The sequence below is a fragment of the Lineus longissimus genome, chromosome 3 (assembly GCF_910592395.1).
Source record: "Lineus longissimus chromosome 3, tnLinLong1.2, whole genome shotgun sequence".
In the NCBI taxonomy this organism is placed as follows: domain Eukaryota; kingdom Metazoa; phylum Nemertea; class Pilidiophora; order Heteronemertea; family Lineidae; genus Lineus; species Lineus longissimus.
The window spans coordinates 26,637,147-27,118,913 of record NC_088310.1 but is presented as its reverse complement, the minus strand read 5'-3'; the positions used below and the strand labels follow the sequence as shown (position 1 = coordinate 27,118,913).

The window sequence follows — 481,767 nt, the reverse complement described above, 5'->3', positions numbered from 1 at the left end:
TGGGATGACAAAGACACTCTGACTCAGGTATAGGCCTATAAGGGACCATCACTTTTTTGTCTCATCCGACCTTGAAGGACTGCTCACTCTGGCAAGATTGGGTTAAGGATCAGTCATTTTTCTCACCAAGTTTTACCCAGGAGACATGAGTGTTTAATGGACAACTCTTCATAGACGCCAGGCCCACGGGCAAGGAGAGACAAGGGAAAAACAGCCTTTGCCAGCTGGTTATCTGATCAGGTTGTGAAGACCTTTACACAACCTTAAAAGGCCAAGTTTGTCTGACAAGTTAACACTATTAGGCTAATGGAGACGACAGGACTGACGATGGAACAACCACCCTCTGCCAGCTGGAAATCTTGTCGGGTTGGAAGACCTTTACACAACGAAGTTCTGACAAGTTAACACAGGCTAATAGAGGACAGACGATGGAACAACCAACCTCTGCCTGCTGGTTATCTGATCAAATAAGGAAATCCATTGACACACTGAAGTTTGTTCACTGCACGAAATGGGTTGGACCCAATATCTACCTGACAACTCTTTAAGTACAACTTGAGTACTACCTGGGACCACAGTCATCTTAGAAGACTGATGAATCCTCCCAAAGTCCTTTCTCTCATGCAGAACGTGCCACCAAAAATACATCAATATAGTCAGGTCAGGACCAGGCTTGGCCCAAGGTGGCTCACTGACCTTGGGCAGCCAGGTGTGGGCCAGGTCACATTTTTCCTAAGGGTGGAGACTAGGCCCACCCAGTAGAAACATGGTGCACTACGTTGGGAGAGTACACATCTAGGTTAGACTGAGTAGGCCTACGCATAGTGAAGGGGCACGGCACATCCAGCAAAGATATGGTACCCTCTCTGGCAACATGACGAGCTATGAAGGGGAGGGCACATCCAGAAGAGATATGGTGCACTACTGTCTCATTGCATTTGCAAGAACGTCTTTAAAAAATGCATTGGGAATTCACCAGTTTGTTTGCATAAGAAATACATATACATGCCATACAGCAAGTCAAGAAAGAAAAATGCGTCATACTTTGTATAACCTACGTGTTTAAGATGCAGGCAGATTGTCTTATTTTAATTTTTCGGCACCACACCATTGTTTCTTTCTCTCAAGTACAAATGTCGGGTTTTTTTCATTGGTGGTCAAATAGAATTTTCAGGGTTGTTCCACTGGAGATGACTACCATTGCACCCTGGTGGAAGTCTTCGGAGAAACTTGACCCCCAGTCAGAGCACTTGTGTCAGAAAAAGATCTGGCGTACCATGAAAAACTCTGACTGGCCTTTTGGGGCCAGCCCTTTGTGTGACCAGGCATGTCATCCGTGTTCCAGATTAACTGGCACATGGCGCAACCCTTGTCCTGGGAATACAACCTGGCCGTGGTGGCATACTTTCATCTGGCATACCACCCCTCAGCAATGTCTTGCCGCACCTGGGCCAACCATGGCCCGAATGAGCACGAACGAGCTTGGTCCAACAACTTGGCAGAGCAGCAAAGATTGATTTGGCCTGGCTATGACCGTATCATCTCTCTCACCTTGTCAACACGGTCGAGCAGCAAGGACTAATTCGGCCTGACTGTGACTGTCTCATCTCTCTAACCATGTTGACAACTTGGCAGAGCAGCCAACAAGACTGATGCGGCCTGGCTGTGACTGTCTCATCTCTCTCATCATGTTGTCCACGTTGTAGCAGCCAGGACTGATTTGGAATGGCTGTGACCGTCTCATCTCTCTGACCTTGTCAACACGGTCGAGCAGCCAACAAGACTGATTCGGCCTGACTGTGACCGTCTCATCTCTCTCATCATGTTGACAACTTGGCAGAGCAGCAAAGACTGATTTAGCCTGGCTGTGACAGTCTCATCTCTCTCACCTTGTCAACTTGGCAGAGCAGCAAAGACTGATTTGGCCTGGCTGTGATCGTCTCATCTCTCTCACCTTTTTGACAACTCGGCAGAGCAGCAAAGACTGATTTGGCCTGGCTGTGACCGTCTCATCTCTCTCACCTTGTCAACAGGGTCGAGCAGCCAGGACTAATTCGGCCCGACTGTGACTGTCTCATCTCTTTCACCATGTTGACAACTTGGCAGAGCAGCCAACAAGACTGATGTGGCCTGGCTGTGACTGTCTCATCTCTCTCATCATGTTGTTCACGTTGGAGCATCCAGGACTGATTCGGCCTGGCTGTGACCGTCCCATCTCTCTCATCATGCTGTCAACACGGTGGAGCAGCCAGGACTGATTCGACCTTTGTGTGACTGTCTCATCTCTCTCAACATGTTGACAACTTGGCAGAGCAACCAACAAGACTGGTGTGGCCTGGCTATGACCGTCTCATCTCTCTGATCATGTTGCCAACACGGTGAAGCAGCAAAGACTGATTTGGAATGGCTGTGACCGTCTCATCTCTCCACCTTGTCAACACGGTCGAGCAGCCAGGACTGATTCGGCCTGACTGTGACCGTCTCATCTCTCTCACCATGTTGGGAACACGGTGGAGCTGCAAGGACTGATTCGGCCTGGCTGTGACTGTCTCATCTCTCTCATCATGTTGTCAACACGATGGAGCAGCCAGGACTGATTCGGCCTGACTGTGACTGTCTCATCTCTCTCACCATGTAGACAACTTGGCAGAGCAGCCAGGACTGATTCGGCCTGGCTGTGACTGTCTCATCTCTCTCATCATGTTGCCAGTGGAGCAGCAAAGACTGATTTGGAATGGCTGTGACTGTCTCATCTCTCTCACCATAATTATTGTCAACACGGTGGAGCAGCCAGAACTGATTCGGCCTGGCTGTGACTGTCTCATCTCTCTCACCATGTAGACAACTTGGCAGAGCAGCCAAGACTGATTTGACCTGGCTGTGACTGTCTCATCTCTCTCACCATATTAACAACAAGGCAGTGCGGCGAACTGATGCAGCCTGGCTGTGACTGTCTCATCACTCTCATCATGTTGTCAACACGGTGGAGCAGCCAGGACTGATTCGGCCTGGCTGTGACTTCCTCATCTCTCTCATCATGTTGTCAACACGGTGGAGCAGCCAGGACTGATTCGGCCTGGTTGTGACTTCCTTTTCTCTCTCACCATGTTGACAACTTGGCAGAGCAGCCAAGACTGATTTTGGCCTGGCTGTGACTGTCTCATCTCTCTCACCATGATTATTGTCAACACGGTGGAGCAGCCAGAACTGATTCGGCCTGGCTGTGACTGCCTCATCTCTCTCACCATGTTGACAACTTGGCAGAGCAGCCAATGGCTGTGACTGTCTCATCTCTCTCATCATGTTGTCAGCACGATGGAGGAGCCAGGACTGTCAAACAGTTGTGTGAGCTCACTAGAGCTTGCACTTACATAATAGTGTAAAACTATAATATATATATATGTATATAAATCCGTCATCGGATGCACATCCGATATGCCACGAGATCCTTTACCGTCAATTCCCTTACCGTCTTCGGATGCGCATCCGATATGCCACGAGATCCTTCACCGTCAATTCCCTTACCGTCTTCGGATCCGATACGCCACGAGATCCTTCACCGTCAATTCCCTTACCGTCTTCGGATGCGCATCCGATATGCCACGAGATCCTTTACCGTCAATTTCTTTACCGTCATCGGATGCGCATCCGATATGCCACGAGATCCTTCACCGTCAATTCCCTTACCGTCTTCGGATGCGCATCCGATATGCCACGAGATCCTTTACCGTCAATTTCTTTACCGTCATCGGATGCGCATCCGATATGCCACGAGTTTTTTTGTTACCTCACCGTCAATTCCTATACCGTCATGGATGCCACGAGCTTTGTTCGCGTTGTAAAGGTTTCGGGGATACGACTAATGCATGCGAGCACCGTCGGCGGAACCCCAAACCGCCCTCTCGATCTATCCGTAAGGACAAATCACTCTCGTGACCGTCACAGTTACGGACTCCGGACCTCCAGACTTTAGAGACCGAGCTTTTCTTTACCTTACAATTACTGTATACTCGGCGCCTCACTTATATGTGTTGTTTTTTTCACATACATTGTTCTCGTGGTTTACGGAAAAGTAGGCCTAAAATGTTATAGTGTCTAAAAACAATATTCAGTTAATGGAATTACACTTTTTTCCATTACTGCTTGCTTGATATTGCCCTAACAACTTTTTCATGAATCAATTTTGAGCATTATGTTTACAACGTAGTTATTATAGCACGAATTATGAGTCTAAAATACCAAATACTTGCAACTATTATGTTAATCACTGAAATCTTAGTGTACTAATTGCTCGCTATAAGCTAGGTTATTGCGCCCCTAAACCAACGTACTGACAACGCTACCTCCCCGGAACTCAAACTTTAACGTGAGTTAATTGTAATTTTACTCTCTATATACCAAAGTGATTTACCTAGGAATACAGTTGCACTTCACTGAAAACTAATGATGTGTTGATGAGTTCAATGAATCCTTCGATTCCTTTGGTTTACTTGGCGAACTGACGTCCGACAATGACCCGTTGACGTGTACCTGCAAGTGCAATGCAGTGCCATTATGTAAACAGATCTATTTTTGGACAAAACTCAGTCCCTCACAAACTTTGGTTGATTTCGCCAGTGATGACACTGCTTCTATAGGCCATGGGCATGATTAATCCTGTCAAATGGCAATTACTTTTGAGAGTGTGCATCCTGAGGAAATCAGCAGGAGCGGGCGAGGGGGTTGATCCAGCAGCGGACATTTGTCTTGACTCTTCTCTTGCTTGCTTGGCGCTGCTAGTGCTAGACCTACAGCTTTAAGTGCTGTGGTACAGCCTGCCTAGAAGCAGTGACATTGTCAGCTTGCCTCGTGCAGATTATTGCCGTGAATTTCTTTGGTTATGCCGATGGGGAATGGCGTCTTGACGAAAATGGCAATAATATCTCTTCTGAATTGGATGTTAGATCCTGTAGTGTAATTGACAGCGTCTTTTAATATCTGAAGCCACTGCTATCACTTGTTTACTCCGAGATCTCTGTGTACTCCTCGGTACAAAATTGGAAACAGTGACGGTCTGACAGTGTGGTGCGCATGCTGTGCTGGAAACTAATAAGAGTGAACAGTATCTGTCGTACTGGTCATTTACAAAGTGCCTTTTAGTCGAGTTTGACTGGATGTCCCGTAGGCCTTTACCTAGGCCTGCCATCATCAAATTTTTGTGAAAAAAACATCAAAATTGAACTGAATTCAAAACACATTTTTCAGCTAGAGAAGATCAAGAAGATGTCAAGACTCACTGATGTATATGCATTTATCCGAGGTCTTGAAGTCATCACCAGAGCAACAACATCCAAGCAGGAAAGACTCCTGAAACATGTGTGGAAAAATTCAAGTTTTCGGTCCGCTGTCCAGGGTACTGGGGCAAGAGCTGAAGAATGCCTGAGTGGTGTTGTATCGAGGGCTGGAGCAAAGGTATGTATCATCAAAAGTTTTCTTTGCTTGAGTGAGACACCAGTGTCTGTGGTAGTTTAGGCCAGGTTTAGTTATTATCGGGAGACCCTATAGGGATGACTCAAGTTGGTCAGACTTTAAAGCAAGTTTGGTCGATAATCGCGAGTATCTCGCTTTCCTTGAGTATGCCATTCCATGATTTCACAGTTTCTGGTTATTGCTTGGTCTTTTATGAAAAAATTATAGCCAGTAATACATTTTCTTTCAGGGAGGGGGACTGGAGAATGTGTCCATGAAAGCCTCACTTGCCTTTGATAACATCAAAGCAACCAGCAATGACTTTTTGGATCAACTAACGGGAAAAACACGCCGGGAACAGTTACAAAATCTGGATGATTTGCTTGATGAAGATTTGGTTGCAAAGAGTGGAATATCTGACATGAGTTTTGCAGACGGTGCAGATTTAAAACTAGATGACAATCCCGATGTCTACAATATGGAGCATAGCGGATTTGATTCGTCTCTCCCGAGGAAGCCGTCAATGTTGAACAGAATGGATGGGATTTCCTCAAGTACCCATGCCAAAAATAGAACTCCAAAGGATAAAAATGGAATGTCTCATAATCATCAACGGAACTTTCATTATGATTCGACTGTCAGTGAAGTTTCTGCAGACGATTTTAAAAAGCAGCAGACGGGTGGTGGGTCCAAAAAGAAACCACAATTATACAAGAGAAAACTTATAAAAACTCAGGTACGCAAGTTATTTTGGGGCAATTAGAGATGTATCGGATAGCAAGTAAAGTTAAACGAGTCATGTGTGTTTGGTAAATTTCTGCGTTGGTTTGAAATGAAAGAGAAAGAAAAATAAGTTGGACTTTTGGTTGAGTATTCTTCTCATTTTCCTATTTTCTTATTCCAGCTTAGTGAACGGTCCCAAGAGAGAGCAGTTCCAGCTTCCAGAATAAGCCGAATTGCAAGCTTTGGATGTAAGTTATCGGTACACTTCGCGTACAGTTTAACGTCAGAAACCGCACCTGATATTGCTGTCTACCTGAACAGTTCGCTGCGTTACCCAATTACATATTACTGCCTGATCATCTTGTTTTCAGTAGGTACACATTTGGATTGATGTGATTTGGACTTGGATCATAATACCATATGAGTAGAAAAGTGTCACAGTCTAAAAGAGTCTAAAAAGAAGGTTATCTTGGCATCAAAAGGGTACCAGCAAAACTACGTCCACCACTGCGTGGTGCTGACTGTCACCAGGGTATTGCATACTCGGCCGTTGAATATGATAGTCACTTAATGTCTCCCTTTTTTTAGTGATAGACAATTTTATCATTTCAGCCTTGGCTGCTGGTCTCAGTGTAGGTGCCTTGGGAGAATTGGCTAAGAGGGCATTAGGTGCGGGTGAAAATGGTATGTTGAGCAACGATGGAAATTTAAAACTTCCAGACAGAAACCAATTGTAGTTCGTTATCCATGGTTGACTTTGTCAGGAATGTCAACAAGGTTAAGGACACAGACTTACATCCAAAATGAATGCACAAGATGTCACTGCCCATCCTGTCTATTGGTACCAGAGTTCAGTGATATGAATTGCTGCCGGACGCTGGTTGTTTCATAACTTCTTTGCCAAATTCCCAACCGCTGACCATATAAATAACTGCTGTAAATCTGATCATATTTGAATCTCAAACCTGCTGTATTTTTCCAGGAAAGGGCACAGCCATTCTCGACAATAGTCCATTCCTGACTGAGGCGAATGCTGAAAGAATTGTCAACACGTTGTGCAGAGTGAGAGGGGCGGCACTCAAACTGGGCCAGATGCTTAGCATACAAGGTAGACCAACCGCTTTAGTCACTGTGTTCAAGTACAAATAAGTACGAGTTTTCTGGAAGGCCTAACAGAACATTTTGTCACACAAGATATTTCGTTTATCTTCTTTGAGAGGTCAGTACCTTTTGACGCAGATAGATATTTTCACATTGATTCCTTTCAGACAACTCCTTGATCAACCCTCAGCTGCAAAGGATATTTGACAGAGTACGACAGAGTGCTGACTTTATGCCATTATGGCAAATGAAGGTACGTGCTATTCGTAGAGAATCTGTGGCATCTCCATTGTTACCATTAAAACACAAAAATCGCCCAGTCGCATTGCAGCTAATCAAGAAAATGAAAAGGCTGATGAAGTGGTTACTCAATGAGTTGTCACCCCTTCTTTTTCCCTGAACAACTGCAGAAGTAGTGACTGCTTTTTTCTTTGCAGAAAGCGTTGGTAGCAGAGTTTGGCCCCAACTGGAAGGATAAGGTCGAAGAGTTTGATGAGAAGCCTTTCGCCGCAGCGTCCATTGGGCAGGTTCATAGAGCCAAGTTACTTGACGGGAGGGAGGTAGCAATGAAAATACAGGTAAGAATATTGGAGTTCATTCTTTCAACGGAATGGTGGTAGGTAGCAGAAATTGTAGTGAAGGACAAAACTCTGTGAAATTTGTTTTGCCTGGTTTATCCTGTGTGATAACATATATGATCTTCCCGATTTTATTTTCAGTATCCTGGGGTAGCAGCTAGCATAGACAGTGATATCGATAATCTGATGTCAGTGATGTCAGTCTCTAATATTCTACCAAAGGGTGAGGATTTTCTTCAAGCTTTTCTGTATGTTCGCAAAAATGTGGCTGATTTACATAGGAAGCACAGGGGTAAACCTAAAAAACTTGGACAGAGAGTAAATTTGCTTTTGAATCCATTGGAGAAAAAGGAAGAATTCATTGAAAAAGCACTATAATGCAACACTTAACCTTGAATTTTGCAGGCTTGTACGTAGAAAGTGCAATGAAAGTTGCCAGGAAAGAACTTGCTTGGGAAGTTGATTACATCAGGGAAAAGGAGTCTGCAGCGAGATTCAGGTGAGCACTCACGTTTTTACCAGGGCCTCAGTAAAGCATTGTGCACTTGAACCTGGCTCCATCGCTCAATATCACGACAGGAACATTTGCCTTGGGCAGGTGATGCATGTTCTTCTGTACCAGTTAAACTTCATACCTGCTGAAACAGGTATACTAGTCGTACTTCCACCTATCAAATCCCCGTGTCTAAATAGACCCGTGTGTCAAATCCCCGTGTCTATTAGCCCCATCGAGCTCGATGGGGCTAATTGGGGGCTAATTTAGACCCATGTTCAACACGGGTTTTTTGATAGGTGGAATCTGAATAGCCCCGGCAATTGCAAGTTCTAAGACCCGGCGACAGATGGCGCGGTGTAGTTGCCTCGGTATTGCGCACGCAAAATTCCCCTCCAACGGGAAAGAAACACAGGAGAGCTCCTTACCTACAGCGCACCTGTCGCCGGGGCTATTAACCATTATCTAACACCACTGATAGGTGTAAGTGCGCCCCGAGTTTTTGACACACGGCGAAGACATGGGTCTTGAAAAAACACGGGGTTTATGATAGGTGGAACTACGACTACTGCCCCGCCTCGACATTTAACAAACCATAGCCAAATATGTGTTCCCAAAACTTAAAAAGGATGTTACACAGACATGTTTTTGTCCCAGTTTGCTGCCAATATTAGTCCGTCTACTGAAAAGTAATGTTAGTGTTGAGACGTTCTTCTCTAATGGTAATGTTACTCCAAAGAAATTATTCTTACATGTGAACTTGTACTTTTTCAGGGAGCTATTAAAAGATGACCCGGTTTTCTACGTGCCTGAAATCATCTCCGATCTCAGTTCTAAGCAAGTCCTTACATCAGAGCTAGTCTACGGTCTTCCTTTGGATCAGTGTGCCAAGTTTGACCAAGAGACCAGAAATGAGGTAAGACTGAATTCTAACTTCACTTTCTGTTTAAGCATTGGTTAGCTTAGTGTATAATTAAAAAATTATGACTTGTTAACCTGGCTCGGGCTTCTCTCTGACAGGGTGATTATATCGTTAAGAGATTTTTCACTGGCCAAGGTTGTGACCATCAGCTAAGCTTAGCATCAATGCAACAAATGTGTCCAAACTGATAAATGTTTGGAGATAGTGATCAGTTTGGGAGATAGATGGAGAAAGCAGTACCAAAGGCAGATCAGCACAGCCTGATGATCAGAACCCAACACAGAATGGCAGCACTGCTATATTTTTGCACTTTGTAAATGCCTGACAGGATTAGAAACTGTCAGGGAAATTTTGACTGAACTATTTTACAATGGAGAAACGACCTTGAAGGAGCACATAGTAGAAAGACCCGGGCTGGCTCCAATGACACTGATAGTTACATTTATTGAGTTCCTGTGATGAGTGCTCTTAGGTAGTTCATGTGAGAACATCTGTTATCGTAGTCTGAGAGTGGTTGAGGTTATTGAATTAGAAATTCTTTCATGCCACTGCACTGGTATTAATCATACTGACCTTACCACTGATGTGAACCGATTCAAGGCAAACTAGCATGGCTGTCTCACCAACTCTTGCGTACCAGATCTATATCAAACCTCAACCAACAGCATCAACCAGTTTGTTTCCCATCACAAAGTTTATTAGTAGCATGGAACCCTGACATTTGAAAAGTAACAGCGAAATACAAGACTTTCATGTTAGAGGAAGATCGTGCATGCACATCAAGTTGTGATTCACCCCAACTGAAGAACAAAGTGGCCTTACATGGTGCGACTGATCAAAGTCAGGTTTTGGTTTACAGAATTGACAACTAATCCATCATCTATCTTCAATAAAGAAAATGAGTTTTCCTACAACATTGGTATCCACTCAGAATGTTAGATTATGTTGGAGATCAAAGTGTCGATTCAGATGAGACGGACCTGTCCTTTTTCAAAATCATTACTCCCTCTAGGGGGCAAAGTCGAGCAGTCTGTGTCACGGGATTTGAGCGACTTGATTGGATTGGGTTGGAAACCTGAGACTTTCTGACAAAAATGTTAGTGTCATATTGACATTCCAGTCAAATACTGGTTAAACTATAGTATACAATTTGGTATCATTTCATGTGTTCATGAAAATGGGTGGTGGAGACGACAGCATCAGTTGAGATATGTCATATAGATCTGCATTCCCCTTTCCAAGATAACTGGACCAGCCAAGTATACTGGCAATCTATGCTGGCATTGCTAAAGAACTAGAATTTATATCTTGTTCTTCCTGTCCTGAACACACAATCATGGCGACATTGTTCCGGAGAGGATTATTCATTCGTTGTATCTCATTGTAAAAAATTGCCATTTCATATCAGCCAATTGATACTGCGCAGATGGGATCTTTTTACCGTTCATCTTCTATGCTATAGATACATTTGATTTACTTTCCATCAGCCCTGTGTAGGTGGATTTATGATGTAGAGAGCGATCGGTGGCTCGGAGACAAGACGAAATGATCTTAACAGAGGAATAATGGAAGTAAATGCCGAGCCGGCACTTAAGAACAGTTATAGATTTCCATTATGGACATCATCTCTGGAAATAGATGCATTAGAAAATTTATATCGAATTTCTGACAACTTTTGTGATCTCTTGTATGAGTTCGTCTGCAGTGCTCTCTACACGCAGACTCAGTTTCCACTGATTTCTATCAGAGCTGATCATCCAGAAAATTCTCAGTATGTCAATTTCCTTTTTCCTAGAACTATTCAAAGTATTCCACATCCTGACTATATCGTCTACAAAGTATTGAATTAATGTTTGCAGACTTATTTTTCTTGTTTGGTGATCAGATATAATGGATTCTATAGCTACCTGTCGATAATTCAAACAATTGAATTGAACTTGGTATCATACATTAAATTGGAATTCAATGTCCTGAGTATGTACGTCTGCTGCTAAAAAGCATTGTTGACATTACCAAACATATAGTTAATGTTCCCTTTCTATTACTCTGCTGAAGACAAATTAAGGGAATTTGATAGAAAATTTAAGGAACTGAGCCATTTATATGACGTCAATGCTAAAAACTGCTTGTATAAACCATCACTTTGGCTGATATTTTCAGCCTGTTTGAGTTTCCTAAATAAGAAAAATCTCTTTGCAGCAGACGTATTTTGTACTGTTTACAACTTTAAAGCCTAATCTCTCAATAAATCCTTCTTGAATCTCTCATTACTTTCCGCTACTCTTGCTTAAACCCACTGTAATTGAACACTTGATTCTCGGGAACATCACAAAGATGAATGTAAAAAAAGGAGATTGCCTCCGAATCTGAAATGTAATAGGATTGATAAAACCCGGCAGGCTTTAAAAAAAAGTTCTGTGTTGAAAAATGTTTATTCCTATTTGAAACTTGTGAATGTAAACGAAATTGGAATTTCCCCGAGTACTTCGATTCTTGCATCTGTGCGTGGTGTAGTATATCTCTCAACATGGTTTTAGGCACAATGAACACAAGAACACATGGTATGCAACCGCATGATCTTTTAAGAGACGAGCCTCCAGCAGGAGAGCAACTCATCCATTCAAATCAGGCAAAGAACGTGCACCAGCTCATTCAACAGCACTTAAAAACCATTTCTTATTCAACAATGCAAACTTAAACCTTCACACTCCTGAAAAAGAACATCCCACACACAAATAATGGATCTGCAATTCACAGTCTAGAAATCACTTAGTCTAAGTGACCAGACGGCTTATAGTCAGTACCGTACACAATGCCAGCAGGCGTGACGAAAATCAGTGGCAACTTAAACCACTTGATGGCCGATGATATCTCTCGCTCACAACTGATTGCCAGGTAATCACCACTAATACAAAATTGTGCTAGAAATTGAAATTCGTCCATCTACACGTAGCTGGGGGAATTTTGAAACCTAATTTCCGTTTCTGCTTTGATGTGGTAGGTTATATTGGGCAATACCGATGACATCAGACAATCAAGAAATATCCGATGATGGATCATATATTCACATCGTGATGTACATGTATCTTTTACAATGGTTCTGTAACTCACTTAATCTTTTTTATTTCGAAATGAACTAAATCAAACATCTTTGGAAATCGCAGGACAATGTTCGGTTTGCTGCAGAAATATCCAAAATGTCCAAATACTTTCAGCGATAAAATTGATGAATTCAAAGAGTGGTTACAAAAGTAGCTAGTTGTTTATTATTAGAAACAAAAAGTCTATTTTCTAACCCATCATAAACAACATATATATACATCAGTTTGATCAAAAATGATATACAACAGGCACAATGAGCACATGGTAAAGAAACTGTCCGTTTGATCCTTTGTGCTCTCAGATAATCTGTGTTGAAATATTGTAATGACGCTTTACCTGTAATCACAGTTTCTCTATCATGTTGTAGAGTATTAAAAGGAGATTATGAGCAGGCACCGGGTAGGTCGGATTAAATTACATGAAGTTACTCATAAGGGTCTCTCCTGTCTAGCAGTATGATAATCCCCTACATTTTGGGCAGTGGGATCAGCTGCTTGAGCCAATGGGTTATACTGCCCTGGAATATAATTTCACCCAATTAGTCAAGCTAGCTTGGCATATCATGGGCGACTTCTTTGAGAGCTAACTGAATTACCTGTCAAAAGCATCGCCCTGACCTGCAGCGTAACAGAGTGGTGAGGATTTTGACAGAAGTGTGGCAGCTACTCAAAATGGCCATGGGAGAGCTATTTGCAGCTGCTGCTCCAGTCAGAACGGTTTGTGATAAAACCCAAAATAGCAAAATCGGCATCAGACTCAGAGACCAAAGTTTACCGTCTGAAAAACCTCCCAATACTAAAAGGTTTAAAAATGTATGTATATTCATGCTTCAATTCGTCAATAGACATAACCTTTCTTAAATGCAGTGTTGTGTTGAAATACATGTATCATATCATATCAGTTGTTTCAATTGCTTTTGGCTGGTGAGCATTGGTCGTGGAAAACGGTTGTGCTAAAATGGAGGGTAAACTTAGATAGAAACCAAAACTGTATTTGAGGTGCTGGAGAAATTGATTGTATTGGTTTTGCTCTTGGCGTGTTGGTTATACAATGGTCGAGATTCGTTACCTCATGACCTACTCAAATGCTATCTCAATTGATTCAATCAGTTAACCCTGGAGTTAGCTTTTACCCTGAAGATGATTTTCATGATATTGTAGCTGACTAGGTTGTCAGGAAATCGTTAGGTTGCCAACACAGCTTGCGTTGCTCAAAGGGCCAAGCTGACTCTAGGAGTCCCTGATTTTCATCCCCAAAATTACTTTCGACCGACCAGCTCTATTGCAGCAATGCCAGTTCTTCTTGCAGGCACTTGTGATTGCCTAGAAGATGAGTGATTATTGTCCGAGTCCGCAGCATATGAATCGTTCATTCGCAGGGTGCTCTACTGGCTACATTTTCCCACATTATACATCACAGAGGTCTCACAATCACATTACAGATATACATGATATCTACAGCTTTACACATCAACCTAAAAAGGTGATTTTGTCAAACGTCATTAGCTGGCATTGATGGACTTAAAAGAAGATCATCCATCTTGATGATCGTCTGTGTCTTTTCCAGATCGTTCTCAATCCAAGTGTTCAACACTCCAGAAACAGCTGTCGCATGGTACGAAGTCGACACTAAGTCTTGTTGTGGTCGTATCGCGCACATATGAAACAGAACAGCTCGTAGAGTCTTGTCCGTCGCAAATGAAATAATCGGGTTAATCATGGAGTTCGAAATGGCTAAAATGATTGTGAAATTATTGATTGTGTTAAGCAGCGACCTGTTCATGTCTGAGAAATAACGTATGGGACTCATGAGTAAATATGGTAACCAAAACAACACAAAGATTGTCATCAAAAGTCCGGTGCCGAGGGATGATGATGTGCTCCTGTTTGGACACTGATCTCGTTGTCTCTGTCTGTAGGCGACTGAAAATATCATTCCGTAATAATAGCCCGACATTGCGATTAAAAGTATTCCAAGTCCGAATATGGCTACTAGTGCGTATGGCGTTGAAATCACACTATAGAAATCACATGGTTTCCCTTCAATCCACGTACTAAAACCCACGAAGGGAAGAAATCCTACAAAGGTTATGATCACCCAAATTACACCGATGATTTGCTTTACTCGTTTTGGTTTCATTCGACGTGGATATGAGAGCGGGTGTAAAACTGTCAAGTACCGATTGAAAGATATGCATGTCAAGGTCATGAGAGAAGCACCGCATGTTGTATACAGGATCCCAAACCTTGCCAAACAGGCCGAGTGGTCGTAGATTATCGGTAGTTGTAACGCGAAAAGTAACGTCATCGGTGCAGCGATGAGTCCGACAAGTAGATCCGCCACAGCCATGTTCATCACGAACATGTTATTTATCGTGTGCAGTTTAAAAGTTCGCCAGATGCACAATATGATCAGACAGTTCTCAATACATGTAAGAGGTATGAGGGCGCCAAGGAGGATTGCGTACGTCAGCGACAAGTCATGTTTTTGTGCTGGCATCACGGTTTCGTTCGTTGCAATCACGGGTATCAATTCCATTAGTTTCCACATCCTTGTTGTAGTGTTCGCCGCTACCACTGCTTTATACGACATTGAATAGTTATCACAGTTTAGTTTCTAACTTTGCGTGACATGTGCCGATAGTGACCTCCAAGGTGAAACACCAAGAAATGTATTCTTCTGAATATTTTTCTTAGCTTTCTGAAGTCGTTCACTGTTTTGATGTCTGAGTTGCCTAAAGTTGTTATTGTTATAGATTTTTAGCTTGGTTTGTGTTGAAAATGAAGATATTGTACTTATTCTTTTTCTTTGCCATATTCATTGCTAATGTAATTGTCACATCCACCCACTCTAACTCAAACAAGCATGCTCCACCTTAGCACAATGCGTGCAAATTGTGATTAGTTTTCCTCTGAGTGGTGTATCATACATGTAGTTCTAAATTTAGTCGAAAAGTGTTATAAGCATGACTTCCGACTGACAATGACATATCGCTTAACAGAGAATATTTTTCTCCCCTTTCCTCATGCATGGTGCATGGGTCATGCTTTAAAATAAAGAATTGAAGGCTGCGTGCCCACTCACTTGTTAGACTTTGAAAAGGTCACATCAAGGAACACATAATTACTCCTTCTAATTGCAGTATTTTAACCAGCTCTTATGTTTTTTCTCATTGTTTCACCTAACTTGGTTTCTTCCTTTCTTTTTCCATTTGCTAGAAAGCATGCTTAATGATGTAAAATCATTGTTCACACATGAATACACCTCCACAATTCGATGACTGATGTCAGTGAAACAACTTTTCCCCCGAAAGTCTGAACTGACAGAAGTATTACTAGTAACTGCTCATTTTTGCATTTATCAGTTTTATTCTGATCAGCATCATCTCGCTAATTTGTACTCTCCGCCTAAATGTCCTCCTTTTGTTAACGAACAAGCTCGTTAGTATGTCTTTCCGCATCATTATCTTTCCATATGATTATTGAATATGACTTAGATTTCGGAAAGAAATGGTATCCAAGAACTTAATGAAAATCCAATTCGTTGGTGTATCCTTTCATTTTCTGTTTCCTACGTGGGCTGTTGAGACAATTGATACAAATAAGGCACCCACTCTTCAGTAATATTCCAATAGTCGTGTGGGATATTCCAAAGTTTCTGTTATCACCACATCAAACAGACCTGATCATCCAAAAAACCTATCCATTTTCTGTTTATGCACGATAAATATTTTTTCATTTCCATTGTGGCTTTTTCTCAGATGAAAATACCTAATCAAGTAGAGCTAGCTATACACTGTTATCCTGATTATTTAGAATCCATATAGATGAAGAAAACTATAGTTTGCAGCACCCATATTTGAATATCAGGCAGGGAACTTACCATCATGGGGAACCGTATATGTTTTGGTATTGATTTTTGAAAGCTTACTGGTGATAAGTCTTACTCTATCTCTGTTGTGATTCGAGCTTTCTGTGATCATTTCCTCTGTGAAGGGAACTACTTTGATTCTCTGCCGGTTTAGTCCTTGTTGGTATTGAATTGATGCCAAACTCACTGATGGTTCAAGCATTGGGTTGGCTCCGGTAACTCACAGCAGGTTCAAGCTTTGGCTTGGCTCCTGTAACTCACAGGAGCCGCTGTAACTCACAACCGATTCAAGCATTGGCTTGGCTCCTGTATTATAACTCACAGCAGGTTCAATCATTGGGCTGGCTCCTGTAACTCACAGCAGGTTCAATCATTGGTTGGCCTGTAAATCACAGCAGGTTCAAGCATTTGGCTGGCTCCTGTAACTCACAGCAGGTTCAATCATTGGTTAGCCTGTAACTCACAGTAGGTTCAAGCATTGGGTAGGCTCCTGTAACTCACAGCAGGTTCAAGCATTGGTTGGCCTGTAACTCACAGTAGGTTCAAGCATTGGGCTGGCTCCTGTAACTCATAGCAGGTTCAATCATTGGTTGGCCTGTAAATCACAGCAAGTTGAAGCATTGGGCTGGCTCCTGTAGCTCACAGCAGGTTCAATCATTGGTTGGCCTGTAAATCACAGCAGGTTCAAGCATTGGGCTGGCTCCTGTAACTCACAGCAGGTTCAAGCATTGGTTGGCTCCTGTAACTCACCAGCTCAGTTGAATCTACTGCAGACTATCCCTTTGGTTGGCTTTGTTGCATTACTGCAAGGGTAACCTTTGGTTTGGCAGGATCCTTTGGCTTTCTGCAGGTCGTCTCTGTCAACGTTACCACAAGATCAGTGCTTGATGTCATCAGTTAGGCAGCTGATTACAACTAGATTGTTTCATCTCTTCTCCATGGCACTCTGAAAGAACAAAGTAATAAGAATACTGAGTTTCACCAGGGTGATAAGTAATCCATCTTTTGAGCATTTTGTTCCCGCTAGTATCGCTTATGGTCAGTCCCAGGGGAAATCAACTATAGGTCCCCTAAATTGTCATCTTTCATGCACGAGTTCGGTACTTCATATAATTTGTTTCTCAAGTTGATGACATTGCCATCAACAGCCAAGCAATGAGTTTCCCTCGGCTCAAATTGGCTGTCAGCTTCATCTGCGAAAAAACCATTCAATGTTGTGTTATGTCACTGTATGTATAAATATATCAGCTTTACCACAGGAAATCAATAAAGACGTCAAATCATTTCCAAGTATAGACAGTTCTTACTTCTGCTGCATTGAAGACCCCGTTATTCGGTGATAAATTGTTCATGAAACATTTTGCAGACAGATGCTGCATCCAAGACCCAAGTTTTTCGTGAAACATTTTACGAGAACATTATAGAACCTATAAGTTGTATGGTTGTCAATCCTCGATGGCAAATCGTAGAGCTTTGGTATTTGGAGGACCTTTAGGTCTGTCTTTCCCCTATTTGGGGACTCCTTGCCATTAGATTAATAAGCAGTTGCCAAACGGGAATTGCGGCCCAAGTATGAATTATGCGCAATCTGTCTGGTGCTTCTTCACCAAATTAGGATCCCAGACAGTATATTTTGGCAGCAATTTGCTTCTTCAACTTGATGAGATCTTCAATGTGTTATGCTATCATTCTTACTTAATTCTCCATGGTTTTCTTGATGGTTCTCATTCCTTCTTATCGGTCGCATAGATTACTTTATTGATTGTTGAAATATTGATTGGCCACATTTGTCAAACGAAAAGGAATATAGTTTTTGCTTCTTACAGCAAACAACAACATCAAGCTGGGTAGCAGTTTTAGAACAGTCTGTGTCTGGTTTCCTATTGGGGACATTTTATGACCCCTGGACGATTATTCTGTATCAATGTCGGCATGTCTGGGACTAAATTGGATTTGTCTGTTCCGCTTGATGAAGCAAATAAGCCCTCTCTGAGGATAACATTGATGAGATTCTTTGGCCATAAACCGTCAATGTCAGATATTCGGGAGGGGAGATCCCAGAATGAGATTGGGAAGTTTGCCAATAGAAATTGATAGAACATTTTTATTGTCACCAAGAAAAATTGATCATTTTTCAAGAGAGAAGGGGCAGTTCTTTATTCATGTAAATCAATTAAAAAAACAAAACCTTACATCGACCATGTCAGTGACCTTTTGATTGCTGCACCAATTGATTCCTGTATTGATGAAAGCTTTAGCAATTTTCAATTGTGATGAACTTCCAGTTAAAAATTATATAAGAATCCTTACCTGTGTTTGTTAACTTAATAACGTTCCTTTCTTGTAGATTAATTGAGATAATCCCTAAAGATGTGATTACAATTATAATCCTTTGCACTTTCTCCTCATATTGTCACCTGAAGTTGTTGTACTCCTTGTCCCTCAAACACATCGACTACTTCCTACTTTGATTCTCCAACTCCCACATCTGATCGGCAATTTGTTGTTACCCAGGATGCCTTGCACTGGCTGCTCGCGTAACAATCGTAGCACACACTTTATCGCCAGCGTTACTTGTTCTTGGCTTCATTGGTATGTTATGTGTATTGATCTTTTGGGATCTCATCAATTATTCTTTTCTCTTCGCCTGAACAAAAACCAATAAAACTACTAAATGTCTTTTCAATGTTTTGTCAAATTCCATACTTTTAATATCTTTAATTGTTCTTCAAATATTTGATGAAATGCAAAAAACAAACTCGTAGTTGATGCTTGTTTTGTTCAGAATTGATTTGTTTTAATGTGCAGGGCTCCACCCACCTCATTCCCTCCAGCATTAAATGGATCAGATGCAGCAAACCTGGACCTTGTGTTGTCTGTATCATAGCCATAAATTGATGCACTGGGGAGCGGGGGGGGGGGGGGGGGGGGGATTGAGGTCTCAGACAACATTGACCAACCCAAGCTTTATATCCCTGTCAAGAGGTGGGAGTTCTCATCCCAACATTTAACCTCACAAATTTTAACTTGATCTGAATAATACACAAATGTATATTTCCTTACTTCAAACTGCTTCAATACTATGAATTTTATTAAGTGCCAGTATCGTGCAGGTCGGAAGGATACTTTCAGTGGCTTGAAATGTTGGCTATAAATCCAGAATTCCACCCCGTCACACCGAACAATCAGTTCCCATATTAAGCTGAACAACCACTTTCATGATTATTGATGTTCCTATTATCCTCTTTAGAAGCTTCTTATTCTGGTTTAACATCTATCCAAACTAAAAGTGGAGGACTTCAGGGCTGATTGATTTTGATATTACGCGCTGTGGCTTTGTGTAAAAAGATGATGGATTGTTGTGTTTTCATAAGAAGGCTTTTTATTCTGGTTCAGAATCTGATCAGCAGAAAGAAATATTACGGCAATACCACATCAAAGATTAGATTTCGTGATGGTGACTTTGCAAATAATGGTGCATTCTAATATTTAGAGGGTCTACTTGGGAACGAGATTGGAGGAAACGTAGTCCCTCTAACACCATTTGTTGTTGCCATATTGAAAAAAACAGTTGATAAAACATAAAATAATTGGAATTAGTGATAGACGACAGACTGGGTAGCATATTTTACGTAAATTATAGTAAACCGACAACATAATTTAGAAATGATGAAACAGTTCATGATATCATGATTAACCATGATTGGGAGTGCGACATGCTACCCTGTTGACTCGCATATCACTTCGAGTAAGATTAATGTTACATTTCTATTCATATACGGCGATAACTGTACAAGTACTCTACTATACTGTACCCATGTTGATAATCGTTGGCCGATAAAACCTACTTCCTGTCATGAACGGCCCCTGGGTGTCTTTGGATGACAATACACACCAAGTCATTGGGGAAGCCAGCTCACAACTCTATAGTATTCATCTTTGAAGATCTCATTGTGATACAACCTACAGCCTGTCACGAGCACCCCTTAGGTGTTCATCAAATCCCAAGAGATTCTATCTTGTAAACAATAACTAATTAGTCATTGTCCATGAGATCGATCAAACGCTGAATGCATTAGGAAATTAGATGTGTCAAAAACACAAAGTGACTATAATATATAGAACTAATCTCGTCTGATAATACTTTATATGCGTTATAATCACGCTGTATTTGATATTCTTGGTAGGCAATGACTTTGATTTGTGAGGTAAGAAGAGGATGGGTGGTCTTGAACTTATCGATTAACGGTTAATGTCTTGGATGGAGTTGAGAGTGAGTCTCCTCCGTGCCATCAATTTCATACACGATGTTGTGATGCAAAAGCACCATATCTCAAGATTAGATATTATCAGTGGAATCGAAGCAACTCGCTCCTCTGATGGATGCCCAGCAAATGATATCTGGACAAATATTCGCAAAAGTATCCCTGTTTGTGCTGAGGTTTTCAGGGCCATACTGGTAATGATAATCTTGCCCTGTTCCTTGGTGTTGTCCATAAAATTTGAATGTGGAATCCGCGGACTTCTCAATCAGTTTGTTATTACTCAGTCCGTTGATCAGTGTTGACCCTCAGTTCCATTTGTCGTTTCAGATTTGCATGAATATTCTGCGACTGTGCCTGCTCGAGCTGTTCGAGTTCAACGTGATGCAGACAGACCCGAATTGGTCTAACTTCCTCTATGATCCAGAAACCAAGCAGGTAAAAGAAGATGAAAACTAAATCTTTGACGTTGGGTGGTTTTAGGAGAAGGAGTCATAAACTCAGAGCACAGACCACAATAAAAAACTAAGATATTGAGTTTATGTGTATTTGTGTATTGAGTAAACTGTGATCTTGAGTGACTTCTTTCTGTTCTATCTTAGATAATCCTGTTGGATTTTGGTGCTACCCGTGATTTCTCCAAGACGTTTGTTGATGATTACATCCGAGTCATAAAGGCTGCTTCCGTAGGGGACACGGGAGAAGTGTTGGAGCGTTCGCGCAATCTGGGATTCCTGACTGGTTATGAAACTAAGGCAAGTATCTCTGAAGTTTGCCTCCCTCTGGGTTGGCTCGTGTGAGTGCTCGTTTTTGCTACTATTGTTTGAAGCTGGTGAGTGTTTTCAGTCTATAGTGACTCTGCCCATGTCCTGCCAGGGATGAGGTGTTGATTAAGCTACTAATGTTACTGAAACTGTCTGTTAATCTTACAGGTGATGGAGGAAGCCCATATTGAAGCTGTGATGATCCTCGGGGAAGCATTCGCCAGCGATGGACCATTCGATTTTGGTGGCCAAGATATCACAGTTCGAATCAACAATCTTGTACCAGTCATGCTCAAACATAGACTAACAGCACCTCCCGAAGAAACATATTCACTGCACAGGAAAATGTCGGGGGCATTCCTGCTCTGCACAAAACTGAATGCAAAAATTGACTGTCAGCCAATGTTCGAGAAATTCTGGAATAATTACGAATTTGACTCTTGAGGATAATGGACTTTGGTTTAAGTTCAATGGCTGTATGAAGTAACATCCGTGTGTGTGTGTGTAGTAATGTCTCAATCACAGTGCAACATCAGTCTATCTGTGCATGTAGAACAGTGCATATCAACTCAACTCCTGAGGCAATTTTTGACAATCTTTGATTTGAAAATTTATGTTTGCAGTGCTGTGGACAATTGTGTTAACTCCAAACTTACAGGACATGTATCAGTTCCATTTGGACAAAATTGGATATTTCGGTAAAAGATACTTTGGATTAGTTTGCAAAGGGTTCCAGCTTGAAAATTATGTATATTAGATAAGTGGTGTGGGTAAAATGTTTCGCAAGATACACAAGTGTCCATGTTTTCATGCTATGGAAGTCCTTGACTCTCATATCATATCATTACCGGCATCGTAACCCTATTGGATTTTTGCCGGAGGTATGGAGTCCACTATAGGCTACTGTCCACCTATGTAGGATCTTTTACTTGCCCTGGCATAGACACTCAGGTACAAGGGACCACGGCTTTTAGTCTCATCCGACAGACCCTCGAGTATTTCATACGTTAATATACGTGTTGTGAAGAGCCAGGAATTTTTAGTTCCTTGAAAGCCACGCCGGTTCATCCAGAAATACAATCCTGGGTTCTCCCCGGGATCGAACCCGGGCCCTATTGCGTGGTAGCCAGCAGTGTTAACCACTACGCTATGAGGCTCCTTCGTGCTTGTGCTCATGAAAGTGTTGCTGTAGGCTAAACAACAGTGATTGATAGCCAGCCGCCTAAGCTTCACCAGCACTGTGATCCTTCAGAAAGACAGGTTACCACTAGAAGAAAACCATTGTAAGTGTTGTATATAAATAAAATCAATAAAGAAGAGATGCACTTGTTTTGTATCGATTTTGTGATCAGAGACGCTGAAGAATCGGAAGAGTTAAAGATTGGGGTGCAGCTCGTTGTATTGCCTTGGCATCCAATACGTCCCCGTGATGAATTGGAAACATGAGGAAGTGTACAGGAGGATTGCCTCCAGACAATCATGTCGCCTACAACAATGACGTTGCCTGCGACTTCAAGTCACCATATCATATAAACACAAAGCTATTAGTCACATCTTTGATCTTGATTGACTGGTGTATTTCTGATAAAAATGCCAAGCTTTCTAATACATCTTTTCCCAGAAAGAACAGAGGACACTTTGAAGGCAGATGTTACATCATGTCAACAAAGACATGATAATCGCCCATGACAGGGTGCAGCCAGACGTTGCATAATGGCTTTCAGAGAAGAAGTGATCATTTTCATGCAATGCGTCATGTTTTCTTGACGATGCTGGAGATCTTTAAATGGACCTCCCCGTTTGACATTACCGTGTTTTATCATGGGAGGTTTGGCAAAGTCTTGGCATAAAAGGGTTAAATACAGGAGAATCTCTTTTAGCAGACGTCTCTGTTAGCCAGCCTCTCTATTAAGGTAATTGATTTTGGCTATGATTTGGAACCTATTCCATTTATACCTCTGTATTCCCAAATATGTCCTTAACAAAGAGGTTCTAATGGACTTTTTCTGATCTTTGATCACCGTTGCCTCACCCATTTTCCAATAAATGTCAACTTTTCTTACATCCTTTCTTCGATAAGCAGATGACTAGTTAAAAGCAAGCAGACGTCACATCATGTCAACAAAGAAATGCTAATCGGCCTACAATGTATCAGTTTTAGATGTAATTGTCTGGTAATTTAAGTGACTTTCTGCTGGTGTCCATCTTGACAGCGATTAAGCCTAGATTAGCTCATGAATATAGCTACAATGTCTATGATTATGTTGCTATTTTGGCAGGTGACAGCATCCATGAAGAAGGAGCGCAACCTTTGTAACATCTCTCATTTCCTTGCAGACCTACAGGGTGACACGATCATATCCTTCTCGAGAGCTATGACCTAATAATGTTAAAGATTGTCTTTTTGCTCTCTGCCCTGTTTAGGAAAATGCTTGGAGGATGTGATATAATGCAGGAAGAAGGAATGCCATCAATCTTGTGATCTCATGTCCCTGAACCTGTGAACAAAACACAAGCATGGTTGGGTGATATTGACCAAAACCTATATATTCGTAGGTTTCCTTGCTGGAGGCATAAAACTCATCCTCGAGGAGAAGACTTATCAAACCAGTCTATAATCCATCATCATAGAAAACCAAATTTCTTTCACTTTTTCAATGATGCAACCATCTCCAACGGAAGTAAACCTATCCCATTTTGTACAGCATCTAATCCAGCACATTAGGATTATGGATATACAGGACAGTAAAAATTGGAACAACTTTATAGTTTTACTCCGGCCATAAGCGTATAAAGTAAGTTCTTAAGTCTGCTGGGCCCAATATTGTCAAGCTGGAGATTATTTTGGGTTTTCATAGCATGAAATGTGTAGAAGTGGGATTCAATCAGGATGGTCCTACACAAGCTTCACAGTTAAGAAGAATACCCATTGATAGGAGAAGCTGTGTAGCTATAAACAGTTGCGTAAGGACACAATGGTTGTAGGACAAGGTTGGAGCCAACGACCACCTGGTTGTGACAGCTCTAACCACGATGTGACTGACCATGAAGCGGTGAAAAACCATGGTAAATCAAGCCTGGATGTAAAGAGACCAGAATTGAAGGTCGAATTGTTGGCCCAAACTGCCTGAACAAAGGACCCATCTGTTTTCAAGGAAATATTCATTATTCAGAGAAGTGCATTTGTACTGGATGACCCAAATTATATATGGGTCAAAGCAACCACAGCAGGTATTGAACAGGTCACCTTGGTGGCTTTAGCATGAGGTCCAACAGGTGGATGGAGTGACGTCATCCTAGTCACAATCACAACATCATTAGCATGATAAGCAGTTTATAAACTAATGATATGATTAGGACTTCAGTAGCTTAAATAACACACAGAACGAACTCCCAGGTTCAACTCTTCAACAAGATTGTGCACCCACTGAAGAAAACCCAGATTTTAAAGATTTCAAGGATATATTCACAATCAGGAGGTTCTTTGGAAAAGTGTTTCAAGAGTCAATTAACCAGGGTCACTGTCTTATAGTTACAATACATGTACACATACACGTTCCTGCAGTTCCAAACTTTTACCTCTACTAAAGCTCCATCTGATGTTGTTTGCAACAACCATTAGCAACTCTCGGTTCTAATGACATGATACTGTCTTTGTGTCCCTCCATGTCCAAACTTACCAGGTGCGCTGCATGGGATAACCCTAATCTTCCATTGTGACAGCAAGATTATCTTCAACAATGCGTACATCCATCCATCTCAACTGAGACTTGTGAACCAGTCAGGGGAGAGAGGAAAAGCTGTTAGTTCGGTTGTGCCAAGGCAACTGACAGTCTTGCATTGGGATTGGATGAAGAGACAAAGTCACAACCAATGCCTACCCATGCTGGGTGCCTACCAGAAGAAGAGATTGTACGAGACATGCATAGACTTTGAAATGGACAGGAACCCTAAACACATCCTCATTCTTTAGTCCTGTTTCACTCTGCACTTGAAAACTGACAACACAAAAATATCTGAAGAAATATTTTTCTATTACCTCCTTTATTTTATTATAAATCGACCACATTTTCAATATTTATATATTCTCTACATGTAAATAAGTTATTAACAAATTCGACATTGCATATTAATATAATAACATATTCTCATTACTGGCTCATGAATGTATGTATGTTTGGCAGTAAACTAAGACAACTTACTTCAAACTTGACCTATCATAGCAAATGATCAGAGACTTATTTCTGACAATTGTTGAACATCAAGATCAATCACAAAACATTATTAAATCCATTGGCCTTTCATTAGGAGATTGTAATTTCAGTCTACTGCAGGGTGCATCCGACTGCACGTGGGACCGCAATACTGGTCTACCACAGTGAGTTTTATACGCCAAGATACCAGAGGAAGCTAAAAGGTATATCTAATATACAAACAACAACTTTGATACATTTGGCTAATCTAACCAATAAGTTATTGGGCCAGAATCAGTAATTGAGGTCCTATTGTTACACCCTGTATACTGGCACCATGAAAATATTGTACTTATTCACTCCTGCCCTCTATACTACAACATACACACCACAGGGGATTTGACTTACAACAGAAGTCATCTGTTCAGACCAATAACAGCATCATGGAAGATGTAATAATTAAAATTAATGTAAATGAAACTCTTCAACAGAACATTTCATCAACAACCTATACACTGATTTAGAAATACAGAACTTAAAATAGATAGTTTAAAAACGGATTTCTAATACCCACATGGACATTTGACATTAATTTCGGATCTCAACTGAAATATATGTGAATTGGCCTAAACTTTCCAACTTGGCAGTATCATTGATAATGCTGTTGAAAGACAACCAGCAAAGTTGTGGCGAAATACCAATTTTCCAGACAGAGACCCAAGATTCAAATGATACAATTTCATCAACACGTATTACATCCTAAATCTATACCCTAATACCTTCAACATACATCAATAATTAAAAAAATTGACCACTGAGTAAGATGAGCCGTTGATAACAATTGGTAGACCCTGTAACGATTTATCGTATTATGACATAGCTAACTCTAATAGGTCACTTCTGATCCTCGTTTCAGCACACCAAATTTTAATCTCATTGAGGAATTTCAAAGACAACAATGGTTGACCTTTCAGTATACTCCCAAACGGCTGATTAGGATCAAAGAGAGCCAACTTGTTTCAATCCCCGATTCATGATCCCATATAATCGCAGATTGAGGTAACGTCTTCAATCTCAATATTCACTGCATAGCAGAGAGTATTTTTATCAATTTGCCTAAAAATGCTCTTGAAGTTGAATACATCGCTAAAACATTTAGGAAGTCAGACGCATAGGCCTACCTGGATATCGTTGTTCAATCAGGAAAGTGCAAAGCAGAACAGTAAAATTATAACAGGGAGACATCTTGCAAATTCTCTGTTTGGTCTCATGTTCTATGTTTGGAAAGCACAGACTCTGGCTTTTTCATTTGTCAGTGAGCCTGGCAAAATTAGTGTTGGCAAATTTGCCATGGAAAAGGATAATTGATAGAACACAATTTCAATGGGAAGTTACAAAATAAAATGATTTTACTTTCCCTCTTTCTACTAAATTAAAACCACAAGCCTCAATCCAAAATCGGCTCATGAGTGCAACTTTAGATTATGGCTATTGTGGTTGAATTCATAATAGTGATTTAATGTCCGACAAGAGTCAGCCATCAGTAGGCAGTGCAGCTTTCACTGAATCTGGAATCAGTTTGACATAATCAGGGTGTTCCCCACCGTCCAGTGTTGCCAAGACTCCACCAGTGTTCCTCCGCTTTACGTGAGAGAAATATTTGTATAAGTTCCCGTGAACATCTGTCAGTCGTCCACCTACGGCATGGAGGACAGCTTCAGGAGCGCACGTGTCCCATTTCTTACAGCCGGGGCTTCCGAACACATAGGCATGGGCTACACCTTCCAGCAAGAGGAGAACCTGGAACACAGAAGACATGGCTGAATACAGTCCAAGAAAATATCAGTTGGAACAAATTGATCTTCTTCAGCATCTCATGCATTCTTTCTTATTACAACTACATGTATTTGCCCTTGCTCCCCCTTTCTACCAGTTATTTGCAGAGTGACCTGTTCTTTGTCCAAACCTGAAGTAGTACTATCTTATCTCAACAACAAGACCCTGGGGCACCTCTATTGTGGGTCAAACAACTGTCCAGTATTCTTCTGCAATCAGCTGGTATGCTAGTTCTTTCAATCTTTCGATATTTTGGCATCTAATGTAAAATGAGTCAACTGATTGAACCGTAGACTTCAGCAGTTGGCATGTACACACCTTATGACCTGCACCACCCACTTTGATAACTTCTGTCGGACTACAGGCCGTGTAAGCGTCCACCACTTCTGGAGTGGAATGTGACCGGGTCGTTGCTATGATCTTCTGGTCCTTTGGGGGCTGACCAGGTGTGTAACCAAATGAACCTAGAATTGAGAGTGAAGAGATTAGACCACTGTATTATAAGTCAATATCTAAGCACAAATGCAACTGTGGACATTTCTATTTAACATTAAACTGCTTTACTTCGAGAGTTCGGCAATGGCTTTCCACATCATCATTTGCGGCAATAATATGAACGTGACAAATTGTGTCATGGTAGACTGCAGACAAAGTCAGATCGAAAATTTGGTCCATCTATGTGTGTCATTGCATGTCAGACGGAAATATCGATCTAATTTATATATAAGTGGTAAACAATCAATACACGAAGACAACGATTATATACATGAAGGTTGGTGATAATATTTTGAATCAGTAATCAATATTGTCTGAAATGATTCAAATACCATACTCAAAACAAGTGCTGTCCTCAACAAGGTGCATGTACGAGGGGCGAAGGAATATGAGTCGATCATTGTTAGGAGGGGAATGTACAAGTAATGTTAGTTTGGTTAATTTTCAATTCAGATATAAAGAATGCATACCTTCTCCCAAATCTTTGAAGGCACCTGTGAAAAAATTCAAAAAAATTCCAATTCATCAATCAAAAAGATAGATAATCTAGTGTAAAATGACACAACCCAACTCTTAACTCCATTCATACATACCTGGACACGAGACAAAAGATCTAGCTCACTCAAAACAATCAGTGCTTGTAGAGGCAGTGAATTGGAAACACTTGGAACAGCCAATAGGACCACACAACAACAATTACTTCAACCAAACAACTGCAATTTCATGGGATTGTCTTTACAACTTAACTTCAAGAGAGCAACCACATCACTGAACAACCACATTGGATAGGAACTGGGTGCTTGGGTCCGTCCAAAGCTGGTGGTTTAAGTGGTAACACTAAACAGGATGCAGTGCAACTCTCCTTAAAGTACTAACTAATATCTGTGGCACCTTACCTAATCCAATCACTCCCCATATACACCGCGGCTTCACTTGACCGGGATTATCCTTACTGAAGCCGTAATATGGTTGATATATCACGCCAGCCTTAGCTACCCCTTTCACTGCTATTCCTATCAATACTGTCACATGGTCGAGAAGGCCTGCAGATGGAAAGTATGGTCAAAACAAGCAAGAATTCACGTTCGTCCTCGGCAACCCTAAAGATCTCCTTTTCAAAGGATGAAATGTGACACTGATAGCTTATCTTCTTTTGACAATGAACCAAGACTATTTTCGGATACTTTTTCTCGAGGAGCATAGTTATCATCTGTCTCTCATTATATTAGCATTTTGTCATTGGTGGCTTACATGACATACCTTGTGTATATTCTGATGTACCGTCTAGTGGATCCACCCATACAACAACCTAAAAGACAAAACAAAGAAACTGGTCACCAAAAAAGTTGAACTTAAACTTCGACTATTTCAGTTTCAATGAGGATAGGCAAGGTAACAACTGGGCGATAAATGCTATTACCAGCAACGGTAGTGACACACACTAGTGCTTTTCCATAGAAAGAAATGTATAAAAAACATCATGTGTTAATATTACTTTAATCAGCTGAGGGTGATGCCATCAAAATAATGATTGGAACACTTTACTGGAAATTACCCACACAATTACAATAGCAATACAGGGTCAAATTGTAATTTTGTCATTCATCACCCTTTTCACCACACAATACAATCAATGGCTACATGTAGGTTACCTGTAGGCTTATTGTATTGAGTCCCAGGTCAGAGAATGCTCTCAACTGGCCATTCTTTGAACATAGCTCAAAGCCAAACAACCAACATGCAATGACAACATGGCTTCCTAAAATAACCAGAAAATGGTGTGTTCACCCCAAACATTGCAGACAAAAGTCTTGGCTACTAACATTGCTAGTATAGTATTATGAGTACAAGTACTTTGTGTTGCGATGACAAGTGTCAGTAGGGGAATTAAAGAAGAAATCAGAAGTCAACTTTTGAAAGAACCAAGGCATATCACATGGGTGGGTCCACTCCTGATATTAGTGAAATAAAGGCAAACTAGATATAACTTAGAGGCAGGGAAGGAATTTATCGACATTTAAGTTTCTTTCTTAGCTCTAGCACTGGCAGCATAGGAGAACTATCACCAAGACTTTTATACTCTGACATGAGCCAACCATCAGCAAAAAACCACCAGTACACATTTGTTCTCTATTGTAGGGAAATCATCTTGCAGGCCACTGTCACCATCGACACAAATTGTGTGAGCACCATCTGCTAGTCAACAATGTGAGCAATACAGACTCCCAAACAGGAGATAAATCGTCAGAAAACCATCTGCAACATTCTCTTAATCAATATCCATTAGCATTACCATCAGTACCCTCAGGCTAGCTGGAAATAAAGATTTTGAATATCGCAGACGTATAAAACCGCCTTTCTGTTGATGTTTAATTCATCAGATCACAAGTCTAAATCAACATGAACGACGTTCGTTCTGATAAATTCCTCCCAAAATCCTTGTTCTGCAAGCTTCCTTGCTTTTGAGCTGACACAAGATATTGATTTTTCACAAATGAAACATTGGCCATGTATAATTGACTCAGTGATGTAATGAATAACCCATGGGAAGCTGGGATATCAAGCAGGTGCTATGGAAATAACCAATGAGAGGGACTTCTAGAAAGGAAACCAACAGTGAATCATGGATGAATGGCTCCATACAGTCACATATTCTGCCTTATGATTAGCTTTTAAGACATCATCTCAGACTGTAGTTAAAAACACCTCAATCATATAGTAAGTTTACATGGACACCTTGCATTGCTGATGAAGCCTAATGACTTCCTGTCTTGGTATGCAGCTAGCTGGATCACCCACAGCAGCTGGTGAAGGAATCGCGATCATTTATACATGGACTTGGCGGCATTTAGAGAAAGATCGATAACTGTGGTGTGCAGTCGTGTCGAATGTCTGATAAGCAACATCTACCCCGGGGGGACTGAAGAATTCAGCGACAAAATGACATGGAAAGAGATGAGGCTAATCACGGCACGATGAATGGGGGAGCGGGGAGAGCTAGGATATAACATGCACATGTATTAGACGACTGGAGTTATTGGTGGAAAGTTGTAAGGAAAACTGGTACTGACTGAACGCATTCGGCAGAATACAGTATTTGACCAAATCAGCAACCAGGAATGGGGATGTGGCCATTTTATACTGAGACGACGAGACAGATATCAATTTCAATTTCATGCAGTTCTGAGGTAAAGTCCTCAACAGAAAGCTGTTTGAATATCCCCCTTCTACACCCCCAAAATCGCTGGCATGACCACTAGTAGTTCCCCGATTCAATTATAGCCGGGCTTGACAGACCGTCTGCTATCATTGCCAGATCAATCCTCAATGAACCGTGAATTAATGGAATGAGAATTGCTACCAGAGGAGATGTAATCATGAAATCATGAAAGATGAACTATTGATTTTCATAGCAGGGGCCGACTGTGGCTTTTCATTGCTGGTATATTCTATGCATAGTCTGAATGTAAGCTGTGAATTTAGGAATGGGTGATGACTGATGGATTGAAAGGTCGATCAAGAACGAAAGGGATGTTGGCCAGACTTCATGCAGCTACTGCCTTGTGTTCTCATGAACAACCCTCAGAGGGTTGTTTGGGTGTCAGAAACCATGAGACAATGAATAATACATAGACTAAGGCTCATGGCAGGGCTTTGCAAGCTGGCATCCAATATCACTGAAGCTACTTAGTCAAGGAACATGATATTTTTGTCACACTTATTGACAAAACAAAAGGTGTGAATAGGAACTGGTAATCTGGTATAGAATAGGTCTGGAATGAATAATAAGTGATGTGACATTTACAAGACAAAAGAGAGGGTGCTGAAGATATGACAAGATAATCATGACACAATACCTTAACATATTGGAGGTAACATACTAAGACTATAAGATGAGGAAATGAAATCTGATGATCAGAATGAAAAAATGTTCTTCATTGTTTACTTACATCCTCATCTTTGACGTCTGCCAAGTCATCCGGACAGCTCTCCTTCAGCACATCCTGATCGAAGTCGGTGACGATGAATTCTGGGTTTGGATCAGGATCTAAAGTCTGAAAGGAACAATGCGAGATCTTTTATCAAAATATTTAAAACGGCATATCAAGCAACTTTTTACAAAATCAGCTGACATTCTCGCTTAATCTGGTTTTGCGATGTTTAGACATTATGTGCTTTGAGGCAAAACATGCTGGTTTAATAATAGCAGCATACAGATATTGTAAGTGAAAATGACATCAAAGTCAGAAAGTCAACTCAAACTGATGATAACATGTCAAATCATACTCTGAAATAACTACAGGGAAACATCTTACAATGGACACCTTCCATAAGTTACTGAAGATGCCAGACTAAGATATATACATATTCATTCATGCAAAATTTTCATTTCATGCAATGTCAAAGAGCACGGAGGTGCAGTATTGCAGATCATGCAAAAAGATAACGCATTCATCTAATTTGCATATCAAATGCAACAATTAGCAGAATAGAGTGAATACAGCTACATACATGCAACATTTTTTACATAATGCGACGGTCTGGGCAAAGAGCAGGTGGTGCCAAACGTTCGAGCAAAGGTTTGACCGGTCGATGTCAAAGTGACCAAGCAAAGGATTGTAGCAACATGTTGCACCGATGAATATCAAGAATTAATAAAGAGTAGTCTTTATCAATTCTTGTCTTCATTGAAATCAGATGAAATCGGCTTTGGAAATAGACTTGGGCCAGGCCAGGAGAACTTTGAAATGTACAGGCAGTGGAAGTATTCTTACACATAATCTATCAAACTTACTTGAAAACAAGGCATTGAAACATAATGGGCCAAATTCATAAAGGGCGTTTAGCTTGAAACAGCGTTTAACTACTGAATAGACAGATTCAGGTCCTTCATGTAAATCTTCACAGAATATGAACAAGCCCTGAAACTGATTAGAGAGAAGTTGTACACGTCCAACCCTTAAACGCCCTTTGTGAATTTGGCCCATAATATATAAAAATTGCGGAAGGTAATCAACAGAGGAAAACACTAACACCACAATGTTGCAAGTAACACCAAGGCAAATGAAGCAAGCAAGCTCTGTCAAATCCCAATTCCAAAATGTACCTGATCTGGTTCACCTGAGGACAATCCAGTTTTCATGCCAGATGGCAGATTATCTGAGTCCTATAAAATGAAAACTTAGCATTGAATTGGATGTGTTGAGATGTCTCAGTCATTGACTGACAACAACTTTGGATTGGGCCTCAAACTCTTTCCAGGATCGTCTGTGCTATCGAACTTCAGCGCTTAACTTTGTGCTGAAGGTCTTGGGCGGTAAGGAACATGCGGCAAAGAGGGAATGCACAACTCTAAAGACTAGTCGAGTAACCACGATTTACCAAGGAAGTTCTTTACTGACTAGTATAGAGCTGAAATACACTTTTTCAGACTCCTTGGCATGTAGTGCATACAGATAATGTGAGACAGTTCACTTTCACGGTCGGAAATGGTTAAGTGCGATAAAAAGAGGAAAAACAATAAAAGTGTATGTAAGTAGTACAGACTTCACTCAGACATTTCAACAAAACACAATACATTACCTCTTCTCCAAAGATAGCAATTTTCGGGAACTGTTTATGCAGTGAGGCCACAATGCATCTCTGGGCCGATCGGTCAGCCTCAGTTTGGAGGTCATTTAATCCCTGCAAATAAAATAAAGATGTTGAGAACTTATTATCATCACTTCCAATTTGCGGAGGAAATGGGGTCAGCCACTGTAGTGTTGAGTACATATAATTTTGATGTTATTGTTCATCATGTCACTGTTTTCATGGTAGTTGCATGAAGACGATGCGAGTGTATCTCACAGTGGTTGACTCCTGTAAGTCGACGAAGTCGTCATTTATACATTAAGGTGCTCATCTGCCAATGGTCGTATGGGGACGGCCTTTGAGGTTTCTCACATCTCATCACTTATGATTTGTTACCATGGCGCTTTGACCTAAGTGACTAATTTTGCCACAATTTCCCCTGTTTGACAGCTTGGAATAAGACCCCTGGCCCCTCCCCGCCTCTGCCGACAGTGTTGCCTATGTGATGTCATGTGTTTCACTGTTTGACACTACGTCATTCCCGACATCATTTCGCCATTGGGCATTATTACATATACGGAAATCATTTACTGTGTTGCCCTAAATATTCCAAGGATAACATACCACTATGGACCAGGACAGTGTGTACATATTGTAAGTACAACATGAAAGTTGAACATGTCAGAGTACACCTTTGAACTTTTTGTCAGAACTTTGGTGAACAACTATTGGATGTTCGCTTACCTTTTCGACTATGGCAAGTCTATTCTCAGACAGAACGTCTCTGATTATCACTCCTGCCCTCTTTGATATGGCCACAGAAGCCGATACAAGGCGTAAAATAAGCGAAGAGCTTGGAGCTGCCATGATCAACAAATCTCAACAAAACTTCTGTCTGGAGACCGACCAACTTACGAGATCCAATGACGTAAAACATACATTTAAACCCATTTTAGATTTAAAATAAGTAAAAGCTACAACGAGGTGAGATTATCTAGTGAAAATAACTAATCAGGGAATCAATTGTTTTATTTTACTACAAAAAGATGGCAAATCAGGTTTAAACTTTCCATATTTACGCCAAATGGAACAGCCGCACTGACGGCACAAGATGGTGGATTGAGTTGTGGAAAAATCCACGTCCACAAAAGTTCTGAAGATTTGGTGAAATAAGTCAACTAAGAGCAAAATGTGGTCTTTCTTTTCTCGTGACCCTGCGAAAGACTTTAATTACGATATTGGGGATAAAGTTTTGGGTCTCGATGACAAGTCTATTTGGAGTTTACATGAAGGAAAACGAAAGGTGTGAATCAATTTTTAGAGACATCTGTGTAAATCAATGTTGAATGTACTGTGCTGTGTACACATCACAGTAGTTCTACTGTCTAGTGAGTACAGTCGTAACTGTAAATGCACACAGGCCAGAAGGAGAGTGAAGACGTCACTGACACTGCACTCAACACACTTTCATGTCCTGACTCTAAATGCTAATGTCTACAGCCCAGCCGTAGGCCTGCACTTACACTACAGTAGCAGTACAGGTCTTGTGATGTTGGAGAGAAACATTGACTTTTTTTACCGTGTCTGTGATTAGAACTAGTAGAGACGCAGTGTTTCTTTGACTGTGGGAAGATGCCCAAGACTGCTGCCATCAAAAAGAAGTTGCCAACACAAAGGGTTCTTTTCTTCGTATTGACTGCCAATTCGCTTACTTTGATCTTTGAAGATGTCAAATAGGCTACTGTCAAATGAAATAGGTTTTTTCACAAGTTGCTTTTGTCAAGATACTTTTGCATTTTTCAGACAACTGGTGAACCAGTCTCAGTGTTTGTATTTGACAACAAAAACGGAAGTGAATCACAGGTGGGTATGGGTCTGGACAAAGACAATTGTACATAGGCCTACTGTGTAACTGAACTGGAGTGGAATTGTTTGAATATTTGATTAAAACAGATTCTCGACGTGACATTGTTCTTAGAAAAAATGTCCTTGTTCCTTCTTGTCATAGGGAAAATGGTGATGAGCTGGAGGTATAATATATTCATTCTGCATGTTCTATTTCCCATTTCAGATTCAACTTGCTAAAGCCTCATTTAAGAGAATTAAGACTCTGCGTCACCCAAATATCCTCACTTTTTTGGATGGTTTAGAGGTAGGTATGACAGGTGATCGCAATGATACAAAAAGCCTTTCATCGAATGTGATATAAGTGAGAAAATTAAATGGAACTTGTACCATGACACTGAATGAAAAGGTCTGTAAAAGTTGTGCCATAGGCATACATCATAGTGGAGTTAATTTTCCATGTAAATGACCAGACAAAAAAGGTCTCCTTCAGGGTTGTCTTTAATCGGTTTTGAAATCTGGCTATGATATCTCTGTATGTACGAGTAAGCAGTAGATGAGTATCCTGTTTCTATCATCCAAGGAAGTCCTGAGCCAATATTTGTCTGTACATATAGTTTGTGGAACAGACAAGAAAATACTGACATTATGATAATCTGTGTTCATCTCAATTGCAGAGTGAAAAGTGTACCTACTGTGTGACAGAACCAGTCACTCCTTTGGAGACATACATCAATAACAACAAGAATAGTGCACAGAATGAAGTCGCTATATCCTGGGGCCTACATCAAGTGGCAGTAAGTACAGCTAGTTGAGAAATTATGATTGTGGAGTGAAGAAAGTGAAACAACCTGAAATCTTCCTTTGACTTTAGACAAATGTTGTTACTCACGTTACATGTATATGTATTGCAAATTGATCTCCATTTCCTCTCCTGATTTCAGAAAGGATTAAGTTTTCTTGTCAATGACTGCAATCTCATCCACAACAATATCTGCATATCGTCCATCTTTGTGGACAAGGCTGGAGAATGGAAGCTAGGGGGCGTCGACTACATGTACCCAGCCCAGGGGAACGATATGCCTCCCGTCAAAATACTTCCCCTCTTGGAAAAATACGATCCTCCTGAAAAGGCGGGTAGCAAGTTGGGTCGGAAAGCTGGCGAGAAGTGGTCTGCTGATATGTGGGGCCTCGGCTGCCTTATATGGGAGGTGTTTAATGGGAGTCTACCAAAGGTTTCCTCTTTGAAACAACTTGGAAGGGTAGGTTGATGCATCTTTGACAGTATTTACTTGTTTATAGACATATACAACCTTTTGTGCCTCGAAGTTCAAAATAGTCTCCAAGCAATGAGTAAGATATAACAATATTGTGTCGATGATGATATTGTTTTGTTTACTATCTAAATGGATGAAGCACACTATGGAGTCATGCTTTAGTTGGCAGAGGTGCTTATACAGATGATATTTTTCATTGTGCATCTTCATATTTTGAACACAATCTATTTCAGATACCAAAATCATTGGTGCCAAATTACTGTGAGTTAGTCGGAGCTAATCCTAAATCTCGACCAAATCCATCCAAATTTCTTGAGAATTGCATGCAGTCTGGTGGCTTCATGAAAAATGACTTTGTCAACACGATGTTGTTCCTTGAGGAAATACAGGTAAGATTTGGTGTGATTGCAACAGAATATCATGTTGTACATGTGTCCAAGATAGTTGAGTTTGAAATAGTTCCTGCTGACAATCAGTTGGTGGCACTAAACCCCATTGTTGTTAACCTTTGATTGGTGGAAACACTAGATGCTAGGATGAGGAGACATTGCCGTCACTGCATCAGTCAGAACATCCGACACGACAGGTGTGTTGAAGTGCGGCTTTCCTCAAATTATAGAAAGGATCTTTACATATCTTTGTTTCTATTCCAGATCAAGGATCAGAATGAAAAAGCTGCATTCTTCTCTAGTCTTAACAAATCTCTGGATACATTCCCGCCAGAGTTCTGTAAATACAAAATACTTCCACAGTTGCTGAATGCACTTGAGTATGGTAATGCTGGTTCAACTGTCTTGACGCCCCTACTGAAGGTAAGGCTGTGTTTTCGAATTTATAGGAACTAGAGGTTGTAAGTACCCTGGTACCAGTGTCGTTGCACTAATTTTAGTTTGATTACACTGTAACCAATCTGAGGAACGCTTCAAAACTGATGTCTTGTGACTTGTTGAACTCTCAACAGTGAAGTAGAACTGGGTACCATAACTTCACGGGTAGTTTGCAATGCCAACTGGTCTGTATACTCAGGCTGTTGTGTTATTGGATGCTAAACAGTGCATATGTACATGCAATGTACAGTCCAAGTGTACAGTCCTAGTTCCCTTTTCCATTGATAGGAATTAAGGAATTGAACCCGAGGCGGAGGACCTTGGTTGAGTTACCAAGACACTCGAGGGTGGAGCTAAAATACAGTCCAAACCCGAGCCGACAGGCGAGGGTTTGGACGAAATTTTAGCTCCACCCGAGAGTGTCTTGGTAACTCAACCAAGGTCCGAAGCCGAGGGTTCAATTTCTATTCTAAAATACCTCAAACTTAAAAAGATAGGCCACGAAATAACTTGAATATGTGCGAATTTGGCAAATTCCATCCATCGCCTGCCCGGAGCGCCGGTAGCGCCGTTGTTTACATTATGTTACGGCAGCCCGTATAGGAAGTCCGGATCGGCTCGCTCAAGTGACGCTAAAATCCGCGCAAATGGGCTATTTGGAGCGTTTTTCTCAGCAAATATGTGTAGTGCTCATTAAAAAACTTAGGGTGGTTGATGCTTCCTTGGCTGATTTGTGTTTGAAGCAGTGTTTTGAGAGCCTCAAACTTCTGAAGTGAGCTGTGTGCATGGTTCCACATTTTAGTGCAACCCGAGGGAACTTTGGTAGAGCATCTTGGTTGCGTGTCCAAAACACTCCACTCTCAGAACGAGGCTTATGCATTTTCCATTTAAAAGTTGACTTTACGGTACCAAGGTATTTTAGAATAATTCATATAAGAACTAGGTAAAATGTATGCTAGAAAACTTCTACTTTGATATGTTTACCTCCAGCTTGGCAAACACCTCGAGACAGAAGAATTCCAGCAGAAGATCACCCCATGTGTTGTCAAATTGTTCTCATCACCTGACAGAGCTACGAGAGTCCGACTCTTACAGCAGGTATGATGGTGTGTCCTTCAGTTATACCTCTAAGGTTCATCTTGTAATCTGAGCATCTCTTGGAGAAGATGAATTGGCTAAATTTGGAAGTGATATGAGGGACAGTGAGGTATCTTCAATCTCAGTGGACGAATGGTATTTGAATAGTCAGGAAAAATTAAGAATGTTTTCCAACTCATTTCAGCTTGATAATTTTGTGGACCACTTGCCAGCAAAGACTGTAAATGATCAGATCTTTCCACATGTTGTTCAAGGTTTCATGGACACAAATCCTGTAGTCAGAGAGCAGACGATTAAGGTAAGTCATTGCAAAGAAACTACACATTCAGAGCAGGTGCTTATTCAAGAAGGGTGCACTGCATATGAAGTAAAATCATTGACCTCCTTGTTGTGGTTCAAACAAGACGTCGCTAGCTTAATGCATTGTACGTTTTGGCTGAGGCTTCCCCTGATTATTCCTCAGTTCATTGACCCCAGCTGTCCAATCCCCTGCTGTTTGTGCTGCTGCCTCTTTCTACCTCGGAGATAGTCACAAATGATTGCAGTCTAAAAGTGGTGCTGAGTCTTTCCGATCTGCACATGGTCACCATATTGATGTGTTTCATGATGTCCCATGCACGTATAAATTTGTACATTTGTAACATAACTGATTCTACATCAGTACAAAAAACAAATCGCCTTCTTATTTTCAGGCCATGTTACAACTGGCGAGCAAGTTAAACTACAAGAATCTGAACGAAGAGCTGATGAAGCACTTTGCTCGTCTGCAGACCAAAGACCCAGAAGGTGGTGTCAGAACAAACACCACAATATGCCTCGGCAAGATTGGATGCTATTTGAATCCACAGGTAAGATATTCAAGGCTTTCGACCCCGTCTGCAGGCTGAACTGAAGCAAATGCATGTGTTTGTTCATCTGTCTCAACTTTGCTTGGTAATCTGTCTCTTCCAATGCTCGACTACCGGAATCTTTGTAAACATCACTAATCGACTGGTTTTTCTATTGTTTTCAGATGCGGCAGAAGATCCTGGCGTCTGCCTACCTGCGTGCCCTTAAAGATCCATACCCGCCCTCTCGACAGGCTGGAATCCTCGCCATGGCTGCAACAAATAATTTCTTTACTCTCAAAGATGGTGCTACACGATTGTTGCCTTCATTAACTGCGATGACAGTTGATCCAGATAAGGGAGTTCGAGATCAGGTAAGTCATATCTTCCGTTGCTGTAGGTTACTTTTTCGACAATGTGTCCAAGAGTCAGCTATACAACCAGCATCAGACACTATTGAGACCAGAGTGAAAATGCTATTTATCCAAAATCATGATTGAAAGCTGTATTTGATAATGCCAAAAAACATGTTGATATGATAGTTCATCGACTAAAATGACTTTTACTGATATTTCCAGGCATTTAAAGCTGTCCGTTGTTTCCTGGCCAAGTTGGAAAAGGCATCAGAGAATCCCGACTGTATTCAAGATTTAGGTAAGGGCTTCAATTAATGTAACAGGTCAAGTTTGGTCTTGAAACTGACACAAAGTGCAAAAACGTCAGGCCAAAGTTTGACATTAGTGTGGTAGTAATTTGCACAAGTGTTCAACACGGGTGCCATATTTTGATATTTTGCAGGACTTGTCGAAGGAGACATCTTTGTTGAGAGTTTGGCCTCTGAATTACTGATCTCATGTTTTACAAACTAAGTCGGTGATATGATGTACAATAGCTAGGGGTGAACCAAGAGGTCATTCAATGATAATAAGTAGATATAGGTAAAAAGAAGCTTTTTGGCCAAAATTTTTTTTTCACTTCTCACTTTTGATTTTATTTTCAGAAAAAGATGTCATGATTGGTGGTACAGGGACTGATCAGTCAAGCTGGGCAGGATGGGCCATGTCTGGCATGACCAATATCACATCCAAGATAATCAAGGCCAAGAAAGCCATTCCTACCACATCCTCAACTGCTAATGGAGGTCAGTGAAGAGCACTTGTCACAATTTCAGCGACCAATTTCAATATTTGGTGAAAAGTCAATGTGATACTCACAAGACATTGGGATACTCCCAATATGGAGTTGAGCTTGAATCCAGAATGTACGTTCCGGCCAATAGCTGGGGTGATAATATGAAGTGCTTTGAGCGGCGAAACCCCATTGGATTTAGCGCTATAGTCCCACTATGATTATTATTATCAAACTACTTGTATATTTGATATATTTCCAGCTGCTGGCAAGTCTAGTCCTAAACCAGCGGCGCCTCCAAACCCATCCTCGAGTTCTCCAGATGGTAAAGTGGAGCCTGTGCCGGTGGCCCGGCTGCAGGAAGAGCCAGCTCTTGTCGATGATGAAGATGGAGGTGGATGGGAGGAGGATGACTGGGGTGATATGGATGTAAGTGGACGCAGCTCATCACAACTTACTGCTTTATACTTGCTACCCTGTTGTTTGCAAACATTTTTTTTTTTCTCTTCCAATTCTCCACAAATTGATGCATTTTCCGATGATAAACTATTCATTTAAGTTTGCATTTGTACCTTCAAGAGGAAATTGAGCCCTTAACACAAAATATCAAAATGACAACAGTTTCTAAATGATGAAACTATTGCTGTGTGCAGCTCCTCGGTAAACCATTCAATACTTTCAGGAAATTGGTCAACCAGAGGCAGAAGCTGCTAATGCTCCCTCTGGTGGTGGTGGCTGGGATGACGATGAAGACTGGGGGAGTCTCGATGATGCAACGCCATCTGCTGGGGTAAGTCTAACTAAAATATTGGTGAAGAGGATTTCAGGAAGAATTGTTAACGTGAAACAGTTGCAAGGAGCTTGTCATGGACTTCAAAAATCAAAATCAATCAAAAATCACTTGCCGAGTAAAATTTTCACTGCTCAAGAAAGTGTATTTTGATTTTTAGAAAAATGATGTGATATTCCAGGAGTAAGCCCCGTTGTGTTAGTGTGAACCACTTGCATGGTGCTGTGCTTTGACGACTTGCCAACTCCATCCCACTGCTCAGGTCGCCCATCTTTGCATTGTTGTGGAGAAGTTGGAGGCCAACATCACTGGCCTGGCAATCTCTGCCCTGGGTCCGGGGACTTTTCCCCAAGCTTGAGGGATATCTTGTCCCAGTTTGTTGCTTGGAAGCAAGTCTCTGAAGTATCACAACCTTCTCTATGCATCAAGTCCTTTATATATGGTGGTTTGGAGCGATCTTCAGTTACGCGGTTTTCGAAAAGCTCACTTTTGAATAAGTTTAGCATTGAAGTTTAAAGTTTCAATCATTTCAAATGAATAAATGTGGTACCATACGATGGGCTTACTTATATTAGAATTTTTAATGCCAACCAAATTTAGGTAGTGCCCTGGGATTAATTATTATGTAATTTCAAATAATTATATTGGTATGACCATAGAAATTGACCTAATTTAAGGAAATTTTCTTTTGAGTGATATTGCTACTCGGTCTGTGCTGTACTATATATAAGGTTACCAGAGGTCAGAATTAATACATTTGCTGTTGTTGATTGCAGCCAATTTCCAATAACGTTGTCATTTTAGGGTGGGAAAGCCAGTGGTGCTATGAGTTTAGGTGGCGGAGTTGGAGGGACACAAGCAAAGATGGCCGACAACTTTGGTGGAGGATGGGATGACGAGTTTGCAGAGGACACAAATACAACCACTTCCAGTGCTTACAACTGGGGACAAAGGACCAACACAAATGAAGACACGTTCTTCAATCAGTTAATAGCAGAGCCGCCAAAACCTAAGAAGGTAACTGTACATGTGGTGCCCCCTATCAATCGAAAAATGATCTATTTATTCTGGTCACAAAGCCTGAATCTTGACAAATTTGATAACATCACGTTGGGTCATAGCACAATCTAAAGCACTGTTGTTGTCTGAATCTGTTTGGGTTAGCTCATGTGCATGTCATTGCAGTTACTAGTTGATTCCAATTATAGCAGAGCAATACTGCCTTTCAGTTGTAGCTCAGGCCTGAATGAGTTATGATGTGAGGCTCCATCTTTTTCATGATCAAATGTCTTTCTTTCCAGCCCCCTTCAAAACCATTGGCACATTCCAAGCCAGCAACATCACAACGTACCAAACAAGCAGCAAGCAGTAGTGTCAGAGCTGCACCAGCGAGTAGCGCATCTTCCACAAAGGTTAAAGGTGATTGGGGCGATGATAGTGGCTGGGGAGAGAGCTCTGGTTGGAAGGACGATGGCTGGGGAGATATGGAATCACAAGAAGGTGAGAATAAACTGTTTTCTAAATGGTGCGAACCTCAAATTCAAAACTTTCCATCAACCTCAGAAGAGTCTTATGAGGACAAAGTCACAACCAGAAGGTCAGGATGTATTACTGACCACCTATTATAAAGATCACCTCTTTCTCTTTTCCAGTTGAAAGCAAAGCAGAGCAGAAGAGAAAACGTGATGAGAGGAAACTGCAGCGGCAGAAGGAACTTGAGGCGAAACGTGCAGCCAAGCAGGGCGGCGGTGCTTTGAAATTAGGAGCAAAGAAACTAGCGGCAGATTAAATGATAAAGGATATGGACTGAGACTTTTAATGAACTCTTTGACGTCTGGTGGCAACCTTTCAAGGGCTTGAGTGCATTTTCCATACCCATCAGGAAACATACTATTGGGCACAAATTTGCTTCACTGCCCACAAGGTGTTATATTCCTGTCTGTTGGGTATTTTTCTATCGTTAGGCAATGACTGTGATTCTTTTAAAACTGGTTTTGATTAGCTGGGATTCTCTGGAGAGGGGGGGTTTGTTTGAAACCTTTACGATCACGCTTGTATCACCCACTAATAATCTGCAGGAAAAATTGTCATAGTGACCTCCTATCCTACAAAAATCATGTGCTATTGCGAGAGTTAGATGTTCAGTGTGTTTGAAAGATACAATATGGTCCAAATTGTCGAAAACTAGCCTTTGGTGACCTTGTTGCTTCGCTGAAAATCTCTGACAAAACAAATTCTGTTTATATCTTATTTACTTCTTTACAGGAATGCATGCATCCAGGCTCTGTCCACTTGACAATATATTGATACATTCTATCACTTAAACAGAGTAAATCCTTATAAAGATATGAATTTCGATATCACTCCAGCTTGATTCTGGAGCTGCTGGTAATATTTATGAGAATTGTACAGTGTATATTTCTGGAAAAAATCATGTAAATAAACATTGGAAGTATATGGATATTTTCTCAATGCTCTTTATTTACAGACAACAAGTCAAGAAGTTCTTGTCTTTTGGTGTTTATTTACAAATTCTATTTTGATTAACATTGCTACGAGGATGGTACACACTCTATTTACATTCTCTATTAGAATCAGTAGAACCTTCTTGAATTATATCAAGTTCAGTCTTCAAATGGGAGAAGTTCTGATGAGCCCAGTTTCAAAAGTGAGCTTCACAGGAACATCTTTGTTCTTCATACCTCATCCAACAATGGTTAATATAAGCTAGGCATTCATGAGTCGGTAGAAATCTGGAAAGAGTAATTGATGCATGAGTAGTTTCAATCATGTAGTAACTAAATTACGTTTGTGAAAGAGAGGTTCGGCTGTGGATAACTGTGGTAGTCGGCTGGCTGTGAAGGACCACTGTCCACAACACCCTGGATGCAGTGGACTCCTCGTCCCTCCCCCTATGAGACACAGTATAAAAAGAATGACAAAATGGACTACCTAGAGAGTCTATTATCCACCTGAAGGTTGAAATTTTTCATTGATTACCTCTATAATTGACAGTGCCCTCTCCCTTAGTGTCCGCTTCCTTGATCATCTCCTCAATCTCTTCATCCGTCATCTTCTCCCCGAGCGTCAACATCACGTTTTGTAACTCCTTGGCATTCAACACCCCATCGCAATCCTTGTCAAACAGACGAAATGTGTCACGAATGTCTTTTTCAGTGTCCAGATCTTGCATGTAGCGTTTCATCATGATGAGGAATTCGGAGAAGTCTATCGTCCCACTGTCTGGAAAGCAATATAATGGTCTCATCGTGGTTCAAACAAAACAGCTATATAGAGGGGTGTCCCTATTACATGGTGTCCCGAGTTCAACTGAACAGAAATGGTCGAAACCAAAATCCATCCACAATATAATCTCTTCAAGAGGGATCAAACCTTGTGGTAGCCACAGTTGTGACAGCTCCTGGCTGATTTTACAGTAGATTGTTTACCAGGACTGTCTCACTGAAGGGGAGATTTGATCGAGATAGCGGCAGGCTGTGACTTCCGTGGGCATTTTAGCAAAAGACATGCATCATTCTCCATCACTTACTGTCTTCATCGAGTTCTGATATCATCTCCTTCAATTCCTCCTCAGTGGGGCTACCACCCAGCGACTTGATGACTGAACCTAACTCTTTGTACGTGATCTCACCATCTCCATCCTTGTCAAAGATCTCAAAGGCAACACGGTACTCTGCAAGGGTTATGAGATGTGAAATGAAGTCGGGGAGAGAGTAATGTGAACTGCTAGATTTAGTCTTTGCATGTGATATAGACAGATCCGTGACAAAGCTGTAGTTTGCATTTGTCTTTGAATATGTCTTGCAATGGACGTAATCTTGGGAATCCTGAATTAGGCAGTTGTGACATACTTGAATCGAACAGTGGATGTGACATGCCTTGTGACATTCGTCTTGCAATCGACACAGAGTAGGTTTCTATGCATGAATTACACATTTATACCAGACTTGGATTGGATTGTGGATGTGACATGGACTGACCCGTGACAGGACTACAGAGCTTGCATTCGTCTTGCAATTGACACAGAGTAGGAGCTGACATGCATGCCAGGACTGTGGATGTAACACGGATTGCAAAGACAGAGGAGTCTTGAATTAGTTTCGAACGTGAATTACATGATTAGATATATGGGAGCTGACACGACCGGGGACTAGGACATATAAAACTGTAACACCTGAGTTAATCCAGCCGAGTTTATTTTGACAAGTAGAGGGAAGCTGACAACTCAGAGAGACGTTCATGCGACTATGCTGGATGTGACTCATGGACACGCACAGGGTAATGATGACACAGCGAGACATACCCTGGACCTCTTCCTTCGTGATCTCTCTCTTGACTGTGAGATCTTCAACATCAAAACGGGCGCTCTGTAAAAATACGCAAAATGATAACGGGATATTGATCTTCATACTTCAAGAATTAGATGGACGACCAGTTATTGGAAGGTTGTGAAGAACGACATTCAAGTGATCAGAGATTGTGTTCGACTCCGTCTGCACCGGGTGAGAATGCGGCGGCCAGAGCGTCTTGCATCTGAAATCACTGCGACAATGCCTCATGTTTCAAGAATCTTTTTCTACACCCGAGCCCGTCACAACCTGAAAAGGAAAGCTCGCTGAGAAGATATAACTTACCTCTTTAATCGAACTGACTTGACTGACTTCTCTTATAGAATTGAGACCTGCCATAGCCCTACTAAAATCGATCAGAATATTTCAGATCCAATTTTTCCACTGCCTTCGATAAGCTTTAGTCACCATCCAACACTTCACATCAGGACATGTCTCTGGGCGTCCTCAAACTGTCTTCCAACGATTTTAGTCCACCCCAGTTGACAACCACAAGGAACCGACTCCAAACATGAAAGGTTTTCTTATTTGTTAACAAAATTAATTCCCTCATGTCAGAGTGTTCGATACCTCCCATACAAATATCCAAACTGTGTCAACTGTCGAAATTCTTTTCAAAAGATTCAAAATTCCGGTCAGAATATCATTTCATGGCCATTGGTTCGCAAATCAGGCCTGATTTATCATCTGTGAACAATATCCTTCATTCAACCAAGCATGGCACGGCAGGTGACAGATCTAGTTTTCCCTTGAAAGAACCCAACGTTCTGTCAAGGTTTGGCAGGAGGATTCAAGCATTTCAGTCTCTTCCTCGGCAGCATAAAGTAATACATGTATTGAAATTAGTTTCATTGACTTCGCATGTATTTTTTCGGTGGAATTGCGCTTCGAAAGTTTTGTGATAAGCAGTTGAAAAAAGGGCATTTTCATGTTTTTCAGAAGATACAGTATTTATACTGTATATTCATTTCAAGGCGCGTATCGGACATGGGATGGCTGTATCCTCTTGTCTAGACTGAATTCGCAGACAGTTCCCGGCCGAGTTTAGAGCACAACCTAATACTAAATAGAAAGGTCTACTAAATAAGGTTCCACACTTAGTAGATTATACTCTGTTATAAATACATTAGAGAACCATTACAGAAATATTTCTAAGTTGATAAAAAGTGTTAAACAACATTATATATGTCCACCATTCAAGGAATGCAGTGTAGAGGACATCTCAAGCTGGTGTCCTCGTGAGGACAAAATTGGACTTGGATGTGACAATACAAAGTTATCCAGATTTCTTAGAAGAGATGAATGGAAACTAAATTTGTAGCACCATGATAAAGAAAGAAACCATTGAGAACATAATGATCTAAAATAGAACACACAGGACACAGAGCCCGGAGGCTGTGGAGGAAGAGCCAGGAAGACTTCAGATAAAGAACCTCCAACAGAGCATTTTTGTCCTCAAATTTATCATCGTCTGGTGGCGCCATCTTTTCGTCAGTCAGCCATTTTCATGATTTCGGAGACTGGCGCTGTTGAGATGGCCCAAATGTCAGGCTCAAAGAAAGCAGTTACCAGTCCTATTCCTTACATTTTCCGACGTGAATACAAAGAGGATGAATTCCAGAAGAAAATATTGCTCAGAGAGCGTTTGAGATTGTGCAGTAACTTGTACAGAAGGGATCTTCGTGGGCACTATGGTTGTGTGAATGCCATAGAGTTTTCTCACAATGGTGGCGAGTGGTTGGCTTCAGGTGTGTACATTCCACCCACATACAGGGCGTTCTATGATTTAATTGGGTGGAGATTGGTCCTCTGCAGAGTACGAGATTATTAGGAACATAATGGAGTACTTGCATGATGAATATGAGAAGTACTTTTGATTATTTAGCTGCTGTAAATTTGACATTCCCCCATTTGTTTTTGTCATCAGCTGATCAAGGATGTCGAAATATTGGTATACATTGTAAATGCTTAATCAACGTGTGTATGTCAGGAGGCCTATACATATAGGTGTGAAAATTGCCCTCAAATTCAAAGTTAAATTTGGCAGACCATATTGCATACAACAGTTTAAATTCTAATGACCAGTACGGTACTGTCTATTTTTCAGGTGGTGATGACAAGCGTGTGCTGCTATGGAATGTCGAGAGGGCGCTCTCCGACGCTGGCAACCCCATCCAGATGAAGGCCGAACACAACAGCAATATCTTCTGCCTTGCTTTTGACAATGGGAATCAAAAGATTTTCTCTGGAGGTAAGATTAGAATTGAGATAAAAAAAGATGGATGGATGTTGAGTTTCTTCCAAAACGAATGTCACAACCAACTAAGGAGGACAAAGTCACAAACTAGGTTGTTCATTCATCATATAAATTTCATCGTGTTATCAATTTCTCAGTGATTTGCTGGTTGAGTGGTGCCAAAAACTTGATTCTGGCCTAATCGGTGTATGGTAATTTCAACCAAATAAAGACCCATGCACCATTCATAAACAGTCACTTTAAAATTGAATCAGTCTGATAATGAAACAAGGTAAAATCAGATGTCACGACTCCTTACACTCAGTTTTGATTCTGTATTCCAGGCAATGATGAGCAAGTTACAGTCCATGACGTTGCCAGGTAAGGAAAGATTCTTGCATACAATGCACATTATAATCTTCAAACCTTGACACTTTGAATAATCTACACTACAGTTGAGCCTTGCTCAGTTTTCCAGTCCTTACATGTACATTGATAACAGGCAGCCTCTTTGAGCCTTGTGTGTCAAAATGCAGTGAAAGAGGGTTGGAAGCTGTTGTGATAGTTCCAGGGAACCAGAATGAAAAGTTTGAACAGTCTGTTGGCTGAAGTCAGTCCCATCTCTAAAAAAGACAATCGGCTTTTCATCAAGAGTATGTTTCAACTCTGTAGTCTGTCAATTCAATATGTTCTCTTTTGCTAACTTCAGGGGTGAGCCAGTTGATGTGTTCATGCATGAAGAAGCTGTGTATGGCCTGACAGTCCATCCGTTCAATGACAGTGTCTTTGCCAGTGCCTGTGACGATGGGCGTGTCCTTATATTCGATATCAGAGAACGGCCCAGCACAGGTACGAGTATTTTTTATATTGAGAAGTTGAAATATCGCCGTGAAATTGTTGTGTACCAGAAGTTAGTGCAAAATATAGAATTATGAAAAACGAAAACTACTTTGTGTTAAGCGATTGTTAATCCTTTCAATTGTTCTTCAGATCCATTCTGCCTTGCCAACTCGATGGCACCCATGCATGCTGTGATGTACAACCCTGTGGAACCGCGCCTACTCTGCACGGCTAATTCAAAAGAGGGCGTCGCGCTATGGGATATACGCAAACCAAGAAGGTCAGTAAAGATGGTAGAATTTTCTCCTCTGTGGTTGTGCTGCCTTCATCGTGTGGTGTACATTGTTATTGGTACTGTATTGAAAAGTTGATGTCATACCTATTGACTTTTGAGTGATCAATGACCTACTTTCATTGACAATAAGTTTAAAAAGTGGTTGCCTAAAGGAGTAATGTCCCAGAAGTATGCATAAGTACACACTATATAATAGTATTTCATATTCTTCATTGTGATCCATAACTGACTCGCATGTTTCTTTCATTATCTCCAGTTGTGTTCTTCATTACGGTGGGAGTATGTCTCAGCAGAGTTGTATGAGTGTACGCATCAACCAGGCGGGTGACAAGATCATAGCACTACGTCGCCGCCTGCCCCCTGTCATGTACCACATTCATTCACCCAAGGCGCTATTCCAGTTTGACCACGCTGGTTATTACAACTCGTGTACTATGAAGAGCTGTTGCTTTGCTGGGGACCGGGACCAAGTAAGTGCTGCTAGAACTGGTCTTATTTCTGGAAAATACTTGTTTTGTTGTTGATTATTTGCCTACCTACGGTTACCCACCCAAAGGTTTTTGGAAATATGTGTGATCTTTATGTTTGTAAATGATGTGGCAGAGTTACCAAGTTCCCAACTCTGTTAAGAATACTTCGAAACCTGGATAGATGAGTCTACAAATGTCTTCATCTCACAAACAGTATCTTAAGGAAGGCCTAGTTAACCTGTGTAGAAAAGGTGAGGACGCTGTATCATCTTCATTTATACTCATTACTTTCTACTCCAGTACTTGATATCGGGATCAGACGACTTCAATCTCTACATGTGGAGGATTCCCGATGATAAAACTGCAAGTAAGTACAATTTTCATTCCTGGCATATAAGAAGATGCTATCGGGTATCTCAAGTCGTGAAAAAACTGCACTTATATAGTAATAGTAGGATCAGAAAGGTGAACAGCTTCTTCTGTAACAGTGGACTAACTTCAGTTTAACTGAAACACAATTCTGTAACACAATCAGGAGTAAAGGATAATAGCAGTCATAAAAAGTCCCACTAGTTGGATGACTCATTCGAGTTATTTTCTGATGTGTCAGCATTATATTTTCAGGTCCGTGGATCAGCAATGCCCATTTGGTACTAAAGGGTCATCGGTCAATTGTGAATCAAGTACGCTTCAACCCAGCCAACCACCTGATTGTTTCCTCTGGAGTCGAGAAGGTTATTAAGGTGAGGATGTCTGAACTCATGTCATAAATTGCTAGTTGTGACTCCTTTTGAATTACGAGGTTTGGAACATTGTGATGTCACTTGATAGCCTACTCAGTGTGGAGTACTGTAACTTGGTGCTGTATTTCTGTGCTCATCGCAGTTCCTAACATGCAGTCCATTCTCCTTTCCAGGCATGGAGTCCGTTCCAATTACCAAACAGTCAAGGGAGTTACAACATAGAAGATGACGACCCAGAGAGGTCCGTCTATACACACGAGGAGTACATCAACCTTGTTCTACGCAGTGGACAAGTCATGTCACATGATTACTCCAATCAATCGACAGAGGAGGACCCGCGTATGATGGCATTTTTCGATTCACTGGTGCAACGAGAACTTGAGGAATGGAGTACAGATGATTCTTTGAGTAGTAACGAGGAATTCTACAGTCGGTTCATGCAAGTTTCAAATTCTGACGATACTGCTAACGAAACTGGGTCGCATTCAGAGGACGGGGGATTCAGTCCATTCACGCTAGCATTCGCTAGTGTTGTGACTAATATAAATGGAGGACAAGAAAATGAGTCGGGTAACTTATTGGACTTGGATGAACATACGGCCAGAGTCGCTGCATCAACCAGCCGGGATCATTCAGAGGAACAGGGGGAGTTGAGTGGGTTAGAGGGGCAGAGACCTGGTAACAGCAGGCGGAGTATTTCTGGCCTGATTGCGCAAAAGAGACGAGAATATTTAATGAATTTGAAACGTAGCCATGAACATGAATCAAAAATCAAGCTGAAAAGGTTAAAAATCTTAAAACGGAGAGCTGAGTCCTCATCAGACAGTGCTTCAAACTCTAAATCCAGGAAAAAGAAGAAAAAGTCAAACGACCTGCGTAGTGATACTACAAGTGTGTCTGAGAGCAACTCGGATAGGGAGTCGAATTCAAAAACTAATCGCAAAACAAAGTCTCCATCTTTTAAAAAACAAAAGCCACATCTGAAGAAGTTGAATAGGCTGCGAGCTTTGATTGAAAATAGTGATAGTAGTGACTCCGACAGTGGGCAGGAACGTGTTGAGTTCAAGAGCAAAGAGTTTATTAGTACTAGTGACTCGAGTAGTACAGATAGGGGACAAGTTCCCTGTTCTGAAGCAAAATCTAAAGGAAAGGCTACGAAAACGGACCTAAAAACAAGTAAATCCGAGGTAAAAACTAGTAAAGTTGGGAAAAAAACTTCTGATGTTGTGCCTTCTACTTCTGGTGTGAATACAAAGTCGAAGGGTAACAGTAGCGATGAAGATGGGTTATACGGGCCATATCTTGAAGCTGCTAACTCATGTAATAGGCCTGACCACCCTAATTCTGCGTGCCATGGTCCTGAGAAAGCAGACGTTTCCAGCATTGGCAATAAAACAAGTGCTACCAATGGTTTGGAGACTAAAAGTACTCCAAGCTGTTCTGGTGCAAATGAAACAGAGCCTGCTGCTACTGGCTCATGGACTGACTCCACAGAGGGAAGTGCAAATGGAAGGGATGCTAGTAATACTGGAGATATCACATGGACAGAGTTCAAACGGTTCAGAAATCGACTTGAGAGGGCGCGGAGGTATTACCGCAGAAAAAGCCAACCAGACGAATCTAGTGATGATGACTAGGTGACTACTACTACCCTGGTAGCATTAGTACTATATAGTCCAGTATATCAAAGGTTCTGTCTTTTGTAAATCATGTCCTTTCAGCATGATGTCAAAGGCATCAAACTTAGGATTACAGCTGCTTGAACTGTTTTAAAACTGAGAAGTTGCCTGTTCATCAATGGGAAGGTTGCTAAAAAGATGAATAAACCAGCTTTGCTTCTAGCGTAATGACATTTATTGAGGAAGTCCTGTCTGCTTAACAGTGTTGTGCATCAGAATCAGCTTTGAACTATTTACTTATCACCATTCTTTAAAGTCTCTCATCAAGGGAGTGTACAGAAGCTAAGTGATATACATGTATATGTACCTGCCAGTACATGTACGTCAAGCCTAGGTTAGTTACCAAATGAAACATGTCTACCCGTTCTTATGGGAGAAACTCTCACATTTTAGAAGACTATTTGAATTCCAAAATGTATTTAGTTTGCCTTAGTAGGTCTTTTGGTGTCTTCTGACACAAAGCCTGGTCTTCAATATTGTGCCTCATATTGGTATCAGTTGCCTCTGTTCTGCATGTGCTTTTGAAGTCTTGTACAGTGTTATATTCCCGATTGTGTACAAAGAATTGTATGTGAGATCTTTTTAGCCTTCGAGGAATGGAATAAAGACCTTTAAATTATTAACATTTGTGTCATTGTACTTTTCATGCTTCATGTTCTCAGACAAGAATATTATGAATTCCCCAGACAAGAGATAGTGAAATTTGCAGGCTAAAGGACAAACTGTACATGTACACCCTCCTTGAAATACAGCGGAACCTCCACTAGGGGACACCCTCTTGATATGAAGGAGACTGAATTGGACCTCTCTACTCTCGACATCTCCATATTGAGGACAGCATTTGTCAGCCCCAAGGTCCTCTCAGTGAAGGACACAGATTCTGGACCTCTGAACTCTGGACACCTTTCTATTGAGGACAGCATTTGTGTGTCCTGAGAAGAGAGATTCTATCACACCACACCACCAGAGAAGACGCCAACTAGTCACGAAGTGGTGATCAAAACGGAACGTTATTTCTGGAAGCTGGTGTATTTATATGTGACCATCTTTATTTAGTACATGTTATTACTTTGATTTGTTTTCCTAGTAAAATGATATAGTACATGAGAGACACATTTTACAACTGTTCAGTGATAGAGAATGACTAGCTCCCATTCAGAGCAGTGACCCTCCGACGACGTTTTGGTGGATCGGTGGCCTCTTGGATTTGGTGTGCAATGGAAGATACCATCACTATCCCTATTCAGCCACCGGTCGGCTTAGCTGGAACTCTTTATGACGTTGTTTCAATAATACAAGGCTACGTGATGATAATCATCTTGGTCATAGGTGTGATCGGGAATGGCTTGTCTATCGTCGTGTTCTACCGGGCCAGAAAGCGTAACGATGCCACCATCCACTACCTAAGCATCCTCGCCATCGCCGACACTTGTTGTATCTTCTTTGTCGGGGTCGTCCTCTGGATGTCCTCTGGGTTGCAAACTCTCACAAATGGACAACTCAGCATTAATTTATTTCTATCTTCGACTCTAAATTGCAAAGTTTTTGGTTATTTCTTTGTGGCATTTCAGTGCATCTCTGCATGGGTAATTGCCATATTCTCACTGGAGAGAGCAATAGTCGTCTGGTTTCCCCTAAAACGAGCAGGAATCACCGCAACGAAACGAAAAGGTTTGCTGGCATTTGTGATTCTTTCTATTTGCCTGGTATGCCTTTACATGCCCATACTTAGCAGTATAATGGAAAGTCAAGGAATACGACACTGTTTCTTCAAGGAAAATATTTTAGGTTATGTCTTATTGCAGAACAGCCTATATTATTTCGGACCAGGCTCGATTATTTTTATGGCAAACCTTTTTATTGTTCGAGGTATTGTAGTTTCTCGTCGAAAGCTCTCAGAGAAGATGAGTCTTAATAAAACAAAGGAGTCTCAGGACCTAAAACCCGTGATGAACTTAATCGCTGTTTCAGCAATGTATCTGGTCTTCATGTCGCCAAGCACCGTAACGTGGACCTATTCTGCGCTTATCATTGGTCAGTCGATGGAACCTAGCTATGCTGAAATCCTGGACCAACTGGGTGAATTGTTTAACCAGTGGGCCATCCTGAATTATTGCTTTAACTTCATTGTCTACTCGATTTCGCTGCGATTTTACCGAGCAGAGTTAATAAGGATGTTAGCTAGGCTCACATGTTCCGGTCATCCCGCTTTTAAATCGTAGTTTTGGATACTTCTTAAAGCAACTTTCACAACTATAAACAAAGTTTATCCATCAAAAAGCCATAAAGCTATATATGCTATACTGTATGTATTGTCTGAATCGTTTCAGTGGCTTAAATATACAAAGTTCAATCAACAACGTCTTGTCTTTCCAGATAGACCTCGTGACCGCTTAAGGGGGGACTATAGACAGGAGTGAGGGAGGGCAGATTAAGTAGGGTCGCAAATGGCTTATTTCCTCTCTTACAATATACTTCGAAACTATTCCCGCTGCGGGAAGAATATGACTAGCGGCGAATCATACTCAACCCAAGCATCAGGCTCCTCGCATGAAGACTGCCAATCAGCCCCCATATAGTTCCCGTATAGCCCCCCTTTAACTGCCCTGCTCACTTCAGCTTGACCGAGCTGATCACCTTTCCATTCTTCGCACTCTTGGCCTTAAGGTAGCCACCTTCCTCCACAATAATCCAGGATATCTTTGTGCTGTCCACACGTTTCTCATCAGTTATCCAAACCTGCAACTTGGAAGGACTCCCTTCAATGGAAAATATGAGCTTATGAGCCCGTTTTGCCATGAACGCAATGGACCTGGTTTCGTCCGAGTCTGGCTCAATTGCCGATGAGAACCAATTGGTCCTTTTTTCCGACTTATCATCTGTCCAAACCTCGCCTTTTATGTGGACATCATCAGCCGTTTCATTCGCAATGGTAATGTTACCACGCGCCAACACTGAAAAGATGGAAACAAATATGTGGTCCATGTCATCAAAAGATACTTCAGGAAGCGTCAATAGTTTCAGAGTGTTGTACCACGCGCCAACACTAAAAAGATGGAAACAAATATGTGGTCCATGTCATCAAAAGATACTTCAGGAAGCGTCAATAGTTTCAGAGTGTTGTGTCCTTATATATACATTTTTAAGATCAAACATCTAATTGATTTTTATGATAATCGAAATTTATATCAGTTTCATGTGATTCTTGGAATGTGATTCTACAGTAAAAAGATAGTTCAATTCCGATATGTACGAAGTTGATAATAAACTTCTGTACACGAATGAATAAAGAAGAAAAAAAAGGGAAACAGGGAGGTAGCGGGAATCGAACCAGTGACCACCCGACGAAAGTCAACACCATCAAGGCTTTCATGTTAGAGTGGTAATGTTCTTCGGCTATGAGCCAATGAGCCAGGCCGGGATGTCCCCCTGATATCATTCAGATCGTCGCCATATTGAAAATTCGCCACAATTGTGACTAGGTCGCGCAGGTGGCAGAGTGATTGTCCGAACTAGTTCCAAGTAATCATATATTATGATAGTTGTACCGATTTTTCTCAATCTACCCTAGTTACATAGCTCATTGATATAATTGATAATGTTTGCATTCAATTTTAACCTTTAAATGGCCTTTTTGAAAAAGTTTTAAAACTCGAGGTAGTTTTTGGCGGCCATGGTGTCGGCGATGGCGGATTTGTACTAAGGTTCGAGTCGATTCGCTTGGAATAGAATCGGAGACTTCGTTTATCGCATTTATTATAGCTCACCCTGATATATTAGGAACAACTTGGGCGTGGGATTAAGGTGGCCAGGTCCAGGGGGATAGTGCCCTATTAGCCTCCGTAATGCGACTCCTCGTGTATCAACAGACACATGCTGATCACTAATGATGATTTTCACTGAGGTGGTTTTGGACATGTTCATCCTGAAGCTCAGGCCAACACTCGGTACTATCAACCAGGCTTCAGTAACATGTCCGAGGGGAGGAGGATACGACTGACTCTGGATTATCGAGGATGGGACATGTCTCGCTAATCTCATGTTGGTAGATGAGGTGATAGAGGGCCATTCAATACCAGACGCTGCAAGAGACAACTCGTATTATTCGCCAGAGCCTCACCCGAAATCCATCCTAGTTTATTTGCCCAAGGATTTTCCCCTGCCTCGCTCCGAATCTAAAAAATACAACCCCTCTGGCCCTTGGACGGAAGGAGACAACAAACACAGAATCCAACCCTTTAAATTGACACTTGGTGAACGTACCTGTTCCGGCGTTCCCCATCCTTTTTGATATAAGATAGGTTGTTCCAAAGACAGCCAGCGTTGCCCAATGCAAGGAAATATATATGCTTGTATGATAGCATTATTTGAAGCTCTCGTACGTCACCTGACAAACACTTGAATTTAAGAAAACCATACCAAAATTGATAAAGAAGTAGATTTCTAGGTTGTCGAAATATCACTATTTGTCGAAGTCTTTGGTGCGTCCTTCGCCAAACTCACCGTAGAGCATTTCCTTGATGTTCGGACCATTCGTATTGCGTTAGTTGAAGATACAACGTGATAAACCACCTGTACATAGTTCAATTTCGATATAAACAAAGTTAATAATGTATTTCTGTACACGAATGAATGAAGAAGAAAAAGAAAATGAAAAAAGAAAGTTGTTGGAACGGGACTCGAACCCGTGACCACCCGATCGTAGTCAACTCTTAGCCTCTCGACCATCAAGGCTTTCATGTTGGAGTGGCGATGTTCTTTGACTATGAGCCAATGAGCCAGGTTGGGATGTCCCTCTGATATCATTCAGATCGTCGCCATATTGAAAATGCGCCACAATTGTGACTAGGTCGCGCAGGTGGCAGAGTGATTGGCCGAACTAGTTCCAAGTAATCCAAGGCAAGTAATCGTATCTTTCGATAGTTGTACCGATTATTCTCAATCTCAGTACCGTAGTTATATAGCTCAGTGATAAAATTGATAATGTTTGCATTTAGTTTTAACGTTTGAATAGCCTTTTTGAAAAAGTTTTAAAACTCGAGGTCACCAGGTCAAAAGTAATAGTATTTGGCGGCCATGGTGTCAGCGATGGCGGATTTGTACTAAAGTTCGAGTCGATTCTCTTGGAATAGAATCGGAGACTTCGTTTATCGCATGTATTATAGCTCAGTCCGATTTAAAGGAACAACCTGGGCGTGGGATTAAGGTGGCCAGGAGGATAACGTGCCTATTCGCCCCCATAGTGCGACTTCTCGATTAGCAACAGACTCATGCTTGTCACTATGATGATTTTCACTAAGGTGGTTTTTGACATTAGGCCAACGCTGTAAAACTGAAGAGATAAGTCGCCCTTTTTGCTGATTCAATATGCCATGAATATGCCAAGTGTCAAAACATTTTTTACATCTTATTTGCATGTCAAACGTTATTCGAATGTTTTGGTGCAAATGCAAGTGACCATAGGAGCTCGCAATGACCCCTGGGTAAAACGAGTTTGGGCCCAGACAACTTCGTAGTCGCTAAAAATAATCTGGAGAATTTCTCGATTTTCCTGTAACTTCCGGTCTGAGGAAATTTAGAAAAAAACGAAGGCCGAAAAAAAATGTGTCAGACATTCAAATGTTAATTTTTCCCCCATTCCTAAGTGTAGTCAATGTTGATCATCATTGCCAAGTCTCACTCGACCTACTGTGAGAGAATTCGTCCTTAGGAACGAAGACCGGGACATAGATTTTCCCCATCAAATAGGTCTACTAAGTAGAAATGAGTTCCACGCGATGCATTTTGTTGGTATTCATGATTCTGATTCTCAGTGCTTTCATTCTGTCCTACTTCAAGGACGTGATTCACGTGGATATCGACAGGAGCCCATCAAGTCACAAGCGGTCTGCTTCAGCTCCGTTTCCAGACGACCAGTTTGACAGAATATTTTGGTTTATTCAGGTATATATCGGCGTAGGTCTGTAGGTGGTTTGTGTATTGCTAAGGGCCTCTTCGACTTCAAGCTCTTGTATATACTTTTTAACGGAACGAGTTTACAATCCCCGATCACACCCCAAAAAAAGGTCATCGGTTGACTAACGAAGCACCACTGTTCAATGGATTTATAGTTGAATGCGATCAAACTACGTCATTTCCGATCGGGGATTGTAAATTTTAACCTTTTTAACTACACCCTCAACCCTGGAGAATCAGAATGAGTTCTCCGAATAGACCATGTATGCGAAAATAAATTTCGGCCATTTGGAAAATACCCTTTCAGTTCACAGGCAGCGTAACACGCCGTAAGTTCACCTTGACATAAAAGTCATGTTTAAATCAAATCATCTCCAAAAGCACTCAGAATATCCTGAACATTAAAAGGCATGGATGAAATCAAGTAAATTGCTTGAATAAGCTTGTAAATTTTTACTTATATGCCATTGTATTACAAATGTTACCTGTGAAAAGGGTCGTTTCAAAGTGGCTGAAATTTATTTTCGCAGGGTGTGTATTGCCGAGCATCTTATCATCAGGCCTTCCAACTTACAGAACAGACAGCCCTGGATAGTGCTTCTTGAGGTATGGGAGAATGGCTGCCTCACAAAAAAAATTGGTTCTCCAGGATGAACTAGTAACTAATAGTAAATGATGATCAACAAACGAGGGCTGGTCAGGGTGGCCTGAACTTGTATATTACGGTGCATCTGCATGCCTTGGCCTCCATGTTTTTCATTTGTTCAATAATTGCATCATGCTGCACTTTGCTGTCTCCTCATTGTTTCATAATTCTCTTCCATTCCAGATCACTGATATCCACATAAGCAAATTCTATGACAAAGAAAGAACGAACCAACTTCGCAAATTTTGCAACAATTACCTTGACACGTTAAAGCCAGATCTTGTGCTAGTTACGGGTAAGATAAACAAATATAGAAAAGTTGGTAAGAATTTCACTAATAAAAAAACTATGTGTTCCAGAGGCTACATCGTGCATCTTGTGAATAATTACGTGATCTTTTTATCAAAGTCTGATTCTCATATAAAATGCATGATTGAGTGCCAATTTATCTATTTCTTAGGTGACCTGACTGATGCCAAACATGCAAACACTCAGGGTTCTGAACAATTTCTTGAGGAGTGGGTAACGTACTGGAATATCCTGCAGGAATCTAACGCACTGAAGAAAACCCTCTGGCTTGATGTGCGAGGAAACCACGGTGAGCCCAAATTTCAAAAACAAGAAGGCAACTTGGGGCGAAAGTGAAGACTGATTGGTTCTCTAGGGTCTGTCGGATGAGACTAAAAGCCGTGGTCCCTTGACCTGAGTGTCTTTGCCAGGGCAAGTAAAAGATCCTACATAGGTGGACAGTGGCCTATAGTGGACTCCATACCTCTGGCAAAAATCGAATAGGGTTAACACGCCGGATGATATTATATAATTAACCCCTGGGAATTAATCTTTCAGATTCTTTCAATATACCATACATTGATCACAAGGACAATTATTACAAGTAAGTGGATTGCAAGTGGATAAAGATATGATTTTACGATTCCAGGATCTTCAATCCAGCTCGTTTTTGATTGTTTTAAAAAAAACTACTTTGCATCCGAATTTTCGATGTTGACCAAGAAGCACATACAGGTCTTGATCATGGAAGTGAACCGTGAGATAATAAAGAGGATTACTTGGGAGGATTCATAAATTCCCATCAGTGATGATCACCTAGGCCGGCATTTGCTCAGTCATTCTTTAATTCGATACCAGAACAGCCTCTACTACAAGTTCTTCTTCTTTTACAGTCAGTATTCTAATCAAGGGCGTAAACATAAAACTTCCTATCATTATATCCACAAAAAGCCATATGGACAGTATTCCTTCATTGCTGCTGATGCCTGTCCTGATCCCGGGCCGAAAAGGCCGTTCAACTTCTTCGGTGTCCTGAGTGAGGTAGGTTTGTAACAACTTTTGGGGTTTGCATGTACCCCCAGAAGTAATGTAATTCTTACTCAGAAGAACTGTTTTACGAAAAGGATCAAGCATTTGATTAATTTTCAAGAAGTGAGCAAAAGAAGGCAAATATAGTGATAACTAGAAAGATTTGACTGATTCATTTAAATTCCAGCCTCGATTGAAAGTATTACAAGGATTCAGACAAAGGGCATCCTCAAGTAATACTACCATATGGATGGGACACTACCCATCGTCTCTGATAGTCACACCGGAACCTGGATTCAGAGATCTAATCAGGTAATTGACAAATCACTATTTCTCAGGGAAGAGCATTTGTTAGACACTTCATGTTGTTTTGCCAGTTAGGAGTCCTAATTCTTCATTGGTCTCAGAGTGGACCATCTGGAATGTAGTATTCACATCAGACTTCTCATTTTGCTTGGGCAGTGGTGGCTATCTCAGCTCTTAACAAGCCAAAGGGTCCCAAATTCCAGAAAAAACACTTTTGAGCTTTTTTTGTAAGTGACAGAGCATTTCATATCCTTTTAAAGTACTTCAGTGTGAAAACTATTAGAAAGAAGCAATAAATCCACTGCTTTTCTTGTCTAAAACATAATCTAGAGCGTCATTCATGAGGTTTCTGTATTCCATGTTTCAGCTCTGGTTCTGCGTATCTGTGCGGACATCTTCATACACTAGGAGGTGTTATGCCTCAAATGTTTACCATGCATAAAGAGGGAAATCTTGAGTTGGAGTTGGGCGATTGGAGAGACAACAGAATGTAAGGCAATATAATGTTACTATGTACCTGCAAAGTTCTTTTATTCTTAATTTTTCCATCAAGAATATATTTGCTGTTGAGTCTCCCTGATTTTCTGTGCCAGGCTTATAATCAGGCGCTCGTGGGTTCGACTCCCGAAAGGATCACCTCTGTTTCTTCTTTGTGTCTTTGAGCAAGGCACTTGGCCTACTTGCTTCTCTCCATCCAGACATAAACGCTGCTGCTGACAGAGATGGCAAAGTATGATTTCACCGTATAAAAGTCTCATAATTATTGATTTATTATGCTGTTGGTTTGTTTTCAGTTACCGTGTAATGGCCATCGATCATGATCTACTCTCCTTCATCGATGTAACGTTTGGGCAGTGGCCCATCATCTTGGTCACAAATCCTAAAAATGCAGCTTTTGTTGTTCCTCATCATGAACCGACTGGTAGGATGCTTAGGTCATCTTTCATCAGGTATGATCTCATATTAAATTTATTGAATTTTAAGAAGAATTTTTACAATATCATTTCAATCGTATTCCCTGATTGATTCTCCTTTATGGGCCTCATTTTTCTTCAGAACTCTGGTTTGGTCTGACAGTGAAATTGAAAAGGTGGACATCTCAATTAATGGTCAACACCATGGCCAGGCTCGGCATGTCAAAGGCCCACTCTATGTTCTTGAGTGGAATCCAAGCATGTTTAGTGAAGGTCTCCATGCCCTGTCTGTCACGGCTCTTGTAAGTACATTTTCAATCTGCAAGTCAGCAAGCTAGGGACACAGATTTCATCCCAACCCTCTTATTCCCAATGATCTCAATTTGAATCCCGTTGAAAATTTATGATACACTCGACTCGACCAAATCTAACACCACCGTTGGCCGCCATAGTTGTGTTGAGATCTATTTTGTGTAATATTATTTCAAATGTATTCCCCACATGTCCAGTAACTGGTAGTTCTGAACATGATGAAGTCACTTTCCTCTCCATTGTTTTCAGGATGTTAATGGGAAGAAGCAAACTGTAGATCAACAATTTTCTCTCGATAACACTGATGTTGGATTTAGACTGCTTCCCAGAGTTTTGCTAATGAGTGATGTCTCTTTTGTGGTGAGTTAATCTTTTTCTAGTGGGTCCAATATTGGCAATGTCTGTCCCCAAAAGATTGAGACCTATACCAAGTATGCATTATAGTACTTGCTATTACTGGTTTTTCAGATGAAATATGTGTTTGTTGTTGCTGGCTGCTGGCCACAGTTCCCCTCATCAGCCCCTAACAAGTTTAGACCGAGCTATTTCTATTTTTCATCCTTGTCTTTCAGGTGAAATATGTGTTTGTTGCTGTTTGGCTGCTGGCTGTAGTTCCCCTCATACTCTTCAGAGTTTTGGGGAAGATTTCAGGTACGTCGACTCCTTAAAGAAATCAGCTTGTACTTAATGTGTTGTTGTAAGCCATGAGTACAAATACATGTATTGCTCTTTACTGGTACATGTACTGTCAGCATGATCAGCTACATTTTCTCCTGACACAAATGCATTGTAAAAATTGTGAATTCATTGCATCGTTGGAATGGCAAATTTGTTTTGTGGCCTAATTACACCTCAATTTAGGCCCTTATATGAAGGTAAGAAAGCTCATAGAGTCAGAAGCCTAGAATCTAAAGGATTACTGTGATTGCTTTCTGTGTTTTCAGGATGACAATCGTAGCATGAACACTGCATTTTTTGCGTGGCACAAACATGTTGTGATTGTAGGCTTTCGTAAATGTGGTGCAGGGTCTCCCTCTAGGGAAGGAGGTAGAGGAAGTATACTCAGTCAAAAATTAGCAAAATCCTTTCTTTTGTTTTACACATTAAGAGTTGAGAGGCAAAAGCTGCTAAAAGCCAGAAGTAGATTTGTACGCTAGTTGCTTTTGCATCTGAACTCTTCAATAGAAATGAGTTGAACAGATGATGTGTTTTAGAACTAGAACTGTTCCTGGTGATCTTTGTACATTATTGCTCTCAGCTCTCAGCACTGCTTTTAGTGTCAATCATTTCGGTGTAATATTGTTTTGTTTTTCCCTCGACCCTTAGGCTCTTATTCAGGTGAGGATGATGTTGTGGGACGTTTTTATTGTGCATGTAATAGCTCTTTACAGTTCATGCCATTAGCTTTTATAGTGAATGGTTTTTATAGTTCATGCCATTAGCTTTTATGGTGCATGGTCTTTATAGTGCATGCCATTAGCTTTTACATGTATGGTGCCTGTCATTTGAAATTAAATTGGTTCTAAAGAATTAACTTTCTGTCAGTTTACTCTTTTCGTATGTCTTTTTTAAAACTGTGATGGAATTGCAACCAAAGACAACACTTGGATGCACATGTAGTGTGCACATGATGTAAGCACCTCATGAAGAAGCTGACTGGCAGTAGTTAAAGACATCTTTTCTGGTCCCAATTGGCTGGACTTCATAGTGGTTTCAGAAGCAAATGCGCAGTTATATGTCGCTTGTGGATGAGTGCGTGGTATTTAATCGGCAATTTTGTGGAATCCTAAATTTTGCACTGTTTTTCAAAATCTTTCTGTAGAATATTGACAGTATTCTTGATTGGCAACAGGTAATATAAGACGATACTCGGTGGCTTATTTTGCTATGATTGTCTTTCGTCTGGCTATTCTTATGGAATTTATGGAAAGAAAACGAGGTATGTGAATTTTGGGCATTTCATGCTTGATGTTTTTTTGAAACAGCGTTATTAAAACTATATTATATCATTTGTTTTGTACAGTATCTCCATTCAATTTATTTCACTCTCCTTTCCCGAGACAAGAATGCCTGTCAAAATTGATGGATTTTTAAAAGAAATGGTTGTCACATTCTCTGCATCCTTCCTTCCATCAGTTCAGAGATGTGATGGTTGATGGTTCTGTTTGTACATGTATCACGTATTGTTTTGATATCCTCAATTTCATAAGAATAGCCAAGTTAAACATTTTTTGGTGCGATGAATAAATATTTAAAGTATACTCGTGCATGAAATACAAAAGATTTGAAAAACTTCTCCTTGTCTCTCTCTAAATTACAATTGGTTTCTCCTTTGAAAGTAACTTGAGGGGATGCAGGACTTGTAGAGCAAGTTGAATAGTTTATGTTTTTAGTTGTTGCATGGCCAGTTGTACATGTACATGTACATGTAGCTACCATATTTATCATTATCTGCATACGTTTCCCCTTCCTTTTATTTGATTTTGCTTATTTTAATTTAAGTGTTCGACTTTTGTTACTTTTGTCTCTCCCGGTCTTGGCCAAGTTAATACGATGCTTGGAGGACCAATATGAACTGTGCCTGCATAATGTTGTTGTGACATCTCTTAAATTATCTTATATTTACAAAAAATAGAAGCATTTTAAAGTGGCAGTGTAAGGCCATCATCATTTTCAGGAATCACGGACAGTTAAAATGTGCTTTGATGAAGTACATCTATCTTTCAGTGCCAATGCAGTATTCTGGTTCATTGGTGCGCTTCGTCAAGACAGTGCTCAACCGTACACACCTGATAGCTAACACAAACTGCCTCTTTTATCCACTCGTGCTACATGCTGTATATCTCGCTGTTGGTAAGTGCCTTTTGATTGGTTCAGGTCTTTTGTAGACAGTCCTGTGCCTGAGATAATACCATCATTAGATTTCTGTTAGGCGTTCTATTAGTGTTTTAGCTAGAAATGTGAAAAGGCATGACAGAAAAGGGCACTGCCTGGTAAAGGCCGGGTGCAGTGCCCTGCTTATTATAAAATGGAAAAAGCACTGCCCACTGATCAAAACAGGCATGGCAGTATGAGAAATTCGTGCAGTCAGGGTGTCAAGCCTTGCTAAACTTCTTTACCTGATACACTAATGAGATATGAAATGTGCTCTTCAGACCAGAAGTCTGGGTCAGGATCATTGGTAGTACTGTTTTAGTTGTCTGACCATTCCTGTTTTTGTTTCAGGTCCATGGTTCATTGGTTATGTTCTTGATGATTACATCGGTGTCTGCTTCGTGTATGGTATCTACGTGAAGGGTCAGATTCTTCCCATGTACATAACATATGTTGTTGGTATCGTACAGGTGCGTAGAATAGTTTCATGTTAGCCTTTCTGCCTAGATTACTTGGTAGCAACGAGTTTTGCCCTGGTCGATGGTGGCCCTTTTTTGCAGTTAATGGCTTCCTGACACTGCCCTCTAACATTGGGGTATGTTACGACATGTTGACATTCAGATACCATACAGTACTTTTAACCATTCCTTGGTTACCTTTACAATGAGAGCATTGATTTAAGTTACAGCTAGTGTCCTATTCCAACAACCAGGCCCTGGTCTTCACAAGCATGTGGTGATCAGGATCTCTTGTGATTTAGATTTTCTAATGCAATCCTTTTTCATTTCAGCTGTTAACTTTCAATATTCCTCTCACCCACTACCTTGGCTACTGCCTGGACTACAGGTTGACAAGAGTGGAGAAAGACCATGTAGTGGGCAAAAACCTATTTACAACATGCCTACTTTCATTCCACTATCATTGGGCTTTCTACCTTATAATTGGTTTTGAGACATTCCTTGCAGTTCATGGATTCTATCTTGCTTATGGAACAATTGCATTTTTGATAGGGCCAGTGCGTACATGGTCAGTGTTTTTTGCTTTATATTTGCGGTGGAAGGTGATGAGGGTTACCAAAGATTTACATGGTCAATCTGTGACGAATGGTACTGCTGAGAGCTGCCGATAATGCATGGAGTATTAGGACTGATTCGTCTTATTCTCATTATAATAGTGTATGAAACATCTTATTGGATGATAAGTGTTGAAAATCTCAGTGATATTTTGTTCAAGTTCATGTGTCTCTCTGTATGAATGTATTATGAATGTGTACATTTATGCAAATGCTGTTACCGTCATCTTTTGTGTCGTAAGTATAAGACCATGTCCAAGCATAATATACATGTAGATGTTACACACAATTGAACGATCGGTTTCATCTTTGTAGTGTCAAATAGCACACGTATGCATAGGGGGCTGATACATAGCTAGACCATACATGTAGACCAGATTCTTGAGTGTGTTCTGGCATTTACCCAGCTGAGATAGCTGAAAATGATGTATGTAGAATATTTATATAGTTCATAAGCATGTTGCATGCCAATTCGACACTGCTTTGGACTATATATAGATTTTATTCGTAACAAGTAGTCACAGTGTAGTAATCGTGTGCTTAAATATACATGTGCATGTGCATATTGTGAATACATTCTGACTTGGGCCCTGGTGTGTGATGTTGGTTGTGTGGCTTGTCATCATTTGGTTGCTGAGATTATGCGAGATACATGTACATGTATGCTTCTTGTGCTTGATAATGATTTTGATAGCAATAAATGGTATTTATGAATATCTCTTTTTCCTTTACTTGTTGAGCTATCATGTCACCCTGGGCGGATTGTCGGACCAAATGGTAGCGAAAGGGTTTTCTCAGGACGGAACTCCCCAAGAGCTCCTGAGTGCCAAGTCATCAAGTATTCAGGGAAATCCACCAATGGCTACATGTAATTAAGATAAATAAGATTACACATCATTCCACAATTCAACAAAGTGCTGTTTTAGACAGGAACGACATTCTTCAGGCAACACTCCAGTTTGGTGGTGCTGGATTGTGACAATAGAGTACAGCATCTCCAGTGTATGGTCAATAACAACATGTATGAACATGTAGGTTGTCTGGTTGGACATTGGTGTATTTGAAAGGCAGAACAGATTCACCGAGTCATCTGATATATGTTGGTTGGCGAGTCCCTGGTTGTGATGTGGTGGAGTCTGCCATTTCATGTTGTGAGGATGTCTTGATCGGACAACAACTTGCATGTACTACAGAGAAAAGGCAGTGCCTTGTATGAATTGCTAGTTTGATTGGTTCCTGGTTGTAACATGGAAATGTCCTGTTGCGACTGGGGTGTCCATTATGAGACAGCGACATCTATCGGGAGAAACGTAGGACAGGTGTTCTGTGTTCACTGCTGAAGTTGTGACCAGGCGTGGAAGTCCACCATGCTCTGTTTTAACTAGGATGTCTCCGATAAGACAGCTAGATTTTTTACCAAGGAATACGCAGAATCTTACTGCAGATGAACGAAAAAACACAAATTAACAGAGACAATAAATAAATTTTATTAAACACTTTTTACATAAACAACAACATTTACATGTACAAGGTCAGAACCGTCTGCTTCTCTTGATCGGTGGTTCACTTCTGTCATGATTGGGATATCAACACGTCAAGCTGATGTAACCATTATTTTTTATCACCGAGGTTAGAGCTCACATGATTCTAACAATTCGACTGACACGGTAAAATAAATGTAATCGTGAAGATGACCAGATTTTAAATGAAAGACAACAACATCTCCTTCAGTGATCTCTACATCAAATGAATAGAAATACACTGATACCAAAGAGATGAAACATACAAAAAGATTATGCTACTTTTGAAGTAGGCCTAATTAATTTTCATGCATACATGTATGCACCATGGTCATCTTATTTTGTTCTGTTGTCTGTTTAGTACGGGTAGATAATCTCCAAGAGGGAATCCGTAAACGAACAGGAGAACTATAAGGTTGACAATGAATGGAGTAATGAGCAGCCACTGGAGATCCGACTGGAAATTGAAGTTGAACCTGAAAGAAAGAGAAAGGATATAATTATACAATAGGGCTATGAAAGGGCTTTGGGCTCTGTCCCAGAGTGTTCTTAGGACCACTCTGATTACCGGTTGGCCTAATCAAAATCAGGGTTGGCTCTGTGAATTTTTTCCTCCTAGCCAGCCAAGTGGCTGTCACTTCAAGCCATACTGAATCAGCTCTAGCCATTGCCGATCGTTTATCCATCTTGGGGCCGACCCAGCCCACAGTAACATGTGCGAGAATGGCAGCCCGCCAGTACTGAGACTAGCATTTTAGCCGGGCAACTCATAAGGCTTTTACTTCAACCTACCTTGCTATATATTTATCAATGGCAGTCACACCATGGCTATTGGTGACATGTACAACCACATGGCCTTGGAGAGGCTGGTTAATAGCTTTTACATCTACAGTAAAATCACCAGGCCTATCATATTCTGACGTGGTCAGCAAGTGGGACCCAACATAAATCTGAAAATACGAAATCCACAGACATTACAGAATATTACAATGCTGTGTGGTGGTGATAACTGAGGCAATAATACATGAAACTGCAATATTTTTGTCTGGGGAAGTAGAAACAGCCTTTTTTGTACCAATCGGTATTGTCCCTGTGTTCTGCGATTTGCCTTGGCTGCACAACCCTCTCTTTCCCTGTGGATGCCATCTCATGCCAAGGCAAACAATGCTCTCCTAGAACCTGTAAGCCTACATGAAGGTACGTACATGTATATTCCCACCGTCAGACTTTTGACCTGTCACGAACAACAACGCTAACTTACCCTTACGCTATATTTTTTCTTAGCGACATGAAGAACTGTGGTATCTTGAATGGTAAATGCCACGCTAAACCAACTACTTGATATGTCAACCAGCTGCTTTGTTGAAGGGGAGATGGCCACAGTGAACTGAAAAGCAAATGCAAGAAAAACGTGATGCAACAAAATGAGTAGTCCAGCAAGACATAACATGATGTCATGTGTTGTTCAAGAACTCATTTCATGGCAATCTCTAAACAATAAGTAAGGATGATCATCTTGAGAAAGCATCAAGCCAGCATTAATGCGATTGACCAAGTTCCTGTGGAGATGGCACTCCATGGATTGACCTCTGTAATCAGGACACTTCCCAAGGTTGGCCTGAAGAGTAAGAGATAGGTTTTCTGTCTACTTACATCATGTGTGCCTTGTGCTACCCTCCCACCAAACTGCTGCCCCATTCTCCGCTCAATGCTTGTGTTATAAATCCCGACCGACATGAGTGAGCCATCCTTTGTACCAATAAGAATATGAGCGTCTGCTCCTCTGGTCGGGGACGGCTGGAGAAGGATCGGAATGAAGGAGGACTCACCGACGTGGAATACCTCCCGACACTCACCACTGCCACTGATCATATGGATGTGACCATTGTCAGCTAGGACCAGCTGAAAGACAGGAGAGATTATTTTTATCAATAAGGTCATAACAACCCCTTTCAATGATGGTCTTTCTGCATTCAATATATTATGATCATAACAATTTCTATTTTGCGCAAGAACAACATTAGCATAAACTTACCACTAATAATCCTTTGATATTTTTTCCAAACTTGGTCAGCGTAGGACTTGCCATCAGTCGTCCTCCAACTGTTATTGGCCAACTGCTCATGACTTCACCGGTGTTTCCCTGTAAGGCCCATATCTTCCTGAAATAAACAAAAGTAAGAAATATAACACACTTTTGAAGAAGTGTTAAAAGCTGACCTTTTCCAGATACCAAACCAATGATCTGAATTACTGAACTAATGATTTTGAAAGCCTATTTATTATACCTAACTTACCCATCATTAGTGCTAATAACAACATCCAAGACGTCGTCTCCATCAATGTCTCCAAAGACGGCTCCAGGTGAGGACGTGCCCGATATCTGTGCATCCCAGAGAGTTTGACCGTTACTCTTCACGCAAAAGACATTTCCACTGTTGTCAATAACGATCAGTTCAAGATCGCCATTTTGATCAAGGTCAGCAACTGAAATCTGAAAAATATAGATGGCAATGTGTCTTATAACAAATTCAAATCAATACTTGTTAAGGATTTTTGCATGCCAAGTTCAAAGGTCGATGAAAAGGAAGTGAAGTGACTTTCCCAACATCGCATCGCAATGTCTGTGTCAAGGATAAAACACACCATATTTAGGCTGAAGAGACCAAGATCCCTCAATACCAACACGAACTCTGCTTCTCTCTTCCCCCCTGCTTTAGCTCCTAGATATAAAACAGTGATCACTACTCATAAGGTGTTAGGTGAGCTAGTACTGTCATACAATAACACACATGTTATTCTTACCTGGCTGTGGAGCACATCGTAAGCAATTGGAAACCCTGGTCGATTCTTCCAGTTTCTGTCAAACACCATTAGATTTCCTGCTGAGGTTCCCAAGACAACCTCCAGGGGTCCACCCACACCATCCAAGTCAACCACAGTAGGGGTCGTCAGGAGATACCCAGGATATTCAGATGTCACCTGAAATTAGAAAAAAAAATCTCAAACTATAGTCTTGTTTCAATAATTCCACAATTTCCAACTTCATTTGACCATGAACACTCCCAAAAATTGTATACAATGGTAGGATAGGACTTGGAATGGTAATGCATACAAATGATGTCTGCTTACAGTGAATATGAACGCACCTTTGTGAGATCCAGATGCATATCCTTGAGGATACTGTAGTCAGTGATGTTATAAACCAGTAATGATCCAAGCAGGTAATTGCTTAGCTCGTCAAACTTGAGACCTGTTGACTCTTGGCCAGAATCTTCTGATGAACTGAATGGATGGAAAAATACAAGTAAAAAGTTTGAAGTTTTACACATTCGATGTCACTTCCCAGGTGATACTTTTTTCATGATAATGCAAAATGACAAGAAGCGGACTCTATGGTCTGTCTATCTCTGAAAAACACATCTAAACAATCCATATGCAACTTCCCTTGTAAAAGTACACTATCACTCCTTACACACACATTCAATTTCAACTGTCTGCCAATTATTTAGATGTACATATGACTGCATGAATTCCTTGAGGACTACGACTTACATAAATGCTTCTCTGTCAATGTAATAACTGACTGGTACAATAAGCTCATCTGGTAGTTTATCACTGTTGAGATCCATGATGACTGGGGTGGCCAGGATGTGAGGGTCAGCCCTGATATACTCCTGCCAAAGCTAGAAATGATATAGGAAATAGATGAAAACAGATGAATATATACACGCTTCTGCAATTACACCTGCGGGAATTGTAACCAAATCATAGACAAGATGATTACAATGATGATTGAATACACTAAAGAGGACAACAGCATTTACAGTGTAGCCTCCCAAAGTGGACTGTGGTCATCTCTCACTGTAGGACACCCTCCCTGCTGAGAACGTGGAGTTTCCACTTACTCTAGTCTAAACAGGCCACATTGTAATTAAGCACAACACTTAAATGTATCAGTCCCAACCTTGCCTGGATGTGGAATATGCACAAAACTTTCATCAATCAGATAAGTGAAAAGAAACCTGCATAGCACAAACCTGATCTGGCTTGACTTCCATCTTGACATATTCATCAATTTTCTCATGACTGACCCTCACTGCACGCTCATGCCAATCTTTCTTGATATACACTGGTGGCAACTGAAAATACATGTCAAAGATAATGAATTCTTTCTATTTTTTCATGATAATTCTTCACCAGCTTCAAACTGTTGGGAAAATTGGCTCAGCATGTTTACAGCTGTGAAAGCCAGATTATGATTTAAATGCTCATCAATAAAGAATCTGTCAATCAAGTAATTGGGAAGTTTATATGACAAAACAAAAAAGAATGAAATATTACACACCTGGTGGTACCATTTAGATGTACCACTCAAGATTATGAGTGGTGCAATGGGATTTCAAGGAAGCAGTTCGTCCTTTGCCATGAAACTATCTTACCTTAAACACCTTTTGAGAGATGAGAGTTCCATCTAGCTGGTACGGAAGGATTTCTCCATCTGAGGTGAAGATCAGCACATCCAGCATACCATCATTGTCAATATCATACTGAAAGTGAAAGTAAAATAAAGCAAAAAATTAATAAACAAGCGTTGATCCTTAGTTTTATATATCAGAAATCATATGAAAGAGAAAAATTCTTTACAAGAAAGCAGGCCTTTCAATATAGCCCTCCATAAAAGAAGAATACTATGAGTATACTAACAGTGTCATAAAACAGAATCTTGGGAAAGAAATTCAAGGTCACAACTGCTACAGAGGCTTATGTGTCACCTCCAGTCAAACCTTACCTCAATGGGACTCGAATATGTTGAAGTGTCATGGAGATGGTTTGGCCAATTCAAGTTGGGCACAACATTTCCACTCAAGATATTAACTGCTTTGATAGTCTCCGTAAATGTAGCACCAATAACATCAAGCTGCCCATCGCCATTCGTATCTGTAAATATCGGCGAACTCACGAATGGGGCATGAGAAAACTCTGAGGTCCAAAGTACTTTCAAGTAGGCATTACAGCTGAAGTGAGACAATAAATTTAAAGACAAACATATCAAATAACTTGCCAAAACAAGGTTGTGTTTCTCAAATTCAATGCATATTCAGCATAATGTTCCTGCTGTTTTACTTAAAAAATTCAACACATTAACATATTACCAACCATGCCAACAAGTAGCAACAACTGTGTAAGGCCAAAAATTTTACAATACATCAATCATACTCGCATTACATGTAGGCCTACATATAGTATGATATACATATAGTATACAAGAAAACTCTCAGTTCCATTCATCAGACAAAATGAAAGGAATTACGCCGTAAGATCGACCTCAAAATGAGAGCAGTTTGAATATATAGTACCTAGTTTCATTAGAGATGAGGCAATCCACAAATAGACTCCCAGAAAATGTTAAAATAAAGCAAAAAATCAACAAAAAATTGCAAAATATTCTGCCCATGGAGGCTGCCATTGTAATACTCTAAAATGCGGAACTGGGCAGTGAAAGAAATGCGGAACGACGTGAATCGTAATGACCAAAACACCTTTTTCAGCCTAAATTAATACATTTTGACACATTTTTTTGAAACGAAGATGATCTTAAGTTTCCTTTCAAGTATTTAAGTTAGTTGATTTAATGATATCAACTGAATATGAGGTCGAATCTCAAATCATGCAAATCGCAAGCCCACTTCAGCATTTTAGATAACCCTGGCCATGTGTTGCTGCGTTCTTGGCAATTTACCTAAAGTTCCGATGTCCACCAATTTTGCGGGGGAGAGTATTTTCTCATAAAATCTTTTTTCAGATCGAAGTCGGGATAATGTGACCTGAGCGCCACTAACGGTGCTGATATAAACTAGGCTGCTGAGCGAGTAAATTTCCTTAGTTTTTTGGCGGGAATGATTTGTATTGCGCAAGATATGGTCATGAGTGAATAAGCTGATCTGATAAGAGAGTTAAGTTAATAAAAAACGTTTTTCAAACATAATGCAAAAATTTGAATTACGCTCTGAACCCATGCGGGAGATAGACGGTAAACCGGATTCCGATTAATCGTTCCTATGGCCTGAGCATTTCATGATATGTTTCCCGGTAAGTGACTTGACGTAGGTTATATTATCCCCCACCGTCAAGCCATATTAATAAGCAAAGATTAAATCAATGTGCTTAAACATGTGCATCTGTAAAAGAAACTGAAATTGATACAAATTTCCAATTCACCAAGCCAAATCAACGAAAAAAGTCAGTCCAAAACGTAAACAACAACACGTGAGTAGGATCTTAAAATAGATACTGACACGATAATGAACGGAATTCCACGCCGTGACGTCAATTTCACCGACGGACGACCATGTTTGATATCCCCCACAAAATTGGTGGAGATTGGAACTTCAGGCAAATTGCGTGTTCTCGTCAACAAATCTGTAAGCAGACTAAACATTTGGAAAGTCTTCCAGAGTGTTAACATCACACACAATGAACTCTTATTAGTGTGAGAGAATAACCGTTCGATGGATCCAAACCAGGAGTTGTTAAAATATTCACATGCTGGTAATCCAGTGGATTTGAAAGCGTTTTTAGAGGAAAATTATGAAACTGTTTCTGTAAACTTCAGAGATGGTGATGATGAGGCCACGCCCCTTATCACTCTTGTGCAAGGGGGCAGAAAACTGTCCAGTGAGCAGGATGAGGACCTTTGTGCATGTTGTAGAATTTTAGTTGATCACGGTGCTGATGTTAATCTCCAAGATCATATCGGTCGAACTGCACTACATTGGGCAGTGTTTTACCACAAACCGGCCCTAGTATCGGAAATCTTGCAAGCTGGCTTTGATGCCCATTTGACTGATAAGGAGGGTAACAATGTCCTTCATTTCGCCATACGAATGGGAGCACAGGAAGTAATATCTGCCATCGTCAAACATAGCCCAAAAGAGGTTTGTATGCGGGCAAGTCTAACAATCCTTTTGGAGTTTAGGGGCCTACGCTGAGTTCCGACATATGTTAACAAACACAAACGGGCCTATATATGTCGGGTCCATGCTGATAATTGTTCTTTCCTCTGTGCTAACATTAGGCCTACATGTACTGTACATGTGGTTTGTCAGAGTTGGTAGAGAAACGAAACAATCTTTGCGTTTGAAAGAGTTTGCCAAATCTCACTGTCTTAGACTTGGGTTAATTCTGAAGTTAAATTCCCTGCCTTATACAAAATCATTGCATGTATGTTGAAAAAAAGTAGTGAAAGCCTGCAGACTATCCTAAAGTCAGAGATTCCTTTGGTATAAGCCTGCATAGGGTAGGCCTACTTTGGACTGAACAAACCTGTTTTGTTAGTGTTGAGCATTAACCTAATCGTTCAACCACAGTATTTATTATCATAATCACCTCTGAGCTAAAACAGGTAAGATATGACTGGTGATAGTATAACCTAACAATCTGTGATAATTCATGATAAAAAATGAATCGACTGTCTAGGCAATTTGAAATAAATCATTCAAAATGGGAGCCACTTTAACAGATTTGATTGAACAAATGAATTTGGTCATGCAGAGAAATTTTATGACCAATCATGTCTGAGTAAGGCTTTAGAATTATGAATATCATATTAAAATACAAGAATAAATAGACTTTATTGTCATTTGTGTTGGCCAATTACTACATGGTGCGCTTATTGTGCAGAAAACTGTTTTCCCGCAACAAGTGTGGGCCTCAAAAGTAGGCCTTGTATGGTGGAGTATTCAGGCATTCTGTTCTACATCACCGTCAGGCTATTTGTTAGGCTATTTGTTAGGCTATTTGTTAGGCTATTTGTCAGGCTATTTGTGTTAAGGATGGCTGACGGCATAGTACATGTATTAGACCTGAATTAGCCATTCACCCAGTATGGTTTCTATGTAGCTTTGACCATAAACCTATCGACATTCTGTGTTTTCGCATGACATATTGGATTATACTTATTTTTGAAAATTCTGTTTTAGACTTTGTAGGTATTTCTTGGCTTACGTGATACCTTGACAGGATACTCTGCAAAGTAGCTGGTATGAATATGAGTGCTGAAATAAGTGATCAATATGATAGTAGCAGTAATCTTAGTCAATGGCATATATGAATAAAGGCTAGCAAATGCTTTTACTTCAATTTTGTACAGAAAGGTCTAGTGTAACTGTAAATGAACATGGAGTTTTAGATAAAAGCATTTGCTAGTCTTAATTCATATCACCCAATGTCTTGTTCTGACCATGACCAACGAATGAGGGTACCCTATGACTGTCTGATAATTTGGTTGATCAAGTGGAGCAGACTGGTGAGAAAATTGAACATTGTCAGAGTTAAAAATAGCTAGAAATGCCTTGTATTTGAACTAAAATTTTGACTTTTGCAATTTTTTTAGAATGCTTGATGTGTCAGCTTGGATGAAATTGAAAAGTATGCTCAAATTGCGAAAAGCCATTTAATCCCAGTAAATTAACCTCGGCAATGCTGTGTAGTTACAGTCATGACTGAGCATTTCCTTTCAGTCCATTTCCCCACATGGCAGTGGCCTTTAACGATATTGGGCAATGCTCTGTTGGGCACAATGAAGATCAAGTGTTAGTGCCCTTCGAAACACTTCATTAAACCATATGAGACTGACCCAATCATTTATTGCTGCTTTATTTGGATCAGTCCTGGGTTTGTTTACTTGTTACCAATGGCGATGAGAGTAAGGTAAATGTCAGGTTGTAATTAGATTATCCTGGCTTGGTCCATCATTATTGACAACAGAACGTGATATCTCTATCACCTTACTGATATTTCCTGAATCGTTGGCATGCACTTGGTTGGGTGGTTTGATTGAAATAAACCCTTTAACCACCCCAACCCTACAGTAACCTTGCATTCTATTTTCGACGAAAATCTTTGGTCACCTGACAGAATGTGACCTCCGAACCACTGTATTGACAAGAAGGCAGTACACCCTAACAGCCTCATTGGAATGAGCTACCCTTCAGAATTGTAGAGGCCATTGGAATCGTTGCATGCTCCCTGCAGGTAGATAGTGTCAACAGCTGGGTGTCCTAAAGTCTGTTGAGGACATGACTTTCATTTGAAATGAAATAACTGGGTTATACACACGTACTCCCTTTCTAAAAACCTCCTTTGCTTTATCCTTTTCAGTTGCTCAGCTCGACAAACAAAGGTGGTCTACCTCCGCTTATTTACGCGGTGACACTCGGGAATCTAGAGATCTGTGAAAAGCTTATCAAGTGTGGCATCGATGTCGACCAGGTAGAAACGAATAAAACCAAGAGGACAGCTCTCCACTATTGCCTGTCTCAGAACCAAGAGGAATTATTTTGTCTGCTGTTGAGGTAAGTTGAGTTCGATATTAGCCAAAATATATATTTTTGATATCAGGAACATTGTAACCCATTCTGATGATTCTTTTTTTTATAGCTGTTTCCAGTCTTGAAATGACACATCTCATACAAATCACCCACCGTCTTTGAGAAACCATGTACTTCTCAGTAAGAATCCCACCACATGTTACTAGTACTGCTCAAGGTCCTTCATACCTGTCTCCTGCAATCCATAAATCGATGTTGTCATCTTCAAGCTCTGCATGAGGGTTATCACTGAGTCAAATAGATCGATACCAGTTCAGAGCCGTGATGTTGGGATTTTTGTATTTGTAGCTAATTAGTGGCTCATTATTCTGCTTCAGGAGATGCTTTATGGTTCTCTATAATCGGGTAGGAGATTTTGATAAATGGCTTCAGATGGCGTAGTGAGGGGTGTGCCATTTCAAGGGTTATTGTAAATGACATCAGGAGATAATGGAAGAATTTAATGGTACTCAGTTTTCCCAAAAGGCAGACAACAGTGAAATGTACAACCAGTCCGTCTCAACCTGCCCGTCTCAGGGCAGGGTGATATCAATAGGGGTTTAATTCAGTCAACCAATCTATAAACTCCCTGCCCATTGATGAGTTCTGCTAATTATAACCACCCTGTTCTATATACATGTAGTTGTTTGTTGATCCCTTCTTCGATCATTCATTTCAGTTTGTGGTATTCTATTGTCATTTTGATATGATTTGCGGATGTTATCCATGGATCATTAGTGCGATGATTAAAGAATCAATTAGAGCTTTATATCAGATCATTGCGGCAATGATATACCAGCTGACCATAAGGACATTGTCAATAGTGATTAGCCAGACACCATTACTGGCTATTTAGGTGCAGTTGTGGTCTGACCTTAGGACAGTATCTGTGTCACTTGTCTCTGGATCCCTTCATTGAAATCGGGCTATCATTTCAGACAGCTTACAAGAACTAGAGGATAATGGGATTTGCTGTTTTCTACCTTACATGTATGTTCCTCAGGCAAGAAGAACAAACTTTGTTGAATTTGAATATCGAATCTCAGGAAAGTGGTTTTATACATCACTTATGAAATTTCTACATGTCATGAGTTTGGACTCTGTTTGACACGCAAGATTGTCCCCAAAGTGTCTCAACATAGGTAGAGAAAGACACCAATAGCTTAAGGCTCTATACTTCATATTCTCAAAGAGATTATTCCATTTCGTATCTCTATATTTCATAATAGCCTTATGATATTCCTTTCAAGCGGGTATATGCCTACCACAAATCCTACAGGACAAAGGTTCATAGTTATGAGTACTGTAAACAAATACAAAACAAGCGTACAGTATTACTTCAGTGTAAAGTTTGCGGTTGGCAAACTTACTTGGTATAGATTCACTCTTTGCGAGTGATTCAACCGTTTCCTTCCGACTCCAAACTCAGACCATGCCAAACGAGCCATATCATTGTTTTCATTAGTTGCCAAGGTGAGATTGTGTACTTTCTGTCTGTGGTTGGATATATTTCATATTGTTGCGTTTGCCATGATGTAACTTGGTCGCATGGATACTCTTTTGGCCTTGTTTCTGTCATCATTGGTCACTTTGTTGATCATCTGAAGCTAAGACTAAGAGAAAGATGGAGTTGCCTAATGTCTCATTCTGAACCGCTTTATTTTCGTGAGCCGAATAATTTTGCAAAAGGGGGTCCAATCACAAACTTTAGGGTGCTTTTGATTATGGCTAATATCCTAGGTGACGTTCAGCTCTCCTCTCCATTGAGAAGACTAGCACTGTATTTTACAGTAAACAGCTTATAGGACAAAAACCTCTAACAGCTGGCATGCCATTGATAAGTAAGCAATATTCTTGATAATGTCCTTTCAAAAGGCAATAATCACTTTTTCCCCACAGAAGAAAATCTAATATCTGTCAGTGTGCTATAATGCCTTTATTATCCAATATATCAGTGTGAGTGAGGTAATTGCATGTCACGAGGTGAATTATTGATATACTTGATTTCATTTAGAATAAAGAATGTCAGGAAATGCTCATGTGATTGAATGTTGGAACCACTCTTCGGTTTGTTATTAAAATGGTTCAGTTTCCTTGATTGGATAGATCTCCTGGAGAATCATTCTTCATACCTTAGTCAAAAGGCTATATTCACTGTTACAAGTCACATTTGACAAGTCGGGCGAATTACTATCGTTAGCCATAGTGAAAGGGTTAAGGCTAAAGGAATTCTAATCTCCAAACTGTCTCGACTTCCTGAACTGTTGAATTTTCTATTATAATCATGAAGGGCCTTTAACTGGGAAAACCTGTATAAGGGCCATGGCATGAGTGAACATGTGGTGTAGTTGTGACATCACTTATAATGAGTTAATCTGACCATTTAAATGAGAAAGAATTGCATGGCAGGTGTTCCTGTTTACTAGGCCCATTTACATTATTGTAAGGATGACTTGGTGAATTATTTTAGTCAACATAATATACCCAATACATCTTCCCAAGAATAAATTAAGAGATCGTAGTCTATACTTGATTTACCGCAACATCACTGGAGGCTCTCTTAAGGGTCAAAGGTGCTCACATCGTAATGCGTGGTTTCCATGGAAACTCGCTAATCAAACTTTGGTATATTTCATCTCAATAATGAATTCCATCACACCTTGTTTATTTTGCATTCAAAGTTGTCAATAAATGTTTTACTGAGAGGATGCCAAATGAAATGGAAGTCTCTTAATTATGATCAAGTTTAGTTGGATAATGTGGTAGTCAACATTTACTTTTCTCTTTCATCCACCCAGTAAGACTCGGAGAGAGGTTTGTCATTAAGAGACAGAACATCTGTGGGTGAAGGGGCTGAAAAACAGCGGATTCTAATCATTAGGTACAGTGTTTCTCTTGTTTCCTGTTTTTCAGACATGGTGCTCAGGCCAACAAGCCTGACTACAGAAAGAGTGTAATACAACGTAGCCTACAAAACAACAATCAGAAGTTCTTTCATCTTCTCTTAGACTTCTGCCCGATGGAGGACTTGGAAATCGCCAACGGGGAGGGGGCCTCACCCTTGATGATTGCGTGTCAGTTGGAGAAACCGGATACCGTCAGAGAGCTCATTGAACACAAGGTAAGTCGATTTAACATCACAGAAACAGTGAACGTCAAAGGGCGTTGCAATCCCATAAGTCGTGTTTGTCAAGATCGATGCCTTCACCTGGCCCCAGGATTGTTTTCAGGATCTCTTGATTGCCCCTGACCCAGGGAGCAGCTCGGTGCGTTTTCACTCCTTGCATTTGACTCAAATTGCTTGCCACTTGGCTTTCAAACAATATGGCCCACATTGAAAATCAAATCAGGCGTTTGTTGAATATTTGATGCATTCCGTGTGAAGAAGTGACTGGCCGCCCCAACTCCTTCTGCACACAATCCTCCAATCAATAATCGCCTGATAACATGTTTGGTTTCGACGGTGACAATATTTGCTGTGGTTTCAGAATTGTCGATGGGAAATTAATTGTAAATTAAATAATCATTCCTGTTTTTTTCCACAACACCTGAACAATAAGACCTTAAAATGAACAATCATTTGCCAATTATATTTGCTGTGTGGTCTTATTTGTGGCCTGTTTTGGCAAAAGTTGGTGCTTGTTGCATGGAGGGAAGGGGAAGAGAGAAAAAATATATTTTCTAAGTTTTTTTACTTCCTGAAAATGATTCTATAAGTCATATGAAACTCCAAAGTTGTTTTAAAACTGTCTGAATGCTATTATAGTTAAATTCAAGAATTTAGATTTTACTGCGTGTTGGTGCTCTGAAGTGGCCGTTATATTCTTTACAAAACCTTCATCTCTCTCTTCAAAGGTTGACGTAAACACCAGGGACAAGACATCGAAAACTGCCCTCCACTACTGTGCTGAAAATACGGAAACAAAGTGTGCTGAGTTGGTTCTTGAGGCTGACGAGTATCTCGTCTGTCATCAGGATGAAGATGGATACAGCCCGCTGCATATGGCTGTGATTGCAGGCAATGTGGCACTCACCAAATTTCTCCTGGAGAAAGGTGCCAACATCAACTGTACTGACAATGAGACACATACAGCAGTTCATTGGGCGACAGGTGAGACTTGAAATACATACAGTGGAACATCATTTAGCGGACACCTCTGTTGGCAGGATGGAGATTTTGGTCCCAAACTAGTCATTTCTATTCAATTCAACCTCGGTAATCAGGACACCCCTCCATTCAGCACAGCATTTATCAGTCCTAAGGTCATCCTTAATAGAATGGTTCCACTGTCTTTGAATTGATTACTTGGGCGATGAGCACTTGTACCAGTTAAAGGTGACATAATAGAGGGAGATAATCATGGCCCGGCACTAATGACAGCTATTTCATAGACTAGAGGGCAGTCCCTTGTGAGGTAGGCTTTGAGTGCTCCCTTAATCCATGTGTCTCTCTGCGTTACAGTATGCGGCCAAGTGGAAGTGATGGATGTCCTCATGCAGCATGGTGCATCATTATCCACCGCTGATATCCATCAGGCATTTCCAGTCCACTACGCGGCCCAGATGAGCGGGGCTGCCAATGATGGTGTGGACCCCAAGGTGGGGCTGGAGGTCCTCAATAAGCTCATTGACAGGAGCGTTCCTGTGAACTGCAAGGATAAAGATCAACGACAACCATTGTTATGGGCAGCCAGTGCTGGTGAGTGTGGTATACTAATAGTTTCATGTCATTTTACAACAGTGGTAAACCAACTTTTGCCCCTGCAGGAGATCAAGTGAAAGGTAGAGGTGGGTACTAGATTCAGTAGTAGACTTTCAGAAAAACATTATGAGACCAACAAAATGCCAACCTGGAGTTTCAAGTAATCTGTTTCTTTTTCAGGGAGCAGTAAAGCTTGTTTAGCTCTCATCGAGGCTGGTGCAGATCCAGAAGCTACTGATAAAGATGGACTCACAGGTGAGTAAGTGCGAGGCATTTCATCTTGTCTGAATGATATCTGCTCATCAGTGAGAACTCTTGGCCAGACTCAGAATTTGTCCCAAAATTGTTACCTAAGTCTGTGATTTGAGTCACTTCAGTTTTTTATGGTGAATGTTATGCAGTGCAGTATTTGTCATGTTAAAACACCTAAATATCAACTAATAATTATCAGCTCAGTAAATCCATTGCTGACAATGCATTTTATGATTGAAATATTATTTTCAAACAATGCATTATATCAAATCACCCATCATTGTTCATGCATAATACATCCATTTTTTCCTACTGAGCACAAATCTCCCATCAAATCACTTCCTGGTGATTAGCATTGAGAGAATTTCTGATCATTGGTCTCTCCAATGAAAAATGAGAGCCCTCTCGTAGATACTGTAGTAATGAAAGCAAATTGGTCCCCAGTACATGCAAATGTTATTGTTTGTGCTTCCTCCTGTTAAAGTCACGCAAACTTTCGTGTATATCAGGTCACACATCTGCTGGCCTTCTTGGCATCTCCTGCTGGACGTTGACCTCACTAAGTGTAAAATATTTCACAATAAGATTGGTTCGTTTTTACATTGAATACCACTCTCCTGACTGAATAGAGACTTGCCATCAATCATATCATAAATAAGCCCAGTGTTGCCAATGAAGACTTATATTATGACTGTTTATCATTAACTCATCCAAGCGTTTGACATGTTTTTCAGCAATGCACTGCGCGGCTAGCCGTGGTCATCCAAAGTGTATTGAAGCTCTCCATGAGGCAGGTGCGAATGTTGACTGCCAGGATAAGAACTCATGTACCCCAGTTTTCTACGCTATCACACTTGGACACACCGACTGTACCAGTCTTCTTCTTAATCTTGGTGCCAACCCAAATTTCCAGGATAAAAGGGGACGAAGGTAAACAGAGATATTTAACTGTGTTATTTGAGCTGTACATGTTTTGGAGCTTAAACTTGGCACTCCCATCACGGTCACAGTATTTCACAGACAGAGAAGAAGCAGAGAAGAGAAGAAGCAGAGAAGAAGAAGATGAAGAGATGTGATTTGTGTTTCGTTCTTCTCTTTCTGATCTTCCTCCTTCTGTAATTCCAGTCCAGCACATTGCGCTGCTGCTAAAGGCTGTAACGATAGTATTCGGTTTTTGATGAACAAAAATGCCAACTTTTGGTTGAGGAACGCCAAGGGAGAATACCCAGTACATGAGGCCTCACAGTCTGGAAAAACAGGTAATGTCAGATTGGATCATTTGCCAACATTTCATTAGTTTCAATAGAACTTAGCTCCACCATTTAGAGATCTATCAAGGTCTATTGAACTCTATTTGCTTTGATTTCATTCCCTTTCTTTGATCATGATAATCTCTCTGAAACTTATGTAATACAGCATAACCTCTCTTTAATAGTGTCTTAATAGAGAGGTTTCCTGAATAGAGAGGTCAACTTGAATGGTAAGGACAATTTGGGACCAAAACCTAGTGTCCTTATTGGAGAGATGTCTGTTTAGAAAGGTTCCTCTTCACTGTATTGCCAGGGCATAAAATATGAAATGGTAAACAATACGGCTGGATACAGCGGTACAGATGGCTTACTTCTTAATGTAGTTACTCTCCATCTACCTGTCACAACATGTCATACAGATATCATATCAATAGAAACTAATCCTAATTGTTTTGTTGGTTACCATGGTGATGCGCATTATTGTTAATGAATATCCATGGAGTATTTGTGGACCTCCTGTAGGACTGGTCTCTGCCACCTCAATTGCATCGTAATTGATATTGGATCACAATGTATCATGGTTGAGTGATTAATTAACGTCTGCAGGGAACTGCCAGTAGTTTGTTGATGCACATATAGATGGCTGTCTGTTAGCCTTTAGGCTGAGTATTTCCATGGCAAGCTTCAGATTGTTGTCTTGTTTCAGAAATTGCCAAACTTCTGGTGGAGTATGATGAAGGCCAGCACCTGAGTAAGGGAAACCAAGATGGCCGCACGTGCCTCCATCTTGCCTGCATGACCAACAACCTTGAGCTGTGTAAGCTGCTGCTTGATAACAATGCGAACATCAATGCTGTTATGAAGAGCAAGTCACAGAAGGTAAATAGTTGATGTCTGGTAACGATTGACTTCAGGAGCAAAGCGGATTCTGATCAGTCTGGAACAGTTTGTTACTAATTTTAATTTGCCAGTTGTTAGATTAGAATATCATCACAATATTTTTGTTGCCTAGGCCCAAAGGTGGCTAGTGAGCCAACCTAAGATCGATGCAACAGGATTTTGGCCACAATCAAACAGTTGCTTTTCAGAACATTTATGACCCACACATTTCATTTGATTGCAGGAGCAGTACCTTACTCCATTAGATGTTGCCCTGATAAAAGGAAACACTGAAATAGCAGAGTACTTGAAGGCAAATGGAGCAGCATCAGGAAAGAAAGTCACCCTTCATGCTGCTAATGTCATTCAGAAGTCAGCAAAACGCAGAAATATAAATCGTGGGACAAAAAGTAATCTGCGGGTTTCACCTTCAGATTCTGCGAAAAAGAAGCCGAGGTCTAGACCAACTTCTGCTGATTCTAAACAAACATTGTCTCCAGATGATCAGAAGTCGAAACAGAATTTAGAAGAAGTCAAACCCCTTTCGTCGGACCGTACTGAAACACAGGAGAAGGTGGATCACTTCATGGTGGTGGCAGTGACTGCATCTCGTTCTAGTTTAAGGTCAAGCAGGGCAGGATCCCCTGAAGGTTCAAAATCTTTGAGCAGCTCTGGTTCAAAGGCCAAATCTGTTGGTAGCACAGGTTCCAGACCACAGTCGCCATCAGGGTCTATTGGGCCAAGGTCACCTTCACCATCTGGATCTAAAGGTTCAAGGTCAAAGTCTGCATCATCAGAACGGCCGAAATCTAAGTCTGATTCACCAGAACGGTCGCGCTCCAAGTCCAGTACACGTTCAGAATCAAAGATGAGTTCATGTTCCAAGTCGGACTCGCCATCAAGATCAGAGGTAAAGGCTGATGCAGGTGTTGTGATCGTACAAAGAGAGTCTCGAAGATCCAGATCACGAAGTAGCTCTAGTGGAGACTCAAGTTCAGACTCGTCTAGTTCTGGTTCTCAGTCCAGGTCGAGTTCGAGGTCAAGGTCACGATCAACGTCTGGGTCAAGGTTATCTATATGGGACTCGAGATCGAAGCCACATTTAAAGGCAAGGTCACGGTCAAAGTCTCACTCGGTGTCAAGGTCAGGGTCAAGGTCGAGGTCAAGGTCAAGGTCGTTGTCTCCGGTTCCGGGAAAGTCGCCATCGCCATCTCGGTCACAGTCAAGAAGTAGTAGTCCAGTAGAATCAATAAATACTGTCAATGCCTCCCCTGTTGTGCCATCAGAGACCAGTGCAACTGAACCGAGTGAAAGAACAAATAATACCAAAAGGACAGGATGTCCGTTTCAGGAACAGAATAGAAATAAACGAGTACAAACGGTTCAAGTCAAACCTGGGCAGGTTAGAGGAAAAACTGCTTCCTCTGTCAGGAGTGCGAAGGACAGTGACACTGAGTCTAGGCCAAAGACTGCTACTGGCAAGAAGATAAGGCCTAAAACTGCTGTTAGTAAGAGGGCACAGGAAATTGTTGATAGCGTACGTCAGTTTGAGGCTATCCGTCGGAACGCACAGGACTTGCACAGGCTGCGACGGATTCAGTTGTACCATGGAGACTACAGTGATCAGTTGATGCTGAAGAAGTTAATGGAAAGGCGTAAGAATGGTGGAAGTGAACCTGCGGTCCAGTCAGTCGATGAGTGGGAGCACTATCTCTGTAGTAAGTGTAAAGTGATAATACCACTGATCTTTAATCACTTAACATTTGCTGCTCAATTGTTCAGGCTGGTCAGCTATCACTCAGATTGTTGTTGTGGCCCTATAATTTAAATGAGGCTATAGGCAGGAGTTGGTAGTTTTCATTTGACCTACCTCACTCTTGCCTCAAGTATCCCTTTAAAAAGTATTGTTGCTGATATTTCAGATGAAATTAAAATTCTTACGAAAGAGAGAAGGGAAGATGGGGAGAGCAGACGGAGTGACAAGGCCGATGAAGCCAGTAGCTCTACTACGTTGGATAGCACCCGTAGTAGCAGTAGAGGAAGCCGCAAACAAGACCTCCAGAGGGAGCTCAAGTCAGCCAAGGAATCTGACCAGAGGAGATTGAAGGAACGGCCGCAGACTGATCAACAGAGGAGGCAAGAGCAAGCCCAGAATCGATTGAGAGGATCGTACAAGCCAGACTTGCCTCCTGAAGTCTTCTTGGAAGATACATACAAATGTAACATTTGTAAGTAAACATATGACTTCCTACTGCTTCAGGGCTAAATTAGGAGCTCTTGCCTGACCCTTACCTCTATTGATTAAGGATAGATCGAATATGTTAGATTAGCACTGTGGAAACATCAGCACCTTTCACCTCTCAGGCCTTAGTTTCGATTCCTTGTCAGTCTCGTTGTCCTCGTGATATAGAGAGTGACTCTCCGACATTGAAGGTTTCCTTCAGCCTCTCCAGTGTCCCTATTGTGTTTATTAAGCTAATATGTCCAAGTTGATGCTCAGCTTTCAATAAAGTTTTTGGTTATTCAGTTTGATTGCGTGAAGGCATTGTTGGATTCTGTTTGCTGGGGTGTTGGTATTGTTTAAAAAGACATTGAGCTTGATTATGTGGTGGCTAGGAAAATGGGCATATTCAAGGAAAAACTTAAGCTGTTTAAATGTTCAGGAAACATAATTCAATTGTTTATGTTTTCAGCCCGTCCAAAAAGAGTCCCCAGCTCATATTCCCCAGGCCAGAAATCTCAGAATGGGCATCTGCCGAAGTTGGCTGATGAGCCCAAGCGTCCTCATACTATGAACAACGCCAAGGCAAGGACTCCATCTGATCAACATGCCAAGTACGTTGGGTCGCCAGCACAATACAGGGCCAGACTGGCATCCGCTGGGTTATCAAGATATCAAGTAACACCAAACCAAAGTAAGTGAAGTGAATCGATTGCCCTTTAAGATTAGAGGAGGTGAGTCCTGCTGCCACATTGGCGGGAAATGCAATGTAGGCAACGTCCAACCAAATATATCAAATTAGCCCCTTTCATGTGATTAAAATATAGGCTGATCATGTTGGGTGGTCAAAAGAGTAAGCTTCCAGTGAGCAGTGAAAAGAAAGCCTGATCTGGCAATCAAGCTTGAGCTGAAGCCTATATGGCATGGTGTTTCTACCAAGCAATAGGCATAGCATGTGCTACCAGTACCACAATTTTAGGCCACCCTGTTCTCTCTTCTAGGACGTCTCTACTACTATGGACGACCAAGGAGTGCAGGCGTATTCCTCAACACCTATTGACCTGTGCTTCCAGAAAGGTCTTTTGCGTTTTGCATTAATTTGAAACTTCCATTGAATGTTTACCACTGATTATCCCTTTCAACACCTCGCCCCAAACTAAAGCCACCATTGACTAATGTCTTTGCCAGATTCTAATTGCTGTTGAACTACCTCTTGAATGAATCCCTGGTGGTGGTAATACTTCTGTTCATATAACCACAAAGCCATGATCGTCTCAGGCTGATGAACCTTTGCTCTGTCCTTTCATTAATCAATACATTACAATCCTTTAACATTGTTTGATGTGGTTCATTTACATTTAGTACATGTTCTTACTTATCCTGGGCTCTTGCTTATTGATTGGATTAATTTCATGTCCAGTGTTGTGTTTTTAACCAGATTAACCTTTGTTTATATTTTGACTTGCTTTAACTATTTATCTTTCATTTCAAATTTCACTCTGGGCAGAGATCGCTTTCCAACCATACTGTACTTACTTGTATGCAGGTTGTGAGTGCCCATGCCAGTAAGACATGCGAGGCAACAAGAAACCTTCAAAATTGTGTGGTATTTTTATTCGTAATGTCCGTTTATTTCCAGAACCCAGTAAGCGTGACAAAACCAAATCGACCTCTCCTCACCGATGACATCCACTTTAGTGAGTGCCATTTACTTGGCATGTCTCCTCGTTCATCTTTTATTGGCTCAGTTAACCCCTTCATTTCGCAAACCTTTCTATTCCTTGGTGGAATCCATTTGTGTCAACCCTGTAAGCAACTGAGGGGTTGATTCCCCCTTGTTCCCTTGGCAACTGCATAAACAGAACAAGTTTGAAAAGTCTTCAATATTGCAGCAATGTTGTTTGGGGAAACCAGCCTTGGGTAAGGTGAAGTGATACAATTATATAGTCTCGGGGCAATTATACCAAAATACCATCTATCCGAGAAGATGAACGAGTAAACGAGTAGGCTAAAACCTTATAGTCTGTTTCATGTACCTTAGATTACCCTTGCTCTATAGACGAATGTTATTTATCGAACAGGTTGCTGATATTTCATGGTGGTATACGGTAGACACATTGACATCTGTCATTTCTTGACTTGTTTACCATCATTCTCTCCATTAACAAGCCATCAGTGACCTGGTGGGGGAACTTCCATACTTTCCCAAGCTTGACTTTGGCCTCTGTCCTGCTTCTGTCAAACTTTCCTGATCATAGTCCAGATGGTACTTACCTGTTAGTCTTGCATATTTAACTTTTCAACCTTAAAAAACTATCCTGCCACCCTCAATAGAAACATAGCAGGTACCAAGGGAAAGTTTATGAAAGCTTACATGTAACTCCTATCAACTTTATTAGTGCTTTATTTCATAACCAGAGTCTAGCCTAGATGTGACATTTTAGTCAGCTCTGCTTGTAGAGCGGTAACCTCTCATGGCTAAGTCACTTTAGTGTTGATTGTGTTGATTAATCTTTGCATGCATTTTTTGAATGGCAATTTTCCTTTGAGGACTTTCAATCAGCGCCACGATCGGCAGAAGTTGGAAATTTCAAGATTTTGTCACCAGTTATGCATACATATACGACACTCGGCAGCAGTTCGGATTGATTCATGCACATGTGTAACCTGACCTGCTTCTGACTATCCTGGCGCTGATTCAGTGTCCTTTAAGGTGTGTTATGGATTGCTTTACATGATTTGTTATTTCTTAGTTATCCCTGTTTTGCAAAAAGAAAACTATGATTGAGGAATCGATACCCAACTGGTGGTATTGGTTGTCTCACCAAACACTACGAAGTTAGAGCTAAAATGTCGGCTAAAACAGAGGTGGTGGCGGCCAAGGTTTTGGTCAAAATACCAATTTTCACATGAAGAACCATCAGTATCGAGATCTTGGCATAAAGTCATGCAGGTCTAATAACGCAAAACACAATTTCTGATTCAAGTTAACTCCCATCCTTTCTTCTACAGCAGCCTGGAGTTCACGGTATGATGGTAGTTTACGACCCAGGGATGAACTGGTATTCGTCTCACCAAGTCTTTATGAGGACAAGCGCAGAAATAAAGCAACACAAAAAAGAATACAGACCTTATCAATATAACCATAAAGGAATACCAGTTGACGATGGCAATGGATTATAGCGTTTATTCCGTTACTTAATATGATGTAGTTTCATCTTGAGATAGAAGTATTATATTGAGTGGTTTTTAAGTACAATATGTTGACAAAATATACATGGATTATGAGAACTTCTATTAAACATTAGTAGAACTTTGTCTGTGATACTTCTTTTAGAGCTTGTGTGTGACGTAAACGGGCACATTTCTGTGAATAAGAATGTGTATTTCTCTTGAGGCATAAATTAAGAAGCCCGTTAGTGATTAGCTTGTGCCATACCATTTTTAGGTACTCTTCTCCATGACTGATGATATTGTGATATTTTGTACAAAGACTACACTTATGTGTTTCGATTTATTGTTGTTCTCTGCGTGAAAGATAAATTCTGCCCATGAAATGAATGATATTTTTGTAAGTTCTCGAATTTTTGTAAGTTCGAGTATTTCTTAATTTGTTACATGGATTAACACATAACCAGTTGATCCCTTCAATGTCCAAATTTATTTATTTTAAATTTGAGATCTTCCCATCACAAAATCCATACTGGTTCTACCTACAGTTGGAGATATTGACAAAATTTTGTGTTTTACTAAGACAGTATAGCTGCTCGTTTAGATGTGATATGGTTTCTTTTTACAGATAGATATATTTTTGTACATATAATTAATATATTACTGACAATGATCTCTTTCATCAACTTCTATTGTGGGCTGTTGGAATGAAGAAACAAGTAAAAAATCTCCTGCCACTTCGGGATTCAATCTCCTGACCGGAAAATGCACTTTTAAAGAATATTTGCGTTCACCAAGTGCTTTAACAGTCTCTACCTGTCAATTGAAATACAACAGGCAATATATAGAACAGAGGTTGATGAAAGAACCATTGTTTTTGACTTTTGTTGGTACTTGTGTGCAAAGTTTATGGTCCCTTATACTGATATTATCCATATTAGTCCGAGATTAAAGTTTAGTATATATTGTTAAGAATTTGTCTTATTTGTTCAATCTACAATAAAACCTCTCTATTATTAAGGACACCCTCGGGACTGAGAAGTGTTGTCCTTTATAGAGAGGTGTGCTTACTAGAGAGGTCAAATTGAATGAAACAACCAAGTTGGGGCCAAACCTAGTGTCCATAAAAGAGAAGTTGTCCTTAATAGAGAGGTGTCCGCTAAGAGAGGTTCCACTGTACATGAAACTTGTCTAGTAGATTTGGATGGGGTGCTCTCTAGACAGTTTTGAACAAACCAATTGCAGAAGATCTTCGTGAATAGATTTATTCAATTAGTTTTTCAAGTGAGAAAGGAATTGTCTTTGTGAGGCACATTTAGAGCATGCTATCGTCGGACGTTTGGTCGCATCAGAGGGAAATGGCAGCACAAGGCATTGAGGGAGGGAGGTTGAATACACACGTATTGCCAGCCTGTTATAAAGGTAAGGATTGGACTTAGTGGGGCGAGATTGTCAAATAGGACGTATGACGTATACTACTTCTGCAAGAAACTGATCTTGTTCCTTCGGTTCTCCCCTCCTCCTTCTCCATACACATGCCCTTATTTTTACTCTTCTGACACGCTGATTGACTGCAATAGTCGGGGAAAATGGGGACCGGTGGTCCCTTGCCTAACACCTCGAGTTATTTGACAGCTCCAACAGGGGTGTTGCTGGCGAGGAGCCAGGGGGCACCAATAATGTGTTTTTGACCAAAATTGGTCAAAGGGTGTCATTTTGCCCCTCCAACTCTGTAAAGAACACAGCTATGCGAAGTTTAATCAAATTGGTGTATATTTCATATATATATAATATATTGCAGAGTGGTATAATACACAAATACATGTACGTCAACTATAAAAAGTGTGTATAGTTTTGCATCCTTCTATCAGCAGTGTCATCTTTCAGCACTAAAACATATCAAAAGTTGCATATCATTGTATTCAACGTCCTATGGCCTGGCTGTTTCACATGATTGCCGCAAATGTGGGTTGGTGGAGACACATATTTTTACCTGCATGGCTCTATATGCCATCACTGACCGTATAAAAGTATACATAATATATGTATTTATAGCATGCATGTATACATGTATATATGGCAGATGTGTGGTGACCTCGTATATATGACGTAGGAGAAACAAATCCCTGAATCCCAGGATGATAAATATATTGCACTGACTATTGCTATTATTTTCTATTCAACCAATATTAAGATTATAAATAATGACCGTTGTTCCCTTCATACACGACAATTCTATGCCCGCAACCAGTCAGGCAAAGGTCTCCGAACGGCCAGGAGAGTTGTCGCCGAAACAAGCGATTGTGCCTGGATCTCCCCTGATTAATTGGAATCCTAATCGCACTCTCTTCAACCAGTGTCATTTTTTAAATAGGCTTGCGCAAAAAAGCTTTGATTGTACAAAATGCTTTACTTTCCGCCACGTGTCGGCAGAGCGATATGAGATCTAGCTTTTTCCGTAAAACTTCTCGATCTAACAAAGCCGTAGTAGGCCTAATCTCCATGTGATAGTCTCGAACGGTTGAAACCCGTTTGGCGACAATTCATCGTTCGGCCAGGGATTGCTTGACTGGCAACGTCATTAAATCATTGTCGGAAGTGGTTTTAAATATCACAATATGAATGTGATCAAGATGCATGGAAGCTTGATGGAAATGCACCACCACATTCCAATAAATCCCTTGGCAACTTCCGCTGTATATTTCTAGAAGGTTTCCGCTTCCGAGCGCTTGCCATCATCTTCCGTCTGTTCCGGGTGATGGTTGGTTGTCTTCTGTTCTAACTTGGAGCTTTTCATGTTCAACTGAACGGCCCCGCTTTCCCCGTTCCCTATCATTCCCTTCGTCTGTTGGGAGTTCGTCTGGTGTGACCTTACCTGGAAAAAACAACAGACAGACACTTGCAAATGGTTAAATGGTGATGATATAGGCCTATCAATGATAATAGGCTTTCAATTTTAGAATTAAACAGCCATACACTGTGCGCAGCAAGTACGTACATCTACATCGTTTACAATGATTATACTGCTGCCAGAAAAAAACGGGTTTTTGGCAGCCGGGGTTACTTTCTTTCGTTTTTGTCGACGACCAAATGTTAGTAGATCCATGAATAGAATGGTGCTTTTAATGACGAGGTGCAGCCCGTGGACTTATGACAGAGGAGGAGTGCATGGCTTATCAATTTTGATTACAACGAGGCATTGTATTATGTTAAAATAATTGGGATTGGATGAATACAGACAAAGCGGTAGCACTCTAAAGGCCAGTTTATACTCGCTCGCCGACCCACATGCGGAACGGAAATTCTCACCAGAGACCCTTGCGTAACAAGTGAAATATGACATGCGGAACACGACTAAAGACCAGTTTATACTCGCTCGCCTGCCTCTTTGCCTTTGATGGGTCCTCCCTTTCAACCTTTGGTATGTGAAGAAAGACATGCAGCTTTGAAGAATGTATTGCAATAAAAAGAATAAACCTTTACCCCGAAGAATGAATTGTACTTCAGCTATAGCTGCATTCAGTCGGCTGAATCGAATGAAATAATGGTAAAAGCAGTCAAAATGACGGATTATTTAGACAGAGGTTAGACCTTTTAAATAAAAAGTCTCATTTCTACCTGTAAACAAAAAATATCGATTCAGCTTCATGTGTCCAAAGTTAGGCGAATCTCTGTATGGTAGAGTTATTCAAAATCGAAAGTATATGATCGTTGTTAATCAAATCACCATATATAGGCCTCCATACGTTCATTTGTGAATAGTGCAAACCCACTTTTGAATCTAAAGACACCATATTGACAAAGTTTCATTTTCGATGACAGTTTTTCCACTTATAAAGGGAGAATCCGCTCACCCATGCCAAATTATCATGTGGCGTTCCATTGTCGGATACCCCGTGAGTTCATGGCACCTGGTTGTAACAGGAGCACTTGGGAAAGTCGTCAAAACCGAAGCTATTTTAGTGTGGCCTCGTTTGGTGCGCTTTAATGAAGAACTTAGCTTGGTTGCTTTGTAAATATTTATCGTAGGACTGTGTACCTCCAACAGCTTGAGGTGACTTTAGGGTTGAACACTGAATAGATGTGCCAGAAAAATATTTTCCCATTCTGTAGCCCGATATTTTCCCAATGGTAATTAGCTCTTTGATGTATATACGACTTTCGCTTGACTGAATCTTGAGATATTTGTAATTGGGAGAGGAAACTCTGCATCTAACTCCTGATTCGATACTGACTTGCTGCATGCCTGTTGTTAACACAGACCTTACATGCACACTCTTTAAAATAAAGGTTTTGGAACTTCTGAAAAACTCAAAAACTTCTAGAAGTTTGTTGTCACTTCTCTGAAAACGTCTAGGGGTGGTGGGGGTGCATATTTGTGTTGGTTAAAGAACACTCTTAAAGGTTCTACGGAAGCTCAAAATTGTTTTGAGAGTGATACCGTTTTTTTTGTTCAGATACATAATAAGTGTAAAAACAGGGAATATAAACCTGTTCTTTTGCCACCAATTAATCTTTCGACATGAACCGTAGACGACTGAATGATTTCGTGAGCAAGATGTAAAACGGTAACGAGATATGTCGAACAAAACCGGAAAATCCTACCGTCATAGCCATTACCATAACCATTCAATATATACACCAGCATTTGATGCAGTGCGTTGGAGCCTGACACCATCATGCAGTGCTTACCAATGCGCAAAGTTGCTTCTGCATTCAACCTGAGTACAGGACAAAATGTTCTCATATTTAAAATCATCTTGACCCACAATGTTTTGAGATCGCATATGACTTTAACAATAACTTCGTGTTTTGAATTAGTTTTTAAAGTATTCACTTCATAATCACGAAGAGAACTGATTGGTGGATTATCTGTTGATGGCAACAAAATTATGATAGAAATCAGTGCAAGATGTCTAATGAAGTATATGGATACAAACCTCATCTGCATTTGCGAATATCTTCCCATCGTGCCTGATGTCCTGTACCAAGTTGATGGGCAGCGTGACTCCCGACCCCATTGGCTTTGCTCCGTCTATCAAACACCCAACAACCAGAACGGAAGTCGAATTCACCAGCAAGGTTAGCCCGATATACCCCACGACATGGGTAATCCAACAGCTTACAATAGGTTGCTCAGGCAACAAGTACAGGTCCATAAAATACCAGTACCCCCGCCAAATATTTAAAGGCCCGAAAAAACCTATCAGCCAATAGAATTGCTCGAAAATGATCTTGCCATATTTTCTTTTTGGTGTTGAAAGGCATTCTGATAGTTTTTCTGCTGGGAATTGGATGATGGCGTAAATAAGAGAGATTATGAATCCTGTGATGTAGGAGACCAGGGCGCTCTGTGGTTTGGTGGCATCGCCGGGGAAGACCAGGCTGTCGAATAGTGTCCAGCCTCCCCGCCAGACGAACACCACCAAGCTACCCACCAGGACAACAGTGAACAGCGAATCCAGGACATACTTCCAGACAACTTTTACCTGCGAAGAAATGAAACATAATTTAACATTATTCTCACTTATCTCAGTCATACCTTTACTTTCAATGGTTTCTGCAATAAAAAGGAAGGAAGGAATGTTTCAACGACGCTTGCAATAGCATTCCGCGAAGATGACGTCACTACAGCTGCTGCCCTCTATTTCCCCATCGCTGAATTACACGCAATGTCGGACAAACATGCGGTTTCGTAATGGATTCAAGCTTTCTAACTAGGGCAGTTAGATTCAACCTGGCACATGTCCGAGTGTTGGAAATACTACATAATTGTTCTGAATATTTCTCTCTCTGACTCTATGGTATCATTCATGCTAAAAACAATGTAGGGTCAAAGATAATTGACTTTGAAATAAGCTCAAATGCGTAGAAATAAGTGTCGATGTCCGACTGTCACGTGACTAAAACGTCATCAATATCTTATGCAAATGACCTTGTGAGCTATAAATAGTAACTTCGCGGAATGCTATTAGAAGATTTTTCGAATGTGTTTTCATAATGAAAGCGTTAACTTGCAGGCGACTCGGCCACCATTCAGAGGAATTCAACTATACTCCTCCCACGTTTCGACTGGTTATAATGGAAGTCTTCTTATGTACATGCTCATGTGCCTCCTTTGAAAGGACTGTTTAGAGTTGGGTCCATACTGTGCGTCTCTAAAGTACCACAATCCAGCATGTTCGAACAAAGGTCTCACAACCTTTATCGTCATCTGTTTGTAATTCAATCACAACTTGTTCAAAGGTTGAAGTATTACTTTATAACATTCCCGGGTTAATCAAGGTTGAGTTCGGTTTATAGGCCTATACAAGTACACGTCTGTCTGTAAAGAACATCTAGAAACACGTCTGCTCAATCATTTTTAAATTCAAATACTACGGTGAACCAGTTTGTCTCCACTATTCCACCAAATGCTGATGCATATATCTATGTCCAATGTTCCAACCAGACTTGAAGCCAAAGATCTCCCAGGCAGCCAAGATGTCTAGCTGCATGAGAATGCTGCAATGAGGGTCATTGCGGGGTTTATTCTTTAAAGAAGATCATGTCAATGCCATGATGTCGTTTATTGACGATGACCATTCAGGCCCGAAGCAACCTCACTCTGTGGAACCAGCTGCAACCTCTCCGAGCATCTCCTATCTCTCCGAGCCGTCATGGCCAACCTCCGAGAAAATGTCGCCACACATTGAGTAACCAGACTAAAGTGACTCTAAGCACTGATCGAAGACCACATCTGGACAAGGTCCCCGTATGCATGACAACAGACAGCTTTCTCACTGTGGCGAGGGTTTTCAAACCGATGTTGCTTGTACGAGAGAAATCGAAGAACACATTTCAAGTGTAACAGAGCCTCAAACGCTGGAGCCAGAGTTGCAACCTCGTTTTGTAAGCATGGTCAGATGGCTCCTTGGGTGTCCAGGCATAGCCACGCTCAGCCATGCACGCCACAAGGGCAAGCTTATCATCCAACCCATCGGCTTTGATATCATTTACCATCCCCGGTACCATTATTTCGCCCTTGGCCACTTAGAATTTAATCAACTTTTAATAATGTGACCTATTAACCCACATATATATCATGTCAATTACAGTGATTCTGTACAAATATTGTAGGCCTACAACTGAACTGTTTATTTCTTGCATCTGCGTAGGGTGTTGTAAAAAACAAACATACATTTGGACCCACTCGACCACTGTGCATGGCTGCAAGGTGCGGTTATGATAAACCGGGGCGTGTCTGCCCGCCAAATTTTCGAATTCATCAAAATGAAAATCGATGAAAATCTTTTTGTTTTAAACGTGGCGCGTAAATTTCGAGGGAAAGAATTAAATACCTGCAACTTACGCTTGCATGAAATCGGGTAGGAACGTCGAAACAGACGCTATTCCTGTCGACAACGATAACTAAAGGAGGTGCGTTGATGTTCCTCACTCCACGACACAGGGCCAGCAAGACCACTCCGACCGTGAAGCTGACCCCCCCGCTGATCGCCGTCTTACTCGTGTAGTGGTCCCAAAGATACCAAACCCCTCTCCATAGGTTTACCGCACCGAATCCGACCACGTAAATATAAACCCTAGTGAGTACTGTCAAAGCAATGAAGTGCATCTTCATCGAGCATCTCTTGAATAACTCTTGCAGGACAGTGACTGTCATGATAATAGATATGCCTATAACTGTGGAAGCCCAGCTTGATATCTCTTTATTGTCCGGAGCTAAGTAAGTGTCTATCACAGTCCAGGTCCCTCTCCAGTACGCCACGACCAGAGGAGCGAGGAATACGTAAGCAAGGAACATATCGAGGATCCTCAATGGGAGATCGGATTTCTCCTCCCTGTCCTCCTCGACATCCTCCCCGTCTGGGTTCATCTTACTTTCCATCTCTGTCATCGTGTCTTCATGTGGTGCTCGGCTCTACATCAGTTCTGAAATAGAAAATATTGCATCATGTTTGAAAATCTTACACATCTGACACTTGTTTTTATAAGATAAGGAAGATGTATGATATTGTCTGTTATTTGGATTGAAAGTCAGCTTTTTAAAACAAATGAAGAAATATCATCACAAAATTTAGAAGAAAAATACCATATGGGGCAGAAAATTAAAAAAGGGCTGTCGTGGGATTCGAACCAGGGTCAAAGGGGGCTGAAACCTTTGCGATATCCACTCGGCCACGCCGGCTTCTCTAACTGATGTAGGCCTTCGCAGTTATATGTATAGACCTTTTGTATGAAGCCCGTTGTCTAATGTTTCACCACTTGAAATATTCTCACATTCGCACGATTTACTAAATTTTGATTGCTTAAATCGTCTAAATCAAAGACGCGCGCACTGTCACAGTGAAGAGTATTATTTGTCAGCCGCAGTTGAGTGACAACAACGTTTTTGGCATGCGCAAAATAACTCCCGTACCTTTAGCATTCTAACCTTGGGATGCGGGTCCTGGAGCTCTAGGCAGTGCGTTAAATTAATCCTCTAGATAACGAGCGATATTCTGGAGATAGCACAAAGCGGAACTGAATGAGCAACTTGGTAACATTTTCGATCATCAATATTTTTCGTATAATGCCTATTGTGGTATTTTTGCAGGGGTCTTTAGGCATTTTCAGCAGAAGAGAGATATTTGCTGCAGCTCGTGGTGAGCTGATAAAGAGAAACCGCATGCCTTTTCTAATTAATGGGCATTGAAATAATTTTACTTTTCACGCTAAGGAATTATTGATCTCTTTACTAAAGAATTAGAAGAATGGATGGCATGTCTGGTCAAACCAAGCGCCTGGCGAATCAATGTGAGCGAATTAAGTGAAGACAGTCATCGCATTTTCAAGATTTTTATCTTTATCTGGAAATTGAGTCCCTTTGTCACATAGCACTCCACCTATGACGAGCCTTGGGAGTGGTCGCAATATCAATCAACCCATGCAGGGCAATTCCCAAATCCTCCTTAACAATTCACCAAATTGATTCGGCTCGCAGTTTGAGAGAAAATTAATCATGGACGTCCCATCTTTTTCACACAGTGATGTTGAAAATTAAACATTGTCAAATCACACCCACGATCAGGAAATTGATCTTCTCTGTCAGGCTTTCTTGTAATGATAATTGGAAGGGACATTCCGCTGCCGAATTCTGTTTGACGCCTCAACCTGGCATTACCTGGCCACCTGCGACCACTTTATTCGCAAGACAAGTGCATTTCCCTGTTCATAGAAGAATAAATTTATAGGATATTTCGCTAAAAAATAGTAATAGAGCACCCGCTGCGATATATATAAGCGAATACTCCATACAACTTTGAAAATCGATTTCACACGGCAGGCCTAAATTCCATTGTCGTCAATACGAAAAAATGGTTATCAAGTTAATATTATATAGGGGACGTTTCGACGACATTTGATCAAATTCAATGATTGTCAAGCTGTTTGACATTTTGTTCGCTTAGGGATTGTGGCAGTGTAATGAAGCTATGTTTCTGTTTCCAATAGTGATGTCAGGCCCGTCTGGTCAAACAAAATGGATGCCATTTTAGGACAAGATACGGGCATGCGCATAAGCATGAAAATCTTTGATAACAAATCGGAGCATGTTTCACCCCTGTTCTCGTTCCGGCCTAAAATTTCTGAGCGTCTCCCCTCGGAAACGCTAAAAGACTCACAGTTTTTACTCTGTTTCCCCCAATCGAAAAGTCTCTCAATAGCTGTCGGTTATATGGAAAAAGTGAACACGTGGAACAAGCAAAATGCGATGAGATGAGCTCCCCGAAGTGAATACATTGAATGTATGTCAATGATACATGCTACATTATTTATACACAAATCACATCAAAAGTCTTTATACAAGGTCAGAGGTGCAGTTAAAATGCGCCTCTTCTTCGTTTGGCAGGAACTTGTATATCTATGCATTAAACAGAGCATAACTTCTTACACAAAATATCCGTCAAAATGATTTATAACGTCATTTAAAGATTTGGTGCATCACCAGTCATTTTTAAAATATTGGTAATTTCAGATTTAATTTGAAATCGTGCTCCTTTATAGCGTCATCCTGACGTAATCAGCGGTTTTAAATATACTCCGCCTCTCGAGCAAAAACATGATCTCAGGATGTTACAGCGTAGCTAATAAAAACTATACCTACACATACATAGTCTTCTAATCCTACTCAACTGCAGTAATCCAACAAACGAAAGTGTCCGTCAACGAATAGGCCCATAAGTTAAAATGACTCCAAAAGTTCTACTATCGCAATTCTTGGCCACCTCCTGGCCTTCTCTAATTGATTGAGTGGTGGATTGATTGGTGGAAATTCTGACAGCGCCGCTGGCGAATCGCAGACAATATCATTTTCTCTTCTGCGGGTCTCCAACAGAGAGTCGAAATTACAACCCCATCGCTTTAATTTATATGTGTCGGCACTGCTGATCTAGAAGGAACATGCTTGTATTTATTCGCTACTAGTGATTAACAATAGGCCTATGGTGTAGACTTTCACAAATCATCTTGACGTTTACCCAGACAGCGCCGCACCAACCTCCGAAAATGTCACTCACCAGTCAGGGACAAGATCAGATCACAAAAAATGTAGTTCTCCAAGGGTAAATATCCGAGAAAATATCAGAGAACGCTCATTCAAATTTCAAAGTTCTGTGTTCAAACCTCTAATTTGATTTGAATCGTTAACTTCAACATCAAAGTCAGTTCGAGTAAGGAGAACTCGTAAACGAATATACAAGGTCGATGTTTGAAATGGTGCGTTTTTAATGAATACTAGTGAGTTAATGTACATTTTCTGCATTCAATTACAGTTTATGTCCAGGGATACTGTCTAGCATATGTTGTGATACATAGCTATACATGTTTATCACCGGCGTTCTGTATAATATTTTCTGCATGAAGATATTTCATCGTGGAGTATCTATAATAATACTGGAGGGGGGCGAGTTAAGTCACACTCAGGGACGTTGTATCACCTTGAAATTTGGCACGGATGTTAGTCATGTTATCCTGATGCAACCTTTTGTTTATTTTTGAATATTTATACAACATTTATATTTCCAATCATTTTATATAACACCAGCAGTTTCATTGTCCGTCTAAATATAACACGGCAGAGTAGAGGGAATATGGTTGTATATTGATGTAACAGCTTTCGATAGCGGCGCTTGGGTAGTGTCAACCACCATGAACACCGATAAAGCCGCACCCGAACACTGCCAATCGGAGAACAAAATCAAAGCATACTGACTGATGCTGACCTGACGTTTTCAATTTCGACGAGTATAGACACTGATGGAACAAATTTGATTTCCTAAGATTTGAATGGTTGTAACTCTCGTCCCAGCGTTCAACTCACCATACATGTTTGTATCACCGTATGTATCACCTTTACTCCTTGCTTCCCGCCAGCAGTTGACTTATTCTCTCCCTTTCCAGTTGTGTCCGCAGTTTGGAATGATATTTCAACTAGTCTATTTAGTAACCTCCAAATATATATATGTAATACTTTTTTCAGGTGGACGAATGAATTAATTTGCTCTAAATTGCTACCTTTTATATGACCGGGCATATGTGGGAAAGGACGGGTACACAACTGACCTTGATCGCATATACTTCAAATAATGTACAACAGATCCTAGTACACGATCGAGCTCAAGGCAGAACATTACAAAATTACGTCATGTTATCAAAATTCAAATAAAAGTTCACGTGCATGGAACACATTATTCTATACTTGTAGATGGATGTCAATAATTAAAAGGAAGTGTCTATTTGGCAAGCCCGGCTCACCAAACAGCGCCTTTTTCTGCCCTAGATGGAGAGCCGAACTCATGCATATTCAACCACCCAGGAGCTCATTATTATTCGTGGCAACACGGTCAGCAACACTGGAGTTACAGTGAAACGCCTTTTGAAATGCACACTAATGCATTTAACATGCTTATCAGTTAAATCACGTTTATGACTTTTTTTGTAAATCCATACAGTCATGTACATGTACATGCTTCTTCATGGATTATTGACCAAAACCCGAGTTGAATCGAGAGCGGGAAGTCGGCCATTGTTAAATATGCGCATATAAATTCGAATATGACGTCACTGCTCTCTGATTGGCCAACATGTTGTAACCTCTCGTCCGGCTCGCCAAAGAGGGTAGTATTTTTGCCCTGTTTGGCAAGCCCGGCTTGCCGAACAGGGTGGCTTTTTAGTGCTGTTTGGCAAGCGGCTCTCCAAACAGGACAAAAAAAGATGCCTGTTCGGCGAGCGGCTTGCCATGCCAAATAGACCCGGCCATAATAAAATCATCATATCAAGAATATCTTTATACATAGGCCTACTTGATTCTATCAAGTAACTTGATCATATCAAATCACGACAGTCAAGGTCTGCCATTTCAGGTTTGAATGGACATTTTAAGCTTTAAGACTGCCAAGTGCATGAATGGTAGGCCTACCAAGCATCCGTACCAACCCATGTGATCAAAAAAACGATGTTGATAATAATGATGATAATAATACTAATAAAAAAGTAAATGAAGAGAATTTTTTCTTGAGGATACACGGAGAGTGGAACTCATGACCACACGAGCGAAAGTTCAGCATTCTAACCGTTAAACCACAGAGGTTTTCATGTTCGAGTAGAGATTTTCTTCGCCTAATAACCAGGCTATGACGGTATGATCCTTGCGTGAAATAGAGCGAATTTTTATTTCACACACGCTTCAGATCACCATGATGTTGAATTCGTTGAGAACTTTTTTGTGTGGTTGCCACTTTGATGGAGGCCCTTAGCCAGCAATGAATAATAGTTGTTTTTGGATGATTTAGCATTGCAGGCCTCAATGGACGATGGGGGGGGGGGGGGGTCCATTGGATGCTTTGGGAGAAGACAGCTTATTTCTCAATCAGTCGTAATACGAACGATTTAGCGTTCTTCGATTTCGAGGTCCGCACGGGAGTCCTAACGCTGTACAACTTCCAATCGATTCCTAACCTCATGTTCAGGCGTTTTCCATAATGTGTGCTTTCTCACCGGTGATACGGTCCCTCATCTGTACGGATATCCGTAGAAAATACCCATGTGCAGTGCACTTATGACGTGTTTAGGGGTCGAGTAGTCCAGGTAACCTCGACCCTATCCGCTGCACAGCGGAGGGTCGAGGAAGCCTCGTTGATTTACCCGAGGCGAGCCATACATTTTCAGTGCATACAGTGGATGCACTGTCATACCGAGCGCTCTGGTATTGCAGATTATTCACTTGGATCGAGTTTACCCATCCTACAGAAAAACACGTGACCGACCCCGGAAGCTTACGCCCCCAAATCGAGTTCATAACGAGTGAACTACCGCCAAGTACCAGTCTCTGTAATGAGTGAATGGAGGAGACTGGTGAAAGAGTCTAAAGATCGAGCGGAAGTATGAGAAAAGCATGAGGTCATCGCCGCGTTGACAGTGGTGGTGGTGGTAGACACCAATCTCATGGAATGGGAATGGAAGGACAAGAAACGTTGTTCATTCGGGGTCGCCGATCTAAGTAGGTAGGTGTTTTGTCTTATTAAACCGATGATGAAGTCCATCACGTGTACCGGTAGGCCAACCAGACTTCATCAGCGCGGCAGAATTCTGCGTGTCCTCCGGCATGCAAAGCGACTTGTCTTTTTTCACGTTTGATCAACATGAACGTTTGTTCAACAAATGTGACTCGTTGAAAAAAGCTTTCGATCAAGGCCGTGAGGTGAGTTTCTTTCTATCGTCCACCCATGCAGCAGACGTGCGACTACCGTCTGCCTATGGCGATGACACGTATACACTGCGCGTCTGTGAGATGTACTGAGCTGTAGTACCGACGGCAATATTGATTTTGTACAACTGGCATGCTCGGCGGGATTTACGAGATGGGAGTACATGTACAATGTATTCATAAAATCGTTCGTCCTAGTTTTCTGATTGTGTTGAAATATCAAACCATTATGGTGATCGACATGCGAAAGGAGGTCAAAACGGACATTCACAACGTATGTTCACACAGCTCATTAGGAGATCAGTCACTCTTGCAAAAAACGGCAAAACTACAACTTGCAACAGAAACTGAACCTTTATTTTGATTCAAATGACAGCTAGTAGGCCTATAGTACTGCAGATTCCCAAGAGTCCAAGCCATGGAACATAGTGTACCTTGTGGGGGAAAGTTAGGCTACTTTTGTCGGCAGAAGCGGTTTCGTCAGAACCCTCTATCACTGAAATTTGTGTTGATTGAAGATCCATGCAGCTTTAATGGGTGGAGTCCCTGGGCAGAGCAATGCCCCATCCTCGCATGTGCAGATCCACTCTTGAAGCCTTGTCATTGATTGGCTGCAGTTCTTTCTACTTCCAGGTAACTGAGAATCGGCAACATGTCTTTCCAGCCAAAAAATGGAGAGGAGAAATTCGTCACCGAGGGCGAGAAGACCAGATGTGAAAAATGTCAAAAGGGGGTCCAGGAATATCACAAGTTCGACGGCTGCGGCCATCTTGCCTGTAAGAGCTGTCTTGCAGCGCATCGAGGACATTCTACAGGGAAAAGCAAGACTGCAGTGGAGTTCAGTGTATCATCTCCTGATTGTCCTATTTGTCAGATAAGGTTTCTTTTCCCAGAAGAGGGGGCAGAAATGCCTCATATGCCGACTTTCAGCCAATTTAATCTAGTAAAAGCACTATCGTGTGATTTTGACGAAGTTGATGATGATACCCATGTTCGGTTTCGAAAAAACTGTTGTCAACACGAGGAGGCTGATGCCGAACATGTTTGTAAGAAGTGCAATGTGATGATCTGTAGTGAATGTCTTCCCCGCCATTGTGATGCTGCGCATGACGTCATTAACATGGCAGACTACGTTGCCGAACTTGAGGAATACGTCAATGCCATGTTCAAAAAGGTCAACTCGTCGTACAAGAAGTTGAAGAGGTACACCGAGGAGATTAAAGCCAAGAGAGATATCACTGAGACTACTTTGAGGAACGCCATCAGGCGAGTCAATGAATCAGCCAAGGCGAGTCTGGTTGATCTAGAAAAAGAAAGAGAGCAAACGGTTGGAGAGATCAAGTCAACGCAGACGAAGTACGAACGTAGCGCAGACGTGATTGCCACTGAACTCTCCCAGGAAAGCAATGCGTTATTGGTGTACCTGAAACTCCAGCAGGTGGCTTTTGGTGATGGAAAGTGGGACAAGGAGAGCAGGATAGTGCGTATGGCGGAGTTCCTGCAGAGCAATGAGTCAATCCTCCAGAGCTCGCTTTGCCAGGCTCGGTATCTGATCGAAGAGACCGAGATTCTATTGGAGAAAAAGTATCACTTCGTGGAGGGCTGCGGAAGCAAGGACTATGATGAAGCAAGGACCAAGGTAGTTACGCCGAGATGTGGCAGGCTTCTCAGCAAGAGTAAAATTGAACCCGTATTGGTATTGGACTGCAGGACTGCAACGGATGATGGTCCTCCGTTGATTACATCAGTTTGTCCTTGCCGTAATGGTGATCTCGTGATAACAGACTGCAAGAATCTCAAGGTCAAATGTTTCACACCTCCAAAGGAGCCAAATGGGAAACACTCTGTGAATTGGGAGTCGTCCGGAAACGAGGAGGTCAAGCTGCGCTGGCCAAAGTTCGCGAGGCAGTCTTCTGACGGCTCCCGGGTAATTGTGTCGGATCTGCGATCCTACTTCTGCGTGGAGCTAAGCGCAATGACCGGACACATCTTGGGCGCGAGTACACATCCAGTAGAGAACTTGACAAGCCACATGTCCTTGTCAAATACCGAGGTCGATCTCGTTGCCCGGCCTACTGGAATCGACTCGGAATTACCATGGCCGGTTATTCAGATGGCGTTCCAACACGGCTATGTACTTCCAAAATTGCTCTCACAGCGCAAGTTATTCCCGATGAAGGCGTGTTACTCCATCACGCAGGATATGTTTGCCATCTTTTGCCGTGAGCCCATCAATGACAGGGGCGTCATGGTTATCTCAACCGCTGGGGAACCTCTCCGGTGCATCTATCTCGAGGAGGTCAAACCGTGTGACATCACCGTGACGCCTGATGCGCACGTCTTGGTTGCAGACAGCGTGAATGCCCAGGTCTTCATGCTTCGTAAGACCGGGGAATTTGTCGGTATCTGTATCGACCGGTATGACGGCATGGAGCGTCCCGTTTTTATTCGTGCGTCTCGCGAGATCCACCATGGTCGATATGGTGTCTATGTTGCCGAGAACAACGGAGTGCTGAAAGTCTATAGCATGCAAGCGACGGGAACTTATCTCCCGCGGATGGCAAGTCTGTCAAGGATTGACCCCGGGTACTAGACCAAGGGTGGACAATGAAGGAATTACCACTATGACTTTAGACTACCCAATGAAAAAGTTTGCCGTATATTGACGTATCACTCGGAGAAATTGATATAATTGCATGGGGAAGTTACCCACTTCCGACTTGTTGCTTGATGTGGGAACCTATTGTAGAATATCTAGCAAATGTTCGGCCATGGTCTATAATTAGTTTTACCACACATGGTCGTATGTGTGATCTTTGCTAACAGGAAAATTACTCTGCTCTTTATTAGCGCTTATTAAGTACTTTGTTGTTGGTAATTATTCTATTGAGTTGCTGTTCATTTTTGCTGCAGTCTTAATAAGGTCAGTGGCCTAACACAACCCTTATAAAAATTAACCTGCAACTTTGACATGGAATTTCCCAATGGGTGGAGGACTGAACAAATGTAAAAAGCATCGAGTTCCCGCTGTACTCTGTTACTACAAACATAGCGCACCTACAGATCGAATTCTTATCCGACACCACTAACGGAGGACGCCCAAGGAATTGACCAGGTGGGGGTCTCTGCTCTAAATGAGATGCGGAAGGTTTCGAACTGAAATGCCCAAACCTGACGCGCTTTGGCTGAATAAGTACATGTACATTCTGGCTTCAAGAACATATAGCTTTGGGCGGAAGTACCCTTTCACCTCAAAGACATAGTACGAGTATATCAAAATAAGGCTTAGGCCTACATATAGTTCTATCCGTCTTTTTTTCTACAACTGATGTTCTTTTAATATCAATCCATAGCGCAGTTCGAACATTAAAAATTGCCAAAATTTCATCTTCCTGACACATGCGTACATGTATGAAGAAAATTTGAATTGATTAGAAATACATCGTGACCATCATCGATCGACGCACACGTAACAGAGTAGAGCAAATATTATGCGCAATTGGCTACAGATTTCGGAAGTCGCTTTTTGCCCTAGCATACGATTTTTTGTGCGACATGTGGTATTTTGTTTGGTGTGATTCAAATACACCAACCGAACATCAATGTTCTCATTAACCAAGCTGAGTTCCTACCTTGCTCTTGGCCGAAAAATATCACGTTATGTCCAATAATCCACGTATCGACACTCTGAGACTCTCTGAAACTCACAAAATAATATCAGTCACAACGAGCGTCCCCAAATCCGTGTTGGGGTTCGAGATTAATTGATGCTGAGATTGTGTTAGCGCGGCCAATCAGAATCGCTCGTCCTGCGCACAGTGGAGCGCACTTTGGATGAGAGACGTGAAATTATTGGTGGCACCGAGGCCTAATCATGCAAAAAGCCCCAAAGTAATGAGTTTCTCGCTGCTGAAATGTTACCTTTCCCACCTTTCTTGTTAAGCTTTTCACAATATGAGACCATTAAGTGCAATCACAGATGAGTTATTGCAGTCTTTGTTTCATTTCGCCTCTTATTTGAGACCGCGCCAACTCAAACAACACAGAAACAGTGGAACTGTCACTAGTGTGGGAAAGTTCGGGAGACCCATGTCTCTGCTTAAGGCTTGATAACGCGGCTTCTCTCCCAATACGGCTCAAGAAGGTATACTACTATACCCTGTCAGGGAGAGTGGCCGTCTCTCACACGAGGACCTAATGCTCCGGCTAGGAGACGAATACATAGACTCGGAAGTGATATTCTGGATGGTCTTACCCTGACTGCGCCCATTCTGACAGTCCATATAGCGCGGGCGCGATCACACGGGACAGTGCCATTCCAATCCAGTGTATTGTATTAACGGGATTTCCAATCTGATAGTATAATGGGGTTAATGGCGAGGTAACTTTGAAATTCTAACAATTCTTCTGTTAAATCCTTGGAAGGCGTCTCATGAAACTCATAGCAATGTGAAGCGTGGTTTCATGTACATATGAGTGTCGCATGGAAATCAAAATTAATATAATGGTGGAGAATTAGGATAAGTTATTGTATATAATGATCGGCTGTTGATGTAATTGCAAACTGACTTTTTTACGTATTGAATGGGGAGCGATTTTTGGATATTCACCACACTATACGGCCTCAACCAATGCACTGTCCTTGCCAGTTAAGTCTAATAGCAATTAACCTCGCATTCAAAGGCCTTTCCTGTAGGGTAATTTGTTCTAATTAAACAGTCATTTATCAATTACGACAAGAATAGACGAAGAATATAGTTGACCGTGGCAATTGCATTTCTCCATTGTCTACCCATTTCGGAGGGAAAGTTCACCCGGGATGAGTGGTACTACCTATATGTAACTTGTTGAGAATATTGGTCAACTTATTAATCCAGCTTGTCATATTTGCTCAGCCCGATCAGAGTTATTATTGTTCCCGGAGTCTACGGATAAACAATATACGTATCCATGGATACGGAGTAGAGGCCGGACAGGTTTGAAAGTAACACTCAAAGACGCGGTAATGAGCAAAATCCAGAGGCGTACACTTCTGGACATTGCCTCAGCTGTCGAAAACGAACAAGGGATGGAAAAAACGGTGTGCTGGCGGTGCCTGCCCAACGTCGCAAAGCAATCCGTCCGTCATGCGGGGAGGGGGCTGGGGCTGGGGCTGGGGCTTCTCCGGCCCTAGAAGCGAACATTAACCCCTGATTTCCTCAGGATTCTGAAATAGTTGGTGGAAGGGATAATTTGGGAATTATTTTGATGAGTCGAAAGTGGATCAGTTGTTTCAGTAATTGGCAAGAGTGGAAATCGCAACTTGTCATATGATATGAATTTATATCGAAATTGGGCAAGCAATTGATTCTGATGCGTCTTTAATTAGCATTGTTATAGGCCAGGATAGCTCAGCGTAAACGGCTTTAAAAATACAGAGAAAATCTGGTGATGTCCATTATATCCTACATTACTTTTAGATTGGTGTCAACAGATAAATCCATTTACATTGTAGTGCCAATGATGTCCAATCAAACAGTAATTTCATTGCTCCATTTTATTTTTGATGAAATTGACCTCCGAGAACCATATTTATCTATCGAAGACTTCATGTGAAAACCGCGAGTCTCTTGCCCTTGACTCTCCCGAGTTCTCGCTGATTTGGTGCCAGGAGCCAGGCTCTCGGTTTTCACTATAAGAGTGCAAGGCATGTTCAGTCGTTATGAATGAAAGTCATACATGTGTGTAAACCAACAGTTGGGAAATTTGCCAAAATGTTCCTTCTGGCCGAATGTAACGGTCTAGTGTGCATGCCGCGACTCCAACTCGAGGGGAATAGATTTTTCCTGGTCGATGCTAGTAGAATGCGGACCTTGGCAGAACGGTCGGAATTGACCGGGTGCTCCCTCTGCAGAATACCCGTTCACAGCATTCGTTAGACACTTGTTGGGAGACGCAGTCAGGTCCAAGGTTCCATGTCGGACACCTGTAGGAACAAACCGGAACATATAGCAGTATATACAAAGGTAAAAAGTCCCGGCCTCGATATCGAAGTTTCCCCAGCGGAAAGCCGACGCGTTCCGTTCGTGCAGAAATTTGAATTAAATTGAACATTTCCAATAGGCCTATTGACGTGTAATTACATACTGCATTTAAATTTTGCAAAGTTTCAGTGAATTTGAATACATGTAGGCTACGGAATGTTAATTTCTGGTGAGCCACTCCGACTTACCTGTCTTTACAGAGCATAGCATTTGTCACCGCATTAACGCAGGTGCAGTTCTTTTTGCACCCATCTTCCCATGTCTCGCCCTGCTTGTACGCGTTGCCTCCGAAGCTACAGAATGATTCTGAAAACGAGATGTTTCAATGCTTTGATTTGCTGTGACGTTGTCTGCATTGAGATTCGTGTCTCTTCCATCCTCAATAAAATTGAGATACATTTTACTGGCAGATACAGTGTAACTTTGGCACGTTTCTTAACATCGGAAGCTATTAACTTGGAACTTGATAAGCATGACCCCCTACGACAGAAAACCTCCGACACTGAATTTCGGTCCGATCTGATTCTAAACCTGGCCACCAGGGGGCCAAAACTGAAATTACCTCGCTTCTAACCATGAACCCGTTTCCTTAATATCTGATAGTGTGTTTGGAACCAAAAGTTTAAGTATATAATAGCTTTTAAAATAAGGTCTTGTAATTTGCTGATCCTAACCGGGAATCTCGCCCTGCGCAGTACCGATGAGAGTACGTACTGCTCCCGCACCGCAGAACCCACAGAACTTGGCGCAGTTCTTCACAGCCCAGTCTTGAGCCAGTGAGGCACTCGAACGGCATATGGCTCTACCAGACACTTGACAGAGGGGGAAAACGTCTTTGCAACCTGTGAATGAGACTGGAAGAATACATACCAATATCTAAGGTAAGGTAGAATGATGAAGATTAGGAGTGTGATAGAGAGCGAAAAGGGTAATGGCGGATCTTGTTCTTGCGTTCGGAGCAGTAAAGGCGTATGAAGTGAGGTCTAATCCAAAACCAAAACGTATCATTTATATTGATTAGGGACTTCATTAAAACGGGACCAGCATAACTGTCACACCGAGTGTTTTTGTTGACTAATTGTACAAATCAACTGTAATTCGTCACTCACCTGAATCTTCGTCAGCATCGCTAGAATTATCGTCTTCATCTGAAGCGTCAGAGGAATCTGACCAAGAACGCAACCTTTTTTTGCTACCGAAGCTATCATTTTCCTCTGATCCTTCTGAAGAGAGTAAGTCATTTTTATGTTGCCACTTTCATCAATTATGAGCTGCTCTAGTGAGAGATGTGTTGCCCATTCAGCTCATGAGGGGCACATTTAGAAATGCTGTCAAAAATCAGCGCAGAAGGAAGAGTCGAGGAGAAACAACAAAACGTTTGAGCAAAATAACTCTTAATGTGAGATGACGGGACTATATCCCAAGTTATCATTGCTTGACCGTATACACCGAAAACGCAATCATCAGTGCAGCCCCCGATTTCTCTAGCACGTGACACACACTGGCTGCTTTAATTGAAACGTTAAACTGGATTATTACCCTCGTCTTGACCGCAGTTCCCACAGAGGTTGGGACAATTGAGCCTGGCCCAGGCCTTCTGATTCCCATGGCAAACGGTCTCATCGGTGTAGTAACCACAGGCAAGGGAATCCTTACCACAATCTGAAAGAATGAAAAAGCATAGATAAGATCAACCGAAAGACTTCTCTTTTGCATCCTCGTACAACCAGTGGTTTTCAATGCACTCCGCTTCTCGATACGACATTTGGCACTTCAGAGAGTCTCAAACAGCGAACTTGACACACAATTTTAGAACATTTCTAGGTGAAAGGCGTCACCTATCAGTATGTATCGAATCAAATCCATCTAAAGGAATTCAGATAATGCCTCACATCCCAGCTCGCAACTGTATTTCATAATGGCACAACCGGAGACATCCTGTGAGAAATCGTCAATAGGCTTCATCGGTAAGAAAGTGGACTGGACTGGCTAAAGGTACGAACATCATTACTTTTTTGCATTTGAAAGCGTGGGACGATTTACTGCTGGAACTCTAAACCAGCGCAGCTCCTTCTTGAAGGTAGCCAAAAATGCGATAATCGTCCAAAGGATTTCGAGTTTGCAGGTCAATTTTACTGAAGGATGTACCTGCCATAGGCCCAAAGATTAAAGTGTGTTTTGGGGACTTAGTTTAATCCTTAGACAAACATGTGACATTATGACGATGTGTCGTCGGTCAAAGTCAATATTTACTCAATACATGTATATACAAGTGCTCTTTTAAAATGCAGGGCCATTTTAGCACTTACCGTACGATTTTAATACAAAATTTGAATTTGGGGACATTTGTCATATGCTAACGCAAGGGCGGCGCGAAAATTATCGAAAGAGACGCTTAAGCTGTGACTGCTCCCTGGCAGGAAATTCGTCAAAAATACATCTGTGCTACCAGTAATAGCAAGTTAGTTAAAGAACTAAAGGTATGTGGACAACAGAAATCATTACACTATTTTAGTTTTCTCCATGTTCCTCTACTTAGTATTAGCCGTCTGCACACCAGCGACGGAGACAAGACATCAAAATTGATGATTGGGACTGGCTGGGACCAACCACTATCAACGATGCCGCAGAGCTACGCGATGAAGGCTCATCATGGCATGAGTCCGATGAGTCCTTTTGTCACAAATTGAAGCAATGAGTAACCGTCACATCGATCGGTTGTCAGCCAACTTACCATCCAATGCCCGAGCAGCACAGGCCAAGACCAGCTGTACGCAGACGACAAGCAACAGACGAGCCATGTTGTCACTACAAATCGGTGCATATATCAGAAGGGAAGTGAACTCTAACAGAGATATCCTGGCCTTATCAAACTTCAATTTATTGTATTAGAATTATGATAACGTCATGAATTTTACCTTTACGACTTTAGCAAACAGTGGCTTTGCATTTTATAATCTCAGATTTGCTGGCCACTCATCTAGGTCCATTTTGTCCCGCATTCGTCCATTGAATCTGACCTTTTATTTGCCAGGGGGAAGATCTCCACTCGACCCTGCATGTTTACGAGTGGTAATAAACCAAATCTTTTATAAAGTATCGAATCACTATCATCACCTGTAATGTCACCTCTCTGATGCAGTAAGATCGCCGCTCATACAATGTCACATCTGACAAAAAAGTCGATGAGTACGAGTCGCCTCTTCACCATGTCGCATCTGATATAAAGAGCCAGTCTTTGGGTCGTCTCTCACAGCATGTCACCTGATATAAAGCCCAAGGCTCCGAGTCGTCTCTCTACACCTGCTATAAAGATCCAGCCAATGACCTGAGTCACATCGCATACCATGTCACATCTGGTATAGAGACCAAGACTAGGGGTCAATTCTTGTACCACGTCACAACCAAGACTGTCACACCTGGTAGGAAGACCCAGTCTACCTGTCACACCTCATTCTGGTTGTATAGACACCAAGACTCAGAGTCACTTCTTGTATCATGTCACATCTGATTTGAAGACACAGTCGACGAGTTGCCTCTTGTACAATGTCACATCTCATACTGGTAAAGAGGCCAAGACTCTGAGACACCTCCCATACCATGTCACATCTGAAATAGCCTCAGCTTAGTAGTCACCTAGCAACTTGTTTGTTTTTCTTAGATCACATCGCAAGGCCATTTCGAGAAGAAACTGATTTCATGCACTCCTTTGAATATTTTCTGTTGCACTGAAGAAAAGGCAGTTAGCCAGATTTGGCCGGCTGAACTAGTGATTAGGCAGCACTCCGTTCAGAAACTTGTGGTTGTGGTTTGCTCGCCTTGGTACAGAGTTTGGTGGGGCATTGTATTGAGCCATGAATGAGCAGGCGACATTGCCCTTACCTTGTTGTTGACTCGTGGAACAGACACAAACAATGGGTGATATGAATAAAGGCTAGCAAATGCTTTTATCTAAAACTCCATGTACAATTACACTAGGCCTTTCTGTACAAAATTGAAGTAAAAGCATTTGCTAGACTTTATTCATATGAGCCAATATGTCTCATCTGCTTTGAAAGGTAAACAAGACAAAAGGATGTTTGATTAAAAATCACCTTTATTCAGTCACATCATCATTGTAGTTTCATTTACATATGTATAACTATTTACTAGACTATGATGAATCATGGAATATACCCTTCAAGGAAAGTCTCAGGACCTTCCTCCTTTCAATCCAATATGTCCTACTACCTTGACACAAACTGGTATAAACAGTGGACCTGAATTTCTCCCAATTAATGCACTTTCCACTTCACAAGGTAAGAAGACTAAATCAAGACAAACAAGGACTAATCACCAGCACCATTATAGAGAACAGGTTCTGATCTTATGGTAATTCCACATTTCATCATAAAGCAGCAAATTATAAACACCATCTGAAATGCATAGATTGATTGTTTAGTCAAATCTTCCATTCAGTACAATTAAAGAAATTGTAATAAAAAAACGTTAGCGGGCAGTTACTGGTGTTAATTATGGACTGCTCTCTTGCCTATACGTGTTAAGAACTTATAATAACCTGTTCATGCAAACAATTGTATTGATATGAAAACACAAAAATATAACACATTGCATGGAGTAGACACGCATACAAGTATGACTCCCTTTCAGGGAATAATACAACCAACAAAAATGAAGTACATAAAGAAAAATATTTTCATATCAGACAAACATCACACACACTCAAGCAAAAATAAACTTATATGCAAAGAAGAGTCTTAGTACAAAATCTGATATCATATGAGCAGATACAAGTAAGCGAACACTATAAGCCTGACCACTGCAAGCAATCGTATAGAGCTATACCACAGGAGCCACTGTAATCGCGCCAGTGTGTGACTCACTTGTCCACAGTGCACTGGTAGTGGTAACTACATTGTATGTATAAGTGATAACTAACTACCGGTACTCCATGGATCTCGAAGACGCAATTTCAATGGCCCAAGCCCTTCTTGACCAGCGATATATACTCTTGTCAGAAAATGTCCAGGTTTACAGAATTTGACCCTTAAATTCAATTGTCAGGGAATGTAACTTCCTGTGGAATGTGATGTTACAGAAACCCCAGTCAAATAACCCAGCCCACAAGGCAATCCTGATTTTGTAGAGTGTCACTGTAGGAAGTACCATTGTCTGGAACAAACTAGAAATTCACCTCCCATCTCTAAAAGCTTTGTATTCTGAGAGGGTCACCACCTGGCCTGCTCAGAACACAACCCAGTGACTATGATATGAACAGCACCAATATTTCTAATGTGCCACCTTAGCCCTAATTACTTTCTTTAGAAGTTAAAGATATTTTACTATATTTAACAGATCCGTGTTAATCCTCCTCTTTTTCTCCCTCCTCTTTCTCCACATTCTTCCTCTGTCTTAACCCCTCGTGACCCTCTTCATCTTTGTCCTCCTTGTCTCCGTCATCTTTTTCCCGATCATCTTCGATGACATCATCAGCATCAGAGTCCTAGAGAAAATGAAATATTCATCAATATATCAATTCTGAGCAATTTCATTGCATGCTCATTGAGAGAGTATAAGGGTACCGGTAAACATCAAACATCTTCAAATTTTTACACCATATAGACAATTAGCTTAGTCTTTGTAGAAGACACATCATGACAATTTGTATCCATTCTGTTTGGCAATGGTCCATGTTATCCAAGGGCTAATTGAACTGTACAAGGCGATCGTACCTTTTCGTTTTTTAAGAATTCTTCCACTTTCTTATCATTAGGAGGATCAGCACTTCTGGGTGGTTCTCTGTATGGTGCTGGTGGACAGATGCAATCACAAAAACAGACAATTATCTGAAAAATAATTACAACAAATTCAATTCAACATACACACATGAAAATGTAGACAGAAAGCTTTTCAACAAAATTATATCTGACAGACACATGCCAAGAATTTGGTCTATATACCAGATAATCGCAAGAGAAACACTCCCTATCTGACAGTGATCAAATCTTTGACTTGCTGTTACCAATAAGGTTTTTTTTGTAGCTGTAAGCCAACATGGTTTTTGATATCAAGAGATAACTGTATAAGAGGTAAATTCTGTATATTTCACTTACCAGTCCAAACAGTAGTCCCATGACTACAGTAAATACAGCAAACAAGATATAAGATCCCCACACTGGAATGCCATATTCATTTGTCATCCTCTCATGGACATTCTGAAAGATGAAAAATAACGTTATAACAAGGTCTTTCTTTTCTTTCTCAGGATAGAAAAGGATGTAGCAATAAGGATATAGCAATCACAGTAAAGTCGTAACTTGCCAAAGGTCACGAACTAGGCGTCAACAAACTTTGTAAAAGAAGACTTGGCTGCAGTGAAGACAAGGCAAGTGCCACACCTAGCACCCACTGCCTTGATCAAAACAGCAACATTGACAAATAGCATGGATGACTTGCTGCATAACCTAGAAAAAGAATCAGAAGTAATGTAGTACTATAGGCATAGCTGGTACAAAATCATTTTTCTTACCCTAACAATCATAGAAGCCTTGAAAAACCAACTCAGCAGCTCCATCCTAAAAATTGTAATGAAGATAATATATACATTAGATATTTAGATTGTATCTTACACTCACAAGGTTCCAGGTCAATTAGTCCTTCTTACTTTGAGTAACCTAGTTTTCTACACATAGTGATGGTGCTAGGCTTTTTCCCCAGACAAAAGAACACTCCATTTGAATGGATGCCAGACAGGACAATTAGGACAATCGTTAGGTGAAAAAACACTCGATCACGGAATGTGGAAAACACCTACAAAAATCTCCAAGAAATTCTGTCAACCGAAAAAAAAAGTCTTGAACCAGAACATGAGCAGGTAAATGTACCACAATTCTCCGCCTGACCTCATTATCAAATTTGAGTGGTTTAAAAATGTGTGAAGGACTTGAAGGAGCAAATAAGAATTATATTGCAGTCCAAAACCATCTTGGTCCACCATGGTGAATGAATAATTCACACTTATTTGTAAGTAGCAGGGTGGCCAAAGCCTTGTCATTGTAGAGCCTATGATTGGAAGAAATACTAACGGTATTGAACCTGGCTGCTGGTACCAGGCCAGTGGCTCAATTTCTTCATATTTCTTGTCTCTGATTAGTGTGATAAGTTCTCCAACACTTCGACTTCCTTTGTATTGGCGGAACACACCGTCCTTCACACTGGAGAAGAAAATGTGTAACTGTATTTATGCCAGCTATCTGTAAATATGTAGCTCAGTGGTGAACCCATGCCTTATAACTTCTATTGAAATTTGAGATTGGCAGGCACTGTTTCTTAATCCAACACTCTACTGATATCTACCTACGTGAAATTACGAGATAGAAAGGATGTCTCTTCTGACTGTGGGCATACTTTGAGTAATTTGAGATGGTTACATAATGATATGGGTAACAAACTTACTGATATATTGTTGGTAATGAAGTTATGAAGAATCTCCCGCTCAATGCTAAAAAAGAAGAAGTTTATGTTTGAAAAGAATGGTCAACAATTGGGATCTGTATCATAAACACTAACATGTATCATTTGTTCATTGAAAACATAAGTATACTGAGTACATATACACTACAGATATGATTGTACAATTGTTTTATTCTAACATGTATCTTGTTCAACTCTTTTAGTAGTGGCTTGTAGAGAATGACTTGAAGCTCACCTGGGTTGATGGTGACATCTACACTTGCGACTTTGACACTGAATGCCGCAGCTTTTCCAGCAAATTCTTCCCATTTTGGAGCAAATGAACGACAGGCAGGACACCAGGGTGCATAGCTGCAATTATAATAGACAATTTTAGTTTGAAACTGACAACCCACATTATTTTGCCAGGGTGGTATACTACAGGCAGCCAACCATTGTCAGGCATCTTTGACAGTGAAGACCTATGTTACAGATGGCCCGTTTTCCTGTTTACTGCGGGTGTATAATATTATATAGCCAGCCCGGCGGCAGTGGGCAGGCCGGGGGCTTTGATTGACCGTCGTCACGATGATGATTTGATGTAACATCAACGACATCCCATAGTGATATAATCTGTTCTTGGTCCAAGATGCATAACACACACCTAGCATAAGTGCGACACGCAAAATTGAAATCGGGACATGGCGAATTTAGGAGCATACAGAAATCCTGAAGAAAATGTACAGCGAAACTAAACCCTCAGAAAATAGTTTTTTCGTACAATTTCACCATCCACTCTCCATCTAGCAAGTCCTGCCAAGTACTCTCATTAAGTGTTATCAATTTGCTTTCATCCTGACCCGAGGAAAGGTGAAAATAAGCAAAAAGAAACAAGGAAGTAAAAAATTTTGATTTCGTGGAGGCTGCCATTTTGCTGGTAAGGAGATAAGGAGTTACTTATCTGCATTTGTCAAAATTAAAATAAATAGTGACGAAATAATTAGATGACATAAACTTCATTAACAAGTCACTTGATAGGGAACCTTGCCTTTACAGGGTTTGATTTGATTTAATATTGTTTTCCACTTTAGCATTCGGCAACCTCGAAATGATCAAAACACTTGCTCAGCTGTACCGTGATTGCCGACATGTTGCTAGCGGATGTATATTTGTCAAAGTAATTTGATTGGCTGAAACTCACCCAATAATGTGAAGCGGTTTCCCTCAATTTGTTTACTGCTTTACTAAATAATCAATAAAGACTCAATAAAGATGCAATAAAAGTATTCAAAGTGTTGCTACATTTAGTATCATGATATTTTGAACACATATATCTTCAATAACGCTCGTAATATGATGATTTTTTCTGTAAATTATTGACACTACTTTTACCCTTGTAGAAATAGGCCATCTTCATACAGCAGAGGTTCGGTTCGATCCTTGATCCTCCACCTCGTGAGCAGACTGGCACCTTTGGGTTCAGCTCTGATGAGATAGAGGGCAGCAAGTAAATGAGTTTCCAAAACAAATCAGTCGGAACAAAATTTCTCTTAGTTTGTATGTATATTCGTGTGATGTGTTGCTTTATGTTTCATAATTGTAACTACTGGTACACTTAAGCATGAGATCGTTCCGAGGTTGTCATATTTTAGATGGAATGACGGAAGTCGTGTATTGATAATTTCAATTTTGTCCGACAATGGAAAATTTCTGACACAAAATGTACTGAGGATTGCTATAGTTTGAAATCCGGACTTGTTTGTTGCTTCATGATGAGTCATTTGTATTTATGAGGAAATGACCCACCTTCTCCCTTCCCTATGGTGTCATTGCCACCATTACTTGCCCCAGCAGGCAGCACTGGCAGCAGAGGCTGATGAAGCGGAAGATGAAGTGACATGATAATTGATATTCAAGCCAATACATCTGATCTACGATACATTAAGCCAAATATTGCTTGCATTTGCAGATGTTGAATCTTTCTGAACTTGCTCACGTATACATGATGGTTGATGCCATTCCTCCAGAAGTTAAAGTGGGATCACGAGTTTACTGTGATGGACATTATTCAACTGTGTTGTATATTGGTGAGGTTCCACCAACAGAAGGTATGCAGTTTTAAAAAAGTTATTTGATGATAAATATAATATTTTCAGGTTGTCAGAATGATATCGTTGAATGAGACAATGAGTTAGGCACCTTTCATCTCCATTAAATTTGATGGAATGATAGCTAGATATAGATGACCTGCAGAATTAGAACTATTGCTTTCTTCAGGAGAGAGCAAAACCCAAATAAGAAAAATGAGTTGCTCAGTCTCAAAAAACCTGTGTGCCATTACGATTGTCCTTAGCACCTTCAAAAAAAAATCGGTTTTGAATTAGCATTTAGAAGATATTTGCATAGCCTTCTTTCTGATTGCACTCCATGTCAAATAATGAGTAATTGGTCTGTATCTGTTTCAGGTGTTTGGTTGGGGATAGAATGGGATGAGCCAAGTCGTGGAAAGCATGATGGTACCCACAATAATAACAGATATTTCACCACAAGGTCAGTTGACATTATTACATCTTGATCTGTTGTTGATTCTCCAATAAAAGCACATTTGCTTACCATGCCGTTGAGAATCTCCAAGTTCAATCTTGAGTTTGGATGTCTTATGACAACTTGACTTCACCAGTTTTTTTGGAATGCAGACACATGTTGGCCATAGACCGGACTTGTTGATAAAATCCAGGTCGATGTGACCTACTTATTACACTTTCCTTTCAGACACCCTAACTCCGGATCATTTGTTCGGCCAAAGAAGGTTGAATTTGGCGTGACCTGTTTTGAGGCGATTCAGGAAAGATATGGTGTAATGGACGATGTGCATGCAGGGGTCATCCAGGAGGAACTCTACGTAAAGGGGACTAGCAAGAATACAGTTGTGGAAATGGTTGGTGCTCAGAAAGTCAACTTGCAGCAAGGGTAAGTCAGGAGATAGTTACATTCTAGACCTAAAAGGATTCTGAGGCCTTTCAGCACAACAGTGGTTAAATCAATCCAAAACGTACACTTGTTTATTTCTAGATGCTGTCCATGAATAACGTTTTCATTACTTTCTCAGAAGCTTAGTGTGTTATTATAACTATTGAGACTCAAATATCAGCACAATTTTTCTTCCAGCAGTAACAGACTGTACCTTTAACCCTATAGCTCCAACAAAATTAATCTTTTTTATCAAATTTTGTGTTGCCAAATTCTTTTTCATAACAATGCATTGTTTTCGATTGTAGGCAACTCAACCTACTGAAGGAAGCTGGTATACGTGGATGCAAGGTTTATGGTGCCGGACCAAGACATAACCTGAGCATGAAGACACCTAACCTGCGGGACTTGGACATATCCAAGACGTTGCTGCCCAGCTGGGAAGAGGTGGCCAGAATCACTACCCAGTTAAAACATCTGACCTCACTTAATGTCAGGTAAGTTTAAAGATATTGAAGATGAGACTGAGAGGGATGGATTGTGTATGCTGTAGCTTTTGGTTTTTATCTGGAAATTGGGCCTGAAAGTTAATGAAATGCAACTTGGCTAATCTTTCCCTGAGGACAAGCTTAATATTATTTCAACCGATCAAGAAGGAAGCTAGTTTGTAACGTCCTTAGTTTGTTTATTTCAGTGATAACCGATTGCAGTTGCCTCGCAACCCAGACCTGCTGGCCAAGGCATTCCAGAAGCTTAAGACTCTCTATTTGAATAGAATGGATTTGAACTTCTCCGAGGTAAGAATCAAGTGCATCTGGGTAAGGTTTTAAATGGAGAACAGGTTGATGGTTCACACTGGCTGCAGTGGTGATGTCATAGGAATGCAGACCTGTTACGCAATACCAGACAATCCCCGCTGGCCATTGAGAGCTTTTTTGTTTTAATGAATGTGGTCAATTCAATTCAATTTTGTGCCAACTCTATTAGCACATGGTGCAACTCAGTATTGATCATTTCTAGGAAAATTCCACTGTTCCTTATATCTTTCAGGTTTTGGCGTGCTCCGATCTTTGGCCCAAGCTTGAAACTCTTCACCTATGTTACAATAACATTAACAAACTGTGTCCCTTGGATGGAAAGCTTCAGAATTTAGAATTTCTAAATTTGGAGGGAAACTCGTTGGAAAACTGGGATGAACTTCTACATTTTGGAAGACTGCCGAGGTGAGTCAACCATATTGACAATGCTGTGTTAAGTGGTCAAAGTTCACTTGCTGGATTTTCAAGGTTTGACTTGTTGATAGCTTTGTCAATGAACTGACTGAAGCATACGTACACAGGAATGTGCTGAAAATTGTGCACTGAGATGAAAATTGATGCATCAACCAAAACCAAGGCACCTGTTAAACTTTCAATTTAATAGAGTTCAACTCCTGTGTTCTCTGTTTCAGGTTAGAGACCATAATTGCCAACAATATTGGGTTAAAGGGCATCAGTTTTCCAAATACTCCCTTGAACAAAAAGACAGGATATTTTCTGGCTCTGAGGGTGCTTTCGGTCAACAATAATCAGCTATCACAGGTAAAATTCAATTGGTTTGAGCAACAGAGTAAATAATTGTTCCCAATCTAATCTTCAGGCAGGAAAATACTTGGCCAACTATTTAGTCCAGAAATCTCATTGTCACCCTGTGAGTATTTGCTAGACCTTTTTCCTGCAGAGAGGTCCTAAAATTTGTCATAATATCACAATGACAACTGTTGTCGTTTTGTTGCAGTCAGGAAATGTCACAAGGAATGGCTACAGTAAATACCTGCATTTTCATTTTGTGATTGTCTACATACATGTGTATACCTTTCCAAACTTTCATTTTCAGTGGTCAGATATCAATGAATTGAACAAGCTTTCACAACTCGAGGAATTAAGAATAAAACATAATCCTGTTGAAAAACTCCTTGATCTGGAGACAACAAGAGAGTTCATCATTGCCAAAATTGCCAAATTAAAACTTCTGAATAGGTCTGATGTAAGTACATTTGCCAATGCCAAGTGATTCTTTTGAAAAAATGAACAGAAATTATCTGATCAGGATATCTTTGTGGTCACACTGAAATATTGTCACAACACATTGTTGGCCAACTTCACCCTCGAACCTTGCTCTGCTGAGAGGTTAATATGCTTGTTTTGTTGTGTTCTTTTCATCATTTTACTGCTTGGCCTTTTCCAAATTTTCAACTGTTACTTTTTCTTCTAATTTAGGTTTTTCCCAAGGAAAGGAAAGGATCCGAGATTGATTATCTGAAAAAGTTTGGTAAAGAATGGTTGACCGCCGGTGGAAATCAGGATCCTGAGAAAAACAAACCGAATCAACAGTTTCTACTTGACCATCCACGATATCAAGATATCGTTGATTGTAAGTCGCATTTCACTGATGCCTTCTCCTGCTGCGGTCATTACCTCTGCAAAACTATGTCAACAATAATGTAGCTTGTTTTGTTAGTCTTGACCTCATGTCGTCTTGTAAAGAGTTGTATCTCCCCAAGTTCAATCTATTAGATCTTTCAGCAGTTTTTTAAGCATTCTGTATCTTATAATTTCAGTATATGGTGCGCCTGAAGATTCAGAAATGACAACACAGTCAAAAACACTCAAAGATAACTTGATAAGTAAGTGCTTGACAGTTTCAAGATCCTCTGTGATACATCTTCTTCTTCTTCTTCTGCTTCAGCTGGTTACACTTTCACATTGTTTGTTTTTAGGAATGTGGCAGTGTGAGGAGCTCTGCTTCTGTTCCTCATAGTTTTTCTGGGAAATAATTGAGCTCTGGCCAGGCGTCCTCTCAGTTAGTGATTGAGGGATAGTCTTCCAGGATGTATTCTGGCGTTGGTTTCCATATCATAAAACCTTACACTGGATCTCTCATATCATCAATATTGAATCATTTATGAGATTTTCTTTCGTTTTAGTGGTGACCATAGTAAGTCAACAGGCCCCGGACAAGAAACCCCTGGTCAAGAAACTCCCTAGTAAGTGCCTATGCCTAATGAGTGAAGAGAAGAACTTTCAGGACCAAAATCATTATTTAAGACAAGACCATTTAATTTGCCATCGACATACAACCTAAAATGTTTCATGAGCAGAATCTTCATTTTATAAAGCTAGACAAATTGGACAATATATTTCTTTTCATTTTTTAGGTACAATGACAGTCCAGAAGTTGAAAACGCTTGTGCAGAGACTATTTAAGGCAGACATGTCTTCCTTATCATTATCATACATTAGCAAAAAGGTAAAATGTGATGCTAAACTCTACTCTCATTGTATTTATTGTATTGAAATTATCGCATCCATCAGCTGTCAGTACTGGAGTGTCAGAGGTTTTCTAGATAATTATATCCTGTTTAGGTATGGTTGATTTCAGTGTGACCTACTTCTGACAGGTCGAGATATTTCCGATAGTTCATCTGTTTTATGAATGCAATCGCCATAAAAAAGTGACCGGTATTATCGTGTTTTTTTTCTCAAATTCCAGATGGAGGGACCTACAATTGAACTTGAGAATGACCTTCGCCAACTATCATACTACTCGATAGAAAATGGTGACACAATTCAAGTGAAGTGGTGACCAAAGTCCGTCGGCATAAATCATCAACTACTGTTGAAAGAGCACTTACGTCAGGATGTGATTTTCATAAAAGACTATGTAGGAATATCCTTCTAAGTAGAACTGTAGCATATCTGTGATAGCCATTGTGTGGACTCTTGGCCATTGTCGGGTTGGATGGGTTTCAGTCGGCTTCATTGTGCCTACAAGCTCTCCCATTAGAATCATGCTCTGGTTCAATTTCTCTTTAGGAAGACTTTAGGCATGAGCCAGAATGGAAATCAACTCCTCTGTACTGAAATCAAGATTCGCGTGTAGAGTTCAACTTTCACCCCAAACCTTTGGCCAAAGCACCTCAGCTTTGGGCCTACATTTTGCAGCCTACCAGTCTCAATTTAAGTACAGAGACCTGCACTGTTAATTCCGTAAATCAAATGCTTCCATTACGTTCCACCAACTGTATGTAACATTGCACATTTGACACAATTCAAAAAGAGTAAAAGTTAACTACTTGCTCTACTTTACCAAGTTTTATTGAGTATAATCAGAGAAATTTACAGTAATCAACTAAGCACTCATCTGTCAGAAATTCATTGGCATATACTATGATTATAAAAGTTTTTAGAAGTATAGAAGTGTTATTTACAAACAGTGTGACGTGAAGGTTGTGAGAACATAAGACACTCAGGTGAATTATGAGGACTTACATGTACAATACCCATTGTGCAACTGCTAGACTTCAATCACTTGCAGTAATTCCTCGTTTTAATGTTACAAAGAATACTTCTTGACGTGACCTAACAAAACTGCACTGTTGACCTTTAGAGCAATTCATCGACTAGTCCTGTGAAATCATCTTTAATTTTTGATTCCCTCGTACAGGCCGGGAAGTTTTCACAGGGGAAATCCCAGGGTCTTGGTTGATCATTAAACTGGGAAAAATACACTGAATCTGTTTCCATTGTTTTTTGATGTTTTTCTAAACCTTCTTTCATTTTATTGATTACGTCTTTGTGGTCGTCTAAAGAGAGTGGGTTAAGCTCACCTGGATCGTCGTCTAACTTGTATAGTTTGGGACTATCATAGGTAATTCCCCGACAAGTGTAGTTATGGGCACCCTCGAAAAAGTGTAGTTTGTAGTTGTAGTATGTGATGGCACCAACTGTTTGGGTATCGCAGTAGTGGAAGAGGAAATCATGATGTGTTGGGAAGCTGTTCTGATTCTTTAGATGTTTCAGTAAAGATTTGCCATCCATCCGTTGCTTTTCTATTCTGTCTTCTAGGCCTACAATTTCCAAAACTGTTGGGAAAAAGTCCATTTGGGATGTGACAGCTTCAGAAACCTGACCTTGTTCAATGACATCTAGCCAGCGCATTATACTCGGGACCCTTAGACCCCCTTCAAAGTTTGTTCCCTTCCAGCCTCTGAGTGGTGCATCCTCCCCTTTGCTGTTCTTCACCGACCCAGCTGAACCCCCATTTGTTTCAGGCAATACTTGATTTGTGTAACTGTTATATTTAGTAGGACCGTTATCTGATGTGAAATAGATAAGAGTGTTATTATCATAACCTTGTTCTTTTAGGGTAGCCATGATTTTGCCAACACTCCAATCCAACTCCATTATACAATCAGAATACAACCCATGCCCACTTTTTCCCCAGTGATATTTGGAAACAATCGGTGTCTGATGGGGTGTCATATAGTTAACACTCAGGAAAAACGGTTGCTTGTTTTTTGGATCTGCTGCTTTAGCTCGCTTTAAGAATTTGATTGATTCGTCTGTTATGCGAATCGTAGCGTCACGATCCTTGTATGGTTGTTCTACAACTTCTGTCCCATTAAGCCACATACAAGAATGCGTAGAAGTCAAACTGAAGAAAAAGTAAACCCGCAAATAAAGCACCAACAGAGCTACTAACGACAGCATAACCACAAGACCTCTGTTACCAAAAACTGTCAGACGAAGAACAAGAATGATCAAACCGAGAAGAGCAAATTTGTAACGCCGTTTATAGATGAAAAAGTTACTATATTTCGCATCGTCCCACTCATCGTAACTGCTACATGATTCCATGTGAGTCAAGAGGATCCCATAAAACTCGTCAAATCCTTTGGCGATTGGTCCTTGTGTCCCCTTGTGAGCAAATCCCAGATGCCACTTCCCAACGAGTGAGGTCTTGTAGTTGAGCGACTGTAGTGTTGAGGCCAGGTTGGGTTCCTTCTTTGGGTCGGCGATACCGGATGGCTGTGCCATGCTCAGAAGGACTGGAATGTCATAATATCCTTGGATCATGCCGTTCCTCGAGGGGAGCCTCCCTGGAAAATAATCACTGAGTATGTAGATGACAGTTATTCAGGAAATGAGGCGAGAACTTTCAGGGCAAAAGCCATTTTCAAGCAGCAAATCTCAATATCATCATTCATTCAGGTAATATTGTAATTGGGGTGAATTCTATATAATTTGGTTACCAGCAACTGGATTTTCCAGTAGCATTCCTACAGCTTCCAGGAGAATGGCTATAGCTGCATGGAGGGAGAGTGAGGGGGAGGAAATGGCTTATTTGAAATGTCTTGATTGAATCATTATCAGTATCAGGCAGACAATTGTTAAGGCAGGTGGGGCCTGATCATATATTTTGTAAAAGCTGAGCTGAAAAAAGTGATGGCCTGAGTCCAGAAGTATTGTTTTTAGCTCACCTCTTAGCAGAGGTGAGCTTATCCCATACCGTGGCGTCCGTCGTCCGTCGTCGTCGTCGTCGTCGTCGTCGTCGTCGTCGTCGTCCGTCGTCCGTTAGCAGGGCACGTTTCGTAACTGTTAGAGCTATTGAGTTGAAACTTGGTACACATGTACCCTTATGTAATGACACCTGGGAGACCAAGTTTCGGTCCGATTTGTTTCATGGTTTGGCCACCAGGGGGCCAAACGTTAAAAGTGAAAATATGCAATATCTCCCTTAATAGTAGTCGGGAAATTTTGAAAAAAATATGGTAGGTACTTCTAGCAAAGGTGCATCATATATCCTCCGGGTTTTTGATTTGACCTCCTTTTCAAGGTCACAGAAGTCAAATGGTGTAAATTAGCCGTTAGGATGTAATGATGGCACGTTTCTAAACTGCAATGACTATTGATACCAAATTTGGTACACATTTACCCCTTAGCCAGGTGATCTCAGGGACTGAAGTTTGGTCCAATATGATTCACCACTTGACCACCAGGGGGCAAAATCCAAAAACCTTAAAAATGTGATTATTCCTTAACTTCTTGCCCGATTGCCACCAATTTGATATCATGGGTACATCCAACCACCATACAGTATATGTCGCACAGGTTTTTAATTTGACCTTCTTGTCAAGGTCACAGAGGTCAAATGGCGTAAATTGGCCGTCAGGCCGTAACTATGGCACGTTTCTTAACTGCAATGACTATTGATCACAAATTAAGTACACATGTACCCCTTGGTCAGGTGATCTCAGGTACCGAAGTTTGGTGCGATCTGATTTGCCGTTTGGCCTCCAGGGAGGGGGCCAAATCCTAAATTCTTCAAAATGCCATTATTCCTAGTAATGACTTGCCCGATTGGCACCAATTTTATATCATAGGTACATCTAATTCTAACAACCATTCAATGTGTCACCCGGGTCTTCTTTGATTTGACCTACTTTTCAAGGTCACAGAGGTCGAATGTACTGTAAATAGGCCATTTTGGGGAAATTGTAATTGCTTGGACCTACATCAAACCTAACACTACATGACACAAGACCATGCTCTTTATCCATCTTTCCTCCACATGAGGTGAGCACAATGGCCCTGGCCATTTCATTTTAGTATCACAATTTTATGGTCACAAACCAGGACACAGGCAAAATCTCCCCAACAGGGTTGAACTTGACACACAACGAAATTGACTCAAAGACCACAGTATAGTTCTTACCTGTCATCAAAGCAGATCTGCTGGGTGTGCACATGTGCTGGGAATACATTCTCTCGAACCGCAGCCCCTCCTTGGCAAGCTTATCAATATTTGGTGTCGGGACTTTGGTTTTTCCATAGCAGCTGACGTCTCCGTGTCCTAAATCATCTCCGAATAACATCAAGACATTAGGTCGTGTTTTTGCATCAGGTCTTGCATCAACTTGTGCAAAGATTAAGCACAAAGCCAAAATGCTCAAAAACTGCAACTGTGACTGTGCCCCCATCCTCGGAGCTCTTTTTCAATCAACTGAGGTCTTTAAAAATGGTCTGATTTTCATATACCCAATAACGTCAATATTTAGGTCGAGGTCTCTCGTTAGCGACCTAATCATGATAACCTTTCAGGTCAATATATAGGTTTTTGGACATGAAAATGCTTATCAAAACATTGTTATCCAAATTTATCTTCACTGAAAATAGATCGCAATGTTTTCATTGTCCGAGTTACATCAATCACAATTTAATTGTCCAATGATAATTATTCTGGTTTAGTGAGATAGTCCTCGTGTGCCCAATGAACAATCGATCGGTCAGGTGATAATGCCACAGCAGTGAGATGTCATATGTGGTTATCATGTATCACTGCCTTGAATAAGATCGATTTATCTTGTCTCGTCTAGAGGTGAGATTGTCCTTATCAATGTTTGCCACGAATCTTAATTTCTAATTAGAATGATGTCCTTTTGTCGGGTCAGTGGTTAGAAAGTTCATAATGTATCTCCTAAAAATCAGAAAAAAATTACAAGAGTGTGCAGAGCTCTTGCCACTGTAAAGCAATTTAACTTTCTGTGTTGCTGAACACCTATTGTAGCAATTGAATTACATGTACATTAGTCATAAGACAATGGCCTTGGCATTACCAGTATGAAACATTGTCCTCAAGAAGTGTTAGATGGGATACTGTCTATGGCATGGATATTTTTTTGCATCTCATACCCAGCATTTGAAAAAGAGTTTGTCACAAGCTGGAATACTAGATAAAGATACAAAGGTTGTGAGTTGTCCCCCGGAATGATGAGAGTCCAACGTCGTCTCCAAGAGGAGTTGGGTATTGACAATCTCTTAAGTGTGGCCCGACCAAAAGATTGTCCCCATGACTTTCGAAACGGTCCTTGGCATGACAGTCTCATTTGTCCCCAGGAGTTGTCTGATCTTCACGTTCTCAAACGATTAACAGACAAATTCTAATGTTGTCTCTTGCCATTATTGTCCTAGGCATGGTCATTAACTGAAACATTGAGAACAATGGTCCTTTCTTGATTGTCCCTGACCCTCGTATGGTCAGACTCATGTCTGGTTGTGAGGATTTTATACTCAAACAATAAGAAAGTGGTGTGTATTTTGAATGAGTGTCTTTATTAGAAAAGAAAAAAGTTCATTTTTCAACTCGCATTTGGAATGATTTCAAGCAGTATTTCGGACATTGATTGCTCTTGTTGTTCGATCGCAGATTGATGGATGTGAGGACACCACTCCACTGTCTCCAGTCATCACTTGCATTGCACTGTACTCATCTACTGATCTAAAGGAAGTGGAGACCCAAGCCAAACCCGAGGTCTCCAAACTCAAGGTCGTCTGCAAGGAAGATCAAAATGTTTGGCAACGACTTGGATGTGACTTGATTATCTTCTGATGCCTTCATTCATCAAAATGACACTGAAAAATCGCAGACAGCTAGCTGACATTGGCCGCCATCTTGCATGTCACCCTTGACATGCTTGACAGCGCCTGTGGGTCGTACTAATTCCCGACCTACAGTGCTACACCGACTTTGACCGACCTTTACCGACTTGCGGAAAATGCTGACGTATAGTGTTTTTATCATCAGAATATTTATGTTTGTACAGTTTACATACATATACAGCACGTCTGTTAATTCCAAAACTTTGAACGATGCTTAGTTGAGCAAATCAACTCCAATAATTACATCTATTAACCGACCGCAATTTTTCTGCAGGTCGTTAATCTTGTCGCTTCTTGTAAACTGTACATGCATATGCTCGTGTCCGGCCTTGTCTGAACCCAGCATTAATGGCGGGAAAATAGCACGTGGCTGGCTTTGGCGCTAGTTGTAATGGAATTTTTAAACTATTTTTAAACTTTTCGTTTGCTTCCAGTTGATGGCAGTGTCAATGAAAATCAGCTGAGATATTATCATCAGATTTTGAACAAGATTCTCTCTCATGTGAATTCATACCAAAAGTCATAAAAAAATGTAAATTTCTCTTGTTGACTTCAACGTTTGGTTAAGTGTCATGACACCTTCGCTCCCTTCTACTCACGAAAGTGATGAGATCCCGGATGAGATGTCGAAATGGTCAGCAATTAGTGTCATGACATCAAGTCCTCTATCTGCTAATTGATTTACACGACACTGAACCATATTTTATACTTGGTTGTAGAAGGAATTGGGGAAATGATTTCTTTTTAAATCGTCGATGAAATGCATTTACATCGTCTTTTGGCTTACGGAACCTGCATAATGCATTACCACAGCTCAGCATATGTACATGTACAAGTATGTATGCTAAAGCAAATCCCACATTTTGACAATGCCTGTCATATTGATCATTGAGAGAACAAAGGTCACGCTTGAGCAGATAACTACTAGCCGGCCGGTTCAAGGGGTGCCCGGATGCTCCGTCTTCCAATGTATTGTCTTTGGTCATGGTCGGTCGCGGTTGATTTGAACGCCAGTCGGTTGGTGTGTGAGCTGCGGCGAACATCGCGGGACACTTTTTTCGATTTCAAACGTAAAAATGCCTTCAAATTTTCCGAAACAAATCAAAATAGCCGCAGCAGAAGGTAAGGCACAGTATCTATTCCTGATAAAGGTATGGGTTGGTTTCAAAGGGTTTTTATTGTAGAAATAGTCATACAATCAAGGCGGGAATGAACTGCGCAGTTTGAAATTTCAAGCCAGACATGTTGAATTATGTACATCACTGCACTTCATGTACATGTTCAACGGCTATTTTAATTGCCCTCCCTAATCAAATACCATTTGCTCAAAGAAACTAAAGGCGCACGTCCAAGTTATGATGGTGAAGAGGGAAAAGTGATCATGTTAAATCTGCGAGATCCCATCACTGCTCTTCTATCCTGTGATGTGGAAATCTCCACTGAATTCATGAAGGTTTGTCTAATTATATGTAAATTGACGTAAACAGTTAACAGTTTTAAATTCAACAACCATTCATTTGGCGGCCACTATCCCGACTGTGGTGTAGCACCCGACTATAACTGGCATGAAAAGGGGATACGCTGGTTATGGATGTCAGATCGTGGTTCCCTGACCTTTGCAAACAATTTCACTGGACGTAACCCACGCGGCGACACCAAGGACCGCTGGCTGATCTATTGATATGTTCGCACTAGGGTGTCAAAGTCGGAGAGAAGAAGAGCCACTCTTCTCTTGTAGGGGGTTCACTTGGAAGTGCTTGCATTTGTTAGCCTATAAACACAAGATTTTAATCCTTCAGTCTTGGGTTTGGCGGAGAGAACTAATCTTACATAAGTCCCAGAACAATATCATATGTCTTTATGGCAATATTTATTACTGGGACCCAGTACAGTGCCGTTCTATCCAATATTCTTGGGGCTGTTGGAGAGGCTTCTTGTCTAAACAGTGCCATTCCGCCCCCTCTAAGGCATATGTTGGTAACTAATGAATTGACTGCGAAATGAAAGCAGGTTAAACACAAGGTGTTAATTCTTCAGTCTAGGGTTTGGTGGAGAAAACTAATCTTACATAAGTCCCAAAATTCCCAAGATTTGCTCAACTTAGCATCGTTCAGAAGTCTTGAAATTAACAGACGTGCTGTATGTAAACAGTACAAATATAGATATGCTGATGATAAAAACACTTGGCAGCATTTTCCGCAAGTCGGTAAAGGTCGGGGTAGGTCGGGAATTAGTATAACCGGCGCCTGCTGATTGTCAGGCGGAGGAGTTCAGTGATTCACTTTACTAGATTCTAACAAAATAGACTCCTGCTGGTAAGTTTCAGCTTAATTTCGTCTAAATGATGCACTGGATGGTTAAAGAAGTTTTGTGGTATTCACAATAAAACAGTTATCTAAAAAAATTGGGAAAACCAGATCGCCGTTTTTTATAGCATCAGTAACTTCGCCGCCTGAAATTAATTGATGTCAAGGTCACTGAAAAATGACCCAATTTTGATTACTAGTTCTGAGCCGTTTTCCACTGGCACATATTGATCGTGTGAGCCACATTTGCAACATTCGATTTTATCATTGTGTTTATGGAAGGCAATACTATAGGTAGATAACTCAAAATATATTTTGAACTGCTTCTATGATAACAGAAACATACATACAGACATGCACTGACTATGTCATGATGTACACATTGTTATGTTACAGGCTGGTATATATAGTACAGGGTGCAACAGAAAAATCATTAAGTTTCGAATAGCTTGAATTCCCCCTTCGTTTGCCATAGTTGATTTGAGGTCAGTGCCAGGCCTCACTACCACTTTTGCTCTAATGGAAAATCCCTCTTATTTTCTCCATAATCAAACCGGGACTGATTCAGTGATGACCTGGGGGAGGGAATGGCAGGCATGGAACTTCTAAAGACTTCTTCTCTGATTGAGACGTCATCATAGTTATCGTGACGTTTACGCCTACGGTCTTGGCAGTGCCAGTGATTGTACGTTGTCGTTATCACAATCGAAGGGGCTTAAAAAATTAGAGAACAGTTTTAAATCCGCTATTTAGGTGTGCTGTGGTAGACTTTTGCACCTTTGACAATATTATTCAATTCATATCTTTCAGAGCCAAACTTGTTAAACTGGTAATCAAACAGGGAAAAAGGAAGTCCTGAATGATGCCATCATTGGATAAAATGCGGTCTGTCGTGACCGTGGAGCCTGTACTCTTCCTCTACATGTTGGCGACTTGGCTCTCCTTCCCCACGTTACAGGGCCTACTCTTCCAGAAAGTCTGTTTGGCAAAATATAACAACAGTGGGCTCTGTGACCACATCAATGATGGAAACCACACTACACAAGAGGATATTGTCCAGTCCACAACATCATCCTATATGCTGTACTCGACAGTTTGTTTGACTCTTCCATCAATTGTGACTGCAACATTCATCGGCTCATGGAGCGATAAATTTAGCCATAAAATACCAATAATCTTGCCCTCCATAGGTGCCATACTTGGAGCAGTGAACTATATCATATCATCGTTATACATTGAGCTGCCAATCGGACTAGTCCTGCTTAGTTCCGTGCTGAGTGGCTTATTTGGCGGTTTTGTCACATGCATCCTGACTGTCTTTAGCTACGTCACGACACTCACAGGAACACGTACAAGAACGTATCGAGTTTCTATTGTCGAATCGATGTCATTTTTGGGCGGAACAGCTGGACTTTTCATGAGTGGGGTACTGTTGGACAATTATGGATTCCCAGTGGTGTTTGGAGTAATTTTGATCATTCATGTTCTAGTGATTTTGTATACGCTCATTTGGGTGAAGGATATTCAGACTGAGACTGCCGTTTCACGTGGAGATAGCAGTTGCTGTAGCTACTTGTTTAATTTGGAACATGTGAGACAATACATCAAGTGTGTGGTGAAGAGACGCGAAGATAATTCTCGGAGAAACATGTGGCTCGTGATGACATCATTGTTTATTGGATTCCTGTGTTTCTCTGGTAAGTAAAAGTAAAGCATGGGTCATAGTTTGGTACATTTTGTACTGGAGTAGTGGAGAAGGCAAATAATGGTTGTCCATACACTCTCTGAGAAGCAGAATAGTCCCCTCTGTATGCTCCAGGTGTGCTGAGTAGGTAATACTCTGGCACCGTTATTATCCTGAGTAGTGCATCTCAAAGTGAAGGATGTTTCTGTACAGGTTTGTGCATTGTACATGTAAGTTGTTATCCATGTACCTAAAAGTGACCAAACCTTGTAGGTGCTTTGTGAACCAATATTATAAAGTTCAGCCCTGAAAGTAGCATTGTAACAGTCATCCAGATTATGTTATTCTTCCCGTCTCATCTGCAGGAATCAAGGATATCTCCTACTTGTACGTGAAGCGCTCCCCGTTGAGCTGGTCAAGAACCATCTATGGTTACTACCAGGGTTTCCAGATGGGGTTGACAGCGGTTCTCCTCATTGTTGGTGCTCCGATCCTGAAGATGGTATTTCACGTCCATGACACGACCCTCATCCTGATGGGGATCGTATCAACGATAGCATCACAAATTCTCTATGCATTCAGCACCAAGCTTTGGATGGTGTTTTTGGGTAAGAATAACCTATAATAATCTGCTATTGCCTTTGATGGGGAAAGTAAATGCTTGCATGCCCTGTGTTCATTAGGTGAATAGCAAATACAGAGCCAGCCTGTAAACATTCCATGGAGAACCGACCTATGTCTGACTGTCGCCTTTCTCAAGACAAACAGTGTGGAAGTTTAAACCAAAATAAAGAACACCAAATAACCTTGTATAGTCTCTGATACTGTAACAGCTATCCTCTTGGCACTGTCTTCCCTTATGTGATAACCAAATATGCCACTGGCATTGTCTTCTTGACAGTCACCACCGAAACATCTTAGTGTTTCAACTCCTCTCTCTCCACATTGCAGTTCCGGTGCTTGGCATATTCCATGGATTCCAGTCGGCTAGTAGCAGAGCACTTGTGTCAACTTTTGTCGAAAGAGGCGAACAAGGTAAACCAAAATGAATTTGTTGGAGAAATTACATCTGAAAACTTCTTCATTAAGTCTTCTTATGACTTCAAGGTTCATTCACACACCATCAATGCATCTCTCATCAATTAAGACATCGCAGTGATACAAAAATAAGAATGTTTCCAAGTTATGAAGTTTTTCAAGTGTATGTAATTATAATGATGGTCATTTCTTGCCTTCCAGGAAAACTATTTGCATTTGTCGGCTCTGCCGAAAGTCTGACGACACTGTTTGCTAGTCTCATCTTCAACTCGATCTACGGACCATCATTGAATTTCTTCCCGGGGTTCTGCTTCATCCTGTCTGCAGCTCTCATGTGCATCTGTGTGACACTCATCATGTAAGTTTGTTTCTTGCTAGGGTGCAGCTCTCATGTGCATCTGTGTGACACTCATCATGTAAGTTTGTTTCTTGCTAGGGTGCAGCTCTCATGTGCATCTGTGTGACACTCATCATGTAAGTTTGTTTCTAGCTAGGGTGCAGGTTATCAGTTGAGTGAAAAAACCACAAGAAGTTGTCAAGCGATTTCTCATAATCAGAAATGGCACCATACAAAGTTACCTAATATGAATTATTTTACTACCTGTGTGCCTGACTCTTTGATCACATTCTCACATTTCCCTTTTCAGTTATGTGAGATTTGACCTGCTTGCCGAACGCCAGCAGCCCTACACCACATTTATCAACACAGGTGCGGAAACTGACCAGGCAGATTCACAATAGCATTTCGTAAATATCTTGCCAAGGCTTAGGTGCACAATCCTTTCATCTATGCATGAATGCATGGTGCATTTTCTTTAGCAGTGATCTGTAACATAATTTGCAGTGCTGTAAGTCTTGAAATTCTACCTGTGTATGAATGGCTATTCATTACACATGCTTTGCCTTTGTAATCCTGATGAGAAGAAAGTAATTGGTATCAAGGTCCTCGGCCTACATGTATTGCCTTGCTCATTACTGGCAACGGACTGTGGCTTCTCTTCCTGAAAATTTATACGGCACTTGCCACTTTTTGATAAAAACTCATAACATTACAGATGATGATCGTGAAGACGCAGACAGGTCCTTAGAAGACATGATGGATGGTGCACGAGATTCAGCAGAACTTCAGGAACAAGATATGCAACTAGCATTACAGAATGGAGCAGAAGAAACGTTCAGGAAGAATTCAATCTAGTAGAACACTCCAGAGGTTGATCCATAACAACAAGTAAAAAAAGACTATTCTTCATTCATTCGGGATAATGGTAATAACTCTCTATGGTACAAGCAGCTGTAATGTAGGGGCCGTATTCAAGAATTGATGTGGTCATATCTTATGGAATGTGAACTTTTGTTATGACTCTGTGATGCAGATTATTTTGAAATAACCTCAGTCATGACTGACGGTTGTGTCACCTTCTTGCATTTTGTTTAAGCAGATATTCGGCCCCCCTATATTTGATTTGCCACAGAAATATTTGCCATATCCAGTTTTGCCTTTCAATAAAGGCTTCACTTTGTTACTCTGTTGTTTAAATGGTGCTCATAATGAACAATTTGACGGTTCTGTTCCTGCTTTGTGAAAAGGTTCATCTTTGTATAAAGTTCATGATATACATGTTTAAGTGTCATTTGTGCACTCTATTGATTGTGAAATATGTATGATTTTAACAAAAAAGGCAATTTCTAGGTCATATTGCTGGCACGATCAAGAAGTATTGAGTACTTGCAATACTGGTAGATAGGCTTGCCTATTATATTTTTGATACTGGGTATGATATGCTGTGGTACAACATGTTTCAAAGGCAATCATTGACCAATATGCAAAATCTTATTGTTCTTGTAGTACACTATGCAAGAGTTGTTCTTGTTCCTGTCAAAAGTGTTACGTTGAAAAGCTACTAGAATTGTTGAAAAAACTTGTTGAATACGTTTTGTATGTAAATACCTGTTAAAGTGAATCATCCAAAAACAAATTGAAGTATTAACTGTGGGATTCAGTACCCAATTCATTTGAGATAGATTAATGCTGCTCCTTTTTTGTACACGAAATGTACATGTGATACCAGTGAAGTGATATTTTGTATTAAACAATAAATCAGTTTGTTCAAATATTTATGTGTTCCCTTTCTGATGGTCTGTGGTCACTGTATATTCCTCCTGACTCCTTTTCAATGAAATCAAGGTGGCGGACAAAAATAGTGCACCCAACTTCTCCTGTTTCCAGAGAGGAGGATTTTTAGTTTAGAGGATGTGACATTGTCCCTGAACAATGTTCGCTCCAAGTTTCCTGGCATCAGTGAAGTAGGCTGGGGCAAAAATGTGGCATTGTCCCTAAAATGTCTAGGATGTTCCCTGGCATTCAAGCAGAATGCTGTAGCGAGATGTGACATTGTCCTTAGAATATCAAAGCCTGTACTCCAACGAAGTGTCCTGACACATTCAGTGAAGTAAGTTATGGCAATAATGTGACATTGTCCCCAGACAATGTTTCTAGAATGTCAAAGATGTTCCCTGTCATTCGATGCAGAATGCTGAGGCAAGAATGTGACATTGTCCCCAGACAATGTTCGTAGAATGTCTAAGATGTTCCCTGGCATTCGATGCAGAATGCTGAAGCAAGATTGTGACATTGTCCTTGGAGTATCCAGGCTTGTGCTCCAAAGTGTCCTGACACATTCAGTGAAGTGAGTCATGGTGAGAATGTGACATTGTCCCGAGACTATGTTCCCAGATTGTCTGGGATGTTTCCTGGCGTTTAATGCAGAATGTTGTGGCAAGAATGTCTAGGCCCGTGAAGTAAGTCATGGCAAGACTGTGACATTGTTCCTGGGGTGTCCAGTCTGTAATGTTTACCGGTAGTTCAGTGGAGAAGGCTGCAGCAAGAATGTGTCATTGATCCTGACATATCTTGGCTCCATGTCTCGTGGCACTGAGTGGAGGAAGCTATTGGAAGGAGGAGACATTCGCTCTGTAATGTCTTGGCTCGCCTTGTGACTGGCACATCCTACTCACCATATTGGCAAGATGGAGGAGCCAGGGCTGATTCGTTGTGGTTGTGACAGCCTCGTCTCTCTCACCACATTAGTGTAGTCGAGGCATCATTCCTACTAGCCCAGGCTAGAGGGTGAAGCAACATGGTGAGAAGGTAAAATGTCCAAATCGGTCTTCTGGTTGTGACTGTCTCATCCTTCGCTGTTTTGTTAACACAGTGGAGCTGCTAGAGGCCCAATTCAGTCTGTTCGGGGCTGCTTTGTGTATCTTGCAGTATTGGTAAGATAGTGGGGCAGTAAGACCAGATTCAGTCTGCTGATTGTGACCGTCGATTCATCACTCGTAGTTTTAGGAAGATGAAGACAAGGGCTGATTCGGTATGACTGTGACAGCCTTACATCTAACTCTTTCACCTTGTTGGTAAGACGGTGGGGCAGCCAGGTCCGATTCGGTCTGCTGGGTGTGACTGTCTCATCTCTTTCACTGTCCTTGGTGGACTGCAAGTGACCCGGCGCGATTCAGGCTGTGGCTGTCTCATCTCTCTCACCATAATGGCAATGCTGCGGAGCTATACCAGACTTGAAATAATCTGAATGGACGTGTGTGGTTGTGTCATCTCTCGAATTGTTTAAGCAACACAGTGGGGCTGCAAAGCCTGGTTTAGTCTGGTTGTGACTGTCTAGTCTCTCTCACTGTATTGGCAAGACAGTGGGCAAGCCAGGGCCGATTTGGTCTTCTGGTTGTGGCTGTCTCGTCTCTCTCACTGTATTGACAAGACAGTGGGCAAGCCAGGGCCGATTTGGTCTTCTGGTTGTGGATGTCTCGTCTCTCTCACTGTATTGACAAGACAGTGGGCAAGCCAGGGCCGATTGGGTCTTCTGGTTGTGGCTGTCTCGTCTCTCTCACTGTATTGACAAGACAGTGGGCAAGCCAGGGCCGATTTGGTCTTCTGGTTGTGGCTGTCTCGTCTCTCCCATTGTATTGGCAAGACAGTGGGCAAGCCAGGGCCGATTTGGTCTTCTGGTTGTGGATGTCTCGTCTCTCTCATTGTATTGGCAAGACAGTGGGCAAGCCAGGGCCGATTTGGTCTTCTGGTTGTGGCTGTCTCGTCTCTCTCACTGTATTGGCAAGACAGTGGGCAAGCCAGGGCCGATTTGGTCTTCTGGTTGTGGCTGTCTCGTCTCTCCCATTGTATTGGCAAGACAGTGGGCAAGCCAGGGCCGATTTGGTCTTCTGGTTGTGGCTGTCTCGTCTCTCCCACTGTATTGGCAAGACAGTGGGCAAGCCAGGGCCGATTTGGTCTTCTGGTTGTGGCTGTCTCGTCTCACCCATTGTATTGGCAAGACAGTGGGCAAGCCAGGGCCGATTTGGTCTTCTGGTTGTGGATGTCTCGTCTCTCTCATTGTATTGACAAGACAGTGGGCAAGCCAGGGCCGATTTGGTCTTCTGGTTGTGGATGTCTCGTCTCTCTCACTGTATTGACAAGACAGTGGGCAAGCCAGGGCCGATTTGGTCTTCTGGTTGTGGCTGTCTCGTCTCTCTCACTGTATTGGCAAGACAGTGGGCAAGCCAGGGCCGATTTGGTCTTCTGGTTGTGGCTGTCTCGTCTCTCTCACTGTATTGGCAAGACAGTGGGCAAGCCAGGGCCGATTTGGTCTTCTGGTTGTGGCTGCCTCGTCTCTCTCATTGTATTGGCAAGACAGTGGGCAAGTCAGGGCCGATTTGGTCTTCTGGTTGTGGCTGTCTCGTCTCTCTCACTGTATTGACAAGACAGTGGGCAAGCCAGGGCTGATTTGGTCTTCTGGTTGTGGCTGTCTCGTCTCTCTCACTGTATTGACAAGACAGTGGGCAAGCCAGGGCCGATTTGGTCTTCTGGTTGTGGCTGTCTCGTCTCTCTCACTGTATTGACAAGACAGTGGGCAAGCCAGGGCCGATTTGGTCTTCTGGTTGTGGCTGTCTCGTCTCTCTCACTGTATTGGCAAGACAGTGGGCAAGCCAGGGCCGATTTGGTCTTCTGGTTGTGGCTGTCTCGTATCTCTCACTGTATTGGCAAGACAGTTGGCAAGCCAGGGCCGATTTGGTCTTCTGGTTGTGGCTGTCTCGTCTCTCTCACTGTATTGGCAAGACAGTGGGCAAGCCAGGGCCGATTTGGTCTTCTGGTTGTGGCTGTCTCGCCTCTCTCACTGTATTGGCAAGACAGTGGGCAAGCCAGGGCCGATTTGGTCTTCTGGTTGTGGCTGTCTCGCCTCTCTCACTGTATTGACAAGACAGTGGGCAAGCCAGGGCCGATCTGGTCTTCTGGTTGTGGCTGTCTCGTCTCTCTCACTATATTGACAAGACAGTGGGCAAGCCAGGGCCGATTTGGTCTTCTGGTTGTGGCTGTCTCGTCTCTCTCACTGTATTGACAAGACAGTGGGCAAGCCAGGGCCGATTTGGTCTTCTGGTTGTGGCTGTCTCGTCTCTCTCACTGTATTGGCAAGACAGTGGGCAAGCCAGGGCCGATTTGGTCTTCTGGTTGTGGCTGTCTCGTCTCTCTCACTGTATTGGCAAGACAGTGGGCAAGCCAGGGCCGATTTGGTCTTCTGGTTGTGGCTGTCTCGTCTCTCTCACTGTATTGGCAAGACAGTGGGCAAGCCAGGGCCGATTTGGTCTTCTGGTTGTGGCTGTCTCGTCTCTCTCACTGTATTGACAAGACAGTGGGCAAGCCAGGGCCGATCTGGTCTTCTGGTTGTGGCTGTCTCGTCTCTCTCACTGTATTGACAAGACAGTGGGCAAGCCAGGGCCGATTTGGTCTTCTGGTTGTGGCTGTCTCGTCTCTCTCACTGTATTGGCAAGACAGTGGGCAAGCCAGGGCCGATTTGGTCTTCTGGTTGTGGCTGTCTCGTCTCTCTCACTGTATTGGCAAGACAGTGGGCAAGCCAGGGCCGATTTGGTCTTCTGGTTGTGGCTGCCTCGTCTCTCTCACTGTATTGACAAGACAGTGGGCAAGCCAGGGCCGATTTGGTCTTCTGGTTGTGGCTGTCTCGTCTCTCTCACTGTATTGACAAGACAGTGGGCAAGCCAGGGCCGATTTGGTCTCCTGGTTGTGATTGTCTCATCTCACTCACCGCAATGGTAAGACAGTGGGGCAACCAGGGCTGATTCTATGTGATTGATGCAGTCTCATCTCTCACACCGCATTGTCCTACGTAAACCATTTGCTGGTTGCTACTGGCTCATTTCTCTGGCAGTTTTAGTTACACAGTGGAGCTGCTAGGCCGAATTCAGTGTGTCTGCAGCCGTTTCGTATCTCGCTGTATTGGCAAGACTGTAGCTGCAAGGCCCAAAACTCAGTGTGGTTGTGGCTGTCACATCTTTCTCACCAAAAGACAGCGAGTTATTCAGGGCCAATTCGGTCTTCTGGTTGTGACCGTCTCATCTCTCTCAGTCAGCCCATGGAGTTAGTGTCCTTGGATGATGCTCGTGTCGAGGACAGAACAACAAAGCATCACTCCAGGCACTTATTCAAGGAGATGAGGCCAATTTGATCAGTCAATCTGATTGTGAATTTACAATAGTACTTACAAGATACTGAAACAAGACAATAAATCAATTTTTGAAACAAGAATATTGTTTATTCATTTTGATATAAAGTTGCAAATTATGCGTTGTACGTAAATGCAAGATATAAATGTGATTAATACGGAAGGAGAACATGTGTGCTGTTTCACATGCTAGAACAAGAACAAACAGTTGCCAAGTAGAAACCATGGCCGGCTTCTGCTCTTTGACAAGTTACATGCATCCTCCATAAGTGGAAAATTGACAAGTACACGTAAACACCAGGTCCAATGCCTTTGAGGCCAGTTTAGAATCCTTAAAAGTAGTGACATTTATAGTGGAACAGAACTTACAAGCCATAAAGTTACTCCAGTGGCTCATCTTTATCTCGTAGTATTAGTTTATCAATCTGTAGAAAGAAGGACAGTGCACAATGGTATCAAATGTCAGTCTATAAGCACGGCAATAGTCTCTTTTGATAAACCAAGGATTACAACAAGTCCAACATGAGACCCAATTACAAAGCATTGAAAGTGAGGAGGCAAACTTGGGCACTCATGCCTCTCAAACAAACAATGTCTCTTGGGAAAGTCTTCACGGGATGTCCACCAACAAATGCTTATTTCACACGCAGTAACATTTTACGCTGCATCCTATGTTGAAGCTCTCCCCGACGTAACATGAAGTGGATCACTTTCAGGATTGACCGTTCCGGATATTTCTGTTTCAAGAAGTCCTGAACGATTGCGTGCTCGGACACTTGAGATCCGATGACGAAGCGACGTTTCATTTGTTTCTCGATACGGCCGATGGTCTCCTGGTCCTCTTCAGTGGTAAAGCCTTCAGCTCCTACAATACAATGAAAGACGTTTATCTAATTTGCTCAACGATGCTGTTGTCAAACTGATACATCAACCAAGAATAGAGAACAAGGCAATAAACTTTACTGCCACCTATGAGGTAGTGGGAAAATATACAATAGCAAGCACACTACACCAGCCGTTATTGGGTCGGGGATGATTGCGGTCAATGCGCAATCAAGTGGCACAAGTATACCAATGGTAGTCTCAATACAACACTTGACTACAACGCTTGACTACAACAGAATGTTTCAACAACAGAGTCGCAACAAAGTCTATAACGTCACAACGTCATTGAGAAACCACCCCTGAGTCATGATGTCATTCAAACTGTGAACTTCGAACAAGCCAGATGCAAGTCAACCCCAGCCACCCTGATGAAGCCTAGAGGGGCAGAAACGCGCGTCGGTGGAGCAACACAACAGCCAAACAATAGGGACCGATGGACATTGTTGTAAACTACAGTGACGGTATCCAGTTTTACTTCTACTAGTCTCAATACAACACGACACTTCAGGACATACTTTCATTGATATCCACCTCTGAAATACACTTACTCAAATCAGAATCAATGCACGCAATCATTTTGAAAGTGTTTGTTTCTAGGTCACTAAAAGGGGGCACTGGCTTACCTGAAAGATTGCCTGACATGGCTGCATCAAGTGTAGAAACCTGGAACAACCTTAAAGCCTCATCAACCTCAGCTTCGGTGGCGAACGGTTTCAGCCTCATCTTTGCTAATGATTCTGACATGCGGATGATAGCTTCCAGTTGTCTGACAGTGATTGGGATCGTGGTCCTCTTGCCAGTCTCCCTCTCCAGTTCTCCAGCACCATTCCTCATCAAGACGTAGCGATTCTTCAACTTCTCTGCTGCAGCGGGCGACAGCCTGGGACCACATCTCCTGCAAGACAAGTAACATTTAGTATGAGGTGTTTTAGAAGAGAAATTTTTGCCACACTGTCAGTATAAGTTGAATGCTTGATTGGAGCCGTCATCTGGATTCTTTCATTTTGCTCAAACCCTTGCATCTTACATCAATATCATATAATATTCATGACATCGCCAGTGGCATCATTTTTTATTTTCGTACATCATCGGCGACTTCATGAAGTGACAGAATATCAGTGCACTAGATGTTGGACAAGGTGAGGTCATCTATTTCCATCATAGCATCACCCAATTGCATGACAAATGTCTGTAGTACACATACTTACAGCCTGCAGTAAGCAATGTACTTCTTCAATGTCTCCAGATCAAGTTCACCTTCACGTTCCTCCTCGATCATCTGTACAGCATTCATATGTACATTCATCACATGCTTGGCTAACGTCTGCAACAAAATATTGAACGATCCTCTAGTGAATCGATTGGGGACGAAATTTGTTTGAAACACGGCCTCCTAGGCTATAGCATCTTAGCATAGAGGCTTGACATTTGATTTTTGTGAAAAAACATAAGTTCAAAGCCTTCGTCCATTCAACAGTTCTTCCTAATACTTTCAAATGAATGCACAGGAGGTAAGTCTAAAGAAATTTCATCTTTACAACTTGTCAGAGAAGGGTGACTTATCAAGATGTGATATGAAATTTGTCCTTGGTACTCATGTTTCAGCAGCAATTCAAAGTGTTCAGAAAGTCACAATGCAAGAGTATCTTACTTACCGTATCTCTGGCTTCATCATGCTCATCCTTCACAATGAAAATCATGTCAAATCTGGACAAAATGGTCGGCATGAAGTCGATATTATCAGCTCCCTTTGTGTCATCCCATCGTCCAAACACGCTGTTAGCTGCAGCCAGCACTGAGCAACGGGAATTCAATGTAGTGGTTATTCCAGCCTAGAAAGAGAAAGACATACCACCGTGACTGGAATGTTAGCCGAAATTAACACATATAGGTTGATTAATATGACATCAGCGTTCACCCCTTTCCAGAGCGGTGGTCTTCAAAGTCTGCACCCCTATAATAACAAATTCCGTGCGAGTTTTCTAATAACCTGGTGATCTTCATTCTCGTACCTTTGCGATGGAAATGGTCTGCTGCTCCATGGCCTCGTGGATAGCAACTCTGTCGTCCTCTCTCATCTTGTCGAACTCATCAATACAGACGACACCACCGTCGGCGAGCACCATAGCACCACCCTCCATCACGAAGTTACGTGTTGCTGGGTCTCGTGAAACGGATGCTGTCAAACCAGCAGCACTGCTACCCTTACCGGATGTATACACCTGAAACCAACACGATAGAGTCACCAATGGGAATGTGCAAATACCAATTCCGTACAAGAGAATACATCTTTTTTGCCCCCAAGCCCTTTTAATGAAACAATTTCTGTGATTTTATCATACTTTCCTTAAAATGAAATCAATCATATGATGGTACCATCACAAAGTGTCCAATGAGAACTTTATGAAATTGTCTCTCTCAATGGTTAAAACGCTTACAACTAGGGTACAACAATTGTGCCAAGCACTTGATAACACGTCACAATGTGTCCTTATTCTTCAACTTCATTACAATACTTACACCTATAGGTGAACACCTTTCCACAAATTTGAGCAGCTGACTTTTGGCAGTACCTGGATCACCAAGCATCAGAATGTTGACATCACCTCTCCTAGTGAGGCCATCAGGTAATCTGGAAAGGGAAATGAACTTTGTAGCATCTTGAAATTGTTTAGAAAATTGCATTCCCCTTGTTATGGATTAGGTAGCACAGATCTGAATATGATCAAAATTCAGGGAACTTTTCTATATGATGCATCCTCATTCAGGCAGCCAGTGCAAAATCGCAGAATGAGAACCGCAGTTTAATCTCACCTTTTTCTAGAACCACCAAACAGCAGACAAGCAATAGCCTTTTTGATATCCAAACTTCCAAAGATAGATGGCGCCACGCTTTTTGCAACAGTTTCATAGATGTTTGGTGAGGCGGCCAAACGCCTGAACTCTTCCTCTTCCTCTGGTGCGGCAGGTATGCCCGCCATCTTGCCACCTCCACCGCTTTCAACCTGAATTCCTAACACGCGGAGATATGGCGCACGGATTCCAACATTCACTTTTTCTCTGGGCCCGCCCTGAAAGTGTCAACATTAACATTGAACAGAATGAGAATCCTGATGTTTCACAACTGCTACAGATCTAGTCGTCTCCCAGTGAAGCATAATCAGATTTAACCCTGAAGCCCCTATCATGGTTTCTTCCCAATTGCTCAGAGACGGGAATATCAGCAACTGGTAAATCACAGTTTAAGATCACCACTGGCAATTTTTGGTCAAAATTAGTTATTTGAAGACAAATATTTACCTTTGCTGGTTTGCTGCTCTTCTTGATCGAGTATATACCAATGATCGTGGCTCGATTTCCAGGAACAATTTTATCGCAAAGATATCTGAAATATATTGGGAAAATCAGATTTTTGATAAGCTCAAAATACGATCCTTAATGCTATTTAATTTGATTTAAAAATCTTCTATAGGGAAAAGATACTACATAACGAAGAAGGGCAAGTTTTGCTTTGATCGAGAACAAATTTGCCAAGGACATAAAGTTCAACGAACAAAAACGTACTGTCCCTTAGCCGGGAGACCTACCTATCGCAGTAGAGCTGCATGTGCCTTGGCATTTCTCCCATTGGGACCGACTCGGGACTTTCCTGCAGTTTCAGGATCTGGAAATCTACGCACTTGCACTTATCGGGGACAATGTAGAACGGATCGATAGGACATTTCGGGCGACCAGCCTGGTCACTGAAAACAATATATGGAAATGAGGACAATGAAAGCCAAATGTTTACAAGTAAGTAGGTAACAGTATCCAAACAACAGGACCCGATCTAGCTCATAACCATTTAAAAGAGTACACCGAAATCTACATGCAATCACCTTGCCAAATCTAAGGATTGAACTGTGTTAGCAAGTGCCCTTGTGAAGTCATCAAATGATCAATCGTAAATCTGGCCCAACAACCAATGGAATGTACATCATTTTAATGGAATAGACCACATGGAGACACTTCTTCCCTACGGCAACTCACGTAGGACATTTTCTTGGCAAGGCATAACCTTCAAGACCTGGTTTTACAGGAATATTGTTCATAAAGTTCCTGCAACTTCGGCATTGTATGCTGATCCTAGTCGCCTTTGCTCGGACTGTTGAGGCCGCTATCACGATGCCTGGAAGCTTCACCAATTTGGCAATTTGGTCAGACTGAAAAGACATGTTCATCATATATAGGTCAAGTCGGGATGGGCCAACGCACACGGGTAAGTCTTCTTCTCGTTCGCTCTAGACAGTCAAGTCCGATCTTCTGATATATTCTATGGTGTTTCGCAGCTGTTGGAGGTCTCCGTGAAACATGAATTATGACAGGTGAATAGTGGATTTTTTGGCATCAAATTTACCTTCAAGTCGCGGATACTGCATGGGTTTGTATTGGAAGTAAATGTGACTTGAATATCTTGCAGCTCCTCCTCTCCCTCAGGACGTGGCTGCGTAATCTCATCAGCAACATCCTTCGCTGCATCTTCAAACTGCAATAGAAAGTTAAAGGAATAAGGTTTTGTTTTCCACAAGTATCATTTGTCCAGATTTGTCTTTGTCAAACTCAAAGACAGAGCGCAAAGGCAGTCATTCAATCACTGCCCAGTCTGAGTCACTCCATATTCACCCTGGGTTTTAATCATAAGGCCAAAGGATCATACATAATACCTGTATTGCACTGATGCAGTGCCAACAAAAGTCTGTGCTGCACCTCATCAATATTTGTACTCGCCAGACCATGTTCTCTGGACATGACACAAACACTATTCATCTGACGTACCAATGGTAGATGTTCGGATGGATTCTTTAGAACCTTCTCAGCAAGTGTTTCGTCAAAGCTGGCCAGATCTTGAAGGTCTACTTCCAACCAGTAATGTCCGAGGTTGTAGTGCCTCTTGAGTTGGTCACTGAAAAGTATTAGAAATAAGTCAATATGAAATTACTCCAGACAATGTCATAAGACTGGTATTAAGCACCCTAACAAACTATGTGGACCTAAATGCTCTGCTGACGCTTCACTCTTGACACTCTAAATCACTTTTAGCTCGCTGGAGTGCACCGCCAACAGGACGACTGAGTTCAGTGACATCACGTCATTGACCAGTACCGACCGTTAAAACTTAAAAGGCGATATTTCACCCACTGCTATCGCATCAATTGTCATGAGCCTGCAAGCTATGCCATACTGTATTATATAACACGATCATCAACATGCATCCTCTATCTAGCTGTCAAGCTGACCGTATCAATACCAGGTTAATTTGATGTGTACTTGAACAGTGTATAGCCAATGCATGCTTTGTGTGTAAAATCAAAATGACAGGAAGTTTTGAATCTCAATCACAACTTTTGACATTAGTTTGCTGTCGTACCGATAAAGGTAAGAGAAGTTTCCTTCATGAAACTGTCTGATAAAGTCTTTGAATCGTTTCTTTACTTGTTGTCGGTTGATATTGAGCTCATCATGTTGGTCTTCTGACCCAATATTGTCACTGAAGAAAACACCAGCATCATCAAAGCCGGCCATGATTGCCTTGTTTACAGCACCACGTGGTCCGAATTTGGCGCGAAATCAAGTTTCCAAGGATCGACGGTAGAGTGCGCCCAAAAACCAAAATACACGCATGCGTATTCATAATTCAGACGCGAACTTCCGGTTATTTGTTTGCATTTTGCAGCATTTTTGCTGGTAATGTTTCACTGTTCCTCCTTTTCCTATTCGTGTATTTTCGTCTGATTTACACTAATCATTCTAAGTAGTTCTTACTCTATCGGAAGATGTTGTTTATCTAAAAAGTAGATGATTGATTTGGCTCAAAAAATTGATTTTCAAGTTATGTTTTCCACTGATTTTCCACATTGACATTTCTGATCATGCCATGACATCATGATTTCTTGTTTACATCACGACATGCTCTCGGCTGGAGGGAGAATGACAGTTTTACATTTTCGCACCATCTCAACAATTTATCTAATTTCTTTGCATTGAACGTTATGCAAGGTTTAGAGTTTTAGAGAGCAAATGCTCATTACTCAACCAGATCTGACTTGGTGACTGGGCCAGGCCAGGGTAATAGGCTACAGAAACTTTACTAATAACAAATAAACCTCATGCACTCATTCTATTTTCAGATCCACAGATGGCAGCTGCTGCATTTCATGTCAACGTTGTAGATGCGGCAGCTGCATTCGAACAGCAGCAGCAACAGCAACAACAGCATCTGCACCAGCCGATGAACAACTTGCCGTCGCCAGGGACACCCTCCAAGGCCATTCCACCAGAGGGACTCAGTTGCTATGGAGATGAACGGCAGATGCTACAAGATCAGGCAAAGTTCTACAATAGTCCAACCCTCAGTGATGTAACTTTGCTGGTCGGAGATCAGACATTCTATGCCCATAAACTTCTCCTGATACGATCCAGTGATGTCTTTGAGCGAATGTTCAGTTCTGAATGGGCAGATCCAGAGAAAAAGGTACATGCCAGAAAAACTTGTTTTGTCCGTTAATTGATACTTGATTTAGAGAATTTAGAAGTTGCTGTCTGCTTGACAACTTTCTGAGAACTGCTCTTATGTGTATACATATACCGGTAGTCAGAATGATCTCATTCTATTGCTACTTCAAATACAAATGTGGTGTAAGTCATACAAGTAAATTATAGATATGTGCAAATTGATTTCCTGCTTTGATGTTGATATACCAGGATGTGGTGTCAAGAGAGATATTTAGTATCTAATAATGATATATTTTTCAGGAATTTGAACTCAATGAAGAATCTATGTGCGTGGAGATCTTCCCATGTTTCCTGAAGTTCCTCTACTCTTGTCATGTCTCTCTTCATCTAGAGAACACACTGCCGCTACTGGTCCTTGCAGACAAATACAACATCAGCGAACTGCAAAAGGTCTGCATAGACTTTGCTTGTACACATATTATCACTAAACTTCAACTGAAAGATGTCTTTCATGTGTGGTTCCAGTATGCGACCAAATGTTACCATGGTGGTTTAATCTCAGCTTGCGTCACTGCACTGTCTCAAAAAATGGATGAAATCACCTTATCAGCTGAATGGGAACAGGAATGGATCCACCTTGAGCGGGATCAACTCGTCGAATTCTTGAAAAGTTCAAATCTCGTCATCAAGGATGAATACGAAATCTGGGTTGGTGTCCTCAAGTGGCTGCAGTCGTCCACCCACCCGGAGCGAATGGTCAAAATGGAAACGCACCTCAAGATGATCTTACCACATATCCGCTTTCCGATGATGTTGCCAGACCAGTTATGCGAGGTCGAGAAGTGTCGCCTTATCGAACAGTACCCGTTTCTCTTTCACCCTTACTTGATCCAGGCTTACAAATACCACTCTCTCTCCTTGCATAGCAGAGGCACCAACAAATTCACTACCTCTCATTTTCTGCTCAGAAATTACACAGATCTGCGCTGGGATAAACGATTGGTCTTGAATAACTTTTCAGCTATTCAAAAATTTTCTGAAGTGTGCTTGCGATTCAGTACACGGGCATCAACTTTCCCTCCCCAGACATGGGAGTGGGAGCTGAAATGCCACCCCAAAGGTTTTTCTGCCACCAGTGAAGATCATCGATGTGTTCTTTGCTCAAATCTCATTCTGGACCAGCCCAGACCTGTGGAATTTCTCTTGTCAATTGTCGATAATGAACATGTCATCTGTACTGTCACTGGTAAGAAGAATTTCTCCAAAAATCGCTATAATGCAGACACAGAAATAGATAAGAAGGTTTCTGTCTCAGATCTTTGTGCTCCCGACTCTCCATTCCTGGTCAATGACTGTCTCATTATGCAAATCACGCTCAAACCAGTTGAATGATTCCTGGTCAGTCAAATGTAGAGGTGAAGTCAATAGGTTCAAGTAGGGCTTGATGATGGGGCTTGGTGTAACTGTAAGTGTCAGAAGTTAGTCTTGATGTGAATCGTTAAATGTACTACTATATCATAAAGTAACCAGTAAGAGCATTCCTGATTGTCTCATCAGGTACTTTGGACATTCAAGCATTATGATTCCACTTTGTTTAGTCAGTATTTGGCTTATCACGGCATGTGTGATGTGCTATTTTAGCATTGTGCTTATATTTGTTGTTTCCATATTATTGTTAAGTGTCTGTTATAAAGGTTGAGCATTATATTTATTGATACCTCGGGTCCAAAGAGTATTAGAGAAGGTTCTTTTTAGAATCAGCTGAGTGACCAGTTTTAACTTGGTAGAGGCATTCCAGACAATTGTATGTACATGTACCAGAGGGAGATGTTAAAAAGTTCTTGAGGCAAATTTTTAGTTTTTTGCAGCGGTCTCAAATTCCTTGTTTCACACGTCCCTTTATATGGAGGACAAAACCATTATCCATTGGAAATCTGATAGAATTCATGTATGAGCCGCCAGAAAATAGACAATAGACTTGCTGAAATACTTAGTTGGCTGTCGAAATTGAGTGGCAAAAGAAACTGATCTGGAGTGCCATTCTACCCTTTGGCCCCTTACTTTCGCAGTTCTGGCAAGTCTACATTCCAGGTGCCTGCAACTGGTGTATTACGTGTTATTTGAATTGCTACACTGTTTGTAAAGGAAGAAAGTACCAATGAAGTTGTGATGGCTGTCAGAAATGTATAACTTCTTGTTTCTCCGGTGAACTGGATATTTTGTATAAATATCACAGGACTTAATCTTGTACCGTGTGTGTGTGTAGATGTGCCATTGCTTTTGCATCTCTCAGCTGGAACTCCTGCCAATTCCACAATTTTAAATCGATAATTTTGGGACAATCTCCAAGTTCATTGATACAATCGAAGATTGGGTGCTAATACGTTGCTACTTGGGCTCCAGGGCTTGTGTATGGATTAATGGTTATAAATGTAGCTTTTGCAAAGGTTGTGCAACAATCTTGGAGATGTTAACTCAAAGGGTTCATTGTTCTAAGGGTAAATTATTATTTTGTTTACAATAGCAAGAATAAATTAGACTGGCCTATATGTTTGAAAAAAGTTCACCAAATACTGTACTACTGTGTAAGAGCCATCCCTTCAGATTGACCATAGTGCGGTGTTCAGTGGAACCTCCTTTAGTGGACACCCTCTCTCTTTTAAAAGAACACTGGTTTTTTGTCCATACTTGTATTATGCTATTTTCTCATCAATTCATTTAACCTTTGAAATGATATCATCTCTCTATTTTAAAGACAGTATTCGTCAGTCCCCCAGGTATCTTTGATACAGAGACAGCTGAATTTTGTGGTAATTTTGCCCACTTTTAACTTGCGAAATGTGCCCCTGTGTTCTGAAAGTGCTATTTCCCCACACTATAGTAATTTGATGGATCCTTTTCAAGATTTGTCTCAAGTGTAATTTAAAACTGCTGTGATATAAACATTGTCTCCAATTGTAATAGAGGAAGATGCTTCTGTGCAATAAAACATGTCATCTCTCATGAGCATTTTATGAGTTGTTGGATTTTACTTCAAACCTTTACAGAAAATGTACGGTTTTGCCATGAACTGATAACATCCAGTTGTCCCACAATGTGTAGGTAGCAGGCTGTCTTATAAACATACCCAGTTGCCCCAAAATGTTCAGGAGCAAGTTAGTTGTATAAGAGACCAGTTGTCCCACAATGTCCAGGTGATAAGTTCGTCATATAAGAGACAGCCTCATAAAAACGCCGGATTGAAATGATTTGACGATCTGCACAATCCGACATTCAATGGCTTAACCTGTGCCTATTTAGGCCAGTTAATTTGCATCTCGTATAGTTTGGAACCAAAGATAGATTGGTCCATTGAAGGCCGCGTCCTAGATTCAGCAATAAATGGAGGTCACCAATCAGGATATTATGAAAGAGATTTTCTTATGGCCAATTAGTGCATTGCCTAATGTAAATTTGTCGGGAGTGGACGCAAGCCAGGTTAGTAGCAGAAGGATTGTAGCTTTAAATATGTAGCAGCAGGGCCCAGCAATAGCACCAGGACCATGGACGACACCTTTTTGTTTTCCCTACTTGCACCATGGCCATCTCCCGTCTGCCCCTACTCCATTCATAGGGACACCATTTGTCTGTCTATACTTATGATCATCGGCCTTCCATCCTGTTTCAGGGACATATTTCAGACTGATCAAGATGATTGTCCCAACTTGTGCCAGGTTGATCGGCTGAGCTTTCTCTTCACAATGTAACCAAACGCACATTCTTGTTCTAACCCATGGCATCTTTTTCAGTCGATCGTTCCTTGTCTCCGCCATGCCGAAATACCACCTGCATTACTTCAATGGTCGAGGACGGGCTGAAGTGGCCCGTCTGCTGTTTGTCGCGGCAGGAGTCGAGTTCGAAGACGTCAGGATCCCTTTCTCACAAGAGGATCCCGGGTTAAATACCTGGAAGGAAAAGAAGTCAAGTAAGATTAGGCCTGTCTACTGTCTTTACTCGGATCATGGATATCTAGAATACCTTGTTGACCTTCAGTTTCATTCGTCCCATCAACGAAATATTGTCTTTGGACCTGGTCTTTAGCTCTGCAGGTCCCATATAGTCCTTTTAATTCGCCCTACATTCTATCTCCCTGGGTCAATTAATTTTTTAACATAAACACGCCAAATGATTAGACTCTTCAATATCGCAGCCGACTAGGCGAGAGTTATGCCACTGTTGCATCGCCCGGGACAGCGGTTTAAATTTGTTCAGCAGAGCCGACGCGACTCCGACAACTACTGAGCGTACATGAATTCCCTATCAATTCAGCTGCCGGTGATGGCAAAAACCAATACCCTTTATCATTCCTCCCCACAGCTTACCCGTATAAGCAGGTGCCAGTCCTTTACATTGACGGGGTTGAGCGACCACTGACGCAGAGTTTTGCTATTCATCGTTATCTCGCAAGAGAATTCGGTAAGAGGTTCATCCATCGGGTAGAAACTTCACTTCTACTGTAAAACAGGTCAAGATTCGTTGCTATTTAGTTGATGGAATACTGACAATAATACGAAGATGGTTAGAAATGTCGCGACAGTTCCTGGTCAATTGAACAGCATAACAACTGTAACGTCCTGTGTTTATGTTTAAAAGGCTACAAAACAGAAGTGAAATGTTAACTTGAGATCGATGTGTATCAGTTATCGAGTCTTGTCAAGACTCAGTTTGATTATATTACAATATGGTCCTAGTTTGACCTCCGAATGGCGCACGCGCCCTCCGTTTGCAGGTATGATCGGCAAGGATTCCTTTGAGACAGCGCTAGTGGAAGAGGTGATAGAGCTTACCACCGAAATCTGGATGCCAATGGCAATAGCCAAGTGGGAGAGAGATGAGACGAGACGGGTAAGAAAGAACACGATTAACATCCGCGACTGTCGCAATCTCCTCCCTTCCCCGACCCTCTCCCCCTCCTCCACCTCCTGAACAACCAACGTGTTTGTCATGTTCTGTTAACGAAGTGAGCTACCTGGATGATAAGTAATCTTTTAGACTTTGCTATCCTTCTTAATCAGTTAATAGCTGCATGTCAGAGGAGACTCCGTAAAGTAACTGAGGTCGTGCGGTACCAGTTAAGCCAGGTCATACTCCCATTTATTCCACGACGGACTTAATCATCATTTTGACTCAGTCGCCGAAACGCATCGTTTTACTTTCTAATCTTGTCACTGATCTATCGAATTGTTTCCCCCCTAGGCTGAATTGACCAAACAATTCAGAGAAAACAAGTGTCCGACTGTTTTAGGCTACTTAGAAGAAGTTCTTCGTCGCAACAACGGGGGAGACGGATTCTTCGTCGGAGACAGTGTAAGTTAGTTGCATGGAGATGAAGTTATCAGCTTGGTTCAGTCACCAAGGGTTAGACTATCGCTGTTTAACAGACTCACCAAGATTCTGTACAGCCTATCTAGAGAAGAGAGACTTGAAACACTGACAATATTTTGACGACATCCCAGGACGACATCTCAAGCTTACATTCCATGGCCAAACAGACGATAAGATTTTCTTTTATCTTTCCAGCTGACTGTTGCCGATCTTGCGGTATACAATACCCTGGAATCTATGCTCGTAAAACCATACCTTGGCACAGATTGGAAACCCGCCATGGCCAAGTTCCCCAAACTGGAGGCGCTGTTCCACCGAATCAGCAAGATTCCAACCATAGCAGCTTATTTCGAGAAGAGGCCAGATTTTTCATTTTGAAGACAGAAACAGAAATATAAGCAACTGCAAACTCTGTTCCATCGCGTCTACACCACGGTTCCTATCACCGTGATCTTATCCTAGTATGCTGGTTGTGACTTTGTCCTCAAAGACCGATTCAGATAAAAGACCTCGGTTATCAAACGTTTTGTCAGTAGACATCATCAACGGAAGACAAGTACCCAAATTTAATAACATATCATCAGTAAAAAGCAGTCACTAGATATCAATGGATCGAAAGACAATAATATGCCATGAAATGTCGTCAGTATATTCCAATGGACATGCGTGTGAATGACACTTCAGTCAGCAGACATCAATAAGAGACCAGCGTCTTCATGCCATTTCATCGGCAGACATCTATTGAAGACAAGCGTCTGAATGAAATTTTAACAGTAGAAAGAAATGAAGGACAACAATTTAGCATACTGCTGTTTATTCACTGTTCACACTTGAATATAAACACACAATCTGATAACATAGTATAATATCAAACGGTTACACATTCAGACCGACTGGGTGTACCACATCTCTGCTGATCATGGGCATATAGACCAGTTATATGCCAAAATTATTTGGCATAGAATTTTCAGAATATGGCACACATTTCATTGTTACAAGCAAAAACCCACGATTTTAAAGTTATGTTCTCTTCTAATGTGGTGTATCTATGAATATTGTATCGGGTGATATGAATAAAGACTAGCAAATGCTTTTACTCCGGTTTTGTACAGGAAGGCCTAGTGTAAATGTACATGGAGATTTAGATAAAAGCATTTGCTAGTCTTTATTCATATCACCAACATTGGTAGCGTTGCACTGCAGAACAAACATTCTAACATTATTTTACATTATTTTACATTATTTTACATTGTTTTACATGAAACACTGAACAAGACAATAAATCCAATTTGACAACCACACAATATGTGAGATCTTATCTTCACTATTTTACAAGGAAGTTATACAATATTCAAAACGGACAATTTGTAATTCTTGTGAACAGGTTATTATGAGAACATTGGTTTTGTGATAGTGCCTTCAATCAAAGGAGTGGAGTGTTCATGCAAAATCTGTGAAGTTATATATCTTGGTGATGGGAGTACAAATTCATGAAGACAGAAACATCAAAATATCACAGTACGATATAGCCTATTGTATGGACGGAACTTCTATTCTTTTTTAAGGTCAACAACTTGGCTTATTATTGTTTGAAAAAGAAAAGAAAGTTTATGGAAGAGAAAAAAATGTTTGTAGATAAAAAAGCACTGATCACAGTCATATTTAGGTGCACCTTTACTCAGCATTGAACAATCATTTCGAAGTACCTTGGTTCCCTAATTATTACTTCAAAGGGAAAACGTATCTCGCCAACCCACTTTCCAAATCTACGGCAGGATCATGAAATAAATACATAAAATGCTCTGCACTGAATGCAAGCATGCTCCAACAACAAAGGTAACAATGTCCTGCAAACATAGTATTAAACCAGGATTCTAAAAGCTTGATATGTACAGATACAGTCTTAGTAGAATAAAAATTGTCTCAGTCAAATATTTCTAAAACAAAGACAGATACAGGTATCTGAAAATCTGTAAAGCTGTAAATTTCCCATCCTACATCTGGATGTAAAACAACAATGCATAACTAACTATTTACAGACTGGACACAAGCGCTGTGTTTCAACATGTTCACTATATATTATATCGTTAGCTACATTTTAAAATAAATCTGGGACGATTTATAAAAATTATTCTCAAACTCAACAAACAAGTCCAACATTCCCGATGTATACAGTGTGCTGTTTCCGATTGTCTGAGGAAATAACAACATCATCATTTCTCTCTATTTCCCCCTGCAATATCACCCAAGAGGAATTACCAAGATATGTTTCCTTATATCCAGGGCACGATGAAGAAGTTCACAATAACACCAGAAAGTGTCATTCTTAACAGAGTCGCACATTAATTCTGTCATTCCCCCCAACTAAACTACATAACTTTCATTTGGTATGTGCTGTATGTTGATGGAGTCTAAAACTAGCTCTGCCCTCTATCTCCTTTTCCCCTTAGGCGGGGCAGGTCTGTTTTTCGTATCTTTACATTTTGGTATGTGCCGCTCAGCTGCAGCTTGATTGAATTTTCGTTTACAATATGGACACTGTTCATAATCTGGGTTTTCACTTGGGGGTGGTGGTGGCAGATCTAAGATATTGCCACCACCAGCTTCGTAATCCGACATCTTTTTGGCATACTTTACTGTCTCTATGAATCCTTCATGCTGTTTCCTCCAATCTGTTTTCTTTAGCTATAACATAAGAGATGGAAGTTATGTCAGAGAGAACACAAAGTGCATTGGCTCACACAGAAACACCACCTGATTTATCCACAACTTTTGCTCTGCATTAGACTGATGAAGCTGACGCAATTACTGTAAAATCACTCAGTTTTCCTTTGGTGTTATTGATCCTTGACACTAAATTTAATCTCTGCAAACCAGCAAGATATTCTGTTTTAAAGATCTGACAACTCATGTTACAGAACTTATTCCTAAAATACTTGCCTTCTTTGAATAATAAGCATCTGTCTTCTTGACAGACCTTACATATTTCTCAGCCTCCGATCCTTCAACTCGTTTCTTGCTCATGTCAAAAGTTTTCCGTGGCTTTTTACTTTCAACGCAGACCTTCCGATGCTTGTCCAGCCGGTCGACATTAAACTTCCTTCCACACGTGGGACACGGTCGAAGATTCAAATTTTCTTTCTCTGCCTCTTTGGCAGCCTGGGCATAGAACGAGACTCCATTGTCTGTACTTTTTGAGGGCAGTGGTTCATCTTCAAAATTGGAGGCAGGCGGCACCCACTTTTTGGGAGCCTGGTTGGATTGGGGAGGTTTGGCAGGTTTTTTCTGGCGTGGATTAGACTGAGGTTTAGCTGGAGGGCGCTGAGGTACACGCTGAGGAGGAGGGCGCTCGTCATCACTTTCTTCATATTCAAACCTGAGACAAAAGGCAGCTGAGATTATAACTTCATAATGGGGAAGATGTTATCAGCAGGGCAGATGATGACATGGAGAACTATTTTTATTTGTAGTGCAAATTTGTAGTGGTGATCTTGAACCTTGGGTGATTCTTCTTCCTCTTCTGCATTTAGAAATTTTGGAATCATCAATGACATGATGACTCAGTTTAGAAAAGACTCTTCTGTTAAATGAGGCCACTCTCACGCCAACTGAAAGTGAAATCATGACTTACCGTGACGGCGGTTTTCTGTAAGTTGACCTGTGACTGTCCAAATTATCGGAGTCGTCCATTGATGCTTTCCTGGCTTTTGCAAGAGCTTCACGTTTACGCTGGGCAGCTTCTTCACGTTTTTTGTCTCTTTCTCGCTCTTTTCTTTCCTGGGGACAAGAAGAAGAAGACAATATTTAGGCTATTTGGTGAACAGGATCTGCTTTGAGTTATATGAATGTTCCATTCAAAAACCCCACTTTTATACCATGATAAAGGCATGAAATTAATCTTGTTTTTTTATCCAGAACTTAGTCTTAGATCCAGAATTTGAATTAAACTGAAGCGATCACTTTAATCAAAATAAAAGTGGCGACAAAAATATCAATTCCAACTTACCCGTTCCTCCTCTTCGATTCGCTCTCTCCTGATATGCTCGAGATCAGCCTTCTGTTGCTGAATCCGTTCCAGTAACTCTCTCTCCTTCCTCTTGATTTCAGCTTGTCTTTCAGCCTCCTCTTCATCCTCAGAATCCGACCGGTAAGATGCAGGTGGCTCACGTTGCTTCCGGCGGAAATCTTGCAATCGCTTTTCTTTGGTCGCATTTTGCTCCATTTGCCACTTCTGGAAGTCGGTCATCTTTTTCTCCCCCTCTGGTTTTTGCGCAGCTTGTTTCTGCTGATGCTGTTGTCGTAGCCGCTGCAACTGAGTCCGATCAGGGATGGAACTGTCAACCTCGAGTTCAGGCTGCATGTTCTGGGTATTATGTCCATTCATCCCTGCATCACTGCCCCTCGGTTTTTTTCCAGGCCGAGCCAGTTGCGCTCTCATTTGAATCGGTGGGTTAGGCGCATCGTCAATATCTGCATAACGGTCAGGGTTGTACTCAATCCGTTGCTTTTGCTTTTGGGGATGACTGATCGGCTCCAAAGGACGGCTCTTGTCACGACCATCCTGACCAGCACTATTTGCCTGTTGGAACCGATTCTGATGTGCCCGATGTTGTACTGGAGCTGTGGGAAAAGGTGGTTTATGATTCACCCCATTCGTTATTCCATTGGCTGGACTATTGGTCTTGCCACTCCCGACCTGGCCCCTCTGCTCCATAAAGTACTCCCGAACAGACTTCACATTATCTGCTTCGCGCACGACCTGTCTTTCATTATTTCTCCTCACCGTGCTACCACTCCTACTGCTATAGCCACTGCGAGTACTCCCATAACTCGCCGTACTTACTCCACTCGCACCACTCCCATGACGACTGTTCACACGCTCCATAGCTCTCTTTTGATTATCCTCGTACATTTTGATTAGTTTTTCCTCCTTTTCCTTCAATATTTTCTTCTGGTAATCAGCCTGCATCATCTCCAAGCGAGACTGTTTTTGACCTGTCCTATTTGGAACAGGCCCCTGGGTTTGAGGTTGCCCATACATTGGACTGTGCTGCACTCGAACTTGGGCCATTAAAAGTGTGTGTCTTCACCTCCTTCTACACCAGAGATAATCTGGAAATGAAAGGAAGAACATCAAGATCCTCTCCTACATATGTCTACAATGTGAAACCAAAAAATTATAAGACAAAGTGATATTTTGTATTTACATCTCCAAGAACCATTTCATGTTATTGCTAAGCATACATACTTTTCTGCCAAACAATCAATGCGAAACTGTGTGACATACATAATATTTTTAGGCTTTACAGAGAATTTGGTAGTTCTTGTGACAAACATCACAAGTGTTCTGCTGTTCACACATCAAGTAGCAACCAAAGATGAGATAACAATCTACAATGGTATGTTGGTGACATGATGCCCTCATGATATCATCTCTGTTGTTATTCATAGGAATTACAACCTAAGACATCCCAATATAGCAAGGTCTGAAACTAAACCAATGTTCCAATAACATGATTGATAACAGCCGAGGACATGTACCAGTACAATGTTGACTAAAGGAGGCGCAGCACCGGCCCAACACTGGCATATTCAGAGTTTGTTCGAACCAGTTCTAGTTTCGACATATATTAATAATCATACAGCTCCAATACTGGCAATAATAGGCTAATTGTAGACTCAATCAATATCCATCAATAATGTGTGCCATGCTGTGACGACTCATTGGCATCGATTCTGTTACTCTTTGCCCTGCCTTAAATACCAAACGTCCAAACATTACCTACCAAAACATCATGGAATTGGAATGCATTTCAAGGAAGGAGAAACTTACATTTTTGATTACAGATTAGGCCTAGTTTGTCTTTGAAAGCGACGTAAATCCACTCAAAATTCACATGGCCCGGCATGTAAGTACATTGAGAACTATCTTAACTACCTTTCTAACGTACCTGTGTAGAAATGTTCATACTGTTACAATCAAATAATTGATTTATTCACGAAGTAAACACTTTTTTTGTTGATTCGTCGTCAACCGGAACTGGCAGGTCAGACGGAAGCCGGAGTGAAGAAAACCTGCCTCGTGATGGGCCAATTTATCGGAGAAGTCGGCGGCCGAGGCCATCTCCCGGTCGCCGGGCCAAATGTCCAATTTACATGCACCCGCTGAAATTTTCACATTAGTCAGCAGGTCGAGTGAGACAAGCTTGGCGACAATGCTCACCATTGACGACGCTTGGAGAATGCGGCCGATGTGGAAACGACACCAACAACAATAAATTTGGACGTTTTCCACTCATTTTCTTCCATAAACTTGCCAATATCTGCAGAAACGCTATGGCGAATAACCACCTAAAAAAAGAAGACTTGCTAGCAAAGTTTAAGGAGTGGGAAATAGAGAGTGAGACAGTGGATCATCCAGAAGTAGGTTGAAAAATTGACCAGAAAGGTAAAGAAATGGACAGAAGACAGTCACAGGGTGTCCCAAAAACAACCGCATTCATTTAATATTAATTTTTGTGTGCTGGCCAAATCTGAATCACTTGCACACACATAGAGATGATCACATTCACATACGATCCGTCTGTCCTGCATTGGTGGGCAAACCACAGTTGAGCAGACGTCAGACAATGGCTTGAGAGGTTGAACACGTGTGGGTATGTGGCGTAATTTTCATCACTGTATTGTTAATCTATTTTCTTCCTCTATCTTTTTGCAGGTGTTTACAGTTGAGGCAATGATGCCGTATCTTGAAAGACTCTCCGGTGCGATGTGTAAAAATCTCTTCTTGAAAGACAAAAAGAAGCGTCTCTACCTCCTTGCTGCTCTCTTCGATCGAGAGGTCAAACTTTCTGATGTTGGAAAGAAAGTCGGAGCCACAGGAGGACTAAGACTAGCAGATGAATCTATTCTGGAGGAAAAGTTGGGTGTAAAACAGGGTTGTGTCACAGCATATGCTTTAGTGAATGACGTTAACAAGGATGTGAAATTGTTAGTGGATGATGACATTATCAATGGCAAATATGATAAAGTCTGGTTTCATCCTTTGGACAATGCTGCAACAACTGGTGTGACTTGTGACGATTTCTTAAAATTCTTGCAAAAGACTGGCCACGAACCAGTTAGTGTCAAATTTGAATGATCGATGTGATTTGTTTGAAGCTGATTGACTTGTCTTCAGAACATCCTAAGATTCAGTTTCACAACAATCAGCACAGCCTATTGTCATTTGTATCAACCCCGAGCTCAGGTCAGGTCAGTTTACGATGAGTTTGCTAGTTCTTACCTGATCTCATCTGACTAAATAGACTATGAAGGAATTGTTGCTCAGTTGGTACATTGTACTTACTACTCTGACACTCTGTAAACTTTGTTAGTGCCAGCCAAGCATTATTTGGCCACACCCCTGCTTTAAATTGCATTTAAAACATCTTAGTATTGCAGTTAATAAAGATGGTGACAATTTTTCACTCCATTGAATATCAGATTACAAAGTGTTCTGGTTCCATCCTTGAGAAAAAGGTCCTCCAAACCAAAGATTATTGGGGGTCACATAGCCAACCATCAGTTGTGATTGAGCAAAGATTGTGTCACGGCTAGCCTTCATATCTTGCCATTCATGCAACCCTGAACGCAGGAGTTCACCCGGCAAACCTTCGGGAGGTCATACTCCCAAACTTAGTTGTGATTGAGCAAAGACTGTCCAACCTGCATTACTCCTCAACTTGCCATTCATGCAATCCTGAATGGGATGAGCTCAAGTAGCAGTAAACACAGAATTCACTTTTTTCTGAGAATTATGCATGGATGTATTCATTTTGGAGAATACAGATATGATACTACAGTGGAAAAGAAAGGGATGACATGTGAATGCTGTTGACTTAGCATGACTGTCGTTTGAACTCTGCAGCAGTAATGTTGTCAATGTCGGGAAACCGGGCTGCCTCCCATTTGATCTCCGGCGCGCCACGAATCCTCAATGTGCATTGACACATTTGCAGCTGTGTCTCTCCCCGCATTGTTTCGTATTTGCGTCAAGCAGAAGCTGTCGTTGTGCATTCGCCAGCTTGAAAGGAAAGCCTGAGTGAGTCGATAATTTGAGACAATGCCCATTTTATTTTAGGCTCTAGAACTGACAACTGTCTGGTAACAACTGTTCACCCCTCAACCGGATACACGTTGGCAACCGCAACCGCTCTCAACCATTCTCCAGTGCGGTATCAATTCCTTAAACCATAAAGAATTAATAGGGGTAAGAGGCGGGTGCGCTCGGTCGTTCTGCCTGTACTTGAAGGTTGAGTTCAATTCCATTCCACCAGATGGCGATTATTATCCTAATGACGTGCTTACATACCATTTGTGGTCATTATTATATATATATTGGACACACATAAACTAACTTTGACGCTCTGAAAGAGACATCATGATAATACATGCATGTCTTTCATTTCTTTCTCATTTGCAATATCACGAATTACCACCATGTATTGTCCACTAGTACTGCACCTGGCTATCATAAAACAACAACTGCGACTTATCCATACAATCAGATGAAAAGATTCGCAGGCTGTTGTCACATTGGGTGATAAGAGTAATGACAAGCAAATGCCTTTATCTAAAACTCCATGTACATTTACAGGCCTGGTTCAGTATTGGCCTGTGCGACTTACTACCTGGTTCGATGTGACGGGTCACATTTACCCTCGGCCTTTCTGTACAAAATTGAAGTAAAAAATTTGCCAGACGTCATATCAGCCAATAGATTAAATAGGCACACCCGCCAATCGATGCAGAGCAGAGGCGCGCAGGGTTATCTTGACGTCGGGAACAAAACGTGGAATATATATATACATCCTGAATTACATTGTCCGTCAATTATTTTACTTCGACGTGGACTATGGAGATGAGAGCAATAGTAGGGAATTGATTCTTATCAAAGGTGGAATGCATACGACCGGTGCAGTTCTCTGTTTCTGACTGAAGAACTCTTATGATACGGACGCAACTCTCGGCTGTTTCTGACTAAATTACTCAAAGGGACACAGGTGCAACTCTGTTTCTGACTAAAGAACTTAAAGGTAGACGGCCGCAACTCTCTGTTTCTGACTAAAGCACTCAAAGGGATACGGACGCAAGTCTATGTTTCTGACAAATGTACTGAAAGGGATAGGAATTGAACCGGCGCAACTCTCAGAATATATCTGACAAAACCACTAATAGAGATATAAGTTCTGACTTAAACACTGAGAGGAATATATCTAAGAGTCTTACGCTTGAAAGGGATACAGACACTGTATGTATGCAGCACCCGACTAAAATGCTCGCACAAGTCTCAGCTTCTAAATAGATGCTGAAAGTGATAGGCTACCGGTACGGAACATCTCAGGAAAAAATACCCGGACTTGCTCTCAACTTCTGCCTAAACTATAGGGATGCAAGTGCGGACGTATTTATCCGAGACTCGCTAAATAAGGACGGAAAACGAACGCAATTCACCGCAGTAGCTGACTAAAATATCGGAAGAGATATGGACACAAGATGAAATAATTCGGGCGTAACTCTCAACTGACTAATATCGGGGCGATGCTAAGTATTTGAATAATATAATCTCGGATATAATGTTCTTAACCAGATCGTTACCCCGCAACATGAAGCTACCACAGAGACTCATATGCCTTATTGTCGCTTGTGCCTGCATGTCTATGATCGTTTCTAGGCTTTTATCCTCGGGTGATGCCTTGGTATTGGATGATGAACAGCAACGAGGCGAATACCGTGGGGTGTACCCAAACTACCGATTGCAAGTTGCAATGACTATACGGGGACTTCCGGAGGAGTGCAGATTTTCCGAGAAGAAGCCACCCAGTGATGGGGGTCATATCAATACATATGATCTGCTTGCCGAGGTCGGGAAGGAGAATGCTCGTAGTCCGGCAATGACTCCAAAGCAACTGGACGGACCTTTACAAGTGTTTTTGATTCCGTACACCCATCTGGATCCCGGATGGATATGGACAGTAGACGAGTATTATGAAAAACACGTTAAGAATATTCTTGATAATTTAGTGATTAAATTGCCCCAATATGGTGACATGACCTTCGTTTGGGCAGAAGTGGTGTTTCTAGACATTTGGTGGAGAGGTACAACTGAACATAATAGGGCAACTTTCAAGAAAATGGTCGAAAGGGGGCAAGTCGAGATTGTTAATGGCGGCTGGGTTGTCCCGGATGAAGCCAACACGCATTATTTTGCCATTATTGATCAGTTGATTGAAGGTCATCAATGGGTTTTGAAGCACTTAGGCGTCAAACCCAGGGCTGGCTGGTCAACGAATCCTTTCGGACATTCAGCGACTATCCCGTATCTCTTCAGCAGGAGCGGTATGACGGAGATGGTGATCGTGCGCGTACATGACGCCATCAAAGCGAGACTGCGCACTGAGCGGAATGTTGAGTTAAGATGGCGGCAGTCTTGGGATTTACGATCAGATCAGTCTGAAACCATGTGTCACATCATGCCATATCTTAACAACAGCTTCCAATACTCATGTGGCCCCGATGCTGTCACATGTAGCAAATACGACTTCAAGGACCAGGGCCAACTGATAGATGACAATAACGTGCAAAGTTACTCCAAGCAACTCGCTGAGCAGTTTAAAAAGAAATCACAGCTTTTTCGTCATAATGTTGTATTTCACACCATCGGCGGAGATTTTCGTTTTGATACACCGCAGGAATGGGATGAGCAGTATTCTAACTACAAACGAATTATGAAGTACATCAACGGACACAAAGAATTTAACATGGAAATAAATTTCGGTACTGTCGCCGATTACTTCAAGGCAGTCAAGAAAGCGCCGAAATCAGATGGAGGAATGAGAACAGCTCATGGCGACTTTCTCCCGTACCATGATGTTGGATCTCAATACTGGACGGGGCTTTACACATCGCGTCCATTTTGGAAACGGCTAGGTCGAGAGTTGGAGGGTGATTTACGCTCTGCAGAAATCCTCAATTCGTTGTCAAATATTCTTCGGACTCGCTACCGAGTAGATTTCAAGGCCAGTGATGATAATTTGCGGAAGGTTACTCAGGCGAGGCGGGAGTTGGCAGTATTTCAACACCATAATGCCATCACTGGGACTTCTACCGAACGGACAGTGAAGGACTACGCCAAACGGTTGTGGCGAGCTAAAGCCCTAGCCCTGGATATCAGCAGAGTTGCGGCTAGCTACCTCCTTTCTCACGGAAAGTACGAGAATTCGAGGGATGAGAAACCAATACTTAGTCCATTTAATTACAGGGATGATAGGGATCACCTGAATTCAAAGAAAATCCTGCAACTTTCATCTGACAAGCCTCATACCGTAGTTTTCTTCAATCCAACTACAACGGTTCGGAAGGAACTGATTCGACTTCATTCAGGTTCGTCCGGTGTTACAATTATGAATGCAAAAGGGGAGACAGTTAGATGTCAAATTAGCCCAGTTTGGAAGAGATTCAGCCGGAAGTTTACCCACACATTCGAGTTGATGTTCTATGCTACACTGTTGCCGCTGGGTATGGAGACATATCACATTAAACTTGCCAAGAGCAATTTCACCACTTTTTCCCATGTAAACTTTCGGAACAAATATAGGAAAAAAAGAGAAGAATTTACGATTCAAGGAGATAATTTGCATGCGGAGTTTGACAAAAGGGGTTCATTGAAATATCTGAAAAATGAAAGAGACAAGGATGGCATCAACATCACCATGAGTTTCCATTCGTACAACTCGATTGGGAGCGGCGCCTACGTCTTCAGCGCGCATGGTACCCAAAGGTTCGACGATCCGACTTACGTGATCAAAGTGAGTGGTCCGCTTGTGACCGAGGTTCGGGTGGGGTTCGGCATCATTGAGCACAATGTCAGAATCTTCCACACCGAGAACACTCTGGGTTCAGCTTTAGAAATAGAGAACTACGTCGACATGACTGGGATAACCAAAGATACAGATATCTTCATGAGGTTGGATACTTCGATTGATAATTCGAAGTACTTGTACACGGATTCAAATGGATACCAGATGGTACGCAGACAGAGGCAGAATTCGTTTCCAGTTTCTGGTAACGTGTACCCGATCTCTGATGCGTGCTATATCCAGGATAAGACTACGCGGTTATCACTTCTAGCTGGTCAGCCACACGGGGTGGCAAGCCTCCAAAAGGGGCAACTGGACGTCTTCTTGGACAGGAAGATATTCCATGACGACGGCAAGGGGCTTGGCGAAGGAGCGAAAGACAACGTCCAAACCGTGAGCAAGTTCTTCCTACTTCTCGAACGGCCGAAAGATAACATCCTGGACGAACAGGAAGTCAACCGCCTCTCGTATCAGTCTCTTGTTAGCCAATCATTGCTGAACCACCTCCTACACCCGGTCGTAGATTTCATTGCCGACAAACCGCAGCGTATCGTAAACCCGATATTTGCTCCACTCGAAACACTTCTCCCCTGTGACGTAGACCTGGTGAACTTCAAAACCATGGAACCAGTTTCCCGAGCTTCACCAAAGGAAACGGTGATGATTTTGCGCAGACGTGTTTTCCAGTGTTCCTTCTCTGTTTACGACTTGAATTGTCCGTTGAAATCAGGAGATTTTGACGTGCAGAATCTGTTCCGTGAAATCAGGTTCAAGTCTGTTCAAGAAATGTCGTTGTCCCTGATGTATGAAAAAGATCATGGCAACTCCAGTGGAGTGATCCGTCTCCATCCTATGGAGATGGCTGCTTATAAAGTACTTAATTAATAAAGACTTAGACTTAGTCTTTATTAGTGCTTGCTACTACTGATGATAATGATAATTAGGAATAAGTGTAGAATGCGATGAGACAAAGGCAGCATAGAGAAATTATTAATTACTGGTGTACTATGGATAGGATGGGGCTTTATAGATGGACGTGATAGACGTTTACGAGCTTAATGCACCTTTCATCACATGGACACTGTGTATATCTTGCCGTCATGACATGTTTTGTCTGAAATTTGTAAACACCTGTAACCTTGTTAGTTATTAACGAATAAAGATCTATAATTTACAGTTAGTAATTCGTTTGATATGTGGATGTGAACTTGTCAATTAACATCGGTACTGGTATTCGTTGCATCTGAAATACTTGTTCATCCCACAAGATGTGTCACGGGGCAAAAGAGTCGAACGGAGTTTATTTATATATGCATTGAAGAGCCGCGGATGTTTCACGTGCGTTTGGGCAGATGTCGCTGTAAAACCTGGTCGCGGGTTGTGATCTGGGACTTGATATGGGACCGTGAGGGTGAAAAATCCCAACCTATCTTCCCCATTCGTAGCCCAGAGAGGGTGCACCATGAACCGAAATACGGCTGTAAAAACTGAGGTGACAATGTACGGAAGGAAAGCAACCCCGCTAGACCAATAAGTCATTGGGATCATTGAACACCAGTGAACTTTGTCCACATTCTGACAGATGGCGCCCCGGCCAAGTAAGCGTGGCTTTATATGCAGAGTGAATAATATACCTGGGCCCAGGGGGAACGTGTTGTACCGAGATTCAACTCGACATGTATTTTCAAAATTTAAGGCCGGCAAACCTTCATACGATCCGTACAGTATCTCTTCCAGATTCGGACCGCATCCTTTTCCATACACGTTCCCTTTTAAAAAAGCTCTTTGGGCCAACATTAGAATGAGGCCTTATGCGAGATTTGTCCTTCTACTGCTCCAAGTTAATGAGCATTGTCGCACCCCTGTGACGTAGAACATGAATGAAACAGAAAACAAAACGTGTTTGCGTTTATCAAATATCGTGTATTTATCATTCATGGCGTTGCATTTGCGGCAACAGAAGTTGTCAGATTTGTGATATCATAATCTAAAAAATGGATACAACCTCATTCTTTTGACCTTTAACACATCTACACTGTTGTATCTGTTCAGGGAGTAAAGACCACACTGGGTTCGAGAATTGACCGTGCAAACCCCGGGATCAAAGATTTCTATTATGTTCGGTTGCGATATCCCTTTGATAATTGTAACATACACCAGTTGTTCAAATATTGGAATGCAAAATCGGCCGAAGTTATGAAAATCATTTTGCACAGCAAATATTATGTTTCCTTTGGTTGGTTCTGTGAGGTAACAAGACGTATTTTATCACACTCAAGTCCAGCTACTTCATTATAACCAATTCATTTAATCAGCCACGGCGTAAAAAACGAATCATAAATCATTGATAAGTATTCCTTGATTGGGTGCCAGTTGGAGCCTTCAAGTTTTATGCGGTGGTCAATAGCTTTGGAAGTGTTGGCGTAACTTTCATCACAACACTCCTCCCCTCAAGTGTGAGCTATAATACTTCAAAGAGAAATACTAACAATATAACCGTATGTTTTCACACTGTCACTATTTCTATAAAAATCATGATTTAATTTTCTATGCCCGAGTAATTAATTAATGTAATTTCTCATTATTTTCTTGGGCGCTCTATGACCTTTCTACAAGTCTTTGTTCCTTTTGTCTGAATGTTGTTCCACGAGTTCGATTTCATAACCATAATTTTGATGCGGTGATCCGTCCAACAAAGGAATTGGTTCAGGGGCAGTGCAGTTTTGGTAAGGGTTTCTAAATATTCCAATTAATCCCCTTATGTCGGTTGATCTATATCATTATATAGTATTATACAAGTCAATACAGACTAATCACTAAGATGCAGATATCGCACGACCTGATAGAGCAGGGCCTGTAACGAATACGATTTCTTATACATGTATTACCAAGCTGAGGTACATTTACCAGTTACCAATTTAAATCCCTTCCCCCCATTACAAATACTCTATGACCAATTGGGGATGCGTTTTGGCCAGTTGAAGATACCTTTAGACCAGTTGAAGATCCTTCTTGGTCGCTGAGCTAAGATCATTTCGACCAATTGAAGATACTTTTTGACCAATTGGTACTTTCTCACCAACTGAATATACTTTTGACGAATTGAAGATAATCTCCTTACCAATTAAAGCTTTATAGACTTTGATCTACTAAAGATACGTGAACAGATAGATGTACATGTATGTCATTGAAAAAAAGTGAGGCCAACAGGGACCACTCACTAAACAGGAAACCACTGACTGATCTACTAAAGATACGTGAACAGATAGATGTACATGTATGTCATTGAAAAAAAGTGAGGCCAACAGAGACCACCCACTAAACAGGACACCGCTGACTGATATGTCCAGTTTAACACTCATGATAACATCCCTGATAACAATAGAATGCCACGTTGTTGTAAGTTAGTCCAATTCCACTATCTACTACCCATAACTACCGGATAACTGTTCTCCCAAATCTCTTCTGCACACCGTGGCCAGCCTAGCTTTGGGCGTGGATTTGCTCACAATAGCATTACACTTTCAATTTCTATCTAAAACCTAAATAGAGATGTATCAAACATCCGATGTTGCTGTTAGTGCTGGGGTAAGATCCACCTGCTTCAAGTAGAGGGGACGCAATCTGTAAGACTCTACCATTCGGTCGGGCACCTTTCAAGTTATATATTAAGAAATGCCGAACTCCACTCTCTCAGAAAAACCCAAATTATGATTATTTAGAGTGTATTCTAATAATCAGTTCAATTCCTTTTGAGAAGCGTTTAGTAATTTATGCAGGGATCATCGAGTAGTATTAGTACTACTTTTTATGAATCCGAAAACACAATAGTATTATAATTGTCCCAAAGATATTTATCCTAAATTCAAGTATTCTTAAGCTGCGAATGTTAAGAAAAAATCCATTATGGCCGTTTGGAAAGCTTCTTTCGTTTTCTCTCTGTAAGATGTTCTGCTCCCAGGGCATGTAATTAGGTCTGCATTTTAATGGAGGCTTCAAACACATCTTGCTATCATCTCCCTATTGTTACTATGATCCGAAAACTAAGCATCATTAGGCCGGGAAATATCAAATGAATTCATGGTTTCTCATCGATCAACGCTCTTCAAGATTATGAGTCCAAATCAATCACAAAATGTAGTCCAAAGCCTTGATTCAGGATGTTACAGGGACGCGCTTGTAAGGTAGTGCGAAGTGTGACATGCACTCTCAATTTCACTGCTTTTCACTGTGTTCCAACGAAACAAGCGTTTTCATTGGCCTTACATCGCATGCATACCAAGGCAGTGCTGAGTCTAACCCGGGGTGAAATCTCTCGATGGGTCGCTCGATCCCCTCTCTAAATGAATGGCTATCCTCTTTCCCGAGTACAAATCTGAAAACTTCCATAAACACTACGTTGTCTCTTTTGTGCGATTTTCTACCTAATCTCATTCCGAACAGGGCGTGTTGATATAACGCTACAAACCTCTTTACTACTTATCATTTCAGATATTTTATTCTATGAAGATTACCTCTAAAGGCCTAATGTGATATGGCATTTGTTGTCAGGAATGAGAGAGGACCCTAAACAAACTCAAACAAACATCAGAAACACGCCACTTAATATCGCGATATTTGGCGACGGAATAATGCTCTCGGGACGTTTTCATTGGTTTTGATATTTTATGAGGCACTTACCAACTGAATCAGCCAAGCCTTGCCTTTGATATCCACTTCGTGCAGCACTAATTACATACTAAGGAGGCCACTTAAGAAATATACAATCTCAGGCGAAGTTATTAAGACAGTTTTCTTATAGAATTTGACAGCATTAGCCAAATATGCGGAAATTCAGCCTCGTTGAAAGAGACAAAAATCGGTTAGTTTTTATTAGTTTGAAAAAGATGTATTGCCGCGTATGTGAAGTGTCCCTAATTTAGGAATCTAATATGACGCAATCCAGTGAAGAAAAAATTGAGTAACGGTTTGTTTCAAAATGCCACTGGGACAGCGTGTGTGTGACGTGTGACTGTCGTTAATGCAGGCAAATAAAAACAATGCAGACCTCCCCGGCCGGGAATCGAACCCGGGTCTCCCGCGTGACAGGCGGGGATACTTACCACTATACTACCGAGGATTGCTGGGAGGAATCGCCAGAACACAATTTTTGATTCCACCTTCAATGGTAAGATACAGAAACGGAACAAATGCACAGAAATTCTGTAACTGCCAATAAAGCCCTATTGATTTTTTTAAACATTGGTTTTGAGATAATATCATATATTTGCTACTTTTACTCTCATACATCGTGATACATATCAATGGCACTTGTTATGTGCAGGTGCAGAGATGGTGTTTTGAAAGTAAAAAGATGCAAGGTATGCCAACAATTGATTAGGAAACGGGCTCTGGCAAATCCCGCTCAATCCTGGCAGGACGCGGAAGCGAAGCCTTATGAGGGAGAATGCGACATTCCACGCCCAGTTTTAGCTCTTACTAGGGTTTCCTTTACGGGGCAGGGATTTGCCAACCCCGGGCACGAGGGATTAGTAGATAATCTTTCAACAATGCGTATCGTCTGCTCCTGAATGCTGTCGTCTGCTAATGACATCCTTTCACCGAAACATAAACAAACGGGGCATCATTTTAGGAATTCCAGCCCGTTTCTCGTAATCGATTCCCCCACGGGCGGATAACATGAATTCCTTGGTCAGTCTAAGAAGATGATGTTGGCGACAACCGAAAAGCATCGATCAAAAAAATGCACTGCGGTGCACGATATTTCGTACTATATATAATGTACGTAGCAAGCAATGAACGCAATGCCGGGATGAAGGAGGTTGGTTTAAATGAACACTGCCAAGATTCCTGTCACGGTTTATCATTATATCAAAATCAGGAAGTTGTCAAGATCAAATTACATCACAACGCGATCACAGCGGAATATGACACAGGCATTGGTAACATTTCCCCTCAGAAACAGTAGCAGAACAACTATCAAACTTATTGCAAAAGCAACATCACATGAGTAAATCAGTCATTAATTGTCGCATAAACACCACTTTCACACCCATGTCTCTAACACAAACAGTTATCCTAACACGACCGTTCTTAACCTAATATCAAACGCGTTAGGGTAAAACAATCTTTTTCGTCTAAAGATCATGTCTTGACGCATTCGCTTCTTCAAAGTTTAGAATGATAATAGAATAATATGAGTGTTTGTGGTCATTTCTCTGACACCTAGCACAACCGTTCATAATAGTGTTAGCATAGGACTAGCATCTTTAAGGCTATAGACCTAAATTTGACCCTTTCCCTACCACAATGATCCAGAATACTTAACGCTTTTCCTAAAAACAAAGTGTAATAATTGCTTTACACAAACTATCTCAAGTGTTGGTGATGTTTGAATGCGGCCGATCCGGTTGATTCGTGTCACCTAAAACTATTATTCTAGGCCTATTTAACTTCTCAGTTGAAGGATTTTATATTTTACATAGGAAACGCGAAAGGATTATCAACCAGGATGAGAGGCCCTTACAATGCCTTTGAGAGGTTCTACTGTGTTTTCAGCATTTTCAAAATATTGGTTCCCATGCCTCTGTCGCTTTTGTTTTCGGGAATGGATTGGAGAAAACATTAATTTACTTTAGAAACTTTCCCCAGGTGTGCAAAATATTTACAGGTAAAGTTGGCAAAAAAGGATTCCTAAACATGATTTTAAATGTATAAGATAACGGATTCTCTTTTGAACTGGATGGCAGTCTGCAAAACGGTATAAAAATAAAGTAACTCATTCAATATATAATGACATTTTAAGATTTATTGACAATGCCAAAACTGTTTGTCATCACCACAGCTGTTCTTCCTCATAACAAAGCTGGTAAAACCTTGATTTTAATGGCAAAACCTGTAAAATTCATCTTTGCTTCATTTTTTTTCAAATGTAGCCAAAAGTCATGCTTTATTTTCCATGTACAGCAGTGCGCATGCGCACATGTACATCACGTGACGTTTTCTTCGTCAACAAGTCTTATTTTTGGATTATATATCCATCCTATGGCGAAGATTTTGTTGATCTTAAGATAGTTTTAAAACGGACAAATTATCCTACAAAAGGCCAAAGGGAATCAGGCGATATCAATCTATAATAACCCTAACAAATACATGAACATCTTAAGCCTAAATCAGTGTGGATACAGGTCTTATTTTGGTGTGGCTAAGCTGCATTTTGTCAATCCAGTTTTACTGAAGTGCGTCCAAGTACCTTATGCATATTTAAAACAAATAATCAAAAAGGATGTCGAGTAGACATAATACAGATCTTAATGTAATGGATGTTTGATAAATATACGAAACGAAATTGTCTCCTAAAACCGCAATCCGTGGATTGGGATGAGGCGTGTGTCCACCTCAACAAAAGATGGCCGCCCTCTCCGTCGGAGAATGATTAGTATGGTGGTTATCAAAATAGAGTATAAGTTGAAGATTTCAACTTGTGTCTTGATTTCTCTCATGTCATGAACCCAATTCTGAACGATAACTGACTAGAAGTTGTCACTTCTCAGATTCATCGTCTTCTTCAGCGTTCAGGGCCACTATTTTGTCAGATCAGTCGCAATATCATATTCAGAAGTTTTGTCGCTCGAGTATACAAATAAGAGTGATTTTGGTGCAATTGAGAAGAAATAATGGTTCTGAGTTTAAACAGCGTATATTTTGACATGATTTGAGGTCAATGCAGACTGGCGATGATTTGTACAATGTCAAGAGGTATAGCAGTGTCAGGAGAATCATAACAACACTTCCAAATTTGAAAACCCCTGATCGACGAATGAAGAAACGGTAGAATCTACCAATTAACTTCCGCGGCTCCTACCTCATGATTTTTACAGCTGTTTTAATGAGAAAGCGTACAAAGCGGCGCGAACGGTTATCGTCATATCAATTTTATAACCCTTTCAATGGGTTTGGTGCACAACATGCGAAAATATTTGTTTTTCTTTTTGGCGATATTCAAAATTTAGGTCGTTTGTTTTCTTTTTGGGAGATTATGGAGGGAATTTGAGGGACGCGTTCAAAAATGGAGGCAACTGACAGACATTGTGTGGTATATTCTGGCGACGCCAAGTCGCTTGAAGCGATTAATCGGGGGACTTTATTGAGATAAATCAGTCGGAATGTGATTAGTATTGAATAAGTGACTTTTATTCTCTACTTACACGGCAAACATTGGGATGAAATGGCCATGCTTTCCCCGCGAGTAAGGTTTCTCTAACGGTACAAAGGGGAGGCGAACATGTTGTGGCGAATTGTCATAAAAGGGATTCCATCGGGCCATCGTGTTGTGTTGATTGGTCGTTAGCTGGTTTAGCTTTGGCGATTTATTCATTCCGTTGTAACATAAGCACTTCTACAGATACCTCTTCTTAGCTCAAGTTTGACCACACAGCGGACAACGTTGTGAAGACTTTCTAAAGTCCAAAACAATGATTTGCGGATTATCCAACTTTGTCGTCGAGTGTCTTCAGCGATAATGGATTAAAGCCCCTTATTAACAATGACAACGTTTGGAAAGGCTAAACAAGTTAGGGCCTTCTTGTAAATAGCTTTCATTTTCTGACGGCTCGTCTTTGTGCGTTTTGTTTAACGCAAGGATTATAAAACTCTTCACGTTTTAAACGTTAGAGAGCGTGTTTGTGTATTCGTCTAAAGAATTGTGTAAATTCTTCCTGTAGATGTTTTCCTTTGGCATTAGCACCGTGAAAAAACCGTTTACCCAACAAGTTTAGAATTGAAAAGGGAAACACACCAGACAACAATGACAAAATGGTTTCGTGTAATGGCCAGTCATTCCATGGGTTTTCAGCTCAGACCGTCACGTTTGTGTTTAAAGGCATCCAATCATGAGCACGAACTTGCTAAATGTCGTAAATATAATTTAGTTTATTGATGCATTCGCAACCTTTTGAATGCAGTGGATAAGTTTGATATATCCGAGGCTATATATTTGCCAACTGACGCACATATATGCAGTTCAAAAACTCATGATTAACCGGAGTTCGGAGAATGAGGAAGCTTGTGTATTGAAATCTTTAATGGCCCATCCACAGCGGGTCAATCACGTTTATATCTAATCTTGCCATAGACCATGCAGCATCCTATCCAGGGGGGAAGGCAATACTGCTACGGAAAGCGGGATAAGCTCCGGCGGCATGAGCCGTTCACGGCTCGGGCAATAGCCCAGCCGACTTTAAATTAGATCATTTTAAGTAACGGTAAATATAATTTCCAAGTGAGCACATATATACCACGTCAACGACACTCGTACGGTTTCGCTAATCTTGCCGTTTTATGGGGTTAAAACCACAAATTGTTTTAGAGAAGTGTAACATGGTGGTTGGCGTCAGGACCGTGTTGGTCACTCTTCTGATCCTCTCCGCTGGGTTGTGAGGTAGCCACTGATCTGGAGAGAGTTTCACTTCTTTGATGCTTTATTTAAACATTCCTTCACCGATTGAAATAATGGTTTTTCAACAGTTTTAGTTCAAGAGCAAAACGTGGTCAAACCCCACCATGATGAGTTTAGTTTAGCATTTTGCATTTAAAATTACCCGAAAACAATACCCTGCCATTTTGTTAGCTTTTACCATGGTGGTATTGAGGCTTTGTCCCGAGGTGCCATTTCTCAATGTCTCTAATAAAAGAACCCCACCCCTCGCATTCCTCTCACCTCAGAGGGCGAAATTCCTTAGCAAAACAAAGGACGGGAGAGTTACGTTTGTAACCGGTTAAATGCCGCGCTGTCCGCAAGGTGTTTTTGCTAAATGGAGATAAAGAATAAAAAGGACAATACACTGATCTAGAGACCCTTTATGTATTTTAGGATTATCCAAATGACAAAAAATGTGAATCGGACGAGGCAAGCGCTTAGCCAAGAATTAAAACATTCTTTTCATGTCTAATTCGACTTAAAGTTGAACCGTGCGTGAAATCAGCGATGTTCGGTCAAAAATGCGATGCCCCCGAAGGAAGATTATAAGTATTGTTCAAATTAAGTGATTTACTGTTAAAGCTAAATTTTATGTAATTTGGCGAATCTGTTCAAAATTAAACCACAATGGGAAGGTCTTAATATGCTTTTAAGCACTTATTATTGAGTAAAGAGGTAACCCAGTTAGACTTGCAAGGGATTAATTGTAACGGCTGAATCGAAGTCAACTCTGCTCATTAACTCTGACCGTGGACTTCAAAAATAACATTTTCATAAACATCACACTTGTTCCGCGGGCAAGAGGTCCTTGAGGTCGGACGAGAAAGTGCAGAGAAATAAAAGTCTGAAGTTTTTATACCAAAATTGGATAGCAGCAGAATACTCGGATGATGACATGATATGATCTCCTAAAAAGGGCGAATTGCGACAACGTGTCAATGGAGATAAACCATGAAAACATCTTGTCATGTTACTCCGACTTGACTCAATGTACATCTACATGTATACATGTAGTTGTTTATCATATGACGACGCCATTGAATGAAAACAAGAAATACTGGGATCTGCTGAAAACAACGCCATTTGAGCGACGGAACTCCAGGTGGACATTTAAAATGTAAAATATGGATTGTTTTGTAATAACGAAGAAATCGTTCAGCAATCCTCGGTAGTATAGTGGTAAGTATCCCCGCCTGTCACGCGGGAGACCCGGGTTCGATTCCCGGCCGGGGAGTCCTCTTTTAGAAGGTACATTATGGCATTCATAGGCAACAAATTATGTGCCTGTATTTTGGTCAAGGGAGGCTGTATAGTATTTTTTAGATAGAGACTTGAAAATTCGTCAATAGACATTGATATCAGCATTACTAACAAACCTTTTTCATTGTCCTCAAGTTTGCATTCAAGTAACAGATGGTTAAAGCAGAAGGAAGGGTCACTGGGCCTGTTTAATGGACTTTTATTAAGTCTCACTACACGCTGTCCTTACAGATTAAATGAATCCAACCGGGACAAATCAAAGGAAAGATTTTTCTAACAACATTGTCAACCAAGAAAAACAACCAAATCGGAAGCAATATAAAATAAAACTACTAAAGTGTTCTTCTCTCTCACTAATGGCTTGGCTTTTAATCCGCGTATGTCCCGAAGCGGTGTCGGGCAGTGACCCAAACCTATCAAAATACTAAAGTTAGCGGAAGATTGGCTCAGAAGGCGTGAAAGGTAAAGCAAAAACAACGCATCAATACAATGCCATGTAGCGAAAGTTTAATGGTTCATCGCTTCAATCGTATCCTGGAGAGAGCTACAGGGACAAAGCCAGGAGCAACAAGCCGTACACCTTTTGCCACAATCGCACGACGCGAAAATGGTTGCCAGGAAAAAAACACGACTTCCGGCCATTTTGACCGCAATGATAAAAAATGTTTCATTTTGTTTTCGTCGACCGGTCCCAGTCAACATCAGTTTGAGCTTCTTATTTGTTTCAGTCGCACTGACCAGATCACATTGTTGTGCTTCGATCGTGAGTTAGGGATTTCTGGACATTGGTCGGAAGCCCTAGTCATGGCTCTAGGCCTGATGGGAAGTTGCCGAGGCATCCGAGTGGAAGAATGTTGGCTGATTGCTCGCTAAGCCCGAAATGGACAAATGTTTCTTGCGCAGAATAAGCCCCGTTTGTTGCTCCAGGACTGGATGGATTGTTCATTTCGGGGATTAGAAATAGCCTGATCTAGCTATGCTAAAGGGCCTGAGGATGGTTTGGCGCGACCAAAATTATTTGTGGCCATTTAAACATTTCTTTTTGGTTTTTATAGCAAGTTTGCTAGCCTAACTTTGTAACTTTGATGATATACCCTCAGGTGCGGAGATGATGGAAATGTTCGATGCTACAACCCCACTTACAGAGTAAAGAAGCCACACAAAAGGGCATCATTTATCGTAGTCAAGGGTATATTCATTCAGGCTACTTATCTTCCTGTAATTTGGAAAATAGCTCATGTCCTTGCTGGCCCTTTACAAACCCATGTTTAAACACACATTGTGGGATCACAGTCGCAAGTCGCAGTTTGAAATGTGACGCCTGACAAGGAAAAAAACTCGACAAGCAATTATTAAACAATTTTCTCACTTGTTCACTGGCTCCCCGGCGACCAACAATATCAAAATCCTATAACTAAAAGTACCACTATACGTAACTTCCGTTAGGTAGCATGAACATTTATTTCATACCATACAATTTTTCAGAAATCAATCACTGAAAGGTGAAAAAAATCCTTGTTTTGATTTTGATAATGAGGAGCTAGGTGTTAATGCATTTTACTGTAATCACGTTCAGCAACCGGAAGTTAAAACCAAACGGGGCGGAAATGCGCATTAATGTAACTCAGTCGTCTGGCTTTGATATTTGCGCTCTTCAAACTGCATTGGTGGGACACAATCACGATTTTAGTGCGAATATTTCATAATAACAACTATACAATTATGAAAAGGCAAAAGTGGTTTCCGGCGCTGTGACAGATTTTGGGTTTGGCCGCGAGATTTTCCAAATTACAATGTGCCATTTTCTAGACTGTATTTCTATATTACCCTGCTATTGGTGCACCGAGGTTTGAATGATTAAGTCATTTGTTCTAAGCACCATCCAACAACACCCATTAAAACTAAAAACTCACGTTGTATTATATTTTGACGTTCCCAATCGATTTTTGATTTTGATTTTTTCTTTTTAGCAGTCAGCATTCCTCAGTTAAAATATGGAGTCCCGGTCCCCGCCTGTCACGCGGACCCAGAGATCCAGGTTCGATTCCCAGCCGAGGAGATCCTCCCACGATTTATTTTGTGGATAACAAATGTACCAAACGTCAGCGTCAAATTCACTTTAATTTGTAACTCAATTCAAGTGGTTATCACGTACAGAAAAAACCAAATCAGAGAAAGTAGTCAACATTTAAATTTAGCTAGTTCAGTATTGAAAAGAATTCATGAAATTATTGTCATTTTATGAATAAGTGTAACGGTTGTCGCCTTGCCTCAAACTGAGTATCCTTCTGAATGTCATTACATCCACAGCAAGTGTCAACATGCATAGAAATGCTGTCATTGTTCTCTAAACGCTTTGTTAATATTTCATAACCATCGATAAAAGAATAGGTTTGATTTGTATTTTAGTAATGATATCCGCCCCTCATGGCGATGGAACGGAAATATACATGTGATGTCGGAAAAAAATCATCGTAAGGAGACAAAGGGTGGCTTTTAAAGGGACAACTTGAGCGTGGAGTTTAGCCGGCCTGGAGGATAAAACCACTGTTGGCCGCCAGGCGCCGCCATGGTTTAGCATCACATTAAAACTTATTTCGAATGAAAGATTTTCTACAGTGTTACGGGGCAGTTTTTGACCTGGCCAGCGAATTTCAGGAAGCCTGTGGCCGAGTCCGTTCTAGTGCATTGTTGATTGCACTTGTTGGTGATCCTGTGAGAAGTACCGGTCCAGCTGGAAACTGTTTGTCCATGAAAAACCAACATATATCGTGTCCAACTCGCCCCTATAAGGAGCAATTACCACATGTACTACATGACTGGGGGACTCAATGGGAATATCATTTATTATTAACTGCACGGTAGGGGTGTGATGATATAGGCTAGGGTAGACAATATCATTATTTGTCGCTGAATTCTGCTTATTAAAGGCCGTAGATGTGATATTTAATTCACGAATGTGTTCAATGTTGCGTTGTGTCGAACTTATAAATAAATATTGCGGTACTTTAATTTCAATCGAAACTCCATCAAGGATGTCGAATAGATATGTCAAGAACCCAATTCACTTTAAGAGGGACGGACTAAAACTCCAGATGTGTTTAATTTATTGATTCTTGGTTTTCTTAGATAAAAATATTTTTTCTCCGACATGCCATGAATGTTTTAATTACTGTTTTGAAGTGCTCCATACATAATATGGACGTGACGTGATTAAAACGTTTTACCTCTCCCCGGCCGGGAATCGAACCCGGGTCTCCCGCGTGACAGGCGGGGATACTTACCACTATACTACCGAGGATTGTTGATTAATCGAATTCACAACAAATTGACGATTAAATGATCGTTCAGTTATTAACTAAACTAGTTGGCTACTTTCTTTTTCACATCACAATCGAGAACTTTTAATACTCGATGTATCTCGCTTAAAAACTGTCCTATCTTTTTAAATCTAAAGACCAAAAATCATTTGATATCTGTTGTATTGAGGAGCTGACGACATTTGAATGAGGGGCCTCACAAAAGGTACAGGCAGAGACCCCGATACTTTGGAATAGCGTAATAGGTGCCAAGAGCAAAAATGGAATACAAAATGTGTTCCTGCCTTTATGTCATACATCACGTACCATAAATCGCCACAATGGCACCAATATCTAATTCGACATATGATTTTTTCAACAAGCCCTCTAACTCTCTGAAGACGCTCTTGAACTCACTTATCAGAGAGACACAGCAGACGACTTCCCATAAGTAAAATATATATTCTACATAATTGTCCTAAACAGCTAATTGTTGAAACAAAGTCATCGGAAAATACGAAGAATACAAGTTTGAATCAGCCGGATTGTGTGAGAGATTACTAAATAAACAGCTGCACTCTGAAGATTTAAAAAGATAGGACAGTTTTTAAGCGAGATACATCGAGTATTAAAAGTTCTCGATTGTGATGTGAAAAAGAAAGTAGCCAACCAGTTTAGTTAATAACTGAACGATCATTTAATCGTCAATTTGTTGTGAATTCGATTAATCAACAATCCTCGGTAGTATAGTGGTAAGTATCCCCGCCTGTCACGCGGGAGACCCGGGTTCGATTCCCGGCCGGGGAGGAAGTATTTTTTGCAATGTCCGTCGATTTTGATATGAGATATAGATGTATTTGTCTTTGCACCATCATTCTGACAGGTCATCAGCTTTTTCAAAACGTGCTCACAACTCAAGTGGGTTTTTACTACTAATATCAGTCAAGATCACAATTTTCTCTCCGAAAACAAAACAAGATAAAGAAATTAGATCAAAACATCTTGACTGAAATAAGTATAACCTCATTCGAAATGCAAATCAGATTTAAAACAATAACTCCGGCGATTATATCGGTCACAAGAATGACACTTTTCGAAATGTAAATGTGATAATACATATTTGCTTTAACGTATTACATTACCACTGACATGACTGATTACTAATATATCTGTCGGCCACATTCATTGGCGTCAACCGCACGACTGAGAGCAGGAAGAAGCAATGCATCACTTCATATAAATCGTTACCACTGCTGATATCAATCACCTGCATCTTCAAGTCAACATCCACATTTTGATACTTTGTTTCTTTGTTTACATCAGATTTCGAGATTCTGGTGTTGCGTATCAACAACGAACACCTGTAAACGAAAGCAAACAGCAGAACATCCAGCAGACGATTACAGGCACTGGGAAATACCACAGATCATAAAATCGGCGGGAAAGGTTGGGAAAATCAACAAGTTGTTGACTGTAATGTGTTGAGTATCATCAGAAAACGTGGCCTAAAACCTTGTTTCAGAATCCTGCCCCATTTCTATTATATTTCCGTTGTAAATACTGGCCACTTGTGGTATTTTTCCACCTGTGGCCGAAGTATTGTCAGATTTGGTGTTGGCAAAGAATGGTTCTTCACTTCGAAATGCTCCATTGTTGAGCACTCCCAACTCGAAACTACCAATTATTCATATCACCACTTGACTTCGAAAAGTAAACAATAATATAAAGTCGATTTTGCGATGTTATGTCCATCATGCCTGATTTCTGTTTACGAATGTTTAAGTGGCCAATTTCAAGTTTTGAAAACCTGGGACTGATCTTGGGGAAGCTGAGATTTGTGCGAAGGTTGGATGTTTCACTATCCCAGCCATTCTGTAAGTGATTCATTTCTAGTTTTGAAAACATTGGGAAGAAGGGAGTTGGGTGAATGATTTTCACTCTCACAGAGATCTATACTCGATGTGCCTATATACTGTAACGCGCGGCGCTAGTGGGCAGAATGATGACAATTCCATGTTGCCTTGATACATGTAACCTCGATTTCACCGCCAATCACAGCCTCCCTGCAACACCATCATATTCTAAAAAGATTAAAAAAAGTGCATAAATCCAATATCTTGACTGAAAATTGTGACAATTTGCCAAGCCATAATGCTTTTTATCTCTATCAAATTTGATCTTTTCATCAACCACTTTTGGCCCTGGGTGTTATTTCCAATCCAGCAGAATAGAATCTCCACAAGAGGATATTTGATAGAAAACAAACAGGTGACGAAGATGGGAGATGACACCCATTCAATCTAGGATCAATGCGAAAATGTGCCGAGCTCAGCTTAATTTGCAGGATTACAAAACCGAGATTAATCCTGTACTCAAAGCTAAACCTTGCAACTTTCAATCAGTAATCAGGCAGCTCCACAATATCAGAAAATGTGTCAATAGACGCCACCGGTTGTGCATTTATCATCCTAATTGCGAGATAAAGGGCCATTCAGAATCTTTATCGATCCGCCGTATTGTTTGTAAATCACGTGGCAGTCCGAGGCAATATATTGGGTAATTGGTCGAATCTGGCGGGAGTTCGACACGCGGCAAGTGACAATGGCGTATTTTCTTTGAAAATACGAGATTGGTACCGCAGGTGAAAGCTCAGTCAGCGATTATTACAGATAATGTTACATTATATGAGTTTATCACCGACCCTCTTGGATTAACTGGACAATTTGGCGGTTTTTGTCCTAGATGTTTATGGATTGGTTGTGGAGGAAATTAGAATATCACCTCGGTGTTAGCGAATATGAGAAGTGATGACTTGCAGATTTTAAAGATTTGTCAGGCATTGAACGATATTGGAGGCTAATCTAGGGTGACACTCATTTAGATAGACATTTTTTGTTATGGTTTGGTCTGCGAAGGAAGTTGTATTTTCGCGCATTAGTTAGGTGTCACAGAGTTGGAATTGGCCGCAACTGAACTGTTGGATCGAGTGCAGCTAGCGAACCTCAGCGAAGTACGTGCCTGCATATGGGTCCGGGGCCTGGGTATATGTCTTGAGGCATCTTAAACAGGCCCTGGGGCCTGAACACTCAAATGTGGGGAACAACCGCAGATGTTACACCGGCGCCAAGCTGCCTTTTTGCAGACCCTGGATTATAACCAAACAGGTTATATTTTCAGATGTGACCAGTGATTGGAAAGCGCACCAAGGGGAGAGTGCGACCCCTGGAGGAGGTGGAAGTGTGATTATAGCCTGTAATAATGGTAATCAAAGAGTAACGTTCTGCTAACACCAGACTCACCCATATTTTATTTAGTATTGGCACAGTTAAGTCACCTAATATGTAATATATTAATACGTTCAAATAATGCGAGAAATAACCCGATATTGCGAGACATAATATAGAACTTTGGAAATATATTTATTCTGTTATTATGAATTATTGATGAGAGTTTGCTTGCCTATTATTAGATTCCGTGGGATCATTACGCCGGGCTGGACCCGCCGAATAGAAACAATAACACCATTGGCGGTGTTTGCCCGCCGCAGTACTAATCATTCAAGTAACGACTTGTGAAAAGTTGGACTTAGAATAATATTTCTGGTGCGGTACTCGCGAAATCATACACCGATAGGGAGAATGGACCAGTGTTTTTGGTCGATCACGGGCTGCTTGGCGCCTGGGAAATATTCCTTGAGAAAATACCAGGCGCCGAATTATGAATTTTAAGGAGGAATATTGTCACATTTCACGGTCCGCTGGTTTGATGGAAATTACCTTAGACTACAGCTAAGATGGTATTAATTACATTTGTTAATGAAATTACTCCATGTTAATTAATTAATTGGAGGATACATGTATGTTGAGCATCGGTTCTTCGCCGAATATAACCACTTCTGTCGAACCTGGTCACGCAGCCTTGTGGTGTAAAGTAAGATCTCCCAACATAAAAATACGTCGATGTCACTCAGAACTGGAAGCTAAGCTGACTAAACGGCACACTTGACCCAGCTACTAAAGCAGTTGAACACATGAGACCTGTTCGATGCCTAACAGTCATGGAGTGCCCAAAGCCTCTTTTTGCCAGCAACCTGAGAAGTGAACAAGTTACTATATGTCGACTGGGTCTGATCCCGCAATGCGACAGTGTAATGCACCATGCAGGACAGTGCTCTCACTCGCATCTACACAATGTACATGGTCCGATATACATTGTACTTATGTACACGTATTATGTAAAAGACTCAAGAAAGAGAGGGTGAAATTGAAATCGATTTGTAGTTGGAGCGAGTGCAGTAGCGCTAATTACCAAATTACAAGTTTGAATTTTTAAATTCATTCCGTAGCTATTACCGGGTGATGTAGTGTGCACCTAAGCATACCGGTACTTCTGCGTCTCCCGCTAAAAGCTGGAAAAATTTCTGAGTAAGTTTTCCTCTCTTCGCATCCGCTTCTCGCCAGATGAAGTGATCGTGTACGTTGAGAACAGTGCGCTCAGGAACTTACGTGCGGTAATGTACCTCTTCACCAACGACATACACTCACAGTTCATTCATAACACATTCAAGCACTAATCACTAAAATCTCAAAAACTTCCGCAAATGTCTTCCATGTCTTTTCCCGTCTCCATTGAGTTCCGATTTCCTTTAACTTAATGACGATTTAATGCAATCTTGTTTGAAAAGAAATGAAAATTGGAAGACGCAGCTTTAAGATTTCCTTCGTTTAGAGCTTTAATTGCGGGACTTTATCAAAGCTTTTATAGATCTTCCTGAGAATCTGGCACGATCTGGTGATGGCTTTACCGATTTTCTTAGTAAATACGGACATCCTTTAATAAGCACCTGCCATGGTCTCACTTGTGCTCCCACACAGTAAGTGAGGTTTGTCTAACACTGTGATGGGTGACATCGGCACTAGAAGCTGGATGGTGGTGTCCTAGTCAGGTATGGGAGGCATCGTTCGGAAATCTTGCTGCATGCAATGGGCGAATCGAGATTTAAAATGGCTTAAAGATTTGCATACAGATTTAAAATTTATTGCTGAATGAATGTTATCAATCCTCGGTAGTATAGTGGTAAGTATCCCCGCCTGTCACGCGGGAGACCCGGGTTCGATTCCCGGCCGGGGAGGACTTATTTTTCCTCCGAAAAAGGACGAACAACTCCCAATTTTCTCCTGTTGGACACTACAATTATCCTTTTAGTATCTGTGATGAAGAGATTATCTACAAAATGTTGTCCCTTTAAACATGTGTAACCGCACTGTTCGTATATTTGGGCCAAGACTGTGTTGCAGGGAAAGCACCATTTCCATTGTACTTAGTACCTTTATTGAGAAAAAATGAAAACAGTCGTTCCACAGTGACACATCGTCATCAACAATCCGTTATATTGCTCCCAAATTTAAACAGCAATGTTTGAACTCCAATACTGAGATGTCAAGTTGAAGTATTGTCTTATTTCGTCATTTGCAGCCCCATCCCCTTTCCCGTCGTGTCATCGCTTAATGAATGATCCTCGTGAATCATCATGACCAACTAACAGATTGACTCAATATGAGAAATGCAACCCTTATTACATGTCCATTGTAAGGAACGCAGCCTCACTTAAGATCTCAAGATCTCCTTGTCTAACTCGCGAAATCCTCCTCCCCAATTATTACGAATTTTCATATAAGCTTGGTTTGTTTGGATATTCATTTGTTCAGTGGTTTCGAAACAAGGAAATTAAAGAATGGTTAGGAGGGTGACTTAGGATACATTGAAATTCTCCCATGAGTGACTAGGTTTATTATTGGTCTTGAGGTTTCCGTTTGTCAATAGGTGATGTCAGATGGGAACAAATTAAATTAAGTTCTGTGGTGACTTGGGAAGATCTGAGGTCACTCCCCGGTGCAGTAAGCAAGTGCTATCCTTATGGCAAACTGGACGAAAATTTGGAATCGACTTGCAACTATATGATTGTATTCAAAAGCGAGAAAAAAGACGCTCATTGGAACTGATTTAAGACAATGATTCAGTTTACTGATGTGGTTGCCTCGAGAATAGAAAAGCTACACCCCCGGCCGGGAATCGGACCCGAAATCGACTACTCGGTATAAAAGTAAACAAAGTATCGCTACCAATTTGATCACTGGTCACAAGTCGCTTTGTTGACGCCCGACCTATCATCTCAATATTGCATCTCAGGATAACACGAGTTATAGAATTCCTACGCACTTCATAACCACAATGATATTAATAAATCTGTGGATACCTCGAGCCCGCTCGGCTGCCATCTTCTTGACCAAGATGGTGGTCAAAGTCGTCTGCTCATTGTAAACAAAGTCGATGTCATCTGCTCCGAGGAAGGAGGCGAATATTTGATTTGAGAGACGATCTGAGACCTCATACAAAAATCTTCTTGACGCACTCGTCTTCATCGGTTTCGTCTTGAAACTTTTTCGATATACAGATTTTGTTGGCATCTCAGCCAATCCAACGCCTCAAATCCTACATACAGATAGGTAGCCGTGCTTACCCTCAAATATCGCTTGAGAGCCAACAGGAGTGTGGAACTTTCATTAGTCAAGCTTGAAAATTATTCAGACAGAGCCCTGGAGCTCTTAAGTGGTGTGTTACATGTGTGTTCACTGCTCTTGAGTCAAAGATGGTGACATGGGAGGGATCCACATCTTGGTGACCAAGTGGTTCAGACTTGCCTCTAATTAACTTCTCCTCGAGTCAGCAAGGAGACCCACCGATCTCTCAACCGCCGTATTTTCAGACGATCTGAGATGCAGACAGAAACTTCCACAGTTTAATGACAAAAACTTGAAGACATATCCCCGATTGAAAGGGCCAGTGTTTAAACAGTTCCCGAGTGTTAGCGTCTTCGTTTACATAAGCAGAGAGTCAAGGAGTTAATTAAAGATGTATCTTGTCAAGGCTCAAAAGACATAACTAATTAAAGATTGATATAGTCTATATGAGGTCGGCCCAAATCAACATGACCCAGACCCACCGACATTTTAATGATTATCATGTTATAGAAAATACATGTTCCTCACCCATTATTTGAAATTAATAAGTCGGCAGAGATATATTGGCTCTGATGGTTTATTGACTTTTGGTGTTGAAAACTTATAAACGAAAAAAAGTGTGCCGTGATTTTGTTTGATGAAGACGGTGGTAAACAAAACGTTGATCTGGTCCTGGAAATTGCAGAATATATTCTCGAAGATTATGTCTCATTGCTATTTGACATTAAAGTATGATATTACTTTTTTATCGGCGATTTTTCACTCGCAATCTTTTTAGTTTTTATTCGATGTTGGCATCAAAAGAGAATGACTTGATCGAAGAAGAGAAATATTCACTCTGTTGTTGTTGTTGTTGTTGTTGTTGTTGACGTTGTTACCTTGATATGAGAATTCAATTCGTTGTTGGCGACCATTTTGGATGCGAGTGAAATGTGACCCGGCCTGGCTGCCGGAGGATGGATGGTTCGGTCGTATCGACATTGTCTGTTTCGGAAGATTCCCATTATCTTCCATGTTTTTCTCATGCTGACTGTGTCATTATCCCTCACGGACAGATGGTTAGAACCTGTGGTCAGTTATTGTCCGAAATAGTCAACACAAATGGACTTAAAATGATAAGACATCGCTCTATCCGTCGGGGCGCTCCAAGCGTGAAGAAAAACCGGACATAGAGTCCGTTATCAACTGACCAGCGTCCATCTCACGGCCACAGACATATCAAGTCACCATTTCTAAAGTCATCAAATCTTTCTTTCTGTTCATAAATGATCAGTCTGTAGACTGGAGTTAATATCAATAGTCATCTGCAGACCAATATTATCTTTATACGCCGTCCAGTCATTTTGGTCTTTTCAAAGCAATTCTTGTCCTTGTCAGTGATCTGTCTCGAGTCTTTCATTCTTTTCGTCAATTCATCACAACTTTGAAGTGCTGGGAGCTATAATCATTTATCAATTGAGGCTTGATGATCTTTTATGCCCAATTTTGATCAAACCCAGCGCATCTAAAGAAATCTTGTTATACCAATTCATTCGATTTACTTGAGAGATTTTCCACACGGATTCCACGGAATATAAAACTTAGGTTTGTATTAAGTTTGAATGATTTGTCCAGCTATCATGATATGATTGAAAGCGGGATGAAGTTATTCTTGTTCAATTGCCTATCTGAGTTCTCCCAGTGATGGCTTATTCACACGACTCTCTCGACACTGTCGATATAATGGTGAGTCTTATTGCGAATATTCCAATAGTTTTCAACAATATACTACTTTTTGAACAAGTTAACTTGCTCGACATTTCTTGTAATCGAACAGCTGTTTACATTTAACTGACACAATGCATCACATTTATTCAGTGTCATATTCCCTTTGTGACAAACTCGTATGATGGCATTCTTTGATACAATCAGATAGTTTTTTCTTACACGTTCAAATTGTTGAGAGAAAAATATGAGTAAAAAATTGATTGTCATTATTAGTAAAAAGTGTCTTCAGGGGCGGTTACGGCGTGCCTGATGAGAAAGTGGGCCACTTGCTTTCACAGCGCATGTCATCACGGACGTACAGTACATAGACGTCCGTGATGTCATGGAACGATTTTTGTCACGAGATCATCACCCCGCATCACGAGGCCGTGGCAGTGCAGTTGCTTACTGCAATCGACCAATGCCGATGAGACGCCGGTCATGCGTGTCTTCTCTGCGGAGTTTTTTAAAGTTCGTTTGTGTTTTAGTGTTTGGCAACATATACGGGACTCGCGGCGTAGCACGAAAAAAAACCCTATCAATACATTCAAAAACACACTGGTTCATGTGTCGTAATGTTTATGTATCCTTATTTCTTACACGCTAATTATCATTGAAAGAGAAGATCTTACCAATGAGACGAAACACGAGGGGCTTTTTTGAAAATGGTATGGCATTTGATTAGCACTTCAAACTCAAGAACGCGTCGGCGGCCATCGATCACAGAGGACTACTTTCAACATCACGCGAGCAGGTAAACAAAGGAAGATACTTATACTTATACTTTCATACTTCGAATAAAGGAACTTGAAACTAAGTCGTTTTTGAAATGGAAGGCCCCTCCCGGGTCCATACGGCGTGGTATGAAAAAAACATGTACCACATAACCACTGGTGTGATATTAGATGTGGGGAAAAAAATTGAAAATAAACACAATTTTTTTCCGTAAATCACGTGATCTTTTGTATTGATACCCATCTTCGGCTGTAACTCGGCTGCCAGAAACACGACACTGACGCGGCCATGTTTATGACAAATATAAACAATCCAACAATGGCTTATGGAAACAGAAGAAGACTTTTCGCGTGGGTCATTTTAAAACTGATGAAAATCATCAAAATGTGTATGTGGCTTTTGACCCGTGCCAATTTGACAAAAGCTTTGCGCGCTGCTGCTCAGTTTTGCCGATTGCTAGAAATATAATTTGCGCGTTTCTAACTCGGGTCTTTGTGTCCGGGGCTTTGGTTACAGATACCGTGTTAGATACGGTAGGCCACGCCCTGCGGCGGAAGATACTGGCCAAGATAAACCCAGAGAACATGTACTGTATATTTTGATAGATTGTTTAATGGCCGAGAAAGGTTTTGACTTTTGTCTCATGATAGAAATAACTATACGATTGGACGCACTAAATGTCATGCTCCGGGCACTTTCCATTTCTAAATCAGAGGAAAAGATGGTCACTAAGTGTCTTGAGTTCCCGCTAGCGGTCAAACGGACTAAAAGTGTACATTTGTGTATCACCGTGAGAGCCTGAGATTTGGTGTGATTTTCCAGCAATTAGGAGCAGGGCCTTGGGACCTTTCTGGCCAAAAATGGTAAAAAGGCTAAAATGGTCAAGGAGCGATCGACAATTAAGGTTGAAAGAGACGTATATAGAGCTCGGAGTCATACAGGATTCATGTTGTCACTTATTCACGGCCTAACATACAAAACATGTACAATTAAGCCTTCGAAATTACAAATCACATTAACGATCAATTAGTAACTGCTTTGTTTACCTGAATGGGGCTCATTTCAATCATCACATCAACCGAACACTGGGCGTTAATATTATTATTAAAGCAAAGAGAGCTTATAAGAAAGGCGTTAAAGTTGTTTTTAATTGTAATTAACGGGTGATAGTTTTTGTAACAATTTGACATGTACATGATCAAAGAGTAACATTTAGTTAGGAACAGATATTTGAGGTGAGCTTACGGAGTGAAGTGGATGGGTGTCGGGACGTGCCCTAGGTGTTACCATGTGGTGATCTGAATTCAACTTACTGATGCGGTGCTTGTGAACACTCAGAAACTCCCTCAAAAACAAACTGGAGAGGGGTATTAATATCAATATAATAACAATATTAATGTTCAGTGGTAACGGGACCAGACGAATGGCGAACTTTGGAACAAGTCATCATTCAATTATCATCGATACATGGACGTACATTCTGTATACTAGAAAGACTGCATTCCTGACCAACAACAGCAATGTATTGCTGTTAAACAATCTGTGCTCAAACCGAAGTGTTCTCATCCCAAACCTCTCGACAATCTCACTACACTGGAAGAAATCCATGGACATGATTTGGAAATTTGAATCCACTCAAGTTTGATGGCGAACATTTGGCGGAAATGCTGGAACTTTAAGACAACTGCCCCGCCAATAAGTAGATCTGTCACCATCCATTATTGCTGTGTTTATCTGGTGGTTTTGAGACGCACCTTCAGGCGGGATGACAGACCGCGAGATTGGCGATAAACTTAAGATGATGACAACTTCAACAATGGGATGACACTACTATAATCTAAATGTGCTGCTCGCTCAGATGGACATGTTAGTCAAGTTGTTGGACTGAGTGCACATTATAAGGTCTGGCATGGCGTCGCAAGCTATATCGGCGTGGAGTTGGGTGAGACTAAGTCCCGTACAGAATAACTTATCAAAGAACCACGCATTCATCAGTTGCTCAGATTCTCTCAGCATCTTCAAATCTACCCTACCATCCTACATGGTTGGGATGTATGTCATTACATGCCTAACACTATCTTAGTCGTGTGATACAAGTATGTAACGTGTTCTGTTACGGGACCTCTCCACCACAAAGTATCGTCAACACTCAAGCGTGTAAAGGTGAACATGACTAGTCCACATCCCAAGCAGGTGGTGTATGTGGGCCATCGTCCTGCAAACAACTCTCATCGCCTCACTCAAGTGATCTGTTAAAGTTTCACTTGAATTATATTGAAAATTAAACAAAAAGTGCTCAGTAACACCAGAATTGTATTTTATCTTTATGTACTTAACGCTTTTCAAAGCAGAAATGACGAGTTATAGTCACTTGAACAGCTTTTGTGGTCAACCTACCGGTATTGTGAGTTGGGAGGCTGAGTGGTTTGTTAAGATTTAAAGTGTTGATTGATATTTAGTGGTTATTATACATATGTCAGTCCTGAAAGCATCCGGGATCAATTAATTACGAGTGATTGTTGAGACTGGTGAAACGTTACACCTTTTCAGCGGTGGCGTACGCTTTGTTTTGTGATATTACTCAAAACTGATTTAAACATCATACTATTGTTGACATATATTTAATTGGCACACTTGGTTACGCGTATTGCAGTGCTCAGACGTTTTAGACCATGATGGGAAACGTGCGCTTCAGCAGCATGGGTGTGATCGCGTGTGCCTGGTGTGCCGGCTGTAAAGAACTTGGAGGCTGTGTAGTGAGGTTCCGTGTTCCCCCTTCCCATACCTATTTACATGTAGTACGCGATATGGCCGTCTGCGCAATAGTTTAAAATTAGGTCAAGGCATCACCTTGGTCATGTTTCCAATCAGTCTGGACTCCTAAAAAGTGGTTCCATCATCCCTCAGACCATTCTTTCGGTACTCTTCGGCAAGTAACAGATCACGAAGGAAGACCTTACAGAATCAAATGTTGGCCATATTGTCCAGTCGACTCTTCGCCTATTTTGACTGGACTATATCAAAGTTGCAGCGGTGATGTAATTAGCCTCGTGAGACGAAAAGACTATCCAAAAGTGACTTGAAAAGCCTTTGACTTCCATGTTTTCCACTGTGTGGTGTTGGTGACTGGTTGAGGCTGAAAACCTAAATAAAAACAACCGCAAGACCAAAACAAAATACCAACTCTGTAAAGGTCACACACCAAACATTGAACAGATGACTATATAATCTGAAAATTGAATTTCTTTTACTCAGATTAGGGGTCTTGTCGTATTGTTTGGGTGCACCGTCTAGACTAAAGCCCCCGATGTTTGGTCGAATGTCACTGCTACTTGCTCAAGCTTCTTCTCAGGCATTTCAGGTATATAGGAGGTTCAATAAGATGTCACTTTAGAATCATTATTCAATTCATTCTGAAAGTTACTCGGGGTTAAGTTCTGAAACAATGGTTACGCCGTGATCCGCGACAAGTGCCCAGACAAAAAGGGGCCAAGGGCCAAAACATTATTGGCGATAAGAAGTAAATCCTTAAAGTGAAGTCATCTAAGCCCCTGCCACGATTGTGTCTGAACAACTGATCCTATTTTTACTAACAACGAGGTCGATAGCATCAATTAATCTAAATGAAACTGTGGTTTTCCCTTGGACAAAGCTATAATCGACATTTCTTAAAAGCACCGCTAGAAAAACAAAAGATCGTGTGATAGCTGTTCCGTGGATTGACGCTCGTCATTGACCTGGAGAAGGCTTTGGACTGTATCGACCTCGATAACGAATCCGCGTTACAAGGTTAGGGCGTCACCTTGCTGCTTCAAATGATCATTCGATCTCAAGTAACACTTTTGGACAAGGCACAACCTCACGGGACACTTTTAATCGGAAAGTCAGCAAAGTTAGCCTGGGTTTGGTTTCACGACAATCCCTTCTTTCGTCATCAGTCCGATTTCATCTGCGAACTTACGTACGCTCGTGCCATCATTTGAAGTCAGTTTATGTCGTCAGTTGATGCCCATTTTAGGTGTCCAACTTAAGAAACAATCCTCAGAATGACTCGTCATCTGCACGAGTTAAACTTTTAAACACCAAAAGAAAAGCGATAAAAACAAGCGGGTTTTAATAAATAGCGGATCAGCAAAACAGAGACGGAACGGATGGATATCATCCTCGATTTAACGTTTCTTTTGCAAGCATTGTGCGGCCCGAGTGCAGTTTGTTTCATCTTCCCCATCTAATCCCCGAACTCTCGCAGGCTTATGATCAGATCTTATGATATTATCAATCGACAACTTTTTTTCTTTAGATGGTAATGGTGCAGGCGGGTTGTGAGCGACTGTCACCGGGGGCAATATCAATTAACACAGCCTACATATGTTTATCAAGGGTTTTAGTTTAAAGTTTAATGCCGAGCCATGACTGCAGAGACAATCGTCGCGGAAGATCAAGTTAATCTCGATCTTGCTGTCTTAATGCCAACCTTTTCAAGACGCGCGTTCGGATTTTAATTGTCCGTAGATACCGGATTACGTCAAGTACGCAATTCGGTTGACTAATTGACTTAAACGGATTTCAAACAGCAAACTTTGTCTCTCTTTGGTCATTTAAAAAACGACAGATTAAACCAATTGGATTATTAACTTAGCGAGCTGTTGATGCTGTGAATTGCTGATGAACTGCGGAAGATATTGGCTGTCACAACGAGAGACGATGAGAGCATTAAAGAACGAAGGGTCAACTTCGAGGGAATTTGAGTTTGGTCTTGTTTTTCGGGTGACAGTATTTACAAAATGTATCAGAAGCAAGGGTCAACATCGTCGTAATCACGGTAAGCTGCAACGCACTGAAGATTGTTACGAAAACATTCCTCCTGAACAGAAAAATGTCACCCTCGCGACAGAGTTTGCCGTTTTAACGCAATAATCTCTAAATAAACAGTGGCCCAGCCTGACGAGCTGGCATGTGCGCTAAGACAGGGCAACAATGGTGTCACTGCTGAAGAACCCTTAAATTATTGTGGATTTACTATTTTTTAGATCATAAGCTCCAAACACACACCGCTTACAGAATATTACCATGATCTTGCACACCCAACACAGTTTTTCTACTCAGATTGATTGATTGAAGAAAGGCATTAAAAAGTCAAACGTTGTTTCTGGGGTGACTTTAAATCGCAAGCCTATTAGAAATCCCAGGCCACCCGCCTGGCTTACGAACCGTTTTCGACGTTCTTTCAGATCAATTCGACAACTAAATATCACTCTCTTCTTTGCCAACGTCAATTGAATATGAACCTCGTGTTTTCGCAGTGGCGTCAATGAAAATGCTTTAATATTTTTTTTTTAGATTACGGTAGTCGATAAGCCATGCATATATTGCATGACATGTGACCGTCAGTGCGCGCTCGCTCGCATCTATCTCATTCATTTGCCAATTACACGGCGCGGCATTTTGCAAACGGCTCGAAGAAATGTCGTTTGTGATACGCCGAGCTGAAAACAGCAAAAAAGCACTATCGTTCAAGGCAATACCTTGATGATATACTCTCTAAAAAGCAATTTTCTTATGACCATTTGCCCAAAATCATAATCCAAAAGCAATTCGCATAGAACCATTATTACATGTAAATCCAATACGTAAATTGCAATAATGTTTACAAAAGTTCCAGCTTAGGTTTTTCCCACTGTTTATTTTTGTACTTTGTGAGTACAAATATTTTGAACTGTCTATAAGATGAGGGATTTTAACGACTCCTTAGGGTAGTATCATTACTGATTCCATTTCCAATGTCTTATAATACACAATACGTTGGAAAAGGTTGAAAATCTCCAAATATTTACATGGCAACACCCACGGCTGGCAATCGGCCCACTCCAGAAGAAGAACAAATGACATCGGGCACAGTCGGTATAACCGCCAATATTCGATTTCCGATTGATATATTTCGGGTATTTTCGTTCGAGATCGGCTGGACTCGATATTGCGAAAAGTAAACAATCGAAATATAGTTAATGTGTTTTTGGTTGTAAATATGAATAAAATGTTGACCATTTTTACTACGTGCAACCATTGGTTAGCCTTATGGTAAAACCGGGTTTTGAACCAGAAAATCAACATTCTGTACTGACGCATACGTATCAAATCCTGTCAGTGAACACTAGCATTTTTGAATAATTTTGGATGATATTTGTACTGAACTTCATAATCCGTGCTAGAGTGGTTGCCGTGAAACCAGTCCATGATCAAAATCAAAGGATTTCCCATAATTCTACCAAAACCATGATGGCGGTTCGTCGCCCATCTTTATTCACAGTCATGTTTTCGCGGTACGTGATAAGAAGAGACGGTTAAGAGATGTCCCGTACAGATTAAATACCTCTTATGGTTTACTCTGAAAGTGTAATGGCGGAGAAAGCATGAGATTTCTCCAAGCAAAATTGCTTTTGTTCGGAGACAAACACATTAAAGGGATTTGCTTAATCTGAACTGGCCCTCTCTGAGGTGGACAATATGCCAAGACGACACCTCCACTTAGTCCAACTTTCCGTGAATTATCAACAAGTTTTTAATCTAATAATTCTCCTGTGAGAGAAGAATGTCTTCCTGAAAAGGCAATTATCACTTTAGAGATCGGGGTCAGTGTACAAAAGCGGGATCTTTCTCGGGGACAATGGTTGAATGGATCTCAAATATGCTTGAATGGCGCTCTATCTTCCACCACCGTCTCTCACCGGCGACAACTCCATCCATTTGATATATCTGATTCCGGACCAGGAATGCTGAACACTCGCAACCTCCATCCTTTGTCGCACCTCCCTCTTTAATCCAACAATTCCTGTTCAAACGCGGCGGCCATTCAACGCTGTCGTCTGCGCAAATGCCATGGGCGTGGTCTAAAATGCGACAGCTGTCAATAAAACGGAACGCGGCATTCGAGTGGTGGATTTGCTAATGTTTTAACACAGAAGGGAGAGGATTTTGACGGCCTTTACAATCATAATTGGCCAGCACAAACACAGATTATTTTCCTAGGCTAATGGGTGGGTTGTGGTTAATTTCATTAAACTACAATTAAGTAAACTGCTTAGGTATTAACTGTTGTTTATAGGGGCTGAACAGGGCTGGATATCTCAGTGTGATATCAGAGGCGGGCAGCTCAACATCAAGAGAAAGCAAGCATTGATTTTTGACGGAGAGTTCACTTTCTATAGCAGTGTATCTTGACGACACCACGGGACACTTTCTTTACGGTTATTATCAGCAGCGGACGCGGACTCTGAAAGTGTCATATCCATCAACAGGATAGTTATTCACTTCTTTTATAACCTCAGCAGGATTTATTTCATTGAAATACACCATGAGTATGCAGGACCTTCCTCGTTCTTCTCTCGGAGGCTTGACATCAGCCATGCAACATTTGCCTTACTACTACACAGCGGAGCAGCTAAAGCAGTGTTCAGCCGCCAGCATGCTAGCCGGACATAGTCCTTCTCTTTTTACTATTGATAGTATACTTGCTCCCCGGCCCCAGCTTCCCTACCAGAGACATAATATGAACCCTTATCTTCCTTATGCGGCCGCGGCTGCGGCTGCGGCAGCATTCCCTCACTCGCCATCTGACTTCTTAGGTAAGTTACTTATACTTCGACACAGAAAACTTTGCATTGCTTGTTTTGAGCGAAAACTCGGTAAACTGTATTTAACCTTGTTTTGACTTGAGAGATACAGGTGACTCGGTAAACTGTATTTAACCTTGTTTTGACTTGAGAGATACAGGTGACTCGGTAAACTGTATTTTACCTTGTTTTGACTTGAGAGATACAGGTGACTAGGTAAACTGTACTTAACATATGAGAGAAGGAGAATATTTTGCATGTCTGCATCGAAAATGGTGATTCACTAAAGCTTTCAAAGTGGAGTTTGTCATCAAAGATTTAGTCAACATCATGACTGGTGTGTTCATCAATAATTTCAAAAACTGTCCTCACTTTATGTCAACGGGTGTTCATAATCTATAGCTCGATCCTGTGGTATATGACTCTACGGTTTCTCAATGAAAGAACATTTGTCCACCTTGCATTGGCTAATACGTGAATCAACCAAAATGTAACTCATATTCGAGGGTGGTCACAATCATTATGGAGGTGTAGAGTTACGTTATGATATTTGTGTATAGGGTACTGGTAGAAGCACTTAATTTAGTTCCTGTAACTTCGAATCAATAGACTCTGGTTAAGTGGTGACAAATTGAGAGAACGTAATATTGCAGGCGGGCCAGTCAAGCGTATTAACTCACCAATTCTTGACGGGATTGATTCGTTTTGTATTTCGGTAATATTTGGCGATTTGTGGTGTATAAACTGATGTAATAGTGATATTAGTTGCATTTTTTCGAGCACAATATGCCTGATTTAGCAAGAGAAGCTGCAGGTACATTACATGGTGGTCATTTAAACAATTCAATGCGGAGTTCGAGCTCCATGAGGTGGTTTTTCGTGCATTGACAGATTCTCTACCCAGCGTATCAAATCAACTCTATGTTCAGGTTTTGATATCCTTATTTCTGATTTCTCTTGCACGAAACCAATTCCATGAGAATCAAAGGCACTGCCCTCTAAAACCTCCGAAGCAGCTGAGTAAACTCCGTGTAAACTGCTTTCTTTCTTTCATAGTAAACATCCTACAAATGGATAAAGACACACACGGATTACCATTTCAAGTGGCTGAATTTTGTAAAAGACCTCTCTTTATGATTTCAATTAATGCTTCTTCGGCCATCTTTGATAAGAAGACAAGGAAACGGAAGTATTGGAAAGGTTGAATTTTGGTCATTCTGAGGAGGAACCTTTTCAGGTCTTTATAGTCAAGTAACCTTTTATACTGCTAAAAGCTGAGAATAAGAAGAAAAGGGGACTGGTCGCTTTCTAGAAACAATTGAATTCCACCCATTTGTGGGATTGGTAAAAAGACACCTGTCACACTTGGTTGATACATACAAAGTGTTTCGTTTCGCTATATGCCCATTCTTTTCATTTTCAATGAGTGTTTTCAGAATCGGTTAACCTTTAGGAATGTATACATACACAGCATCAGCCAATATCGTTACATTACATTGCAATTGTAATACATGTATATAAAAAATGGCCAACTATTGTGTAGGCAATTTATAAACCTGGATGGAGTCACCCAAGGTAAATGTCGGCCTACCTCCTAGATTTAAATTTGTTCACTTTTCTATACACGTATTTTCAATTTTTATCTTTCCTTGACTGGGCGTTGACATTAGGCTGGTGTTTCAACAGCAATTTAAACCTCTCCTGGGAACTTTGGGTTCAAGTCACTGATACTGCCACTTTGTTAAAACAGTTTACTTAAGATCAGAGTAATCAAGGCAAATCTAATTAACCACTAATTAAAGCTATCGATGCTGTCAGTTCATAATATTTTAGCGATTAATACCAGATTTTTAGAATACGGTCCACATCGCAACCTGTATCGTGGCATCGGTCATTACGGTGACACCTATTGCTCTAAAAACGCCAAGATTTGTCACGATGTGTTTTACCTTTGAAACTAATTACTTATTATGATCAGTGTTATTAACCAGATTATGAAAATATTGTTGCTCGTTTGGTAGCATTCAGTGGTACTTGGTTATAGAGCATTTGGATCAAGTCAACTCTGTGGTCCCGTTGTGGTCACACCTGCGGCTCCAAGTGCATAATCGTCAATAGATTTCGTGACTTAGCCTTTTGTTTTGCCATATCTCAAATTTGTCACTTTTGTCTTAACCCAGGAACCATTACTGTTGCTGTACATATAACCTAACACAGAAAGATATTTTCAGTTTTTGATTAAATTCGCACATGTATATAATTGAATTAAGGCATTTTAAGACCAGTTCTTCGAAGTTTCTTCATTCAGCCTAGACTGCCAACTTGTCATCAAGCATATCCCCAAGGGCCTAAACTGAAATAAGCACTGGTCTAATGAAGCATTATATTGGCTGAGAGGCCGATACCGCCCAGATTATCCGTTCAGAACTCCGCTGGTCGTTCCCTCCTTGTCCGTGTTGTTCCACCATCCCACCATGGCGTGCGAAGATATCACGGATACCACATACTGGGCCACACCGTAAATAAGAAATTATAACGAAAATTAATTTGAACGCTTGGCCTAATAACGCCAATAACGCTTTGAAAAGAAGATTACACGTTTTATTTTTAAGAAAATGACAAAATTGTTCGTGCAAATTGAAGCTATGAGGTGGTATTGTGGCCAAAGGTTCTGAATCACGATCACCTTGCCAATCACAGCAGGGAGACATTAGTGGGCGGAAAGCCTTGTAACACAGTACCATGGTCCTGTATGCACGCCGACATTTCAGTTTAGAAAAATGTCTCGTTTTATATAAATACATGTTTGCTCCAAACTCATTTGGCAATGCTCACTGAGTTATAAAGTGATTGAGGCGCTATTTACAAAACTACCTGTTTATGAATGACATATTTAGCATATACGAAAACTTCATCCCGTTAAACAGCTTATCAGATTTTCAAAAGAAACATTAAAATACCACAATGGAGATATTGAGTCAATGTTATACTCATAAACAATGAGCCGGTCGTAAGTTTTGAATGGGGCATTTGAGGCTTTAAATGCGCATTCCGAACCTTGAGTAAACCTTGAGAACTCGAATTCTCCTTAAACTAGTTCTAGTTGAAGTATCTTTATTCACGATTTTAGCCCAGTGAAGAGCAACTTTTGATCACGATTGTCCTCCATGTTGTATAGAATTTGAAATAGAAAACACACTTTCCTTATAAAAAGATCATAAAGGATATTCTTTGTTTGGTATCATTTTTCATGATCTTGTATTTTTGAGTGGCGCTTTCAGTTTAAAATGGGTCACGATTGTTGTTTTCAACATGAGATTACGGCAAAAAAGGCCCACCAAACTTCAAACTGACATTTTTTTCATATTGTCAACAACTTGAATGGAGGAAAGTATCCAATTGCAACGCTTTCAAGATGGTGATCACAGGTCCGCAGCGAATGACAGCTGCTTTTTTATTGAGTTATAGAGAGGGTTAGATATCGTCACACCAATGGCAAATGAAAGTAGACGTCCTTTCATCTAAGTATGAAGAATGATATTATCGAGATTAGTGTGTTTTTTCGACCTTAGCTTTGGAGTCAATTTAAGAAACTGAATTGAATATCATTCAGTGAAGAGATACGCAGACGCGAAAGCATCGATTCGCCTTGATGCTATACAGAGACATTTTCTTGCGGTGATGTCAGGCATCAAGCTTACGCGATGATAAAAATTGAATTTAAACGGGTTTACCTGGTTCAAATATCAGCGATTGTTTTATGAAATAAGTTGGAATGCGTAGGCAGTTATGCACACAAACTTCATTCCATCCCATATCGAACACCTTGCCTGAAGCGTGTCTAAAATAATCAACAAATACTTCGAAATTGCAATAAGTGAAAGCGGCCGATAAGTAAACAGCGTTAAAGGGTATGTATGATGATAGATTAGGGGTGTTAGATTAAAAATCGGTTTGTCTATAGCGAGTGGTAGTCAGCCCGAGGGAGGGTTGGCACATCTCTCGAGTGAGTGGAAATAGCTGCATATCTGAGGGTTTGGCGGGAGATCATTGGTTCAATATTGACCGTTAGACTCCCACAGATGGTGTGTTATGTTACTCGGGAAAACATACCGAAGGCGACGCGCTAATGGTGAGGCGACTTTGTATTATTGGTCTAGTTGTATTCGAGGGAATGTCCACAATAAATAATGACAATTGTAATATATTCGCCATTGTTGCGCCCAGAATTCTTTTTTATGTTTGAGTCCCCGTTGTGCCGCTGAAAGCATCTTAGTCTCTGTGTAAAAGTGCATTGTTTTGGTCAAATCTTTGCCAAAAAATGTTTCCATTGTTTTAAGTCAATGAGAGCATTGAATCAAGGGAAGGAAAGAGAATCACTTGAAGAAAATAAAATTGTCTTGCATCAACTGAATTTACATATAAAGCTATACGCATTTGAGAATTCAATTTAAAAAAAGGAACTATTGAATCAGCCGTTGCCACTTTTTTTCCAAAGCGGACCTAATGTAAACAAGACCAGTATTTGCATTTTATCTGGATTAAAACCGCTATCCTTGCGTACACAAGTTCTTGATAAAAAGGATTTAAGAACCCCTGAGAATCGTTTAAGTTTATTAATCCACAACGTTAGTTTACTTTGGTTTTAACTATACAAAATATTAGCAAGTTAAGGATGCCTCCTTATGCATAACGAATTAAAACTTCGATAATATTTGTCAATTTGAAAGGGGTAGCCAAGTGAATGACAATAGGGTTGAGGCATGACCAATCCGTAAAAGAGACAGTAGTCTTATAATAGTTAATCGCCTAAGTAGCTTATACTGAAAGGAGTTTTAGAGACGGGATGGTAAACAACTTCAAATTCTGTTTGTAGACTTTCAGTCAGGAAAGTAAAATGTTTTCGCAGAGTTACTCTAAACTTGGCGAACTGTTTAAACATTTATGCATTTAATGTCGTGGAAAGTAGGCTTAGAACACTTACTGGTCGATGTCTCTTGATCCTTTTGTAATTAGCAACTTTATTTTAGAAGGGAAGTCAGTTCCAATCCGTTGACCGTGTTGAGGAATTGGTCGCGTCGGGGCTTTCACAAGGGAGTCCTTTCCCAGATTAGGGAAGATTAACAGGAGGGGACAGCTTACAGCAATTACAGGACAGTCTTCCCCTGAGATACCATTTCAAGGGAAAATCACAAGCTCAGTCATCCCCAATATCAAACCAGTTACCTGTATGAGCCGTTTAAAACCATACCTCGCAAGTCTCTACGTACCTTCCGCACAAAAAGCGATGCAAATCAGGTGTTGTTACACAGCATTTATTATCAGACAACCCAACTTTTCAAGTGGGAAAATTTCAAATTTCGATTTGAATCGAAGTGTTATTCAATCGTGCTGTTCACTTAGAGAGGCAAACATTGAGTAACGTACAGCCGAAAAGGCAGTTTACTTATGCTCAAGCATTGCTCCGTGCTAGGTTTAGGGGACTTATCACCATCTATTATTGTATTTAATGGCGAGTTTGAAGGGGTTCATCGGCTCCCGGTGTGTTGAATGACCATCAAAACGCTGTAAAACTCCCACTCCAAATCTCTCCTCCCGTTCGAATTGAACCGCAATGAGACGAACTCATCGTGAAATTTGGGTTAAGTTCTCTAAATGCCATGGCTGGGTGCTTGAACGCTTTGGTAATGTAACCAAACCAGTGCATTGAATACCACCGGTCGTCTCCCAAATATCTTCAACTCTTAACTGAATCATACAAAACATCTACCGCATCACAAACGATGCTCTTTTGAATCAAGTGTTTTTCTCGGTGTTCAGTTTCAGTTAACCTTACATGAAAAGAGGCCAAGGTTCCAAAATATTTTTGGTCGATGTATACTATAAACTCCCGAGTATAGATTGAACCATGATTATACCTTTCCGAGGTTCACTCTTCAGAACAGACGAGTCACACATTATGTCAACTCTACGCCAGTCAAACATCATAATTTTATAGCTCATCATCTTTCAGCTTTGAAATCGGTTTCCGGTCTTCCGCTGACGCCGTATACGAGTTTGACTATCTGTAATAGTCCGGTGCTACACGGTCCGTACGAAAGTTGATCCTCTTGAAAGAAAGTAATAACTGGATGAACATATTATCTCTTAATCTATTTCTCTCTATTGCCTCTTCAGCCACTGAAGAGTCTGCGATGAGTTGGTTTTATTAGTGATGGATGGGGAAAAATACCGCTATTGTAGCTGGACGATGACCCATCCAGAGAAGGACGAGTACCCATCCGATCATGTTGAACTTACATTTTTAACATTATGTATACTATAGTGAGAGTCTTTTGATGATATGCCATTGCCTTCACCGACCTTGACACCTGTAATGACCTTCATCCTGCATATTCTTTCTTTGCTCCAGAGATGACGCTGGCGCGTATCGAATGACAGCTCATCCAGATGAACATGCAATAAGAGGAATGGGGCGGAGGCTGCGTGACCTTACCGTTGACCTTGACCGACCTTGACTCATGACCTAACCTTCAACGTGTAATAATGAGACGGGTTTTTTCCTTTACTTTTAGCGTATTCCCCATTCGCTGGATTCATGCCCCATGAATTCGTCAGGGCAGGCCAGAAGCGGAAGAGGCGCCATCGCACTATTTTCACTGAGGAACAATTAGAAGAATTAGAAGCTACATTTCACAAGACGCACTACCCTGATGTATTACTACGTGAAGAATTGGCCATGAAAGTAGATCTCAAAGAGGAGCGAGTAGAAGTAAGTAGCGCCACCTATGCACCTATGCGTTTCATGTAATCAAACATTGAGGGAAACCTCGACAGAGAAACGATCGTCAACGCTTCTTATAGGTGCAGGATTTCCTTTAAGGCAGAAAAACCTTCGGATGCCAGCCTTGATACTTGATACGTCAAAGAATATATCAAAAAACGGCCAAGTTGTTATTAGGAAAGAGATATCTTTCCCGGCGTGGCAGATAATGGCTTCTTGAGATGATGATAACGAGGCTCTTCACTTGTGTTTTTGATGGGTGCGACTTGCAGCACTAATTGAGACTGGGTTGGTTACAGTGTGATGAAATATACACTACGCCGGGTACTTCGCTTGTGTAAATTCATTTGACGCCAAGTAGGCTAATATTCCCCATGTATGAGGTTTAATGAATATCAAGTACGAAATTAGCCATTTACACTACTTGGCTTTATATTGTATTTTAAAAGTGATGCTGATATAATGAGCATCGTGCGTCAATTTCCCGGCCAAGTATAGCCAGGCTCATTTTCTGAAGTAGAATGGTTACGCTTAACCATTTTGTTGCAATTGGTATTGAGATCCGTGTAATAGTACTAATTCACAAGGTGATATTCCATGCCACACTGGGGCTTTAAACTTGAAGCAACATAAGACAAGCCCTGTTGGGCTTTTCCGGAGAAGCTACCGACCGTCAGGCTACGGTGTACATGTACGTGAATGAAACAATTCTATCCTATGTCATCACTAGATTCATCACACTGCTAATAAGTCCACTTAAACCATTTCAAACAGCGTAAAGTCAGTAATAAGCTAAATGTAAACCATTTTCATCTTTATTAAATTCCCAAATCTACACTTAAAATGCTCAAGCGCGATATGAGTAACCAGCTTAATGAATAATTTGGCAACTCCAAACATAATGATGAGTTTTACGCGATGTTGAGCGACTGAACTCTCATTTTGAGTGGATGAGACAGCCGTGAGATGTGGATTAGGACGTCTTCGTCGCTGGAGCAAATACTTTATTCGGCGATTCACAATTCTCTCATCTCGGTTGTATTTTTTCAGAATACGCCAAGTGACTTAACAGCGTGAAATGCTTTCCTTCTGTGTTGCGATGAAATGTTGACTGAGTTTAACCCTTTGACAAGTGAAAGATTCTAGATACTGCACGTGCTTCTGATTCAATCAGTCAATAAATGTTCAGCCATCTTGTATTTCCGCCAGTGGCGCCACCAATACTCATTGCGGGTAGCTTTGTTAGTGAATGAAACGACCTTTTCATGATTTGACCAATGATTCGAGATTTTGATCGATACTTTACAACTCATCCTTTGCTAGTTGAACAGCGTTGAGTTCCACCAGCTACTCCAATCGCCTATCGTCTGCCATTGAAACCTGACGTCTGTTCATAAGAGTTGCACACGAGTTGTAGGACGGTAGGCTGATTTTCTTACGCCTCCTGCTACATTTGGTTATTACCCCCACTCGACGTCTCTCACCAATACGCACGTTACTGATTCCAGATTATTGCAATGAGACTCCGATAGATTTTGGTCTAATTTGTATTTACAAACGACAAGTCAGTGATACTTCTTTGTTAATCTGTTATTAAGTTGCTGGTTACAGCGCTGAGCTGAATGGCTCGTTTTCAATTACTGGTAAGATGAATGCATATGGTTTAATGGTGAAACCAATCCCGGTTTGGACCACTGTTGACTTAACGACACTTGAGTGTGCCAGAATCGTACAGTACCACGTCAGCAAACAAATTTTACAAAACTAGCAAATATTCCAGCGTCAAAAACCACAAATTCAAGCGAAGAGCGTCATAATTCTGACCAAGTTTAATACTAATAGCTAGATCCCAGGATAATCTGGTCGGGTGCAGCGTCCGGTTGTGACGTCAAGATATCCGTTATCCGCCATTACGCCTCGTTCTGGATACTCCGAGCGGTGGCGAAATTCGCAAGCAGCAGCTTGAGGCTACTTGAGGGATCACTATCTGTCACATGTAGGATATTAATTTCTACTGAATGATACCAAATTGGTTTCCTTCTACGACATGTCTGACAGCTAAGATTATGAAATTTAAGAATTTTATCTGGACTCCGATATTCCTCTCTATCACGTCAGATGCCACTCCACACCAATATGAAGCATGATTGGCAGGTCTTGCTGTAACGTTAAGATAACAAATTGGCCAGCACTTCTCAAAGTCTTTCGTATATCTTTCAATATCTAGCTAGTATTGTCACTTACCATATACCATAAACCCCGATCTCAATCACGAAAGTATAGGCGAGAGATTGTCATGTGGTTGGCAATTTTGCCAGGTAAGAGTATAAGAAATTTACAGAGAGGGTCGTGATATTGATATACAGTGGAACCCCGGTAACACGAACACTCATGGGACCGAGGTGGAATGGTCGTGTTACCGGGGTGGTCGCGTTAGTGAAATTGAAAATCCGGGGACAAAATGCATGATTAAGTTTTTCCGCCAAAATTGTTGAACTTTTTCATAAGTTCAAAATTCTGAAAAATTTTCAAAGCCAAAACTTTTGGGGGCTGATAATTTTTCTTCACTTTGAGCAGAAAAAGACAAGTGAAAAAATATTTGGACTTGAAATTTTTTTCATACTTCAGAGTTGAATTGATACTCTTACAAAACCTTATTAAGCTGGTATTAGCAGAATACTGGTGTGTTAGTAGCCAGCCTGCCACTGATATCCTTAACGATAATTAAGATTTAGCGGGGAAATCGTGTCCCCTGTAGCCGCAATCTCACCAAAAGCTGGCTTAACCCAGTGCGACCTGGACATCCTGGATTTCTTTCATAGACTGTAACGGGATGCAATGGGAGATACTCCAGCAGCTGGGCAAGAGGAAATGTTCCCACATTCTCTAAGAGAATAGATAACAGGAGTAGGATTCCGCTATGATTGCTCCACTGAAGAGGCAGAATTTGCTTGAATTATCAAGATTTCTCGGGCTTATCTGTAAAGTCCGCCAGATCCGTCAGCATTATCTGAACAAGTAGCGAAATGGTCTGAGTACCATTATGGGACGGGTCCCGGTGTCCGATATCTTCTTATTAATATTTCATCAAACGCTCATCTGTCGTCGGGTTTGTTTGCAAGACGTCCTTATCCGGATCTCCCGCTGACAGAAATACACCCTTTTGGATGCTATATAGGACACAATTTCGCCTCTCATAACCCGTGTGAAAGTAAATTTAGTCCCCCTGGAGAATTGGTCCTCTGTTTTCTGTGACGGATCACGGTGAGTGGCTGTCAAGGGCGAATGCCCTTATCTTCGTACACAAATTCTCTGCACGGAGCTTAGATCCATTTCCAACTCTCGAAACGGGCCGGTGCTGCTCGGAAACGTTGGTCTATATGAATATGTTAGAGCGTCAACATTGACTTAGACAAGATATAACACACCTCTAACCTAGTGAGCCTCTCGGCCATACACGGCCTTTAAAGGTATCAGTCGAAGTCAGTGACTGTTCCAAGTTATCTAACGTTTGCCATCATAACTCATATCAGCCAGCCACTCGTCCCTCTCCACACTCTTCAGTAGTTTAAGTTTACCCATCTCCTCTGACTGTCTGTTTACAGTGTAGTGTCACTCTCCTTCCATCCTATTATTGGCTGTTTGCTAATAAAAAGCCAGCAGCAGATACTTGATAAGAACTTTAGTCCTCTTCTTCATCGTGTGATAATACGCCAACCGGCATCTTAATGTCAGCTAACCCAAGACGGAGCGTAATACATCCTCCCACTTCATAACGTCAGGTGTCCCGATGGCCACATTTCAGACAAGATGGCGGTCATGCTGACAGAGGCAAAAGAATCAGTTGCCAAATAGGGACATTAAAGAACTCCTGCTTGTTTGGTCATGGATTGAATATTAAGTGAATTTAGCCAAACAAATGCGTAACGGGTGTACATATATGAAACACCAATTGGTGAGACTTGACTGTGTCATGAGCAGTGAGCATAATCTACGATGGGGTGGAAATCACCTTTGGCGAGATGATCCAGGAAACAGATTGTGTGCCCGGATTCTGGGCTATTTATCCGCGAGATTGTCGCGTTCACGTCCCTAATCGTCAGCCAACACTGGCTGGGCTGTAGCAGCTGCCAGTGTTTGCAGTTCTCATGTTAATCATCAAGGACGGGCGTGAAAACTATAAGCTCGAGAGTAGCTTAGAGACGAGATTTGTATGGACATTCCTATTATTTCAACCCATCTTCTCCATGTCTCTATTCGCATTTCCGCGGCGTGATGAGTATGAAATCTGAGAGGTTCTCCTGCCACTTGTGGTGTAATGCTATCTTGGAAGTTAACATCTCAACAATAGGGGGTTTGACTGGCATCCACTTCAAGTTGGAAGGCACGGCTTTCGCTGCCGCCTTTCTAAAGATCTTTGTCACAAAGCTTATAATTCTATTCCTTCTTTGGGAGTAATCGAATAGCTAACATAAATTTGATTCTTTTCATCATAACTGCCGCGCCATAACGGGGCATAGTTTCCTACAATAGAGAGATATGATGGAGTTTATCTCCCCATGCCCCGGCGAAACCAGACGCTTCAAGCCTTCCGTATCAAAAGGCGCGCACAGTATGAACAAACCGCGCTCAAACGCGGCAGAAATTGTCACGAACTTCCACCACTTGAAAATGAACGCCTGGATGATCAGATTTTCAAGCTGGTAAATGAACATCGCCTTGGTATATGAAGAGCAGTGGCAACTGTAGCGATCTGCTTGTTGTCTAACATGACATTTGTCTCATTGTCCAGGAGAGAAAGAAGGGGAGGGCCACCATGATCGCTCTAATTGAGAGGGTAATGGCGGGCGACCTCGAGCACCCACCCATCTGTAATAAACTCCTCCTGAGATTAGCCTTTATCATCTCTTAAGTCCCTTTATCAAATTGAAAAAGGGACGCAGTGTGACAGGGAAAGGGACCCAGCAACGCTGTACTTCAAGTCTGAAGTGGGTTCTCTCACGGTTCTTGTGGTGACCCTTTTTGTTTTTGCACCAGACCTTGAGAAGTAATCTCATCAACATGATGAGACTACCTCAGATGGTTCGAGTTCAGTGAAAGTGAAAAAGAAGCTTGTAGAGCGTTATCATGGAAGGTTTTGAAAGTCAGTGGTGCATTGAATCCATACCTTGGTGGGTGACCTTTGTCACCAAGCAAGTAACTTGGGAATATCAAACTGCTCCGACAGACCATCGTTATCTTTTGTTTAAAACAACGAAGTGAAGATGAAAGCAAAAAAGTGATGGGTGGCCATCTCATCAGACATGTTCTAATAGTTTCTCTGCCATGACGAGAAAGACAAATTTGCCAAAACCTACACCAGGTAATATAGAAGCTGCACGGAGGCTCTTACCAGTATGCGAAAAAAACAGACGTGTGACTTCACATGGTGACCAAAAGTGCAAACTTGAAAACGAAAAAAAACACAACACGTGCATCAACGAAAAAGACGTGTGAAGATTATTCAGCTGAACTGTGTCGACCGTGAGAATCGACCCGCGGATAGTCAGCATCCGGACTGACTTAAGGTCTCTCGTCGATTCAAAATTGACAACCTTAAGGTCGCCCTTCGATTTGAAAGTTGGCAAAATCTCCAAACGACGTCAATATGTTTGCAAAGAAGCAGTGGCGGGAACGGTAAATTATGGTAATTAGTCACCCTTCCGTTGTTAAGGCAAGGACAGGGAAAGTATTGCAAATGAGATGGAAGTGGAACAAGTCCGAGAGGCCTCGGTCCATAAGCATATGATCAGCTTTGTCCACACGTAATCTGGCCCACTGGACGTATTTAACCGATTGTTCTGTTGAAGCCCCGAGATAATCCAGCTTCAGGGCGCAGTTTACTTTCTCCGCATCCACTAAGTGATTCTTATGTAAAGCCTTCCTCGGCAGTTATGCTACTAGATGTTCGTATTGTCTGTTGTCGCGTACAATGGGGTGATAAGTTCTGGGGTGTTTGCGGAGTTGGGTGATCCGCTGCCATATGGGTTATAATCAACAACCTGTTTGGGAACGAATACTGGTTTCCTGGACCCGCGGCGGGGATATGATACCTCCATCGTTTGGATAACGGGTCCTGTAACTCTCATTTCAAATCAAACTTCGGGCGCTGTGACCTTTTAATCAGGAATACTGCCCTTATTTCCTTAACACCTGGATAGAAGAAACGTGTACAGTTAACAATATGATTATCAAAAATGTAACAACAATAGAAAAAGTTCGGCTAATCTATACTAAACGAGGGATTTCGCGGATTCCACTACTGTTCATCTGGCTCCAAACACTTACGGCGAAACCATGCATGTTTCTTTCTAGCAGTGTTCGTCGATGTTTAAGCGTACAGTTGAAAACTACTTCAAATGAAGAGGATACTTAATATTGAAAACGTTTCATAAATATGTTACATTGTACAAATGTACAATCTCATCTAACTTGTCTCAAACTGAACGAGATAGCGCATATATTGAAATTATTTAAAGCTTTGATAGTAACAGAAATGAATGTCTCGAATCATTTTCTACTCAGGATTGATTCTGAGAGATTGCTATCAATAGCGAACACTGGCATTTAAGTAATATGCTTCTCACACGAGAAGTCTGAAGAATTAAAACTCTGAATACCTTAAACTCCGATCAACATTTGTATAAAAAGCATAACGCTGCAAATGCATTAGTGTTGGAATTGGAAGGGCAAGCAAGCTACGGATCAGTTTAATAACAACTTAATCTTTCAATAGTATTAGATGTTTCATACTAAAAAAAACTTGGCAAATGTAATTAATGGATTAAGTTAATAAAGAGAACAGGGGCATTAAGGAATTACCTTTGACTTCAAAGATGATATTGTCAAAAAGGCTTTTGCTGAATTCTCAAGCAAGCTTGAACTTTCTTAGTCAAATGTTAATTTCTTAATGGTATTATGGTATTATGCGTTAATACCGCCAGGAATAACAGTTTAGCATGCACAACAATTTGACGTTAGTTCTGAGAAAACACGTTGGTGTGGTGGAGAAATATGGCCTAATATGTTAGAACACAATGCGGTTATGACACGTACAAAGTGTGGAAATACAGTGTGAGCTTCCAACAGTTTGGGGACATGTTTTAGTCTGTGGAAGGGTGTTAATGCAGAATTTCAGCCCAGTTAGGGTTAGAGGATTTTCATATTTCTACATGTACCTTACATTCTTTCCTTTGTCGGAGTATAAAGTGTCCGCCAGATTAGGAAGGGCTACATTTTGGTATTAAAGGATTACCCGCGATAAATCACCGGCCGGAATTCGCCAATGATCAAACATTTCGAAATCTGAAATTTGCCACACAAAGTGAAACACAATGAGACCTCTAATATGAAAGCTGTTAAAATTAAATGTGCTGCTGACGATTTTGTTCTTGCTAACCCCGTCGTGAAAGCCCATCAGCTGCGTCCCTGTAGGTCTCGGCCTGTCGTGTTTTCTTTGGGCGATCAGACGCGGGTGAGGCAGGGCAGACCAGCCCCCAAACACAAGTACTCAGCCTCTACCAGGACACAATTTACCAAGACAATAGAACGCTTTGAGCGAAATATCCAAATCTCAAAGAGGCTATTATCCTCGTTTGGTCACCGGAATGTTAATCTTTAAAAATTTCACGGTCATAATGGAGACATCTTACCATTAATGGTAGGGGCGCAGAGAAATGAAAATATCTCGCGGCAGGTCATGTGATGTGCTCCGAGAGAAGCAGATGATGGGAGCGAGGCTGGGAATTTTCGGTGCATCCGCTAGGGTTCTGTCTTGTACTTTGTGTTCAATGTCTCACTCGGCCATTTCATGATTTGCAAAGAAATGGCGCTTTTCTTGTAGCAAACGTCATTGTTGTGTCATATTTTGGCGGAGAAAGTTCAAAGCTACATGTATGGTAAAAAGCATACACGGAATCGAATTCGATATTATGATCGGCGATTCCATTAATAACAGTTTCTTTTTCAGATCATATCAAACACTTCTCTCGCATCCAAGATTGGTATGATACCTTTCACCCACTGACGACACAAAAAAAGTTATTTTGCATTATTTCTAACCCAACTCCTCCCCTTCGTGTCTTGCAGGTTTGGTTCAAGAACCGACGTGCCAAATGGAGGAAGACAAAACGCGAGGAAGAGGCGGCAAAGAAACGAGCAGTCGAGGCGGCAGCGGCCCTGGAAGCTTCCAAACATGGTGTGACCCCCGAGGCCGTGGAGACGTCACCCGTCGAACCCCACATCTCAGCGGACTCCAGCGACGACGAGGACTCTATTGACCTGTCACCTATCAAATCCTACGAGGAATCAGATCTCATGCGAACGCCATCACATTCTATCTCAGCATCTTTATCGTCACCTACAGACCTATCTAGTCACCATTCAACAAAGGATAGTGACGTCACGATATGATGATGATGTCATGACACGTGATCTCTAAGACACTGACTTTTATTGAACTATTTTGTTCTCTACATGCTGCCATAACAATCGCAGGAATTCTTTAGTGATTGGACTATATTATGTGCATTGTTCAAGGACATGAACAACGCCCGACGCTTTGGACTTTGTAACAAAGCCAATCCAGAGTTCAGTTGTCATAGGCGTTGTCAGTTCAAACTGTACATTCTGATCTGAAATATTATTTATTTTTGGTAAAGGAACTGAGGAATTCCTACTTCATGTATATATGAATAGTTTTGTTTATGTCTGTACATGTTGATATGTGTACATGTAAATAGTTACGCAAGCGGTTTAGATTATGAATAATGCAGAAAAAGTTTACAATTCATTACTACTATAAATTATCAGGTCAAAATTTCATTCGCAAATGATGAAATTGCTGGGCAGGTTAGAAACGACAATCAATGGGATTTTTATTACAACAGCAGTAGACATGATAAAAGGGAAGTGGGAGGTGGGAAGTGCGGGAAGTGGGAAGCTTGAGTGGGAAGTGGGAAAGTGGGGAAATGTGTTAAATTGGAATATCTTTTTTCAATATTATTGTGATGCGGCCTGGTACCGCTTTGTCCCTTTCACAAATGCGTATTTATTTAACATGTTAACATTTATGTCCAAGTAAATTTCATCGAAATTCTCATCATCTGTCTACATGAGGAAACTGCATCAGTTACGTCTTTAGTCGTAACTGCATTAGTAACCTATATGAGGCATTCGGTTGGTTTTTTCGCGATCGACAATCATGAGATACTGAAGTGTTCAACATCGTATCAGCAAAACGCTGCCTTCTAAAGTTGGGAAAACTATGACTGGAAATGTTCTCAATATCATCTGCCATTCGAGGTAACGGTTCAGATGAGGAATTTGCATTTTGAACTCTAATTGTCCAATCAGAAGAGCGGCATTTACCTCGCAGTCACTAAAATGACCCAATTGTCAGGCGTTCCTTTGGGCGGCTTCGTCTCGGAAAAGAAGATTATGGACGTGTTCTTGAGTCATGGTTTTCCCAACCCACAAACTGTATCAATCTGTCTGTTTAGTCCAATGCGATATTTATAGTTGCGTCAATATAACAATCTGAGACATGCCGGCGCTAATCTGACATATCTATAGGGGGCAGCACTTGTACTTTGACAAGTGCTGCCACCTAGACGTGTTATAGCTTTTCAAAGTTTTGCAGTACATAAGCGCAAATCAAAGCAATCAATACATGTATGTGGGTGCAAAAAGGTGCTTATTAAACTCTAACATCATAATGTAACAGTCAAGTGTGGATGTATTCCACATAAAGTCAATGTATATATTATTGTACAGTTATCATAACCTACAGAATAAAGGGATATCGAATTAATCTGACATGGCGAGTTTTCCATTCCTCTTCAAGCAAGGTCACCAAGTTCCTTATCGTTAGAACTCTTCACCCTTGCTATCTTCACTAAAGTACCCCGGAGAAATACCCTCGTAGCAAGTTTGCATTGCCACTGGCGATATACGTCATAATCAGCGGCATTGCATCTTGGCCCTCCATGGTCTATAGGATTGTACAATCAATAGAAGTAGGCAGCACCAGGCATTACCTCATACGATACTGCTGTCTGTTCTGTGTTAGTCAAAACCATGCTTGACCATCCAAGATCTATCATGTCTACAGAATAGTTTCGTCACAAGAAGCTTGGGAAGAAAAGGACGACAGGGAAGCATGAGAGAGATGTGCATTCCCCCCGTTATTCGATGCATGTGATACAATCCTGTAAGTTTGTCGTCGGGGCGGAAAGTTCATTACACCATTCCCTATATACCGTGAGAAAGACAGCTTGGCCCAAACAGCTCAGACCGAAATATCTACGAAACCTCTCTCGTCCTCATCACGGATGTGTAGCTATACATCCATGTCCTCATGGACCCGGCTCTATAAACTTTTGATCTGTCATGAAACTGTCGACTTGCTGACAACTGTCTCACTGTTACGGTGAACAAGCAAAGCAGTATGTCGTGGTGGTAAGGCGCACCAGAAGGCGACTTGGCCTCGACGTGGTAAAGCGCCTTTCTGGACCAACCTGTACACCAGCAGTATCAATATCACGCATTGATCGACCAGGAGATTCTGTGTCTGTTACCGACGTATAAATGATGTTTCCCTGATTGTAAGCGGCCATTCCCTCGCGGCCGCCTCAGTCCCAGGCGCCCACTACAGACATCAGTCTCCTGTATTGGCAGTTCCCAAATGCAGCTTTTTCGATTTCTAGCCAGTGACACTGACTGTCTTCAGAATTTTTCATTTAGACATAGACATATGTATATATATGATAGCAATGGTAAATGAAGCTGTCCCCGCAGTTTGTTCAAATATGATTCAAAACATAAGCGAAACAACTTGAGCTCATATTAAGGATCTCTTCATAAGAATCTGCTGGAGGGCCACTTTCTGCAGAGAAACGGCATAGACTTCTGTCCCTTTCAGCACAAATTATCTATGGCCCATTTCGACACACAGTCAAGTTTATTACTTTTGAAAGCAAGAATATAAATGAGTACAGAACACGAAAAAGTCCAAAGCGTACTATGCGATGTAGCATTTGGGAACAGTCAGTAAGTGTGTCCCCACCCCTGGCAAATACTGATCCCACTTAATAGAGAGTTTAAGTCAGATGTTAAAATGCTAATCGACTGAGCGCAAGCTGGTTATGTCAGTTGTGCCTACTTCAATCCCTCCAGTGAGCTGTTCTGCCCTAATGCAACTGAGTAGCGTCTAAGTAACGTTTTTAACTATCAAACACAGACTTGATATCAGAATGCTATCATCTTAACGTCGAATGCACGACGCCCTTGTGCTTGATGGCTTTTCAACCCTACTATGGATAAGCTTAGGTGTGCTATAGCATGCTGTTAGCCTCGGCTAATGTCTGCCTGGATTATGACACATTATTAAAGGTTAAGCCTAAAGCGGCTGACGGATCACGGAAAGAAACGGATGACTATGATATCAGAATGTCTATGTTTTCTCGGGGACACCCTGCTTATGTTTTCAGCACTCAAGAACTTACATTGTTAAGGGGCTTGTCATCATCCTGATCGGTGACAGTCTTGATGCTTTGGTGCCAGTGGTGAAGCGGGGAGTGGCGAAGGAATTGATATAAACGCATTTTCTTTTTCTCCCAACATGAATTTTCGATCACGAATTCGCACAAATTCTGGAAGAATCTTTATCTCGAGTCGCGCGCACAACCAGCGCGTGACGTCAATCCACGTGTAGGTCAGAGTGACGTCACTTTTACCTCCAGCATGCAGGAAGCTGCCGCTTTGGTGTTCAAGACGAAAAAGAAGAATTCAACACCAAAACCTACTGAATAATGTGGTCGTCAATCGTCTCGTGGAAGCTGACCAAACAGTGTCTTTATACAAATTAACATGATGCACCTAAGAATCCCTTTGGCGCCAACGCTCCCTGATCTCACCCGGCAATCGCCAGTCCTTGTCATTACAAGTGATCGATGTTGGATGGATCTGATGGTGCCTGGCTGAGTCCTTGGTCGTTCTCTAATGGCCAATTATCAACCCATGAATATATCCTCGCTTTCCAACCAAAACACAAGAGACTATCTCACAAGTCGAGCACTAAACCAAGTAGATAGCTTCAAATATAATGAATATATATCTAAAACAAGCTCAATAACGCAGTAGATATTGTGAATAAAAGTCTTACATTTGCTCACATGTCAGCTGTTTATTGCCATTAATTGCTCTTGAAAGTTTAATATTCGCTTCCCCATTCCGCTATTATGGGTTTCCATCTTGTCTAAGACCAGAAGTAGCCGATGGTCGATTCACTTGTCATCTGTTCGGTGGTGAGAGAATCGGAGATAATAAAACAGATGGAGATGAGAAGTTAATAATCAAAGCCATACATTTGTGGCTTCTCGGACATACAGCCACTTTTCACGAATATGACCAAAATCATCGGTTCCTCTGGCCACGGGGCCAAATCAAGCTCAGCTCACATCTCCATTTAGCCTCCAAGATACCAGGCGAATGAAGTTGATTAGTTCTTGAGTCAATTTCTTGAGGACGATCCTTCAGGGTGGATTGAGAGCCATCAAATGATAAGACTGTGTGACTTATTTTGAATGTACCAAGATGCCCTGGCTGTTACTTATGCGGGCCCGACGAAGCGCCGTCCATCAGGCCAAACTGCAGAAAGTAAAAAAGACGAAAAGAAGGATATATCGAAAAAATGCGTAAAATTAGTTTGGTGTGACCGCGTCATAAATCTAGTCATTCGATAGCCTACTTTCAAGTAGTGATAGTAATTAATTTACTCTCCTTTGTTTGCTGAGCATTTGACTTGCACGTATCAACTTGCAATTAATTTAGATATCTTGAGAGAGTCTCAAATTAGATGAATGGAAATCCATCGCGCAATGTCATTTCTTCTAGATTCCCACGATTATCACTGTGGTTTCGATCTTATAGCGAAGAATATTTCGTTCTTCTGTCAATTTTCTTCACGAAACAGAGTATAGCACCTCAGGGGTTGGTTGTCCAAAAGAAATCTGTTTAGATAAAGCCAAGTTAATGTTATCGTCCTGATAGTGACAAAATTTGTTTTGAACAACCAAGCCACGGAATGATAAAATAACTTAAAGCTCAGTACAAACTATATGAGAGGGGCAAGCGGTTCACACATATCATTATCATCTCACTCAGTCACTGTACGTAATAAGTCAAACCTGGACACTGATGAACTGACAACAGGATTTTCCATTCACGACCATTATTGAACCTATAGCCTAATCCCGAGAATTCAAATCGTACAAAGAGACGAGGGGGATAAATCATTGTTATTCCTATTCCCCAGAAGACACACTTGTGATTAGTACAGCGTTTGTCTTATTGCTGCTATGAAAAATAATCCACTCTCTCCAAGCACAGCTAATCGCCGCTCAAACCTTTTAAGATGGATCGGACAAAGCGGTAAATTGACTATGTGCATTTGTGCGGCTTACTGATTTATCCCTGGCAAATACATCACTTACCATCAATTAATTCCCCGAGAGAAGTTACCAAAGGGAATGTCACGTTACTCAGTGATGAAGCGAGAGGTTCGATGAGCGACCACGGCTGAGATGGAACATGACACTGCTTAGAAAATAAGATTGTTAGCAGGTATCAATCAGTTTAACAGGTCTTCAGTTCATTTGATTAAAAGTTATTACGGTGGAACCCCGGTCGGCGACCACCCCAGTAACGCGACCACCCATAATATTTAACAATTTTGGCGGGAAAACCTTATCATGCATTTTGTCCCCGGATTTTCAACTTCACTAACGCGACCACCCCGGCAACGCGACCATTCAACCTCGGTCACATGAGTGGTCGTGTTACCGGGGTTCCACTGTACATAAGTACGTGACATAAATTAGCAATTGACGCATACAATTTTGATAACATACTAAGGTCGTTTCCGCCGTTTTCTATCACAACATGTAGAACGTTTTGTGACACCGCCCGATTGTACAGGAAAGTTACATCGTCTGTTCTCGCGAGATCCATTGATAGCCGAGGCGACGAGGTCGACCATCAGCCGACAGTTATAATCCAATATTGGTTAATCTTATGCGTATCCGAGAGAGGAAAGATCGGGACATTCAGCATGCGTTCGCCACATTACAGACGTCATTTAGCAGGAAATCCACGGAGTAAGGCCTGCTCTAAACCAGGCCTCGGGCTCGACGCGGGATTACAAGTCACGTGACCGCGGCGGGTCTGGCAGGAAATGATATTGGTGAAAGCAATTTGTTCGGGCCTCGCCTGGGGGCGTTTGTTGGTGGGAAAGGGCAAGATTAGTACATTTATTATTTAATATGTCTCCAAAAGAACTAAGGCGCTGGGGGGTCAGGAATTACGTGCAACTAAATTAGAGCAGTTCGGTAACGGTCACCATCAAGACAGAAATGTATTCAATGGAGGAGACTGGTGAAAGCGTCTATTCAACACTCTTCATAGTGTTTCTAACAAGACCGATTGGTGCCGCTCAGGCCTTTAAAGCAAGCGATCACGCAATGCACAAAATAATTTTTGCTTTTTTTCGAATTTGGTCACTGAAACTGTAGCTATTTTGTAGTCCACAAAAAGTAGCCTAAAGAAAAAGAAGACTTAGAAAGATTACGCTATTTGCGATCTTCATAACGCCATCGGGTCATGTTAGATTTTCATCTTATTTGCGTTATGGCCAAGCATCGCAAATAGCTCACGGATTCGGCGCGGAAAGTTAAATAGAAGTTGAATTTGAATGAGTGTGTAACTAACGGTATGTGTTCCGTTCCCATGGGTAACGTCTTCTGGTTGCTGGGTGGGATTCGATGGCTTTTCTGGTGTGAAGTAGATATTCTTAAAACTACAATTTTAAAGCTACGAACTCTTCAAACTGCTGATGAAGTTTAATCCGCCAAAACATTCTAGCGGGCCGTTGAAACGCAACACCACGGTTAAAAAAACTCTTCATTTTCCTTCACACATTTGTGATTTAAGCACATGGACCTATTGTACATTGTACTTTATAACGAGAAAACACGTTTTTTCGACAAAACAAATTGTCATCATAACTGCTGTTGTCAGATAAAAAGAGGAGGTGTTGCTTTCGTTTACAGATTATATATCTATAAATACAACGCAAAGTCATTCAGCGAAACTTGTTATAACTTTCTATTGAAAGGTTGGAGTCTGAGTCTTTCAAAACACGATCCTATCATAATTAAGTCTATTCTCACAAATCTTACGGTTGGTTTCAATCCACCAGAGCCACGACTCGGATAATCCCGAAAGATAAAAAATACAAATACATTTCCCCCAAAGCTTTATTGCCGCTCATCCGCATGTTAAAATATCACTAAACAAAACAATGTTCGTTTCCACTGATTTATCTCAGAAATGTATGCGAAAACTTTTTATCGGGTACGATTATTCCTACACTGGGTTTGGATCCATTAATCTTGATGTGTATATAAAATATTATGGAGTTTTTGGCAATCTAGCCTCGGGAAATTGTTCAAATTCTGCACAGCGTCCCCGGGCCTCGGTGGTGATCCGTTGTTCACATTAGAAAATTAACAAATCGGGATATTGTGTTCCTGAAATGATTCTCATCGAGTTGGTATTGTTGTACCGAAAACGCATCTCGGGATAAAATACAACTTGTATTGAACGTATCAAGGGATTATCTTTATTCTAGCGGGCAAATATATGGAATTATTCCCTGGAAAATGGCATATCTTTTTTACTTTTATGGTAGAGTTATCTGATAGAAGGCATTCGCTGATTAAAAGTGGATTTGGCATTTCGACCTTGTACATGTATCATCAATACAATGCCGACATTCGCAGTATTCCTAATCCAAATCAAGATAATGTTTTTTGGGCTTTCCATTAATTTTCCGAAGAATTTTATATCGGTAAAAGCCTGAGATTTTTAAGTAAAGTAACTTGAATTCCTCCGGAAAAGTGATACAAAATAGAATGCAAATTTTTACTTGAAGACGCCAAGCGCAATGCATGTATTGTGAACAACTTCCAAGTAAATTTTCCCGAGAAAATGACCTAAACAGGGGAGTCACTATCAGGCTTAGTACGAGAGGTTTTTTTGCAGTGTAAACTCCTGTTTCAACGGCAAACCATTTGACGCAACGTTATTCGCACCTGTTAGAGGTGAATTACGAGCGATATTTTGACAATCTTTCTCCTGATAATTATACGGTCATTTTCGCACAAGTATTTACATTACGACTCTTTGTCTTTCCCATAATCATAATGTCATTTGCGACTAAGCATTGATGTTAATGACTCTGTCAACAGGTGCCCTGTGACTTGGGGAAACACGTGTGGTCCCCGTGCCATTGTTCTTGAGCCGCCATCTTGTGTATTCGGAAGTCAGCAATGGCTGCGATGATGTCACATCCGGTACATGCGTTATTTAGACAGGAAACGCATTATGGTGTTTGCTGAAACATTCAGCAACTTCTGAAAAGGATAAAAAAGATTTAAACAAGTTGATATTTTGTTAGGCGAGTAAATCTTTTTGCGTTTTGTGGTGTTTTCCCACTACTTTGCAAATGTGTGACATAATGATTGTTGTGGTAGCTTCAATCATGAAAGTGTCAGAGTTTTGTACAACTGAACCATTAGAGAAAAGACGTGAAATGTTTACTCAAGACCAAATTGTCATTCACTAAATTTTGGACTGGACAATACCATGTTTACCTCGCCATTAGGTGTCAGCAATCCTAATTCCATTTGAGTAAGACGAATTTACCATTTCTGACCCTCCGTAGCCAGTGGGCACTTGTTCATTATTTAGCGAAGAGATTTCTTTTTAAGGTGTTTGTTTTCAAATCACATGGGCTTTATTTCACTTGCACGCTCCGCTCAAGCGGAGGTGACATCTATTGTGAGAGGGAACGAGCTTCCCGCCTATTTCGATCCTACCTAGTTTGTAATATTATTCCAGCCCAGCCCATTCGGAAGGCAAAACTTATAAAAACAGCTTTGGAATTTTTCAAATGTAGGGAATTAAGAGACTGGAATTTTGAAGGGAAATAAGCAATGGTGAAGTTGGCGCCTAGTGATATAAGGATTGCAGTTTTTGATGATGCAAAATTTCTTTGCGAAGTGGACTAGCAAAAAATTCATCGCTTGGGTGGGCCATGATGCATGCCTACCTCAGAAAATAAAAATACATGCATAATGTATTCTATCGTATCGATTTTACAGGATTATTCCCTCATTGTACTATAAATTATTCCTCCGGATTCATCTTTCCCTCTTGGCGCGCCTTGTGGTCCGGTCAAAGATCAGCGCGTGATCGTGAAATAAAGACAGAGCGGTTACAAATGTTCCTCAGCATCAGTGAAAACAAGTGCGCCATTTACCATCCTAATTCTTCTCCATTATCCTATTATTATGTTCTATTGTGCAAGCAAGGTTTAATCCTGGCCTCAGGTATAACTAGCTGATGCTTTCTCATCCGCTAGGAGTTACTTTGGAGGTAATATCCCATTTTAATTGGATTTGAAACATTGTTCGTTTGGTTGTCAAGCTATCAGCAGCAGCAGCAATATCCTCGACTGAATTCGGGGCCAGAGCTGCCACCGCCATGCAATCCCATCTCATGGTAGGTTTGATGCCCCGCTTGCCCTCAACCACGCAGAAATTGAGACACTGCAGGAGCATTCGACATCTTTGCTTCGAAGCAAAACAAACGCTTCAAATGTAACAAGTCAGCGCCCTCTGTCCAAGATTGCTTGAGGCTTTTCGTCGAAACTCATTTTGGTCGCTCACGATGAGGCTAAGCATGTAGGAACGGTATGAGTCCAAAGAAATGTCCTTGTGCGACAGAATCCCATGCCATATCGCCCTGGAGACAGTTGAGAGCTGACCTCAAGAGAAGTTACCATCTTATCGCCGAGAAATGTAGGTTTTTTTCTAGATACCAACAACTGGATGCAATCTGGGAACAAATCATTGAGCTTCCCTTTCGATCCTATATGCACATGTATACTAGGCTACCCTGTGATTCATTGGTGAAAAGCGCCTTGATTAAATAATTTTCTGGAATTAATCACCCAGACTGCCTCAAGATTCCTTCATCGTTTTCCATTGTCAACAAGACCGAGCAAACGTCACACAGTCAGTATCCATCTCTAAGCACCCTCATCGCTAGTATTTCATACTGACAATCCATAATCCGAACCGCCCGATCGGAGGAAGTTAAAAAACCCTCGCCTCTGTCATGTCACTTGACGTCGAGTCAGAGCTAGCGATTTTTCTCGTTGCTGACATAATGCCTAATAATCGCTGGGGGTAATCCTGCCCAGATGTTATTGGCAGAGGACTTTAGCTAAAGATTACTCTTTCTCTTGCGACAATTCGAATGCTCAACAAATCCTTTAAAAGCCCAAACCGGCATTAAGCTAGTGACTTTTACCGTCTTTATGCACAGTTACTGAACAAATCTTCTTAGTGATATCCACGTAAAAAGTTCAGGCCGGAATTTATTGTTTCAATATCGGTGTATCTGAATTGGGAAAAATGGGTGTTGGAGTTTTAATGTGGCGCCACCTTACGTGACAGTTAATCATGAATGTGTGGCCTTTCCTGAAAATGCTCACTATGGGAATGGTCAACGTCGACGGACAAGCTGAACGTAGCGGCCTCAGTCTTTTTTGGAAGAAGAAATGAAAGACATGGTTTTCAAAAGGAAACCGATCCCAGTCTGATATAAAACCGTTAACGCTGCCTTCAGTATAATGTTATCGATCATGAACCACAGAATCTTTGTTGTTTTTTGAATGATGTCCTACCGGGAGATCGAAGCGACCGCGCTCGTGAAAATGTAGACCCCCATGTGCCAGCTAGTACTAGTGGCGCCGCCTCCCGCTCAGATATAGTAGCTGACGCAAGAGGAAGGATTTGAGGTGGTTCAGTAAAGGCAATTATCAATTAGATATTATCTTTACATCAATAAACGAAACCGTTTGTCACCTTTAGAATCCGGCCCCTACACCAATAACAAACAAAGTTGGAAAACAAATACCTATGTCACTAAATCGTGTTTAAAAGACAATATACGAATCGCATTTCTTTATGGGGTGTAAAAGATTTATTTCGAGTCAAAGCCATGCAACATGCAGGATTAGACTGGAGTCGTATCTTAGCGTGATGGTAAGCTCTCCAACAAAGGTTTCCCCCTATACATTGATCACCTCTGCAAAGATTTGCTTTGTTCAGGCGCCGGATTCCCTGCCTCCCGATAGTCAAATGTCAGGCGTAAAGATGGGAAAAGAAAGCAGGGAATTAAAGGTGTAAAAATAATCATATTGCTATAGTTTGGTAGCTGGTAGAATCAAAGTCCGCTTGTGACAAAGGAAGCGCTGGGCTAAGCCGCCCTGTGCAGTCAATCTGCTACTGATCCCCATTACGCCTGCTACTTAACCTCCATTAAAGAAAAGAATAGACAGGCGTTAAGGCCAGATTTCTGACTTTGCTTAGCATCTACCAATAAAGGCGGATTCGTAGCCGGCAAGCCAGCTTATTGTCAGAAGAAGACGGTATTTCCATTATTGTCTGTAATAAGTTCTTAATACAATTGGTTATTTATTTCAGGAAAGGCTAGCAGATATTATCATATAGCTTTAGCTCTAACATATTAGCAGTGTAGCGCGTTTCTCTGATGGTTAATGCATTTGTAGACTGCTTAAGCGTCAGAATCTTCATTTGCATCTGATCTATATCATGAAATATTTGTTCTCTCTCATGGTGCGCCTGTTGAGTCAAACGATATAAACTTTTTCAAAGAAAATCTTTCGGCGAGATTTTTTTCTTTGATACAGGCTTTTCTTTGTTTTGTTTGTGGATGATATTATTTCAAAATCTCCTTTTTACGGAAGTTTGCTTTTGCTCATGTAATAGAAAGTGGTGAAGGAAGTCGCCAGCGTCCGTTGCCTCTGCCTGGCCAGCCTCGGAGAAGCTTAAGCAGGTTTCGTAATCCGTAAGAACGACGAAAAAAGGTATGTCATGTATGTGCAGGTGTGATCAAGTCCTGTCCTCATTCATTTACGCCGCAACATTCTAGATCATCTTTGTACTTACGTAACGAACGGACATATTTCAAATCACAGCCGGAAAGGGTCATAACTTCATTTGATCCTATATACAATATACGTACTCTGTCCTGTCTGTCGCCAAAATGCATCGTTGTGCCATCAGAGCGGTCCCTGTAATATGCTCAGCATCATAGTTCCGAATCCTCGGTCGAAAATGATCGGGTAGCGCTGATCCAGCTTTGGCAATTTGTTGCATCTGCGGAAACGATAAGTCGGTAAGCCTAATTGTCCGCTAGGCAACTTTGATTGGTATTAGCTGGCTTATCGTCGTAAGTCACGGAGTCGACCCGCAGCCAACTGAGCCGCCGCCGGTAGTTTTTGGAAAGAGATGGAGTATGACATTAGCGACGTTGAGAAAATGAACGCGCACAGGTACGTGCACCTAGCGTAATCAGAGCTTACGTCCGCGGTAGTCACCAGGTTAACTCCTTCAGTTAAGACAAAAACTAGAAAAAAACTTTGAACAATTGATTTTTTATTTAATAATTTAACCAAGTACACATGTACAAGGATTAATAACAGTTTTTGTGTTTAAAAAATGAAAACGATATGTAGGCCCGCAGTGTTTGGACTGCTCAGAGAGTGCATCAATGAAGAAATACATCGTCCATTATAAACGAGCTTTGGGGCAAGCACTGCTTCCTTCCAACACATTCTTTCGAGCCCCAGCTCAATTCCCACCATTCAGCATCTTTACAAACTCTGAAAAGGAATTGGAGCCTGTTGTTAGAATGGAAAAAAATTTTGTGAAGAAGTAGGCAACTCGAAAAAAGGCCTAAATAGTTTAGTCAAACTTGCCACGGCAGTGGAAACCTCTTGCGGACAGGGTGATGGTAACTTTTTGGTCCAATCGCTTACGGACAGTAAACGAAACAATAGCTTATGTGTATCCATGATATCAACATTTCTTTAGGATGTTCGCAACCATTGGAAATTAATGATCAGACATCTGCTGATGTTGCCTAAACAATTTCGTTCTATTTCAGCGGAACTTTGTGGACACTATATGACGCTTTTACCTTGGATTGCTTTACGTGCTTTTGGTAGGCGCGATTTTGGTTGGTTTCAAAGGTTGGTTATGTTTTAGTAGTTTTCTTTAACGATGCATGCTGACAGCATCATCAACAGAGAATCGCCCTCACCTTCATAATCGATTGTTCCATCACCGTCCGCATCTGCCTCCCGTATCATCTCTTCAACCTCGTCATCAACTATCGTATTGCCACCGAGATTCATCATCACAGCGCGCATGTCGGAAGTACTAACATATCCGTTGCCTTCGCGGTCGAAGATCTTGAAGGCATCGCGTATTTCAAATTCCGTGTCATCGTCTTTGATCATCCTGGCCATGAGTGAGAGGAAGCCGGAGAAGTCGATTTCCCCATCGCCTGAAATTACGGGTTACCGCAAGAAGAAGTGGATTTATTGAAGGCTGACAGAGCAGATATGACGACGATGTCTCTACATGCCGATCAAGGTCGATCACACGATCGAGGCCAAATCAAACCGAGATCGATCCGGATCGAGTCGGTCCAGATCTTTCGGTCGTACTTTTGGTCCATTATGTTTGCATCGTGCAAACGCAGCACATTAGACGTGGCCATTCATGACGACGTGAGCGATGAGATTTGGCCCCCTAGCATCCCTAGTGTCGTTAGTAAAGTCGTTAGTGTCGTTGTATTGTGGGTCAGTCCTAAACTCTTTTCCTTCAAAAGGGAGTGTTCATATCTAGAGCACAACCACGACCCATTTGGCATATGTTTGAAGAGTGCATACTCACCTTCAGAATCCGTCTCGTTGAGCATGTCCTGTAGCTCAGCCTCTGATGGGGTGTAACCAAGTGACCTCATGACTGTGCCAAGTTCCCGTGTAGTGATCGTCCCGTCACCATCCCGATCATACAGGGAAAACGCTTCCTTGAACTCTGTTAAAGGTTAGGGACGAAGAAGTCAGCTGAGAAGAGACCAGCGAAGTGTATATATACACATAACAGCGTGAAGTTTGAATGAGTTTGCTGGGCGTTCGCAGAGTAATGAGAACGTGTGGTCGTGGTACCCACACTCAAGTATACAATCATTAAAACAAGGATAAATCTCAAATCTATGCATGATTTCTCGAGTAAAATTGCCCTGATACCCACCTGCTATTTCCTTCACAGTAAGGACTTCTGCCTAAAATGATAACAAATTGGTGAATAAGACCCGAGAATTGGGTTTGATATGATATAAAACCTTCATCAATGGATTACTCGACCATTTGATTATTCTGTGATATCATAGAGAACCCCTCCCCCACCACCGACATCATCAGCTGCACATTATATCGACATAACATGACTAAAACTGACGGCTAAGAACATGAAATGTATGCGAGTTACGTTGCAGTGTTGTTTTCAGAGGATATTGGAAGTGAAAAGTGCGAAATTGACATGACAACACACTGAATCTATACAGAATAAAGGTACATGTACTCACCATTCTCGATGTGTTCTGTGTCTCTACTTAAATGTAAACACAGCTCAAAAAACAATTTATTTTCGGCTTTATTTTATACAATAATCCTTTATTTCAGTTCGGGCCTATAACTAGCAGTTATTTAGGCCCCTAATCCAGTCTCATGCGGTTAGAATTGAAACATGCACGATAATCCACATGTCAAGTATGAAAAGTGAAAGTTCCCTGCAGGCCATATAGTTTTCAATTTTTATTTCGTTTTTTTATAAAGCAGTCCCCCCATGGTGTCCGATGTGTTCGAGCTTGTGGACACGGACTTTCGTTCTGTGTCAAACAATGGTAAACCGCAAGTACAAAATTAGCTAACACTGCCACGGACAATAAATTGAGTATTTAAATTCATGCATTTTATACTTTTATTCTCGACGGTACACATGTCAGCATTTCATAAAATAAACGCTTAGCAAAGATTGCCTGAAACGGACACAGAAATATGTCAAAAACTATATTGCCGGGGTATAAATGATCTACCCTAATTAACACTACAGTTCATTTTGCCTGTGGTGCGTCCGTCGTCGGCCTCTGGGAAAATCGTCATACAGTGGTTCATCGTGCTTCAGACCCGTCGTTGGCCTCGGGGAAAGTCACCTCGTAGAAGAAGTAGCTTGGTTTCGTCAAGGAAAGAAAAGTATGTCAAAATGTTAGCATCGAGCGGTTCGTGAAATGTGTTTACCGTAAAGCCCAATGGAGATGCAAACGTTGAAGCAGAAGATGTTTCAGGATCGAGACGAAAGGATACTTTTCAAGGAATGATGGTATACACATACACTCTCGCACTGTATACACGCCACCCACCGCCTTGACGGCACTTTTAAAATCTGTGTGGACAGAGGTCGGTTTGGGGTCAAGCTGCAAGGACAAGATCGAGAATGTGTTTGGTACAGACTCAGAGAGCGAAGATTTTTACAGTACATGTATATATACTTGGAATAAGTACCAAAAAAGTTAATTGCTGTGAACAATCCGCAATAGGCTCTCCAACGCCACCATGACCGAGAGTTGATGGCTTCACTCAGTGTGAACAAAATCGAGAACCACCACAGCGCAAGTTTTAGCTTGAAGTCATGGGAAGGGCTACCTAGCAGTCGGAAAAAAGTTTTGTAGAGACTGAAAAGGACCGCTGACTTGTCTTCGTATATGTTGACAGTTATAATCCTTGTGTTCCAGTTGCTCTATTGGTAATCAATTTCGACTTACCGCCTGCAGATATATGCCATCGGGCTTGAGGACTTGTTTCGACAGGCTCAATACTGTTTCGTTCCTCCATTTAACATCAATGTTTCTCTCTGAAAAAAATAAGAAAATGGTGCATGCCCAGGCTCCACATGGTCTCTTCTGGCCACTTTGTATCCGTTTTGGTTGGAATTAAAGGATGTACATTGCAGTCTTTGCACCAACTGGATTCATTTCTTTCACCAAGTAGACTGGAGTTACCGTTTTCAAGAACTAAGTCTCGCACTGTAACCTCTCTGGTAACGAATGGTTCGGCGCGGGTACTCGAACGAAACAAGAACGACCTGCGTATATAGTGCATCTATCAGCTTATAGACAGTGACAGAGCCGGCAAATCACGTTAGGTTACGTGTCTTCACATCGATGGAAAGGATCATTCGCGCATGAAGTCGAAATAAGACTCCTCCGCAGCTCCTGATGGAGAATGATAAGAACGTACCTTTTGTGTCCGGGTCTACCAAAAACATGGACATATCATCCGCAACGAAGTCATACTTGGCGCCATCTCGCACCGCGTCCTTCAAAACTTTGAGACCATCGCCGACAATGATCTGATTAAAAAAAGAGAGTTACAATGCAAAACGCGTCAACTCAATAATTACCACCTGGAACCATAAACGTGATTTTTTTCAATTGATCAGGATCTCAGGATGTATCCCAATATACCAATCTGTTTTGGCAGAGAAAAAACTTTCACTCCCTAGCTGCATTGAGAATGCGTACCTTATGGTGCGGTCCCTCCATTGTGTCTAATGATGTTCCACACGCTTTCCTCATGTACTTGCGACTTGCGGCAATCACTTCCTCGTCAATCTGGAAAGACCATGACGATATTTCAGGGAAAAGTATTGTGGCAATCATGTGGATGAAGTGAAATGCGATACACGTTTGGCCTGATAGATAATCATTGCTGTCTCATTCACAGGAAGTGACTTTACTCACTTACTACTTTACATATTGCCGCGGAGATTTGCCACTGAAACCACATCTACATTATTCAAACAGAGAGTATATGTCTTACTTATTTTTACTGTAGAAATATCAAGAGACATCGTAAATACAGTGTTCGATCATGCCAGGCACAATTTGAGATCAGAAAATAAATCGTTATGTTCGCCGTTTTGTTCCCACCTCGCACATGACCACCATGTTAGGCTCCTCTTGCATCACAGAGTGTATTCCACCTCCGATTCCTCCGCCAAGGAGCAGCACATCTTTCCCTTTGTAGTCATTTCTCTTGTGCTTTCCTATGCCGAAATTGAGCTCGTTGAACTCGTTGTCTCTTTCAGACTGCACTGCAAGACAAGCGGGTTCAAGAAAATGTACATTTTATGCCGATGATCAGCATCGCCTACAAGCTCGCCCTCAGGCATTCTGAACCGCCAGACGGACTCCATCCGTAGTCCGGGTCGGCGGAGTGGATTCAAAACTTGAGGGTCAAGATGGCCCTGAAAGGTGGAAGTTTTATGAAATACATACACCCTTCCAGAAATAAGGGGCTGAGTGTCCGAAATAGTGATGTCATAAGGGGAAACTACGCCTTATGGTGGAGGGACAAAGGAGATAGTCATGGTTGACCAACACACTTGAATGCCTTTAATGACGGACAAGGGGGAAAAAGTTAGTGTCCGAAATAGTGATGTCATAAGGGGAAACTAGGCCTTATGGTGGAGGGACAAAGGAGATAGTCATGGTTGACCAACACACTTGAATTCGGGAAGCATGTACAACACTCGGTATAATAGAATTCTGCCTGGTGTCGAACAATGGAAAAGCAAAGCACCCGAAACGTCAATGTAAACGGCTATCCCATTGTTTGGCATCGCAATCAGGAGGTCGAACAATGAAATAGGCGTTCACGTTGGCGTTTCGGGGGATTTGCGAAAACCGACGATGCACTTACTTATTTCACCATCAAGGTACAATACGTTCCCATTCAATGGACACTGGTATATCTGTATTTTCTGCATTTTGGAGAAGGAACTGAAGACGAGTTCGTCGTACTCCATCTCGATGACACGCTCTGCCGTGGTACGGCTGTATGTCCACAGGGCATCACCCCGACGGATCGGTACTTTGAGACTGAAAGAAAAAGATATGTTGATATGTGCGTCAGCAAGCCAGGCAACATCGGCCTGTGTATTCTCGAAATAAAGTTGAGGTCCATACCTGCTCTTAACATGATTCCAATGGTTTCAATAGGTCACGGACACGATCGTGGCGACGATCCGTTGTGAATTAAGGGTCACAAAGAGAACCTTTTCCACGACGCAAATATTCGTCTTGAGTCTATTTTGTGCGCTGTGAGGATCATTATACCTTTCGACATCATGTTCATACGTCATGTTCCCTCAAAGACTCCTCCTTGTAATATACGAACAAGAGGACCGAGTTGCAACCAAGTTGGGATGTGAGATCACGTCAGCAACTTACGTTTCCATTTTAAGGCACCTGTCCCCCAGGTACTCTCGTACACGATCTTCCAGTCGATTTAATATAAACTGAAGATAAAAGAAACCCATCAATGAAAATGCAAGATTAGTTTGTTCTGAACAATATTTTGGGCAAGACCAGAAGGAAACAACTTGACTGCTCATTGGGTCTTCGGGTGTTAAATAAATCCCCTAATTGGATTTCTCCTTTTGTACATCCCCAACATTTCACCCCAGGGTTGATGTAATCATCATTTAAACCAAACAGAATGGTACGTTTTATCGGTACATGCAATAACCTACCTCTTGCCAAGTGTCCCCTTTTCCTTCCAATGCATATTGCTCTTTGACTTTCTGTAAAAAAAGTGTCAATGTCTAGTTCAACGACATGCAAGTTAAAGACGCACGAATAAGCCCAGTGCAATAGCTTGATCTAGTCTCGATTTAAAAACTGATCTTTTTGCCGCGAAGTTACTTATTTCTACGCATTTGAGCTTATTCGAAAGTAAATTATCTTTGACCCTGCATTGTTTTTAGCATGAATGATACCATAGAGTCAGAGAGAGAAATATTCAGAACACAATTATGTAGTATTTCCAACACTCGGACATGTGCCAGATTGAATCTAACTGCCCAAGTCAGAAAGCCTGAATCCATTACGAAACCGCATTTTGTCCGACCATTGCCTGTAATTCAGCGATGGGGTAATATAGAGGGCAGCAGCTGCAGTGACGTCATCTTCGCGGAATGCTATTTGCATACCTTTTGTTTCGCTGTTTGATAAGTTCCTCAAAATAACTTCCGACATCGATAAATTACCCTAGTCGGATTTGTATAAAATGACAGATGTTTTACACGGTTTATGGTTTTGGAAACAAGTGTGTATCGATTTTGAAGGCTATTTACACATTTCGACCTGCAGAGCCACCCCTGCCCCTCTCTGCAGGGAATCCAACGCCTCTTACCACCAGGGCTTCAAAATTATCCTTTGTTTCTCCGACACACATGTAATTGACGTCAATTGTGACGGTTCCTTGGGCTGCGTACACCCGCATCGTCAAGTGACTAGAAGAAAAGAAAACGCGACCCGTTCTAGCAAATTCCTGTGATGTATGTCCTTAAAATCTACGTTAATGGATCTATTGAAAGTTCATGGAAAGGTATAAATCTTAAATTCAAATTCGATCAAGTGCCATCACTTTCCAGCTGATACAACTTCTCTAATGATTATTATCCCTGATAAATGGAATAAAAGAAGTGACGGTTACTTATCATGTTCGCCATTACTAGACTATGTCCATAGCTCACCTGGTGTTTTTACTGATCATGACGATAATTCTGTCTCCATTCTCCACGTTGACGTCTTGTCTCGTCGCTACGTCATCGAGGCAGATTCGGCCAATCTCGTACAGGTCTTTTTCAAAAGCTAAAATTGGGTGAAAGATTAATGAGCACAATCTCGTCTGATCACAACCTCCTTTTTCAATTCAATGGCGTGGATACCACATTACATTTCTGCCTGCAGATTTGTTTAAAAAACAGTTAAGTCGAATTCATACATCGACGCAGGACAAGTGACGCCCAGATTTTGAAAATCTCTACTATTTGATGTCATTTAGAGGACCACAGGAAGTGGCGAACGCATTGACCCCTGAAGGTCATGCGACGGAGCATGAATTTAGGTGAAAGCTTCTAGTTCAATAATTTGATAGGCCTGTATTTTTAATCAAAATATATTGACGTATTTCGTGAACGGGTTACCATGGAGTTACCCGCAGACGAGCGATCTTTGTTTCGCTCTTCGCAGGTCGCAACATAAGAAGATCGCTCATTTGCAGAGCGCTTTAAAGAAACTTACCATTATCTTGCAGTAATTGTGGTGAAACTTTGAAGAAAAGTGGTATCGTCTGACAAGTCATTTTAAGAACCGAAATATGCTCTAGAAAGAAAAACAAACCAACCTGACTCAAATACGCAGATTAATGTTGTCAGTGCTAATGTCACATGGCACTATGATATAATATATTCTCCAATAATGATATTACTCAGAATTTGGCTGTGTTACCTGTCAATCGTGTTTTCCCTTGATACAAAACTGACCTCTTAACCTCTTAATATGTAAACTTATTTGACCATAGGACCATAGGACCATACTGACACACAGTAAAAACTATTATGTCAGACAAGGTAACTGATGGCATCAACGTAACTCATTATGTCCCTCTCTCCATTGACGTATTGTTCTTTGAGGCGTAACATGCGTTCGTCAATGCGTACATATGTGGCTCTCCTCGGGTTTGGTCGGTCAGTGAGGGACGGTTCATATTCCTACGTCTGTTGGGAGGTTATGCCCGCTGTACACGATCCCTCAAAATTGGATGAAAAAAATTTGACCGAAAAGATTGATCGTGTATGGTGGGAAATTGGATGAAATATTTTCCATCAATCAAAGATTGATGGAATAGAGCCGGTCCTATTTTTGAATGACGAATTGATAAAATTTGACCGTGTACATCGGGCATGGATATTTATTGAACAATTAACCCTATTGAATTGAATTGTTCGTGGGTTCACCGAAATCAATGATGGTCCATTCCTCCTTCATGATGACGGTGGTTATGCAATTTGACGGGTTTGTAATGCAAGGCCTAGATTCCACAGTTTGCCTCTCATAGACGACAACATGGGCTGGACGCAGAGGGCAGTGGAAATCATGATAGAGTCGTATAGGGCCCACCCAATCCTATACAACACCAAAGATGCCCTGTACCACAATCGCGTTAAGAAGGAACTGGCCTACCAAGAGGTACTTGAGGATGTCTGCAAGGAAAAGAGTGACTGCACGGTTGATGACGTGAAGAAAAAAATGAACGGGCTACGTAGCAACTTTGCTAGGGAAATGGAGAAGATAAACAAGACCAAAAGAAGTGGTGCTGCGGCAAAGGATGTGCACAAGCCAACCGTATGGTGGTTCCAGAAGCTGCTCTTTCTTAACGATCAGCAAATATCTCTTCATCCATACGCAGATAGTTTTTGTAAGAAGCGGGGTCTTCCAGCCTGAGCTCCTCGTTTAGCATGGCATATGCCCCTTTGGATGCTCTTCGAAGGATCCATGGCCGTGTCCAATATCGGCGTCGTCGTCGTCGTTTCTTCTTCAATGCGGCCATGGCTATTGCCATAGCAGCAACGGCAGCTGACGCAGCAACGGCCACAAGCAGTCTTGACTGCACGGGAGCCATTTTGTGAATGATTGGATGAAAATGATTGACCGTGTATGGCGGGACCCTCTACATACAAATTTGACCAAAAAGATTGATGAAAAAGTTTGATGAAAATGATTGACCGTGTCCAGCGGCCATAAGCAATACATTTGAATAGGCGAAACAGGAATAGGCGAAACAGGAATTAGGCGTATATACTGTATAAAGTGTACAGACGGGCAAATAAGTAGAACGGTATAGCTCGATCCTGCTTGTCGTATATACTGTATAAAGTGTACAGACGGGCAAATAAGTAGAACAGCATAATAGGCCAAGCAATTACTACCATGTACTAATTGTTATCATTGTTAGGGATTAAGTACTGCCTTGACATGTATTTTCAAAGCCTCAGATCTTCCATTGGCCTGGAAAATGACAAGGGCAGGCGGGCCTACCTTACTTACACAGGTGTAACGTTTTTGAGTTTTTTCCCATCTGCGTGTTTTCATTGTTTGATAACGCTGAAAGATAGCAGCAAGCAAGTACATTTAGTAACAGTCTAACTCCACATAAGCGTCTCATGTCGTGGCGCGTACATTGCACATCTATATCATAATACTATAAGGCGGCTCGATAAAGTGCCATTTGGGGGTAGTGTTTCGTCTCGAAATTTTGCACGTTTGCAGGTGATATTTTATCCTGATGCAACGTTATGTTTATATTCGGTAATTAACTTCAGCGGAGCAGTAATGAGGGATTTTTAATCGGACACTGTCAATTCTCCTTACCACTCACAGAAGCCAAGTGATATTTCATTAGATTTTCATTGCAATTCAATCTATTCAAGGTATAGCCCATTTGAACCTGCCTGCGCCACGGGTACAATGCTAGTATCTTTTATTTGTCCATGGGCCACGCGGTGTGATAACAAAGGTCGTGGGTGATGATATACGCTGCTTGAAGCGCTTAGTGGTAAATAAATAAAGACAAGTCTTTGTTTATTCTCGTACTGATTATATTCTTGTTCTGATACAGATATTTATACCTCCTGCCGAACTTCAAATCCAACGTCTTTATCATAGATCAGTCTAGCATTGTCTTTTAGCCGCACTCCGTAGAGGGCGTTACTGATGGTGTTACCGTAAGCCAATTCACCAGGCTGGAGTATCCCTCCTTCTACCACAGCGATCATCCTAACTACGCTTTGGAAGAGAGTGGGTGTAGACAGGGTCGAGGGGCCTGTCGTCATGGGGACTGAGGAAAGATGACGCTTCGGCGCGAGGACAGCCGGGCACAACTCTGGTTGTGATGGTGTCTCCGCGCACTCAAGAATATTTAACAGTTCCATTTGTTGCTGAAATTATAGAGAAATTTTACCATTGGAATATGCCTTTTGATATACAATAGTGATTAATATGATGATAGTATAAATATAGCACAAGCAGTAAGATTACCATCTCTGTCCTCCACTGACATTTCGCACCGCCTTTTGTGTCTATAATACCATCACCATTTTCAATGTTTACAGGTGATACATATGATATAATAAGACAATGCAGTTCTGGCACCTTTTTATACGCTGCAAGGCCAGCTGCGAGTATGGCTCTCTCTTATGGTGGGCTGTTTAGCATCCTGAAGCAAGCACTTGCGTTCACAATCATACCTTCTCTGCAATATTTGCTGTAGATTCACTTGGTTGATCGACTTTATCTGGTTTTGGAGCATCGCTATCTTTACAATGACTCTCTGCCGATATCTCTTTTACAGCATGTCTTGGTTTGTTCTTCTCTTCCAACATGTCCGATGGCACAACCAAGGACACCTTTTCCAGACGTTCTTCGTCCTTTGCCTTACCGGTAGATGGCCTCACTGAACCTCGAAGAAAAATTGCACGGCAAGTTGCATTTTTTACGTTTGGCATTCGTTGGGCTTCTTCAAGAGGGAGTTTCCCATCAGTTGGTATATTAATGATTCCCTTTGTCTGTTCTAAAAGTAATTGAACCCGCTTCCCTTGCTCTTTTTTCACACGAGCTCGCTTGTTCTGGAACCAGATATTGACGAAATTTTCACTGCGGCCGAGTTCGTCTGCTAACTTTGATTTTACCTCCCGACAAGGCCACTGCTCCTCTTCGAATAAGTCTTCGAGCCTATCGAGGTGTTCAGGAGGGATAATGGTTCTCTTTCTTCGCTTGGGAAGTAAAGATTCCATTGGGAAACGATACCAATTAACGATAATTTAATTTATAAAATCAATTTCAATCGTCTGCTAATGGCGGCCAATTACTGGCTGTTCTTTCGATTTTCCTCACCCACTGTCTTGTGATATTATGATAAAATTATTTGGGGCCGGGGAAACAATAGCAAATTAAACGTCGCAATATTCGTGTACTTTAAACTTTACTTTGATTTCTTTCCATAATACCTCTTTATGCTTTATGATATATTAAGAAATAATCAGCGGGAGGAAGCGTTTTTCTAAGAAGGGCCTAAAAGTGTCACATGATCTTAACATGGCGGAGGCGATGTTGACAAAAATTGGGGTCATGCCGAATTTTATTCGGTAAATAAATCTGATTTACACCCATCTCAGTGCCGTTTATACGTATCTTACAGCTATCAGGTACGTAGCAACCGTAGTAGCTGACAAGCATGCTGCAGTTAAGACCGCCTTACTGAGTTACTTGGCTAAAAATATAAAAATAGGCCTATAATATTGGTATGTATGGTACACCATAGTTTTTATGTAAATTTAAAGTTAGTATGGGCTCATGCTTTTACCCTGTTTTCATGGTTTTATGTGACGGATGTGTTGTATGTAGGCCTGGCCCAGCTCTGGCTGCGGACATGATGTACACGGTGACAGTGCATGCCATGTGAATGTCAATATATCTTTTCGAAGAAGACGAATCAGTGCCAAAACAAATCAAATGTGACCCGCTCTACCAAAACTAGGCACTTGTCGCATCTGAACTTGACAGGTTGATACGGACTTGTTGTTCATTTCCCTATTGTAGACCTTTTGTGAAATCTATTACAAACTGATTTGGTCACATTTCACAAAAGGTCTACAATAGGGAAATGAACAACAAGTCCGTATCAACCTGTCAAGTTCAGATGCGACAAGCGCCTAGTTTTGGTAGAGCGGGTCACAAATGTGCACACTCAAGTCATGTCATGTCATAAGGTCACACACACGTCATGTCAGAAGGCCTAACCCGACTTCGGACAATAATGCTAGAGACATGGTGATCCTTTTTTCAAGGTGAAATGCATCACTGGTCATCGCCAATACAAACTTCTTCGAATTTGTCTATGATACGATACATTGGTATCAGACAGTACAGTAGAAAATCCCCTGGCCGGCCGTAAATGATTAATAATCAAAAATAAATAAAATGGCCTGAGTCATGAGTGGCATGGCAAAATTTTGAAGAAATCGGCCAAGTACAGTAGAAGTAGTTTTCGCACAGCAGCAGCCCAAGCGTGCCAAAAGGATGGGCATTCTCTTCTCGTTTTTTGACAACATTGCAATGCCATTTTGGAGGCAATGGCTATGGCAGGCTCCAGATCGATATCAAGTGGCTAACATCAACATTGCAATACCTTGACCTCTCTTTCCAGATGATGGTCCAAATAGTAGTGTAGTGCCAGTCTTTAAGTGATTATGGCAGCATTACCAAAGATGCCGGGAGAAAAGCTCAAATGTTGCTGGGAAGCTTTTGTGCACACAGGCAGGGAGCAAAATGAAGTGAGTGGAAGAAGCTGGTGATCTGGGTGTGTCACACTGTTGATACCTATAAGAAGAGCTAAAGGCTATCATGGTTTTTAAAGACCCTCAAACACACCTTTTCACCAAAGTTCTGAGCTGCACCATTATTTTCGATCTATCAGAGTTGAATTTTTTCACAAGTTCAAAATTATGAAAAATTTTCAAAGCCAACATTTTTTTGGGGGCTGATGATGTTTCTTCATTTTGTGCAGAAAAAAAACAAGTGAAAAAAATATTTGGACTCAGAAATTTTTTCCTCATCCTTCAGATTGATTTTTTTCCCAAGTTCAGAATTCTGAAAATTTTTCAAATTTTCCTGTTTTAAAACCAGATCATCTTTTAAGCTAGTGCTGATCATCTGTTCAAAAAAAAATTTTTCACTTTGTCAGCAGAGATCGCAGTACTTGAACTGTTTCCTAAAAATCTACCTTGAAGAACGAGCAAAAATGGAAGAAGATGATGACCTCAAGTTCAGGTGAGCTGTTTAGTGTTTCAGGGAAGGTATTTCAGAAGGATGCAGCACAGTGCATCACTCTGATCTGAGATCTAAATTCAGAGACTTTATATCTTTGGGTTTTACCCAAAATTCAGATTTCTACGTGGCACAATATTCGAAAGAGATTTTAGTTGTGCTGATTTCCACACCAAACCAATTGACTTGTGTAATACCAAGAACTATGAATTAGTTTTTGGTACAATGTCGGGACAGGTATTAATTTGACTGTAAAAATGAGGCCAGTTTGTTTGTTGGTTGTAAGAGTTAAATGACTGGTCACATGGAACATATTTTCATCAAGCTCACTCATGAACTGTCATTCAAAGTCAGCTGAACGGAAGACACAGGTTTTCCCTTCTTCCTGGTGACCTTTGTGGTGTGGTGTATGTCATGATTGCAATATCGATATATCATTTCAACATAACACAATCTATTGTCTCATTCAAACTTTGATTGATGATGTCTGCTATTAGTAGGCCTATTGATATGCAGGTAAGGACATTGTCCTAAATGTTGACATTTGGCGACTCTTATGCAGACCATTCTGACTAGAGCTTTTTTAGAGCTTTTTTAGAGCTTTTTTTCCATGCCACTACAGTCAGGCTCCAGTTGGGTTTATTGGGCCAGTGACTTGGTCTTTGGCCAGAGGTAGAGCTCATAACAAGCTACTCATAGACGTTCTTTCTTACTTGGTTGGGTGCTTTACTTGCTCTGGCAAAGACACCAGGTACAAAAAGCCTTGGTCTCACGTCTTATTCAAAGAACAAAGCAATTTCAGGTTAAATGTGTCTTGCTCAAGGAAACATACAAAACAGCATTATGCCTTCCGAGTGTCGAAACCTCCTTCCATGCTCTAACCACTCTCCCAGTGAATGACTGATTTCCCAAGGATTTTAGCTAGTGTACTTTTACAGTGAACTAATACTTATACTGTGAACTACTGGTGGTACTTTAACTCTGTCTTAAAGCCTTAATCATTGTTGTGTAAGCTTAACTCACTAATTTGAAATTCAGGTGTATCTGCTGAGTGCTGTCCTGGTCATTATTACAATTCATTGCTTGGCCTGTCACTGCTGTGTCATTGCCATTGGCCTAAATAATCCATGTTTTCAACGAATACATATGTACTGCAAGATTGCTTGACCTCGACCATGTTCGGTCTGGTTCAAAATATGAGTATATGATTGTGAAATTCTATTACCTTTTGAAGGTCATAGCAAAGATTTTGATGACATTTTGATTATATTTGGGCAACAAAAATCTTGAAAACGTGCAACTTTGATTGATCTGTAGATCTCGAGTAATGAAAAGTGTGTTTCTGCATTCTGCAGGAGTGCTATCCATCCCCTTGGCTTGTCAAAATAGAACTCCAAATCCCCAAATCAAATATCTTTGAAGTGCTGAGCTGCACCCAGAAGATAAATAGGCCTAAACTTACCCGACTTTGATCATCACATAGATATATGCTTGCAGGGAGCTTTGCCCAGGCTTTGCCCTTTCATTGAGGGGGCATGGGGGAGATATCAGCTGTTCAGATTAGGTTGTCAGACTAGGCTGATACAATGTCATTGTAGAATGCTGCCACTTGTCAAAGTATAAACTTGCTCATTGAAGAAGTTTGTATCCTGTAGATTACTATGCAAAATCACATCTGCCCTATTCTTTTCAGTGATATGAAGAGTGCGAGTAACCTGTTGTCCCGCGAGTTTCTCTCTGATGTTCATCTCTGCTGCAGCCGGAGTGTGGATGATGATGACACATCTGGCCTGACCTCGTATCTCCTCAGAAACCGCGGATGGATGATACTGAAAGTGCTGAGTTATACTGGAGTAGAGGTGAGTCTGTATTGTCTTCATCTAATAACTGAGCTGCCTCCTCTTAGGGTGTAAAACATAGCGTTTTAGGGACGTTTTTGAACATAGTCTCCAAACGCTTTTACCATAAATCGTGCAGTATTTGAAGAAATATAATTCTTCATTTATGTCCATGATACGGATGTAGTTTTAAATGAAATAGAGAAAATTACTCACTCAAAAGGCCTTACTTGTCAGATGAAAGTTTACTTGCTGAAGAAAGTAATAAGACGTCTCCCAAGCCACAGAATCAAGTCACACATCACTAAAAGTGTGAAAATTAGAAAGTGGCAACTTTAACTTATCACTTGCCTGACCAAGCCCATACCTCTGGCCTCATTAAAGCTTCTCCCCATCTCAGTGAGATGGATTTAAGGAGGAAAACTGAAAGGAGAGTTCAATTTTCTTTTTGCAGAGTTTGACATGCAACCGAGAACTTGGAGAGTTGTTAGTATCATTGTTAAGACTGTGTTGCAGAGCCCCTATGAAAGAAGGTGCCAAAAAAGGTAGGTTTGGATGGCATTTCTGAGAGAAGTGAAATAAATAATTGCAGAGTCCAGTGGCGTATTGCAAAGATATGACAAAGGTCGATGTATGTACCATGATACCACCTACGATGATGATTGCTAATGAGATGGGGCTAATGCTGTGACAGGAATCACCTTTATGGAATGTGAGAAACTGTACCAAATGTTCATGTATTCAAATTCTTACTTTTAGGGACGTCCGATGACTTGGCATCATATGACGTCTGCTTTGCAAACCTGCCATACCGATCAGAAGGTGGCCAACCTCCCCCAGCTCCCTTGCTTACAAGAAGAATATCCATCCCGTCTGGGACAAGCAAGATCAGGCGTGGAAGTGTTGCAAGTAGCCGCCTACGTTATACCAAACGCCGCCAGTCCATCATGGACACTCAGACCGATTCAAGCTCTGAAGACTTTTATGGCTCATCGGCAAAGCCTATGCCAAAGAATTTAGCCACCAGGAGGCGCTCAACAGATATCAATGTGGTTAAATCATTCAAGACGCTGGCCGGAGAATTAGGCTTCTTCCCACACATTATGCAGAAAGAGAAGCTTGCATTACAGAAGGGGAGGTTTCAAATCCAGGAGAGCGTTGAGTTTGACGAGATTGCTGCCTTTGATTTATGTGTGTTGATGGTGGAGTTGATTAGTTACATATGTCAGGGGGATATCGAGTCACACTTGTTGACGAAAAGTCTCCCCTCATCGCTCTTACCTAGCTTGCTCGAGATCTTACGCAGTTTACACGATAAAGAGGAGGATATTTTCAACCTCGCTGCAGGATGGTCTGTTGGTGATATGATTCTCCTCGAGCAGCACCTTATTCGTCTAATCGTTGCAGTGTGTCTCATGGTCTGCCAATCACAGAACGGATTCCAGTCATTTTTCTCATATGATGCTATCCCGATGCTATTAGAGGTCGGTCGGATATGCATGGAGAGTTTGAATACAGAAACTGGCAGTGCTGAAAAACAAGTAACCCCACCCTACTTATTCCTCTTAGCTGATATTCTAGAGGGGGTGCTACAACTTGTACACAATCTCCTGAGAATCCTACAAACAAACCCATCATCCTTGAAAAATGCCATTCAACTGGTGACGGAATTTGTCGAAGGCCATGGGTTTGAACTCATTCACAGTGTCCTTCGTCTTGTCGACGATAAAGTAAAGACCAAAACGAACTCTAGTCAATTCGCAGGACTGTGTGCATTGTCACGATCGCTTATTGGTGCTGTCGAAAAGGTTGTGGTGTCCTTGAAGCAAATCAAGGTTGAATACATTCACGCCATGAAGTGTTTGAAACGAAAACACTTCCATTGTGAGTTCCAGAAGTATCTTCACCACCATCATAACATTCTTGGATTACCGTTGAAAACGTACGATTCATTTTTCACGAGTAGTGACAGTTACGGTAGCTTAGATGGTTTCATGACATCGAATACATCGACTGATTCAGATTTCTCAGGACAGCAAATGTGTGTAGTGGCAACCTGGAGCCATTTCTTGTTTAAAGTTTTCCCGACGTTAGAATCGAAATTCTTGTGCCAGGAAATCCTGCAGTGTGTAGAAACTGCAGGAATGTGCTGTTGCGTCCTCCCTGAGGTGATCCTGAAGTCCTTCCTTGAGAAGTTTGAGACAAGAAGTAGCGTTGTGAGGCGCCATGTTCTCAAAGTGACAGTCTGGGCTTTGCTTCATCAGTGTGGGGGTCTCGCAAATACCGATTCCTTCACTGAACCGTGTGATATCTGCAGTGAGGAGGAAGAGGATCCAGATAACACTGTTTCCTCTAAAACGTTAACATCCCTCACTCCATCCTCATCAAAGGAAATTAAAGTGCTGTCAAAAGAGAGGTTACCGGGGTCAAACATTGATACAGACAGTGCCCTCTCTAGCGATGCTAGTGAAGGGGAGCTTACCAAGCAAAAGTGGCATTGTTTACATCTGTTTTACCCACTCATAAACAGTAAGAACTCGTCTGTTGGGTCACAGGTGACCAAATACATGCTGCGGCTAGTCAGCCAAGGAACTGTAAGGATGAAGGAGGAATTGTTCATCACAAATTTCCTACCATCAATCGCACAGGGTCGTCGGATGCTACACAATGTGGACAGCCCGGAATTCGTGACAATGCAGAACGTCATCTTGCATTGTTTAAGTGCTCTACCGATTCTACTGCAGTCGCAGTCAGCGCAACATCTGTTTCACAACCATGGCTGCCTGCATCACCTGATTCAGTTATTTGAAGTGCCAAGCTTACAAAGTGCTGTGATGAAAGTGTTCGAGGTGCTAATTGTTCTTGATGATGGCAAACTCCTCAATCGAATTCGAAAACTGTCGTCTGCTGGCTCATATGAAAAAGTCACGGATCAAGTGTTTCAGTCCAAAAGCTGGTATGACTTGGGACAAAAGGATAATGCTGTTACAGAGGCAGAATCAGATAGCTACATTTCTAAATCACAGAAAAAGCGGGCTTTGAGTATGTGTAGTGCCACAACTGAGGTCTTCTTGGACGTCCTACTGGACATTACCATAACGAACTGGCCCCTTCCAAATTACATGTTCTTGCACCGCAGCTCTTCAAATGAATCTTCTAACAGCTTGCCGGTTAGTCCTAGGATTCCATTACACAAGTTAAAAGAGCTCAACGAAGCTACTTTGGGAAGCTTCGAGAGTGCAAGCACTCTCCGGGCAGAGTCTCCACCAGCCGCTGCAACCAGTCCTTTGGACAAGTTATCCTTCATGGTCTCTCTGTGGAGCTCTTGTGAGAAACTGTTCACCCATAGTCCAACGTTCCAAGATAAGTTCATACAACATGACGGTGCTAGTTTGGCGTACCAATATTTAGTTGAAGTTATCCAGGTGCTTGCAGAAACTGCTGATTCTTCCGATGTCCCCCATGCTGCTCCAGACAACCCTGAGCAAACTGACTCTGCCTTTACCAGTGGAGTTGATTCCACTTCATCGGATGCCGATTCTAGTGTCAGCACCAGTTCCAGTCAGACCACCAAGAAAGAGGGCGCCTCTGCCCAGAAGTTGAGGAAGCAGGACCTGCAGTCAATCCATGAGGGGGAGGTCTTACAACAGGAGATGTTTCGACTGAGGTTGACAGTCATGGAGTCTCTTTTGCTCATCTGCTTAGGATGCTGTCGCCAGAATGTCACTTTTGGTGAACAGGTGGGTGTTTTCAATTTCTGTATAGATTCCAACACCAGTTTGTCTCTGGGAAAAATTTCATTTTTTAATTGCTCTTCAAAGTGTTTGATATGTTTGCACGGTTTGACGAAATGTGATTTGTCTGTTTTAGTTTTCACTTTGTCTACTAAGTGTTTAAGTTAATGATGTTCTGTCAGTGAGATAGTCCGCTCTGAGGTCTATCACCTGGAACTAATCTCCTTAAGGATGTCAAGTGGGAGTCCCAATGACACCCAGCATAGACTATGAACAAATCGCTAACTCATCTTTTCCACTAATTTCAGAAATTTGCTCCCAGCCAGCTGATAATCAATGTGAAGGCACTGCTTCAGAACTATGCACCGAAGGACGTGGCTGGGTTCAAGTCTGTTTGTATGCACCTGCTCAACTGTGCCACCCCAAGAGGAAACATTGAAGACATGCTGAAGACCAACAGTTACGCTTTAATGGTGTGTAAACAGTCTACTTTGGTTATGGTCTACGACTCATTTTCTTGACATCTTTGGTTCGATACCCGAGTGTCACTCAATGCTTTTGACCTTGGGCAAATTCTTTAAATTTAAAATTTAATTTAAAATTAAAATTTTTAATTTAATTTTAATTTTTTAATTTTAAATTAAAATTTAATTTAAAATGATTATAACGTTCCCTGAATGAGACATAGAACTGAGATTCCTGATGCCTATGCCGGGACAAGTAAATGAGCCTTTCACTGTGAGATTTGTGAGCAGCTTTTCTAAAGGGTGTCTCCCAGTGGACTGTCATTTATAACTCGTTGCCAGAGCATTGTTCAATGTTTCCTGCCTGGTACTTGATGAATAGTAGTACCCGGTTATGTTAGCCTGAGGTTCGATAACCATTGTTCTGATCCTACCCAACTTTTCAGCATCTGAGAGATGATGGTGTTGAGGAGAGTGACGGCAGCAACTCTGAGAGCGATGGTGGATTCTCATCTCATGTGGATACAGCTTACCAAGCTGATGACGAGTCAGCTGACTCAGACTCCAGCCAAGGTCAGTTGGTGGCTCCTATTCTATTGTCGTGTTTGGGGGTCTGCATCGTTAGTTGTTCCTCCATGACAGCCACAATCCAATACAGAACAAGACACTAACAAATGCGACAGGTTATTCACAACATACTTGTTATCCGAAACTATACAATACAAGATGACTCTCATCCATGACAGAAGCTCGCGCGGCCCTTCCTCCTGACCTACTTCTCCGTTAAGTCACGTGGTCACCAAAACGCACGTGGTGGTAGGCGTGGCTAATCAATCTAATCAATATATAACACTATTAGAACCAGAATAAAGCTTTGTTTATCAGGTGGTAGAGTCTCACTCGTACTTATAGTAACTGTGTGGTCAATTTGATATCTAAAATGTATCCATACTCAATGGCAATAACTTCCACTCACTATAGTGGTGTGGATCATCCCCTGCTTAGCTACAAACCTGTCTTGAAGACTATTTTAGAGAACATTTTTTACCTTTGTTGATGAAACGTGCTTGAACTGAGGACTTGACATGATCATTCTGCGTTGCAGACAAATGGAAGCATTCTCGAAGCCATCATATCGGCCACAGCAAGGAGCTGGAGACTCTGCTCATCTACCCCCAGATGTGTATCCTGGTTCTCGAGCTCCTCATACCAGTCCAAAAAGATACAACCTATAACCAAGTTGTCATCAGTTTGCTTCAAAAGATACTCGGTATGGCTAAGGAGAATAAGCAGAACTGTGGTGCCCTCTATGGTCAGGTATGTACACCATTCATTAAAGGGTTAAGTAGAGCAAGAGATTATGTTAAAAATTGCTTCTAGCTGGACACAGGATCGCAGAAAAATCAGTTAAATGCATAAACATTTCACTGGAAGAGATTGTAGGCTCACCTGAAATTTGCAAGTCATGTCTAAAACCACCTTGCAACACCAGTGAAAATAAGTGTGATAGTACATGCGATGGTGCATGGTTGCAGGCTGACACATTATCCTCCCTTGCTCAAGTTGTCCCTGTCACCTTCCTTCATCATTCAGCATGCCTGAGAGGTAATCATATTGTCTTCTCCTCTGCATTCCTTCTCTCTCTCCATACATTTGGTCCTGTATGTTGACACTATACCATACCAGACTACATTTAGGTATTGCGTCGGTTTATAATCATCATTTCTGTGGTAAATTCACATGATTATTCCTCTGTTTTCATAATTCTAAAGTATGTTTTAAGGTCATGTAAGCACTCATAGAGGTTTCAAAGTTGAACTTCATTTCGAATCATTTTGTTTTGGATGAGCATTTAAAAGGTTATTATTCTCTTAAGACACTTATTTCAGGGCCTAGTGAAAGTGCTGCTCTTAGGCTTCCATGATGTTATATCTTCCAAAGCATTTGAAGGTGATGGTATGTATGTTTGTCTTTGAATTTAAGCTAGATTATTAGACTTGAGACAAAGTCAATCACATCATATAATATAGCACATTATATATCCTGTTACTGCCGTTACAATGATAATTGATGCTCAGTCACCTGATCTGGTAGATTTTAAATGCGTAGAAAGCACATTGACCTATCACTGTCATTTTGGTTCTCAAATTGGTAATGCGACAACAGTGAGTCACATGTAAAATGTGTCTGAGGTCACAGCAACTTGGAATGGATGACATGTAATCTGTATTTTAACTTATGACAGTTATAGTAACATATCTGCCAGAATATCTATCATCTCATATATTATGATGAATTTCCTTCCATTTCAGAAAAGCAACAACTTCTGCTTGAGATGTTCTCGATGTTGGCCCAGCAGACGTTCTCTGCCAAAGGACTCAAGTCATTCCTGCAACTCTTTCTTCAGGAGAACCCTGCTGTGGTGAGTAGCATCGATAATGACATGGCACGTAATCTTAATGTCATTTAAGGAATTAATACCGAGCTGGCGGTCATTGGTTGTATAATCAAGACCGCTCGGGTAGACCGAAAATGCAGTCCAAAACCCGAGGCGCTTCGCCGAGGGTTTTGGACGTAATTTGAGGTCTACCCGAGCGGTCTTGATTATACAACCAATGACCGACAGCGAGGTATTAATTTCTATTCTAAAAGGTTTCAAAATTAAACAAATTAAATACGATTTGAAAGGTATATATGTTCCGTTTTCGTCAAAGAATGATCCAGCCTGGTGTCCGGAACTCCGCCATATTGTTGCTCGTGAAGATGACGTCACGCAGCAAGGGAATTCCCAGTCTGCTAGCTCGATTTCTACCATTTCCTCGTCTTTGACCTCTTCTGAATCCTGACTGACGACCTCGAAAGAGTCCTCGGGTATCCTCCCTACTTCACAAATCCCAATATATCGGGGAATACTTCAAAATCTCGTGTTCTTGACATTGTTTTGTGGGGCTGAGTCGTTGCTTCTTGGTGAAAATAATTCGTCTGCTAAAATTCAGAATTTTATACCTACCCAGGCGGTCATTGGTTACGATACCAAGACCGCTCCGATCAAAACGAGGCGTAATGTATTTTGTATTAGAAACAATGATATACTGTGACTAAGGCCTTTTAGAATAGCAGGCAACAGGTGTCGTCACACATGGTGGCATTGTTGTTCTTGTTGCTACATGTATGCTGGATGTTTGTGTCATCGACTGACATGTTTGTGTCACACTTGTGTTCTATCGACACACAAAAGGCCACAATTCACAATGTCGTCTTCATTGTCTTTTCTTTCTATTCTTATCAAACTTTTGGATAATTTCAGGATTCTTTGCTCAACACCTTTGTAAACCTGACAGAAAGTCTTGCACCACAACCAACATACATCCTGTGTTTCCCAGTCACAACGGGCAGCAACCGGAAGATCTCATCAACCTCCGATGGCCCCTCATCTGTATCATCTAGCCCGGCTGGTGGATCATACTACGTCATATCACACTCGGAGGCATATGAAGTTGACGACAGCGGGATGCGCCGGATCAAGGCGGAGCTACCGACGTCTGGAAATGGCAAAAAATCAGCATGGACAAGTTCTGCGTTACAGATGCCTATTGGTGATCAGTTGGCGTGGCCACCAATCAAGACAGGCTTCAGTTTCTCCTTGTGGCTGCGGTTACAAAGTGGCAACCAGACCGACTGGCGTTTGAGGCGAGTCAGGAAGAGTGGAAGATCGCTTGTGATGAAGGAAGAAAGCAGTGATAGTTCTGGTGAGTGGATCTCATAGTTCGAAAAAATGTTCCATGACAGCGCCTCACATCAGCAATCAACTCCATCTTCTTCGTACTCATCTAGATGCTGAGAAGTTGAGTTTAACTTCACTCCTTTATTAAACTGTCACTTCTCAACATCTTGACCACTCAAGGGTTAACATTTGCCTGTCAAAAAGCTAGAACTTGGCAAATGTGCTCATTTTCTTCTGTGGCTCTGACTGTTGGACAAAAGTTAAAGACTTGCGTGTTCACAAATATAACGTAGATTAGGGCTTTTGCTTTGTGTAACTCATAACTAGAACAGCACGTTTTCTTGGATGATTGATGTTTTCTTGTAGGCTCTCAGTATTCCACTGATTTCCTAACTATCTGGTACACTGTTCTAACCTCCTCTAAATCTGGTGAGTCTGTCTTAGTTTGCCTGCTTTGTATGCCTTGCCTTGAAATCTCAGCTGACTGGCCTATGACACCTGGCAGCATTCCTGGTTTTATTCCTTCACCATCATATCTTGTATCTAACAAATTTTTCAGATCCAGAGTACCTGCACTTAACCGCGCTTTTCAGAAAGTCCAGAATGCAGGCTCTGTGGTGGCCAGGTTGAGGCAGCTTTTAGTAGTATAACCCACCGCATGTGATAGCATTAAATCATGACTACTGGCTGTGACAGGTCTTATTTGCCTCTCCCTTGCATTTTGTCAGATGAACATTCTGAGTGATGTAAATACTTTCTCTAAAGATTTGTACATACTGTATACAGTCATGCTGTAAGAATATACTGAAACCATACTATTACTTCAAGACGAGAGTTGCACTGCCCTTGGTGTTGTCTTGTCATGGAGCAATCACCTGACCCATTGGAAATGCCTCGATGAGCCCATTTTCCAAAGGAAAGCATACCTGTTGCTGAGTTGAGAATGTGCGGCTTGTAATGCCCCAGGCATAGACTCCTGGGCCGAGGGGGAGGCACTGCATCCAGTGTATAAGCTTATGTAAATGCATTAGAAAGTTCAATCTGTTTACTCTATGGGTTTGAATTAACTAGAGATTGTCTAATGGTGATACTGTAGACAATCTCCTGTTAATTCAAATCCACATTTATATGGCTTCCTCAGGACTGACATTGTTCTTGTCTGAGATTGAAGTAATCTCATTGGAAACTGCCTGAATGACTGGAACCCTAGATACACCAACACAAAGGCATGGACACCATGCCTGGCAGTAGTGTGGTGCAATGAGTATTCTGTCCTGGGCAATAAGTGGACATCGTTTTCATTGATTTTACTTTTTGAAAAGTAATTTTCTCAAGATAACCCAAGGTAAACATTCATTCTCTGTTGCAGATGGAGGTGACAAGTTCCAACCAGACGGGTCAGACCGCCAGGTGCTCAGGAACAGTTCTGAGAAGCACATGACGGAGAACTGCCTACATATACTCTCGCTTGGATCCAAGGAACTTCTCTTTGAATTCTGGGCTGATCCTAGCAATGGGAACATCATCATAAGGTAAGCTTGGATACGAAGTCAATTATTCAACCTCAGTCTTGGTTGATGTACAATGATAGCTTTTTTGGGGCCAATGATAGTCCTGTTTGATAGTAACTAGTGGCGTTATCCATGCAGTATTCACCCCTAGTGTATCTATCACAAGTTTAACTACAACCCCTGAGGTTGGATGATATAAAGTTCAAGGTGTCACTTGTAACCTCTCACGTGAAGAACAAGCCAGTCATTTCCAAATAGCAAGCTACATTACATTTACTATGCCACTTTTCACGCTGTGTTCATTTTGCCAGGGTGACAAGTTCTTGCTTGGATTCTGAGATCGTGCACGAGTCCTCCACAACCCCCTTCCTCCGCATGGGACAGTGGGAGCACCTCTGTGTCAGCTATCATGAAATGATGGAAGACAATACAATCTTTGGAACAGTAAGTCTTTTTATCAAAAACTTATAATCACAGTTTTGTTTCCTGTCAACACCTTTATTTTTGGAAGCTAACAGCGTCAAAATGCTGACCTCATGTTTATATATAAACATTCATTCATTGGAAATAAATATTATGTGAAATCTGAAATTGCAGAAATTGCAGGAAATAAAGAAGTTTATAGTGCCACCATGTTGCAAATAGATTTTGACCACAAAGACTTTTCATGGAAAACCCTGAACCAATTTCTACCCGCGGAACCAAATGAACTCCGCCTCTGAAAGCTGTTGATTCAGGATGGGCTGCAAAGGCTGTCCTGATTGAGGCTCTGTGTGCTGTTGATTCAGGATGGGCTGCAAAGGCTGTCCTGGTTGAGGCTCTGTGTGCTGTTGATTCAGGATGGGCTGCAAAGGCTGTCCTGGTTGAGGCTCTGTGTGCTGTTGATTCAGGATGGGCTGCCAAGGCTGTCCTTGTTGGAACTCATTCAGAACATCTTGTAAAGGCTGTCCTGGTTGAGGCTCTGTGTGCTGTTGATTCAGGATGGGCTGCCAAGGCTGTCCTTGTTGGAACTCATTCAGAACATCTTGTAATGGCTGTCCTGGTTGAGGCTCTGTGTGCTGTTGATTCAGGATGGGCTGCCAAGGCTGTCCTTGTTGGAACTCATTCAGAACATCTTGTAATGGCTGTCCTGAGTGAGGCTCTGTGTGCTGTTGATTAAGGATGGGCTGCAAAGACTGTCCTGGTTGAAGCTCTGTGTGCTGTTGATTAAGGATCGGCTGTAAAGACTGTCCTGGTTGAAGCTCTGTGTTCTGTTGATTAAGGATGGGCTGTGAAGACTGTCCTGGTTGAAGCTCTGTGTGCTGTTGATTCAGGATGGGTGGCAAAGGCTCTCCTGGTGGAAGTGCTGTGTGCTGTTGATTCAGGATTGGCTGCAAAGACTGTCCTGGTTGAGGCTCTGTGTGCTGTTGATTCAGGATGGGTGGCAAAGGCTCTCCTGGTGGAAGTGCTGTGTGCTGTTGATTCAGGATTGGCTGCAAAGACTGTCCAGTTAGCAGCAGATACTGGTATTGCTGCATTGCTTTTGATAACTGTTCAAGATGAAATGGTGACTGGCACCAACACCCTCCATGAATTACAAGCTCTGATAGCTGTCCTGAGAGGAATGGTGACTTGTGCTGTTCTTGCTCTACTGGCTGTGTTAACTGTCCAAATGGGAATGGTGTTTGGTACTGTCCATGCTGTGCTGGCAGTGATAACTGTCCGCAGTGGAATAGTACTTGGTACTGTCCATGATGTACAGGCTGTGATAGCTGTGTGAAGTGAAATGGTGTTGGGTGCTGTCCATGCTGTACTGGCTGCAATAACTGTCCAGAGTGGAATGGAGGTTGGCAATGTCTCCGACTTATGGGATGTGATAACTGTCCTGAGTGGAATTGTGGTTGCTTCTGCCCATGTTGTACTGGCTGCAATAACTGTCCAGAGTGGAATGGGGGTTGGCAATGTCTCCGACTTATGGGATGTGATAACTGTCCTGAGTGGAATTGTGGTTGCGTCTGTCCATGCTGTACTGGCTGCAATAACTGTCCAGAGTGGAATGGAGGTTGGCAATGTCTCGGACTTATAGGATGTGATAACTGTCCTGAGTGGAATTGTGGTTGCGTCTGTCCATGTTGTTCTGGCTGCAATAACTGTCCAGAGTGGAATGGAGGTTGGTAATGTCCCCGACTTATGGGATGTGATAACTGTCCTGAGTGGAATTGTGGTTGCGTCTGTCCATGCTGTACTGGCTGCAATAACTGTCCAGAGTGGAATGGCTTTAAGTGGGAGGTGGAATGCAATAACCCTGGCTCTGCAGAGTGGAATGATTTAAACAAATATTTTCTGACTAACCCCACAACCAGCATGTAACAACGCGGAGGATTGAAGATTTTTTCTGGTGGATAACCACTCAATGGTCTTGCTGTACTGAAAAGTATTAACACTGTCTCATCCAAACTGTTCATTGAGTTTATGAAGTGTGCCACCTCCATTTTATTTTCGGCTGTGAAAGGGAATTTATATATTGTATGGATTCCAGACTTAGGACAACTTATCACAATCCTCAGTTTATTATTTGGCTCTACGAGTATCCTTAGTTGACTTCTTTTGCATTGGAGGACACCAACAGAAGGGCAGATTGTCCCCACGTTGACATATTTGTTATTGAAGACATATGAAGGATCAAAAATATCCTCAATTTTGATTTTTGAAATTGGCTGTAGAATGTCATATATTGGTGGTGGCAGTTCGTTGCAGCTATAACTTTGTTGCGTCCCAAATAGATTTGACTGGTGGTGCAAGTTCTTAAAAATAGGCTTTACGATTACATCATCGAATCGATGAGGCGGTAATGTTGCTTTATATGCCTCACCCATAAGTGAGGGAAGTTCAAGTTCAAATTGGCACCACATCCCTACTTCAAGTGGTGGATTCCTAGGCACTGGACATATCGCATCTTCTTGAGGTAATCCACGTTTGAATATAACTGGTCTAAGGATCCTTTTAGTGATTGGTTCATATCCAAGGTAACAGAATGCTCCTTTCCAGTTAGCTTTGGCTATAATGAGCAGGGTAAGACTGTCCATTTTTGTTGGAAATTGTGGTTCGTTTTCTTCCCCTCAGGTCGTCATGTGGATCACTGCAGTTCCAGCCCCAGTTTCTAGTCCAGTGGCTCTGATTTAGGCAAAGGTGGTTGTAAATGATTCTGAAAAAGGGGAGTGAATTGCACTCAGTCAGTCATGGTTGTTGCTTTTTTGGATCCTGTTCTCTCTAGCCTAGAAAGAGTACATATTTGAAATGTTATGGGCTAGGTGGTTAGGGGTGTGTCAGAGGACAGGAAAACGAGACTAACTGACTTCATCGTTTACGAATTCACTCATGACATTAAAATGGTAGATTTGTAGCACAGCCACAGGATTATATGCACTCATTCAAAATGTAATGTTATACCTTTAATCTTTGGTCCAGAGAACTGCGATCTGATTGGATGGTCAAAATTTAGTCAGCCTTTGTGGAGCTTCGTCTTGATATTCGTCCTGTCAACTTGAGTTTCCTGGTTTGTATGACCATACAAAGATCAATGTCAACTTTGGAAACGAATCCGCGAATCATTTCTCTTTCAATATATCAATCAACTAGGTCACAAAGTAGAGCTTTTGTGGCATAAAATCAATATATAAGTTTATTTATTATCGTATATTTTCATGTGACAGAGCACAAGAGGTACTCTCTATCTGGTCTAAAAATAATACAGCTGTCGGGTTATAGATTTCATATAGATTATTGAGACTGGTATATACATTATCCCTAATAAATACATATCAAATACTCATCACCAAACTGGTAAGGTCTATGTTGGTATTGCAACACCAAGATACCAAATTTTGAATATGATAATCCATTGGAAATACCTACATTAGACTTCCCATTTATCCTCGTCCCCATTGTTATTATGTTCCTGCGCCTGAGTGAAGGCTTATTCATCGAATCAATACTTGGTTATCTCATTATTATAATATGATATTTTAAAGGCAGGGAATTACTTCCAAGTGGCAAATACATATGCTCCAGCAAGCCGACTGATGCATAATCAATGATAAAACTGATGCATCAGAATCTCTACCTGTGGTCATGGTTGTGATCAAGGACTCAATATCAGACTACTAACTATACTTAAGCCTACTTTTTGTCATTGACTGGAGTCCGCAGATGCAGACCTATCTTTTTTAGAGAGTGGAGAGGTGTCCTTCAATAGACACATTAGTGACAGGCATCCCTGCTTGGCCATGGAGTAATACAATCTTTTTTTGACTTGCATTTTTGTGCACACCTGTCAGAGTTTGTCTCAGTAAAAACTCGTTGCCACATGACTTTTGTCTATAAGATTCCCCGATTGGTCTAGATATTTAACTAGGTCATATGACATTTGCTAATTGTACATCAACCACATGGTTTTTGTGTGGAATGTCTCATAGTCAGGTTTGCAAAAACCCGTCAATGTTGTGTTTTCCTGAACCCTGGTTAAGGCGAACTCCACCCCATTTCCATGATGAGATTTGCTATTTTAGAAACACAATCTGTTTACAAAATGACACATGTAGCTGTACGAGGGATGCAACAGCAAAGCAGATTGGAATGATCTCCGGTACTCTCTCCACTGTGTTGGTTGTAAGTACCGTCCTGAGTGGAAATGTGTCTGAGAATCTCTGCTGTGTCCGTTGTAACATCTGTCCCGGCTGGAATGGTGCATGGTGCTGTCTCTGCAGCATTGGTTGTAGCAGAGTCCAGAGTGGAATGGTGTGTGAGACTGTCTCTGATGTGTTGGTGGTAACCACTGTCCAGAGTGGAATGGTGTGTGAGACTGTCTCTGATGTGTTGGTTGTAACCACTGTCCAGAGTGGAATGATGTCTCAGACTGTCGTTACTGTCTTGGACATTGTAATAACTGTCCTGTTGTGGCGACAGTCCAGAGGGCTCTAGCGAATGTTTTGTGACTAATCCCACAACCAGAATGTAACAGCGTGGTGGATCAAATTTATTTGTTCCTGAAATTTCACACCACGGACTGAATGGTCTGCTAGTGCTTAACACTACCAACACAGTCTCATCTGGCCTGTTAGTTGACCTCGTATACTCAATCATCTCATATCTATTGTCTGCAGTGAAAGGGAGATTATAATCATGTGAATCGCCTGATATGAGAATCCTTTGTTTCTGATCCGATGATGTGTTGAAACTAAGTTCACTTCTTTTGCATTGAAGGACACCAACGGAAGGGCAGTTTGTCCCCGCAGTGACGTATCTGTTATAATGGAAAATATCCTCTATTTCGTCTTTTGAAAGTGATTGAAGAGCTTCAAATATTGTAAAACGCTGTTGGGTATGACCAAAATACTGTGGTGCTCTCTTAATGTGAGGCGTGACAATTATATCATCATTGGAGTGGGGCATTGTTTCGGCCATCGATAACTCGTAAATTGAGAAATGTTCTGCTAGTTCGAATTCATACCACAATCCTACTTCCAAGTTGTCTGGTACAGGGCACATTGCATCATCTGCTGGTAATCCTTGTTTAAATAAAACTGGCCTGAAAATCCTTCCATCGTCAGGTTCATATCCAAGATAACAGAATCCTCGTTTCCAGTAAGATTTGACAATAATGAGCAAGGTCACTGTATGCATCATGGAAGGGAAGACTCTTCTGCAGTCACTCCTGGGTAATGCGTTTCACTGCTGTTTCTAGCTGAGAACCATCTGCATTTGACTAAGGTGGATTTAAGTCTTTCTGAAATAAAGATGAAACCACAATTTGAATATTCTTTTGCACGGAAATCTACAGGCCTATTTACCAGGTTAGTTAAGTATTTGTATTGCTTCTTCTTGAACTCCCCTTAGGCCAAATATCAAGAAAGAGAGAAAGTGTAAGTTACCATGAAAGTCTTACTGTACCTTTGAAATCTTTGTCCACTGCACAGGTTGTTGAATTAAGGCAGGTTCCAAATGTGACCAACTGCATGCAGGTCCGTCTTCATAAATTAACTTTCCGTTCTTGGTTATATCGATTTCGCAGCAACAATCCTTGTTTACCAATACCATATATGTTTATGACTCGAGCGCTATCAATGTCAATTGGGGTATGAATCGCCGAATCGTTTCCTTTCAATTCGATTTTTTTTTTTGAATTTCAAATATCTATCATTATGTAGGCCATCCCACAATCAATGTTTTTAAATAGAGCAGCTACGTCATAGAAATACATACAATAGACTTTATTTCATTTCCATGGTAACCAAAATGAAAAAGAATCCTGTTTGGTCTTGAAGCAATGCCAATCGACTTCACCATTTCCTATCTTTCTGCTTTGTAGGTGAACCTAACCCTAAATGGCTATCAACAGCGCACTGTCATCCTGGAATACCCCACCATGGTGATTTCCCCCACCAGCCTGTCCGTCCTGATGGGTCACCGCCTGCCGAAGTCAGAGGTCGTCATGCAAAACTCACCCGGTTGGCAGCTTGGAAACGTCATGATATTCAAAGGTGAGAAAATTGGCTCAGATATAGCCATTTGAGGACTGAGCTATTCTTGGACATTCTCTGAGAAGGTATAGGCATTTAGTTCTACTTTAGATATTGAAATAACTCTGGCAAGATGAAATGATATAAGCTAAAAGTTGAATGAGTAATGTCTTACCATGGTGTAGTCATAGACATTGTGATGTGTATTTCAAGCAAGAACAATGCACTATGTTACAAAAACGAATAAAACTTTGACTTCAGCCTGGACAGCCTGTCCTTGCTCATGGAAGAGGCATCCAAGACACGAGACAGTACTCCTCTTCGGGTGGGCTAAATCCCGTTCAATCATTTATTTTCCACCTTACAGGATGTTCTCTGACCAAAGAGGCTGTCTTCCACATCTACACCCTGGGACCAGACTGCACCAGCATCGGCCTGTGTGACAGCGCTGTCCAGAGTCCGGTCTACAAGTACTTCATAACAAAGGAGCTACTCCAGACAGACCTGGTCTATGAGATGCTGACTGGGAGCCAGAGTGTCAACCTACAGAACCTTAGGGTAAGTTCACACACATTAACACCTCCCCGCAGTCATACGTCTTTGAATCTCAGAAGGGACTATAGACCAGGTGTTAACCTACAGGATTACAGGAGAGCCCCTTGCCTCCCCACCTGTTGGTGTCACCTATACTCTGTACCAATACGAATGTAAGTCCAGGTTCAAGAGAGTTGGGCCTGTTGTCCAATAGTGAGCAACTCAGGACTGACATTGTGACATTAGGCAAAAACCTAATCCCTCAATGCTGAACTTGACAATGACTGTACCATTCATTCTGGTACACATCGACGGGGTGAAAGACTCCAACATTGCACTCCATTACTCCATTACAGGAGCTTTTTGACAAATAGCATTTTCCTCTATAACACTGACTTACTCTCTTCCATTTCTTTTGTTCTTTCTAGGAGAGCCTTGTCCTGACCTACACGCCCAGCTACCATGGCACATTCAACCTGTACAAAGATATAGAATCGAAGCCGCTCCTGAGAGAAGCAGCAAGGATACAGGTCACACAGATCCTAAAAGTCTCCAGGCCTCCAACAACTAATCTGCTGCTCCATCAACAGCCTGAGGTCATGAGTGTTGGAACGACGGCAAACATCATTCCTCAGATGCATAAGGGGTTAAATGGTGCTATTGATGAGATAGGAGGCATTGGTGTCTTCCTCTTCTTATATGCTCGGGTACGTTGTCAAAATATCCTATGCGGTGCCGGTATCAAGATTCCTTTGTAGATGAGTACTTCGTGTCAAATCTCCTTGTTCTGAAAGTTGCAGTTAAGCAACAAACCAAGCAAACAACAAATGAAGATTTGAGTAAACAGGTAAAATTTTGTTTTTTTAGATTGTCGAGAAGTTTGAGGATGAAGGTTACCAAGCCAAAGCTTTGAAAGTACTGTTCAGTCTCATTCAGTATAACCAGAACTATGCCAAGGAGTTCCAGGACATCAATGGGTATGCCTTGCTCAAGAAAGTCCTGTCAACCTCAAGATGTCGTTTCGGATTCCAGACATTACAGGTACGTAGTGGACAGAAATGGGGACATTGGATGAGAATTGAACTCTACCTTAATGACAGGTTAATCTGTCAGAGTACGAACAATGGCATGTATCAAACGTTAGAATCATACCACCTGGAAAAAGGTCAGCTCAGTTGTTCCCTTTATGAAGCTAAAGTCTCATGTTTGCTCACAGCCCCGTTGTTTATATCATCTTGGTCTATCAAGAACTTGGAAAAGACACTTGGACATCAGTAGGACAGGACCAAGATATCTACTTTCATGATGTTAACAGTCAAGTGCTTGAACATAAAGCTTAACCATTGTATTTCTTAATTGTGTAGGTGCTGCTTGATGCATGTATCAGCGGACCGACCCTCACCTACAGCGAGACCACCGACAGCTATGACATGATATCCGAAAGTGATGCTGTGATACAGGACACCCAGATTATCATCCACGTCTTCCTCGCTTGGAAGATCTGGGAAAATGTTGACACCGCCATCTGGCAGCAGGGGCTGGAAGTACTCGAGATGCTCATCCATGAGGACCACCCCAATCAAAGCTTTAATCTGCGACAGATGCAATCAATCAATCTGATTGACAGATTACTCCTGATTTGTCAAGTAAGTATTTTCAACTACTCGACCCCTTCCGTAGTAGTTGGTTGCATCAAGTCACCTGATGGATATGTCAGAAACTAACATTCTCTATGATCTTGCAGGAGAGAATACAAGAGGCATACCCATCACTTCCTATACCGATCTGTGACTGCATCGTACACCTCATCCAGAGCATGCTTGACTCTCCACCAGAGATGAACCACCTTGTAACGCTGTGCGACTTCCTTCTCCTGGTGCATCCTGCTGCCAGCACTTATGTCATCCATACAACAGATACGTTTTATTTCAATACGAAATGGGGTGAGTAATCATAATCAGCCTTTGTGCTTACACGTTCTAGGGGTGACATAGTCAAGTGGTTTAGGTTTCGGTCAAACAATGCTTGACACGGACAGATGGCTTTGACTTTTGGCCTATCCCTTAACTTTGTATCTAATGTCCTGGGGATAGCAACTAAAGCCAATTCCTTGCAAAGGAGGCTGATTGCAGGGCAAGCAACGACCCCATCAAAGAGAGATTCATGATTAGCGCAAAACAGATTCCTCCTCCATAGCCAAAAATCTCTAGCCCAACAGGTCACATCGGTTCTGAACCAAGAAGGCACTGTAGAAGATAAAGATATTGACATTGCTCAATGTCTTCTAACTGATTTTGGTCCTGCTCTTTTTATCAGCGGAGACAGCCACTGACAAGTACATACAGAAAGTTCACGACTTCACGTCCTCCCTTCCGGTGACTAGTACACCTATGAAGCGCAAGGACAAGTTCCTGAAGCACAGGAGTGTGCTCACAATCCCTGAAGGTAAGGTTTGGCATTGATAGGTACCTCTTTCTGGATTAAGGCCTTTTCTCATCTAATAGCCCACGTCTTTGGCGAAAACAACAAAACAAACCATGCTGAAGTTTTCGAGTGGACATCATGGAGGATCTTCAGAGCATGTTAGTTACTGTAAGCACGGAAATGTTTGTGGGCTGTTTATTTTAGCATTCTTCACTGCATCATGCCTCATCTTTATTACAGAAAACAAGAGTCGCAGTGCTCCAACTAGCCCGAACTTGATGAAAAAGCGGAACAGAACATTCCCGATGTTTGGGAAGATGACGGGCGATGCTGTATCATCAGATGATGCCAAGAAACGATCAACAGCACTCCCGGAAACCAACATTACAAAGCTTCCCCATGAACAGCGCACTTCAGACCCCTATCTTGTGTTGTCTAGTACAGATTCAGATCCTGCTCTACGACTGAAGGAGGACCATTTCAGGTTGAGCTCATCGGAGGATGGCCAGACCGCAAGTTCAGAAAGTGTTCCAAACATTTCAGTGGTAAGTCCGCAACAGCCGGTACGGAAGTCAGCAAGTGAGGATGTGACGTTGTTTGATGCCTTGGACTCATATACGGATAAGTCTGTCAAAAACGTGAAGGAGATACCAGTGTTTGGGAACAGTGACGAAGATGGAAGTCTCAGCACAGTTTCACAGGGCAGTGTATCACACACGAGTTCAAGCACATCACTGGCAGACGGACCGAGATCTGGGCTTGCGATGAAAACAAAACAACGCATCTTACAAAATGACGAATATCCACAGATGTCTCCACTTAAATGGCATGAGTCACATTTTGGTTCATTAAAAAAAGATGACATCTCAACCCCTACTGATGGTATTCCAGTGCCGAATACTGTTGTTAATAAGGCGGAGATTTCATGGAAAGATTCCCCTGTTAGCCCGACTAAGTCTGATGACTGGGAAATGTATGTTGATCCAACGACCATGAAGAGTGTACGTGTGAGTCTGCAGACGTCGCAGCCAATAGAAGACAATGTGGAGGAGATGGAGAGGGGATTGGTCCAGGTCAGCACTGGTAAGTCTCTTGATTGGGAGTCCTAGTGTGGTGCCACTGGAGACGAGGGCAAGGTTTCCTGCTAAGTGCCTGTGACTACTGACCTTGGTTTGGGAAAGTCATTTGGCTTATAATATCATTTGAATCGGGAGTAAAATGAAGATTCCTGGTACCTGGTGCCTGTGCTCCAGCTTGCAGGAGATTGTGTCCAAGTGTGACGTAAGTGCCTCAATCCTCAACCCTCGCAAAAGGTCCAGTCACCGGTTCGTGCCCAACTGTTGTGGCATGCAACAATTACTCATTCCTCATTCCTCATTTTCGAGAAATTGTTTTGGCCCTTGTTTTGAATCCAGTGTTTGCTTTGATTTCAGGTTTGTTGAATTTGCTTCGAGATGTTGTGATCAACCTGCCAGATGCGATGCAGAAACAAGTTCTAGGCAACATCATCAAACCAGAAGTGCTCATCGTCCTTGCTCATCATGGCTCAAGTGAAATTAGGGCGGCAGTTGTCAGGGTGAGTTGACGTCTGAAACCTGCTTTGAATTAGAGCTTCCAATAAAATCATATTTGTAGATTGTGTCTGATGATTTCACCTACTAATTCTATCATTGACAAAAGTTTGAGAGAAAAAATGATGTATGTTTCAGCTGCTTGATGCCATCTTCCACTGCTCGACAAACAGCATCACGTCTGGGTTCCTAAACATAAACGGGTTCCACCTCCTAGCCAGTCAGTTACATCAGCATTTAGCCTCTCGTCCTCTCACGGAGGCGTGTCTATTAATTCTGTTCGGCCAACAACATGGATTGGAAGAAGAGTGAGTAGTCTATGATGCACATGCAATCTTAGGCAAATTAGGGTTAAGCAAATTATGAAACATTTCACCATACCAATGCTTTGTGAAGTGTCGCATGAATCTCTTTCCAAGCCAAAATGTCTGACCACTAGCAAGTGGTGGCAAGAATGTCTTCTTTATGCATCTGCACCGTACTATTTACTTCAAAATTGGACTAAAGTGCAATATTCGTGGGATTACTAAGATCGTGAACTACAATATATTGGATAGTTTCCTGACTATTGAATAGCTGCAGTTGTGTTTGCAGAGTTATGACTTTCTTTGACATTGTCTTTTCTTTCAGTATTGACCCCAGTCTGGTTGGGAAGATGTCCCAACTACAGCAGAAGGCAGTGGTTCTGCTGCTGTCTCTGCTGCCCAAGACAGTCCATGATGACATGCTGGCTCATAATACGCTCTGCATAATTGCTCAGGTAAAGTTTTTTTTGGTAAATTTCCTCAAAAATTTCATATGCCTGCCCCTTGAGTTATGAAAAAGGAGGCCGTGAGATTAAAGACGGGCACTTAGTCCCCAGTCATAACACATTTTGTTGACTTCTCTCTCATGTGCAATGGATAAAACACCAGCAAGAAACTCAACTCAACCGATACAGAACTCAGTCTTGGGCCTGAATTTATCACACAGAAAAGCCATGGTGTATTCGTTAGAGTAAAATCCTTAATGGTTTGTGTTTCAGATGTTTGAGTCCATCCCATCGCTCGCCCCTGTGATGTTGGAAAATGGCCTGCTCGAGGCTCTCTGCAATGCCATTGTAGCCATTGATTTACTGGACAAGGGGTAAGGATGGCTAGACTCTTTCATGATGACCGCTAACTTGTGATCAGGCGTTAGGCTACTGAATAACCGTCACATTTCAAGATCATAGCATAAGAAGCCCAGCCTTCCTTACATGACCTTACACTGAACATTCCAAAGAAAACCGATGAGACTTGAAGCAAGTTATCTTGCAAACTGCTAAACAGTGTTATACATTCCAGAGTTTCATTCATTATAAAAGTCTTAGGCCTTAATCTAAACCATCATGTATCTCATTTCAGTACCTCCATCCCCACCAATTCAGACGACCCACAACAGATCGTTTTTGGTGACTTGGAACATATTTTCTCTATGATAGCTATCAGAGAGTTCAGGTGAGTGACTCTGCCATGCCATGTGAGATCTAGTTTCCTTTTAGAGTAAAAACACAGAGACGCTTCGGCCCCTTCTCTTCCAAATCTGAATGATGCTAGTCTTCTTTTCCAGCTTGAACGGCGTGAGTTACTACCAGATGTTTGAGGACATCATGGTCATGCTGGGCACCCTGGAGAGGACAGAGAGGGAGAATTATGGTAAGTCAACACTACATTTTGATGCTGTAGGGAGAATTATGGTAAGTCAACACTACATTTTGATGCTGTAGGGAGAATTATGGTAAGTCAACACTACATTTTGATGCTGTAGGGAGAATTATGGTAAGTCAACACTACATTTTGATGCTCTCAAGAAACACTTAAAGACTGGCAGAACTTACTTACATTTTCATGCTGAAATTTGCTATATTGATAAGCTGTCTTGAGAGGCTGAGGCAGAGAGGCCACACGGGTAATAGAATCAAACATGTTTGACTTTTGCAGGTGAGCACTCTGTGCCCGTGCTTCGCATCCGCTGTATCCAGTGTCAGATCCTGCAGGCTGTCATCGACACGATATGCGAGAAGGCAGAGAAACCAGCAGATAACTACTTGACTCAAAGGAGGAGCACTTATGCACCACCCAGTGAGTTATGACATCTATTAGCATGCTTAGGAACTAGTCTTAGCCATCATGTAGTGCGTTCGATTACTTGTCCTAGACATGTCCGACCTCGATCTGGGGGCTCCCAAGACATGCATACTATGAGTCACTAAACGAACGCATGTGACGTTTCGATTCCGAAGATGAATTTATCGCCCGTAACCTTCAGCTTCTTCGCCATCGACGCCATGTTGCTGCAATGCATTGTGGGACACTTGCCCAAGTAACCCCATCAGCGAGGAGGGTTAGAAGGGCATGCCCTAGACATGTCCTACACCACTTTTCGAACGATGATGGACCAGGTCCGACTACTGACTTCCGGCAAACTACCACACTTGGACATGTCCTAGACAAGTAATCGAACGCACTAATGATAAACAATTGACAACTGGTTTCATTTGACCAAACTATCTTTGTCATCATCAACAAAATCATAGGCTATTATCTTTCAATACTGGTATGCTAGAATCAGTAGTTGTTCATTCATATTGCTTTGGAACAACTGCCAGTTGAAATTAGCACACTAACATAAGTAAGAAGTAGTTCGGCATTAAATCCAGTTTAGACTTGCAATGCTTCAACGTTTATAGCTATGAATGCCTCTGATTTGTAGATATTGCTACTTGCATGGAATTCTTCCATTTCAATGGTAATCATATTTATTCTTTGACATCTCTGTAAAGCATCTTTCTTTTCTTCTCTTGTCTGCTCGTAACGGAATGACGTCTGCTGGTGTAATCTTGTTGTCTTGTAAACAGCATGTTATCTGTGGATTCTCAATGTGATTTGCATTTAATCTCCATGGGATCAAGATGTATTCGTGATGTGATAAGCATGTCTTCATGGATCATGTGGTCTTCATGTGGGTTATGAGCTGTCACTCCTATCGGTTATCTTCATGTGGGCAGTGTCTTCATGTGGTCATATATGTCAACACCACAGCATGTGCATGTGATCTTCATGTGATCTTCATGTGATCTGCTTGTATTTCACACCTGTATGTATTCTCCGTATGCCCTGCATCTGATCTATGATAGAGTTGTAACTTCACTAGACTAGTGCACAAATCATCCCTTACTTCTTGCACAGATTTTAACCATTCACTTTTCACTGATTTTGACTGCATGCCTTTCTCATTGGTTGGTGTTTGCCTACTTTGCTATTGCATCAGACTCTGAGGAGCCATTTCACTCTAATCGCTGCTTACCCTTCTTCTGAGCGTTGATCTCTTTAAAACATGCTCAACTTGCATGGCTTTACTGAATATTGATGCCAAACACTGCACCTCTGCTTTATTGTCGAGCTTTTGCTTAGAATGCTTGTAGTTTTGAGTTGAAATGTATGTAGGTTTACATTGACATTAGCCTATAATACTTTGGTGTAAAAATTCACAATGTCATGGTCACACTGTGTTCCTTGACCTTAGTAAATGAAATGATATCTTAATTTACAGTACCTTTAGTCACAGTCTTGATTCAGTACCTGTATGTCTGAGGTTGGAAACTCATGTCGGCAGGTTCTGACCCGCGGCAGAAGATATTTCAATTGTACATAAATGACTTAAGAATTAAGAAAATGAGCTTTTTACGGACCGATACCACATTCAAATAAGATTATACCCTTTATTCCCTGCTCAATGCATGTATAAGTTTCCCATTGCAGCTGTTCATGTTTTTGCCAGCAGCCAATCATCTCCTCAAGGTCCTAAGCTCCTCTCCTCAAAAAGGTACCTCGGCTTCGAAAAAAAGATATCCGAGGCACATCTCAGCTTATCAGGTGAATGTTGTTCATGTACTCTAGTAGATGTTGTACATGTACATGTACATGTAGTTCATCTTTAAATCTGGGCCTCCACTATAAAACCAGACTTTGCACAGATTCACCTGCTCTTTGTTCAATGCCATGTAAAGTGAAAATACCCAAGCTTTCCCAATCAAAATACCTAAGCTGCTCCCCAAAACCAACCAGAAATAAAGGAAGCTGATTGCTTTTATACTCATCTTAATCGGCTGTTTTCAATTGCTAATGCACTGTGGATGAACTCACAAATCTTTTTTCTGTTCTCTGACAATCTGAGACATAAATTGTTTGCAGGCTTCAATTGGTTCGCAGATGTTTGCATGAGATCATGTGTGCTGACTTGTGAAAACATTTACTAGGTTTCAAATGACTTTTAAGAGAGGATAGCAGTGGGGTTTTCCATTGCTCTTTGAGGGTAGACTCTGGCCTGTCACGATTCCACCTGGACAGAAATTATGGCAAATGCGACACTCAGAAATTGTCTGGCATTCGGTATTGGAGCTAGACTGTTATAATGCTCACTTTATTATGTCTCCTATCTTTCTGAAATGTCTCTTTAGTCACCTTGTTCAATTTTTTTGGTCCACACCAACTGTCTCTGATGTCTTTCTTGGTTGTGTTGTGCAGTTGTTGACATCGCATAGTCCAGTACTCCACAGGTTTTCTCAGGCTACTGGTAATACAGTGTTGCCTATCTGACAAATAGGGCCGACCTTCAGTGTTTGATTCTATTCAGCCATGAGTTCATGTGACATTATATCAATCATCAATTTCCAAAAGTTCCCATGTTTGAAATAAAAACTGTTTGCTTGTTAAGATGTCTCTTCATTCTGATTTTGATATTTCGTATCCCTGATTCCGTAGCACGAGCATCTCTGCCCCCGGAACGTTCTTTCAGGGAACTCCTGAAGTTCCCCAAACTGCCCCACATCAGAAAACTCACCACCTTTGAGGACTTTAGCGAGGAGGAGGGCTCCAGTGGATCATTTGAGGAGATGGAGTTTGGTTCACTGCTGGCCATTCCTGTACGGAATCGTTCATTGTCTTTAGACCCAGCACGCCGACGATCGTCAATCTTGGATTTGAGTCTTTTGGCAAGCCTCCAACAGAGGGCGTTAAAGAAGAAAGAAGGGAAGATAGGTTCAAGCGAGTTGTTGGATCGGACAAAGAAGGTGGTGGCGCTAGCAGTCGACTTAATCTTATATGCTGGTGAGTTTCTTCAGCTTGTTGTCTGCCCGCTGTCTAGTTTGCGAGCTCAGCATCAGACTTTTGTACCAGAATGTTTTAAACCATTGTCAATGTGGCACAGTGGAAACATCAGTGCCTTTCTTTATGAGGTCCCGGGTTCGATTCCTGGTCGGTCCCGGTCTACTCATATGATATAGATGTTGACTCTCTCGAACAGCTTAGTTTCCTCCAGTGTCTCTCGTTTCCATTCTTTCAGATCATGCCGGGGCCCCGGTGAACCTCCGCACGCCTCATCTTGGTATGAAGACAGAGTACGATGAATCTTTGATGTATCATTACCAGTTTGCAAAGTTCTTCCTGGAGTTCCTGATGAGAGCTATACTTGATGGAATGGTACGTTTTAAAGCTTTTTAGAATCACAACATCCTCAGCATAACCACTTCGCACAGGTTTGGAGAAGTTTTCATTCCTGTGTGATTAAAGGTTGAGCTGTTCACTGACTGAGGAGAGTCTCACACTGGAACTGAAATCTTTTGATATTGCACCTGTGCACTTTTCACTGATGTCAGAATATTTTACTTTCAGGAGAAGAAGAAACAAAAGACATATTGGAAGAGCTTGACGTGGCAGAGTAAGGACGTGCTCCGTGTCCAATTCGGCCGTCTCTTTGTCTACATGATGTCCCTCGACTCACCGATCGAGCAGCGGGTGTTTGCTTTGAGTCTTTTGGTTCAGGAGCCCAAAGCCAAGGAGATGGTCAAGATGTGTTTCACAACTCATATCTCAGTAAGTTTACTTGTTTGTGTTGTCATCATATCATATCAACATGATGTCATTGAAATCACCAACTTGGCAGTCGGTCTTTTGGGTGCGTGGGGTGGTCAGGGATCCAGAGGTCAGGTTGGAGGTTGACGTATGTTCGAATAGGCTGGTGATCTGCCCCCGCCTCCGCTACATTTTGAACTGACCAAGTGGTGTAGCAGGGGGGGTCAAGTAACAATTTATATTCTCAGTGAAGATTTGGTTTCACATACATAATATCAACCTGAAATTTCCCGTTCCAGCATGGTCAGAAACTTGCTGTATACACCCATGACCTGGTAGTGAACCGTCAACGTGAGTTAGACCAGCAGCAGATCCAGTATGGTGCTCAGTTAGTGACAGTCCTGGAGCAGTGCGGATTCAGGGCTATCTCGCTGGATGAGCAGTTACATTACGATCAGCGAACGAATATTGAGGAAGATCTTGATATGTGGATGATAGATGAGCATAAGGGAAAGTTGGCCTGGTCCAAGAAAAGGGCTACTGCTGAACAAAGGTAGGGTGGTGTAACACATCAAATGATAAACAACATTTTAATCCCAATCATTACCGGTGTACCGGTCTTTTGATCCATCTGATCAAACTATTAACATCATCAATAAAAGTGATGACATTTTCAACTCTTATTTGAAGGATATTCCACAAGCAGGACGCCCTTGCCAGTCGGATCTCCGCCAGTGCAATGGAAGTGACACAGTCTGTCGTCAACACGCAAAACATGGAACGGAAGAAGTTCATTGAGCATGTCAAGATGGCGATGGCGAATGGTCTACAGGTGAAGAAATCATGGCAACATCTCATTCAGCAGTTGACGCATGAAAGGTGAGAATTTTGGTGAATTCCATAAATACAAGATCATATGTACCCTGTTGTAATAGAACAGTACATGTTTTATTACTGCTTGGGGTTGTGGCTTTCAACTTAGAGAACTTGTTGTTAAAGTAGTATGTCAACCTTTAGAAATTTCGTATCTGCCCCTCCCTTTCCAGAGCTGTGTGGTTCTTCCCTGAGCTGTACCCACAATCTTGGCAGCTTGACCCAACTGAAGGTCCGTTCAGAGAAAGGAAACGTCTGCAGCGATGTCACCTAGGTATCGACCCGAAGTTCTTCTTGAAGAAACATCGCAAGAAGTTGGGTTGGTATCCGAACCTGAGATTATTTTGTTCAGACAGATTTGATTAGAAACTGAAGATATTCTACAATATAGGACATACTGTTTTTGACAGACTCCATTTCCTCATCGTTGTTGTTAAGTTGAAATGATATCGCCAACTGACTCACTTTCTCAGACCCATGACATAGGTCATTAGAGCACCATGACAACATTATGCGTCCCGGTGTGACAGCGGTTATAGTCCCCCTGGAGTCATAGTCCGGTAGCATTGTATTTGACCAATTAAGCAGCATGATCTATTGTACCGCTAACCCTAACCAAAACATTTAGCAATGCGGGCTATTGTTACACGGACTATCAGCCCTAGGACTACTATCCCCGCCACACCGGTACAGATCTGTGTTGTGCCTTCAAGATGAGTTCATCTGATAATAACCAATCTCTTGTTGATCAACAGAAGCTCAGAACCACCCGCCACCCCTCTCGTACGTCTTCGATGATGATCAGCAGACGTCAGACTCAGCTGCACTCATCTACCGTCTGCATACAAATGAAAGAATACAGTAAGTCACTGCTACATTGTTTGAAATGTGTTTCAAGTTGCCTCAGTGAAGCGCTCAGTTTTGGTCGATATTTTAGCCCCACCCTTGCAGTGCCTTTTGAGACAACCAATACAAATGTACCTCCATCCCGTTCTATTTCAGACACACGTGCCGATGTACAAGCGTTACCACATCCAGTGAGACATCTGGTGAGATGCTGGTTGGTGAAAACTGTGTTTACTTCGTAGCTGATGAGGCAATACACGATGCCAACTACACACAGGTGAGTCAGAGATTCTCACCTCTGTTTGATTACTCCTGCTAGCACATTCTGAATTGATTGTTTTGTCAGTCAAAATCGATGATGATTTTGATTTATCCTGAGGTGTTTTCCTCTTTTAGGTGCTCCTCGGTAATAAAGATTTGCTGTCGATGAACTGGCCACATGCTGACATCAAGGAGATCATCAAAAGACGCTACCAGCTCCGGGATATTGCACTGGAAATATTCTTGACTAATGGAAAGACAAGCCTGCTGGCATTCGACACAACCAAGGTAAGTTGATATGCGTGACAAAGCTCAAAAGATTCCGACAAAATCTGAGTCCTTTGCTGCAAAGACACTTGATACTGAGTTAAAACTAAAAAGTTGGGATCTCATTTTCTACTCTTAAAACTTTTCTTTCAGGAACGTGATCAAGTGTACTCTCTGTTCGACGCAATGAACCTCCCTAATCTCATCAAGATGGAGAACCTGACAGCGATTCGCCAGCTTTGGGTGGACGGGCGAATGACCAACTTTGAGTACTTGATCCACTTGAACAAGCTGTCGGGCCGGACGTTCAATGACCTCATGCAGTACCCTGTCTTCCCATTCATCATATCGGACTACGGTGATGAACGTCTCGATCTAGAGAAGCCAGAGTCATACAGGTGAACAAACTTTAAGATTGAAAATTGAACGTTTAATCCTAATCTTTAGGTACACTCATTCAGTGTCCTGATTACTGTTGTAAGATTTGCTGTGTCTGCCTAGGAAAGGTTTCCACTAGAGCTATCTCAATTGTTTTTTCCTTGGGTTACAGTTTTCATCAGTTCTGAATCTATTCTTGGGTACTTCTCATTTCCAGAAACCTTTCCAAGCCTATTGCTGTCCAGTACAAGAAGAAAGAGGAAAGATTCATTCAGAACTATATGGTGAGATATAAGTGATATGCCTTTCAAACTGATTCTGCTAGGATACCAAGATTTAAATCTAATTGTTCTGTTAGAAAACCACTCATGTGATTATCAGTTTCAAACTTGTAACCTTCCAATTCGGGTTGTGCATAGACATTGTCTCAGATGTGATCTATATATTTTCCACCATTGTGGGTTAATTGGAAGGTATCTAATGATAAGGTGTCTTCCATTTCAGTGGCTGAAACAAGAGTATGAAAAAGCTAAGGTGTCTGGTGGAGAGGAATTTGACTTCAAGACAGAACCATTCCACTACGGCTCCCATTACTCAAACAGTGGCACTGTGCTACATTTCCTTGTCCGGCTGCCTCCATTCACAAAGATGTTCCTCATTTTTCAAGGTACGTAACAGAGTCATATTGTCGAGTTGTTAGAGACTTTGGGTTTGATATTCAAGTTGTTGTTTGATTGAGGTGGCTTTTTGAAAGCTTTTGAGTGAAAAACATCCAACACAAATGCAAAGAACAATTTTGCATGTTTTCATCTCGTCTCTTCCAGACCGTAGCTTTGATGTGCCTGATCGTACGTTTCATTCCATGGATACAACTTGGAAGCTATCGAGTTCACAATCGACGACAGACGTGAAAGAGCTCATTCCAGAGTTCTTCAGCCTTCCCAACTTTTTCATCAACGCAGAAGGTAGGTGGTTACCATGTTGGATGGTGGTGCTAGGTCAAGGATGGTGGCGCTAGGTCAAGGATGGTGGTGCTAGGTCAAGGAGCAGTGCAGGGTAACTTGGCTCCAAATGACACTTTGCTGATGGAGGCACTTAGCCCTGTGGCGCTGACTGTCATAAGATATTTGTGCATCAGCCAGTACTTTGTGATGGGCGTGCCATGTGATGTATCCCTCTAGCGATGACCATATATGATATTTCACCCAGAAAACATGAATGAACAGGCTTTATTCTGCTTTCCCTTCCAGGGTATGCTTTTGGTCATCGGCAAACTGGTGAGCAGGTTGATGATGTCACACTTCCCAAGTGGTGTCAGTGTGATGCAAGGCTGTTCACCCTAGTCAACAGACAGGCCCTCGAATCTGCGCATGTCACACAGAATCTTCATAACTGGATAGATTTGGTGTTTGGCTATAAGCAGACTGGGAAGGCTGCAGTGGAGGCAGTCAATGTATTCCATCCTTCAGTAAGTCCAATAGCTAGAAAGAGACTAATCTGTCATTTCTTCTTTGTATTCTCTCTTTAGTCAATCTCTGCTCAGGACTGTCAGAAAATCATTTTTCCAAAAAAATTTTTTTAATTTTTTCTTCATTTTTCCCATTCTTCTCACCTTACCCCAAATGCAACATGCGGATCAGTTAGCCAGGGCTAGTCACATTTTTAATTCTTTATTTCAGACTTACTTTGGTGTGAACGTCGATGCCATCCAAGATCCCTTGAAGCGCAAGGCCATGGAGACGATGATTAAGACGTACGGCCAGACGCCGAAGCAGTTGTTTGATTCACCACATTCGCCATATCAGTTCGGGGACAATGGTGGCGCCATGGGCCTTCTATCGCAGCTGCTTCTTCAGCCAGAGTCCAAACAAGGCTTGCCTGATGACACGATTGGTAGCAGAGGACAAGGAAGGGTGCGTGTCTAGTTATATAGTCCCTGTGACTTCGACTTGGGCATGAACCGGTGTTCTGAAGCTTGTGCATATGTTACAAATAACCTCCTCTTTTATTTCTTGCAGCTCTCACCATTGCCAACAGTGAAGGGTCTCAAGTGGGGAAACTACGTTGGTTCACCAGACCTGCAAGATCCTGTTCCAACGTGGCAGCAGTCCCATGGCAATGCCGTCATGTCTCTTGTAGCCCTGCCGACTGGTGATCAGTTTGGTCTCGGTCCCTGTAGCTGCCTGTTGGTCATGTACAGCAAGGAGAGAGGTGTGACGTTTCTCTATCTATGCCATGTCTGCTTATATTTACCAACAGGACATGAGAACTTGAGCTGAAGTTTGGAAGTCCACTACCAATTCATCGTGTGTTGGCCATGCTTTCAGCTGTATAAATCCCTCTTTCATGTCTATATTTGTCCAGTATAAAGGATTTGCAATTGGCAATAGGCGAAGTCACATCACCAGCCCAATAGTTTGGCTTTTTACACTTCAGAGAGGGAATAGCTTTTACATTTGGCACCATAGCTCAGCGGTAAATGAGTCAACCAATAAGTCCTTTCTGTGTTTTCCAGGTGTGACGACTATGAACACAGTGAACTGCACATGGGTGGGTAAAGTGACATGGGGATACCCTGATGGGATCTTGAGAATCAAGAACAAGCCCAATTCCCCAATGGTCAACTTCATACACAAGCACGGTGCTGAACAGGTGAGGATATGAGTCTGTCTGATAGCTATAGATGGTTGCTTTCAAAATATTGTCCATATTATTTCATTCTAAGATATCATAATGATGCAGATGTTGTTTTATCAGGAAAATCCTCATTGAAAATTTTGTTCATTTTTGATAAGATGTTATTTTGCTGTCTTCAGGTGACATGTTGTGCATCCGTACCTGACTGCCACCTGCTGTTTGTTGGGGGAAACTCTGGCGTCATCAGCGTCTACAATACAGAATACAGGGGGGCAAAGGTAAAGTGTTGTGCTGGGATTTTGTCGGGACGCATATTGCTATTAAAACCTCATGTTGCCTTAATAGTTGGTTCACCAATTCCATGTGATCAGACCTCAAGGGAAATGTAACATCACCAATCTGTAGAGGTCCCGGCTCTCGTTGGCATTGATTTATCACTTATAACCTAGGGCAACTTCTTAACCCTGCTTGCTGTCTCTTTACAATCTTTCCTGAGGGGGTTCACTTGACATCACCTTACTGATATCTTGCTTTCCATTGCAGCAATGCGAGATTGGTGTGAAAGGCAGTCGCCAGTGTCTCTACGGCCATTCTGGATCTGTGACGGCACTGGTTGTGAGTAAACCATTCAGTATCCTAGTCAGCACTGGAGAGGACGGAACCTGCATCATCTGGGATCTGAACAGGTAAGTCGAACAGAAACAGCTTGAAATGGAAAATCATGTGAAAGGTTGAAGAACTTTTGCCATGTACAGTGGAACCCTGGTAACACGGCCCCCCAGTCCCCCTTTGAACGTCTTGCAGAGAGGTGTTAAAGTTAGTGCCTAGAGATTTGCAGAGAGCCTTAATAATTTCCATTGTTTCAGGCTGAGCTATGTGCGGTCAATCACTGACCACAAGACTCCGATCAGACAAGTGTGCATCAGTGACACTCTTGGTGATATAGCGTCTGTTAGCCATAAAGGTAGGTCATTTGAAGACTCCCTCGAGACTTGCTCAGATCATAGATAATGGACAATGTCTGTGAATTTGTGTTCCTTGACACCATTGGAGAGTAAAACATGGCCTTTTTTTCATGTGGGTTGCTGACAGCTTAAGTCCAAGTTTTCATCCATTATTGCTACACTTACATACAAAGAAGTGAGCTGTCATCAACAGAATATCCCTCCTCCCCCCGTACGTCATGACACGTTTTTATCGCCTTCATGCAGGTATTGGAAGCTGTCTGATGATCCACACAGTGAACGGCCATCACATCGCCACCAAGCAGACGGATGAATTAATCAACTGCTTGACGTACTCCACGTCTCCTGAAGGTCGCTCGGTCAATGTCGTTGCTACTGGTCTCAGCAATGGTATTGTTAGGTGAGTTCGAATACATTTAGTTATTCAGGATGTGGTCTTCTGGCAGTTAACACCTTCAGCGCCATTGTTTCACCCCCAAACACCCTCTTTTCAGACCCCAAGAAGAAAAAAAGTATAAGAGATGGCTGCATAAGGTCTTTTGCAGTAACTACTCCAAGACAATGTCTTCTTGAATCAATAGGGTTATGTTTGTTACACTCCTTTACTATATATTATTATTTGGTTGAAAAATGACCAAAATGATCCCTTTTCCAACACCCCCCGACCCCCCCTAAAAGTTCCCGGTGTCGGAACAGCTTTATTTTGTTATGCAGTGGTTTGTTTTTCTCAGTTCCTACCTTGCCCTGAAGATGGCGATGGCGTAGTTCTTCCATGAAGTCCATGCGACTGTGATAACCAGTTCGAAGAGGGGGGATTTGGGCCACGAAGATCAGTGGTTTGGTCTTTTCAGTTCCTGCCTTGCCCTGAAGATGGCGATGGCGTAGTTCTTTCGTGAAGTCCATGAGACTCCGATAACCAGCTCAAAAAGAGGGGGGATTTGGGCCACGTAGATCAGTGGTTTGGTCTTTTCAGTTCCTATCTTGCCCTGAAGATGGCGATGGCGTAGTTCTTTCGTGAAGCCCATGAGACTCCAGTTCCTCCCTTGCCCTGAAGATGGCGATGGCGTAGTTCTTTCATGAAGTCCATGAGACTCCGATAACCAGCTCAAAGAGGGGGGATTTGGGCCACGACGATCTACGTGGTTCGGCGCTGAAGGTGTTAATTCATCAATCTTTTTGTCTTCCGCGCTTGTTTTGTGAGTGTTTTTGTTGTACATGTATGCCACTACAGATTGGCACAAATTGGGATTAATGCCCTTGTGTCTCTCAATCAGCCAGGGAGGACGAGCCTCTCATGTTGCTCACTTCGAAGGGTTCTGCCACTATTTCTCTCTTCTATGTTTCAGGCTTTGGAGTAGCTGGGACCTGATGCCTGTGAAGGATATCGCGGTGGACTCCATCCCAAAGCCTGTCTGCAGTTTGACCTACTCTCATGATGGACAGAAGCTCTTTGTAGGCCTGGTGGATGGAAAAGTTGTACAGTTCGAGACACCGTCGCCCAACAAGACTAAAGTCAACTTCATCCCTGTCTTGTGATAGGTGGAGGTTTGATATGTGATACTTAGGCCTGTTTCCACCACAAGGTGGGCACTGGAAACAGTGCTAATTTCACGGGCGTTAGATTCATCCCGATTTAAGATATTGGCTCAGTAGTTGTAACTGAACTCAAATGACTGTGAAAACAGAGAAACCTGTGTTATGTGGAAAATTGTTCATGCACGAGTAACGTTGTCTATTTCTCATATTATATATTACTGCGGATTTGTGGGGTGAATAAGTTATGGATGTCTTTCAGATATATCTTGTGTCATAAATTGGGGTGACCTTAAGTCGCAATAAATTTGCGATAAAAACAAACGATTCAAGTGGTGGTCAAATTTGCTCCATTTTCACCCCAATTTACAACATTGCATTTGTCCATTTGTCAGTTTAAACTGTTATAATCAAAAATGTATCAGGCAAGTTCAACTTTCTAATGTTTTGTAGACTGAACAAGTTGATTTTGTTAATGAAAGCTGTGACAAAAGTCTTTTCATATTAAAATCATATAGTCCATTCATCCTGTTTCTACTTAATGATTGTGAAAATGACATAATATTAAAACAGGTGCTTTTTATTATTGTTGTGAGGTGCAGGCTTTGTTGAGTCATGGTATTACCAGACGTTTGGGATATAATGTAGAATGTTTGATTTCAAAGAGCTTTAAACTGTTATCTCTGTATCATTTTGGTATTCAGCTTTAACTCTTTAAAGATATTTCTGCATCCTTCGCTGTAATTTGTTGTCTTCAAGTTAGTTTTTGGTGAAGTGTGAACTGCCATATACTTTGTAGCTGCTATAGTCCTCACAAACTCTAATGTCTAGAAGTCCTTTGCCACCAGTGTATTGTATTGTACATGGTACTTATGTGAGGGGGCCACCACATGTGAGTTAGTGAAAAAACAGTGGAAAAGTGAACATGTTGTATGGTTAGTGGCTTGCCTAAAACCTTCCCAGCTTTGTGCAGGGTGAAAGAAAGATTTAATGTCCCTTTCACCCCTCTGTGTCATCTGACAAATGTACTGTAGCCTGTTGTATAAATGGTTTATTGACTCTGATAAATGAAAACATGGCTTCTACTGCAACCACATTCAACAACTCTCATATATGTAACTTTTCATACATTCATTGAATTTGTAAATATTGCATGAATATTTTAGCTGTACAATGTTTATTCTCTCATGGGACAAATCTGAGCAAATCTAACTGCACGGTGATCAAACTATTTTTTATCTAATTTTTGTAAATACAATGTGATAAAGGTTGGTACAAAGCAGGAATTAAACTGTTCCTTTGATATTGGTGCAGTAGAATCTCTCTTAGTGGATGCCTCTCTCTAGTGGAACCTCTCTTAGTGGACACCTCTCTATTAAGGACACCATCTCAATAAAGGACACTGCATTTGGTCTCAAATTGGTAATTTCCGTTGAATTGGACCTCTGTAATTGAGGCATGTCTCAACCAAGGACAGCATTTGTCAGTACCAGGGGGTGACCTTGATAGAGAGGTTTACTCACTCCTGGAACTTGACATTTCTATATGTCAGCTGTGCCAGATAGAGAGGTTCTATATAGGGATAACCTTGAGCATTTCCAAGAGAAGGAATAGCTTAGTTTGTTTTTGACTGTTCAAAATACTTCCAGTTCCAATATTTCCTGAACAGAAAATACTGTGACTAACTGCTCAAAGTTTATGTCTTTGTTATATTCAAGTTAAATAGTTTTTAGACTTGCTCCAGCCTGGGACAGGTAAATACATTCTTGTTACCGGTAATTCTTGTTGATGTCTGTGAAAGAACTGGTGCACTTGTGCCAATATTACCACAAAGAAATAATATCAAATAAAATATTAACCTATGATTTTTAAATTTCATTGTCCAAGTTGTTGAATTAGTTCAATGATAGTTTTATTTAGCAGCAGAAAGTCTAGCAAAGGAGTCTGAAGACATCAACTCGACCAGCATTGCAGTAATTTTGGCACACTTGGAGACAGTGGCACCACCAGCCAATATGGTTTAAATTTGGTGTACCAAACTATTTTTGCACGTATCCGAAAGAACTAACGACAGATATAAGCACTTATTCAAAAGTCTTTATTTAAATCCCAAATTCTACAGATTACCCTTTTCAAAGTTCTCTATTTCCTGCCACAACCTCAATTACACTATCCAAGACAACTACACTTGTTTGGCCCCATTATGCCCCAGGTGTGGCTTCTGTTGACAAAATGATTCGGTAAGGTGAGGCAATTGCACACTTGCTCCTGAACGTGAATTGGCCCAATTATGGCATACCACATGTCAAAGATGGCGGTAATATTTCCCGCATGTGAAAAAACTGGCATTCGTAATGTCTAATTTTGATTCACATGCTGGAGTACAGATTAAGCATCGCAATCAATTTCCTGGTTCAGATGTCCCAAATTCTGTTAAGACATCACTGGTAAAAGACACCCTCCTGGTTTTCACATGCTGTGAACCAGGGCATAGTCTTGGTGAATTGTGTCCCGAATTCCGTCCGCTAGAACTGTTCGACTTGGGCGGCGACGTTGATAATAATTGGTGCTTGCTATCACTGAAGCTGGATTCGTAGCCAAACGATGGGATGCCCCCGAACATGGAACTCCCTGTGTAGCCCCCGAACATGGAACTCCCTGTGTAACCCCCGAACATTGAGCCCGCAGAGGAGCGTGGGTTGGGTGATTTTTCCTCAGCTTCGGTCGTGTACACAAATTTGACGGTAGTGGCAGTCGGTGACCTGCATCTCAAGATCGATTTCGGAACCTGTACCTCCCTGCTGTTAGTATTAGCGTCCGTTCCTTCACTAAAACGTGTATCTTTCTCTTCAAAGTTGAACTTCAACTCGGAGTCATCCCGTGAGGTCGTTCTGCTCGGCTTGTCGATGTCGTCTGCACGTTTCACAACGGTGTATATGCCGTCTTGGAGCATTATTACGCCAGGCTCTTCCTCGACTTTTGACAGCTTTCGAACGACTCTTTCTCTCGTGGATGTGAAACTACTGGACCTTGATCGGAACGTCTGCGGGGGGCCAAGCGAGTCCGTCTCCTCTCTCTCCTCCTTGGCTACAGGCGCTACAAGCGGCAACAACTTCACACTGGGACAGCCAACGTTTTCTGAGACGATTGGTGGTAAATGAAGCGGTTTCGGCTCCATGACCCAAACGGGGTTTGAAGATCTTGTCACAAGATCACGGACTGGGCTTCCACTGGTCGAACCAGCCCGTGAGCTACTTCTTGAACCAACTCGAGATCCATTCCTAGATTCAGCGCGGGACTCCCTGCTCTCGCTGTCTGAGGACCCTGTGGATCCAAGCCGAACTAAAGCAGATGTCCTGAACTTCTGTATATCAGGGATGGAGATGCTGCCAACAGATGCTCGGCGCCGGAGGATCTTTTTCTTCGGCGAGCAAACAGGACTCTGCGTTCCGTCGGATGTTTTCCGCGGCAGGTCCGTAAGACTGCCGCTGTGGCTGCCTCTCCGCAGGCCGAGTGCTGGTGACTGTGACAGTTCTCTCAATCTGGATGCGACATTCTGGAGGACGTCAAGACTCTCCTCACTCGGGTGGTTCCCCGATGTCGACGCCATCGGAGGTTCCTCCTGTACGGTTTTATCATCCAGTCCTTTCTTGTGGTTGTAGCTGCCAATCGCCTTTTGCTTCTTGTCAAGGATGAAATGTAGTTTGTCTTCATCAAAAGCAAAAGAGTTTTTCTTCAACAAATCTGGGTGTGCCGATTTCGAAATGCTAAATTGATCGATCGTATTCTCATGTGTTGACAGACTAAGTGTGTCCTGAAAAGCTCGGTAGACTATACTGTGTCTCCGAATTCGTTTCGTTATTAATACCGCAGGCTTTATGTCCAAATCCAGATTAGTGACGTCATCTTCAGGTTTCGTAACAGTGAATTTTGGCACTGAGATCCTGACATCTTTCCACACAGACTGGACATTTCTTGCGCGTTCCTTTCGCGGGGTGATTTGAAATGGCAGCGGGAGACTGTGGCGTCTGGCTGATAATCTCCCCGAGACTGCCCTTCTGTCTCTCTCAACCAAGGCCTGCACACCCTGCGCCATCTCATCGATACGTTTACAGAACTGTTTCTGTTTGAAGCTGAGGACAGACGCAGCGTTCTTCCTCCCTGTCTCCAGCGCCCTGACCACTTCTCCGAGTTGGTGATCCAGCGGAGCGTTCTGTTTGGAAACCGCCTTTTTGACGGAGAGTTCTGAAATACACTCTCGGACGTCCACACGGGGTCGAAGAACCATCTTGAAATGTTACTCCTTAGCAGCGAAACAATACTGGTCGGTACCAAATGTGAATTGGTCGATTGTCCGTTTTGATCCTATGTTCTGAAGATGATGAACGAAAATTACCACTTACTATTTTACCATGACTGATCATGATGTCGCGCCATGATCTTCTGAGTTACATCAAATGTATGATACCCTCGGACACAATTCGGGGCCAGACATCAGCTCACATAAAAATGGAAAACTAGTCACCGTCTTGTCTTTCCCAAGTGGGCGTCTATGTGTATGCCAACAACGTCACCAAAAAACCCTCTACAACACAAGTTTAACGGTCACGACCTGTCTGTTTTCAGAGGGATGGGCCATTAACAATGTAGGTGTTTTACGACTCACCCCTCAATTAGACCTTTTACACAGTGAATGATTCGTGAAGTGTATCTTGGGATGTTTAGTTCTGCCGATCCACGGTAACGAACGCGGTTGAATTGTGTCTAATTTATTCTGGCGATAAATGGGGCGTATCAAGGGTTTGTCAGGATAACGTCACCACTCGTTTATTAAGTCCACATGATATGCCAGTCAATAAACGAATTCCTTTTGACAGCAGCGCTGGAATGTCCTTTTAGAGTGTTAAAATGGATGTCCCTGTTTACGGCCACGTGTTTGGAGTGTTTTAGACACGTCCGCCTTTCCGATGAAAGTAGAACGTCTGGAGACAAAGTCACAATCTGCACCAAGGTTGTGAAGACACCGAATACTGGATCTGAAGCGAATTTCGTATCATAAACGAGTAAAGAGGGTATCCAGTGGCAATCTCGCTAATAAATCTGTTTCGCTGTCGCGGATTCTGTTCGGGTTTAAGGAAAAACAGGTGTTCCTCTCTTGAGCACAACCTGCTCTCTCCAACTCTTTTTTGTTTTTGACAATTCAGCTCAAAACAAATTAATTGCCGCACACTCTTAATTATGCGTCAAGAAAAATATTTCAAAAATACTTTGAAGGACAAAAGGCTCTCTTACTACACTTTAATCTTCCTTTTTTACCTCACCCGAAGGCCTTGTTAGACCCTATATGTTTATCCCAGGTTCAGCTGGTGATTATAAGGTCTTATCCTGTTCGCCTTGGTCGAATCAGGGAGGATTAATCTCTAATCGCAAGCCTAATCAGACAGTTGAGGTTCAAGTCAGATGACCGAATTTGCGCGTGAACCATCCGCGAATCGTCATATTTGGGACAGTCATGGTAAAAGGCAGAACTAATGCGCGGAGTCACAGGTTCGAGCCTTCGTTTGAAACATCCTGATCTAAGGATGAGTTTGGAGCAGCCTGCTGGTAGACTCGCGTCATCATAATTTGGTATTCTCATGGTGAGGAACGAGGCCGATCCACTGCATCCGGAGTGTACCTGCTTCCGACGTCATAGGCCTACCCGTGAGGCATTGAAGGACATATAGTTCCGTTTGTTCATCGCCGTGCCGTGTGATAAATGGTACTATTGGAGAGACTTCATAGAAGCTTGGAGACAAGTTCGTCTACGTCTAATTAAATGGTCAAAGAATACCCAAGGATAAGGAGTGGACCTCATAAGGTTGCTTAAAATTGCTTCTATTGCGAGAACTTTTTTTATTCGATAAGCAGTCGTCAAATTGGGTCTCCTTAGGGTGAGGAACGAGGCCGGTTCACTGCATCCGGAGTGTGGCAATAATGGAAAATAGCGGGTGGATTTGTTCAGGTTTGTTATAACTTATTGGCTGGCGTACCCTGCACTGCCACCTCAAAAGCTTACCTGAAGGTGATAAAACCAGTCAAAAAACATGGTATACTCAAAACGCCCTCCCACCTGCGCTTGACGCAAATAGCATTCATTTTAATAGTATTACTACCCCCAGCCGATGTTACGGTCATGTTTATGAAAAATATATCTTTATCCCTGGGCTCTGAATCCCTAAACAAACAATAAAAGATTATGACATGTTATTCTGACCTTCGTACGAGTTTCCTGACACGAAATTCAGACGCCATTATATAGGCCGGTCCGCGAAAAAACAGGTGTACTATTAGAAACTTTTTAACCAATCAAATTCGACGTGACGTCACAGAAAGTTGGTGCGCGTGCCAAAGACACTGGCCTTCAAGACAGCAGTGTTATTCGGCGCAGGTTCGAATCCCACGTGGGAATTTTTTTTAAATCTTTTTTCTTTACTTTTTTCCTTTTAAAATGAAATATTTAGAAAACTTTTATTCTCAGAAAAGGAATAAAATTATTGGATTTTTCATGATTTTAACAAGTCTGTTAGTGTAATTAGGCCTCTGTGTTTTCTATAAGCATAATATTATGCAAACTTGTAGGGTGACTATAACAAGCCTTTATTTCCAAGGTAACCTGTGGGTGTCCTCTTGGGAGGTTTCACTGTCAGCATACAACTTGGCAAGGTGCTGGTTGTGCCTGCCGTCCATCTCATCGAAGAAGATCAAAAGATTGGTCACACCTCTCCAACCTATCAGAAAGGTGTCGGTCATCAAACAGTTCACAGAGAGCAACGGGTGGCATCATATCAACATATCTGGTTCTGCTACTGGGACCAGCATCCTTGAGTACATGAGAATGACTCAAGTCATGGAAATAGCTTTAGAAATAACTTTATTTTGCATCAATCATGTCAGAACATTCAAGCAAAACTCAATATAAGGTAAGGAGAGATAACTATGGCACAATAGAAATCTTACAGTACACCAAGTTGTTTCAATGCAAACCTGCATCATTGCAAACACGGACAATCTTATCGAAATTAATGTACATTGTGTAATAAAGATGTCACTTTCAATGCAAAAACCATTAGAATTACAGGTGAACGTAATTTCATACCGGTAGTTTACAAAAAGATATTTCTAACAAAAAGCTATGAAGGCACTACATGTGTGAACAGGTGGCGCTCCAGTTTGGTAGGATTCGCATCCTAGTGTAGCAGAATGGAATGACCACTGGAAAACATGTCCTTCCCTATTGGTTGGTCACGTCGATCGGGATAAGGTATGGTTCTACTGAGACATGGCCCAGAGTTATTTCTGTCTCCATGGAGGTCTTTTCACGGAGGGAAGAGTTGTTCCATGACCCTGAAAATGAAATAAGATACATCGATATTATAGGGAGCGTCTCAGAAACTTAATTGTTGTGCCCTAAAGACCAGTCTCCATCTCGTATGTGAATTTGTTCCCTGTGCGTTTCTTGCGTGCCACTACGATTCTGCACAAATTGCCGTTATAACCCTGGGGTATCAATCCGAAGAGTCCGTACTGCCAGCGCTATTAGCCTCCGCCCATACGCGCGTTGTCTCGAAGCTGAGCGATGTCAATACATTTGAGGGTCAAAATGGAAGAGACGTTTCGATAGCCCGCTCTGGATATACGATCATATGCATCATGTGCAATTGGATCTGAGTCGTATTTGGTTACACAAGTTCTGCATCCTATACCTGCTTAAACTGGGCACTGCCACCTCGTCATTCTGAAGATTGGCACTCATCATTCTCGCTTTCACACCTCATGGGCCGCGGGGTCTGTCACCTCTGAAATCATGAGACAGATCAAGTTAATGGTCAAATTCAGGAACACAAGATCAAGATTTCCTTCCAATAAATCTTCAGCAAGACTTACCTTTCACTTGGACAATCGGAACTTGAATTAAGACTAGAGACCTGCCACTTAAGTTTTCCTGGCAATATGGTCCATCAGAAAAGCACCAGGTAGCATACTAATGCTGTCTTTATCATACATTTAAAGGCACTATGGCAAACTTCCATCTCTAATAACATCAAAGTATGTTGGATCAAACACCCACACAGGGTCTCCTAATTATCATGATCATTATACATTATCAAATAATAACATGTCGCCTTCTTTTCGGCGAAATCGAGACTGAATTATTCACATTGTGTTCAACTGCGTTTATTTCGCAGTCAATTCATTAGTTACCAATGTATGCCTTAGAGGGGGCAGAATGGCACTGTTTAAACAAGAAGCCTCTCCAACAGCCCCAGGAATATTGGATAGAACGGCACTATACTGGGTCCCAGTAATAAATATTGCCATAAAGACATATGATATTGTTCTGGGACTTATGTAAGATTAGTTCTCTCCGCCAAACCCAAGACTGAAGGATTAAAATCTTGTGTTTATAGGCTAACAAATGCAAACACTTCCAAATGGACCCCCTACAAGAGACGAGTGGCTCTTCATCTCTCCGACTTTGACACCCTTCTGCGAACATATCAATAGATCAGCCAGCGGTCCTTGGTGTCGCCGCGTGGGTTACGCCCAGTGAAATTGTTTGCAAAGGTCAGGGAACCACGATCTGACATCCATAACCAGCGTATCCCCTTTTCATGCCAGTTATAGTCGGGTGCTACACCACAGTCGGGATAGTGGCCGCCAAATGAATGGTTGTTGAATTTAAAACTGTTAACTGTTCACGTCAACTTACATATGATTAGAAAAACCTTCATGAATTCAATGGAGATTTCCACATCACAGGATAGAACAGCAGTGATGGGATCTCGCAGATTTAACATGATCACTTCCATCTTCACCATCATGACTTGGACGTGCGCCTTTAGTTTCTTTGAGCAAATGGTATTTGATTAGGGATGGCAATTAAAATTGCCATTGAACATGTACATGAAGTGCAGTGATGTACATAATTCAAAATGTCTGGCTTGAAATTTCAAACTGCGCAGTTCATTCCCGCCTTAATAGTATGACTATTTCTACAATAAAAACCCTTTGAAACCAATCCATGCTTTTATCAGGAAAAGATAGTGTGCCTTACCTTCTGCTGCAGCCGTTTTGATTTGTTTCAGAAACTTTGAAGGCATTTTTACGTTTGAAATCGGAGAAAGTGTTCCCGCGATGTTCTCCGCAGCTCCCACACCAACTGACTGGCGTTCAAATCAACCGCGACCGATCATGACCAAAGACAATACATTTTACGTCACAGCATCCGGGCACTTATACTCCCAGGCCGGCTAGCAGTTACCTGCTCACGAGAGTCTTTTGTTCTGTCAATGGATCAATATGAGCAGCATTGTCAAAAGTATGACTGGCATTGTCCAAATGTGGGCTTGGCTTTAGCATACAAACTTGTACATGTACGTTTGCCGAGCTGTGAAAATGCATAAGGCATGTTCCGTAACCCAAAGGACGATAAGAGAGACAATGTCCGATTGTTTCTCCTTCTGTGGCGTCTTTGTAGAGTTGTCCATTAAACACTCCTGTCCCCTGGGTAAAACTTGGTGAGAAAAATGAATGATCCATAATCCAATCTTGCCAGAGTGAGCAGTCCTTCTCGATGGTCTACGTAATCTCATCAGGTCTGGTTGTGCCAGCATCTCCTGTCTATCAGGTCTGGTTGTGACAGCATGCTGTATGTCAGAATTTGGCCACCCTGTAGTACACGAACCTGTCACTCTGTTCAAAGACATCGGAGCGAAAGTGAAAAACGAGGACATTTCTGTTTTCCACTGAACAGGCCTGTGTATTTTACCGCCGCTCTACCTGCAGAAATGACTTTCGGCCAATGAGACAGTAGTGCACCATACCTCTTCTGGATGTGTCCTCCCCATCATAGCTCGCCATGTTGCCAGAGAGAGTAACAAGTCTTTGCTGGATGTGCTATGTCCCTTCACTATGCGTACTCTGTCTGATCTAGATGTGTACTCTCCCAACGTAGTGCACCATGTTTCGACAGGGTGGACCTTGTCTCCACCTTTAGGAAAAATGTGTCTCATTTTCACATGGTGAATACCTGATCATTTTCATAAAGAGATTGCATGAAATCAGAACACCAAACCTGAAGAGACAGCATATACTGCAACTATACAATAACATGCTGCCACAACCAGACCTGATAATACAGCATATGCTGTCACAATCAGACCTGATAGACAGGAGATGCTGGCGCAACCAGACCTGGGGGGGGGGGGGGCGCACCGGCCGCACGCCCCCCCCCCCCATAATTTTTGGTCATCAAAATTTTTATTGTCTCCAAATACGTTCGCCGCATCGCTCAAATGCGCAATTAGCCTATTTATAGTCAACAGGGTTATAGTATAAGTATAGCACTTCACCATGGTGAATTGGGACGGTGAGAAATATTTACCATGGTGAGCATGGTTAACTCTGATTTCACCATGGTGAACGGTGAATTCACCATGGTGAGTATCAAATCTGAGATAGTGTCAAGATAACAGCGTCCGGAGTGTACCGCAACCGCAAGTGTCGCCTGGTGATAGAAATAGAAACTAACTTTCAATTTTTATCAGCGACGTGACAGTAGTACCAACTGGGCGCAGATGTTGGTTTATTTCTGATATTTATGTGAGGATTTTACACAATCTACCAATATTTACTGTTTGAATAACACCCTCTAACTGTTAAACAATATTTCAAGGATGTAACAAAGCAAAGGAATTCAAAATCAATTGTTAATTCAACGTTTTGTCGGTCTTTTTCCATTTTGCTTAGCCTTTTGTATTGGTCTCGCACCTGTAGTACAGTCAAGTGTGAACTGTACTGTTGTTTTGATGAGAGCAGTGTGTATCAACAGTGCTCCTGGATCAAGTTCATGGTTGTGTGTGGAAGCTAGTAGTCTAGTCGTAGACGGCTGTCTGTTGTTGGTACAAGTCGAGTTACAGTGAATGTAGTCCAGGACATCATGTCGTCATTGACGTTGTAGTTGATCATCAAGGCTGAAATCAACCTTTGAAGTTTGACTCGAATCGAAGCAAATTTATTTAACGTTTTGTAATGAAGTGTTTACTCGACATTGTTGGTGTTGTTTTTTGATTGCCTCTACCTGTCCCAATAACTAAGTAACTTTGGTCACTCTGCTCTCTCTCGACCACTTTGATCGCCCTTTCAGCCTTTGACAGTGTGACACTTTGTCCTTGATCGTGTAATAGGGGGTCCACCGAACGTTACAATTTTCGTTTGGTTGCAGGATAACAACACGTCTGAATGGATTATGGATAGGCACAGGAAGATTGTGAGATCTCCATCTCTTAAACGGAAAAGTCGTCCAGTGCCAATCACAGAAAGGGTGAGTACACGCGTTGAATGATGTTGGCATGATATTGGATTGTCTAGCTCAGATTTGTCTGATACTGATACTATCAGTATCTCAGTTACCAATAACCAGCATGAAGGGAACACAATAGGCAATTTATACATGTATCCCAGCCTGAATCAGTCCGTGATGTGTTACAGTGACACTCACTATCACTGATAGTGAGTGTCACTGTAACACATACAACAGATATTGCGTGCCATGACTGACAATAATTGCAACTGACACTTTACAGAAAACATGTTACACTCGCAGAAAAATGAATACTCCAAACTTGACAACATGTCATAGAATAAAGTCTTTTCAGTCAAAGTGACAGTGGGTACATTTAACATGCATGAAGGCCTATGCCCTTGGGTTATTGGTGTGTTGGCTTAAAACTTACAAAAGGCAAGTGGAAACACTTTGAAGAGCCGAATATTTTCTGGAAATAGTGCATTACTTTAAATTCATGTAAGAATGGAATGCTGTCACTAATTAGCACTGGAAAAGACCCTTACCCTAAAGCATACATGACAGGAATGTAATGTTATGTGTACCTTGCATTATCCTCATCTGTTCTTGCATAGTAAAAGTGATTGTCGCTGTCACAGCCACTTGCAAAGGCATCGCGTCTTGAGCAGCCCAATCCGATGAAGGATGAAGTTGCTACCATTGAGAAACTGTCATGCATGGCCGGTGCCTAGCCAGAAATAACCTAACAATGAAGTCCTCACAATGAAAATGCGGAAGTGGGTTAGCCAAATTGATCAGATAGGTTAATACATTTTTATTTGACACTTTGCACTTTTGTCCCTTCCAATTCCCGACATGTCCAAAGAAGTTCAGGATGGGTGCAAAACTGACATTCAGTTTTTCAAAGGATAATAGGTTGAGGAAGATTTTGTTAAAATGAATATCTCTCTGTCATGTCTGTTGGTGTCTAAATTAGATTATTTTGTACGGTGTGCTGCATTAAAGAATCATTCATACATTTGTACATGTGCATCAATGTACAAATGTATGATTCATTATCTAAATTAGTAATTACTCAGGCTGGAGGGAGGGGCATTTCCAATGTAGATGTCAGCTTTATTGATTGCTGGGCACATACATACATGTATGACTTTCAATTTAGTCAATCACCTGTGACATAAATATCAATTCTAATGAAACTGCCATAAAATTTTGTGAAAATTGGGTTCTGATGAATGAACACAGGTTGCATTTTCACTTTCAGATACTCATTCAATATGAAATAATCAGTCACTAAAATTATAAATGATTTTTATCCAATACACTGGCAGTTCCATTCAATCGTGGATAGAAACTTGAAATTGAACCAATAAACCATCTGCTCCGTAATTTTTAAGCTAAAACAGGTTACCTCCAAATATCATGAACATGTGCTGTACTTGAAGGGTAGTTCAATGGATGATGAGTGCATACCCCTTTCAAATTCAATGCAGCTAAGCCAACGCCTGTTCCACTGACACTTCCATCATATACATGTATGACAAGTATGACATGACTGTATGACAATGCACAGGCCTCATATAAACCAGACAGGTAGGCCTATGTAATCATTTGTAACTTGTTATCGGTTTGTTATGCGTGTAGAACATTTGGGGTCTTGGCATTTTATGAGGATCAGCGATACATGGACATCGGCTTAGTCGAGAAAAATTGTGGGATTTTACTTTTAGGTAAAATTTGGCATTTTGTGGTCTTGGAAACTTTATAGAAATGCATCGTCTGGGACGGAAATCTTCTGTCAAGAGGGAGGTAAGTCAATTGGGTGGAACAGGGCTGAAATAAAATGATTTTCGATCTGTCATCTGTGATAATGAATCGCATGATGTTTCTTCTAAGATCAAATGGATACAATATTGAGTGCGATGACAACTTGACGACTGATTGAGGTTTAACCAGTCGTATGTGGCCACTTTTTATCCTTGTTTTCATGGTTACATCACAAATGGCCCCTTTGCTGTGCACTCTGTGGCTTGGCTCAATGGCTGTACACAATTTACAAATGTTTCAGAAGAGAAGAATCAGAAATGGTACATGTTTCACCAGAGAAGAATTAGATGCTTCACTCGAAGACGTTCGTAACTTCTGGTACAGGGTTTTGTTTTTTGCTGTCAATTGTTTCTGCTGCCATTATTGAGATGAGATCTTTATGTACTTGCAGGTTTCCCTTGAGAAGGTTCTGGGGCTAACTGTGACTAGCAATGCAGCCCTGGCAGTCGACCCGAACACTGGCACGATCGCCTACCCTGCAGGGTGAGTAGGATAATTCTTTCGAACTTGTTGCGTTTCAGTGCACTTTATTATAGACAGGGATCCCTGGCGTACCATGCATGAAATACATGTATAGACGAAAAACTCTATTCGGAATTAATTGCTAAATGGAGTGAAATGGAATCGGTGAAGATGATCAGTACACTATGTGGATATGGGGTAACATCAGCATGACCAGTACGGCAGTAGACAGTGGCGTTAGGTTTAGAATAAGACTGTGAGGTTAGCTCATTCTAGGCAACCTTTTTAAAAAACAAGTAACGCTGCCTAGTACCAGTCCTACATGTACATGTCTACACATTGCAACATCTTGAACCATGAAGGGTTAATGTTTGCTCTGCATTCCAGGTTCGCTGTTTGACAAAACAAGTGTGTTCAGAGCATTTATGAATAATTGGTTGGAGTGTTGCATGAAAATGTTTCTTTCTTTTCCAATGTTTGCTGATTATTTAATGCAGATTGACCTAATTTTCACTTTGAGTGACAGGAGTCTGATCATTGGTAATTACATGAATGCAGACTTTTGTGACTGATACAATACAACTGTTTTGAGTGGTTGACATGCTTCATAAAGCGTCCAAACAGTTTATAAGTGGTAAAAGGTGGCACAAAGATTTCCTAATGTTCAGAACATATACATCCAGTAATACCTGAAAATGAAACCCAGTATCAGTTTCTTGCAATATGTTTTTAAAACAGAAGAAAGCTATGTTAGATTCCTCCACAGTAGTTCACAGGTGCCAAGAAATTGATCCACTGTCAATACAATGTTGTTATACCTGCTCAAGATACAAAATACACTTGCTATCCTTGTATTCTAGTGCCAACGTACTAGTATTGAGAAAAGAACTCAACAAAGCGACATTCAGTACATTAGAGAGCCTGTAAGTGTTGTGAAATGCTCAGACTACCAACAGGGATAGAATATCGGTCCTGAGTCCTCCTGTGGTATTTTACAGAAGGTCCTCTGTGCAGGATATTGCTGTGTAGTGCACGTAGTGTGTCAGCTAAAATCAATGAAAATGTTCTTGCTTGTGTTTAAAAACTTCTTTTTTAGACCGAGCAGGATACACTTGCCAGTCATTTTATGTAAAATGATCAATGACCAAACATATTTTGGTCCTCTTGATATCAAACAGAATGCGAACCATCCATCACAACAGCATACTTTGTGAGTGTAATATGATTCAATTTGAAGAGGCACTCCAACGTTTGGGCCAATAGATTGCCAATCACCGAATTTTGAAATACCTCTGACTGCAGAACGAGTTCGATGCAGATCAGATTGTGTTTAGCTCATTTTGTCCCAAGTTGAAGCTCAGCATAGTTGAGGCTCAAGTCAAAGAGGCCAAGCAACTGACACAGAGTATATCATTTGGCAAGTTGCGTGCTTCAAGCTTCTCTCCAAAGTTTTTAACAAAAGTTAGTATCTCATACCTTGCCACAATTAGCAGTCATGAATCCTGACTCGTCACCTGGTCTGATCTGCTTCCAGTTTATTTTTTGAAGCAACACCCCACCTGACTTTCATACTTTCGTGTAGGAATCGGATTCAATCATGTTGTAGAAAAACAACATGGAACATGAAGCATGCTGAGAGAATGTCAATGGGAACCAATCATGGGAGCAGTTTCACTTATTTCTTTAGCGAGCGTTATGAGTTCTCTTTCAATATCAGTACTGGGTTGGGACGTTCAATGGAAGAAAGTGAATTGATCACTTTTTGACTTGTGTACGTGAAGTGCTATCGCTGTGGATCATAAAATTTGTCTTCCCAACCTAATCTACGTGCAGGCAAGAGGCTGCCATGGTCTGCATACCCAATGAAGCCAATGGTAATGACCATGAGCATCTCCAAAGAGTTTCGCATCGATATGGTTGTAAAGTTGTAAGGAAAGGTTGAACATCTGTCTATTAAATGTACATGAAAAGCTGCAGTGGGAGATAGGTTCTGATTGACCATCGGCTAATAGCAGTAATGGAAGATCAAATGCTTTCATCCCTCCCACCTGGTCGGAGCGGTAAACCATGCTGACCATCCACTCCAGGTTCTTGTATGCTCACCTTGCATTGAAAGCCACAGCTTTTAAAATTCCTTGCATTTCAATGTTCGTTCTCATATGCCGTTAGATTTATCTACCATCTACATGCATTTGAAGAGTATTCAGCAAAGCTCATTCATCCCCATCCTCTTGCAAACAGGGCCTACAACACGACTTCTCCTCATGCATGGGAGTAAGTATGTACCCAGTGAAATGGCCTGATATTGTCAGGATGATTCACCCCTGATTAAAATGTCCCTTTTGTACTATAAATGAGCAAAAGAAGGTGACTTCGGCATAAGTCATGTTCGCAACTTAGATCTATGATGTATATCATAGGATGAATGGCGAAAGGATTCACTTGCAGCGATATATCACGAGGTGAAACCTCAGCCTTGATGTTGCTGAAGACTCGCGAGGAAGCCTATCTCTGCCAACTCACTGCTCTGGAATGTCCTAAACCCAATGATCATTCACCTTGTTACACGATCACAGATGTTGCTGGCCAAGTCGGCTGCTTGCTCAGTCAATCAGTGCCTGGCCCCCTCTTACTCATCGCTTACAAGACTCTTGGGAGTTCAACACCTCCGTAACTGCCTCGAAGCATGACTGACTCTCTTGATGCATATCTCACAGTTCATTTTTGTGAGAGGTAGGCCATGTTTTTTCAAATATCAGCCGTTCAGTCTGCGGTTGATGATAAGATGTGTGGAGACAGTTTTCTGTAATGCAACTTTTGAATTCATGGAACTGTGTCAAAAATAAGATGTAAAAAGTCATCGGCTGATGACAAATTACAAGATCATATGGTCACATTCATATCGCTATCGCCAGATAAACCTGATCATGTGACAATATTTGCTTGTCTAGACCTCACTTGTGGGCATTTATTTACTTAGCCTGTGCCTGAACCATGCACAGACTAACGGGACATGTGTCAATATTGCATGTGTATTTCAATATTTCTGAGTAGGATCAGTGGTATCAGTCAATATAAATGCGCTTTGGATTACAAGAGGAAAGATCATGTCAAAGTCATGAAATCCTGTCGAAATGTCAAAATTATCATGATATCAATGAGGTGTTTTGATATTTCTGATACAAGATGATCTGTCTTCGACAGGATTATGTCTTTGGGGTCAACAGACGACGATTGTTTATCCTGGGAATGTTGTAAATGTCACATTCAGACAACAAGCCAGAAAGTCTAGGATTGGACTGAAGAACAAGTCATATTGTTTTGATTTGGTGTGATAGGGACTTTATAGAGACTTAAGAGGCGCTGGATTGAATTTCAAATTTAAGATTGTCTCACCAGGGAATGCTGTCCTCACCAATAAGCTTGACTTGTCAGGCTGCTGTCCCTAAGTTAGGGGGACTTGAAGTGGTATTGATAGCCAGGTCACTTGAAAGTCAACAGTCTGACCAGCATTTCACCCCTTTTCAGTCTTTGCTCTGGGCTGAGTTCATACTGCTAGCCCTGTCGGTCAAACTCTGTAATGCTTTCTTTTCACATGAGGGGTTTCAGAGTTATAATTCTATTTCCTTTTGAACAAATCAAATATGACTTGAAAATGTACAAATATTACAATATTGAATTAAAGTCGCCCCTTTGTCCCAAAGCTTATCTTTTGAATTTAATATTTTTTCAGAAGAGGCAATCAAATATTTTCATTCTTTAAGTATAAGTCAGCTTTAAATAAGAAAAAACCTAAGTCATAAGAAAGTTCTTTTCTCAAGTACGTGTTATAATCTTGTGTATTATGGTTTAGGCACTTTATGCTTACTCTGGGCTTAGGACCCTCAAAAGTTACCGCTATAATACACCCAAAGCTTGATATTCGATCTCTTGGGATGAGCTATCCATATCACATATGTTGTAGTATTTCACCCAAATATCGACACAGATTGTATGACACGTTTTACCCAAATATGATTTCCATGAAGGATAGGTTTCATGCATGTGTAAGCTACTTCATGCCATCTGTGACCACTCATTCCATGACTACGAATAGAAGAAGTACGCATGTATTTTGATAGTAGTTGCATGGAGTACCATCACTCGACTAATGATTTCATTCACACATCGGTATCAGCCCTCTCCCTTGACCAGGTCTCTCCACCAATCCCAGCTGTAGACCACTTACAGCCCCATGGCAGTAGTTTTAATCGAAAGCTGAGCATTCTCTTGCTACTAGTTACTGCAAGGAGTAAAGTGGCCAACCCATGTGGCTGAACATACCAGACACTAGGCTAGATGTACCATCTTACAAAGAAGGCCTGTCAATTAATTTGAACCTACTCAAAGCTAGTCATGCTTTGTTCATGGAGTGGGCATGTTGTTGAGTATGTAAAAACCATGAGTAGATGAACCATGCGATAATGATAAAGCTTAACTAATCATAAGCAAGTCATAGTTGGGACCCAGTCAAAGTTGTATTATTGTACGTAATATTCTCATACTTCATCTACCTTTGGTATCATATAGTCATATCAACCATAAATCAGTGGGTTAATGCTAGAAGCAATAGCGTTCCTTGAAGGTGTACCTGTACTGATGTAGTTCTAGCTGTTTGTTTTGACCATCGTTTCGGCTGTAGCTTTTATAGTTTCTTACTGTTGTTCTTTCTTTAGATGAACAGTCTTCCATCAGCTATTACGGCTTCAAACAGTGGCCTCAATCTATTAGAACCTCTCCATTCGACGACTCCCTTACGACTGACATATGATAGGTGTCCGTATTGCAGTGGTCAAATTGTCTATGACCTGGAGAAGTCACAAAGACCCCAACAGATCAACCAGGCTTATAAAGGCCCTCGGGTGGATTATCCTAAAATGATACATAAAATTCACATGAATAAACTTTCATACCACGCTTTGTGTGACAATCATACCTATTCTGATACTGGTTTGAGTTCCGCCTTGCAAATATTAGTACCAGTTCCGTGTCTTTTGTTAATTTGATTAGCCTGATTACTATCTATGCAGTATGATATTTCCCTTCATTACATGTAGATATGGCTGACATATCTTTCTCATTCCTGTTCCTCAATTCTCAGCATGGTGGGGCAGGATTGGGTCAATGGAACTCACAGCATGTTGCTTTTGACCAATGATCAAAGGTTTCCCAGTCAAGTGTTTGGTTTCCCATTTTAGATAGCCCTAAAGGTTGCCCAGTCAGTGTTGGGCCTCTCATTTTAGAAGCCCAACGGCTAGAATTCTGCGGTCTCTCTGAGTATCTTCTTGATCTCGTGTGGTAGATTGTACATATAGCTCTATGTATGTAAGGAATTGACAGCTACGGAATGCAACTGGTTACTTTATAAACCACATAGGGCCATATCAGTTCGGAAAAAACTGATAACCTTTTCCAAATTCATGAAAAGATACTAAAATCTTTGTGGATATCATAGCAAGGTGTTCTTACCTATGCCAAGGCACCTCAGAACATTTGAAAACATTCCCTGGCTAAATTCCAGTGAAGAGAAGAAATCCAGCCAATCCATAGTGTGTGTGCAGGTTTTGCTGCTCAATGGAAAGGAAATTTATCCTATTGACTTCAGCCTTGAAATCTAATGAAAGTAAACTTAAGACTGGGGTGAATCTTTATTCTTTAATCAATAGGATAAAGGAGCTTTACCTTTGGTATTTGAACAAAGTGGTTAGTCTATACTTCTGTGAAGAAGAAGATAGTAAAACCTAGCAGAAAGTGTACTTGGATTGGCTTGGTTGTGGCTTCAGTGTCTCGTCCATGGTCTACCTTGGCTTGGTTATGAGAAAGCTTCTTTGGTTTGCTACTCATTCATTTGGGAACAACAGTGCTACTGAATGATCTTCAAAGCAACTTGCCATGTGGTTCATTCTGTACGTTTACTTGTTACATCCATGATAAAATAGACGCAGCACTTCTACAGGACATTTCCCCCTTACCATTCCATGATGCTGGCTCTCAAAAGCATGTCAGAAGCAACCTTACTGTTGAAGGAGATTTGTTATTGTTCACCTGGCACTTTGTAAACAAGACAAGTTCGCACTCTGATGTTCACAACACACCATTTATATGTGGTTACTTGATGTAATTGTTACCCATGTAAAGCGTACAGAATGTACAACTCATATCAGCCTGGTACATGCTATGGTTATCCCATCTTCTTAATGAAGTACCACAGACATATTATTGCAATTATCAGCCCATGCTAATTGACAATTGCCTTTCTCTCGGTGGCGGTTATGGCATTTGGATATTCCACTTGGCTGTCCAGTCAGTTGTAAAGATGAGTGAAGAATCAAAGGAATGCCCAATATTCCACCATTCACATTGGAAACAGCAATGCTGTACTTCAGTGGCAAAACTAAATCAACTTGGCTGGTCATATTACACTGTTTTGTCCAAGACAATAGATTTCCAGCCCAGGTCGATTTCACCCACTAATGGTCTGTGTTGTATTGGACTGTGAACTGTGAACTATTGTTGCCACCTTTAGGCAATTCCTCATTGCATGGTAGTGGTATTGTCCAAACACCACTGTCAAAGCACCTGTTGTTTAGAAATCTATTGATTTCAGTACTGAGAATCAGCTCCAGATCACCTTGTGACTGCTCAATACATTGATTACAGGGATATGTATACTGGGAGAATGATGTGTTACATTATTCAGCGAATTAATACATAACTTCCTTATGTATTGACAACATTCATCGTGACTTACATTATCTTTTGTCAACAGTACGGATTAAACAATTTGGGTGGGTTTCAATCATTGATTCTTAGTCATCTGCAGTCTAAAAGACATGTTGATGTATGACTAAAATAATGAACATGAAGTTCCTTTTGAACATTTTTGAGGTATGGATATCTTAGCCGACTTGGTGTTATGACATGTGAACATCGCTGATTCCAAACACGCCAACTAACTTTAATTCATGAGTTAAGTCAGAACCTGAGCAGTAAAGTCATTATGATTGGTGGAGTAGTGAAGATGCTATATTGGTCACAATTGACCTAGATATCGTAAGGAAATTGTTGAGAGATTTTGATTGAAGTGTTTGATTAGTCCTTGTTTGGCCCATATTCCTAAATGATGCACTTTATACTTGTTTTGGGAAAGTAGTTCAATGGAACATGGTCTCTCCTGATATGTTAGAGTTTGAACCAATCAGTGTCACCATTGACGACAGGTATTGGAACAGAATCAGCTGAACAAAATTGTCACGTAACTGAAAAAAGTGGCCAAATGTCCAAAAATCACCCCCTCCCCGACCTTCTAATTTCGATTTCAAAAGTGCAACCAATATTTTGACATTTTTGATATGAAAACTTTTGTTTGCTCCATACAACAGCAGCATACTGCAGATGTTGAGCATCTGGCTTGATCAGTGTGGGCTGCATTGTTGAAACCTGTCAATATCACATGTAAATGATTGATCAAACACTCCTATCTCACATCGATTATGATTTGACTATGGACATTTACCAGTGATTTAGAATATGGTCAACTTTTGAACCCAAGCTGAGGAATAGCGTGATATGATATCCCAAGGTTAATTCAAAGATGGCAGGACAAAATGAGAGGATCGGCCACGCCTTCCATTTTGCTACCTGTACGCTTCACCCCTCATGTCATAAACCTGCTCAGGCCTGGTTGCTGATATCGTGCAGCTTATTTTTAAGTTTGAGGTGTTCAAGTTGCTAGTACTCTCTTTCAAAAGACTAATAACATATTTCATCTTCTGCTATTTCCAGATGTGTTGTTGTGTTATTCAATGGGAAGAAAAACCGTCAGAGCCACATCTCCAACACATCCAAGAAAACGATCACAGCATTGTCCTTCACTGCAGATGGCAAGCATTTGGTCACAGGAGAGGTTAGTGAAACTTTAAGTCATCTTTGCAGGTTTGAAAGTACTCTACATGTAATATGACTCAACTCGTTCCTAGAATTGGACTGGAGATCTACAAGGACTCTCCAATTATCAGCGAACATAGCCCTTTATGATTCTTCAAAGGGCCAAGGTCCTTGGGTTATTTGTTCAGCACATTCGCTGCAATCTCTAATTAGTTCAAGTTTTCGCCCATTTGAATCGAAACTTGTCAACAAGGCCAATTGATTGACGTGTTTTTCCTAATTGGACAAACATTCTTTGTGATGTTTTCTTTCTGGGGACTAATTGTTTTCTTACCAATCTGGCCTCAGAGAAAGTCTGAGGCCTAATGTGTAGGCCTACACACGGATGTGCCTGTGGCCTGTATGTACCAGAATTGGCCTTTTTTACCCTCCCATGCCCAGAGGATCCCGAATAGTCGATGAAGTGAAAAAATCTGTCCAAACTACTACAGGCTGGAGATCGGAGAGGGGTGTAATGAATACTGAAGTGTCCCAAAGTTCCGGCACACACACTCTTGCTGCCAGCTCAGCTGATCATATAATTCACTGTGCTCTACAGTCACACACTTACAGATATAGAATAGATGGCCTTTTATATACCCTGGTATTTTCTTGGCTGATATCTTGTAGTATAACAAATGTTCAGTATAGTTTTCATCTTCACCATTTCATCTTGGTATCTCACCAGGTGGTGAAACATATCATTTATAGTTAGGGCCTACCACACCTGTCCCGATTGCTCATCAATAGTCATTGGGACCATGATTTGTTGTGAGTCAGTGCATAAATACGGATACTGACAGAGCTGGTGTTTAGACACCCTTCGTTAGGCCAGACCAGTGCATTTGGCTACACCAGTTTGTTAATTCGATTACTAACACAGCTTGCATTATACACCCTACATGAGGCTAGACCTGTTTGTTAATAAGGATACTGAAAGAGCTCATGTTTAGACAACATTCAATAGGCGAAGAGACAGCTAGCCTGAGTCTGGCTGTCTACCTCTAAGGAGAGTCAAGATCTGTGATTTACCTTCTGGCTAAGTAGTTGACATGGTCTGACAAGGTGTCAAGTCACATAAGAAAAACGAGATAAGTGCCTTGCCTGAGGAGACAGATATCCCAAGTCTGGCAGTCTACCTTCGAGTAAAGACAAGATCTGAGGTTTAAGTACCAACTAAGTAGTTGACTTGATCTCTCAAGGAGTCAAGTGAGTCAAGCCACATTAAATAAGTCAGCTGCATTTGCTCTTGGCAAAAGCGATTGCTTACTTGATAAATCAGGACGAAATTAACTCTCAGATACCTTGTATTGACTGCTAGGGTAGTGAGAATTAACTATCATCTGTGGCCAAACTGCTTCTAATGAACATTTGTTTTATAAAATTTGAATGGCCTTTGATGTAACCATGCTATAAATATTGCTTCTGTTTCAAATGCTAATGTCAAGATATCACAATATTTATTCAATTTCACATTCCCAATTGGCAGCAATTGACAACCAGTAGGAAAACAATTATCCACAACTGTTTATGCTCTCGTTAGGCAGAATTGCTTGACTGACCATGCAGTTCGAATGGGTTTTTCATCAGCATTGCGTGGTGCGAAATCATGATTCTAATCAATGAAAATGTGAAAAAACATGGAAACTAGGCCAATCTTCCTTTGCTGCCAGACGAGGCCTGGAATATTTTGGCACTGTATCACTCAATTGGACAATGCTATGTTGATTTGTGCTGTATGGTATATCAATCCCTGTTCGGTGGTTATAATTGAGCCAATTTCTCAATTGTCGCCCATGACCTGTCAGATGTCTGTTTTCATGGTTTTATCTGGGGTCTAGAGCAAGTAGAGCAATGCTTTGATTGCCCCAGTGGGAAGACTCTTAAAAAAATAATTATCAACTTATTGCATAGGTTAGTAGCAATGTCATGTCTCTTGTGCAAAATTGATGTGCATCATACATGTACTACATGTGCATGCAGTTGAGTTGAATTTCAGCTATCAAAAATTGGGTGGTTGTGGGTACCATTAGTGAATGCAGAATCTTTTTCAAGAGACTTGTTGTTTGTGGTACATTGTCAACGTACCATGATCACACACTGCTATCCTTGGTTAAGTGTATCGATCATCAAAACCAGTCAATATTCCACAGTGTTTAAGTAGGACTTAAGCCTAATTATGCATGCATATTCCTAGGACGTAAACCGTTTAACATGCATTGGATTTGGCGGATCAGTGCTTGCTAAATTAGTCGTAGTCGTGTAAAGAATGTGGAAGCCAACTTGCACAGCTGAGGCCCAATTAGAATAGTTGTGGCCTTCAAATGTCTTTTTAAACTGTATATCATTTGTGACCCGCTCTACCAAAACTAGGTGCTTGTCGCATCTGAACTTGACAGGTTGATATGGACTTGTTGTTCATTTCCCTATTGTAGACCTTTTGTGAAATGTTACCAAATCAGTTTGTAATAGATTTCACAAAAGGTCCACAATAGGGAAATGAACAACAAGTCCGTATCAACCTGTCGAGTTCAGATGCGACAAGCGCCTAGTTTTGGCAGAGCGAGTCACATTTAGTCACACTTCTACTGTAAAATCAGTCATGAGCCATGTTAGTTTGGGTTCTGTCAGTAACTCAGTCAACTCAACAATCGTTTTGAAGCGAAGAATATGTTTGACATGCCAATTTGAGGTAATTTGTTGTTGCCCAATCACACAGTCATTACGTGAGCTAATGCAAATATTGCAGGTTTTTTGGCGCTGCTTATGTTTATTTTAAAAATAATGGGCAGGTAACTCAAAATATGTATTTTGGATCTGGATATTTTTGGTTCTTATGTTATGTTATTCGGCTAAGCACACTTTTGCTTACCTTTAAAATCAGAATGTTGGTTCAAAGTCTGTGACTAAGTTATGGCACCTGTCTGTCTTGTGAAAAGTTTCAAGTATATATGAAATAAGCTGACTGTCAATAGGATAATATTGAAATTAAGTTTAGTCAACATGATTGCCTGTTATCAAAGTATTTCGATCCTGAGTGGGAAATATTTAAGAAATTACGTATCAAGGAATGAAAAAAATTGAAAGGACCATTGGCCTGCTTCGAATCAAACTCAATTCGATAACACAAATGATGGCGCTGCTGATAGGTCAGGTCATTGTCTGGCATCAGATGATTCTAAGAGATTTCTTCAAAAAGTCTTCAGTTTTCAAGTGTTCACCTGTTTTGTCTTATCGTTCACGATATTGTCTACTTTCAGAGCGGCCACCAGCCGGCAGTGCGGGTATGGGATATCGAAGAGAAGGCGCAGGTTGGCGAATTTCATGGCCACAAGTTTGGCATCAGTTGTGTGGTACGTTCAGATATCTCAGTTATATGACATGGAACATTGAAATCAAGACTTCATGATATAGAACCAGCTATGAATAAGGTTTATGAACAATCCCTTAGTGGTTCCTGCAGTATAGTAAATCATTAGTTCATTATGGAACTGATTGATGACAAATAGCAAAAAAATTAGCACAAGCTCCCATCAAGTTCAAGAAATTTATTCTTGAGGTTTGAAAGTCCGGTATAGAAATGCATCAACCCCTTGGAAATGTTGTCATACTTGCTCTATTAAACCTGAGACATTAAATTGTCATGATCTAAATGGAACTGTTTGACAGTTCATTTGAAAACTTCAAGGTGTGCATGCATGACCTGTCAAATTGAATTGTACTTGACATGCTTGTAAATGGGTCTGGCCCCCTGGTTGAAGAATTGAAACCAATTTTCAGATCACAAATATTGCAAAAATGAGACAACCAGTGTTGGCAATCTCGGGGCAAAGAAACCGTGTGAGAGACTTCTCTTCTCACTGAACAGGCTGAGGCCAAGAGCACGCCATAAAGAAATAAAAAACTTCCGTAAAAACTGAGAACCTTCGTGATTCAGTCGTATTCTCAATTCATGGCTGTTTTACTGCCCTCTCTAGTTGCTCTTACTTCTTTATGGCCATTTGATGGTTCATGCCTCTAACATGTAACATAGTATGAGAGAAATACATTGTATACTAGAACTTAATACTGGAAGTGCAGGTTTTGTTGTCTCTGTAACTCTGACCTTTACTCTTTCAGGCTTTTGCCCCAAACATGAAGCATATCGTCTCCGTCGGTTCGCAGCATGATATGATGGTGAATGTGTGGAACTGGAAGCTCTCATGTAAACTAGCATCGAATAAGGTCTCGTCCAAAGTAAGCTTTCCTCATTACACTAACATCATGATGAGCTTTGTATGATAACCTAGCTAGTAGATCTGCAATCTGCTTTCAAAAAATGTATCAAAGCATTAAGGAGCCCCATGGCCTAGTGGTTTACACTGCTGCCCACCACGCAATAGGGCCCGGGTTCGTTCGATCCCGGGGAGAACCCATGATCGTATGTCTAGATGAACCGGCGTGGCTGTCAAGGAACTAAAATTCCTGGCTCTTCACAGTCCTTCGAATGAGACTCAAAACCGAGGTTCCTTGTACCTGGTGTCTATGCCAGGGCAAGCTAAGACCCCACCAAGTGAGAAACATGAGTAGCTTGCGTGGACTCTATCTCTCTCGCCAAAGTCGGACCACTAGGCCAATAAACCCACTTGGCGCCTAACCGTAGTGGCACGCAGGATACGCTCATCCCGCCTTTGAGGAGGATTACTCCTAGGAGAATGACCCCTCCAAATGCAGAGTGAACGCTGAAGAAGATGAAGAAGAAGTATCAAAGCATTCCCCTGGTTTGTTAGTCATCTTTACTTGTGTTTCCCATTGACATGATTTCACATCTTTGCAGGTGAATGGATTAGATTTCTCTGAAGACGGCAGTTACTTCGTTACGGTCGGTACGAGACATGTCAAGTTCTGGTATCTTGAACAAACAAAAGCAAGGGTTAGTATGAGTGTGTCTGAAAGATGAATTACTTGAGCAAAAAATAGACTGAGGCAGTCTCATGTTGTGCCCATGTAAACATAATCCAAGGAATGATCTCTACCAAGGAGGCCTTGGGATTGACATATACTGGATGAACTGCCCTGGCATAAAGTTCTATCAACATTTCTGATGAGAATAACATAAAAGCTGCAAATGTTGATAAATTTGTCTTGAGTTACATGAAGCACTAAATGTCTTTCATCCATTTACCGATAATCATTTCATCCTGCAGAGAAATGAGACTGTGCCCCTTCAAGGTCGCTCAGGGATTCTTGGCGATCAGAGAAATAACATCTTCACAGACGTTGCCTGTGGGAAGGGATGTAGCACCGGACGGACATACACCATCACACAGTCTGGTTTACTGTGTGAGTTCAATGAGAAGAGACTCCTGGATAAGTGGGTCGAATTAAGAGTAAGTTGAATTGAGTTAAAATGAAAAGCAGAGGCTGGTTTTGCCACCAAATCTAATGGCCTGGGGACTGTGGCATGTTTCAGGCCAGACTCTGAAACTGGAGTTCCTTCGAACGTTGAAACTTTGCTTTTTACCGACACTGATTCTAAATCTATTCTTTTCTTGCAGACAACGACTGCCAATTCAATAAGTGCTGGCGACAAGTACATCTTCATTGGTTGTGGTGATGGCATTATTCGTGTGTTCGATGCCCTCAGTCTCAACTTCGTGATCACGTTGCCCCGGCCGCATTGTATAGGAGTGGATGTGGCGGCTGGCCATGATGCTAGGTTAGTAGTATAACTCTGAACTCGTGAATTTGAAATGACGACAACCTGTCATAGAAACCATGCAAGTGGGAGAATGTCTGTGGTACAAACTGACTAACTCATAACTGAACAGTTGATCCAGGGGCATACCGGCTCATCTAATCTCTCTGACACATGGTGATCATCATAACTGCCCTGATGTACTCCTATGATCCTGATTTTGGCCCTTCTGGCCTTATTCTTTGGGTAGGGTCTTACTTCAGTGCTGGTTCTTTTTTTAGACAGGAACATGTGATGACACCATCATGTAGAGAAGTTGATTGATGAGATAGTATTGGCTGCACCATCGGAAGTTTTACTGATTTGCATCTGAATCTTTTGTATGTTTGTGCTTGTCAGATGTCTGCATCTGTATAACTTGTATCATCTGTACATTTCAGCCATATGGTTCGCTATTCACAAGATGCAAAATTCCCAAATACTCTGGCAGCTGTAGTAGACAATAACAATAAGAAACTGACTTGTATATACAACGACCACAGTCTCTATATATGGGATATAAAAGACATTAAAAAGATCGGCAAAGTTTGGTCATTTCTATACCACAGTCAATGTGTGTGGGGTCTGGAGGTGTACCCAGATATGCCGTCTGACAAACAGCCTGCCCTGCCACCTGGATCATTCATAACGTGTTCAAGTGACGATACGATTAGGTTTTGGAATCTTGATACGCATGTCAACACTGACATTGGACTCAGGAGGAATATATACAGTCATGTAAGTATACTGTCATCAATCATGTTTAGTGTGAGTTGACTTGTGGTTTTGCGAAATCGTCACCAGTGCTTCATATAGCATACGATTCAAACAGATTCTGAGTGATAGTCTCTGCTTTTGTGAGTGACTTTTGCAACCAAAACACAGGGTCTCTACATGTAGTTCTTTCTACCTAGTTCTCTCTTCTGAACTTGACTTGACATTGATCTTCCAGGACCTGTTGAAAGTCGTCTATACGGATCCCGAGTACACCTTCGTATGTAATACTGACAACAATACTGGTGAGAAGGCAGACGCTGCTTATGAGGGGAAGAATGGAGTGCGTTCGATCAAGGTCAGCCCTGATGGTCAGAGGTTAGCTTCTGGAGACAGAATGGGCAACATTAGGTAGGTCTGACAGGATGTGGGGTGTGAGGAATTACTTGGATATGTCGATAAAGCAACCAAACAGGCCAAATCTGTTGACAGGATTCATGAGGCCACTGGTTCAAGTATCTTCCAGTCAACTTGCAAGTTTCCGGAAACAACTTGAGTAACAAGGTATCACAAATTATAGGTTGAAAATTGAATTGAACGATGCCACTTGATACATGTTCCGGTCTGTTTTACAGATTACACGATCTGAACTTCTTTGAGGAATTGTGTCTGATTGAAGCTCATGATGGAGAGGTGCTTTCTTTGGAATTCTCACAAAGTGAAAAAGGTATGCTTTACAGTGATGATTCTGGATGAGGCAATTGAGCCACACCCTGAGCTCAGAAATACATCCTTTTGTGAAATTGTGTGGCCTGATTCTGATTTCAACGTCTGTATCAAATACTGAGGACCAGTTGTTAAAATTTGTTTGTCCAAAAGAAAGAAAAAATCATCCTGAATGAAGTAAACAACTTGTGTTTGTATTGCAGAAGGACGTCCTCTCTACCTCAGCACGGCCAGTCGCGATCGTCTGATCCACATCTTCGATGTCAACAAAGATTTCAGTCTGCTGAATACTCTGGATGACCACTCGTCCTCGATTACGGCGGTGCGATTTGTTGAGAATAATAATCAGTTGCAGATGTTAAGTTGTGGAGCTGATAAGACGTTATTGTTTCGGAATGTGCAAACGGTAAGTCTGAGTGAAGTTATCAAAAAAATAATCGGAACCTAGAATCGGAAATTAGAAGTGAAAGTTCTCCGAACTACTGTGCGGTTGCTGCCTCAGGGAGGTTCAACTTTACTCATAAGAAGTATCAAAGTATGCATTTTCAAATCATTTCTGTTTCAGAATCCTGACAGTGACGAGCTGCAGTTGTCTCTCAACCATCATATGGTGGGGAAGACCACGCTTTATGACATGGATGTCGACCCAACGAATAAGTTTGTCGCCACTGCTTGCCATGATAGGAATGTTAGGTGAGTCTGAACCCTCGTCCCATCGGCTGATTGATAATCGCTGGCGAAGATTGCATCATTGACGGTGTTCAATGCAGCAGTGGTAAAAGTAATCATGAAGTTTTTCTTCCTTCAGAATCTACAATGTAAAGACAGGAAAACAACGAAAGTGTTACAAGGGATCAATAGGCGATGATGGCACATTGGTCCGAGTCCAACTGGATCCGTCCGGCTCATACGCAGCAACAAGCTGCTCCGATAAGAACATCTGCATCATGGATTTCATCTCCGGTGATGTGGTATCAACGATGTACGGCCATTCGGAGATCGCGCCTGGCATCAAGTTTATGAACGATCTCAAGCATTTTATCTCAGTTTCTGGAGATGGGTAAGATTTCGTATTCATTCTGTTTGCTCTCGTGAGTGATCTGCATATAACACCATGGTTTGGCACTGTTGGGTCATATTGGCCTTTTGACTTCCATCATCAGCCAGGGAGGAGGAGCCCATCACACTGCAGTCTCATCATAATCTCAAGTAATCTTCTATCTTTCAGTTGTATATTTGTGTGGAAGTTACACCCCGACTTCACCCAGCAGATGAGGCAGAGGTTGGCAGCATTGGGGAAAATCAGCAAGGATCAGGCCGATGGAGGGCCAGCCATCAGGTAAGGAAAAAACCCTGGATTAGTTTGTTGTTGGTGCATCGAGTCCTGTATATATGTGCCAAAGCATTCTCATTCTCACAAGTTCATCGAGATCATACAAATTAAAGGCAGCTGTACTGAGAAAAGCATTGCAAAGGAAGAACAAAATTATTGTTTTTCACCAAGAGAAATGTGCCTGCTGCATTTGTCCACCATTCCATCAAGAATGTGATCATTTGTTCACTGACCATTGCTTGTCTTTCTTGCAGACGGGGAACATTTGCTGTAGTTCCATGCGTGCGTCCTGGCACTGTTGATACAAATGGCAACGATGAGGCTGTTGACATGGATGATGATGGAGCAGACGACAACCAAGATGATGAAGATGACCCAGACTATAGTTTCAACATTGGCGGGTTACCGTCATGGGCAAAGAAACAGGTAAGTGAAGCAGACGTCGTTGGGATTTGTCACAAAATATTTGAGTGAAGAAGAGGGGAACCATGAACCATCTTTAAGGGACGTTGGATAGCCGACATAGCCAAGTATTAATTAGTACAGTATGGGACTATTATGATCAGTGCATATTGCATACAATCTCTTCTCTTGCCTGGACTTGCGTGGTTATTGACCACTGGAATGGAAGTTGTTGGCCATTGGTGCTTGGTCCATAAATTTCTTCTGGAAGATCATCATTGCATCCAGCGACATCATTGCATGTGTGGTTGTGTTGTTTTAGGGAGAGATAACTACGCATGGAAATGAACCTTTGAAAGTATGTAGATTGGAGGTTAATTTTTTCTGCTGTTCAAGTGATTTTTTCCCGCTTTGCCGATGTATTCCTCGAAATCCATTTGACTATGAGAATGCTACCAACTACCAACCCCCCCAATGCAACTCTCTCCTGTGATTGAAACAGACTATCAACCTCTTTCTGGCTGTGCTCAGTATTGAAGAGATCCGTTGGTAATTGATAGAAATGTTGATACATGCCAAATTGATCTTGTGAGGACAGAATTGACATTCAGTTTGAAGGAAAAGATGACTTTGAATGAAGCTAACATGTTTTGTTTTCAATCAACTTGTCGCAAACACAATACCTATAGTGTTGTATTTTGTACCTTTGTATATTAAAATTGCTTGGGCACTTTCATGCCATAATGAGGAACTTCATATCCGGAATGCTCAAATATACAATAGCCCATGTCAATTTCACCCACAAAAGGGTCTGCATTGTATTGGACCACTACATGAAGCCATTACTGCAACCTTTTGTCAATGAAGTCCCTCATTACCTTTATAACCTTCTGTTGAGTTGACAGCCTATTTTGCAATGCACATATTACTTTGTTCAGCCTGTTAACATATTCTTTGACCCTAATACCCTTCTTAACAATTGTGTTCCTTTCTGAAGGTGTTCATTCTTTTGTTGTTGGTTTTTCATTCTTTTGGTAACTTTAACAAAGATATTTGAATTGGGGAGAAAAGAGTATAATAGACCGATGCATTCATAACCCCATGATATATGTGACCCGCTCTACCAAAACTAGGCGCTTGTCGCATCTGAACTCGACAAGTTGATACGGACTTGTTGTTCATTTCCCTATTGTAGACCTTTTGTGAAATCTATTACAAACTGATTTGGTCACATTTCACAAAAGGTCTACAATAGGGAAATGAACAACAAGTCCGTATCAACCTGTCAAGTTCAGATGCGACAAGCGCCTAGTTTTGGTAGAGCGGGTCACATATTTGTTCATTCGTTGTGGCTCTTTACATTTAGACTCTCCAACAACCTTATAACACTGGCCTTGCATTGTTTAATAGTCCAACATGAACTTGCTGCCTGCAGTTTCCACTAACATTGACTCACATAACCTCTCTTCAGGCCTTGATCTGCCATGGCATGCAGTTTTCATTAATATAATGACTCTCATACTCATCCTTATTCTCTTTCGGTCTCATATTTTAAGCTCTTCCAACATAAAATCCATTACTCAGAAAGCTTATTCAAGCAATCATGGCTTCAAAACTTTTCTGTGGAAAGGTTATTTTACATATGAAAAGTGAGAAAAGTTCATCAACCCAGAAGGGATCTTTGTGATCCAAAATCAGAGTACAATTGTGAATTTTGATTGAGTTCTTCAGGAACCTTGTAATTTGCCTCAATATTTCCTCCATCTTTTCATACTGCCATGTCATCTGTTTCAGTCCTGTGTTTCTCTTGCTGCATAATCACCGCTGTCTGTTTTCAGTTCATTGGGAGTCCCCATACCGAGAGTCCACGTCGAGTAAGATATCGTTTGTGACAGTCATGCTTGTGTTTCCTAATCAATACATTCTGGGCAGGGAGACATGACAGGGAATCTGGGGGACCTGTGTATCATTTGGCAGAAAGTTTTGCAAGTGTATCGAATCTATCTCGTCTTAGGGTATATATGGCTCTCAGAACAGCGTGTTCTGTACACAGGTCTTGTCAAAATTTGTCAAATTGTGCATAGCTATTGAAGAGATTGCTTTGTGAGTCATATTTACTTGGAGATTCAATTCACGTCAGTGATTCCTCTCAACATGATACATAAGTTCAATCAGATGAAAACTATTCCTGGCGCTGGGTAATATGCAGTACCGGTATTTGTTCTCTTAATCCACAAAGACACGCATCCTGTGAAGTCTCTTACATTTTTCCACTCTTAACATCATATTTGAGTTACACCATCTCGAAACTTCGAGGGTTCACACAATTCTCATCTGCTCGTTACCATGGAAATGAGCAGATCGACAGGTGAATGTTAACCCTTGATGGTTCAAGATGATTTTCACCTCTTTTATCATTTTCACTCCATCTGTTTCACTGCGTCTGCCGTATTCAAAATTTGAATCTCAACAACTTTGACTCGTCATTGAGTATTTCGAAGTTAAGTCAGGAGGCAAAAACTAACTGAGGCCTCTGAACAAAGGACTCCAAATTAACTGAATCCAGTGCATGATTTGAATAACTCCGTACTAACATAACACTCACAGAACACTTTAATAGCAACACCTGATGCACCTATAATCCAAATGTTTGTCAGTATTCACGAAATATACGTTCACATTCAATCTACATTATGATGAGATCAAGTAAATGACTGTAATTATTATATCAAAGTCCCCAGCTTTGAATATATTGCAACTTAGTTTAGTTGAATTGATTATCACCTTTCCAGTCTTAAATATTGATTATTTTAGCACTGGATTAAAATAACTGCTCATGTCTTAATTTGTGTGTAAAAAGTGTGACTTATCTATTTTATTCAATGTTTCAAAACCATACGCATCACCTTGACGCATCACCAATCATTGGAAATATTTCCTCTTGATGGTAATACAGTATGTATGATTTTGAAACCCCCTTTAAACTGTTCCCGCTTTATTTGAACATTGCATTTCCCAGTTCTGTCTGCTTTGGTTTTCAAAAGCTATGATGGTTTTCTGTTATTAAAGTTCTGTTAATTTTTATTTGAGTGTTGGTTTTGGGACATTAATCTTTCAAAATTGTTGAATTTCAGGTTAAATTGTCTTTTTAATTGTAATATTAAAGTTCAGTTCTCTTGATTAGTGTAAAGTTGTAATCTTTTGCTGAAGTCAAAGTCAATATTTCCCTTAATTATCAAGTTACACCAGAATTATCCAATAATTTCAATCATTTTTTGTAAAAATTGAAGTTCATTTACCTAATTTTTGCAAGTATTAATAAGTTTTCCTTAAAATGAATATGGCTTAATTTCTGTTACTTTCGTGATTTTAAGTATGACGTCGAGTGTTTCTATACCATTTACCAATCATCATCATTTCATGTCATGTAGATTGATTGGTTTAAAGACCCAGGAATAAAAGTTGAAATCTGGATTGCATCAATCAAGATCATCATGGCTACCAACAAAAGATCTAAAGTGGAGTGGTCCTGGTCTGAGATATAGCTATGTATATGTTTGTCCTCCATGAAGTGTTGTCCGATTCCTAGTTTGATGATCCTATATTGATGTCATCCAGATGCACAAGTCCCTCTTTGGCTTGTGGTCAATAAGATTTCACCGGGTCTTTTCACCAATGCCTGTCTAGTCCTGTATGTGAATGTTCGCTTGCCACACCATAGTGAATGATAACGCTCACCGATTTCCCCTCTAGGCATCTGTACCGTTTATGACAAAGTCGCAGTCGCATTCACCGATATGGAGCAAGGTTTGTCTGCTATTACTAATGTTTTTTCATCTGTGACTAACAAGTTATGGATCTTTTTTCAGAGCAGATGTTGGACCCGTTATATTTGTCCATAATATTTGTGTTCCAATCCTGCAGGGTGGTAGAAGAAAGCCATGGCGAGTCCTCGGGAAATGGGAGGGCAATCCAAATGCTGACAAATGCTTTGATCGTCCCTTTATTCCTTCTGCTTATCTATTTCAATTGATAAGTGATACCTGTGTTGGGGAATCGGGCAGGTTTGGGGACCAACTGTTTGAAAAGTGATGTAAAAAACGCCCTGCTTGATACTGGTATCAGTCGTTTTGAGTTGAGAACTAAGAAATGTGTAGACTTCTGTAAAAACCCACAAAAAATAAAATGAAAATATAAAAAAGTGATTATGGAACTGCTACTGATTGAGACAGTATTATTAGTAAACTTAATCCCCACTAACGATACTTTTCACTCCTAAACAGATAGCACAGTTTCAGCTCAATATGTCATGCTTCAAGTCTGAAAAGTAACACTTATTGTGAAAAGATGCTAATATATGTAAAATTGGATCAAATTGTAGGGTCGATCACTGGAGCGAAAACCTCCACTGCTCCCTACACCCAAACCGGAAGAACAGTCCAAGGTATTTAAGGTGCCGAGCTGGGAGGGAACCTCTGTGCTTCCGGTTACCAAACCTGTGGAATGCTTCAGGGGAAGTCTATCTATCAAAGAGCGAACTGCTATGCTTCTTAAAACAAAACCTGAAGAACCTTCAAGGGAAGTCGGGTTGGTGGGCAGAGAGGGTATATCCCCTCAGCTCCCTGTAACCATAAGGCCTAAAGACAAGTCCGGGGTAAGGGCGAGACGCATAATTCTATGCTTAAAGCACTTAGAATATTGCCCCAAAACACTTTCTAAGATCTTATAAGTTTTCATTCAGAAGTCTAATATCTGTAAATATGATATATAATTGTGTATATGATTCTCAGCCATTTGCATCAAGCTTCTCGGTGAAAGTTGCTTGGTAGTAGGTCATGTTTTCTGCATCTTGGAGCGTTACTGGTGATGGGTGTGATTGTTTGCACGCTTGGGAAGGCATTCCAATGAGATTACACATAGTTAGGTTGATATATCAGGAGCACAGTATTGGATTAGCATGCCTGGTAATGACTTGATATGTACACGTACAACCTCATGTGTACAGCTATAGCCAGTTGCTATTCACCTTCAGAATTCTGGTATTAGGCTTTCTCTGTGTGGAAGAAAACCTGTATGCTTCCAAGACTAGCTTTTCATAGCCTAGGGCTCGCGAGGTGCTACAGAAGATAAAGAAGTATTCTTGCCTCGAAGGGGTAGTACTGAAGAGTGAAGCTCGGGAATCCAATAAGATGTCAACACCTTAAGGGACATGATTTGGACATTGTATACTGTTGCGTGTTACCCAGTTGCAGAACCTTCGGATTTGATCTTTGGGCATGTGGATCTTTCTTGTAAGCAATGTGGACAACTGCCAGTTTGTGTAGGGAGTAGTAAGTGACCTTGTACTTCCAGGTGACACTGACTCACACCATCATGTCAACCTTAACCCACACCCTCTCACCTGTCCTCTAAACTGTTTAAATTCCCTTGCAGGTGCTGCATGAGGAGTCAGACCCGCTTGGGCCGATGAGTAGTCTTCCAGCTCCTAGAGGGCGCTGGGCTCAACGCGTTGACGATGGCGGTATTCAGATGAAGTCACTCCTTGACAATGATAATACTTTACAGTTGTCTTTTGATGCTGCAAGAGGTAAGAGTCATTTTGAACAGAATTGTGCATAAGTTTTGTCATGTTGAGCCTTTGATACACTTCAAGTTGTCATTAGCTACTAGCCCAGACACACCATTGTTCCCACCAGCTGGGCTGAAGACAGTGCTGTGTTCAAAATAAAAGACAGAATCGTGGAATTGCTGCTTTAGGTAATGTTGTAGAAGATCTCATCATCACCTTCTCTAAACAAGTCTGTATGTTGGGCTTGCGTTTTGGTTTCTTAAAGGGCATTGACCTCCTCTTCCCAGATGATGGGCAACCAACAAGTCTGCTGTCTTTTGGCTTTTGTCTTTGGCTATATGATTGTCATTGGAAAGTCCCCAAAGGTTATTTCACATTATTCATGTCTCATCATCTGTAGATAGATTGCATGTTTTTTGCTTGCTCATTGAGTTATTAATGTTCTTTGGCTACAGGTTTGGGAGTGACTGCCCCTAGACAGGGAGCAGAAGGCAAGCATCCCTGTTGTCGTGTTGGTGCAGTGATGTTGTATACAGCTGGTCAGACGTGGGGTCGAGTTTTTGATACGAGAAATCAGAAATAATGCTTGATCCATCTGGCATGTCGGCTCTTTCAGACCAAAATGGGCTTTGTTTGTGTGGTGCAAAGGAAAATACTAGAAAGCGCCATAAATGTAGAATCTTGACTCGACCCATATCTGACCAGCTGACAACCTGATCCTCTCATCACATGGCACAATAACACTCAGATATCACTTATCGTCACCCTCATTGTAACACAACCTGAGCAAATGAGTATTGTGTGTATACATTGTACTGTGGTAAAGCTATTGTTGAAGACTAGTATGTAAAGTAACAATCGTAGTTTATTTGAAATTGAATGGGTGATCAGGCATAACCAGGCTGGGTGATCAGGCATAACCAATGGTACTGTAGATTACCTGATTAAACCAAAACATATAGGCCCAAATTCATGTAGGGCGTTTCAGGGTTAGACATGTACAACTTCTCTCTAATCAGTTTCAGGGCCTACTGTCTATTCAGTAGTTAAATGCTGTTTTAAGCTAAACATCATTTATGAATTTGGCCCGTAGAATCTGAACATTGATTATTTAGAACCTGTAGGATATTACAACTCCTAAGTTAAGTCAGTCAAGTTACTATAAATACACCCCAAATGTCTTGCCAGAAAAGTGCAAAATTTATTTCTTCCTGTGAGCTGTCTGCTTTGTGTTATGTCCAATGTATCAATACTAATTTGAGCCAAGATGCATGATTGTTCCCAGCAGTGAGGCTGAAGACAGTTCTGTGTTAAAAAACAATTGCTGCTTTGAGTAAATATGATTTCACCTCCATTCAGATCGGCGCCGATTCACCATTGAGCCCGACACGTTATCAGAACAGCTGCAGAAGGCACAGATTCGAAGAGACACCATGGTTATTGAGAGAGCTCTGGTAAGAACAGTTTAATGTTATTTCAGTGTGATGTGAAACAGCTTCATTTTGTTCAAGATGTCAGCAAGGGCTCTGTTCCGAGAGGCTTGGGAACCACTCCATGTCACCTATAATAGGCCTATTCAAGCCTAATCTTGCTTACTCTCTGCCATCTTTCTGCAATTTCCAGGCCGTACATGAAGAAGATGGGGAGAATGTGGATGACGATGACGATGATGACGATTTCTTCACCATCGGTGCTTCACCGGAAGAAATAGCGCAAAGATTCGATGAGGATGGAAATTCGAACATATCAGACTCGGTAAGTCTGAACGCTCTCAGTTTCTTCAAACCTTGCTATCTGTTCTTGTTGTGTAAACAAATTCTCAGCAGTAATGTGCCATTAACTTAGGGTAATCTGCAGTGTAATATACTCAAATTACCTCGCTGTGAATTGGACAGTTTTCAAATTAGTAGTCGTTAGTTTCATTCTTGTTCCAGGGTGGTGCCATCACGACGTCACGAGGGTCTCTCGCCCGCCACCAGACTTTCATGTCACGGACGTCTGGTCCTGACAGAACGCCGAGCGAAGATCATGATGATGAAGATGAAGAAGAAGAGCCCGAGGTCGTCATATATCCGACAGTCAGTGAGGAGGGGGATACAGCGGAGACATCAACCGAGTGAGTGTTCTTGCCTTATCACAAAACCAGACCCAAGCCCCTTGTAAACCTGGCTGTCAAGCTTGATCCTGGCCAAAGAGAGTACAATGTTATGCCCAAGATCAGTGGGGAATCTCACCTATTATAATCTCCAAAATCAGTAAGACTTGGCGACTTGGTACCTGAAAGTGTGCTTCTCTCCATTGCAGTAGTTTCCGTGTTTTTGCCTTGTCGGCAGAAGAGCTGGCTGCCAGGCGGCGAAGGAACCGAATTCTCTCAACTGACACCCAGGATACAGAAGACTCGAAGGATATCGGTAAGTGTCGCCACAGAAAGTGCCTAAAGACTCATGAACATGCATGAAAACCTTTAAGCCTCATGGTTTAATCTTCTCCATTTCATCTGGTCACGTTTCCTTCAATAACTTTTAGTTGGTGTGAATGACTATGTTCAAGTTGACAGGGTTCCATTGTAACATTCTATACCTTCTGCACCACACATCTCATAACAGTACTGTCTGCAGCTGAGCAGCTCCTGGCTAATTTTCGAGCAGCACGACCACGACGTAGCGTCGTGTTCTATATTTCGACCGATCAGGAGGACGAAGATATCGAGAACGACAGTGACGATGGCGATGATGAATACGAGGGTAAAACGCCCTCTGATGGTAAAGATGAACACTACAGCTCACCCTTGTTCCATCTGCTTCTAGTCAGGTGGAGGCTTCGTCTACTTTCTAGCGTATTTTCTTGGCCCCGGAACAACCCCTACGATGTCATCAGTAGCTTAGCTATGGCCCCAGGGCTTTTTACTTGGGACTATTAGAAGTCTCCCTGTATGTTGATGTTTGCTGGGGAAAAGTCGTCTCGATGATTTATCTGATTTACAGCCTTCCAGTACCTGTATCATGAAATCCTCTGAGGACAGTTCTCTATTCTTGTTGTTTTTTGGTGTTTGGGAACTTCAGTTATTTTTCAGTTATTTCAGTTTAATATGTGTTGTTTTGGTGAAGGGATTGCAGCCATATATTGAAGGGCTCATTATGTGTTCTGCTTTTATCCCCAGCATATATTTTCAACTATTTGAACCGTCATGAGTGATTTTAGGCAATCCCATTTTCCTACATAGGACCAACTGATGTGGTCTTCAGTGTGGTGATGGAAGTCAATTTGTTTAAAGTAAATTGTTAAGGAGCAGATTCCAAACTTTCACACATGTATTGAAATAGTCAATTGTGTTTCAAGTGTACATTTCAAGGTTTTCTCACCCTAATGTTCAAGGCACTGGATAGCATCAAAGAACTATGCTTTGACAACATAAAGTAATGAGAGAGGGACCTCTCCTTGCCAGCTCTTCTACTTGTGGTTCCTTAGCAGACATCAAACCCTTGATCTCAGAGGAAGCTTTTACCAATTGTGCACCTTACATGTATGGTCTCCATTCTATGACCCATTTCTCTGCTCATTTCAGAATCTGAGAACACTGAACCCATCACCATTGACGAGGTGAATAGCGACGAGGAGTTTGTTGACGATATCCCATCGGGTCCGCCATCCCTCGTTACGACCCCACTTGATCCTAACAAACAGTTCATAGAAGATGATACGGCTAAGGTCAGTTGACCAGACGAGTTATGAGGACATCCTATCAAGCCTACCATCCCTAGCTAGTTTCAACAGAAGCCACTCTTTTGTAGAGTTCAGAATGATCTAAAACTGAGATTCCTAGTACCTGGTCGCTCTGCAATAAAAGCAAGGAAAATATCCTGCTGAAATTGCTTCACTATAACAGAGGAATACAACCTATTCAAACTTTGCATCTTCAGGAGGAATTCCTACGCCAGACTTTCGAGAATATTGGTGCTTCTCCCGTCATCCCCGGCTCACCTGCCTCGAGTGAAACTGAGAATGGCCTGGCTCCTAACTACCGTGGTCGCCTTCCAAGCCATCGTCTCAGTCTGTCATCGAGGTTCCTCTCGAGAGCGCAGACGGCCCATCTGAGGTGAGTGCAGTCAAATGGCTATCATTACCTGTCTGTGTCTTAGGATTCAGAGAAATTATCAACTTGGGAACATTTCGTATGATTCAGGCCCTATGAGATTTCTAAACTTATTGAAATCATTTCTGGAAATCATTGCATGTCATAGTTTATCAAACTTTTTGAAAATGTACCAGAAATTCTTGTTTTATTCTCTGAAAAGGTTGAGTGTTTCCCAATTGTTTTGTGTCTACCTTACTGTTGCCACTTGCATGCCTTCATCATTCCGAAACTGATTGGGTTATCATGATCATGTTTCAAGAAGGATAAAAAAGCGATTTCATTGCACAGCTCTGAAAGAATTCTGCTAAATTTTTCATTTCATTTTTGCTTTTGTCTCGGGAGCTACTGCAGACTGAAATTTTTCGAAAGCGTTTTATTTTTACGGTTTTGTGACGAAAGAAGCATAAAGCAATAATATATTCAAAATGCTTCACTTCACAGACGTTTAGCAGAAATGGCCCCACGTTACCTCTCCCATCTTGAACTTGTCCCATTCAGGTAAACCTTCCATATCATGGTTATGCAGTTTGTGCACATTCTCCCCTGTCCATCTCCGTATAACCAGACCTGGGTGTCATGTACTTCATGCACACATTCTGTACATCAATGCACTTGTCACTCCTGGTCAGGTTGGATGAGGTGGACTCGAGGCTGAGGTCACAACCAGTGCATGTTTTGAAGCTGCTGGTTTATTCTAGTGGAAATGCGTTATTAAAGGTTATGGTAGAAAAAATAATGACCTCTATTTTATGAATGGATAACTATTTTGGACCAGACAGTTTTCAAGTTCGTTTAATTGGCATTTAGGACTTACTTCTGTATTGAGAATTGGGTGGGGTCAGTAATCTTAAATTTTCCGGAATTTTCAGTATTTTGAGAGTTGGATCTTGGAATAAAAGTTTTGGATATTTTTCTTATTTTTTCCCATTTCGTTCTCATTCATGAAATTAAGTCATTTTGTACAGCTATTTATTCAATATTCACAAGTTTATTCTTATTTTGCTTTATGCATGAGAAATTTTTTGTTTTGGTGTTCAAATAGTATATTTAGTATCCAATGCCAAAAATCCAATGAGAGTTAGCAAGTGTCATGACTAAACCTTGTAGACGTAACACTTGGCATGTCAACGTGTGCTGTTTTACCTGATGTGTGAATTCAGATTCATCCTAACATTCTTTCACGATCAACAGTTAAAGTATTTGTGAATTGAGATCACAGACGTCGTCATTAAGAGCTAATTGTGTTGTGCTTGTCCTTGTCTTGTCCTGTGTTTGTGTCGATTTCACATCAGTTATGCCATTTCATATCAATATCACTATCAGGGCCATATGGGCATGGGAGCTTCATTCTTTGCCGTATCGTGAGAACAATTTCATATCAGTACTGCCTTCTCCTCTGGCTAAATATGAAGTTCAACCATCGCGCGCGCTGGCCTGTTTCTGTGGATTTTGCAGATTTTGACTGTAAAACCCATTTGTCTTTGACCATTTTTCACAGGCCACGACAAATAAATCTTAAAAATGTCATCCCTTCTTCATTCATCTTATTCAAAACCGACTTATTTCTATGCTCTGAAATACTGTGGTCTTGTAGTAAACTGGTCTTCCTGCCCATGTCGTCTAGCTCAGTCATCGGAAGTGTCGTGATAGGGAAAACCAGTTAACTTTGAGGCCACAGCATGCATGGTATACTCATTACATTGAATATGATTTTAACCCCTTATTTGTTGCTTCTATATAGTCCAGCAAGACCAGTCAGGTAAGCCTAACCGCATGATGTCACATCATGTCGTAACCTTGGATGCACTTATCAGTGATATAATTCAGACTCTTATCGGTCGGGCTTCGCATTAACCCTTTCACCAATACCAATCTGTAACCTTAGACCTCCTGTAAAAGAACTTGGTTTTCATTGATGTTCACCTTCCACGTGGCGTAAAACACGTTTCATGTTTTATTTTTGAGGTGAAGGATGAAATATTTTCTCGGTACTGACTCATTCATGTATCACTTTTCATGGGTCCCCATATTATTAGAGGAAGTGGACATCAGTTGAAAAGCCAGTCCTGACTTACAGGTGCTTGTCTTTTGGTAGCAAAGTGGTATTGGTTATGAAAGACATGGTATCCATTTCTTTTTGTTACGTTTGGAAAATACAGTACTGGTCAAGAGTAATGTCTCAGTACTCGAAAAAAACACATTTGACAGAAATTACTGTCGTAAAACAACAAGTAGGGAACCTCATTACTTAACGTCTGACATCTCTGATGATGATTTTGAATGACGACAGTACTATCAATAAATTTGGACGCTGGTGGCTTAGAAATTTCCATCAAACATTCTTAAGAAATGGATGCCGTCTTGGAGTATGAGCACATATCAACAGGGATGATGAGATATTTTCAAACTGCTCCTTATAACCCCCTGTGGTTCCCTTGTGATAAAAACACACCAACAATGTCATCCTTGTTGTTTCATACTACCATTGCATATTCCCCAAGTCAATGAACCTGCATAGGCCTACTTTAACATGGTGTTAGTGATTCGAAGGTATTCTGGTGAAATACAATATACCAAGAAAATGACGAGTTGCTGTGAAAAGCTTGTTATTTTTCTTTGTCATCCTGCTAAAACCTTCATTTTATATAATCTTCTCGGTATATGTGTGTTAAGTGTGGGCTGCGGATCCATTGCTTTCATGGACAAGGAGCTTATAACTTGCGTTTATTTAGGATTTGGAAATTGTGGGATTTCTTTGGCTGTAATGCAATCTAGGGTGATATATTTTCAAGCTTTTGGTGTGGAGGTTTGCTTTGAGATTTTGGTATCAGTGTTTCATTATATAGTGAGAAGATTATAAGAAATGAAAACTCCCTTGTGAAATTCGTCTCCAGTTCTGCTGCGGTCATGCAATTCCCTTGCAATATAATACGTGGTTTCGGTCATGATATTTCTTTCTCATTTGAATGAATATTCTATCAGTGCAGTCAGTGTTTTCATAAGAACTTCAAAAAGCCAATCCCGTAGAAATTTTTTTGTGATAATCTTATTTTGGATTTGTTTGTGTTTGCTCTAGGAAATATCATGACATGGAATCACGGAATATATTATCTACGCTTAATAGTATGTTTATCTACATGAATGGACTTGTTTTACTTGTATTTCAATAAAAATCACATCCTGAGGCAAAAATATGTAAAGATTTATACATTCCTGAGCAGAAAGTGGTTGGGGTAGTCAGAGATTTTCCTCTGAATTCATGTATAAATCCTGAACAGACATTGATGAGCAAGTGTTTTGTTACTCAGAGGGGTACATAATAGAGATTCATGTAGGTAACATACGGATTTCACAGGCTTTTCCCAATTGGCAGGGGATGTAAAATCTGTCACCTCCAAATCGTTTATGGCCATAAAACTCATTGTTTAGAGAAATTACCCAGGTCAGCAAAAGTTGGGACAGAATGTCCAGACTTTTATCTCACTTCCAACTTCTGCTGCTACGGCACTGATTCAAAATCCTCCAAGGAGATTGCAACTGGATTCAAAATTTTGGTGGGAATACAGAATCAAAAAAGACATAAACGATTTGAAGTTAACAGGAATGGTAAGTGTTTAACTCCCAACATGAAGTTGCCTCAGGTGAAGCTTTACTCATTAATTTTACTATTTTGTGCAGAAACTCATCTGTTGGGGATTCTCATCCTAGTTTGTGCTTACCCCAGTTTCATACTAATAGCTTTTTCAAGTCTGGCTTCTAGATGTTACAACTCAGATGCTGCTGCCTCTAGGTATTAGGTCATCAGATGTTAGATTTTTAAGCCCCTTGTATAGGGTCTATTCTAGACTAGTAGGGTATTTGAATTGTGTTTGAAGACAGTTAGTTCTTGGCTTCCAGAGCAAAACGTCTCCTGTACCAAGTAGTTTCCTCTTGAAATTAGGCTTATAGGTGATGATAGTTAGATTACCATGTCGATACACAGTATATGCTCTTGTGGCTTGACCATCCTTTTCCGGTGAAAGTCATTATACGTGATATTGGAATATGCGTTATAGCTTGCGAAGTCATTGTTGTTATCACCATACACTTGAGGTACGTGTTCACGAGATTCTCTTATCTGTTTTGTGACTCTGTGTTATCAATGTCAAACTCATCACAAATCTAGTCATTTCACTAATAACATGATCAAACACAATAATTACATATACACACATGCACACAGCAAAATCGCTTTCTCTGGTTTTCCATGCAGATAGTTTTGTACCAAGTGTCCGTCTCCAGATTGAATAGACTGCATCACTTGTGTTGTCAGTGTGAGACAAACCTGGGGGCTCGTTTGATCGGGGACTCAGTTTACCAAGTCTATCCCATCACGCATTGACATTTGGGTATGCCTGGTCAAACAATTCCTAGTTTCTCACTTGGTCAGGCCAACTGTTGAAAACCAAAGACAATCATTTGACTGTGTTCATTCATATCATAATCTTCACCATGATTATTAATCTATCATTACTTCTGTATTAATGGTTTATGAGTTTGTCACTGTCAAATTTGATCCTTCATGACAATTCCAATAATCACAACACAATGGGTGATATGAATAAAGACTAGCAAATGCTTTTATCTAAAACTCCATGTACATTTACACTAGGCCTTTCTGTACAAAATTGAAGTAAAAGCATTTGCTAGTCTTTATTCATATCACCCAATATAATGTACTTGATGTTATTGGTATCACTGATTTTGATGTTTATAGACCTCATCACATAATCATCCTATCCAATATCCCTTTCACCAGTCAAGCAACATAACATTTAACAATAATATGCTTGAATTTGAAACATGCATGAACACTAACTGTTATGTCACTGATTGTTCCGTGTACAAAGCTGATCATATTTGTCGTACAGTATGTGTTGCACATGTAAACGACCACACACTTTCCAACAAGGGCCCCTATAAACCGTGATGGTTATTGGGGCTATAACCAATGAAGCATTCCAGTTTGTCCCCAAACGTACTTGATCATGCGTTGAAACATTTACTGATTGTGGCCAATGTGTCGTGCATGACTAGTATCTCATTGTAGGCTGGTGTTCAGATTCCAGTTGAGTTCATTCAACCGTCAAATTTGAACCTGTTTCAAGTAGCACCATTGGAATCTCTTTCTTAAGAATTTGTTGTCATTAGTTTTCATTGTCAGTGTTATGTAGCTAACAGTAACAATCACTAGAACTCATTCCATTTGTGACAAAAAAACAGATGTAGATGTTGGATACTACATCCCACCTCACATCCAAAAGGGGAGAGGGAGGGTCATGGAGGACTTTGAAGGTCTTATCCTCTTCACCCCTTGGTACTGATGTGCATCATGATTTTCTGTAAAGTCTAATGACTGTGTCATATTTGCAGAGCCATCCACGCCCAAACCTTGGCCGAGGGGAACTGCAATGAAGAGGTATGTTCTCACTGCACTTGTGTCTTATTCTTATCTATGCAGAACTTGTGGTTTGGCGAGAGATTTGAAGAAGCGATACTCTCAGTAGAGATCTCTCTACCTCGGGACGAGTTCCTCTATTTCAGTTTTCGTATACGAGTTGTAATGCTGTAGTTGACAAAAGGAAATTACTTAGCTGGGTGTTGTCCAGGGCAAATCACGGTCCGAAAGTGTCAACAGAATATTCTGTAAAAGCACCTCAATGTTTCACATTTTAGACGCACCTGTATTTCAAACTCTTTTACTGTTAGTGGTTTAGCTTGCTAATTAGTGCTTCCTTTCACACACACTCTCTTCCTGCCATGTGTAGTCGGGCAACGAAGACCACGAGAGGTGCCAGGATGCTGAGGAGAGTTCACAGGCCAGTACGATCACCGAGATAGAGTCACATTCCCCTCCTACTCGTCTCCCTAAGAAGGTAAAATGCATGCTTCTAGTTGCTTGTATAGTTAAGCTGGTGAAGGTCAGGGGAGGTGAAGGAAATGAGACCACATTTCAATTTGAAAAATCCAACTACCTTATCAGTAAGTTCCTTAAGGATGTAAGTGTCTCATATATGCACCAGTGTTTTAAGTAAACAGACCTCACCGTTTGAAGTGTTCCCTAAAATCTAACGGCTGTAGTCACTATTGGATGTGTCAGGTATGGCAATTGCTTTTGCTCCATTTGTTCAAAGGCAATTCTGAATCAGCTAGGATGGATCATACTGATTTTGTCGGGAGCATTGATGAATCGTAGCTATAGGGCATCATCAGGAATAAGGTTCAGGTCACCTACAACAATGACAATTTTGTTTCCATCTCAGGATGAAGAACAAGAATACCGACCGCGGACATTCTTGAAGGAGGTGTCCCATGACGAAGGGTCCAAGCAAATACCGAGAGCAACGAAGAGAGTCAGCATCGATTCAAAAACAGGTGAATATAGGGGGACATAAATTGACTTGTATAAAGTCAATTGTTCCAATGAGATTCATTATTATCTGTGCAGCAGACTTGGAATGTTTACTTGTTTGATAGTGTCGTACCGTCTGCTGTCTGGTAGTCTTGTAGACCACCGTACAAAGTGAGAAACATGGAACAAGTCAACTTTTCAGAATAGCTTGCACAGAAAATAGACTTCCTTTCAAAATTGCATGAGCGTTTTCATTTGCTGTGAATTCAAGTTCTGGGAATGGATCCTACTGAAATCCTGATCCCTTCTGTCGCGATCCAAAGTTCTTGGGGTATAACCTATCTTCCCCTGCATTTGAAGCGTGCAGTGACACTAACTAAATCGGGTTGACACAACGTTTTCATGTGACTATACTAATGCAAGTTAATCACAACATCATTATCATGGCCTGAATATCTAAACTACATGTACTTTGTGAGGAGCACTGCCAGTTGTTGATGCATGGGATGTTCGGTCTAACTCTTTCTCTGTTCAAAGGCCTTGAGCAGGGACTTCATGATGGCTAAATGCTGTAACCATTATGATTTGTTTAACTAGGTGAACCATATGTCGACCCGGGGGACGATTCCAGTGATTCTGAAAGTATGCAAAACCACCGTTATGGGGCCTGCGTATTCAAAGCTCCACCACTGATCATGGCAGACCGAGTTTTTTCCTGCTTTTGCTTCACAATATGGTTGACATGTCTTTTATTGCAGTTCCTAGTTTGAACTTATAATGACCTACTGTATTTACCTTGTCTTCTGCCTGGGGCAGTCTTCTTGTGCCTAATCCTGTGGTTTAGCTTTGGTGCCAAGGCCCCAGTTATTGAGCTTAATAGATGTGCGAGGTGCTGGATAGTCTTGCGAGGCCTTCAGAGTTATCATGCCACCAATGCATTGAAACTTGTTCAAAGTTTTTAGCTGTGCATTTTTCTTGTTCATTGGTAATGCATACTGATCAATGGTTTGTTTGCACTCTGATTGAATGCACCCCTTGTTTGCACTTCCCTGCTTTGCCATGCCTCGTGTGGATTAACATTGTGATGCCACATCTTGCATCAGATATTGAAAGATGGCATTATCCCAGCATGAACCCATTTCTATAGACAAATCCCAGATTCACGATCCATCGTTGATACCACATATCCGTGCTGAGGCCTCAACATTGGGCGATATGTGCTGATATTTCCAGGATCAAAGATTTTTTGGGATTTGTCTGTATCATAAGTCATCCAGATGACTTCTCTTAGGTTTTATAGCATAGGGGAATGGGTGTGTGATAAGTTTGTTAACATAGATTTGCACCTTGTAAACCTTGGCGAATTGGTACATGTGGACATGTTGTCCCATTTGTTTGAAGGTACACACTAACACATTTTGTATTAACAACAAGCCTTGTGTAGGAGAGCGTAGCGGTTTGCTGACACTTCAGCCTGTAGTTGAATGGTCCACTTCAATAGCTTTGGAGTTAAGAGAGAGGGGAACTGAGCGTGCAGAAAGTAGTAGTTTGAGTGACTGTTTGCTTGAGACTTAAAGCATTATCACCTTATTTATGCTTTGCATATAACTCTTTTCTTTTTTGCATGTAATTTTTCCCCTGCAGCCAAATGCCCCTGTCCTATATAAGACCCTGGTGATCAAGATGCCCCCCATTTTCCTCTGGTTTTCAGGCATGCCCATTAACCTGACACAGTTTGCTTCCTTATAGAGTTTTATCCTATTTATTTGCCCTACGCAGGTTTAAATCCAAGTTTGCCATGGCAGCAGCCACAAATGCGAAAGGCTTGGTCTGTAACAGACCTCTCCAAAGAAGAGAAACACCAGACTGGGTCATCTAGACGAGCGCGGGCCTCGTCTCCCGCTCCCTCTCCTTTCGGTAAACATTTCTCACGACGTCGCCAAACGTTCACGTCCAGGAATAGGCTGTGCACAAACTTTCTCTAGCAGAGAGGAACCTGCTTCTCTCCAATGCCAATAGGTGATGCTGCAGGTGTTAGAACCTTTTGACAGTGAGGCTGAAGTTTTTGTGTCATGACGCTATAAACTGTTGACGTCATCGCTTGCTGTGAAAAGTATCAAATCCTCGCTTCGCCTCCAGTTGGATGAAAGTTGCAGGTTCCTTATGACCATGGAATGCCTGTGGAATGGTTGACTCAACTGTGATGACAGAGACCTCTTTCAACATGTTCTGAACTGTTGCACCTGTCGCCCTCATTTTGCAAGGGTGTATTTGAAATCTATTATGCACTGTGAAAGTATATTGTATCTGGTGATGAGCTTTTAGATGTAGTTGCAAACCTGAATAGCCTGCCTCTATTTTGAAGACTGATTGTTTTCAATCATTGAATATTGATGTTTTTCTTGCTATCTTCAACCAAACCAATCAGGAAAACAAGGTACCAGAAACAAATATAACCAAAATGTCGTCAGTTCTTTCAAAAATCCTAGAATTGGTGATGTCTTCAGCTAAATAGTGCTTATACTGTCTTTTGGTTCAATTTGCTTTTGGTAGACCCATGCAATGAAATATAATTAATTATTGATAGGTTCTCTCTCCTCCTTTGATCCATTCTGATGTACCCTATCAGCATAAGGGAATTGGTGCCGGTAGTGTGTCAGCTATTCTTCAATATCACTGACAGCTCATCTGGGTCCTGTACTCTTTAATGTAGTGTTTCCAAAACCTGTTGGTTACTTTGAAATGTCTAGTTTCTTGACTCGGTTGACACACTACGGTATCAAAACCATGTCCAATGTTGTTGGGGTTCACAAAGGGCATCCATGGTCATGATATTTCCACCTTTCGGGTGGTGATGGCGTGGTGTTAGTGTCATATTCTTGTCTCTCGACAGCCTGCATGCTTCTTACTGTCCCCAGCATGACATCGCATGACCTCACTTACAACTCATCCTTTTAATTTCAGTCAATTAAAGGACTCCTAACATCATAACAACTTTCTTTCTACTAGAAACAAAGTCTAGATAATATATAAATGAACAACTATGACTGAATATCGACCTCTTCTGACTTGAAGTCGAATCATAAGTTAACCCTATAACATCCTACATCACATCATTACTTCATCTTAAACATTCATGGTGATAAGTTTTTAATGTTCCATCATGTTACTGGGCTAGCTTTGGCCTTGGGAAAGGGTTTAGAGAATGTTGTGCTGCTGTCCAAGTTGTATTACTCTGTGAGTCATTCAGTTACAGATATGTGTTGTGAAAACTGTGGCAGATGCCCAACAATGACTAGATTGAGAAATGAATGCATTCTCTTCTTTGCTGAATGGTATTGCCAGTGGTATTTGATAGTTGTTGTGAAAGTTTGGTGTCTTTCATTTGGTTCTTTTTGACACAGCACAAGTTATAGTACATGTAGTATGATAGTGAACGTGGATTGTTTTCTTTACACATCGTGTACATTAGTAAACATCAGATTAGTCTTCGGAACCTTAGTTACAATCCTTGCAGACATTCATACCATTTGGACTACGGGCTCTTGGCTAAATACGCTTTGAAGTATAAATCTTATATAGATCTTGAGAAAAAGCCTTGCGTTTTAGAAATTGCTCCAAAATTTTGATTGGCAATGGTTGCTTCAGGCTTAGGGAAATTGGTGAACTTTAATAGCGTATTTCTGCTCGCTTTAGGTTTCATTAAACAAAGTGAGAGTCATGTCGGGGCTTATGCGGCAGGCGGATAGTTTCCTTGGTAGATTGGACCCATTGCTACCCATAGTTCCTGCCTACTCGTCCCCTATCATCACCTCATATCATTAGTCATGAATCGTCACTTATTAGCTAAAAGTAGTACTGGGAATCACTCTCACATTTGATTAACTTTCTCTGTAATACATAACAAGGTTAATCTGTCATATTTTCATTCGTAATGTCCTTGAGTAGACTTCTGTCACAAACGGTTTGGTCAAATTAGTCCATGATGATCCAATTTTGTTCATGTAATCCTAAGTGGGCTGTATCATCACTGATCTTATGTTGTAATCACAACTTTGGTTGTGAATCATTTCATGATATCGTTTCATTCAGTGCATGCAAACTATTCATTACTAGTCCTCAAGCTGCAAGTGTGTGCTCTGAATCTTTTGATAAAACGTTCATGAATAATTTGGACCAGTTTGAATTTTGAAATTGTTGAAAAGAAGAAGAAGAATGTATACAATACTTTGTTAACCTTCTCTTTAATTGCAGAAAAGTTGTCTTATTTATTTAACGGTATCTTTGATTTCCTCATTTCAGTTATCCACAAAGTTGACAACAGCCCACCGGTGACTGCTAACAATCGTAGGCGCACTCGATCACAAGACAGGGGTGGGACAGCACCAGTTAGGAGTCGATCAAATCAAAACCTTTCTCAAACTGGGTCGTCTGAGTCACCGCGGAAAAGGCCGGTTTCTAGCTACGGTGGACCACCTGTCATCAAGCCAGCTCTGGGACGAGGGAGCTCGACTACACCTCTGTCCAAATCAGCATCTCATACTGCCATAAACGCTTCAGCCTCGTCCCCGAGGAAGAGTAAAATGAAGCAACGCAATCGCCTATCGATGCCGTCAGGAATCACTTCCTCTAATCTCACAAATGATGATGTTGCTAGCGAAAGTGATCAAAGTCTTGCGGATAGCACAAATATGAATGCCAAGGATTCTGGTATTGGTGGTGGTAAGGCTCAGCGCCACCTGCCAGTGATAAGTGGAACCAGTAAACAACGACAGGCTGGAAAGCATGTAGCAGGTCCTGCGGACTTAAAACAAAAGGAAAATGTTGACGATAGTAGTGATAGTGTGTCAGAAATCCTCTCGGCTAGTGAGGATTCATTTGAGAAGAGGTCCAGGAGCCTAGACAGGAAGTTAATGCCACCTCCTGCTGCGGGTTTTGTCAGTAAAACATGTAAGGATGCGTTCTTGAAGAAAGCTTTCCAGGGAAAGCGCGGCTATTCTGCTGACTTTAGTAGACAGCAGGCTAAGGATGTGATACTCGGTAAGTCAGAGAGGCGAAAGATGTCCGAGTGTGGTGACAATACTGATACTGACTCTGACTCCGGGAAGTCAGATCCAGAGAAAAAGATGACGTTCACGGAAAAATTAGTCCCTGGAACGTCTGTGAGTGTGACCGTCTCGCAGCCTGAGAACGGATCGTCTGAATGTATTGACATGAGGGACCTTGGTGCCAGTCCACTAGAGCTACCAGTGAAGGATCACTCTCCAAATAAAGACCCGAGTGCGGGCAAGACACTTGGTCAATCAGGTCATTCTTTCTCCTCAGGACAAACGCAAAAACATCGAAACAGTGAACCTGTCATCTCATTGTTTGGTTTGCACCAATCAGGTGAATTCAAAACTGACACTAGTCGAACTGAACAAACCGTGACTCTATCGAAAACTTTGTCAGCGACGTCTGTTGTAAATACTGCTCTGTCGACGCGTACTGTTCATATCGGTGCTGGGGGAGTCAGTCCGCCTGACAGCCCAAGAAAAGAAGAACTCAAAGCTTCAGAAATCTCAGCAAGACCTCCACATTCGCCAAAATCTCTACGACGTTCTGACACAGGTTGTGGGATACCTAAGGCGTCAGATTCTCCCCGCACTAAGAGGAGATCGGAGACATTCTCTGGGACGTCAATTCATGATTCTCGAGACCTCAGGAAAGCACCAGATTCTCCAACGTTTCGACGGAAACTCGAACTCGCTCGACCAACTAGTCCTCGTCCTACCAGCCCGAGAACGAAAGAGTTCAAGGATTCGCATCTTCCGACTAGTCCTCGCAGCAAGAATGCTAACTTTGATGTCGGCGGTGGGAAGACAGATTGGAGACAAGTCGCCCGTCAAAGGAGTAGCAGCTCTGAATCTCTACATTCCTCACCCCACTCTTCTCCAAAGTAAGTATGACACTCAAGTCCATACACTTAGATCGGAGTAGCAACTCTGGTTGTATTCAGATGCTGATAAATGCTTGTCTTTTTCAGCAAATCGCCGTACTCATCACCAGTCAAATCAAGATCAGGTCGTATGAGTCCAAAACATGGTCATGAGACAGAGGAAGGTGAGACAATGCTATGTTTGGGTTTTGAATAACTGCTTTAGAACCATTCTAATAGCAGATGAGAAAGCTGTTTACTATTACTTCAGTAGAGTAAGAGTTTGCTGCAGTTCACTGGTTATTTGTCCTGTGATGATACTCTGGCATTTCTTCAGGATCTTATTTTCGGAATTCATTAAGTCCATGTTGTTACTAATGTCTCATGTTTTCTTCCAGAAATGTCTGAGGCATGCACCCAGGCAGTGGCTGATGTGAAGAAGTCTATGACAAAGGCTACAAGCTTATATCAAAGGGTAAGAAATTCATTAATCTCTCCCAGATCTATGTCTTTACAATGACAATCTTTACTCATCAGAACACAGTGTGCCGTAAGGTAATAAAGTCATATGCGATTCTTGGTAAATCCTCTCACAGTTGTGTTCATTTTGAGGTAAAATGTTGGTGACCTAGTCAGTACGTGATCAGCTGGTCAGTGGCTTATAATGGTAAAAATATTCATTTAGGTCATGTGTTTGATAACAAATGCTTGACACCATGATTTAGTACAATGTAGTTGTGATGATATGCTGTCCTAAATTCCAATGAAAATTGCTATCTGATTAAGATAACAATGGAAATGAAATGATTGTCATTATATCTGTGATTCTGGGTAAATGATTTGTGACAAGATGGCCGAACTGAAAAGTGATTCAGAGTCCAGTCCGCATACCAATCCAAATGATCAGTGTAAAAACTGATGTTGACTCATCACCCGGTATATAAGATCTTTCGGTTGACTGCATAGAGTGCATTTAAAACGTGGGCTACCCATCAACATTATCTTAAAATTTGAGGAAGAACAAGCAGATTGCCATGGGATTCATAAATATGGCAATGAAAAAGAAGGTAAAGCCAATATGTGTGTCAAGATTCATAGAAATTTGGAGTCAAATGTCACATTTTAATAGAGAAATTGTATTCTGTATTCATTTGCTGCCAGTTTAGTGGTAGGAATAGACAGTCAAAAGTCTATTTTGAGTAGAGTTCTGATAATTTTGCATGTCACCTGCATGTTTACTTGATTTTCATGGAATCTGTCTAAATAAGCTATTTCAACTTTGTCTTCTCACCTTTTCAGTTGTCCACAAATTGCAAGAAGATTCCTCGAGAAAAGTCTCAAGAAATGCTTTCGATCCTGCGTGATTCTTTCGTGGAGGCCCGGGCAATGATGGTCTCAGTCATCCCGGGCGAGGAACTACTTCGGCAAGAGGACCGCAAAATCATGGTGGAGAATATGTGTCAGACAATTGAATGTTTAGCGGGGATGGATTCGGTGGAGAAGATGGACGAACAAAGAGTGATAGAGGCATTTGAGCCGATCCTTGAACAGTACTCACAGCAGCTCTCTGACCGCGTTTATAGCCTTGTTCAGTCGAGGGTAGAGATGGACTTGGAGGAACCTGAACGGCCGGAGATAGAAACTGATATCTGATGGGATCACGAGGGGCATTCTGGGTCAATGCAGGTTCTGAGCAAGTTGATAGCCTCGTACTGCAGAAGGTAGAAATGGTCTAGGTCAAACCTGAGATAAGAAAAGATCTCTGAGTGGGTTTGTGAGGGCCATTTGGGGCTAGACCTCGAAGAATGATGCGTTCTCTTTGGGGTTCTGGTGAGCTGAAAACTTTTGGACCTTATAACTCGAGCATTCTTTGCACAGACTCTCATGGATTATGAACAAATTGTTCTGAGCAAGAGAGAATTTTCGAAATCAAAGATTAGTATTATGTAAAATGTGTTCAAAGAATCCTTCAGAACGCTCCCTTCGTCTTCAGGAGATCTAGTAACAGAATGTAGTATAACCATGGTAACGTCAACACAGCTATGGGTAAATTGGACAGATGTAAACCTAAAACCTTAATGAGTCTGTTGCCTATCAATGGATCATGCTTCCGTGTTGTAAATCACTGCTGCTTCCTCGAGTCTTTCACTTAGACCTACTGTGTTCCTGGTTGATAAAATCATCAAAGAGATGGTAGATGGGGGTATCCCAGGCACTCCCCAACAGAGTCTGGAGAGGTGACCTTGAGTCTGGGTAACTCTCAATCCTATTCATCTGTGTTAGTATTGGTGTAAGAGGGCTTCCTTTTATAAACCAAACACTATTCCCTGCATTTCTTACAGAAAAAGTCATTGTGTTTAATCGCTTCACATATTTTTTATAATGAGCAGTATTTGTTAGGTTTAGTTTCTTCCACTTTACTTCTCAAGATACACACTATCAGCTCAAGATGCTGGCTGCCTACTTCCTTGTTGAGAACTCCATGGACAGCAACAAAAAACAAACATCGCCCGTTATGTTTATGAAAATTCAAAACAGTTTTCAAATTTGTTTTGTATAAATCTAAGTGTAGATAATGTAACTAAATCCTGGTGCACCCTAGCATACTGCTTAAAATCATTGCTCAGCAAATTTATATGTGTATATTTTGATCAACCATATGCCATAGCTAATTTATATCAACATAAACATATGTTCAGCTTACGTTTTTTTCAATCCAAGCATTTTCTGCTTATTGTTTTGGGTATTATTTTTTTGCAAGTTGTGATAATTCAGACCATCATGTAATGCAATGTTTTATTTGTTGGGATTTGTTCCAACCCTGTTCAGTATATTATGCAACATAATAGCTGGATCTTTACTGATGTCACAGTTGTCACTTGTTTCCTTTGAATCTGCCATGTTGGCTGTCAAAATGGGACTGTGACATCAACACCTGCACCACCTAAGTGTGGCCATTGTGTTGATGAGAGACGTGACTTGACTGCCACGTCAAGTGTGACATCACGTGAAGAACCTCCGTAAACCTTACATGTACTCTTCCAATTGAGGAGGGAATCAGATGTAACAGAATCATGCTGGCATCCATCAGATGTTTTCGAAAATGCATAGCCAAGACCATCGCTTTGTTGCTTTCGGTGTCCTCCATAATCACTGTTATTTGTAAATCCATTGTTGGGTTATGTAAATAGTTCTACCCGATCATATTTTCATGATTATCAAATAAATACAATGTTTTGTATGAAAAATTTGTTCAAGTTTTAAACTTCCTCATGAAAAAAGCAGAGACCCAAGAGCTCATCATCGCCAAGTGATATTATTAGCTGACAATATTTGTTTACTGCAAGTATGGGTTGAATTCCAAAAACCCTTTGACACATTATCTGGATGGCTGTGGGTAAAATAAAGCTCTGTAGACACAGAATGGTTCACCAGAGGAAATAAGTCAGAGTTGGCTCTTCCCAGATTCGAACTGGGCAGAGTTGGCAACGTCTCCAGGTCGTATGGTTGGTTGTGCATCGGGACAGTATCGGTGCACGAGGGGGACCAAAGTATTGTGCAAGGGGATGGCAAGGACGTCTGTAAAGATGCCATTGCAAAGCCTGGAATCTTGTGCCGTGTTCTGCAGCCTAGTTGCAGTCCTTCACAGCCACCATCCGGCCAATGTCGGGGTCATTGTGCCAGAAAGGCACTGCCTGAGGAGACAAGCAAAGAGAATGAAAACTTCTTTGTTCTTATAACAGCATGTATTTAAACTACAGGTATCTGAAGACAATGCAACAAAATTTACGGCAGACTAATTTCTTCCATAATGATGTCCCTTGGTAGCACGAAAGAGCTGTGTCAAATCATCACATGAGCATTGCTGACATTGTCCATCTCCATGTTCATTGGTAAATGCAAGCACAAAGATCTTGGTCCATTTTCTTTCCATCAATACATTTTGTTTGAGTATCAGTGCATGATATGTTCCAGAATCCCTTGGCGTATCAAATTTTCACATTCAGATCGCAGAAGAAAGTGCTGAAAGGAAAAGGAGGGTTATAGAATCTTGAAGGGGTCATTAACATATACAGCTATTTCATCAACCAGCGGACAACATTGCATCTACCTTGACAGCAATAAGTGGGTCTATAGAAGATAGGTTGTGACTTTGTCTCCACCTGGTCATTGCAGACAAGAATTATTCTAACTATAGACTTCACTAGGACTGAAGTATGTTTGGACAAGTCATTGCCTCACTTACTTGACTGTTTTTCTTCAGTAAAATAACGTTGCCATCCTGAGTTTCGAATTCTCCGTGATCAACTAAACAGCGCACCTGAAGCAGTAAAAAAGGACAATCTTAGGAACCGCCCATCAATCAAACTCAATTCTATTTGCCATACCATCTTGACTAATGAAGGGTAAGGGTTGAGTGATCTAAACCTAGGAAGTTCAAGTTGGTAGATTACAACAAAAGGCATCAGCACTGGCCACCATTCTTGTCTTCTTCAGGGTCAAATGGAATACACTCAATATCAAATCATGTCCTAACAAACGTGGGAATCCTTACCTCAATATAAAGTGATTTCGGGGGTTTCATATCTTGTGTCAAATCTAGTCCTCCCTCCCCGCCTATTGACCTCATGTAGTTTGCCAGCGATTTGTTGTACGAATTGAACCAATTGACCTGAAGAAGAATCAGCAAATGTACAACCTATTCATCTGAAATCTGGTTCACCAGAGTGAAGACTTCCCAAAACAGACATTTCTCCATTCCAACTTTCTGGGGCATGAAGCCTGCTGGTCAAATTGACACAGTTGGCTGAAAAATGTTAAATAGTTAGTGTCTTAACCAGAAAAGATACCAAAGGCCTAAAATCTTTTACCTCATCCTCACATAAATTGTTCTTGATCTCAGCAGGCAAAACACTTCCAAACTCCCACCGCATCTTTTGAATTTGTTTCACTCTGTTATGCCTGGAAAAGAAAGTTTGAACTCAGCATTCTCTAAGAAGTCACACTTGTCACTTTTCTCAAAGCACATTATATTATTCTGGAACCTGATGGCAATGGTCCTGTCAATCAAGCTGAACCTTGATTACATTTCTTTTTGAGTTTAGGCACTTAGACTTATACAATTAGTTGTATCAGTTCTGTTACACTCTGGTAAACTTACACATAGGCCAAGAGACATCTTTTATTGCGTTGGATGACTCCATGTCTGAGTGCGACACCATACACAAGAGCTTCTTCCCCACCAGCCACAGCCACTCTGTAAAGATAGATATTAGAGCATTATGTCGAAACTAACTTGTCAAGGCAAATTTACCACACAACATGTATGGTGTACGTGTATACCTTGTCGATTTATAACGGCTATTTTTTACAAGTTACCATTTGACAGGACTACTTACACTTCTTCTTGGTTCTTTTCGTTGAGTGCACGGACTTCCTCAAGAACTTGACGGACGCCATCTTCCTGAAAAGACAGATCATAGAAAAATTCAGGTTTGGAGTATGGCAAGGAATATGTCATTAGCATTGTTGTTCTGTGTGAAAATGAGTCGGGGGAGGGGAGGCAGGACTACGCATGAGTCAGGCGATAATATACGTCGCTATTTTCCTAGAATTCTAAGTGACTTTGGACATCGAGGGTTGTCGAAGACACCGGAATTTCCGAGGCTTCAGCGGGAAATAACATATAATTCAACGACAACCACAACTAAATATTTTTTGTGAATTTTGTGAATATTTTAATGGATTTTGACCACCTCAACCTACATTATAGTGAGGCAATGTAGTATCTTTTGTACGCTGAAGTTCTTTGATCAGCTCAAGACCCTTTTCACAAAACATCTCGTCGATCTTTCGAAGAAATGAAAGATTTTTGTTGGACTAATAAAGTTGAACCTTCGCTCCGAACCAATTTTGTTAAGCCCGTCACCATTGGTCAATAACGCGACCTGAGATTCCTTTTTGACCAATAAAAAAGCATTTAAGAAAGATGTTTAAGAAATCTTAATCCCGCCACCTATCGATTGTTTACTACAAATTCCAATTGCAATGAATTTGTTCAGGGAATTCTTGGGTTGATATCATCTTGTTATTAGCTCCAAGCTCAACAAAATGAGGTTGAGAAGTGGCCATGTTGTAGATCAAGCCAGTGATGAAGTTACTGAGAATGGAGAAGTGCCATTGTTTGCGGAAAGGAAAGCGAAATCGATGCAAAAACGCCATAAATCTGTCGGTGTCACTAGTTTCGGGTCAGTATTGAGTATGATACTATTTAGGCCCAGTCAGCTGAGCCAGATGACTGATTCATTCATTTTTGCATTGATCTCCGATCTTGCGTACATGTACACTATAATAAGACCTACGCGTTCACATCTATCATATTGAGTACACTGGCCCAAATGGTTTCTGGTCTCCAACTATGAGGTCATGACCCAACGGTAAACCTATTATATCGGTGCCTGGCCAACGCCGGTAAAAGAATTAGTAGGGAAAACATCATTTTATTTGTCGGAACATTCTCATTCTATGTTTGTAACCTCATATTGAAATACTCAAATGTTTATAACTCTTTAAAATGTGTGTTTGTTTTTCAGAACCTTTCTTTGTCGGCTTGGAAGATGGAAGAAGACCTTCTACATTATTGGGACCATACTGTTCTTCCTTTATGTGATTGTACCAACCTTGCTCTATTTATTTCCATCCATGATAAAGATTGGTGTCTTCCTAACCATGAGTGAGTATTGAACTTAAAAACCAAACTGCATCCACCATATGATAATGTCTTCAAATCAAGGAACAGTTTCCAAGTTTAAGCAAAAAAGAATCTCTGTAGTCATGAAACTTGTTATAAAGACTCAATTGTGAAATTCAAAGACGGGACTGGGTTTTGTGAAAACTTTTTTGACTACCTTACCTATCAAGGAAGTCTAGTCTATCAAGGAAGTCTGAGTTGGAAGTCTGCCACAATATTTTTTGTTTTGTATTTTGATATTATTTGATATTCTTCAGTGCACTGGCCGATTGTTATTGACTTCAATGACTTTGGTTACTTCAAACTCACAGCAGCAAGAAACTTCAGGGTACCCACTCAGGATTCATCACTTGGAGTTTGGTATGAAACATTTTTTGTTGTCCCCTTTGTATTTTTACTTTAAGGTGCAAGTTAGGCTCACACGTCACCAATTTTTTGTCTGCTCCCAAACTAGGCGTTAAAAGCGCAAAACAATTAATATCGAGAGTAAACATGGTATTGGCAATGAGTGAAGTGCTTACTTTTACTTTAGTATTTATGTAAGCATTTCACAACTCTTGGTGAACAAGTCAGAGAATGTGGTTTGGTCATGAACCTACTTTTCAATTTCAGGCATATCCCTCCCAAATCATTGGTACCCAAGTTCATGAAAGACAACAGTTCTGAAGCTTATGAGAATTCACTGTCTGATGGCTACCCCATAATTCTCTATTTCCATGGAAACGCTGGCACCAGGTGAGAAATCAAATAAATCAACGGTGGGGAGAAAATATTGGACAAGGCAGCTTGTGGTTTGATTACCTGGGGCAATTTGAGAAAATTCAGAATTATGATTCCAATCAATCATAGTTTGTATTCAACTGAAAAACTAATTAAACTTTCTAAAAATCTAACCCTGTGACAATAATTCTATTGATAATTACCTAGTCAATACTGTGTCAACTAAACTAACCGTCTTCCCAACTAAAAGTGAAAACGTTTGGTGTGGCGACGGTTCTTCCAGTTCTCCTACCATCAGGTTGTTCTCCGCATTGGTGACTTTTTGGGCTCCAGGTTCCCAAAAATAATTGCCTGAATGACTCAGTTCTGTGGTGTGATAGCAACAAAGGGTATGCCGTACCAATGATTTCACAATGGATATTTTCTTCATCTACATGTATTCATAGTTTTTCTTCAATCTTGTTGTCTTCAAATTCTACTTGTTGCTTGCTTATTCTAAGCATCTAGTTGTCACACCCAGTTTATGCTATTATGGGTGTTGCATTTTGTACAATTTGAAACTATTTTTGATTGTCCTTTTCACAATATCTGTTACTTTTCACTCACCTGTCCATTTGAAATGTATCCCCAATCAACATGCTTCAGGTTCATGAAATTTGTTGTGATATCAACATTTAAGGAACTGACTATTTGCATAATTCCCTCCTTTCCCAAGTGAAAGACAAAAGAAATTAAATGTAAATGTATCAATTAAATCGACATTCATCTAGTAAAGCGCAGGGGAATGGTCTTTTTCAGGATGTCAAGAAAGACCAAAAAATGGCCAAGATTTTTGAAATAGATGCTCACATTTTAGCAGGATGCAAGAAAATTCCTGAGGGGCAAAGTATTGCATTCAGATAAGCCTAAATTGTCTATTGGGATGGGGGCTTTTGTAATAAGGTGATGTCAGTAAAGACTGCTCTTTTGCCTTCCATGACTTTCTCGAGCCCATCTGCCTCACTAACACCCCCTACATTGACGTTGTGCTTTTCAGAGCAGGCATATTTCGTTTACGGATGTATCGCATCCTCACAGCCAATGATAAACATGTTATAACATTTGATTATCGAGGTAAGATTTGAAACATCATTTGTTGGCTTATTTTGTTTTGAAAGTTTGTTTCTTGTTTCTTGTTGTTTGCTGTCCTTGTTCTTTAGGAATAGATGTAACAATGGCTTTCATATTTATCAAACAGGGTTATTGTATGTGGGAATGTTCAGGCAAACAAAGTTGGAAGTTCAAGGACAATTGTGAGGCAGTTAACTGTCCCTCGGACACTCATCCTTCAGCTTTCAATTCCAGAAGTTTGGGGATGATGTAGTTTGATTGAAGTCAAATAACTGTTGGTTTTTTACATGATGCCAAGAGTGGTATGCCCACATTCTTCCTGCAGACACTAATCCTTCTTTCCCTCGTACTCATTTGAGATTCTCCCTCTTTGATTTGACCTTTTCACTCCTGCACTAATCGGGTACATTTTGCTTCATGACTAAGCTCTATTCGTTTACAGGGCGTCTCCAATTCAAATCAGGATTTCTAAAACTCTTCTATTTGGATATTTCTACATACTTCTGCTTTTTTGGTGATTTAATTGGATGTGAAGACCACATGGCTCCAGAAGTTACCCTGAAGCCAGGTGTTATTATTGAGAGTTGAGTAATCAGTGTGTCAAGGGCAATATCACTGTCATCAGTTGGGATGTATCTCCTTAGCCTACCTCTAATATGTCAACTGCAGCAGTGACGGCCAGCAGTACTGCTCAGGACTCCTACGGTACTTGATGCCAAATCATTGTATCTTTCAGAGCAAGGCATTATAGAATCCAGTTTTACAAAGTAGCTACAGCCCAGCAACTGCATGTCCTTGCCTTTGACTATAGAGGTAGGTTAGATGTTGTGGTCAATATTACAATGTAGTCTAACCGTCCTCCTCGTATAACGTTTAGGAAACAGAACCTTGTACATTTTTCAATATTTGATGATTCAAGAAATTGCATAAGCTAGGACAATGAATAACTACATCCAGGGATGTGGCAAATCTGGATTCTGGAGAATTAATGTCTTTTCTCCACCTAAAATGCAAGTGAAGGCAGTTTTAAGGAGAACATTTTCTGTGGTTTTTTGGCTCTATGCACTCACCTCCGTTTCCTTTCCTGAATCCTTAACACCTTCAGCGCCGAACCACGAAGATCCACGTGGCCCAAATCCCCCCTCTTTGAGCTGGTTATCGGAGTCTCATGGACTTCATGAGAGAACTACGCCATCGCCATCTTCAGGACACGGTAGTGTTTTCAGTTCCTACCTTGCCCTGAAGATGGCGATGGCGTAGTTCTTTCATGAAGTCACTTAAAGTTCTGAACTACGCTATCGCCATCTTCAGGGCAAGGTAGGAACTGAAAACACAAAACCGTCTTTTCACGGGTCTTTTCAGTTCCTACCTTGTCCTGAAGATGGCGATAGCGTAGTTCTCATGAAGTCCATGAGACTCCAATAACTGGCTCAAAGAGGGGGAGATTTGGGCCACGTAGATCTACGTGGTTGAAGGTGTTAACATGTTGGTTTAATTTTAGTTCTTGCACAGACTGAAACTTAAATGTTTAACCACTAATGTAGAATATATTGAGCTACATGTATGTTTGTACTGCCACTTCTAAAAGTGAAATGAGATCATGCCAAGAATTTGATTCAAGTAATTTTTCTTTTTTTTCTTCATTCGATTCAAGCAGTATCTTCAAAATCATGGTAGCATGAAACATACAAGAGCCAGTACACATTGGTCCTTTGAAACTTTGAAATACTTGTAATGATAAGTGCAGACAGATTCCAAATGTATCACAGGTTGATTATCCTTGTCATCAGTTTGGATAGATCAGTCAAGTCCCAAAGAATACAGTAAGTTTTGAGAATTTGTTCCAGGTTTTGCCGACTCACCAGGTGAGCCAACTGAAAATGGGATGGTGGAAGATGGCTACACGATGCTCAAGTGGATTAGGAAGAGGAGTGGGAAGTCACCAGTCTTCCTCTGGGGTCATTCTCTTGGCTCAGGGTATGTTACCAAAGTGGCATTTGAGGTCAGGCATCCTTATGACCTGTAGCCTGCTTTACAAGTGCATCTTTGTGGGTTACTACTTACTGTAATCTTTGCTATTCCCCATTGCTAAGAATGTCGTAGGCTTTGGCCAGCTTCCTTGAAATCAGTGAACCAGGTGGAAATTCACTGACCCTATGAGCCTTCTCTTTGATTCTAAAGTTTGAGTGTAATAAGGAAAACAATTCTCAAAAGTAAGCATTGAACAAAATCTAAAGTGATTTCTTCCTATTCAGTGTGGCTACAAAACTATCCAAGCAGCTTTCAAAAGAAGGTATGTTTTTTTCCTGTCACAGATGACTTACTCCTTGTACCCAGGGCTATGAATGCATTGCTTCTGCCCTGGGAAGCTTATTACTAAGGCAAGCAAATAACCTTATCCAAATGAGAAACACGAGTTGCCAATGAGAGCAAATCAGAGAAAACTAAATACAGACGACAAAGTGGGATAGGAATTGGTCAAATGCACAAGGAATAAAATAGGTCTGTTGAATGATACACTTGTAATTCCAGGTTTTGTACCAAATGGTTTGGTTTTAGAGGCGCCGATCAGCTCAATGAGAGATGCAGCATTTGGACATCCACTCGGCGCAGTAAGTATTGGGTCCTGTCATCGTCTCAACTAGAAAAGTGTAATATTGTTCTTCTCACTCACCAGGGTTGACCATTGTCTCTTGCGCGATGAATACTTTATCATGTGTGTCAATATTTCCTCAGACATTACTTACTTGCTATTCAACTAATAGTCCCATTAAGGCTATTTCAATGATTGATTTATATTGACTGGATTGATTAATTTCAGCTCTGGCGCTACATGCCATTCTTCGAGGCGATATTTTTGAGAGCCCTCGAAGATCAACATATCTATTTCAATAATGTAGAAAGGTAAGTACTGTGAGGAGAAATTGGGTTGTTTAATTGAGACCAGCCTGTTGATTAGTGGGGGGAGCAGTGGTGACCAGGGTTATATTTACTCTAATCATTTCCATGTGACGTTTTCTGTAACATTCATGTGTTGGAAGGTATAAAGAATTGTACTAAGTGACTGCTCTCATCCACATTCCCAGAACACATTTGATTGCAATTGGATGAGGATGTTATTGACAAATACCAATATATGAGGCCAAAGTTGAAATGTAGCTTTATAGAGTTTTTCTTACTACTTTTCAGTATAGGTGATGTGTCGTTCCCTATCCTGTTGATGCATGCTGAGGATGATGGAATAGTGCCATATGACATTGGTTTAAAGGTGCGAAAGAGACTGTGGAATCCTTGTTGATTGCTTGAGAAAAGCTTGCATTACTCAAATCTAGTGATATATCAGATATGTTGGAAACTGAGTGAACCAATTCTGAGCCAAAGACTTCACAAATGCCTTGAATCAAGTCATTCAACTTTCAATACAGAAATTCTCACAGAGTTTCTTTATTTTCACAATCATTGAACTGGGTAAGTTTTCTGTCTTCTGGTAGGCAAACACCCTTCAATTGCAATACTACCGCACCGAGAGTTTATAAGACCAGATACTGAATACGATCCTCATCTTTCAGCTTGTTGAAGCAGCAAGGAAAAGACGTTCCAGAGACTTTGCTCCCTTTAAATTCATCAGCTTCGAAGCAGAGCAGCGGTGTGGCCATTACATGTTCAGGTCAAAGGACCTGCCAGATATTATCGAGTAAGTATTTGAAATACAAATCCGATGTGGTCAAAACTGGCAATTCCTTAACATAGAAAGCTCAATGGCAGCAAGCGACAAGCTTCATCTCGGCTTGTTTCTGTTTTGTTGCAAGATACGTCTGCTGCTCTACTAAAAACACAATTACACAACAAAATCATTGGAAATGTTCTATTATAGCGGTCCTTTTTTCTCCCTCATGATGAATAATAACTTCCTTTTCTTTCAGCAAATTTGTGAAGCAATACAGTTGACCATATTGAATCACCAGTTCGCCAACACGATCAAAACGGACATGACATATTGTAGAGTTCATCTGTCACATTCATCTATAACTGATGCTGCTGTGTACATGTAGTAATAAGTATTTGTATCCTATACTACAGCTGGACTATTCTTCATACATGCAGTATCAGCTCAGGGAAATGATGATCCACTAATTCCACAGGATATCACGTAACTTCAGGTAGTTTTAGCGTCTCTTTTAAAATTGTAATGAATGGTCTGTAAAGCCAGTTCTGAAATGAATGATGTGTAATCTGACGTCACTGATGATGTATTACCGTCCCTATTTATTCAAATTATTAGCTTCCCATATAGGGTGGTGCAACGTGATAAATACATGTAGAGGCAAATCTTATCCGTCTGCAGAATATTTTAAGAAATAGGACTAGAAAGAAGTACTTTCACTTTGTAATGTCGCGATATAATTTTTTTTCCAAAATTTATTTATCACTATTTAACTTTTTGCTGTGATTTAGAAACATGGTAGTTGCTTGCTTCCCAGTTTATTACCTGTCTAAGAATATGACTTGGAACCAGTCTATTTCATGTGAAGAATTTCATAGTTACCGGTGAAACAGACGAAATGTAAAGCTCAAATAAGATGGGCTTAGTGAAGTGTTTATTTAAGGAATCAGCAGCTGTTTAGATGATGTATCATATGTTTGAATCCGTGGGGCCTGAACAATGGCCAATTGTGAAATTGATACGAAAGGAATAATTAAAATGCCGGTTGTCTGGTGCGCATGGCGGCTTCTGAAATCATGTCTACATCTGATAGTAATTTTGCTTTTTATCAACTGTATTTACTGCATTCAAACTATTCTGTCTTACTCACTAACAACACATCTTAACCCTTCAAGGAAGGATAGGGGGCATCTGCTTTCATTATGACACAAGCACTTTATAATACCTTTGCAAACAAATGCGGGTCTATTTTTTGGGGGGAGTAGTTTTCAAGTTCTCTTCCTTAAAGGGTTTCATTACTATTCCATAACTTCATGATGCAAGATATTTCCCTATTTTTCTTATTAACATACCTTCCTTCTACAATTTATATATATGTAATTTGTGATGTCACTTGTAATGCACTGCTGATCTCTGTACTTTGGTGTCTTGTCCCAGGAAATCTTTTCTATTGCTCATGAAAATAACAACGCATATTATAGCAAAGTTGGATGATTGACTGTTTGACTGCATGTGAACCATTCATGTTCCCTGATCAGAGGCCTTTTACTACCGGGTATATATTTTCAATTATAGAAACTTGTTTTAACCTGATCGATAATTCATCAGCAATAGAGTAGAAACGCCTGAGACAGGCCATTGTTAGTTTGTGATATGAAAGCAATAAGAACTTTTATTCTATGAAAATATCATTGTTATTGTTCTTATCGTTTATCGCTGATGCCTATTTCTAAATCAGTACAGCCAAATATTTCAAATCAAGGACTATGAGAGGTTGTTTTCCTGGCAGAGATGTCTGCCAATGAAGGTTCTCCAGTGTCTGAAGGGAGAATGATATAGTCTCAAAATGTACAATCCTGTACTGTTCACACTGGTTATTATCCATTTGAATCTGTGATGGTTAGTCGTCCATCATTTTCAAGAACTCTGAAAGTAAAGAAGTAAGATATGCTTACGACTGGGGTCAGGCTATGTGTTTATGGATGAGAGTCCTTCAGATTCGTTTTTAGCTCACCTCTTAGCAGAGGTGAGCTTATCCCATACCGTGGCGTCCGTCGTCCGTCGTCGTCGTCGTCCGTCGTCCGTTAGCAGGGCACGTTTCGTAACTGTTAGAGCTATTGAGTTGAAACTTGGTACACATGTACCCTTATGTAATGACACTTGGGAGACCAAGTTTCGGTCCGATTCGTTTCATGGTTTGGCCACCAGGGGGCCAAACGTTAAAAGTGAAAATATGCAATATCTCCCTTAATAGTAGTCGGGAAATTTTGAAAAAAATATGGTAGGTACTTCTAGCAAAGGTGCATCATATATCCTCCGGGTTTTTGATTTGACCTCCTTTTCAAGGTCACAGAGGTCAAATGGTGTAAATTGGCCGTTAGGATGTGACGATGGCACGTTTCTAAACTGCAATGACTATTGATACCAAATTTGGTACACATTTACCCCTTAGTCAGCTGATCTCAGGGACCGAAGTTTGGTCCAATATGATTCACCACTTGACCACCAGGGGGCAAAATCCAAAAGCCTTAAAAATGTGATTATTCCTTAACTTCTTGCCCGATTGCCACCAATTTGATATCATGGGTACATCTAACCACCATACAGTATATGTCACACAGGTTTTTAATTTGATGTTCTTGTCAAGGTCACAGAGGTCAAATGGCGTAAATTCGCCGTCAGGCCGTAACTATGGCACGTTTCTTCACTGCAATGACTATTGATCACAAATTAAGTACACATGTACCCCTTGGTCAGGTGATCTCAGGTATCGAAGTTTGGTGCGATCTGATTTGCCGTTTGGCCTCCAGGGAGGGGGCCAAATCCTAAATTCTTCAAAATGCCATTATTCCTAGTAATGACTTGCCCGATTGGCACCAATTTTATATCATAGGTACATCTAATTCTAACAACCATTCAATGTGTCACCCGGGTCTTCTTTGATTTGACCTACTTTTCAAGGTCACAGAGGTCGAATGTACTGTATTGGCCATTTTGGGGAAATTGTAATTGCTTGGACCTACATCAAACCTAACACTACATGACACAAGACCATGCTCTTTATCCATCTTTCCTCCAAATGAGGTGAGCACAATGGCCCTGGCCATTTCATTCAGTAAAGATGTTGGCCAAGTAAAATGTATGCGACTGTCGCATGTATGGAGGGCTCTTGGACATCGAAATCTTTCATTCTTTAGTTTGTTTACCTTGGTAATTGAACCTTCCATCCTTATCTATATCAAAGTCCTTGAGGAGCTCATCCAGTTCCTCCTGGTTGAGTGGCTCCCCAAGGTCGGTCATCACCTTCTTCAATTCCTCTGTTGTGATATATCCATCCTTGTTTGTGTCAAACACTTCAAAGTCTTTACGTATGTCTCGCCCGGCAGTAAACGTATGTTCTTTCATGACCTGGATGAACTCGTCAAAACTTATCGTTCCATCTTCTGGAATTAGAGATCAGTTTGGATCCAGTGATGCTGTTATCTGGAAACTCATGATGGTTCTGGCCAATATATCAATAGGCTGCCACATTTCTGACATGATTTCTTGGCTGAACATCCTGTTGGTTATTCAGCCTAGCAATCTGAGTGCAAGTTGACATGGATTACAGCAGTGTCATGAAAACGGTATGCTGTCTTTCCAGAATACAGACTTGGACGTTTTGTATCCTGTATTCATTTCTTACCCATACAGGGGAACACAGTCTTGTCAAAACCTGGGGAGGACTATTAAGAATGTTAAACTTGTCCTCAACTTCATATCTGTTGACATTATGTCAAGATGACAAAAAGTTAACTTACTGTCTTTATCCAAATCCATTTTTGTCCACACACATTTCAGGTCCGCTTCAGTTGGGTTACCTCCACACGCTCGAATCACAGTCCCCATTTCTCTCATTGAGATGCCTCGGTCTCCATTTTTGTCAAAGAGTTTGAAAGCTTGCTCATATACTGAAAGAAAGGAGTTCGTGTAGTGCTGTCAGCCAGGAGGAAAGTCAGTGGCATAGTCATGGAAACTTCGGGCTCATGATCATGCAGTCCTGAGATTTTGGTTTCTCTTTTCCTTAAGCTAGACACCTTACCCAATGTTATTGTATCTCTAAGTCAAACCAGACACAGACCCCTAACTAGTCACCTGAAGACAACAGATCAGCCCTTACATATTATCCCCTGTCAAGGGGCTTATTCCCCTGAATTCTGAAATGTATATCAGATATTTCACTTGCCTTTCAGTTTCTTCTCTTCTTCGGTAGCTTGATCTTCCCTGGGCTTTCCTGCCTGAAAGTAAATCCATACTGCAGCATTGAATGCGCAACCCCATTTGCTTTACTTCAGAGTCAAAACCAAATTATATCATAAGTTGGTTCTTGGTTTTCCAAAGAACTGACTCCCACCCTTGAAATTGGCATCCACTGCATTTTGAAGCAGTTCTAATTGCTCCAGTAATTCAAGTCCTAGCCATAATGTTGGTGCGTATGGTCAACCCTTAAGTTAAAAAACATTTTGACTTACCATTCTCAAGATGATGTTCTGTTACTCAGGTTTTAATGTATGTTGAAATCCTCACTTGCTGCCAATAAATACGATCGTGACATGCTGTGAATAGAGTTCGACCTGTCTTTCTATTGGAAATCAATGGACGGATTCAATAATAGATATTTATAAAAGGGGTTGTTTATTTAGTTTGTATGCATTGAAGGGTGCAGGGAGGTTGTAAATTTGAGGTAGCTCGTATGTGTTCATTTGGGCAGAGGGGGTGAATGTGGATAATAATTTTTTTCATATTTGTAATTTATTAACAGCTATTATAATTACAGAGTTTCTTGGTCATTCCTCAGTTCTACAGACTATGATGGTTGAATAAGTTAAACACATCAGATTTACATTCACTTCAATATGCTAATCAAGACAATCTAGAATATGGCATTGTAGAGATTTCTACATTATTTACACGAAAATGCAGCTGACTTAAAAGCCTTCTGACAATCCAGACACCAGAAATAATTGTCTATTTATACAAAGTCTTCAAATTGGAGATGCCCTGGAGCAGAAACAACCAGCGAGCAATATGTTTCTGCCTCGGTAGAGCTTTGGCGCAGCATATTTGATTTTCATTACTTGAAATCCAATAAAGCAGTGACGTGTACCCAAATAATGATGATTGTGCTCGGAAGACTTCTTGTATGCTCAAAATGGATTTCACTAGACAATGTATTATAGTCGTGACAAAGTAATACATGTATTGGAGTCATAAATCAGCTAATACTGTCTTTGATAATGTCTTCTCCTCTATTCTGCACTGTCGGGGTATTCCCTCCAAAGCTTCCACACATACCTTGACAGCATTGTCTAAAGACTAAGCAGTTTCGAACCATCCATGGTCAAGATGCCTGTCCTCGTATAAACTACAGAGTCTTTTTATGACGCCCTTCTTGTGCACATTTCGTGAGAGAGTTTGAATTACAATGTGTGCTCCTGTTTTCTTGTTATCATGAATGAAAGTTCCAATGATTAGGTTTTCAATCTGTGCACATCAGATAAATGAATTCTGAAATGTAAAATGAGATTTTGATGAGTTAGGCTGTGACAAATAAAACTCCAACCTTTGACTTAAGAACCTATTGGTGCTAAAATGGGTGCAGTCTTCCTGTTACTTTAACAAAAAGCCTAGTTTATTATTGCTGGGTTGCTAGTATTTAATCATAATTTCCAGTTGTCCCAAGTTGGTCTCTGAAAGACCAAGTCACAGCCAGAGTGCAGGAGGAAGCCACTCACCCTTATAGTTAAGCTTTCCATCTTCATCAATGTCTGCAACCTTGATCATCTCATCCACCTCTTCATTAGTGAGTTTTTCCCCAAGATTAGTCATGATGTTCCGGAGTTCCTCACTAGTTATAAATCCGTCCCCGTTCTTATCAAATACCTCGAAGCATGTCTTTAGATATTCGGGGTTATGACGGATTGTACTGGTCTTTTTCTGATCCATGAGAATAATGAATTCTGGAAAGTCTATCATCCCGTTTCCTGAAATAAGACATGTCAAGATGATCACCTTCATGGAGTCATATGAGCAGGGACGTGTATGTTGGCCAGCAACAGCTGAAAGTGTTCGATTGAGAACAGATAACCAACTGGAAGAGTCAAAATCTTAACAGCTAACCAGCTAGAAGAGTCATTGCGCTGAAATTTATTGATAAGAAATAATACCATGACTGTAGCAGGTCAGCTGAATAAAGCTGCTGAACGGCCACCCGTTCAGCGAGGATTTGCCATCCAAACAAAATCGGGGATCGAGAGGAAAGCATGGTCCACTTACTGTTTCTGTCTATCTTTCCGATCATTTCATAGAGATCCGATTGGGTGGGGTGTTGGCCCAATGCTCTCATAACTGTCCCCATCTCAGTAACTGTAATGGTCCCGCTGCCGTCACGATCAAATATTGAAAATGCTTCTTTGTATTCTGAAATAAGGACCGCTGTGTTGAATGGATATGCAAATGCAAGAAACTGTCCGGCACATGGCCGAACGACGAAACTCGGGGGATCAAGCGGGGAAAGAGGTGACAGCCAGATTTATACGAGACATAGGCCAGGTTCTTTACCCCCGATCCAACTTGCAGGGACGGCGACTTAGCCTGTCCGCGTGAAGATTGAACTGAGAACGACACTCTCAAAGTAAGACCAAGCAGAAGTGGTTGAAAAGAACCTACCGTCCATTTCCTGCTTGCTGTGCAGCCTTGAAAGTCTCTCAAGCTCTACCTCCCTGTTTCTCTCTTTCTGTTCCTCTGACTCCTCCACCATCTCGACGTCAGCCAGGTCCAGCTCTAGTTGCTCACACATCGCATTTGGTTGCATCTGAACAGTTCCGAGATGCGTCAGTCTAAACAGCTGCTTGGGCAGCCTTTCGTGGCCAGCAAGAATCTGTCAAAAGAAGGATTCCTGACGATAATGATACACGAGACACTCCCAAGATGTTAGATTCCGGAGCGGATCAGAGGTGGATCTAGGTCTTTAAACTCCTTTAGAACAAAATTAATATTGAAAACACCCGGGAGACCATAATGATTGTCTCAACCACATGGCCGGTTGTCATCTTTAGTCGGACTTCTGCCAGTATGATCCAATATCAATCGTCGGCTTCGAACCTTTGACTCCAACCAGAAAGTGCACCACCCGACCAGACATTGGCATATCTCGAATGGTATGTGGTTATGCGGTTGACTTTGAACGATCTCACACAACCACTGTACTGGTACAATCAATGCTGTCGGACCAATCAATACTGTTTCAGTCGTGTGAAAGTTAGTTATGTGTGTAGTTAATAAATTCAGTATTTTGTGTCACGTTGCCACGATACCACGGACGCGTGCTTTCAATTTCAAACCACTGGCGAGCAAGAAGCTTCAATCTTTAATGACAAAAGACGAAAGAGAGGGACATTTTTCATTCGTCACATCCACGTGGGACACACCATGACACACATGAGGAACGGTCGGGATTCGGAAAAGTTATTAACAAGGCACAAACTCTTGAACGACCTCGAATCTTGTTATACCGGCACATACTGCATGGAAGCCGTCCCGACATGAACATCATCCGAGGACACCCTTGACGACCGGAAACCTAACCAATACGTCGTCGTCAGGCGAAAGTAATTTCAGCATGTTGTGGATTATATAATCTTCAACGTCAAGGAGAAAATATAAGTAAAATGTCCCTAACTTACAGACGGCTAGTAGAAAGGCTTCTTCAATGGGCGCTGGTGTGGACAGGTACACCGAAGTCCAGCGGCTATAGGCCTACTCACGGTCGTTGGTCCTCACTTCTGGCAGTGTCCACAATGTCCCTTGTCAAAATGTTTTCTATAGTGGGCCTGCTTGATATATGTGCTATCCATTCATTAGCTGAGCAATATGAATGAGAAGTCTAGGTAGACTAACCCAAATACCACCAGTGAAATGTTTGAACAGGCCTACGTCTCCATTGAACATGAACGTATACTTACTTGACTTTATTCCTCTTAAGCGAACAGATTATCCGAACAGAAACTATATCCTTACACTCAAAGCAATTCGCAATATGTCTTTAGAACACCCACACATTACTGTCCTGTGCTCATAGAATAATATATCGAGATTTGTGAGAATTGGCCTTTACGGAATGTGATAGGCCTACTGCCTGTGGTCATTGACCCAAAAAGACAAAACCATTTTTCCCAATGTCCAATGTCCAAAACACTTTCAGGAACGAAAAATTAACAGGCTTGGACGAGTCTTTATTTAGTCGTTTATTTACTTCGCAAAAGCCCTTATCTATATTGTTTCTTGGTGCGCTGGCCTTAGCGACGAATGTCCTTCCCGTCCCCGAGGGTCCGTTATAGATGACGGTACGTAGGGCCCGGTTCAAAACAAGTTTTGTCACTAACTTAACTTGAGGAGGTGACGTCAGGTTAAGTTAACGCCAGCGTTAGTGAGAGGTTTCAGGTTTTGAAATATCGAGAGGAGGCGTATACTGAAACCACTGGTCATTAGGGGCCTAAACTTCGGATGCAGTGGATCGGCCTCGTGATCGCCCCTCACCATATATAAGGGGACCCAATTAGGATGACGCAATGGGCTGCCCAGGGAGTCTACTGGTCATACGAGAAGAGCCAAAGTGCTGGTGATGATACTTTTCAGCTATTCTTCTGGTAGTTTCAATGTCTTTTGAAATTATCCTATATATCTGTCAAAGAGGCAATCTTTTCAGAGGGGTCATGCTTGGACCCATTTTAAGATTCAGTTTGAAAATCAACGACTGGAATATCAAACAAAGATCGAATTTCGAACATTGCTTGCTGCTGCGCTTGTCGTATATGATGGTAACTACGTTTCATAATTCCCGCCGAGATTTCCCGCCATTTGTGAAGGCCAACGATTGCTATTTTTAGCGCCTTTGGATCACGTGGCTGGTTAATATTCATAACCAACCCCCAGCAAAGTTATCTTCGCCATTATTGAAGGAAGCCAAGATGGCGTCGATCGTCGGCTCTGAAGTTGAAATTCAGGATGGTGAAATTGTTGAGGTGGAATCTATCCCTGTGGAGATGAATATCGAAACGGTAGAGACTGTAGGAGATGCTGATACGATAGAAGTTCAACCTATGATAGCTTTACAGCCGCTGCCGGAGGCTGCCCATGAAGAAATCGTGAGTTTACGAGAGGAAGTTGTTGGCGGGGATCCGCACCTCGTGTACACGGAGACCATTCCTGTTCCTGCACCGTCAGAGATAGAAATTTCTACTGAAGATATCCTTACGACGAGACGTGGAAAAGGTGGCAAAAAGAAGGGAAAATCTAGGAATATTGTTATTCATGACTATGAGGACATTCATTCCCCGGCAGCGGGTCTGGCCTTGGACACTTCTTCAACACCGAAAAAATGGGAACAAAAACAGGTGCAAATCAAGACGCTGGAAGGCGAATTTTCTGTCACAATGTGGGCATCAGGTAATAGGAAAATCTTCAGAAATACAATTAGCATCCTTTATTATTCATTTCCGTGAGTTTTCAGTCAAGTTTTGATTGTTTTATTGGTTTATTCTCGACTTTCCCGATGGAGAATGGCTTCTCCAAATTTGAGCTTACGAAATCAGGATTTTGACTGAATTTCCTTTGTTCTTTTGGGAAAACGCCGAAAGGCGTCACATCTAACTTTTTATGTTCTTTCCTCTCCATATTCGTTGATGCAATTTTGATCATACAATTCTCGTATAATAAGGTATTTTGACATTGTTTTGATGGTTTTGTCGGCCATCATCAGTTGTCCATGGGGGCCGCCATATTTCTGAAATGGCGGATTTTGGAACATGGCGGATGGCGGCCATTTTCCACAAAACTTTGCGTCTAATTGCTTGATATCCTTCAAAATAAACATTCTATATTGATCTTTGAGTATTGAGCTAAATCATGCCACATCAGTCGACCAGTAGAACGCTGGGACAGTGCCGTATTTTGTGTCTAAAAAGTGCACTGTCCACAACCTCCTTCAAAATATTTTCGTCGTGTCGCCATGTTGGAAGATGGCGGGGTCAATTTTCATCATTGTTGTGGAGATGTGAAGAAGACATGGCCAAGGAAGGCAGCTGTGACTGCTGTATCTTGAAACTGTCTTTTGAAGTCTTGATTCCTGTGGTAAATGAGCTTTCTAGTTCATCTATGACCAAATATTTTCATCCCTTTTTCAGACAAAACATAAGTTGTCTTCTTGAGATTTAGAGATGTCACTTTGTCTTGATTTAGGCCTATTTACAAACTGAAACTCTTATCATAAGTATTGTTTATGTTGTTTAAAAGTAAAAAGCCAAAAGTTATCATGTATTGTTTGATTTGAAATATAAAACTTTTCTAATCTATGAAGAAGATGTGGATGTCCTACCCACCATATAGTGAGACCTCCAAAAAGGCAAGTTTCAGAAGTGTCTTGCTGACACAACCAGAGAGATGTTACCTCTTCCTTTTGACCTTTTTTAATGTAGTGACCAACGTAGGTTGTCTAGTTTTGAAAGACATGACCGTACAGTTCTGGAGTTCTGCTTTTCAGCGAAGGTGGCAAAGGCAGACTCTGAGGTGAAATAACTATCCAGTTCACTAGTTTGTTGACTAGTGAATTGGACAATTATTTCATAGTTTAAAATATTTCAAACTCATTTGATCATGTCTGTCCTGTTTTCAGATGACGGTCTCTCAAATCTTCCCTCGGACTCTGATGCTGATTACACAGAATACATGACAGGAAAGAAGATACCACCAGGCGGTATACCAGGGTTAGATCTTAGTGATCCTAAACAATTAGCAGAGTTTGCTAGGTGGGTATTCGCAAATTTCACAGAGAGTGCGCATTGTCTTCAGTCTCTTCTCTAGCTTTCACTTCCTGTCCTCAACTCATCTTGTTAAAAAAGCCTTTCTGTTCTTTATTCCTACACATTTACCAAATTCATCCTCAGACCTTGGGATTTATCCAGGCTTTGGCTGAATAATGCAATGTAGTTTGGTTATGAAAGCGTCCTCTACTTTGTGAATGTTGCAATTGGTGAAAGATTCCCAATGTCCCACCAATTTGTTGTTTTCTTGGATGCAGTCATACATGTGTCATGGTGAGCAGCCAGAATATGGAGTATTAAGACAGGGGCATCTTATTGTCGGCAGGTTTTGGCTTGCTTTGCTTCTATTATTTTGTGCTGATGTTCATATTGCTTGCTCCATCCTCTTCCGGATTGGTTTTCTTCATGATGTACTATTGTGATGTTTCTAGACATGGAAAGCAGGGTTTCTACCCAACTATTACTAGTGTGGTGTTGGGCTAACCCTGATTTAGGTGATGGGGGGAATCATCGTATTATGCTACCTTGATTAAACTGAAACTAAAGGTGACTGAAACAATCCCAAATGATTTTTACTGTCTCACAAACTTGTTTTACCTTCTCAACAAATAGATTTCATGCTTCCATTGCTGTTGTTTTGTGAGAACCACTTCAGTTACGGAAGGACATCTTTCATATTCTGTAGTGCCTCTTTTGTTGCACTTGACAGGTCCAGTGCAGAGAAGGGTAATTCTTCATTTGGACGAAAAGACATCAGGTATTGTAACAGAAATTATACAGAATTGTTCTTGATTATACACATTTTTGTAACTTCTTCCCCAACTAACAACATACACCATTCATGCAAATGCAAATGCCCTTCCGTGACTGAATACGTTCTAGATTCCAGCTCTGTGAAGTCATTGTAGCTTGCTGGTGTTTCAAAAGTTTGAGTGTCAAAAATATAAGTCAAATCCTTTGCTTGGAGTGAATTGGCAGCATTGACTACTTTCTATTTAGTATATGGCCTAAAAAAAGTGTTTTTTTCTGATGATTATTCAAGAGAAAACTTATTTAAATAAATATTGGAGAAAAAACATGCGCGTTCATCCATGTTCTCCACTGAGATGCTTGTTGATAATTGAAATAAAATGATAACAAAGCTGAATGTATGCACTCCTATTTTGAATCAGTTGTAATTATACTGCTGCAGGTCAGGAGGATGTGCCTGTCCTTGTAGTTAGTAGATAACCTTGATACACTCTTCTCCCTTAGCACTTGTTCCATGGATAGTCCTGGCCATGCATGAATGTTGAGTTTATGACAACTTTTACCTTTAGCCTTCTAAGTTCTAGCATTGACCTTTTAGAGACGTGAACAAACTACTTATGCCTGAATTTTAAGATTGGCATGATATGATGAGCAACATCTTGAACTTAAATAGATGTGAATGAATTGGTGGAGTTGGCTGTCCTTGCTTTATATCAACCATGAACAATGCTTACTGAAGTGAATACCTCTACAATTCTGTTGTATAACTTTTGTATTACATCTGTCTTTCCTTCAGAATGAAGCCTCGGAAGCCTCAGGATGATGTCCCAAGAACAGTACCGTGTCCACATAAGGTTAGTTTAATAATGTAGTAACGGAGCAAGGGTTAATATAAAATATGGTAGGTTTCTCAGTTACATTCTGAATAGGTAAAAATTGTTGCAAAGTAATGTTATTACTCTAAATTTGTTTGGGTGTTGTATCTTTTTGTACTGCAGTTTTTGCATGAAAATGGTCTTGATTGACACAAGCCTATCTTTTTCAGGGATGTACGAAGATGTTCCGTGACAATTCTGCCATGAGAAAGCATCTGCACACCCACGGGCCGCGTGTTCACGTGTGCGCAGAATGTGGCAAAGCATTTGTAGAAAGTTCCAAGTTAAAACGACATCAGCTTGTTCACACGGGAGAGAAACCTTTCCAGGTAGGTGTTATCTGGCTTCAGTCATTAGGATGGCTTTGAAAAGTTTCCTTATGAAGGCCGTCTCCCCGAGGTTTTGACTTGGTTACATTCTTTGGTGTAGGTGTAAGTTAGGATGCAAGAATTAAAGCAGAATCGTGGTTTGCTGTCTGAATACATTTATTCTCAAAAATAACCTTGATACAAGGAACTGACACTATTTGAATGAGGTGTGTGAGAAACAGGGAACTCAAGCCGCTCCTTGAACAATGTACTCCTGAGAATTATCCGATTGTCTTGTCCAAACATGATGCTACCAGACAACTTGTTGTTTGATGGAATGCAAATTAGGAGGAAAAGGTTTGTTGTGCCTGATTGATTTGTTTCTTCTTCAGTGTACCTTTGAAGGTTGTGGCAAACGATTTTCATTGGATTTCAACCTGAGAACACACGTGCGAATTCATACCGGTGATCGGCCCTACGTATGCCCTTTCGATGGATGTAATAAGAAATTTGCACAGTCAACAAATTTAAAATCACATATATTGACACATGCGAAAGCAAAGTAAGTATGAGTGTGGTAGAAGTTGTTGTTACTGTTGTTATTTTGAATGCTTCCGGCAGTGCAGAGATTGATAGTTCTCTTCGGTACTTATGATAAATCCTTACGCTGCCACTTCAAAGCTCGTGTAAGAATGAGATTTTAACATTCCTGCTTTTTAAGTATGGACTTATTTAAGAAAATGCCTCCATGGTTCCTATAGAGTTGACTGGGGATTCCCCTAAATCTCATATCTGGTGTTAAGACGTCCCAATTTGTCCACAATATCTCGCCCTTTGAAAAACTGCATGACCTACCAGTATTTAAAACCAAACTAAAATCTGCATTGTTATCTTGTTGTAACTGTTGTGGATGACCTTTCTTCCTCCTTGCTTGCAGAGCTGGCAGTGTACATCAGAGTCCGACGACCGTTTCATATGATGAATATTATACCGTTGTGCAAGATTCAAGAGGGTTGGTGTCGCCACAGATTAAAGTAGAGTTTGCCCCAGAAGATGCCATTGTTGAGTAAGCTGACATTTATTTGCCTGTTGTGGTGATTGTGCCACATTGGGACTCTATTTGCGGAGAAGTTTTCGGTAGCTGATGAGTGCTACATGAAACTTGTATGTTCTATATCTACTATGTACAGAAAAAAAATCCTCTTTATGGTATGATAAACCAGGAAGAAACCTAACCCAAGACTGCTTCACTCTTCAGTTGTGTAACATATAGTAACGGTTGTGACTGGTTGAATGTAATGAACACCTTCTTTGCTGTTGACATTTACAAACTAAAGTTCTGTCTTTAAGTATTGCTTAGCACTATCAAAAATTTATAAAGTGAGTTGTATCTTTAATATCAAAATAAGCCATCAGTGCACTGCATGGTCGGTTGCATCTGCATTGTTAAAGTTTGTGACTGACAATGATCACATGATCCTAGTCGAAGATTAGAAATCAGGGATTCAGAACATTACCCTCTGCTGTCAAGTGTGTCAATTTAGATGCTTTGTTTTTTATCGTAAATAAAATTGATTTAGATGTTTGAAATGAATGATAAAATTCTTTGAAGTAAAATTGTAAGAGTGATGTTTGTCAGCCCTGGATTGGCCATGGTGATCATGTTGTTCCATCTTGCACCGATTTTATATGATGTGAAAATAGTAATTGATTAGGACATTGTTTGTAAAGCTTGTCAACATGAGACATGTGTGAGTTCTGACTTTCATTTTTGATTGCAGTTATTGTAAACTGCTTTCTTGTGAGGGTTGATAAAAATTCTTGCATGTTCTTCATTTAAAAAGCACTTAGTGGACTGTCTGTCCACCTCATGGTATCCTGTGTTGAGGTATGATTTGAATGTTCTTTGAAGACATATTCTGGTTTTTGAAACCCTCTGATGCTAGCTGTATCCAAGTTCCATTTTGTAATCATGCATTCTGATGTAAAGGTGATGAATAATGTGTAACGATTTCTATCTCGTCTATCTTCAGGAATCATGCCCAAGCACTACAGTTCCAGCTCTCACCCCAGTAGTTTATATTTCATCTGATCGATATTGTCTCCCAGGTCAACTTGTAAATAATCACACCATTAAGAAATCTGATTACCATTTAATACGGTGAATGACTAAAAAAGTTGTACATGTATACAAAATTGTGAAAATTTCATGAATTATTTCCTCTGTTCGGGAAAGTTTTATCTCATCAATCATTGGATCATTATGTATATTTGTGCAAAGTTCATTTCAGTCCTTAATTGGTTCAGCATGCTACCCGTTATTTCTCAGTCAGAGTGCATTCGTATCTTTTTCTTATTGTAAATGGGACATTGCAATGGATATTAAAATCATCACGTTTGGACCTTATTGGCGATTTTATGGGCTATCACAATTTGTAGGGTTTCATTTTCCGGTTTGTATGCTCTATTATTGCAGTAGAGTATGGTAAGGTGTGCTAGCCTATTAACACTTCACATTGCACAACTGAAGTGTGTTTTGATTTCAAATAAGTTTGTCCTAAATTCAAGTGTTTGGAATGAGGTCGGGGGATTCTACCAACTGCCCCAACTATGGTATGGTAAGGTGTGCTAGCCTATTAACACTTCACATTGCACAACTGAAGTGTGTTTTGATTTCAAATAAGTTTGTCCTAAATTCAAGTGTTTGGAATGAGGTCGGGGGATTCTACCAACTGCCCCAACTGGCAACCATGCTGAAATATCCTGGTTGTAAGCATGTCCTGAAATGGAATCAAAATGCACAAACTGCCCTGTTTATTGTTCGTTGTACTTCTGTATACAAATATTGCTGGTTTCTGTAATTGTAGCCAATTATGTAAGTTTTCACTTGTACAATTCTTCTGTTTTCAGACCATCTTCTGCATAATACGGCTGGTTCAAGTCAATATGAACTTCTGAGATTGTGCCCAGGTGGCAGCACTGAATTCTCCTGTGTTTCCTGCTCAACTAACTAAACGAGCCAAGGGTTGTCCAACACCATTGCTCTTCAGTAATACTTTTAAAAATGAGAAAGGCAATCCTCCAAATTGTGTTGGAAATGATATGTCCAAAAATACAGTAGCATGGAAGTCATAAGCTGATGCCTGGCTGATGTTTCTAATTTTTGAAGAGATCATGAAATATACTTTATCAAAGTGGTGTGTCTGAATCTCTCTAGCTACTTGGTTGTGCTATTTATGTTTCTGCTCAAATTATGACTTCATCTTGCCTTTGGTCATGGTAAAGATTTGTGCTACACATAAGTCTGAAATAGCCTGATGTCCCTAAAATTGGTAAATTCAGCAATGTGAGCTTAATATTTTTTTATAGCCAGTTGAAATATTGTCCTCCGCAACAAATTAATCTGAATTAGCCATTAGGACTTTATTGAAGGGAGGCTGCAGGCAGGAGCTAGGTGGGCCAGATGAAGATCTCAAAGTTGCAGACGTCTCCACTATCGCCCATTGCTAATAGTGTCAGTCTTCTACAAAAAAGATTTCTATGTCCTCTCGAAGTCAGTCTGGTTTGCCATAGAATTTATCAGTGGTTTGCACGAAATTTTATTCAAGTCCAGGCAGATATCACAGTATAGTTCCCATACTGTGTTGATGTCATTAGGCAGACACACAGTATATTTATGTTTGCAGTGGTCTGAATTATACTGAAAAGCTATTTCTTTATAAAAGTAGCTTGCTATATTTATTGTTTTATTCATGATTTAAATATTCCTTCAACTCGCTATCAGTTGGTATGCATGTGAGTTTGGTAATGAGAAAACGGCCTCAAGACTATGTTTGTTAAACATCATTTTAGAGGGTTATACTTATTGCAGTTGTGTATTATTGGAAAACTGAAATTTGTGGCTGCATTCAGTTATCATGATTATCATTAGTTATCATGATTATCACTATGTACATTATTTGTCACTGTCTATATGTAGTTAAAAATCTGCAGTGAAATAAACCTATAATTGACTTTGATATATGTTACATTCTTTGCTTTATTCATTTCCTATTATCTCTTTCCCTGCCACAGTTATTGTTAATTAATATCCCCAGTTTGCCACGATTTCGCTATTTTTACCAGATTTTCAATAATTATTTTAAAAAAACAAGAAGACATATATCCTTGAAACCTGTTTGATTTTCTTTGTTTCAGCTTACTCTTTCACCTACAAATCAGTTGTACTGCTTTTTTCCATGGTAGTCATTGAAACAATCACCTCTGCAGAGGGGTACTTTGCAGGTTTTGCTTCTATCAGCAGGAAACATGTGGTTTTTCCCACCAGTTTCACTTGATGAATTAACGAAATGCATGCATAGAATGAGCAGACCATCGTCTGCATGGGAGCCCAACACATCAAACCATTTCCTGGTTCAGTACCGACATGACCTCTGGTGTTATGACGGAGAACTAATAATTTCGTTCTGGAACGATTTTGGCAGGAAACGGGTGGGAAGTTGCAGTCGTTCTAGAACGAGTTTGGCAGGCAAAGAGTTATTATGGGAGATTCAATAGTGATCAAATTTGTCAGCAGGGAAAGGCCTTCATCAAATTGATTGCATGCCTCCAGCTGCATTGTCCAATAGCCGACCAATTCAAACCTTGTCTTCTTGACTGAGAGGAAGTCCATCAGGGTCTGTTGGCAAAAATAAAGTAAGACTCACCACAGATGTCATCCATTTGATGTCCTGCTGTAGATTCATATTTATGAAACTCTCAAACTCTTGGCCTGCACCTGTCTCCAAAGATATACTGGATCATTAACTGACACAGTCCAAACCCTCCATAAGGCTGACGTTACATAGGCCTCATTCGTTCACTTCCCACATGTCACGTTCCCCTTAATGCGTTCGTTCCTCACTGAATGCATGCCACAAGGCCGTGCATTCACCGAGGAACGTTAAGTAAAGCTGGAACGTGACATGTGGGAAGTGAACGAATGAGGCCTATGTAACGTCAGCCTAAGTCTCGCCTTGTGTCAAGATGCAACATAATTCACAGCAGCAGACCTTGTACAGCAAACCTAAAAGCCCCCCCTTACAAAAATGATCAGGGATTCACCATGGTGAATTCAGTGTTCACCATGGTGAAATCAGAGTTTACCATGCTCACCATGGTGAATCTCATCAGGTCTGGTTGTGGCAGCATCTGCAATCTCATCAGGTCTGGTTGTGCCAGCATCTCCTGTCTATCAGGTCTGGTTGTGACAGCATATGCTGTATTATCAGGTCTAGTTGTGGCAGCATTTTATGGTTTGGTCATTGCAGTATCTGCTGTCTTTTCAGGTCTGGTAATCTGATTTCATGCAATCTCTTTATGAAAATGATCAGGTATTCACCATGTGAAGATGAGACACATTTTTCCTAAGAGTGGAGACAAGACCCACCCTGTAGAAACACTGTGCACTACGTTGGGAGAGTACACATCTAGATCAGACAGAGTACGCATAGTGAAGGGGCATGGCACATCCAGCAAAGACTTGGTACAATCTCTGGCAATGTGGCAAGCTATGAAGGAGAGGGCACATCCAGAAGAGATATGGTGCACTACTGTCTCATTGGCCGACAATCAACATGACAAAGCTGTTTGACAAAAGTGTTCTGAGATGGTCCCTGAATCGGCTCGATGACGTACTTTCTCTCTCCTGCTCACCGCCTGGATCACCCGCTGGATCGTTGATGTCGTCATTGCCTTCATCACTCGAAGTTTTGACGCGGGACATTCGCCTGGCTGACCAGACTCTGTCATGTCGAGTCTCCGTGATTGTTCTATATGAAGTACCGGGATGAAGTCACAGAGGAGTGTTTTAACTCAAGAGACGGACTGCTGAAAGGATGGAAAATTACATTGACTTCATTGCTGGATGTTTTGGAGGTGAGGCCTGCCTATATTAAGCATGCAACTGTAGCTTAAGCCATTTCAAGCGTTACGTACGTCGTTTGTCAAGTCTGTCGCATGTAGTATTATAATATAGTAGCCTACATACATGTAGTAGGCCTACCGGCATCTGGTACTCAGGTAGGTATGGTAGGCCTAATTATCTGAACACTCGTCTGTGTCTCGATGATGCATAATAACCAACCTAACCCCAACAAAGCTGTCAATTCCGTCCGGGGTTGAGTACTGTCACGTCAATGTCAACGTGGCACAGGCACAGCTAGGTGACACTGACAGGAAGTTGTTATTGATATATTTAGGTCTATATGGTGCACAAACTTGGCCGAAGGCCCCGCCCCAAAATCCACCCAAAAACCTAAAGGAATCAATTGCAAAGAGCAGTTTGTCTTTTGTGCCTGGGGGACTTTGTATTCATGTCAATGTACTTCATGTTGTAAATTACTAAATTTCTGGGTGACCCTGGGAGATGTCTCTCGACAGGGGGGACTCTCCTTTGATCCCCAGAGCTTTGTCTCCGTGTGGCCAATCACCTCATGACAAGTTGTGCCAGATTGGCAGTTCTGAGGCACTGACCCCAAAAAATGGTGGTCGCCACTCTTCTGTAGTCCTGTGAAAATGTATCTTCTCTGGTACAAGAGTACTTTTTGTCCTGAGGCAGGCCTAAAAAAGTAAAAGTTCATCACGCTCTTGAACTTTTTGAACTTTTCAGTTCAGTGTGACTTTAATAATGTAAATGATGTACAAAAAAATCGTTTCAGGTTGTGCTGCTGTAATTGTTGGTCATCCTTTTGATACAGTCAAGGTAAATAATGGAAAATTCGTCATTGATTCTTTGTTTTCATTCCTGATGGTTTCAGATTGAGAGACTTTCTCCTGTTTTTATTGTAATTTACTAATTAGGAACTGGGACGTAGCTTTTAAACTAAAAATGTGCAGCAAAACATTAAATTTCCCTGCTTTGACTTTGTGGTATAGACATTGGCTCATGAATGATGCAGGCAAGGGCAAAGGAATCTATTTTCCAGTGGTATGTGAATGAAATGGAAGTTTCATCGCAAAATGAGACATGTGCCACGCCCATTATTTTGGGTTAATACCATGCCATTGCCCATATAATGACTTGTCTAACCTGCAAATTTCAGGCCATTCGAGCCAACAATAACATTTTCATGATCAAAAATGTCAAGTGTTGTGAATATATCATATGCTTTCAATTTAGGTTCGCCTGCAGACCCAGAGTCCAGGTGCCAAGTTGTACCGAGGCACGTTCGATTGCTTTCGAAAAATCGTACAGAAAGAGACAGTAAGTAGAACTTGTGGTTATATAATATTTATAGACATCTTTTTCCGGCTCTGCATTCTCGGATGCAGATGGATGGATGGTTTTGTTTGAAATTAAATGATGAACAGTTTAAGTTGAACAATTCATCCTCAGCATCTTCTAGGCAAACTTTCATGGGGAGATGAGTTCTTCTTGGTGACAGTGTTTCTGGGATGACTTGTTCTGGGTGATAATTATCCTGTAATGATTTGCTTTTGGTGACAAATTGTCCTGGGATGACTTGTTCTCGACAACAATTATCCTGAGATGGCTTGTTCATGGCTACAGTTGCCCTTGGCAATGATTGTCCAGGAATTTGCAAACGACCTGTCCTTGGATGTCCGTAGTCATAGTTCTAGAGCCAAAGAGGGCGAATTGTCTTTTAAACTCATTGAGTCTCATTCACCACTAGTTTTATACTGGTTTGTAGATATTGTACTTTTTCTTCAGGCTCATGGATTGTACAGGGGTATGGCATCTCCGCTATATGGACTTGCTTTCATCAATGCAGTTGTATTTGGTGTTCAGGGCAATGTATCGCGGAGATTAACTAATCCGAACACACTGACGTCACAGGCGATATCTGGTGCCTCTGCAGGCTTTGTGCAATCGTTTATATGTAGTCCAATGGAACTTGCAAAGACACGGGTTCAGGTGCAGGGAGCATCATTAGGAGAACAAAAATTCAAAGGACCTTTTGACTGTCTATGTAAAATGTACAAAGCTGAAGGAGTGAAAAGTCTCTTCAGGGGATTAACGCTGACTATATGCAGGGAAATTCCAGGTTTCTCATCATATTTTGTTTGTTATAAATACCTTTGTGACAAGTTCTCCCCTGTGGACCCGAAAATGGAAAAAAGTATATATGTCATGCTTTTTGCAGGAGGATTCGCTGGGGTTTTTTCTTGGATTTCAACATATCCTATAGACTTAGTGAAATCTAGGATCCAAGCTGATGGAGTGAATGCACGCCCTATGTACAGTGGTGCTATAGACTGTATAAAGAAATCATATAATTCTGAAGGACCTCGAGGTTTCTTCAGAGGAATAAATTCAACATTGCTCAGGGCATTTCCAGTGAACGCTGTGACCTTCGTGACTGTTGAAATATTTCTTGAATGGGCAAAAGTTAACAATGATGACAATCTGACTTTAGCTGATGTGGTGCAAGAGAGTGCTTATTTGTAAATATTTCAGTGGGAATAAAGTAAAGTGGTATTGGTTATTGTAGCCCTTTCCCCGCCTAGAAAATAGAACACGCTGCGCAGAAAAAAGGTGGTAATTTGGAGGCTGGTGTTGACTTACTTTCATTCAGTGTTACCACTTGCACATGTTTCTGCAAAATGATAGGAGAATGTGATTAAGATTTTGAGTGACAGTTTTGATGCATGTTAATTAACAAAAAATATCATGTTTAATTTGACACTGATCTTCTATATGTGAACAGCAAATGTGCAGGCTGTCCGAAGTGGGCATAATCAATTTACGTTGTTTAGTGAGGTGGTGATCATCGATTACATCACAAACCACAGCTTTTTTAGGAGACATAAGGACCATTCTGCTGCCGTAGGCTTGTTCACTAATTAGTTATTCATCTGTGATAATTTCGTGACAATGTCTCCTTCATAACTGGTTAAATCCATCCAGGAAGAAATTCTGTATATAAGAATGTAGAGAGGAATTTTGTGGGCTTGCTGCAAAGATGTAAACTGGCCTGAAGTTTTGGTACAGGTATAATGTATAATGTTTGTATGAAATTGTGTATTTGATGCAGGTGTGAGACCAATGGGCTACTTCTTATATACTACGGTACAGAAAAAGTCAATTGACCTCCATCTTTGTTAAATTGGACACCATGGTGAGGGTGAGCTAATCTTTCATGGTGATGGTGAGCTATAAAGCATGTAATGAATATTAACGAAACAGACACAGACACCATCTGTTTCTGCCATATGATATACAGTGGAACCACCCTTAGTGGACACCTCTCTTTTAAGGACAACCTCTCTATTCAGGACAGTTTTGGTCCCAAATTGGTTGTTTCCATTCAATTTGACCTCTCTAATCAGGACACCTCTCTATAAAGGACAGCACTTGTCAGTCCCAATGGTGTCCTCAAAAGAGAGGTTCTACTGTATTTTAAACACTCCTTTTGTCGGCTTCATATTAGTAAATGTCACTGTCCTTTGGGCGACTGGCAAAAATCTTCAAAGTTAGGTTTTTCCTTAATCTAATTTTTGGACCCAAGATAATTTTCACATCCACATTTCTTTTTCTCGATAAATTTCAGTGAAATCTTCAGATTATTTCTTTTTCATATATATCTTCAAATATGCCAAGTAACATTTGAAAATATCCATTAGGAAAAAATCAGCCCCTGTCCCCTCCCCCCCTCTTCAAAGGGCTACGATGAAGAAAACATTTTTTAACTTGGTTTGCAAATTTCTTACCTTGAAATTTTGTTGGGTTAAGAAAAACCAAACTTTCATTTGCAAAGCAACCCCGAAGGTCAGTGATCATTACTTCTAAAGAAGCCTAATTTTGGTCATGTAGGTTACAGTCATGTATGAAATAAATCTAAATTATTTCGGAAAAGTCTTTTCCTGTTAATTTATGATCCGCAGGAGGAATTGCTTGCAGACAACACGTATTATTTCTAAGATCCTGGTTGCGACAGATATCCTAGAGTCTGTTCCAGGAGAAAATGGCACTCTGAATTTGGGTGATTTCAGATCGAAAATGCAAAAAATTGTTTTATTTTTCATCTGAAACTTTTAAGCAGCAGATACTATAGTTAATAGTATGGTGCATGGTCAATTGTACATGGTCATCACTGAAGGACAGGTGATATAGATAGCACTCATACCATCCTACCCACATCAATCATGTTATTTAGTGGTTTGAAAAGGATGTTGGTGAATTAATAGATTTGTAAGTGATTATTCATTCAATTCAATTAAAATGTTTTTCATTATTCTGATAATATTTCGAGAGATGGCGGTTAAATCCTGGTTATCTAGTGGCCCATCATTAGTCGTGATACAATTTAAACCGGCAATATATAATGCTCTGTCAGACAATATGAGTAATTTTCATATTAAGGCCGCATATGACAGGAAGAATTGACGCGACATGACAACATAGGAAAACCTATGAGATGACCCCCTCAAAAATACGCAATGATTCCTCACAGGCCACCTTACATTTCCCGCTCTATAAATAGCCCTAATAAGCGTCACTGGAAACGGAGCCAACATGGTCATTTGCAGGTAGGTCAGGCTTGTTCTTCCTGATTTCTTGCCCAGCTGAACCAAGTCATGCTTCAAAAAGATGTCATATGTTCGGTAACACACCATACATTCAAAGCATGGTATTTCTCAGATAAAAACTGCAAAGATTTGCTATAGATAACCGTGGAAGTCACATATTTATTCAGCCTTAGACTAGAGGCCTACACCACTGCACTCGCACTGACTGTACAGTAGTGCACATGCTAGTTGCTGTTTTAGATGAATACATTGTATTTAGTAGTGTTGTAAGATTCAGTTCAGTTATAGCTTGCCAAAGGCCTTGCTCTTCAACTAGTCATGGTAGGCTATGGTGTGGTTCTCACATGGTTGGGGCGTTGAATTTTGCCTCTGAAAGTCAAAAGTGAAAGAAGGGGGGCACTGAATAGGCCCTCGGCTCGGGGAGACAGAACACCTGACTTATTACCTTCCTTCGTCAGGTTGATAGAATTAAGCTGACAGGTCAAATATACTTCCCTGAGTATGAGCACAGCTATGTCCAAAGATTTATAGGAGACCCATTTTGGAGACATTCAAGCCTTAAGTAATGGTATTGGAAAATGTGAAATTAAATTTTAGAGGCCCCAGGGGATAAAGGCCATTGGGTGTAAATGAAAGAAGATGTGTGAAAGCAAGGCCTTTTTTGGGGCACTGACTGCCAAGGCAGCAGTGACTTTGGTTAAATTTGTGACGAACTGATAAAATTCTGGTTCCGACGGACACTCTTGATTTGAAGCTCTTTCTCTACATGTCCACATCATGGTTTATTTACTTTGGATAAGGGTATTAGTGATTGGTAATAATACTATGTACATGTGTATTGTTGAGGATTGTGATTTAAACCATGGTCAAACACAAGCAATTCTGGTCAACCCTTTTATCAAACTTCTGTATTTGCAATGTAAATGTCACTAGAAGGGCCTCATTGGATTTATGCCAGGTACACGTTCTAGGCCTGTGCAGCCAAACTTAGCTTGTTGAGAGATGTGCATACAAATATAGTTCTGAGCCTTATTTCCAAATTTTGTCTAATATAAATAAAATAGTGCAAACAGATATTTTCCACGCATTGCCTACTCAGGATGACAACATCTGGGGGCATACTGTGACATCATCGCTCTTCAGCACAACATCATATCACTTCCAACACGAAAAGAGCTTTACGTCCAGTTGCAGTGACATTATATCAATCAGCGGTCTCTCCAGCACAACAAGGATGAATTTCTGAAAGATCCAAAATCATTACATGTCCAATACCATCCTTAAATTGCAGGCTGTTTCCTTGATCCGATGGCAAAGAAAATGATCCAATGATGTGAACTATTCAGTAGGAAGAGCAAGATATGAAGCCCACCAGCAAATCGATGATCGGGACAGTACAGTTGTGCCGAGAAACCCTCACACATCTGGAGGCAAAAGACATCTGTTCATCGTTAAGGTCGCATAATTTACGGATACTTTCGCTGCGGGAATGTGATGTCCAAGATGAAGACTTTCACCAGTTGATGCGGGGTGTCTCACGATGCAAATCATTGCTTCAGTTGAACTTGAATGTTGGAGTTGTGACCACTCCAGATAGAGTTGCAATGTTGGCTAAAGCCTTGAATAAGAATCGGTCTGTGACGGCCCTTTTGTAAGTACATGTATCCAGGTGAATGAAACTAAAAGCTCTTGATGTTGAAGAAGATTTGTACATTTACGTTTGCCTCATTATTCTGGCAGACATAAAATGATTCAGTTTGCACATGCAATAAAAAATAACCCCATCTCCCTTAAAGGAGGTTCTAAAAAGACATGAATTCTTGTATCCAGGATATTTGAACACAATGTACTAATTACTGGGAAAAATAGATGATAGTTTTCAACTGACAACTCTTCCACACACAGAAGTGATTGTTGCAGCAGTAAAAAGGCATTTTGTGTCTCGTTTCAGTCTACATGGTTCACCCCTTGGGGATGAGAATATGGCAGTGTTAATGAAGGCCCTAGCTGCCCACCCAAGCATGATATCTCTCGACTTGGGCGACTGCGAACTAGGGGACTATGGCCTTGAGATGATCTGTGATCTCCTTCCACCAGATGGTGCTAAATCAGGTACTGCTAAGCCCCTTTAAGAGTACATATTTTCACAAGAGTGGGTAAATTGCAACTATTGTAAATGAGATTTACTGAAGAAGATAACGCCTTGATAAAATAAGGCCTTATTGTCGCTAACGCTGATTAGGCAACTGGGCCCTGATGACTTCCACTTGAGTTAAGATCAGGTAAAAACTTAAGTTGTAAGGGTATTGCAGGCAGGCTCAGTCATGCAGTGATGTTTGTCCTTGCAAGAAATTGCAGTGATTAAAGCAACCTCTCTGATTTCAGGTTTGAAGGAACTGAGCCTAAGTGGTAACCCTAGTATCACATCAAGAGGATGGGCGAAGTTATTTATTGCCATGTCGGCAAGCAGCTCCATGAAGGCCATGTACCTCGACTACAATAGTCTCGGTAACTATGGTGCTGGGTGTTTGGCTGTCGCGCTGGCATCGTGTAAAACAGTGGAGATAGTAGACTTGGAGTGCACTGGGATAACTGAACATGGAGCTCAGGTACTTGAGAGATTGTTGATCCTATTTTCACTTTGAATTCCTGACACCTAGGAGGAATCTTCTTGTTGCTGGTCGTATATTTTTATGATGCGTTCATTTCAAAAGCCAGGGAGAAGACTACTTGGATTCAGTGACAACATCATTTTCAACCAAAGTCGATTGCATTCAGTGACTCGATAATTTCATAATCATGTGAATGTTTTTGATTTCAGATAATTCTTCACCTGATTCAGAACTTTCCAAACCGGCTGAATAATGTGAATCTAACGGGCAACAAAATAAAAGCGAGGACCTTAGATAAGATAACGCGTTGTCTGATTGGTGGTTCTCCAGGTGATAAAGGGGATTCACCAGACTCGACTGGTAGGATGTCTGAATCAGACCAGGGGGAGCCACCTGTGACCCGGGAACAGGATGAGCTCAAGTCAGATGCGATATCGCTTTTGGTTGATGCGTTGAATCAGGAAGATGGGTCGCGGAAGACAGTGCCTATGGCACAGAAGCAAGAACAAGAAGGTAAGAATGGGGATGGGTCAGTCTCGGTAGAACCTGGGGATGAGGATGAAGATGGGGATGAGATTGAAGCTGAACGCGCAAATGTGAACTGTTCAGCGCCGCAGGATTTGGATGAGAGTGATGAGAGTGGAATGTCGTCTGCTGCAGGGACTGATGATGAGACTGACACTGATGCAACATTCATTGTACACGAAGCTGAAGAAATACAGATGACAAACTCAGGACATTTGGAAGATACTGCATCCGAGTTTTATACGGAGTTGGAGAAAAAAGCTAAGGAACAAGATTCTGAAGAAGATGATGTTGACGAGGGGAGTGGTGACCTGCTGAGAGAAGTGCCGGTGCCACAGCAATATGATGTCATTAGGACACAGATTATTGTAAACAGGGGATCTAATGGTAGTTACTGTATGATGCATCATTAGTGTAAAGGTTGGTTTCCACTGGGGGGGGGGAAACCACAGGTAAATGCGGGGGGGGGAACCACACAGTTTTCCCAGGCGTTGAATTAAATTTCACTGTATGATATTGTATCTTGGGTAAACTGATCCCGAATGTAACTGATCACAAAGGCTGTGTAGTGATGGAAACCATGATGGTTTGCCGCTGTCGTGGAATCATCTTTTAATGCTGGGTATTCGTGTTCACTCATCCTCATTTGCCGTTTTCTCAATCGGCTTCAGTTGGAATTAATCAAAACCTACATTTAGAATTTTCACAATGTTATAAACTGGGAGGGAAATGTTAGAATGTGATTAGCATGTACATGTGGTAGTCTATTGTCTATTGCTGAGCAGGTCGTCCCTGATAATATCCTTTGGAATTTGGATTAACACATCAATGAATACTTAACATTTCAATGAATATAATTATCATATCAATTGGGAAGGTTGTCGTGCAATCTTGGTATCACTTGTGCTTAATGACTTCATTTGTTTGCACTGGGGTAAAAGAGGACATTGGCCTGAAAACTATTAGTGAGGTGAATTGGTACAGTTAAAGCCCCAGTACAATTATAGCACTTATGATAGTGTTGAAAAGAGCTGAATGCATACTGAGACTATAATTGTCCTGCTGCTGTAACTTTATCACCTTGGCTTACATAAACTTTTTTATATTGATGATATTAGTGCAGATTACATAACTGCAAAATCATAATTTTTGCCACCAAAATGGCTTCAGGTCGTCTGCCATCACTTGACTGATATTTGGACAGACCGGAGGCACCTTGACCTCGACAAAACTTTTGCTTCAAACCAAAACGAAAACAAACAAACTGTGCAATAGGAGATTCAAGTATAGTAGAAGAGGTTTCTTGCCCACAATTGTAACATTGCCATAGGAATAAATTAGTATTTTACTTCTGGGGAAGCCCCCTCGTTTAGAAACAATGAGAGTGCTCACTTTTGACCAATTAGATTTCTCATTGGAGGTGACAATACAGTTTCTTTATGTCACTGACGCTGTTCGCAACTGATCTCGCCATAGGTCATTCAGGGTTAAACATAGAAAAGTTGATTGGTTTTGGTGGATCCCATACATATTCATGTCTTTGGTTTAATTCATAATGAATGAATAAGTTTTTGATGAATAACATTAGGCCACACACATTTAAAACCTTGGATAGGGTAACCGGAAAAACGCCGACCGACCGTCCGACCGACCGACCTACTGACCTACCGACCTACCGTCATATACAGTATCCCTTTCGCTTTTCTATAGCACATGTATCTGTGTAGCGCCCAGCGCAATGGACGTGATGGATTCCGACATGTCTGACAGCAGCATCTCCAGTCAATTATGTCGGAATCCATCACGTGAATTGCGCTGGGCACTACACAGATACATGTGCTATAGAAAAGCAAAAGGGATACTGTATATGACGGTAGGTCAGTCGGTCGGTCAGTCGTTGTTTTCCGGTTACCCTTGGATAGTGAGTGAGGAGGCACATTTTTCTCTGTCAGAGAAGGGAAAAATATGTTATGAACACCTCACAAAACATTGTTAACCATATCGTGAACAATACCATGTAAGTACATTTAACATCAAATTTCCATATCATGACCTAATCTTGGTGTCTAGGTTACCCCACAGATGATTAGTAGCCATCTGTTGTTATGTGATAAATGTAACTCGAACAAAACAAGGCTTTTTCTACCTGTTTTCCATATTGGGAAAATAGGTTTGTAGTTTGGTAGGTGGGCCTACTATTCAAGGTGTTATATTAGTGTGGCCTTAATCAACTGGAACTAGATATTAGATTCCTGGTAGACTAGACGGTAGCTGACAGCTGATAGGAGGGGGAGAGGTAGACGTAAGCTCTTCAGTGTTGGAAATTGAATTGGGTGGGGGGGGGGGGGGGCACTGAGCATGTGCTGTAAATGACATTAAACTTTTTTAAAAGCGATCAGGCTACCTTTCCTTACATCTAGTAGAAGAAATCTGAAATATAAGGCCATTCTGTTGGTTTTAAGTTCTTTTGTTTACAATATAAAACTCTGTCACTTCGTTTTTCTTCTATTCTGAGTGTCAATTTCCTGTAATGTTTTGTTCTAAAATCTTTTGTTATCAGCTGAAGCTATGGTGCAGTTGGTGAGGCAGATTTCTCGAGGTGAGTTCGGAGAAACCAGCTAACACCTCCATGTCCTGTGTTACGTTACAGCTAACCTTCTGAAAAATTGCCCTTCAAAATTGGTATTTTGGACTTTTAGGTTATTCTAGAATATGATTTTGGAGCCAGTCATTGACCTTATGTCATAAATGATACCTCTCAGGAGGTCTATATTGTTTAAAGTCTGTGTAACAATACTTATTAGACAACAAAGACCAACAGTGAGGTATCAATTTCTATTCCAAAAGGGTTTATTGTTAACACTTTCAGCGCCATCCGACGTAATTTTACGTCTTGCAGGTTCACACGGTTGAGCCATCCGACGTAATATTACGTCGCATTTTTAAATTTCCCCCTTTGTCTTCGAGGCGACTAGCAGCGCAGTATAGGGAAAACAATTTAACTATACAGCGCTTGAGGTGATGGTATGATGTTCAGCCAATGTGCTATTTATAGCCAAGATCGTCTGCATTCGAATAGGCGCAATGGCGGGTCGAAGATTGATGACGGGGGCAGATGTAGCCGAGAGTATGCCAAAAGTACGCTAAATATGGATTGGCGCTGAAAGTGTTAACATTTGCGTCAAATATAAACCAGGTGGTCACCAAGGGGTCAAAACAACTCTCAACATATGTTCCATTACAAACTGTTTAGGCCTTTTAAAATTTCAAATAAGCTTTCAGTGCAGATAGTGACACCTGCTGTCATATCGCTGTGTCTAGCTGAAAAACTAATGTATGATAAACATAATATATTCTACTGCTGAAGGACATTTACATGTACAGTGTGGTGCTGTTTAACCATCAGATCTTTATACTGCTGACCATTAAAAGGAGAAATCACTCCCAATTCTTCAGAAGGTCTGCTATAATTATCTCGGTTGTCTATGTTACGTTTGCATGAAACTTTGCCTTCATATAACCAAGACTGCTGACCTTCTTATGCTGATGTAGTTCAAATGTGTTATGTTCTTCTTACACTGTCTTACTGTCTTATGGTAATTTTTCATTCATCTCCGTAATAATGGTGAGGCCATGGCCATTTGGGTATAGTCTGTTCGCAAATGTTTGAAACCAAACCACTAGTTCACGCTCCAGAGCCCAAAACAATGCAGACAAAGCATTTACTCTCATTCACTGCGATAGATCTGCTCTGTCTAACAACTTATTTCTGTCACTCTATGTGTAAATTACAATTAAAAAGTGTTGTCGCTGTTAAAATCCTGATAACTTTCTAACCAGTTCTACATCATAATGTATGTTTGTCATGTCCAAGGTTTGGGAATGTCGAGTCATGTATGGTCTGCTGAGGTTTGCATCATGAGGCCCTCCGACCAATTTCCTTTTAAGTCTCGATTTCTGATTATTTTCTAAGATTTTAATAATGTTTCGGTACATGTATAAAGATTCATGTTGTGATATTTGATATCTATGATTTGTAATATTTCAGGTGAGTTGGAATGAGTCGTAGCAGCCTATTCAAACCTTGTAAATCGAAACACACATGCTATGTATAATTAGACAATTTACTGCAGATCTGATGTTATGTGATAATTGAAGGATTTCATGCGGCAGCTGCTTCTTCAGTATTGTTCCAGTTGAGTTTGCTGTTTAACTGAGAATGAATATGTCCATATAGTGAATAGAATTCAATTTCTCACATGTTTAAATTCCTTTTAATGTGAATAACAGTTGTTTCCGGGAGGTGTAGTAGATCTGTGTGATAGTCAGATGTGTACGGTAGATCTGTGTGATAGTCAGATGTAGTACGGTAGATCTGTGTGATAGTCAGATGTAGTACGGTAGATCTGTGTGATAGTCAGATGTAGTACGGTAGATCTGTGTTATAGTCAGAGATGTAGTACGATAGATCTGTGTTGTAGCCAATCCAAACAAAATGGTACCAAGTAACTTCATTTTGCCAAAAAAGCTGGTTACTGGGTTCTTGCATGAACTCCTTTAGTTGTCGCGAGTGTCCTCAAATATTTGTCTCTGTTAGGGTAGTTTCTACAAGATGTTTGGTGTTATCATGTTGATAAAGACCAAAGTCTCATATTTAGTTCTTTTTATACACTGTGTTGTATTTCTCAGTCTTTCTGTAGAAAAGTTGCATAATGCTGTACGATATCCCAAAACCTACACCAGCTGTCAACTATAAGCAGCAATCTCTTTTTCATTTTGTCAGATTTTATTTTTACTGCTATAAGAAGTAGGTGGAGGTATGCATTTGCACAATGTAGCCAAGAACATTTTATTTGTTTTAGTTTTTGTAGTTTATTTTTCTGAACATGTTATCCCATGTTGTCATATTGGTAGAATAGTAATTTATTTGCTGAATCACTTGTGGATGATTCAGACAAAATAACTGTGATAATGTTAAATTGTGATCTTTACAAGTTAAATAAAATCTATTCTGCTTGATCAATTCCCTTGTTTGTTTTCATTAGCCTGAGAGTTGGTTCTGTCAGCAGTTCGTAGGACGAGGTACTTATGAGTAATCCCCTTGGTCCAGGGAGATCATTTAGATTGTGACCAGCCATCATTTCTTTGGCCTGGCAAATCATTATCCTTGATATAACCCCTTTGCCTCCTTGGCAAGTTTGACCAATGGCAAAAAATTTCCTCACACTTCTTTGCCTGGTTGGTTGGAAAGTTCTCAAGAACTGTCCAAGCTAAGATCACCAAATTTGGACAGTCTGTAGTCAAGGTCACCAGTGCCAACCAATACAGTCCTTTGAACATGCCTGGACAAGGATTTTTTCCATGGTAAGTGTAGATAACCTGATAGGTCCTTCAAGGACAATGAAGTGAGATAGGTTTGGCCTTTCTGACAACATTGGACAAAAACCATCCCCAGGCCAGGACCTTGGTCCTGATAAGGTTGTGATGAGAAACCATGATGTCTGGGTGTAACAGCGTCCTCAATCCTTATAAGGTTGCGACAAGCATCTATGTTGTCAGGGTGTATCTGTCCTCGATCCTCATAAGGTTATGACGAGAATCAATATTGTCAGGTTGTGACAGTGTCTCTGCAGCTGGTCCTCATAAGGCTGTGACGAGCATCTATGTTGTCAGGGTGTATCTGTCCTCGATCCTCATAAGGTTATGACGAGAATCAATATTGTCAGGTTGTGACAGTGTCCCTGGTCCTCATAAGGCTGTGACGAGCATCTATGTTGTCAGGGTGTATCTGTCCTCGATCCTCGTAAGGTTATGACAGGAAATCAATATTGTCAGGTTGTAACAGTGTCCTTGGTCCTCATAAGGCTGTGACGAGCATCTATGTTGTCTTGGTATATCAGTTTCCTTTGTCCTGATTAGGTTGTGACTAGCATCGATCTGTACGTATTGCCTGGCTGTATCAGTGTCCTTTTCGGTCCCGATAATATATGGAACGCCTGTGAGAAGCAGTGATTCTGATTAGGTTTTGACTAGCATCCAGATTAGGTTGTTACAAGCACCAGTATTCCCTCGTTGAAGCAGCGTCAATGGTCCTGATTAGATTGTGACCAGCATATCTACGGCATTGGTGTTGCAGTGTCCTTGGTCCTGACAGAGTCCTTCAAATAAAGACTCTGGTCCTGATTAGATCGTGATTAGCATTGCTTGGTGGGTGAATCAATGAGAAAGTGACCTGACGTCATAGACGTTGCCGAGGAACAGAATCCTCATGACGTTGCCAACGTCTGCAAAGTGTGAAGTGGAGTTCCTCGTGGCTACAAACTCTACCAAGTCCTCTTAGATTGAGATTAATGAAGTTAAGCTCATGCGTGTGATCTTCCTGGCCGTGCTCATCCCATCCATCCTGCAGTGGCCGGGCCCCGTCAATGAAGAAGATGAAATGATGGTGCTATCACAAGAGACAGTGCCTGGTGCCAAGGTCATGTTGGTATTACCTCTTGTTGAATTGGATCAACATACCGAAGTAAACCAGGATAACGTCTTATCGACATATTTACGTGTCTTCTTCGTCTTCTGTGCCTGGACCATATTGGTTTCCAGCATACCGCTGGTGCTACTTCTGCTGAAGACACTCACGAATTTTGATCATATTCGTGGTAAGTCGTCATTAAATGGATTGGCGGGTTACTGTCAGAGCGCTATAGAAAGAGCTTAAATGTCCACTTCCATCATTGCCCTTCGAAAAGGATGGGTGTACGTGTATGTTCCCTACAGGTCATATATTGAAAGTCGAGAAGGAGACTCTGTATATATAGGGCCTAATTACTTCTCATCATGACTTATCTATTCTATGTCCTGATGACGGACATCAGCTGTGTGTATTTCAGCAGTCGTCCAGTCGTCCATGCCTGCTGGTCGTCATCCAATGCAGGCCATTTCTTTAGGCCGAAGGAAAGACATGGATGCACTACTGAGCGGATGCGACCTTTGTGGGTTCCCATTGCGAATACCGACAGAACATCTGTCTTTTCATGATTGTTAATTACATTGCAGATGGACTGGACGAAAATAGACAGTTGGCTCAGTTGCATTGATTGTTACGAGTGTCCCCTGATGATTGATGACGTTCTGAAAAAAACTATTTACGTCATTATGGATGTTTACGCATTCCTATTAGCTTGTCATTAGAAACCTGATGCGGGTAACCAACCCGGCAACTAATAACTTGATCTGCTAAATGGTTAGTTCAATTATTCCAATTAGACCAGGATTTTCAAGCAACGGGCCTTTGCGTAGGCTTCTGGATACAACGCACGTATGAAACCAAAGATCCTAAGACAGATTCTGACTGAACTAACGTTACTTTTCAGAGCTAACCAACCGTTTCGCTGTAATTTGCAAAAGGCAGGCGAAATTCCCCATCCTTAACCCAACCGCAACATGCCTCATTGTGGAAGCGAAGGCTCATGAAGGACAACTTCAACATACGACAGGGACCCAGCAGACAACACTGAGCGAGACTGAGCAGACGACCGGGCCAAAGCTGAGGGAACTGTCTGCCGAAGACAGGGTAGAGCTCGATGTCGCACTGAGTTATTTAGAGTTCCTCATAGCAGATTGTCCATGCGAGATTGTTGGCTTGGATTACAGTTCAGAATCAGACGAACAGGGTGAATATCCTGATTGCAAAGTTTGTGAAAAAGACAGAAAAATTACTAAAAAAACTGATCCGAACTTTGACCTTGGAGATATTCCAAATGCACCAAGAGGGGTCAATTTGAACAATGGTATAAACGGATTCATTGCTGGTGCGGCAAAACCTAAAAAGAACGCCGACTTGGTTGAACACTACGAAAGCTGTCGTGGGTCTACAACCACGTGTAGCCAAGAGGGAGGTAACCGTCCTTGCGGAGAGGTCAGAGGAAAGACCCCCTCCGAAGTGTCTTCAACTGACCATAACCGGCGTTGTCACCAATATGCCATTTCTCAATTACGAAACGACAAAGACATTTATAACGTCTTTGACACAAACTTGGTATTTTCTGAAGAGGACGCCCATGACATTTACAATGAAATATTTTGTTGAAATTGATTCCTCTTCTTTTGCTTAGGCTGCAGCTCCACTACCTGGTTGTACGAGGATGTGTGCAAAGATTGAGGTGTGGTTCGATCATAGACTCATCCTTCTCGTTTCTCACGTGATATCGCACGTGTATGGATGAGCGCGAACAGTCAAGTTCTCGGCTTATAGCAGAGTACTTTGCTCCAGCAGGCCGACTTAAAGCTCCTATTTTCCGTTTCTGATCTTCGTCGTCCATGTCTTGACTGTTCGCGCTCATCCATACACGTGCTGCGTCGCTAACAGCAATAACAAAAATACGGTACGCGAGCGCCATCTGTTGTCTTCGTGTTGTATGATGTCTCCGCGTCGTGTCGACATCTTCGTGAATTGTGTTGATGTCTTCGTGTCGTGTTGATGTCCTTATTTTGACAAGTTTGAAAGATACGATCTCATGTAGGTCTTAAGCATGGTGCATGGATGTCCTTGTTTTTAAAGATACAATGTCTTCGTTTCACTTTTCAACATCTTTGTTTTAGTACATAATGTCTTCGTTTTACTAAATAAGACATAACGTCTTCGTTATGGTCTGTCCTTGTCAAGTTTTCGTCTGCTCGTCCTTTTTTGTGGTAATAACCGCCCATAGACGTCAACGTCTGATGGATACATTGTAAGATGAAACTGTGGATCGAGTGAGACCACAGACGCATGTTCAAACGATAGATGGCAATGTTGTCGGCCTCGCTCATGCCGATCCACCGTCGTTGTGCGTATATCCATCCTTGAAAGACTGAAGGAGTGACATTCACTGCCGACTTTCGGCATGGCCTTGCTATGCCTGGGACTGTCCTCAAGAAGTCTCGTCATGGTCCGATTGGACATGTAGTCTACCTCGGTTTGTTTGGGTCATGGTCGTTGTGCACCATCGTCGTTCTGTCCGCCCCATATAGACTCCCGGGGCAGTCCATCATCCTATTCATCCGGAGTGTATCCACCTTACAGACGTACCATAGTGAACATGGTAAATTCCGATTTTACCATCGTGAATCTGAGATCTTTTTCGTAAGGGTCATCTTCATCCAAACCAATTCACAGGCTTAACGTTGCCCTCTTTTAAGGCAACAAAATAATGAAAGCAGATGCAAAGACAGAATACTAAAGACAGAAAACAATGTACAGGACACAACTTTTTTATTCATAAAACATAGACTCTTGACTAAATATAGATGCTTGACTAAATAAAACAGGTGCTTTAGATCTTGCAATATGCCTTTGTCATACATGTACAACCTAACAATATGGAACAGTACAATAATAGATGGAGTTGGGCTGGTTGAGGAGCGACAAGTGGTCATCGGAGTGAGTAGGGAGATGACAGGTGGCGATGCAGTCCATACCTGTTCGAACAGGCCACCATTCCTCTTCTACACTGCTTTGCAGTCTTTGGTAAACTTTGATGAGGTCTTCAGTTGGTGGCTGACTTCTTTCTAGATTTTCTGAAGACAGAAAATAGAATTCAATACAGTACAGTGGAACCTCCCTTAGCGCACACCTCTCTAAAGGACACTAGTTTTGGTCCCAAATCGGTAGTTTCTATTCAATTTGACCTCTCTAATCAGGACACCTCTCTATTAAGGACAGCACTTGCCAGTCACGAAGGTGTCCTTAATAGAGGTTCTACTGTATTTGGGCATTTACATGATTGTGGGGGAGCAATGGACAAGGATGTAACGTGACAAGATCGAAGAGCAAGACCATGTACAGCTTGAATCTACATGACACACTATGGACTAGTGGCTCAGATTCTCAAGTAGAGGTCAAGTGGTCCCTGGTTCGAATCCTACAGTCGGTGACAGACTCAGGCAGGTCTCTTTGACACATGCCTCATTACCCAGATGTACACTTGTAAATGGGTTCTGGTGCTGGGCAAATGGACCAAATGGGACAGCATTTTTACTTACTTTTTGTTACTAACAGGATTGTGAGCATATAGTGAGCTCACACAACTGTTTGACAGTCCTGGCTGCTCCACCGTGCTGACAACATGATGAGAGAGATGAGACAGTCACAGCCAGGCCAAATCAGTCTTGGCTGCTCTGCAAAGTTGTCAACATGGAGAGAGAGATGAGGCAGTCACAACCAGGCCGAATCTAGGGCAATATTAAGCAAACAGTAATGGAAAAAAGTGCAAATTAAGACGAGCGTAAATGTATTTCTTGAACAAGTGTAAAGAATAAAGAAACTTGGTTCAATGTATTTAGCCTCTTGTTTTCCTCTCCTGCCATGCCTGCAGACTGTAGTTCAGCCCATGTTGCCAAGCTGTGAAATTTGCTGCACCACCAGATCATTTGGTCTCAGTCACAGCCTAAGACACACTTCTGTCTCAACCTAGGACAAACTCACCCATGCCCTGCTGCGAAATGACCATTCTGTCTCAGTCACAGCATTGGTCCAGAACGTATATCAGACAAAGACCCACTTCTGTCACAACATTGGACTAACTCGCTCCGTGATGCCTGGCTCGGACCTTTGGGTCACTACCTGACTATTCTGTCTCAGTCACAGTCTGGGACGAGGACATGTATTGGACAAAGACACACTTCTGTCACAACATTGGACTAACTCGCTCCGTGATGCCTGGCTCGGACCTTTGGGTCACTACCTGACTATTCTGTCTCAGTCACAGTCTGGGACGAGGACATGTATTGGACAAAGACACACTTCTGTCACAACATTGGACTAACTCGCTCCGTGATGCCTGGCTCGGACCTTTGGGTCACTACCTGACTATTCTGTCTCAGTCACAGTCTGGGACGAGGACATGTATTGGACAAAGACACACTTCTGTCACAACATTGGACTAACTCGCTCCGTGATGCCTGGCTCGGACCTTTGGGTCACTACCTGACTATTCTGTCTCAGTCACAGTCTGGGACGAGGACATGTATTGGTCAAAGACACACTTCTGTCACAACCTCGGACTAACTCGCTCCGTGATGCCTAGCTCGGACCTTTGGTGCACTACCTGACCATTCTGTCTCAGTCACAGTCTGGGCCAGGACATGTATTGGAGTTGTCTCAATTGAGAAGTGTACTTTGATCGATGAGTTACTCTGTCTTGATACAACTTTATATTTTATGTGATGTTCAGGAGGTCAATATAGAAGAAAATTGTAAAAGATTATTCTTGCCTTTGCTTTTCTGCGTTGTCTTCAGTTGTAAGAGTTCTGTCAGGGGAAGGAGGTTGTGACAACTTCACAACCGATTACACAACCAAAGTGTCATGGTCTTTCTGAGGACAAGGAGCACACAGAGGCAGAATTAGCTCTGTGGCAGTCACAACCAGGGAGGAGACCTTACAAATTGTATCTTGCTTCATCATTTGCGGCCAGATATCGCTGGATGCTTTTCTGCACAAGGAAGTCGTTATACATGACAACTGGAGACCGACTTACCAACGGCCAGCTCGTGTTAGCATCTCCCGGATCTTGGTCTTTCCAACGTCCGCACATATATTGTTCTCTGTCGTTATCAGAAGACCTGCCTAATACCCTCCCAGATAGCAAGATTTATGGGCCCCATATGGCTAATAGTGTGGGCAGCCATATGGGTGGGCAGCCATATGGGTACCCATGTGGGCAATTAATGTGGGTCCCAAGTGGGTAAGTGTGGGTCCCACTTTTGCCCACCCAGACCCCATGTGGAATATGCACCCGGGTTTTCGGATGGGGACCATGTGGGCAAACTGGACCTATGTAGGTTTTACATGGATTTCCTTTTGGGTTCATTGAATGGCATATTCTTATAAAATAATTTTCATATGATGTAGTGCTTCTGAATAAAAATCCCCTAACTGCGCCAGTTTCTACCAGCAACCCCTGGGTGATATGAGTTGGCCACTAATTACCTCTCTGCAAGGGGTAAAATATGAGGAGTGAGCATTGATATCTTCATTGGCAAACCACGGCTAGCAACTTGGAAAAAGATTTAGGATCTGATGTTTCTGTGATGTTTTATTCCCATGGTTTGCATTCTGAAACACTTGAAATCATTTTGAGTCTAGTAACCAGAATCAGTCAACTAACTTACTCTTCCTTTGCACTTGTTTGGTTGATATAACCCTAATCTTTATTTTCATTATTTGATTTTGAACAAACGGTAATGCAATAAATACAACATCACATTTATGCTCATAATGAATTCATAGGAAAACACATAGATATCGTAATTACCCAAATAATTAAAAAGAAGAGCAATGAAAGTGACTAAAATTGCAGTTTAGTAACCAAAACAAACCGGAAATTCAAAAAACACTAACCATTTTTTCATTTTCACGCAGACATAACAAAAGACTAGCAAAACTAAAGCCCGGAATAAATACCTAATCGTGTCATTCATCGATAAGAACGCGACGGATGATAGCGCAATAGGTGCCATTCCAACAGCAAAGGGTTAGGCGGTTTCGTTCGTGGGGTCAAGGTCATCAAAGTAGCAAGTAAAATGGCGAGTTACGACGGGCATGCTTCGAAGCGGCAAAGAACTGATGCTGATGGCCATGGCGTGCAGTCTGGGATGATGGTATGTCATAGGAATTGTACCTCAGATATGTCGGATTGATGCCTGCAAAGTGATTTTTTATCGCTGCTTATTTCGTGGTGATATTTGCCGATTTGTAACGCACTGCCCCCTCTCCTCGTGCAGACCACCAGTCCATGTGTGTGGATGTACACAAAGCGTATATCACGATGTGCAAAACGATAACATTGTGGCTAGCTACACTTGTTGTCACAAGCTGACATCTCTGAGGGCTAGGTAATATGATTGTTTATTTTCAGGTAGTGTTGTTCAAGGTGGAATGTAGCTCTAGGCCTATTTCTCTAGCTCCTCACAGTCACAGGTTTTGTTTACTTTTAAAGTCTTTTATTTTTCGTGTTTTATGATGACGTTCTTTAAGACTTTATAGGCCGTTCTTTATATGCCTATGGAGTATGGTCGTCCAGGACAATTTTTTTCGGGACTATTGGTGAAAAACGCACCAATCTCCCATTCATTTCATTCAGATCGGAAATATTGTAATAAATGGTCTTTGTTGCAATGCAAACGATCAGTCACAATTACCAGCCAACAATAGCTGTCTCTGTTGACACCATTGACAATTTAATAGTGAGCAACTATACCAATCACAATCACCAAACTTTTTGTCCCTTTCAAGTAACTGCATTTAAGTCTCCAGGGCTGAGTTGTTCAAAACAATGTTAGGTTTAACTGAAATGTTAAGTCTTAAGGTGAACATTTTAATGGGTTTAACTGAAAAAGATAACGTCCTTAAGGATACTTAACATAACTGTTGGGGATAACGTGACTTTTGTGCTTTTGAACAACCAGGCCCATGTCGGATGTCCCTAATTTCTGTGTACAACTTCTATGGGTCCTGCTGTAATGCTGTATGCAGAACACAAGCCAATAATGTTCAGGTTGCACACTCAATTGGTCAGCAGCTTCGGGGAATGTGTGCACTGTTGTTCTGTAGGATTGGTTTGATCAACATCATTAGACATCTGGTGAACTAAATGGTGCAGTTTATGGGTATATTGTTGCCGTCAATAGTGTGATTTCTTTGGCTCTGGTGTACTGTTCTTGCTTGGTCTTGATTGGCCTGTTAAAGCTATCAAAGGTGGACGCAGCTGAAGAAACTATCCAGGTGTTATGAGATGATGAAGTACATGTAGTACACATGAAGTGACAGTTATTGCAAACAATTGAGCACTTCAGGTCAAGTCCATGGCTGAGAAAAGCACCTAAAGACCTAGGACTTTTGTCCCTGTGACTAGTACCCTCCCTCATTTGTCATTGGTGCCCTCAGTGTCAACATTTCATGTGGAGAAAGGAATATTTGGCTTGATTGATTAGTTCTGCAATATTTCTTCTGCACTTCATCTTGACAAATTTATTGGCTCTTCCTAGTATTACACAGGCCTTTGTACACATCGTTCCAAAAATTTCTTCCAATCAAATTGTGTGTGTGTCTTTCAGAAACGATCTATTCCAATTTACTGCTATGAGAGGGTGGAGATTTTTAACTATCATGTTCATGTATTGAAAAAATGTTCCTCTATAATTATCTGGCCATTGATTGGCTTAAGGAATTGAACCCGAGGCGGAGGACCTTGGTTGAGTTACCAAGACACTCGAGGGTGGAGCTAAAATACAGTCCAAACCCGAGCCGACAGGCGAGGGTTTGGACGAAATTTTAGCTCCACCCGAGAGTGTCTTGGTAACTCAACCAAGGTCCGAAGCCGAGGGTTCAATTTCTATTCTAAAATACCTCAAACTTAAAAAGATAGGCCACGAAATAACTTGAATATGTGCGAATTTGGCAAATTCCATCCATCGCCTGCCCGGAGCGCCGGTAGCGCCGTTGTTTACATTATGTTACGGCAGCCCGTATAGGAAGTCCGGATCGGCTCGCTCAAGTGACGCTAAAATCCGCGCAAATGGGCTATTTGGAGCGTTTTTCTCAGCAAATATGTGTAGTGCTCATTAAAAAACTTAGGGTGGTTGATGCTTCCTTGGCTGATTTGTGTTTGAAGCAGTGTTTTGAGAGCCTCAAACTTCTGAAGTGAGCTGTGTGCATGGTTCCACATTTTAGTGCAACCCGAGGGAACTTTGGTAGAGCATCTTGGTTGCGTGTCCAAAACACTCCACTCTCAGAACGAGGCTTATGCATTTCCATTTAAAAGTTGACTTTACGGTACCAAGGTATTTTAGAATTTATATCAATGAATTCATCAGTAAGTTGGCATGATATTGATCTCCAAACCTCGCCTAGTTTCTTCACTCCTAGTCCTAGTGACACTAAGAAGAGTACTCTAATGTGATGGAATCTGCTCCCAGTACTGCAGGGGTCTAAAGAAAACAACCTGCTGATGTCATCAATATTGCAAAGCTTGTCTGGCCAGATGATGCTACACTAAATTGTTATTGATTGCTTGGCAGGCTTCCATGGGAAAGAGGCAGAAATGACACAAGCCGATAATCAGTTCACATGGCAGGTAACTGATCATGAGTAGTCAGTAGCTGGACATTGGTTTTCGATAGATTGGCAAGATTTATTTGATAGGACATCCGAGGTTATCCTATAGTTGCCAGAAGCCTCAAGGGTAATCACTCAGTCAGCCTTGTTAGCAGGAAATTATTGTTTGTTCAATTGGATGCTTCCTGATCATTCTTTCAATATTGGATTCCTTGTCCTTGAGAATGATATCTTTAACCCTTAATGTGCCACGATCCCAGCTTCAGAGTTCAGTTCAGAGTGCGGGGAAATGGAGCAAACCATATAGAATAGATCAGCTCAGTGAAGATCGGCCTGTGGTTTTCAGAACCGGATTGGCAATTACATTATTAATCACCTCACCAAAATGGAACACAATCTATTCTACTCCAAGTTTTGTTATCTAAAAAAATTTGCTGAATTTACAAGCTGATATACAAGAAAAAAGTAAACTATTTACTAAAATTGTTATTCAATTAGTATCTTGGATGGGAATGCGCAACTAAGCCATGAGAATGGTGAGGAAATTTACAAAAAAAAGTAAGAAAGAAAGATCTACTCATAGAATGAATAATTGAATGTTTTGGATTCGGTATTTTACGGATGGTTGATTAAATTTTACACCTTATTTTGGACTAAGAGTGAAATTGAATGCTAAATAATGTTCTACTATATCAACTTTTTACCCTTGGGGTTGCGTCTGAATGAGTGGTTACCATGGTAACTGGTATGTGTTGGTAAACCATGGGGAACTCTTCCATTTCACTCATCGTTTTGCTATCAGTTCTTATGTGGGTTGTCAGAGGAGGGTAACTCATTATGGTATGATAATACCTTAAAGTCGAGGCACTTATTGAAAGAATAAATGGGTGGCACTGGGCTGAGAAATCCTCTCTTACCGTACTTCATAAAAAGTACTTTCTGTTACAGTGAGTGACATATCTTTTGTATTGAACATGCACATAACAGTACATTTTCAGGCTTTGAAACTGATATATACCTATTTGGTTTCAAAGTTTTCTGGTTGTCTTTCATCTTGTAGCCTTGCATGGTTTTGTTTTTTGAATCGAGAGTATATGGAGCGAAAATAGAGAATATCGATAATCTTGTTGTGCTCTTGGTCTCTGTGATTTTAAACATATTATGGTTTTCAGCAGCTGCTTTCTTCCGTTACAATCATTGATATCATGTAACCAAGGGGTTTTCTGGTGGTGATATTCATACCATTGTGAACTGACAACACTTCTATTTTAACCAGACATTTATTGTCTTTCATTTCATTATTGTTTTTTATTTTGAACACCAGTGACCAGCTGCGTACGTACATCAGTTTAAAATTGAATTTTGTGTATTTCAACGAACCACATTGATACCCCTTTGACTTGATGCTGGTAGGCCAAACTTTTTATGACTCATTTTGACAACTACGCGATTCCACTATGCAAATCAACGATCTTTCCCTATTGATCATGAAGTAGGCCCTACTCGTTGCAGTTATGCAGATCAATGGTTGAAGAATGCACTTTTCTTGGCAGCTGATTTTTTTTTCTTTTTTAGTTCATGCATTTTAAACTAAAAGTGATGTGAGTGATTTTCAATATTCATGATATTAGGTTTGGTGTCCATGTAGATATTTGTGACATGATCGATTATATTGTCAAATATGTCTTTATCACGCAACACAATACAATAATCACATTTCCTTTGCAGGAATGGAGACATGGCAACCCTGATTATTTTAACTCGGTTAGTAAATATCTGTTCAAACAGCAACTGTTGAAATAGTGAGGTCATGACAGGGGTTTAGATACTGAGGTTTTGCACGATAGTTGTCATTGTATTCCATTATGATTGTCAACAGGCAGAAGAAGCCTACCAAAAATATAGATCAATCAGACGTTTTTGGGCTGGTCAAGTATAACCTTCTCATCTTGATCTTGTCCCAGTTGACCATGCTAAAGTCAAACTTGACGTACCTTTGGTTTTTAGAAATGAATATGAATGATAACACTTAATAACACACTAGTTGGCCTTAAGTTATTGAATCCCTGCCCTGGCAAAACCTTTTCATTTCCATCATAACAGAATATTCACACCCACACACATCTGAGGTGCCTGTACTCTCCTCACTGACCTTGATAAGTAATTCTTTGGCAAGTTTCAGGAGAGTTTTGATATTTGCCAACTGTAGATAGTTGCACATTCCATTAACTCATAAGATTATGTACAAACTGTGTTTTTGATTTTAGCATTCAAAAACTTTACAAAGCAATATTTTCTGGTTGCAAGACTTGAGCCCTTTCCTATCATAAAGTAAGTATTAGGCCTATATCTGGAGGAGAAAAGAAAACTGAATAGTTCTGCTATTTGGTTTGCAAAGTGAGGCAGAAAACCCCCTGAGCCAACACCAACAAGCGCACTTAATTTGTGCTATTACAAGTCTTTGGGCCTTAAAAATATATGATTAACAAGTATTGCTTGTACTTTTTGCTATCCTAACTGAAGGCCATATTTACTCTTGCTATAACAATGCACTCGTTATTTTTGTTTTCCTTGCTAAATCCTTTCAAAAATACCTTTCCATTTGCCCTACAAGAGGGGTGGGTGTAAAAGGCCGGAAAATGGGGAATCAAATTATCTAATCTGACCATGGTGGTAAGGCAACCAGTTCAGACTTTATATATAAGGCAGTGTTTCAGGGCACAGCTGGCCATCTTGGCAACAAAATGGACAACACCATAATTAAAAAGCCTGGTCCAGCCATCTGTTGTGAGTTGAGATCAATGACAAAAATGTCAGCCTATGAGGTGCAATTTATCTTGGGAGTCTTAGTCGTTATGTATAAAGTGTCTTTTATAGTATCTATGAAATGAAATATGATCCTGGCACTGCTAAATAGCACGACTGTGCATGCATCTCAAACACTGTTTTTTTCAGTTATCATCAGTGCTTCCATACCCAGCATATTTTAAGACAGACTCCCTTTAATTGGACCAGTTAAACTCCATAGTTAGATTAAGCCTAATTGATTCCATGTCAAGAGTTGTAAGTAAAAATCCATAGTTTGGATTTCGCTTATCAAATGTGTTCAGTTCTCTTCAACAAGAACAGTCAGTTGGTTTGTATTTCTGCTATTGATTTCTTCATTGTGATGTAGGGACCCTTTAAGCATGTTGTTAAAGCCAAGTATTCAAAATACTCTTATCATTGGTGAAAGTATAAAAATATCCACTGCAGAAAAACAGCAATTTAGTCACCAAAACATCTGTTTTTATCTGCTGCGCTTGCTGTTGTATTGTGTACAGTATTACCAGCCTTCAAGATACCGCAAACACAGCAAATTCCTCAAACACTGCGAATATTCATGCACGCATTACGTGTTAAAATGGCTTATCCATGTTTTTAAGTCAGGAGGCTAAATTTATGGCCATTAACGATTCTGTAGTCTCTCTAAATCTTTCATTCCATTCATCACGTCTCGTGTAATGCGAACTTTCCAATCGCTAATATGGCATTATTGGCCAGGATCAAGACAGTTGGTTTCAAGCTGCCTATATATCCTGCGGCTGCCAATATGTCTGACGCGACTAATACTTCCCTGCTGCTTCCACCGCTCGTAAATCTAAATTTATTTCAGGGGAACGATGTTATCAAACTCGGCTTGTCGACGCATTTCTTTCTCGTGGCTTAGAAAGGAAATTGGCTTGGCTTTGATATGATCCTGCTCCAATGTGATTCCTAATGCTATTGATCCCAGCCAATATTAGTCCGCAATGTAATTGTCAATCCGTCTGCAGGCTTATGGGACTTCCTGTACTTCTCAGCCAACTTGCATAACAATGCGCAAACAATCTTGACGGAATAAATGAGGAATCTGTCATTCGGCATTTTGGAGGAGAAATCGATTCGAGTGTGATGTTTTCCACTCGTGAGATATATTGGCTTCTTACTTGAATTGACAGGCTCTTCTGTCACCTACTTCGAAAACATCGACCTGAGAGCTACATGATCTCCATTCCCCATGGCAAAGATGCACACCTACTCGCGAGGGGTTGGCTCTCTCGATGATGTGCCATGCAGTAACTTCAAAAACTCTGGGGTATTTGATATGATATGAGAGATTGGAATCTGATTATTGATTACATAGAACACAAGCACGTGTCTATCTAAATGCAAAGTTCTTGCTATTGCGCTCAGCAAATTTGACCAAGAAAATGATATCCTTTTAACAATAGAAAACACTAAAGAATTTTCAAATCAATCATAGTAAATAAATGTAGTGCTCCTCTGTATAAGTAGGAGCGAATGCAATATAGGAGGTGATTACAATGATTGAGTGGTACTTCCAAGTAATCCTCAAATAATTTACTGTATGTCAGGTGTAATGGCGTAACTTTTTACCTGAAGATATGTGTTCTTGCCAATTTGACGACACTCTTTTGTAAATGTTAATTGAATGCATTTGTATTGAGAATTTGTCTCTGTTGGAATTTTCTTCCATTTCTGGATTTTCCTGTAGGGTGATCTCAAAGTTCCAAGCTTAGACCGAGTGAAGAAGGTCGAAGGTCGAAGATCGATGTCAACCCTCTCTTGACTGCTGATGCTGAGTTTACTTCAGTTATGTTTGAGGACATCCGAAGTTCTCATTCTCATCGCACTTGTCTATTTTACTTCATTCCCGATGCAGACTCCTATTGACAAGTTTTAATCTTGATGTCATAATCTCCTTAGCGGACCACTTTGAGTTGGCTGCCAATGAAATATGGTATTATCGTATCAGTCTAGTACCAATTCCAGAACTTGTTCGTGATGAGATTCACGTTCAAGTACAGTGCCTGGAAATTGATTTTTTGTGCCCAGGAAATGGTTGATTTGATGGTGTTGGTCTTGGGTGATTTGGAACATTTTGCATGTGTGCAGAGTCATGATTCGTGTTGATTAAGCTAAGGTTCTGCGAAGTTGTGTCAACAGAATGGCATGTTTGTTGGATTGGTTTTGGCTGTCCGGGCCATTTGGATCTGCCACTGTCTGATATCTGGTCTTTGCATTAACACTTTCAATTCATGGAAGGAAGCAAATCGTGACCTGTCACAGCAAAACCAGTCTGAGCTTGGCAGGTTGAGACCGACTGGTTGTTTATTTTACTGCTGCCTGCTTTGTAAAAACTGAGGACATCAATTTCTTCCATTATTTCCTGGTGTCATTTAGGAGATGCGTCTTGATTTTCTGTGAGGGTCATAATTATGAAACCATTAAAAAGTTGATTGAAATCAAACTCTCACAGCTTATGTACCGAGGTACTCACAACAGTAGTTAATAAGAGTTGGCATTATTTAAAGAAGGTGGAGAAAGTCCACCTGATGTTGGAAATAAATATTTATTTTTATGATGAGTGGAGTGTCAACTGTGATAACCTTTTGTAAAGAAAGTGCTGTGTAAGATATCTCAGAAACTCAGTTATAGTGCCAGAGGACACCATGAGCCTTGGTTTGGTAGATTATTATAGGTCTCCCTTCCTACCGGTACTAAATCATAACAACCCTCTATCATGAAGTATTCCAAAGCCAACCTTTTTAAAATGCATTTTAAATCTGCATCAATTTCAAGTTTTTCTCTCCACTGATTGATTTAATTACTCTGGAAAGTGAGAAAGCTTACAAGAACTTACAGAACTTATATATTCACTGGTCTGTAATGGAAGCGTTGCACTACACAACTTAATGTAAAATTATGTGTCTAAAATATTCAAATAAATAGGTGTGTGACAACAAAGATCTCGCTTTCGTTTGACATTGTCGGATGATGTCAGAAGACAACAGTTGGACACATGGCTGTTAGAATGAGCCATCGACCGAGGCCTAGCCTTGAATGGAAAGTGGTATAACGCAGGGATAGGCACCAGCAGGGGTCAATCATTCAGGCTATCCATTTAAGAGTCAGTATTAGGCCTTTGGCATACATACCCTGGGGGGTTTTAAAACGTGTCACTGAAATTTCGTGGTGAATTTTAGCTAACTTTTCATATTGGAACCATGGATTCTAAGGCAGACACTGCAAAGAATGCTTCACTTGCTGATGGAAATGTCAAGGTAGGTGCTGATACCTCCAAATTTCTGAAGTGACTGGGTTGGTGATTGGGTTTAGTGCAAGATACGGGATCGTCTAGACCGAGTCTTGTCTAAGATTGGAACACGCCTTTTTGTGTCATTGTGTGTAAAGCCTACATTGGACATGTCTGAAAAGTAATCCAGGCAAAAGTCTAAATGGATCTTCAATCATGAGACAAAGCGCTAAAGAGTGTCAAAGAGTTGCCCTCTTGAATACCTCGGAGTTCCAGGGAATCGACCTGATTTCATTATTCAAAACTGGGGCGATCCGACATCGATCACTTCCTTGTAGGTCCATTCTTGAAGAATGCGAACCAAATCTCATACCTATTTTGGTCGTGTCATAAAAGGATTTTCCCTAAATTGAAAGAATATGTTATGATCGGATGCTAACTTTGACTTAGCTGTTAACTTAGCTATGATCAGTGACAGCTGTCAAGCTACAGCCGAAATTAGCAGGTTGTTGTTTTGCTTAGTTGTGATCTGAGTTACTTATAAACATTGTCGCCAATTTCCCCAGGGGAGGATTTGAGTAACCCGTATTTGGCTGGACAAGAGTAGATACAGCTTTCTGATGAACTAATAGCATGTCATGTAGCTGCAGGCAGATTTGTCAATTCGTATTTGTACAGAGAAGTCATGAACAGTCTTCGACCCTGCTTGTACTCTTAAGAGTATCTTCCGAAACTGTCAACCTGTGACCAAGATTGTACCCTCCCTAACTCCCCACGAGAGGTCTGCTCCAGTTTGTTGGACAACATAGCCCTACTGTTGTACTATGTGAACTACGTAGATTTGGGTACTCATTTGATAACTTCTGATGGTTGATTGGCTATTTCATTATTGCTGACGGCCTTCCCAATTTCAGTTGTCCCATCGGCCTTGACTCCATTAATCAAAATGATCAGTTTATACCAAGTTTATCTAATTATTGGTTTGATTTCTCTTGCCCCGGGTCTGGCGAGATTGTACAGTCACATTTAAATATTCATGTCAATAGATATGATCTGACGGTGTGTTGTTACTTGTATTGGTGCCAAGTCAATATAGTATTCTTTGTCATAGTCGATTTGCCTATCCAAGTCTCTGGAGTGGAACTGGAAGACTTATTTCTGAGGTGCGACATTGACATTGTGGTTAAAAAATGTGATCGTCTGTTTGTTTGAACTTGCTGGAGTTGTGCTTGTGCGTGGATAACTGATTTTAAAATATGAGCTTCTTCAGGGGTGTGACATTGTGCTCGTGCACTTTATTTAGCACATACGTAGGCCTAGATACTGTGTCTGTGCTACTATAAAGTCGGTTGAGACACCTGTCTTTTATATGTAGGCCTATCCCATGTAAAAAAGGCCTTTTGTACTGGCCTCCATCAACTGGCTCAATTTGATACAGTATCTTCTATAGAATTTGCTGAGAAACTTTAGGAATGAGATTTATATGAAAACATTCTCAACATCTACAAGCATGCTTCAGTGTGTAGTATTGATCAGACAAAATGCCTGATTGAATCATAAAATATAGGTCATTAAAAAAGTGTTCATAGCAGAACATCAGGGTTTGAATAGACTATTCATATTGCCTATCAGACATGTCTGACGAATTATTATTAATGAATTAACATGCATGTAATACAGAAGAACCTCTCTATTAAGGACACCCATGGGACTGACAAGTGCTGTCCTTAATAGAGAGGTGTCCTGATTAGAGAGGTCAAATTGAATGGAAATAATCAATTTGGGACCAAAACAAGTGTCCTTACTGGAGACGTTGTCCTTATTAGGGAGGTGTCCGCTAAGGGAGGTTCCACTGTAATTCTAATAAAACTGCTTTTTACACCTGATCAGTGTTTGTGACTGAGTTTCTCGCACGTTTTGTCGCAAGTGTTTGGGATCTAGAATCGAAACGTGTCGAGTGCTATGAATCAGGTTGTGAACCCAACTTTATGCCATGTGGTTGTTCAGTTGTTTCACTTTACATAAAATGCAGAATGAAAATTGGAAGGTTTTATAGTTACTCTTGTTCAAAACGTCACACGTAATAGCATGATATGATATGATATGAAATTAACTTTTATATAGCGCCTTTCCCACTGCATACAATGTTCAAAAGCGCTCATCACACTCCAAAATGTTCTTGGAATAGGACAGTTTTCAAGTATGCATGCACGAGCAGTGTGAACAACTAACAAAATAACCAGGTGCTTCTGGTTATTTTGTTAGTTAGTCCTCTACAAATATTCTTGCCTTATGACAATCGATATGTAAACTATTCTGTGTTTCAAAAAGTCCCTACAAATATGAAAGGACCAAGCAAATATTTAGGGAATTTGGTGAAGTGAACAGATTGTCACGTTGAACACATTGAACTTCGTTCATATATTCAACAGTAGTATTAAGATGTGAGCATGGATTCAAATTACCTATTTAGAGTAGGACAGCTGCAGACTTCAGGCCATAAAATTGATTTCATTTTACAGTGATGACCATTAAGCATTGTCCGAATATTTTATTGGACCACTTGTTCTAACATGTTCAATCAATGTTTAGGTGAATGAATGCAGCCAGAGAGTGGACAGAACATTTCAGTTTGATTCTAAAACCTAGTCTGTAGTCATTAAAAATTGTGAGTGATCCGATAACCAAAAACTCAACGGTTTATGACCATACATGCATCCAAATACATCCCAGATTCACCTCTTATGCTGAGCTGATAAGTTGGAACTTACCATTTGATATTCATGCCACAAACCCACACTCGTGTTCAAATTGTTTGGAATCAATAACTTCTACAATGTCGTTCTCAGGGATCATATTGTGCGATCACTTCAATGATTGTTGGCATTGCCTGGAGGAGTTTTCTCATTGTTGCTGTGATGCTTCTGCCCACCTGTTCTGCTGGTGGAAAATGATCAATCATGCTGCCATTTCGTTTTAGTCAGCAGTGGCAATGTTGGTTAGGAGAAGAAAAAGTTGCCTGACTTGGATTTGGAGATAAGAACATTGGATTGTCATCATTTGTTTTGACCACATCGTAGGAGAGAATCGGCTAACCAAGAGAATCTATCTTTCAAGTTTAGTCTGATTCGGCCCAGTCTTGGCAGACACAAGAAGTTTGCATCTGATGAAAGTAATTTGAAATAGGACATGTTCTGGGGTGGGGGTCGCTCCTGTGTTGTAAGGCTTAGGGCAATCTCCAGAACAACTTGAAACATTTCATGCTGTCGAGTGTTTCAGATGTACCATATCCTCAACACTATCCACCAAATCTTTGTCCTGCCCTCAGTATAAGTCATTAAGAGAGAAAGCGCTGCATCTTCCTGCCATTCCTCTGCAGTAAATCTATGAGATAAAAGAATATCAGATGACGTTCCTTTGTTATTGAACAAACACAATGGTTAACTTTAAACAATGGAATACAATAACACCAATATCCACGGATGATACATTTTTGTACTCTTATGAAATAACACGTGCCGTGTGAAAAGACATATTTTGTTCTCGATACTGTGATATTCTTTTGTAAATTCAACATGTGCATCTCAATGGCACTCCAGTCTGCTACCGTAAAAGTGATATTTATACGAGCTGTTGACTTTCGATAAAAGTGTTTAAAACTTGATACTGGGAACACTTGGCCATTGTCACGTTGCGCTCATCGATATTTTATTGTCAACATTTGAATTGATGAAAGCTGATGTCAACAAATCATAGAATGGCATGAGGTGGCAAAGTTTAAATTAAACGATTTGCTCAAGTGCATTCCAAACAATTTAATGAAGTAGTTAGAATGTGTGATTTTCGTAGTACTTATTATGAAATAAATTTCAAATCATGCAAAATGATTTCATTCAGGAGAACTCTTTGATGCTTGAAAATGCCTAACGACATTGCCCCCCAGTGTACTGCCACTTCATCTTTAATCACACATTGCTCATTATCTCAAATGAAATTAGTGCACTGAATTAGGACACTAATGAATAAACGAGGAACAAATGATGACATACTTAGGCCTATAATTTGCAATTTTCTTCTTATTTACAGCTATTAATTGCCTGTGATTACCTATATTTTCATGATGATCGTAGTAAACGAATCTATCCTCTGCGGATATTAGCATAACTTGTGATGGGTGCCATGCAAATGAGTAATTTTTGCACCCTGCGATTTTGAATGCTGCTGTGTGTACCAAACGAAACAATATCTCGTCCGGGTATTAACTGGTAACCGGTTGCTGTGATCACTGATTCTTGTAGCACGTACCTGTAGCAAACTGCGTTCCGAGCTTCAATTTCCCTCTTGCGGATCAAGCATCTCTGGGTGGGCTTTGATTCAGGTCTTCGGGTTACTTCATTTATTCCAACCTGTTTGTTTATCAAGTTGAACAAGTATATTCGAGGTAAACCAATATGAAATTGGTTTCTGCTTTGCAGATCATCGCTTTGAGCATTGTTTCAGGCATGTTTCCTCTTCATTCTTCTCCAGAAACTTCTATATTTTCCAACAAATACAATTGGAATTGAAACCTGTTGGTGATAACCAGCTTGTACTTGTTCTGAAGTGAAAAGCAGCTGCTTTGGAGAACCGTGTACAGCAAGATCAGAAACAATGTGTCAGAGAAGAATGGATGTTTATGCTTGTCTGGGGACGTCTGCTTTCAGGTTGACCATCGGACTGCTGTCAGGCAACATCTCCTTTCTTGTGATTTCAGAAAAGACATCTACGTTGCAAGTATGCAAAACTGATTTTCTTTTGACCTTGGAATTAACCGAGGCTTACCACCAGATATCTGCTCTGGAATGTTGGCGATAAAAGACATACTTTGTCATCGGGCTTCATTGGAACCATTATGTGTCTGAGACTTGAAGGCATTTGATACCTGTGTCCTAGCTGTCGTCACCTTTCTTCAAATTTCAATACCAATTTGGGGAAGTTTGATTCCCAAGGTTACATGTGCCTCACAAGCAATGGCAAGATGGAATATCACTTTTTGTACAGATTCCAATGTAAATCAAAATCGGAATCTATTTGGATTGCGAACGTCTGCCCGTGATTGTGGTCGACCATTATTGAATTGCATCCAACTGCCTGGAGTAAGGCTTAGCCATTTGGATTGCTTTGACAGTAAATTGAAATATCATGTCAGCCGATTACACCAATTCGTTCTGCCAATATTGAATTTCTCACAGTTGAAGAGGCGGGAATCATCTCCTTAACCCTCCACTACAAGAATTATTACATGAAAAGTCCATCAGTTTATGGTATAGGAAGATAAAATTCTGGCTGAAATGTTTGCCAGCATCTCCTCATGGCGGCAGAACATTGCTTGTATATCAAGTCCAAAGATGCATGGCAAGTCCAGTCAACATTCACATCCTCCGACGATTCCTCCTACTATTGTCTTGTGTTGTTCATGGTTCATATTCTGAATTGTATGAGAATTTAACAAGATAAGAAGTAGCTGTGGATATTGGCCTTGTTTCGGCTGCCACACTTGCTCTTTTATGATGAAGCCAATAGAACATGAACATTCCAATCTGTAATGTGAACTAACACCAAATAGGATTTTAATTGGGAATTCACTTGAAATGTGAATCATATGACTATTATTTTGGATATCACTCAATGGTTGTGACCTATATTTATCTTCTGACCATTGAAGTGACCCGTAATTGCTGGTCTTTAGTATTATTTTAAAATTGGCTCTGGTTGATATTTCATATACTGCACCAGGCAGGTAAGGGTTGAACATATTCGGGTGGTGCTTATCATACGATTCGTTCCTCTGTACAGTGCCATTAGGCCAAGAGGACTTTGAATGGTGTGAACTTTGAATAACAACGGTGATTGGCAGACGTTAGAACAACATTTTCAGATTTTTTTATCCGGTTACACATACTCATGAATAAGAACACCACATTTCATTTGTCTTGATTGTGCAACAAACGTGATAATAGTTGAAAAGTCGTTTAATTCGATCATGTGTCAAGCTAATGAAATCCCACCTGTTGATTTCTCCCAGCATTACTAAATCAAACTAATGAAGTTTTATCTCTTATTTCCGCATGGTCTCCGTAGGGAAGCATACTAACACACTTGGAGCAGTGTCTGTGAGGTACCATGGGACTGGTTTGGAAATAAAGCAGTCGGATACTGGGGCCTTCGAGTCTGAATCAGACAGTTAATGATACAGCTATGATGGATGGTTAGGGACTATTGACACATCAGTAATCCACTGGCAAAAGAATAAAACTGTTGCATTTTAATCATAAGGCATGTCAGGAAGTTCGTAAAGCATAATCTGTAGCAAGCGAGGACTGATATTTCACTGGGTTTATGTTTGACTTCATGATAATGTCGTGTTAAGGTGCATGAATATCTTTTCTGCAGAGATATATTGCAACCACAAAAAAAAGCAAAAAAAGTTTTCATGAAAAAATAAAGATTCAGTTTTATACTTCTCAGTGTATCAGCTATGAATCTATGAATGGATACCGTAAATGTACATAACAGGCTATTTGACGTTTTTACACGGTGCGGGTTCAAGCCGGATCGAGACTAGTTCAGGTACCAGCCGGTTCATTTTCCCTCGTGTAAAAGCGAACCTACCGTCCTGAACCCTCCTGGTCCGAGGCGGGTTCCGATCGCCGGTCTCGGGTCGGTGCAGGCCGGTGTAGGCCGGTGGAGGAGGGTTTATTTATGCGTGTAAAAGCGAACCGGCTCCGAGCCGGTTTGCACACGGTACTCGCGTGACGTCATTCGCGGGAATAGCTGCCATGTTCCTGGCATGAAATTTTCCGCGGAAAGAAACTGCTGTGAAATCTTCAATTTATCGAGAGCAAGAGCTTTCTTTCCATACAAATGCTGTGTACCAAAGCAAAAACTCTGCATCTCACCGGCGCCATCGTGAACCATTTTGTATTATTTGTTGAAGGTTGTGATATTTTCGTAGCTCCACCGCCAGCAGGATTGATCAGCACCACCAATTGACGATGTTAGTGACGAACCGGCCTGGAGCCGGATCGAGGCCAGATCGTCGAACCGTCCCCGTGTAAAAGCGAAATGAACCGTCCTGAACCGAACACGCCTCATGACGGTTCAGGAGGGTTGTCTTGAACCAGCACCGTGTAAAAAGGCCTATTAACTCTGGTGCCTTTAATTTGCCTATACTTTATGTCAGCCCCATGTATATTGCATTGTCAGCTGTTTGGCAGGAAGGGAAATGTCTAGACATATACATCATATCTATATACCGAGAAAATATGCATAAGTACTTTTTTATGCTTTTTTATCGAGTGCCACCTGCTGTTAATAAAAGCCACTGAATTATGAGTCATTGTCTGTAGTTTATAAAGATATCAATTCAGGTGACGTCTGCAGACTTTTAAAAGTGAATATTCTGCATTCAGCCCGATTCTTGACTATCCACCAACCCAAGAATTTGTGCTGTCGTTAAACGATAAAAATGAGTTTGTTGAAGTCCAGAGTTTCCCCAGCTGCAGATAACATACACCAAAAGTTAATGTCTTGATGCTGATCATGCATCAAGTCGTGAAAATGAGTTGAAGATTTCATCCACAATGATGGTACCATGTAGTTGGATCAGCCTCGTAACTGGCAGACTTCATAATGAGTAAGGCGTTCCAAACCCCGCCCATCAGTACCTTGATGGCAACCAGCAACCGTTTTATAGCTCACTCCTAGGAAGATGGCTTCTTTAAATGACTTTTCCTCTTGAGATGTAGAATATGTCACAGTAATGTGCCTTCATTAAATGTCAAAGACCAATACCGAGAAAGTGCTGCGATTCTTTTCATCAGCTCTTGAGAACGTTGCTGATCGCATTCTGTTTGTGCGTCAAACATAAAAACACTTAATTAACAGCAACTACCAAGGGAAACCAGCAAAGGCGCAGAACTCCAGATCACTTAACCAAAGATACCTGAACCCTTGTCTTGATCGTAGAAGCAATTATCTAGGAATACAGCTGGGGATCTTGGCACTTAAATTGATACGGGATCGGTGATGTGAAAGCGATGAGGTCTAAAAACAAACGTGGTCACGTTGTTGAGGCAATGTATTAGAAGGTGAACCCTAGAGAATCAGTCAATTAGGGTTCGGAGTCACTTGGTTTATTTCATTGGGCAAAGGTATTGCTGTTGTGGGAGTTGTTTGGCTAAAGGAATGAGGGTTTGTGTCAAGCATACAAATGGATCATACCCGTCATTGGTCCTGTGTGTTTGAGGTACACATCTATCCTGTCTCTCACTGCTGAAGAATCACAAAGAATGAAGTCGGTGACGGGGAGACACATTTGAAAATGGCTGGAGTGCTGTAGAATCATAAAGAATGACAAGCACTGACAGGCCACGAATTTGAAAACAGCTATGGGGAGCTGTGTCTCACTCCCATTATATGAACCTTCTGTTATGTCTTTCCCCGGCCAAATGGCCTTGATGACATTTGGTGTCACTTCTCTATTTCATTTTATTAACCACATTGTACCCTTTCTCATTCCAGGATACATTTGATGACCCACACAAGCCGCCACCATCCAATGTTGTTCACATGCGAGGCTTAGCAAACAATGTATTGGAACAAGATATTTTAGACACAGTAAAAGACTTTGGCAAAGTCAGGTAAGACATTCCTCTACATTTCCGTTGTTCCAGCATTCTCTAAAAAACAGTATAAGCCGCACTTACACCACCTGAAAATGGACCACCAATCTTGGTTCGGGAACCAATGCCGCACCATCGAAAATCCACCAAGCGCTTACACCAGCGCTGCATCTAGTTATAAAATCCGGCTACAGATGGCGCGCAAACAATAAGCAGAAAGCGCCATTTCGAAAACGCCACCTGGAGCCGAACCATCTAACTAGCTAATTGCCGATCCATTTGCGCTTACACCACGACAAAGCCGAGCTTTCAACAAGCCGGGCGAATTTGGACCATCAAGCTTGGTGGGACAAATTCGCTCGGCAATTTGTATCGGCAATGGATTGCCGAACCAATTTGTGGTGGTGTACGTGCAATTGGTCCACCAATATTTCGTGGTGTAAGCGCAGCTATTATCTTCTTTTCACATTTTGATATTTTTCATGTAAACATGTAAGTCACTGTTTTACTTACACATGTTGCCAATTTCGTTTGCTGTACTTGCCGGTGTAGGTGATGTGGATGCCAATAAAGACTAGCTGAATGGTCTGGGAATATCTCTAAGTCGTCAGAAAGAAGGTTTAATGAGTTGGAGACTTTGAAGTGGAGGAGTGAAACATGGTACTTATTACGGTTTGTCTCAGTGACACTAGGGTAGTCCACTGCATCAGGAGTGTAGTAAAGTACTAGTAGTTACTGATACGAATACTTGATATCGTGCTAGTGAGGGGTTTGCAGCTGATGGAGCTGGGGAGTTGGGACCATATCTCCAACATTCAGAGCTTTTATGAGATTAACTCAAAAGAGAACATTAAAACTGTTGGAAGTTATGACATTATCCAGTCATATAACTAATTGCCCTATTAACTTGGTATCCAAGAAAAGGATAAAACTAACGTTTTATAATGGATGAATATATTTCCTCTTTAATATAAAAATATGAAACTAAAACAGTATACAATATCAAACTATGTAAATTTAATAAAACAGTTAACGATATTGAATTGAATAACTATAGAATGGATAAGGCAACTTGTGATAAGGCAAGATAAAACAGAGGCAAAATAGCATAAGGCGAAAAATGAAAAGGCGAAAAAAGACAAAGGCAAGATAGAATAAGGCGGATTGGGAAGAGGCAAAATAGAAAAAGGCAAAGTAGGAAGAAGGCGAAATGGGAAGAAGGCGAAATAATACAAAGGCGGGGCAGGTAAAGGCGAGATAGGATGAAGGCGAATTAGGACAAAGGTAAATTAGGACAAGGTGAAATAGGAGAAGGCAGATTAAGACAATGGCAAACTGAGACGAAGGCAAGAATGGATAAGGCAACTTGTGATAAGGCAAGATAAAACAGAGGCAAAAAAGCATAAGGCGAAAAATGAAAAGGCGAAAAAAGACAAAGGCGAGATAGAATAAGGCCGATTGGGAAGAGGCAAAATTGGAAAAGGCGAAATAGGAGAAGGCAAAATGTATATTTTTTAAAGGCAAAATGGGAAAAGGCGAAAAAAGACAAGGCGAAATGGGCATGAACCAATAGAGCACCTAGTGACCTGGTCGTTGTTATTTCTGTCTTAATCTTCAGATATCTGATGTGATACCCCAGGGGAAAAACAGGGAATATCAGCATGGATTTGCACATTCTGTGCTTGTTAATACTAAAGCAGTATCAGTTGAGCATGCACAGACATATTCTATTCTCTGTGGACTTATATGCTTTGTGGTTCATTTTGCCTTTGGGTGAAGACAGCAGTCTTTTTGCTCGGCTGGCATTGTACATCACACTCTCACTGCTCTCTGACTTTCATGTCTGTAGATTCAGAGTTGGTGAGGGCCACGTTTTGTTGAATGAAATAACTATAAGAGCCGCTATATGGTATCGTTTGATGTGTTAATGGTGAGGTATTTGCCATGACTACAATCGGATTTCTGTGAGATATATCTCTCTTGCTGAAAACACCTGCCACTTGAAGTAGATCGACTTGGCTCTTCTGAATATTCACACTGAGTTTCAAGGGGTTTGGGATGAACTCAATGTGGGTCCCTTATAGCACACTACAGAGATTTGCACCCATAAAGGTTTTGCAAAATTTGCAAAGCGTCTGTTAAATCTCTTGGCAACGAGGCTCTCACAAGTTTAACTGGTACTTTGGGATGGCAAAGCAAGTTTTTATTTGCTCTAAAACTTTCATGTACACTTTCATAAAACTGTTTTGTTTGGCATTGTTTCCTATCAGTTCTTTACACGTTGATGCTCAACATGTTATGTGCAATTTTATTCAGTAGGTTTGCTCAGATCCTATAGATATAATCTGGGCATTGTCTCCCCACTAAAATAGCCCGGGTGCATCATCAGATCTAGGCCTACGCCATTATTGAACAGAGCACATTCCTTTCACCTCATTGTCATATTTCACAGCTTTTCAGATGCCTATTGTTGGCAGATCTTCAAATAATATTTGCTCAGATGACAATAGTGAAGTGCAGCATGATTATTCAAGTTGCAACCTAATAGGAATGAAAATTACCATATTTGCCTTTATAGTAATACATGACATATTCTCAAATAGTACTTGGAGGATTTTCTGTTTGAGAATTTAACATAACCTTGACCTATTGTCCCTTCAGGAGTTATATCTGTTAGCTACGGGCGCGCATGGCATGTTAGTTTATTAAAAAAAACAATACTGGCAGAATTTTAATCGAAAATTAAGAATCAAATGAGTTATGTCTGTCTCCCGAAACAACCTGCCAAGTTTATGTGAAGCAAGAGTTGGCCCTTGTTCATCAATCATGATGTTGAGTAATCTCCTGGGGTGTCAATTATGGTAGGATGAGCACCTTAAGGAGAAGTTGTCATGCTAGCAAGGAATCCATCTGTCTCGTATCATTACCAGTATCTTTGATTACCAATTGTGCCTCATCCTATCTTGCACCGAATGAGGTCTCCATTAGCTGAATTGTGTAGCCGGGCGAGCCGATGGGACTTGCTGATGCATCAATATTGAAGTAGTGATATATGTTGCTGCCTTATTTCATCACCTCGTCATCGGTGTGATGGTGATGGCTTGTCAGAATAAGTTCTGAATCTCTCTTCCCTGATTCTGATGTTCAAGGTTGAATATATTGCAGCCTCTGTCTGGGATTAGCGGCAGTGATGCATTTTCTAGTGTGAGGCAAATATATACTTGTACAAGTGTTTGAGATCATTGTCGATTTCATATTTGACACCACCAGCACCATGTGGAGCTGACCACAGCTATTTCTATGTTGAGGTGAAGCAAGTTTGCAATGGCGATCGGTGTGAAAATATAGTGAATTAAAGTCTGTTCCATTTACTCTTTTCTTCTCGATCCTCCCACGTTACTGTGGTTAGAAGTAATCCATCTTGCAGCAATCAATATACCACCGTTATGAAATGGTATCCAGGGCGTTCCATGGTTTGGCTTTGAAAATCAATCAAGATTTCCCGCCCAACGCAATGTTGTATGGTTTCCTAGTTGCTTATTGGCATTATGTTTAATCAATATTGATAGTTTTCTGCAGTATCTCGGGCAATCAGTGGGAAATATGATGCTTGAAGTAGTAGGATTTTAATATTTTGTTGATAATAACAAGCTCTTTTTCTAAGGCTATCAATATGAAATGAAATCCGATGCCCTGCTGGCAAAATTGGATTGTGCATGAAAGCAATTCATGGTGCGTGGGTTGTTGAAGTGAAAAAAGTAAACAAATTGACTGATTATGGTTTTGTCTTGCTGAATACCTTACTTATTGAAAACATTGTAAACAGACAATCTTTTCCCAGTGCATGTATGGATTTATCGACCATTTGGGTCGAGACCTGCCAGCAACAAAACGTGATAGGCAATTTGGATTTTCAAGAACTACCCTCATTGCTCACATTCAGGTCACGTTCAAAATACTGAGAAATTTTTTCCATGTTTTGGGGTTTTATTCAAGTTGCAGAAAAAAATGTAGAAGCCCAGTTTCAGTGCGAGATTGGGCTTCTTTCAATTGCTGCAGCAATTTCAATTAGGTAGTTCTTCCTCTTTCAGCACAAAAGTTTAGCTGAGCTTAATTTGAAAAAAACTTGATCGTGTTCAATTCTCGTGATGCATTGATTGCTGATAAGAACCCAAGTTTTTGTAAAGTCTTCAGTTAATGAGATGATCTGAGATTTCTATCTCAACAGTTTTACCATCAATAATCTGAGGATATTTGGATCTCCAACATCTTGCAGTGAAAGCAATTGATTAGAATTATAGAATCAGTGCTTTCAATTTAAAATCTCATCCATTCCTTCAAAGAAGGTAGGCTTGGTTACAGATTGTAAAACGTTGGAAAGGCTGTGTGACAAGCTGTTAAAATGGCATTTCAGAGAGCTTTGATTACAATATATGGTTAATCAGTAGGAGGCTATCATAAGCTTCTGTATCCGGTAGTATCCTGTTCTAGACCTTTTAGCTGATTTCCTCCATAAAAGCTCTTTACAAGCCATGTCATCCGTCATGATGCCAAAGGCCTAATTGTTGCATTTCTGATCCAATTAACAATAGATGCTGATCAGCCTCAAGCAATGAGTCCATTAAAACATTCTGCATCTTCCATCAAATCTGGCGTGAAATCAGGCTTATGTGGGTGCTGTAGTTGAAAAATGAAGAATGAAGAACTTTCTTGTGAAAGTTTTAAGCAGGTCAATGTGAATGCCTCATGGTAAACAGCAACTGGCTTCATCATCAAACTGTGAAAGCATGTGGTTGATCAACCATTTGACCAAGTTACCAAAGTCGCTAATGGAGATAATTGAACCTTGGCAATTACAGTTCAAAACCTGTTCAAACATACTGGTAGTTCTAGTGAATATAATTACTTCACATCCTGTTGATTGTTATTTATACAGATCTCTATTATGACAGAAACCTTCACTGTTCTGTTTGACATTAGTTTATGTCATGATGAAACTGATCATATGAATTTGTCAATTGACTCGGCAACCGTAAAACATACCCTGACATAATCAGCCAGCTAATCAATGAATCTCTGATGTGGTTTCATGCTTCACCAGTTGTAGATGATGTTGTAAAGTGACGACTGATCATATGAATGTCGTAATTGTCAGCTTATTCTGGCCAGATAATGGCGAATCTATCCTGACATAAGTCTGTAGATTTGTCGACTAATCTAGCAGTTGGTAATTTCTGTGGATAAGTGACAATAACCAAGCGTAGTTATTGTCATAATGGCCTTGTCATATGTCTTCGTCAATTAAGTCTGCCATTGTAATGGCGAATATATCCTGACATAAGTCAGTTGGTTTAGCTAATACCTCATTAGCAGCTTATTGATGACAACAGAGATTTATGAATGTACCCGATGTCAACAACCAGTTGTCATTTATTTGGGAAGTGAGATTGTGTTATTTCCGTGTTGGCAAACACAGCGACCATGTGTTACAAGTGATTCCAGTCATGAATGCATACTAATGAGGTTCTTCCTGATTGGGTCAATCTGGGTATCATCCAAGACTGTCGAGATACCATATTTCCTGTCACACAAGCGAGTGGTAACTCAATTCTTATTGGGTGATATGAATAAAGACTAGCAATTGCTTTTATCTGAAACTCCATGTACATTTACACTAGGCCTTTCTGTACAAAATTGAAGTAAAAGCATTTGCTAGCCTTTATTCATATCACCCATTGTTGACAAGCCCATGGAAGTGGATTATATTGGCCTTCATTCTTGCCATTGCCCTCGGTCACTACTGGGACATAGTTGGTGGTTGCTCTGTCTCCATCTTCTGGTGTGACCTCCACTGCAATTTCAGAACTCCTTCAAAACAAGCTATGGAATCTTCCTGAGTTACCCGGTAGTGAAACAAAATAACACATCCTTTTTGGGTCTAGAATGTTTACAACACACCTTATGACTAATTTTCCTCAGGGACGAATTATCCTCGGGGACGAATTTTCCAGGGACGAATTTTCCTCGGGGACAAATTTTCCGGGGACGAATTTTCTAAGGGGACGAATTTTCCGGGGACGAGTTTTCCAGGGACGAATTTTCCGGGGACGAATTTTCCTAGAGCCAATGTTTACAGCACACCTTATGACTAATACATGTACTTTTTACTATTGACTATTTATATAAAGTTTTTGCCACTTTTATATAGAAAAGTACAACTTAATATCAAAAAAGATTACTTCTCCTGAAATATACATGTAATTCTTTGCCAATGAATATTTCACATCGCCTCGCTAAATCATTACACAATGCATCACTTGTAATGAGTTGTCATTCCATTATGATAAAGCCCCGGAGGGAATAGATACTGACAATGAGCATAAGTAACATCCAAAACTGATCAAAATGCTTTGTGTTACGTATTAACAAAGCTTAGTGTCTCGGGCTTTATCTGCCTTGAGGCGAGAGCTATTGGGTTATCTGATGGATGCCTCCAGAAGTTGTACAATAGTACTCCCACTAAGTATTACATAGGGTGGAGCTGAACAAACTGAACTTGTTATGCTGAATTGTTATTCATTATGTTGGGTACAATTTTATAAGCGGTTTGTTTTGACATCATACATCTCAGTAACAAAATGTGACTCGCTCTACCAAAACTAGGCGCTTGTCGCATCTGAACTCGACAGGTTGATACGGACTTGTTGTTCATTTCCCTATTGTAGACCTTTTGTGAAATCTATTACAAACTGATTTGGTCACATTTCACAAAAGGTCTACAATAGGGAAATGAACAACAAGTCCGTATCAACCTGTCAAGTTCAGATGCGACAAGCGCCTAGTTTTGGTAGAGCGGGTCACAAATGATCCGGTTCACCACCAGGTTTCTCTGCTTTTGTAAAGCTCATTTTCTGAAAGCTCATTTCATGAAAGATACTGTTGGAACCATGGAATATCATGGCTGGTAATGGTTGGCTTTTAGGCTTTGAACTAATCCTGTATAAGTCACATTTATCTGAATCACGACTTAGGTTTATGAGACTGTAATTTTCTAATGGACCATGCAGCTACCGGCTTGCCTTTTATCTCAGAGTTATGTTAGGGGTGGCTCTTGTCAGCTAGACAATCCCCCAAGAGTGAAGGTACATAAGAGTGTTATTCAGGACATGGCCTCTTGGCCATTAGCTTGGAGCCTAATATCAAAAGTGGGCTCTTGAATATGTGGACCTATCAGTTAGACGTATGTTAGTTATTGATCAGTCTTCTGGCCATTTACAACAGAATCATGTTCTCTGTTGGGCGGTTTTTTAATTGGTAATTCTGTCTGTCAATACCCTATCAAGTAGCATGTAAGCTTATCAAGAATTAACAGAGTTATACGGCTGGCTCTCAGAGAATTCTGTTGATAGATAAGTGTCATGGTCAAAAATACTGTCATCTTCTTTGGGAATAAATCTGCTTGGTAATCATATCCTTAATCCATTATGATATCATGATATCAAACCCATCGGCCTTTGTGCTTTTTGAATTGGAACAATCTGATAGTATAAGTATCATTTCTTCTTTTCTCATCCTGTACATACCTCGTTAGAAAAGCAAATTACAATCTAACATGATCATAACATCATTCTCTCTTTGTTGTGAGCAAAGCCCAAGGCATTGAGAAACATTTGCTTTTAGTTGCTAATGTAACTTCTTTCTTGCGTCTTTCAAAGATGCAATTGAAACCGTTTCGTAGACGTTGTATATTCACCACTTTCTTTGTGGTACTCTTTCTCAGGGGCGTCAAACCATTGAAGATCTAGTCTCATGAAAAGTGACTAAAGTGATACTTTTTTCACCATTATTAGGTAAATACTCAGATTTCAGCTTATAGTTTGTCTCTAAGTAATTGTTTTTATCCTGTTTATTTCTATTGTATGTTCATTGATATTCAACCTCAGGATTTGGCCATCCTTGATCATATTCTCAGGTGACACCTTTGTATTTGCTCAGATATAATAGCCAATATCTACCAGACAGCTGGATCTGACAAAATCCAATTTTTCATCCGGCCTCACTGCCCAAACAGGGTCGTCAAGGACTGTTCCCAATATATCTCTTATCAAAAAGGTATTAGTATGATATATGGCTTGAATATGGTGATATCGCTGTGCACACGTCTCGTCGCTAATGCTCTTTTTCATTGGGCGATCTTCTCAGATCTCGTGTAATCTTAATGGTTGACTGCCTAGCAACCCTATCAACGGCCGCTGATGCCGCTGTTGGCATGCCAACGATAACGCCATGTCAGAAACAGCTGTCGTCGATGATGCTATATCGTGAGAATTGATCACACATCGGCCAGCACAAGTATGGAGATTATTTCTCGATCGAGTGTTGAAGGTATGTGTTTAGAAAAAGAGGGACTAATGGAAACTGTTCTAGATCAATTCTTTCCGTCAACATTTTTGTATAAAGTGGCTCCGATGTTGGAGTTAAAACCCTCTTTCGCACTTAGTCGATTTACCGTTGAGAACGTTGTTATTGCTTATTTTAAACGAATATTGAAAATACATGATAGGTCTTACCGGTGAGACACCATCAAGATGAATTACAAGTCGCGAAATACCATTGAAAGAGGAGGAATGTGAATCGGTCTTGATATAAAGATGAGATGGATAGTCCAATTCCGCTGGGCATTTCCTCCTGTTTGTTCTTTTTCTCCCGAAGCCCTGGTAATCATTAAGAATCACTACCCTTCTCCATTGTCATGGTCTGTATGCTTATCACTAGCTCGGCAGGTCTCATGAGAGAACTTGTCTGAATACTTTTCCCATGTTGGTCTAATCTTGAGATGCTACCTAAGGATATTGGCTATACTAAATGTCTTATCCAAGATCAAGTCGTCTCCTATCGGCCATTTCCGTTTCATCCCTTCTCTAGTAAACACTCCACCGCCAAAAGTAGTTGGCAGTTTCGAGTTACCAGTATATTGGAAAATGCTTTCAAAGAAAGAAAATGAATTGAGTTCCGTTGGGAATCTCCGGCTTAGCCATCCCTATTCAACTACAGCCCTGGTAATTGTGGAGAAGCACTGACCGACTTCATTGTCATGTGCCATTGTATACTTACTAACATTCGTTGTTGCGAAAGCTTGCTGAATCTCAAGAGAGAAACATATCTGAATACCTTTTCCATGTTTGCGTTATCTGAAAATGTTAGCAGCTGTGGTATATGTTGGCTGTATGTTACCGACTTGTTTTTGCTGGGCTTCTTGAGCTAATGCCTTGTATCTGCTAACAAGTCAATGAGGGCAAACTCTGCTGTCGGGTAATCCTTTTATTCTTTATGCTTAATAACTGACCCTGTAGAGGGACTTCAAAGCTGATTTTGCCATTGTTAAGAGACAAGCTATACTGTTGTGTCGAAAGTCGTATGTAATCCATCTTGATGTTGGTATTGGCTGTGAATGACATGAATGGCTGCATCCATTCCAAGAGCCTTTGGTGTCATTTGTGGACAGAATACCTTCTCTCTTGTTGGTGTATTGCCCTAGAATACTCAGGGACTTCCTTGGGTATGACTTATCCTGTTACTGGCTGCTCTTGTGCCAAAAGACCATTTGTAATATTGATACCCATCGAAACTGCCTTCATTGACAAGTCACAAGATTATATATGGTCGAGGATTGGATACTTTCTAGACTGACTTCTTTGCCTTGGTCTCATGTTATCCAATTTGATAGATCGCAGTAGTACAACTGACATTAAAATGTCATTGTGAAAGGCTACTGGTGTGTCAAAAGGCCATAAGGATGATGATACCAGTGGAATTGAGAAGGTTTGTTCTCTGTCAGAACTGGTCAGATTAAAGAACTGTCCCGTTTCTGTCTTTTATCTCTGATTCAACCTTTCACAACGATAAAATAACCCACAGGGTTTCAAAGACCAATGTTCATCATTGGCTATTGATAGTGCCAATTAGAATTGGTATTGGCAGTACCAGTTAGTATTGCCTTCATTCAAAACATCACTATTTGCCACATCCAAGCGCCTCCATTCCTCTCCTTCATCTATGATTCATTACTCGATGATAGAACTTGCCCTCATGCCTTTGATGGCCAATGATTCTGTAAGTCAAGTCGACTGGTCTCATCTTCGCCACGGTTTGGCTGGACGGTAATCAGATGAACCCAGTCTTTATTCCCCGACAATCAGATTTTCTGATCATCAGGGGTGCGTACTATAAAGCCAATCAGGTGTTGGCTGGTATGAGGTGGATCTTTATCACTCATGTGGCTATCGCTGTTGGTCAGCTATCTGATGGTGATAGAGGTGACCTTTACTTGTGCAGGTCTCTTGACTCTATTTGTATTCGGGTAGGTAAGGTTGTAGAATCACCCCTCACTTTGGTGCTTGGGCCTGTCAGTCTGAAACAATACCATTTTGACACTGGTGCCTCTTCCCTGCAGTTACCAGCAAGATACTATCAATCAAAAAGGAATGTTTTTCATGCTTTTGTTTTGATCACAAGGCTACATTAAGAATATGATCCTTTTATCATTTGTCCATGATGACATTGGTAGTCCCCAGGCTAGACATGCCTGCCTGTACAGAGGAATCCAGTATCATATTTACTGCATTTGTTCTATAAAATAGGCCTTAAAACCCTTCATGGTGCCCTCAGAATGGGCAGCACTGGGTTCCATCAAACCTCAACTCAACATGATGGCTGGATGTGGGTCGTCCACTCATACAATTCATGTTCGTCCAATAACGCCAATATCGACCGCTGATAATGTTGACAAAACCATTGAAAATGCTATCTGTGATGTTAGTCCTCATCTTCTAAACGGTGATAAATCTTGCTCTAGCTGTATTAGCAGTCGTATTTGGGTCCCAATATGTAATTGTGTGGATTTGAATGTATGTATCTGATCCCTCAATTTGGGCAAATGGCGCAATGTTATTTCAAGATAAATGGTGGTAAATCTTGCAGTATTGTATAAGAGGATTGTTGGATTGGTCCAATTTGGGTCCAATCTGTAATTGTACAGCTTTGAGAGTATGCCTCTGATCCTTGGCTTTAGAATGATGCATCCTTCAATTTGGGAAAGTGATGGAATGTCATTTCTCATCTTTTGATAATGGTAATATATCTGGCTGTATTAGTGGTTATGCCTTGGTCCAATATCATCATAATTTTAGGATTGAATATATTGTAATATACAACCTGTTTCTACATCTCTGGGGAGGTTGCACTATGGATAATCAGATGAGATGATCCAACAGACAACCATCTTTATTTGTAGGGTGATTGAATTCATTATTCAGATGGATATTTGAAGGACAATTTGGAGATAAAAGGCCATAAAAGTTTGTTCACCATGGCTGTATTCCCTTCATTGTTGTCAAGACACCAGACAAACACCATTTTCGAATACTTGTCTTCTAAAAGTAGATGTTAGCGCAGGGCCATCATTTCCATAGGGAATGAAATACAGTTCTATACAGTTGCTTCCATTCCAGTGCAGTCCCATTTGACAGAGTTGATAATGGTCCAATATTGTCACTCAGCAAATCCCCCGAGTTTCAGAAAACACCATTTACTCTGCTGCCTAATGTTATGGCGATCCCTGATGGGGTATTAACTCCCCCAGTCCAGCCATTGCTGCCATTGGTCAACTGATCTCGACTCCCTGCCCACTGCAGCTTTTGAAAATATGCTTCCAATGCGTTTAGGAACCAAACATGACTACTCCTGTCATATCATGATCCGTTAGTATCATTTTGACTATCTGTGTTATCTTGATCTTGCTGCGGAGGTGGCACTTTCAGTAACAAGTGCAAAGCTTACAAAGGAACATGCTTTATCCGAGCTTTGTCTCATAGATTAGTGGATTAGGTCCACAAATAATCTGCAGCAGGATTCAAATGAATGCATCACTGCCCTTGCATGAAATTATCATGTCATCTTGACGGTATGGCCTGTCATTGATGGGAACATTGGTCTTCATTGATGGAAACATTCATTACGAGACATTTATCTGAAACTCAGACATGGGGCATCTCAGTAGGGACGTTCTCATAATGTACATGGGCCTACTGAGACAAAACTCTTCATTTCCTTCACGGTATTGCACACAAAAAGTGCAAATAGTTCCTAAAACAGCAATTGGTTCTATATGTGAATAATTTGCACGCAGCAGGCTCGATGAAAAAAGCTGTCTGAAGTTCCTTTGATATCCTGTATGAAGTCTCAATCTCCTTAGTGTGTGCGTGGGAAAGATAACACATTTGCCTTTGTTGGACTTGTTCATCTGTTTTCAGAAATAACACGATTATTTAGACATAAAAAGTGTTTGTAGTCGGATCTGGTCGTAATGCCTTGCTTATCACTTTTGGCGATATGGGGGTGGGGATGTGGTGGATAGTGGGGATGGGGCTTCTGCTGTTTGCTGTGGAAGTTTAGTTATGTCCACAAATGTGTAAAAATGATACATGATAGATAATGGCTAGTTAGTGTCGGTATTCCTGATGAGAATCACCAGTTTTAGAGCTTCACAGGGTGTGAATAAATAAAGTGTACATGATACATTGTAGTATTCAGCTGTGATTCAGATACTTTGTTACAGATGTAAAACATAAATATTTCAAAAAGGACTGCAGTGCTGACTTGCGCTTTCATTAACTGTCCTGATTTATTGATGAATAGCCGCTGATAACTGATCCATCCCATTCCGCTCAGTTCCATTCACATATCAACAATTGCACAATTAGCGCGATAGCCATCAGTTCAGTGTACTGTAGCCGAGTTATCATTAGCGATCGTCATAAAAAGATGTTGAATGAACTATGTAATGTACACAGCCATTATAATCATCGCGGGATGAATGATCGAATGCCAACAGCTCATGTCAGGCTCTGAAATGGATATACTACGAGCTCGTTATAATCATACCAGTTATACTTGGTAATTAAAATATCAGTCTATTAGTGACTGCGTAAAGTAACGCACTAATCATGTTATGTTTTCGGTTCATTTGACGCTGTCTGTTGAGAGTGGGATGCTGCCGCTGGGACCGGTGCTCCTGGGTGGTTTCTGCATTGAACTGGTTCTGCGAAGTGGTTGCTCTAGGTGACACAGGCAGTTTGTCAGCGAGGTGATGTGCGGACTGCTTATAGGTCACTGTTGGCATGATTAGTGAGTGTTTGTCATCCATAGTGCTGTCCATTGTGGTGAAGGCCGCATCCCAACACCTCAGAGAGCAAACACCTCAGAGAGAGTGCCAACAAGTGCTCTCTTTCAGTGCTTTCTATGATGTGAGTGAGGAGTGATTGGTCATTTCACTCATACTTATGGTCTGTGGAATGTTTGATTGTTTCTCACTGAACTGCATGCTCTGCCCCTTACAACAACATTTGCCCATTATTGGTAGCATTACTGATAACATACCTAGCAATAATAAGCCTTAGGACAGTGATGGTCTTTTCTTGCTAAGATCAAGATCATCATCGAAAACAATAACAATCTGTGATCTAAATCAACAGCCCCAGAAAAAGAAAACAATGCTTGATTATCTCGGTGCCAGGGTTTTGTTCAGTGTGTTTCTCTTGGCTGGAGGGGAAGGGTCGGGATGGATTGTAGCATGAATGTCTTGATTTGTTCTGCAAGATACGTTGCGGTATTGTTACATGCTGTGCTTGGCTGCCCCATGGCCATGGAAGAAATAGGCTCTGCCCTTGTTTACCAGCAGCAGCAACAACAACTTTAACAACTTTTGTCATTCCTTATAAGAAGTTACATGTACAAGTTTAACGGTCTGAGGTAAATCACATCTGACCGCTGCCTGAGGCTGAGATTGCTTCTAGCCCATAAAAGAGCATGAGATCCTGATCCCTTTAGCCGGAGCTGGGATTCTGCCAAAGCCAATCAAAACGCTTTCAATTCCCGCCTCCTTCTTGGTGTAAACACCGTTCATATATTGATCCTAAACCACTTATTCCCGCCATTTCTGCCTAAGCGATCTTGCTGTTCAAAAACACATTAGGCAACTGATGTGGCACTCGAATATCATAAAGTAATTGTGTGATAAATTGTTATTAAAGTCGTCAAGATTGATGCGTGTTCCGAGTCCTCTATAATTCATGGTATGATTAGAGCAGGAGGACTAACAAGATTGTCGAGCCCCAGTTGGTTGAGTTATGTCATGAAAGATTTAGATTACTGAAAGTAATATGATGGAATGATTTCGAGTTATTTCCTGTTGGGCACAATGGATGTTCATTGTGAGTTTTTAGATGGGGTTCCTGAGGGGAGGCCGTGTCATGAAAGTTTTAGATTACTGAAAGCCCAGAGTCCGTCTCGGGCACAACTGATGAGCTTTAAGGATGGGGTTCCTCAGGGGAGGCCTTGTGAAAGCCAATGGGGGGAGGCTGGATCGTGTCATGAAAGATTTAGATGGATTATGTAAAAGTGTGGTGGAATGGTTTATGATTGCTCTCGTGTTGTGGGAGATCAATGATGAAGATTACTGATGTTTTTTGTGTGAAATGATTGCTTGTGCAATCCCCATATGCATGTCATGACAGATCTTAAAAAGAAGCCTTTGATGAGATAAGTTGGATGATCAGTTTGGGTGTTATCATCAGTGGTACTGCTACTGGCAGAGTATTTTGAGGTGGTATCATGATGTTGAAAGTGATGCCATTGTAGCTAGTGTGTATCAGTTGCATTCTATCTTCTGCTTCAGTTGTTTGAAGGGCCAAGTACCCCATTCCACTCCTTATAATAGTCTTTGTTTCTCTCTTTACAGCTATATATTGATGATGCCAAAGAAAAAACAGGCACTTGTTGAATTTGAGGTAAGTTGAATTTTCTATAGCGATACCGCGATACACCATCTTTCTGTCTTACTTGTAAAATCTTGAGTATCCTTTGTATGAAGACCCAGTACCCAGAATAACCAAACATCAAACCTGGGAATTACAGTTTTACTTTCACAGAGCACTTGATTATGATCGCAGGTCGCGCAGTGACTAAGATTGTTTGTCTGGGCGGCGCTTTACTTCAGCCTTCAGCAGAAATACGCTTGTCTCATAATCATATTTCATGAACTATTTATGTCATAGCAACGACTCGAATAAAATTCTCGTTCATTCCTTGAAACGAGCTCCCCACTGTGTCATCATATTCGGAGCAGCGTCTCCACACTAATTTGAACCCAAGTATCCATTGGTATTCATTGCATCAGTTCAACCTTGTGAAAATTTCCATCCAAAGTTTTGTTTTATTTCTCCGTAGTGACTGAATAGAATTTTGAATCTATTGACTAGATGCTCAGTGCTGTGTCAGTCAAGGCCAGTCAAGCCACAATCTGCTGGTTTTGTGTTTTGAAGTTTTCCATGAAGTAGATGAACTGCTTGCTACAGCTCGATGCTGATGCACTCGCCGCCATCTGCCGAGAAATCTGAGGCATTTACAACATGCTCCATGCACTGGGTGTGGCTCCGAGAAACACAAAACCCTCTCATCTCATTTCAAACACCGCCACAACACGTAGCAGTTAACACGGCATCATGTGCCTGGTCGAACGTGCTACGTTGCTAAGCTTTGATTGAGACAACTGATGTGTCAGAAGAAACCGCAAAGTCGACACATGTCCGCAGGCTTATCCTTTAATGTTCCCCTGTCAGAGTCATTGTCATGTTAATTCCTGTTGATTGTTCCAACAATGATGAGCTTACGCTGGCTTCCATTTCCAAAAAAGATTGACGTTTAGGATTGCGGCCTCAATTCTTTAATACCCTGTGTCAGCTGCCTCGTCCATATCAATTTACTCCAATTGTTTCTCTCATGAAAAGCAATAGCTCTGTCGTCTGCTAAAAAGAGCTGTCTCTAATGTGTTCGTGTGCCATCCTTTCAGAAGATAATGTCGATTTCCTCGAAAAAAGAGATCATGCAGGTTATTCTGCTATGAAAACAATCGTATCGGCGGATGATTATCTTCAAAGCCGTGGTTGTTGTTTATGGATAGAACATGTCATTTAAGCCAAATTTGAGGAGCGGAGAAATCCCACTTAGTTCGAGGCGGGGGAATTATCTCCATTTCCATCTTTAGAATGCCACAGATTATTGGTTAGATCATATGGAAAGAGAAGAAGCTTTATAGGAGTGGCTGAGTGGCATTTCTTATGAAATGTGAAAAATTTTCAAAAAGGGGATAATTCTTGTGTTCAGGATTTGTCAAGAAGCCATGTAGGACGGCCTCCTTGGCCTCTGGTTTGGCAGTGCACATGAGTCAGGTTTTACTTTATTTGAATATTCAATTAAGATTTCAGCCATTAGCTTAAGACTCTTCCATATGATTGTGATACTTCACAAACATTGTCAGACGTCTTCGCTAAGTCGGCTTTCGCTTGATACATTTTCCCATGTCACGTTCCTGTAAAATGTCATCGTTTGGTTTCCTTCTGATGCTAAATTTAAATATAAATTTAAATCTAAATTGGAGTATACATCTTTAGATTTTGATTGCGCCTAATAATCCCGTAAGATGACTTTGACTTGTGCGTGATGTTGAAGAAATTGACTGATCAAAAGGATTGTTGAATCGTTCTACTGTTGGTGGAGCAGATTGGATGGGTTGCTTTGAAGAGTTGTTGAGAGTTCAGTGGTACTAAGCTTAATGCACAATTCAATGAAAAAAAAGAAGCTATTTTGAATCCTATTCTGTCTCTAGTCTCACTGAATTTTGTTGGCATCAACCATAAGTCAAAAGTACTGTGACTATGTTATTCTGACAAAACTATTGAATATTTTATTTTCTGTTAGAGCATTTGTCACATACCTGAATGAAGAGTTGAAAGTTTGTACCATTTTATCACTTGATAAAGTTTGAAACAAGCATATTTATGAAATAAAATCACAATTTTGCTAATCCGTGTGGCATGGTTTGAAATATTTTTATTTAGATCTGGCGGTTCCGCAGTGTGAACCCCACCATGTGCATTGTGTGCATACAGAATACACAACAAGCGTGTCGATTGCATTCCATAAAGGAAATTAAAGATTCAGGACTCTTATCACTTTGACAATGCTGTTATGTTGGGTGAAATCAATTTTGTGCCCTTGGTGATGAAGCTATTAGGAGACAAACTACAAGTGGTAGTGGAGAATATTGATTAGCCTACTATTAACATGCTTGGTTATGATCACTTGAAGACTTTTTGTCAACAACGTGGTTCTAAAAAAATATCTGGCATCAATGTTGCTGATCCAATGTTTTTACATATTATCTCACAAATTCCCATCAAATATTTATAGCTGCCTTCTGAACTAATCCCATTTCAGTGAAAACAACTTTTTACTATCAAATGCGTGTTTTCCACTGTCACTGTCAGCAAAGCTGCTTACCAGGAGTCTGTTGATCCTGTTTTTCACTGACATGCCATGGAGAGAAAGAACAAGTTAATTGAAGAAGCTTCTGTTGATTTTTACAAAGTGAAGATCATCAGCAAAAGTGGATACCATAATAACAAAGAAAGATGTCAATGGACGGCTCTCCCTACCAGAAATTTTGAGGCGATAACTGACGATACTCAGCGATAGTCATTTACGAAACATTAAATTGGAACACCTGAACGATACTCAAATATAGTTTGGGTACAACATTATCCTGTGAGATAACAAGTACCCAGCCATTGGCCAGTGTGCTAAGGAAACTTTCGGTAGAATTTGCCTGCTTAACTATTTTTCAGCTTCACTTGTCATGCTGACTCCTGAGTCAATTTGCATCAGAAAAACCTGCCACTCTTGACATTTATCCCTTGAGTGGATTTCTAAAGACAGGCAACAGCATCGGTTTTGCTTTCGAGAAGAATAAGGCAAGTGCCATTTACTTGTTGGACCAAAATCAATATTGTCTAAGGTATGATATGGTGCTGCTGGTGAAGAGACTCTCTGAGCCACTTGAAACTTCCGTTGAAGACTCTGGGGGATGTGAATGGTGGAATGAGCAGCTCCGTTAGCTTTGGTTAGATATTACGTTTGTGCCATTGGTATCGTGTAAGATCCAAGTTGTGTCTCAATACTAAGTTTCAGAAATGGAAACAAAACCATTGGGCACAACCTTGACTAAAGCAGGCAATTAAGACAATTCGATACTGATTCCTTACTTGCCAATTATCCTTCATCGAGACCTTGAGCATGCTGAACTTACAAAGTTTTTTTTGGACAACATCGATAGTCAATCTATGAAGAACTGCAACTGCCACACAACGAATATGCTAAGCGAAAACATTTCTTGTGGGCATCGTAATTCAGCCAGAACAGCAACCACATGAATAGTTCGTCTACTGGATTCTGCCTGTTCTCAACCATGAACATCCAATCAGCAATGCCAATAAGGTCAGTGGTAATGACTGGCGACATTCTATATCACCACTGTTGTTGCAGTGCTGTAGCTATGGTTGTCACTAGTAACGAAAGGGTGGTTTCCATCTTGGGCATATCTTTGGGCAAATGAGGAAGTTACAATGTTAGCTTCATGTGATAATCAACCAGAAAAATTATGCACCAGAGGGACATAAAATGTCCTGTGTAGAAGTTACTGCGTACTAGCTAGCTACCTAAGGCAACTGTCTACAGAAAATCTAATGCAAAGAATAATAAATGCACCAACCCCTGACTCCAGCTATTGTTGGAGGAAATTACCTCCAGGCAAACATAGGGAATACGATAACCAGAAAAAAGTGCAAACAGAAGATAAGCTTGGTGTTGTGGAGAAGGAACACTTGTTCTTTTCGCTTCCTGGGTAGGGAAAGCCATATTTTCGTAAGCAAAGAGCAAGAAAAGCCAGATGTGAAATTGATAGTCTTCTTTAGTAGCCCTGAAAGTGTGGCCTGTGGTAGTGGAACCAATTGTGATATTGTCTATCTGAGCTGCTGGCTGTGCCTATGGGTTGCCTGCTCGGGTTTCTGCCAAGCCAAGTTATAGCATTGTCATATTAGGACGGTTTGCAAAGCTATCGGAAGCTGCTGGGAGGTATTCTGCTGAAGTCTTCCGCAGTAACGACTAGCATTGGCTTATATGACTAGTAGTGCAAAAAGTCCTGCTATTAGTTTTAGATTTCTGTCAAAAAGAAGAAAAAGTGATGTAATCTCTCGAAAGATGATTTGAGTGATGAGATTTTCTAATTCATTTAAAAAAAGACACCACTTAAAGAAGATATTGCTGCTGTAAGGTATATTAAACTGCCTCCATCGCTTCTAATGAAGTTCGGCCTGCACCAGCCTTATAAAAACATAATATTCATCACTAACAGCAAAAAAATGCTGCCATCAACCAAGATTTTTTTCCATAATTTTTCACAGCGTGTTACACTGCAACTGCATCAGAGTTGATTATGACAGTAGCTGGCTGACAGCTCATCTCATGCAATTGCAATGGGTGTACAGTCTGGTTCTAAAGTAAATGAGCTTCAGGTTTTTTGTCCCTAGCTTAAAGGTATGCTAGGAATGACCAATGGACATTGTTGTGAGTGTAGTTGCAGATTTCATTTTGATATTCAAATCCAACATGAATTGCCAGATAAAATTTATTGTTGTGGTCAATAATGATATCATTGAATCAATAGCACGAAGTTGCAAAAGAATGACTACTGCTCATTCATTTTTGACCAAGATCGTACAAGCAGATCGTTCACTTGCATTAGTGCAAGCAAACCATATCAATTTCACTTACATTACTGGCTTAGCTTGTGACTCTGCCACTCAAAGGAACAGCTCAACCACTCAGTGTCTACATATGCATACATAACTTGATAAATGTGTCATCTGCATTGGAAAACAGTGATACTTGAGTGCATTAACACAAGAGTCAGACACAAACTGCCAGGACAACAGTGACCCTGCTTTGGTGTTTTGGCATGGCAGTCATGTTTAGATCCTCTGAGCACATTGACTATGTCTACTCTCGGGTGCACCCTCCGTATAGCCATCACTTAGACACTTGGACGTTACTCGTGTTGCTGCACTGGACACTGCCATCATAGTGTTGCCTGAGCAATTGTGAATAGCAAATTCACATATGTCCGATTCCATGTTCAGATCCTTTTGAGCACAACTCATGATTTGTCAGTGGTTGTGATGGGCAGGCCTGACTTAGCACTCAGATTCTGGTTTCTTACAACTGTTTACACACTGGACACTTACCATCCTATTGTTGCCGCAGAAGTTTTGACGGACAAGTTTACACAAGACTGCAGGATTTCATGTTCAGATTCTTTGAGGACAACTCATGATTTGTCCGTGGTTGTTGTGGGCAATCATGATTTTCCAGTCGAGGAGACACAGCTGGGCTACTCCCAAGATCATTAAACCATCCTCTCTGGAGATATATCAATCATTCAATTGGCTGTTGCAGTCTCATCGTACTGACAGAAAAACCAAACTATCCTTCCACAGGCCATTGGGTAATCAACCAGCCTGCATGTCAAACACACCGAAGAGAAGAGTGCCAAATCTAAGTTAGCAGAAACAGTCGTTTTCTGATGTGAGTTTAAAGGTTATCCGAGAAGGCACAAGAAAAACGTGCAAAATCCAATTTCAGAAAGTGTCTTCGGCTGTAATGAAATTGACTAGGAACTGCTCAGAATTGGGTTTGAGAACTGATTTGGATCAAGTGCATTCATTGGAGCATAATTTAAATTGGTGACAATGTAATTACATGCAGAGGCAGCAACGAAGAAAAAGAGAATAACGCTAATTAATGAAAACGTGTGTCGAAGCAAATTGAAGGAAAAAAGCGAATAATCCGGTTGACATCACTAAGGTACTGCGGTATATTCCAAATAGAGTTATACAGAGTCAGATTTTGGCATTGTTGGCTTCTTGCCAACCAGAAAAAGAATTATATTGTCAATAACGAGTATTATTTGGCCCATAATAAGCATCAGCTCATGATTGTTCATACAGAAGTAATGTTTCCTTGCTGAGGTGAAATGGTGAGATTTTTCTTCGTTCTGCATCATCTTGTCAATTGCTGCAGGTAGGCCGCTTGTCGGTGATAAATTGGTTGCACTCTATTGCAGCCTGTCCCTAGATTCCCTCGAGTACTTGAGCGGACTTGATGTATCATGCGCGATGAAAACTGATGAGATATAGTCTGCCAAGAGAGATCAGAGCTCAGAAAAAACATGATGTACAATGTGGCAGTGTGTGTTTAGTAGCCAGCACTGTTGTAGCTCTACAGAATATAATTAGGTACATGTACGCTAGAATCTTTGTGGTTTAAAGCGCTGGGTTCATAATCAGACGGTCGTGGGTTCAGCTCTCGGAAAGATCACCACTGTTTTGACTTTGTGTCCGTGAGCAAGGCACTTAACCCTGCTTGCTTCTCCCCACCCAGGAGTGAATAGAGTGCTGAATACTTCCAGCTTGGACGTGATACTCCCCGGGGAGTTGAGCTCGAATCCGGGATGTGAAGGTCACTAGCTATGCTAAAAGCGATTTCCCCTCCATATCCTCTGAAGTGAAGTGACTTGCCCATGGCAAGGAGGGAATGGGTAGTGTGGAAATCAAATCGATGACATTCTGCCTTCTGGGTCAAGAACCAAACTGCTGACAGACCAAGTGCCATTGCTCTGCCTCCTATAAAGCAAGACTCCATGATGGCACATCACGCCACTCACTGCATGTGGGGAGAAAACCAACAGATCAGAAAAACGTAACCATCCTCATGACATGCAATGGCATGTGGAAAAGGAAAAAAGATGGACAAGCTACCAGAAACACTTCTTTCGTAAATATTCTCTAGCGTTCACTGCATTTATTGACTCACTTCATTAAGACTAGCTTTTTGTTGCAGCCATTTTCAACTTCTTTATGCAAGGTGTGAAACCTATTCTGTTGGTCACTCTGGTCTTTGAAGATTAGTGGTTTTAATCGGGAGACACCCAGTTTAATATGCTTCTTAATACATGAAAGTCATATGAGGAACACAGCGTCTATTGGAACGGTCTTCCTCTCTCCTACTTCTGATCATGGTGATAAATCAGAAGATTCAACCTTGGCCTCCCTAAGGTTACTGATTAGGAAGACAATGTTTTGTATTTTCATCTTTTTCCACAGTAATTGGAATGGACACATTTAGGTACAATCGTTTTGTTGGCAGAAGCTCTTGGGGAAATGTTCAATGTTCTCATTCTTTTTTCTGTTCCTCCACCTCCACGGAATCCTTCAAAACAATTAAATCAAGTAACTCATGGTGAAAAAATGCTCCCCCATGGACATGTCTCATCTTGTTAGTTGAAATTAGTAGTCTCAGTTGACAGAAATTGTGATTAGAAGTAGCATCCTTGCAATTGTCGGTGTGAAAAAAATGTCATGTTATTGACAAAGCGACAAGAGGCAAGGTGTTCAAGTATAGCTGTCTAATGAAGGAAGAGGTGCGGGGCCTTCCCTGCTTGAGCGCAGATGATCAAGGCTGAAGTTCCAAATGGAATATAGTCAGAGAAGGATGCAATTGTAGGCTTGAATTCGATCAGGGTGTTTGCCAGTAACAGTCCGAATTGCACTTGGCAGTCCATGATGAAACCTTTCTTTGACTTCTTGGAAGCCATAAGGAGAAACTGCTGGCTGAAGAAGGGAGTGCATTGATAGAGGAGTGAGTGCAAGGGCTGTAGGGGTTCTCATGTCTATGTCAGTAAAAGATGCCTTTGTTGTGTAGATTTCACTTGGACAGTTTGCCAGAAAGTTTGTGATGGCAAACTATATATTTGTTTTTAAAGGAACTGTTTGCCAATAACAGTCGAATTGCCAATGGCAGTTCTAGGTGTCACAGATATAATTCCTTGGTGCTGCTGACAAGGAGCTTTGTGCTGCTGACAAGGCACTTTGTGTTGCTGACAAAGCACTTTGTGCTGCTGACAAGGAGCTTTGTGCTGCTGACAAGGCGCTTTGTGCTGCTGACAAGACACTTTGTGCTGCTGACAAGGCACTTTGTGCTGCTGACAAGGCACTCTGTGCTGCTGACAAGGCACTCTGTGCTGCTGACAAGGCACTCTGTGCTGCTGACAAGGCACTCTGTGCTGCTGACAAGGCGCTCTGTGTTGCTGACAAGGCGCTTTGTGCTGCTGACAAGGCACTTTGTGTTGCTGACAAGGCACTTTGTGCTGCTGACAAGGCACTTTGTGCTGCTGACAAGGCGCTTTGTGTTGCTGACAAGGCACTTTGTGCTGCTGACAAGGCACTTTGTGCTGCTGACAAGGCACTTTGTGCTGCTGACAAGGCACTTTGTGCTGGTGGTCTGATCTATAGTAGTGTTGGTTTAAAAGCTTCAGGCTATATGTGTGGTGAAGGAAGTTTGATACTCTTCGACTTACGACTTGCAGTTTAACTTCTTTTTAGGACATTGATTTGTAGGCCGCACAGTGTTGTTAAAGCTTGACTAATGCTGTACCAAAGCTGCCATAGGTACATAAAGTTGGAACATACATTAGCTAGAAATGTCAAAGCAGGCCTGAAGGTAAATTTCTTATTGACAGCTAGAGCCAGATTAGTATTCATCAGGCTGGGATCAATGTATCTTGGCTAATGCGTAGGGCATGCTGAGAGGATTTCATGATGAAAAGGGTCATGACACCAGTAAACCATCGACTGCTGAATCTGCCACTGAGCTCCTTCGTTTAATTGTTGGACAAGAGGTTGGGATTGCCTTGAAATTATTGAAGAAGATAACGGTGTCAGTGCATGCTGCTCTGGAATCATTGGAGGTCATCTTGATATGTCATCACAATGCTTCGGCATTCCTTAGTTTGCTCCTCGGGATGTTCGAAGAGGTGTTGCACTTACCGAACTTGATTGGATGGCTTAGGGTGGGGGAGAGCATTGCACAACTTCATCATGCCTATGAATCCAGCTATTTGGAGGAATCAAGTTAAATCTGAGATTCTGAAGCACCTGGCAATCGAACGCAAATGTATTGAACATAAGCATTGATCTTTCTACCATTCTGAAAGCAACCACCAACTGGTTTCCCTGAAGGTGGTGTGGTATCGTGGAGATGTTGAACAGATCTGCACGTTGTATTCCGATACTATCTCAGATTGATCTTCCATTGACATCCATTCCGTCTGGCAGACATGGAAATCATAGCAGGTGATTGCAGTTTGACAAGCTAGGAGAAGTAAAGGTGGATCATTCATGGTAGATGATTCAGAAGCTATCTTCATTATCTAGCCTACTGGTTGTGAAGTGGTTTAAGCAAGCAGGTGGCACAAGTGTCTTACCTTATATAGGTGAATTGCATGTCTTAATGCCGGACTGTGTCAGAAAACTCCAACGGACCTTCGTCTGGTTGAATGGAGGAAGATGTCAGAACATGGCTCTGTTGAGCTTTCTGACGCTTTCTGCCATTTCTCCTATTGAAAATGGTTGAAGAAACTAAATCGTAGCAGGTGATTGGTGATTTATGAACTTGTCTATTGGATGCAAAGCAGTTTAGGAGTGCCCCATCGGCCTTTACCGGGTCAGATATAAATGTGATTTGTCTGGCCAGGCTGCAGCCAATGATTAGTGGTAATTCGTAAACTTGTCTGCAAGCAAGCAGAATCCAAGAATAGCTTCCCATAACTCAAGATTGGATGTCGTAACATAGATTTCTATCTCAGTCTGCATGTTTTGAGAGCCATGCATGGCTTCATGGCAAGAGGTGGTCTAGGGTTACCGGTGTTATGCGTGATAGCACCCCAACACAAATTTTTGTACCACCTATTCCATGATAATATTTGTGGAGAAACTTAGCCTCTTGCATAGCATGGAGTTGATAATCTTATCACGCTGATGTTCTCTCCTACTCTTTGCATGTTAAGCATGTCAGACAATATGGGAAAGATAATGGGCTGATGAAGGCCTCTGGTAGGATATGTTGAGATCGAGATAAATTATACCAGACTGAAAACATGCCCTGTAGCAATGGGGCTGGGTAATGGATCATCTGTTCACAAATCAGAAAAAACTCTGCGATCATTGACTACCGTTTGCCTGAAGAATTGGTCAGTTGCATTACCATGAAAGATGTCATCCCGCCATAAGAGAAGGGAGAGTTGCGGTTAAAAGATGTTTCTTGTGAGCTTGGCCTTACTGTATGGTTTATGCAACTAGTTGTGTTGTGTCTTCCCAATGTTGGTGCTTTCGTTCCAAAAATGGACTCCATGAGATCAGATACAGAGCACATACTTCCCATTAGTAGAGACCATTGTGAGAGAAAGTGCATGCAAGCCTATTGATTTAGCAATTTGGCCAACAGACAGGGTCATCTTCATCAACATTATTAGCAATAAATCACCAAGAGGGAATACTTCGACCGCGTTACTGTCAGACATTTGCCGCTACATAGCAAGTTTCCTCCCAAGAGACCTCCGGCTGGAACATTCAGAGATAACGATAACTTTCTGCGCTTCGGTTTTTCTCCTCTTTCGTTAAGCGCTGTTTATTCATGTAACCCTTGAGTGAATGTCCAAATATTGTTTTCTCCGCTTGTGAAGGTCTGGTTTGCTTGTTGGTGGGGTGCTGTTAATAACAGTCGTGTTCTTTTAGATAAGCCAAGTGCTGGAAGGTGCATGTTGTCTTCGAGCAGAGTTTGTCTTCATTGCCACCAGCGACTTAAACTCCAGGTTTTGTGTGGAGAAGAGCTTTGTTTGCATCTTTATAACATGATGAAAGATTTTGAAAGAGATGCACAGATATCAAGTTACACTATTCTTCTTGGGGCATCTGGTTGTAAACACATTGGTTAACTTGGTTGAGTCATTTGTGCTGTTGGCATTGTTTGCTGCTGGTTGGAAGAAGAATTAGAAATATGGATTGTCATGCCAAGGGCCTGTGGCATACCTGACACCACATTAGTCAATGATAATTGAAGGGACAGGAAATTAGGTGAGGGCATACAAGACGCATTATTCTGATAACGGTTAAAATGAAATACAAGCTGCAAGGAAACACTCACTGTGATTGCTATCACCACATAATCCATTACCCCAGTATCAAAATGGCCTAACTTTTCCCCCTCGTGGCAGCTTTTACTTGAAGGCAGACGTCTTGCCACCTTGAAGCAGACGGTGCGATGACGCTGTTACCTGCAACCACGATCGCATGCGACAAGATTGCTTGTTTGCAGTGGTCATTTCACGTGCCTGCGACAAGAATCGGTGATCATAGCATCCTGTCATCAATTTCAAACTACTACAGCTAATGATATGAGACAGCAGTTTTAACTCCTTTGGCTCCCTTCATGACAGTCTGGGGGTTTGAAGACAGACTGTGTGAGGATGCTGACATTTCGCGAGGATAGTTCTGTGTGACTTTTCTCACTGCTGATTTTGAAGCTAATCCCTGTATGATTCTTGGCCAGCTGCGCCAAGGTGATTACATTCAATAATCACCTGCTCTATCCTGCGAAGGTATACCCAAGTGTTCAATTTCTTCATCAGTTATTCAAGTCTCCTTGCACGGAAATGAATGGTTGATTCAGAACTTCAAGTTGAATGTTGCTTTTAAGAAGGAAGAATAGGTTTTTTCAGGGGGGCAGTTAAGTTTTTTCACCAGATTTTTGACTTGTCAAACTATGTGTGTCTTTTATACTTGTGCCAATCTTCCGTGTTTGTATAGATAGACGATCATACGAAGTACCAGGTATGAGCATTCTTGGCAATATTACATAGATGTTGTGTCTTTATATTTCCAACTGTAAAGAAATCAGAAGTCCTTTCTATTCACATAAGGGATGAGTTTGTATATCATCAAGCGGTTTGCACTCATCTTCATGTGACACTCGTGTTTAAAGGATATTGGTCCTTTCCTCTGTTCTTGTGAAGCTGATTGTTGTGTTGTCCGAAGCAGGAAGTCTCACTGTTAGAATAACTGAAACAAAGCGTACAGGTTGTTCTGGAGAGGAAGGAACACATGTCAAGAATGGCCGAGACTGTAGCTGCGCTTACACCACGAAATATTGGTGGACCAATTGCACTTACACCACCACATTGCCGCGACAAATTGGTTCGGCAATCCATTGCCGATACAAATTGCCGAGCGAATTTGTCCCACCAAGCTTGATGGTCCAAATTCGCCCGGCTTGTTAAAAGCTCGGCTTTGTCGTGGTGTACGCGCAAATGGATTGGCAATTAGCTAGTTGGATGGTTCGGCTCCAGGCGGCGCTTTCGAAATGGCGCTTTCTGCCAAGGCTTTCTGTGTTCTGCTTATTGTTTGCGCGCCATCTGTAGCCGGATTTTATAACTAGCTGCAGCGCTGGTGTAAGCGCTTGGTGGATTTTCGATGGTGCGGCATTGGTTCCCGAACCAAGATTGGTGGTCCATTTTCAGGTGGTGTAAGTGCGGCTTGTATGTGCTCTAATCGATAATGCATGACTGTGAGTGCTCTATGAGGATGCATCAAGTACTCCGGGATCCCAAATAAAACTTGAAAAAACAAACAAAGTTGATATTGCAGGCTGTGTGGGCCAGTGAAGATATTTGCGCCCTGTAATGGTGATGTACTCGAGCTTTTGGTTTTGGCTAAATGTAGGTTAATGTTCACACTGAATAAACCGGATCGTCAGGCACCGTACATCAAATGGTATTTGAAGATGAATTAAAATTGAATATCTTCACTGTTCTGTTTTTTCAGTTGAACTATTTGAAAAATTTCAATGAAATGGGGTCGGGTGAAAAACTTTGTTGAAAATGATATCCATATGTCTTTCTTGACTGCTAGATGCTGTGCCTTCCCACCCGATCAAGGTGAGAATGTGTTAAAACATCGTCCTCACTTTAATCCTATCGGGCACCACCAGCCAATCATGCATTGATCATAATTGATAACTCAAGGGATATCCCTCAATCACCAATCCGCCGTAGGGATGGGCGTGATGTCATAAACACTAACGTGATAAGTTCTACAGCTGCACATTTTCTTCTTTACCTTCTTTTTTCTTCATAAGTTGTGTGTGACAAAGCCATCGATATAAAAAAAGCCAGTATTATGAAATCTGTTGGGTTTGCACAATTTCTGCAGAATCTTGTTACCCATATTCTTTTTTCTTATATAGAGCATGTTCATATTTTCATAAGGCAATCAGTATTGCTTTGATTATGTGTTGACTATGGTCTATTAATGATTCTGCATGATCTGAACATGACGAGATTGACCTCTCCTGCATGGCCCATCATGTCATGCCAGCCTGCCAGTTTCAAAACACATCAGTTTTGGTATTGGTTTGCATTATAAACATTTGTATAATTTGCACAGAATTGCTACACATTCCTTCATACGGTGGTGCGTGATGAAGCCATCATCATTAAAAACCTTGATTATAAAATATGTTGTGTTTGCACGCATGACAAGTTGTTTCTGTAATTAATTTTACACCGAGCAGTCCCAATAAAGTTCTGTGGTTTCATGTTCAGGGTCAATTAGATGAACCAGACATTATTCATACCCGCGTTGAAATGTCACATTAATCAGTGCGGTGTCGCATGGGATGATGTGATTTGCTCCATCATGCGCATCTACCTGGAACATCATAACATGTTGCAGATAATAAATTTCATGTAATTTTAGTTATGACTGCGGAGCTTATATGTTATTGATGATGCTGTTGCTAAGGCACAGGTTTTTGTAAACGGTATTGGAAATTTGCTCATTGACTAGATTCCATGTTTGCTACCTAAGATGGGGTGCACCTCTCTGATGACAGGGCTGACTGACCCTGTCCTCCTGAAGCCTACTTTCCTCAAATAATGAACTATTTGCTTATTACACTTCACCGGATCATTATTTCAGACCATTTAGAGTTCAGCTAAACCAGCTCCAAAACAAATGTTTAACTAGCGAAAATATTTTTCCAATTTACTCTGCGTAATTTGTGTAAGTATGCATGTGAAGGACTTGTAAGAAGGACTTGGACTGGCTGTAAGGACACTTGCTAATGAATCTAATTACACTTATTTGATTTAGATGATGTTATTGATATCAATTTGCCCTCTCTTTTTCTCTTCAGGATATCGATGCTGCCATTAGTTGTGTGAATTATTCCTCGGTGAGTACATTTTATTTTGTTACTATTGCTGCCTCACTAAGGGAATAGTAGAAACCACTTTTTAACCCAGATATGCCCAAAAAAAGTTTCAGAGATCCTGGGGTCCTTGTCTTCATAGTGTTAGCTGAGGGGAACTTCAGATGTACATGATCCCAAGTGTACTGAGCGCCCATGTGTTCTAGTAGCTTTTTAACTAAGTTTATTTCAAACTGCCAGGATCTACCTGGTCTACTGGCAGCGCTAATTACCCCTAAGTGACGTGGGTAATTATGGTGTCTACAGCAATTACGGTAGGCAAATGAGAAGATGGAAGAATTTTTGGATAACTCCTAATATTATCGCCTAGCTCCACAGGTGGAGTAATGGCACCTCACTTGCAGGAGCTGTTGATGAGATACTTAATCATCTCTGGCAACTTAATGAACGCTGCAATTTTCACTGTTTCCCTGGGTGATTTCTCACGGCACTAAAGGTACCGGTTGCCTTTTAAAACATGCTTCATTTCTTAGGAACACCACCTACTCAGTTAGCAGCTTCTTCATTCTTCATTCCTGAAGGTGAAGCGTTCTGAATGAAAGTCCGCCACAAACTAGCTAGAGCAGTTATTGTTAGTGTTGTTGCATGGACATTGGTGATATGAAGTAGTTGCATGCTAGGCTAAAACTGTATCTATGAATAGCCCTACACTTTTCAAAAAGTCCTCCGCATGAAGAAGATTCTAACTGAATGCATGTTCAAGATGTGATCATACATCCGAATCTCTTGACTCTCTGAATTCACTGGAAGACGTCTGAGTAGGCTATACATCTAATATTGAAGTTCTTAGTCGAGATATGTAACCTCATCATGTTTGTGATTAATTGTGAAAAGAAAATCTATGACCGGTTTCTAACGAGCTTCTGTAAATTAGCACTCATTATCTTTTCATGAGCGTGTAAATTAGTTGTGGGCCCACTTGAGTGTAACTGATGGGAATTTAATTATTTTCTTGCCCAGTGCAAGTGGTTGTCAGCTGTGTCTCAAGGAATAACGCAGTAGAATTATCTGATATTCAAAAAAGAGGTTTGGTTTACATGGTTCAAAAGCTGTCTTGCTGCCAGTAGTAATTGGCATTTTGGCACATGAATGAGGATATATCTTTGGTTCATTTCCATTGCCATTGGTTCTATGGCTCCATGCTGATATTGCTCTATTCTCCCATTATCTCTAGGGGTCCTACACTTTGTCACTGCTCTCGTGGACATATTGATCTCAGAATACACCACAACCCAAAGGACTTGCGACGCCATCTATTATTAAATAGAATCGATTACTGGTTCACCTGGCTTGGCTTGACATCAGAAGGGACCCTAGATCACAATGGTGCTCAAGAAGACCAACCAGAGATCACATGTTGACCTTTCATTAGTCAGACTCATTGGTCCAATAGGTTGAATGGCTCTCAAAGTAACCCTTAGCTGCATCATCATCTGATATCAAAGGGGACCATTAACCACAATGACCCTCAAGAGCTCGTCAGATAGGTGACCGGAGATCACCGAGACCTTCCTCAATCATTTCTACATTAGGTTGATATTGGTCGGAAGGTTTGCCTTTTACCTAGCTTGTTTGATGATAGTGATCAGTGATGCTCAAATTGACCGGAGATTCCTCTGACCTTCCACTCAGTGAGAAGCTTTACCACCAAGGTGAATGTGTATGACTATCAGAGTTCACCTGACCTCTTTTGATATCTACTGCTTTAGGTGCTGATTCACCTTCACCAAGACCTTCTGCCTGTCTCACCATCACACTTCACTGCATCAAGCCATCGTCAAGGTGTTCTGCCTTGTCTCCTCTAGTAGCTATCAAGTTCTCGGGTTTGGCAGTTCAACAGTCGCTTTGGTATTGGAGAAACTAGATAGAGGAAAAGAGATCACAATGCATGTGGTCGTGTCACGAAGCATGCCACTCTCCTTCACAAGTTCAACATGGTTGAGGCCTATTGGTCCAGTGATCTTGATCCTCCAGCTCTTCCCTCTTTCTTCATCTCTTCCCAACTACTTCACCATCCTTTGCTGTTTCTGAAGGTGGTCTCTCTGACCTTTCCTCATCTTGAATATCACCAACGGTAATCACCGTTCCCTTGAGGATAAAAATAAAACTCCCTGTGTCCAATTGTAGCATGACATTTCAAGGAGCTCAAGATCAAAGCTGAGGCGAACAATTGCTTTCCTTTTGTAAATGAATCCTGCCCTTGTCAAGTATCTTGCTGTGTTAAGCCACAGTTTGTCAGGGTTTCCACATGACCGGAAGCATCTTAAGAAACAAGGCTCCGACGTTGCTGAGTCCCTTTCACAGTCTGACTATTGTTAAGATGGGAATTGAACTTATTAGAGTCTGAGGAATCCGTGTCCTTCTTTGAAATATCAGGCTTCTTCTGGTTCCAGAGGCCAAGGCCAAAACACATTTTAAATGGTGGCGAGTTAGAAGTTGGTATTCAGTGCGTCACCCAAGACATACCATTGAAGGTATTTGGGATTGGCGAGCCCCATGAGCTGCTCATTTAGATTCTCATCTCCGCTCATTTGGTGTTTGGCTGATATCAGCTCCCTGACAGATGCTGGCTAATAGAAAGCAAAATGAGTGTTCGGAGACTAATACCACAGGATATTGCCTACTGTATGCCGCGGCCACGCCGGTGTGTTTATCACCAGGGCCAGGATGGTTTGCTGGGGCTCAATCTTGACACTGTTTCATCCACAGACAGGGCCCGCAATAATGGAACATTGATTATTGGCGTTGATATAAAATGGCGGAAGCATTTAATCGTCGGCGATGACATCTTGCTATTGATACTGGTGTAGATGAGGCAATACCCTACAGACTTGTAATATGTTTCGGCTGACTTGATGATTGACGTCATGCTGACCACACATACCACGCATGCTGGCCGTTATAATTCATCCATTTGGCCGGGCCATTGCTAATAGTAGCCAATTACTCTCCTGGGGCAGAGATATTACTAACAGATATCCACATAAAACACGTTTTGCCCACTTGATTGGTGTTGTTAGTGATATAGGGTGCTGGTAACATGGCAACTAGTTTCCAGAATTTCTGGCATTTGGAGGAAGTAGGAGAAGAAATGAGAGCAAGACAATGGAATGGTAGATGTTGTGGCCGTAAGCTTTTGGCCTGGGTAGACTATCGATAACAAATACCAAAGCTTATCACCGATCGTGTAGCCGGTGTGTCTCTGCTTCTAACAAGAAGTTCCTTGCTTGCCATTCTTTTGAAATAATCCGTCTTAATCAGCTGTCTAAAGAATCTTGATTAACGTTCTCAGTCGTTATCTTGATTAGACTAGTTTTCCATTTCGAGAGAAAGAAATTGACGTCTGCTTCTTGATATTGGTCTCAGTTGTGGAACGCACCTCAGAGAACTAATTAAATTTCATTGGGTGTATAGACGAATGTGGCTAATTAAAAACCTGATAGATTGGTGCTATAGTTCACCGCAGAATCTACTTGAAGCCACCTATTGTGTACCGGTGGTACTCAAGTATGTAAACTCATTGGGCCAAATTCATAAAGGGCGTTTAGCTTAAAACAGCGTTTAACTACTGAATAGACAGATTCAGGTCCTTCATGTAAATCTTCACCGAATATGAATAGGCCCTGAAACTGATCAGGGAGTAGTTACACACGTCTAACCCTTAAACGCCCTTTATGAATTTGGCCCATTATGTTTGAGACTGAGAGCGAAGTTAAATCTTGATAAGTTTGAAATCTCTCTGTTTGTGGATGAGTTGAAGTACTGCTGTGTTTGACATGCAAGGTGTCGCAGATTGGCTCTGTCATGGGTAGAACGCCGTCCTTTCTGTAGTACAAGATCCAGGATGAGCTGGTTTGTACCTCAGCAAAAGATGTGTTCAGACTTTCAGATTTGGTAGTTAAGCCTGTCATAATCAATGTGTTCCAAGCCTGCATCCTGACAGCTCTGAAATGTTTTAACTTATAAATTCTGGTTGGTGAATTACTGCTAATGCACAGGAGCTTTCAATTCAACTGAAATGTTATATGACGAAATGACTAAAATGGCATCTAAACTGATTTGATTTAGAGACAGATCGTCGTCATGTTTGCCAGCTGTCCAATCCGCTCTTCTGCGAGCAAGTGATGCTGTTGAGAATTTTCCTTGATGGCTCATTTAGTGAGTAGTCGTCCGCCTTTATTCGACTCATGCACGGGTTCTTACTTTGCTACAGAACGACTGCCTGGTCATAAATGGGAAGAAGACCACAGCGCTTGTATTATTCATGGCGTGCGTATGAAGCTACTCTAGTCTCTCGGTGCAAGGGGAGACGAGCACTAATAACTGCCATGCAGCTATTCATCACATTCATAATGGTGTGATTTTTTTGCAGGAGGAAAGCCCAATTGGTGCATACGCGACATCAATCACGAATGAGTAATTTACAGCCATCTCAAAGGGTTATAATTGTAAATTGTACTACTTGTATGAATGGTATTTCGTGGTCACATTATCTGTTCGGCTTGTGGACACTCAGAGAGCCTGCCATTTTATCACATCAGAGGTGTACTTGTCTCAAGGGTAAGCATAGTGAATAGCCAGCCAATAGAATAGCCATGTGAGGATATGAATATGTGCCATATCTCAAATACCAGCCGTGGGATCACAGCGGATGATATCATATTGAAACCTAGAGAGACCTGGAGACCTGTGGCTGTGTGACCGGTCTCTTCGCTCCGGGTACTCAGTAGTCACTTAGCACCCGACACGACAAGTCATAAATAAAAGCTTAGCTTGATGCCGATGGACTTTTGCAGAATCATGATATGATCGGCTTGGAAGAATTTAGATTTAAGCCCATCGAGAGTTGGTCTAAGCGTCATCTTTGGCTGTGCCGGAGATTTGGGGCTGTTCTCAGGAAGAGCTTGATGGAATTATTTGGTCTTAGCTTGAGAGTCATTAAACCCTCTTGCTTGTCTGGTCTCAAGGAGGGGCTCAAGAATGAGAAGAAGAAAAAACAAAGTCGTTATCCTTGTTGTTATTCCTGGTGTCCCAAAACCAACTTATCAACACAATCAAGAACTGGACAGGAAAAAACAAAACTCGTTTTGCTTGTGATCAGTGAAGGGACGACACCTCAGCGAGAATCGGATCGAGAGTCAATTCCATGGATCATCTCAGCCATGTCAAGTAATACAAGTCAAGAGGTTGCCTTATGGAAGCAATGTGACTGCCGGTTTTATTTCCTCATTAGGGTGACTTGGGCATTTTCCTCTCTCTGCTGGTGGTTAAGTTGTCTGCCATCATGGAATTGATGGCATTCGTTCAACGGTGGAGAGGCCAATTCGATTAATCCTGCAACATGTTTAAGGACTGGAACTCTTTATGAAAGAGTTGGCCCGCAGTGTTTTAGAGAAGTCCATTGATGAACCCACCATGTGCAGCAGACTGCCCCCTGGTAGATATCGAACCTTTCTTAGTGGTCAATACTTCTGCAATGATAATCAATACAATTTAGCTTTTGGTGTTTTGGAATGTATGTGAGGCTAGCTTGAGGTCTCCCGATGATCTGATCTGAGCCTCTTAACCTTGTCTTTAATTACCACTTCTCCAATATTTTGCAGTCGTTTCCTGGGGATGTGTCAGCCAGGAACTCCTCAACTGATCTTATTAAAATGATTGCTTGCTGTGCATACAAAGGTTGGCTTGGATGTTATTGCATGTTACATTATTAGCTTTTGCTCATGGTCTGAGTTTAGGCCACAAGACTTCAGCTAATATTGTTTTTCCTGTTGTTGATCCGTCAAGTTTCATCGCATTATGATGAAGTCGCAGTATCGAGGCTCGACAAGGCAGCTTCACATTGTGGTGAAGTTCAGAAAAGTCCACTCGGCATTGTGTCCATTTTATGACCGATCGCCTCCGTGAGAAATTGTCCAATAAAAACACTCTGTTCTCATAAATTAGTCATGCAAGCTGAAACAGATATGACGTATGAGAACATAATTATCAAAATGTTAAAGAATGTGATAGTTTTTACCATTTTATCATGAATATCAACGGACATTATCATCATCTGAATAACAATGAGGACAGATGTGTAATCAATCATCATGGAATAAAAACAAGAAGACGGTTTTATATACCACTATTGGTATCCCTGATCAGAATACGTTCATTGAGATGCCCGGCACACCGGGCATTATTAAATGGTAATGACCGAATAAAATAACTTAATGATCATGGATATGTTGTATTTCATTGTCCAGCATGGCTGCAGCTGGCTGTACTATCTACTGTAGATGCCTTTATCAATTTGAAAGATGATGTTGATTTTGTATGGTAGTCTAGTTTATCGGTGGGTTGAAGAAATCGTGATGTCCTACAACGTTTACAAGATTCAAACTGCTATTATCATCCCGTAGAATGCTGTTACTGACTTCAATATTTGAAGAGTATGAGCTGGTGAGATCCTACGAATGATTCCCAACATACCAGTTAACAGCTCTCTTCATTCACAATCAAACGCAATCCATCAGTGGCACGAATCTACCTTGAGAAAGTGGTGCTTTCATTAGATAAATCAACACTTAGAGCCAATTAGATTTCAGGTAGGCCTTTCATTGGAGCCTTCACCAAAGCTCGTTACCAGTGTTAACTTGATTAACCTGTCAGTCTACTCTACAATGTGGTGAAAGTTCAACTGATTATTGCCATAAACGTGATGTAAGTTGTTTGGCAATGACTTCATCCAAGCTGAAAGACCTTCAAGAGGAAACTTCGGATTTAGTTCGCCACCAGACTTCATCCTGATCTACACCGTAAAAGGGACTTTGCAATCTTTTGAGCCTTGTGTGACAAGATGCCTTATCTATGGTCATATCACTTCCCCGGCTTGCCCTCGCTTATCTAAACTGACCCTCTAGGACAGCCCAATTCCCCGGCCTGCCCGCTGCCTGGCAGCATCCTTCCTGTTGCTCACAGCTTCCTCCTCTCGTTCATTAAGAGAAGATGGATGATTCTGTGTCATCTCCGAGGGAAGCTCTAAATGGCTGTCTCTGATGACCTATCCCTTTCCCACTTGCTCTTAGCTTCTTAACTCTCTTTGATGGGTTGAGCCATTAATGGAAGCGACCTGAGTAGATGTCTTGCTAATGTTACCATATGAGAGACACAGTTTTTAACTCTGTTAAATCTGTAATGGTCAGATGTGGCATTGATATTCTCCGGTATAATCATTATCCAGGAGCAGTTTGAAAAACGATGATAAAAACAACAGTGTGTACAAATAAAAATTATGAGGATTTGTGCTATCCTACCATCTACCAACTTACGCTATAATAAATCTTATACAACTCAGCTCGGACTCACTACCCTTGGTTCAAACTGACTAACCTTGGACGCCACCAAACTAGCAGACCTTTCTTCATTGGTCGTCCCTAACCATCCATCCGTGCTCGTCTCGGCTGTCACCACCAGCCTGTACGCACCCGAGTCCGCCTAATTGCTGACTATTTACAAGAGGCTGTGTGCATCTGATGAGTTCATCTTCGTTAATCAGACAGTAATTGATTTATCTTCATTACCTCCAGATAGTAAGTGACTTTCAGTGATTTCATAAGCCAGAGGTAACTGGTAAATGATCTATTCAGCTCTGAATACAGCTTATCAACAGAACTCGTGTAATGTGCTGGTCTGTGGCTCTCGGTTGCTCGAAACCCTGTGGTGACCGTGATACGTACCAGAGAACTTTGAATGCTTGAATGAAGGCAGTGTATTACACTTACAGTACCTCTCGTTTATGAAGACATCAAGATTTTTTGCTAATCATATCGTTAATGTTTCTTATTTTGTATCCTATTCATGCAATTTTGTCAAAACAAGAACGAAATCTCCATAGAAAACCACTGCATCCTCCCTCAATCATCAAGAAGAGGATAGTTTGCTCCGTTATTTAAAGAAACATGAGATGTATATTACCCTGGGGAGGAGAACAATTTATCCTTGAATCTGACACTGTAATTGCACTGCAGTTACTGTGTTTATCATTTCACACAATGATATCACTGGAGGTGAAGCCACCCACGGATGGAACATCAAATCATCAGGGCTCAGGGGTAAACTAAGTCTTCAATCTGATTCATGACAGCTAGTACCTCATCTTCGCTGCGATTATTTCTGAAAATAACTAATCGTCGTACCATCAGATAGCTGATTGCTATTCCATATTCACCTCATCTTCCGCCAAGTCACAAGTCTCCCTGGACATCAAGTGCAGTCGATAAATGCTGAGCCCACACCATGGGCCGTCTCTGTCTTTGGCCATCTTTGACCAGCCTACTAAACAGGGACCTGAGATCTGTTGGTTGCCTTGGAATAGTTTGATTGCTGACCAAGCTGAAGTCCATTGACTTATTTCGACTCCTGATCTTAATGATGAGAAACTCAAGTGTGCTTATACTGCTACATCTGGTCCGGTCATACACTGCTAGTCTGGTTGAACTCATTCATCTGCCAATGCGATTTAGCCTGAGCTAATTACCAACCTGTTAGCAGTTATTTGGCTGTTAGCAGATCCTCTGGTTTGTTCACCTGTGTCATAATAATCAATACAGAGTTATTAGTCGTATAGTCTTACACCAGGTGGCAGCACTAAAAATTACACTCTCCATGCATATACATTGGCGTTCCTCGTGTCTCTTTGGGTCTGGCTGTCCATTCTTCTTCAAGGCGTCAACTATTTCGATAAAGATTCATCTCAAACTCTGGCAAACCAAGACCACTGTCCCGTGCAGACAGGTATAGAAAGATAGGCCTATTGAGAGAGCTCAGAAAGCTTGAGGGCTTCTCAGAACCTTGGAAGTGTGTCGAGATGAAACCAGCCATTCCTGCTTTCAAACTATTGAAGTGTTTTCTGTAGATCTTGGGGAACTGCTGAAAAAAATTTTCTGTTCTGAGTGGTGTAGCTGAACTAGAGAAGATAAAGAGGCAATCACAGGTGATAATGAAGGTAATAACAAGGTTCTAAACGAATGCCACAAATATGTTGGCACTCTCCACCTCGCTCTGATTGCTCAGCTTCATCTTCAAGAAAAACATTTGGCAGATAAGTTAGTCAAATTTGTGAGTAATCTACAACATGTAGTCACCAATTCTTCAAAACATCTAGGTTGAACAACTAAAGTGGTGTTATTATTAGAATTTACTTAAATGTGCTCAATCACTACCTTGCCCATCAGACAGAACTTATAATGTTAAGCCTAAGAATGGTGTTGTGGAGAGCTGATTCAAATCTTGCTTCAAAACAGCTGCGGAATAACAATATTATGAATTCAGTGCTTGTGGGATGAAGGCCCAAGGTGTTCCCTCAGCTCCTGGTATTCCACCTCAAACCACCTTCCTTGAAATGCAACGCCACAAATGTGCACTCCAGTTTATATGTGCGGTGTTGAAGCAATATTTTCCTGTATTTATGCGTGGAACATGATCTCATCCAAGTACAACTTGATTACTGAAAAGTTACTCGCATATTGATCCCACAACCTGGAGGAAAAAAACAACTCCACCACTGCAGTGCTGAATGTGCTCAACAACTGTGGGCCACAGGTAACTGGTAAGAACTAATTTCACATATTTTCTGAAGAATTACAACACCTGGTGGCATTTGATGGGGAATGGATTACTCAGAGTACAGTTTAAACATCATTTAATTACCATAAGATATTCACCTGGCCGAACCTGCACATAAAAAACTAATAGACAACTTCTGTTGTAAAAGCGTCATGTGTCGCTGAACAGGGCCCACCCACTGCACTGATTGTTTGCAATTGAGGCTTAAGCAGTTTAAAGTATATTGAATTATTCTGATTTCTCCATTTGGAAATTCAAATTGAAATTTGCATCTTACAAACTGGGTTTACGGTATAATCAATCTGTGCAGATCAACCTGCCAAGTCTCAATCAATCAATAGTTTTCTGCACAAGTTTTCCTCCCAGCAGTACAAGCTGAGCTCAATTGTTTTCCCCATCTGTCACCAGGAGCAGACGCCACCGAAATCAATTCTTCTGAATATTAAGACCGCCATTTTAATCGCTCCGGGCAAGTCTTGTTCATAACTTTTCCTTTTTGTGCAAGTTTTCATCATGTCTGATAAGGAAAATGATGTCGACTCTGTCGAGGTTGCTAAGGAGGAGGATGTGGTTGCTAAGGAGAAGGAGTTGGTTGCTAGTGACAATGGTAGTCACCATGGCAATAAGGCGAATAAGGTATGGAGAAGATTGAGGTTTGGTCTTTCTTGAGCAATCGTGGTACTGTTTTTAAACTTCATGGCTCTTTGAACATGCTGTACACCCAGGAAGGTGACCAGTGGACCGGGAATCAATACCCTTTCATCATCCTTGAATTTGCTTGGAAATTAACTGATTACAAAGTTGGTAATTTGTTTCTGAAAGAATGTCAAAATGTTGTCTGTTTTGTATCTTGTACTGAGGGAGCGCACAGTATTAAAAATAGATGTGTTGGTTGTTGTTCAGGGTTCCAAGAAGGTGCTTCTGCCACCCCCTGGAAGAATGAGGGGTCACAAGGTAAGAATTCCAGGGCACTTCTCTAGCTTTACTACGGGTAGACGTAGAATCCAGTCAAAGGTAGAATCATGCATTAGCTCTGGTGATAAATTACCATAGATTCTTGGCATTCTTTGCACCCTTCATGGATTATCTCTGTTTCCCTACAGTTTCCATCTTTCTCATTTCTCCTTGGCCGTTTCAAGCTCAATCTTGTAGATGGTTTCCTGGGTAGGAGAGATTAGGTAACCGGCATTTTCTTGGGTAGGAGAGTAGATGAAACTAGTTCCTATAGCTTGGTAAGGGACCAGTATCGTGGCTCGAAGAGGGACAATTCTTGGTGGTTTCTTGTCTTGGAGAGCTGTTGATAAACTAGCATGTTGTTGATGACTTGCATGACGTAATGTCAGGCGGTGGTAGAAAATGCTGCAAAGCCACGAAGCCTGTGACGTCGTGAAAGTGGCAAACCAATGTCTCATGAACAACATAGGGAAACGTGGCACCAGTATTACCTCTTTGAAGGGATTCTCACCTGACAGTGTGAGAATTGTCACCACAACCTCGGTGCTAATTGACTTTCACGCCTTAGCCATACGACCTTGGTAAACCAAGCTCACTTGATGCATATTTGATGGGGGTTGATTCCACTGTACGATTGCAGTGCACATGTTCTTTCTACAGTTACAGTGAGGTTGAGTATGGCGATCAATGTTAGCTGTTGTGTTTGGTGTCCTGTGATGGAGAGATCGAATGATTTGATTCAGTGCTGGTCACAGCTGTGTTGATAATGCTGATGTGGATCTATATACACCATGTCTGACTGGTTAAATGATGTTTGAATCCAGATGAATGCACTTTAGTAACTAATTGACAGACATTGCTGCTGTGTCGCGATATGTCATAGTTGACAAGAACTTTGAACAGTCTTGATGACCAGCGCATCTGATCCAAGCTTCTTTCATCAAAAGTCTCTCTTCCTTTAGATTACAGCCAGTGACTATAAAGAACTCATAGGATTGTTATTGATTGAGAAATGCAGTCAAAATAAGCTAAAGTTTGCTTGTATTCATGTTTTTCAGAGTACAGCCATGTACGTTGCTGGTGCCCAAGCATATTTCAACTATTCCACCAGCAAGAGAATACAAAGACCTCCGTGAGTAGATGCATCACTAAACCTTATACTCTACACCCCCAGTAACCACAAGTATGAACTGATAATGTTGGTGGAGTATCATTATGAAAATGTTCCTCATTGAAACTTAATCGTATAAATCACCAGATAACTGTACTTCAACCTCGGCGATGACGTCTGAGTGGGAGTTGGGATTGTGTGGAAACTCTCTATTGTATGTTGTATTTTTTTCCAGCGGTACCGATGGAGAACAACAAGGAGCCAACCATATCCTGCTTTTCACGATTTTGTATCCAAATTACCCTATCACTGTGGTAAGTGAAAGTCTGACTGATCTATTGCTAGTGTTAGGTAGGGCCAGGTTCAAATCAAGGAAGCCAGATTTGTATCTCTTTTGGTGAGCATTGCTTGGTTCAAGGTAGTAAGATCCCTTCCCCTCACAGTCCTTTGAAAGAGTCTACCACATACTTTTGCTGTCGGGTGCTGATGTCAAAGTAGGGGGGCGATATCCCATGCCAAAGCTTCATACCTAAATTTAGGGGCTTCATATCTCAATTTCATCAAAGGTTACTGCCAAGTTGACAAGTTACTTTAAGTTTTCTTAAGATTCATGCTTGGCTTTCAGGATGTGATGCACACGATCTGCCAGCCACATGGAGATGTACAGAGGATTGTTATTTTTAAGAAAAATGGTGTCCAGGCCATGGTCGAATATCCTTTTACAAGTAATCAGTTACTGGGACGGTTGTCAAAAATTATGGCTTTTTGGATTTGGCCCATGGCCTACAACCCGAATTGGAAACAAACCGTAGCCGAATGCAACAAGCCGTTACAAAAGTGAATTGAGATGAAGAGCATAGGTACCTTTTAAGGATAAGTCGTGAGTTAGAAAGTCATATGGGGCTTGGAGTCCTCTGTATTGATTTCAGTCAAAGTTCTATAATACGTCTTTGTAATCTTGGTCCCTGCAGTAATCTGGCAGACGTGATTCAATGTTGACAAGGGCTCCATCTGTCATCATCCATCATTTGACTTTATGACTTCCGACATGTTGGTATTGTCTCCTTAACGGTCCATTACGTTTGACTCAGTGGAGTGCGCCAAGAGAGCCAAGGCTGCCCTTAATGGAGCTGATATTTACTCAGGCTGCTGTCGATTAAAGATTGAATTCGCAAATGTAAGTACCGTATCATTTTTCGTCCCTCTAACTGCCGTTTTTTCCCCCGGCAAAACACAAAATCCATGAACATTTCTGTGGTAAGAGTAAACAGTTCAACCAGAGAGTGGAAATGTGGTTATCAAGAGAGAAGGTACCCTCTACTTGAGTTGCACTGTGGCGCTATCCAGACAGTGGCATGATGCTGACAGGAAAATTTCAAACCACTCTTGGGCAGTATGAGGGTTAAAAGGCAATATTCAAGTTCCACAACAATTTCCTTACAGTCTGTAGTGTTCTCCGCCTCTAGGCTATTGATTAAGTTGCTCTGATCAGTAACAGATGTAACTGCACCTGCTGACATGAGAATCAAACTCGTGCCTGAGACGTCGTTTTTTTGTGGGAAATTGAGTCTCTGTCCCATTTTGAAGTTAATACTGTCATTTAACATTTATGCGTCTTCTCCCCTACAGCCCAAACGTCTCAACGTTCACAGAAATGACAGTGAAAGTTGGGATTATACTAATCCGTCATTGGGTAAGTCGCCTGTCATATTAAAGTAAAACTGAGCAAAAAAGGTTGAGAAATCCTGTAAAACTTGTTGTAATCTGCATTGTTTTGAAGGTTGAGCAGAACACGAGTGGTTTGAGGATTACAATATTCCTATCACTCCACAAGAAATCTTTGTAGTAAGTTCCTCTCACCTTATACATGTATGTTTGATAAAATTACCATTCCCCATGAAATTTATTTTGTGTTTCATGAGCCAGTCTTGATAAATACAGTGTGAATAAAATAATGAATTTAACTGGAATTGTATTTGATGTGTTTTTGAGGCCCCTGTGGAGACTTCCCCTGTTTTCATGATGATCTATTAATATGTACTTTTGAATGTTTTATTAAAGACTGAGAGCTTGATACCTAAAAAAACAACTGCAACATTTGAAAAATGAGCAAGATGCCTGGTTCGCTATTCAGTTTAGGCATGCAAGCGGGGAACCCTAAATGATTAGGGAATTTTCGATAACAGATTTCCTTCTGCATTGTCATAGAGAGGGCGCTCTCAGTCTTTAAACGATTGAATGGAAATGCGTAATATATACACTTCATACACATCCAAGGAAAACATCACATCACAGAGCAAAGGGAGCCAAATATTCCTGCATTTAAACAGTCCATGTTGAGTCTTGCAATTCTAAATCTTGGAGAGATCAGGATAAATCGCTGCATCTACACGCAAACTGAGGATTAAAATTCATAGTCACACTCGAGCATCGGATATTAGACACGCACAAGAGACAATCGTTATCTACAAGAATACTAAAAACACTGTGTCGACCCAGGATTATACAAAATAAAATTGTTATAAATCTAAAATCGGATGTGCAGTGAATGTAACCTAAAGACAGGATTTACACCAGAAGAGTTCGCTGACGCTGCATTAGCTCCGGTTTAACACACCAGGGGGCATTGTCAAGTGCTATTTATGACTTGAGCCTCGTCTTGAAGTAAGGTTTGGACTTGATGCATCTGTGGGCAGTTTCTATGTTGCCGTGATGTGGCAGCATTGTGTGGAGATTTTGTTCGGCCCGAAATTTATTTGAACAATTTTTAAAAAGCTTTTGTAAATTTTTCAGTTGGATGCACTTGTATTTCATGTTGACTTAATTTTGCTCCTGTGCATTAATTGGTTGATGAATGTTACATGTAAATGTTAGCATTTGCTTCTAGTGATGTTACAGTCGTCTTTTATCTCTACCTTTCTGTCTTTTCAAAGAATTGGTTACACTTTTTATCACGATTTCACCTTTTAGTTGAATTTATAGTTTTGTTTACCACATGCAGGTAATCTGAAAATCTAAATTTGGTAAAATCCGGTTTTCAAATGATCTTTTTCATTCAGCAGTGTTTTCTAAGACCACATTTATTTTCAATTTTCTTGCAAAATCTTCCAAGTTATCCATTTGAGAGATGGTTTGTAAAACAAATGTTTCATTTGATGAAGGTTTGATATTAATTCCTTGGGAAACATTTTCAAAACTTAGGGCAATACTTCAAAACCAGAACCAATTTACAACAACATCAAAGGACCACATTAGACACTTTGCTCCCAAAAATATAAGAATGATGTGAACACCTCGTATCATGCTTTGGTAAAAACCTTCCTTTCAACTTACCCATTCAATACCACATTCAAGGAGCATATCTTGCCTTAACCTGGAGGCTGAAATCTCCTTCTTACAGAATTACTAATCTCCCCATCCATCAAAGATGGCCACTTCTTATGAACTGCTGAAACTGGTGTAAAATATTTCATGGCCTTTGGTAAAAACCTCATTGTGTCATATTTACCTTATTTTCTTGATGTGTGCTCCTTGGAGCTGAGTTCAATCCTACGTGGCAAAAACGGGTGTACAATTTACACAGAATACTTACTGATAATATTGCCAAGTAGAGGTGAAATACACTTCAGACTTTGTCTCTTGTCACCTCTGTGCGCCAAAACAAATGAACAGTCAGCAAACATCATAATGAGTTTTGGCGAACGCACTTCAAATTTAACTTTAATGCAACACGTTCCAATCCAATCTACAATTGGGTACATGCGTATATTCTAAGATTTTCTGTCAATTCTGATGCTGACTTTCTCCACGATCTTGTCACAGAGCACATTGATGTAATCTTCGATGCCATCAAAGACACCATAAAAGAACCTCATGTTTTTTTCTTCTTAACTCCTTTGATCTTTCCCCATTTCTCCTGATTGGTTGCTTGGGTTTCTCCTTTGCCACAGACACCCTTGTGGGTAAATACGGCTTTACCTCGGGACCCTATCAACATCTGCTGCTGTTTTAAAGATGTTTTAGATATATCTCTAAGAATGAGAGCACTTTCAATGCTTTCTGATTTCATTGCTTTGTCTTGGGCAGGCTGACAAGGGCAAGTGTTTGCTAATTTCTTCGCCTTTGCTAGGGAACCCCTTGTCTTTGAACACAGCAGTATACCATGGGACCCCTCAGCTTGCTAAAGAGACATAGGTGGGTATCATTGTATCATAAACCCAGATACTCTGAGGGTTGGTGAAAATGGCAAACCAATTTCAGCGGAAACCTGTTGAGCTGAGTTATACCAAATGCATGATGAGATGCCCCCTTCTTTCCTGTCTATTACTTCTCTTCTGCATCCTCTTTGCCTGTTATGTTCACTTATTGCGTTTCTTATCAGAGCACCTCGTAGATTCTGCCTGGTGTCTAATCTGTTTGCTCTCAGTGCCTCCTTTCATCTTTCTACGATACTGTGGTGGCGATGGATTGGCCATTTTTTACTCCCTCTCAAAGTCTTTAAGGTTTTGTACCAAGGATTTACTATGAGGAGTATGTGGAGGTTAATAACCTGAGCCCCAGTGTTATTAACCTGAGCCCCAGGGTTATTTTGTACAATATTGAAGATTACTGAAGTGCTCTTTTGGTTTGCCTTGATATAAAATGAATATCTGAATGATGGTATTTTCACACTGGAGTTGCTGTTTTAGTTGGTAAATTACCCTATATTTTAAATAAACAGTTCAGTGTTCCCATGTATAATCTCGGGCATAAATGTGTGAATTGCACCTGGCTGTCAATATTTTCTAAAAAAGTTTCCCAGTTGCATTATAGAATTATGATATTTAACTGTGCACTATGAGCACTGTAATATGAATTGCAAAGGGGTGGCCAATGCTTCATTTCAGTAAAGAGTGTTCACTTTGTGAGAGATTTCCTTCAAAAATTTGTTGGTTGGGAGAAAATATGGTTACTCTTGAAAAAACCACTGTAGAAAAAACGGTCTCAGTGTTTTATTTTTACTCTCAGTTTGTCTTCATGTACCATTTGTCTGTCTCTTATTTTCCATTTTCTGCTGTTTTCTTCTGACTGAATGTGCTATAATGTCATAAAATGTCTTGCTTTCTGTGTGTTACTTGGCTTCCGCATCAAGAATTGAATAAAGCTAAGCGACATCGACCCATCCAGGGTTTTGCTGAATTGACATAAAACCAGACTTCCAAGTTGTAGTTGCCTGTATGTACCATATTCAAGCAAAAACGGACCAATTCCATAACATTTCATGGGGGGCAACATAATTCATAATTTATAAACTCAAATGCCAATTCCAAAACTTCCTACAGAAGAAACTGAACAAAAGTATTCCAAAATAAATTCAGAACTGGAATATTCACCCATTTTGCAGACGTCATTGTCACCCATTCTGCAGACGTATACAACAAATCAACAAGCAAAAACAACAAGAAAGCATTTCCATCCTTTGTTTGATAATGTCTCCTCTCTCGTCGTAATTCAAGACTGAATAATACTTTATCATTGCTTATCATCTATAGGCTTGAGAATCTGCGGATAGAGGTGCTCAATCTGATTGGTAGAGGTACATGTAACTCTTCTGGAATGAAGGTATGGAGTTGGCAACTTGGAAGTTTGCGACACTTTGGCATCCTATGCTCAATGCATTCAATGTTAAGTTCATCAATGATTCATTGACTGTAAACCAGATGATTATTAGGCCTGTGGTTAGTGTTAGGCCCTTTCCGTCCGTGGTAACAAGCTGGAATTTCAGGATGTTTTGCTGCAGGAGACATCTATGTTCTGATGCTGAAACCAAAATGCAAGGCTTGCAATGGATGGAGCCAGCTGTGAGAGGACCTTCCTTGATGATGTGATGTGTGATGTTTTCCTTGGATGCTCATGAATGAATAGTAAGGGTAGATGTCGTAAACTGAAAGGAGGAGAAGGAGTTTTTGCTGGGCCGGCACTGATGTGCTTCACTGAGTTCCTGGATAGAGGGCACTTCTTGGGTGTAGAAAAAAGACGCTAACATTCCACTTGTTAGCGTAAACTCCCTCTCTCTGTCCTCTCCTGAAATGTGGCTGAAACCTTCTTTGTTGCTTTTGTATTATATGACTGTGTTCTAATGCGAGTCCTCTGCTTTCTGTAGGGCGTGAACCAGTCGACCGTCCACCTAGGAACCCTCCTCTGCTGCAAGACCCGCGCTATGGTGAAGGGCCTATACGCTACAGTGAGTATCCATATGCCCTGATGTAGGCTTGTCTTGTCCTCAATACTCAGACTATAAAACCATAAACTTGCAGCTACCATATATTTAACAAAGCTTCCAATACTTTGTAGTTTAAGTTGCAAGCATTCATTGAGTGAGAGGTTTCTACTTGGTTATTACCGCGAACCGTACAGGAAATCCCCTTATCATTTCGAAACCCTGGAATACTGCATCTGCTGTAAAATATTGGCCATTCATTATTCCTGCACTTGAATGCATCTTGGAGAGATTGTCTCATTTAACCAAGCTGACAAGATCAACAGCCTTCCCAAAGTGACAGGCATCACAACATGACTATATCACAACTGCACTACACACACAGGGGATCCATGCTGACAAAGATTGTGTCCTACTTTGATAATGTGCCCAGCCCAATGCCACAGTTATTTGCAATATTGTCTCCAATGAGGCAAAACCACTGGGAAAATCATGCAATATTGGCTCAAAGAGAGCAAGATCCTGGTGCTATGCATGCAGTATTGCCTAAAACAGGTATAAGACACGAGGTTTCAGATAAGTAGCATAGTTGAAGGAGCGCCGTCCCACTCTAAATCCTACCATTCGTACACGTTATGTTCACGTCTCCATCTCTTGCACGCCTGATTTGCAGATAAAGATGGCAGCGTGATGCTCACGCCATCAAGGCAAAGTTTTGAGAACAGCCAATCTTTCAGAAGAGGTAACAGTTTTCTCCTGTCCCCATTCTCAGGGTTCCATTTTGACATACACCTCACCTGCATATCCGCCCAAACTCGCACTCAAAAAACATTGTCTCAGCATTGACTACTTTATTTGTCAGATGATGATATTGAAACCAAAATACCCAACCAGAATGGTGCCTAAAATCGAACCCTTTTCCTGATGAAAATAACCCCAACTAACATATAACACTTTTGATATACTCCTTGTAAAAAGTAACCACTAACCTCCTAACCCAAAGGCCTTTACACACTGGGGATGTTTTAGCTAGAGTTTTTGCTTTGGTTTACTATTTCCACAGGCTTTTTACTCTCAGAACCAGTTTAGTGTACATCAGATTATGTATGTCCGTCCAGTGCCTGTGGAATTATGTTGACATAGCAAAATCTCTAACAGCCCTAGTGTGAGAAAGCGTTTATCATTCATCACGTTGATCCATCAATGACTTCCACGTCCTGCTCTCCATTCATTGAGCAGACGTTCCCATAGTCAAGATGGCTCAGGATGATTTGACTAATCATGTTTGTCTTATTACTGCAACCATGCCAACGAAACTGTTCCCCAAGTTCATGAAAATCAGCCCGGCTAATCTTTCTGCAAATAAGAGGCACTGGATGATGAGCTGTTATTAGTTTAATTGCTTTAAACAGCAGAAAATCATTCTGTAGTCTGTGTAGACTTCAGGTGGACACACTGGCAATCAAAATGTAATCTCATGAGACTTGGGTATGAATTGGTTTCTGCTTCTGAGGGAAGTCAACATTGGTAACACTGCATCCTTCATCCCTACATCATGGAGCAAAGGAAGGCAACAGTTCTCCTCTTTCCTGATCAGTGCATTGAGCATCTTTGTGATGGAACGGAATGGCTGACTTATGGGGTCTGTCATGTTCCCTACAATCAGTGGAGGCAGACACACCGGCCGCTCCACCACAAGAGGCGCTGGTCTGGAAAATAGGCAAATTTTACACATTTTGTAAACATCAAAACAACGTAATCAAATTTACTTGCCGATATAAAATGTTCAAAAAATTTTTGTGTATCTTGATAACTTTACAGCATCTGCTATTGTCTCTGCCAAATGTTGCAAGATGGAGCATCTTTCAGTCATAAAAAGGGCATCCCATGAATTATTGGTTGTCGTTTCTAAAGTTTGAGACTGACTGACTACGTTTTGCTCATTACTGGCCGAGATGCTGCAGTGCTAAGCCTTGCCCTTCCTTTACAGCGCGTGGTGAAGCGGGGATGCCTGATGCAGTGCCACCTGCACTCGAAGCACCACACTACAGTAAGATTTATAACACATATCCCTGTCGCTTTAACCTTGTTCCCTTCTAACAACAGTTTATCAAGGAGTCCTCGTCCCCTCCCATTATACATATGTTTGCTGTGTGCATTGATGTTGGGTGTCTGCAAAAAAACCCTGATCTCCTCTGAAGGAATCTCATCAACTTGGCAAATTCTTTGTATGTGTTTACAAAATGTATCCAGTCTTTTCTTTTCAAACTATTGAAATTCATTATACCTGGTTTCTCAATAATACTTTATTCTTTCAAAACCTTTTTTTTGGTGTTTTTTCTGTCTTGATGAAAGTGCTGATGGTGGAAAGTCAATCATGATTTCAATTCTATTTCAAAACTAATGACTTGCTTCTTTGCTTTCTTATTCATGAAATGTTACAAACTCTCATGTCAAACCATTTTGTATTAAATAAAGTCTTCTTCTATTATAGATTCACCAGAAGGACAGAATGGAAAAGGTATGTTGAGCTTTGAACAAAAAATCGGGATTTTGTTTAGAAGAAGAAAAGAAGATGTTCTCAATGGACAGTCGTGACTGTATTGTCGGTTGAATTTGTCACTGTGGGTCTTGGCACCACTTCGAGTCCGAAGTATAACCAGGATCAGTTGCCACTGCTTGGAACTTTACTTGGGCGTTACCTGACTTATTCGACCTGTTTCAGATGCCGGTAGAAACCACCTGGCACATCAGCACCACTCCTTCCACGGTGGAGACAGGTCACATGAGGAGTTTAATGGGTTTGGTCGTCATCCACAGGGACCGGCCTATGGTCAGCCTGCTCCCTTCCGAAGGGCTCCAGAATATGAGGCCGAGTATGGCCGCCATGAGCCATACAGTGTAAGTAGTGTTGCCAGTTGGTCAACCAATGTGTTGCCAGGCTTGGTTCATTCAAATGAAAACTGAGTTAACTCTATAACAGCTAGCTGCTCCTTTCAACAGTATTGTCTCTATCAATGAATTTGACTTAAACCAGAGTAGCTTCAATGAAGGTAAGCAATGGACTTTGAACATAGAACTGGCTGAATAGAATTGACCATGTTGCCTTTCTCCGTTCAGTCCTTACCTTGTCTTTATTGATCATTATATAACTGTCTGTTTCCAGGATGCTGGTTTCCCCCAGGAGCGCTACGTTGGGCAGACGTTCCCTGGTCCAGGTGGCCTGGGGATGGGCAAGGGATTCACAGACAGGAAATCCATGATAAATGATCCTGTTCTATCTGCTGGCACCCAGGCCCAACAAGGGGCCGTCTTGATGGTCTATAACCTCAACATGGACAAAATAAACTGCTCCAGACTGTTTAACCTATTCTGCTTGTACGGGAATGTTGTCAGGGTGAGTACCAAATCTTCCAATCTAAAGTCAAATGCCCTTCCACTGTGTCAACACTGTCGCTTATGACTAACCACCTTCACACAGAAGCTGAGAAACAGCTGACAGGATTTCAGTTCGTTCTAACCCAGTGTAGTTAAAAAATGGATTGAAAATCTTGAAATTTCTCTCTCTTTTCAGACGAAGTTCCTGAAGTCCAAGGAAGGTTCTGCCATGATCCAGATGGGTGATCCGTTATCATGTGAGCGGGTAATCGCCCATCTAAACAACTGCTTCTTCTTCGGCAACAAGTTGCAGCTCGGGTGAGTATTCAATGAGGAGGTCCTTTGCCACTGATCAGTAAGGGCTGGGCCCCTGTATGACTCTGACATCTGTAAATGTTGCTCGAACAAAAGCCTGGTTAAGGAATACTTTGCACCATCGAACAGAAGCAGAGCTATGTTTGACTGTCGCCTTCCTGAAGACCAACTATATAAAAGTTTAAGTTAACTGAATACTGGAGAAGAAAGAACAATTAGGGTGTCCCTTCTGAGGAGTGTTGTGTATGATAATGATGATAATGTCTTCTTGTCACCATTTCAGGAAATCAAAACAAGCCTACCTACAAGATGTGCCCAACCCCCATGACCTACAGGATGGCACGCCTTCATTCATGGACTTTATGGGCAGCAAAAACAACCGCTTCACAACGCCAGAGTCCGCTCAGAAGAATCATATCCTTTGAACTTAAACATAAACTGGATGTAGAATTGGTCAAATAAGGTGCTAGGTTTGCAGTTTTGTCTTATCACCCCTTTCTAGTTTAAACTGGTAGTAGGAGCTACTAAGCTCAGTCAGTGGAAAGGCTATGCATGTATGGCATTGGTTTCCCCAAGTAAGATTTCTGGTTTTCTCTGAACATAGATTTCACGAGGCACAAGCGATTCTGGCAGACAGGAGTTAGCCCTTGGCCGCACCTAGGTGAAAAAGTTCTCTGATGATCACGAATGTCTCCTTAACCTCATTCACGCATTCATGAGCCGACCAAGGTGTTACATTATTTCAACGCCCCACCAAATATGAGTGAGGATGATATCAAAAGGGTAGGTCAAGATGTCTTTTCTTTCTGTGTTTTTGAATTTCCAACTTTTGTTTGCTATCAGAACCTAGAGTTTCCTAATACTTGATAGTGTAGTTCGAAAATAAAAGTTTTGTTTTTTTGCAGGTCTTCGAACAATTTGGTGTGAAACCACCAAAACGAGTTCGACAATTTCCATCAAAAAGTAAGCGTAAGTTTCGTAGTTTTAGTGTGGTAGAATTTATCTTCCTTACAGTTTCCAACTCTGTGTTATAGAATTATAGCATTGCATTGTTCAAAGGATTTTTGATTGAAAGCTTTCGTGATGGAACACGCAGGATGCTCGGTACAAGAATCACAAGATGGTGATACCAGTTGTTATTTCAATGAAGGTTTACAGGGGTCACATGAAGACCGAAAACCTCTTCTCTTTTTTACAGCTGAACGAAGCTCAACGGGTCTAGTGGAGTTTGATAGCGCTCAGGAGGCCATTGAGGCATTGATCGTAGGAAATCATGCTGAAGTCACATGTTCAAGTGAGTATTTTGACAGCATCGTAGATTCCTAGACTTGGGCGATTGATCAAGTCAGCAGTTAACGTCAGCTTGCTGTTGGTCCCGTACAGGTATGATGTCTCTTCCATATCTCCTGGTCAAACCTGGTTCATCTGGGCAGCCGAGAGTTAGCATGTTGACGCTTGGCCGAGCCTTGAATCCACAACCTTATGATCACAAGTCGGAGCTCTTCCACTTTGCCATTGTGCTTCCCTCACCAAACCTCCTTCTAACTTGTTGCTTAACTTTGCCTTACATTCCGTAAAACTAATAGTTCCTTGGTCTCTTTCAGCTGCAAAGAACCCATACATCTTCAAGTTATGTTTCTCAGCCAAAGAGTGACACTCTTCATTCAACGATAGACAAAACTAGACTACATGAACCAAAGACACATCTATTTTTATTCAATGCCTGTGCAGACAAACATATGGAAATGATGGGGCAGTATAAAAAGTGGAATGGACATGGAGCACTTTGATATGAACTTGCGAGAGTACTGGAGAAAGTCTCGTGTACACAAAGACTGATTCTAGCATTCACGTGTTTGAGTGCACCATTTCTTAACACTAAATGAAGGAACATTGTCTACATTTGGGAGGATTGTGGCAACATTTAAACAAAGGGGAATTTACAAACAATTGAAGAACTTTCAGGACCTCATGATGTGTACTCGTAAACAATATTTTGATTACCATAGAAAGTACAGGTTCTGATTTCATCAAGTGGTTACAGGGATGTTTGTGTGGAGGCGTCTGCCCGTGCCTGACAGGTTATGTCACCAGTCAATTTGTACCGAGGTTGGACGTCTGTTTGGTATGCGATTAGAGAGGATACTCGTCTGGTGCATGAAACAGTCGTCAGTTTTGTGCGCGTGTTAAAAATCTTGTGGTTTCCTTCATCAGTATCTGATCTCAAGATTGAAATAGTTACAAGTGCCTGAATTATACAACTAAAGTCTTATTTTTACATAGATGGCAATGACAGCCTGGTATGATTGATGGCAAACTTAAAGTTGTCATGGATATTTCAATGTACTTTTGATGTTAGGCTAGTATCTACTGCTCTCCTCTTGTTGCAAGTTTAGTTTTTTTAAAGGGACGGAAATCTTTTAGGAAATAAATGCCTATACATAAGGACTAGATGTTGAAGCTGCCTTATAGATCTAAAGAAAATAGAGGAACAAATCAGACAAATGCATTGCTAGTATCAGGTAGTTATCAGAACTGTCTTCAGGTTGATATGTCCTGTGTGGTGTTCAGTTTTATAGACTGTTGCTCTAGGACCTAGGTTTACAAGAATGTGTGTCTTTGCTGCGTACTGGACATACCATTCCTGTTTTGGTTGGGCCTGGCACAGGGGCTGAGGGTTATAAGGCTGGCAAGTATTCATCAAGTTACCCTTCGTCCTTGGACGTATCATTGTTGAAATATCTTCTGTTACTGCTGTATTAATCTGCTTATCTGTACAACGTTATTCACATCTGCTATGAATATTCGAACACACTTGTCGGTACCTTAATATTTGCCCAGTTCAGTGAAGCATAGCCTCGTGTTCTTCTCAATGCACCAGCAGGAGTTGAAGTTAGGTGTGTTCTTTCTCGAGTGTGTGTTGATCATGAAAATAAAGAGTAGGAACGGTGGAAATTCTGTCTTGGACGTGGTTTGGGAGACTTGAGTGACATTCAATTTCACTGATTTTGTTGTATATTGAAAAGTTATTATGACATCATGTTTTGCATTATGTAACCTGAAGAAGAGTTACGTATCATTTGAGTCTTGAGAACATTTTGTAGTTTGGTATAGTTATAACTGACTGATAACTTATGTGTCAAGCAGTGTAATCTGGGATAGCCCTTGCCGTGTTGCCTGGGCAGCCAATTCTGTCAGTCACAACCATCTTGGAAGATGTTTTTCCTGCAATATGGTAAATGTACTACTATAATCAATTAATTTGATCTCATCAGTGGGCATCCCTGAAGCTTGGAGCGCGGAGAGGTGCTCTTTGCTTGGACTGACTGACAGAATGCTTCTTGGGACTTTGGCTGCCCTACGAAATATAATGCCAGGTATTATGTTTGGTTAGGATCGGTTTATTCAGATAGACATCGAATTCAGAACCTAAGTGAGATTTGGGTGTATAACTGCTGGCACATTTTCGGGGAGTCCTTGCTAGGTCATGTCCAGCAGAATTAAATACGTGTATTTGAAAGTTGGGTCCTGTGGTAAAAAGCTCATGAAGTACAACTCGTCTTATAGAAAGGTTCGATGCTGAAGAAGGGGGATGGATAACTGTCTGACTCAAAGGGGGAAGAACCTAATGACAAATGTTTTGATCTGCAATACACATTTGTGCAATAGATTGAATTTAAATTATCTAAGAGGGAATTTTGGGGGAAGGCATGAGAGATTTCTATTGCAGCTTACAATAGTTATTGAGTAATTCTTGGTGGAGTGGGTGTTTGAAGCTTGTTAACATGACTTATTCATTGAGAGAGTATAGAAGGTTATTTTTATCTAGTTGAAGAATCTGAAGTCTTATGTAAAGGGTGTGACAAAAACAATCATGGTGTAGGATGCCATAGATTTGGTGAAAACACCCTACTGAGTCATTTATTAGACAAGCTGGTTCTGAAGTGTGTGGTCACCCAGTTTTTCATATCAAATATACCACTCTACACTGTCTAACTAGATAATACTGTTGGTTCTAGGACAGAATATTTTCACCTCTTTGACACTTTGCTGGGAACTTAAGAAAGGGTATCTCAAGACGTTTACCTTAGAGACAATTCTAATCTTGATCTTCAGGGTTTTATAGAGGTGGAAAGAGAGTTATTAGGAAAAATATATAAAGACCTTGTTTTTCAGATATGAATCAAAGCCTTTATGTATTTTCTGTTTGTAAATACAATTTCTATGTTCATTCTGTATTTTTCATCATGTTCATGTCATCAACCTTGTCCACAAGTTGGTTCATTGTTCTTGAGAAAGTGTAGAGCACTAGCCTGGTCTCCAGGGATGTTCACTCCCCGACATGGGACACAGCCAAGGGGACGAGGCTGGCGTAACCACTGGATACAAGGTTGCATTGTTCACTATCGATAACGCAGGGAGTGTGTTAATTTGTTAGGATATGCTGGCGAAATTTTTATGGATATTTGATTTCGATGTTATGAATGCATATATATGTCGCTGTAATCACTGGCTATCATTAGGAAATCTGGACAAATGGTGGCCTACGCCTAAACGGCTGAATACGATTTAGCTCAATGTGATTGAACTTGAGGTTTCATTTCCGTGAATGAAAATGTCAGATCTTACGAGATGAACAGTCATCGCATGAGACCTATTTATATGTCAGGATATTCATTGGATGTAGGAGTAACATGTAATCAACATGAGACATATTTGTTATCATCTGAGTGAGTGGGGAAGTAAGAGTGAGACTATTCTGCTGTTGAAACATCATTATGAGGGGAACTTTGCCCAGCATTCTTGTATTTCTGACATTTTCACATGCGAGGGTTAATTTCAACGTGCGGCACCAATTACTGTTTTTGAAAATCTAATGATGTTTGTGTTTTTCTTTTTTAAATTCTACGAAATTTTAGATTTATATAGCTGAAGGCGAAATGAATGATGAGAGTCATCACATAGCTGTTTTAAATCTGATGCACAAAGTTTTGTTTTTTAAGGGTCAGAACTTTATATCGTCCTGTTGTTAATTATGATGTGATGATTGCGTCTTACAATGCCATCCTTTGGCTCTATCACTCACTACAAGGGGTCAGTGTGAAAAAAGTTTGCATATCCAAAGCTGGATTTCCATTCAAATTAAGAAAATTGACCTCACAATGGTTGTTCCATCCTGTCTCATTGAAGTCTTTCCAAGTACACGTCTTTTTGGGAGAACTTTTTCTTGCATGGTCCCTAGATTCTTTCTGTGTGTGTAAAGTCACATTCCATGGATTTGGGGGAGTGTAGAGTTTGACTAGAACAGGCAGGATCATTCAAGGTCATTGATAATGTTCCCATAAAAGTTGTCGCAATCGAAATATGTTTGTTTTATGATATAAGTGCCTGGACATTGTTTTGGTAGGGCCTGCAGGTGAAGCAATATCTAACTGCGCCTGGAACTTATCTGGAATGATCTTGACAATGCATAGCGCTTGTTTATGAATGAGTGTCAGTGATGGGCCCCAGGTGGCAGCACTTTCTTAAGTTCATTGTCATGTAATCTTTTGTAATTTGCAGTCCAAAATAAAACTGGTCCATGATATAAAAATAGCTGTGTATTTGAGATCCTTTTCTTACCAACATGGAGCCAGGAAAGTCAGTCGTCCTACGCACATAAATTGCTATTACAACTGCAACTCTGTTGGCCAGGGTCAAAGATGGCAAATCTGCTGAATGAGCCACCTTGGAATTGATAACCAGCTGGAAGAGGCCTGGACCAAGATGTGAAAGACCGGGGACTATTCCTCCTGCTACACGAGTCACAAGCGTGAAAGACGGCCTATATCCCACCTCCCCAAATACACCATCGCCAACAGCAGCTAGCACTGATGTCTGTCTTCAAGATGGGTTGCTCCCTAATACACCATCGCCCAGAGCTAGCACGGTTGCTTGTCTCCAAGATGGATTGTTCCCCTATTAGCCTGGTGCCCAGCAGAGCTCTCTGACTGATCTGTCTTCAAGACGGGTTGTCCCCAAATACACCATTACCCATAGCTAGCATTGATGCCTGTCTTCAAGATTGGTTGCTCCCCCACTGATCTGTCTCCAAGAAGAATTGTTCCCCCCATTAGACTTGTGCCCAGCAGAGCTCTCGAACTGATCTGTCTTTAAGATGAGTTGTCCGAGGCCACACCAGCCAAAAGTTGCGAAAGACAGGGAACTACATACACCATTCCGCAGCAGGCTGTGAGAGACAGGGACTATACCTCATGTTACACCGGCCACAGGTTGTGAACGACAGAAGACTCCTACTCTTCCTGCTTCAACAACCACAGGTTGTGAAAGAGAGGAAACTGAACCTCCTGCTACACCAGCCACATGTTGTGAAAGACAGGGGACTATTCCTCCTGCCACACCGGCCACAGGTTGTGAACGACAGAAGACTCCTACTCTTCCTGCTTCAACAACCACAGGTTGTGAAAGAGAGGAAACTGAACCTCCTGCTACACCAGCCACATGTTGTGAAAGACAAGGGACTATTCCTCCTACTACGCCAGCCACAAGTTGTGAAAGTCAGGGGACTATTCCTCCTGCTACACCAGCCACAGGTTGTGAACGACAGGAGACTATTCCTCCTGCTACACCAGCCACAAGTTGTGAAAGACAGGGGACAATTCCTCCTGCTACACCAGCCACAGGTTGTGAAAAACAAGGGACTATTTCTCCTGCTACACCAGCCACAAGTTGTGAAAGACAAGGGACTATTCCTCCTGCTACACCAGCCACATGTTGTAAAAGACAGGGGACTATTCCTCCTGCTACACCAGCCACAGGTTGTGAAAGACAGGAAACTGAACCACAGGTTGTGAGAGATAGGGGACCAATTAATTTGTTAAAGACAAGGGACTATTCCTCCTGCTACACGAGTCACAATAGTGAAAGACGTAGGACTATATTCCGCCTGCTTACACCTGCCAAAAAGAAAAGACGGTGTATTCCTCTTGCTACACGGCCATTCCGCAGGCTGTCAAAGACAGGGGGCTATTCCTCCTGTTACACTAGATACACGTTGGAAAAGACTGGACCATTCCTCCTTCCACACCAGCCACTCGTTGTACATGGCAAGGGACTATACCAACGTTGTGAAAGACTGTGGTTTATGCCTCTTGCTTCAAAAGCCACATGCTGTGAGGGACATGGAACTGAACCTCTTGCCGCAGCAGTCATAGGTTGTAAAGACCGGCGTCGTTTCATGCGCCAGTGGTGAGAGACAAGGTACTAAACAACATGCATCACCAGCAACAGGTTGTGTGAGACAGGGGATCAACTTGTGAAAGATAGGTGTTCCTCCTGCCACTCCAGCCACAATGTGTGAAAGACAGGCAGCTATTCCTGCGGCAACGCCAGCCATGGTTGGTCAAGACTGGAGAGTATTCCTTCTGCTACACCAGCAACAGGTTGTGAAAGACAGGGACCATTCTTCTTGCTACACCAGTCGCAAGCTATGAAAGACCAGAGACCATTCCTCCTGTTTCAAAACGGCACTATTTCCTCCTGCAACACCAACCACTGGTTGTGAAAGACGCGGGATCCAAGATAGTAAGAAAGGTTGCCCTACTGAAAGCTAAGGGGCAGAATCGGTGGACCACCAACAGTAGTTATGGGCCTCGAGCCGCAGCTCATTTGCCACCAAAGTCCCATTGATGCGTGCTGTCTGCTATGTCTCGCAAGGTGCTGATGCATTTGAAGCAATTGAATTGGTTGTGTCTGAACACCAGGTCTTTCACAAGTTGCTCCCCTGTCTCTCACAACTTGTGGTTGGTTAATCTGGTGGTCTCAACCGGTGGTACAGTCTCTTGTCTTTCACAACAAACTGGTATAGCCGAAGGAATAGCCCTGTCTCACAACTTGGTCCCCTGTCGTTCACAACCGATGGCAGGTGTAGCAGGAGGAATAGTCCCTTGTCTTTCACAACTTGTGGCTGGTGTAGCAGGCGAAATAGTCCCTTGTCTTTCACAACTTGTGGCTGGTGTAGCAGGCGGAATAGTCCCTTGTCTTTCACAACTTGTGGCTGGTGTAGCAGGAGGAATAGTCGCCTGTCTTTCACCACTTGTGGCTGGTGTAGCAGGCGGAATAGTCCCTTGTCTTTCACAACTTGGGGCTGGTGCGGAAGGAGGAATAGCCCCTTGTCTTTCACCACTTGTGGCTGGTGTTGCAGGCGGAATAGTCCCTTGAATTTCACTACTTGGGGCTGGTGCGGAAGGAAGAATAGCCCAAATGTCTTTCACAACTTGGTCTCCTGTCTCCCAAGTTAGCGAAGCAGGAGGTATAGTCGCAAACAGCAAGCATCAGTACAGGGCCCATGGTGGCACATGAGACGAACGTGGAGCAGTGACAGGCCCCGATGCTTCATTGGTAACGGAGGACCAACCACAATTGGCCCGCAGGTGTGTGCCATTGGTGGTATAATCTTTGCCTCCAGTGGTCACACATTCTTGCTGTCTGGAAATACTCTTGTGTCGGTTAAGCACAAGGTCTCCATTAGGTCAAAAACAGGCTAACTCCATGCTTCCTCCCGATTCCCCAGGTTGTCCTTGGCAATAGTGGCTTAGGTGTCGTCACAACCAACGGGGACACAGCTCAGACTTGGTGCGACCTGATCCCAAAAGATTATAATTAGGCTATTTCAGGTGATCCCTTCTTCTCCGTTAGCTAAAGCCATGTGGGTAGATTAATGAGCTTCTACTTCATGGCTTGAAGCGTAGGCCACATGCGATCTAAACACATAACGGTAACAGTCCTGATCCTGACTAATAAACCAGAGATTTGCGTCGATCACTCCGCCAGTCCGTGGCCAAGTGTACAGAGCTGTATCACGGTGTAACAGGTGATTTGGACCCATTGACATTCATGAATATGTCCGTATTTGGCTTGTCACAACCTGGGTTGTGACGTGCTAGACGGAGACATCCAATCTCACGTAGGACGCAGTAAGATAGAAGGATTCGTTCGTTGTATTGGCGAGCCAGTAGAGACTGTCCTCAGTCGGTGAAGACAAGGTTGAGAGGTCCAAACGAAACTCCGCAGGACAAATGTTTGAAAGAGGATACTAATGAAGGGTCAGAAATGGATACGAGATTCAACAAAAACTTTCCATTCAGGAAGAACTTTTCACTTGAGGAGTACCAGTAGTTGGTCTTTACCAGTGGAAAGGGGTCCCCTTTTGTCTCCGGGCATGTTGTGAATTCGTTCAGCCGAAATAACGCTAAAACGCGACAAAGACAACAAGTTGTTCTGAGGGGTTATCGAAGAAGACAGCCGGTAAATGTTTGTAGAAGACATTTAGTGGTTCATTAAACGGACCAATAAACACCACATTATGTGTCGTTCTTCTTTGTTCGGAGTAGGATCTTCTATCTAGGGAGACAAACTTTCATTGCGAATTTGATAATCTTCGTCGGCCATGCGACGAGAATGCGACCACCGCCAAGGACAGTGACAGTTGAGCAGACGACATTGATGCGGTGTTATGAAGCAATATGGAGTTCTTGTCGAAGTACTGCGGAATTTATTACTTATAATCATTTGATCAATTACAATAACGACTTTGACGCCATTCCGCGTCGTTTCGGCCTTTGGTGAGCGTCTTCAAATTCAACATGGGAGATGAGAATGCACTTGGCTCGTTCCTTCGAGCGCGCGAGAAGAATGAACACCTCAGCCTGAAACTGAAGGAATATGTGGAGGATTTGGAAGTGGAGAAACGGGTTTGGAAACTGAGTAACAATAATGTGCTGTTTGAAGAGAAGAAACATGCCTGGAGGCTGAAAACAGAAGCGGAAGAGGTGAAGAAAAACCAGGAGGCGAAGAGGCGCCAGAGAGAGAAATTGGGAGCGGTGGGTTGGGGCAAGGTGAAGAAAAAAACCAACCTCCTGAATATGATGGTAGCTCTAGGTAAGAGTAGTAAGAAAAATAATGACAGCATGAATGCAACTAGGATGTCTTTATACAGTCGGATTCATAAATTTGTTGACGACTGCAAAGCAAAGGGGAGCGAAGCAGACGCCGAGAAGCGCGAGAGGCGACAGTCAAAATCGGCGGAGTCGACGGAGGTTTTTGAAGAGAAACCCAAGCCAAAGAAGAGCCAGTCTATGGTGGACCTCTCTCAGTGGGCCGGCAACCCGGATTATACTGCGTCCATCAGGCGGCCGAGGCTGGCTCCTGGAAGGATCGTGGACAGGGAAAAGTCCATGACATTCGTTCGGCAGATGTTCCGGGATCAACACCGCAAGGAAAGAGAATGCAAGCGTAATCATGAGAAGGAGAATGGGACTGCAGCAGACGACGCGGAGGTGACGTTGTCTCTCCCAGAGATCAGGCAACAGTTGCGTGGGAAAATGATGTCGATGTCTCAGGAAGACTTGTCTATTTTGAAAGAACTTCAAACTACAGGTGCCCTCGCCTTACCAAAAATTGACGAAAATGGCGAAAAGGGGGAAAAGGATTCGCTTAAAAGTGGCAGAAGGAAAAGTATTTTGATGGGAGAAAATGACTCTTTGTTGGTGAGTGGTAAAGGGAAGAGTAAAACATTCGTGACGACGATGCACGGAGATAATCTAGGTGGGTTACACAGACGCTCCATAAGTCTGCCAGAAATCAGTTGAAACAATCACAACGGTCGAATTGAAAGACGGCCGAGGTTTCCTTTAATAGTCTTTCTATTGGAACGAATGAAGCCAATCTACTGCGTCCGAGTGTCGTTTCATTAGAAGTTGTTCGGTCTTTATGAACGTGTCTCAGGATTCGACAACCATGCCTGTGTAACAGTTTTAAGTGTCCTAGGATAGTGTGTTCCAGGGACGAAGGATTATATTATGCGCTTCTGATCTCTGACTCCGAGGTATATCTTTATGAACGTGTCTCAGGATGTGACAACTATGCCTGTGTAACAGTTTTAAGTGTCCTAGGATAGTGTGTTGAAGGGATGAAGGGTTCTATTATGCGCTTCTGATATCTGACTCCGAGGTATTGAAAAGTCATGGCTCGCAGTTGAACCCGATGGTAGCTAGGATAATCGGCCCAACACTATGTAGACCCATATCATGCTGAGTATTGAGTTCATTATTCAACCCACCCGTTCCGTTACTTGCCCCATATCACGGTCCTTCAGACTAATAAAGGGGATTAAGTACCTATAAATGCCAATGTTATGAATTATGAGCTTTTACCAATCTGTCAGACTAGCCACGTGCCAGGTGGGCCATTCCCTAACTGTGCATATTTGTCACCAGGAGACCACCAAGTGGACTCGAGCTCCGGCTGAGAGTACCACTCGAGGACGAGGGCGTGTTGCTCGGATATGTCTGGCATTCTTCATCGAGGGTTCGAAAAACTCATTAATGACCCTGCTTCTACGTTCCACCATGTTGTGCTATGGCAGTCTCGCTGTGTCGGCCACACGGTGGGACAGCCAGTCATCCCATTCGGTCTGGTTGTGCTTATGGCTGTCTCGCGTCTCGGCCACGCGGTGGGACAGTTGTGACGGTGACAATCCAAACGACTCGGCCACTTGGGATGTCCCGTTCTCTGGTCTGGTTGTACCTGTAGCAGCCTCGCCGTCTCGGCCACACGGTGGGACAGCCATGGCTCCCTCGTCAGTGTGGTTGTGATGGTGTCAGTCCAACCGTCTCGGCCACTTGGGATGATCCCTTCTCTGGTCTGGTACTTGTACTTGTACTTGTAGTAGCCTCGCCGTCTCGGCACACGGTGGCACATCTATGGCTCCCTCTTCGGTGTGGTTGTGATGGTGACAGTCCGTCTCGGCCACTTGGGATGACCCGTTCTCTGGTCTGGTTGTGCTTGTAGCAGTCTTGTCGTCCCCTATTCGGCCTGATTAGGCTTGTGCCAGTCACACCGTCTCAGCCACACAGTATGACAGCCATTGGCCCTTCTTTGGTCTGGTTGTGCTTGTGGCAGTCTCACAGTCTCTGCCACACGGTGGGACAGCCATGTCCTATAGTTCAGTCTGATTGTGTCACACTGTCTCGGCCTCATGCTGGGACAGCAATGAGCCTTATTCGGTCTGGTTGTGCTTGTGGTAGTCTCTGCCACACTAAGGGACAGCCAAGTCCTCATATTTGGTATGGATGTGCTTGAGGCAGTCTCACAGTCTCTGCACATGGTGGGACAGCCATGTCCTATAGTTCAGTCTGATTGTGTCACATTGTCTCAGCCACATGCTTGGACAGCAATGTGCCATATTCGGTCTGGTTGTGCTTGTGGTAGTCTCTGCCACACTAAGGGACAGCCCAGTCCTCCTATTTGGTATGGCTGTGCTTGAGGCAGTCTCACAGTCTCTGCCACACGGTGGGATAGCCATGTCCTCTAGTTCAGTCTGATTGTGTCACGTTGTCTAGGCCTCATGCTGGGACAGCAATGTGCCTTATTCGGTCTGGTTGTGCTTGTGGTAGGCTCGCTGTCTCTGCCACACCAAGGGACAGCCAAGTTCTCATATTTAGTATGGCTGTGCTTGAGGCAGTCTTACTGTCTTGGGCACATGGCATGACAGCCAAGTCGCAACACAATCTTGGTATAATTTGGCCAGAAGTGACACTTCCTGGCCAAGTTTGGACAGTGTCTACCATTTCCTTGCTTGCTCTAGGAAGCAAGGAAACGGTAGGACTATTGTCCCTGTCAGATTTGGTTGGCAGGAGGTACATTCTCTTGTCCATCTTCCGTCCGTCATGACAACATGGCTTTCGTACTGGTGTTGACAATGGGTGATATGAATAAAGACTAGCAAATGCTTTTATCTAAATCTCCATGAACATTTACACTAGGCCTTCCTGTACAAAACCGGAGTAAAAGCATTTGCTAGTCTTTATTCATATCACCTATTGTCTAACAAAAACAGACAAATTCGTAAGTACCCTTAAAAGATAAATTTACTGTAAAAATCCATCCATTTTAAACAATATTATTTCAATTAATTACATTAGAGAAACAGGAACAAGTAAATAAATAGAAGTTAATGTTTACAACAAGTACACTATCCCAAGTTCGCCCCAACTACGAGCCTTACCCCGCCTACACCCTTGGAGTAAGGTGGTGCCAACCTAGAGCCCCACCCCCCAAAGACCCCTGAAACCTTGCTTGTTACAAACAAAGCCATCAAAACTGCAACAGTCCTTTAGACCTAGTTATCATTTCCGTCAGCTGATAACAATCAGTTTTTTGTTCCAAAGCCTAAAACTCTTCCTAGTACAATCTCTCCTACAAGGTGAATTTAACAAGCACATATCTTTCCTATCAACATGGAAATGCAAATAAAGACTTAACATTGATTTTGAGAACATACATCGACTAGTTCAATCTGAAATGAACAGTTTTGGAACACTCTAAAATAGCAGTTCTATCAGGAGTTGAACCCATAACCTCGAGATTATGAGCTCCAATCCCGAATCACAACCCCACGGACTCCGCATAATCTGTATCTATACATCCACACTGACAATGTTACTACACAGCTTGGGAATTGAGAACATTTATTTTTACATAAATGGGACCTTTAACACTCAAGCTAAAGCAGCACCTTTAAAATAAATCACAACCTCCAATATACAGAAATTACAGATAATTTACACAATTAACTTGCTTGAAAAGAACATATCAAAGGATTATTCACATTCCAAATGTACATCTATACTCATATCCTCCATTGGTTCTCCAATTACAGATTACACACCTTGACATAAGAAAGAAAAGTCATTTTAGCTGGCTTCCAGAGTAAGGTTTTGCCGCTTCCAGATCTCTGCATGAGTGGGGGAATAGCTTTCAGCACAAGAATCCAAGTTTTTAGACATCAGTTTTAACATCCCTTTTCCTTGAAGCAAACGGGAAAATACAGTCATAAATGGTAGCACAACCTTGCAGAGATGTGGAAGCAGGCAGCATGTTTCAGAACTTTGCCATGGGGGAACACGGTTTAGGCAAATGGGCACCTTCTGTCAAATTTGCCATCGCCCTCCGAATGAATTGGTTAGAATTGGATGACATTGCAGACGGAGATGGGCTCACTGATGGTGTCGTGTTGCGGGAGTTACTGATGTCACATTGATCGAGAAGCTTGACAAGCTCCTGTGGAGATGGACCACCGTGTTCATGATCTGTAATGAGAAAGGGAATGTAGGACTATAGGACCGATTGAGGATATGGCTGAATTAGCAGAAGAACGAAACACACATCTTCTGCAAACCACATAAGCCCCTTTTTTAACAGATGTTTAGCAACTACACACTTAAACTTGAATAAAAGGTGACTAATGAGAACGACACCCATTCCGAACTTCAAGAGGATCCAGAGGACATACATACTGTCCTCTGGAAGCATAGATTTTCTCGAGTTAAAACAAGAAGGCACTCAACAGGACAAGTCTGATAATCAACTCACCATTATCTGCCTTGGAAGCAAAGTCTAGAGCAGTAGTAAGGTCCCACATCTGAAAAAGATATGCAAGATATGATATCTGATAACACAAATAAACACCAGTCTTTGGGTTGAATCAGGCAGTTCAGTTTACAGTATCCGCCTAGCTGAGCTTCATGCTAGCTCACTCAAACAATACGTAATGGCTACTGCAAACTTGCAGCCAGACTAAATTAGACCATCTCTGCCACCACCTGTGGTTCAAGGATCCATGGTCTTAGATACATTTAGCCTTCTTGAGCCAAGAGTACCTGTCAACTCTGATGTCAACCTACCTGTATGCTCCCGTTTGAATGTCCTGTAAATATGTAACGTCTTGGCCTGGAGCCCATGCGACTAGACCCTTCACACTCATGAACACTGAATGCACTGATGGTGCTGCCATCTACAGACTTGATCACACAAATCCTGAAACAGATGAGAAATTTGATGAGAAGCTGTACTCGAGGTCGAGCACCCTCTCTCATGATGACCAATGGTAAATTCTACAAATAATTCTTCTTCTGTCTTCAAGAATCTCCTCCCCAAGTTTGCTTGGTTACTCTGTCTTTGGCCAGTCTCTGCCCCTCATGCTCAGCATGCTTCCTACCTTTTGCCATTGGATGACATTCTGACAAAGAGGCGATCCGTCTGAGGCACAACCTTCTGGACAAACACCTGCTGGTCATCTTGTTCACCGAACGGACCTGAAGAAAGTAAAATCAATTGAAGTACTGGCATTGACAGAGGTGGCTCCGATCATCTTTACCGAGCACTTGTGCTTAACAGACAATAGATTTTGAAGGAGACTTGGCAAAGTGTAAACAGTTGGGAAGATGACTCCACACTCCTTACCAAAGTCATTTCCTGCCATGTATGTCAGCAGAGGTTCTACTGTTTCCAATGAGACAATCTTGAATGATGCTACAGGCATAGAACCGGGCTGGGTAGAAATCATGCCGCGGAATCTGGTCACGCTCCACGTACGCACGTGGTTCGAGTCGGAGCACACTGAAAGGTAGAAGGAAGGTAAGGTTATGAAAGAAAATCAGAATAAATGACAAAGGTACAAGCACAACAATGAAAGTTAGCTTAAGTGGCAATGTACCAGAGGACTGGAATAGCTCATGAGGAGCCAAATGACTTAGATGTCTAACTTGAAAGAAAGGGTTACGGTTTTGGAATTGCGGTTACCGTTCCATTCTATTCTTAACTTACCCGACACAAGATGTTTCTCTGACAATAGGACTTTGGAAACTGGACTTCGGTGGACACTGAAAGTCTGGAAGAGCTGTGGACCTTGACCGACTGTTTCGGGATGCTGGACGATGACCCTCACATTACCCGCACTCGTACCATAGGCTATCTCAATCCAATTCCCGCTTAGACCTGAAGAGAAGTTAACGTAATGAAACACAAACCTTCAAAGGTCCACACACATTCAAAAACTCATGTAGAATACTGGTTACAAGTCACTAAGTGCCAACAATTACAGAAAAGGGATCAATATTCATCCAAAGATCTACGGTCATACAATGTCAAATCATTCTACAAAGATTGCACCAACTGGAACGGTTACATGACTGACACTTACTAGTTTTTGGAGTTAGATACACACTTAATGCTGTCACACTATCACTACTGGGATCTTTATACAGTTCTGTCACTAAGAGGTCATTATCTTTCATGCGTAATGGGAACTTCTGCATATCGATGTAATAGATTGAGCCGTTATTGCAGCCAAGGAGCAGGAAAGAACCAGCCGTGTCGTAGCTGGTGATCGGCACCACATCTTGAATCTGAAACAAAAATAGAATCTGATAATGTAGTCAATGGTGAGGAGATCAGGACTTTGAGGACGGCATCTTGGAAAGGGCTATAAGTACTTTGTATTGTATTGTTTCCAATTGTATGTGCTTTCACATATTCAACCAATTCTACATTATTCAAAATTATCACCGTACCTGCCAATTCTGAGTCATCGCGTGCCAAACTCCAACCTTGCCAGTGTGACTCAAAGCAACGAGCTGGCTCCCTATGAAGAACAAGTGGTCCACATGAACGGACAGATTAAAGATGCCGATCTCTCGATTCTCTCCTCCATCTTTGATGGTCCACAGCTTGATCTGACTTCCAGATGCCACGGCGACCATCTTGGACGTGTTGTCTAAGTTTGGGTTGGTCAGCTTGGCATTTATTGCGATGCGTTCGATAAAGCTACAGAGGTAAGGACTTGTCCACGCTAAATGCCATCCAGTGGAATCCTTCATTCTGGAAAGAAACCGATTTGAATTTAACCCCTCTATCAAACAACTCATATTGCAAGCCTGATTATTGTACGCAATTACCAGAAAAATTCATTTTGCTCCGCAACTGATCCTGGCTGGTCATGCCTTTCACTGTCATTTGAATAAGGTCCGCTAACATTCACACAGCTGGTTAGACATTATTGTTGTATAGGCACACTGGTATAGAGAATCACTGATTCCACCTCGACCCTGTTACATTCAATGCAATACTCACCTGTAACAGCAGACAAAGTGAGGATAAGCCACAGCAATCCAGTTATGATGACCTCTGACGACGCACACTTGCATTGGATCCATCCAGCTCACTGGCATACCTGTAGAGACGAGAACCATCGTTTTAACACAAATGGAAACCGGCCCAGGATTCAGATGACAATTTGGTGTAAATGTTTTCATCTCTCTCCCTAAGATAACCTGAAGTCTAGGACATTGATAGTGCTAAAACATTGAGTCACCATGTCAGCCGCGTCCTCAAAGTCTTCCTCAAAAGAACCCATTTGCTTATGATCTCTACTTACCAGGGGGAGGAATTGTTGTGCATAAATCTGATCTAAGTGTCCTCCCTGAATGATCAGAGGATGCCGTATGGACTGAACACCTCGAAGGCGATTCCCCTGCTCTTCGTGAGGGGATGAATACAGGACAGTCACGTGGTAACTCGGCTTCTATGCTGGACACAGACTGTCGGCGACTGGCCGGATCCATTACAGGTGGCGCTGAAAGTGGAGATGTTTTTAATTATTTCCAGGTAAATAATTCCAGTCAAACACCCAAAAAACAAGACAAATACATGTGTCATTGTTATTCTGACGTTTAGTGTGCGTGGTTTGGCTATCCAATGCAACCATGCACTGTGATTAAAGAAGCTGTCAACCGAAACAACATCCTACCTTGGCCTACACTAGGAAGCAATTGTGTTAAAGCATAACTTACAAGGCGGCTGCAGATAACCATGGAAGAGGACATCACCACACGACACATTCTCTATATCCTCACACAGGACAAGTCGACGCACTGCAAAAACGAAATCAACCTTAGAGATCATGAATTATGGTTGGCATCAAGATAAATAAGAAATGTTCCGAGAGCTTGTTATTTATATTTTCAAAGCAATTTACAAACACTCGAATAGGACAGAGTTTTTTAATTCATATACGAACAAGAACTTACCTAAGGGTATAATTCCATAATATTCTGCCTCATGGCGAAGGGTAGAGCAGTCAACATCTCTATAAAAGAAAAAGGCCATTAAAACTAGGAACTTTTTTTCCTCCCCCATTTGATTCAGCACATTACCATTTTTTCCAATTCCAGATATGATCATCTTCAAAAAAGGCAGCATATAAAACAGGGAGTCTTGAATACATCAGATTACTTTGAATCCAATTGATTGACTTAATCACTATACAACACTACCACAAGTATCATGTTCATGCTGGTCAAGGTGCTTACCTAAGGTTCACATCCTTTGTCCTGAGATAGTTTAATATAATGCTAAACAATTTAGGATCTCTGTCAATGAAAATCTGTAAAGAAAAAGAAAATTTGTGAAGATGAAATCTGGCATTTGTAAAAGAAAAACTTCAGTAAATCCTCCATATCTGTCCAATTTCAAATGCACATATCAGAACACTGTGATAGTTGAACTCATAATTTTGTTGCTTATGACTATCCTGTTAATAACTTCTCCCCAAGAACATAATCTTCTCAATTAGACTGCATGCAGTACTGGTGCCTGACCAAAGTGGCAGCCTGTCCATCATAGTAAGAGTACAGGCTCGTTCTACATAACACACACTCAGTCCTCTGTGGCAAGGTGCTCTACAAGGACAAAGGTAGCTGAAAAGTCTACCTTCTACAAACAAGGACTCAAAACAACACATTTCCTAATCACTGAAGTTACATTATACTTCACTTACTGCATTTGTTTCATCACGCAGAGAAGAGATTCTGCCGCTTAGTAAACTGCAAAGAGAACAGGGCATAATATATTATTTAGATAGCCCAGCTGCATCTACACCACAGGCTTTACCTCATTTGGGTCACAGAATAATCAGGTGAATTGGCCAATACATGTATATAGTACACTAGGTTGCATTCGTTTCAAGACAAAATTCAAATAATTGAAAAACCAAAGACTCTTCAGTGCTATAAATTCATCTCAGGTCAATCACAACCTGGGCAGCCAATAAATCTATTGAAAGAAATCGAAGTTGTCAAATCATACCTTGTGAAGAATGAGTCCTGGACCCATGTCAATGTCTGTCTTGATGTCGAAAACCTGCAACAAACCAGGAAAAGCTGAGTAGTTGAATGATGAACATTCAGGATACTTCTACCAGTCAACCTACAGCTAGCTATAGCTAGGCTTCTATGAAATGCTGGCCACGGGCTAGCTGCTAGATAAGATATCTCGACCGAGTCGGAGGTGTACCAACGGCGAAGTCCAACTCCAAGCTAACTGCTAAGCCGTAAGGGCATGAGGACATGCAAGACGCACTACCATGGATATGACGCAAAAACAGTTTATGCAGCATAAGAAAATACACCGGTTTGAAGGTAGGCCTAGTCCAAGCAAAAATATGATTGAGAGGGCAGGGGCAGGGCAGATTTTGGAGCATTCCTTTACCTCGTCCCACCGACATTCAGGTGGATTATTTCCCCTTGTGATGCATCTTGTGGCCTGCTCATTATGCGTTCTCACGAGTTAATGTCGATAATTACAACATTGCTCGCAAATAACGATGTTAGATGGTGATTTATAAGGAGTAAAAATAAATTTCTGACTCAAGGGCAGAGACCTGTATTCATCCACGACGGGAAGTGTGGCACAGTCACATAGAGCTTATCAAAATGTCAAGTTGTGGTAAATACATGGCTGGGATGGACCAAAGTGGAATTAATTCTCAATCTGTGGTTGATTCTTAATCTACAGAGTCAGGCCATCACAGAAATATGCTTTTTGATAATATATTTAAGAAAATGTGGTCTCACTGGTCAGTTTAGAACTTGTACTTTGACAGGGCCATATCAATGCGCCAGTGACGTTTTGATGGATATGGTGTACGGAAATCTTTTTTTCTCAGGCAATCGGTATTGGAATTTTTAAAAACTTTATTATGCTATTGGCAAAGGGTTCTTCTTGACACATATAAAATTTTGTGCAGATTGATTGGTCCAATGAGTACTTTTTTTACCAAAACCTATGCACAACAATGTACGCGTAATGTACACATGTTTTAATAGAGGACTCTGGCCTCAAAATATTTTGTTTTTTTAATTATTTTTTTTAACCTTGGTGGTTTAATTCCACATCGACCGTGGCGACGGCTGTCGTTTCTTCTGCCGAATTGTGTCGTCGGGTTGCTGGTTGTGACAGTAACGAGTGTTCCATGAATATTAGGGTGTGTATGCAATTCATTGTTTGTTGTAAGTTCTGTCCCAGGTAAAGGATCATGGAACGAGATCAAGGCAAGGTCTTTATGGCAACACAGGTCCCCACAAGTAGGGAAGCAGGCCTACAATAAACTAACCTACGTGAGCTGTTGAGAAGTTACACTCAGCAGATATAGTGTTGATGAAATAATGAAGTGCATTGATGTGTCCTAGCAACTCTATCATGTTGCCAAAATGTTGAGAGAGCTGAGTCACAACCAGACTGGCGACTCCACTGCATTACCAAGCCAGTGAGAGAGCTTAGACTGCCACAGACCAACTGAAATATTTGTGATTTATGGAGGCAGTTAGATCAGGTGAAGACAGCCTCCGCAAGCTGATTAAGATCCACATGGACTACAATCCATTGCACATCTTGGCAAGGGGTATTTATCTTCACTGGCAAATTTTTACATCTCTAGACCCTCATCAATTTAATTCCAAGATCAAAGGGTTAAGGGCAGTTGTTGTGAACAACCATTGAGGTGCAGGAGGCAGCTCATTATATTGAACTGTTCAACAAAATCGCTCTTCTGGTGTATTTCACAAGGGACATATGAAATATTCAGAAAGAAAAAGATTGGAATACGTAAAATAATTTTATCAATTTTTACTAATAACCAAAGGTTGTATGAGACATCTAGATTATACTCTTTTTCAAGTATAAACATTCTTGGCACAAAGTAATTAGAAACAAAAGAGTAACACATTTCTGCATTGGGCCTTTAAAAGTTATAATACAAAAACCAGCTGTACAACACACAAGATCAAGTATAAAATGTGAGGCAGAAAAATCCATGTTGATACCGCCAGTAAGTTTCAATAAAATAGTGTAGTAGCTAAATATTGATTAACCCACAAGCTCGCACTCAGGTGGAAGCTCTATGAAATGTACAGTGCTTGGTGTGGACTTGCCGCTGCTGATGTCCTGAACACAAGGGCACATCTGCAAGGGAATGCGCAGACAGGCACATGGCAGAATTCTATCATATCAAGTCCTGTACAATTCATACGACAAACCTGTAGGTGACATTGTAGTTAATGTTGACTGTTATGGCCAAATCCATGTGTTGAAACTCAACACAATTACATTGATCAAGTTTAATATCAAGTCCTTAAACTGGCTCAGTTGATATTTTTGAATTCCAACAGATCGGCGATATCATCAAACTTTTGATTTCCTGTATCCCTGTGATGGAAGCGCCGTCTTTTGGTGTATTTGAGTATGAGTTCTTTGTCCATCATCTCGGGAGGAATCGGGTACGGCCGTTGCTTCTTATGACAGTTGTACAGGTAAGGACCGTGTTTGTCCTTGATGAGCCACATCTTGTCAATCACAGCACCATCCTGAAATATCAAGATGATATACTTGTTGCAGTACAGTTTCACAAAATTGTTCCAGAAATCCAAAGCAAAGTCTTGTTACAGAAAGTCAAGTTTGCTGTGATATTAGTTGGCAAACCTCCAAGGAATCAATTAGGGAGCAATTCCCATATAATAAGTGATCCTGATGAGGATCGACTGTGAATTAGAATTACCTTGATGTCCGACACATACTCAATGTAGAGATGAGTACTATTGAACACTTGGAATCTATTGTATCCATAATCATCACTGTGGAAAGCACTCCAGGGCCATGGCTTTGGTTCAAATGGGTCTGTACCTTCACTGCAACCCTACAATACAAACACATCTCCAATATAGTTCTACAATAGAGCAAGTATAATAGATGATTTTCAGGATGGCTCCAGGCCAAGAGGCAGTTTTTTTCACCACGGAGGTCTGACCTGGGTGGCTAGTTAACGTGAGCTCTTCTCCGTCTGATGGTGTGGAATTAGCCACCCACCTGGCACCCAGCTTGGTTCATGACAGGATGTCTTTACAACATTTTCCCACCATGACAGCCTCGAAAATCCATATAATCATCAAATGAATCAACAATATCTCATTTCAATCAAAAAATGTTCTCATGCTTCCCTGGCATAATGCTCTGATCACAGACCTCATATAATGGAATCATGTAAAACATTAGAGAACCATTCAACCCCAAGTGAAATGATTACAACAAGATCACAGGCCTTAACAGCTTGGCTGCAATGAGGTTGGCTAGTTTTTGCTGCTGTAACGTGGACAGACCAGGTGGCTTTATAGAATTCATGAATTGTTAAAATGACCACTTACCGCCGAGCCAGTGATGATATGTACAGGAGCATCAGGGTTGTTATAAGGGTTTGACCCAGTCCCATTACACACTGTAAGATTATACACAGGGAAGCATCTCTCATAGGAATGTTCATGAGCAGACAACATGACGTCAACGCCGTAGTTGTAGAAGAGATCTTCGGGACTTTTCCAGCCACCCTCTTTATAGCCAACGCGACACTGAAACAAGAAGAGGACAACATCAGGCGCATAAGTGAAGCCCATAGCCCATAAATGGAGCCCCAGGGCATAAATGGAGCCCTTAGGCAAAAGAATTAGAGGAATTGTAGCTCAAAATATTACTCTTGGCCGGGTATCAAGTCAATTAATTTGCTTTCATTCGAAGTGGCAAATAGCCAATTCAAATACAATCTTCACTCATGTGGGCATGCAGTCCCCAAATACATATAATCTTCTGAGGATATAGAGGCGAAAAGCATTTTTGCTCTCAGAGGAGGAAATTTAGCCAAATAAACCAGTGTCATTGAGATGCATACTGTATTGTTCAAGTTGATACAGTGTTGCCCATCATCTGAATTGCTGCAATACATTGGCCTGTGTCCATATACAATGATCCATGGATGCTTAGCTCGATTCTCTGGTAGGTTTGCTTTCTGAAGAACAAAAACAAGTTGGTTTTATTAACAAAAATTCGAACAACTAAGATTAAGTGATATTGGTATATTCACTCAGCCTGTCCCTCTAGGGAATGGACCTGGAGGGTAGCAACCCCTCAATTGGTGACGAAAGTACAACGAGCCCCCAGACCAGACTGCCTGTCAGACAGTGCTCCCTCCAGGGAGTAAACTGGGATGATAGTTCAATGACTCGATTGGCAACAAAAGTAAAAAGAGGTCCCTTGACCAGGTTAACTGACCACTGGGTTCAGTGCAAGATAAAATTTGGGAGCATACAAACCTTCAAATCATTTTCAAGCCATTTGTACTGGTTGAATATCTGTTCGATACCATAGTATGTGTAGTAGTATAATTCGTTCGCCCAGGCAATGAAATGAATGGGCCCAACATCATAACTGAAAGAAAAACAGCCTTTTGTAATGAAACCTGATGATGCAAGTATCAGACACCAAGGATAAGTTTCAGACTGGCAACGAAAATTATCAGGAACGACTCAGTCAATATGCTTTCAAAAACTTCATACAATTTAAACCACTTTGCTACCTACCTGAAGTACATGTTTTGTCCATCACCCCCAGCAGCTGGCATAGAAAACCTGTACTTATAGTTGGAGAAGTTACTGAAATTAGATGAATTCATATCATTCTTTGGACCTGTGAACAATTCAATTGCAACAGTTGATTAAAAAGTTCTGCTAAAACTGTCAGATTTATAACATTCACAGCTGAGGCAGGGTTTCACGCTGTTTGCAGGCACAGAACCATGTTCTGATCAGACCCTGTTTATCACAGTACATCACAAGTCAGCTTCCTCATTTCAAAATTTGATGTCACATTTGCAAAGTTGTGTACTGGTCTGTCTGAAGTAATTCACATGTCGGATCTATAATTTATGCCAGTAACTTACTACGCCCATTCATGGTTCCCCACACAAGTCATGTAAGGAAGGTAAGCAGCTATAGGCTCCATCTGTCTCATGAACTGGTCCCCAACTGTGGCATCATACTAGAAGACAAACATTCACAACTATAATGAAATGGTTACTTCCTAACCATTGATTACAGCTAATTGCTCTATAAGGTATCAGTTACTAACTCCTCTTTCAAATCGATGTATCAGGATTTAAATTCCTATTGTGGTTCTTCCTACTTATGTCCATTCTGATTTCTTTCTGTAGATGTATGACTTTTCAATCAATTCTGAACACTTGATTCTTAGAAAATGTACAAGTGTCATCATACTTACTGTGTGTAGGTTATAAGCCAAGTCACCTGTCAAATGAAAGAAAACATATTATAAGCCTTTTGCCATGAAGTGATAAAAAACCACTCACATGAATATCAACTGAGATATTTCCAGAGGTTGATGGCAAATGAAAGTCATCTAGCAGAGTTGAAGGTTGTTGCAGTGGTTATCTTAACAGGAAACAAACTACAACAATGTACTTTAGACTTTTTTAGGATAACCTATCAGGATAAAGAAGAATTTCTTTCACTACTATGTACCTACCAACATGGACTGCAAAATCAAAGTGCCCTTCCTGTGTCTCTTTCTGGAGGCGACCCAATGACTGAGCATTTGAACTACCAAAGTCTCCAAAAACAGCAAACTTTGGCTGCCACTTTGAACTGTCACTCATTGCATAGAAATTGTACACTGCGCTCCATCCATCAGGTGATCCGACATGGTATCCTGGAGTTTATTGCAAAAAGAAAGTTTAAAGCCAGAATAGTTTTGCCAGTAAGGATAATCTGAGTTGTCGGTTTGATCCCCCGACAATACTACTCAAGACTGGCATTAAGCATTACAGAATTCTTGAGGAATTATGATCCCTACCAAATACTACAGCAAGTCTGGAACTTCTTTTCATTCAACTTAAAAGATCTGGAAGCAGGAATCAGTATGGAAAACTATTTTTATAATTCAAAACTAAAGTAGTGCAGAGAAAACATTGGTCCCTAGGGTTTCTGTAAATACATCTATAGTTATAGTCATATGACTAAAATCGATTGTCGAACAAGAAAAAACAGCTGTGGGTCACACTCACTAACACAAATGGGTATCTTGCACAAGTGTAAATAAGTATTGTTGGTTGAATGGGGTCAAGTGCTCAAGGTGCCTTACAAATTGGGAATGAATATCCTGTTTTATAGACTTTGTTATCATTGAACATCAAAATTATGATATTGACAGATTCGCAAAAAAATGGCCCTGATGACTGAATTAATCAGTTCATTAGTCAAACAACACGTCTGAAGAACATAGCGGTTTGATTTTTTCATAATTTTGGGCTCAACTTACTGTACTGTTTCCCAGGAGTCAACCCAGTCATATTCACACGGTGCATAAAAATGATCCTTTTCATTGCACCACCATCAATGAACTTATCCGACACCCCCTTGGCGACTTTGCTTAGCATTGCCTCACCATATTCAGCAATGGAGACAGGTGTGTCGGAAAATGTCACCCAAGTCACAGTCATCACAGTCGGGTCAACTGAAAGAAAAGATTCACGAGCGCATCATTGGCAAAATTCTTTGGAATAAACGGCATGATGTAATATTGTAAATGTTGATAATACGCACAACGTCTGATGTGGCGATATCTGGATATATGTCTTCTGACGTAAGGTTTGTTTTGGCTTTGAACAACAAAATCTGTTTCCCTTGATGTCTAGATATAATGCACTGATGATGTCCGATTCAGTGATTGATGATTGAAGATTATTGAGTCAAAGAAAAACACAAACCTCCATAGTTGATGTGGATCTGTTCTGGTTGGTTGTAGGTTTGTCCACTGCATGAACTTATGAGTGACAGGCACACACCAGTTAGGAGGATACCCAACTCCATGATACTGTCAGAAGAAGAAATAGGCTAAGCAATGAGATAACTGTGCTGTTGTTTTCCTTTTCAATGTTTACATTGGTCACATGACTGTCATATGATCCGTGAAAATTCTATTAAATAAGGTTGTTGCCTGATTAAGTTATGTTCAATTTACAACTAAATATTCTAAATGTAGGCTGCATTGATTGATTTAAATAATAGATAAGGGAGAATATCAGATTCGAAGATTTGTTTCTCATTGTTCTGTAGAATTTCTCATCCAATATGGCTGCGCCCATGTTTTGCAAAATTTAGAAAAATTTCCTGATTAAAGTCAGTTTTGCACAAAAAGACAGAGGCAGGTTCCTATGTTTATGATTTCTAAATGAAGTGAATTGTTTAAAGGTACTTTTGGGCTCAAAATATTTGTTGAAGTGTTTGACTGAGTGCTTAGTTTTGCTTTATCGTGAAGAGAGTTGTACTTCTCATGCTCTCCATGCATGATGATGCATGCCCATCGCCATGTACAAAGTTTATTCACCAATCGGACAAAATTTTCCATTTATTCTCTGTTCAACTGTAAGAATTATTTATGAAATCTTCTCGTTCTCATACAAAAAAAAGACAATCAGGAAATAAGGATGAGAGAGTGTCCACGGCACAGGCACAGACCAGACCTTTTCATCAGTGTTTGGTCAATGGCGTTAAAAGAAATGACCATGACAGAAATTTCATTCAAAGCTCTTTTCACTTTTTCAGGTTGTCAATTGCCATGGCATCACCAGAAAACACGTTGTTTGTCAAGCACCTCCCTGCTAAATTGACCGCTGAAGAACGAGATGAGTTTCTTCGTCACTTTGGAGCTGAGCGTGTTTATTGTATGTCAGACAATGGGCGCATGAAATATACCGCATTTGCAACATTCACTGACAAAGATGCGGCAGCCCTTGCACTGAAAAGACTTCACCAGTTAGAGATCCTAGGCTGTAAACTAAGTGTAGAATTCTCAAAGCCAAACTTCAGAAGATTCCATCCTTCTCTTTTAGACCATGTGGCAACAGATCAAACAGAGGGGGATGAAGAGAGCAGTGGCAGGAAAGAAAAAATCGAAAAAATACCACCTCCACTTCCAGAAACAGTGAACAGCTTGGGTTCAAAATTGAGTGTGAATTATCCTCTCAATCCTAAGCTAAAGTACCTGTTCCCACCGCCAACTGCTAGTATTTTGACCAACATTGCAAGTGCCCTTGCTTCAGTACCAAAGTTCTATGTGCAAGTGTTGCATCTTATGAACAAAATGAATTTACCTGCCCCATTTGGAGTGCTGACTGCAACCCCTCCATTGGCGCCCGATCAGCCTGTGGAGGGGACTGAAGCTCTTGGAGAGGACATTGTCGAAGAGGAAGAGATGATAATGTCGAGCACGGAGGAGTCTGAACTGGAGAGTGATCAGGAGGACATTCGCATAAAACCTATTTTGCCCTTAAAGAGGCAAAAGAGACCTGCAGGACAGAAACCGAAAAGACTGAAATTACAGAAGGTAACTACTGCTGCAAAAGCCGCTGTCAGCTCACAGGTAAAGCCGGAGGACGTGTTTGAACCCATCGACGGACAAGGGAGCAGAAAGATAGAATTTAACCTGAAGTCTGGGATTCCACAAGTTGTAGGTATTAACCATGGTGTTGGTATTGTTCCAACGCATGAACCAGGGACTCAACCAGAAGATCTTTTGGATGTATTAGAACACATGCCGACAGTTGGTGGTTTTGGTAAAATAGAACCACCAAAGTTGCCTGAGAAAGAAAAGGATACTCAGAGTGATGGTTCTGAGTCTGAGGAGTTGTCAGAGTTCATATCATCCAGCGAACTAAGGAGGAATTGTCTTTCGGAAAGAGAGATGAGAGAATACAGCACATTCAAGAACTATGATCCTGGCGAACCTTCAAGTAGGCTGTATGTGAAAAATCTTCACCGCCATGTGACGGAGAAAGAATTAAAGTATATCTTTGGTCGTTATGTTGATTGGTCTAATGAGACTGAGGTGAATATGTTTGATGTGATGCTAATGACGGAGGGTCGCATGAGGGGACAAGCATTTGTTACATTGGGCTCCACAAAAATTGCTGCCAGAGCATTGAAAAGAACTAATGCGTATCTCCTTCATGATAAACCCATGGTTGTGAATTTCGCTCGATCAGCTAAGGCGAAAGATCAGTCGGAAGTAGACAGTTTGAAGAAGACTGCTGAAAGTTCATCTTCTCGTGCTCATACAGGCAAAAGACAATCAACAGGAAATGATGAGAATGTGTCCTCTTCATCGAGTCGTGGCATTGAAAGAAACAACCGTGACCAACATTTCAAAACCCATGTGCAATCAGAATTCAGGACTGATAATGACAAACATTTGAGAAAGGAATCTGAATCAGAACGTGACTTCAGAAGGCACGATAGGACAGAAAATCAATTGCATGCTGATGGACCATTGCCTCTCAAAACAGAGCCTTGTTTGAGCACAGGGATAATGAATACAGATACATGTAGGTCAAGACAATATGAGAGATCTATGCATCCCAAGGAAAGAAATCTCAACGTTGGTCATCCCAGGGAAAATGATGGGTCATTGACTGTTTCATCCCAAGCTTTACGTAGTGAGTGTCTGTCTGCCTCACCACTTGGTACAGTGTCACAAGTTTGTGCTATGGAGATTGGGCAAGGTTCTGTTTCAGTTAACCCTGCCAATGGTGATTCTGTAGAAGAGGCAGTCAGTTCAACAAAGTTGGGAAGCAAGTTTGTTCATCAAACAGATGATTCAGCAGTTTCTCATTTCCAAGGTAACCAAGAAAGTCACAAAGTTACAGAGAACTTTGCTGTCCCTCCCTATTTGGTTGGCTCAGCCATTCCTCCCCACGTGTCTGAAAATCCTGCAACCCCTCCCTGGGTGGATGGAACTTGCCCCACACCCCCGCATATTGCAGAGTATGAAGATGATCCTGTTTGTACTACATCCCATGTGGAAGATGAACGATTTATAACCAAAGAGTTGTTGGAAGCAAACAGGCTGACAGAAAATGATAAGTTGGAAAATAAGGTGTTTAAAAATTATAGGCGGGGAGAGCCAAGTTGTAAACTTTATGTGAAGAACTTGAAGCATAATCTTGTGACTGAGGAGGATATTGTTTATATATTCGGTAAATTTGTTCAAGGTTGTTCAGAAGATGTGATGACAGGACTTGATATAAGGCTGCTTGAAGGCCGAATGAAAGGACAGGCTTTCATAACTTATCGCACAGTTGAAGAAGCTGAAAAGGCTCTCGATTCTGTAAACGGTTACAAACTGCATGATAAACCTATAGTCATACAATTTGGAAAATCCTAAAGTTGAGATAAAAAAGTGCCTGAGCAGATGTGTCTACAGCTTTCATGATAGATGTTATAATGACTGCATAACTTTGAAAGTACATCAGGTGAACTTGATTGTCACTTTCCTCTAAACGCCCTGCAGTGTATATTAGTAAAGAGACGGATTAAAGTTTGGCCCAAAGTTGCTTTTGATAATAAATATGTTGTGATTATTGACATCATGTTTTAATGTTTGTACTATTTACCTCTTCAACAACAACATTTGATCTGCCAGGCCACTTTACCCTCTACTTGTGCCTGTATCAGGTCAAACAAGAGGCAGAACTGTAAAAGGACAGAGTCTCAGCAGCACACTATTCAAAGATCTTGTCATAACCTAGATACCACATTTTATCTACCAGGACGCTTCTCTCACTGTCAATATCAGGATCTTGCCTATCAGGTGACACTTCCCAGTTGGTTTGATTGTGACTTCTAGTTGCCTATCTTTATGAGTTTGATGTCAAAGTCAAACGATAGGAGTCAGAGTCGCAATTAATCCAATTCAGCTAATCTCACAACACCTTTGCAATCTCTGTCTTCTCCAGCAAAAAAGGCTGTCCAGCCAAAGATTGGTGTCGAGACAAGTTTTCGTTTAGTTCCATCATCTACCCCCAGGGAGCTCCCTATGTCGCTTTCTGGTTATTACTGTGGATTTTGACCACATAAAGTGAAATAAGACGATAAACACCCAAAAGCCACGTGAAACTAACTTAATCATTGCCGGCTTATCTTCATCAAACCCATAATGAAAGGAAACAAAGTCCCAGTTTAGTATCAGCTGACTAGGGCTTGGTCCATTGTCATCCTGTCCATACCTCCTCCATGGGGAGGGACGACGCTGGTCCACTGCGTCCGGAGTGTATTCGCTCTGGCGGCAGAAACAGATTTGAAAACGCTAGTTGCCATCAGTGGCAGGATCTAGGGGTCATTGCGCGAGGGTATGCTATGAACGGACGTTCATCAAACAGATGATTTGCAGAAGTAAACAAGTGCTTCCGAGTGTGGCCCCGTATTTGTAGAAGATGTCTATGCATGCTCGTTGCTGCTGGGAAGCACTGCCAGATGTTACATTGGAACAAAACTCGAACCCGGGATGATTTTCAATATTTTTTTGCACAATTAATACACAATTGGTCCCAACACGACTTGTTCGTTTAGTAATACGTCTGTTCATTAGTACCTCAAAGAACACCGGGCCCCGAGGGGTTTCGGTTGCGACAAAAAGTTAGGCGTGAGGCTCGACAAACTTATTAGACAGACGTCTCCTGAGAAATCAAGCCTTATTTCATGGCTATATGAGCGGACAAGGATATTGCCCAGGCTCTTTTGATTTGATGTCAAAATTGACTTTCGTGATGAACGACCATGCTACGACAGATGCTGTAAAACCGACCAGGAGCTTTGCCTTATTTGCGCAACGACTCCTAATGATGACTGGCTGCCACATCCTGGCATAACCAGTGGTTTTCAATATACTCCGCCTGTCGATATTTAATTTGTACAGGTATATGATGACGAAGGAGTAAAAAGGCCTGATCACATGATCGGCAACGAATGTATTAGTCCCCCCCCTTTTCTCACTAGTCTTCTTCATTCACTCATTATAACAACACGGAGTGACGGGTCGAGGTTCCCTGGACTACCTCCCCCCTCCCCCTTATTGGTGAGGCAGCCTGCACCGCCGGAACTGCCTGTTATCGGCTTCTTATTTGGGTTGATATCACACACTTGAGTCTGTCCGTAGCCCGGAACTGACCACCATCAAAGGAAACCATCAAAATGACTGCCGCACCTGCATCAGGCGAGGCACAATTAATACTCATTTCTTGACCATTAATGGAGTCTCAGGACCAATAATCGTATTGCACTCCATTTTATCTCCTTTGTTTCAGTCTCGTTGTTGCGGATGATTGGGCTTCTATTGTTGTAGTCTGTCGATTAATCTTCAAGTCCGTGTCCTCTTCGACAACAAAGATCCAAAGCAGGACACTCTATCCTGGGACATTAAGAACTGTTACACCGGTACGGTTGCCTTACATTTTTGCGCGAATGATGTGGGTAATAGACTCGCACCTTTGTCCACAACACCATAAAGGAATTAATTACTACGGAAGCACTTTACCTGATTTGGAGTGATAACCGTTGTCATTCCTAAAATAGGAGCGTGGGTTGTGAAGCGAGTTATGTCTCTACATACGAACCAAACAGTCCTTTTCATATGAACTAATTACGGTCGGTTTGCCAAGGGGATTATTCTTTTAAAAGGAAAATGGGGATTATGATGAAGATGGGAGGTAAAAACACGATGCTCGCCATTACATTTACAACAACCTGAACCTGGCGCACTCCAGCTACACAAAAGACGGGCAATACTGAGAATCGCGACAGCCCCATGGCTGAGTTTACACCAACTTCATTTTATTCTTCTGGTAGAAGTTTTACATTTATCTTGCTTGTTTTGCAGATGAAAAATTAGATTTCATTTTGCTCTGTCGGTGAGCCATTATGTTAATGTCGATGGCTGCTCTCGAGTTCGAGAAGAAAAAGAACAAAAATAAACCAATCCTGCTCAACACTATACTCGGGCTACACCAACATCAGAAACGGTTGTGCGGAACTCAAACTAATTTTGATACCTGTTACCAGGGCAACTTGACAAACTGGTGTAACATTAGTTTCGTTGTTTGCCCAGTGCCAAATTGTCAAGCCAATTATTCCGTCAACACTATTGATGTCTCTAAAGCCATAGACAGTATGTCTGTTGAGTAGCCGCTATTCGTCGCCCCCACCTGCATGTGAGCCTCTCGGATAATCGATAACCAGCTGGAGGAGTTTTTGGGTACCACGGGAAAAAAGGTGCTGCAAGCATTGCGCAAAAACGGTTTCCCACTGATTACCTGCCTGCATTTTTGATCCATTCCACCAAGAACGAAAATACCGAGTCTAAACCAATTCGATTCAGGTTACTGCGTCAAACGATGCCAAGATAGATTCTGCCGCACACTAGACTCTCTGGGCAGCCCATTGCGTCATCCTAATTGGGTCTCCATATGGTGAGGAACGAGGCCGGTCCACTGCGTCCGGAGTGAAACGCACTGGCATATCTAGTCCGTAATTTTCGTCGCATGCAACCAACTGTTGATTGGTGTTGTCTCCCGGCGGTGCCTAACTCTTGACTTATTCATCACAGTGTAGAATAAGGCGACGAGTGTACGGAACCTCAATTGCAAAATGACTTCGGGCATCGACAAAGTACATTAAAACTTTCATTAAATATTTATACAACCAAGGTTCTATCATCATTTTTCTTTATTTGTGGACAGTTCCTTCCTTCGGCGTCTGTCTCATTTAGTTGCGTGGCCGTCCCGCCGTACACTTCGGACGCGGCGTTTATGGACCTCTCCCTTCCGTAGGAAAACTATAGGATGACTAAAGCGTCCATAAACGAGCGATTAAAATCACTGCGACCTGCGATTGTCATCCGCTTGCGACGATGATCTCTTGTTTGCGGTGACCTGCGAGTCAATATCCAACGCAGCGATCACCGCGGTTCGAACACGACTCGAGACAAATTCTAACTACTGCGTAGGAGCGAGTGTAGGCCTACCCTAAAGCTCTGTACACACTGACAACATTTTGGAAAACATGTTGGCCAACATGTTGTCCAGGTGCGATGTTATCGAAAATGTTGGCAGTGTGTACAGTTCGGAAACATTCGGTAACATGTTGGTCAAATGTTGGTCAAATGTTATCGAAGTAATACAAAATCAATTTTGTTGCCGAGTGTCGTCGAGTTTTATCCAATCAGAAATAGGCCACAAATCACATGATCTGCCTGAAGCCATGTGATGAAGTCAAAATAGCAGCCTCCAGCAAGGAATGGTTATTGAGTGAAGTGGAACAACTTATCGCAGTATGGAAAAGTTGTGCCTGTTTATGGGATGACAGTAGACAGGAGACAGTGGTAGGCCCCATGCTGGTCTCTCATATATATCCATGGTCTTGTCCACACTCTTTCCTCATCTTTACGTCTTCTTTGCCGTCTTTCAATCAGGATACGTAAAATTATGGCAGAGCCCCCGACAATACATCTTCTTCTCTTGGAATCTTCCATTGTTTATGAATTTCCGTCCAAAATCCTCATTTTCTCAGAAACATTCGATAACAAGTTGCCCAACATGTTGTCGAATGTTGTCATGTGTATACAGGGCCAAATTTTTGTTGCCCAGGTGTGTTGCCGAGATGTTTCCGAAAATGTTACCGAAAATGTTGTCAGTGTGTACAGAGCTTTACAAAAGTCGATAGTTTTAACCTGCGTCCCCACCCAGCGATCTGAATCAATCCATTCTCGTTTGATTGCACTTCAAAGTTCGATCCGCTTTCCCCACCTTTTCCATCCTTCAAGATACGCTTATTGATTTATTGAACAAAGATCAAAACAGCAGGATGGATTATTATTCGATATACCCGGTCAGTGCATTGCATAAAGAGGCGTGGTTTTGATCCCCCCAAATATTTTGTAATCAAACATCAGACAGAATGGACACAATGAATAAGCAATTAACGCCCTCAGTTTGGTATGTTTTTACCATCTCATTGTTCGAATCAGCTAACACCCCCAAATCCCACCGAGACCACCCCCAGGGTGCTGCACTAACCGGGAAACAATCATTAGTAATAGTTGTGTAAGTTGTTGTAAAAAGTTCCGGATTTTCTGCATCAGTTGACCGCCATTTATGTTGAGACGCCAGTTGGGTAACGCCCTACACTGGGCTTTGTGTGGTCAACTTCATCTCCCTTAGAAAAAGTAACCTTACATATTTTTCGATGTTGTATACACTTAATGGTCAGACCTCTTCCCCATCAATTGATCAACCGAACCAATCGTGGTCAGATAGTCGTCGTTAACTTGTCCATCAAGCCAGCAATGTAAAGATTCCAGTAGTTACTGTGACGTGCCGGCGGATTACGTGTTCAAAATTGCTGCTGAAGTAATCAAAAATTGCTGTTGACGTAATCAGCATTGCTGTCGCCTGGGCGCGCGCTCTCCTTATTTGGATAGCAGACTTGAAAACTCGTGTGTAGGTGGTACACTGGTAACTACTCCGAAAGACTCTTTCAAGCAAATGTTGTGCAAGGACCTAGCAACCAAGTGACTCGAATCGAGGTCCGATTTAAACTCGCGCGGCAAGCGGTTGCGCTCATTAAGTCATCTGATACAGGCGAAGACATACGTGACAGAGAGGATTAAGTGACGAATAAAACGATAACGCCGGTCCCTTTCGGATATATAAACTTTTTTGGATCTTATAAGATGACGGTAAGGACAATGATATTGCTTTGTGTGTTTCTTTTTAACGGGTTTGTTGAATGTTGAAAGCTTACTTTTTAAACATGTTCTGCAAGGCTCTATATTTAGAGCAGACATTTACAGATAGACTCCTGGCGTATCAAGTGGCTAAAAGGAAGTAAAAGTAGAGTTCTTGCCTTCTGATGGCCTTCAACTACAAAGAGACGTGGTTTATGGTTTTAACGAGCCCAATTGAACTTTTCCTTTTTCCAAATTAATTTGCAAACGAAAATGAATATCACTTTAAGTGCTCGAGTGGTTTTAGAAATACCATCTTGACCCTCAATGTATTGACATTGTTAAGCTTCACAGGCAACGCGCGGAGGTAACGGAGGCAATAAACAATGTGTCGGTTTAATGTATTTCATTTCTGAAGTAAATCAGTTGGGCTTGAAATCGCCGATGCCATTAAAAAACCTCAAATCTATCCGTTAACAATATCAAGGTACTTTATTATAAAACGAATTCAGTGAGGCGTACATGTAAGGGCATATAAAGAAATGCACTTTCGTATTCAAATTTATTATACGTTTCAACTTGCTGCTATTGTCACAAATGGATGTCAGTAGGGTATGTGTATTTGAAAACTTTACTGAAAGAATACAACAAGAAGATGTAGGCCTCTACCATGTACAAAACGGTTCTAAATTCATAACATCATCTCCCAGTATGATAAATATTGACCATTCAATGGTAATGCAGAGTCCCCCAGAAGACGACCGGACCGAGACAGACTATATGAGGTGTTTCAAAAAACATCAAGCCCTTTTATTTTTGCGTTGGATCTCTCATCACAACCTTGGATCACCATTTTCGGTATGGAACATCTAAGTTAGCGAAGGCCAAACTATAGGCTTAGGCGGAACATCCCAAACACAGCTAGGAATGCCTTATCCAAACTGAATCTCACTGCATGCTGTAAATCCTGAGGAAAAAAGGGGTTAATGTTAGCTTCTGCGGCCACAGCACTTCGCGCGCAGGGCCGTAAAGCGAGGCATTAACCCCTGCTTTCCTCAGAATGAACTTTATAATGATGCATACAGTAAACACTTCTGACAGTATGCATAAAGTATTTGCAACCTGCAGCGGTAGCAACAATGAGCCTGAAATACGGTCATGAGGTCACAATAGACCCCTGATTGTGATAAATTCCCGCCGAGATGAATTCAACTGAATGGTTTGTTGTTGGCTTTACAAAATACCAAAAATTGTATCGGGGTTATTAGTGTGTGTCACCTCAAACCTTATACCGCCAGATCAATTCGTTGCACTCTGAGGTCTGTAAAATCACTTCAAGTCTCCCAGCATATTTGTTGAGAATGGTCATAAATGACAATCACTTCGCGGATACACAATCGTAATCTTTATCTAGTAAGCTAGTTCGTCACTTACATGTTAAGTATCAGAGAATTGTCGATCGTTGTGTAGAGAGACTCAGAAGATTCGTATTTTTCTCCATCCGGAGTGAGTGAAACCTTTTAAAAATGACAATCTTTTTTATCAACACCCTGTACTTTACTATAGGAAACACTTACAGTGAACTAGTGCAACACAACACTCCTTCCCGGGCTTGTTCACAAGAAGGAAGTGTACTTTAAAAAACTTGAATGAATTTGATGATAATTGCATATCACATGGCATCGACATGATGCGATAAAAAGCAGTGATAGGACAAGTCTTCGCAAAAGACAGACCTTTCTAAGTGATCATGGAGAGTTATCAAACGCTAATATTATTTGAAAGATCACGCAATGAGGTGATGGGTTACGCCATTAATAGTACTATCAATGCCCATACAAATATCTCCATCAGCATGATCTGGCCGTGAACATCGTTAAACACGCAATCTCCGTTGATCACTGTCACGGTAATGATGAGCAGAGATCCTTCAATTTCGTCTTTTCGTAAACAATCTAGCATCGTTTAAGGTTTTCAAAGATATATTCCAGACGCAAAGGACCCAACGCGCCGCGTAGCGGCAAAATAGTGAAGCTGGCGAAACATTTATAGAGGGTCACCATGGACTTAGCGCGATTGTAGGATTGTAACTATTTTGCTGTATATTGTCACGAGGAAAGAAAAGCACGTGACCTAACGCCGTAAAGTGATAATTAGAAGATATATAGTTCAGGAAATGTCAATAAAAAATCATTCCATATCGTCTTTGAGAGCATTTGTATTGTAAAAAATGTATGCCTACGTCACAAAGTGTCTGCAATGGTCATTTTTATCACAGTGGTCTCGCGCAGCCAGAAGTTCTTTACTTATCAGTCTGGCGCATGCCAGACTTTCTTTGTACGAGACATTTTCCAGCACGATGTAGGTGGGCAGAAGTAACACTGCACAAGACTATACCTCGAGCAGGGGCTAGTAATAGATTATACCTTCCTCATTGAGTTTTCCCAGAATGGTCCATATCGCGCGAAGCTCGGGAAGGCATGGTTGTCTGTTGGTTGTGCTTTAGCAGACACCTCTATACCCCCTCACACTCAGAAACCACAAACGCTCATCCCTTAGAGTCAGTTACCGAATATTCACGGAACGGAAGATAAAAGTCGTATTATGCATGGTCGTTCGATGGATAGACCATGGGTTGGCGACACCCAGTTGTCCGATGGTCATGACTAAAGCGGTCTTAGATAGTGAATACGTTATCTACAATTGCATTGGTTAATGTATGCACAGTCATTTCTGTATAGAGACGACTCTGAGCCGTCTTTAATGGCCGAGCTGATGAAACAGTGATCCCTGGCATAATCGCTCTCCATAACAGGCATAATATCAAAGCATATTCTCATTATTATACGTTTATAGAGTTCCGGTCCAGTAAAAGGAGGATGGGGCTTAATGTGTTTTTCAAACATCACCAAACGCACTCCATTGACTAGTCGAAAGCCCCAACAGGCTACCACCCAACGCTTTGCACCAAGGGAAACGGGTTTTACCAGATCGATTAATCTGAATCAATTCTATCGGCAACCAAATGAAACCCAAGGGGATTAGTGTGTAGCGGAAGTGGTCGTTTGATGATCGGAGGTAACCACTGACTGATGGAGCCATAAAGAACTAACAACTATGGCCCTGGCATCGGCCTCCGACATGTCAGATTATGGCCAGGAGTCCTCTGAGAGTGAGGCGTCAAGGCAGAAAACAGATTCTCAAGTACTGGGCACGAAAACTCGAGCCAATATTTAAGTATCTGGAGTTTATCCAGCCTTCAGCTAGAAATGACTAACGGCAACCATCGCAGTGAATCAATGTATATACACTAACACATTCCAAATGCGAAGGGTCACAGTAAGTCACGCCCAATGGTTGAACCCACCCATCACATACCTGTCACTAACAGTCACTCAGTCGGGACTTTAAAAGAAGAAACACTATAATCATATTTTGCTATCTTAATGCTTTTCTATAAAGGATCATCGGTATGCTGGCGATTCTGTTCCCCAAGCTCGGAATGAATCTATCCGTGATCGCTGCTCCGCTACCAAAATGCAGCTTCGTGGTGTCGGCTATATCCACAAATTATCTGTTTAGGCCTAGCCCGATATGACTGTACAACTCGGCTTTACTACTAGTATTTTCAGCATGGGCAATGGACAGCTATGCTTTTGAAAAATAGATGGTGTCTTTCAACATGCGGGTGTGATCGTTGTCGTTCTCGATCAGTTGCCCACACATACGTGACCTAACGCTCGAATTCTCATCGAATCATTAGGTAACTCGTGCACAAGCTTTTCGCACCGGAAGGAAACAAACAGTAACTTGTTCAGTCATTTTGACCTGTTGACGAAAGCATTCTTACCTCATGCTATCGTCTTTTAGGTGACCGAATATTCGTATACCAAATGAGGGAAATTGATCCCACAGTTTGTCTAGGACATCGTAATTGACCAATTCATGAAGACTATAATACGTCCAAGACTTAATTACAAATATTTACATAACAGTGCCTCCATTTGTAATCTAGTCAAAAGGTCTTTCCGAGAAATAAAAGCTTTACGCAGATCTCGACGTAACATACGAGTAAATCATTTTAATGAGGACCTGCATACGTCAATGAAATGGGTTGAACTCTGCCAGGTGACAAACTGATCGGGATGCTTTACCATCAT

At 41.3% G+C, this 481,767-nt stretch overlaps 39 protein-coding genes, 1 long non-coding RNA gene and 5 other non-coding genes across 97 annotated transcripts; 24 read left to right on the top strand and 21 right to left on the bottom strand.

The window, feature by feature from the left end:
• Positions 1–4,296: 4,296 nt before the first annotated feature.
• On the top strand, positions 4,297–22,582 carry LOC135484485 (atypical kinase COQ8B, mitochondrial-like). The gene is made up of 14 exons (XM_064766009.1): positions 4,297–4,366; positions 5,245–5,451; positions 5,699–6,184; positions 6,353–6,419; positions 6,784–6,855; positions 7,154–7,279; positions 7,440–7,525; positions 7,710–7,850; positions 7,992–8,073; positions 8,256–8,349; positions 9,118–9,259; positions 20,830–20,937; positions 21,102–21,254; positions 21,432–22,582. The coding sequence occupies exons 2-14, from the start codon at positions 5,263–5,265 to the stop codon at positions 21,705–21,707; spliced, it is 2,022 nt and encodes a 673-aa protein (XP_064622079.1). The 5' UTR covers positions 4,297–4,366; positions 5,245–5,262; the 3' UTR covers positions 21,708–22,582.
• LOC135484486 (adenosine receptor A2b-like) lies at positions 12,558–14,916 on the bottom strand. Its single transcript, XM_064766010.1, has one exon. The coding sequence runs from the start codon at positions 14,903–14,905 to the stop codon at positions 13,859–13,861; it is 1,047 nt and encodes a 348-aa protein (XP_064622080.1). The 5' UTR covers positions 14,906–14,916; the 3' UTR covers positions 12,558–13,858.
• Positions 22,583–25,296: 2,714 nt separating the features above from the next.
• On the bottom strand, positions 25,297–34,254 carry LOC135484484 (3'(2'),5'-bisphosphate nucleotidase 1-like). 3 transcript variants are annotated; one of them, XM_064766006.1, is made up of 9 exons: positions 34,106–34,254; positions 33,371–33,472; positions 32,895–32,954; positions 31,738–31,842; positions 29,048–29,096; positions 28,684–28,830; positions 28,258–28,281; positions 27,611–27,756; positions 25,297–27,256 (listed from the first exon to the last, which is right to left on the bottom strand). In XM_064766006.1, exons 1-9 carry the CDS (start codon positions 34,226–34,228, stop codon positions 26,990–26,992), a joined length of 1,023 nt encoding a protein of 340 aa, XP_064622076.1. In that variant the 5' UTR covers positions 34,229–34,254; the 3' UTR covers positions 25,297–26,989. The 3 variants fall into 3 exon arrangements, with proteins under 3 accessions (XP_064622076.1, XP_064622077.1, XP_064622078.1); XM_064766007.1 differs by lacking the exon at positions 28,258–28,281; XM_064766008.1 differs by lacking the exon at positions 32,895–32,954.
• A 227-nt stretch (positions 34,255–34,481) lies between these two features.
• On the top strand, positions 34,482–43,603 carry LOC135484482 (N-terminal kinase-like protein). The gene is made up of 18 exons (XM_064766003.1): positions 34,482–34,664; positions 35,165–35,224; positions 35,433–35,513; positions 35,884–36,003; positions 36,151–36,468; positions 36,717–36,872; positions 37,137–37,295; positions 38,301–38,408; positions 38,593–38,706; positions 39,101–39,256; positions 39,421–39,609; positions 39,814–39,889; positions 40,236–40,376; positions 40,626–40,792; positions 41,046–41,153; positions 41,958–42,170; positions 42,455–42,653; positions 42,806–43,603. Exons 1-18 carry the CDS (start codon positions 34,551–34,553, stop codon positions 42,940–42,942), a joined length of 2,616 nt encoding a protein of 871 aa, XP_064622073.1. The 5' UTR covers positions 34,482–34,550; the 3' UTR covers positions 42,943–43,603.
• A 61-nt stretch (positions 43,604–43,664) lies between these two features.
• On the bottom strand, positions 43,665–46,084 carry LOC135484483 (neo-calmodulin-like). The gene is made up of 5 exons (XM_064766005.1): positions 45,809–46,084; positions 45,478–45,541; positions 44,704–44,847; positions 44,154–44,396; positions 43,665–43,906 (listed from the first exon to the last, which is right to left on the bottom strand). The coding sequence occupies exons 1-5, from the start codon at positions 45,860–45,862 to the stop codon at positions 43,881–43,883; spliced, it is 531 nt and encodes a 176-aa protein (XP_064622075.1). The 5' UTR covers positions 45,863–46,084; the 3' UTR covers positions 43,665–43,880.
• Positions 46,085–47,033: 949 nt separating this feature from the next.
• Positions 47,034–52,409, top strand: LOC135484478 (DDB1- and CUL4-associated factor 5-like). The gene is made up of 9 exons (XM_064766000.1): positions 47,034–47,271; positions 47,631–47,774; positions 48,104–48,140; positions 48,469–48,608; positions 48,750–48,879; positions 49,151–49,364; positions 49,665–49,731; positions 49,989–50,107; positions 50,281–52,409. Exons 1-9 carry the CDS (start codon positions 47,058–47,060, stop codon positions 51,742–51,744), a joined length of 2,529 nt encoding a protein of 842 aa, XP_064622070.1. The 5' UTR covers positions 47,034–47,057; the 3' UTR covers positions 51,745–52,409.
• Positions 52,389–56,183, bottom strand: LOC135484480 (uncharacterized). Its single transcript, XM_064766001.1, has 2 exons — positions 56,050–56,183; positions 52,389–54,740 (listed from the first exon to the last, which is right to left on the bottom strand). The coding sequence occupies exons 1-2, from the start codon at positions 56,066–56,068 to the stop codon at positions 54,397–54,399; spliced, it is 363 nt and encodes a 120-aa protein (XP_064622071.1). The 5' UTR covers positions 56,069–56,183; the 3' UTR covers positions 52,389–54,396.
• An 817-nt stretch (positions 56,184–57,000) lies between these two features.
• LOC135484477 (transmembrane protein 62-like) lies at positions 57,001–65,896 on the top strand. Of its 2 annotated transcripts, XM_064765998.1 has the most exons (15): positions 57,001–57,729; positions 58,571–58,682; positions 58,848–58,985; positions 59,234–59,279; positions 59,569–59,716; positions 59,892–60,016; positions 60,378–60,500; positions 60,805–60,960; positions 61,067–61,226; positions 61,486–61,596; positions 61,809–61,887; positions 63,089–63,175; positions 63,964–64,089; positions 64,462–64,580; positions 64,901–65,896. In XM_064765998.1, exons 1-15 carry the CDS (start codon positions 57,550–57,552, stop codon positions 65,237–65,239), a joined length of 2,049 nt encoding a protein of 682 aa, XP_064622068.1. In that variant the 5' UTR covers positions 57,001–57,549; the 3' UTR covers positions 65,240–65,896. The 2 variants fall into 2 exon arrangements, with proteins under 2 accessions (XP_064622068.1, XP_064622069.1); XM_064765999.1 differs by lacking the exon at positions 63,089–63,175 and having other exon boundaries at positions 57,002–57,729.
• Positions 65,897–66,645: 749 nt separating this feature from the next.
• Positions 66,646–72,166, bottom strand: LOC135484491 (uncharacterized). The gene is made up of 13 exons (XM_064766020.1): positions 72,063–72,166; positions 71,495–71,720; positions 71,145–71,252; positions 70,743–70,844; positions 70,258–70,388; positions 69,852–69,987; positions 69,508–69,684; positions 69,000–69,196; positions 68,738–68,864; positions 68,356–68,604; positions 67,964–68,089; positions 67,495–67,652; positions 66,646–67,178 (listed from the first exon to the last, which is right to left on the bottom strand). Exons 1-13 carry the CDS (start codon positions 72,158–72,160, stop codon positions 67,034–67,036), a joined length of 1,980 nt encoding a protein of 659 aa, XP_064622090.1. The 5' UTR covers positions 72,161–72,166; the 3' UTR covers positions 66,646–67,033.
• Positions 72,167–73,105: 939 nt separating this feature from the next.
• Positions 73,106–89,523, top strand: LOC135484476 (serine/threonine-protein phosphatase 6 regulatory ankyrin repeat subunit A-like). 6 transcript variants are annotated; one of them, XM_064765994.1, is made up of 14 exons: positions 73,106–73,640; positions 75,865–76,058; positions 78,987–79,194; positions 79,929–80,184; positions 80,536–80,772; positions 80,956–81,030; positions 81,762–81,957; positions 82,153–82,286; positions 82,984–83,156; positions 83,401–84,874; positions 85,079–85,384; positions 85,850–86,071; positions 86,379–86,454; positions 88,393–88,532. In XM_064765994.1, the coding sequence occupies exons 1-13, from the start codon at positions 73,215–73,217 to the stop codon at positions 86,435–86,437; spliced, it is 3,960 nt and encodes a 1,319-aa protein (XP_064622064.1). In that variant the 5' UTR covers positions 73,106–73,214; the 3' UTR covers positions 86,438–86,454; positions 88,393–88,532. The 6 variants fall into 6 exon arrangements, with proteins under 6 accessions (XP_064622064.1, XP_064622065.1, XP_064622066.1 ...); XM_064765995.1 differs by lacking the exon at positions 86,379–86,454 and adding an exon at positions 87,017–87,074 and having other exon boundaries at positions 88,390–88,517; XM_064765996.1 differs by lacking the exon at positions 86,379–86,454 and adding an exon at positions 87,017–87,074 and having other exon boundaries at positions 88,393–88,499.
• Positions 89,524–90,303: 780 nt separating this feature from the next.
• Positions 90,304–106,012, bottom strand: LOC135484475 (uncharacterized). Of its 8 annotated transcripts, XM_064765986.1 has the most exons (6): positions 99,908–100,580; positions 98,693–98,826; positions 95,900–96,480; positions 93,489–94,037; positions 93,241–93,269; positions 91,430–92,075 (listed from the first exon to the last, which is right to left on the bottom strand). In XM_064765986.1, the coding sequence occupies exons 3-6, from the start codon at positions 96,443–96,445 to the stop codon at positions 91,697–91,699; spliced, it is 1,503 nt and encodes a 500-aa protein (XP_064622056.1). In that variant the 5' UTR covers positions 96,446–96,480; positions 98,693–98,826; positions 99,908–100,580; the 3' UTR covers positions 91,430–91,696. The 8 variants fall into 8 exon arrangements, with proteins under 8 accessions (XP_064622059.1, XP_064622056.1, XP_064622053.1 ...); XM_064765983.1 differs by lacking the exons at positions 98,693–98,826; positions 99,908–100,580 and adding an exon at positions 105,925–106,012; XM_064765988.1 differs by lacking the exons at positions 98,693–98,826; positions 99,908–100,580 and adding an exon at positions 105,925–106,012 and having other exon boundaries at positions 91,430–91,964.
• On the top strand, positions 101,932–107,054 carry LOC135484474 (uncharacterized). Of its 2 annotated transcripts, none has more exons than XM_064765982.1 (2): positions 101,932–102,085; positions 102,926–107,054. In XM_064765982.1, exon 2 carries the CDS (start codon positions 102,945–102,947, stop codon positions 104,883–104,885), a length of 1,941 nt encoding a protein of 646 aa, XP_064622052.1. In that variant the 5' UTR covers positions 101,932–102,085; positions 102,926–102,944; the 3' UTR covers positions 104,886–107,054. The 2 variants fall into 2 exon arrangements, with proteins under 2 accessions (XP_064622052.1, XP_064622050.1); XM_064765980.1 differs by having other exon boundaries at positions 101,932–102,089.
• A 577-nt stretch (positions 107,055–107,631) lies between these two features.
• LOC135484473 (uncharacterized) lies at positions 107,632–111,131 on the bottom strand. Its single transcript, XM_064765979.1, has 6 exons — positions 111,050–111,131; positions 109,855–109,977; positions 109,425–109,538; positions 108,990–109,157; positions 108,504–108,621; positions 107,632–108,257 (listed from the first exon to the last, which is right to left on the bottom strand). The coding sequence occupies exons 1-6, from the start codon at positions 111,114–111,116 to the stop codon at positions 108,128–108,130; spliced, it is 720 nt and encodes a 239-aa protein (XP_064622049.1). The 5' UTR covers positions 111,117–111,131; the 3' UTR covers positions 107,632–108,127.
• Positions 111,132–112,393: 1,262 nt separating this feature from the next.
• On the bottom strand, positions 112,394–116,697 carry LOC135484472 (thioredoxin-related transmembrane protein 1-like). The gene is made up of 8 exons (XM_064765978.1): positions 116,549–116,697; positions 116,024–116,139; positions 115,771–115,816; positions 115,401–115,529; positions 114,845–114,890; positions 114,429–114,530; positions 114,048–114,161; positions 112,394–113,818 (listed from the first exon to the last, which is right to left on the bottom strand). The coding sequence occupies exons 1-8, from the start codon at positions 116,695–116,697 to the stop codon at positions 113,678–113,680; spliced, it is 843 nt and encodes a 280-aa protein (XP_064622048.1). The 3' UTR covers positions 112,394–113,677.
• A 520-nt stretch (positions 116,698–117,217) lies between these two features.
• LOC135484471 (tubulin-specific chaperone E-like) lies at positions 117,218–123,299 on the top strand. The gene is made up of 14 exons (XM_064765977.1): positions 117,218–117,324; positions 117,737–117,875; positions 118,233–118,317; positions 118,540–118,737; positions 119,046–119,234; positions 119,432–119,534; positions 119,788–119,960; positions 120,188–120,317; positions 120,613–120,762; positions 120,996–121,149; positions 121,337–121,402; positions 121,703–121,762; positions 121,934–122,025; positions 122,269–123,299. Exons 2-14 carry the CDS (start codon positions 117,737–117,739, stop codon positions 122,359–122,361), a joined length of 1,632 nt encoding a protein of 543 aa, XP_064622047.1. The 5' UTR covers positions 117,218–117,324; the 3' UTR covers positions 122,362–123,299.
• LOC135484470 (arylsulfatase H-like) lies at positions 122,856–126,647 on the bottom strand. Its single transcript, XM_064765976.1, has 2 exons — positions 126,274–126,647; positions 122,856–124,657 (listed from the first exon to the last, which is right to left on the bottom strand). Exons 1-2 carry the CDS (start codon positions 126,536–126,538, stop codon positions 123,162–123,164), a joined length of 1,761 nt encoding a protein of 586 aa, XP_064622046.1. The 5' UTR covers positions 126,539–126,647; the 3' UTR covers positions 122,856–123,161.
• Positions 126,648–129,028: 2,381 nt separating this feature from the next.
• Positions 129,029–135,128, top strand: LOC135485234 (proton-coupled folate transporter-like). 4 transcript variants are annotated; one of them, XM_064767068.1, is made up of 7 exons: positions 129,029–129,119; positions 131,114–132,000; positions 132,353–132,595; positions 132,939–133,022; positions 133,227–133,383; positions 133,673–133,734; positions 134,081–135,128. In XM_064767068.1, the coding sequence occupies exons 2-7, from the start codon at positions 131,163–131,165 to the stop codon at positions 134,218–134,220; spliced, it is 1,524 nt and encodes a 507-aa protein (XP_064623138.1). In that variant the 5' UTR covers positions 129,029–129,119; positions 131,114–131,162; the 3' UTR covers positions 134,221–135,128. The 4 variants fall into 4 exon arrangements, with proteins under 4 accessions (XP_064623138.1, XP_064623137.1, XP_064623139.1 ...); XM_064767067.1 differs by lacking the exon at positions 129,029–129,119 and adding an exon at positions 130,476–130,597; XM_064767069.1 differs by lacking the exon at positions 129,029–129,119 and adding an exon at positions 130,476–130,597 and having other exon boundaries at positions 133,673–133,772; positions 134,081–134,209.
• Positions 135,129–139,620: 4,492 nt separating this feature from the next.
• LOC135485232 (DNA replication licensing factor mcm5-A-like) lies at positions 139,621–145,992 on the bottom strand. Its single transcript, XM_064767066.1, has 13 exons — positions 145,836–145,992; positions 145,244–145,370; positions 144,825–144,953; positions 144,458–144,630; positions 144,016–144,171; positions 143,729–143,813; positions 143,243–143,499; positions 142,949–143,060; positions 142,441–142,650; positions 142,084–142,260; positions 141,637–141,752; positions 141,052–141,323; positions 139,621–140,408 (listed from the first exon to the last, which is right to left on the bottom strand). Exons 1-13 carry the CDS (start codon positions 145,988–145,990, stop codon positions 140,179–140,181), a joined length of 2,199 nt encoding a protein of 732 aa, XP_064623136.1. The 5' UTR covers positions 145,991–145,992; the 3' UTR covers positions 139,621–140,178.
• A 118-nt stretch (positions 145,993–146,110) lies between these two features.
• On the top strand, positions 146,111–149,929 carry LOC135484468 (BTB/POZ domain-containing protein 17-like). Its single transcript, XM_064765974.1, has 3 exons — positions 146,111–146,152; positions 146,596–146,939; positions 147,221–149,929. Exons 2-3 carry the CDS (start codon positions 146,604–146,606, stop codon positions 148,310–148,312), a joined length of 1,428 nt encoding a protein of 475 aa, XP_064622044.1. The 5' UTR covers positions 146,111–146,152; positions 146,596–146,603; the 3' UTR covers positions 148,313–149,929.
• A 349-nt stretch (positions 149,930–150,278) lies between these two features.
• On the top strand, positions 150,279–153,700 carry LOC135484466 (S-crystallin SL11-like). The gene is made up of 6 exons (XM_064765971.1): positions 150,279–150,397; positions 150,709–150,884; positions 151,277–151,375; positions 151,689–151,804; positions 152,156–152,266; positions 152,480–153,700. The coding sequence occupies exons 2-6, from the start codon at positions 150,731–150,733 to the stop codon at positions 152,660–152,662; spliced, it is 663 nt and encodes a 220-aa protein (XP_064622041.1). The 5' UTR covers positions 150,279–150,397; positions 150,709–150,730; the 3' UTR covers positions 152,663–153,700.
• A 43-nt stretch (positions 153,701–153,743) lies between these two features.
• On the bottom strand, positions 153,744–158,333 carry LOC135484464 (hepatoma-derived growth factor-related protein 2-like). 2 transcript variants are annotated; one of them, XM_064765969.1, is made up of 5 exons: positions 158,236–158,333; positions 156,291–157,396; positions 155,916–156,061; positions 155,225–155,660; positions 153,744–154,969 (listed from the first exon to the last, which is right to left on the bottom strand). In XM_064765969.1, the coding sequence occupies exons 2-5, from the start codon at positions 157,353–157,355 to the stop codon at positions 154,715–154,717; spliced, it is 1,902 nt and encodes a 633-aa protein (XP_064622039.1). In that variant the 5' UTR covers positions 157,356–157,396; positions 158,236–158,333; the 3' UTR covers positions 153,744–154,714. The 2 variants fall into 2 exon arrangements, with proteins under 2 accessions (XP_064622039.1, XP_064622040.1); XM_064765970.1 differs by lacking the exon at positions 158,236–158,333 and adding an exon at positions 158,118–158,223.
• A 78-nt stretch (positions 158,334–158,411) lies between these two features.
• LOC135484467 (prolyl-tRNA synthetase associated domain-containing protein 1-like) lies at positions 158,412–159,787 on the top strand. 2 transcript variants are annotated; one of them, XR_010446452.1, is made up of 2 exons: positions 158,412–158,732; positions 159,003–159,132. XR_010446452.1 is itself a non-coding variant. In XM_064765972.1 (2 exons), exons 1-2 carry the CDS (start codon positions 158,621–158,623, stop codon positions 159,423–159,425), a joined length of 510 nt encoding a protein of 169 aa, XP_064622042.1. In that variant the 5' UTR covers positions 158,463–158,620; the 3' UTR covers positions 159,426–159,787. The 2 variants fall into 2 exon arrangements, 1 of the variants encoding a protein (XP_064622042.1); XM_064765972.1 differs by having other exon boundaries at positions 158,463–158,707; positions 159,003–159,787.
• Positions 159,788–161,931: 2,144 nt separating this feature from the next.
• Positions 161,932–165,069, top strand: LOC135484882 (alpha-mannosidase 2-like). Its single transcript, XM_064766578.1, has one exon. It carries the CDS (start codon positions 161,932–161,934, stop codon positions 165,067–165,069), a length of 3,138 nt encoding a protein of 1,045 aa, XP_064622648.1.
• A 4,162-nt stretch (positions 165,070–169,231) lies between these two features.
• Positions 169,232–169,303, bottom strand: Trnad-guc (transfer RNA aspartic acid (anticodon GUC)). The gene has a single exon. It is a non-coding gene; the product is annotated as a tRNA-Asp (tRNA).
• Positions 169,304–174,824: 5,521 nt separating this feature from the next.
• On the top strand, positions 174,825–174,896 carry Trnad-guc (transfer RNA aspartic acid (anticodon GUC)). The gene has a single exon. It is a non-coding gene; the product is annotated as a tRNA-Asp (tRNA).
• A 3,255-nt stretch (positions 174,897–178,151) lies between these two features.
• On the bottom strand, positions 178,152–178,223 carry Trnad-guc (transfer RNA aspartic acid (anticodon GUC)). The gene has a single exon. It is a non-coding gene; the product is annotated as a tRNA-Asp (tRNA).
• A 733-nt stretch (positions 178,224–178,956) lies between these two features.
• On the top strand, positions 178,957–179,028 carry Trnad-guc (transfer RNA aspartic acid (anticodon GUC)). Its single transcript has one exon. It is a non-coding gene; the product is annotated as a tRNA-Asp (tRNA).
• A 4,252-nt stretch (positions 179,029–183,280) lies between these two features.
• Positions 183,281–183,352, top strand: Trnad-guc (transfer RNA aspartic acid (anticodon GUC)). The gene has a single exon. It is a non-coding gene; the product is annotated as a tRNA-Asp (tRNA).
• Positions 183,353–194,369: 11,017 nt separating this feature from the next.
• Positions 194,370–210,567, top strand: LOC135485231 (homeobox protein goosecoid-like). The gene is made up of 3 exons (XM_064767065.1): positions 194,370–194,845; positions 201,409–201,605; positions 209,745–210,567. The coding sequence occupies exons 1-3, from the start codon at positions 194,575–194,577 to the stop codon at positions 210,066–210,068; spliced, it is 792 nt and encodes a 263-aa protein (XP_064623135.1). The 5' UTR covers positions 194,370–194,574; the 3' UTR covers positions 210,069–210,567.
• Positions 210,568–222,387: 11,820 nt separating this feature from the next.
• On the bottom strand, positions 222,388–224,396 carry LOC135484463 (calmodulin-A-like). Its single transcript, XM_064765968.1, has 5 exons — positions 224,244–224,396; positions 223,910–223,940; positions 223,550–223,693; positions 222,912–223,157; positions 222,388–222,471 (listed from the first exon to the last, which is right to left on the bottom strand). Exons 1-5 carry the CDS (start codon positions 224,244–224,246, stop codon positions 222,440–222,442), a joined length of 456 nt encoding a protein of 151 aa, XP_064622038.1. The 5' UTR covers positions 224,247–224,396; the 3' UTR covers positions 222,388–222,439.
• Positions 224,397–224,550: 154 nt separating this feature from the next.
• LOC135484462 (spermine synthase-like) lies at positions 224,551–231,482 on the bottom strand. 3 transcript variants are annotated; one of them, XM_064765965.1, is made up of 13 exons: positions 231,385–231,482; positions 229,806–229,886; positions 229,256–229,373; positions 228,913–229,012; positions 228,251–228,301; positions 227,949–228,016; positions 227,419–227,597; positions 226,647–226,810; positions 226,239–226,328; positions 225,955–226,066; positions 225,480–225,568; positions 225,022–225,131; positions 224,551–224,886 (listed from the first exon to the last, which is right to left on the bottom strand). In XM_064765965.1, exons 1-13 carry the CDS (start codon positions 231,470–231,472, stop codon positions 224,829–224,831), a joined length of 1,308 nt encoding a protein of 435 aa, XP_064622035.1. In that variant the 5' UTR covers positions 231,473–231,482; the 3' UTR covers positions 224,551–224,828. The 3 variants fall into 3 exon arrangements, with proteins under 3 accessions (XP_064622035.1, XP_064622036.1, XP_064622037.1); XM_064765966.1 differs by lacking the exon at positions 231,385–231,482 and adding an exon at positions 230,522–230,878; XM_064765967.1 differs by lacking the exon at positions 231,385–231,482 and adding an exon at positions 231,316–231,379 and having other exon boundaries at positions 224,553–224,886.
• A 2,190-nt stretch (positions 231,483–233,672) lies between these two features.
• LOC135484461 (lysosomal-trafficking regulator-like) lies at positions 233,673–273,182 on the top strand. Of its 4 annotated transcripts, XM_064765963.1 has the most exons (53): positions 233,673–233,767; positions 234,769–234,895; positions 235,306–235,391; positions 237,082–237,247; positions 237,681–237,771; positions 237,986–240,966; positions 241,269–241,433; positions 241,871–241,997; positions 242,530–242,741; positions 243,314–243,380; positions 243,737–243,846; positions 244,732–245,173; positions 245,515–245,577; positions 246,518–246,680; positions 246,971–247,103; positions 253,006–253,177; positions 253,524–253,714; positions 254,119–254,397; positions 254,558–254,731; positions 255,055–255,336; positions 255,435–255,633; positions 256,007–256,135; positions 256,355–257,197; positions 257,548–257,690; positions 257,824–257,993; positions 258,316–258,445; positions 258,710–258,810; positions 259,071–259,163; positions 259,276–259,361; positions 259,647–259,787; positions 260,419–260,454; positions 262,656–262,814; positions 263,050–263,186; positions 263,379–263,579; positions 263,858–264,111; positions 264,249–264,437; positions 264,605–264,750; positions 265,187–265,292; positions 265,434–265,554; positions 265,674–265,826; positions 265,959–266,203; positions 266,401–266,467; positions 266,688–266,850; positions 267,008–267,148; positions 267,434–267,651; positions 267,863–268,096; positions 268,202–268,394; positions 268,699–268,835; positions 269,000–269,098; positions 269,364–269,506; positions 269,687–269,784; positions 270,032–270,185; positions 271,132–273,182. In XM_064765963.1, exons 2-53 carry the CDS (start codon positions 234,812–234,814, stop codon positions 271,319–271,321), a joined length of 11,607 nt encoding a protein of 3,868 aa, XP_064622033.1. In that variant the 5' UTR covers positions 233,673–233,767; positions 234,769–234,811; the 3' UTR covers positions 271,322–273,182. The 4 variants fall into 4 exon arrangements, with proteins under 4 accessions (XP_064622033.1, XP_064622034.1, XP_064622030.1 ...); XM_064765964.1 differs by lacking the exon at positions 260,419–260,454; XM_064765960.1 differs by lacking the exon at positions 260,419–260,454 and having other exon boundaries at positions 262,470–262,814.
• A 5,044-nt stretch (positions 273,183–278,226) lies between these two features.
• Positions 278,227–280,515, bottom strand: LOC135485685 (uncharacterized). The gene is made up of 3 exons (XR_010446600.1): positions 280,416–280,515; positions 279,064–279,156; positions 278,227–278,704 (listed from the first exon to the last, which is right to left on the bottom strand). It is a non-coding gene; the product is annotated as an uncharacterized LOC135485685 (long non-coding RNA).
• Positions 280,516–281,911: 1,396 nt separating this feature from the next.
• On the top strand, positions 281,912–327,063 carry LOC135484459 (mitogen-activated protein kinase-binding protein 1-like). Of its 15 annotated transcripts, none has more exons than XM_064765950.1 (38): positions 281,912–281,962; positions 282,585–282,683; positions 284,884–284,975; positions 292,779–292,899; positions 296,180–296,272; positions 297,039–297,155; positions 297,736–297,831; positions 298,106–298,288; positions 298,457–298,617; positions 299,037–299,373; positions 299,588–299,760; positions 299,985–300,076; positions 300,279–300,481; positions 300,641–300,768; positions 300,884–301,135; positions 301,304–301,414; positions 301,663–301,834; positions 302,133–302,168; positions 303,649–303,684; positions 305,564–305,617; positions 307,244–307,397; positions 307,835–307,870; positions 308,739–308,833; positions 309,003–309,134; positions 309,314–309,495; positions 309,684–309,790; positions 310,945–311,087; positions 311,300–311,475; positions 313,256–313,273; positions 316,927–316,972; positions 317,322–317,429; positions 317,817–317,928; positions 318,503–318,547; positions 319,685–319,822; positions 322,208–323,843; positions 323,931–324,007; positions 324,221–324,297; positions 325,122–327,063. In XM_064765950.1, exons 2-38 carry the CDS (start codon positions 282,609–282,611, stop codon positions 325,473–325,475), a joined length of 6,168 nt encoding a protein of 2,055 aa, XP_064622020.1. In that variant the 5' UTR covers positions 281,912–281,962; positions 282,585–282,608; the 3' UTR covers positions 325,476–327,063. The 15 variants fall into 15 exon arrangements, with proteins under 15 accessions (XP_064622020.1, XP_064622014.1, XP_064622018.1 ...); XM_064765944.1 differs by lacking the exon at positions 313,256–313,273 and adding an exon at positions 311,956–312,012; XM_064765946.1 differs by lacking the exons at positions 281,912–281,962; positions 313,256–313,273 and adding exons at positions 282,067–282,084; positions 311,956–312,012.
• Positions 327,064–327,559: 496 nt separating this feature from the next.
• On the bottom strand, positions 327,560–329,732 carry LOC135485229 (DNA replication complex GINS protein PSF1-like). Its single transcript, XM_064767056.1, has 7 exons — positions 329,589–329,732; positions 329,222–329,286; positions 328,984–329,079; positions 328,694–328,784; positions 328,378–328,494; positions 328,069–328,143; positions 327,560–327,845 (listed from the first exon to the last, which is right to left on the bottom strand). The coding sequence occupies exons 1-7, from the start codon at positions 329,661–329,663 to the stop codon at positions 327,777–327,779; spliced, it is 588 nt and encodes a 195-aa protein (XP_064623126.1). The 5' UTR covers positions 329,664–329,732; the 3' UTR covers positions 327,560–327,776.
• A 121-nt stretch (positions 329,733–329,853) lies between these two features.
• On the top strand, positions 329,854–337,730 carry LOC135484455 (lysophosphatidylserine lipase ABHD12-like). Of its 2 annotated transcripts, none has more exons than XM_064765940.1 (12): positions 329,854–330,070; positions 330,416–330,555; positions 330,831–330,933; positions 331,186–331,308; positions 332,330–332,406; positions 334,251–334,380; positions 334,659–334,696; positions 334,936–335,015; positions 335,225–335,307; positions 335,593–335,671; positions 335,973–336,097; positions 336,327–337,730. In XM_064765940.1, exons 1-12 carry the CDS (start codon positions 329,934–329,936, stop codon positions 336,349–336,351), a joined length of 1,140 nt encoding a protein of 379 aa, XP_064622010.1. In that variant the 5' UTR covers positions 329,854–329,933; the 3' UTR covers positions 336,352–337,730. The 2 variants fall into 2 exon arrangements, with proteins under 2 accessions (XP_064622010.1, XP_064622009.1); XM_064765939.1 differs by lacking the exon at positions 332,330–332,406 and adding an exon at positions 333,140–333,216 and having other exon boundaries at positions 336,327–337,728.
• Positions 337,731–337,906: 176 nt separating this feature from the next.
• Positions 337,907–340,648, bottom strand: LOC135484458 (neo-calmodulin-like). Its single transcript, XM_064765943.1, has 5 exons — positions 340,579–340,648; positions 340,293–340,344; positions 339,868–340,017; positions 339,274–339,510; positions 337,907–337,993 (listed from the first exon to the last, which is right to left on the bottom strand). Exons 1-5 carry the CDS (start codon positions 340,579–340,581, stop codon positions 337,968–337,970), a joined length of 468 nt encoding a protein of 155 aa, XP_064622013.1. The 5' UTR covers positions 340,582–340,648; the 3' UTR covers positions 337,907–337,967.
• A 65-nt stretch (positions 340,649–340,713) lies between these two features.
• LOC135484456 (neo-calmodulin-like) lies at positions 340,714–344,210 on the bottom strand. 2 transcript variants are annotated; one of them, XM_064765942.1, is made up of 5 exons: positions 344,071–344,210; positions 342,776–342,986; positions 342,383–342,526; positions 341,842–342,090; positions 340,714–341,614 (listed from the first exon to the last, which is right to left on the bottom strand). In XM_064765942.1, the coding sequence occupies exons 2-5, from the start codon at positions 342,918–342,920 to the stop codon at positions 341,586–341,588; spliced, it is 567 nt and encodes a 188-aa protein (XP_064622012.1). In that variant the 5' UTR covers positions 342,921–342,986; positions 344,071–344,210; the 3' UTR covers positions 340,714–341,585. The 2 variants fall into 2 exon arrangements, with proteins under 2 accessions (XP_064622012.1, XP_064622011.1); XM_064765941.1 differs by lacking the exon at positions 344,071–344,210 and adding an exon at positions 343,792–344,005 and having other exon boundaries at positions 340,715–341,614.
• An 855-nt stretch (positions 344,211–345,065) lies between these two features.
• Positions 345,066–352,878, top strand: LOC135484454 (transcriptional repressor protein YY1-like). 2 transcript variants are annotated; one of them, XM_064765937.1, is made up of 8 exons: positions 345,066–345,553; positions 346,779–346,911; positions 347,636–347,683; positions 348,473–348,530; positions 348,722–348,880; positions 349,252–349,421; positions 349,797–349,925; positions 350,893–352,878. In XM_064765937.1, exons 1-8 carry the CDS (start codon positions 345,076–345,078, stop codon positions 350,933–350,935), a joined length of 1,218 nt encoding a protein of 405 aa, XP_064622007.1. In that variant the 5' UTR covers positions 345,066–345,075; the 3' UTR covers positions 350,936–352,878. The 2 variants fall into 2 exon arrangements, with proteins under 2 accessions (XP_064622007.1, XP_064622008.1); XM_064765938.1 differs by lacking the exon at positions 347,636–347,683.
• Positions 352,879–354,640: 1,762 nt separating this feature from the next.
• LOC135485228 (mitochondrial basic amino acids transporter-like) lies at positions 354,641–358,715 on the top strand. The gene is made up of 4 exons (XM_064767055.1): positions 354,641–354,775; positions 355,558–355,601; positions 356,019–356,102; positions 356,571–358,715. Exons 1-4 carry the CDS (start codon positions 354,736–354,738, stop codon positions 357,306–357,308), a joined length of 906 nt encoding a protein of 301 aa, XP_064623125.1. The 5' UTR covers positions 354,641–354,735; the 3' UTR covers positions 357,309–358,715.
• Positions 358,716–359,358: 643 nt separating this feature from the next.
• LOC135484452 (leucine-rich repeat-containing protein 73-like) lies at positions 359,359–364,176 on the top strand. The gene is made up of 5 exons (XM_064765934.1): positions 359,359–359,389; positions 360,681–361,040; positions 361,341–361,501; positions 361,775–361,998; positions 362,211–364,176. Exons 2-5 carry the CDS (start codon positions 360,751–360,753, stop codon positions 362,937–362,939), a joined length of 1,404 nt encoding a protein of 467 aa, XP_064622004.1. The 5' UTR covers positions 359,359–359,389; positions 360,681–360,750; the 3' UTR covers positions 362,940–364,176.
• Positions 364,177–375,077: 10,901 nt separating this feature from the next.
• LOC135484450 (heterogeneous nuclear ribonucleoprotein L-like) lies at positions 375,078–448,633 on the top strand. 10 transcript variants are annotated; one of them, XM_064765924.1, is made up of 22 exons: positions 375,078–375,163; positions 379,347–379,382; positions 392,260–392,378; positions 407,158–407,206; positions 421,398–421,436; positions 433,094–433,167; positions 433,382–433,460; positions 433,772–433,857; positions 434,227–434,323; positions 434,776–434,839; positions 439,289–439,369; positions 440,019–440,087; positions 441,336–441,395; positions 441,840–441,866; positions 442,071–442,246; positions 442,512–442,742; positions 442,920–443,041; positions 443,322–443,452; positions 443,748–443,821; positions 443,944–444,001; positions 444,237–444,332; positions 444,643–448,633. In XM_064765924.1, exons 1-22 carry the CDS (start codon positions 375,086–375,088, stop codon positions 444,690–444,692), a joined length of 1,896 nt encoding a protein of 631 aa, XP_064621994.1. In that variant the 5' UTR covers positions 375,078–375,085; the 3' UTR covers positions 444,693–448,633. The 10 variants fall into 10 exon arrangements, with proteins under 10 accessions (XP_064621994.1, XP_064621993.1, XP_064621995.1 ...); XM_064765923.1 differs by having other exon boundaries at positions 443,944–444,007; XM_064765925.1 differs by lacking the exon at positions 379,347–379,382 and having other exon boundaries at positions 443,944–444,007.
• Positions 448,634–455,949: 7,316 nt separating this feature from the next.
• On the bottom strand, positions 455,950–463,046 carry LOC135484449 (BTB/POZ domain-containing protein KCTD3-like). Its single transcript, XM_064765922.1, has 16 exons — positions 462,425–463,046; positions 462,023–462,076; positions 461,715–461,760; positions 461,248–461,321; positions 460,966–461,024; positions 460,729–460,809; positions 460,314–460,511; positions 460,010–460,109; positions 459,451–459,757; positions 459,081–459,285; positions 458,705–458,875; positions 458,342–458,497; positions 458,097–458,193; positions 457,783–457,915; positions 457,472–457,520; positions 455,950–457,188 (listed from the first exon to the last, which is right to left on the bottom strand). Exons 1-16 carry the CDS (start codon positions 462,484–462,486, stop codon positions 456,980–456,982), a joined length of 2,001 nt encoding a protein of 666 aa, XP_064621992.1. The 5' UTR covers positions 462,487–463,046; the 3' UTR covers positions 455,950–456,979.
• Positions 463,047–463,825: 779 nt separating this feature from the next.
• Positions 463,826–469,004, bottom strand: LOC135484448 (acid phosphatase type 7-like). The gene is made up of 11 exons (XM_064765921.1): positions 468,819–469,004; positions 468,371–468,565; positions 467,579–467,761; positions 467,315–467,340; positions 466,977–467,074; positions 466,618–466,689; positions 466,351–466,465; positions 465,930–466,046; positions 465,412–465,612; positions 464,769–464,906; positions 463,826–464,577 (listed from the first exon to the last, which is right to left on the bottom strand). Exons 1-11 carry the CDS (start codon positions 468,919–468,921, stop codon positions 464,356–464,358), a joined length of 1,470 nt encoding a protein of 489 aa, XP_064621991.1. The 5' UTR covers positions 468,922–469,004; the 3' UTR covers positions 463,826–464,355.
• Positions 469,005–469,184: 180 nt separating this feature from the next.
• LOC135485227 (RNA-binding region-containing protein 3-like) lies at positions 469,185–472,528 on the top strand. The gene is made up of 2 exons (XM_064767054.1): positions 469,185–469,302; positions 469,657–472,528. The coding sequence occupies exon 2, from the start codon at positions 469,670–469,672 to the stop codon at positions 472,271–472,273; it is 2,604 nt and encodes an 867-aa protein (XP_064623124.1). The 5' UTR covers positions 469,185–469,302; positions 469,657–469,669; the 3' UTR covers positions 472,274–472,528.
• Positions 472,529–481,767: the final 9,239 nt, after the last annotated feature.

Excerpts from the sequence above, each read along its gene's own strand:
- LOC135485234 (XM_064767068.1), top strand. The coding sequence starts at position 131,163 with ATGATGCCATCATTGGATAAAATGCGGTCTGTCGTGACCGTGGAGCCT. Across the intron at positions 133,023-133,226 it reads TGTCGAAAGAGGCGAACAAG|GAAAACTATTTGCATTTGTC; the intron begins GTAAACCAAAAT and ends CTTGCCTTCCAG. Across the intron at positions 133,384-133,672 it reads ATCTGTGTGACACTCATCAT|TTATGTGAGATTTGACCTGC; the intron begins GTAAGTTTGTTT and ends TTCCCTTTTCAG.
- LOC135484491 (XM_064766020.1), bottom strand. The coding sequence starts at position 72,160 with ATGGGCAGAATATTTTGCAATTTTTTGTTGATTTTTTGCTTTATTTTA. Across the intron at positions 71,721-72,062 it reads CTCATCTCTAATGAAACTAG|CTGTAATGCCTACTTGAAAG; the intron begins GTACTATATATT and ends GTCTCACTTCAG. Across the intron at positions 69,988-70,257 it reads ATTGACAGAGAAGCATTTAT|TTCATCAGAAGATTCTGGCC; the intron begins GTAAGTCGTAGT and ends CCATCCATTCAG.
- LOC135484452 (XM_064765934.1), top strand. The coding sequence starts at position 360,751 with ATGAAGCCCACCAGCAAATCGATGATCGGGACAGTACAGTTGTGCCGA. Across the intron at positions 361,041-361,340 it reads CGGTCTGTGACGGCCCTTTT|TCTACATGGTTCACCCCTTG; the intron begins GTAAGTACATGT and ends GTCTCGTTTCAG. Across the intron at positions 361,999-362,210 it reads TAACTGAACATGGAGCTCAG|ATAATTCTTCACCTGATTCA; the intron begins GTACTTGAGAGA and ends TTTTGATTTCAG.
- LOC135484463 (XM_064765968.1), bottom strand. Across the intron at positions 223,158-223,549 it reads CAACGAGACGGATTCTGAAG|GCGATGGGGAAATCGACTTC; the intron begins GTGAGTATGCAC and ends CCGTAATTTCAG. Across the intron at positions 222,472-222,911 it reads TGGAACAATCGATTATGAAG|AGTTTGTAAAGATGCTGAAT; the intron begins GTGAGGGCGATT and ends ATTCCTTTTCAG.
- LOC135484882 (XM_064766578.1), top strand. The coding sequence starts at position 161,932 with ATGAAGCTACCACAGAGACTCATATGCCTTATTGTCGCTTGTGCCTGC.
- LOC135484484 (XM_064766006.1), bottom strand. The coding sequence starts at position 34,228 with ATGGCAGCTCCAAGCTCTTCGCTTATTTTACGCCTTGTATCGGCTTCT. Across the intron at positions 32,955-33,370 it reads TTGCTATCTTTGGAGAAGAG|GACTCAGATAATCTGCCATC; the intron begins GTAATGTATTGT and ends TTCATTTTATAG. Across the intron at positions 31,843-32,894 it reads CCTCAGGTGAACCAGATCAG|ACTTTAGATCCTGATCCAAA; the intron begins GTACATTTTGGA and ends TGTTCCTTTCAG.
- LOC135484475 (XM_064765983.1), bottom strand. The coding sequence starts at position 96,445 with ATGACAGAGATGGAAAGTAAGATGAACCCAGACGGGGAGGATGTCGAG. Across the intron at positions 94,038-95,899 it reads CTACCCGATTTCATGCAAGC|GTAAAAGTTGTCTGGAAGTA; the intron begins GTAAGTTGCAGG and ends ATTTCTTCGCAG. Across the intron at positions 92,076-93,240 it reads AGAAGCAACTTTGCGCATTG|CCGACTGAATGCAGCTATAG; the intron begins GTAAGCACTGCA and ends CATTCGATTCAG.
- LOC135484459 (XM_064765944.1), top strand. The coding sequence starts at position 282,609 with ATGGATAGGCACAGGAAGATTGTGAGATCTCCATCTCTTAAACGGAAA. Across the intron at positions 311,476-311,955 it reads GCGCAGACGGCCCATCTGAG|ACGTTTAGCAGAAATGGCCC; the intron begins GTGAGTGCAGTC and ends TTCACTTCACAG. Across the intron at positions 324,298-325,121 it reads CTACAAGCTTATATCAAAGG|TTGTCCACAAATTGCAAGAA; the intron begins GTAAGAAATTCA and ends TCACCTTTTCAG.
- LOC135485229 (XM_064767056.1), bottom strand. The coding sequence starts at position 329,663 with ATGTTTTGTGAAAAGGGTCTTGAGCTGATCAAAGAACTTCAGCGTACA. Across the intron at positions 329,287-329,588 it reads CTACATTGCCTCACTATAAT|GAAGATGGCGTCCGTCAAGT; the intron begins GTAGGTTGAGGT and ends CTGTCTTTTCAG. Across the intron at positions 328,785-328,983 it reads AGATGTCTCTTGGCCTATGT|GCATAACAGAGTGAAACAAA; the intron begins GTAAGTTTACCA and ends TTTCTTTTCCAG.
- LOC135484470 (XM_064765976.1), bottom strand. The coding sequence starts at position 126,538 with ATGGGGGCACAGTCACAGTTGCAGTTTTTGAGCATTTTGGCTTTGTGC. Across the intron at positions 124,658-126,273 it reads CAGATCTGCTTTGATGACAG|GGAGGCTCCCCTCGAGGAAC; the intron begins GTAAGAACTATA and ends ATTATTTTCCAG.
- LOC135484482 (XM_064766003.1), top strand. The coding sequence starts at position 34,551 with ATGTGGTCTTTCTTTTCTCGTGACCCTGCGAAAGACTTTAATTACGAT. Across the intron at positions 35,514-35,883 it reads CTTTTTTGGATGGTTTAGAG|AGTGAAAAGTGTACCTACTG; the intron begins GTAGGTATGACA and ends TCTCAATTGCAG. Across the intron at positions 36,469-36,716 it reads CTTTGAAACAACTTGGAAGG|ATACCAAAATCATTGGTGCC; the intron begins GTAGGTTGATGC and ends AATCTATTTCAG.
- LOC135484466 (XM_064765971.1), top strand. The coding sequence starts at position 150,731 with ATGCCGAAATACCACCTGCATTACTTCAATGGTCGAGGACGGGCTGAA. Across the intron at positions 151,376-151,688 it reads TTATCTCGCAAGAGAATTCG|GTATGATCGGCAAGGATTCC; the intron begins GTAAGAGGTTCA and ends CTCCGTTTGCAG. Across the intron at positions 152,267-152,479 it reads GATTCTTCGTCGGAGACAGT|CTGACTGTTGCCGATCTTGC; the intron begins GTAAGTTAGTTG and ends TTATCTTTCCAG.
- LOC135484450 (XM_064765923.1), top strand. The coding sequence starts at position 375,086 with ATGGCGAGTTACGACGGGCATGCTTCGAAGCGGCAAAGAACTGATGCT. Across the intron at positions 434,840-439,288 it reads TTATACTAATCCGTCATTGG|GGCGTGAACCAGTCGACCGT; the intron begins GTAAGTCGCCTG and ends TGCTTTCTGTAG. Across the intron at positions 441,396-441,839 it reads ACTCGAAGCACCACACTACA|ATTCACCAGAAGGACAGAAT; the intron begins GTAAGATTTATA and ends CTTCTATTATAG.
- LOC135484448 (XM_064765921.1), bottom strand. The coding sequence starts at position 468,921 with ATGGAGTTGGGTATCCTCCTAACTGGTGTGTGCCTGTCACTCATAAGT. Across the intron at positions 466,047-466,350 it reads GGCTTGAAAATGATTTGAAG|AAAGCAAACCTACCAGAGAA; the intron begins GTTTGTATGCTC and ends TTTGTTCTTCAG. Across the intron at positions 465,613-465,929 it reads GTATCAACTTGAACAATACA|TGTCGCGTTGGCTATAAAGA; the intron begins GTATGCATCTCA and ends TTCTTGTTTCAG.
- LOC135484467 (XM_064765972.1), top strand. The coding sequence starts at position 158,621 with ATGGCGAATAACCACCTAAAAAAAGAAGACTTGCTAGCAAAGTTTAAG. Across the intron at positions 158,708-159,002 it reads AGACAGTGGATCATCCAGAA|GTGTTTACAGTTGAGGCAAT; the intron begins GTAGGTTGAAAA and ends ATCTTTTTGCAG.
- LOC135485228 (XM_064767055.1), top strand. The coding sequence starts at position 354,736 with ATGGAAAATTACATTGACTTCATTGCTGGATGTTTTGGAG. Across the intron at positions 354,776-355,557 it reads CATTGCTGGATGTTTTGGAG|GTTGTGCTGCTGTAATTGTT; the intron begins GTGAGGCCTGCC and ends AAATCGTTTCAG. Across the intron at positions 356,103-356,570 it reads AAATCGTACAGAAAGAGACA|GCTCATGGATTGTACAGGGG; the intron begins GTAAGTAGAACT and ends CTTTTTCTTCAG.
- LOC135484468 (XM_064765974.1), top strand. The coding sequence starts at position 146,604 with ATGGCAGCTGCTGCATTTCATGTCAACGTTGTAGATGCGGCAGCTGCA. Across the intron at positions 146,940-147,220 it reads GGGCAGATCCAGAGAAAAAG|GAATTTGAACTCAATGAAGA; the intron begins GTACATGCCAGA and ends TATATTTTTCAG.
- LOC135484454 (XM_064765937.1), top strand. The coding sequence starts at position 345,076 with ATGGCGTCGATCGTCGGCTCTGAAGTTGAAATTCAGGATGGTGAAATT. Across the intron at positions 345,554-346,778 it reads TGTCACAATGTGGGCATCAG|ATGACGGTCTCTCAAATCTT; the intron begins GTAATAGGAAAA and ends TCCTGTTTTCAG. Across the intron at positions 347,684-348,472 it reads TTTGGACGAAAAGACATCAG|AATGAAGCCTCGGAAGCCTC; the intron begins GTATTGTAACAG and ends TCTTTCCTTCAG.
- LOC135484486 (XM_064766010.1), bottom strand. The coding sequence starts at position 14,905 with ATGGAATTGATACCCGTGATTGCAACGAACGAAACCGTGATGCCAGCA.
- LOC135484485 (XM_064766009.1), top strand. The coding sequence starts at position 5,263 with ATGTCAAGACTCACTGATGTATATGCATTTATCCGAGGTCTTGAAGTC. Across the intron at positions 6,856-7,153 it reads ATTAGGTGCGGGTGAAAATG|GAAAGGGCACAGCCATTCTC; the intron begins GTATGTTGAGCA and ends GTATTTTTCCAG. Across the intron at positions 20,938-21,101 it reads ATGATCCAGAAACCAAGCAG|ATAATCCTGTTGGATTTTGG; the intron begins GTAAAAGAAGAT and ends GTTCTATCTTAG.
- LOC135484477 (XM_064765998.1), top strand. The coding sequence starts at position 57,550 with ATGAGTTCCACGCGATGCATTTTGTTGGTATTCATGATTCTGATTCTC. Across the intron at positions 61,227-61,485 it reads CCCTGTCTGTCACGGCTCTT|GATGTTAATGGGAAGAAGCA; the intron begins GTAAGTACATTT and ends CATTGTTTTCAG. Across the intron at positions 61,597-61,808 it reads TGAGTGATGTCTCTTTTGTG|GTGAAATATGTGTTTGTTGC; the intron begins GTGAGTTAATCT and ends CTTGTCTTTCAG.
- LOC135485232 (XM_064767066.1), bottom strand. The coding sequence starts at position 145,990 with ATGGCCGGCTTTGATGATGCTGGTGTTTTCTTCAGTGACAATATTGGG. Across the intron at positions 144,954-145,243 it reads CATCCGAACATCTACCATTG|TTTGAAGATGCAGCGAAGGA; the intron begins GTACGTCAGATG and ends TTTCTATTGCAG. Across the intron at positions 140,409-141,051 it reads CATGTCAGGCAATCTTTCAG|GAGCTGAAGGCTTTACCACT; the intron begins GTAAGCCAGTGC and ends ATTGTATTGTAG.
- LOC135484461 (XM_064765960.1), top strand. The coding sequence starts at position 234,812 with ATGGCAGCATTACCAAAGATGCCGGGAGAAAAGCTCAAATGTTGCTGG. Across the intron at positions 243,847-244,731 it reads TTCAGGAGAACCCTGCTGTG|GATTCTTTGCTCAACACCTT; the intron begins GTGAGTAGCATC and ends GGATAATTTCAG. Across the intron at positions 258,811-259,070 it reads ATTGATTTACTGGACAAGGG|TACCTCCATCCCCACCAATT; the intron begins GTAAGGATGGCT and ends ATCTCATTTCAG.
- LOC135485231 (XM_064767065.1), top strand. The coding sequence starts at position 194,575 with ATGAGTATGCAGGACCTTCCTCGTTCTTCTCTCGGAGGCTTGACATCA. Across the intron at positions 194,846-201,408 it reads CTCGCCATCTGACTTCTTAG|CGTATTCCCCATTCGCTGGA; the intron begins GTAAGTTACTTA and ends CTTTACTTTTAG. Across the intron at positions 201,606-209,744 it reads TCAAAGAGGAGCGAGTAGAA|GTTTGGTTCAAGAACCGACG; the intron begins GTAAGTAGCGCC and ends CGTGTCTTGCAG.
- LOC135484455 (XM_064765940.1), top strand. The coding sequence starts at position 329,934 with ATGAGGTTGAGAAGTGGCCATGTTGTAGATCAAGCCAGTGATGAAGTT. Across the intron at positions 330,071-330,415 it reads GTCGGTGTCACTAGTTTCGG|AACCTTTCTTTGTCGGCTTG; the intron begins GTCAGTATTGAG and ends TTTGTTTTTCAG. Across the intron at positions 330,934-331,185 it reads GATTCATCACTTGGAGTTTG|GCATATCCCTCCCAAATCAT; the intron begins GTATGAAACATT and ends TTTCAATTTCAG.
- LOC135484478 (XM_064766000.1), top strand. The coding sequence starts at position 47,058 with ATGGCCCAAATGTCAGGCTCAAAGAAAGCAGTTACCAGTCCTATTCCT. Across the intron at positions 48,609-48,749 it reads CAGAGAACGGCCCAGCACAG|ATCCATTCTGCCTTGCCAAC; the intron begins GTACGAGTATTT and ends ATTGTTCTTCAG. Across the intron at positions 49,732-49,988 it reads TCCCGATGATAAAACTGCAA|GTCCGTGGATCAGCAATGCC; the intron begins GTAAGTACAATT and ends TTATATTTTCAG.
- LOC135484449 (XM_064765922.1), bottom strand. The coding sequence starts at position 462,486 with ATGAGCAGGCCACAAGATGCATCACAAGGGGAAATAATCCACCTGAAT. Across the intron at positions 459,286-459,450 it reads CGATGACTCAGAATTGGCAG|ATTCAAGATGTGGTGCCGAT; the intron begins GTACGGTGATAA and ends TTTTTGTTTCAG. Across the intron at positions 457,916-458,096 it reads ATGTCATCCAATGGCAAAAG|GATTTGTGTGATCAAGTCTG; the intron begins GTAGGAAGCATG and ends CATCTGTTTCAG.
- LOC135484472 (XM_064765978.1), bottom strand. The coding sequence starts at position 116,697 with ATGGCAGCCTCCACGAAATCAAAATTTTTTACTTCCTTGTTTCTTTTT. Across the intron at positions 114,531-114,844 it reads AGGCTTCTATGATTGTTAGG|AATGTCCATGAGAGGATGAC; the intron begins GTAAGAAAAATG and ends TTCATCTTTCAG. Across the intron at positions 114,162-114,428 it reads TGGGACTACTGTTTGGACTG|ATAATTGTCTGTTTTTGTGA; the intron begins GTAAGTGAAATA and ends ATTATTTTTCAG.
- LOC135484473 (XM_064765979.1), bottom strand. The coding sequence starts at position 111,116 with ATGGCTCGTCTGTTGCTTGTCGTCTGCGTACAGCTGGTCTTGGCCTGT. Across the intron at positions 109,158-109,424 it reads CGATGCTGACGAAGATTCAG|GTTGCAAAGACGTTTTCCCC; the intron begins GTGAGTGACGAA and ends TCTCATTCACAG. Across the intron at positions 108,258-108,503 it reads GCTATGCTCTGTAAAGACAG|GTGTCCGACATGGAACCTTG; the intron begins GTAAGTCGGAGT and ends TTGTTCCTACAG.
- LOC135484458 (XM_064765943.1), bottom strand. Across the intron at positions 340,018-340,292 it reads AGAAGAGAAGAAACTGAAAG|TATATGAGCAAGCTTTCAAA; the intron begins GCAAGTGAAATA and ends CCTTTCTTTCAG. Across the intron at positions 337,994-339,273 it reads TGGAAGGTTCAATTACCAAG|AGTTCTTGAAAATGATGGAC; the intron begins GTAAACAAACTA and ends CTTTACTTTCAG.
- LOC135484471 (XM_064765977.1), top strand. The coding sequence starts at position 117,737 with ATGTTGAATCTTTCTGAACTTGCTCACGTATACATGATGGTTGATGCC. Across the intron at positions 119,235-119,431 it reads CTGACCTCACTTAATGTCAG|TGATAACCGATTGCAGTTGC; the intron begins GTAAGTTTAAAG and ends TGTTTATTTCAG. Across the intron at positions 120,763-120,995 it reads AACTTCTGAATAGGTCTGAT|GTTTTTCCCAAGGAAAGGAA; the intron begins GTAAGTACATTT and ends CTTCTAATTTAG.
- LOC135484464 (XM_064765969.1), bottom strand. The coding sequence starts at position 157,355 with ATGGCCCAAGTTCGAGTGCAGCACAGTCCAATGTATGGGCAACCTCAA. Across the intron at positions 156,062-156,290 it reads GAATCGAAGAGGAGGAACGG|GAAAGAAAAGAGCGAGAAAG; the intron begins GTAAGTTGGAAT and ends TCTTGTCCCCAG. Across the intron at positions 155,661-155,915 it reads TACAGAAAACCGCCGTCACG|GTTTGAATATGAAGAAAGTG; the intron begins GTAAGTCATGAT and ends CTTTTGTCTCAG.
- LOC135484474 (XM_064765982.1), top strand. The coding sequence starts at position 102,945 with ATGTCTTTCCAGCCAAAAAATGGAGAGGAGAAATTCGTCACCGAGGGC.
- LOC135485227 (XM_064767054.1), top strand. The coding sequence starts at position 469,670 with ATGGCATCACCAGAAAACACGTTGTTTGTCAAGCACCTCCCTGCTAAA.
- LOC135484476 (XM_064765992.1), top strand. The coding sequence starts at position 73,215 with ATGGATCCAAACCAGGAGTTGTTAAAATATTCACATGCTGGTAATCCA. Across the intron at positions 81,031-81,761 it reads TGATAAAGATGGACTCACAG|CAATGCACTGCGCGGCTAGC; the intron begins GTGAGTAAGTGC and ends CATGTTTTTCAG. Across the intron at positions 84,875-85,078 it reads GTGGGAGCACTATCTCTGTA|ATGAAATTAAAATTCTTACG; the intron begins GTAAGTGTAAAG and ends CTGATATTTCAG.
- LOC135484456 (XM_064765942.1), bottom strand. The coding sequence starts at position 342,920 with ATGCAACCAAATGCGATGTGTGAGCAACTAGAGCTGGACCTGGCTGAC. Across the intron at positions 342,527-342,775 it reads CAGCAAGCAGGAAATGGACG|AATACAAAGAAGCATTTTCA; the intron begins GTAGGTTCTTTT and ends TCCTTATTTCAG. Across the intron at positions 342,091-342,382 it reads CGGAAAGATAGACAGAAACA|GAAACGGGATGATAGACTTT; the intron begins GTAAGTGGACCA and ends GTCTTATTTCAG.
- LOC135484462 (XM_064765965.1), bottom strand. The coding sequence starts at position 231,472 with ATGCTGTTCTACTTATTTGCCCGTCTGTACACTTTATACAGTATATAC. Across the intron at positions 229,887-231,384 it reads ACCGTTCTACTTATTTGCCC|AGCATATTTCGGTTCTTAAA; the intron begins GTCTGTACACTT and ends TTTTCTTTCTAG. Across the intron at positions 225,132-225,479 it reads ATGGCATATATCTGCAGGCG|CTTGACCCCAAACCGACCTC; the intron begins GTAAGTCGAAAT and ends TTGTCCTTGCAG.
- LOC135484483 (XM_064766005.1), bottom strand. The coding sequence starts at position 45,862 with ATGGCAGGTCTCAATTCTATAAGAGAAGTCAGTCAAGTCAGTTCGATT. Across the intron at positions 45,542-45,808 it reads AAGTCAGTTCGATTAAAGAG|AGCGCCCGTTTTGATGTTGA; the intron begins GTAAGTTATATC and ends GTATTTTTACAG. Across the intron at positions 43,907-44,153 it reads GGGCACTGTCAATTATAGAG|ATTTCTACCGACTCATGAAT; the intron begins GTAATCAATGAA and ends TACTCTTTCCAG.